Source organism: Columba livia, chromosome 12 (assembly GCF_036013475.1).
Source record: "Columba livia isolate bColLiv1 breed racing homer chromosome 12, bColLiv1.pat.W.v2, whole genome shotgun sequence".
Taxonomy (NCBI): domain Eukaryota; kingdom Metazoa; phylum Chordata; class Aves; order Columbiformes; family Columbidae; genus Columba; species Columba livia.
In genome coordinates, this window is record NC_088613.1 from 18,136,821 (window position 1) to 18,624,407 (window position 487,587).

The 487,587-nt window shown below is 44.9% G+C and overlaps 8 protein-coding genes and 2 long non-coding RNA genes across 29 annotated transcripts; 7 read left to right on the top strand and 3 right to left on the bottom strand.

The window, feature by feature from the left end:
- Window positions 1-90,689: 90,689 nt before the first annotated feature.
- Window positions 90,690-117,947, top strand: ZDHHC15 (zinc finger DHHC-type palmitoyltransferase 15). Of its 2 annotated transcripts, none has more exons than XR_010475730.1 (12): window positions 90,690-90,807; window positions 94,390-94,416; window positions 96,328-96,422; window positions 97,541-97,661; window positions 98,483-98,552; window positions 99,145-99,177; window positions 100,182-100,302; window positions 101,180-101,312; window positions 102,422-102,548; window positions 103,920-104,034; window positions 110,180-110,262; window positions 111,307-117,947. XR_010475730.1 is itself a non-coding variant. In XM_021279995.2 (12 exons), exons 1-11 carry the CDS (start codon window positions 90,690-90,692, stop codon window positions 110,221-110,223), a joined length of 999 nt encoding a protein of 332 aa, XP_021135670.2. In that variant the 3' UTR covers window positions 110,224-110,262; window positions 111,307-117,947. The 2 variants fall into 2 exon arrangements, 1 of the variants encoding a protein (XP_021135670.2); XM_021279995.2 differs by having other exon boundaries at window positions 103,920-104,029.
- An 843-nt stretch (window positions 117,948-118,790) lies between these two features.
- UPRT (uracil phosphoribosyltransferase homolog) lies at window positions 118,791-132,352 on the bottom strand. Of its 2 annotated transcripts, none has more exons than XM_065078012.1 (7): window positions 132,018-132,352; window positions 127,093-127,135; window positions 124,030-124,099; window positions 121,850-121,912; window positions 120,949-121,110; window positions 120,073-120,171; window positions 118,791-119,212 (listed from the first exon to the last, which is right to left on the bottom strand). In XM_065078012.1, exons 1-7 carry the CDS (start codon window positions 132,296-132,298, stop codon window positions 119,106-119,108), a joined length of 825 nt encoding a protein of 274 aa, XP_064934084.1. In that variant the 5' UTR covers window positions 132,299-132,352; the 3' UTR covers window positions 118,791-119,105. The 2 variants fall into 2 exon arrangements, with proteins under 2 accessions (XP_064934084.1, XP_005512897.1); XM_005512840.4 differs by lacking the exon at window positions 132,018-132,352 and adding an exon at window positions 130,427-130,447.
- Window positions 132,353-137,529: 5,177 nt separating this feature from the next.
- ABCB7 (ATP binding cassette subfamily B member 7) lies at window positions 137,530-180,281 on the top strand. The gene is made up of 16 exons (XM_065078009.1): window positions 137,530-137,737; window positions 144,322-144,399; window positions 146,030-146,116; window positions 152,789-152,908; window positions 160,950-161,082; window positions 161,507-161,775; window positions 162,981-163,069; window positions 163,152-163,239; window positions 164,199-164,373; window positions 166,579-166,736; window positions 167,280-167,443; window positions 167,612-167,741; window positions 168,232-168,403; window positions 171,306-171,409; window positions 172,931-173,038; window positions 175,779-180,281. Exons 1-16 carry the CDS (start codon window positions 137,570-137,572, stop codon window positions 175,995-175,997), a joined length of 2,262 nt encoding a protein of 753 aa, XP_064934081.1. The 5' UTR covers window positions 137,530-137,569; the 3' UTR covers window positions 175,998-180,281.
- A 10,804-nt stretch (window positions 180,282-191,085) lies between these two features.
- On the top strand, window positions 191,086-193,976 carry LOC135580723 (uncharacterized). Its single transcript, XR_010475733.1, has 2 exons — window positions 191,086-191,627; window positions 193,022-193,976. It is a non-coding gene; the product is annotated as an uncharacterized LOC135580723 (long non-coding RNA).
- A 1,208-nt stretch (window positions 193,977-195,184) lies between these two features.
- On the top strand, window positions 195,185-363,012 carry NEXMIF (neurite extension and migration factor). 8 transcript variants are annotated; one of them, XR_010475729.1, is made up of 6 exons: window positions 195,496-195,632; window positions 307,396-307,530; window positions 346,340-346,464; window positions 350,979-355,272; window positions 355,992-356,823; window positions 361,876-363,012. XR_010475729.1 is itself a non-coding variant. In XM_065078002.1 (6 exons), the coding sequence occupies exons 4-6, from the start codon at window positions 346,389-346,391 to the stop codon at window positions 356,194-356,196; spliced, it is 4,575 nt and encodes a 1,524-aa protein (XP_064934074.1). In that variant the 5' UTR covers window positions 195,531-195,632; window positions 246,297-246,485; window positions 307,396-307,530; window positions 346,340-346,388; the 3' UTR covers window positions 356,197-363,012. The 8 variants fall into 8 exon arrangements, 7 of the variants coding, with proteins under 7 accessions (XP_064934076.1, XP_064934072.1, XP_064934079.1 ...); XM_065078002.1 differs by adding an exon at window positions 246,297-246,485 and having other exon boundaries at window positions 195,531-195,632; window positions 355,992-363,012; XM_065078001.1 differs by adding an exon at window positions 246,289-246,485 and having other exon boundaries at window positions 195,546-195,632; window positions 355,992-363,012.
- A 19,597-nt stretch (window positions 363,013-382,609) lies between these two features.
- On the top strand, window positions 382,610-401,070 carry RLIM (ring finger protein, LIM domain interacting). 7 transcript variants are annotated; one of them, XM_065078016.1, is made up of 5 exons: window positions 382,733-382,965; window positions 384,031-384,091; window positions 392,848-393,036; window positions 393,851-393,934; window positions 394,767-401,070. In XM_065078016.1, exons 3-5 carry the CDS (start codon window positions 392,868-392,870, stop codon window positions 396,317-396,319), a joined length of 1,806 nt encoding a protein of 601 aa, XP_064934088.1. In that variant the 5' UTR covers window positions 382,733-382,965; window positions 384,031-384,091; window positions 392,848-392,867; the 3' UTR covers window positions 396,320-401,070. The 7 variants fall into 7 exon arrangements, with proteins under 7 accessions (XP_064934089.1, XP_064934087.1, XP_064934088.1 ...); XM_065078018.1 differs by having other exon boundaries at window positions 394,785-401,070; XM_065078017.1 differs by lacking the exon at window positions 384,031-384,091 and having other exon boundaries at window positions 382,610-382,965; window positions 394,785-401,070.
- Window positions 401,071-406,297: 5,227 nt separating this feature from the next.
- SLC16A2 (solute carrier family 16 member 2) lies at window positions 406,298-446,149 on the bottom strand. Of its 2 annotated transcripts, XM_065078014.1 has the most exons (7): window positions 445,448-446,149; window positions 445,005-445,161; window positions 419,887-420,031; window positions 415,419-415,881; window positions 414,835-414,978; window positions 414,096-414,324; window positions 406,298-412,791 (listed from the first exon to the last, which is right to left on the bottom strand). In XM_065078014.1, the coding sequence occupies exons 1-7, from the start codon at window positions 446,000-446,002 to the stop codon at window positions 412,571-412,573; spliced, it is 1,914 nt and encodes a 637-aa protein (XP_064934086.1). In that variant the 5' UTR covers window positions 446,003-446,149; the 3' UTR covers window positions 406,298-412,570. The 2 variants fall into 2 exon arrangements, with proteins under 2 accessions (XP_064934086.1, XP_005512893.3); XM_005512836.4 differs by lacking the exon at window positions 445,448-446,149 and having other exon boundaries at window positions 445,005-445,428.
- Window positions 445,720-446,334, top strand: LOC110354974 (uncharacterized). Its single transcript, XR_010475734.1, has 2 exons — window positions 445,720-445,928; window positions 446,015-446,334. It is a non-coding gene; the product is annotated as an uncharacterized LOC110354974 (long non-coding RNA).
- Window positions 446,335-452,758: 6,424 nt separating this feature from the next.
- LOC102090076 (actin-binding protein WASF3-like) lies at window positions 452,759-477,325 on the top strand. 3 transcript variants are annotated; one of them, XM_065078025.1, is made up of 9 exons: window positions 452,759-452,949; window positions 462,842-463,000; window positions 464,348-464,482; window positions 464,622-464,775; window positions 465,089-465,206; window positions 465,350-465,465; window positions 465,943-466,209; window positions 466,644-467,026; window positions 467,622-477,325. In XM_065078025.1, exons 2-9 carry the CDS (start codon window positions 462,868-462,870, stop codon window positions 467,777-467,779), a joined length of 1,464 nt encoding a protein of 487 aa, XP_064934097.1. In that variant the 5' UTR covers window positions 452,759-452,949; window positions 462,842-462,867; the 3' UTR covers window positions 467,780-477,325. The 3 variants fall into 3 exon arrangements, with proteins under 3 accessions (XP_064934097.1, XP_064934095.1, XP_064934096.1); XM_065078023.1 differs by having other exon boundaries at window positions 452,792-452,949; window positions 465,350-465,525; XM_065078024.1 differs by having other exon boundaries at window positions 452,793-452,978; window positions 465,350-465,525.
- A 2,396-nt stretch (window positions 477,326-479,721) lies between these two features.
- Window positions 479,722-486,687, bottom strand: LOC102089894 (G-protein coupled receptor 12). 2 transcript variants are annotated; one of them, XM_065078026.1, is made up of 2 exons: window positions 486,278-486,687; window positions 479,722-485,357 (listed from the first exon to the last, which is right to left on the bottom strand). In XM_065078026.1, exon 2 carries the CDS (start codon window positions 485,353-485,355, stop codon window positions 484,300-484,302), a length of 1,056 nt encoding a protein of 351 aa, XP_064934098.1. In that variant the 5' UTR covers window positions 485,356-485,357; window positions 486,278-486,687; the 3' UTR covers window positions 479,722-484,299. The 2 variants fall into 2 exon arrangements, with proteins under 2 accessions (XP_064934098.1, XP_064934099.1); XM_065078027.1 differs by lacking the exon at window positions 486,278-486,687 and adding an exon at window positions 485,667-486,247.
- Between the last annotated feature and the right edge of the window lie 900 nt (window positions 486,688-487,587).

Consider the following 487,587-nt stretch of genomic DNA (forward strand, 5'->3'; position numbering starts at 1 on the left):
AGAGGAAACTTCTTGATGGTGAGGGTGGCAGAGCCTGGCCCAGGCTGCCCAGGGAGGTTGTGGAGTCTCCTTCTGTGCAGACATTCCAACCCGCCTGGACACCTTCCTGTGTAACCTCATCTGGGTGTTCCTGCTCCATGGGGGGATTGCACTGGATGAGCTTTCCAGGTCCCTTCCAACCCCCGACATTCTGGGATTCTGTGAAGTGAAAAACCAGGAAAAGCATTTGTTCCTCCCTCTTATCCATGGAATATGGGAAAAGTGAGGGAACAGTTTCTCACCTGTTGAAGCCGCTTCACTTTGCATGAAAAATGAAGGTTCCCTGTGTTGTGTACAGTGACCAAGTCTCTAGTTTGGTCACTGGGCTCTCATGTGAGGTGAGGTTGGCGTTCCAGCCCCTGCCGGCAGCACCATTTGTGGTTAGTTACAGCCCCTGCCCTGGGGGGTAGGGGAGAGGGATGCAAAACTTTCCGCTACAGTTTCCTGTACAACTATTTTAACAGTGTTGTACGGAAAAAAGCTGTGTGCACAGTGGGAAAGGGAGTTGCAGCTGATTTTCTTTTGAAATAAAGCAGTGAACCTCTGAGAACTCTTGGAAATTAATATAATTATGTCTTCCTCTAGCAGCAAGTAGAATTTAATATTCTCTGATAATAACATTTTCTCTCTCTGGAATAATTAATTGTAATATCGTTCTAAAAATATACTCAGTCAGCCTAGATTTACCTGCTATAGCAGAATCTGAAGCCTTACAATGGAAAGGAAATAATAGCATTTTCTTGATTCTCTTTGACCTCCTTACTCTGTGCCATTAGAGATTATTATTATCTGTTTTCTCAGTAATTCTGCTAAACAACATTTCCAACAAAACCGATTATTGGCATTTCCTACAGATTTTGCCAGAATCGACTCAATATGTCTCATGTTTCGTGCAGTGGAACTTATGGCATGGTAATTTATTTTTTTTCTAGATAACTTGAAATTAGTCAGACATTTTAAAAAAGATGGTGATGCATGTAATGTTTCTCAGGTGAATATTCTGGCATGTCATCTGTTCCAAATTGCTCATCCTAAATAGGCCAGGTTTACCTTAATTGGATGATTTTATCAGGTGCCTAACCTTCACCAGTTGGGTTTTCAACCTGGGATTATTTTACTTTTTGAGCATGCTATCTACTTCTGTCACCAAAATGGAGATTATAAACTCGCAGTTGCCATAATGGAGGAAAGATGGGTAGAGAAAGCCACTGAGAAGCGGGGACAAGTCAGCAGGTGAAGAATGAGCTGTAGCTGGGGTCATGTTATTTGATAGATTCATCTTCAGAAGGCAGAGGCAGTTTGAAATATCTCAGCTTGCCTTGACTGGTGAAGGTTGTCTGAGAACCACTGTGTTGGGAAGTGCCATTTCAGCATGTTTTGCATCTCTTTCCAAGTCACCAAAATCAGAAGAGTTATTTTGGAAAGACTCCCTAAATGAGTATGGACGACTGCTCTTGCTGCAGCTGCACTGTAAGGTAACGCATAGCTATGGGAGTATCTAAACAGGGGGGTATGAAACTTTCAATGGAAAAACAAAAATTTAAATAAACTATATCCCCAGAGATACTGTAAAGACCATAAGATGTATATTCCAGACGCCGTTGCTTTGCTACCATGTGGAATTGGATCTTACTCTCCCATTGAAGAGCTGCTAAACTTTTCCTGTCCTTTGGTCAAGGCTATCCTTACCAAAATATCTTCATTTATGTGAAAATGGAATGGGTTTGCAGTTGGTAAGGCTGGTAAGAAATGGAGATAGAGCCACAAGTACTGGTTGTCAATTGTGGTACATTTATTTTCAATGGTTGATTTTTTTTTTTGTTTGTGTGTGTGGCTTTTTGTTTCTGTTTTGTTGGGTTGTTCCATAATTGTTGTCTGTTTGGTTTGCTTTGTTTAAATTTCAGATTGACCATAAATGTATAGACTTGTTTGTTTTGTCTTACTGGGGGCAAATACTATTTCAGCCCAGTGTTAGTACTTTGACAAAAGTGTTTCTGCGACTACAGCTTTTCTTCTCCACTGGAACTGAATAGTTTCTGAAATTGAGCTATAGGAGCTGATCATCTTGATAAGCTTCCCATTGAGTAAGGGAAAATGATACCCAAGGGGTTTTTTGTTTGGTTGGTTTGGGGTTTGTTTTAATGATAATTTTGCTTCTGCCTTCTTTTCCTTGTGGTTCTGGCAGCTTTTCAAACTATTTGTAACTGGGGGGAAAAGCATCTTGTCTGCAGTTGGACAATACAGGGGGGAAAAGAAATCTGAATTCTTATACACTGCAGTTATCTCTTAGGGAAGTCTCTACAGTATCAATAGGATTTGCCTCGTCCCCCCACCCCGCACCAGAATGCATCAAATTACTTCTCATAACTCTGAAATTGTTATTATTCACCTCTGTTACTGGAGATCAGTGGGAACATTATGTTTCCTGGTGCCCGGCACTCTGGGTTTTCGTGGAAAGAGGGCAAACGCTTTCATTTTTCCAATTTTTAAAGCTTTTTTGGACATAGCAGCTGGCAGAAATGGTCTTTTTTTTTTTTCTCCATATGAGTATTTGATTTGGCAGAGAATGGTCTGCCTGGAATTGCTTTCTATTAGAAGTATTCCTCCAAAGAGATATAAACATGTGATTTATTAATCACTGGTATTTTAAGAGATGAATTTCTGCCTTTTTTCTTCTTGTTCAGCATGTGGACAAGGTTTACTTGTTGTCACTGTTGAGCTTGGAATTAATATGATTAAACATGGAATTAGCTCAGGCTTGGGTGGATTCTGAAGCTGGGTTGATCCAGATGTTAACAGTAACCGGTATCATAAGCGTTGCAAAAGTTTGGAAGTTGATCCTGTTCATATGTAGACAGATTTTAGCAAAGTCCTGGTATCCCAGTGATACGGAACAGCGGGAACCAGAGAAAGTTCCCTGCCTCGTTCTTTGGTACTAATTCATCACATCTTTTACCCAACGTGTAGCAGATCTGATCGCTGTTCCACTTCACGAGGGGAACTGATGCCCGTGGCTTTATTTTTAAACATGTAGGCTTATTCTCCTACCTGATTTTATCTGCTTAATATTCAATATGGGGAAAAGAGATCGCTCTTTAAGAAATTCAGTGGTGGGTTTTGTTTGAGATTTTTCTCCTTTCTGGGTCAATCTTTAAAAGTCAGTTTTGTTTTTCTTATTCCGTTATGTGCACATACTACGTTGTCCAAACATCAGGTATCCAGGTAGTGTCAAAGTGCTTGGAAGGAGTTTTTTCTAGAGTGATTCACTGCATGCAAAATGAAATATGTATGTTGGGAAATTTTAGGTGTCTCTAGTTTTCTGCTAGAGTAAATTACCTATTTCTGGCCCTGGGAGAAGCTACTATAGGTCTTGCATATCTTTGGAACAAGATTTGGCTCTAGCTTAGCAATGAAAGCTTAGATTTTATGTTCTCAAATCAGAAAGCTTAGGCCTTGGCTTCATGTAGCCCTGTAGGCCCGATACCTTAGTGACAGCAAATATTTGCTTCAAATTGTGATTTTCTGATTCTGTGTCTGTGCTCAGTGCTCAAGACTGGCACAGGTCCTGTTTTGATTCAGATTTTCCTGAAGCTCGAAGAAAAAGGCACAAAAGAGGCAGAAGAAGAGCAAGATATTCACATTTACAGAAGTGATAAAGGCACATAATCCTGATGGGAAGTTCTGGAAAAGGTTTGCCTTCAGTTCAGCTGGCATTTGGGAGCACGAATTGAGCTTCACTCACTTCCAGTTCTTACCCACTATTCATGTCATCCTACATGTGATGCTTTTCTTTGTATGGGTACTTGTTAAGAACCGTTTTAGGCACTGGCAGGTAAGCTGGAGCCTCAAAATCACCCGGATTTTATCTATGTCCTTTCAATTTTGTGCGTCTTGTTTTGGTTTGGTTTTTCCCCTCTTGTTTTCTGTCCAGCATACCAGTCTTGATGGCAATTTTATGATAGTTCTCGCTCGGTTGAGCTGGGGGTGTGTCACTGAACACTGTGGTGCATCCACACGGCTTCCATAAGGGCAAAGTTCTTTGCATTTACAACATTTCTATTTTTTCCTTTCAGACACTCACTCAACACTACTCTGAGGTAGGAAGCTTTTTGTTGATAAGAAAATGTAAATAAGAAAGTAAAAGAACTCTTATCCAAGGTCAGAACAGTAGTTACGATCAAAACCATGGTCTTTTCTGAATTCCATTCTTGGTTATTATATTGAACTTCTATCTGTTGTGCTTTGTTTTGCTTACACTGTTGAGGCAGTAACATGCTGAAAAAGTCTAGTTCTTAACTGATTTCGTTCTGATGTCTCCTGTGGCAACATCCTTTTCTGGTCTAGAAAGTATTCCCCAACTTGGGATCCACCGACTGTGGAAATAACGCTTCTGTAATATGTATTATTGTTATTAAAAACCACTGAGTTAAGATAATGGAAGTGACTTGTATGTGTAATGTTTTTTCTTGCTGGCAGAGGCGTGCTGCGGACTTGGGCCTAAGAAAACTGTTGACCTGGACACTCACTGACCAGCTTTTCTGAGGATTCAGTACAGGGTCTTTCATGACATTTTGGGTGTACCTCAAATTCTTGCCAAACCCTTTGGAACACTTCAAAAGAGCGTTGATTGTGTGCAGTCCTCTGCAGCAGGAGGTGCCAAAAATATAAAGGTCTTTTTTAATATTTTCCACAATGTTGCAGAGCTATTAATGTAAATTACAAAAAGATTTTTTGATTATCAAGGCAAGCTACAAAAAGGGAAAATGTGGTGTAATCCATATAAATCACTTGACTAAACCATGCACAATAAATCCAGCGTTGGTGAAGCGAAGTTCCTCTATCTGGCACCATGGTTTGCTCTTTACAATAAACATTGACTTTGCTATTTGACAGTTGGTGTTTGCCACGGACCCTCTTCGCCTTTGTTCACATCCTTGTGATCTGGAGCTACGCAGCACTCCGACTTTGGCTTTATAAAAACCCTCAAAACTAAAAACTGGAAAACAATAGGGAAGTTGCCACAGAAACAGTTAAATATTTGACCCTGTTTACTGCCAGCTTAGATAAAAATCAGATTTATTTCCTTGTGAAGAAAAATTCTTCAACACGTTATATGTGCGCTGACAGTCGTAGGTTTATTGCAGCCCGTTGGAATAAGGGATTTCACATGTGTTGCCATGGAGGGAACATTTTAACCATTTGCTCCTGTTTCCCATCTGTTTTCTTTACCAACTCAGTGCTCGTGTGAATTTCGCAGCTGCAGATGGTATTTCCTAGGCCAAGAAGAACACAGGCCTCACTTCCATATGTCCAAATTAGTTTCAGCCGAGATCTGCAAGGTGTTCTCTGCTGCCCTGGGTGCTCTCCGTAAGGACTGAGTGGGGCTCAGCCCCATCTTCCCTCCCACGGAAGGCTGAGTTGGCTGGGAACCCACTGTGCTGGGATACTGCTGCAGCCTGGCAGAGCTGAAATGTACAGGTTTTGTACACCTTTGGCTTTTCTTCTGTGAAAATCTATTATAAATGGACACCGGTCTTTCACTGCACTCTACGCAGTTGATTTAGGATCGTTTAATAACAAATACTAATTAAGAATTAAGGGTTTTGTCGTACGTGTTCTGTTAGGAATGAAATCAGTTCCTGAAAGTGTTTCTTTGCTCCATTTCTGGTTAAGAGCTGGATGGTCCTGTTTGTGGGGTGGTGAAGCAGTCCTTCTGCTCAGAAGACTCTGCTTTGTTCTCTATCCCATACAGAACTCTCTCCAATGGGGATGGCTGAGAGAAGGACATATAGTTTGTAGATGTGATCAAGCACTCTGTGTGCTATATGAATTTTAAGAGCTCTAGTGATTACTGTATTGCTGGAGTTTTGAATGCTTGGGAACTGAAGAATTCAAAATGCTTGCCAGTTGGAGGCAGGTTTATCTGGTTTAAAAGACCAGCCCCAGGACCGAAGTGGGGGCAGATGACTCATAAATAAAGACCTATACACTGTGCTAATTTCATTTTTGTTGTTGTTCTGTTATTCTTTTAATGATTGAATTGAGGGAACTGTCTTCAAATTACAGATATTATTTGGTTTACTCAATATTTTTATAGTAGGATCTTAGTATAAAAGGTGCTATACAAATATTACTGTTCTCCTTTGTTCTATACATGGGGATCAGTGCAGGTGACTCCGGCTGTCTCGCCTGCTGCTCTTTTCCACTCTGCTGCTTATACCTGTCCAAGATTCTGAGTGGTGATACTTAAAAATGCAGACAGTGCTTAGTGTGTCAGCCTACTCAGCAGAGAAAAATAGAGGGTCAGTCCATGTGTAGAAGGCTCAAGGAAATTGCATTTCTTTCTTTTTTAGCTAACTCCTGTCTCCCCCTTCATCCTAAGCTTGTCTCATGACTTCGAGTTATCCACTGATGCCATATATGTAGTTTTCAGGTTTTCTTCTCTCTTCCCCTATCCTATAATCAAAACCAGCTAACTGTAGCTGCATAGTACTAGACTGTGTAGTTAATAACTGTTTATTTTAATTTGTAGTTGATAAGAAAAGGTAGAATTCCTGTATTCACATCTATGTGGGTATATTTTGTTCTGAGCTGTACCTGTAAGTGTCCTTAGGAAAACCTAAAATAAATGAGGCACTGGTATAGAATAGACGTGTTATCCCTTCAAGAGTTAGATATCTTTCCCATCTGTTTGCAGTTCTTGAGTCTTTCCACATGATCCTGTGCCGCTGACAGAAGAGCAGAATAAGTTGGCTGTTGAAGCTGTGTCCTGCACAGTGCTGTTGCTTGACAAACGCCACTACTCTGTGACACCAGCTGGAGGGTTTGGGCAGTGGATCAATGTGGTCAGACTGATTCTGGTTTTCAAGGCGGAAGTCTAGTGTATCAGGTGTGATTGAGTGATGATATTACAAAACATCAGTAGCTGAGCCACAGATGCTTTAGAGTTTTGTTTCAGAAAAGTGCTCACAAATCTGAGGAAAGATGACAGTTCCAGTACTGTCCAGGCCTCTTGGTTGCACAAAACTGGGTTATGAGGAGAAGATTTTTCATGTGACTCTGGATTCAAAGTGCTGTTAGCCTTGCCTGTGATCCCCCACAGACACAACCAAGCAAACTCCGGTCTGCAGGGCACGGTCACCAACTGCCATGGGTCCAGAGCAGCGCAGATGCGTCCTCAGTGAGCAAAGCCTCTGCAACCGTATTTCCATGAATGACGAGACCAACTTGATTAAAGCCAACTGATGCAGGTCAAGGGACACTGCAGTCAGAGCTGTATTTATGACTTAAAGTTTGATTTAAGAAAATAACATTGTCAGAACCTTACTCTGGAGTTGCTGTAATCTCCACTGAGGGACCAACCTTCATATAAAGTTGTGTTTGTCATTCTTGCTATAGTATACATGGCAATTTACAGTTAGGTGTTGCTGTGTGCAGGATATGAATATACCGTTTATTTCTGGTTTGGCTTACATATACTATAACACCGGCTTAAGTGTGACAGAATACTGTTTAGCATTAGTGTCTCCAGCCCAGCTATGAGGTTTCTATCTGTGTTGCTCTGATCAGGCTCTTTCTGTGGTGTCAGCAAGCTGCTGGATGCAGGTGCACGCTGGCGTTGAATTTTCCAGTTAGCTGTCGAGCTCCACAGCCACCTCTCCATCTGGCTCAGCCGGCAGGCGCTGCTCAACGGGGACGCACGGCACGAACACCAGCGTTCGACGGGCCAGAAGTGAGATGTGTTGGCAGAGCTGTGCTGGAATCCAAGGGTGTTTACAGAGCAAGACTTGAGCGGCTTGACCTTGCTGCGTGCAGGGAAAATTGCCCTTTCTTTCCGTCTGGCATGAACCAGTCCATCATTTTTGTGTGCTAAAGCTGGTAAAGGCTGCGTACGTGGTAGGAGGAAGAGAAGGGTTGAGACTGGCAGGCAGAAGTTTTAATGATTGTAATCCTGTTGCACTGACTCACTCGGTGACCTCGGGTTAATCACTCGACCTTCTCTCGCTAGTTAGCTACAGCTGTGAAAATGGGCAAACGCCGGACTTCATCAGCCTCCAGATGCTGAATTGGAGCTGAGTTTTCTTGGGGAAGCAGTTCATACAGAATGTTCATTTCTGTCCTAAGTTGAAAGAAAAATGGTTGAAGGTGGCTGGTTAACTTGTTGGTAGTTTGTTAGGGAGTTGTCTCTGTCTGAATGTGATATTGACAGTACTGTGATGTGTACTTTTAAAATGTATGTTAAACTTTGAGTTTATTTTGCTAACTGTAGTGTTTTGAAAAGCAACACATGAGGTTCTTCTTATTCAAACTTTCTTCAAAAGGGCAAGTGTATAGAACAAAAAGTTATAAAGCAATTCCATTTGACAGCTGCTTGTATGTCCCCTATTATAGTGTTTGAACTGTGACAGATCCTTGTATGAAAGATATGTGTTTTATTTACAGATATTTGAAATTAGTTACTCATGTGTTATGGGGGATGATGAATACCAAGGGCTTCAGGCCAATGCAAGAATTTTCTGTAGTGCGAACGAAGGCTGCTTTGTTTTGATTCTGAAGTATTCTTTGAATAATTGTGGTTTGGAAAACCAAGTACACGTTGAGTCCATTGCTGTGTTTCAACTGTGAATTTGATTTTCAGATGAGAGCACATAAACTGGCATGTGGGTTCTGGCCTTTAAATGATTAAATAGTCCTTTCAGAAAGCTAAGATGCGAGATGAAGACAACTTGAACATAGATTTAAAAATTGAAGTATACATTGCAATGAAGGCACACACTGAAATACTGGAGTTAAGGTGTAAAATAATCAGCATTCAAAATAATTTGACCTGAAACCATGGTTCTTTGTTAATTAAGTTTGGATCCAAATTCACCTTTAAATGAACATCTTAAAAGCACAGCATATAGTGCATTATGGTTTCAGCTTATTGTCGTTTTTATCTGCGTGTGTTTGTGTACAGACTGCGCCTCAATCTAGGAACATTTCCCCTTCAGAAAGTCCCGTGTCTGAAGCTGTACGTGGTGTCGTGTGGTGGGAGATGCTTTACCTGGTACGTAATATTTGCTAACAGCCACATTGCATCCATCCAGTCAGCAAGGGTGCGAGTCGGGGCGATCCCCTCAGGCAGGCTTCATTTAAACCCTCTTCTCCGTGCCAAATTTCCAGGCATTTTTCCCTTCTAACGAACGCATGTGTGTTAGAGCGGAGATCTTTCTAGCCCTTCTCTCCCCTTCCCCCAGTTCTGCACCTATTGCAGGGCTGTGTGTTGCGAGGGGGTTTTACTCAAATGTTGCTCTGAAGAGTTTCGGAAAACCTGTCAAAATGATTAAGAGTCTGAAATTCTATATTTCATTAAGGTTTGTAAAGCATTTTATTCATCAAAAAATATAATATGAAATATAACCAAAAAAAAGTGAAGTGTTGGCTCTTACATAACGCTTCTTGAGGGGCTGCTGTCGCTTTATTGAAAGCAAATATTTTGAGAAGTGTGTCTAGCTCTGCAATCTGAGGCAAAAAACTGAAATAGTCTGTGCTGGTGTCAAATCATTTTTTAATAAACTGTGAACATTTATAGTTTTCATTCTCCATTAGTAGGTTTTCTCGGGCAGATTTGACTGTAAACCCATGCAGTTTATTTAAAAAGGACTTCAAGACCATCTGGGATTTTGAAGTTTGGGGTTTTAAAATATTTCGTTTCATACTGCGATGAGCAAGAAACTTCTTTGGAAAGGCTTCGTGTTGGCTACGATGGCAGGGCCTCCAGCACTTAAAGGGAAACTGATTCATTTAATAATCTTACCCAAGCGAGGAGAAAAACATTGCACTAGTAAAGTAACAAAGGATACCCCTGACTTGGGGTAATATAGGACAATGAGCAATAAGGTGGACAGTTCTGAATAAGGAATATAAGAAATGAACTGAGCAGATTTTCAGAACCTATTTATAATTGATTTTCTTCCCTACAGATTTGTGGGTTTAACCTTTTAATTTGGGGTGGGAGCTAAAGATGCTGAACCCCCAAAGACTCACTGTGGTGAGCTCTGTGTTCTTATAATTGTTTCTTTATGCTTTAACTCACAGACCACCAGAGATGATGACGGGGTGTAGTTCATTTTGTTTGGTTCACTGGAGATTGTTACAGATAAATTCACACTATGCTTGATGGTGGTTTTATATCCTGTCTGTCTGGCTATCCTGCTCTCTTAACATGAACTGAACCTCAGCAGAAGAGGATGGATGGGTTCTGGAGGCAATTTGCCCACTGAATAAGTAGAACCAAACTACACCTGGTTTCCTTCCAGCACTTTCAGCCTACCTGTTCTTGAAAACCCCACTGATGCCATTCCAATCTAATATCAGCAATTTAGTTAATTAAGTCAGAACTGTTAGATAAATTCTTTCATGTCTAATCTCAATATTTCGTGATGGAATTCAGTCCTCTTTCTTCTAATCCTACTCATCAATACTCAACCTTTTTGCAGCAGCCCTGTGCTGTACCTGAAGACAGTTATCCCCTCTCCCTCCACACACACGATGAGATCGGATATTCTTTTTTCTGCTTGGCAACTCAAGGGAATTAAGTTTCTGTGAGTTTAGTGGAAAAAGAGGAGTTTAATAAAGGAAAGATGTGTGAATTGGTGTTCTTACAAATGCAGAATTGAAATGTTACCCGTTCTGAGGTGGCGTCTTGCCTGGCTCACAGTCACCAGCCGGTCGGGCAGGATGAGGGGTGGTAGAAAGGTAGGAAAGCAGCCTGGGTGGGAGCTGGAGAGCTTGGAAGATGCGAGTGGGAGAAAGAGGGAAAGGAGATGCTGAAATGAGGACTATCTCAGAGAAAATAAACGCTGACATTATGGTGGTGGAGGGAATAGGACTAAAGGAGAACAGGATTTTTTTCGTTTTGATGTTCACCGAACTGTTGATGTTAAGACTTGTTTTGAGCAGGCGTGGGAGTCTGGGACACATCCGAGGACCCAAAATTCCTGAACTTTCCTTAAGGTCATTTTGTAGTGTGAGCCAGTCTCGTTATTTTATAATGGGATGTAAATTATTTGGACAAGGTATTGAACTGAGAAAGTTTTGTTCCATGTTCTGCTGCTGGAATGAGAAGAAAGAGATCTTTGTATCAGCATTTTCATGATTAAATTGGTGATAATTATCTGTATTTTGAAATACATGAGTGAAGAACACTATATATATACTGAGTTATTAGTTTATGTCTTTTATTAGAGGAGGGGAAAATGTTGAGTATCCTACAGAAGCACTATATAAAGAAAAAAAATGGTGCAATTTGCCTAACAAAAAAATACCATGTCTCTACAACTGAGATCTTGGTACCTTGCTCTTACACGAGATAAGATGCCAATCTAAGCATTTCAGCAAGTATATGATTTATACTCAGGGGTTTTTGTGCTGGAAAAGTATGGTGATCTGTAGAGGAAAAAAACAGACTTGTCATACGAACTTACTTCAGCACAACAGTCAGTCAAGAGAAACATTAGAGAAGTGTGTGTATGAAAGGGAGACTCACTGCCAGGATTTACGTACAGGGACTTTGTTCATCTATGATTTCCATTGCACTTTCTGTTTTGATAGAATTTCTTCATAAATAGCTCTAAGCTCCAGTCTGGGTTTAGCTGGCATTGTTCAGTACCCAGGTTGCCAGGCTGCCAAGAGCCGTCAGTACTGTCATGCTGTTAGGACATGACTGCCTGTGCTGCCTTTTGATGGTCCCTTTTGAAGCTCTCATTTAATCCATTGCAATCTCTCCACCCCTTGTGTATCAGGGGTAACAGTTGTTGATTTATTACACTAAATCCATGTGAGAAAGCTTGATACACAGACATTACTTGTTTCCTCAGTCAAAAGCAGTGATGTGGTTTCTTTCTTTTTTTTTTCCCATGATTTTATGGCTTCTGAAGGACCTATTGTGAAATAAAGGTTAACATCACCGGAAACATAGAATTTGCTTGAGATGCTTCTTGAGAATCTATAGTTGGCACTATTGACTGACCAGGTCGATGCAAAGAGTTTTAATTGGAAGAGTGATGATAAGGTCTTAAAAGCTGGGGGAAATACAGTGGCAGCTGAAAAAGAGCAAATGTGGCATTTTGGACTTGTACATAGTCTTCAAAGTGATGTTTCAACAAAACTTCTGGAAAGATTTTTTTCAATAAAACAGTCTACACGACTCCATGGAAATAATGACACGTGGGTTTGTGCCAGAGCAGATTGATAGTGGAAGGGTGGAAAAAGTGTAGGAAACTTTGTTCTTGTTAAATGGTAAATTAAATGGTGTTGCTTGCCTGTTAAATAGCAGACATACCTGCTGGAAACAGTTCCACGAGGAGACCCGCAGTGAGGAGTCAACGAGTATTTCCTTCCAAGGTAAAGGTTTTTCAGAAATGACTCTGTAAGAACCCCCAGCACAGTCAAATTGTTTGTAACCAAGAGGTTCGTGCTGCACAGCCAGTCAGTGTAAGTATTTATAAGTAGGTAATGAACCTTCCAGATTTATTTTTTTTTCACATTTGTCACAGGCAGGGAAAGAATGTGCAAAATGCATTTCTAAATTATTTTGGAAAACAATCCTTCAAGAAGGACAGGGAACTGCTGGAGAGAGTCCAGTGCAGGGCAACAAAAATGATGAAGGGAGTGGAGCATCTCCCGTGTGAGGAAAGGCTGAGGGAGCTGGGGCTCTGGAGCTGGACAAGAGGAGACTGAGGGGGGACTCATTCCTGGGGATCAATATGGAAAGGGGGAGTGTCAGGAGGATGGAGCCAGGCTCTTCTCGGTGACAACCAGTGACAGGACAAGGGGTAATGGGTGCAAACTGGAACACAGGAGGTTCCACTTATATTTGAGAAGAAACTTATTCTCAGTAAGGGTGACAGCACTGGCCCAGGCTGCCCAGGGAGGTTGTGGAGTCTCCTTCTGTGCAGACATTCCAACCCGCCTGGACACCTTCCTGTGTAACCTCATCTGGGTGTTCCTGCTCCATGGGGGGATTGCACTGGATGAGCTTTCCAGGGCCCTTCAACCCCTGACATTCTGGTATTCTGTGGTTGTGTGAAACCTAACCATGGCAAGCAGTGACACAGCTGAGGTCAGGAGTTGGGCTTCATTGTTCCGCATTTTCTGTTTAAACCACTAAACCACCCTCCTAAAGCAAGCTAACAAGCCATATGTTTGACTTCTGTATTCCAGATTATAGGATGTACAGTGTGAGTCCATTTCTGATATAGGAAAGAGCAGCAGATGAACTGAGCAAATTAAATTACCTGGAATTTTACCAGAAGAGGGAAACAATTTTCTGTGAAGTTTTGGGGAGCTCTGCCCTATTTGAAGAGCGCACATGTCAGAGAGCAGGTGCGTGGTTTGTAGTTTCCTGCCCTAGAGCTTCCCGAGTTGGTCTGGGAGTGCATGATTAGACACGTTCCACATGATTTTAACCCAGAGGGACATCAAAATGTCCGTCCTACCCAGTGCTTGCTGAGCGGGAGAGACGACACGGGCTGCACAGCCCACGGCGTGCTCAAGGAATGATTCAGGAGCTTGTGATCTATTGGAAAGCGAGCACTGGAAAGACTGAGAGTCCCGGGTCTAAATATCAACTGTTACACTTGAGAACTTGTGCGGTTCACTGTTAATCATTCACACACTTGCTCTCTTGTCCCATTCCTGTTTCTTTTTCCTTTGTCCACCGGTCAGTACAGACTGGATGCTGGGGTGGGTAGGCTTTTGGTCTGAACGAGTAAAGCCGTCCTTTTTTTATTATTATTATTTTTTAAATTCTGTCCTTCATTTTCTGTATGTAAGTACTTGCCGATCAGTTTATTATTTTAAATTAGACAGGATTATTGTGTTTCGAATGTGGAAAAGTGTCTAAAGTGCTAGTAAATAACTCTTATGAAATGTTGACTCTCAGGTGGTGCAATGTTCCCTTCACATTCCCTCTGGTAGAAATCCAGTCTGCAAATCCTGTGGCTTCACTGAAATAAATAAATTAAATGTATATAGAAAAAACATACATGGTCTTCACACTACAAACTCTGAACATCAGGTATCCTTTGAAATTGAAATTCCATCAATGTGTCCTGCAGCATCTGCAGGTGGCCTGTGGAAGTAAATTCCATTGGAAAATCCGTTGTATTTTGAATACAAAACTGAAAAGGAAGTCTATTTTTACATGGCAATTCTGGAACTTGATGTCTTTTTCTAGCAAGTGGTTATTTATAGCAATAAAAATATGAGGCTTTCAGTCCCATAAGAATGTTGCTCCTTAAGAGCAATTTTAAGGTGTTTGTGTACCTTGTAGTAAATGGAAGGGCATTGTGCAATTTGAGTGTGCGGCCTGAGGGAATGCGCAAAACTAAATTCGGCTGAATTCTGACATGGAATCTCTGAGAGAAGCAAAGAGATGCTGTAAAACCGTGACCTCTGGAACTATGCCAGTCTTTGTTTTCTTGGCCAGATATTTCAATTCACCAGATACTGATTCCAGGATCTGAATGTCGTGGTTGCTTAGGAAAAGGGTTTGATTCTCACCTTGACTCTGCAGCTGTGTAGTTTCACTAACTTCACCAGAACTTGCTACTGCTGAGTAGTTGTTTCTGATTGCATTTATTTCCAGATCTGAACTAAAAAACAGTGGACTAGTGGAACCTGAAGGGGCAAGGTGGCAATTGCGCTATGAGCCCTCCTGTTGAACAATCTTATTTATTGGGTCTGAAAAAGGCAATAGTGTTCCATTCCCTTGAAATTATAAACTTAGGAATGTGATACAAAAATAGATAGAGACCGTTCTTTCCTGTTCCTCACTGTGGGGAATAAAATGAAGCTCAAGCCTTTATGTCTTAGTGTTAATAGTTTGAACCCAAAAAGGGGAAAACCAAGCCATGTCTAAGGATGATGCATCTTTCCAGCAATGCACATTTTTCTTCTACTTTTCCACTAATAAAGTACTGCTCCACTGTGAGGCTTTTCTCTGAACATTTGGAAATATTTTAATGCCCTTAAAATTGCCGATTTCTCTTAACAGGCTGTGCTTTCCTCCTGCTTTGGTATCCTCGCACCTGTTTTGCCTTTGGCACTAGCACTGGATAATGAGGTTACCTAATGTGTTGACTGCCGGCTCCAAGATCTCTAATAGTCCAGCAGGATGCCTCTCCTGCACTGCATTGGGGTTTTTTTGGTGGGCACAGGGGAGAGATGATATATAAGGAATCCTACCTTCTATAAACCTTAGTAGTACTCTGTTTGGTATTGTTTTGAGCTGAGTTTTTGATATATCATGAATTGAAGGAGAGATGTGTCTGCTTGGAGGAGGAAAATGCGCTTGTCTTGGCTCAGGCAGGGCGCAGGATTTTCTGTGGGAGGTGAGGTGCTCCGGCTCTCATATTATCGTTTTTCCTACCCATAGCAGCCAGCTGTGCTGCTGGAGACAGGTCAGCTCCATGATGGAAGTGGTCACCGCCGGGGAAATTGCCTGTAAAATGATGTGCAGCCTTCTTAGTGGGAAGGAAAAAATGCAAACTCTCTACCTCATTTCTACCCAGATTTAGTAAATACAGTAGTAACCACTTATTTTGAAAACACCTTTTTTTCTGAGAGATCTCATCTTACAGTTGTTGATGAATTTTCTAGCGGGTTTTTTTATTATTATTTTTTTAAATTTTGCACACACTCCCTACACTTTTGAAGTCCTACAGTCTGGCTCTCTTAGGCGCTACACCTGATGTACGGAAGGAAGTATATTAAAAGACCTGCAAACCGAACCTTATTGTTCTTTTTAAGGCTCTTCCCACAAACTTGACAACAGTTTAAATGGTCATCTGTCATACTAATTAGATGGTCTCAGTCTATTTGCTTCTGGTCCCCTGTCCTGTATTGCTGTGTTATTGTGTCTTGTGTTCTAAACATGGGGAACCTACTTTTGATTTGTAAATCTGGCACCACGACTTCCTCAAGAAATTACTGGCTTGCTTGGTGCATAGAACCAAATCCGTCTGCGATGTTCCTCATTGTGTCAGGGAAGTAACCGCAGCGGGAATTAGGGCTCTTGGGCTGTGTCCTGCCCGCTGCAGGTACACGGATATCAATACAGGCTTTTTGTGAATGTTCAGCTGAGGATTCAAGTTAGGGTCATTCTATTAAATCCCAGCGCAATGCATATCATAAAGCACTTTAGTCAAACTGCATCTAACTTGCAGTGCTCGCTAAGTGAAATTCACCTTTTGTTTTCATCAGTGTTGATGAATCTGATGCAAAGTAAAAAGAAATACCAGTATGTACCTACAGAGGGATATATTCTAAATTCCTCAGTACCAAATACGCACGATTTTGTAAAGTCTATGAAAATATTGGTTTAGTGCTTTAGCAGTACATTCATCAAAACCACAAATGGCATGTTTGGAATTGTGGTGAAAGGATTTGTACATATAGAATGATAGGGAGTTCTTTAGGATGGGGGGAGGGGGGTCCTTCCTGCTGAAGTTTAGAAAGTTCCTGTTGAAGAATCAGAAAGTTTTCTTACAAATTATCTCAAAGGTCTCATAAAGGATCCATTTTTAGACTTAAGGTCATAGCGTCTTAAATTCTTGAACTTCATTCCACACTTCAGCAGCATAACTGAAAGTAGAATCCAGCTTTATCTATATTTCCTAATGTGAGTATATTCTTATTTTTCAAACAAGAAGGCTTTTTGTTTGTTTGTTTTTTAGAGGTTCTGCAAATTACATGAAAAAGCTTGGAAAGAAATCAAGTCTAGATAAGGTTCTGCAATTGTTCAACTGTTGTGAATTTCTCTTGCCCGGTGCAGCATTCAGATCCTCGATTCTTCTAGGCAGAATTTGCAGTTATGATGTTGTGCCACCCTACAGCAAAACCTTACTGTAGTTCTTAGAATTTGATGAAAAATGTAGGGGAAAATTAAATCCATATGCTGCCCCCTGAGGCAGACCCATATTCCCCCCAGTTACCCTAACCTCCTGAATTTCATAAACCACTTTTTTCCTTGTTAAAATGAATACCACATTTAAGTGAGATAAGGTCACATGTTATTTAGTCCCCAGTGAAGATGTCAGAATTGACATGTTTTACAGTGGAAATAGAGTTGTAGTAAGAGAATTACTGCTTGTTATTGCAGAACGGTGAGATGAGGCAGTTGTTTACATGGAGATATAATATGGAGAGAGAGCGATAACCCAGAGCTCTTCGATAATGTTGCTGCTTTGTTCTGGATGGGCTCCTGGATTTTCTGAGGCTTTCATTTTTTTCTAATTCTTATAAAAGTATTATTTTACTGAAAAAACTTTGCAGTTGTCTAGAATGAACGAATTTGGTGTCTATAAGTGCTTGGTGGATACTATGCTCTAAGCTTGAGCAGGATTCTTGCCCGCCCCGTCATCTTCAGAGTTAGAAGAGAATTCATGCAAAGGCTCCTTTACTGATGTTGTGTATCATTATAACCACAGGTGGTTCTGTTATTAGGAGAGCAGAGTTGGGGCGTGGATTCCTACTCCTTTTGATCAAATTGTTATGAAAGACTCCTTTCTCAGATTGTTTTACCTTGGATGTGGAAGCTTTGTCCAGGTAAAATTGAGCTTTGGGGGGGTTTTTAAACCTTTACTGAAATACTCAGGGTGGTAGGTCCGTTCCAGTTGCTGGATGTCTGGGAATCCTTGCTGTGCTCCCTCTGCAGCTCATCCACAGTGAGCCCAGCACTCCTGAGAGGTATCAACCCTATTCACAATGGGCTAAAAGAAAAATATGCGCTCATCTGGTAAGGCTGATGCATCCTGGAGCTCGCATCTTGCTGCACATGTGTGTGTTTTGCCTTGGGGGGCAGAGGGGAGAAAGTCTCTTAACACATGAAAAGCACAAGAATGTCATCAGGTTGGGAGCTGGAATCACTTTTATGTCTGACTTAGTGGATTTTGACAATGCATTTCAGCCTCCCATGCTTTTTTCCTTCATATCTGTAGTCTGTTTACAATATAGGATCTGTAGAGAAGGACTGTTCCATAATATAGACGCAATGCCCAGCACAAGGAGGGAGGGAGGAGAGAGAAAGTCTTGATCTCAGTTTGGCCCTCTGGGAAATTTTGTACTGTAAATAGAAGTAGTAAAAACTATCAGGTGATGACACTTTTTGGGCTGAATTTTTTTGAACTGGAGACCTAAAGGTGAAATCATCTGTATTGCATTACCCACCGCTGTGCTGTCCAGATGCTCCTAACTTTCCGTGCATTGGCAGATTACTACTTGAGTAGCACACTCTGTTGTGGAAAGACGGCTGCTTCGCCCACAAACAAAGCTGGAAGTGTTGCTTTGGAAAGACGGCGGGACACTCTTTTTCATGAGCTGCCACTAATCCTGAAGGATTTCTTTGGCATTTATTTTGTTCAAAAGGAAAAATTAATTCCTTAATTTGAATGCTATAGCTTTTGTTTCTGTGTTTAATTCCCAAGGAACAGTAAGGATGTGGAGTAGTGTGTTTTCATGGATACAGTGTTGAGAGCACAACAAATCGGCCGCCCTGTGTAGCTGACAGCTGTTCACCCAGCCTGATGCTTCTCTCTGAGAATTGTCTCTAGGTTGTTTCCTCTCGTTATTACTTTTCTTTTTCCTACTAAGTGTTCTCACATATCCTTCGTTGAGTCTATAAACCATTTTGCTTCTTGTGCCATCTCCTGTTCTTGTCTTCCTGTCCCTTTTTCGGTAAATCTTGTATTTATAAGATAGCCTCCATTACAATGCATGAATCTTTGCTATCTAGTGCCCACATGGTGCATTAGTGTATGTGTTTGTGCTAACGTGCTTTGCTCAAGAGTTGTCTTCTGCTCATAACACCTCGTTAGCAGGAGAGGCCATTGCTCTTCATGTTCATTTAAATCTCAGGTGAGATGAAGTCCCCTTCTCTAGAGGAACCCCATTTTCACCTGTCTTCTATTGGTCCAGCAGCCTCAGCACTTTAAAACTCCTGCTGCGTCTCATCCGTTAAACCAATCTAAGCAGCCGTGCTGAGCCTACTTCTCTTACATGTAGTACAGCCTCAACATTCACGTAAAGATAATTCCTACACCACTAGGTCTATGAATATTTATTGAGACACAGCTATTTTATTTTTCTTGTTTCCAGATACACTGCTACAGTTAGAGGATGCTATCCATTTATGGCACCAATAATACTAACAACATACACTTCAAATATTTGGGAGTTGAGGGTTGCTTATAGATAGAACGGCCCGTGAGCTCTTCCATTTTGCTTCTGAAACATGTTACTCATTATACCGTTAAGAGTTCAAACAACGATTCTGTAATGATAGTTTTTTATTCCGTTGAAGAGAATAACAAATGAAAACTTCAAATAATATTCCTAGGGTTTTTTCACATGCATAGAGTAAGTATTTTCTCAATAATTCTCTTTCTTTCAGATAATGGTCCTCTAACATAAAGCCTACATTTTCTGATGGAAAGATGGTGCAAAGAAACAATTTCAAAGATGACCCCTTAGTTTTTCCCCCCAGACTGAGCTGTCTTTCCAGTTCTAATAATCACATTCACAGGGCCATTGCTTCTGATAAAGTGGAATTTTGATTGAAAAAGTCTGACGCACAGAACAGTCTCAGTAAACTACACCTGCGCAATGCCAGGAGTAGCCCAGTTCTCCTTCCCGTAATTTCTAAATAACTGCGAAACACATAAATTCCCAGCCTTGACCTTTCTGCGGATTCCATACAATTTTGGCACAGGAACACAGTTGCCTCAAGCCCAGACTTGTGTTGCAGTGGAACAGAACACGGGCAGGAGACCGATGCAAATGTTCTGTGCACTTGCAATTTATATCCATTTCTTCAGGGACCATAAAGCAGGATTTTGTATGTTTTAATATACAACTTAACTTTTTCCCGTAAGCATGTAGTTTCAAGGGAATTCGTGTCAGCTGGTTATTCATGTCTCCGAACATGCGTATTTGGATTGCCTGTTGTTAACATTGGCCCTATGGCTTGAAGTCTGGAGCTGCTACACATAAGGTTTGAACAGAGATATATAATAACAGGGACATATGGAACCTCGTTCCTGCATCCAGTTTCTTAGCAATTAGAAGAGATTTTTTTTTTTTTAGTTAATAAAACTTGGAGATGGAGAAAGTTGAACCTGCACGTTATCTAAATAGCAATTAAGTTCTTTCAGCTGAATGAAATTATAGAATACCAGTTAAAGGAAATTTCAACAATATATGATCAGATTTTAAAATGATGACTCAAAATGTTTGGCTGCGTAAGATGCAAATTCTTGAATTGCTTACTTTAAAGAGGCCAAAACCTTTGAAATTCAAATATTGAAGAGTGGGTTGGAGCAAGGTGTTTGAGGTATTTTTTTCTTCTTCCTTTGAAGGCAATAGCAGAGGTATTTATGAACAGCGGCTGCAACAGTGATTGGGATAAATAGTTACATTTTGCCTTAAAGAATGCAACTGAAAACTTTGACACTTCTAAAGAAGAATGAAGTGGTGAGGTGGGTTTGCTGTGTCTTAACCGGCTTCTGAACACAGAAGAACTGGTTGCTGAACTATGAACCAAATTGCTGCATGTGTATCTGCATCTGAAAGGATTTCCTTGGTTGCTGAGCAAAGCAAAAGCTCCATTTTAGCACTTTTCTGAGCAGATCCCTGGATTGGTCTTGCTGCAGTCCTGACAGGGATGGGCTGTACAATAAGCTGATATGGAATTATCATCATCAATGATGAGATGAGAAAAGAGCATTGACTCTGAGAATCATTTGGGGAATGATTTAGGATGGAAAAAATTGGAACTCTCCTTAGTAAGGATATGCCTTTATAAGCAATAGATCCACTTAGTAGATTCTTAGACAGCTGTGTGTCTCCAATGCAGCCAAGGCAATATTTACTTAACTCGGGATCATAGGAAACAGAGGTGAAAAGAATGAGTATGTCTACTGAGAGGAGAGGAAAACTTGACTGTAATTCTTGATCAGATTTCTGACAGGAAAGCTGAAGCTGTATAATAAAGAACTGCTGTTTTGAATAACGTCAGACTTAATGGCTCTTGGCTAAATAGCAAGATCTGATTCCACTCCTTCGAAGCAGTGTTTGCTTCATTTAAGTAACTTTAAAAAGAGCAGCCCAGCAAATCGTTACTGCAGCAGGTGTGTTGTCAGACGTTAGCAGATAGAACTTAGTCTGTGATGTGCTTGGATCATGAACATTCGTTGTCTGAAGTGAGAGGGAAATAGATTTGGGCCATCCTGATGGCAAACTTGAATGATGTTCCATAAGCTTAAATTCAGTTTGGGTGGAAAGTGTAGATTAAAATAAAGTGACATGAACAGGAACCTACTATAGTCAGACCGGTGATTTCAGTCTTTGTGGGGAAGCCAAAGCAGTTTGATATTTGATAACTCATGTTGTGGTTAATAAACGCTACATTTTTGATATCAACTGAACAGATTGACTTGTTCACTGGCAAAAGAAGAAAACAGTGCTGGCTTCATGTGTTGAGAACCAAGTGGGAGATGCTGTTGCTTTATGCTGATGAGCAAACAGGGAAGTGAATACTTGTGTGTAATAATCAGGGTTTAAGTATCTTCAAAGTTTATATGAACACAGATGTTCTTCAATAGAATGACAAGATGTTTTTAAGAAAAACAAAAGGGAGGTTGAGAAGAGACAGGGAAGCAGCTTTGAAGGCAAAAAGATTCTATTCAATGTCCTGCCTGTACTCACTGCATCTGTTTCTCTCCAGGGCATCACCCCTACACAGTGTAGGTGCGTAGGAAAGTTTGGGTTATTGTGCCCTGCTCAATTACAAAACGCAATTAAGTCTTATGTAACCTGTTTGGACAGTGTATGCATAGCACAAACTACAGCTTGTATCTTTGGCAGGTTGATCAGGTTAGCGTTTCACCCTCAGTTTCTTTTAAATATATTTCTTTGGAGTAGGTTGGTACTTGCCATCATTGAGCTATAGTCTTGTTTTTCTCATCTTAGCTCTGAACTGATAATAGTTTTCAATTTTTTGCACGTTTTTAAATGTCTCAGGTGCTTTTGTACTCCTTTCTTCCTATGTATATATGCAGTTGCTTTGAATGTACTTGCTTTGAATTTGACTTTTTTCCCTGTAGGTATTATAGAAAGCATGACTTCAGTTCTTTGGCTTGTTCTGTTAATAGCATACCTGAATACTTGGCAAAACCCCATCATTCAATGACTGCTGAACAGCTCCAGGTTTCTTTGGGTAGCCAAAGGAAATATAAAATTAATTAGCAACATAATTTAGGTCTTTACCTGCCTTGTAAAAGTCCACGAATGTTTGTACTATTTAGAGGCTTCTGGCTAAGATCCTGTTCTCCTGTTTGAGCATATCAGATGCTGAATTTCAGCTGAATTGCCGAAAAGTTGACAATTAGTATTTGAGATTCTCCTAAAGACTTTCACTGTTTTTACACATTCATTTGCAAGGCAAATTGCTTTTGAATTAGATGATAAAAAGGAAAGCTTTTTTATTAAAAATTGAGGTTTAATACCTTAAGCGATGTTTGCCTAGCTGAGGGCAATCGGTTACCTTGGAATTGCGTCCCTTTTGCTGTATCTGGTTACTTTTAGGCACTGATGGTTTTCACAAAAAATGGGGAAGAGAATTCCAATTGAGTTGCAATATGTTGAAAACACCTTAAAAATCCTTTAAAAATTAATTTATAATTATTAGCCATTAATCTAAATATAATTATTTCCATATAATGTATATACTAGTGTAAAAATAATTCTTAAATACACCCATTGTCTGAAAAGAAACTGTAAAATCTAAGCCATTAATCAGAAGTGTCTTTGAAAAGGCAATACAGCAATGTTATTGTTAATGATGTGTGACCTATGTACATATATATGAGTTGCACTGTACTGCATGGCTGTATAATTATGTATAAATGTAAATACTCTTGCCATACTATCATTCATTTCCATATAATTCAGAAAGAATTCCACCTGAGAAGGACTTTTTCCTCTAATAGGAGCAAGTGCTAGATTGTTACCACTTGGACATGACGCTTCAGATCTACATCACACAACTGAATTGTGGGTGGAACAGTTGAAAAAATGAAGTGATATAACTGAATAATTTCTGATTAAAGACAATTGTGCTTTAAGCTGGCTGATAATCTAAGAAACAGACATAAGTGTGAAGAGATAAAGGCTATTGAAAACTCTGCTTCCCAAAGGAAACCATTAGGTAATAAATTAATATTCTATATTATTTTTTTCATTATACATCACAGAATACTCCAGTGATAACGCAAAGTAGCAACAAGTCAGGAATGCTTAGTCTGAAAGGGAAAACTAAAGTACAATTGAGAACAAAACTAGGTGGTCCCACCTTTATTGTGATGCTTGAACAGCAAATCTATTTCATCTCTCTGGCCAACTTCTGTCTTTGAGAACAGCAGAATGACTGTTTGTAATTACACATCATTCAGGTTCCCCTTCTTCCTCACTCTTTTTTTTTCTTTTACAGATTTTTTAACAGGGAAAAAATGCCTTATCTTCTTCCAGAAGTGAGGAACAAAAGTGTGGGAATTTCTTCAGGGAAATGAGAGGGAGGGAAACAGGAGTAATAGGATGCGTTGCGGGCAGAAAAACACCTGTGAGAGTTATCTTTTGGCACAATATCCCTTCTCAGATCTTTCATGGATTATTTAAAAGAAAGGAGACTGGAAGGCGAAAGTCCTTGTGTTCTGACAAATCACACTTCATAGTAGAGATTTACTGGAACTGCTTGCGAGTTTTCTTTCTGACTTTGTTCTGGGATGTCAGTCACACTGAGTGGTGAAGTAACAACTGGCTCATATGGAACATCAATAAGCTCCCATCTGTGAGGGTAGATAACAAAAATAATTGTCTTATTGATTTCTTGTAGATGCAGCACTGACTTCAGACTACAGACTCCAACAGAGTTCAGGTTTTCCATGATACTCATGGTGGGTGCAGCATTGTAGGTGAAGCTTGCATTATGCATCACTTGTCAGTGATTGCCTTCTGTTCACTTTAAGTATTTATTACAAAAGAACCCTTCCCTTCCCTTCCCTTCCCTTCCCTTCCCTTCCCTTCCCTTCCCTTCCCTTCCCTTCCCTTCCCTTCCCTTCCCTTCCCTTCCCTTCCCTTCCCTTCCCTTCCCTTCCCTTCCCTTCCCTTCCCTTCCCTTCCCTTCCCTTCCCTTCCCTTCCCTTCCCTTCCCTTCCCTTCCCTTCCCTTCCCTTCCCTTCCCTTCCCTTCCCTTCCCTTCCCTTCCCTTCCCCCTATTTAACTTTACATTTTACCTTTATCAACCCAGTACTGGGACTGTAAAAATTGGTTCAGAAAAAAGACATAAGAGCCTTCCTTCACAGCCAAAGGTTTACATTTAGTTTGCTCATTAAAGAGTAAAAAAACCTAAACATCTTTCTTTTGATACTAAAGCTCATTTTCTGAGCAATTCCCCAATTTTGCTATTTTTGTGACATCCTACTGATTTACTCATATGCTTAGTGAACAGAATAGAGGTCGGTTTGAAATGTAGGTTTGCATCTATTTTAGATAGTTTCCTCCTACGCTTGTTCTCTGCATGGATTGAGTATTTACTTGGAAGTTCATATTGCATCCATAAAATAGGTTCAGTTGTCTATTTGCCTTCATAAGGAAAAAGAGAGACAGCACAATATACAATAGTTTGCAGAATTTTGGAACACACATTTTCTGTCTAGATCGGTTTGTTGCATATAAAATACCTAGCTTTTGTGACTGACAAAATGCCTCCGTTTTTTAATCTGGATGGGTTTATAAAGCTCAATTGACATTTCTCATTATTACATCAGGTTCTGATTCCTGAATTTTGATGGGAATTTATCCCTCGGAGAAACTGATGGGAGAATCTGATTCTCTGTAGGCCCTTTGTACTTACCGTTCATTCGTTGCTGTTATTCTAAGTGTTATTTCCTGGATTTTAGATGTTTTCTGTACCGGTGTATCAAGATGATACAATGTTTCCTTTCTTTTCAAGTTCCTTAATCCTATTTTCAGGAAGAAAATAGTTCAGACTTGACTTTATTTCCTTGGCAGGGGCCCAGTTTTGAATCAGGACATGTATCCAGACAGCAGATGGTCCATAAGATGCTGAGCAATAGCTGACTCAAGCCCTTCGTTAGGGTGATACATGCTTGCCCAGTTCCCATTTTCCGAGGTTGCGTGGTAACCAAAAGGTCAGCCTTATTCCCCGAACAGTGGAAATCAAATGTAAGTTCACAATACAGAGTATTTTTCATTCATCAAATCCTTCAGGGCCCATTCATCGCTAGTGTACGTGTTCGGGTGGATCTTGAGTTTTCCATGATTGCTTTATACAGCTGGACGGATGTGCGGGCTACGTGCATTTGAGCCAGATGAACATCCCAAGCGGTCCTGATGCTTCAATGTGCAATTGTAGCTTCTTTGCAAGGGAGTGGAGTCTTCCAGTTTTGTTGTTGTTGTTGCAGGGTTATTAGGTGTACACTGAAATGCAGAAAAACCCCTTCAGAGGAACGTGGAGCTGGTGGTGTTCTCCTACTGCTCATAGGACTGCTTATAGCTAGCGTTTGATTATCTGGAAAAAATGTAAGAGAATCGGTTTCCTTTTCTGACAAACTTAGCAATTGCTAGGATCAATGAAAAGCAAGCTGAAACAATATAATCTTTAATAAATAACTCCTTTTGTCAGCTTTTAAGCTAGTGTTTTCATATTGACATGTCTCACACAACCGTCAATGGTTTGATAATAAAATCCAGTGAATCCAAAGAGGCTGTGGTTATCTGAGAAGTTTATGGTCACTTTTCTGTGGCCCCGATTTCACTGACTGCTCCCTTTTTGCTTAAATGTGTGTTTAGCACAACTTTGTGTGCCAGCTCTAGACCTTTTAAAAAGATCTGTGTCTGCCCATTCTAGTTCTAGGGTTCTAGTCCCAACTTTAAGAAAATACACAGCTGCTTAGAAAATACATGCCTTACTTCTTCCATGAAAAATCTGGAGTTTTTCTTCTTGTTTGTTTCAGACCTGTCTGTGAATGCTTTGGTTTAGATATAAATTTGAAAAATTCTGTGGAAGACAGAAATCTGTCCATTTCGTTTGGCCAAGATGGAAGATATTGATATCTGATAATGTTCCTGTTAAATTTTTGGTCAGCCACAGTGCCCAGTGACAAGAAATGAAACAAGCAGAAGGGTTGCTTTATGGTTACACATGCAGATTGTGCTTTCATAAAAGTAAATACCTTACATTTATTCTTCATGGCAAATAACATCAACAAATTCAAGTGGATTATCTTTGACATAAAATGTGTTTCAGCGTGGTTCTGAAGTCATTAGGAGCCTGTAAAGTTGTGCTGATAAATGCCTTTTTTGTGCTGATAAATGTCCGATTGAGTCAGCATGCCACTTGGCAAACCTTTTCTTTTTTGCCTTGCAGTAACGCATAGGTGAAGTACATTTGAGTGTATTCTTGTTTGGTTTTAAAGTTAGAAAAACACTTACCCAGGTCTTGATTTAACAGTCTGTTGTAAATAGTAACCCCCAAATAAAAAAGATAAGCAACCAGCCATAACCATCTGTGACTTTTGGCATTCTATGAGGAAGATTTAAGTTTGAAAAATGGCTTTGCTTTCTTCTTTCTTGGCTTCTTAGTTTACATGTATAATTATATTAAAGTAAATATTGCAAAGAATAACCGCATTTTCCATGTGAATGAATGTGCCCTATATTTTGAAACATTTTCTGGTTTGATTTTTCATCGTGGTTGATGTTTAAGTGAAAAATCGTCTCTCTGCCTTGCTTCTCCGATACGCCGAGCTGGGCAGCGTAGCGCAGGTGCCATGGGAAGCGTGTATGTTCAGTGCCAAACACGGGTGTTCTCTGTAAAAGCGGGTGCTCTTGTGCACTGAAGCCCCCCATATGTGCCTGAAGGGCCATTGCAGAGTCACTTTTGAGGCGTTAGTGAATGAAATAATGGGAAATGTTTTGGCAAAGGAGTGGAAGTCATTGCACTCGGCTCTCTGCTGTCTTTTGGCCAGAGATTATCACTTCAGCAGAAGGGAATTTGTCATTAAACCTCCATAGCTCCAGTTAATTCTTCATGGAGATTCTTCCACTTTTGAGTGTTGCCATAAATGAGGAACTTAGAAACTGGAGACAGCTCTGATACCCTGCCTTTTTAGTAGCAAAAATCTGCAAACAACGCTAGTGCGTTCTATGTGCTAAATAGTATCAATGTGCCTAAATGAGCAGTGACTCCCTGACAGGATTGCTGCATTCCCAGCTACTCTTCCAGGTTTGTATGGCTTCCAACCCAATGTGGTACTTCACTAGGTACCAGATGCAAAATCCTCGTGTTTCCTTCCTGTTTTTAAAGGCTTTAACCCCCAGGTAAAGCAGCAATATTCAGTCTCCAGGAGCAGAGCTTCTCTATGACTTTTTGCTGGCTGACGACCATGTTTTCCAGTTGCCTCGTATCTTCCTGCTCGTTTAAGGCTGCTTCTCCTCTCAGAAGTCGTAGTGTCTTCTGGATGGCGATGTTTTCTCCTTGGTTTTGTGAGCAGAAAGCAGCACTCATGTTTCTAAACCATGTTAGTCTCTTCTATGCCAAAGCAACAGTCGCCTGTGTTTACCCAAAGTTTATTTCACTGCCTTGTAAAGGGCTTGTTTGAAACAGCTCTGGTCTTTCAACACTACAGATCAACTCAACTTTGCTGCAGATTCTCGTCAGAATTTGGCCCGCTCTTTATTTTTTATTTGGTCTAAAGTACAAGAGATCAGACTTTCAGAGAAATTTTAAACTTGTATGTGCATGTATGTTTTTTTGCCAAAGTACTAATGATTAAGCAGAGCGTTTCTGACAGCAGACAAGTTTTCTGTTACATTTCTCCCTTCACACAAAAATATACTGTATCTGATGTATTTTATTTACAGTTACCTGGGACTCCTAACAGAAACTTCAGTGACAAGATTCTTAAAGATGTACCTCTATTTGTACAGAGAAGCACCAGGAGAGCCTGGCATGGTGACATTTCCCAACAGACATCCCACCAGCCAGGTGATCTGAGCAACATACACTGCAGTAGTCCTCTGACAAGCTTGCTAACCAGAACAACTGACAGCTTCATATGTTAAGAGGAAGGAACTTCATAAGCCCCTGTGCTCAGAGCTGTGGGACAGGCAAGGCACAACGTGCGGCGTTATCGTCGTGGCAAAGGCCTTGATAGAGTCAACACTCAACCCCATCTAAGGAGAACCCACCACTGTGGCTCCAGCCACGCTGCTGTCAGTGGGGCTTGGCTTTTCTCAAAGACCCCTGGCCTCACGGCTCCACCGTACCCGTGACCTCCATGCACCATGCGAAGCTCCAGCAGGAGCGAAGCATTTCATACTCCATCGAAGCACCTTCTGCTGGATCGCAGGACTGCACTGAAGTTTAGGTGAAGAATCAGTGAAGCTATTCATGTTTCTGACATCTAGTAAAGGAGAACAGAGCAGCAGTTCCCAAAGAAAGTGGGATATGTAAAGAAATCTATGAAAAATCTTTCTACGTTTACCAAGATGTTGTATTTATCTTCTTTCTTCACAGCTTTGTGAATCCCTTCACAACTCCACAACATCCCCAGAAGATGGAATTTTTTATCGTGGGAAAACCGAGATAGTTGTTTAAAAACAATATCAAGGGCTAAAAAGGAGAAAAGATAAAACTAACAAGCCCATGCTGTGCTCTAAGCACTAGAAATGTCCCATCTGTATTAGATGGATCAAGCTGCTGCAGCACTTGACAGGGAGGGGCTGTTCCTTGGCAGGAAAAGGCAGCCGAGGCTGGAATGCTCAGGAACTCCACTGTCCCTTGCCCAGCACAACACTATAGTTGAGCAAAAAAAGGAAAAAAAAAAGATGGAAAAACAAGGCAAGAAGAGATGATCTTGGCTCAGCATGTAATGGGTATCTTGAATAATTGATATTTAAGTCATCTTCTGGTTTGTTCTTTTAAACATACTGGTGGTGAGCAATCATTCACCTGCTATAAATTAGAAGCAACTGATAAGTCTCCATTTATGAGTCTCCAGTCAACAGCACTCATTCGAAAAAAAGCGCAAAAGAAAAGCCATCCATAACCAACAGCATTTTTCCAGAGCTAGACCATGGAGAAAAGTTTCCAGGGCAGATATGTAGATTTATTTAAAATTTCACCCCTCAAAAAGTCCCAAAGGCTTAGGCAGTTCAAGATAATGAATTTCACTCTTCATCCATTAGGTTGTAGGTCTTTGCTAGATGTAACTTTAATATTAAAAAAAAGATCAATCCATACGTGTGAAGCCTGTTCTTTTTAATCTTAATGAGTTTTGATTTTACACAGTGTAGAAACTTATCCAGAATAGCTTTAAAAATTGAAAGGAATAGGATCAGAGAGTCGAGAATATGAAGCGGCGTTGTATCCAATGTATGACTAGATGTTTCCAACGACTATACCATGTTAAGGAGAGGAAAATGAGCCATTAAAGAAAGAAGTGTTTTTATAGGAGATCTTCACAAACATGCTACCTCTGCTGACCTTTAGATAAAGGTAAAAAGGTTAACGCAGTAAATTATTAACCTGAAAAAGGACCAATGACCCTCTCAGGGTTGTTCCCAGATTTCTCCAGCATAGCTGGTAATTCCTGGGAGATCATTTGTGCTGTGCAAAGACCTTACTTAGTCAGAGTCAAAATATTTGTCTGCCTTTGTAGTGGCTCTGTGAATATATAAAATGTGGAGTTTCCTTTTGTTCCACCTCCACCCCTGCTGGGGAGGGTGCCAGAGCAGGCTTTCATTCATGGGACTGCAGATTTTTCCGACCGAAAAGAATAACAATTGGGATTGACTCAGCCCTAACATATCCTCTCCAATTTTAAGGGCTTGATCACTGAACCAGCAGTTCCCTCAGTGCATCAAAGTATGCAAATTCATTTTACCCATTTACATCACAGCTCAATTTGGCCGACACTTTCCTCTCCCTGTTTTAAGTCATGACAGTATTGATAATGCAGAACTAAACGAAGAATGCATAAGAAATCCAGAGCTCTGGGTTCTTTCCCAGCTCCCTTGTTAACTTCAAATCCAGCTTGGGCAAACAACTGAATTTCTTTATGCCACAATTTACTTCTAAGTTGGTGCTGAGCAGTAAAATATCTCTAGGACAGATGTGAGTCTCAGACACATTTACAAGTTGGAATAGGCAGTGCTAACTGTAGAGAAACACAGAATGACACCTGAACGAGGGAAATTTCAAAGCAGGACCTTCAGAAAGGGCCAGAATACTGATATTAATCAGAAATTCCTCACCATTTCAGCCGCCTAGATTTTCAGATGTAGAGTCTGCTAAACCCAATTTCTCTCAGTTTGTCTTTCTGCAAAACACACAAATATGAACTCCAAGAGAGAAGACCAAGAAAAATTCACTGTACTGCTACAATAGTCAGTCTACTCGTGACTTAGCAGGAGTTCCATTGCTGAGGATCAAGTTATTTTGTACTCCCCTCTGAAATACATGTCACATTTAATTCCAGGTTACATACTTGGGAGACAAGAGATTAAAATAATTAAAAAGTTTATGTGACATCCAAAAATGCAAATTTGTAGTAGTTAACACACTGAAAAGAAATCAGAAGTCTAGGTTAAGAACACATTACTAATAATACCTTCACAGACAGCTCGTGATCAATATATCCTATCTAAATTTTTATAAGGGATACCTTAAAAAAGAAAGGTATGAAGATAATTTTTGGTGTTCTGATGTCACTTTGCTTACTATTTCGTGGTTTTGAGATAAGACTGCTTTCTAATATTATACCATTATTAAGCTGCTTTTAAAATTTGTCTCCTGTGAACAAACAGGGAAGCTGTAGGCAGTCTAAGTTTGATTTGTATTTCTACAGTAAAATGCAATGGAATAATTTCTGACCAGGACTGTAATTAATTAAAATAAGTGACTGTAATGCTTCTCTTGCTGATGAGCTTTTCCCTTATCAATAAGAAAGGCACTTGTTTCTGAAGTTTTGAAAGAAGACACTGTAGTTGGATGAGCGAGAAATGAAGAGTGTGTAAGCGTGACTGATTGATTGATTTTATACAGATTAACCTCACTCCCAGGTAAGGGCCAGAGCCGCAGGAGTGAGAAGTCACGCACTCTTACTCTTTCCGACTCAACGAATCTTGAGTTCTCCATGACCCACTGGCTCACGACCTGCCCTCCTCTTATAGACGGGAGATATGGAACTTCATGAGCAGATTTTGGTAGCTTGCTTAAAGCCCCCAGTCACAGCTGCTCTGGTTTTTGGTCGTGTGGCTGCTTCACACACACTCTTCTTCCTCTCTTCTTCTCCTGGGTCCCCAGTTCCTAGAAAGAAACCAGTCGTGAGCTCTGAATCCATGGCTTTATGCGATCTGTTTCTACAACAGAAGCTGTAAATCCTCTCAAGGTGATGGCTAAGAAGGGACAGGCAGAGTGCACCAGAGCAGTCGCCTGTTCAAGGTGGCAGCCTCTTAACAGATTTTAACATCATCTTTGCAAAAAAATGCCAGAATGAGACCACTGACTGACACAGATCAGGCACCGCACACCCCAGCCAGCTATTGCTCCAGGCTCCTCGAGGGCTCAGTCAGCACTTGCATTTGTTCCCATTTGTTCATGTGTCCAGCCCTAGAAGCTTAACTTTCCTCTAAAATAAAGACTATAGCATAGCAGTATAGCTGCAGGTATCATAGAGAGTATATTTACAGTGTGCATTTTGCAGAAAGAACAATTGTATGCAGCACAATCTACTTCTGAAAGAACGACGGGGCATCGATTATTTATTGCAGAGTCCTGTTGCAGCAGCAGAACTGTTCCTTGGTTTCTAACACGCAACAGTGGTGCCAGTAACCCAGCAAAGTCACAAGTCCCGTCAGCCTTTTCAAAGGTTTTCCTGCTGATGCTGTTCTTTTCAGCAGCAGCTAGACAAAAGCTGAGACCAGGACTCCATCCCAGAACTCCGCCAACCATACTAAGTGAAAGCCCACGAGTCCTGACTAAAGCAGCAAGCAGGACCGGCTAGAAATGACACACACTAATCCGACTACACGTTGACATACACACCAACTTCACGGAGCTTAGATTATTTCTTTGCTGTCCTCCCCTACGCATATATAAGTACCAATATTATCCCCAGTTCACTAGACTATATGTTTGGTGCAATAGTACAATCTATTTTCAGTCTGAGCTTAGTTAAAAAGGCAAATGGTATCTCAAGGAGCAAGCTGACCCCATTATCAGAGCCGCTGGGAGTTGAGGCAGCAGCCAGCGGTGGAGCCGGCCAAAATGCCTGAGCTGAGGCCAGCCAAGAAGCCAGCCAGGCAAATCCGAAGCTGCTGGAAAAATCCATTCTGGAGCACGCTGTCTGGGACCCCGAGCTACTACGCACACCCTGCTTTAGTGGATATGGGTGTTGGCTTGAGCACAGCAGCAGGGAAGAGGGGGTGAAGAGGGGAAGCAAGTCTGAGTTACATAAAAGGCCTATTGACTTTTTAATGGCTTTGTTACTTGGAAGTAGCAGGTATGTTTACTAGAACATAATCTCCTATTTACAGTAAAGGGTTTTTTGCAAGGAGAGGATATATAAAAAGGGATCTTAAAATATACCGTTACAGAAGTATAGAGGGCTAGAACAGGCAGCACAAGGAAAGTGTGATATACCTAACTGAAGCCTTCACAAGCTTTTGAAAGTGTATTTTTCACTTGCTGCTGAGCATAATTGCTCTTTAAAGCCAACAGAAAGAAGGACTTGGGAAAAATATGGCCTTGACCACCAAAAGCAGTAGAAAGCAAGAAGATTTATTAGGGTCACTGACCGCTATTCAGTCACTTCCAGATCTTAATCAATTTACTTATGAATTTCAAAACATGGTGTGGATGACAGGACACAAGATAATCCAGAGACACAGGGTCTGTTCTCCCACTAATTATGGGACTGAACTGCATTTTGAGTGACTTCTGTCAGTGTGATCACTGCTTTAAGCTTAGCCAAATAATAGGACAGCATGATGCCACATTTCCACACCTGTGAGCAGTGTGGAAGAGCACATCAGCCTTACACATCAGAAAAACACTAGATATATAACCACGTTCAGTATCAGTGGAATTATCACTTATGTTGCTGTACTGAAGGGCTAATCTGTTCTCAAGACTACCTGAGGCATAAAGCCTGGCAATGCATGAGCAATTATTGGTGGAATTTAAAAGTTACAATCTTGGATCACAGTAAAGCTATTTAGAAAAATCCTGTTGTGTTTCTGATTCTTCCATCAGGCCTCAGCTCATCACTGGGAAGCAGCATTTCCATGGAATGCTGAGGGGGTTGAAAAATCTTTGCTCCCTTTGCTGGGGAAGCATTTTACTGGAATCCTAAGTAAGGCGGGGGGGTGGGAAACAAACAAACTGTGCCAACAATAGCTACAAAACGAGAGTGCAGTAAGAATCTTGGGAACATGAAAAATAGAAGGAAATACCTGATACAGCTTGGGATAAAAACATAGTGATAAGTCCATAGCCTCATTTAAGAGTATATAGCTTTTTACTGTGATGCCATCTGAAGCTCCAGGTATGACACCTGTCCAAGAATTCAGTCTGAGCTTTGGACCCAGCTCCCCTTCTAAGGGAACGCAAGACCATTAAGACACAAGACAGCCTGCAGAAAGAAAGAAAATAGCCTGAGATAGAAGCCAACAGAGGAAGAGAAGAAATGGCACTTAGAAGATTTTTCGAAGGATTGTTGGCACCTGCAGTGCTGCAGGTTGAATTACTGCAGATCAGGTGAAGCAGAATGTCACACCCCTGTAATAGTTTCCCAGAACAATCACTGACTTATGTCGGATTATTAATATCTTCATTACAAACAAAGATTAACAATAACTAACGTAAAAACAGCACAGAGAGCAACCTGGTGTTGCTAAACCTAAGAAGGGTGATAAACAGCCACGACCCTATGAGAAATGGCAAATGGGGCACAGGGAGTATTAGAGATTTCGGTTTCCCTTGAGAACATAGGCAAAGACGTTTTACTCAGTTACAGTGATGTAATGTGTTTGTCCTGAGCTGGCCATCACCCTCTTGGCTGTCCAGGGATAAAAGACCCATAATTTTCAGCCCTTAAGGCATTTTATTTTCCTCAGTAGAAGCTGGGAAATGTCACCGTTGGCCTCAGGCTGAATTTTAAGAAGAACATTCCTAAAAATGATTTGCTAACCAATGGAGCAGTTGTGTGAGCTCAATGGGAACCTGGAACCAGCTTTCAGTTAAAGGCAAGGGAAAATGGGAGATCTTTTCAAGAAAAAAGAAATCATCCCAACTACCAGACATCACACTATTGCTTATGGTTGAACTTTGAAATCCATCCCACTGTCCTTTGACTGACAAGACCACCAGAATTAAGCTTGACCAGCTTTGTTTTGTAATTTACTACAGCCAGGAGGCCTCATCCATTTATTTATTTATTACTCCCCTCGCTGACAGGTATTTAGTCTATAACCCAATTTTAGATCCCGCAGAAAAGCCTTCTTTACCTTATGGTCACCACAGCAACCACAGTACTTGACATTAATAAGGTTAAGGAAGGAATTCCATTGCCTGAAATGTTCATTCGAGATCTGGGAAAACCTTTCTAATAACAGAAGTGTGTGATTGCCAACCAGTGGGCCATAAAACCCAAGGGTAGACTTTTGGAGAGGAAAAAAGCAGATCTGGAACACTGGGGAGAGGAAAGGGGGGAAGAGGCAAAGTGAGACAAAACACCAGAAGGGAGTGGGAGCTCTTGTTGTGCTTAATCAAATGAGAGTCGTAATTAGTGCATAACTTCTGTGCTGACAGGGAAATGGGAATAACAGACATTCTAGCGAGCCCTCCTGAAGGAGTAAAGCAAACCTAAGGGAGAAAAAAAGAAACAGAAAGATTTGGGGAAAGCTTCCAAATATGCATGGGGGTTTTTTATTCTTTCAGGCTAAGTTTTACTTAGACAAATCTCCTGCTTTTCATCTGCTCCCTTTTCCGTCTGTGTACCAGAACTGCAGCGTGCTCGGTTACCAACCAGAGGAAAGATTGCAGTACCTTTCGTAAAATTTTATGGCATTGCTGTTTGCTGTTTCATTCTAAGCTAATTCACAGCTCGGCAGTCTAGTCTGTCTTCGAACATTCTGTAGCTGATTTCCCATAAGGAAACCTGCAAATTGTATAATAGGAACTTGATTCCCAGAAATTAATATGATGATCTCTTGTGCATAATACAGGCCTTGGTATTTCACATGTGGTTGAACTGGCCCCTTTTAGAAAGACCTTGGTCTCAACTGAAGTCCCCAGTGTGACGGAGCCTTTGACACATTCCTTGGGAACCTGTCTTCACTGTTAAAAAGTTCCATCTAGTTTCTAGTTGGAATATAGCTGACTTCCAGCACTTGATCTTGTTATACTTTTGCTAAGCTTAAGATGCCTTATCTTTTCCTTATAGAAGTAATTCTGAAAGATTGTGTTCAGATTATTTATTATGTTAATTTTTTTTTTCTGTGATAAACTGAATAGATCAGGTTCTTTCAAGCCTTTTATTAGGTGCATTTCCCTGATTTTTTTTGTTCTCCTTAATTGTTAAAACTCTGTATTCCCTTTAATTTTTCAAACATGGATGCTGGGCTAGCTTCTTGCACTCAGCCACAGTAGACAGCATTTTAGAGCAGAATCAAATTTTCTTTTAGAGCAGCCTGCTTCAAAAGGCAAAGCAGCAATAAATAAGCCATGATTGTGGGTCTGGATAGACTGAAATTTCACCATAATGTGGTGAAAGAGAGGAATGTTTGAACCTGTTTCTGGGAGTGACAGAATTACGTTGATAGCTTATTTAAGCACATGGCAGAGTCCTCCTGACAGCTGTTTTACCTGCCGCGGTCAGACTCCAATCTCAGCCCCGGGGAGATCATCAACCATTCAGATCTCAGTGGAAAATTCAAGGGTCACGTTCAGTCTAGACCAAAAGAAAACTGTTGGGAAACATAAGCGTCTGCAAACATATTTAAGTACTGTTATGAAGAGGACAGGGACCAATTATTTTGATTAGGCAATAAGGCGAGAGCAGAGAACACTTAGGAAAAACTGTCTAAGAAGTGTTAGTCAATGCAGTAAGGTTCCAAGGGAGGTGGCCAGTCCCATCAGTTGAGATATTCAAAGCTAAGCTTGACACCCGTCTTTTGGGGATAGTTTAGGGATAGTGAGATCACTTCTGCTGTGAAGCAGGATGATGGATTGGGTTGACCCAGCTGAGATTCCTTCCAAGCCTGACGGTCCTGCGGTTCGCAGTCTGCCAGCACACCCGCTTAGGCACTCAGCTTCCCAAGCAACTTTCCAGAAATAAAATCTGTTAATATGAGGTGTGTGTGTACGCACACGTACGTGTGCAACTCCAAGCACAGGGCAGCGAGTTGCGTAACTGCTTGGGATCTATTTGGACGTTGCAAACAGTATTTGAAAGGGCAAATCCCTGGCGTTGTGCAGAGCTCTGCTGTTTCATCTGTGCTGCTACTGACTGTGCCACAGAACCCAAACCAAGGTAATTCTCCAAGAACGTCCTGTATTTTCTTGCAATTCCAAGTTTCTGTCCGAGTGCTCACGAATCTTCCAACCTCCCTTAGATATTATAGCAAGCGTCACAGGGAGACGAGTTATATATGTTGTAGTAGGTATTTTGAGACATTCACGTACCTCTTACTTTCTTAAATATCCCCTGAACTTAGGCACACACCTTCAGAAGAATGTGTTTGGATTTAGCTGGCTTAGTCAGAACTCTTCTGTGCTGTCTTTGAAACGAAAGCGCTGTGAAAGTGGCTGTGAGCATCCAGAAGTCATCCTTCCTTCTCCTGCTTGAAAACATCACTCTCAGGGAGCCAGCTGTAGAATATTGATCTAGGACTTCACTCCAGGAACTTTGGCAGTTCTCTGCTTTAGTGAAAGGAAGGAAAGAGAATCAATTAAAGGAAGAAAGGGAGGAAAAAGATACATCACTTTTTTCAAAAGTAAAAATCAGGTGCTGGAGTTCATTTTATATCAGGTTCCCATCTGGGAAGGTTCGAAGTCCTATTAATACTGAATTATTTCTGTAGCTTCATTCCTGGGTTTTTGGAAGCTGGGCTTCTAATAGTTTGGTTTTCAACGGATCCTTTGCAAGTCTGTCTTGACGTTATTCCGTGTGACTCATGGAAGGTGTGTAACAACCTTTCAGTGCGACCATTCTTTGGCTGCACATTTTAACAGCCGCCTTCTAATGGAAGGAAAACACAATAGCCACAGACGTTATCTTCATCCCCAGCACAGCAGCTGTTCAAGAGATGTGTGTGCACATGCTGATATTTCTATGCAAAAGGAGCAGTGATGGTTGACTCTAATGAGGTACAGTTTCTTAAAATGCTGATCTCCAGACCTTTAATTTGACTTATTTTTTTGCCTGCTGATGTTTATGCTGCTTGCTTTCTGAGTTCCATTAGGCAAGAGAGTGAGACGAGCCTAATGCCTTGTAAATACCTTGCACCAACCTGTACCAGCTGATGGTGTAGTGAAACCGTTAGCCTTTACAAAATGAGTTCAGGAGGGCCAATTCACAGAACTGGAGTTCAGGAATGTTTGGCTGGTGCTCAAGAGCAGCATCTTTGTACTCAGTTACATTCCAGTTACAAAACTGAAGTATCACTCAAGCCTTGAACGTGGGGGCTTGAGAGTGGTCGTGTCTCTCCTCATCATGCTTAGGGCATGTAGATAAATACTGCCTGTCCATTTCTCACAATCTGCAAATCAAACAGTTTGAATGTAAGCAAGAGGTAAGGGCGTCAGTCTGAAGTTGAGCACACAAATGGCTTTCAGAGATGTTGAATCCATGCCTCTGGAAATGAAAAAATAAATAAAGGTTTCTTTCTCGATTTCAAAACACTTTGTTACCTAATATTTTCTCTCTCTGCTTTTAAACAGAGAAGAATAAAGGAAGTGCATTTGTAAACCTTGACTATCATCTGCTGCCTCGACAGGTCTAGGATGAAATAAAATCTGAGGCTTGGACACGGTTCTACAGTGGTTTGTACCAGAGCTGAGGGCAGTTACCTAAAGATAAATCTATACAAACATTATCTGGCTGTGTTATTGTTTCTGTTTGTCACAGAAATAGTACTAAGGAATACCTATCATAACATGAAATTTAAATCAACAATACATTCTGTTCATTTTTCAGCTTCTAAACAAAAAAAAATCATATTCACAGAATCTAGCCAATCTGAGAGATTCCCCTTTAAATATATAGTTTTGTTATGAAATCAGGGTTGTTCACTGTTAGTATATATCACACTGGTGGCGCAGAGCAAGATCACCTTCTCTTTGTTAGAGGATCCTGTCTCTATCAACTGAAAACAATGCTCCTGCTCTGCTAAAGGTGCTGAGATCATTTAAATTCAAGAGATGAACAGTATGCTGAGTATACGGTACAGAGCCCTAATGGAAGTTTCATTACGCTGCACTAACACTCTACCCCAGCTTTAGCTCTCCCTTTCACCCTGTTTCATCAAGATTAAAGTGGAAATTCAAATTTTAATACCCTGCTCCATTACAGTGGTGTAAATCCTGAGCAATCCCCTTTAAATCTGCTGAGTTACCATGATGTAACCAAGCATGGACTAGTTGCAGTTTCCCTGAAGGTGGGATCTTTTCGGTCTTTTTCTTCTTCTCCCACATGCAGGAGAAGCATTATTGTGCTACTGGTGGCATATGTGTACAATAGACATTTGTTTGTATTTGTTGTCCGGCTCAGAAGAGCTGTAAGAAATTGAAATGCAAATTCTGAAATCCACGTGACTCCTGGAAACTTTAAATGCTTCCTTGCACTTAGACACCTTCAAAACAAGCTGGTTGCAAAATTTCATACTGGGATTTTATGTTGTTGTTACGCTGAAACTACAAATTAGTATTTATCAAAAAGTCTGAGCTTATGTGGCTGTAATTGCACTCTGAAAGGAAGAGCAAATAAGTAGTTTTTTCTGGCAGAAAATTTTAGAATCTTTTGGTCTTGCGTTATTTCAAAATGAGATTTAAATAAATTTGACTTAGCATCTTTCTGTTTGATCCCCAAGCAATTATTAATGAAATCCCAGAATGCTGATCGAGTGTGAGAGTACAGATGTCACACTGACAATACGCAGGGCACTCGGGTGATTTGTGGAGGAGCAGAATCTAGTTTGTAGCATTCTGTTTATGTTCATACTGCTATTTAGGGTTCACCTTACAGATATTTTCAACCTTGTGTTTGCTGTAAACCCCTTAGTTCGTCCTGTCTTTAGGATGAAACTGATTCCTCCCCTGCTTACCCTGCAGCCCGTATTTTTCTGCAGATGTTGGGGCTTATCCAGCTGCAAAGCTCTTGAGCACAAGGCCTCTACCTACACCGATCCCACAGGGCACCTGCTGAATTCTGAACCTTTTCTGCTTCTTCCCCCTTCTAAAGCACGTAGAGATATGGCCCAAGGAAAGACAGACGGTTCTCTGACATAAGTTTTAGAACCATTCCCCAGAGTATGAAGTGGGATGTGAATGATTTTGATGCGGATGTACTGCATGGTGTGGGTTGTCATGGTTTGGTTGACTAAGGACAGCCAGAAGTTCACCTCTGTGTATCTGTATAAGCAAATCCTCTCCTTTAAACAGTACAGAAATCTTGCTGATTTACTGTATCTTTTCCTGTGCTGTGACTTCTAAAAATCGTTTTTCTTTTAAAACAGCTTGGTTATTTGTCTTTCCAAAAGCATACCTAGTCACCTACAGCTAAAATTCCTGCACGCTAGAATCTGTTGTGTACAAATATTTCAGTTCACGTCTCACATTTAGCAGTATTTTCTGGTTTGCCTTCAGTAGCTCTTTGGATTTAGTGCTTTTATGTGGGTACTGCAATTTCAGGCAGTGCCAGGAAAAAACTAATAACTCCCCTTTAGCAGAGCTTAGGTTTTAAAAGTTAATAAGGGACACTTGAAAACTGGCAGCTTTTCAGTCTAAGAAGAATGAGTAGTGCTAAGTATGATGTCATGAAAATGGAATAAAATAGAAGGCCTTTCCTTCCATTTCTCTTGAATCCCATATGGTGTTTGTGAGTAGGGGCTGAAGGTGGGATGCAGAATAGTGGCGCTGGAAGGTCAGTGATGCTCCCGCGTCTGTTTGCAAGTGTCTGACAAGAAATACAAGTTTCCAGATGGGTTTTTTTTGGTGGTCATTTCCTGGATATATAGGAGATAGTATTTATGTGTGTGGGTGTAGCTTAAAATACCATTTAAAAAATGCTCTAGTCTAGAAATGAAAAGCAGCAGAGTTAAATCATAAATATTGTTTAGTCACTGTGGGACTGCCTCAAAATCACAGAAGTATCATAAAGTCCAATGGGAAAGGATTAGGAATATTAGGAGGAGAATTTCTGTAGGCTATAGAAGTGTTATTGCAGAGTTTTTACCAGGGATTATGAGCGTTAATCTGTGGTTACATCTGCAATTTACAGAGCCCCTGGGACTTCTTTCAGAATGTGGCCATACACTGCTAGTAAATCACAGCCATGTGATGAGGAAGACTTGTACTTGTGGCAAGGTGACAGAGCATTAGGAGCCCCGTTCAGAGCTTAAGGACCTTATTTGGTTTTATCTTCATCCTCTATCACCTTTTATTTTGGATACTCCCAAACAGATTTGTACCTTCTCTAATGTAAACAGCAGTATACAAGTGGGCAAGGGTATGATGATCTTTTTTTTAATTATTATTCTGCTACCATGATTGTTTTGCAATGTAGCCCATGTTTAGTGTAATTAATACATAACTGGTGTAGGGGCGAAAAGAAAACCTGCTGAAATGACATCTATCATGATATTTTACTGAGGAGCAGGTAGAATTTACAGTTTTCTGTACCAAAGAGAACGAGTCAAAGGCCTTAGTGGTCTGTTTTATCCATGTTATGCTGAAAGGCCTGTGATGGGGACCCCAGAAGACCTGGTTTCCTTTGCGCTGGTGTGCTGCAATCCAGGGCTTCTCAGACCAAATCAAGCCCTGATCATGCTCCGGGGATGAGGAGGGAGAAGCATCGTGTGAGTGAGACAGTTTGTAAATGCTTTGAGACTTCTGCATAAAAATATAAGCCAGGGGAAAAATGGTGTTCTAGGTTTAGAACCAGCTGTCACACGTTTGTAGGCATGCAGATGGGGAACACTAAACGTCAAGGAGAGCGTCAGCGCGCTCCTGCTGTGGTTACTTTCCCCAAGGGAGACTCATGAGAGCTGTACAACACTTTTATCAAAATACGGTTGCTGAATAATGGAAAAGCTTTTCACCACAACTGTCAGAAAATGGTAGGAATTTAAGAATTTTGTCAGAGTCCTGCAAAAAATTAAGCAGCCCATTTTTGCTTCACTTTGTCAGCCAAAAAGTTTTGGCAGAACTTTTTCTTTAGCAGCAAACTTTGCAGAAGTCAACACTGCGTTGAAAGCCACGTTTGAAAAGTTATCTTCTTTTTTCTTCATTGGAAATACATTGCTCTGTAAGAAATTGTGAGGGGAAGTTCGATTACTAAATGGAGAACTAAAAGGTCCATTTTGGTTTTCTTGTTTTCCGGCAACAGATCTGGGCAAACACTCCATTTGATTTCAGTGAATTACCTTTAGGAATGCGATTAATCTAAATCAGTTAGACATGGATATAAAGTGCAGCCTTGGGCAGCTGTACTTATTCCACTTGAAGTCTGGATTTTCCATTCTGGTTTCAGAATCGTCCTACGCTTGTGATTTACCTGCAAACAGGCTGGGAAATGTTACAAGGTGGTGTTGGGATGTTTGTGTGTCTGGTGGGCAAAACTAGTAATGGCGAATTAATACTTTAATACGTCTTCTTTCAAACCCAACACACACCTTAGTAAAAAGTTTGTCTTCCTGATCTGCTGTGTGAAAATACTTTGTAGATGCTATGAAAATACTTCTTAGACACTATGAAAATACAAATAAAGAATAAGAAATAATAATTAAAAGGTGATTTGCTACCCTTAGAACCATGGTGACTGGATAAGCTTGTGCAAAATCTAAAATGAAGAAAAAAGCACTTGTCTTCATGGTGTTCTTGTCTTTAGAGAGAGTGTGTGAGGAATACCATTCTTCTTATATTCATTCTTATCTAACCTGATCCACTTCTCTTTAGATCTGACTTATTTTTTTGGAACAAATCTTATCTTTTAACTGCTTAAGACAGATTCATGAGCATCCTTTCTGTCAAACCCCATGATGAAATGAAAGCTGAACGCTTCCATAAAAGAGATGCTAATTCTCTCAAGAGCAGCATCTCCATTTGACAAGCAGAACAGTACACATCCAGTTTATGTATAATATTTTTAAATAAAAGCTTAGGATCATCAAAACCATGCAACCATGTGTGAAAAGACCAAGCCCACCTATTTTTTTTTTTAACTGCAATTTTAAGGAGGTTTGTGATGGAGCTGAACAGTGACTGTAGGAAATCAGGTAGGACGTGTGGGAAAGCCTGTAGACCTTCAGACCAGACTGCTGTAGTTATACGGTACCCAACATCTTGATTTCTTCTACAGTAAATAGGAAAATGTCTTTTGTATCTGAAGATTAATTCTTAGGGGAAGTCAGGAAGCACCGTCCTTACAAAGTGGGCCCAAGGCTCAGCTGTAAATCATTATAGCTGCCTTTCAATCAGTGAAGTTACATCAATTAGTGACAGCTGAGAATCTGTTAAAAGAAAAGACTTAGTAATTGCCACAGTCCCCTTATAAAGAACCAATGAATAAGATATATTCTAATGACCGTAGGACTGAAATTAGTCCTGAGTTTCCTCTAAGCTGCTGATATTTGCACATCTAGCCAATAGAGTGCTTTGTGGGGGAAATAAAATTAAGATGAAATAAAATTAAGATTATATTTTTGATAGCCAGTACTAGGCTGCTTCCAGCTAGGCTGAGATTTTGTGTAGGTTTCTCTCATTTTTTGTGCTGACCCAAGCCAGCTCTCCTATCACAATGTTAGTTACTGAGGACTTTTTGCCTTGTTTCTTCTTGGGGATATTCTTGCAGGTGACTTTCAGTGTGGCACTTCAGAACAAATGGAAGGAGCCAGGCTTGCCATGCTGTAAAAATAGACCACTTTCATGTTTTTCTCAGACTTTCTCGACAGCTTCTGTCATTGATTTTCCTGCAGCCAGAAGACTAGTATAGCAGATTTCACAGCCAGTGCCTCAGCAAGGCTGTTCTCTGGTTGTTCCAAGGCTTTCTTATAGAACAGCTTTTTAAGTTTGATTGCTTTTTTTACTACCTTAATGCTATTCCTCCTATGTAGATCATATTAACACCCACCTGTGCATCTGCACCATGAACAAGGTTATTGGACAGAATGCTGTTTTGCAAATTCTCATAATTCTCAACTCTGCCATCGAAGAAGGTTGCTGTGGGAATTTTCATCTGATGAAAGGTCAGTGGGGAAATGTGAGGTCTGACATTTCTGTTTTGCACAGACAGCTGTAATTATCTTCTTAGTGTTTAGCTCCATAGTTATTGAAAACAGCAAAAAAGAAAGCAAAACTTTAATTCAAAATGCACCAGAAGAAAATGCAGGCTGTTTTCATGAGCTCTCCCACCACAGTCGAGAGCTTTGTTATTCCTCCCTATAACCTCCTTCTGTCCATCTCGCCGCGTGAGGCTTCTTTCCGTAAACGTAACTCCTGATCGTGACGTACCAGCCATCCACTGAAATGAAAGCACCAGCCTGTAAGAAGCCAGAGCTCCACATACGGCTGAGGGACGCGAAAGCAGTTGCAAGGCTTTCGGCATGACGGACAAACCAGATTCCTGCCTCTAGAGATGCTGTCACTTTTACCCTGGGGCTATATATATAGCATATATTTATTTCATTGCAATGCAAGAGTGACCTCAGTGTGTCAGACATGACGTCCAGGGGCCAAAAGTCAGTGCCTAGGGAAGAACATAAGAACAAAACGGTGCTTCCTGTTATATTCTCCCAGTACTTTTGTGATCAAATTACAGCTGTCAAAAAAAAATCCTTTTCTTTCTCAAATAAGGGAAATTTTTCTCACTTTCCCAATAAAACACTTGAGTGTAAGAAGCTCTTGTTCCATTGTGAATGAGGTTGTGAGTGAAAGGTCCAGGCTGAGAGAGCCCCTGACTTAACTGCAGCAGCCTGGCCTAAGGGGGAGTTCTATGCATCAGCTTTATTTGTCAGACAACCTATGTTGCTGCTAATACTTCTTAACTCAGAATATATTATTTACACATTCAGTAAAATGTAAAATAAGCATAACTGGCATCATTATATAGAGTGTAATTTCCACTGGCTTAATTGATTGTCTTCTTTCCAGGAATCATGTGGATATGAGGAGCAGTGCTTTGTGATGGGAAGCTCTGCTTTATTGCAGCTTTCTGTTCATCGCTTTCTCTGCTACGCTGCATTTCCATTCCTGCTGTGTATTTTGTTTCCAGCTGCTGCCAAACTTCAAAGAGATGTTTATCAGTTTGGCCCTTCCACTTTGCACCTGAGCCATGGCTTAAAAATACAGTAAGTCTGCTTTTAAGATTCCTAGGACCCGGTAAGAAGAACATATTCTAGTATAAATTCACTGAGATGTATTCAGAGTATCTTAAGTACATTAACTTCACACTGTTTGACTTTATTCTGGTTCGGGTTTTCTCTACGGTCCGGGTGTGCTTTTATGCCAGCTCCGCTATAGTCTGTTACCCTGCTGCTGGCAAGGAAGCCGGTAAAGCTGGTGTGAGCTCCGCTTTGGGCATTCCTGCTGATTGTGTGCACACAAGTGTGCTATTGGCTCATCTGGTAGTGCATGACCTGGTGTTAGTACTTGTGTAACTCTGAGTAACCTGAAGATGAACTTGGTATGTCCAGTCTGCTACTGGTTTTTCTCCTGAAAAGGCATCTACAAGCATAATTTTCATGAGAAGAATCTCACATAGGATGATGTAATAGCACTGTTATATTTTCTGAGCTAAGAATTAGAATATGGATAAATAGTATAGTCCTATCAGTTATTAAGTACTTTAAACTCACATTGAGCAGTTCATCAGCCTTTGCCTCTGCAGCGTGTAATGTAGGCATCTTCTTTTTTTCTTTAAATGAAAGTGTTATCTCTGAGTTATGTCAATCTAATACTCGGTTTGAGGCATCAGAACAGCGCTAATGTGGCAGGAGGGGTGACCTCTGGGACAGCCGCTTGGTTCTGATTGAAACCTTTGGGAGAAATCACGGGCTGGCTTCCTTTCAACCCTCCTCCTCTGCTCTGCTGCCCAGCTTTAAGGCCTTTATTCTGAATAAAACCCAGGAGTATGTATAGAAAGAAAGGATTGTACCTGACAGGGGATAATTGAAAGGGTGTAAAAGGAGGATGGGCTTTTTAAAACTGTCATTCTTGAAAAGCCTCTTGCTGTGACTTTCCCTTCTTTGCACTGATTTACTCCAGTTTGCTGGCACGTGGTTGCTGTCTTCATTTACACGGATGCTGCCTCACACCACCACTGTGCCCACTCAAAGCGTTCTCAACACTCCCGTGGGAGCACAGGCGGCCTTGAAGGGTGTTTGGAGGTTAGAGATGGGTGTTTGCCACTTTGTTTTTAAACTTTGTGTGCATCTACAAGGAAGCGCATCTTCCAAACTCTTTTTAGAGAATTCAAAACATATTTTTCTACTAAAAGTATTTTTGTGTTGATTCTTGCTTTTTCAAGTTGGTTCTGAGTTTAATTCAAGCAGAATGCTTTCATCTAAAAATAGCTTGCCTGCATTTTTTATCCATTAGACCAAAAGAGGCTGTGGTGCTGTTCTCCCACCTCATCACGCTGTTCTTCTCAGAGGGCAGCAGCAATGCCAAGCTGTAAAGATCCATTCCAGTGCTTGTATCTGGCCTCTCCGAAAAGTCACACGTAGTTCTGCTGGCAGTGTAAAACCAGACTCCGGGTCTGTAATGTGGTTAAACCTATTGACAAGTTGCTGAGCTGTCTAGTGATGGTGTTTTCAGTTGCTCTGTTGTGCTCATTTGAGCTGCTGTAAATGCCATTGCTGTTGCAGCACAGTTTTGTGGAAATGCTTGATGATGTTCCGTAAAGGCAAACAGCGGAAGAGAGGACATCTGGTGAAAGACTGAGATGCACGTACCCAAAGGAAGGGGGACAACCACTGGGGAAGGTATGGATGTTTGCACCAACCTGCCATTTCCCAGGAGCATTGTGAGTGGTTGCCCAGAGATTAGGAAGCTGGGAAATCTGTACAGCAGACAGACCAACGCATGGAGGGAAACTGGTGTAAGTTTGATCCAGCACTTAGAGCAGAGGGCAAGCAGGACAGGAGCCAGGTTTGGAAGAATAGCCAAGAGAGACCAGCTACCTTAACATGGTAGGCTGAATAATGAATAACTGCTAGGTTATAATGGGGTAAACAAGACGTTAAGTTCACTGATCAGCCCATACCTCCTGTTTAGTCTCACAGAATCACAGGATGTCAGGGATTGCCCTGGGAAGCTGGTAGTTGGCGAATGGTACAGAGGCAGAACCCGACACCAGCCAGCTTCCCGAATGCTGCTGGGCTGGGTTCAGTTCTGAGAAAGACTCTGGAGACCATTTACCATCCATCTCAGATACTTATTGATATGATGACAGTGTAGATATTGCAGAGAACTTTCTGCTTCTCTGTGAAGCCATTCTTGGAGAAGTTCTGCTTTTGGAGAATGCCACCCCATTCCCTCACAATTCATGTTTTTTGTACATGAGAATTCAGCCCATGGCTGTTGCGTTTGGGGAGCTGGTGTCTTTGGGTACGTGAGGGGGAATGTTTCTTCTATTCTGTTATAACCAAGTTTTCAAAGAATTCTGCAATTGCTCTTGTTAATGTCTTGGAAGATATTAAGTTCATTGGATGTACTAATTTCTGTGCTGCTCTACAGGGCTTAGCTGCTCAAGTTGTAATACTTCTTGATTTCAGTTGATGTGAACTTGGACTCACCTGTAAATGGTACCAGTAACTTACTTAACGATTTCAGACCTAGAGACATGAAAGCTGCGGTAGTGTGGAGGGGAATTACAGCACAGATGTGCCTAAACATCTTTGGGTCTTGCCAGACCATTTTGTGTTTCATTGACTAAGAGGCAGCATCAAAGACGTTTACCAAATCTGAGTGTAAATTGGCATTTAAATGACTGGGAAGGCAAATGACACCATCAACAGCAGCAAAGCAATATCTGGGCTGGTGCTGGGATGGGGGAAGGAAAGAACTTGCATTAGTCGTTGCTGTGTCTGACCTGTGGCTGTGGAATTAAGCAATCGTAACTGTGGTCTTGCTAAACATGTTAATGCAGTCGGTTGGCTTTGTTATGACTTATTCTTTTTTTGTCACAGCATTGCAAAGTGCCTCACCCTAATTTAAACCATATGGATTGGGATCATATCATACTTGGAAGGAGCCCAATCAAACAAGGCATAAGAGGGGTGGGCAGAGGCCTCACTTGTTTTAACAAACTTAAAGAAAACATTTGGAAGGAGGTATTCCAGAAAAACATGCTTGCTGAAAGGTCTTGGAACTGATGTTTCAGCTCACGGTTCATACTGGTCCTCGGTTACCGTTGAACGTCCCTCATAGGTATGACGAGCATAAACAAAGTTTAGAATTAGACCGAGCTTCATATTCTTTTGTTGCACATCCCTGTTTTCTGGCTGAGAACGTACACAGGCATAAGCACGAGCACCATAGTCTTCACGCACGTTATATGAATTACTCTGTCTAGTGGAGATGGTGCAGTTATTGTGCTGATGCACGGGATCCTGTGCCCAACCGGCTCATAAAAAATGTACAGAAATCCCCAACATTTCTCTGCTGAACTTACTGGAGTAAATAGAAGCACCAAGAAGGAAACTGGTGGCAGAGGATAGGAGAGAACCAATAATCCCACCGGCAAAAGTGCTGAGAAAGGAAATAGTCTGGTGTTTTATTTACCAGATTTGATGAGGTCATAGTAGTATTCAACCTTTAAAAATAGCCATTTCACCTTTTCTGAGCATCTTGTCTGGATTTGTTCTCAAATCAACATATTCCTTATTAAGGAATAAAACAATTTTCAAGATGCCATAAGTTCTTTTGTATAAGACTCAGCAATTGCCTAACATTTACATGTAAAAATATATATATGTACTTATAGGATGTGTTACCGCCTGTTTGACTAATCACAAACATTTGACTCCTGGGAGGGACAGCAGAGAAATTCCTCCGGAGAAATAGATTCTCTTATGTGTAGAAATTCAACTTTTGTATTTTTGATGAAATCTATCTTGTATAAGAATAACATTATATAAGTCCAGTAAAATGCATATGTATTGTTGCCATGAGTTTAGTTGTCTTTTAACTAAGCTCCCATCATACAAGCACACCACCAGATAGTTATTATATCACGAGGAATATCTTTTCCTTTCCAGATTAGCACCTTCCAAGAGTATTTTTGCAGTAGTTTTGCTTCTAATACCAAGATTTTTGATGCTCAGAAATTCATGGTCTTCTTTCTCACCCTCTCTTTTTTCTTTTTTAACCAATTCTGGTTGCATCTCTTATGCTGGATGTTTTACAATTACTTTTTCACTGTTTCGAACTGTATCTGTGTATCTGTTGCAATCATCTGTATTCCTGTAGTTTTGCAGTTTTATTGTGTCAACTTTGTGATTCTTACATCTTGCTTTGTAGGAGTTATTTCCTGCAAATGATTAGCTATACCTTGACTTACGCTGAAAAGTTCTTGATTTTACGTATAGAAAACACACATTTTAAACAGCAGCTTCCAATTCTTAGGCCAGTGTATCTGTAGTTAAGTCTTGAACTGATTAGAAAATCTATTTAGGTAGAATTTTCTCTCTGAGCTTTTAGACGCGAATTCCTGTTTATGCCATAACCGTCACCATCTTTGTCGCTGGTTGCCAATATGTGGGCTCTGGTGAAAATCCTTGACCACAATTCAAAATTTTTAAATAGATTTGATTTTATTAAGAAAAACCAAACCAAAACAGAAACAACAACAAAAAAGGCTGCTGGTAGCACCCCATTTTGCACTGACGGATTTAAGTTTTTCCACTTCTAGCTGTTCTTTGAGGTAATGAGCAAAACTTAAGAAGGGGTGATCCCACCCTAAAAAGCGGTGAATTAGTTTAACTGTATCTTTAGGTGTGAAGTTTAGCGTGTTTTGACTTCAGATGGGTGCAAATGAGGAAGAATTCTACAGATGTTGCTGGATTTCTGTCATCGTCAGCAAGATCAGAGGGGGGCCAGCTGCACCCTCAAAGTGCCATGACCACAAGCCGTGGCACTTCAGTGCTGCTTCACCACTGCTGCCAAACTTTAATAGCATTTCTTGGCAACTTGGTGAAACTGGATAAGGCCAAAGTTCCAAGAGGAACACTGCAATGGCTTTAGATGTTGTTTATATTTGATATCTTCAGCCAGTTTGCCCCAAGCAGCATTTTTGGACAGAGTTTTGTGTCCTGTTCAGGTCTAATCCCTGCGGAGCTCGTGTGTTGGGAGCAGGAGGACAATAGCTCAGGGTGAGAAGTCACAGCCCTTAACCAAAGTGTTCGCAGCTGGGAAGAGAAGCAGCCCGAGTACAATACCAACACATAGAGCATATGGAAAACTAGTGATCTTGTTGCCTGGAGTCTGTTCGGTTTGTGTTTATGCTTTTTTTTTTGTGACCAAGTAGAGCTAATTATTCAATGTTACTCATTCCAACAGACTGTGCATTAGAAAGATCTTGAGATTTTTACCTGGTGAGAGTTCATTCCTCCTTCCCATATTCTTCATGAGGCTTTGTTGGCAGGTTTTTTGCTAGCTAAAAAGAGAATTATTCACTAAGTATTAGCCACAGATGTGCTCCTTGATAACCGGATTTGACTCCACTGAGTGCAGTGAGTGGAATGATTGAATACAAAATTGAAGAATTCTTGGGCATCTCCAGTTGTTTTGCAATAAACTCACAACAAATTTTGCTATATCTTTAAGTGACCTAATCCTTCTTATGTAAACTCAAAGCAAAAGTATGTTTGACAATAAGAAGTCAGAATACTTCATTTTGTTATCCTGATGCTCCCTCCTCCTTTCCTTTAAAGATGCATCTTTAAGCTAGTTGCTTCTAAATATCATTCCAGATTCATGCTATAGAATAACTATATACTTTCAGATGGCAAGATCGTGTTTTCATTTACATATTCGCTTGACTGTGCAATTTCTATTGACTCAGGTCAGAGCTTGGTCCAAAATGGTGATTGTGCACAACTGTTTCAGCACTCCTGCCATATGCATTCGTATTAGTGAACACAGAACAACCGTTATTTCCACCTTTCTCTGGGTCAAATCCTACCTGCAAATGATTAGAAAACACTTTTTGTTCCACCTCAGCTTTATGTATAGCAGCTGTTCTTAACAGTGAATTGGAGAAGACAAATTAGAAATCAAATATTATTTAGTTTATTCTAAGGAAAGAGCGGTTTGTTAGGATGAGGAGCGACAAAGAAAATATAAAATATAATCTTGAGGTCTTGGCTCTGCTTTATGTAGCTGAAACTACATAAATTGAAAATACTCGCATGTACTTGAAATGCACTTGAAAGTTCCCAGAGCAATTCTCACAGAAGTGGAATTTTGACAACGTTATCTTTGCCAACATTTTATTTCCCTCAAACGTTGTATGATGTGGTTTTAGTTGCCACTGTCTGCCACAGAAGTGGTTCTGTTCCAGTGCCACCTGAGTCATTTGTGAGTGTTGGAATGAGATGCTTGGTAGAAAAACAAGATTTTTGACACCAGTCGAATTAGTCATCTGCTAGTTCGGGAGTATGGTTATTGCCAGTTCACGCTCACTCCTGGTAAACGCAAAGGCATTTTACAGGCCTCTGGCGTTCGTAACATTTCAGCAACATGGAGCAACTGGTGTGCTGCGTTGTGACTCGGTGGAACTAGAATTTTGGTATCTGTTTTGACAATCTGAGCTTTAGCAAAGTTATTCTTATGCCACCAGACTTAGATGAAGTTGTTTCTCATGAAGTCTGTGTCACACACACATTCTCTTGCTAAAGGCAGTGCTAGTGATGTGGTTTAGGCGTTTGAGTTGGGAAGGGGGATATCAAGGCACTACAAGAAATCTTGCCCCATCTTTGTTTTGGCTGAATTGCTCTGTGACACCTGTAGATAAAAGAAGAGTTTAGTTTTCAAACTTAATAGTTTTAGCTGACAATCCCAACAGCTGGTATTTCTGGATCTGGTTTGAAATGTGATGTTCCAAGCAGCCGAAAAGGGAGGCTGTTTATCGGTGCCTTGTGCTGTACCTGCTCTATAGGTATTTTGCAGTAGGTATTTCTGCCTCCAGAGATGTTTTCCAGTGCACTTTGCTGGATGGTACTTACCACACGAACATGAGCCAAAAGATTTTTCACTCAATGGTTCTGCAGTCACAGCTTTCACTGGGATGTCTCTGCTGTTCCCTCTGTGCTGGCATCCAACACGTAACAGGGTGGCTGTGCTGACCGTGCTCTCTTCTTACTGTGGGGACTGAGAGCAGGCCCACATTAGAGTTGATTATTGAGAATGGTTGTTTACAGACGCGATGTTTGAAGATGAAGGTCTGTAATTGTCAACATTTCACTGATAAACTGTCAGCAAGGTAGAGAAATCTAAAACCATTTTTTTGCTGGATGTGAACTCATTTTAAGAGCCTGCTTTACACCTGCGTTGGAGCCAGAAAATACAGTTCCCAGACCAAGTACAGTTTCTGCCACTTCTGTTTCCCAGCTGCTTCTCTGGGGCTGCAAATGGCAATACAGAATTTCCTTGCAAAGGCTGAAATCCAAATCATCCATCTTCCTGTGATTTCAAATCTCCTAACGACTCAAGAATGAAATTCAATTATTTCAGGCTGCATGTCTTCGTCCTCTCAAAGAAAACAGCAAAATTATAAGGAAAACAAAGTGCACCTGCCTGTCACCAGAAGAGATAACCAAAACTTCTGAGAGGTGGCAAAAGCCATTTAAAGGTTAGAAACAGCAATTGATCCAAGGCCACCCTGCTGGTGCCAGCTCACCCCTTCCCATTGTGCCTGCTCAGTTCTACTGCACATCAGTGGAAGTGAGAGGTAATGGAAGTTATTACCTGCACAACACAAGCGTGGAGGTTTGAATCCCGTCTGCGCTCTCCTGTGCTGTCTGTGGGTCTCTCCTGTGAAAAAGGTAACATGAAAACATTCAAAAAAGAAAGGTGGAAATGACAATGTTGCAAAAAAGTTCCATCTGCTACAGCTCTCAGTGGAATGGAGATGCTACGCCTGCAAAGGGAGAAGGGGTTTTGGATAGCTTGAATGTTTTGTCATCCCAAGCAGTAGTTATCCTTTAAGTCAAAAGATGAAGTTTTAATTTTTTCTGTTTTATCATTATCTTCAATGACTCTTGTGGTCTATCCCTTATCCTCCTCCGTACTTTGGGGCTGATTTGACAAGCACATTTTTTACTGGTGCAATTTTAAAAGAAAAGATTCTTTTAATTCAGACATTTCAGTGGGCAGTGTGAACACTGACCTTAGTGCTGGTCTGTGGAGTGCCGAGAAAGTACTGAAAATAGAATGGAACAGATAACTACAGAAAAACCTTTACTGCCATTTAGCTTTTGAATTTTATCTCCTGATGCAAGCACAACATACTGTGGCTCATTCCAAGAACTACAACTAAAAATCAACATCTCGGCCCTGTTGATCTCTGGAAAGGTTCAGGTCCAGACTGTGCAGATACCTCTCCCTTCGTCATAGACTAAATTGAAGCCTGAAGTAAGATGTCCCATCTGAATCTGGACTCAAACCTACCACTGGAGCACCTCTCTTTGTATGTGCTCTTGTCATACCCTCCTGCAAACTGCACAATCCTGCTGAGCCAGAGATTGTGTGTGGATCTTCCCCTGCTGCGTTAGCTGTAGAGCAGAAATGCTCGCGTGTTTCCACGTTGTTGCTGACTGGCGCTGTGAACTTCCTCAGCCCACCTGGCAGCCTCTCGGTCTTCAGCTTTGGAGTTTGATTTTCACAGTGTATTTTGGATAAAGCAGAAAGAAGTGAAGGAATGTTCAGAGATGTTGAAGCTTCGTGTCATTTGCTGAGGTGCTTGTATGCCTGGTTAATTATTGCCTAATTATAAACCCTCGGGATCATACTTTTCACCAGTGAGAAGGAAATGTCACACAGACTGCCAAGAAATATCAGATTTTTCCATCCCAGCTGTTTTCTGATTAAATGGCTACACCACGAGTTTCAAAGAGCTGTTCAGCTGTGCTTTGGGATGTCTTGCCTTTTGTTTCTTCCTGTAATGCCGTAACAAACAGAACCACCACTTCTCTCCGCAGAGGAGGTTTTTGGTATCTAGTGGACAGGTGCAGCTGGAATGACACGCTTGCTTCTCTCTTTTTGCATCTCAGGGTGTTGCTGTATCCACTCCAGGGGAAGGGGACAGAAATACAACAACACTCACCCTATGTAGCTACACAGAGGAACAGTGAAATTATTTTTTTTTCTTTTTTTCTTCCCCCACCATTTAAATCTAGAACAACACTACTCGAAAAACAGTGAGAATGGTTTAGAGGGCTAAACCGGACAGTAGTTCTCCTGTGCTTCATTTCAGAGGTCTTTTCAAAAGCAAAACACCCTCAGTCCTTGGCATTGTATTAATAGTTCACAAACATCCTAAAGTCTTTTTTGATGCACTGATGGTTTCTGGAGCTCCATTTTGGAGCCATGAGTAGGAGACTAGCAGAATTACCATTAGCCACATGAGAACAGACATCTGGTTTGGTCTCTGGAGATGTGCTACGCATGATTGGGACTGTGGAGATGAGGTGTAATGGTCGGTTTGGGTCCTACTGCTCTTTTGATGTCGTGTTCAAGAGTGAAAAGATGCAGTTTGTGGAATGGGTGACTAGCTGGGCAGCTCCTCTGGATCCCTGGAGGCACAGAGTGACTTCAGGCAGCTGCCTGGCTTAACACTCCTGAACCACACAGGATCTTCTGGGAGGAAACCAAACATCTCATCAGCCAGCTCGTCTGGCAGCTTATTCTCTCCAAAGTCGATAAATCCCAGCAGAAATGCTTCAGTCACTGACCTCTCCTCCCTGACATTTGTGCAGGTGTAACAGGCTCCCTAGTACCAAAGTCAGGAAAATTTCCAAAGCCTCATGTTTCTATGGCTTTTTTTCTTTTAGTCAAGAACTTTCCCTGCTGTCTTTTCTTTTTGCAGACATCACGGCTATGAAGGGCAGAAGCTATCAGGATGACTAAAGTGATTTCATGTGGTGTTCTGAATGTAGTACTCACTTGCATAACTACTCCTTCTTGTTGCTTAGCAGGCTAAGCTCTCTCAGAATTACTCTCTTCTTTACGTAGGGAGCCTCTGTGAGAATATTGTGTTCAAATATTACACATCCCAAAGCCTGTTGACTGAGCTAATGAAATATGCTTGGTTTGGGATCATGGGCAGTGTTTGATATATGGTTTAAGGGTGGAGTTAAAAGTCAATGGAGCTGGCTAACCTTATGATCTGGTTTATAAGCTATATCTAAAGTGAGGTAGTTACTTAAACCATGACTGAAAATGCCTTTTCCTCTTCTCTTTGACATATCATTCCATCACAGGAGGAAACTTTACTATGAATATAAGGAAGTTGGAATGAATGTTTTTATAATTTGCCTTTTTTTTCTATAATGCATAGAATATTTTCAATAGAAAGTAGAATATGCGACTTAAGTGGGTTGTTGTGCTTTTCTGAAGGAAAACATTGGTGGGTTTGATGTGGTTCTCAGTCAAGTTTATGGAGGTGAAAGTGGATCACAAATGCTTCAGTAATTCTTATTTAGGAAACAAAAATAATCCAAAAGAAAAAGTGGGGAGAAAATAGTGCCAAACAAAAAAAAAAAAAAAAAAGCCACATGGAAAAATGGGAGAAACAAGCATTTTTCTCATACAAAACAGAAATTAGTCTAGTCTCTAGATAGGAGGTGACTCTTCATTTTATAATTGTAGTTTATGTTTACAGCTGAGTTACAATCTTTGAAATAAAGGAATATTTCTTGAAAAATAACACTGCTAGAATTTAAAATGTCAGTGTAAACATTAGTGCAGCTACTTTTTCATCAGGAAGAGGTGACAGTGATTTGATATTTCTTCCAAAGAATGATGCCAACTTCCTGTCTCTCCCAACCCGTACCATAATATCTGGGCTGAAATATATAGCCTTTATTTTTTATTTTCTTTTATTTTTTTTAGCAAGCCTTTGGCTTCTTTACCCTCAGTTCAGTGGAAAAACCAAATCACGGCTGCTACGTTATGCCCTGACTCCCTTTCCCTAGACTCTGTCTTTATTTTACATTGTGACATTGGACAGTTGCTGTTCCTACAGCCAAGGCAAACTGTCTGTACGTTAGGCTGCTGGACTGAGGCTTGGCAAGTTTTAGTCCTGTTCCCAACTTTGTCATTGATCTGGGAGATAAGTGGCCCCAACAGGAACAGCGATCTTGTCTCACAAGTGATTTGAGGTCCATAAGGTCATGAGATCCAGCAAAGAGCTAGATATGACTTTTCTTAGAACTTTGGTCTTCCGAAGGAAAAGATTTCCTTTGTATGTTTTATGCCATGCCATTGCTGTTTTATTCCAGAAGCTAATTTTGTACAAGATTCCACCTTTGTGATATTACTTTAAACCAGCAGAAGGTACTGGCATGACAGGGACCAGCTCAAGGGAGGTTATAATGGGCTGATGGGTTTGTTCATGGTGTATTATTGCTGGGTCCCACCGGGAAGGCGTGAGAAAGCAAACAGGGCTGCTACATCCACAGCAGTGTATGAGAGACTGCAGCTTTTCTCTTCTTCACCTGAAAGGTGAGATTTTTTTATTGATATATTTAAATTTTTTCCCTATTTCCTGAAATGTGCCCCAGGCCGAAGTTAGTTTGGCTTTGGTGGGAAGGAGGAGTTTTCAGATCCAAATATTTTGCTGATATTCAATAAAGAAAACGTGCCAATTCCCAGTCTTATTCTGTACGCTTTTAGTCACTTTGCCAAGCATCTTTGTTCTTACATTAAGATCTGATCACCTCTTTAAGCAAAAATGTTCTATCTGTACTTTAAAATGAGTCTTTGCTCACATGTGTTTGCCTGGAAACCGTTAGCGGAGGAGCTGTGCGTTCACCATGGGAAGGGAGAACAATTTCTACCTGTGCTCTTGCTGTTTGTCACCGAGCACTGACCAGCTGCAGGGACAGTGACAGTGGTGCCTCGGCATTTGTACATGTTAAGCCATTTCCTTACAGCTATTTTCCTCTCTTAGACAAGCTGCGAACAATGAAGTTATCCTTTTCTGCCCTTTAACCAGTATCAGTATAAAAGTTTTCAGGGTTGACTCTAATATTTGCTCTTGAGCACCTGCCCCCTCCCCTACCTCTTGTTCTGGGTTTAGTCGCTCTCTTAGTTTTTGCGGTGGAATTGGAACTAACGGAATGTACTTGGATTTACCAGCACAGGGGGTTGTTTTCCCTGGGTGGAGACAACATGGATAAATAAACTGCTTAATTTCAAAATTAGTGCAAAGGAAAAATAATCCCTGAAATATGCACTGGCATAGCTAGTTATCGTTCTTGTGTTTGAGCAGCGTGTTTACTACAGACTGCAACTGAAAAGACGTTACAATGCTCTCACTTTTTTTTGGTAATATTTCAATGAAATATTTTCTTCTTGTAAAGAACATTATTTCTGTCAGAGGATTTTAAATTGACGCACTCCCCACATTTATGAGCAATAGGCTTGTGGTTTCTTCCCCAAGAATTTGATACAGCAAGCGCAGCTCACATGGAGCGAGTCCTTAGTCACAGAACAGCCTGTTTTGACAGTCCTTAATGGCCCATACCAGTCACCCTTGCTGCACAAGAATTAAGTAATGTCTCCATGTCAACACTTGGTGAAGAGTATGCTGAAGTTAATTTGCACCCCAGGTCAGAGCCCAGATTCTTTCAAAAGAGTGACATTGAGCATAACTTTTTGGATTTGTGTAGGCCTTGGCTAAGATGTGTGTTAAGATCTTGGCAGCCCCGAGCATGTGAGTGTCCTCTGCAAGGCCAACAAGAAATCACAGCAGCTGTTCACAGACTTTGGGCTTTGACTTACGACTAGTCACAGAAATTGCCCAAATTCATTTTACTGCTGTACACATCAGCAAGTTAACATCTACTAAATTACCAGAGGTAATTGCAGTCATTTGTTTCTGATACTTTATTTTTTTTTTTTTAAATAAAGGTCCTTACCTGGAAATTTGTTCTTTTTGGTGTGCAACATATGACAAAGCATATCCACATTTCTTCCTGCACTTCTCTGTTGATGCGGTCAAACACATGAAGCCAGAGACTTCATGTAATGGAGTGAATGACAATTCTATGCAAAGAGTGAAAATCAACAACAGGCATCACTGCTGTAACATTAGTTTAATTTTTCTGTCTTTTACCCTTTTAGAATGAACCTTAGAACTAATACACAGGTATTATCTTGAAAGAAGAATGTAATTGTGCAGAGTCAGATCTTGCTTTTTTGTATGGATCATCTTTAATCGATTCATCCTTAATTGATAATTCAAGAAAGGACAATTCAGTTTGTATAGAAGCAGTGAGGAGATTTGAACGGGAGAGCAGTGGTAGCTATACACACCTTCTCACTGAAGCATGTCTTGTTGGACCAATACCTGCAGTAGCCAATTCCAGCTGCAGGTTATTTCCAATTTATTTAGGCAAAACTTAAAAATTCTGAGTTATTGTTATAACTCACCACAGACAGAAGCCTGAATTGCTAAGAGTGAGTCCCCTCATACATCTAACATGATCTTATCTAAAACTGAACAGATGGAGAAAAAGTCAAATCAGGTGCTTTTTTTTCCCCAAGTCTACCTTCAGGTTAAAAGATGCTTATAAGTAAAAATAGTTGGAAGAAAAATGGTCTTATCTACTACATTTATAGCATATTTGTGGGTAAGTTTCTGTTCTGCTAAATAGCATTGGATAAGGCAGCTGCATTAGTGGCCTTCTCAATGTTCCTTTCATTCTTTGAAGTTTCAGATTCTGGACACTCATCTTCTGGCTTCCATTCACCAACCTATTCCATTTCTGAACAAGTGTAACCTGAGTTTCTTTGGGTAAAAAGACAGGGTTAAAAATCAGAGGTCCAAGGCATCACTTGATGTTTGTTCTCCCTGTGCATGCCCATACGTGACTTCGGAACTCTTGGCGCTGAGGATGGACTTGTAATGAAGGTTTGCTTGCCAGCCACGTGTTTAGCAGACACATTGAGAGGAGAAATTTAAAACAGCTTTAAGATTAGCCAGTCAAGAAAATTCCCTCATATGGAGGGCACACAGTCATTTTAAATTTTAATGTATAAAATGGTGGAAGGACAATTAGACTAGACTGATGCTTGGAATTGCAGTGGTGCCCTGAAAAGAGCTGAACCCAGATGTCACTGTGTGAAACAGCGTCCGATTAAGTTAAATAGACTTCAAATTATATTTAAGTGATTAGACTTGACGGGCAATACCTATGTGAATAGTGTAGGCTTCCGAGAGCGTTATGCCTAGGTCTGCATTTAGAATGAGGAGTGATACTGTCTTATCTTTTATGTATATTCCCATCACAAAATGCTGTTTGTGATATATAAAAATAAGGTGGAGAATCAATTGCTGCAGTCAGTGGTCTCATCACTTGCATGTAGGCTGTATCATAAAGGCCAAGCTTAGCATTGCCCAACTAAAAATGTCAGCAATTAGACAAAAAACTTTATACTTTTCTAGCATTTTACATCAGTTTGATTGTGCCTGATGTTTTGGTGCGTTAGGGGTTGGTTGGTTGGTTTGGAGGGAGGTTTTGTTGCTTGTTTTGTTTACCCATGAGAAGATATCCCAAAACAATAGCAAATGAAACTGCAGCAAATGTGCTCTTTCATTTCTTGTTTCCAATGCACATTAAATTGGTAGTCTCTTATTGTACATACAGTGGACAGTCTTTTGTATACTACAAACTATTTTAATCTGTGCCCTCTCTTCTTCTTTTCTAAGGAAATCCACCTTGTTTATTTTTTATCTTAGGTCACATTTTGGCTGTCCCCCGAGTTCTTTTCTCTTTGAGATTTATCTGTCTTTGAGTACAGTGACTAAAACCGGACTGTCTCCCAGCTCAAGTGCAAAATAGGGCAGAATAATGATTTTCCACGTCACATAGGTGACACCGCCAAAGCCAGTCCCCCTCCAGGGTGTATTGTTTTCAATCATGCCTTTGAATCATGATCATTTTATGACCATGAGCATCCCAGTGTACTTTGCAGGTATACACGTGATTTTCTTCCCTCCTACAGGCATCGCTGTGAACATAACCTTGGTTGACTCTCATGCATTGATTTTTGGATCATCTTTCCAAGATGTTCATATTGAATTTGCATTCAGTCTTCTGTAGCATTTGCAGCCTTGGTGCTGCCTGTTGCAGAAGCACAAAGTAGGTTTCCCAAGGCCATCTGCTTCAACCCGTTCTGTGACATTTCTCATCAGGACCTTTCGGAAATTGTTTGATGCTTTCCTTGCTCTGTGCTTAAAATCTGTTGTGAGTGTAAAATTGTGCCACCGTGGGATGGGAGCAGATTAAAAATAATAATAATAAAGTATTGGAAACTATGCATGAAAAAAGGGAGTGTGGGACATCCCTATTGGCATATGGAAGGTGAAGTGTTTGACCCTAAAAAGAAACAACGCAAATGCTGCTGCTTGCTAGGACGTGTGGGTGGGCTGTTGTACTTTATTTTATGATCGTACCTAGAGCTTTAATGGCCAGGGAAAAGGGCAGGCTTGGTTATGAGAAGCAATCACAGAGACTCACTTTTTCCAAAAGGTACATTGTACTTGCTCTGAGATTGTTACACTGTGCGGTGATGAATAACACTTGGAAGCAGATGTCAAAGGCATCGGTGCTCGGTGGAAATAGTACATTTTTTCCATTTTATGTCTAGTTTAGAGTATATTAAAGAGGAGGAAAAAAATTTAAAAGCTGAAAACATGTTGAAACACGCTACGGTTGTGACAGAATTGACGACAGCCAGGAAATTCCAAGTTGGGGTCCTCACTCCATCCTTTCTGGGCACTCAGACTGAGAGTTCAACATCCAAGCCCTTGGGTTAGTATTGGTCACAAAAGTGCTATCCTTGTTATTTGTTATGATGTGTGTGCCTGTTTTATGCTGGCTGCTTTCCTCTTTTCTTTTGATCTTTCATAAAAATTTATTAAGTCCATGTTCTGCATCATGTGCCTTCATACCAGCTCAAAGCTGTTAGGTAACTATGAACGTCAAAAAAATTAATCTAAAATACCAGAAAGGTCATAGAAGATTTGTTCTACAGACAGGAATGAGTACAAATATGAACTTCTATCACTGCTTATAAAAGCATGTGATATTCACATGAACTTCACATTGCAATGTTTTCTCTGCATGTGTTAGTGATAAAAATATTCTGTATTATTGAAATCTGAATATTTAAATCATGTAATGTTATTTTCTCTTGAAGATAATACCTAGTTATGTTTTCCTCAAATGTTAACAGCAAAAACTGATGTGTCTGGGTTTACTTTGATCCTCCTCTAGCAGATGGACAGAACAGTGTCATGTAGACAGAGGGAGGCACAAACCAGATGACATGTTAACAAATGCAACATAACCACACCAACCTTGATGCCTGTGCTGTCTACTCTGCTTCTCTGGTGTGGCCAGAGTGTGCGTTTCTCCCATTTGTTAGTTTTGGGAAGGTGATATGTTACAGTGATTGATAGATCATCAAGATTATAGTCAAAAGTGGGCTGCTGTGGTCATGTCGAACAGTTATGGATCATGGGGATTAATCGCTGTTGAAGTAGATGAATCCTGATCTTACAATTTCCACTGATTCATCACAGTCTGTCTTCAGTTATTCCAACAGTTGGTGACCAGAATGTTTAAATTTGCTCCTTAACTCCTAGTCTGTATTTGTGTACCTTTTACCTGCTAAACTTGTAACTGTTCTGGTCTCTAGACTGAAATGTCTGAAATATCTTCTGAAGTACTTAGAAAGTTAGCACAGAATCCTCTGCTTAATGAGTTAAACCAAAGTAGCTCCTAGGCACCTTTACCCAGAACATACTTAGCTATTAATCCTGAACCAAGCTGAATAAGATCAAGTCAGAATTTCTTGATCCTGAATCTATAACAATGTTGGGCCGGTACCCGCATCAGCACCATAACCACGCTTCCCATATTGGATATTCTGTATTTGGTTGTACTGTTGCATTTGGGAGTTCTGGTTTAACTGTGACTCTCAGGAGGATTTGGAGTCACTGTTGAGCAGATGAAAGCCCCCGCAGGAAGGCTGTAGGCTAAATATATGGTGCTATATGTGGCTATACTGAGGCTGATACTGCCGTGATGCAGATCACTCTTTATCAGTGACCAAGCTCTTTCTGCTGCCACAATTCTTTTTGCACTCATCCTTGGTCAATATTGGGTTTATGTTTCTTCCCGGTCACCAATAAAATATTTTAATGTAGTCTCAAAATCACTTTGTGATTATCAGTAGGCAAGTGTATTCCTGACTCCCTATTTCACTGCAGAGAACTGTCATTTAGTTAATTTTAAATCCTCTTAGTATCTGCCATGTTGATTGTGTGTATTTCTGGCCTTTCGATGAACAGCTCTTGCTGAAGTTCAGACAAAATAGTTTTCTGTAAACCCGTATTGATTTGGATTAAGTATAAATGCTCTTTAATTGAGTTACACTGTGCTTGCTAATATCTCGAAACTTCCTTGTCTAGGATGTGCGGCTGACCAGGCTGGGCTTGGCCAGGCTGTCCAACCTACCCTTTTTAGAAAACTGGCACACCATCAGCTTGCTTTTAGTCCTCTGGAAATTCCACTGTCTTTCAAGAATTCCAAGTATTCCACGACTTATGATGTCGTGCGATCTCGAATCCAAACTCCCCACCACATTTCCCTTCACAAAAATAACTATGAACTTTCTAAATTCAATTTATTTCTTTAAAGCATTTCCAATGGTATAATGTTTTGTAGAATGTCTTTTATTGCAAAACCTAAATTTGAAGCCCAAAAACTTGTTGGCTTTATCTTTAAAAACATGTTTTTTAAAAGATTCCCATTGTTCTACCCAAGCCATTCCAGTTTGTGGTATAAATAATTGTTATAGTGTCTATTATGCTTAACACACTGTGTGAAAAAGTAAAATTCCAGCTGTACATGTGTAAGTAATTAATTTTAGGGCAAGTTGTATCTCAAGTATACAGGGTTAGAATCTGAATTTTCTGTTTGAAGTGAAGTCATTATTTATCTGAACACAAAGCACTAATGTGTAGTTGTTGAAGGAATCTGATCAAACACATGCTGCAGAAGAAGTTAGTTTTAAAACCAGACAAGTTGAACACCCATTGGGTGTTTAACAGAAATGTACAAGTGATCAACTCCAAAGTGCCTAAAGAAAAGGAAAAAAGATCATAAAGGACAAGTGCCAGAAGTGTCCTGGGATCCTTGGAGTTATTTGTTGGCCTGGCAGCAAGGCTGCGGCCGTTCTGAGATGAGGAGGTTACAGACAGTGTGGAAAGAACCGGGTCACTGTGTGAGGACATCCCAGTGGTGTGGTCTTGTGCTCTAAAGTTCAAAAGCCGCTTCTCCAGAGCTGATCTTCTTCTCTTGCCCTCTTGATGTGAATGGAAAATACTTTAGCACTCGAGCACATCCTTCAAAGGTCTTGTGGAAGCGGGAGCTGCAAACAGGACATGTCATTTGTCTGAGCAAGCTGAAGGCTCTACATGCATTTTAGGCACATTATTATGTTGTCTTGTGCTTGGTAAAGCTATTTGTTCTCAAAAAAAGAAAAATAAATATTATAACAGTGTAGCAGAGGCCAGATGCTTATTCCTAGTAACCCTGGCTCATGCTATAACCTTTAGTTATTTTCCAAAAATTGATGCCTTCAGTGGTTTGGGTTTTCTAAAATCTTAATATAAATTGTCACACATTGAACTAATGTCAGTTATTGTCTATTTAAAAGTCAACCCGCCTCATTGATGTATATATATATATATATATGGCTTACAGGTTTACAGCATTTTAAATACAGTAAGCTATTAAGTACAGAACACTTTCATAGCATGAGTCCCACTTTCTCTGTTTCACAGCTGAGGGAACTGATGATTAAAGTACACAAAGCTGATAGGAAAACTCGGGAGAGTCCCCTGTTCTTTCCCTCAGCTCATATGGCTTCTCTTATTTCTAACATTCCACTTTTTTATCAGTGGCTTTAATATCAAAATATTTATTTTTGTGAACTTCTGTTTAGCAAATGTGCTTTCTGCCTGCAATCTTTTACATGCAACCCCAGGCTCCCAAGATTATGGCCAAGTTATAAAGCCCTGTGAAAATGAACAAAACAAGCAAAACAATAGCCAAGTTCAGTCTTCTTGCCCCAGTTTTGTTGTCAGTGAACGTAGGGGCTGATCTGACCTTACTGGTCTTAATGGAGTATTTGGAAATGCTGCCTTGCAGGGAGCACAACTGATCTCTGGTATCCTCGTCTGCCCATGCTGCTGGCTACGTGCAGCATTCGCGGGTGAGAACGAGTTTTTGGTGCTACCTTTTGTTAAACTTGGAAAAAAAAAAGCTTGAGACTAATGGAAATCACTTCCATCCAATTATTTGAGTGGGCAGTGAAAGGGGATATTTGGCGTGGGTGTTGGGGATGATGAGGGTGAATGTTTTGGGCATCCAAATTCTATGGCAGTCACCTGGCTTTGAGATTTGTTGCCAATTGTGAATTCAGCCCTAATTCCCAAGGCAGCCCCAGGAGCTACTATAGCATAGCAACTGGTTGGCTCCAGTAGTGCTCACAGGACGTGTTTTAGGTCAGGGGTCCTTTTCTTTTCCATACGGTTTCAGACACACTTCTAAAACTCAATAAATTACAAATAACAATAATAATAACAACCCAGATGGAAATTTATGATCTTCACTCATTTCTGCGTTAGGTTTCAGGCTTCATTAAAACTTGTGTACTCCCTCCAGCCCTCCGCATCCCACACTGCGCAAGAGCAGAAATGCACCATGAAACCTCAGGAAAAAGCGTTATTTACAGGGCTAGCACAGTCATTGTGAGGATTTCAGCTAATGCTCCTGAAAGTTTTGTTTTCCTCTTTTGTTTGTAAATCTTTATTCTGCCGATGTACTTCTTAGAGAGTCTGATACCAAGTGTTCTCCCTTCTTAAAAAGTCTTTGTCTATGGAGTATTAATTCATCGGCATTGAAAATACAGTAGCTCTTAAAATTGGATGCTTTCAGCTTTGCCAGCTTATTGTAGTTTATAGAGTAAGGTAATTAATGCGCTGAATTAGCAAGTCTTTGTTGTCATTATCTGTAGATGGTTCCCAAAATGACTTTATTCCCTTCTAGAGCAATAAGTCTTTCCATATACTTCTGTAAACGTCTGCAGTCCCATAGGAAAATATTCTGCACAATTACAATGATGCATTTTTCCAGGAAATAAGTGCAAATTCTGTCAGTCAATCAATAAACAAACCTCTTTTTTTTGTTGTTTTTATCTTTAGTTCTTGTAAATGCTGCAGTCAAAGTGCTGCCTCTATTGGAAACTTCTTTTACAAGTGCTGTAAGAGTTTGGGAACTCTGTCAAACATGCCGAGCAGCTGCTGAGCAGAGCCCTCCGATCCGTGTGTGCTTTGGCATCGGCGGGATGCACAGGAGCAAGGACCGAGCGCAGGAACTGGCCTTTGAAGTTTGCTTGGTGATGTGATATTATTATTGGCTCTTTGCACTTTGGAAAATACACTGCATCGAGCTCTCATCATTGCTGCAGCGCAGTTTTCTTGAGGCTGTGGAAGGGTGGTTTTAGCATTACATTCACTTGTGAAACACCTCAGTCATTTTGCTTCTGAGGTTATGTTATTTTATTAAATTCCTGTTGGGTTTTTCCTTTGTATGATTGGAGCGGTTCCCCAGTTTGTTTCTTGGGATGTTTCATGTTTTCACCACAAGACTGATGAGTCCCCTCATCTGCATTTGCAATGGAGTTTCATAATGACTAAGTCACAGCTGAATTTTCTGCTTTGTAACTAGATTCACCTGCACCCCACACTTGACAAATAAAAGTATTGCACATTCTATTGCATCTTCCACCCACAGCTGAAAAAGCTCTTTAGAACATTTAATGTACTTAAGCTCAAAAAACAAAAATGCAGCTCTGGGCTACTTAAGAATTGGAACGTGGGATGATTTCATGGATGTACCTAATACTGTCCTATGGGAGATAGACAGGAGTTGATGAAGTCTGAACAAGGAAAGTGCTACAGCACAAATACTGTTTCTGGATTAGCTGAGGTAGGAGCAACCTGTGCTTTTTCATCAGGAGCGTCTGAAAGGCACTGCCGCTCAGTGACGACAACCAGGACAAGCTGTTATCTCTAACGTCCGCCAACACTTTCCTTTAGTCAAGAGGAAAACAAGAGCAGGGAATATTCATTAACCAGGGGCAGGGGCGGGAGAGAGGGAGGTGAGCTGATGAAAATTGCAGGAAAAAGTTTGGTTCAGGGCACACTTGAAAACCCACACGACTGTTCAAGAGATTCTTACTCCTTCCAGCTGCATCCAGAAGATTCATCCTCTCTGGTACAAATATCGTTACACTCTTAACTAGAAAAGCATGTTGATTCCAAAATGCCAAATTCTACTTGCCAGATAGTGCTACAGATCTAAAGCTTTTTTCTTATTCTGTTTCAGATTTTTGTTTGCTGCTCCCTGGCTTGGTAATATTTTCCTATGTGCAAACTTGCATTCAAATTTGTAGAAAATGCAGATCTTTGTTGTTATTATTAGTATCTATTATTGCTATTGTTGTTATTATTTCACTGAATGCCTTGTAGCTAAATTCTTCTAAGCTTTAAATTGCAGCACGGAATTGGTAAGCACATTACATTATCTCAGCTTATGACTTGAGCGAAGTATTTTCTTCAGAGCTTTCTTTATACCTCCATGCCCGAAAACAAATACTCTTATGGCTCAAATCCAGACCCAAGCTTTAGGTAAACATTTTATCATCATCTAGAACTCAGCTTTGGCAGTGTTGGGTAGAAAGTGATGAATACAAGTAGAAATAAAAAGGGACAAAGGAATTCTCATGGATTTGTACATCCACGGTAAGTCTTTGGTGTAGGCATAATGCACAAGCTTAATTCAAAATATGTAGCAAACAAAAAAACTAATCTCCAGTATGGTGTCACAAGGGTGACACAGCTCCAGAATGCTTTCCCAGATACCCGCACCAGTAGTGGACAGCAAGGAGCTGTTTGGGCACTGATTTCATGTACTATTTATCCTCTTTAGTTACATGTTACTGGACTTACTCCCTCTTTTCTCAGTCACAACAGAGTTCTGGGGTCTCGGGTACTAAGATCCTACAGAAAGGCAAAAACTCAACATAAAAACTGTTAGAGAAAGCAATTTATTGCTATGCTCCTAAAATGGTTTAATCAGTCTCTGGTTTGTTACTTGAAAGACAAACAATGTGTTATCAGGAGTTTACATATGTGGCAGATATAAAATGCGGAAAAGAATGTATGTTCCTCTTAATTTTCTTCTACTCATCCATTTGAGAATTTCCTTCTGTCACTGCCTGTTCTCCTTCGTGACATAAAAGTCACCCTATCAGCATGCAGTAGATGCTGAGGTATGAGCAGAGGGCATATTTTAATATCTTAGACAACAGAAAATGTATGAATCAGCACCCAGACTAAGAAAACAGGTTTGTGAGTGTGTCACAAGCACCAACAGACCCGCTTTGCGTGCTGCAGCATCTGGTCTTGCACCATCCCCTGCTCATGTTCCTGTGGGTCACAGCAAGAGGTTCTGAGCAGGTTTCCCCAGTGCTTGGATGTGAATCAGCTCCCAGGCAGCTCCTCTTGGATTCACACCAGCGCCCTCATCACATTCTCCTTTGCTCTCTTGGAGCTGTGACTCTTTCCATCTTGCTGGGTCTGTGTTAGAGGCAGCCTCATTCTGCACTGCACCCCATCCCGCAGTGGACCTGTGAGCTCTCAGGTCCTCTTCTAGACTAGAGCGTAATAATCCTAGAAAATACTGCATCTTGTTAAAGTCTGTGGTTATTTCTGAAGGATCTTTTCTGCTGCTGAATGCACCTAATTGCACAGAAACCCAGCGGACGGGCTTTGGTTCCTAAGGCAGCAAGAGCGTTGAGTTGAGCGTGGGGTAGCACTCGCTCCAGCACGTGTCAGCCAAAGCCCCAGAAACTTGATGCTCCATACAAAGAACACGATGTTCACCTGGTCCTTGTTGCCAAGACTTGGACCATGATTTTCAAGACCAGGGCAGTCTATAAACTAACACATTAGGCTGAGTCACTATTCTGGCAAGGTAGGTCTAATTTCTCTTTATATAAACTTATCTCCAAAGTACTTCATCATCCTGTAACCATTCTAACACAACAGCCTCTGAGCGAGGCAGAAGCAATTATTTACATCAGGTAGGGGAAACAACTCTGTGGTAGGTCTTTCAAAGAAATGAAGCAAAACCAAAATAGATATTTTATTTTTGTGCTTTGTCTTAATACTCAACTCCCCTTTGGATCATTAAGATCTTTCAGTTTTCCACACCAATTTGTCTTATCCTTCCCAAGAGCACTGGGCCAGTTTATGTAGCTTTTAATCAAGACTCCATCTCTTACATAAACACACACGTAGTGACACAACTCAGAAATCACCACTGGTAAACAAGAATGTTAATTGCTGGGTAATTACACACCACAAGGAGGAGGAGAAGCCTTCAAGAGAGGCTGCAGGTTTTCCAAGACAACAATTTGTAGTTGGATTAAGCTGGAATCAACCCAGACCCCAGAAGCAAAGAGAGCATTTCTAAGCCTAAAGCAACACTTGTGTGCCAGTTATCCTGAAGAGTGCACTGCCCAGCCGAGTTCCAGGCTTCCTGGAAACATTTAACACTTGAAGGGGACAGAAGCTTAACCCTCATGTTGCACAGGCCTGAATTGCTTTTAACATGTATATACAGGTCTAGAAGGGTTTTTAAGGTTTGTTTTTTAGACCTAAACATACAAAAATTATTTTACTATACTATCTCACAAGCTTCACTTGCTAAAAAAAGCCACTTTTAACAGTTAAAACAATTAAGCTGAAGTTCTTGGATTTCACTGGAAGGGCATCCAGTCTCTATCCATCAAAGTCTTGATCTGTGGCAGTTTTGCCAGAGATTTTGTTCCCAAGAATGACGGATGGGCAAACATTGGTAAAAGCATTTAACGTAGGTTTTTGTAAGTACAAGAGCATGTTGGCTGCAATGCTCACCTTGACGGATGTCAGAGAGCAGCCATACGCCAACAGGTACATTGTCATTTTGGACGTGCGAATGTCTTGCAGAACTTTCCTCAAATGTTTGTGTTTCCAGACCTATAGGGGATTGCCAGAGGTCAGAGTTTCAAAGACATTAATCCGTTTTTGGGGCTATCCAAGAGCCTCTATGTGAAACAGCACAGACATTTTGTAGCCCGCAGTTTATGCAGTTGGGTAGTTATCCCTTTTCTGGCTATGAAAGCAAGTAGCATATGCAAACCTGAGGTTTTACAGAAAAGTGCTCACAGGAAGGAATTGTCCTTGCAAAACCTGGGCAAACTTTAGAAGGGACTGGAAAAGTGTTGGTTCCGCTGGCATAACTCAACTGTTAGATAAATATACACAGCAAAAGGATATTTAAAATAAAAATGATTTCTCTCTCCTGCTCTATTGCCCTGCGTAGGACTCCCTTGTGGGAGCTGATGCCATCGGGGGTTCTGGAAGGAAAATACTCTGTCCCACGTTAGTCTTTAGCAGAGACCCAGGGAACCTGGTGCTTCAGAGTATCGTACCATCTGCCCAGTGCCAACATTCTCCGTCCCCTCAGCACACTGCTTGAGCCTATGGATCAGTCCTGCAGACAGTTATGTCCGTGCTGCTGAGACGGGGAACTGCGGAACAAGGGCACGCGTGGGGTGTAGAGGGGAAGATGCTGTGAAGGGCATCAAGAGCTTTTTGAGTGGTTTTGCTGCTATGGAAAATATTCATGGAGCTGCACCTCAGTTTCTAGTTGTAAGATACTAGTGAAATCTTTAGGAAGATTCAAACAGGTTAAAGACTTGGCAGAGTCTTATATTGAGTCTTACATAACATTCAGAGATCTATAAGGAGTATCCAGTCTCGTTTTAAGTATTTGCTTTCCAAGAAAATATATGCAACAGAACAAATAAAATCAAGCTTAGCGTGTTTTGGGTTGTTTTTTCAGTTGTTGCAATTAAATTTTCTTAAGTTTTCCTTTGAAAATGACAAGTCGATTAGCCTAGCTAGTGATTTTCCCAGTCCAGCTGCCTCTTCCAGGGTTAAACCAAAAAGCAACAATTGCCAGATCTTTTAATTTCTGGGCCTCATAGAATGTAATGCCTGTTAACCCCTAAGGACTGCTGAAACATTTGTAGTCTGTAGGCTCTTAGCCAAGCTTAGCATGCCACAGATGAAGTAATGCCATACCTGTCCATCTGTTTGGCCTATTGCTTTACAATATTTGGAATAAAAATTAAATTTCATAGTATTTTCTATGATATTGTTTAGAAATGGACCATTCTTTTGTGTCAGAATGAAATGCAAATCACTTCTTTAGCAAACGAAAGTGTGATTTCTGACTGATATTTTGTAAGGCCTGGTTGTTATGATCGCTACCCAGTTGTATATCCTTGCCTTCCTTGAGAAGAAAATGTAATGGAAAATGTAACCCTGACAATTGCATGCAGATGGCACCATCCCCATGATTTCAGCTCTGTGTGGTGGCTTAGATTTCTATACTACAACTGGTGTAAATTATATTGTAGTAATCTTCTGCATATGTATTATATTGTATCTTCACTAGCAACAAGAACCGCATGTCTGTTGGGTGAGAGGACGTGTTGGCAGTGTTCTGTTTATTTGGCTATTGCACATTGCTAGTGCCAATGAGAATCAAGGGATCTAGTTGAATTTGTTAGAGACCGTATCACATATCTCAGATCATCCCATCCACAGTTTATTGTCATTGCGCTGGGACAGAGCGAGCTGGGGCGTGATTTTTTCTTCATCTTCTCGCATGCTGGAAACAGCCTTTTCCAGTTGGAGTTATGGGATCCATTATGGGGATCATTGTGTCCAGGGGGAGAAAGAGTAGGTCTGCCAAAAGCAGAGGAGGGAGGAAAGGAAAGACAGTCTGTCCCTCTGTGTCTGTCTGTCTCTCTGTGTAGATGTACTCGACCACTCCTGCTGCTCCCCTGGTCCTTCTGCTTGGAATCGGTGCTATCAGAGTGTGGTGCAGCCACGATGTCCTGTAACCATGGCTGGGATGCAACAATGGGCTGTAGTGAATGCTGCCATCGCCAGATATGGTACTGCTGTCATTTGCCTCTGTTTTAATCTAGTACAGCTTCAATAGGCTTGGTCTTAATTTAAGCTGAGGTGAGCAAGAACATCTTTTAGAGTCACTATGACATTATTCCGGGGCTTGTCAGAAGAGTCAAAACATTAGCAATAGAATCGTACCTGCTTTATGCATCGGCATTCCCAGGGCCCTTGCTGTGGTGATTCATCTAATTAAAATTCCTTTAACCTACATTTTCTTTTACAGCTTCAGGTGGTTCTAAGACCCTTCATTCCACGTCCCAAGTTGTTATAATGTGTAAAACAGATGCTCTGTTCCGCTCTGAAGTGTCAGCATTTCAACTGTAGATCAAGCGATCCTCCTGCATAATATCTATTACTGGCTCGTGCCTTCTAAGATTGTAGTGAGAATTTTAATCTAAAGTCTAAAAAGAACATGAAATTTTCAGATGTGAAGTATAAAGTGCTGGTTTTGTTTGATTTTACCTTCCTTCTATTCCATGTGCATGTGTGTTTTTGTGTATATATATCTCAACAGATTCAATTAGGAACTCTTTCTAGATATCTGGCTGGTTGATTCACGCGTGAAAAACAGGCAATACCAAACATGTGAGTCTTTAGTTACTGTAAGATTATGAGCCCAGGCTTATTCCCAGGGAAGCCGGTTTAAAGCAAGGCCTACATCCTTAATGTTTTCTACAGAAAAGCCTGAGACAGTAACCTTAGGAGAATGAAACGTGAAACCCCCGTGGCAAGTTAAGTAGGGCCACAGTTGAAAAGCAGTGAGAACAGGTTCCCTTTGTACTTCTCTGAGCTCCACTTGGCATCCCTTGGGGCAAACTGGGAGAGTTTCAGCCTTCAGTGTCTACACAATCCCTCATTTTTCAGGAGCAGAGGCTTGTTAGAGAAGAATGCTCTCTGTTCCTGGACTGGAAGGAGATCACTGATTAGAGCAGAGGCTTTTGATTGAATGATGAGGCTACTTCCAGTGATTAAACAAAACCAGGTATTTTGAGGGCTGATTTCTGCGGAAGCTGGGGCTAAAGTAGGCAGCTATTAAAGCACAGGAAAAAAGCAAGCAGCTAAGTAGTCATTGTGGAGGTTGGGAAGGTGCACAGCGTGGAAGGGATAATAACAATTTCAGGATTATGTTAGTATTCATCTGTAATTGGATCTCTGTTTATTTTTGTTGCCTTAGATGCTGCCACAGACACGTATTGTATTTACCTTACTAACTCAAGACACACAATGTTCTGTCACTCATCACAGATAAAAGGCTTCAGTGTCCTCAGATAATTACGGAAATTTTATTAGCTACAATGAAACAATGATAAAAGATATCAGGGCTTTGATTTCATCTTTTGGAAGTGAGCCTGTTTTTTAGTCCATATTTTCCATTTATTGGAACAATTTTTAGAGCACTGGTAATCTTTTAAGAGAGTCAAACTACCCGTTTCTCTGAAGCTTTTACCTACATTCCCAAGGCATTGACTTCTATAATCACGGTACTTAGTATTACACTGACCCACTGTTACAAAATGATTCCTTGACAGGACTGAAATCTCATATTCCTTCATCTTGGTCCTTAGGGTCACAGTCTGTCTGTTCACCCAGGACAGGAGCACTCTGGTTTATGTGTAACCGCTTTGCTTTGCGTGTGCAATCCAGGTCTGCACAACTCCTATAAAAACGTGGAAAAGGCTGTTGTGTTAACATTTGTTTCTGTGTATTTCACAGAGTTGCTATGCTTGCATTTTGCAGTGTTTACATGCTGCAGTCATGTAAAAAGCTTAACGTTATGGGGGAAAGGGCATGGCTTGCTTCAAATTAACTTTGAAATAAATAAAAAACTGCAGAGAAATGTCAGGAGATCCTGATGAACATGTTTCTGCGGGAACTGGAAAAGACACCAAGCCACAAAATCAAGAACTGGATCCAGATTCCATATCCTTCAGCCTCACCCCTAAGGGGATGAAAAATTCAGAACTGAAATAACACAAGTTTGGATTAAGTTTTTATTTCAACCCGTCTCTCCATAGTCCTGGTATACTGCTAATCTCTTAATAAATGTTAATCTGAGCAATACCTACACCCGATGGTTACACCTGAACATAACAATAGTATTTGCAATCAGACCACACATAAATGCAATTTCTTCCTATTTTTTCCATGATTTTGATGCACAGGTTGAAACTGGCAGTTCTGTTCAACACCACTGAGCTGCCTACAAAAACACTGTGAGATGTTTCCTGTTTTTAAATGAAACCCAAGAAAATCAGAGAACTTGCTTCCACTCTGGCCCTTAAACTGATAAAAAATCAATTACTGGTTGCAAGAGATGGGCAAACACGTCAGCTTTTGGACTGAAACATAGAGGTTTTTTAGTTTGAAAAATTACTTTGATTCCAAACCAAGCCAACCACAAGATAATACCAGAAGCTGCGTTTAATCCAACCCTTTATCCGCACTGTTTGCGTTTCCATAACAATTAATATTTATGTCTGAAACTTGCGATACTGCTTTTTATTTCTGAATGTCACAATGACAGTAGCTGAGAGCAAGTTGTAATGTATCTCTTTGGAGTACCACAGTATTTCCACTCGATGTGTATCAACATTTAAGAGAAATTCTTCCCACGAATGGTAAGATCCATGTTAGTATTGCTATAATAATGAAATGAAGCTGGTTTTCAGTGGCAATGTATCTCACCTGTCTTGAGTTGGCAAGAAGTATATGCATTATATATGAAAAAGTGTTTATGCCAGAGGTGTTTGTTCATGATACAACTCCAGTTACCTGTTGTGGTTTAAGTAGTGTGATTAAAACACAGAGATTTACACATTCTTGTTCTTCAGTATTACTGTAAGCAAAATTTCCTGCTATGAGCACTTCAGAATGTTCTCCTTCTCTCCTAGCAAGATTCTTCTGATAAAATAGAAGTGGTTCATCAATGTAAACTACAAGTTGTTTAAAGAAAAAGAAATGGACCCAATATGTAACAATTACATAAAAATTTACAAACAGTTTAACAAGTTATCAAGTTTTAGTAACCTTTTTATAAATGCTCTATGTTCCCTCCACCTGCTGTGTGAACAACATCGAGACAATAGTTGATAGTTTGTGGTTGCACAGATATAGTGATTTCAAATTGGGTCCAGCTCTTTGAAACACCCTGTACATGATGATGGGAAGTAGGAGCCACATTTGTTACCAGAAAGGCAACCAAGATATAAAGGGTGAGGTGAAAAGACTCACACAGAATAATACATTACATCTACCTGAATCTGGCTTTCTGCCTTGCGTCGTTTATTCTCCTTTACCACATTGGTACCTGCTTGTCTCTCCTTATCTTTTCAAAGTCGGAAGTACCATATCGTTGTTTTGCTGCCAGGTCAACTGTGATGAAAGATAGCTTGCTTTGTGCAAAGAGAAAGTAGCTGTTGAACAGGCAAAGTTACATCTTTTAGAAAAATAAATATTCTATAGAATATTTTGATCAGAAATATATGGTGGTTGCTATACTAGTTCAGTTGCTTCAACCATACCAAGTTGATACAGCTGGCCATACCTAGGCATTCTAGTGGCCATACCAAACCATTGTAACTGGCTTTCAGTAACAATTAATTATTTCTGGTTAAAATGAATCCTAGTTGATCATCTTGATGTGGGTTAATTAGTTTGTTGCTTGGGACTAGGAACATTATAACCTTTGAGAAAAGGACTCATACCTTGCAATGCTTTTACTCTGTTTCTGTTTTGCAATGCATTTGAAAGGACCAAGGCATCATCTAGCAGATAAGAGTGATATTTAGGTAAATTTAACCTGATCTGAGTTATGCAGAACTGCCTTGTCTTCACTTGTCAACCTCAAAAGCAGGAATACAAAACTGTTATTGCATCAGACCAGGAGGAATTGAATCTGAGATGTGAGGACGCTAATTACCTCTGGTCTCTTTCTGTGGATTGTGTTTGGTAGGACTCCCACTAATATACCAAAACTTTGGCCTTGTGATGAGAAACGATCAGGATTTGTAAAGGATTTTTTGTTTTTTTTTCACGATGTCTCTTTCGATTTTGTATTCTATGAGAACTGGATGATGAGATAGTCAATGGAAGTGTGTCCTTTTACTTCTGTACAAGACCCCTGAGGTGGAACATCAGACATGTAGGCTCTGTGCAGCAAAAATACACCATTTGGGTTTGACTGGGTGAAGCTGACTCATGAGCACTACATAGACTTTCAATATCTGGCAGTGCCAAAGATGGCTGTGTGGGGAAGGTGGCTCCGGCCTGCTGAGGTGCAGCGTGCCGCCCTTGTCCTGAACGTCACCCGCCAGAGACCCAGCTCCCTTCCTGAGCGTCAGTTCTGCATGGGGCCTTTCGGTGCCACCGGTCCCGGGCTCCTCTCTCGGGCCAGGCCTGGCACATGGGGTGTGGGTATGTGGGTATGTGGGTATGTATGTGCGTATGTATGTGGGTATGTATGTCCCAGGAGGAAGGACGGCAAGCAGGGAGAGGGCCTGAGGAGACGGGCCGGCTCCTCTTAGCAGCAGCCAAGAGGGGAGAGCGAGATCCAGTCAGTGGGGCACGAGAAGGGAAACGGCAAAAGGTGTTGGGAGAGTTAAATCATCGCAGCTGCCTTTTTCCATCCGTTTTTGTTTTGCCTCTTCTGAATTCCGACACCTACACAATAGCCTGTCTTTTAAAAACAATGTTGGAGTTCCCGACATTGAACTCTGCAAACAAGCGTGTTCTCAATTAAGTGAAGAACTTCTCCTGCCCCCCCTCGCCCCATCCAGGCTCTTGGCTCAGATGTGCTGGCCTCCAGAGGAATCACACGAGCACATTTTTCAGAAGGTTTCCCCCTCCCAAAATCCCAATCGAATGGCTGTTTCTTATAAACCAGTGGAGATAATTTCATGGCTTTTCCCTTTCATGACCACCCACCTCCTCTTCCCAGCGAGCTTTGATATAAAAAGACGAATCCTTTCCCATTCACATCAAAAGCAGGAGGGTCGCTCTGTGTCACCTACCCTGGGATTTTGACTCAAGCTATTCGGGGAAAAAAAATAATGGAAAGAGCAGCTTGGTTTTAACTGAACCACGGTGTGTGTCACTCAGAGTTTTCAGGGTCATTGACAGATCAGTTTCATAGACCAAATAGATAAATAGGCACAAGTTATTCTTTATTATTATTGTTTATAATTTGTTCATGCCATAAGTGTGCTGAGTGCACTACAGAGGATACCAGCCCTTCCTCAGGGAACACAGGGTCTAAGTTAGACATATGTTTTGTATATTTTCAATGTGTATTCAAGCACCTCCAGCACTGGATAGGCACTTTTAAAAACAAATTCCAAGTAATAACAATAACATGCTGAGTGATAACAACAGGCATGAGGGTGAGAGGAGGACGAGGGTTACAAAAATAAAGATCATGTGAATTGTTTTCTTTATGTCACACACGAGGCTTGGGATTTCTCTGTTTTTTCTTTGAATGCTTTTGTCATTCCTTTCTCTTTGGCAAGGAAAGATGACAGACTCCAGAGGCAGAGGAATTGCTGCTGGAGTAAAGGAGAAATGAGGCAAAGCAAAAGGCTGTTCCTGCTGGTACCTGAGAACCCTCTGGCCTGGTAGGGACAAGTGTTGCTGCAGGCTGAGGGACTGGCTTAAAGAAGAAAATCTGTCACAAATGAAGATCATTTCTGCCATCTCTGGTGTATAAAGGTTGTCCCTAGTGCAAGGTTTAACACTGATTTTCCGCATGTCAAATCTTCAAAGACCTTTCTTCATTCTTACTCCAGCTGACTCTAACAATAGTGGAAGTTTGTGAAAGCAAGAGAAAATACAAGTGATGTTCCCAGGACTCAGCACCTGGTGAAATGAGATTTTTGTTTAGGTTAGTGCTCATTTTCATGGCAGCACATTTACCTGGTTCTGCACCTACCTGGTGCCTTTCACTTAAACCGCTCAGTGGACTCCTCAGTGCCTGGAGCAATTACTACGTATGGTAGGTGTTTCTGTAACACCTTTAACCCCAAATAACTTCTTGAGCTTCCTGCTCTTCTCAATAGTTTGATTTTTATCAAGTCTGCTCTTGAGCATCCTTTCTGGTGCATCATATGAGAACTATTGTGTAAGGTCCTGGTTGTTACTCTTTGCTCGTGTATTGTTTATTGGAAACTTGCTGAAGGGAAACCACAGCAGGCTTGCTGTTACATTGGGGACCTCGCGTGATGTCTCAAGTATTACACAGCAAACTGACTTCTAAAACAAATTTAGCAACGTTTTCGTGCGCTGAAAAGGAGATTTCTGAGAGTGCTCTAGATTTGAAGCAGCCCGGCATGAGCACAAATCCACGTTTTCATTTACACTTGCCCTAGTGTAGGACTAGACCTTTGGTTGATACAATCACCCATTTGGGTTTGGAAGAACCAGGAGTTAGCTGGACTTGCAATAGGAGTCACTGGCCCGTGTTTTGTCCCAAGAAGCGGGGTGTTAATTTACTTTCTCTGACCTTAAATGCAGAGCAATGAATAATTTGTCTGAAGTTGGGAATACGGCCTCCTCAGTGTTGTCAGTGCATCTTACAGCAGCCCCACTACAAGGTTTTCATTACCACAAGCGCCTTTTCGCCCGTGTTTTCCATCCTGCAAATCCCTTCAACATATTTCCACCATGCGTTCCCAGTGCCAAGTTACATCTTGCCAGGAGATGTGGTCTATATGTGCTTTTGTTTCCAGTTACATCTTTCTCTTTCCTGGTAAGCACTTGAAAAATGCTGCGGCCTGTAGAGATAGAACAGATTTTTGCATTTTCTCCATTGTGTGAATAAGTTAGTTGGTAATAAAGCCAATTCCTTTATCAGATGCTGTTTGCAAACATATTTGTTACACATGCTAGAACATATTTTTCGTCAGTTATTTACTTCATGTGGGGATTACAATGGTCTGTGTTTCATCTGACAACTTTTGCAGCTTCTTAGATGTGAATTTACTAGCTGTGAACAGTTGAATAATGTGGAACTCACAGAAGAAACAATCTGCACCATCCATAGTATAACAATCTTTCTAAATTAGCTCTGGCCAAAGTTCCTATTTCACAACTCACTAAATAGCTTTCTTATGGATTGTGAGATGAACGTATACTGAGTGAGGCAACTGAGTTTATAATATCTTTGGTATAAGGTGAACATTTTCTAACAGATCATGACATTATCAAAGCGCTATTTGAAATTAGCTCCATATGCTGTAGCAATGCTGTAAGATTTCACCCAAAATTTCATTTTCAAATGTTTTTCATTCAAGTTCACTGAGGGCAAATTGGAAACACTTGGGTACATCCCACTTATGGATTTGTTAAGACCCACTTAATTTTGACATGTGGACATGTGGAGGGAGAGGAAGAAGAAGAGAGTTGTAAGACAGGGTGAGTAGGAATAGCTCTATCTACTGATGCATTTTGAAAATCTCAACAGCATGTATTAATGTTTGCTAGTGAACGTACAAATGCTGCTGTGCAACCCACACTCTCCAGTCCACGCCTTTTTAAGAAAGGTGAGATTTTCGTATCAAGATGGTGAAAGTCGGGCTTTGGACTCTGCTTGCTCACAGAGCAGCGTTAGGCAGAGCTCAGTCTCTGCCGTGCTGCTGGGAGCCAGTTGGCAGAGCCCACAGGAGAAGAGCCAGCCGAGAGATGCACTGGTTCTGTTCTTGTGCTGGCAAGGCTCCTGGCTGGCTCTAAATCTGCCCTGCCAAAGCACAGGGGGGTTTGCAAGGGGGTGGGGGAGTCGCTTACTTTGCTTCATCAGCCCCTGCAAGATAAACATGATGTTGTTTTGGTTTGGTTTGGTTTGGGGTGTTTTTTTTTGTGATTGTGAGTAATAAATGCATCAGAAATTCTAGTTGGCTTTAAATTATTTCTTCGCTTTGAAAGAAACTGTATGAAGGAACTGTACATTGCAGTGAGGGATTCATGTTTCTTACTTCACCGACGTGAGGAGCTGGGTAAGGGATCAAACTGCTTCAGCAGCCACTGGCTGCAAGAGATGTGGATGATTCCAGGAGCTTTGTTGCACTTCACTTTTAGGCTAATAGTGTTCCTCATGTGAACATTCTGCCTCTGCTACTAGGAATGTATAAAAAAACGGGGTTTAGTAGCAGTGCAAAATAGTCTTTTTAGCTATTTGTATTAGATATCATAGAATCAATTTGGTTGGAAGAGACCTTCAGGATCATTGAGTCCAACCATAACCTAACCTAACTCTAGCACTAACCCATGTCCCTGAGAACCTTGTCTAAACGCCTTTTAAACCCCTCCAGAGATGGTGACTCCACCACGGCCCTGGGCAGCCTGTTTTAATGTGGATTGTGATGATAAATGCAAATTAACAGGTCATTTGAAATAATGTTTGAAGGGAAAAAGTGCAATTCTTTTTAGTGCTAGTTCGGTTCTGCATTTGTATTTTATCCATAATAATTAGTTATAGGGAGAAACACTACTATTTGAGTTGTGTCTTGGTACCTTCTGGTCCTACTAAACATCCTCAACTAGAGTGGGGCTGATAGTATTTTTGTAGGTTAACCAAGTTCTCAAAAATGGCGGGTTTTATCACACTATTTCTAGCAGGTTTTCTGTGCTAGACAGGATGTCTTTCTCCTGAGGCGAAAATGCAGCAGAGAGCTCGCTGCTGCCGGGACGCGCCAGGACACGGTGCACAACAGCCACCGCGGTTCCAACAGCACGTCAACCGGCAGAAACAAGAACGTCAGGGGAGCGCATTGCAGAGCTCATCCGTGTCTAGAACGGTATGGTTTTCATTTTGAAAATGTGGTTCATAAAATCTCTAATTCTTATACACACAGCATGAGTGTTTCTGAGTTTTGCCTCAGAGCCCGGAGTTCAGAAACACACGTGCGCACCTTTACATCTGGTGTGTCTCTGAATCATTCTGCGGAGCTGTTACTAAGCAGCAGCAGCTATATCGGGGCTCCATTTTATGAAGAGGAAGGGCTGTGTTACTCATTTCGTTTCCAAAAAATTCATTTGTTTTGCATTCCCAGAAGGTACTTTTATTCTCCCAGAAAGGTCAAGCAGAAACATTGATGTAAGTCCTGTTTATGGCAATTTTGTTAGATTTCCAGCAATTGCAATGGAACATATTTATAACAAGTATGTTTCTCTCTAGGGTGATACCATTAGTCAAAATATGCTTTCTCATATTTCCACTACATAAACACAAATATCTTTTAAGACTCAAACTTACTGGTCTTCAGGATTCCCACAGCCACATCTCATTAGCGGTTCAGAAGGCCGTGCTAGCCATGGTTTCAATTTGGGATGAAAAGGGATGAACTTCAACCAAACGAGAAGGTTGAAAAACAGGAGAATGTTCCACGTGTGGGCTGTTGCCCTGATAAAACAGCAACCATGACAAGTCCGATGATTTAAACATACAACTGGTGATCCAACATGCCGAGGATCCAGGCAGGTCAGCGTTTGGTGCCCAGGGCTCAGCTGTGACGTTGTGCCGCAGCTCACCAACTTCGTTATTCTCAATGCACTAATAATGTATCTGTCATCCCTGATGCAATGCAGCCACTGGCTCTGTATGCGCCCCTCTACAGGTGTGCCAAAATATGTTGGTATCCTCACAAACTGTGAAGAAGCAAACTGTCCACTGATACGAACGTCAGGAACGGCCTTGAATAAAACGGCATTACTGGCAAAGCAGCAGAGCAGAAGTTGTGACTATCACACTCATGGTGACAAATGAGCTGTACATCCCCACTTTCATTTCTTCATTCACAAGACTTCTGTTGAAATAACGTGACAATGTTAATCTAGAGAGTGTCCAGATATAGAAGCAATTACCAACCCAGTTGAACTGACATTTTACATCTCAACATAATAATGAACTGTCTATGAACTAATTATTGAAGGAAAAGCAACAGGCTCATGTGAAGTCTTGGGAGGCCGTGTCTACAGCGTGTTTCAGCTGTCTCCTGCCATGTACATCTCACTGTGAATAGAGCTCGGTACAGACACAAAAACTGATTTAATAAGAATTTTAGAAATAAGATACCTTGAACGTGACATTCAAATGGAAGTCTCGCTGACGTACGTGGAACAAAAGTGAAAACAATTTGGAACTACAAAAATGAGTTTTCTTCCTCCTGCTACAGTTGAAATGCAGCTGGTTGAAACGCAGACCCTCCCCTTCTTGGGGTCTATCAGCAAATTCATTAACTGTTTTTTGGCAGCAGTATCGCTAGCTGATCTGCTTGTCCTAGGACCCAAGTGAGTTGAAACAGAATTTCAGGATGAAGTTCCAAGGAGAATAGCATTAAGGGCGTTGTTATGTATCAGTATGTTAAAAACACTAACTACAATTTAGCAGGAAAAAAACTGGCAAAATACTGCCTACTTTGGTCTGCCAATATTTATGAGTACTCTTGGGGCTCATCGGCTTTACAAGAGAAAAGCTAATCGAGTGGTTATATTATGTTCTGAAAATTTGGGGCCAAAACTTGTTTTTCACACAGCATTTCAAGAAAAGTATTTTGTTTTTCCCACAGATCATAATGGACAATTGACAATAAATTGCATTTTTCTCAGGGTCATCAGCTGTAATTCACAAACACCATTACATCCTCAGCAGTTAGAATCTAGACTAGCTGGAGCTTGTATGAGCTGTCAAAGGCTGAAGCCACTACACTGGGGTTTTTTTGTACATTGGAGACTGAAAGTGACAATTGCAGGTATTTTTAAGTGTCCTGGTTTTATATGAAATGGATTTATTGGAGACTGGTACCAATGGGAACAGAACATTCACCACTGATGGGCTCAGTTGTATCTCAGTGAACAGAAATTGCTGTCACTCAGGGCTGAAGCTGAAACAGATTGCATGCTGGATTAGAAGAGAGAAACAGTCTCTGCTAGGAACAGAGAACAATCTAAATTACACAGTACCCACCAAGTCTTCTTTACTATTTGATTAATGGAATATCAACAGGAAAAAAAATATTGATGGAGAAACAGAGGTGAAGAATTAAATCACAATTCTGGAAATCAATTTCAGTGCAACCAGACTTGCAGCAACATTTTGGCAGTTGAAAATAAGGTTAGGAATAAAGCCACGTGGATAATAGGCTCTTCTTCTGATTGCTTTAATTAGGTCTCATCAATTACAGACTTCTCTGTACCCCCAGCTTCTCTCCCCAAAAGTCTCTATCAGATAATGAAAGGAATGGAAATGTACACTGCACCTGAAGGCAAAATAGTAATGAAGAAAATTGACATTTTCTCTAAAACATAATAAAATCAACAATTTTATCCATTGCAGTCTGTTAAGGACAGTGGAGAAGCCCCATCTCTAGGTGATTCCCACTCGAGAATGATTCCCTGCGTGTATCACAACTGTGCTGGGAGTCTGAACATTGGGAAAAGTCCAACAGTAGGGAAGGGCTCATGAGTGACTTCTGAAAAAGAGATTAAGGAACTAAATAATTATGACTTGGGTAAATGACAATTAAGGATGAGAAAACCTTCTAAAAGTGATTGAAGTTGAGCTCTGGAGGGGGAGCAGAACTATTCAATATCTTCTATGGGGCCACAGGTGGGAAACTGAGAAAAAGAACTTGAGGGTAAAAATGGACATTGGGTCCAGTCGTTCTAGTTCAGGGGCACAGGCTTCATCACTGAGTCCTTTCCGTTTCAACATTATATATATTTTATGCTGTAGAAGATGATCTGTTACTGTCAGGCGTACAAATTAAATCTAAGATACTTAATAGATGTTTTTTGTCTTCTGTGTGCATAGTGTTTTCTGTGTATATGCAGCTCAGGCTAAAAGAGGAAAAAGATCATGGAAGTAACCATTCATCAGCTACCAACATGCTGCTTTTTAGGAATATATCTGATAGACATATTAGTAGATCCTTGTGGGGTTTTCCACGCATTTTCTGAGTCAGGAGTTAATATATTACTTATATATGAAAGCGGCAAAAAATTGTTGATAGGACCAACTGAACTTTTGTATATCTTGGATTTGTAGCTTTAGAAAGGCAAATATTTTAGTAGATATTTTTTCAAAAAAAATAAACAATTCCAGTATCCTAGCAACAGTCACACAGCTGATTACAGATATCAAACTTCCCAGGGTATTATGGAATTCATCCTAGCAATCCAATTTAATTAATTCTGCCTTCAAACTAATTACCGGTCTGACACAGGTTCTGAAGTTTGGAAGGAACGTGAGATATAAATGAGAGTGGAGCATCCTCCAGGAGATGGGTATGGCATCGGTGGAGAAAAAAGAAAATGCATCAAGCCAGTAATTATTGCACTGATTTAAAAAAATACCTAAAAATGAAGCTTATTTTTCTTACAGAGCCTCTCTTGGCAGTTTGTGGAGGAGGCAGCAGTACATTTGAGAGACTCCTCCAGCGCTGGTATTTACCATGGATTTGAATGCAGTGGAAGATTGAGGCAGTTAGCTGTGCCAGTACGGACATCACTGCTTAAGACGGCTCTCTGGCTTAGGGAGTGCACAACCCGATAAATCTTTCCAGCTCAGGAGGTTCAGTTTGTGTTTTACTTTCAGGGGTTGAATGCCAGTGCACGGCTGGGGTCACACCAGATCTGGTCTGTGGGAGGTGTGGGGGTTTGTCAGTATGAAACCATTAAAAGAAAAAGAAAAAAAAGAGGGGGAAAACCAAACAAGCTCCAGTCCAGTAAGACAGGCAAAATGACCTAAATAGAAAAAGACAGTTGCTTTTTCCATATGAGTGGTTTTGTAGGCTTGGATGTTGAAAACGCCTCCCTCTCAGCTCACCCAAGCCTGCTTCTTGCAGTGATCAGCCCAGATCAGCGTGTGTTCTGCCCCAGTGATTGCTAACGGGTGCTCATCAGAAAGGCTGGGTTTCTGGTCTCTTGATCCTGTGCAAGTGACAGGCTCTTCTTCAAGCACCGGTTGGAAAACAGAGTGTTCCTGATGATCCAAACTTTCATCAAGAGAGCACAGGTCCTCCTGACTGAAATAAACATATGTCCCATTATTTTGCAGAAGAAAACACTGCAAGGACCACAGTGTTTTCAGGTCTATACCTTCAGCAGGAACTAAAAGCACAGTCATGCTGTTCTCCCCATTTCCTTGAGATTTATCCTCTTTAAGTGCCTCGGGGATGAAACCAGTAATTTGAAATTTGCATCCATATTATCTGTTGCCTTCCCCGTCCATATGCACCCTCTCCAAGAGCCCAGGGCAAAGATGCCATTATACTCAGTCACTAAGAAGCCAGGTGCAGTCGAGAGATCTAACAATGTTAATAAAAGGTCTGATGAAGAAGAAAAAATAAACAAACCTGCTATTGTGCCTGTAAGAATCGCTGCTCCCAGGAAATTAAACAATTACACATGGCGTATGCTGCCTGCCCACACTCAGCACCGCTGCTCAGCTCTGAAATCCTGTCCACCAGGCTCAAAGAAAATCAAGTAAGTTGATTTGCAAAGAATCAATTTGCAAAAGCTGGTGAGATTACAAAAATGTCATTGTCTTCTGCGCATCTCTCAGACTACATACCTGTTCAAACCAGAACTCTAAAGAATCACGTGATTGTGTACATCTCATTTGTGAAAGATGGCATAGATTTAAAGTTTAAAAAGCTGAGTGTTGATGAAGCTTCACCATGGTCAGAGGACTCAGAGCTCTACAATATGTTGTTTTAAAAGATAAGGGAAGAATGAATTGGCTAGAAGTGTGTTTATCTGATTTCAGAGGTCAGTAGCACAGGGGGAAAACGATACTAGAGGTTGATTGAAAAAGACATCGATTTTTAAATAGTTATCACAGAATTCAGCTATTTCAGAAACCAGAAACTGTGTATCCTGCTACAGTGCTCTGGTAAGTGTGAGAACCGGATCCACATCAGGGCCAGGGATGGAAAAGGCCACGTCAGAGACCTGTCAGAGGTCTGACATTGTTCCCGCTTCTTTCCCTTCTTTCCCCAGCATCCCATCCCCTCTCCCCGCGGGACAGGGACTCCATTTGTGAACAAGACACAGATATTTAAGTTGTCACGGAAGCGTCTCCCTGTCTGTTCTTTAAGGGCGCTGTATGAGGAAGGCCCTGCTCTGCTTTGCAGAGGCGAGAGAAAAAGGTGCATGCATTGGGTTAGTAGAGTTCGTTACTGCCAACTGGGGTGGTTGGTCCAGTGTTAAATAGCAAATGTCTGTGACAAAAGTTCGGGATCCACTTGATAATTGCGGGAGAGGAGGAAGGATGGGGATGACAGACTTGCTGTAGGTATACAGAACGAAATTTTTTTAGTGTTGTTCCTTTAAAAGATATGGGGAGATGCACACCAGTTGTGTAATTTAGGGTGCAAAGTAAACAACTCAGTAAACAGAAAATGTCACATTTATGGTGTTTCACGTGACTTTTACCTAAATCTGTGCTGTAGGTGCATTTGATCAGCTTTCCAGTCTCTCTGGAGTGTATGAGGACAATAATTGTGGGGAAATACTTCGACCAATACTTGAAAAGGCTACAAATGTGACAAAACCAGGTGACGATTTTTCACCCGCAGTGACTGCCCTTGGTGTAGCTGCCAGCACTGAGGCTCATGCAGGTCCCTGTCCTGTCCCCACCGAGAAGGAGCAGCTCTGGAGCTGGATGGACGGGGATGCAGCGGAGCATTGTGTGGGCTCCAGCACCCTCTAACGGTGCAAGCGCTCGCTCACCATGTGTTCCTGTACATAATCCTTGCAAACATTTGTAATAACGAGACAAATTTTGCTGACAAATTTCGGCCACTTTTTCACTCGGTGGCAGTTAAAAGTTTTGTAATACTTTAAACAGCTTTACTTGCCATCTGTGCTGACAGACCTCGCTACGTACTCCATATACCCTGCCCACATTTCCACATTAAACTGTGATACAAATTTAAAAGTGGGGGATGGGACAACAGAGAAATCTGAGCGATGACTAAGAGCAAGGACACCGGATGCACCTTATGGTCACAGGCGAGGCAGGTTCTGCTGTCTAGGACAAAGAAAGCTGGGAAACCTGTGGGGGGAAAGGTCAATCCACTTCAGTTTCAATACCAGTGGTAGGATAATTGTCTAAATCTAACTTCTGTCCCAGAGCTGCGTAGAGAGATCTTAAAACTAGAAGTTACAAACACAGCTCTAATCACTTTGTTAAAGCTCTGCTGATTTACATCAAGTGCGTCTGTTCTGGCCGTTTCCTTAACTTACTCTATTCACTGCAAAATAATATAATGATGTTGTATACAGATGATGTGGATAAATGTGTGATAGGACCATTATATGTGTGCACAAGCTCATGTAAAATGCAGGAGTCCCAGTGCAGAGATGCAAAGTCATGCCAAAGGTAACAAAAATAGGTTTACCTGGGGTTTCGCGGGAGGCATTAATGTGTCAGTGTGGAAGCTTATCACATGTAGTGGAGAGCTCTGGCTGAATATAACAAAAACACAGCTTACTCACAGGTTAGTACCACTCAATCCTCATTACACTTCCACCATTTCCCAGTGCTTGGCTGGAAGAATGAGGAAGAGGAGGGAAAACTTTTATAAAAGATAACCCTGAGAAGTCACCAGTAAGTGTAATAGGATCTCTCATGAAGTCCGGAGAAGACCAGTTGCATCTACTTTTTAAAAGTATTCTCTTATCCTGATTCTTTGGCCCATTAGTCCTTTGAATTTTCTGATACAACAGCAATCAAAAAGATATAGCTGAATTGTGGCCTGTTTGAAACTAGCCGTGAAGGGTGCTGAAAAACTCCAGCCACAGCAAAAACTGCCGCTGCGTTGAAAGCTGCGGTTAATGCTGCAATAACTACACACAGCAATCTGGATGGCAGCCACGATACTAATCAGTAATTACGGAGCCCTGCATGGCCAGTCTTTGGACCAGCTCTCTTGTTTCCCTCTGCAATCAGCTATTTAATTTCCATTTTTCTGCACCAGCTCAGTCTCGCTCCTCTGCGTGAGCTGGGGTGCAGCATTTTTGATACAGAGCCCAAATCTGATACGATTAGATTTAGCACGTGTTGTCAGATTTATCTGCATACCTACAAGTACAGTACGTAATCGTCCAAGATACGCTCAAGGTAGGGAGCGGTGCTGTGTTTTCCTCCAAAAAATGACAAAATGGGCCAGCCTTGATGCCCACAAGCCTTTTTCAGAGCAGCAAGGGATGTCAGAAGCCAAGGCTCTCAGCTGCCACTTGGGGTTGGTTTTGGTTCCCTTTTAGGCCATGGATTATCACATCTTGGATATCTCTGTCACTAATAAGCAAAACCATCTATAACCTACCCAGATATAAAAACGTCGGATAGTTAAAAATAAAGGTTACACCTTTATTTTACACACACGAGGTTAAAAGTAGTTGGAAAAGTTAGATGTGCACAGGGTTTGTCTCATTACTGTCTATGAGTGCTCCATAGCTATCTTTCTGTATACCTTCAGGGCTTGCATGTATTACAAGCTTAAGCAAGATTTGGAAATGAACAGTGGGGAAATGGACTTGTGCAACTTTGATTTTCTGGCTTAGAATACAATTTTGAAATGCACACTGTAATCTGTGCACAGTTTCACAGTCAGCACTGGAAATTTAAACTGCATTTTTCAGTCGTGTTTTTTTTTATGGGACAACAGTATTAAGCACTGTCTACCATGTATAATTTTTAAGAGCGTTTTCTCATGTGAAAGACAGCATTTTGGTGAAATTGGTACACGTGGTGCTTTGGGTTTTTCTGCAATAGGTAAGATGTTATAAACACTGGCATTTGTTTCCTGAGTTCATATTGTTTCCTGATGCTTTTTGGACTAATGACAAAACCGGTGCCATCTTAGCTGGTGTCAGTCTTAACTCTAGACTTCAGACTACAGCTCTTTGTAACGACATGTTTCCTGGTGCCCAGAGTCTCACCACCTTCCTTTCTTTGAGCACCAAATAATGTTTTTGGAGAAAAAGCCGATTATGACGATGACCCTTATTTAACTTTTACCCTAAAGCTGCTAGTACTTGGTTTTTCTTATCCGCCTTCCTTAGTGCTGCGGTCTTTAATGGTAGTTTTAACAAGTCTAGTTACACGTGTGGATGAAATCACAGCTTTCTGAACTCTGCAGAGGTTTGCTGCTTGGTTTCAAGAGTGGTGTGTGGCGTGTATTCGCAGGAAACCGCTTGTGGTCAGAATGAAACTTAAAGACCCAGATATTCCCTAGCATAACCCCACATCTTCCTAAGCCACTCCCTTAAGTCGGGCTTTGTGCAAATGTTGTAGTTGCTGTGCAGTCCGGTGAAGCTGCACATCCAGAGAGGACTTTTCTGTTCAAAATTGACTGAAGCTCAACTTTAGATTCAACATTTATTTTGAACAACACCTGGAGTGTTGCTTTCTGAAAAGGGCACAAGGTACCTCATACCAGCTACGTCTAACTCCAGCTGGTGATTTCAGATGGGGAGACACCGTTTGAACCACAAGTGCAAAAAATACATTGTCAGAATCACAAGATTTCAAGGTCGCATGATTATTTTTGTTTTAAAGAGCTGTATTTGGGAATCTCTTACCTCAGATGAGCTCATGTTTATATGACTAACTCTCCCCTGGAAGCCCATGAAACGAAAGAATTTTGAAGATAATCCATGTGGATCTTAGAACACATAGAAAAACTGGCTGTTGAACAAAAAAAATAGTCTTAACTTTATTTACAGAGGCATTATCTGAAAGCATCTGCTCACTTTTACAGCTTTGCGTTGGTGTCAGAGAGGTTGCCTTCCCGCTTTATATACACACGCGCAGGAAAAATGGATCATGGATGTGCTGACATGTCTCTTTCCATCAGATATATATATATAGATAGATAGATAAATAGATAGATAGATAGATAGATAGATAGATAGATAGATAGATAGATGGATAGGTTTCACAATCTAAGTCAGATGTCTGTGATTCCATGTTTAGGGTTACGTGCAGCTCAGGTCAATGTGTGTTATGGTACCTGCAAAGCACTTTTGCTACAGCATGGACTTGGTTAAGCTGGACCGCATGGAGAAAATTAAAACAAGTGCCAAAAAGTACAGGTTTTGTACTAGTTCAGTAGCCTGAAGAAGAAGAAAACAGTGACTGTGAGCGGGTAAAGAGGTCAAGACAGCTGTTGCCTCCTCACTGAACAAACTATTTGAGAAAATCAGAGGTTGTACGTTGTTATCCCCATCCTACAATACTGAAAGAACTAAATATGGAATTACAAGTGCAGTCTAAGGATTTGTAGCTGATGTCTAAATGTTCAGGGATTTGGGCAGGAGAATGTGGTACCTGTACTCAAAAAGAGAGAAACGCTAACACAGATCTGCAGGTTTGACACCAACAGCTGGGAAAGTCTTACAAATTCTGAGGGGAAAAGAAAATGAAGAACAAAGAGGTGACTGGAAAATGTGGTAAATCACAGCAGGGTTGTATCAGAAGTACTTTCTGTTAGATAAATCGTTCTCTTGATGAGAAAACTAATTTCCCTAATGGGGCCAATATAGTAGATTTAATTAACTGCAGCCTTAACTGAAAAGGCATTACTGCATGTGGGAGTGAAGGGGATTCCTCCGGGAATTCAGAGGGGATTGTGGAGCAGACTGGAGGCGGGGGGGCTCTTTGTTGTTGATTTTGGTTGGTTGGTTAAGGTTTTTTGTTTGTTTGGTTGTTTGTTTGTTTAAATTTTGTCATTGTCATTTGTGGATTGCTTGTTTTTTTTAAATTTTCTTTGTTTATTCTATGGGGTTTTTTCTTCCTTTCTTACATTAAATGCCCCATTCCCAGGCTGTTGGAGGGGACACTCATTCTGTCCCACTGGTTGTCTTGAATCTGATCTTCCCCTGTATGCTCACCAGTGACCCAGGTTTGTGCTGAGGAAATTCGAGAGCAATACAAAGAAAACCAACATAAGCTTAATAGAACAAGGTACCAAATTGCATGATTAACAACAAAAAGAGCTTTCAGGGTAAAGATTTATCAGTCCAAGAAGATGCTCAGGCTAGTGTGTGTTATGGTACCTGCAAAGCACTTTTGCTACAGCAGGGACTTGGTTAAGCTGGACCACATGGAGAAAATTAAAACAAGTGCCAAAATGTTCAGGTTTTGAACTAGTTTACCTGGAATATTGTGTCCAGTTGTGGCCCCTCAGTTCCAGCAGGACAGGGAACTGCTGGAGAGAGTCCAGCGCAGCCACCAAGATGCTGGAGGGAGTGGAGCATCTCCCGTGTGAGGAAAGGCTGAGGGAGCTGGGGCTCTGGAGCTGGACAAGAGGAGACTGAGGGGTGACCTCATTAATGTTTACAGATATATAAAGGGTGAGTGTCAGGAGGATGGAGCCAGGCTCTTCTGGGTGACAACCAGTGACAGGACAAGGGGCAATGGGTGCAAACTGGAACACAGGAGGTTCAACTTAAATATGAGAAGAAACTTATTCTCAGTGAGGGTGACAGCACTGGCCCAGGCTGCCCAGGGAGGTTGTGGAGTCTCCTTCTGTGCAGACATTCCAACCCGCCTGGACACCTTCCTGTGTAACCTCATCTGGGTGTTCCTGCTCCATGGGGGGATTGCACTGGATGAGCTTTCCAGGTCCCTTCCCACCCCTGACACTCTGGGATTCTGTGATTCAGTAGCCTGAAGAAGAAGAGAACAGGGACTGTATGGACCGCGCCTCCGTGCGGGGACGGGGACCCGCTGGTGACACCGCGAGGGACGAACCGCGAGCGGGAACCACGTGCAGCAGATGGGGCCCTTTCCCGCTCCGCCAGGGGGCGCCGCGCCCAGCCCCGCCCCGCCCCGCCCCGCCCCGCCCAGGCCGCTCAGCCGATCGCCGATCGCCTCCGCCCTCCCGGCGCGCAGCCGCTGCCGGTGCGGCCCGAGCGAAGATGGCTGTGTCGCGGGGGCTGCGGCGCTGCCAGCGGGCGTTCGCCTGGCTGCCCGTCCTCATCATCGCCCTCGTCGTGCTCTGGTCCTACTACGCCTACGTGTTCGAGCTGTGCCTGGGTGAGCGCCCGGCGGGGCGGGGGGAGCGGGGCCCTGTCCTGTCCCGCCCCGCGGGGACCCGCCCGGCGCTGCCCCGGTTGGCCTGTGCGCCCCGGGTCGGAGTCCCGGCCGGTGCCCGCGGGACACGGCGCACAGCTCCGGGATGGGGAGTTGGTTTAGTTTCCTTTCTCCTCCGTGTGCGAGCGGGAGGTGCCGGGGGCGGGCCAGTGGTGCCACCTGCTCCCATCGCAGCAGCGCATCCGGTGGCCAGGAAACACCGAATCGCTGGTCAGGGCCATTGTGGGGTTAATTAGTGCGGGTTTTATGGTGTGCTGCCCAGTGCTGCTGTAAGATCTGTACCCTGGCTGGGCCGGGTGGGTGTTGTGGGCTCTTTTATTTAGTCAGGAGTCTGTTGGGTGATGCTGGAGACTGGGAGGTTTATACCCACGGTGAAAGTCCCTGTTGTTGCTGTAAGATGATGTTTAGACATGATTTCTGGTTTAAAGAGTGACAAAAATCAGTATGTGCCCTGCACTGTAGTCATGTTTGTAGATACGTAAAGGGTGAGTGTCAGGAGGACGGAGCCAGGCTCTTCTCGGTGACAACCAGTGACAGGACAAGGGGCAACGGGTGCAAACTGGAACACAGGAGGTTCCACTTAAAGATGAGAAGAAACTTGTTGGGGGTGAGGGTGGCAGAGCCTGGCCCAGGCTGCCCAGGGAGGTTGTGGAGTCTCCTTCTGTGCAGACATTCCAACCCGCCTGGACACCTTCCTGTGTAACCTCATCTGGGTGTTCCTGCTCCATGGGGGGATTGCACTGGATGAGCTTTCCAGGGCCCTTCCCGTCCCTGACATTCTGGGATTCCACAATTCTGTGATTTTTTAATATTCTGATAAAGTAAAACATAGGTTACGTGAAATCACACTCATGACTCAACTTGTTCCAGCAGCATGAAAAACAGTGCATTTTAGAAATAAAATGTTTAGTGCTTGTGTAGCTTAATGTGGCAATTTAACTGTGGAATAAGTTGCAAACTGCCTCGTGTTTATTTTATTCTGGTTTGGTGTGTGTGCAAAGACCTGTTACTAGAAGAAAGGATTGCTGGGTCTGGTGGAGGGAGGAGCTGGTAGCCTGGACTTTGGAAATGGTGAGGAGGAACGTGTGGCTCTTTCTCCTCAGGACGGGGAAAGCCAGGTAAATGAAGCCAGAGTTCTCAGGACAGAAGTTTGAGACCTTGCTGTGGAAAGATCTGCCTGCTGGTGCTGCACCGCACATTTAAATCAGATTTTTGTTAGGGTGCCTAATGCAGCAAGACCTATTGTTTTTTCCTCAGTGGAGACTCAAATGAAAAGCAGCTGCTCCAATCTAATTGGCAGCTAGGCAAAAGCCCCAAATTCTTCATGACATTTTATTCCATCTCTTAGATTGTGGGCTGTTCCAAAAATTCACATAGAACGATATCTCCGAGGTGTATGTAACTGTCAGTTAGAGAATGTGCCCAAAAAATCAGGATTTTTCAGAAATGCTGTCAGTCTTTTGAAATATGCTTTGTTTGCAGTTCTGTGCAAATTCAGTGATATTTAACGCTGGTTAATTCTAAGTTTCAATGCAGATATTAGAGAAGACTCTGCTGGTGTAAGTAAGGTTTTGGTTGGGCCTGTGTTGTTCTGCAGGAGCTCATCTTGCTGCCTGGAATCACTGCTTGAAATCACTCCTTTGCCCACACCCCATCTTTCTCTCTCATGCATTTTATTTATGTGTGGAGGAGGTTATCTATACTGAAGTTGAAACGACTAATTATGTTAGGATTTGAACATCAGCTGTTGGTATATGCAGTTACTTGAAAACCAGCTCTCAGGACGTTCTCTGGTTTCCAGGTTTCTGACATAGCAAGGCTTTTCTTTTATTTTCAGGTTTCCGCTGTGTCCTGCCACTTCAGCTGTTGCAAATGTATAAATAGTAAAGGCTCTGTTTGGAGTCCTTTCATCTTTAGTCATGTAGACTGCTGAGGTTTGACAGTAGTGTGGGCTGATGTCCTGGAGGTATCTCCTGATGCTGGGTTTTAAACTTCCAGTGACTGGTATGGCCAACAAGTCGTACTCCAGGGGAGGCCTTGGTTTCATTTCTGGTTGGTGCTTGTTGCCAGAGTGAGAACAATGACCCAGTGTCTTGCCATAACACCTTTTATGTGATTTTTATTCAGGAATTCACTCTTTTCTCAAGCAAAATCCCTAGAAGGGCCGGGCTGCAGGTGCGGCGTGTACTCCAGGAGGGAACCAAGCAGGGTTTGTGAAAAGGCGATGTATTCATAGCTTGATTTGCGGCAACCAAAGGAAAAACTAGAGGTTTCCTAACAAGTCTTGTTCATCTGAAACTGAGTGTGCAGAGAGACAGCAAATATTTGGTCTCTTTTTTTCATGTACGTTGTTCTGTATCACAGAGCTTGTGGATGAAAATTCTCTGTTGGCATGGGTTTAAGAAAGCCTGTGTTCATTACTAAAGGCAGGAGCTCTCGGTTGCTGCTCTGATTTACGTTTTCCAAGTTCGATGATAGAGTGAGTCTGAAGAACAGTGTCTCTTTGCAGGCACTGGCTCTAGGCTGGAACTAAAAGACTCCAGTCCCTCCATCGCTGCCTTTTCTGTGCAGTCTGACAGTTACTGAAGGGCTCATCACTGCTATGTGCAATCTCCCAAATCTTTTGAGTCTTCCAACAATATGGTCTGATTTTTATAACCTTGCTGTGCCTCTGGGTGATGATCTGTGACCACTAGTGTCCCTTGGTCCCTCTGCTTCTCCAAGGAGCAACACATTGCAGTTGCAGCCATTAGATGCAAGACTATGGTCTCAAAATATGGGGCTCCCATCCCATGAACGATCTTTGTCTTCCAAGCAGTATTCTGGCAATTTATCACAGAACTGTGCCATTTTCAGTTAAAGAAAGATGTCTTTATCTTTTCTGTTAAACTTGAATGATGGCTTTTAAAATAACTGAAGGATTTTGAAATAATCAGGAGAAGTAGATATTGAGCGATGTTCCCTTTGCTCGTTGCTCTAAGTGGTTCTGTCATTAGGGACTGATCCATGGTTATGGTCTAGTAAGGAGTGCTTGTAAAAACTCTTCTAATAGCAAGTGTAAAAATAGAGTCATTCCAGTGTGTCCTTTCTTGCTGACGAGGCCAAAGCTGAGACAATTTGCAATGTTTTATTTATGCTGATGCAGAAATGCATCGGGGCATGGCTCACTGGGGAGGGTCCAGACCACTGAGGGACTGGCACAAAGCAGGGCACAAGTCACTAGCGGGTTATTTTTGCCATATTTCTAGTGTACAAATATACAAAATATATTTTATAACGAGGGAAAGTACAGCGTAAGTAACAGTTATCGAACATCTTGTTGTGGGTGTCATTTGCGTGAGTAAACAAGGAGTTGTTAAGGACGCTGCTGGTTTGATGCTAAACTGTGGGCTCTCTCTTTGTCAGTTGAGTTTGAACATTTTTCCCTGAACTGGCTGCATTTCTAATAGAAACATTATTTGTTGCAAATTTGCTGGGAATCCTATTTGCCCCGTAGACATTTTTATATTTATTTTTCTTTTTCAGTGACTCTGAGCAACCCTGTGGAAAAAGGTATGTGCATTGCATTTAGTATTTGACTTTTGGTCACAGATGTTCTAGTTAAAGTATCAGAGATACTTTCCATCCATTTTTTTAACTTGCATGCTCTTGCAGTGTTTCCTTGCTGTAATTCCACATTCATGAAGTACACAGCATGCGTTGTTACACATGCTATAACTTTGGATGTATTGGGAAATACCCCCATTTAGCCCCAGTGTAGCAGAAGAACATGAAAAGGCTTTGATCCCTTTTATGCTTTCAGAAAAAATGATTAATGTCTATACACCCCCACACCTTTTGCCTTTGTGTTCTACATTTTCAGATCCGATTTTACCGGCTAAACAGAAAAGACTGGGTCTGTTCTGTGGCCTGCCTATTGGTTTTTTCACTGTTTGATTTATCTCTCAGTGAAAGCTATTTTCGGTGGTTTTTGTAGGGAGGATTTTGCAGAAGATCTTTTGCTAGTTTCTGTTGACCGCTAATCACATATATACAGCAACAGGTATGTAACCGTATACACAGCAGCTTTCAGTTGCTACCACAGATGAGTTGGAGCAAAGGTTTCTGTCCTGATATTTGAAACTGTTTCAGAGAAACTATAGAAAGCATAATGTTAATGATGATTCAGCAGGAGAAGGTTATTCGGTGCCTAATCTACTGGTGTATCTCCAGGTCAGCTTCCTCTAACATGCTGCTGTGTTGCTTTATCAACAGAATTAAACCTGTTGCAAGGTTTATCTCCTTACATATTAATTTAAAAATGACTGAGCTCCACCTGCATGTAGTATACAGATAACATCTCAAACTTGAGAGCATAATAATGAAGTGTCATTGATTCACAGACCAGTCACACAATCCAGCACATTCCTGTGAGACGTATCAGATCGTTTGCTGTCTCATTAGAAAGTCTCGACCCTGTGTTTGGCCTTTTTACCAATTACGTTTTCACACAGTCTTGCCAGTCTTTCTACTAGCACTAGTTACTTTAAATCTTGGTTTTAGAATTTGAAGCGTAAATGGATCAGGGGAAATGAGGTTATTATGGTGATTAAATGGCATGTTTAAATAAAACTGTCTTGTAACTGACAATGACTGAGTGAGTTGAGTATTGAAGCAATAACAACCAATATAGTTTGTGCAGCGGAAGGGTAGCTGTGCTCTGGCTTTCTGAACCTCAGTATGCCCCAAAGCTTCAAAATAAAGTTTGAATATTGAACTAAGATCCCTCTGACGCATGCTGGGTGTCATGTGCTAATGTGTCTAGTGGATTGCAATTCTTTCTCAGTAATCACAAGACCTGTTTTGCTCAATTTGAGGGGTGTTTTCCCGGTCTGTTTTATTGCATCAACTGTGGCAAATCTAAAATGTTGACCAGGAGACTGGATTTCTTTTTGGCGATGTAAATCTCTGCTAGAGCATGTTATTCCTCTCAGCTCTCGCAAGTGGTGGAAAACGCGTTGCTGATGTTATGGTACTGTGATTCACAACTGAACCCCAAATTTGGAGACGCTGGAGTATTGCAGGGTGAACCTTGATGCTGCTCAGCACCAGCCAGTTCTGCTTTGCCTGTGCCTGGGACATGGGGACAGGATTCCTGTCGTTCCGGGGGTGCAGGGTTGTCACCTGCCCTGCAGGTGACATCTCTCACATCTGACACATAATCAGAGCGGGTGCAGAAGGGGAGGCTGCGAGACAGGTAATGCCCAACTGCAGCCACAGATCGCTGACATTTTACTGACTCTCAGACCATAAGGTTTCGCTGTCTTCTAATACTGTAAATCTTTCTTTTTTCCTTTTTTTTGGTCATTGTTATGAAACATTGAAAGTATGCCCCTCATGAATGAAGCTTTAACCTAAGAAGTCTTTGTTCTGCTTCTGTTTTTTGTTTTGTTTGTTTATTTCTTTTTTTTTTTTTTTTTTTAGTGGCCTATCTTATAATATTCCATATTCTCTTTGTGCTCTTTGTGTGGACGTATTGGAAGTCTATTTTTACCCTCCCAGAGCAGCCAGGCAAAAAGGTAAGAGCCCAAGCCCTTCTCATTCATTGCAGAACAAAAGCAGGGATGCTAACGAGAACTCAGAAACCCTTCAGCCTAGTCGGGCTGGACAATGGATTGGATGAGAAATGACCTAGAGTTGTCCCTAAAAACGGAGTAATCTGAGAATCCTTTAACTCCCCAAAGAGCACGACTTAAAGTGGAGATGGTGTTGACTTTTAAAGCTGCTTTCTCATGTGCTCCAGCAGTGATAGTGAGGGACAGGAGAACCGTTGTCCTTTAAAACGCGCTGGGATTCATGCAATGAAGACTGTGGCTCTGTACGTTGCACGTGACTTTTAATGTAGTGCCAGGTATTCCCGTAGCTCCAGTCCTTGTACTTCCATGGTCAGCAGCTCAAAAATGTAAGAGAAACAAATTTAACGTTATACTATGGTAAAGAGAAACTGGGGTTCACTGTGACAGAAGTAGATTGTTTTGTGAATGATACTTTTAGTTATGGGCTTGGTATTGGTTTTTGAACGTAGGTTGAGTGTGCTTCAGTGGTTTGAGCACAGGACAGTCGGAGGCAGACATTAGTTTCCATTCTCTCTAAATATTTACTTTTTAATGTTGCTCAGATTGGTGGATTTTTTTATTTTTTGCATTTGTTTTAGTTCTTTATGAAATACTAATGCAACACTATGATTGGAGCAACATAACGAGGGCAACGTTTGTTTAGCACTCCAAATATACATGACCATAACTGGATCCTAATTACAAGAATGTCGATTTATAAATAACAACTAATCCCAGTTTTAGAATATAAAACTGTGGCTGAGGACAGATTCTTGCTTACAGTGTCCTTATCATGGTTAGTAATGTTAATTCATGAGAAATAGTAATCTAAGGCAGCAGTAGTAGCAATTCTAATATGTTGGCTTGTGACCTTAATGTCACTTTTGCATTTCTTATTGATGTATTGCATATTTTTCTGGCTGTCCAGCACTTACTCTCTTTGTCTCCTTGACAAACATGTTTTCACATTAGATTAATCTCATTAGGAGTGGGGGGTAAAAACATTTCCAAACTTGCCTGTGTTTGAAATAGTATCTCTCCTACCCACGGGTAACTGCTCCTCTCGTGACTTCTGCTTCTAGTACCATATGTCCCTTGCTGACCAAGAGCGTTATGAGAACGAAGACAGACCAGAGGTGCAGAGGCAAATCCTCGCCGAAATCGCAAGGAAGCTGCCGGTGTACACAAGGACGGGGAGCGGAGGTCAGCCCAGCACGGGGCTTTGTTTCTCTAAAGCCGATCAGGCGCGCTGAAGCGGCACACGCTGGCGATGCGGCTGATCCCGCCAGCCGGCGGGGCCGTCCTGGTGCCGCTGCGTGCAGCACGGAGCTCTCCCGTGAATATTTGTAACGCCTTGTCTGCCAGCTTTTATGTTTGGGAAAACTAAAAGAGCTTTGAGCACTTCTGTTCGTCTTCAGTGAAGTACCAGGTGCTGCCTTTGGGAAGCCATACGTTACCCTTTGTATTTGCAGTTCAAAAGCATACTTATGTCGTCTGCGTTTAGTAATAGTAATGTAACGACAAAATCTCTGGTCGTTTTAACTTAAAATGGAGAGTGGGTAGACATGCAGAACGTAATTCTGTAAATTGTGACCTTGTTCTGTGATTAAATGCGTACTGCGCTCCTTGCAAAGCATAAAAGAAATCAGTGCTCGTGTTGGAGGCTCTGACCTGTTCCTGTGAGACGAGCCAAAGAATTCTGAAGTAAAGAACAGCTACATAGGCAATTATCAAAATGGAACATTTGTAAAGTCTGAGTAAACATGGAAGCCAGAGGGACACGTACGATTTTGTTTTATCGCTTTTAAGCTGGTTTTAAGCTTTGCAGTGGGGGTTGTTCACTGCATTTGCAAGTCTCCAGAAGAATTACAAGCTTTCTTTATCTGATTATGAGCTGGCAGCGAAAATCAGCTGCAAACACACCCCTCTTTTGCAGTGCTAGAGGAAAGAATATGAACAGTTAGGAATATTCACTACCACGTGGAAAAAATAACACTTTTCTATTAACGTGTCTTTAATTTCAGGTATTCGATTCTGTGACAGGTGCCAGCTCATAAAACCCGATCGTTGTCACCATTGCTCCGTTTGTGCTATGTAAGTCACTGGGTTGTTTTTCGCGGAAGTGAATATCGTCAGCACTGAGTTATGTGAACGGGCTGGTCCTTCACGTGGCCTTTTACACATGAAGGCTCCAAGTCCGTGTGTCCAGCCGCAGCCACCGGCGCGTATGGCAGCGTTAGCGTTTGCCTCTCGGTTCTTTGTGGCCCTGAAGTGTTTGCGGTTCCCACACCTGCCAGCGTTAAGTTGCTATAAAACTTGTCATCTAGTGAAAATGAACTGATTAACCTAAGCAGGTGAAAATAACGTATTCTTTTGACTTTTAAAATTATTTTTAAAAATATTCCAGGCCTTTACCTGTGGCATTTGGCAAAAATTTTAAGCCCATAAGGGCAGAAATCATTTCATTTTGTCTTGCACAGTACCAAGGACATGGGTTGATATTGAAAAATGAATAAATGTTCCACCTTAAAATTATAACTGCCTTAAAAATTTCATAGAGACGGCACAATCTTGAGTTTGTCTTGTAGAAATCTCATAAAAAATCAGAGGCTTTTGCTATTTATCTGCAGTTGGCAATTAAGTACCAAATAAAGATCTTCCATTTTTCTTTTTTGTCGTTTTGCAGATGTGTGCTAAAAATGGATCATCACTGTCCGTGGTACGTCCTGGATATGGGTTTGCAATTGTGTGGAAAGAGAGCCTGTTTGAATACATTTCTTCCACAGCATAGCATCTGTATGCCTCTTTCGGTTTAGCCCATGAATCCTTATGTTGGGAAACTTATGAAATAATTACACTTTGAAATTGCCTGAAACATTTAATATTTTGAAAGACAGATCATTCATGTTTGTTCCACGAACTATGTGTAAAGAAGCTGTTGTATCGATATAGTTTAAACCCCAACTGCTAATTCACTCTTTGACTGTTATTCACATTTTAAGGAGACTTCAACGTAGCCTTTAATTTTGGGTGTATAATGGCTTCAACAAGCAGTCGGTGCTTGTTTCAATCATAGTATTTGCACGCAGATTGTTGCTGCAGTGATTCCTGCCACCTGTGCATACAGTTTGTGTAGAATAGTGCGTGGATGAATTAAGCTTTTGCCATTAGATTTCAGAACTCAGAAGCAACACGTTTCCCCACCTGGACCTCCCTGGTAATCCTAAATTCTGGAGGATTTTTCAAACCTGAGTTTTGAGACAAACACGTACTATTTTTTAGTGCGTTCCACTGTTCCTTTTAATGCTCCTGTGCATGGAGCGTTATAATCAAATTTGGGTTGATTTGTTTTGTGTGTCAACAAACAAGCAGTGCTTAATGTGGTTCCTGAGATTTGCAAGTGAGTAACACAGCACAGAAATCCCAGATCTGATTACCTTTGCAGACAAGGAACAGACGCAAGTCATTCCAGCCTGCCCCTGTGACAGACTGACCAGCGGTACCAACGTCAGAACAGATTCCAAAAATATGAACCGTTCTTTTACTTGGCATAGCAAGTCTTCAAGTGAGAATCAAAAAGACTTTAGTTCTATTTCATTTTGACCACTAAGGGGAGCTGTTTATTGAGGAAATTGTATACGATCAAGAGGCTTAATAAGGATTCGTTGTGTTACAACTGCATGCTGTACACATCCTGATTTCAACTTTGCTTTTGTTCTCTAGGGTGAATAACTGCGTTGGATTTTCTAACTACAAATTCTTTCTGCTCTTCTTAGCGTATTCTTTGTTATATTGCCTGTATATCGCTGCAACAGTCTTCAAGTATTTCATTAAGTATTGGACCGTAAGTAATGAAATCTGGTTACTTTTTCGTACCCTGTGAGTCTGGTGGGGTTTAGTCACTCGCGTTGCTTTTTTGCTTTCAGTCAATGGAGGGTCTGCATTTCTTCCATAAAGTATTTTCCCGAGCCTGTCTTTTCAGTATAACTCCCATTATATGTCTGAAATGCACAAGACAAGAAGCAAATAGACTTCAGGAATTTTGAACTGTAGAGTTAGCTTCTGGCAGAAAAGTTACATCCTTTTCCTGTTCTTCTGTTTGCATGTGTGCGTATCTCAGAAGCGTTAGTATCAAAGTATATCATCCTGGCATCGATCTGTACGTAGTTATTGAACAATGTCAAAATAACTTGTTCATTTTCTAATCCCCTATGACACCTTTCCCAATTTCAAAGTTGACTGAAATAAAGTATGCTTGTTATTCAGTTGTCAGTTGTCATTCACTTGCAAGCAATGCCAGCTGACAGTTCCAGTAAGGCCTTTTGTTTCTAGTTTTTTCATCTCCCCTCTGCTAATAACTCTGTATGACTTGTTTAAGTAACTTTGCTGTGCATTCATGTATTGAATTTTTGTTGTTTTAATGACTAATCGCTTACACAGAACGCCTTCTGAGATGCTCTTGGGACACTAGCAGGAATTGTTTCTAATGGTAAGAAGGGCAGAGGCTTGAGCTCGGTGGCTGCATATGTGAGGTGTGCAGAGGCTGGGAAGTCATTTTTGTACTTGGAGGTCCCCACAGCCTCTGTGCAGTTGTATGTGTGTGAGCATCTCTGGCACTTGACTCTTCTACTGCAGAAGGAAATGTTTCTTCTCTCTAGAAACAAAGAATTTCCAGCTTTTATTTGTTCTTACCACTTGTTCTGTATTTCTTTTCTTTCCAGGGTGAACTGACTAATGGACGGTCCAAGTTTCATGTCCTTTTCCTTCTCTTCATCGCCGTCATGTTCTTTGTAAGCCTTCTCTTTCTGTTCGGCTACCATTGTTGGCTCGTTAGTAGAAACAGATCTACTTTAGGTAAGGCTCTTGTGTCTGCTTTAAGCAAGACACACCAAAAGTTCTGTAAGAAGGAAAAAACCCAGGCTTTTGTGTTCTACTTCTATACATTCCCACTGGCTTATGAGGGGAGGAAGATTTAAGATCTTGGCACAATGCTGCAGAAATTTGTTACTTCAAATGAGCTGCATTTATTAGCTGGTGTAACAAAAGTTTTGTTAGGGAAATCAGAGCCTTAAAGTGTAAACGTCCAATTATACAAATGTTATGCATCTGTATAACTACATTTGTTGTGAAATGAGTGCAGCTTTTCAGGAATAATGGTTCTTTATGCTCATACGCTGGAGTGCACCCTAAACCAGCTGAGTAAGGTTGGGACAAAGTGTCCATCGTCATTGGCAAAGGCAAAAGAGTTGGGGCTGTAAAACCAAGGAAATGAAAATCTGAAATAGAATTATTTTGTCAAGTGATTTATTTGTTTGTTCTCAGATAAATTCTGTTCAATCTTTAAATCTTTTTGGATAAAGTTTTATAACAAAATACACACACTATCAAGAGTTCGAAAATATTCAGATTTTGTATACTTGTTAACTTCAGAACTAATTTCAAGGGGCACTGAAGCTCATCTGTCCCCTCTGCAGCACCTTACAAGGTAGATAAATTTGTTTCTAGTGCACTCTAGGTTCTCCTCCCCTTTCTTTTTTTAATTTTACATCTTAGCATAGCAGAGGGTCTGTTTGTTGGTTCCTAATGTTTGTTCATTATATCATTAATGAATCAAGCAATTTAAATCTCCAGTGCCACTTCTGAAATATGCGTTGAAGACCAACCTCCTTAATTCTGCAGATCTTTTACTTAGAAATTTCTACCCACTGAATTTCAACGAGTCTCACGCAAAGATCTTTTAACTCTATTCTCTCGATTAAACAAACTATTTGTACTAAGATTTGACTGTTCTGTGTGGCTCAGTTGCAACACCAGATTCTTACCTTCACTTTGAAAGTCTTTACAGGCTTGCAAAATGAAAAAAAAAACCATGTTGTCTTTAGCTGGCTACAAATCTGCAAAGGACTGTGCATGTATTTGCCATTAATTTTCACTTTTTTCGCTGAAATCCCATCTGTGTGTAGAGGCTTTCTCAGCTCCCGTGTTTCAAAACGGCCCAGATAAAAATGGATTCAATCTTGGCTTTGTAAAGAACCTTCTGCAAGTGTTTGGAGAAGAAAAAAAGCTGTGGTTACTACCTATTGCCTCTAGGTAAGTAATAATCAAGTCAGTGCTAAAAGCTGATGCAATTAACTGAAGAGACTGACTTTAAATGTCTGGCACAGCCTCACAAGTTATGCCTGTTATTGTGTGGCTTGGCTGGCTGCTGTTGTTCATCATTACAAGTGCGCCAATGAACATCATTTGTGTTAATCCTGTTCACCAGGAGGCTGGAGGGAAGGGGTTTGGGGGTCAATGCGCTGTGGGGTGTTGGACGCTTCCTGGGCTCCTGGGGCTCGTGTGTCCATGGGTGTGCACTTCAGAGTGCTCTTCATCCATCACACTCCTCACCTGCAGCACTTTGTTTCTCAGTGTAGGGGAGAAGGTGCTTTTGACACTTAGTAGACCAGTAGTAAAGTATACTGGAATTTAATTCCTTTAGTCATTGGGCACAACTGCAAATAACTCCCTGGCACAGCAGTTCACAGCTTTTCCAGGTAGCAGCATCTAAGTGTAAGGCCCAGTTGTATCCCCACTGCCATCTGTTTCCCACCCTTGTTTAGCTAAAGGGGAAGGGTGAGCACAGAAAGTCTTTTGGTAAGGAAAGGCAGCGCTGAAGCGCCCGTCAGGCATTACCGCTGTGTGTGGTCAGCGCAGGGAGCACACTCGGGTCATTCTCCTTGCATAAAGCAAAATCATCAGAGCAAAAAGGCACTTGAGCCCGTTCACAGCTCCTGTCCGTGCTGCTGCACACCCAGCTGCAACATCCAGCTCTCAGCTTTGTTAGTTTGCATCACGTGAGTTTGAACACTCTTGAGCTCTTGTTTGATATCCAGATTCGCATTTCTTTTTGGGCGGTAGTAAAGCAAAAAAAGCTTTTGCTACTTCAGATCTTTGCAGAATGTATTTATTTTGTTTTTTTCCAGTCTGTGTTCAGGTTTAGGTCACAGGAAAGTGGGTCTTTTATTTGTCTTCCAGTAACATCTAATTAAGATTTGGGCCATTTTCTATTGAGTGTCATTCAAAGACAGAAGTGTAATTTCTGCCCTGAAGCATCTATGGTATAAATGGATAAAATTTTTACCTATGGTATAAATTGCTCCTTCTACAGAGATGTTTTTCTTAGTTCCCCCATCAATTCTAGCTGTCTATAAGGATTTTTTTTCCTTTTGGTTTGTTTGGTTTTTTCCTGTATCCAAATGACTTGATCAAGTCAGGCACATTGAAGTTCTGCTAAAAATTATTTCATTCCAGGCTATAGGTTTGAACTTTTATTCTCCAGAGAGCCTGAAGGAATTGAGGACCAGAACTACCCACCACCACACTTGGTATCTGAGCTGCAGATAAAATGTGTAGAAATGGTCATCCTTCGGAATCACCTGCTGCTTTTTACAGTGTCTTTCTGTGCCTCTTCCCATGCAGCCAGGGCGATGGACACTTTTTCCCCATGAGAGCTCTGTGTGAAGCTCAGAATCCTCTCCTGGCAAATGAGGAGCAGTGGGAAGACGATGGAATAGACGAAGAGCCTCATGGTAAGGTAACGCTAAAGGAAATTACTTGTGTCTTGACCTACAGTGACTAAGAGATGAATTAGAAGAGCTGATCAAATAAAAAATGGTGTTGGCCGAGTCACTGGGCAGCTCTGACTTGACTGATGGACACAGACTGAAAATAAGCCCTACTTTGGAGTCAGCTCTTTTCTTAGTAGCTTTCTACTTGCAAGTAAATGAACTGCGAGGTTGTTACAAGCTGCAGAGAGAAATTGAAATTTCCACCGAGTGTATTTATATGTAAATGCTGCTTCATGCAGCAGTTATTGGAGACATAAGGTTGTGCTTATATAAATGAAAAGACTGTATTTTTTTTTAAGTGCATTTATCTTCTAAGAGTTTGTGAGAGTGCGTGCAAACACCTGAATGCAGTGATACGTTTAGGAATATACGTTGTTTGTTCGGGTTTATGACAAGAGTGCAGCAGTTGTTTTGATGCTTGCCTGGCTGTGCGCAAACCTCCATAGAATAAATATGTGTGCAATTCAAGAGCAATTCTGGGTGAAGGTGCTTGTACGATAGATGTGACCTGTTTCTGAAATGTAAACATGCCCTTTATGCTATGGATGTCCTGTTAGAAAAACTTTATATGTATATCCATTCTTTGATTATTTTTGTTAGATGAATCCAGAATTAGTTTAATGATTCTTTACTGTTACATTCCTCTGTTTGAACTTGATTTTCTTTCCTTGCATATTTACCTCCAAGCTTTGTCTTGGGAGAACCTCTGAATATCAGGGTTCATGTCAGAGGCCCCAGTTACCATGTTTGAGGCTTCAGTAATTCAGTCAGTAAGTTACACATGGGCTCGTATTTACTCCTGTGGAGCAAGGATGCCATCCGCTGGCTCCCTTTAAAAGAAGGGTGATAATCTCACTCTTTTTTTCCCTTTAAGGAAGGTAAAAGAGTTGATTGATTCTCAGGTTACTATAGTTAGTGGATCAAGCAATTATACTTGGACAACCAAATATTAATATCAGTGCTTTATTGTTCAGAGACACGATTTCCATAGTCACGCTCTTTGTTGCCTCAGAATAGTTTTCACAAAATTTACTGATAACGTTCCCTTTCAGAATATACATTTTAGTCATATGTGCTCAAACGTATGTTTGGGGACCTGTGAAGAAGACCGTGGTCTTGGTTAAAGGCAGTAAGAGAAACTTTTCATGCAAACATTTTAATACGTGTGCCATGTAGAGTGCAACGAGCTCTTCAACCCGCACAGCACAGTGTTCGCTGTTTGCTCTGGTTGGGTCTCACCTGCGGCTGTTTGTTCAAGTTATTCCACCACAAAATAAACAGTCTGTGTTTTTTTCCAAGGCACACGTCACGTCAGTAGGACTGAAGAGGCTCATCTCAGCTTTTCTCCAAATTAACTGCTTTAATTAGTTCATATTTGTGTGTTAGAAAATTACCTGCTCGTCGTTTCGTACTGTACATTTTGGCCGTTGTAAGGTAAAACAAATTGGCTTTAAAAAGAACAAAATATGGCATCTCTGTGTATTGTTTATGATGCTTAAAATAACTCCTTTAGGAATGAGTCAGAGCTTCTTCCAACTTTTCCAAAGTAATAAATTCTCTCAATAAAAAATAAATTCTTAATTATGAAAACATCTGACAGTGAGATGATTTGGGGCCCAAGCAGACCCCAGAATCTGAGTCTGGAGCTTATATAAAGTTCCACAATTGATAATGCTTATACAATAAATGACATTTACAGGCAGTTGGGCTAGATAATCGTTGTAGGTCCCTTCCAGCTGAGATACTAGTTTTTCTCAGTGAAAAAGCGGTTTGCAATCTTATTCCAAGAAGCTGTAGAACTGTAATATAGGTATAATTAGAACCTCTTAGTGTAATGTAAAAGCCAAACTGATCCTATAAGAAGTTACAAACAAAAGTGAGAAAACAAGCGCTGTGAGTACATAGTCAGCTGTTGGTGTGCGGATCTTGGTCCGCCATTGGCAAAGTTCCATTTTTTGGCAGTGGCTGTGAGGTGAAGGGGGGAGCTACAAATAAAAGAATGCCCAGGACTGTGTCCTTTGTGTGTCTGCAGATCAGTGATGTGGAGCTGGGGTTCAGCTGGTAGAGCAAATGGTGGGGAAAATCCCCTTTACTTCTCTTTTTGAGCAGCGAAGCGCAGAACTCCCATCAAACAGCTCCACAACAGGCAGGGTTGCCTGAACCTACAAGTTCTGTGGTTCTCCCTGCCCAGCAGGTAGGGTCGTGATTGATTCAGTAATCACAGAATCATTTAGATTGGAAAAGACCTGTAAGATCATCGAGTCCAACTGTATGGCACGTGTACAATGTTTCTGAGTGAGTGGTTTTGTGATACAGCATAAATCCACCTTGTGGAGTATTTTTCTCTAAGCTCTTGACTGTACCATTCTTCTAGCACAGATAACAAATATCGTTTTGATTAGTATAAAAGATGTTGGGGAAGAGGGAGTTCCATAAGAATAGGTACCAGATGTGCTCTTTTTCCTACTGCCTGGACATTAAGCAAAGCAGAAGTTGAGGAAATATGAAAAGTTCCGGTTTCTCAAGCCTGCGGTTTCAGGAGGTGTCACTGTCAGCTGCCCCAAGATCAGAATGACAGCTGCCCTCCTGTAGTTGAGTGGGGTCTCTCTCCTCCTGGCGTTTCACCAGTAATTGCTTGTGCACTTGTGTTACGCAGCAGGAGTAATGAGGGGTCTCCTCAGCAGCCGAGTCCCCCCTTCCAGGCTTGTGCACAAGAAACACCACAAAAATAATGAAAAAAGGAGCTTGATGAAATGTTTCTTTCACTGATGTTGTTGTGCATAACTCACAGAGTGGTTGGGGTTGAAGGGACCTCTGGAATCATCCAGTCCAACCCCCTGCTAACGCAGGGTCACCAGAGCAGATCACACAGGGTCACATCCAGGCGGGTTGGAATGTCTGCAGAGAAGGAGACTCCACAACGTCCCTGGGCAGCCTGGGCCAGGCTCTGGCACCTCAAAGGAAAGAAGTTTCTCCTCATGTTCAGATGGAACCTCCTTTGTTTCAGTCTGTCCCAGTTTCCCCTCATCCTGTTGTTGGCACCATGAACAGAGTCTGGTCCATCCTGTTGACACCCACCCTGTAGATATTTCTCAGTATAAGGTCCCCTCTCAGCCTTGCCTTCTCCAGGCTGAACAGCCCCAGTTCCCTCAGCCTCTCCTCATAACCCATGTTATTGCAGTGTCTTGCTTCCCTGCTGATAGTATCACGCTGGCACAAAGCAGGGCATTTGGAAGCCCCCACAACTGCAAAACAGTTCACGTGTGGGGGAGATGAGCATTAAGGGGACGGAGAGATTTATGAGGTGAGGACAAGCCCAGCTGAACGCACAAGGTGAGAAAGCTTCACCTAGGTCCCAGGAGCGCACACACCAAATCATCTTACCCACAGGCTTGTCCTTTTTTTCCTGCAATATGGATGTTTAAATATGCCCTTCCTACTTGGATTCCTCCCCTCCCCCCCGCTTAATCCTGGCCTTGCTAAGGCTTTTATTGTTTCACGTAGGGAGAAAAATATTGTGGGGAACCTTTTTGTTTCATTTCTTAGTCAGAGACTAAAAACACTTGCTTCCAAATTTATGGTAATTTGATTTTTTTTCAGACTTATTAACGCTTATTCCTTATTCATGGGCATCTTTTTAATTTGTCTAGCTGAAGAGCTACCCCGAATCACATGTTGGCACCTTAGAAGGCTATCAGTTTCTTCAAAGAACTCACCTAGAACGTGTTTGACATGTTGGTCGTGGTGTGTCAGCGCAGGACAGGACAGGAGAGCCATTCCCATACATTTATAGCAACATCTCCTCTCTTTGATTTATTAATCTAATCGTGTTTCATTTAAACTTGTCCAGAAGGCTTCAGTGTGAATCAAATCTTTCCCAAATTGTTCTCATCTTCAAAAATTTGTCATCTGTACTAAGTAACATCTTTCCAGCAGAAACCAGCGTATCCCGAGTAAGAGGTGGAAGTTGATGTCTCTGTTGGCATGATGAAGCTTCAGGTGTCTGACGGCATGCGATTTGAATTTAAATTCAAATCACTAGGAGTCTAATTAAAGGAGCTTCATGTCGTGTGATACCAGCTAATTTGGCATAGCAGGCCTTCGAGTAGAGAAGTCATGTGTTGTGAGTGTAGGATTGGATTTCTGTCCATCAAGAAGTTAAAGAAGCGCCTTTGATGTCAGAAGTGAGCGGTGATTGCTCAGACAGCGCAACCAATGGTCAAGTCAGTTACCGGAGACAAAAGATTAGGTTTGCATCGCTGGATTTTAGGCGTGATATAAATGGTTAAATTGTGTCTGACAGAAAAAGATGAAGTTACAGCAGTGCTAAACCCTGCATCAGTGACTGCCTTGTAATCAGTTTTGAAATGATGGAGAGGTACCTGCGCAGGAATCTGCATCAGCTTGACTCAATCAATTAGTGAACATATTTAGAAAAACCAGTATGGATCAGACCTACAGCTGCTAAATCAATTAGGTGAATAATACTATTCCATGAGAAGCTGGTAGTGAAATTTCAGTGAGACTAATGTCTCAGAGGCAGCAGGTCCTGTATATCCTTTTATCACTTCCCTTTGACATTCAGATTGTTTGCTTTCCTAAAGGTGTGCAGAATAAAGGGCTGTTCTCTGGAACTTCCCATCTGAATAAATGTATTAGATTTTGTGTGGTAAAACAGATGCCTATGCTCATAAATATGAAAATAACCTGATAATGGAAATAGCGCTGATTCTTTTTGTATATAATAAGGAAACAAGAGGTCTAGGCAAGTTATTTATTGGGTATGTATCATTGAGTAGTAAGGGGGAGGAAGTATTTGCTTTTTACTTTTCTTTCTTTACCTTCAAAGAGAAAATTCATTTAGAGAAAACAGAAGAAAGTTCTGTGGCAAATTGATATTTGACACTGCTCGGTGACCATCGCGTATTGCAGCGAGCTCTGGATTGTAAAGCTGAGCAGCACAAGATCAGAGCAACACAGTTTGGAAATCTGGTTTTGGCAGGCATGGGAACAACTTCAGAAGTGTGAATTTGGGAGCTGGATCTTACTCCTGTAGCTGCCACAGTTTGTTGGTGTTTTTTTTAACAGGACCGTGTGTTTCACTTAACCATGTTTTGCCGGTGGGGAGAAATTCGGCATGATAACCCTCCCAGCTCTTAGGCAGGCTGTGAAGATACATTTATGCATTGAGTTTCTTGGCTGTTAGTTACTGTACTAATACAGTTCTACAGTACAGCAAAACACCACTGTTGCCTACAATCAGCAGGATGCTGTTTCCATTGAGGATGAGCTGTTTTCAGGCTGGTTGTCATTTTCAACTGTCTCCCTGTGGCTGTAGGTTCTGGTAGAGTCGCCCTGAGCTTCCTCTTCATCAGACGGAACAAGCCCAGCTGCCTCGACCTCTCTACAGAAGTTTAAAGTAGAAATTTCTGTGCTGCTTATATATGGCTTAAGTTTGACCTGCACAGCTTTCAGTTCCCCAAGATCGGGGCTGAAACTGTGTGTCTGCATAGAAAAATGTCGGGTTTTGTTTTGCAAGTGAAAACGTGCAGGAATAAACTTGCCGTGAGTGCCTGAAGTGTATTACCATGTATTTCTCCCACAGCTGTATTAACCCAACAGCAGGCAGAGAACGTGATTTCCTGGTGCGTTAAGCTTTGGTTCCCTCGCTCCCACCCGACAGAAGGGTTCTAGGAAACTGCTGTAGCCACAAATGATGTTTTTACTCTTGCTTGTGTTCTCACCACTGCTTTTCTTTCTTTGTAAGGCACCAGCCGATGAAGTGCTCTGAACTCTGAGTTTTCAGGTTCCATCTGACACAGTATTACTTCCATTGTATATAATTTTCTAACCAGAAAAGCCTGACATGTTCCGTTAAAACTGAAAGATCTTTATTTGCCTTTGTGGCTTAAAAACTTGTGACACAGTTATGAAATAGATAAAGCCAATAATAATCTCAGTTTAAAAACTGCTGTTCACTTATCTCTGACAAGTGGTTGTCTATTTTTATTTGGACTGACTCTTAAAAACACACTCCCATACTTAGTCAAAAATATATTTTCAGTGAGAAAACCAGATTTTCTTACCTCTACTTTGTTTTTCATTGTACAGATTCTGGTGAAGCTTCATCCCTTGCCATAGAAAAGGAGACGTAGCAGCTTGAAAATGCAGCAGTATAAAGCTTGTGCAGAAAGGTCAGTATTTCTTTGTTCATTGCCTTCCAAACAGCCGCTCTGCAGGGAAACGGGTTTGAGTATAATGCTGGCAGAGCTCTGAGCCCCTCACCAGAGTGGTGTGGTGCTGCATCTGTGCCTGGTAGTATTTCACCAATACTTCTCCGGAAAATACATTAAGAAAGCCCAAAAGCAAACAGTGGCTCTCCAGCAGCCCTGGGCTGGATGTTGCCACAGTTACCACGGGAGCCGAGAGCCCTGGGTGTAGAGGAGGACACAGATCCTGCAGCTCCCTTGGGAAATGTGGCAGGAACAACTCTTGCCACTGACTTGTGCAGTGACAGGATTGGTGATTCATGAAAGGTGTGGGAAGGTGCAGCTACAGTTTTAAACCAAAGTGGAGAACGGCTGAGTTGCAGTTAGGAGTAAATGGAAGTAATGCCCACATCAGCTGCTATTTTTGTTTCACCCTGGAGAAAGTTGGTTACAGCAACAGATGAGAGAGTTTGGGGAAGATGCCGCTACCGGGATGCTCACTGGTCTGTAGTCCATTCTGAGTGGGGAGATCCCCCCAAACGTACTGTGGCAGTGAGCTGCAGGCTGTGCCCTCTTCATTCTCCATGGAACATTTTCACAGCAGAGTGTAGCAGAGGAAGATTCCAGGAGTGTCCTCTGCTGTCCCGCTTGCTGGAGGCAGAACAGTCAGATAGAATTCGCCCCTGCTTTCTGTGGGTGTTGAGTAACCGTATTGTATGGCAGAGCACTGCAGTGCACTGCCCAGTTCTGCACACAAACAGGGCAACTTGGGATTTTTACAAACGGGCCTCTTGCATATTGCAGATACTATTCCATTTTTTTCCACCGAGAAGAAAAACCCCAAAGTATTTCTCTGTCAGTAAGTCAGTGAGGACTGCGTGCTGCTATTCTGCTGAGGGAGCAAAAACCACGTTTTTCCTGTTGTTCTGCATGGCTTTAAAACAGTGCTCCAAGTCAGGATTAGACAGCCCTCTGTTGCTCATCAGATCAGTGCTTATCGTTGCACATTTTTCTTCATTTAATTTTCAGCTTCCCTCTCAGGAGCCAACATCCCTTCTCTTGGCATGGACTTCGGTTTTGAGGGGCAGAAAACAAGTGGATCTTCAAGATGAGAAAACATCATGAAGCATCGTCTGATTGGAATCTGCATTCTAGAGTGCTTCTCCAGAAATCCTGCTACCCAGATGTTTCAAGGCTTTATAAGTTTAAGTTACAGAGTGAACAGAACAGTTTTATAGAGTGATTCCGGCCAATGTTCTTTGGCCTGCTCTCTTTATTTTATAAATAATATATATTTTTTATTCAAAATAGGTAAAGAGTATTGATGTGAGGGCATTTCCAAAGGCCTTTTCATTTTGCAAACATCAGGGACTCAAGTTCTTGAAATTCTTCCAAGCCATAATATTCTTGGGGATGGTATTTATTTTGAGACTGATTCTCCAGCCTTCTCTGACAAGTGGCATTTTCTAACATGTTTGAAGTTCTGTCTGAGTCAGTTCAACTGATGAGAGACAGACCCACTTAAATTTGGCACTAAATTGATAGTTGGATGTAAGTGTGTTGAAAGAGAAAGCGCTGAACATGCATAAATGCATGTGCAGCTGTGTATGAAAATAGAATATTCACACTGCCAGTATCAAGATTCAAGAATATTGTGGCCATAGGTTTTTTTGCATTTTTTCTAGGAGGGTGTAAATTGTCTTATAATGCCCTTTAAGGCCAATGCTGCTTGCAGGCACCTCAAATGCAAACGGGAACTTAGGACTGTGCAGTTTGCATTAATTCCTAGGGCTAAAATATCAACTCGTTCCTGGATCGGTGTTTGATGGAAATGTGTGTGTTTATGGAGTCGGAAAGGAAGACGTAAATTCAAAACACATGAGTTGGAAACGTGCACTGAAGATTTAGCTCCAACAGTGGTGTTTGGAGTTTACGCTCCACGAATCACAGAATCCCAGAATGTCAGGGGTTGGAAGGGACCTGGAAAGCTCATCCAGTGCAATCCCCCCATGGAGCAGGAACACCCAGATGAGGTTACACAGGAAGGTGTCCAGGCGGGTTGGAATGTCTGCACAGAAGGAGACTCCACAACCTCCCTGGGCAGCCTGGGCCAGGCTCTGCCACCCTCACCAGGAACAAGTTTCCTCTCAGATTTACGTGGAACCTCCTGTGTTCCAGTTTGCACCCATTGCCCCTTGTCCTGTCACTGGTTGTCACCCAGAAGAGCCTGGCTCCATCCTCCTGACACTCAGCCTTTCTGTATTTATAACCCTTAATGAGGTACAAAGATGGATTTACTCCCATAATGCTGAAGAAACAACTGATTTATTTAAGTTTTTTCTGATTTTTTCATAAGTAAATGTATTGAATGGTGATTCAGAGGTTTTTCAGCACTAAGAGGTGATGAGATTTTTTTCTTCGTTTTGCTCCATTTGCAGGCAAAGGAATGTACCACTGTTTTTATTCTGTGAAATGGAACTGAGAATTTGCTGGCAGGATTATATGCATTTTTCTAGACCTGAGTCTTTTTTTATCTGCATGATTCAGACCTGGCATCTCCATCACTCATGGTTTGGTATTGGTTTACTGCCTTTAGGATCATTTGTAATCATTTTCTATCCCATTTTTGTGTTTATCAGCCCATTTGTGTTGACAATGACCACAGAAGCAGCTGTGCGTGTCGTGAGAAACTACTTGATAAGGATCTGTTTGGTGACAAAGGCCTGGCCTACAGACTAAATCCTTTTTTCCTCCTTTTACTCTGCGGTTGCTACCAGTGGAAATATGTTGGTGAGACAGAAGAGATTCTGGCAGAGACTTTCTGCCTGTAAGAGTAGATGTTTAACCACCTGGATGTTCCTGCGCCGACCACTTTAATCACATCTGAGTGGTTCTGGCAGCAAACAGCTCTTGAGTGCTGAAACTATTTTTCCTGTCAATGGAAACCCGCATTTCTGCTGGAAATCTTGTGGTGGCTCTTAAGCCGGGTTTGATGACAGGTGGCACTAGAACGAATCGCCTCATTTCTGGCAAAATGTGTTCCAGCGGGGAATCCGGAGAGGAAGGCGGCAGCAAAACACAGCAGGAGATGTACAGGAATTCAGCACCAACAGAGGTGCTGGTGGTGCCTTTGAAAACTCTGAGTTGCTTGTTTGTGAAGCCGGGGAGCTGATTTGGTGACTCCGTGTGGCTCTGCCCGCTGGGGTGTGTGTCTGAGCCGGGAGCGGCAGAGCTGTGTCTGCAGCCGTGTGGGTTTACAGGAGTCTGCTGAGCAGGCTCTTGGCTCTGTGCTGGATTTGGTTGTTCCCGGTCGGTCTCTCGGTGCCGTTTCTCTGCCGAGCGGCAGCAGAAGAGCTGCCGAGCAGATGTGCAGGCAGCGTCCTGCCGGCTGCAGCGCCGCGCCTGGGGTGGCACGGAAAATCAGGCTTTGTCTTCTAATGATTGTTAAAACATGTTTTTATGACAACGCAGCTCTCCAGCTCAGATTTAGAACCAGCTTTAAACGTTTCCAAGTAACTTACTCAGTAACTTTTCATGTGATTAATTATGGCTGATTTTTGGTTTTCTCGAAGCAGCTCAGCCTCACTTGGTTACACCAAACTCTTGCCCAGATAGAAACAATAAATAGTTTGAGCGCTTCCGAACCACTTCAAATCGATGTTCACACGTCAGGCTTTTGAGAGCTTCAGAATGAAACAAATACAAAAGTTGTGTAAAAATGAGGCAGAACAAAACGTGCACAAAACGTGTGTCTGATGCCTGAAAAAGCTCCATTTTGTTCCTGTGTGGTTATTTAGAAGAGGTTTCCCTGCGCTGCACCGGCACTTGTCCTGTCGGGAGGTTGCTCTGTAGGGAAACTTGGTGGTTCCCAAAATACAACTGCTGAGAGCTTTTTAATCAGTGCATTATTGCAGCTGGTGCTGCAGACACAACTGCTGGGCTACTGAGGAGAATACGCTGTTCCCAATTAGTAGTTTTTGCCTTTAAAAGGGCAAAAACTAGAGATCTAGGCAGTGTAAAAGCAGTAATTAAACTTTAAAACTTGTTGGATTAAACCTGAGCTGCTATTTACTATTTAAATTGACTTTTTTCCTTAGCTCCTGAAAGAAAGTTGCATACAAGGAATGTGATAAATGCAGGATGCACATAATTCTGTCGAACATGCTGGAGAAATGCACTGGAAAACAGCAATTCCTCAGGCTGGCTGTGGCCACTGCTGAAGGTACCAAAAGAGATAAAGTTTTCAGCCAAGTGCGGGGTCGTTGTTTTAACGTGCAAATAGTTCCTTAAGGGGTAGAATCCATTTCCACTTTTGCTGGTGTAGGATGGATCTGTATGGTGCCTTGTGGAAAAGGCCCATAGGATTTCTCTCATGATGTTTACTGCCAGCCTCTACCTAGTTAGGTGCTGTAAATCCCGTCGCACCCCGCAAAAAAACCATTCAACTCCTGAAGTTTGAATCTCAGTTCTGATGCTGATGGCAGCCGTGGGACCGCAGTGCTCCCTGCAGCAGGCTGTTCGCTCTGGTTTAGCGTCAGATCCACACTACAGAATAAAGTAGAAAAGTGGTTTTCAGCTCAGGGTCAGAAACAGCTCTTGGTGGATCTCACACTGCCAGTGGAGCCTGAGGTGTAGAAGCACCTGTATTTAGAGAATAATGACTTTATTCCCTTAATGTAATGTATCCCAGGAGGCGGATGTGACTGCCAAGGTCATTTTGATGAGACCATGGAAGCAGGAACTGGGAGCACCAGACACCGTCTGTAACTCTAGCAATAGTCGCCAGGTGGTAGTGGATGTGACACGGGTCAGACTGGCTGGGAGCAGCTCTGTAAGTGTTCAACACAACCCTGGGTTTGTCACCTGGACTTGAGGCGCAGAAATGTGAGAGTTCAGCCTGGGTACAGTGTGTCCTACCTTGCCTTGGCCCCTTCTTTCTTTCTATTTCAGCGTTTTACAAACGGTTTTCACGTTCTTCACGTGAGTGAGGACTTTCTCTGCTATAAGCAACTTTTCCAAGTGAATGTCATCACGTGAAAGAAAAAACGTTCTTGCTGGGTTTTACCGTGGTACCTGCTACTGTTTCATCCCTGTACTCCTAGATTAGTGCTCCAAAATAACGGATCACAACCAAGCACCTCCTCACCTCTCCCCATTCTCTCCCATTTACATTCAGGTACGCTGTACTCTTAAAAAAAGAGAAAACATCATATTGATGTTTCTATGAGTAGTATTTGTTGTAAGTCCCCTCCTTGGCCCCCGAGTCCTGTCCAAGGAATTAGGACTCTGCAAGCCTCACTGCACTGCAATTTTGTCTCTTGCTGAATTGGCACAGGATGTTTTTGGAGTAGAATAAGATTGTTTTCCTTTAAACGGGAAGCAATAGTGTATGTTTTTAATAGCTGTACCTAGTGCAGGTAGTGACCTGTCACTGACAAGAGCGGGGAAGCTTCCTCAGAGCAATGAATGTTTCCTTCCTGGAACAAACCAGCCATGTGTTCAGCAGAATCAGTACTAGCCGTAGTTTTTGAGTTGTGTATGCTGGTGTGGACTGAAAGCACAACTTGGTATTGGCTACCAAATCTGCTGCATAAAGTCTGTAACGTAATATGAATGTAAAGTGTCAAGGGAAAGAAAAAATAACCTTTTCTTCCCCCAAGTTGGACACAAAGAGCAACGTGCTCAGGGGCTTTCAGGACCCGCCGCCTCCCACGCAGTCGCTTCGCCAGCGGAGCAGATTTGCTGTTTGCCTGGCTGGCTCACCCACAGATGTGCTGAATTAGGCTAAGGAGGTGCTGCTGACCTTGTTTATTAAGCCAGAATTAATTAACTCAAAGGGTCACTTTCATTTCGGTGCCTCCTCCGGTACAAATTTTTGAAATTGACCCATGGTACTTGAAAATACCTTCATTTTATGGATATTTTTCCAATTCTGTCAGCTTCTGTTTTGTTACAAGGCACTTGCACAAATAAAGTCGCCCTGAAATGATGGGTTAAGGGGTTTGTGTGGCCGAGCACGCTGCTCGCTCACAGAACGGGCTGTTGAACCCCTTGGCTGTGCCAGTACCTTGTGCTTGACACTTATTTCCTTCCCTGGTGATTAACGTTGAGATTACACCCGCTGTTATGCAGTTTTATTCTTTCTTCCATCTCCCTTTGAGAGAGTCTTTCCTCTTCCTCCTGAATAGCCAGTTACAATATTACCAGCTTTTCAGCTTTTTTGGGTACTGCGAAGGTGAGCAGGTGTCATTTCAAGCAATTGTGCCACGTATTTTGTTTGTGACTGATCTTAATGTTTGTCAGGTATCAGTTTGTAGATCTCATTATTCAGGCCGAGCCTGCTTTGCTCGGAGCAGTGGGATCCAACTTCCTGCGTTGCTTTTCTCTTTTTCCTAAAAATCATATTTCTTCATTTTCTAGCTTCAATTTGGAATGTCAACCTTCTGAAATAAAACGTAAGTTTACATTTCAGACGTCAGCCTGTAAGTGGGTTATGCTTTCATGGTGCTTGAAATATTTTTGTCTTCTTTATGAGGTTTTAAGATTTACGGCAGCATTTGTAAAACTTTAGTGCATAATAACCACTGTTTAAAAGAGAGTTTTGTTAAGGAGAAAAAAAACCCTGACCAAAAAAAACAAAAACCAAACCAAAAAGGACCAAGAGATCAGCATCTGGTGTCCTGATGGCACAGTGAACCACTGGGGCTGGTACTTTTGCCAGCCACGTATCAAATAGAAAAGGTCACATTCTGTTATCAATTATCTGGTTTTCATCTGAAAGCGACTCCTTATTGTTGTGACAATAAAAATTAAATCTCAGGAGCAGGTAAGCACAGACCTGTCTGTATATATGGGAATTCAGCTTTTGGTTTTTGCCTGTTTCAGTCAAGTGAGCGGGTTTCACTCGCTGCTGTTACCATTAAGCAGCAAACCTTGCGCTGAGCGGAACATGAACTGCAGGAGCCGTTCTGGGGTCAGAAAGCTCCGTTTGGGAACCGATGTTCTATTTACTACCTCTTAGCCTGGGCCAGAGCCCCCTTCGCTGTCAGCCACCATAGTGCGACGCCTGTGTCGTACCCAGGGAGAGCGGCGTAGGGAACTCTGCCAAAAACTGCTGAATCGTTAGAATTAGAAACATAAATGTCATTGTATTGATTTGATTTTTTTTTTACATTCAGCTGCTTTTTAGATCACCAGCGTGGGCTGGTGTTGGTATTTATAAGTATCTTGTGTAAAATCACCACTGTTCTCTTCAGCTGAGGACCCGCCGCTCGGAGCTGTGTTGCTTAATACCGATTTCTCACCCCTTAATTTAATAGGAAGCAAATGTTTTCTCATGAATGTCACCATCTGCTGACAACATGTGGGATGTTTGGTCAGGTTCAGGAGTTTAATGCTGCTGCCGGCATTGCGACTTTTGATATCAAATGGGTTTTTACAAAAGCTTTGGATACTCATTTTTACTGTCCGCCAAACATTCTGACTTTTCCGATGAATGCTTTGTGTATGTTCCACTGGCATTTTCCAAGTGTTTGTATGGTTTCTACAGCTGAATATCCTGAAGTTTCTGCTTTGTCGTTTTGTATTATGGTTTATACTAGAAAGCCTGCACAGTGTATACTGCACTGCAGGCCAGGACTGCATTAAAACCATTTTGGGCTCATGTGTCATACTTGTGAATGGTTATTTCCTATGATTTAGCCCATGTTCAGGCTAAACATTCTCTCTCTGGAAGCTTTACACAGTTTTTAATTGATTGAAATTACTGCTTGGAGTGGGGAAGGTGCTTTATCTGTGTCAGAAAAGGGATTCACAGGCAGCCCAGGCCTTTGCCTTCTCGGCTGAGGAGAGGTGTGAAGCATCTCCTGGTGACTGCACTCTCTAATCCTGCACACTTAGGAATATAGATATATTTAGAAAGTATGGACTCTGTTTATATACAAGTTTTCCCAAAGTCTTAGTAAGGTAAGATACAGGCTAGTTTGAGCGTTGGATATTGGGTACTTGGTGCCAGGGTACTGAAAGCTAAAGAAAGTATTTGGCTGAAGATTTATGTTTAATCCAATCAATCCAATTACTGCGCTGAGCCATGAGGGCTCCAGCTGAAATTGGGTTCAACTTTCTGCCACAGCTTTCCTTTCTTTAAAAGGGTTAACGACACCACTTCAACCACAAAAGCTGAAGAAGCAAACCAGAGGTACAGTATGTGTAGGATTCCTGTAGACAGTTCAGTTCTCACCCAGTTTGCAGGAACCTGCTTCACTTGGTGCCACTGAGCAGGAGAACTGTGGATATTTCCCTATTTGCAAATCATCTCTACGGAACAAAATTCAGAGTCGTATCTTTAGTTCTTGGCCACCATGCAAAGACCGCAAATTCTGCCAAAAATTGAGTGTGGCTGCTGAGAAATTCAACAAGTTCCAAGTGCACCTGTCGTTTTGGAAGCATTAATAGTGGCTGTACCTGCTGACCTGGAGTGATGTAACATCATGACTACAAATTAAATACACACCTTTTGGATTCAGTTGTTTTATTTTGCTCTTGCAAGCAGCCACAAGACAGGCTATAGAAGAATAAATAAATTAAAGCAGAGAGTGTAGCAATTTATACCACCTCAATGCTGAGATGCTTGACCGTGAGCTGACAGCTTTGTTACTGTACCCGATTCAGGGGTCAGGCAGTAACGAACCAGAGCTAATCTAAGTCAAGTATTTCACCCTTTGGCCAAAAAGATTTTTAAACATGCCCTCGATCAACTTAACAGTAATAAAACGTAGAAAAAAAAACCCCGTGTAATGTCAAATAGTCATATGCGTTTGTTCCAAGTGTCAGTCTGTTCCAAAGTACTTCTGTCCAAAGTGTGTTGGTGCAACAGGATGAACTTCTGTGGTTAAAATGGTGATTTCGGGGAACTCCTGGATGATCGATTTGGCACCTTTGGAGAGAGGGCAAAGGCAATAATCACTACAGCCCCGTGGCTGTGTCTCAGCACCACACGTTAAATCACAATCAGCAGCACTCCACAGGTAAGTCAGGCTCTGTTCTTCCACCTCCATGTTTCTGCCTTAGCTGACTGTCTATGAGGAGAAACTTCCTGAGTTTAGGGGGCTGCTTTTCTGGGTTTCCTTATTTGGATTTTTCTTTGCCATACACATATACTCCTGATCTAACCACCAAAGTGGTTAGAACCAGCCAGGAGTAACTCTCTGCAGTTCAGCTGACTCTTTTGATAGTGATTTCTGCCACAGCCAGTTTTTAAAAACAATGCACAAGATCCGTTTTCCTACTTCACAGAAACAGAGGTTCCTTTCTTGGATCGCCCTGCACAAGTTCAGCTCTGTAACATGCAGACAGGGCGGTTCTGTAGCTTCATTGATCTCATGTTCCCTACAGAACTGGTGATCTTTTGGTGGCAGAACAACTCTGTACCAGCCACGGGCTGTGATGGTCCAGAGCAATGGCAGCACTGGCCTCCATTCGTGCGTCGCTGCACGAAGCGTTTTGTGTACCTGGCAGCGCCGCAAATCCCTGCTTTTAGGTACGCTTGACCATTTGCAGTTTTGCCATTAGGTGTTAAGAGGCCTTCTCCTTCCTGCTGGCCCACACAAAACCCCTTGCTGTTCGCTCTCAGTTTTATAATTCAGAAACAAAAACGCCCCTCTCTCCTGAGGTTATTATCATTATTAGCAAAGGAACAGGTCCCTTGCACTGTCCGAAGCGCATAACTCATGTCACTCTTCCCTACTAAACACACCCGTGCTGGCTCTTGTGTCCCTCGGCAGCCCCTCGACTCACCGTGAGGTGTGGAGAACAGGCTCAGCAGGATGATGACGCTGGGTTGGACGCCGTGTTCTACAAGAACTTTGACAGCCTCAATGACCGTGTTACCAGTACCTAAAAGGGGTAAGTCTGAGATTTTAACTGTTTTTTTTCACTCCCTTGGTTGAAGAACCTGTCCTGGGCCACCCGAGAATACCCGTGTTAACGTTGGCGTGTGACTGAATGATGGTCCGGTCCTTTCCCACCGGGAAACGATCATCTCTGTGGGGATTAATTGTAGAAAACTTTGGTCTCCCGATGAAGGAATTTCATCTCTACTCTGAAACAGCCAGCGCTGCCAGGTTGTAAAGCACTGAAGTCGGTGCATTTTATTAAAGCCCTGAGGCAAGAAAGCTCATCTCAAATAGTAAAATGGCAATTAAGAGCCGCATGTGTAGAACCAGAATTAAAGCTTACACTGGAAAAGTTACTTCATCCCGACAAACTCCTTACCACGCTTAACAGATTATTTATTTTTTTGTAATATTAACGGTATTTAATTTTAAAATAATTTAGTTCTGCAATTTAATATTAACAAAAAAAAAGTCTTTTAGGAGGATGAGAAAAATACTGAGTCTTTTCTCGGGGCAAAATTTTAAAAATTAAATTTATATCAAGTCTTAATGCTTCAAGCTTTCTCACAGCCACAGGCTGCCCAAATGAATTGCTCTGCATTCGTGCTGGTGCAGGCTGACTAATACGTGTTCTGGCACAGCCTGATAAATGCCCTGTGTCACCTAAATCAAGGAAAAAAATCTAATCAAAGGCCCTGAAATTTGGAAATTTTCCTTTAAATTCAGTGCACTCCCTGCTCAGATGGGTCGAATGGTACATAAAATGAAAGACACTTACTGAGTATTGGGTACATAAGAAGAACTTTTCTCCTGTAAATGTCTGGAGGAAACTTGGCATAGTAGACTTTCGCTCTTTGCGTCTCCTCGTCGCTCTGGATCAGGATTTTTCCTATGCGGATGGACCGGCAGCAGTCTCGTAAACCTTGTTCCATTGCCTCTCCTCAAAATGAGCAGCAACAGAAGCCAATGACAAAGTGTTACACACTAAGAAATGGCACAATTAAATAGACAGTCCCCAGTCACTGTGTTGGTGAGGAGTTCTGAAATGGAGATTTTTTTTCTCAGTTCTAAGTGTTAAAAACACTCGAAGCTGTTTTCCTTTTTCATCTGTTTAGACAGAAAAATGAGTCTGCCTGGTATAACAGGTTATTGTTCCCACACACCAGTGCTGAGCTCTCAAAGGTGAGAACTGGAGACAACAAAACAAACGTGTGGGGCTTGGGGAACAGCTCTGAGCTCTGTCCAGAGACACCCCGGTGCAAAACGCAGCACGAGAAAAGCTGTGGAGCCGCTGATTTTACATCACAGACAGAGGTTTCTGCAAAATTGGGCAAAATGAACAGAGACTCTACCACCCCTGAACATGGTTTATTTGGACACCTGTCTCTGAGCAGGAGGAGTCTGTGGCAAACAAGGACAGTTGTCCTGGCTTCTCACCATTAACAGCTGCTACAGAAGAGGCCAGGTGAAATCTAGTGCAGCTGTTTGTCTCCTAAAAAGTTAATGAAATGTATTACTTGACATTTTGTTATTAAGGGTACTTAAGAAAGAATAATAACTGGCAGGTTTGGGTGTAACTTTGCTGTAGAGAAGCGTTGTTGCCCATTTTTGAAAGGAAGGTGATCACAGGTTTCAAAAACATTTCATTTGTCCTCAATCAACAACCAGAAACTGCCTACCACTTCTCATGATGCTGACACCGCAGTTTCCCTTTTCAAATCTGACTCCTTCATACTTGTGTCCTGTGAAAAAAAAGCAGACGTCAGTGTAACTGGAACCAAGATCCCCCAAATTCCCAGGGGACAACAGCGAGCTCCACGTCTGTCACCAGGCGCCACGAACCAATCTGCACACCGTACCCTGCAGCCCTTAAACAAGCCATGGGAACAGGGCCAAAAACAGAAGTGGTAAAGGATTTTTTTATTTTACTTTAAAAGTCGTGTTAGAAAAGCGTCACAGAAATGATCCTTTCCAAGTATATGATTTATAAAATAATCACAGAGTACCTGAGTTAAGTGAAGAGCACTATGCAAAATAAAGGTGAACAGTACATCCCTTAAGCCAGGTAAGTGCAGTCCAGAGCTGCAGGTGGAAGAGTTACCTGACATAACACTACAGTGCTACTGTCATTGTGTTGTTGATCGCTGACAGAAAAAAAAGAGGAAAATGTGCAGTGGAGAGGTACGATCGTCAGTGCTGTGAGCTCAGGTCTCTTGTTAATTCAAAGAATGAGATTGTCCCAGTCATGGTTCTTCAGATCTAACCCCAGAAGCTGGTAACAAGCCTGCCCAGCACCACTGCTAGAAGAACGTGTGATGTTCCTATAGCTGTTGCATGCTCCCCGGCCTGCCTGAAAAAAACCCAAAGGCTCCCTTGAAGGAGAAAGAACAGGATGTTTCAGTGGTGTCCTTGAGGGGTGCTGTGCTTCTGAGCCCAGAAGAGCAGGAATCACCTGAGGTTATGGCATCTTTGAAGTGCTCGGAGGAGCAGGCAGGAATTCATGCAGGAGCATCTGAGTTCTCAAGGGACAGTTCCTCCCAGAAGAGCCCAACTGAGGCCAGTTTAGCTCCCTCACTCGGAGCAGCTGTTGCAGTGAAAGGGCAAACGCTGGCTGCAGAGCTAAGGGAGTTCCAGGCAGTAAAACTCTGCAGTGGGACTGGGAGGAAGGGCAGGACACAAGGTCTTTTGACTGAGGTGACATGTGCTCAGAGGGAAAGGTCTGAGACTCTGTGCCCATGGCCAGGGCAATGGCCCACTGAAAAAGACCTGCAGAGCTTCCTAGGGATGTTACTTGCGGGGACCTGTCAGCCAGACTCCATAATGCAGAGATGGTCGCCAATCCATCTGTTGTCAACTGACCGGGAACAGATGTGATGCCAGTACTCAAGAAGTAAAGCAGCTGCTGTTTTATTTAAAAAGGTGCAAAGGAGGTGATTGTGCCTCCCTAAAATCTGTCTAGTTTCAGAATTAAGTGTTTTTAGTCCATCTTCTAACTAAAGCTAAAGACATAGAAATGATTTACTGCAGAGGAAAATGTGTGAATGTGCAGAGCTGCTCTCATCCTGCAGAAATGCAAATGCTATTGTCAGAGAGGAGAGGACTCACCTGGTGTGTCACACAGGTGTGCTGTGGGCTCACAGTGCTACCTGAGCACTTCCCAAGAAGTTCCTGATGCACTAAGCAGCTATCTCTGGGTAATACTTGCAGTTTAACTACCTTTACAGCTAAAAGGAGCAAACCAAAACTACTGCAATGGGTTTCCTCTAGTGTCAACACAGCCACTTTTTATTTCCTGCTTCTCCTCGCTCCCAGCTGGGCCCCACTTGCAAACAGTGAGTGATTTAGGCTGGCATGGCAAAACTGCTTGCGCAAAGTACTTTTTGTGACTTGTCATCAGTTTTAATTCAGCAGTGCAATGTGGGCAAGTAAACTGATCTTGCACGTAAACCCATAAATTTTCATCATGGTATTTGCAAGACCAGTTTAAAACCTTAGTAAAATGACAACTTTAAGTTTTGCTCAGTAGCCTTGTTGCACACCTTTTAGCTTTTTAAATGCCAGAAGGGACCTTAACTCTGTGCTCTACCCCGAATATCAAACTATTCCAGCCTCAGGCGCCCCGGGAAGTGGTCAGGGCAGCGAGCCTGTCAGAGGTCAAGGAGCATCTGGACAATGCTCTTAGTCGTACAGTTCAGTTTTAGGCAGTCCTGCAAGGAGCAGGGAGTGGGATTCAACGATCCTTATGGGTCCCTTCCAACTCAATATATTCTACGATTCGTGTAACGGTTCCGTATTTTTTTTTGTATTAGTTAAGCTTTCGCTTCCATCCCTACTTGGGGAGGGCTTATTTCTCACGTACCTGTTGGAGTGGTCACAGTACATTCTGTGTATGGCAGTTGATTCAGTCCCTCTTCAACCACAAGTCTGATCTGTAGAACCAAAGAGATCAGTCAGCCTAAAGGGATTTGTTATCTGTGGAGATAAAATACTAAATCTGAGCAGTTTTCAAAAGGACTAGGTGAACACCTAACAGCCTGGAGGGTCCAGAAGGGTCTCTTTAATACTAGTTAGGGACTGGCTTTAGAGACCTTCTGGGGGTGATGCCTATGTTTTGTCCACAAATCAAATGAAAACATTACAAAAGAAAACCAGGTGGAAGGGCCTTTGTCAGCAAACATAAAACTGACTTTATTTATACGTGGCAGGCAGAGGCATCACTGCCAAATTTCTCTCAACAAATGAGTGAAGCACGAATGTAACTTAATTTTGCGGACAGAAAAAAATAGTGAAATGGAAATATCTACCCTCTCTCAGTGCCCATCAGTGAGTCTCTGAGGTCTGTTTTCACATCCGTACTTCTGTGACTAAACTGCAGCTGTGGCTGCTAGAACATCGACGGGAGCTGCAGCAATGGAAACGCACTCGCAAGTGCCCAAAGATGAGTCAGTAGATCTAGAAATCTCTTTGTCGCCTCCCTCTTCTGGCACCTGCCAGCTGTGGTTACTGTGGGATGCTCTGCCGAGCACCTGCGCTGTCACAGGGTGCAGATGGCCCAGCTCAGCAGGGACATCACCAAAGGTGCAGCTTACAAGCCACACACACCCCTCCAGTGTCCAGAAAACCTCCAACCCTCCCCTGGTGCTGGACCTGCAGCTGTGCCCCCAGCTAAGTTACCGAAACTCCTTCATCTGCACCCAGAATGATCACCCGTGAGAGATGCTCTGGGTATTAGAGACGTAACAATTCTCTCTGCTTGTGAGCCAAAGATTCACAGGCCAGAACTGCTCAAGCAAAGCTACTGCCAAGGCAAAGAGGAAACTGTTAAGCAAAAGGCAGCGTGTGATGGCAGAAATGAGGTGACTGCTCCTGGGACTGAAAAAGTATACTGCTCACTTCAGACATTTCTTATTCCAAAAACAGGGCAGAGCAGAACATTTTTTTCTGTTCTTCCGTTCTGCCCTACTTTCTTGCACACAGGCTGCCTCTAGTAGGAATCAGAAACCATCCCTTAAATTTACAGTCCCTCTCTGAAGATATTTTTAGGCATTTTGGTACGAGAATCTTTTCCTAGATTCGGGTTTGTGGCAGCCGTATTCAGAGGCAGCAGCCAGACTAAATCAGTGAGGGGGTCAAAGGGTGCAATCCACATAGAAAGGGAGCAAAAACTGAAAAAGTAATTCACGGGGCGGTATTTCCACTGTAGCAAAACTGCGTATGGGAAATGGGTCCTTTTGAATTGTCAGTCCTCTTTGAGTTTGACTCATGGCATGTTTGATGGCTCCAGGAAGCATCTGTAGAGAAGCCAGCTCTACTGCCTTCCTCCTCTTCCTCCTGTCTCTCTGCAAGTAGGGTTTTGACTCAATCACTTTAAGCCTCAGACTGATGGCACCAGTGTTCTTCTACAAAAAGACATCTTCTAACACAAACAAGCCGAGAAATCCTTTACTTAATTTTAGGTTTCTAGGACATCTGTACACAATTTTATTTTATTTTTCAAAAGTTATTTCACCGAAGAAAGCCAACTTATAAGCCAGGTTTGCAAGAAATGCTGCTTTTCATACTGCTGTCACGTTGACAGGGTTAGCATTGCTCCACGTTATTTGCCAAAAGTTTAGAGTAAACCAAGCGAGGTCTATAGACAAATAACCTCATTGGTTTTACTACAGGTATCAATGCTTTACACAGAGACTGGGAAGGATTCTTTTGTGAACCTGTCAGTGTTGATAAAACGTTTATTTTTGCACTACACTTTCTGCTGCTCCCATGCTCAGAGATTATAATTTCCACCTCTTTTCTCTCTGGACCTGAGAACCAGCAGCCCTGTTCCTACCCCAGAGAGGTGGTTGCCATTGCTTGGAAGAAAGAACAGGGATTATTTTGGTCCCACGAAGCGGGCAAGCAACGTTGTGGTCCAAGGTAGAAGAGCTTGACCACAAATTAAAATCATTAAAGTTATCAATAACAAAAATAAAGTCTATTAGTAGTCAGTCACTTGATCTATGGTGGGATCCCACCACAAGTGGTGGGATTCATTGGCTTGGGCCTTTATGGTTTCTTGGTGAATGCAAGAAATATCCTCAAGAAGGGAAAAGCAGGGGGAAAGTGAAAAAACTGCGAAGGTAAAAAGCACTGCAGTCACAGTCTTAGGTTGTGGTCATATCTAAGCTCTGAGCAAGCCTGGATCAGACACGGATTAAAACTGAGGTCATCTCAGGAAGCCCGTCTGCCTGTAACTAAATGGTCTCCAGACTCAGCTTTGCCAGAGGAGGAAAGACAAACTCTCCTTGTTAACGAATGCGGATTTGCCAACAGCAAACACCCTCATGAATACAAGGGAGTATATGTGTGGGCGTGAGTATTGCAGTTTTATTTAAGTAATTTAAATGAGATAAATGTTGCATTCCCAACAGTCTTTGTTCTGACTTACTGAAATGTGTGAAAACTTCAAATTGCTTTGTCCCTGCTCATAACTTCCATATGGCTAAAAACAAATTCCCAGTCTGGATGCACCCAGAGCTACTAATCTAATACACAACAAGTGCCAGGAGGCACTTCTGCATGCAAGCAATTGCTAACATCTAGCCTGTAAGAAATTGTACAGCTCTGTTCACAAGATCAGAAGTACTGTTTCAAAGTAAAACCAAATTATCTCTAGCCTCTGTGCATCTGTTTTTAAACAGTATTCTCTTATTACTACTGCTCCCTGTCCTGAAGTAGTTGTGTCTTAAAATAACATGGTTTCTGGAACCCTTTGAGATGAAAGCAGTCCATAACAGAAAACAGAAGTCCCTGTACAGAAAGTTGCTGTCAAGCAGCAATTTCCTTTGTGTAGAAAAGTTGCTCTCAAACCAGCATTTTTCTATCCTGAAAGACCCATTTTACAGAAGAGTACAATACCAAGAAGAAGAAATTCTTCACCTACCAGACGATCAGCAGAAAATACGAAGTCTCCTCTACTGGATTTCCTGAAAAAGGTAATAATTTGTATTTTAAATTGTGGAATAATTTTAAGAACGTTGCTTAAATATAATACTAGCTCAAGGGCAATGTATTCTAAAGGCAGTTCAGAGAAACGTCTCCTACCATGTATTAAATCTGTCCCACAGAGACTCTGCTTCATGGGTTTCCTGGCAGACGAGCTTCAGTGAGGTAACGCAGGGTTTGCCTCTGACTGCTGGCAATGCAATAACCTATTGTGTAGGTTATCCACTGTACTGCTGTGCAAGCTTGGTTCCAAAACACCTCACACACTCAGATGTGCACCAGCCCGGGCTGTTCCCTCCAGCTCGGAGCGAAAGCTGAGCTCCACCCGTTCTTAAGTCGATCATAAACCACAGGACAATGATACCACAGATTCTGAGACCGGTTAACACACCTGATAAGCAGGATATGTATCGTATCTTATCTGAAATTCATTCAGTGTGACTAGCTTAGTGAACTTGAGACTAAAATGAGCAGGGATTAAGGAATATTCCCACGAAAATGCCTCTCTGCCATTTTATTAGCTTGGCTGCAACTGTTTGCACGTGTGCCGGGATGGCTTTTGGCCCATTCAGGACACAGAATAAGCTCAGTTCCTCCTCCTATGTACTGTGTAAGTGCGCTCTGTTAAAAGCCTGAATTTTAAAAGCAGATTTTAACACCTTGCTTCCCAAGTCCAGACCGACAACTCTCGTTACACAAGTACAGGACAAATTTCCAACTAAGGGGCCAACATTTACAGTATACTGGCCTTAAAAACACTCAGACAAAGCATCAACACCATAAGCAGGTACTTATTAGCAGTTCATCACAGCAGGCATTCCTGTCCCTCATTTTCAAACCACGATGCTCTGGATGTATTTTAAAAAGTGTCAGCCTAATCTTATTTCTTCCCTTGTGCTAATAACACATTAGTAAAAATGCTATTTATTTTTTGTTTTTTCCACTCTTTTTGGTAATAACAGGATATTCATAACTTTGTTACTTTGACATTAACCAGAAAGGCAATACTCAAAAGAAACCCCAATCCCAAATTGGCAAAACACACCCCCAAAAACCCTACAATCATACAAAGTGATTTTATTAAGATTTTTGAAGGGATTTGTATTTCTATTTGTGGTGTGTATAATTTTTATTTTAAAGGAAGTGGTAAAGTGTGTAGGTTCTTCCAAACCTTTTCAGCTCCTTAATCAAGTAACAAGACAACACCTAAAAAAGTGAGGCATTACCACCTCACTGTTGTGTAACAACACACGGCTAACACCACCACCATTGTGTTAAACAATAACAATTATTCTCATTTTGTTCCTGAAGGTATGGAAGCATGGCTGATGTACAATTAAAGTCACATGCATGTCTTAAGAGGTGAGAAGAAATGTTTTTGGGGAATGTATCCTAATACAAGCTGACTGCAGGGTTTCTCCTTGCTTCTATATTCATTTCTATATTGTTCACAGTTCCTTAAGGAATTAGAAGCCTTAGCAGAACACGACAGAATCATCTCACATAACAGACACAATAACCTTTATATACCTACATTTAAATAATGTTTATTGTTAAATCAGGATTTAAAATGATACTACTAGTCTGAGCTAAAGAATTAGCTTCTAACAAAAAACAGAGCTCTACATTACAAATTGCTGCCCGACTAATTTCAGCCTCCAGATCCCTGGTTCTAGTCTGTGCGGGCTAGAAATGACTTTGCGATTGTACCGTCCTTAGAAAGAGGCTGTAACTGTTTGTTCCCAAATGTCCAATACTTAAACGCATCAGTTCACATCCCATTAGCGGACTCAGAATTCACAGTGTAAAAGGCATCTGCCCACCCATCAAGCATTCACTAGACGGAAAAGCGAACAAGGCTGAGGATGATGAGCAAACCCACGCACGCTCCAGGTGAGGTGATCTATCCATCTCCCTGACTCTGGCACCCAGACCTAGTTCTTGTTAATTTAATGAAACAAAATAAATACATGGTCATTTTAGTCTATCAGATGACCATTATGGACTCAGTGGTCTCTGAACCCACCACAGGACATGACAATCAGCCACATGAAGGTGGGTCTTTCTTTTATAAAGTGGACACAGTTATTTCAATGGAAAGGCTGTGATTTCTTTCTCCGAATTCTCTTAGGAACAAGGAAAGAGCTTTCCACTTGTCTGAGCAGTTCACGCTACGGACAACACAGAGTCCCTGAGGTCGTCTGCATCGGGCCGGACCACCCTTAGCTCCATGTAAGCATGACCAACTCCAGCCTGCTGAGCACATTTTAGCATCATTTTGAATCACAGACACTGAAATAGGCCACTCTGAGGTCTCTCATTTACAGAGAGGCAGCTCACTTTCTGGGACAGAACGAAAAATATGGTTTCTCTACTGTCCTTAACATACAAAGCCTCCACCTGCCTTTCTGAGCAGGTTGTTGTCCAGCTTTCCTCATGGGTTGGGAAGGGAGCTTGAAGTGACAGTCACACCTCCACTGCCAGGGCAGTGTCACGCTCAGAATAAAGCACAGTTTGCTACTACTGCAGCTATAAGAGTAATGCATTATTTACACATCTTATTCTATACCTCCCCTTAACTAAGTCTTGCATGATTACGTTGATGCAACTCTAGAAAAAAAAAGTTCTTCAAAGTTAAAAAATCAGCTGCTGTTTTCTAAATAAGCTCACTATAACCAGAAACTTATTAAATGTATTTGCAAGAGTCCAAAACCTACTTACAACAAAATAATAATAGAAAAACCTATCTGAATACAGCAACCACATTGTCACTATTTGCCTAGGTATCAAAACTATATGCTATTTTCTTCTCACTATTAGTATTTCACGTATTAGTATTATTAGTAGTATTAGCTACAAAGTTAAGCCCTCAAGAACTAGGAAGTACCAAAATGTGCACTACGCAGAAGATGGACAGATATGAAAGAAGGGGCAGAACCATGTCTGTGCCATGTGTTAGTTATTGCAGATGTTAGAAAGCCAATGTGCCAGAGGAGAAGGTTTTATTCAGAACCTGATCACTCCATCAATAAACTCGATCTCACACCTCCGTGTCTGATGGTGGTTCTCGCATCACAAGATGCAAATTGTACTTTTAATAGAGATGGCTGCTACTTATCTTTGTCATATGTCGCATGCTAAATACCTTAATACTTTACAATATCACCTTTCAACTGCTGAACAATCAAAGCTACAAATGTGATCAGTGGGGGGTATGTTTTCAACATCTGAGATGCTATATAAGGCATAATAAAACATCAGGTGTTAAGTACCTCATATTGGATGTTCAGCAGTGGGGTACAATTTTGCATGGATTTCAGCACTTCAGCTTAAGGCTTGTAAAACTGGAAAAACACTTTTCTGTCTCACAAGGCATGGTGGCAGCAAGGACTCTTGGTGAACACAAAATGACAACAATGGAAAAGAATGTCTTAAAAACTGGCTCCTTTCAGGTAATGTGTCCCAAATAAACAAACTGTTCTCTCTTTGTCTGCCTCTTTAATACTGTCTCTCCCCATTCCCCCAGCTCACCATCATCTAGTCTCTATGCTATCCCCTACTTTTTGTCTAATTTGTTCCAGTCTCTGCTCCTCAAACATCTGATCCCAGTTCACATTCATTTCAACTAGTCCCATTTTTCTTCAATCTTTCTTATTTCTACCTCTCTCAGGCTGCCCATGTGATCCTTTTTTTTCTGGCCATCCTTGTCCCAAAATCCTTAACACCCTCCACACACACTACCACAGGCTGTAAAGACTTCACCCTTACATTTTCCTTAACATGGTAGCCCAAATCTTTCAGCAAACTCATGTCATTTCCCTGCCATTTATTCCCAAACCTAGCACGTGTCCTTCTCCAACCTTTAAATCCAGTCTGTGCTCCTGTATCCGCCTTGTCTTAGTCCACCCCATCCTGTGTGCGGTATCACAGAATCCCAGAATGTCAGGGGCTGGAAGGGACCTGGAAAGCTCATCCAGTGCAATCCCCCCATGGAGCAGGAACACCCAGATGAGGTAACACAGGAAGGTGTCCAGGCGGGTTGGAATGTCTGCACAGGAGACTCCACAACCTCCCTGGGCAGCCTGGGCCAGGCTCTGCCACCCTCACCATGAGAAAGTTTCTTGTCATATTTAAATGGAACCCCCTGTGTTCCAGTTTGTACCCACTGCCCCTTGTCCTATCACTGGTTGTCACCGAGACGAGCCTGACACGACACGCAGACAGCAGTAACGAGCCCCAGCTCCTGCCGAGACACCACGATGCGACAATAAGCCACAGTTTCCTTTCTCAAGGGTTTTACACTCGTTTGTAGGCTGATGATGCAGTGGCGAGCAAGCTCCGAGCCGCCCGCGCTGCGGAGGTACGCAAAACCCTCCCATCAGGGACAGAAAAACCTGTACGGGGCTGTAAAAGCCGCCGAATTAATCTCTTTGTTGCCGGCGGCCCCGGGGCGGAGCTGGCGACCGAAGCCCCGGTGGCGCTGCCCGAGGGGCGGGCGGGCTCGGCCATTCCCCTCCCTCCCGGGCACGTCACCAGACATGGCCGCGCCGCCGGGCAGCGCGCTGAGCGGGCACGGCAGCACGGCTCGCACAGGGGCCCGGGCTCCGCCACCGGGCGTGGCGGAGCCGCCTGACAGCAGCGCCGGGAGCCCGCGGGCAGCGCCGGCCGCCACATCCCTCAGGAGGCTGCGCGGGAGCCGGCGCGGCAGGCCGCCGAGAGCGGGTTCGGCGAGACCGCGGCTCCCTGAGGGAAGGGCCGGCGGGCGGCGATCGCCCCTCAGCCGCCCCGCCCCGGCTCCTCCTCGGGTCGCGCTTCCCACCGCCGCGCGGCCTCCCCGCCCGCCCCGGCCCGCCGGGCGCTCACTTGTCCCTGATGATGGTCTGGAGCTCCCGGAGCTGGTCGTTCATGGGCAGCAGCTTCAGCTGCGGCCCGATCGCCGACGCGCCGCCCTCCCCGGCGGGGATCGGCGGTGCATCCGCCGCCACCCCCCCGTTGCTGCTACTGCTGCTGTCCGGGCTGGGGCAGCCGCTGTCCTGGCCGGGCTCCGCGAAGCGGATCAGCCGGGAGGCGCCGCCCGCTGCGGCCGGCGGCTCGTCCTGCGGCGCTGGCCCGAGCCGCGGGTTCTGGCAGGGCATCGCCTCCATGCGCCGGGGCGCCCCGCCCCCGCGCGGCCCCGGCCGCCACGCGCCGCGCCGACCCCGCCTGCGCCGCCGCGCGGGGGGCGGGAGGCAGGGCGCCGGCCCGCCAGCGCTCCATTGGCTGCCGGCGCCGCCGCTCAAGGGCGCGGCGGGAGCGCGGGCACGGGGGGTGGGGCGTTCTGTTCCTCAGTGCCGCTCCCGGCCGGGGCCCGCAGCTCCTCCGCGCTCTCCGGATCCGCTCGGGTAGCTCGGAGCCGGTGGGCGAGAACGGCGTGTCGGGGTCCGCCGCCAGCCAGCGGTCTGCGGCGGGAGCCTCGCTCTTTGCCTCCTCCCGCTTTCCGGCAGGTTATTGCCGGGGACTCCCTGTCAGCCGCAGGGCGCCCGCGGCGAGGGGCTCAACGCCGCCCCGTGCCCGCCGGGCTCCGTCTTGTCCCTGGCGATGGTCCGGAGCTCCCGGAGCTGGTCGTTCATGGGCAGCAGCTGTGGTCCGGTCGCCGACTCGCCGCCCACCCCCGCGGGGATCGACGGTGCAGCAGCTGCGGGCCGGGCTGAGGCGGCCGCTGCTCTCCTCACCGCGCTCCGCGGAGCAGATCCGCCGGCAGCCGCCGCCGGCTGCGGTGCTGCTGCCGCGGGCAGAGCCGCTGGCTCCGGCAGCACGGCTGCCGTGCACCGGGGCGCGCCCCCGGCCGCCATGTTGCAGAGAGCATGACGGCCAGAAGGAGAAGGAAAAGAATGTGAAGTTTGGGCCGTCCAGTAGTCCGTTCACACTGGAAAGAAAAGCAACACAGTGCAAGTGCTAAGAACAAAAAAGAGCTGGGAATTCTTTGTTTCTAGAGAGAAGGAAGATATAATCTAAAACTCTTATTTGGAGTTCTCAAAACTTGTCTACGCAAAAGTCACACCTTACCATAATATAAAAAGGAAGAAAAGACAACGAGAAGTTCTGGTTTGTTTCCCCTCCTGTAACCAAGGCACAAGGAGCCAGGTTTGCAGGTAACTGTTGGTGTGTAACAGCCAGCAGTCACAGCTTCACACCTCGGCACAGAAACGAGCCGGTGCCCACGTGGACATGAGGAGGCACCAGCTCTTGAAGCCCAGCTTGCATTCCGCTGAGCTTCCTCTGCACGTGTGTAAAATTCTGCACCTCTGCCAGTATAAGGCATGCCAAGAAAACCTGGCCTGCATACCTGTAGCAACCGAGTAGCATCAGAGCTGGGTATAGAAGGTCTGGAAAACTTTAAAAGCCAAGTGGGATCTTACAAGCAGAAGAAACACGCATTTACTTCTGCAGTAGTTGACACATGCCAGAGATCCTCATAAGCATACATCTGCACAGACGCTCCAGCTTCAAGACTTCCAGCTCAATGAGGTCAAAGACTGTGTCAGGAATGCCACTCAACATGAACTGATGCAGTTCCAGCTTATCCTGAAAGTTCTTGGTCATCCCGTTGATGCAGCTTCTTCAAGGTACACTCATTGTTGAGGTTCAGCTGCCACAGTTTCTTCTCACTTACCTCTGACAGCAGGTAAAAGCGCTCTAAATTGTCTAGGTTGCCTGTTTGCAGTGTGGTTGTACCGCAGCTTCAGGCAAGTGGGACAATGCAAGTGCTGGAAGCTGACGATTTCCTCAATGATCTTTAGGTTATTGCCCTTCAGGTCTGTCTCCTGCAGAATGATGAGGCTAAAGATAGAATGAGAAATGCGTTTCAAGTCACAGTGGATCAGCTCAAGCTCTGTCAGGATGACTGTTTTCCTCAGGCTGTTGAGAACAATGAGTTTGGTATACACTGATTTCTGTCTGTCTCCAAGCAGACCCTCTACTTCTACACTAAATCTGCAGAGAAACAGATTTTTTTTTATTATTTTTTTTGTGGCAAGCTGCTTTAGCAATGCAAGTTTATAAAACTCTCCTGTTAGCTTTCTGTATCTATAGCATGAGCTTTGTTCTCTTGGTTAGGTGACTTTGAGAGAAGCGGTTGTCATGTTTCTGGCCACTGTAGGTATATGGCCTCTTTTTCTTCCTGTGTCTCTCTTGAGGTTTGTGCAGTGCCTTGTGCAGGTATCAATAATCTGGTATCATGTAAATACGAGGTAGATTGGACAGGAACAGGCCACTGAGTTGGCAGCCCACTCGGGCAGCCTCACTTGATCATGGTTTCCACGCCATGGTCCAGGTGTTGCCGCAGGATGTCCATGTCTCCATCTCTTGCAGCGATGAGCAGTGGCGAGCAGTTTTTTGCAGATGCTGCTGGCAGGACTGGCTCACATGTCCAAGATGTTCATGAATTGCCAGTGGCCAATCCTGACCGCCGTGAAGAGTGGGGTTTGAGCCTTCACATCCAGGTTGTCCACCTTTGTCCCCTGGGTCAGGAGGACCTCCACGCTCTTAACATGGCCCTTGGTGGTGGCCAGGCATAGCAGGGTGCTTGGCACAAGAGGTTATCTAGGGACCGGTAATTGTCCTTGCACACTGCTTGGTTCAGCTCCTCACTTTCTCCGCTGTCGTCTTCACTTCTGCTGGGCTGGAGCACAGAGAACACCCTAATGAGCACTGGAGCTTTAGAACCCACCCCCACCCCTGTGGCTAATGGGGTGGGGGTTTCGTTGCAGATTTGATTCAAAAAGAAGGCTCAGTTATATTGCAAATGGAAGTAATCTGGAAAAGTAAAAAGACAGCTGTAATATTTCCTGAACACACAAGTAGGCATTTCCAAAGGAGAATTACTTTGATGGTGTTAAGCACTGCCACAGGGAAGTATAAATAATCTGGTATCAGGTAAAGGGAAAAAAGACTTAAATAGACAGTTAGTAAATAAGTTTACAAAGTAACAACACACATCTTTCTGGGGCCTGGAACAGTTCCTCCTGCCAAAGGCAGCCCAGGGGTGGACAAAGTCACCTTCCTCACAAAGGCTGAGGCACGTAGTGACAGCCGAGTGAAAGCCGGTATTCCCAGCCAGTTCCTCGAGCACAGGGGAAAAGCTCTGCCATAAAAATACCAAACTGGGATTGGTCTCGTGATGAACCGGGTCACCAGGCTCTCCAGAGCTTCCCAGCACGGCAGAGGCCCACTGCCTCACGTGCTGGCAGGCATGGTTGAACAAGTGGTCCCCCAAGAACCAGATCTCCTTTGGTGGCATCTCACTTGCATCCTCACTGTCCGGGGAGCCCATCCACAGAATGGATTTCTGGTGGCAAAGAGCACACAAGGGTTCAGGGAAACCTCAGCCCCTCTGGAAGGACCTTGGTAAAGAAAGCCTGGAGAGGGGAAGATGCAGGACCCAGCTTAAGACTAAATACAGGTGTAAACTCAAAGGAACAAGGAGAATGGTACAGATAAACATGTAGGAGGAGATAAACAAGAGCTAGTATATAGCATAATACTAGCAAGTTATTTTTGCCATTATAAACCATAAATGTTGCTGTTGTTTCTGCTGTTAGCACTAATCAGTATGACACGTGTACAGGTGTATGGAACACACTCTTCTCTCTGTATTTAATGAAGACAAGACTGTCATGATACAGTTGTCCCAGAATAGTATGGTGAGGCTTAACAATACATTTATTGAGGGATTTTGTAAATCTCCATTAGAAAAGCATTAAAGCTATGTCAAATATTGTGATACCACAGTTCAGGGTTCTTTTGTGCACATACAAGGTATTCTGTGTGGCACATGTCCAAAGAGCTTCATATGTTGGAAATACTGTACATGTCTCATATGGCTGGGAGCCTGTGGTGTGGGTCAGGTGGATCCCGAATGTGCTGTGTCTGCATACGTGCACTGTGTCTGTGAAGGCTGTCTTGGCAGTGCACATGGAAACATTGCAGAAGCCTTTGAAATCCCTCAAAAGATGTTGCAGTATTGGTCAACTTGTCGGTCTGGGCTGTCCCTGACAGAGTCACGAATTTCCCATTTTGCCTGGTCAAACTTCCATGTTGAAAAGGGCACACGGAAGGAAGCAGGCGTATGGAAGCCATAAGGCTAGAATTTGTTTTTCTTACTGAATGATGATGCCACTGGGCGGCACTGTTCAGACCAAGCTCTGCCAAATGCAATTACGATGAAGAATTAAATTAGTGACAGAGAAATGTCGCCTCTGTCGTTTAAAGCGAATCCCAGTCAGAAGCAAAGTTGCGTATCAAAGCACAGACTAGAGAAAGCCTGCCTCATTAAAAATCAGCTTTAAGCCAATTGTCCCCTTCTGTCTGTCTGTCTTTCTGCTCTGCAAATGAGCTTACAACCCTCCCTCAAGGCAAGAGCATCAGTAGTCAAGCTCTGGTAGCTTTGAAGAAATCTTTATGTGATTAAAAATGCCACACAGAGTTACAGCTTCCTCACGGCTCTGCATGCCAATCAGATGAGAGTGTACCAGCCATTGTGAATTTAATCCACGGCATGGCTTTATCTTCCTAAATCGGTGTTTAATTAGGAACCATGCTATTGCTGCGTTATTCAGCTCTCAAAGGCTGAGCTGAGAGCTGCGTTAGCTAAAGGAATTCTCTAAGGTATCTCAAGGCTTTAACACAGGGAAAGGTGTGGGATGCAGCTGGGTCTGTGCAGGGACGTGCCAGGCCATGCGTCAGCTGGGTGACCCCATCCCCGCTGGCCGCGCTCCCCCCACGGCTCCGCAGGCCCAAGCCCAGGAAACCGCCGGGGCAGCTGCTCTGCGGGGTCCCTGAAATGTGCCGAGAGGGACGTGTGCCAGCTTGGGCCCCTCTTCTGTGACCGTGACAGCGGTGTCCGGCTGTGCATGGGGACAGCATGAGAGTGCTGATGGGTGGTTTGGAAGAAGCACCCCATGGAACAGGAGAGACTTTTCAGAGCATTGCCATGTTAACGGAGCTGCTGGCCAATATGAGCAGTGCTTGATGGTGTGTGGTATGGGCTTGAGGACCCTCGTGTTTCAACAGTCCAGTTTCACAAACAGGCTGGACAGTCAGAATAAAAATCCTCCTGAGGAGGTGGCAGCTCGGGAAGGGCTTGGCCGCTCCTCAGCTCGGCAGGGAAGGGTCCATCCCCCTCAGGGCACCGCGGCAGGGCTGAGGGCAGCCTGTGCGCCCTCCCGCCTCTTAGCAGACCCAGCGGGCGGACACACCGCAGGGAGCGGCGGCTGGGCGAGGACTCCCCAGGGCGGGAGCGAGGTCCCGGCGCTGCCATAGCGACCTGCCCGGCCTCCTCCGCCCCGCGCCCGGGTCGGGAGCCGCGCTCCGCCCCGCCGCTCCGCCCAGCGAGTCCGCCGGCGTCCCACAATCCTCTGCTTCCCGGCCCTCCCGACATGGCGCTGCTGGGGGCTCCGCGGAGCCTGGCGGCAGCCGCGTCCCGCAAGCGGAGGCTGCTCGCCCTCGCTCTGCTGCGGCCTCCGGCGGCCGCCGCCGCCTGCGCGCACGGCTGGCTGGCGGGAAGCAGGCGGCCCCGGGCCTGCGCGGCTCCGAGGAGCGGTCAGGTACGTGGGGGCGCCGGGGGCGAGCGGTGAGGGGCTGAGGAGAGGCGCTGAGGAGAGGCGCCGGGCCCCGCGTCCCGCCGTGCTGTTCCCGCGGGCTCTGCGAGGGCGGCCTGTTCCGTCCTTGCCGTGCCCGGTGGTCAGCGCTCGGCACCCGCCCGGGCCGGGGTGGGTCAGGTACCGCCGCTTGGCTCCCGGAGGTCGCCCGTGGGGCGGGAAGGGCCGGCGGGGCCGCGGCGGTGCTCGCTGTGCAGCCTGCGGGGAGGGCGGTTTGGTCGTGAGCGATAAAGCCGTGGGCGCGTTTGGGCCCGGCCGGCTCCAGGCTGGACCTCCCTCCGCTCTGGTGCTCGTGTATCGTCCTGTCTGTTTGTGGTGCGTTCCATCGGCGTTTTGTGGACAAAACCGTCTTTTTTTGTGGGCAAGCATTATAAAAGCAATGCCTTTGAACTGGTGCTAAACTTTAGAGAATAACTTATCCTGACAGCTAATTTTGCCGTTATATAGGGAAAGGAAACTGGAATTGTTTCTGTAACACGTTCTGGTGAATTTTTGTTTTGTTACAAGTACAGAATCAAGTACATATCTCAGAGTGAAGGAGTCCAGCTTTCAGTAATTCATATGCGTTTTTCAAAGTGAGGGAAGGAAGCATATTCCAAAGATTGAGTGAATGAACTTTCTGTAAACTCTTGGCCGTTATTTGTGTGTGATAATAACCTTTTTCTTTCCTCCTTCTTCCTTCCCCCAAGTGTATTGTGCATGTTTTGTGTTTGTTATTCAATAGGAGGCTCAAACTTAGTGTTTTGGAATTTTTTGTTTTAATGTCCTTTAAAATTTTGGGTCTAGTTCACATAATTTTTTCAATGTTTAATTGAATCTGCTGACAGAAGAACATGCAGTGTCCTGTGATTTCAATTTCCTTTTCTTCTTCCCATTTTTCAGCTAGTTCAAGAAACATTGTGTTTGCACAGACAGAAGTGACTGTCAAAAGCTGGCTGGGCACTTCAGCAGGTTGTATTTCAGAGTGGTCATTGATTTTTATGAATTAGGTAATTCAGCATTTTAAAAATCATCTGGCATCAAGTATGCGAATCCTCTTTTAGTTTGAGTTATTTAATTATTTTGCTGTGTTTGTACACTAATGAAAACCATTTTGAAAACTCTTTTTAAATGCGCTTCTTCTGAAAGCTTTTCTATATATTAAAAAAATGAAGAAACACACCTGGTTTTACATTTAAAACAACATAAACTTGTTTGCCATGGTCCTAAGCTGCATGCTTCACAGTCGACTAGGAATAAAGTTTAATGAAAATAATGTTTTTTAGCATGTGTTCTCGTGGAAGCCTCTGGGCTACTGTGTGATGACTCAGTAGCATGTGGGGAAGCTCTTCTTTTACCTGTATTGCTGTATTCAAGGTGTCAGACATGGGTTAGATTTTGCAGTAGCTTGTTGAACATAACCAAGGGTAGTAAATGTAAAATAAATGCTCATGATCCAGCCTCTTCAGCTGGCAGGACCCAACTGCATGTGAAATCCAGCCAGCTGGCTTTGATGGCATATCGTCCCCAAAGCATTCCGAAATAGTAAGGGCCTTCCCACGAGGGCGCACCTGGTGTGACACGGTTATCCCCAGCGACACGGTGCTTCTCACTGCTGTAATAAAATGGCTTTTGTGAGTAAAATCAACTGCACAAGCACAGTTCTGCTTCTGTTGATGTGACTATGCAAATAGCAAAGGTTTGTGACAGCAGAGCTGTGTCAGTCAAGAGTCGTGCCTTTTACAGCTCAGACTGGTAAACACTATAGCCACAGCTTAACTTGTGAGCAAAAACACGATCAAAGGAAGGAAAAAGCTCTGAAGTGTGACCATAAAAGCAAAGTGAACCATTGTTTTTGAAGAAGATGAGTTCAAGCGCTTGTCTGCCACCCTTCTACTCTACTTTGCATCTGTGCAATACTTTATCAGCCTGTCTTCATTGTTTCATGCTGGTTCTAAGCTTTTTTTCTTAGCTTACAATTAGTTGTAAGCGTAATTGTATTACAATAATACAATCTATATATGTTCAATGACACTTAGTAGAGGGAGATTCAAATGAAGTAGAGTTGTTTGGGTGCTGTTGCATTACAGACCCATGTTGTTCTTCCCTCACACTTACATTTTTCAGCAGTTTTGATGACAGTTTTGCTTTTCTGAGTAATGTAACATTTGTATCCTGGAGAGGAAAATAGCTAAGTTTCTGGAGGGGAAAAACATGTAGCATCAGTATTGTGGAACTGTGATCAGACTCTGTTTCTTGATATTAAGATGATTTTTTAAATTTCCATAACTGTAGCTTGACTTGTCAAAACTCATGCTTTGAAGTGAGGATCTCTGCTGAGGAGTAATAGAGAGAATGGGCATGTTGGATGTGGCCTGCTTGGTGAACTTGGAAAAGTAACTAGAGACTGTAGTTTTTTTCTAGAAAGCTTAGGATTTTTTTTTTTTTGTGGAACAGTTTGCCTGCATCGAACATAAAAACAGGGAGAAATTCTATTCAATCCAAAACTGAAATGGAAGGAAAATAGCATTTGACTGAAAAGGTCCAACAGCCTTTAACTTAAGGATAATTATTTTACTCGGTGCCTATATAAGTCAAGAAATACACTGAGGGGGTTGTTTCAGAGATGGGTTTGGCAGTTGTAGAAAGCAGGGCTTTGTAAATTAGTGTAAGTATAACGGTAAAAAATAGACTTACTTTTCCCTCATATTATCTTGCCCTTCCAGCTGCCACTTGCCATGATAAAGAGCACATTCTTCTGCATAATTTAATAATACCCCTTGCTCTGGAAGTGGTTATAAGAGAAGTTTCAGGTGTTTTCATTAAATGTATTTATGTTTTGCCTTTTTTTTTTTTTTTTTTTTCCCTGAAGCCTGGTCTGTTCTGTAAAATTATACTTAGGTTTATTGTCCAGACGTCATTTCACATGTCACTGTGCATTGCTAAATTCCCTTCTCTGGACTTTGGTGTGGTTGAACAGCTTGATGCATGGGAACTATAAATCAACAGTCTCTGTTAGTCAACAGTCTTTATTGACAGATATGTGCTTTGTAAGGGAGTATATGAAATTCCTTAAATTTTCAAAATCCCTTTAGACAGAAAGTATTGCTGCTGAGCAGAGCAGCAATCCCATATGTCTATAAAAATGGACATCTAATAATACTGAAAATTTTTGTGAGGAAGGGTGTATAATGAAGTAGAACAGATGGACATATTAGGACTTGCTCTGAAAGTCTTTTGGGGAATACAGGGGTGCACAGGGTGAACAGCAGTCCCTGGAGCAGGGGTGCTGTGGTGTACGTTGGGGTACCTGCTGTTGATGCTATGTGGCTTTTCCGTTCTGCCATTGGGTTGTGTTTTACCAAAATAAGCCAAATGTGAGAGTGTATTAGTGAGATGTTACAGGGAAATCTCTTCGAGGTGTATTTTTGTTAATCTTCTTGGTGTCATCTGCTCTGGGTGTGTGTACAGAGCAATTGTGTGTTGGCTGTTGTTAAATGTTAACTCCGCTTAAGTTATATTGTTCATATTGGCGACAGTTTAGTCTATATTTATACCTGAATATTTTCACCTTTTCTCTCGTCTTCCTCTGCTCTCTGCTATACATCTTTGCAGAGTTTGCAAACCAAGAAAAATTAACAGTGGGACTTGAATATTGCCCAGGTACTTGAATCCTACCTTTGGCTATCTTTTCTGTTACAGTTAGTTTAAAAAAAGCCGTTCCCATTGCATCTGGAACAGCACGTAACATACTCCAGAGAGAAGCTTCTAAGTGTGGATTTGACCTTGTGCAAGTGTGTTTAATCCCTGTTGTTTGTTTGTATTTATAGTATTTAAATTACTACCAGCAGTCATGACACTTTAGCAATATGACTTTTATGTGCAATCAGTGCTAGACATCTGTTTCATCCTTTACAGTTTATAGAATCATATCAAAAACACATTAAAATAACATAATGGTGCAGAGTCAGGCATTCTAAAGTTAGGAAATGCCAGAATTAATGTTCCCTGCGTAATTTCTTAAATTCAGAAATAAGCAGGACTTGCACCTGCTCCTTTAAAGCAATAACTGTTACTTTGATGTGTTGCAATAAGGTTCAAGTATGCCTTTCCTTTGTAGTCTTAAATCTGTCGGGAAGGAGTTGTAGTGAGGGCAAGTGGAGTCCCAGGCCTGCCCGCGGGATGTGCAGAGTGACAGGATGAGCTGCTGTCCCGCTCGCTTGGGCAGTTTTCTAATAATACTGTGATGGCCAGAGGACTTAGCAGTTATTCACCTTGTTTAATTCTTTATTTCTTTGCTGAAACTTGGGGTTTAGCAGGAGCTTGGGAGAAAGTTGAAACCTCCAGTCTTCCAGGCTCAAGACTGAAAATCAGAACAAGTTTTTCCTTGTACCTTGTGCAAATCTTTTCAGCTTTTTGCTGTATTAGTCTCTTAACCCCATGAGAGTTAACAGCTTCAGTCAAGTAAGTAGGCTATCCAGTGCAGTAACTGAGACCAGACTGGTCTCAGTAGGAGTTGTTTCTGTGACACTGTGTGTCTCATATGTCACTCAGAAAAGAGCTTTTTGAACATTGGGGTCAAAGTATATGAATTATTAGTAATATATTTTTATGATGTCCTATGAGTACACTCTAGAAGAACAGTAATTAGCTTCTTCCCGATACTTGTTGGGGCATCAGTTGTCTACTCCCATGTACTAGGAATAAACAACAACAACAAAATGCATTCAGAGTTAAATACCTGAATTTCAGTTCTTATGATACTAAAGATTTTCTTTTTTCCAAGCAGGACAGAATGGTTCTGCTCAGGAGAGGTTCCAGCTGTAGGGGACAAGAACTCAATCTCATTGCTGTGAATGTAGGACTCCTTGGTATTAAGGCTCCCACCGTGGATCATGTCTCCACTATAAATCGTGAATTGTCATGGTTTAATCTGTCCTTCTGAATGGCCTCTGGTGGAGCAGGTGGAGTTGTATCGGTGTAACTGTCTTTGCTGAATTAGAGAACGCTGCTGCCTTCTGTATTGGTTGTACAACTTCATTTGGTGTTGGTTTCTCAGTATGTCAGGTAGAGGATACTGCTAAGGGTGCGTACTCCTCCTCTTGCATGTTGGTGGGACCTTTTATCCAAAATAACCTTGCCTTTGTAGTGATTACACTAATTTGGTATGTACTGAAGCATCTCGAAGTCCTTCTCTTTTTCCATTATATTTTCTGTTTGTGAAATGGTCACTGTCCATATGCAGAGCCTATTAGTTTAGATGGAGACCTCTGTGGTGTCATGAAACTGTAAAGTTAGGGCTGTATTGGCAATTAAGTGCCTTGTAAATAAAGCTCCTTCATTTAACCCAGGTCCTGGGAGCATCAGGGCTGTTTACCCAGGTCACTTAGGGCAAAATGTATAGTTCTAATATTTATTCTTTGTATGTGATGTCACGTAATGGAAATGTTTGAAGTAAGTAGGTCCAATGTGGTGACATGAAGGGGAATGATCTTAATTTTCTTTAAAAAACCTAAATGATAACTTATGGTATGTGTCTTAGGACAGGAGCAAAGAAATGCTTAAGGCAAGGTATAAAATATATGATGTTGCTGCTGTTTGTCAAGGTTAAAAATATCCTTTTTGTGATCAAATTATTATTTTTCGTTTTTGACATTTGCCCTGTGCCTTGGGCTGATGAGCAGTTTTTTCGCTGTTTGGCTCTGTGGTAGTGATTTTTATATAGTGTAAGATGTATGGTGTATTGTGGCAGAGCAGTAGAAGATTTAATATTGAGTGTGTCAAAGATGATGTGGCAGCATCGTTGCCCACCAAACAGAGGTCCCTGTTTTGCCACTGGGGAAGCGCTGCCAGCCAGTCGATCTAAGGAAAATAAATGGTCCTTTGAAACTCTTGTGGAAAATGAATGGGTCTCAGTGTAACATGTAAAGTGTGCTACAGTTAGTGCTGGGCAGTACATCTGTTAAAGATGCATTGATGGATATGTGAATATGGGGTATTTTGTGTCCTACCTACCTAAAACTTGTAGTCAGCCACGCTCTAATTTCTGGTAGTCGCAGTGCTTCCCAGTCCAGAGCTGTAGCTTTGATTTGCCTGATGGTCTGTGAGACAAACATGGCATGAGCTGAGCCAAGGTGAGTTGGAAATGAACCTATAAGCATAAGAATAGCAGTTTGTAATGAAAAACAGAACAAAAGAATATTTCAAAGGAGACAGAAGACAACCTGGGAGAAAATTTAAATGAGAGGAAAGGGAAGACTTTGGGCTTTCATGGTACAAAAGAAATGAAGTCTGATGGGAGTGGGGATTCAGGGAAGAGAAAGGTTCATTGTCACTTAGCATTTTTAATGGTTGAATGTAATTTATTTTACAGCTGCTCCCCACCAGTTTTCTTTTTCTGTGGTCAGTTGTTAACAAACAAACCCATCTGCCCTATTTTCGTCTTGTGCTTGTTTACATAAACCAGATTAATATTCTCTGAATGTGAAGTGCATGTTCTGCATGACTCCATTTTCACTTCCATCCCCCTCGCCCCCCTCTTTATTTTGTAGATTCCACCAATCTGCAAACAAAGATCATGGCAAAGTCTGGGGGGAGAATTTTCAAGACCATTATTAGAGGCTTCAGAGGTAGGTATAAATTGTTTTTCTTCCTACTTACTTGTAAGTCAGAGGAAACTCAAGCCCTTGCAGCACCTTTCAGTTTAGTCTGCTGTTTTGTTTTAATTCCACTGTTTACAGTTTTAACACGGAGCAATTTAAACAGCAACTTATGTTTCTGCTTCTAAAGAATGAGGTAACTTTGCTTAGAAGCGTCAGACTTTTGCGCTCTCCTCAAGAAGTCTTTTTGAGTCTCTACATACTAATGATAATACAGTAATTTATAAAGAAGAGTTCTTAAAAATGGAAGTTTTGTGTGTTGATACTTAGATTCATGGTGTCAGGCATAGAAAATATCAATGCATAGAAAGCTGTGAGTTTTCCTTGAATATATAGGGCTTTATTACTTCAAAATTCTGCTTAGGTTGTAGAATATCAAGAAACATTGGAAGTTTATTCTCATCATTCTGAGTGCCAGGATGTCAGGCTATTATTCCTAAGAAGCGTGCTTACCTTTACACTCATTTAAACATAAGGAAGATGCGATTTTTTTTTTTTTTTTTACTGTTCATGGAATAATTATGACAGAGTTTTAAGTAACACGCTTCGCTTGAGTGAAGTTAGGTGATGTATTTGTCTCGGGTTTTTGTGTTTCGTGTTTTTGTTTGTCTTAAGCACCTAAAATCGTTTGAGGGTCACTGGGACTTCACAACATGGAATCTGCTTAGATTGTTATTATAATGTTTTTCTTTAAAATATGAAAAGCGAAATTTTGTTTTGGAAAACCCTGAGGTCTGCTCTCAAACCATGTACATAAAATGAGATTACTAAAGAGCTTTTGTGTAACCTGGACCCAGAAATTGTCAACATGTAGCAAATCTTTTAAGCAAAATGCAGAGTCTTTTTGAAAAGCTTTAACGCGTCAATTGTTTGTGGCAGGCACTTTGACATTGAACTCGGAGAAACGCCTAGCGGTATCGAGTTATTATGCTTTAGTACATCTATGTGCATTCATAAATTCAGAATTTTTCTCTGTATTTGTTTAACAGGCAATCTTGACCACATGCTAAGAGGAGTGAGCATTAGTTTTTAAAAGCAGGTTGTTTTCCTCACTGCACCTGCACATGCTGTACATGGATTGCAGCGGGGCTTCGGCACTGGGTTCACTGGGACCTTTCATAGGGCACCAGTAGGCTGTTCCCATCCTGATGGGAAAGAAAAGTGTAAAGTGGATTTATCTACTTATTTTGCACCCAAGTTACTCTTTATGTACATGGAAGGGGAATTATTAAGTGTGTTCCATTTTATATATTAATGTGCCTGAGCACAGTTATCCTCCAGAACTTTGATTTCTTTTTTATGTTTTTTAGTCCACTTTCTAGTTTTTAAGTGCCCTTTTAACTGAAATATTTAAAGCTCTATTATCTTTACCTCCTGACTGCTTGGAACATGCTTTTTACTTTACTGCCAGATTACAGTCCCTTTCTTAGTATTGTTTCCTTAAGCAAGGCAAGATTTTTAGAGAGGTGATATCTTGTATTAAAGCAAGCTGATATAGTTGGAGGATGAGGGAGGGAAACCAAACCAGTGTTTTTTTCTCTTGGCTTTTACTTGAATGTTTCCTGAGGTTCTTGCAAATTGAATTCTCATTTTTACACAGATCCTACCGAGGTGGCGACTGATAGAGAAGAGAATGTGTTGGCATGGTCATGCAGGTGGAGGACTTCACACAGATCCAAAGGAAGGGGTAAAAAATGGCTTAATTAGTATTGCTTTTTAAATAAAAAATGTGATCAGCTTGCCCCCCCCCCCCCCCCCCCCCCAAAAAAAGATGAAAACCCCAAACAACAATTTGTTGAGTACTATAGCAGAGTAAATACTGTTTAATTGCTGATGTAGGCTTTCTAGCTCTTAAATCACCAGGTGTTTATAATAACTGTGTTGAAGTGCTTTGGTTGTTTTATTAAAAAATGTAATTTTACTGTCATACACTCCTTTGAAATTGTCCTGTGTTATGTTATTTTTTTTTCTTTTCACAGAAAGCGTGTTCCATTGTAATTTATTGTGGCTTGTTTTTCTTGTTTGTGACTGATATTTCCCTGGGACTTGGCATTCAGGATAGTACAAATCAGGTTGTGGATACAAGTTAGTGCATCACTTGGTAAAATTGCACTTGAAGCGGGGTAGAGAGAGAAGTAATTAAACTGCATGTGTTTATACTTATATCATATGTGTTAACATTAAATCTATTCTGACTGTTTTTATATTCAGGAAGCACGTGTTAAAATAATTATGATAGGTATGCAAAGAGAAGCAGTATCTTTTATTAGACCAAATTATTACAGTTAGAAAAGGAGGCAAGCTTTTGGTGAAAACAAAAATATATAAACTTTGCATGATTAAAATTGCAGAATCCAAGCTCTCCAGATTATGTAACTTTGGTTTCCTTGCTTTAAATGCAAGCTTATTTCTGCTGCTTCGTGTATTTGCCGGACAACTCTTTGTGATGATTAGAACTTGTTTAAATTTGCATGGGATCTTCCTAGCAAAACCCATATTGATGGCAAAGTGGGATTTCAGGGCAGAATCCAGGTCTCTCAGGGCTGGTTGGCTCATGCTGAACTGTTCTGTTGGCGTATTTTCCACAGCCTCACTTGTAAAAAAACTGAAGAGTTCAGCGGAGGATTTCCTCTTAAGTTTCGATCTGAGTGTTGTCACTTCATTGAATCCAAACACAATTTGTGTTACAGGCAGAGGTCAGGAGAAATGCTACCAAAATGTATGCTTTGGTGTTAGGAGGGAATTTCATAACCTAAAGTATAGCCAGCTTGTTTTAGCAAAAATCTGTGATCTTTTCTGCATAAGGCACAGGGGGAAATAGAATAATCGGACGTCTTCACTCAGTGTCTCTGCATGTTACATTAACTTCAGATTAATTTTAAGACCCTCTTTGTAACAGCTATAGGCCTTTTCAAAGATTTCCTGGCCAAGCAGACTTTAAAGCTAGCAGACTATCCTTCTCAGTGTTTAGTCTGATTAAATATGTTATGGAATATAATGGCTATAGATTGCATTTCTCCTGTAAATGGGAGGAGGGTGTTATCCCCTGTATTGTCACTTTGGTGATCATGCATCTGTTGGCCTTAATTATTTGTTCTTGTGGTTTTTGGTTTTTTTCCCTACTAGAATTTCTGTTTGCCTGGGTATATTGATTAGCCGAATGTTTCCTGTTTGCTGTCTTAACTTCATTTTTCAGGACTCCATGGAATAGAGTTTAGAACAAAGTCACCCTCATATGATTCAGTTGCAAATCCATTTCACAGACTCAACTTCACAACTGACCCATCTTCAAAAACACCACAAGGGGCTCTTTATTCATTCTTTAAGAAGCTATTTCCTGAAATACAGACCTCTCTCAACTGAACCCCTTTGCATGTGATTGGCAACTTCCAGGACAAATCTATTTAATTGTTATAGGTATTGCATGTGTAATCATAGTGTATATTCTTTGGAATTACTACTTTTCAAAGGTTACAGTTTGGCATCATTCAGCAATTTACATTTCAGGGTTTTCTCTGGCCAGAAAGGAAGTGGAAGCTTCTGTTTACCAGACCACCAGTAACACTAAGGAACACTGGATATTCCTTAAAGTTAACACTGACTACGACTGTGTTAGCCAGAAATTTTGCTGGCAGCTGATATTTTTTTAGTCTGGTAGGCAGTGTAAATATTCCAGTGGCATTACCTGTTCACCCATTACTTGCAGTTGCTCCCATATAAGCCAATCCCCTGAATTTTTTATTCCAATAAGTGGAGCTATAATGTAGTTAATCTAGGACATTGTCAGTTAAGGCTGTTGTCTCAATAAACAACTGTCAGCTGTTCAGCATTGCCCAGGAGAAAGCAGCAAGAGCTGGCTCTAGGTGAGGTGAAATGTGTGGAGAGTGGAAAAAACAGAGTAACACTGGATGCAAAAGCCAAGAGGTTCTCAGCAAAAATAGAGCAGGAAATCTGATGTTACAAGTGCAGTTCCTGCACTTGTGTTCAGTGCATAAAATACTGGCACCTGATTTACCACATGAGTATTTTTTCCCCTAGGATTACGCTTTTAGGAAAACTGTAGGTGATACACATGTCAGCTCTATTACACCTTTCTATCTTGCAAAGGTTTTTGACAAACCAGCCTGTTCATTCTGGAAACTGACTTTGGGACTGATGTTTTAAATTGCCCCTTTTGTAGCAGCTTCAGGCAATACAAAACTGAATACTAAGGATAAACACAGAGTGTGAAGGGCATTGATACCTTCGTCTCACAAGCAACTAAGAGAGAAGCTTACACACCTGGTTTCTTACAAAATAGCTTTTACTTGCTGCAGTGGCTGATATGAGAACAGTATCGTTCTTTACCACCTTTGGGTGGTTTGTTTTGTGTGTGGTGATCTTTCGTACACAGAACAGTCTACATTTATTCTTGAACAAAAAAAATCAGCATTTATTCAAATATAGTCATGTCATCACATTCTGGTACATCATCATAACTCTCCAAACCCTGAATTCCATCATGAATTTCTTGTGACTCTATTTCCTTTTTCCGTGTACAACAATCTATATTTACCGATATTCGTGAAAAAAATCGACATTTATTCAAATACAGTCATGTCATTATCTATTGTTTTGGGTTTTGTGGGGTCTTTTGAGTGCGAATCTTTTGGGGGTGTCTGCTTTTCTTGGGGCAGGGTCTGTCTGTCCTGCTGCATTCTGTTGCCAATATATTCTACTTTTTTACATGTATGTATGTATAGCCTGGACGCTATTTAAATTGACTTTTTAAATGAACTGTAACTAGGGCTTATTTCGAGCATCCTCAAAAATTCTGAAAAATCATTCTAGGGCTTATTCTTGGAGTTGGTCTTATTTTCAGGGAAAAAGGGTAAGTACTTTTTTCCCAAAGTTTATAAGGAAAATTCAGGCCCTAGTTTACAGTTATTTAAGCTGATAAGGTAATGAAAAAAAGAATCTTACCTCCTTCCTCACCTTGGTGTTTTGTTACATAAGTCACTGTATGGTCAGATGGTGAGCCAGTAGGAAGTGATCTAGCTGAAAAATTCCATGTTCAAATGCTGGGGATACCCACTCCCTCCCCAAACTACCCCTGCTGCTTCACTCGCAGCAAGCCTGAAACAATCTAAATAGCAGGAGGCATTTAGATTAAAAAAGAAAAAGTTATGTTCTCAGCCATGCTTGTTATCATGCTACTGAATGTGTAGGTTTGTCTGACTCTGGGACAAAACTCTGCAACAAACACTGAAGAGTTTTCTGATGGTTTTGTGAGGTGGATGGGTTCAGTGGGGTATTTCATGAGCTGTCGTGAGAAAGGGGCTGGGACTGTGCACTTGAGTGCTGGAAAAAGAGGAGGAAGCAGGGGAGGAAGCAAGGTGTTTGTGGAATAACCTCATGCGGATGCAAGACAGCTTGTGCTAGTACAATAACGAGGATGATATGGCTTCGTGAGTGAGTACACAGGGAGCCAGAGTGGGTCTTCTTTTCTTCGTCAGCAGTGACAGCTTAAATGCAAGTTAAACTACCATTTTCTTCCATCATGCTTCTGATAGCTCGTCATCCTGGCACAGGCTGCATCCACAAAGTCACAGGGTCAGCCCAGTGAATGCTTTGAAAGATTGAGTAATCTTGGAGATTGTGAAGAGGTGGGAAGATGGCTTTCTTTTTTCCCTCTTTAGGTATTTTAAAAGGTTCAGAACCTGGATGGGTGGGTGGGGGGGGCAGGAAGATGGTCAATGTTCTTTCCCTTGCAAATAGTCTTCAGTATTTGGTAGTGTGTTTTAAAAACATACAAGAGAAGAAAAGGCTTTTCTCCTTTGCTCCCTGATTTATCATCCTTTCCCTTCTATTCCTTTCGTTTCTGTAGAAACAGGCCCTGGAAGAAAATATAAAACATTACTATCACTTAAAAGGAGGTAAAGTAAATGCTTCTCTAAACCTTTTTATAGAGTGCAGCAAATCAAAACCGGGCCGGAGTCCACTGAGCAGATTGCTCATTTTAATTCTTAATGTTGCCACTTGTACATTTAAACCGTTTTCAACTTGTGTTTTTGTACAACAGTAACATTTATTTCATGGTAAACTTTGATGTAATGTGTGTGCATTTTGCATCTCCTTTGATATTTCTTCTTGTTCCTTTGCAAGGCCTTTGGCAAATGACTGTCTGCCTTCTGACTTCTCTTCTGAACGGATTTACTTCTGTTACCATTCACAGCCATGAAGAAACGGAAATAGATTCCTTGTTTGCAGCCAATGTCTTTTCTTCTTTTTAATAGCTTTTCTGTGCAAAGTCTGACTAGCCAATAGCAACATATAATTAGAACTGCTCTGGTTGCACTTTTGTGTTAGCGTGATACTATTTTTTTTACTTCCTTTTAACCTGTAAGTGATGATCAAAGATATTTTCCAAATGTTTGACCTGCTATTTATGCACATCCTTGGCTCAAATGGATGGATTCGTGTATACACTGCAGCAGGTACCTCCGTCTCCTGAATGGGTAGGACGCAACAGAAAGAGCTTGGCATCCTCTCTTCACTTACAAACCTTCCATATATTCATTTTTGAGAAGTCCTTTGAAATGTGCTTATACTGTGTAATGCTCCAATACATTTGCAATTGTTGACAAAACACGATCTCTCTTCCCGTTTGGTTTTCTTTGAAGCTATGAGTAGGAACACAGAGATGAATTTTCCGGTGCTTTTAAAAGCTTTTATTTATAGAATTGGCTTCCCTGGTTGCCTCAGCAATCTTAACTCTTAACAGAACTCTCTTTTGTTGTTCATTCACACTGGACCTTAACAGAGGAAGTCGAGGAGGGAGCATTTAAAATATATAAACTGGGGGGGAAGCAATAAAAGATATTGTAAAACTCCCCCTTTCTACTGTAATGAAAAGTTCTCTTTAAAAGGTGTAGACTAATTTTTTCCTTCCCCACTCCTCCCTGATTACAAAATACTGCCTGAAATGGCAAGATTAGCTGCTACTTGCTGCCCTCCCTTCAGCTTTAGATAACCTGCGTGTCTTTCAAGTTAACCCCAGGGTAGCCAAGACAGAAAAGCTGTTGATACTTGGACTGTGTGTTATTGCATGTGCTGTTACTCTCAGTTCGGTAGCAGGGCTGAGGCTTCAGCTAATATATTCTACTGAACTCCAGAGCTGAATGTATTTCAAGTGTTAGTGATACAGACATCTGTCCACCTAGAAAATAGCCTATGGTTCTGTTAAAAAAAACCCCAAACAACCTCAAACCAAAACAACCTGACCCCCAAACCTCCAAAACCCTAAACCAAAAAAACCTGATATTTCTCAAGAAGGCTTGTTAACTGAATTGTGGTCTTGTTTAGAGCAAAATTTGAGGTTTGTAGAGGAGAACCTATCTGAAGGACTCATTAAAAATGGATGTAATCAGTTAAGCTAATGTACGGCCGTGTACATCTCAGCAGTCTCATGAAACCCCATGACCCAACGTTTGGGGTCATTCTGTGGAACAAAGTGGTGACGTGAGAAGCTGAGCTAAGGCCACTGGAATAGTAGCCGTAACTTCATGGGACACCCGTTGAAGGTCTGTCCTTTGTGTTCCTGGAAACATGTCCTAAAACACATGGGCAGAGTAAGATTTCTCACTTCTCTGCAAAGGTGATAAGATGACCAAAAAAAACTGTGGAAGTGATTGTTGGAAATGCTTAAATTTGTTGTAATGCAACCAAATAGTCGGAGCTGAAAAGTATATACAGTTCAGTTTATATATCAGCATAAATGTTCAGTTTCAGAGATTTGAGTTGCTATAATGCTAGTGACTTAAAAAAAGAAAAATACTGCATTTTATTGTGACTTGCTGGATGTTTTCCAAACCACTTACGCTTATTGTAAACCTTTCAGGCTTCCTTCTTGCCTTAGTTTTTGTTACTTCGTTGTAATTGTTTTGGCTTTTTGGTTTTTTTTTTTTACTTTTCTGTCTGGTTGATTTTGTGCTGTTATAAAACAGCTTCCAAAGAAGAAATACCAAGCCCTTGCATTTTGTACAGAAATCTTGAGAAGGAAAAAAAGAAGGGTCAGTTTATTTTGTGAATTCTTTTAGCTGTGGTGAATTGTGGCTTTCTCTGTATTCCGTTTCCAGCTCTCTATACTTGCACTCTTGAGGACATGTGAATTAAGAACAATTTGTCTGTTTCAACAGCATGTCATGGGTATAAACCTAAAAATTTACAACTTGAGATTTTAGTCTCAAACATTGGAAAGTATCAGTTGCGTATCAAATAAAATACAGAAGAAATCAAAATGTATAAAATTCGTTCTTATTTATTCTGTTATTTTGCTTCTGGGGGTCTCTATAATACCTTTGTTTGTTCTTTCCAACAGCTGAAAGAGATAGATGCCAAGAAGATTATTAGAGCAATGTTGTCGTACGTGTGGCCCAAAGACAGACCAGATCTGCGAGCCAGAGTAGCCATATCTCTGGGGTTTTTAGCCAGTGCAAAGGTAAGTACAGATGCTCCGTTGTGCTGAGATAGTTACTATTCTCCTGGAGTTCACATAAGGAGTAATTATCTTTTTTATCATTTAAGAGCTTTTACTCTTCCTGTATCAGGAGCATACAGTATTAGAAATACTATCTTGGATTTTTTAACGGGGTATGCATGTCATCTGCATGTGTGTGCTTGGGGAGATCATGAAGATGATGACCAGAATTTTTATTTCTGTTGCTCGCATTAGTTTATTCCAGGATTTTCCATTGCAAATTAGTCGTTTACGGCATATCTTAAGGGAAGTGCGAGTTAAAGGTTGCTTACGGATGTTCTCTCGTCGTGTGGTGCTGTGTCTGTCAAACAGGATTTCTTCAAGGCTCTGTGCCCATTTCCAGCTCTGAACTTGAGCGGTGTGGTGGTGTCTACTCACAATTCTGGCTGTGCTGTGGGAAAAAGCATTTGACCTCCAGTCTCTTCTTGATATTTCTCTGTGAGATGAGAGTGGAATTTCTGTTGTTTCAGGGACTCCTCTGGTGCCCTAATGTGAAAGAAGCCATCTAACATTTCTTATATTGAACCATGCTTTCATTCAAATCACTTTTCTTGTAGTCTTTTCATTAGGAAGTGGAGGCTTGCTCCTACCTTTAGTTCATTGTGTGAAAGGATCTCTTACACTCTTGCCTTCAACAAAATTAGTGTTTGTTCATTCTTAGAAAGAAATAGGCATACAAAAGCTTTCCACAGGTGAATGTAGGATATAATTCAAATGTTGTGCAAACCTTGTAGAAATAGTTCAGAAGATCAAATGTTAACTTTGTGCAAAAAATCTTTTCCTTTTGAAAAAAAAAAATATTTGACTGCAAAATATTGGGAGTAAATTTTGTAAGGATCGCTGAGACATGGCTCAACTGGGTTGCTTCTAAGTATGGCAATTTTAACCAAACATAATGCTGATATTAATATCTTGCTGAGATATGCTAAAGTAGGTACTGCTTAGTAGTGAGTTTTAGCACTTAAGCTAGTTGCATTGGCAGTTTCTTACCATTCAGCAACATTGCCACGTCAAGAAAAGAGAGAAGAAACAAGTTTCAGCTATGTAGGTGATAGAAGAAGAGTACTTAAGAGAGAAACGTGCTCATTTGTTTGAGCTGAAGAGGAAAGGCTGATCATTTGGTCTCAGCTTGCTCCCGTGAGCAGTCTATCAGGTGCTTGCTGGTCCTGTCTGCAACAGATATTTTGGGTTGTGCTGCTGGTCAGGAAGTTGCTGATAACACAGGTGACAACATGTACAATACAGCAAGTCTGTACAAGTAGACTTCCACCCTTTATGTATGCCTGGGCAAAATATGCAGCAATGCTTTCGATTACACTTGAAAACTACCTGGGACGCTGCTCCAAATGCAGACGCTAGGAGCATTTTTACCTTGTATACTGTGCAGTTGTCCTCACAATAATATTTAACTTATGGTATGCTTGGTTCTTTGTGGCTTTGTGATGTATATTTAGGAATACCCCATTTACCAGATGGATATGAAAATTCTCATGTCTAACTCAGTTTCTTTTAAAAGCCTCTTGTTTGTAATGTGGATAATAATCCAAAGGAGGCTTTGAAAGAAGTTGGATGTATTTTCCTTTTTCTCTTCCTCACACTTCCTAATTTGTAGGGTTATAGGAATATGATGGAGAATGTGAATCCAGAATCTAATCTTGCATGTGGCAGCATCGTACCTCGCTTTTAGGAGATCTATTAATGTTTCAAGCAGCTTTCTGGGCTGTAATGGGAACAAAATTGGTGGCCAGGATGCCTGACTCTTGCAAATAGCTCAGTATTTGGTATAATTACAGAGCTATTACACTGGGAGGGAGAGAGATGTTTCCCCCTGTCAGAAAAATCAGACACTTAATGGCTCTTTGGAGAAGTAACTGGATGTTTGTATCTCTCTTAAGTGCTCTCTTTAATTTCCTACTTCAGATTCTGTACAAGGCTGCCTGGAAGCCCTGGTGTCCAGAGCAGATTCCTGGAAGGACAGAGCAGAAAACCTGTAGAGCATTGCCCAGGCTTTAGGAGATGCCTGTTGAAGGAGAAGTTTTTGTGAGAATGCTTGTTTTGGCAACCAAGGATTTCATGGGGAAAACACACAACCAGCTCTCTACAGAATATATATTATGTCATAACAAAGCTGCATTAGAACTTGGACATTATCAAATAACTGCAATTTATCACGTTGCCCCTCACCATCTGAGCTATGTCCACTCCTCCTGTGCAAAGTAAATTTTCTTGAATTGCTTCTTACTTTACACTTGCTAAGTATGTGTGTAGTTATTGTGGCATAACTGACTTGCAACAGCACATTACAGAGCTATAGTAAGTCTGTCATATCTTTGAACCTTGAACATCTGCTTTTCTTCCAGAGCAAACTAAGGGTCACTTTGTCCTAAAGAAAATGAAATACAAATCCGTTTACCTGTAGCTTGCCTGGACCTTGTATAATCCCGTGCAGTTTCCTCATTATCCCATTTGGGAGCCCTTTGTTCTGATTGCCTGTGAGGTTAATTACAATGTATTGACAGACCACACGAGCAGCTTGTTAAAGGTTCTCTGCTGTACAGATGTATCAGGCCAGGAATGTCAGCATATCTTTCTCCTTGCTGCAGTCTGGCCCAGTTTCTTTGTTCACTGTGAACCTGTCTGCATCTGAAGGATGTTACAGCCTTATTATGGGTTTTGTCTAAAGGCTGCTTGTTCTCAGGGGTTTTGCATAGAGAATTAGGTGCTCATGATGCCTGCTGCTGGTCACCTTCCTCCATAAGAAATAGTTGGTAAGCCTTTTGGCCAATTTTTTCGGAGTTTGACAGAAGGCCTTGAGGTTTTATATGTCTCTATTTCTAAAGTTAAATTTCGAATTAGAAGAACAGATCAAAATGGTGACTCTGAGACCAGAGGCTGTAGGGTGGCTTTAGTTTTATTCTAAGAAAACTGCAGAGAAGTCACAAAGGAGAGGTAGGTTATGAAATCTTCAGGCGCAGGAAAAAATTAAGAGTTCTGACCCAGTTTGATTTAACTTACCCACAAAACAGCTGGAAATCATATCTACTTTTCCTATTATTTGAGAAATGTTTTGGTTGTTTAAATCTTCCAGCTCAGGAAAGTTTAATTTCAAAAGAAATACCAGTTTGTGTGCAGCTACAGAAAAGCCCACAGTGACAATCTGTCTTGACTCCTTCTGTGGGGCCCAGCTGCCTGTCATTGCACACATTATTGTGATTTTTGGTTCCTTTTTGTCTACACAAAGCTGCTAGTAGCGTTGTTAGCCTTCGAAGTGAGCTGTTTGTATGGCTTTTTACGACTGGGGCTGACAGGATGGAGTCTGCTCTAGGGCTAGTAAGGTCTTGTCTTCCTTGGGAGATTTGTTGTATTATGACACACTTTACATTTTAATCTTAAATATTTATAGCCTATCTAGACATGTGTGATCTGAAAGATGCAACGGGAAGACAGGTGAGAGGAGCACACAGGCATTATCTATGTCTTCAGACACGTAGATTAGCCTGCTCAGGTTCTACATTTCTGGGGGTTTTTTCCACATTCCCCCACCCGTTTCTTGTCTTGTTTAGTGGGGTGTGTATCATAAATGCTTCTTTACTTTTCTGTTTCTTCCCTTCTTCTGTGACCCAAGAAGAAATGCGTTGGCTTCTGAACAGCTGAGTTAAACACATGAATATGACAAAATCGCTTGTCACCTCTGTCAGCGTGTAGCGGTTTTTGGCCTATTGGTCACAGGCCAAACACGTGTTCTTCATGAGCCAGAGAAATCTTTCAGACTATCTGTATTTCTCCGGACTGCTAATTCCCTAAGCTTCAGCAGAAGAAACTGTTTGGCTTAAGGAGGCGAGACACAAGCATTGTACTCTAAATTTTGTCTGCGTGCAGAGATAATGATATCTATCCAAGCAGTTAAGTATGTATGTATGATCTTGGTGTCCGAGTCGTTTTTGTGTGCTCAGATGGAGTTAGATAATGACCTTTAGAAGCTGTTAGCTTTATGAGAAGTTTCAGGTGACAGGTATTTTTTAATTTTTTAGTTGTTTTTTTTCCTCTTACTTGCAAAAGTACGTTTTAGGTCATCACCAAATTCGAGGAAGGCGTGAAACCAGCTGCTTCTTCCCTCTTTTGGACCACATTTTGGAGCTGCTTTAGCTGCCTTTCCTTTGTAAGGGATGGAGTTTTCTGGTTTTATTTCCACAAATGGCGTTGTTGGATGTGTACATTTATCTTGGTCCAGAGATAAATTCAGTCATCTTCATGTCAACGTTTCTCATTGAGTTATTGGCAAGAGAAGAGTTCACTGTAGAGCAGTTTTATCGTGTTGGGGCTCAGCCTGTCACTAATTCATCATCTTTATTAAACAAGAAATACTGGGAAGAGCAAAATGAGAGATAAGACTGTTTGCCTTAAAAGTACTGTAATCCCACAAGGGAATAAAGATGATGGTGCATTGTCAGCTTAAAACAGTGCAGTCATTTAAAAAAATGCTCAAACTCATTTAAGCATGATGCATTGCAGTATAATGTGCTGTTAAATGTGGGCAATTGAGTTGGGATGACTTCATGGGTGCCGTATTTGCTTTCCAATAAATTCAGGCAGGGCTAAACTATTAATTCAAAATTATCAATAGAAAATATACAAATCTATATTAAAAGGGTCTTTTTAATGGGAATAGTTGTTAAGCTTTCAGGCATTAGGAAGAGGAGGGAAACCTATCTAGGTCTGTTGTCTAAAACAGTTGTTTTGCAAGGTGGCTTTTCATGGTGCAGCTAAGTGCGCTCAAAGCTTTTTGTTCTGTGCCAGCAAATTTTGGCTGGTAAAGAGATAGCTGTGAGTTTATGTGGGAGACGGAAGTTTTGTTTTCATTAATGTGAACGTGATCTTGTTGACCTAACAAAGCGAGGAGGAAAAGCCTGTTTCTAATAACGGCCTCTCATCTCTCTTACTATGAACTTTGTAAGATTAACTTGTTTTTTTATTACTGGAAAGCAGACTGTCTTGATTGCTAATGGAAGGCTATATCACAGTATCACAGTATGTTTGGGATTGGAAGGGACCTCAAAAGATCATCCAGTCCAATCCCCCTGCTGGAGCAGGAACGCCCAGGTGAGGTCGCACAGGAACATGTCCAGGCAGGTTTTTAATGTCTGCAGAGAAGGAGACTCCACAACCTCCCTGGGCAGCCTGTTCCAGTGTCTGTCACCCTCACTGAGAAGAAGTTTTTTCTCAAATTTAAGCGGAACCTCTTGTGTTCCAGTTTGATCCCATTACCCCTTGTCCTATCATTGTTGGCCACCAAGAAGAACCTGGCTTCATCCTCATGGCACTCACCCTTTATATATTTATAAACATTAATGAGGTCCTCCCTTAGTCTCCTCTTCTCCAAGCTAAAGAGACCCAGCTCCCTCAGCCTTTCTTCATAAGGGAGGTGCTCCACTCCCTAATCATCTTTGTTGCCTTATTCTTGTTTAAGCTTTACCCTCCTGGAGTTAGAACAACTATAACCTGAGATCAGGCGTTAGATTTCATTTAAAACTCTATTGGGCAGAATAACGTTGATGTAAAAGACGACATTTCTGCAAAATTGTAGGCTGTTACCGGTTAAATTAATTGCGAATTGAGAACTAACATTCAAACAATACATACTTTCTCTTTAAGTGGACTTTAAGAAATATCTGTAGTTCTATTTCTAAACTACCTGTAGTGTAGCATGGTCTCTTGAAGAGGAAAATCCCTGCAGAGGAATTTGTGAGAATCTGCACAAAGCAAGACAATCTGCATTACAATAGTCTTATTTTCTACTGAGCGGTCTCTCCCAGGAAAACCTGCACTTTGTCATGTTGGTCATTACTGTAACACACACGGTAGTATATTCATCTTTATTAAGAACAAAATGCCACCCAAAAATTGAGTTTCTCTGAAGGGAATAGAAGGGTTTTTTGATTATACTGGAGAAGGCAGGGGGGGATTTGAATTTCAGTGTTGTAAAGATTCAAAATCTCTGTTAATGCATCCTCAGTTCTTTGTGGGACTTTATGCTTAAGGTTCAAGCGTGCTATGGCAGTTACTTGTTTGTCTGCGGCGTATAACTGAAGTTCCCACACCTTATTGTATACTGCTGCTTTGAGTGTTTGGTGCCTTTCCGCAGATAATGCTAACCTCTGGGCTGTTTTTTTAAATGGAGATTTCCCCAATTCCAATCTATTTAAATACGAGCTGTTGCTGAACAGCTCTCAGGCTTGCCCTGGATATATTTCAGAAGGGCGCATTTGAAGTAGGACCTGATCTTTCCAGCCATTTTCTTTTTCTCAGCCATAAACTAACCAGTAATGATGTCACCCAGATGCTCTCAGATCCCACCTGTTTCCTCTCAGGAGTTATCTAGATGATGCCGTATTGAGAATTTGGTAGTCTTTTTTTTTAGGGACAAGGAGAAAATGGATTCCTTCCTCATGTGCATTTAAAACTTTTGCCTAAAAGAGTGTTTAAAACCAATTTTAAAAAAGAATTAACTTAGGAATGGTTCTTTAATCCTGTAGTTAAAAGAAGTCTTTTCAAAACCCCAGTTTCCCATCTTGGTGAAGTACCTGTCTTCCGCTGCTTCCAGTAATTCATAACACTGGGGATATTTGATACTGGGATAGTTATTAGAATTACTAAAAGCCTTCCAGCTTCAGTTTGGACTGAAGTTATGAAAGACTTTACCACTCTTTTCACTCAAAACCTAGTTGTATGCATTTAATTTCCATTTTTTTCACTGGGCTTTCAGCTGACAGACTGAATACAATTTAGATCTAAGTGGGTACACAAAACATTTGGTGGAGAGAGCCGAAATATCTTTGTCAATCTGTTTTGTTTTTTGTTCCTTCTCATGTGAAATCACTTGTCATCTACCCACATTTTTTTTGCAAATATTGGAAAAAAAACCCTCCAACTTTAAGCACAGCCAGGTCACTGTAAACCATTTTAACCTCCGCTGCGATTACAAGGCTGTAGATCTTAACATCGTTGTTCCACTGCTAAAAAACTTGTATACCATATTTTCAAATCTTCAGTTAGAAGCAGTTTGAATTTATGAATTTGATTGAAGGCTGACAGTAATTTGTGTTTCTGGTTGGTACAAAGGAGTGATGTAACAATGGAACATTAAGGAGATTTAAAAGTTTCATGTTTTGTTTAAGATTTTCAGTATTTTGTCATGCTACAGGTGTGCAAATCGAACGTGCTAAAGTTGGTCTGTTTACATACCTAGCTGTCTTGCTTCTCAGATGCCGAGGAGACACCACTGTCAGAGGAGATGCCTTTGGGTCTTGGCGCTCTTGAAAAATAAGCGTTCAGTGGTGGATATGGCTCCAGTATTTTGTTGGAAAGCTCATATTATTAAAGTATTTTTAATGGAAAGTCTTTTGTGCTGCTGTGCCAGACTCTAGGGCTCGTGCAGAGGTGCAGTCAGTGTGTATGGTCATGTTGCAAATGGAAAGGGTTATTTAAATATTAAGGTAGTGTTAACAGTCAGAAGAGACAGAGCACAGGTTAACTTCTTTTCTTTGACTTCGCTAGAGCTTTGGTTTAATACACCTCAACTGACCCAGTGTTAGCAATATGTGGGTGAGCTGCTTCTTTTGCAGCAGCGGTTCTTCATACTGACTGTTGCCAGTATCACAAAGAGCAAACCACCTGTAATGACGACGTTGTTTAGCAGCATTGTGAGCATGTGTCTGCTACTTGATTCATTTCCAAGTCTTGCTATTGCTGTGTTGCCTGCTCAGCTTCAGCTTCAGTGCCTTTGCAGTGCACAGTTTGTTTAGGATAGCAGTTGATATTTAAAAGGAACCAGGAGTAAAGACTTGATGATATGGAGAATCCTGTGCTTGGAATCAAGAGAGCCATCTCACCCACACTGGGTGGTTAAGAACAAAAAGTAACAGTAGAGGGATTTCAGGCAAAATAGTCATGCTACATAGATATTTTAATGCATATGGACTAATTGGTGTTCTTATGCTTTTAGGCCATGAATATATTGGTTCCCTTCATGTTCAAATATGCAGTAGACAGCCTCAACCAGCTCTCTGGAAACGTACTGAACCTCAGTGATGCACCAAATACAGTGGCAACTGTGGCAACCGCTGTTCTCATTGGCTGTAAGTGGCGTTCCCAAATCTCTTGGCAAGTGTGAGTGTTGCTCGGGAAGGCGGGGGGTAGTGGAGCTGCTGCCCGTCGCACTGCTGGTTATTACATAGTCACTACTGTGTTATGTCTGCTTGCAATGATCTGGGACCTTGCTTCTGGTATTCCAATTAAGAAATGAAATAACACTTATAGAAATGATTCTTGATTAGAAATCCTACCCTTTCTTATAAGCAACTGCAAAGGAAATGGATTTAAAATGTGCGTACAATAGTTTGTAAATGAAAAATAGCATCAAGTTTTGGAGCAATTAAGTATAAATTACCTTTGAACTAAAAATGTTGAATATATATGAAGAATGAGTCTAATGTAATTTCATGCATGAAAGGAAGTTAAAAACATAATCATTTTCATTTTGTAAACTTCATCTTTTTTTAGATGGTATCTCAAGAGCCGGTGCAGCATTATTTAATGAAGCTAGAAATGCAGTATTTGGGAAAGTAGCTCAAAATTCAATCAGAAGGATAGCAAAGAATGTTTTTCTGCACCTGCATAACCTGGACTTGGCGTTCCATCTGAGTAGGCAAACCGGAGCTCTGTCAAAAACCATCGACAGAGGAACAAGAGGCATCAGTTTCGTTCTTAGCGCTTTAGTATTTAACCTGGGACCTACCATGTTTGAAGTGGCACTAGTCAGTGGAATTCTGGTAGGTGGTGTTCATTCCTGAGTTGGAATTGTCTCATTAGAAATGATACATTAGTTTTCTTTTACCAAAGTCTACTGAGTGTTAATAATAATACTAATTGAATTTACAAGGTAATTTTGAAAGCAGCTACTGTAAAGGAGAGCAATCCATAATTTTCAAATATTAGTTACTTTAAATTGGCTAATTTGAAATTATTTTCACATTTGACTCCTGTCTTCAGCAAGTAGTGTTTATGTGGATAGTTTTTAATGTTTTTCTTTCAAATTGTTTTAAAAATGAAATCAGAAGAGAAAATTGTGCACACAAGCATCAAATATATCTGGGTAAAGACTGAGGGAGCAGAATATAAATGTGCAGGAATGTTGTGTTAGTGTGTTGAGGATGGAGGGGGATGATTCCTGGCTCTGTTCTCAATACTGGTCTTTACTTAGAAGTGAACCTGGCAATTAAAATTATCTTTTGGAAAAAGACCTGTCCTTCTTGCAGGTTTTAAGCTTAATAAGCTCCAGTTTAAACTTCACTTTTATAAACCACACTTAGTATCTTTGAAATCAGGATCTTCGGATATTTATATGCTAAAATCTAAATCTCAATTATGTTGCTTGGACTGAATTCAAATGAAGAATCTTGTTTTGTTTATTCTGCTCCTTTTTCAAAGCACTTAATCAAATTTGAATGTAATAATACGAGTTCAAAACGCTGTTGTTCTTGGGTAGAATTTTATAATCTTTGGAAGTTGCAAATCAAGCTGGCTGTCAGCCAACCCGCCGTGACGCTTTCATTTGTCTTCTTATGGCTTTTGTCTCCTGATATACCCTAAAGTAGAGAAATCGCATCGTAAATTGGTTTGCAAGGCCATTTGTTTCTTCTGCAGTGTTCAACCTTTCTCAAAATCTACCCAAACCCATGTAAACACATACTTACTTGTGCGAACAGCAATATTTATGGTATATAATGGCAAAAAACCTTGCTGGTATTATGCTATACCCTGGCTCTTGGTTATCTCCTTCTGCCTTGTTATCCGTACTCTTCTCTTTGCTACTTTTGAGTTTGTGCCTGTATTTAGTCTTAAGCTGTTCAGAGCACAGAGTGTGTTGGGAGGAACCTTCAGAGTTCTTCTCTCAGGCTAAGCTATCATCGTTTTGAGACAACAATGACATTTTGACAATGATTATTATTTTTTCCTTTTATTTTAAATATTGTAGTATTACAAATGTGGTGCAGAGTTTGCTTTAGTAACCCTGGGGACGCTGGGAGCCTACGCAGCCTTCACGATAGGAATTACCCAGTGGAGGTAAGACATGCCCTCAGGTTGATCTACGGACTTGGTGTTGCTAAGCCTGAGCTCTTGACTGCATTAAGCCTTCATTTGACAGGACCAAGTTTCGAATAGAAATGAACAAAGCAGATAACGATGCCGGTAACGCTGCCATTGACTCGCTCCTAAATTACGAGACTGTGAAGGTAGGACCAGTCTTTACTACTTAGCTCTTTGTCTTCTGTCAGCCTAAGCAATGTGAGTCACGAGATTCGTCTTTCACAGGGCTATGTATTTGGAGCAATAGTGTATTTTAAAACATTATTAATGTGAAGAGTCCTACATGATATTGACAGAGCAGCATGAAAGTTGTTAGTGGGGCTTGGAAAAAAATTTGCTGACAAAGAGTGAGAAGTTTCTTTGAGGACTGAATTGCCTTCACCATCAGTTTCTCTAAAATGTAAACTGAGAGCCTGGAAGAAGCTTCTCTTCACTTGTTTGCGAAATTGTCTTCTGAATGTGACACACTGTATTCCCAAGTGACCATGTGTAGTGTTTTCTTAATCTGTTGCAGTTTGTAGCACTGCAGTGCAATGTTTCCGTGAAAGAGCAGGTCTCTCTTCTATTGCTACTGTTAAAATATCCTGTGGCCAGCTTGGAGGTTGCCCAGGCTCAGGCCTATTTTATGCTTCTTTTAACCGGAGAGCTAGAACTGGGAAGATAAGCGGCGGACTGAGCTGTGAAGCAGGACCCAGGAGCAGATGTTGGGTGAGAAGTGCTGCTCTGGAGAATTTGCCATCATCACACTGACAAGGATGTTCTAGTACATAGAGGACAGTAACTTTTTATTCTCATTAGTATCTAGTGGCAGCTGATTTTAATTGGGTAGAAGTTCTGCAAGACAGGCACCCAGTTTTAGTAGAACTGAGTGTGGAAGGGATTTCCATAATGTCTCCTTTCCCAGTGCAGGATGTGCTGCGGTTTGCTCCTGGGTTTTGTTTTCACACACTAATCTTTTGTGATCTTTTCTCTGTGGTCATGAGGAGTGCTGAAGGGGGCTTGTGTGTCCGTCTATGCATGGAGTATGTTTACACTGAACTTCAGTGAAATGTCTAGCATGGTATGTTTGGGAATGTGACATTTCTTATTGCTGTGTATGTCGCAGTATTTCAATAATGAGAAATATGAAGCCCAGCGGTATGATGGATTCTTGAAGACATATGAAAACGCCTCCCTGAAGACTACCTCTACATTGGCTCTCCTCAACTTCGGACAGAGCGCTATATTTAGCATTGGCTTAACGGCCATCATGGTGCTTGCTAGCCAGGGCATTGTTGCAGGTAACTGATCTGTCTATAAGCTAAAAATGACCCTCCTTTACCTTAATTCACTCATAACAGAGGTGTTAGTTAACTTACGGTTGATGTCATGGTTCATTTTGACGGTTTTTGCTTTAGAGTTTTGGGCATTTTTGCTTCTTGGAGTATTATTAATTCAATTTTTTATATGTATATATTTATCAGTATCTAATATGATTTTATTAGAAACATTTTAAAAGTTTAGCAGCTAGTGAAAGATTCTAAGAAAATGTAACTTTGGAAGGCTCCGTTGAAGAATTGTGAAAGTGTATAAATACAAATACTTCTGTGGACCTTCTACAAAGGTCCTTTCTTCTTGCTCTCCTCCCTCCCCGTGTTGGCAAGATTCTAAACTTTTCCCCAGTGTGTACATACCCATGTGCTTTGTGTCCAGTAGTTTTATTACCAGTGTCCTTCACTTTCCTTACATTAATAAGGGCACATTATTAAAATAATTGTTTCCATATGTTAGAGCTTTTCGTCTATATTTGTTTAGTTTACTACACAAAGTAAAGCCTGCTTGTCTAGGAAGACATGGTACAGGCTTCAAATATGGTAGATGAGGCTCAGCTAAAGGAAATGAAATTTAACAAGGGCAAGTGTAGAGTCCTGCATCTGGGCAGGAACAACCCCAGGTTCCAGTATAGGTTGGGAAACTACATATTAGAGAGCAGTGTAGGGGAAAGGGACCTGGGGGTCCTGGTGGACAACAGGATGACCATGAGCCAGCACTGTGCCCTTGTGGCCAGGAAGGCCAATGGTACCTGGGGTGGATTAGAAGGGGGTGGCTAGTAGATCGAGAGAGGTTCTCCTTCCCCTCTACTCCGTCCTGGTGAGACCACATCTGGAATATTGTGTCCAGTTCTGGGCCCCTCAGTTCCAGAAGGACGGGGAACTGCTGAAGAGGGTCCAGCGTAGGGCAACAAAGATGATTAAGGGAGTGGAGCACCTTCCTTATGAAGAAAGGCTGAGGGAGCTGGGTCTCTTTAGTCTGGATAAGAGGAGACTAAGGGGGGACCTCATTAATGTTTATAAATATATAAAGGGTGAGTGCCATGAGGATGGAGCCAGGCTCTTCTCGGTGGCAAACAATGATAGGACAAGGGGTAATGGGATCAAGCTGGAACACAAGAGGTTCCGCTTAAATTTGAGAAAAAACTTCTTCTCAGTAAGGGTGACAGACACTGGAACAGGCTGCCCAGGGAGGTTGTGGAGTCTCCTTCTCTGGAGACATTCAAAACCCGCCTGGACATGTTCCTGTGTGACCTCACCTGGGCGTTCCTGCTCCAGCAGGGGGATTGGACTAGATGATCTTTTGAGGTCCCTTCCAATCCCAAACATACTGTGATACTGTGAACGTGGTTTTAGAGTAAAAATAATGATGCTTTAAACACTGTTAGTCTCCAGATGTGTTTGAAGGGTAGGCCTTTCTATCGCGCTGTCTTTCTTGCCTCTGCTTTGCTCTTTTTCAGAGGTGCCAGGACAGGGAAGAGTTACAGTGTGAATGAATAAGTCAGTAGGTGCAGTTTCTGGCTGTCTTTAAGAAAATTCAGAATAACCTTTAAGCCGGATGGCAGAAATACTAATTTAAATCATCTTTCTTGACCTGTTTCAGCTGAACTGACCTGGCACATACGTTTAGCTAGTGTGTCATCCTGAGTTTTTCCTTGATCGACATATTTGATATTAAGCTGCCCAGAGGTTCTCACTGTGTGTTTTAGCAGCTCTGTTGTATATTGTATGAAAGTCCTCTCTCTCGATCACGACAAATTCTACCATTTGGATTTGTCTGTAATTGTACAATCTGATTCTTGCTTTCAGATATCAGTTCCTCCCCTTCTGACTTATTTAGGTCCCTTTATGTTTCTCTCTGGAATTTACAACCTCATGTTTTCTGTGAATTTCCTGTTATGCTGCTTCTCTTATTTTCCAAGTGCTATTATGTCATGGTTGTTTTTTTCCTTCAGTGAAATCCACACAAACATTGCCATTCATTTCAGGCACTTTCCTATGTAAAATCTGATCTTCTGGGAATGCGTTGTTGTTTACTATTTAAACACCTTGTTTTAGAAATGGGATAAAAGAAACTAGAATTGATTGACTTTATTTTTTAAAAAATCTTGTGGTGCTTCCTAACAAGACAACCCTTCAAGTCTCCTTATTCTCTCACATCCGTTTTGTCTTAAGGCAGCCTTTCTGTTGGAGATCTAGTAATGGTGAATGGATTGTTGTTCCAGCTTTCTCTTCCCCTAAACTTCCTGGGAACAGTGTACAGAGAGACAAGACAAGCACTTATAGATATGAATACCTTGTTTACGCTTCTCAGTGTAGATACCAGAATTAAAGTAAGTAGTAGCTTATTTTCCTAAAGTATCGGGGTATTTAATAGGGCTGGTTCCTGGCAGTGCCGTCATTTCACCCTGTTTGTTACCTTCCAGGTTTAATTTCTGTTCAAGAAAGAGATTTTGTCTAAGGATATTGTTCTGCCTCGTTTAAGTGCAGTTAGTGCAACAGCAGCTGCTTTTTTCTTGCAGAATCTTTCAATGACAGCAAAAGTTGCTTCGTGGAAGCTATGTTTGTACTGAATTTCTTTTATTTAAGTATTCATGCCTTATGCTTGAATTTTTATTTGTAATTAATGATGCAGAATTTGTTACTCCAAATGAAGTTGTGAAGCAGAGTGTTTACAGCAGAAGCTTTTACTTTCTTTGGGGGAAAAAGAGGAACAAAACAATTTAACTTGTGTGGTGGATTATAATTACTTTCAACGTATCCAAGCTGGAGTGTCTATTTATCTTTTTCTGAGCTAGGAAATGGACTGTTCAGCTTGTTGAACTGCTTGAGATACTTTCTGGGCAGCGTATAAAATGGCACTCTCCTCTTAACAGGACAAAGAGCTGGCTCCACCCCTGCAGATCACACCGCAGACTGCTTCCATCGCCTTCGATAATGTGCATTTTGAATACCTTGAGGGGCAGAAAGTCCTTGCTGGAGTGTCTTTTGAAGTCCCCGCAGGAAAGAAAGTGGCCATTGTAGGAGGTAGTGGGTCAGGGTGGGTAAATGGACTAAATACACCAATCGATGCAGAATTTTGTTTCTTCAGTGCATTTGTTCTTGTGTTTTGCTTTTTATTGTTTGTGTTTGTGACATCAGTTCTGTTGGGAGACTGTAAATAGCAAACCAGAAATGTAACATTAGCTTCAATTCTTTTCAATTTCAGGAAAAGCACAATTGTAAGATTATTATTTCGTTTCTATGAACCTCAGCAAGGAAATATTTATATTGCTGGACAGAACATCCAAGATATCAGTTTGGAAAGTCTGAGAAAGGCAATAGGAGTTGTACCTCAGGTATACCATGTTTCATTCTCCCGGAGTAGTCCACTGTAGTAGTAATTGTGGGTATTGTGACACTGGTTCAGTGAAGGCCAATCCTAACGCAGTCTAGTTCTGGTGAAAGTCACCATGCCGCTTTTATTTTTTTTTCCTCTGGGAAATATTATGTATTTATGTGCATCATCATATAGATCCAATTTCTGAAACGTGTTTAAGCCTCTTCATGAGAAACTGCCTCCAGCTTAAAGTGATTTAGCTTTAGAGTTGATCACCACCCATAACAATTCAGTAAAGTAGTAGAAGTATGCATGACATACATATATTTAGGACACAAAATGGATTAATCCCATTTTTGGGAACAGAAATTTTCCCAAATACTTCTACCTTCAGGCTCTGTAGAAAAATATGAGATATTCTGGATTGTTTTTTTTTTTCATGCAGTAGGGACAGTTTTTAAACTGCTGTTCATGATTTCTTGTTTAAAATATTCTTTCCATAAATGTAGGATGCTGTTCTCTTCCACAATACTATCTACTACAATCTGCTTTATGGCAATATCGATGCCACACCAGAAGAGGTGTACGCGGTAGCAAAACTGGCAGGAATCCACGATGCTATTCTTCGAATGCCAAATGGTTACAACACTCAGGTTGGTGAACGAGGACTCAAACTCTCAGGTAGGTTCTTAAGTGCGTATGTTCTTTGTGTCCCCCTTGCTACCACCCAGTTTAACACGTAGTTTATTCCTCGGTCAGACTTGCTTTTAGCTTATTTACATTATAACATAATCATAAGGCTAAATATTAATATGGAGATCTTTAGTCTAAGACACCTGTAGTCTACAAGATATTTAAAGGAATGTATTTTCAGGGGATAGTGTTAAATGAGTTGCATGTAATGCATCTAAGTAAAAGTGATCTTTCTCATAATCTGTTTGGGTAGAGGAATGTGTGTGAATAGAACCGGGAACTTTATGTGTGTGCTTTGCATGTAGGATGTGATAGGCTTATATATCTCCATAGACCTTCCAAATTAGAATTCTTAAATCTAAGCTCGTTAACAGCTGCAAGTTAGGTGGTGGTTTGGTTTTGCTGTTGATAGTACGTAAGGCAACGGGATATGTTGCTGCAGCATGGTCATTTTGGATCCTGTTGGTAATGAAGGGGCCTTTGTGTCTTGTGTGTTTCTTACCTGTGAATTGTGTAAGAAACAACATGAAAATGGTGTCTGCATATCTGCAATCTATGGACTTATACAGCCTTGGTAGTGAAACAAAAAACCCACAAGTTTAGGTTCTCAAGGTTCCTCCATATTTGGGTATGCACTCTACACAATAGTGTAACTGTTCTAGACCTGAAAGATCATATCATGGCATTAGCCAGGCTTTGCTAGGCATGCTAGCCTTTCGGGGCCACTCGTACACAGAATTCACTTTACTAGTTCTTCTCTACAGCTGAAAAGCTCTTCACCAAGAGGGTTGTCAGGCATTGGAACAGGCTGCCCAGGGCAGTGCTGGGGTCACCACCCTGCAGGGGTTTGAAAGATGCAGAGATGAGGCTCTTAGGGACATGGCTTAGTGGTGGGCTTGGCAGTGCCAGGTTAGCGGTTGGACTTGGTGATCGTAAAGTTCTTTTCAGCCATAAGTGTTTTGATGTCCCATTCCAAATCTGGAGAAGCATGTGCAGGCACGTTGGAGTTTCTGTCTAGTCCAAGAAAAACACTAAGTCCTGATTTGTTTTGTCTTCTTAAAAAAATATTTTGTGGGAGAAATGGGGTGAGTGAGAGCTCTGTGAATTTAAGTGTCTTCTTTGAAATCCAGCCATTTTATATGTGGGATGAAAAATGGAGGTTTTGGGGAGCACTGGCGTGGTGGGTGTCCCAGTGAAAGGCACAATGGCCATTAACAGGAATCACCGAGCTGTGAACAGCAGCAGCGGCGTGTGGGGCCGGTAAAGGCCACAATCTTAATTTGGGACCCTGTGAACAGTTAAATCTATTCAGCACAGCAAATAATTAGTTTAAAAAATAACGAGTAAATTAAATTCTCCCTGTATGCAAAAAATTAATACATTATGGATTCCTTTCTTCAAGTGAATGAACAGTTTACTTCCTTGTGGACTGATGTTAGAAAACTATATGTCAGAAGTGCTGGCTTGATACTTCAAAACTGATTTTTTTATATATATTTGGCAAGAACCTTAGTACAAAGGAGAGTTCCCTGATGACTGCGCAGTAGCCTGGGTATGAGTTACTCTCCCCTGGAGTGATGATTTTTTTCCTTACTTGTGTGCTATCAAAATAGGCATAAGGAAATCTTAATTCCAATGAGAACTTTATCAATTGAAATGGTAAAATAAGCATTTAATGTGGTTCTTACTGATCTCAATGATTGACTCAGAGAGAGTAAATCATGAAAAACAAGCTGTTTTGGCTTTTATCAAGTAGAATCCATTTCAGTGTTTTCTAATAGATGTGTGTGACAGACAGAGCTGTTACAGCCCCAACCCCTGGCTTTGTGAACAAAACAGTCGCCGTGCTGCTGTCCTGAATATGAATGGAGAAGAACATGAAACAAGTCGATATGCTACAAATGTAATGAAAGACCTTGGATTTTGTTATTGTAGTATGTCTTTCAAACACGGATATTGTCAAGCTGTGAGTTTTTGAACATGCTTTAGAGGATAGAGACAGTATATTAAAATAGACTAAGTAAATTCTACAGTTCTAATTGCTACCGAGTTCTGCCAAAGACAGTTAAAATTTGAACTGCAGCATTATTATCAGCCTTTTAAATGGTGTATTAAAGCGTGTTCTCTCCTGATAGGAATGGAACATTAACAAGAATAAAATGATAATAAATGGAATGTTTTGAAGCCTTGAATAAAACAAAGGAGGGACAAGAGCACAAATGTGAAACGTTTGCATTGCATACCAAATGTTTAACAGATTTTAAGCTCTCAAATTTACCTGTTTTACTGTCTGTAAAGGTTTTTCTTGGGTAGATGTTGGCAGCGAGGCTTGTGAAGAAAGGAAACCATGGTCTGAAACTTGGTCATATCAGAAACCAACAGGCAGTAGATTGCATAACAAAGGTGGTTTTCAGCACCATATTAATTGTGTTCTTTAATTAAATTTGCTGGTTAAAGCTGTTAGGTATGGACAGAGCACTGTTCATTTGTGAGAGAAGACAGATCTTTGTGTGCAAATTGGCAGATGGGGCAGAGCTTGGACCAAGTAAATGAGCTCATACTCCTTGGTGTATGGAGTGAGTTACTGTGTATTGCTGATAGTTACCTGGTCTTTCCTTGTAGCATGTACAACATAGTTCTGTCATTTTCCAAAACGATAAGCAATCTTGAATTGCTTTGGATTTACCAAGGAGCAGGAACTTGTGTGATATCTTATACAGCATGCACGGACCTACAACTATGATGTATATTAAAAGAAAATAAAAGGAGAAGGGGGGGAAATAACCACTGCCCAAAACAGTCATGTCTACTGTTGGATTTAGAATATGTCAATTGTAACTTCATCTTTTGTTTTCCCTCTCCTGTCCTCCACCCCCTGCGCTGCCTTCAGGAGGAGAAAAGCAAAGAGTTGCAATTGCTAGAGCAATGTTAAAGGAGCCACATATTTTTCTCTATGATGAAGCCACATCATCTTTAGATTCAATCACAGAAGAGGTAAATTGGGATTTTAAAAAAGTATAAATCTTAAGTGGTGTAATGGTGTCTGATTTTGATGCTTTTTCCTTGTTCTTTTCCTCTCAGAAAAGATTCTGTTCTTTTGCCAGATTGCTATCGTGTGTCTTCCTGGTATTATTATTATTAGGAGATGGTTAAGGCCTTTTCCTGAAGGCCAGAGCAGTGATACTGAGTCTCTGTCTCCCTTGAGACATAGTGAAGGATATCAGCTCTGGGTGTATTTTCTGTTTTACACTCTTGAGGTCCCATTCACTGTTGAACATTCATCTCTTGAAGTCGTTGCAAATACCTCATGTAGCCATGAAGTATGAAGCTTTCCAATCCACCTTGAAAGGTGTTTAGATGACACCTAGCATTCACTAAAAATGTCTCATAAGGAGTTGTGACGTAATGCAGACAGAAAATCTCCTGTTTGCGGTGCAGCGTCATTCTGAGATGCAAACCGGGTAGGTGTAGCCTGCAGTGTTGGTATCAATTTGCATTCACTCCTCAGGAAGGGCTGGGAAACATCAGAGCGTTGTGACATAGACATCGTGACACTGCCACAGTAACTGCGTCAGGCTTCACCACTGCATCTCTGCTTTAACACAGAACTCTCAGCACCAGCCGTCATTTCACAAACTAATGTCATCTAGAGCTACGTTTGTGTTCACTTATGCAGATTGAGTGAGTTTATTGACCTGTAATCACTAAATTACTTTAATTTTCCAGATACAAAGAAAGCAGAGTACAAACTGTACCTCTGTATAGTACAGCATTCAAATATAGTACAGAAATGTTCATAACACACAGTTCTACAGAACACTGCTTGGTTTCCTTCTCTCTTTTGCTAAGAATCATAAGCAAAGCTGAAGGTTTCACAGCAAACTGCGCTTTAAAGACTGTATGTCTGGTAATTGAAATGTTTTCTGTCAAAGGCAAACAGGAAGTTTTACTGGAAGATAAAGTGGATGCTTCACTTCCCTATTAGTGCTGCTTGCATTTGAATGCAGTTTGGGAAGGTGGAAGGCTGCCCACAAAGGAAGCAGCAGATAGATGGTAATTCCCAGGACTGCTTTATGTTCCGCACTGGCATGATAGAGAGAGGGATGCTTTTCTTTAACTGTCACTGATTGGAAAGTATGGTGATGATGATCTACTATTTTCATGTGCCTTCACTGCAGTTCATGTTGATTTTGTAGCATGGCTACACAAGGAACATTTTCCTGAAATCAAGTGACGCTTCTCTTCCTTTGTCCCTTGGGGTATCTCCATTTTTCTGTGAATACAAGCTTTTTTTGCAGTTTGAGGACTTCATCAGAGCCACAGATATTTAACACTTGGGATTCTTCTGTTTCTTCTGTAGATCCTCATAGCTGGTTCTTACTAGGAAGCTATAGCCCTACTGGAGATGTTTTTCAAAGCTCATTTACAGTCATTCGCATATTTCCAGACAGCATTTGATTCCTCTTCATAGCACCTAGGAGTGTGTGAGAGTTTGTCTCTATTTTAATCTTGCAGAATATCCTCAGCGCCATGAGGGACATGGTGAAACACCGAACATCGGTTTTCATTGCGCACAGGTTGTCAACAGTAGTTGATGCGGACGAAATCCTCGTGCTGGATCAGGTGAGGTGATCACCCTGTGGTGTGTAATTTTCACGTGTCAGTGTTGTTTTAGGGAATCTGTGTATCAATTTTGAAATACTATACTCCCACCAAGCTACGGAAAGTTCTTTTTTTTAATTGAAGTGAGCCGTGTTAGATAATTCTAGCCCAAGCCTTGCTTTTTATACATTTCTCTTCTTTGCAACTAAGAGTTTATTGGTTGCAAAAACTTGCATGTGTCACTCTGTTATACGCTGTATTTTTCCTTCATTTGCGTACTTCACTTATTTGCATGTTCTTTATATGGATTATGACACATTTCACGTGATGCTCTGGGACTGGGTTAATGTTGCATGTTTTTAATCTAACTTATTACATACTTCTGTCAGGTTAGGTTTCCTACTATGTTCCCCCAATTTATGATTCATTCTCATTACTGAGTGTCTGTTTTTCACGTACATCCATAGTTGTGTTTTTTCTTAGAGCAGAAAGAGAGAGAACAGCATGTTCTCTTTCCATGCAGATAAAATTGTTGTAGGATTGTTCAATTCATTATGTTATAAATCTGAACAATCATCTATTGTACCTGTAGAAAAGTGATTGTTCCCTTTCCGTGTGCTTCTCCTATAAGAAAAAACGAAGTTTCAACATTTGATTTACTAATATCTCTATTCATCTGTTACCTGATACTCAGTCTGTTCTAAATCCATTTTCTTCTCGATTACCCACACCTGGCTGTAGATTAAAAATAAACAGCTGTTCTTATTAGAACTTAATAGTTACTCTTTTAACTGATCATGCTGGAAATACAGTGCTCTAATCTGATCATAAGTGTTAAATTTATCTCTGCGTTCATTTTTTTCAGTTGTTATTTATATGCTTGTGATTATAGGTGTATTTAGTGACTAAAATAAGCATATCTAAAGGAAAATAAATTATTTCTACAGTACATTAAATGATTTAATGGGGAATTAAAGCAAAATCTTACAAAATAGTGATATTCATGACTATCTTTGCTATACAAATCACAGCTCCATAGGAATTCCAAAATGAATCACTCCTGCTCTCTGGAGTTTTTATTTGGTTTTGATCTTGTTTTTTCAACTTCTGCTGAAAAATCATTTCCTAAGGTGTATCCTTTATGTAAGTGCATGTTAAAACATCTTGCAAATGTTTTTTAACATGTTATGAGGCAATCTGCGACTTTTTGTTTTCGACGCAAGTTTTCACAGCTTACTAAGAGTGTGTTTTGTGTTATAGTGTAACTGTTAAATTGAAAATAAAAGCACAACCTAAAGCTGTAAAACAGCTAGGGTGCTCGCTTTCCTGAATGTTGTTAGTGTAACAAAGATTGTGAATGAGCGAGGCAGCATGGTGCATCACTTCTAGTGCTCGGCTGCTTCGTGAGGCATCGCCGGCGTTCGCTCAGCAGAGAGTTGCCTCTTGTCATCCCATTTTGATTGATGAGCGCTGCGTTAACAGCCAGATAAACGGGGCTCGGGGGGGGAGACGAGACGAGGTGGCTGTGGCTGGGTTTGTTTAGCTGTGGAAATCTGGCAGCACAATTTCAGCACCTTTGCCCAGGTAAAATCAGAATCATCCTTGAGGGAGTAAACAAACATTGTATTCATGATGCTGATCTTAATGCCGTGAAGCTGAACGGAGAAGTTACGTTTCTGATGGTTGTTCAAGAGTCAGGAAAAAAAAGGCCATAATTCCAAAGCCTCATCTCTACTACAATTAACTCTCTAAATTAACCACTTGAAGTTTTTAAATAAATTCCGCAGTTATGTCGGTCAAGTGTGTCTTTGTTCAGATTCCACCAGCATGACTGGTAATAGAAGTGACAAGACCCAATTTTTTTCCCAGCATGTTCATCAGCAGCTGTCACAAGGAGGTAGATTTAATTGTAGATCAGAACTTAGAACTAATATAAAATCCGTGTAGTTGTCCACATAATGCTGTCTCTTCCCAAAAGAAGCAATAGCTGGAGAAGGAATACATTATTTTAATTTGAAGTCAGTGGACGTAAATGTGTAAAAGTAAAAAGATGAGTCTGGTTATTTTTTGAAGAGATGTGTTGTTGCACTGTCCATAGGATTTGAGTTCTTCCCAACTCTTCCTTCCCATTTCCACAACAATGGTCAGTAAATCATCTTTGCTCTTGAGAACAGCACAGGTGAACTGAACTGCTGACTTGATTTTCATGGCATCAATTGCAATACTGAGCACCCATCTGAAAAGCACAATTTAGACTAATTGTTTTTAGGATTCTATTTGTAAGTGTGTTTTGCTTCTCAGGTACAAATCTCTCTCTGTATGCCCTTTTCTTTTACCTTCTTAGTGGGTGTTTGTTAGCAAGCAAAGACAAATACAGGTTTGAAAACAAACATTCGTATGACTTTTGCAGTAGTGGTTTAACACCTTGCTCCTCATACAGAGGTCTACATTGACTTCAAATAGTTCTTCCAGTTTAGATTATAAAACTTTCCATGTTGCTGGACTTGAAATTTTGTCCAGATGGACAACAGGCATATGCATTCCTGTTGATATAAGTTTGAAAAGCTCCTCATTTTCGGCTTTCAGCGTAACGCATGATTCAGTGCACCACACTGTCTGTCTTTCATTGCTGTGTCGAGCTCCTTGTTGTAGTCAATAGTGCAAAACTGTGGCCTGTATCTTGGCAGAATTTATATTCCTAAATAAATACTCCTAAAGATCTGGTCATATTGATTACCAATTTACTCCTCTTCTTTTACAGGGTAAAGTGGTGGAACGTGGCCAGCATGCAGACCTCCTTGCAAACCCAAACAATCTCTATTATGAAATGTGGCATACACAGAGCAGCAAAGTACTAAATAGTCACAGCCACCAACACTGGGAAGAGAGAAATAATCAGATGTCCAAAGAGGAGGAAAGGAAGAAACTTGAAGAAGAAATTAGCAATAGTGTGAAAGGCTGTGGAAACTGTTCATGCTAAGTATGAGCCTGGATAATCTTCTATAACAGGTTAAAAATGCACAATATTACAATGAAGCTCAGCCCTTCTTTCTAAGTCAGTGTTCAAAAACTTCCTGCGTTTTGCGGTTTTTGGGTTTTACAGTTTCTCAGAGGACTTAATTTCAACCAAAGGAGTTCTATTTTTACATCTTTAGAAATCTCTAATATTCAGTGGCATCTGCAAGAGCTGAGCTTTTTCAAAAACTTTAAACTTCTCGACTAAGAGTGTAATTTATGGCAATTTTTAGGCACTGGTAAATTCTCCTGGTAGTTGCTTGAGGTGGATTATTAAATTGTAGACAGATTTGTCCCTGGCTTACATTATTTCTCATCATTAATGGTTGATAAATATGTCATGTTTTAATTGTAATTGGGCTAATTTGAACTCATCTGCAAGGAAGATGCAATTTGAATTATGCAGTGGTGTTCTGGTTTAAAATGTTCATCCTTGTAAAGAAGAAGAAAAGCCTCAACAAAACATTAGAATTAGCCATCTCGCCCTTCAAAAAGACCTTTCATACTGGAGTATCAGGAAATGTATTGGTATTATTCGAAATGAAAACTATCAGTATTTCTAAGAGCTGTCAGAAGTCTTGTAGTTGAACAAATATTGTGTGACTTTACAGAAAACATACATTTTGTATGTCAATATAAAGAATCGGAAGTTTCATATAAACGACAAAAATCTTGAGTTCAGGATTCTGTATCGTCAGCATCCGCTGTAGCAGCCAAAGCAGAACGCCGACACTTTTTCTATTTCAGTCATGGTCTTAGGGAGCAATTAAGATTCAATAAAGACTTCCATAAATTTCTATTATGTCATTAGTGTATGAGAAAATGACCTGGATAACGTTGAAAGCGTGCCTGTAATAACCTCATTTCTGTAGTCAAAACTTCTTCAGTGTCAAGAAACCTCGGTGTTTGTGATTTGCAGGACACCGCAGGTGCATCGGGTTTGTGTGGCCAGGCTCTGGTAGCATGGGGTGGTGCAGAGGTGGCTTCTGAGAAGCTGACAGAAGCTTCCCCCAAGTCCAACAGGGCCAGTGGCAGCCGGCTCCAAGGTGGACCCACCGCTGGCCAAGGCTGAGCCCATCAGCAACAGTGGCAATGCCTCTGGGGTAACATAGTTAAGAAGGGGGGAAAAAACCTGCACAACAGCAACTGCTGAGAAAGAATATGTGAGAGGAAGAACTCTGCAGACACCAAGGTCAGTGCAGAAGGAGGGCAGGAGACTTGTGACCCCATGGAGGACCCATACTGGAGCAGGGGGAAAGTGTGAGGAGGAAGGAGCAGCAGGGATAACGTGATGAACTGACCACATCTCCATTCCCCAACCACTGCACTGCTCAGTTGAGCCTGGGAAGAAGGGAGGGGTGGAGAGAAAGGTGGTTTAAAATTTGCTTTTCTTTCTTATTACCCTACTCTGATTTGACTGGCAATAAATTAATTTCCCCAAGTCAAGTCTGTTTTGCCCATGATGATAAGTGCTGGGAGATGTCCCTGTCCTTATCTCAACCCGTGAGCATCTTGTTGTATTTTCTCCCCATCCAGCTGAGGTGGGGAGTGATGGAGCAGCTTTGGTGGGCACCTGGTGACCAGCCGGGGTCAACCCACCGCAGCAGGATTGTATTTCAGGCCTTATCTCTTCGGGAGATTGACTGGATCTATTTCTCACTAGTTATTCTGGCATCATTCTTTGTGTTGAATTTAAAAAGAAAAAAATTCTTTTGGATATTGAAAGATAACATTTTTTTTCCTGGGGAATTATACCGGTATAATTACACTGATATAATTATATTCGTAAATCAGATGCAAGATTTCTCAGGGTGGGCACTAGCAAAGCACTGAGTTTGGTTCTTCTGGAGATATGGTTGCCAAGGGCTCTTTTTTGTGTTAGGCCCTTCCCTGCAACTGCACATAAGGAACAGTAACTTGCTATCTTTTCTGCTAGTTACTCATTTTCTACTAAAATGATAGATCAAAAAACCCAACCTGGCATCAATCTCCAGTTAAAAATAAGTTTAAAAGTGTATCAAATGCAAGGACTTTCATTTTCATCCTTGGAGTGCAGCAGCAAAGTGAAGCCTTGTTACTGTAGTGGCAGTTCAGAATTCTTCTAGCTTACAGTCTTCCTTTTATTTTCACTAATTGTCTCCATTTTTAGTCTCTGACAGCAGTGAGGTTGACTATAGAGGTACAGTTATGTTTGAACTGCCAGAAACAGTTAGCAAAGGTTAATTAAAAAGTCTTTTTGTGAGGCATCTCCATTTCCAGTGTCGTCGCTAATAAAAAACCCAATGTGTCGTCCCTCCCCACCCCACCAGAGCTAGATTTTGGAATCAAATCATCTCTCTACTCTTGCATGCAGCAGGTAGTGTGCAAAGGCTGTAAAGAGGAACATGTCAGTCCTGAAGATTTTCTTTTCTTTGGTGCAAGTGTTTAAAATATCACTGCTCTGAAAGTTGGAGGAAAAGCGGTTTTTCTCCATGACCAGTTTTCCATATTGCAGAGCTTAGACATGCTGGAAATTGTCTACAGAGCACACATATTGTCTTTTAAATGTCTGAAACCAGAAACCATTCTAATGCCAGTTTTATTGTGTTTGTGAAAGGAAGTTGTCAGAACAAGTGGTTATACAAAGCTGATGGGTTTTATCGCTGGGGATGGATTTGCAAGTACCCTGAGTCTGTTTTCAGATGGGAAATACCAGAAATGATCAATGTTTGTTTAATCTAGGAAGGGTTTGATATAGCTATAAGGCCATCATTTGAAATGCCAATTACCGTGCTGCAGCGTCGTCCAATTTTAAGCAAATTGAATGATGGGAGGTAACTCTTTTGACAGGCATTTCCTAAAAAGAGGCCAGTCGTACAGTAGAATATTTGTTCTAAAGAACTGCAGTGGAGATGACTGAAAACTTCTGTGTCATGGAGTTGCTGGATAAACATTCTGGACCTGTCCGTGGCTTTATTGGAAGGAATGCTCTCCATACTTCTTACACACAGGTTACAAAAATTTGCTTTGCTATTGGAAATTTAGCAGCTACACACATGAAATGGAGAAAATTTTAAAAAAAGGCTTCCGTACTAATGAGAGCAAAAGAGGTTTATCTCCCCCCATTGCTGTCCCAAGTTAAATGGGAAGAACTTGCTATCAAAGCAGAACGAGTCTCCGCGGAGCTGAAGGGCTGCGAGGAGCAGGATCCTCCGCTGCCGCAGCCTCGCGCAGCTCGAGCGAGCGGGTGCCAGGAGGACACGCTGGGCGCTGCGTTTTGCACGTGAGCAGGTATCGCAGAGAAGCAGTAGCAATGCTTGCTGATTCTCTTGTCTGCTAGAAATTAATACCAGTGCTCTCTTGTTCCTTTTTTATTATTTTCATTTTTATTTATATACTATGACTCCAAAGTGTCACCATTTGAGGCAGATGTTTGAAATGCTGAATGGGAGAGTCGTGGCTTTGGAGAGACTGTTGTGCGCTGACTCTTGAGACAATATATATGGCATCTCTTCAAAAAGCCCTACAGTTTCTTACAGAAAACTGATTTCTTTTGGAACTCTTTAAGTCTCTGTGAGTCTCGGTAGTTCTACTCTTCCGCAATCTGGACCATCGCTTTTCTGAACAGGAGTTTTTCATAGTCTGGCCTCTTAGCTGGTGTTGTTTCAAAATTCAAGTTATCTACCATTACAAAATCTTTATCTGCAGTTTTAGAGTGGAAAAAGCTATTTATTTTTTTTCTCCTTTCATTCTCTGTTTTTAAAGGAAATATGCTTGTGAGAAGTGGACATTAAAGATGGGCTGTGTCTCACAGTGCTTAGTCAGCTCTTAACTATGAACTTACAGAATTGAATTCCAGTGTAAAAAACTTATCAGGCACAGGATTTGAAGACACAACACACAAAATTTTAGCTGTTCTAGCCTACAAGTTCGAAAACTTAATTAGTGGTTGTTGGGGAGGTTGTTTTGCTTTTTATGAACGGAAATTAGTAACTTGCTACTGGCAGATGATCCGCAGGTTTACTCGCAGCAGTTACATGGATTAGTAGTTACCTACATCTCTTAACACCGAGACTTTAACTTATATTCAAGTTTTCAGAATGGAAATGTAAAATATACATTGTACAGTGAGGTGATGATTGTTCAAGAGGAACAACAACAAAATAGATGTGTAAACATTCTGCTGGAAGGCTTCTTCCCCTGATTCCCATTGTTCATCTGTGTGTAGATAACTATTACTAAATAAAGGATTTATCTTTGTGAATAGAAATGGGTGTCCTGTCAAAATGGCTCTTCCAGCTTTGCAGCGATTTCCAGAGGAAACAGTCAAGTCACTGGGATGGAATGTGAATAGCAGTGATTTTTATAACTATGGGACTATGGCTCTTTCACTCAAAGGGAGGTTTGAATCAGCTTTTTCAATAAAAACGATTGTTTGCGGTGCTCGATGATGATGGTGAAGATGGTAACAAATTCGGGGGGGGGGGGGGGGGGGGGTGTTAGCACAAGGCAACCAAATTCCAGATGCTCCATCGGAAAGGTAAGTTCATATAGTGCATCTGAATTTGGTCCCACACAGCTTTTATATCCCCTTTGTTTTAGTGTATGGAGCTGCAAACACATCATGCATCATGCTGATGAAACTGCAAATTCTTGTTAAAAGCTTGATTGTTTCTTACTTAAAAATACTGAATTTTTATAAATGTAAACTTTTGAACCATAGAAGTAGATGTGTTTTAAGAATTTGCTTGAGCCCTCAACATGACACTGTGTCTAATTACTGACTGGATTTCTTGTTCTGTGCAGGTGTAACTAATTTCTTATTATCAAATGAAAAAACAGGAAATGACTTTATTTATTCACGCGTAATTTTGATAGGTCTCCAAGTGCACTCACACCATGGGCAAAACGGGTGAATCTTTGAGTCTTGTAATGATACTGACAAAATAAAAGGCATTAATATTTGAGAAGAGCTGTAATGGGAGTATGTTGGGTTTTGTCTTCATGTATACATATAACTTCTATTAGTGCTAATTTGAGTTGCGTGTATGCATCAAGGAAACCAATAATTACAAATCCAGCATTTTATAATCTTCACATAAATTAGGAATCATTTTGAGGTTACCACGCTCATTTAACATCCTATCTGTGTTCTAACAATGGTTGCAGAAGTGACAATCTAGTATTTTATCGATTATCCGCTATTTCCCAGTGAAAAATCTCCAATGATGTTTATTTTGGTGAGTTGAACATCTAAACAGTCTTCCTGACCTTTAGTCTTGACATCTGCTGGAAATTTAGTTTCGGCCTGTGCACAGTACGGGAGGTTTGATGGCAGCTGGGTGCTTGATTAAGTGCACGCTCAAGAGTTGGTCATGGTTTTGGGAAGAAGCCATTGTTTTCCTACGCTAGTTCCATTTCTTAAAAAGTGTTGTAAAGCGATGTGGCGTTACTGTGATAGTCGTCTTATTAATGAAATGGCAGCGTCATTGCTGAGATGGTGAGGGAGGTAAATTGGAGATATCTGAGCATCCTGTAGAGCGGATGTTCTAGAATTCAGCTACTTCTTGACCTTAGTGTATAAATCTGAGTTCTTTTTAAGAAAAATCCTTAAATGGCTAATCCCTGAAAAATCTCTTTTAAATTCCTGTTTATGTGACTTTTGATCAGTTTTCTGCAGATGTTGTGACTAAACTCAGGGAACAGACATACCCTTTATGCAGCCTGGAAAGCCAACAGGACCCTTGAGAGCTGAGTTCTCCAGAGGAAGGTCTGCAGGTGGTTCCAGCCCCCAGCTCCTTCTTCTTGCCCACCAGGACGCTGCCACAGCCTTAAAGTAAGAAACGCTTTTCTATCCAGGCCTGGCTAAAGCCCTGACCAAATGCTGGGAGCATTGCTGCATGTTGGATGTATACAAGGGAAATATTGCTCTGTGTGGTCCTGGGGATGCTGAAGAAAAGAGCCTGAAAACCAGGTGTACGGTATTGATCACAGGGCACTCATGTAGGTGGACATTTGGCCAGCCCTGTTAAGATCCTCTTTACGTGAATATTCCTCGTTACGGCGGCAAGCCGCGTTCTGGCTAAGGGTAGCTTCCAAATTAAAGTGAGTCCCATGAGAGTAACTGATGATTAACTTTCTTAGGAGTCACTGGGCACTTGTGGAAGTCGGGCTGCTGAAATACGCATGCTTAAATCTATGAATTCACAGAGCTGCAATGTCGTGACCCTACTCGCTTTAGTGTTTCAGTGCAGGATCTCTCCCAGCTGAAAAGTGTCGATTGGTGCGCAGTGGGGTTATTAATTTGGAAAATAAAAAGGAAAAATGCATTTTGACTAGTGTCTTAGGGCATCTCTGAATTTGGAAGAGTAATGTAACATCTCTGCTTCCCCACATTTCATTTCCAGTTTTCAGTGCTTTGTAGCCCTTTATAAAATTGTCAAGTAAAGCGTTTGTGTCACGTTAACTTAAAATGCATCTTATAAAGCTGTGAACCTTATCATGGAGAGGAGAGAGGGAAGAGAAGTTTTTCCCCTCCATTATGGAGAGGAAGAAACAGGCTTCAACGTGATACATGAGCTGGTGGTGTGTCCTTTGGATACATTGTGAAGTGCTCTGCAAGCATCATCTGAAGATTTTACCGGCCTTGTGCATACACCAAGAAATACTGAGAAAAATGGAGGCTGAAGAGATGAAAAGTTTCCATTTTACGCTAGTTAGAGAAAATGGAATGTGAAGGTCAGTCTGTAATTTTGAATGAACATTTCAAGTACTGTTGATGCATGAATTATAAAATGGGCTATGCAGCTTTGGAAAAAATAGAAATATGGGTTCGTGCACTTTCATCTGGGGGTGTACGAATCTTCATTTCTTCAGTGATTTGAAAAACTTCCTGGCTTTTGAAGAACACATATAGAAGATTGAGCTTATTTACTAGTAAAACCAGGGACAGATTTTTGGGAAAAACAGTGTTTGCAGAATTTGGAAAAGGTCATGAGTGGCATGGCTTGTTGATACTGTTACTTACTATGTAATTCACGCCATGGAGGACATTTGGCAGGATACAAGGGAGAGGAAAGAGCACAAGGCAAAAGTATTGGAGGCTGGAGTTGTTACATGTGCCTTGCACAGGCTTCACGTTGGTTCATTTCAAAGCCCGTACAAGGATTGTGCTGGGAATGGGGGTTTGTGTGTTTGGATCTGGGATTGCAAGACCTCACCGAAAAAACAAGCAGCAGGTCAAGTCTTATGACAGTCTTATAGTTTCTAGAAGCTCTAAGGAACAGCTTATTAAACGTTAGCAAGTTAAGCAAAACAACAAAAATGCCAAGGAGTAATATACTACTACTAGTGCAGGGAGCTGATATATGGAGTATATGGATGTCTGATGTATTTGGCTGGATCTCCCGCAGGTTGCATGGTAGGTGTCACAAATACCCATAGCCTTAGCAAGAGGAGGATTTTTGTCAGACTTTAGTCTTTTTAATGGTTGAATCCAGACTTCTATGCACATATAACATGCATGGAAACGTCATAGAGTTGTTGAAAGCTGAGACTAGAGTTTTAAAAGATGAGTAACCTGAAAAATTGTATCATGGAATAACTGGAGTTTATCTTTGAGGGTGTGGAGGGAATCCATTAATGTTTAGTGGTGTGTGATGTTTGTAGACCGTAGAGTGACTATTCATATAATGGACATAACTGAAAATGTCATTTGCTTGAGCAAGCAGTGTTTCCTGAGTTTCTAGGGTAAAAATAAATCAATGACCTTAAGTTGTACAATGCAGTGACTTTTTTTTAACAATATCTTTAAATATAAATGTCAGAGGAGGAGAAATTCGGCGAGGTGAATTTGGGTTAGTGGGGAAGGAAGATTTTCTAAACTCAATCCCATAAGTGCAAACCTCACGTGCTGATCTTGTCCCCCTGTAACAGCGATTGCTTGCGGGAGTTTTCCTTGCAGCTTTGCCTGCAAGCTGATCACTTCTTAACCATTACCTTACTTTGCTCCGTTGCCTCTTCTTCCTCCTCCCTTCCCATATCTGAGCTGTAATCCTCCTATAATTCTCCCTAAAATATTTCCTGTGTATAAAGTAGAGGAAAAATGAACAGCTGCTGTCTTAGGGCTGGACTTTTTCCCCTTGCGTGTTGGGGTGCTGTGTTGCTGTCACATGTGAAGGCAATGGAATCCAGTCCCCATTAGCCTCGTGCTTTCTTATCCGTCCCCTGGAAGATTTGATGTTAGAAATCTCCAGCTGACCACAGAAACCTTCCTTCACCAATGTAGAACTCCAGGGTGAAGAGTTTACCTCCTGAATCTGTGTGGGCAAGATTCAGCTGTTGCTAAACAAGAGTTTCCCCTACGAGCTAGTGGAACATGAGGATGGGTTTTTATTAAAGCGTTTGCTGTTTGTGACCTCCCAGCAAAACTGGTGGTTGGAATTTCCTTCAGGTATTAGATTCTTAAGTCAAGAAACATTTTGTACCAAAAGGTGGCTTTAAGTTGCTTAAAGATTTCTAAGCCTTTGAGCATTTTATGTCATAGATTTGTACATTAGTTACTGTAATTCTGTCAGGCTTAGCTGGATACTTCCCCAATGCAACAGCTCTCAGCCACAACCTGGGAAGTATTTATTTGTTAATATTTATCTGCTTAGCAGCCTGTAACGCATGCCTGGTGTGCAGTGTGCACCCAGACACTTTACATCTTCTCATAGGAGACGTGCATGTAATTCACAAGTGAATAACACTCTCAGCTCCTAATTGATACGGATGAAGCCATCATGCCACACCAACGAGCCCTGTACACTGCACATATATATGTGCTAAATACAAACACAGAGACCACCGTTACTAAAATGAGGAACAGGAAACAACTGAAGGTGGGCTGCAATATTGGAATGATTACCTAATCTAAATAGCATAGGAGTAATTGACAGCAAGTCAAATGCAAATAACACCTGTGAAAACAAAAGGGAGATACAAAACAACTGCTTTTCAATGTATGATTAGCTCCAGAAGCTGGGAAAAAGTATTTTCTATTGATTATTTTGTGGGGTTTTTGTTTGTTAGTCTTTTGTTTTTAATTTAAGGCCCAAAACTTTCTAGCTGTTATTTAGTCTACCAGAAAGCAGTCAAGTTCTAGCAAATAAACGTGCAGGTGATTCTAATAAGTGTCTAGAAAAGCAAATTCTCCAAATGGCTGGTTTTACACACAGATATTAAAGTCTGTGGAAATTCATTGAGTGGGAATATAAGCTCATGTCTAGTGGCGACCAAAGCTGCTTTTGTGACGCTTGAGCTGTCCTACGGAGATCCTGTCCTAACTAGAAAACCATTCAGACTTTCACAGGCCTTAAATTCCACTGAATGCATCTCTTAAGTACTTTGCTCAGAGGAATTTTAAGCTCTTTTACTAAATCTGCAAATTACAGCTATTTGACAACTTTGAGTTTACAGTCTGACAGCTCACGTCATCGGTCTGAACGCGACGAGCAGAGTAAGAGGCTGCGTCGCTTGCCGGGGACTTACAGGAATCTTGTAATAACAACCAACTAGAAAATGCTGGAAAGCTGTGACAATCTGGAAACTGTTTGCGACATCTGTTAAACACACTTGTTTTTATTCCTATTGACTAGCGAGACACCGGTGGTATTTCATGGAAATGGAGTGGTTGTGTTCCGAAGTGGGAGCCAAAAGCCCTCTTCAAGGACCCATGTTGTCATTTGGTGAATTTCTGTATAACTGACTATGACACATTCTTAACGCTTGAGCCAGATTAAAAAGAAGTTACTCAACAGATTATTTCCCTCTGACTGCAGGGGATAATGAAGCGAAAATGGTTAGCCTCTGAACTTTGCAAGAACAGAGGAGTAGGTGAGAGGAACCTCATGAAGTCCTTGCTGTTGAGTGCTTTGACATGCCCAGTGCTGTCTGCTTGGGGAGTGAACACAGACTAATGGCTTTATGGTTCAAAGCAACCCAGTGACAATTTAAAACAAAATGGGGCAGTGTTGGAAGAGATGTAAACTCACAGATGCACCTATGTCATCTAAGGGTAGAAGGCCTTGAACGTGCCAGATGTGTGTGACCAATCAAGCAGAAAAGCTCAGAGCTCTGTCTGTCTACAGGAGAAAGTTCCTTGCTAGATTAGTTTTCTCTGTGATATATTTTGTAGGCAACATCTATTTGTTTTATACATACACTGTCCTGAAGCCCTTGTCACTGAACCTGCTTGGAGTGGCTGTACAGAACATGAAGGAAACGTCAGTTTATCAGGTAGTACGACGTAGCTGACTAAATTCTGCCAGTGCCGCTCTTCAAAATAGGCGTGAAAAAGAGCGTGACAATGGGGAAAAAAAATGTACTTGCCGAATCACCCAACTGTTGCCAACACAGTATTTGAATCACAGATCGTATGACAGGGGCGGACAACAGCTGAGTGCGGTAACAAATACGTGAAGAGAAGCCCTTGGCACAAAGCTGCCTCTTGCTGTTCAGCCAGATGTTTACCTAGAACCGCAGAACAGCTGCAATCGGCCTGGCTGGGGCTGACCGCCGTTTCTTCACCCATTGACTAGCTATCCATAAACAGAAGAAACAAACGAATTATTTACAAACCTCAAATCACCTAGGTGATAAGATTTGACTTTCCACTCTTTACAAGAGCTTCTCCAGCAGTTTATGGGTCTTCCCAAGGGCTCCACACCTTCTCCCCAGCCTTGGGGCAGGCTGGGACAGAGCACCTCTCGTCCTACCAGTGAGTCACCTGGAAGCTGCTCCCCAGTGCAGACTGGGCAGTGATCTTTGGGGACCAGTCTGCAGCATATTGCACCATTTGATGGGGTGATCTGTTTATGAAAGTGTCAAAAATCCTACAGCTCTGTAAGGATAAGCTGAAACTTTCTTAGAGTGGTTCTAGAGTGGAGCCTGATGTGTTGCCAAGGTACAATAATATAATCTACAAACTAGTTAGGGAGAAGTATGATGTGAGCAGGGTGTGGTTACCTAAACCCTGGTGTTTTCATCAGCCAAAAACCACATTGTATGACTGGGAAATGCATATGTGAATTGTTTCGACGTGACTGAACCTTTCTGTGAGAGCTGCCTCAAGCCAACATCAATGTCTGCAGTCATGCTCTCCAGTCATACACATCTTGACACCAGTGTTTTTTTTCAAGAGAAGCAGGAACAATATAAGAAAATGATCACACAACTGAAAATATTTGTTTATCCTATAAAGAAGATCTGTAAAACCTTCCAAATCTAGATTTCAGTCTAGCTTCGTGTCTGTGGATCTCAGAATCTTGGGACTGTCATCACAAGAGCCACTATAAAAAGGTTGGAAAGGGAGACCTTGCCATGAGTCCTGTCGATAATTGCCTGGCTCCCTTGTGCCCTGTGCGGCAATTAACTTCCATACAAATGGAAAATGAAATTGCAACTTTGTGTGCCGTTGTCAAGAAGACACCCAAACTACAGGCGCTAGCAGAACTGCTGCCCTCGGCTTTGGAAGCAAAGCTTGCATTGTTCTCCCTGGAAACAATGGATCTGAAGATGTTCAGCTTTTTAAATGTAGCCTTCCAAGGTGTCTTGTGAAAGATGATGATCAAAGTGTTTACTCGGGTTTCTGCAGCTTTCAGTCTAAGAGACAGAGAAATCTCCTCACCTGAGACCTCCCGGGGCTTTCATGTGAAGCTTAAATTCAGACTGAGTTTAAACAGAGACCAAGCTGCCAGCAGATACGGGGCTCAAATCCAGGTGATGTGGTGCGTTGGGGAACGAACTGAATGGGCCTGCGCTGTTAGCATGGACTAAGAACTGAATAAATGTTTTCCTCATTTTTGACAGTTCTTACTCAAAATAGAGGCGAGAAGGGAAAAATAAATAAGCTTTACCAGCGCTATATTCTCTGGGCGGGAATGTATAGGTTACAGTGGAGACAGAGTGGGAGGTCTGGTCATGGGGCAGTCTGAGCCAAATTAACAGCGTATCTGTCAACGTGTCTTCTGGAAGGTCAAAAAAATCACTGTGAGATTATGAATTTTAAAGCCTTGGTTGTAATCACCACAAACCTGTCCTTTAATTTTAACTTTCATCTTAATTTTGGAGAAGATGATGAAGGGCAGGAGGTACATTTAATCTGTACTGTCGTGTTTCATTGTGGTTTTTTGAAAGTAATCATTTTGCCTTAAGAAAAAAGCTAAATTGGCTCGCACAGGTGTAGAGCTTTCCTTTTATTAATATTTAAATAAATAGGGGACTATCACTAAGCCACAATTAAGTATTTTTTTAATCAGTCTTTATTGGACTGGAAAACATTTATTTTGTTAGGAGGCTATAAAAAAATACAAGATTTATCCTTAAATTAATAAAAGTCTCTTGTGAAAATGCTGAAATTAAGTGGAATGTTTCCAGAAAAATCAAGCATTATTTTGATTTTTTTAAGTGTGTGTAAAATAATCCTGTCTTCCAAAAAGATGCTTGAAATTGTTTGGATGGAGTTGGCATCTGCCAGAGTAGAGTCACACATAAGATAACATGATTGACCATTTTTGGCATAGCATGGTCTAAATTGGCTCATCTGTTGGCTGTCAGTCTCTTCTGAATGAGATCCAGCTCTTTGTAGGCACGTTTCCATCTGGTTAAGTTTAGGACTCAAGCTGTTTATAAATTAAAAAAAAAGTATTTTGTACCAATAACAGTTTCTGGAAAAAGGTTTTTGCTTATGTTCCTAACGCATTTTGAAACTATTTGGTTTTTCTTTACTGGTGAAAATAACCTTCTAAAGACTGAAAGACGATGTGCCCGTGTATTACGGTAAGACCCTTGAAACATGCAAATAAAATGGAAAGATTTTTTTTTATACATACATCTTTATGCATATATTCATGCATATGATTCTATAATATGCTGTTCTTCTAAATTGGAAAATCAGACTTTAAGTCTGCTAATATTTTAACTATGTGCATTGGGAAAGTAGGATGGATACATGCTGTTACATTCTTATTGAGTCTTTCTAAGATTGGCCTTGCATTATTTTTATTCTGAATATTAGCCATCTGGCACTGTGTGCTGCAGTATTTAGTGCCACAAATAATAATGAAAAATATGGTAATATCTTGCGATACTTTAACGTAAAAATATAAGACAGAGGGTATAAAGCTTTGGGCGTATAATCATAAAGCTGCCAAAGCCTCTTGTTCCTTCTGCCCTTGTTTTCCGTCGATGAGTCTTTGATGGGAGACAGCAGTGGGAACAGGAAAGTCATTGGTTAATGCATGTTAATGAAACTGCGTTTCTTGTACTCAATGAACTACAGTCCTGAAGGACAGTGGGTAGGAAAATCTCCAAGGTGTATACCTTTGTGTTCAGGTAGTTGTGGCACATGCAAGACACACAAGAAAAAGGTGTTTGGCTTCAGATATACCGGAGAGGGCTCTGTCTTTTCCATGTTAGTCAAGACCCGTAGAAACACTTGAGCTAAACAAAATAGCTTTTTCCCTCGGTCTCTCCACATCAAGACCGTTGCATATTCAGCAAAACAGTTCTCACTGTAGTTAAGTTGCGTAATTAGATGGGGCTTCAATGAGGTGAGAGCTAAACTTCAGTGATTCTGTAGGCTGATGTGAATTGCAAGGTACCTCACAGGACGTGCCAAGCTTTCAGTGCTCCAGGAAAACAGTTTAACGATGTTTAGGTTCAAAGAAAGCAAGCATGTTCATGAAAATTCATTTTAGAGAATGCTTTTGCTGGAAAGATGAGTTTACCTATATGTATCTCTCAGAGGTTGGATTCATTTTTGAAGATTGGCCATTGGAACAGGCTGCCCAGGGCAGTGCTGGAGTCACCAGCCCTGGAGGGGTTTAAAAGGCGTGGAGATGAGGTTCTTAGGGACATGGTTTAGTGTGGCTTTGGCAGGGCCACGTTAATGGTTGGACTTGATGATCTTAAAGGTCGTTTCTAACCAAAATGATTCTATGATTCTATACTTGGAAGCAAGAGCATAAATCACAAGGTGCCTCCAGGCACAAGAAGCTTAATGTTTCTTAAAGAACCGAAATAATTTCTTAGAACACTACAAATAACAACTCAGCAATAAACAGGACTTTGTTCCGTTTTCATGTAACCCGGCCCAAACAGAGACAACAGCATAATATGAAAGATGGCGCTGCTAAAGAAAATTTGAGTTTACAGCTGTTAACAAAGAATCCTCACCAGCTCTTTTGACCCTGCCATCTTCATTCAGGAGTTGTAGGTGGCAGCCAGCTTGGCCAAAGCAGCAGCTATAATTGGACTACAGGACATCCAGAAGCTTCTGCTGTGTCTGTGCTGTTCATTAGTGCACATAGCAGGGGTGTCCCGCCTCGTCTGGGTCACGGCATGTACCTCCTATGAGCAGATCAAATCTATAATCCATCCACAACAGGTCTCGGTTTTTTTCCAGGCATGTGCTGGACCAAGACCTGAGCAGTAGGTGGGGTGTGCCCAGGGTGCGTGGGGCTCACTGCACACCCCAAAATGCTGGGCGGAAAGGGAGGAGCCTTCAACAGAGGGAGTCGTCACCATCCGTCCCGGGGTGTCCAACTCATGTTCACCAGGGGCCACATCAGCCTTGCCATTGCCTTCAAAGGGCTGAATGTAATTTTAGGACTGTATGAATGTAGTAGTTCCATGTCTCAGATGCTGTCATTCAGCATATCGGTCCCTCTTTCCTACTTCTCAGCTTTCTACTTTGACATACCCTGATCCTTTTGCCTTCTCCAGGTTTTGTTCTAACCTGTCCCCTGGCTCGCTGCAAATAACACCAGAGCATTCTGGAGCCTTTTGTGTTGTTGCTGGTTGTTTTTGTTTTTCTCTCTTTTTTTTTCTTCCCCCCCTGCCATTAATACAGTAGCCTCCCCTAAAGTGGCCAAGCTTGTTAGTCCTGCCAAGGAAATGAGAGAACACAGAGCCTTCTGTCCGCAGAGCATTCGTCTTGGCCAAAGCACAAATGTAAGCTTTTATTTCCTCCTGCTCAGAAGCCACCAATAATGAGGTGTTTGGCCATGGAAACATGGTAAGACAAATGCACAATTTAAATAAGGATTTACAATTTGAAATGTTGGGAGGAAGGTGGGGATAAATGGAGAAATATATATGGACTAATTTGAGAGATCGGAGCCTATTAGCACAGTTTTAATGTTGTATTGGGCCATGGGAGCCTGAGAGGCTGTAACCGATGGGAACTTCCTGACTTGAATAAGGGTTTTTTGCATTGTGAGAGAGTTGTAAGGGAGGGTTGTTGGTTTTTTTGTTTGTTTTGGGTGGAGAGGGTTGATCAGTAGAACAAGTAGCATATCAAGGAACGCAGAAGCCTGGAAAATTAACCTGGGACCCTCCTCACCTTCTTTCCTTCTGTAGCTCTGTCAGGCACACTGGAAATCTGTCCTGCCCAGAAAGTTCACCAACAGCCTTACGTTTCTTCTGAGCGTTTCTGAAACATCACCCGTCGGGGCAATGAGCAGGAATGGATGAAATAGCGGCACTGTTTCTCCAGCTACTCTTCCACAGCACTCTGGGAAGGGGATGCACAAAGACACGCGTGTCGAGGGGAGTCTTTCTGCAGCTGTTTTGGGTAGGGTTTTGATGTTTTTTTTGACAGAGCTCTAAGCCTTGCCAGGTGTGACAGGCAGGAAAGGAGAAATTCAGTATGTGGCAGTTCCTGATCCCAGCTTTGTTCCATCTATAGAAATTGCTTCAGCCTCAGTAAGAATGAGTCACTGTTTGCAGGCTCAGCATTATTTCCCACAGCACACAGGCAGTTTTGAGTCACAGATCAGGACCTAGGAAGGAAGGAAAGGAGGAGGAGATGGGGTGAGTCCCTCACCCACCCGAATCAGAGACTCAGCCAGATGGAGTGCCTCCTCTTCTGCCACCCTCTTGTTCAGAAGTTGGTCCTGAAAGCCCAACACAGTGGGGGAAGAAATCCTTTCCAGCTCTTTGTGGCAGGGTGGCATAGCAGGGTGATGTCTCCTCTTATGCTTCTGCCTTTTGCTCTGGGTTTTTAAGGTTTCACACTTACCCAAGAGCGGAGGATTTGAGATCTTTGAAAAAATCACATTTGTGTTGTAGTTGTGCCACAGGCAAACCAGAATCCTCCTGTGAACCTTTCTCTCCAATAGTGTTCAGCGGAGGGGCTGCGTATGGCAGAAACAAATAGGGCCATGCTGAATGAAGGATTTAACCCTTACTGGGTCTGCCTCAGTGAGGTTCCCAGGCATCCGGAAAAGAAGGAATAATCAGAAAACAGGCAGCTGGAGAAGTGGAAACCACCATGGCTTTGCCATCATCCAGATTCTGCTATTTTAGACTCTGACTCCTGCTTCCTAGACAGACAAGCAAGCGTAGGCTCCCAGCATAGATATGTGTCTGGGCACACGGATGCTGTGTGAAGACAGCTGGGAGGATGGGACAGATGTAAATGTCTGATCTGCTCCGTCTTACAGGTTGTAGCGAATGATGAGGATGCGCGTTGCAGCTGCACGGCGTTGGGGAGGTCGGGAGAGCAGCGAGGGTGCGCGGCGGGGCAGAGCTGCCGTCGCTGTCGCTCCTCGCGCAGGGTTTTGTTGATCTCTTCCTGCCGAAGGGAGTTTTCTTAGCACCTTGTTCTTGCACCTGTGAGTCTCTTTATTTGACAGTCTGGAAAATTAATACCCAGCCAAGGTGCATAGTGCACTTCCATCATGTCAGCGCACTTTTTACATCTGTTTGTGGCAGTACATAAAAAGATCACAGTGCACAGGCTGTTAGTTTTTAAGATTGCCCGAGATGCTGTGCAGAATTTTATGCTGCTGATCGATTAGTATTGTGGTAGTTCTGTAACTGAAGTACCTTAAATGAGTCGTGTGTGGGTAAGTAAAGGCGTTATATTGTATCACAGCTACAAGGATAATCTTTGAGCTTTATGTTTGCATTCTCTCTAAGAGACAGCATTTAAATAAATACCTGTGTTGTTGTCTTCTAAACTAGACCCAGGTGCCGTGCTTATTTAATTGAACGATCTTTGCATCTCCACGACGGCTCTCCCCGTGCTTACGTCTCAAGTCCCTGATTCCATTCTGCCGATGCTGCCCTCTCCTCTGCAGAGACATCGGGGGAGCTGGGCAGGTCTGACAAACTTGGTGTCCCGGTGCTTCTACTCACACACTTCTGACATTTTGAAAGCAGTTAATGAACGCCATCCAAATGTATGTTTATTTCACTGAGCGCTGCCAGGTGTACTGTTGCTGTCTAACCTGGCCCTGATTAATTACTCATTTATATTACTTGATTCTTCCTGTCAAGAAAATAATGGGGAGGGTGAAATAAAATGCAGCGTTTGTGTGCAAAGCTATAGGGAGGCAATTGTGTGATTTCCACAGCAACATGTTGATGCTGGAGAGGAAAATCATAACCGAGGATAGAACTGGGAGGTGCTACTGCGATGCTGATGACTCGCTCTGTGGCCTCAGCCACATCGCTTATTGCTCGCCTTGGTGTCTACATCAGGGTGTAACACTTCAGCTATGTGTCCTGGTGCAGTGGGAATGAATCATTCATTTGCGTGTGATGTATGGCATATCCTGGGTACCACAGCTAACGAAGAACAAATGAGATTAGTTGCTTATGTTGCAGTACTGAAAGTTGATGAGTAGTGTGTTCCAAATTCAGAGACCATTGCTTATGTTGCTGTGTGCTATCCTGGTTTATTATTGCATATACACGGGGCTCTCTGGTGCTGGGAGAACAAGGACTAAAGTGCTCGGTGTTTTAAGATTTTAGTCACGGTGTTATCAACTTTTTAGACTGTATGTGTTGTCTAGGATGAAAAGGGAGCAGAATTTAATGTACAACCAAGTGGTAACTTAAGCATAGGAACCTCTGTTAAATATCACACTGAATTTAATTAAACCGAAAGGCTAATACTCCTCTTGCATTTCTTCAATTGCAGTTAAAATACTTGTGTCTGGTTTGCTTTCTATTTTCAAAACAATTCTGTTGATTCAGAGGACACAATAACAAAACTTCCCTCCAGTCGCCTGTGTAATGACTGTGGACGTGGTGCATGTGTGCGGCTTGCAGTGCTGCAGCTGTCACGGAGAAATAGGGCTGCAATACTAAAAGCTATTGTGGGGGTCCTGCGAGAACGGCTGTATTTTGTAAGCTCGCGGGCTCTGTAGATCCAGGCCTGTCTTGCTGCCTTCTCTCACCCTCCTGTTCTGCAGAGGCAGTGTCTGGTGTGTCCCTGGCATCGCAGCAAGTCCTGAGCGCTCTTGAGAGCGGGCACACTCTTCCTTTTAACGAATATCTGAATTTAAAGCGTGGTTTTAGAAGCTGTTACTTATTAATAATGTGATAATGAAAATAAATCAGAAGCGCTGTTGCGACCTCTGACCCGATTTCCCATAGAATCATTGTGGTTGGAAGAGACCCTCAGCATCACCGAGTCTAACCATACCCGAACTCTGGCACTGACCCATGTCCCTAAGAGCCTCCTCTCCGTGTCTTTCAAACCCCTCCAGGGCTGGTGACTGCAGCACTGCCCTGGGCAGCCTGTTCCATGCCCGATCGCCCCTTCTGGGAAGAAATTTTTTCACTTGTGGCCTCTATTGCGCTTTAGGGAACTAAACCGGATCAAGACTGGGCTCGGGAGCGGGTGTCCCTTCTGGGCCGGGGTTCGGACACTCCGAGAGCAGCGCAGCCCCGGCCCTGCCGCCCGCTCCATTATAACCCCCGGTACGGCCTGGCCGGCCCTTCCCTCCCGGCCCCGAGCGGGGCGCGGGGACCCCTCGGCCTTGCCTTCCTTTCCGCCCATCTTCCCTCCGCAGCCCTGCCCAGGAGCGCCGCGATCCCTGCACGGCCGGCGCGCTGCCCGCACGCCGGTGATGCTGCCGGTGCGGGCCGGGCCGCGCTGCCGCCATCCCCCGGCCCGAGGCCGCGCTCCCCGGGCGGGGCGGGCGGCACCTGCCCCGGGCCCAGCGGCAGGTGAGGCCGCCCCGCCCCGCTCCGCCTCGCGGGGCTCCGGGGCCGCGGCCGCGCGCCCTTTATGCCCGGTGGCGGCGCGCGCTCCCGCCGAGCGGCGGGGCCGGTTGTGGGGGGGGGGGGGGGGTGTGTGGAAACGGGCGCCGGTCCCGCCGCTGAGGGAACAATGGCAGCGGCGGCGCTCCCCGGCACCTCCTGAATGGGCACGGGCGGCCGGGGTGGGGGAGGCGACGGCGAGGAGGGAGCGGCCGCGGCGGGGCGAGGCGGGAGCCGCCCCCCCTGCCTCCCTCAGCGGGGCGGGCTGCGCGCGGCGGGGGGCCCGGCCGGGCGGCGGCGGGCGCGGGGGCCGGGAGCGCTGGATCCGCTGGACCCGGGAGCGCTGGATCCGCCGCGGGCCCTGCGGCGGCGGCGGCGGCGGCGGGGGAGGGGCGGGGGCCGGCGCGCGGGAGGAGGGGCGGGGGCCGGCGCGCGCGGGGCGGGCGCGTCCACCTGCGCGCGCCGGGGCCCCGGGCGCATGGAGCAGCGCTGAGCGCCGCAGCCGCCGACACCGACACCGCCTGGCGGGCGGGGGGACCCGCTGGCCCCGCGCCGCCGCCTCCTCCGCGGGCCCGGCGCTGAGGTGAGTCCCGCCGCGGCGGCGCTTCCCCCCCGGGCCCCCACACACACCGCGGGGGAGGCGGCGTGAGGCGAGCGGGGGAGGCCGGGGCGGTGGGGCGCTGCTGATGCTGCTGGCAGCGCCGGCCTGCGCGGCGGTGCGGAGCGCGGAGGCCTGCGGGGAAGTTGCGCGGTGGCGGCGGAAGGAGCGGGGCGGCCGGTGTGTGTGTGTGGTGTGTGTGTGTGTGTGTGTGTGTGGTGTGTGCGCGCGCGGGGCCGGGGGGGCGGCCCGCGCGGGGATCCGCGTCCCCCCCGCGCAGGTGCCGCGCTGGGCGGGGGCGCCGCCCCGCAGGGCCCCGGGGGGAGCGCGTCCCCCCCGGCCGGTCCCGCCGCCCCCCACGCCCCGCCGGGGTTTATTTACAGCGGCGGCGGCCGCGGGGGCTGCACTTAGTTCAGCCTCGGCCAGAACAAAAAAATAATAAAGGAGAGGGGGATGGGATTTTTTTATTAAAAAAAAAAAGCCCGAACCATGGAAGTAACTGTCATTCCGCGTATTAAACTAGAAAACTGGCTAATCAAATAAAACTGGCTCATTGTCTGAAACTCTATCCCAGCGAAAAATGCGGCTGTGAATATAATTAACCATCTGTCTAGCGAGCGGCGGAGAATTGGGTTCGTGTGGTTTTTATTCCGGTCTCTTTAATTTCTGAGCCGCTGGTGCGTCCGTGCGGCGGTGGCAGCGGTAATGTGTTTTGCTTACTAAGTGTAAGATGTGACCTGTGTGTGTGTGCGTGGATGATGCTCAAATCGGGGGGGGGTATAATGAAATCTTCATCTCCGAAATGAACTGTGCTGCTCGTGAGCGATATGGTTTATGATGTATTAACCCAAACAAGCTGTAACGGGACCGGCCATGAAGGCAGCGGTGATGCGCTTTCTCTGGGCGATGCTCTCCGGTGTTTCACCTCCCGCTCGGAGCGAGCGCAGGGTGGGTGCATATTTGGGGAATTGGCGGCCGGGTGTCGTGGGTGGATGCGTGTGGCCGGAGGGGAGCGATGCGCCTGTGCGAGCCAGGGCCTGAATGAGCCTCTTGCGTGAAAACAAAACGGGTTTTGTTTCTTCAGCCTTCCCTGAGGTTTTCCCCTTGCTGGGCGGTTTGCTCGTCCCCTCTGCCCCGCGCCAGCCCCTTCGAAACCTCCGGGTAACCATCGACATCCTGGTCTTGCGGCGTGTGTTCTCGGGGTTGGAGGTACCTGCTGTTATCGCTGGAGCAGCGTGGTAATGCGGTAACCGCTGTGCCCACAGCAAGGAGTCTGCGGGAAAGTGCATCGTCTGTGAGCCTGTACACACGCTCGTGCTTGTCGGTTGGGGTTTCTTTCAGTTTAGGTAAGGGAAGAATACAGGAACTAAAATAATAATGGCAGTGCTCAGGCAGGTAGGATGCAATTTAAAGTCACTTCAGCTAACAGCCCATGCAAGGCTGCATCTTTGTACGGAATGTGAACTGTCCATACAGCAGCAGTCTTTAGCGAATCACTTTTTAAAAACAAATACTTGACAAAAGAGCCAGACCTGCTAAATGGATAACAATTATGTAAGCCCATAGTAGGTTTTGATGTATGTCAAGTCTGTTAAATAAATCAACCTGTTCAGTGAATAAGTCTGCCATGCACCAATGCTTTATTTATTTTTTTTGAGAGAGAATAAACCTGGCTGTATATTTCAGCTGTTTCTCCTGAGCATGTGAATCTTACTGCCGAGCCCCGTAGCTGCCAGCGACACCGAGCAACCCGTGGGGAGGACGGGGTGCAGGAGCACGGGGAGGGAGGGGGCACGCCACATCATGAGATGGATATTAAAAATACGCAAAGATGTGCATAAGGATTCCGAGTGATAAAATTCTCACTGATCCATGTCTTGATGGAGTATTTGCTTTGCAGTGGCAATGGCCCATACAAAGCTACATTGATTTAGCTCTCTCTGCTCATGATGGCAGTTCTGGTGAATAATTATTTTCCCAAAAGCCCTAACTGAGGGAAGAAAGAGAGTCCCTGCTTGGCCTACACAGTAGTACAGTATCTTTGAAAGCGCGTATCCGGCCGCAAATAAAGAGAGCCAGTTCAAGTGTTACTACACTCAGCAGAAATAAAAGAGAGGCAGAAAAGGGGGAGCAACTGGCCGGCTTCGCCATGCGCCTCGTCCCCCTTTCCCTCTGCACCTCACCTGGTGCTTTGCTTTGGGGAGCGGGGAGGGGGGCATTTTTGTGGCTTTGTTTTTCCTTTTTTGTGTGTGCTGTTGCCCTTTGGAGGCAAGGCTCCAGCAGCCTGCTTGAACATTGAGTTCGGAATGGTGAGGAATCTCTTTTAGATTTACAAAAACCCTAAAATAAAATTGTGGTCAGTGGGTTTTAACTTCTGTGGCTGGTGCAGGGACAGGGAGTATGTCTGTGTATGACAGTGTATGTCTGTGTAGGGCAGTGCTTTGGTGTCCTTCTCTTTTGAGATGGTCATGCCTCGTGGATGTTTTTATGATTGATGATGTGTGTATCTTTTTCCTGTCTATGGAAAGAAGCGTACAAAAAGACTTAACTGTGCTTGCAGGGCCGAGAAGGACGCAGGTGAGGCTTGGGGAGAAGGTGTTCCCAAACAAAGGGGCCTGACACCGGTTGGCGTCCCGGGTGTAGGATGCAACCATCGGTACAAGGTGCAGCAGCACTTCTCACGTAACAGACAGAGTAATAACAAACCAACTGCGCTGATTTCCCCAAGCGCAACAGCGAGAACCGTGCCCGTAAAGTTTATGCCCTGTCGCAAACAAAAAGCACCACTAGGAAATAATCTTTTCCTTGGACAGAATGCGGGGAGGAGAGTCCTGGGTGCTGCGGAGCTCACCCTGGCTCTTGCGTGGGGGCTGTGTGGACGCTGCCATAGTTGGGTTTGTGTCGGGCCCTGGCAGAGGTGGGTAGCCTTGCGTGTTAAGCACAGTAACATTGCTTTTGCTTCTCAGTAATGACAATTTTTGGTCTGTGAGGGAATTTAAAAATCAATATTTTGAGAACTGGGCACAAAATAATTTTTATATAATCCACCTGTTACATTCCAAGTCCCGTATTTTCACCTGGGAAGGGATTGCACTTTTTTATGCTAGATTTTTGTGTACTTTTAGCCTCGCTTGAGTTAGCTTTATAATCATTACCTTTGTATACAGTCAGGTGCTTGACGAGCCTGATTTTGTGGAAGCTGCCAGCAGTGAGTAAATGAGCCATGTGGCATAAAACCGAGTGAACCATATTTTGCTGGTTCCTATTTCTTCGCTCCTTCCTTCGAGTTGGTCGTACGCGCCCATGGTGTCACCTGTGCAGGGCTCCGGGCTGTTGTAGCACAGGGACCTGCCTGATTTCTGACCTGTCTGTGGTGTGGGAAGCTTGGGGAGGATCTCAGCCCTTTAATTTGAGGGCTCCTGGGTGCCATTACAAGGAAATATTAAATAATTCCCATGTGTTACATTGTTGCGCAGAAAGTTGTAAGTGCTGGAGGTGGGTGGTTGTGTTGAAATGTCTGGGTGTGGGTTTTGCCTGAAGGACACAGGGATTGAGGATAAACTGTCCTGCTGTCTGCTAGAGTGTTGGTACCGCCAGGTACTTGTGGACATGAGAAAAAATTGGGGGCGTTTGGTAAAGCTGAGCTGGAGCAAAGTTTGCGGGAGGAGCTGTCAGTTGTGCAAATCAGCGTTGAACCCTTATCCTCAGGAAAGTCATCTTAGGAACAGCGAGAGAGGGTGGCTTTAGTTCAGTAGGGCTTTGGACAGTAGTGCTGGGTGGATTTTGTTTGCGGTTCAGGGGAGTAGCACGTAATCTGTGTAATACTGCTTTTGTGTGCTTCTATTGCAAATTGATGTCTGGGGAATGACATGTAGCAAAGGCTCTAGACCAGCAGGTCTCTGATATTTTTGTAGCAATGTCTTTTTATTCAAAGCAGGTGTCATGGAGATCTTTCATCCCGGGATTTCTTTCATCCTTGGCGTTTGTTAGCTTGTGTTAAAACTTTAAATCTCGAGAATTTCTTGTGTACAGAAGGTGTTCTCATATTGCTTTTGCATGGGCTGAGCTGGATGATTATGCCATCTCCCCACAGTGATGTGTAAGAGCTGAATCTGTGTCTGCATTGCCACGTCAGCCCTGCCAATAACCCGGGGCTGTGACCCAGAGCCCCGTGTCGCAGGAGGGTCCGTGGTGGCTGTGGGAGGGCTGGCAGCGGCTGGCGAGGGGGGGCTGTCCCTGGCAAAGTTTCCTTCTGACCCCAAAGTATTCAGAAGGTGATTTACGCCTAGTGTTGTGAGCTCATATTTGCAGCCTTGTTTGGTTTTAAAACAAAGCTCTGGAAACACTTTAACAGAATCCCAGAGTGTCAGGGGTTGGAAGGGCCCTGGAAAGCTCATCCAGTGCAATCCCCCCATGGAGCAGGAACACCCAGATGAGGTTACACAGGAAGGTGTCCAGGCGGGTTGGAATGTCTGCACAGAAGGAGACTCCACAACCTCCCTGGGCAGCCTGGGCCAGGCTCTGGCACCCTCACCAGGAACAAGTTTCTTCTCATATTTAAGTGGAACCTCCTGTGTTCCAGTTTGTACCCATTACCCCTTGTCCTATCACTGGTTGTCACCGAGAAGAGCCTGGCTCCATCCTGTGACACTCGCCCTTTACATATTTATAAACATTAATGATTTACTACAAAACACCTGATTTGCTTCATTTATCCAAGCTCTTGTCTCGATAGTTTCCCATGATAGAAAATTCAGCTGCCTAGTTGTTTCCTTTCAGCGATCCCATATTTCTTTTGTTTTGTTTTGATTTGTTTGTGCTGTACCTTCAGAATATGGGTGAATGTGCCACTAGAAGGTTCTGATGGATCTTCTTGTCCAGATTTACCGCTGTTGCCCCTTGTGAGGGTAGGACCATAGGGTGCTGGACCAAAAGGCATTGCTTCTGCTTAGGCCCCAGTCGATTCATTTACCAAATCAGTTTTAACACCTTTCTGGATTGCTGTCATCATTGCTGTGATCATTGTCTCTGCAAATAGCTGCTGTTAAACTCTAGGCGTGAGACCAAGAGTGTCTCTGTCTTAAGAGTCTGGGAGAGCTGAGCTCAGACTTCTGGATGTCACCTTGCACAGCATTGCAACGTCAGTCTTCAGCGTGTCACTGAAGCCGGCAGGAACAGCAGTGACTATATGCTTGCTCTGGACACTGGTTAGGCTTTTTGCCAATCTATCAGCTTTCTCACCTTGCTTACGCAGAGCCTCTGTTACACAGAATGGCTCCTTATGCGTGGGTTGGTGGTTCACGTCGCGAAGGTCGTCGTTACTGCTTTGTGGTGCTCTCTGCTGTTGGCAGAAGCTGTTAGGTGCTCCTCCACCTTGGTCAGTTTGAATGGGGAGTGTTAGGATTGCTAAAAAAAAGCATAATAGTTGAGGCAATTTCTACAGCTCCCCTTCCTGGGGTGAGGAGCTTCCCATGCGCTAAAACCCAAGCGTTGCCACTGTGCGTGCCAAACCGGGGGGAAGGTGCTGTGAAACTGTTGTATTTTTGAGGGCCTTCAGACTCCCAGGTGGACGTTATGAGAAAAATCAGCTCTCGTGAATCTTGCAGGACGTGGTCAGAGTTTCAGGAGAGGCGGGACATGGCTCGGTGGACTGTAGGGTCCAGCTCGGCGTGGAGCGCTCCTGAGAAGCTGCCTGGTGGTTTCATTGCCAACGTGAGATCTGCAGGGCTAGCGCACAAACTCCCAGCTCGTTCTCAGTCCCGTTCTAGGTGAGGTCTGTGCCGTGCTCAGGAGTTGCCTTTGGAGCTCCATACTTAGGACAAAATCCAATTCCTTTCCTTGCACCTGGAAGGTTTTCAATTGTGAGTTATAGCACAGAAGAACCCCATGTAGAACGGACAAGCTCTGTGGATGGATTTTGTTTCCTGTACAATGCCCCAATGAATGATTTGAGTCTTTGATGGGGAAGAGAAGCGTAAGCCTTATGAAGGGCCTGTTTATTGGCATTAATTATGTTTTATTAGTTACAGCATCCTTAGTCCGTTGGCAGTAGAAGAGCCCAAAGTAAGAATATTAAATCTTCAGAAGTTTTTCAAAGCTTGCATTTTTCATAAGAAGCTTGTGAAGCTTCAAATCTAAAGCTTCCAAAGCCTTTTTTTTTATTCTTCAGAAGTGCCACTGAAGCTCTTTTTTTAATTTTTCGTATTTTAGCTGAAACTATAAGTTTTATACATCAAAAAAAAAAGTTCTTTCCCATCCATTGCCTTGGCTCCAATTTTCAGGTCTCTCGCTGGGTCAGCTGGATCCTCTGCAAGCACTGACTGTGCTCTGCAGACCAGGTGTGTACCCCTTGCTACCAACTTACTGCCATTTTTCCCTTCAGACTGTGGTTTTAGTGTGGCTGGTAGCAGGCTGAAGCACATACCGACGTGAAAGGTGCACTTGTTTGCAACCGGCCAGGTAGGACAATATGTGACCTTCACAGTTGTTGAATAACTTCAGCGAAACACTTAACTGCTTCACAGAAACAAGGGTTGTGGGTGGGATTTTAACAAGTATGAAGTGAATCTGGTGTCTGCTTGGCCAGCTAGGAGCACTTTTTCCCTGGAGCCTGCAAGGTGATGTTTTAATACTCTGAATATGAATTTAAGGTTCATGCTGGTATTCGGTGGCAATACAGATGGATGCTTGGTATTATTTCATATTGCTTCAGGGAATGGAGCAATTAGTACTTCTGATCCTCTCTGAACCTCAAGAGTACAGATGAAAACTGCCTTTTTTCAGATGGTCACTGTTCCCATTTGTGTGAAGAAAACTGTAGAGGAGGGGGATTCTTTTAGCTACAAAAAGTTGATGTGTTGGGTTTTTTTAAGTGTTTTGCTTATTTTGCTTGGACAGGTTTACTTGGTCAATAGCTGTGCCTTTCATGCGGAGGGATAGTTTTCAGAATTTTCAGGAAGATCAGAAGGGAAAGTCTGCTCCTGACCACAATTTTTCAGCTCATATTAAAGCAAACAAGCAAACGCGTATCTTCCTGACACCGCTGACTCTGTAGGGAGCAACACACAATAATTTCCCATGGTTTATGTCCATATCTAAGGAAATCCACTATATCAAAATCACTTGTCCATGTAGTGGCTTGTCTTAGATTCTTTGTGTGTGTGATGTATTAATTTTGAAGTACATTGATCAGACCTTGCCACCCTGAGCAGATACACAGCAGATTGTGATGCAAGCAGCATGGCTAATGTCAAATACTGGAATTTAGGACCAGGACTAGCCCACGGTGCCTCCAAGTTTATCTGAGGCAGAGAAGCCATGTGTTGTTAACCCAGCCAGGCATGGCAAATGTAGGGAAACCATCAGCTGGAACCTCCCGCAGAAAAAATCATTCATCCTAACCCAGTAACCTTCATTTACTTAAGCGTCTTATTTGTCTGCTTACCTTCTCATTTGGTGGAGAGTTTGTACTGCAGTAAAACCAGTTTATTATTTATTATTTGTTTATTGTGCCTGTTTCTCTCTTTAATTTCTGCTAATTCCTTGTGTGCTTCTTTCTGGGTTTGAGCTGGGCCTATGCTCCTCTTAGCCGTTACAGACGCTGGCTTTTCTGAACCTGAATGGGAGGCTGGGAAACCCACTGCATTTCCAAGAAGCCTCTGGTTTGAAAGGGTGAATTTTTTTGGTTGGCTTGATCATTCAGTCTTGGAATTTATTGCTGTATTTGGCAACGCAGAGTTATGTTTTGGGTTTACCTTCGGGTCGTAGCTTATGTCTGTGCAGAGTGTCAGGCTAAGATGGTTCTCCCTTCTTCTACAGAGAGTTGTTTGAGACCTGGTGCTTAATGATCAACAGGATTTAGTGCTGATTTTCCCCCTCTGAAGCATTTCTCTTTCTGGAGGTAAGATGGGTATTGGTTATGACACAGAGCTGAACGCAGAGTTAGTTTGCGGCTGATGCGTTGGCTGTTACGTGGTTACTGGTGTATGGAATTACTGATTCCAATTCATGTGTTAAACAAACCCTGATATCCCTGTCCCTCTCGCAGTTGTTATTTTACTGTATCCTCCTTTCTTCCCTTTTTTATGATGTTTTCCTCTATATGGACAATCTGCCAGCATGTCTACTGGATTCCCTCACTGCAAACAGTTTAAGGCTTCTTAAAGGTTAGTTCAGGATGGACTCAGAACATCTTGGATTAACTTTCCAACTGCTGCTGGTGGTCTGCAGGGGAAGTTCTGCAACACAAGCAGCTTGAGTGCAGGTTTCGCCTTGGATTTACCCAACGGAAGGGCCGAGAGCAGGAACGGAGGGAGAACGGCCCCTAGGAATGGATAGGTGGTGATGCTGAGTGACATAAAGAGTGACATTTCAGTGTCAATGATGGGGAGAAGAAGAAAATGCTGCTTACATTGTGCTTTGAAGCTGTTTGTCCAGCGTAGTGTGGAAAAGTCTCCACCTGCGTTGCGATCAGTAAGTTTGTGCGTGGTGGAGTCCAAAATGCTTAATGATTGCGTGGTGCCTTAAACTTCACGTGAACGCCTCGGGGTAATTTTCCTCATTACAGCCTGTAATAAACATCACATATATGAAGTCTGCAGCTGACAATATCATCTGTGAGTTCTCGCCCTGTGTTCTCTGGGCCCACGTTGAAACAAAAGGAGGTTTGAGGATACATGATATTATATTCTGCTGTTCGGTTGGACCTGGGCATTTGCTGAAGGGACCGTGTTAAATCACGCCTAAATTCAAAAGTGTCAGTAAATGAAGAGTCAAGGTGAAAGCTCGATGTGTAGCTCACCGTTTAGTCAGTATTTTTCTTATTTTGTTAATACCTTCAGTATCCCCCCATGTGTTTATGGGTAAGGCAATGCCCTATGGCGTTCACTCCTAAACTTGATCTTGGTGACTGTCTGAATATTGTTTTGGGGCGTTATAGGCTGTTTAAACAACAAAAGGGTAGCAGAGGGTTTGGAACGTGCATTTCCAGGTCCGATAGTGGTTTTGCAGGGTGCTCTTCATAGACCTTTGCTATCAAATGCTTTCACACACTGCTCCGTCTCTCCTTGAAGGACTTCTGTGCTTTGCATGGCGATGAAGTCAAAAGAATTTGTTTGATGTTATTTAGTGAAATGTGGAAAGGATGGTTGTGCAAAGACCAGAGAAAAATGGTTTTAGTCTGACAAATGCCAAGGGTTTTTGTTTTGTTTTTCAATTCCAAACAAACCCTTTGGGATTCTTGGCTGGGTATATAATAGCATGAAATACACCATTTCTTTCATTCTGCTCCCTAAAAATCTAATTCTTTATGCATTTAAAGTGGGAGTTGAGGCAAAAACAGAATTTAGCTCTGTTGACCTATATTTATGAGAAGAGAAGGCTTGCTAAGTGATGCAAGAAAATATATAGTGCTGTTTGTATACTCTAATGAAATGTATACATGTACTAAAAACACTTTTGGGATTCTTCATCTTTCTACTGAATGTTTCAGCCCTTTCCAGCCAGATTCGATCCGTTTGTGCTGTTCATAGCATGAATATTCGGATTTCTCATTAATAACCATGAAGCATCAATGAAGAGGAGCAGCAGAAAAGGGAGTTTAGAATAAGCAAGGAAGAGAGGTTGCGCTGAAAACATTCCTGATCTCAGGGTTTAAAGGTGAACTTTTTTTCTTGCATTCTTTTAATCAATTCAACCTGCTCTTTACGAAGCGTCCAGTTTGACGGTTATCATTCTGCTTATTGCATAACTGTGGCACAGGTGTTATTTTTTTGTAATGTTGCCTGACATATTTGAAAGAGAAAGGAAGGAATAGAATTTATACTCTTTAGAGATGAATATAGGGAGCCTATTAGTCTTTAAAAAGTGTGAAGAGCTTGTTAGAGCCGAAGCTGGCGCGTCTCTGCAAGGCTGATCTGTGGAGTGGAGCTCTTCAGATGAAGAATGAGTGTTGTATCTTCTAGAGCTTGTTGTGTGCATTACCAGATAGCCAAACTCAGAACTTGGCGGAATACTTGCACGCTTAGTGTTTAGGCACAAGCTTAAATACTTTGTGGAACTGAGACCAAATCTGAGCATATGTTCAATAAAACGAGGTGTTGTCCAAAGTTAGGTTTTGCAGGATAACCAGCAATGGTGCTTAGGGATGAGGGATGGGAAGATGAAATACGTCAAAAATGACATGCAGGCCTACTGTTTCCTGGTGGAACAGGCTTGAGAACATAAAGTCGTCTCCTTTCAGCATTTATAACAATATTAGAAGATTTAAAATAGTAGAAATGCGAATAAGTGGAGATGAAAATGGTAAATCACAGAATGTCAGGGATTGGGAGGGACCTCAAAAGATCATCCAGTCCAATCCCCCCGCTGGAGCAGGAAAACTTAAATGATGCTCTATTTATATTTATTGAAGTATGATAACAAAATGCTTGGTGCTCCAGATCAGCACAGTGTGCCTTGGTTCACAAAGTATTTGCTTTATAAACACTGGATGAAGCCGCACAACCCACCTGTCCCTGCTGTATAGAGGAACTGACCGGCTCACAGAGAAATTAATGACCCGCTAGAAGTGCAGTCATGACATGAACCCCAGAATCTTGGCTTCCCAGCCCTCCTTTGCATACGTGTTCGGGGTAAGAGGATAATTGTTTGTGATAAACTGATAAGGGGGAAGGAGGAGGGAAAAGAGGGAAACGACACCTAATGTCTTTGAGTGTCTTTTTGAAGTCTTGGATTAAAGATAATTCAAATGATTCGTTTAAAAGAACTTGCAAAAAGAACAGGTGAACAGTTATAAAAACAAACAGAAGGAAACCTGAGTGGCTTTTTACTTGGTTCTGCCTACGGCAAAATACTTTGGTTTGATTTTTATTTTGCTTTTGTTCTCTCCTTTGCCCTTCCCCCCTGCTGGCTTGCCTGCTACAGGAAATAATGAATTAGGCAAAATAAACCCTAAATTACAATGGCAGGATGTATACAGTAACATGTATTAGAGGAGCTGCTGTGCAGCACGGGCTCAGGTGTAAATTTGATGGTGGTCCCTGTGCCTGGTGTTTTCTTCTCTGCCAGGTGGACAGAGTTCCTCCAGCACCTGGGAATTTTCTCCCTTTCCAGTGCCACCTGTGCAACATTTAGTGTGTGGTGCTTCGAAAGTATCCACTCCTGGCTAAAAAAGAAATGCATGAAAAATATTAGTCTAAAATAGAAGGTTCATGCTGATGCAAGCTGTGTTTACTTTTGAAAATTCAGTTTATTAAACTCAAGGCTGCAGAACTCAAGGGATCAGTGATGCTGTCTGAACATCACCTTACGCACCGCACAAGCAATTTTCAAAATTACTTTTTTAATTAAAAGTTGTATCGGTTTAATATGAGTTAAAGGAAAGTTCACAGGCTTAGTGTTGTCTGAAACGTGCCTCAGATTTGGGAAAAACCTTCTTCTGCCTTTTTAAGTTTATCCAAAATAGCGAATATGCATGTGGAGAGAGGGGAATCTCCTCCTGGGCTTTGCAGCTGAGGGATTGCAGGCTAAAGGTATTTATTTGATTATTAGTTGAGCTCCGCTTCCATTACCCTCAGAAGGAGCTGCACAGAAGTTGAATCGGAATATGAACATAAGGAGAACAAGGAGGACTAGAGGTACAGTGGAGAAAAGTCAATACAGAGCTTATTTAAATGTCAGCTGCCTGGAAGAGCTCTGCTCAAAAGCTGTGAGGAGAGATTAGGTCTAAGACATAATGCATGAGTGTGTGAGGAAGGCAGGAAAGATTGCTGAGCAAGTCAGGTGCTGTGGGGAGTGCGTGAGAAAGGAATATATTAAGGAGGAGGAAGGAAGAAGAAACTGCTGACTGAAAATTACATCTGACAATTAGTTTTGAGCAATTAATTGGAGCAGCACGTGGCTTTTGGACATGGGAAGGCTCTGATCGGAGTTGGTGGGCGATCTGATCCATGTTAAGAGCATTATTCATCAGCACGGTTGACAAGCATAAGCGACACTTCTTACAAATCTGTTTACTACATCTATATATTATATTTCTTTTTGAATGTATGTGCGTAGTAGGGTGTCTCTGTAAGCATAGGACTGCTGGAATTTGAATCACAGTGGCTAAATAAAGTCAATAGGCCAGAGTTGCAATTGTGTGGCATTTGTCAGCGTAAGTGGGTTTACATTCAGGTAGAGCTTGAGCCAAAAAAAGATCACTGTTTTGTAGATGAATAGCCTTATTCTGAATTTCATGGCTGTTTTTATTTTGGAAAGTTAGCCATCAATTATGTGTTGTAATAAGTAGTTGTATGACGGTTGTGCCTGAAGTAAAATTAGGTTGAACGCTCTCCTACAAGAAACATTATTAGAGTCAGCCTCCAAGATTTGAACTGGAACCAAGCTGCACACGTAGGCGTTGGGGATGGGGTAGGAAAGCCCTGGAAGCATTTTGCGTGCGGTGAGGCCTGTACCCTCTTGATCTGTTTGGTCTGTAGCTGAGGAGCACTCGGTGCTCAGGAAGCGATGCCGAGCGGTTCAGCGCATCTGAGTGATTTCTGCTGTCACTGGATGTCGGGAATGTCGCTTGGTGCTGAACAGTGACCTCAGATCAGTTTTTGAGGCCATACAACCACAGTGTGGTAGCACCAGGTCATGAAGTCCTCGGTGTTCAGGCAGGACTGGGGTGGGAAAGATGGGGTGCACCCCGCCGTGCTGTGCCCCACTGCAACCCGGCCGAGGTTTTATCTTTATTTATTTATTTTTTGATAGCCTCTTGCCTCATTTCAAATGGAGTTCAATGTCTTTATCTTCAGGGAAGCGAGTGCCTTGTATGTATGGTAGCTAAAAGACCTAACAAGTCTTCGAGATCAAGACTGTAACTGGCAGCATCGCTTCCTTGGCACAGCAAAACTTTCTAGTCTGAATCCACTCTGTTGAAAAAAGCCCTGTCTTGGAACAAGTGCTTGCTCAGGACAGTAGGACCGTGACCGTCGGAACAAAGGGCAGCTACGAAACAAATGCTGATTTGGGGCATAAAGGGTGTTTCTTTGCCTTTTCCATCTAGCATAAACATGTAGCAACATGTATGCTTGTATTTGTATTCTTATCAGTCATACGTTTTATTCTTGTTGTGCCACACTGACTGCAAACACATATTTATTAAAGAACATCACAACCGTTGCACATGCTTCTCTCCTGCAGAGAGGATGAGAGAACAAACAACATATGACGAGCGTTATTTGCATTGTTTAATGCTCTTCTGAGCAGAACAACTCATTTACACTAGAAGATACTTCATTGTCTAGAAGGGAAGATGGCCAAGCCGGCTGAGCTGGCCGGGCAGCTATTTAACAAGTAGATGGGATTTGAACCTGTGTGCTGAAGCAGCGGGCTTAAGTTACGGTCTCTCTCTCTCTGGCGTTAGCTTTTATTTTCCAAAATGCGTTATGGTAGTAGAACAGTTGACAAAGGAAGTAGGTTTACCATTAAAATGCACACTTAGTGGTCTGAGCACATGAGCCAACACACTGAAGTGCAGCCCATGCACAAGGTTGACTCATCTCCTGACTGGACAACAGGGCCATCGCTTTTCTGTCCTGCTCACCCCACTTTTCAATGGGATTATTCATATGGATGTGTTGGCTTCCCAGGAATGTTGTGAAAACTAGCTAAGGTTTGAAAAGTGAGTTGAAGAAGTCTCCCAGTGCTCATCATTATTACATCTACTGCTTTAAAAACACTTCTCTATTTCTCTTAGCAAAAATTTTTAGTCTTCTGCTGGAGTTTACTCCTCAAGTTTTTTATGTTGCTTGTGTGCAGTATCCTTAGGCTCTTTCAGCGGATATACCTTTTTTGTAAAACATATTTTATCCTGTATTTGAGAGTCAGATTTTCAGTCTGTGTGTTATTACACTAAATGTGAATAGGAAGCAAAAAGCCTTATGCTGAGGAAACTTCATGGTTGCTGCTTTCCCGGCCCAGCAATGTCTATGCATCATGGGTGCATTGACACGTATTTACTCCATCGCATCTATTTAAAGAAGGTGTTTAGACCGGGAGGGATCCTTGCAGTTTTTACAATGTGAGCTGCCTCTTTAGGGAAAGCTGAGGCTCACAGGAGTACGGGAGGATGGACCTGGAGATGGAAGGTGAGATCTTGAGACAGAAATCCTGCTCTTGTCTCCAGTACTGACACAAGGTGGTGACCGCAGGCATGTTCTTTGAGGACAAATAGCTCCCATGCAACTGCAGTTGAAGCCTTTTTGGACCAGCCAACTGTTAGACTATCTCAAGTGGAACAGACCCTCCGTGTTTCAAATTGCATACTCTTTAAGTGCTGAAAAAATAAGGCAACCTTTCAAAGATTGGCCTGTGAAACTTTCTTTCCTTTTGTATGACATAGAGAAGCTATCGTGCTTAATTAAAAAGTTCACGATATCCTTTTGAAGATTTCTATTTCAGTAAAAGGTGGAGAGATCTTTCTGCAGATTACTGTTGGCCAGGACTGATTGCTTGTCAAAAAATGACCTCCTTTAGCAGTTTCTTCAAAAAGCATCTGGGGAGCCAGTTGAACCTAAGGGCGTAGAGATAAGAAGAACACTTTCTGTAGCGTTTAAACTAGACATTTCTTGGAGGGGATCCTTCTGAGTGTTGATCTAGGTTGAGTGTAGATGGTATTGGAACCCTTGGATGTGACTGGAAGTTGGATTGAAGATGAAGGGAGACAACAAGGAGATAAATATTGGGAGGAGTGAAGAATTTACTCTTGTGGGGCAAGAAAACTCCGTACCTTCTCCCTTACAACACTCGCTTCAAATGCCTGTGTTACTTTCCCCTTGTGGATGTTTTCCATTCTGCTGTTCTCCAGTCTTTTCAGCATCAAAAGCCGCATCCCCTGAAGGTTATCTTGCTTCTGCAATCTGAGTTCGCACGGAGAATGAGATGAAACAAGGCAAACCTGGTTCTAACAGCTCTCTTCCAATTGTGCTGCATAACGGGGATGAGCAGTACTTACATAACAATATCCTGGGATGTTAATAGATTTAATAACCCAGAAAGGTGGCCAGGGGTTCTGAATTACCTGTAAAATGGCATCTAACTAATGAAGTTTACGGGAAGCTCATCTCTTTGTAGAAGAACTGGGTTGTAGGCACAAGACTTCTGCATATGCTCAGAAGAGAAAACAAAATGAAGCTGCCTGTCCTAATCGGAGTAAATCTCCCACTGAAAATAAGCTCTAAGGTGCTCTCAGATTATGCCAGTTTTACATGGGCTTCTAGTTAAACTCTTGTAAAAATGTAAATAACACAGACTTCTTTAGATATATTTTTTTTTTCCTCCCAAATGTAGATATGTGCCAGTCTTGGGGATTATAACTCTGTATGTGCCCAATGAAAACAATCAGTTCATTAATGCTATTTTGTTAGACCTTGCTCCCCTCTTGCCATGGTGATAAGGGACCTTAATTAGATCCCAGAACAAATGCTGGAGAGCTTGACTAAAAGGAGAAACATGGGGAGGAGGTGGAGAAATACTAAGATGCTGTTAGCAGATATACGCAGAGAGCCGTGTCCTGCAGAGGAGAGACTGTGTTCTATTGAAACCATTGGGTTTCTTTCCCAAGAACAGAGCGTGCACCAGTAAGCTGTAACATCTGCGGACAGCGTGTGGAGTTGGTATTGGCAGCTCTGCGTGTGTCAGATCGCGGTCCCAGGTGTGGGCACCTGTCCGTCTGCCGAGGAGAGCGAACGAGGGGAGCGCCGAGTGGGAGTCACAAATTAAAATTGCATTCTGAAATGTATTCTGGATGCTGGTGATGTTCCCTGATGGGAAGGAGCCAAATCGTTGGGTTGATTCATATGTTCGTATGTTAAGAAGAAATGTCTCTGTGGCGAGGGCTGGAAAGGGAGGCGGAGGGTAAGAATTCAGAGTATTTTCACGAATACTGTCGGCAGAGAGCGGGTAAATGAAAGGGGGAGAATTATGATGCTAAACAATGAAAAGGAAGGTTGGCAAATAATGTTAGCTTAAAAAAAAAGAAGAGAGTTTTCTGTAAGGAGCAAATCTCCATGTGAATTCAAAAATACAAGCCCTTAAAAACCATGGTGCATTTTTTAGTGAGAAATGTTAGGTTCTTCTGTTTGTTTTCTGGTTATTAGATGCTCAGGTTATACCTTCCAAGCTTCCCGCACCGTTGTTCAAGGTAGAATATTAACTTGAGGTTACAATCTCAGCTTTCTATTAACTGCATTTCCAGTTTGAAATTGGAGGACTGCGGCTATGAGCTCTTATACCTTTGTCTCTGGCCTTAAATCTATGTGCTGCCTGTATAGTTGTACTTCATAGTTATTCCTAATGTAAATTAGCTTTTAATAAACTGGAATAGGATTATCTCCTTGAGTCTCCCACAGGAAGTGCATTTTCCAGGTCAGAAAACAGTGGTGCTCTAACTAATTTTTTAAAAAGTAAATGTAATAAATTAATTTTTTATTTTCATGTCGGATTTTCTGTATTGCAACATAACACATCTTGTGCACAGGTGAAGAAGTTTGGAGCAGAATTTATTGCATTACAGGATGATGCATAAAAGGCAACCTTGTTGTCAAGGACTATCAAGCAGCGTGAAGTCTGGAATTGGGTATGTCTAGCCAAATATTTTAGAAACTTTTAAGTAAGAACAGGGTGTAATTCCTGTAATTTAAAAAATATGCCTCTGCAAAGCATGCATCAAAACTGTCAGCATGCTAGTAAATATATCAAAAAGCAAATCCAGATGCCTGTGTATCATTTAAATGTATTACAGTGGGCACTAAAGTAATAGTGTGAGATCTGTGAGTGAAAACACAAGTGTCCATCAGCCTCTATTATGTGAGAGTCGCCTTCATGTGATCTTTAGGTGCACAGAACTGGATCGATTTTGGTGAAGCAACAGGAGCAAGACTTTGTCTTATTCATGGTCCAAAAAAAGCATTTGACTGGTTGGGGTAATTCTGTTTAATAGGCGGTCTTGAATTTACACACATTAGGGGGGAGAAAAAGTATCCATATTGGTCACCATTGTTTTTGGTACAGATTTTTATTTGCTGTGCCCAGAATAAGTTGTGTGGAACAAAAAGATTGGAGTTTTGGTAGTTCATGCAGATTCCTTCTGAGTTGGTTGGTTTTGGACAGGGCTTTGGTTACGAAGAATAAAAAAGCTGGAGGTGTTGTGGTGTTTGTATGCCCAGCTGTGTCTTGGTGTAACAATGGTGCAACAGGTTCATTTTAACAAAGGTAACTTTGTTTTCCAAGTTTGCTAGATGCATGATTTCTTATGATTTCTTATTCTGTTATTTCTGTGTTTCCAGTGCCCCTATTCAGGATTTTCATTCAAGGTTAACAAAATCTCCTATTCAGTTCTGGGTGTCCTTTCAAACCCCTGGATTTAATTGGTTTTTACTTTACCTAGAGAACACAATGGCCTTAGATATCCAGAATTATCCAATATTAGTTTCTGTTTTGCAAGGATGGAAAACAGGCTTCTTATTGGAATTGAACAGAGCCTGAGGATGTTCAGCTTAAGTTTTCCAGGCTTTTTTTCGCAGGATGAGAGTAACTGGTATAAACTTAAATAAGTCATAATTAAGAGAACAGTGGGGTTATAGACACAGTTTTGTGGGCACCCAATGGAAAGGGATTTTGGATAAATCCATACAAGATGACCGTAGTTTAAGTCACATTAGTAAAATAACACATAAAGGTAAATGAAGGGGAGGAGATTTGCCTGCCGCTTGATGGGAGTTCAGTTTAAACTGGTGACCAGGTTTCCCTGCTCCGTAGACCTGTGGTTCACATAATTATTGTCAGATAACCATTTCTGCAGAAAAGACACCCATCAACTCATGCTTCTATGGATTATAGGTTTGTTAGTAGTAAATAATACCATTAAAATCAGCATTTTTCAGACAGATGATTCAGGACTATGAGCATCCGCCCATCTTGAGGAGTCTGGGTCCTGCAGAATGGAATGGAAGGTCTTGGTGGGTCTGGAGCTATCGCAGGAGGGACTGCTGGTGAAGTACGGCCTGATGACACCAGAACAGCACTTTTGGAAGCGGGCTTGGCTTTTTTAAAGCTCCACAGTACGTGGTTGACCATCTTGTAATTCTGGGGAAAAATGGCAGGCAGATGACAAGCCAATGACAGAATTTAATATTAAGTTGGACTCACTTATGCTCTGTATTTTGAGAGGAATAAAATGAGTGTTTCCATCTCGTTATTAGTCCATCTTAAATTAGTAAAGTTGGTGCTTTATAGTGTAATATTTTGATTTTCTTTCCATTTCAACCTTACTTTATAAATACAAAGGAAATGTACAGTGTCAGAAGAAATGCAGAAATTGAGGATGAGTGCAGGGTAGGAATACACATTATTTGTGTGATTTGTGTGCAGTGTACACTTACAGGAATGACCAACAGTTGGCAGGGAAAGCTACGCTGCACACCAAAACATTTCTTTGAAAAGATTTCTTCTATCTTGACTTTCGTTATTTCACAAAATCCATAGTTCAGCTCCTTCGAAATCGTTCAGCTTCCTCCGGTGGGCGGTGGGTGGCAGGACACCCGTGGGCAGGCTGGCTGCACGCGTGGGGAGAGATCAGCAATCCCGTGACTGGGAAATGCACATGCAGGGTATTAAATAGTGTAATTAGATCATCTAATAAATTGTCATTTGTTTTATTTTTATTTTTTTTTAAGCTGTTGTTCCTAGCGGTTGTACTTGTTTCTTATCTAAGAGGTTTTACATTTGGCTTTTATTAAGTCAAAATTTAAAGCACAGGTTCTGAGTTAAAATGTAGACCTTTACTAATTCCCACAAGTGTTTGTTTTATCCATGTGCAGACAGAGAACAAACTGCAAGTGCCAAACCACAAAGTGCTCCCTCTCCCCCGTGGCAGCTGCTTTGCAGGGCATGGCCGTGGCACGTGGAAGGTGCGATGGCTTTACTGAGAACACCTTTGACTGACTTAAGCTGATGAAACCTCGCTCTGGTCTCTAGTTTCCACCTACCTCAATTAGTAATTGTGGAGATGAGCTCTTACTGGTGAGTTTTCTGCAGCTGTGTGTGTAAACAGTATATATTACAGAAACTTCAGAGAGCTCACAGAATGTCAGGGGTTGGAAGGGCCCTGGGAAGCTCATCCAGTGCAATCCCCCCATGGAGCAGGAACACCCAGATGAGGTTACACAGGAAGGTGTCCAGGTGGGTTGGAATGTCTGCACAGAAGGAGACTCCACAACCTCCCTGGGCAGCCTGGGCCAGGCTCTGCCACCCTCACCAGGAACAAGTTTCTTCTCATATTTAAGTGGAGCCTCCTGGGTTCCAGTTTGTACCCATTGTCCCTTGTCTTATCATTGGTTGTCACCGAGAAGAGCCTGGCTCCATCCTCCTGACACTCCCCCTTTCCATATTGATCCCCAGGAATGAGTCCCCCCTCAGTCTCCTCTTGTCCAGCTCCAGAGCCCCAGCTCCCTCAGCCTTTCCTCACATGGGAGATGCTCCACTCCCTTCAGCATCTTGGTGGCTGCGCTGGACTCTCTCCAGCAGTTCCCTGTCCTGCTGGAACTGAGGGGCCACAACTGGACACAATATTCCAGGTGTGGTCTCCCCAGGGCAGAGCAGAGGGGCAGGAGAACCTCTCTGACCTACTGACCACCCCCCTTCTCATCCTACCCCAGGTACCATTGGCTTCCTGGCCACAAGGGCCCAGTGCTGGCTCATGGTCATCTAGACCTCAATTGTAGATGTGCTAGCAAAGCTGGGAGAGCCCTGCTAGAGCCAGTTCCCTTCTTCACCCCCCTCTTATCTCCAGCAGTGCTCCAAGGGGTGGGTGACTCTTCTGTCTCTCCTGCTTAAAAATACCAGCTCTGCAGGGTAACAATGTGAGACATTAAGGAGACATGGTGATTATTTTTTTTTAGCTCAGATGTCAGTTATCTTTTCTGTAGCTGGCTTTTTATGCAAGTATCATGGTAGGTATTGTGATGAAGGGTGGCTCCTCCTCCACTGCCTTCTAGGTGCAGCGAGCAGTGCAGTTTAGTTACAGGGGTATCCATCACCCAAGAATAGGCTTTATTTGTGTAACTGCTGTCGGACTGGTGCAACCGCATCTGCACCGAGTGGTAGATAGGTGATGCGACTGCAAAATCAATGCGGTTGTGGTGTAGCCATACCAGTAGAGATGCGTGTGGAAAAGTCCTTGGTGGCCTGGCATCTGCTTTTACAGTGTCTCTTGAGCCGATTATTGAAGCCTTACATTAAAAAATGAAACCTTAATTAAGGACTAGGTGGGTTGAACCATGTATTTGCAGCAAGTCTATTCAAGGTCCCAGTGTGACAACTCAGGTGCATTCTCTCTCTAGAGTCTCAAAACCTATCTGAGGTATGTCCAGGAACATGACTGTGAGAGAAGGAATCAAGGACATATGGAAATGATACACAGCTCATTTAATACTGGATCAGCAATTCTAATCGACAGTTAGAAGTCGCTTGCCAGATGTGTGCGTTGGAGCCAGGCGGTCGGGGTTTGGGAACACACGCTGGGTTCCTGGGTGGGAGCGCATCCCCGGGACTCGACCCGCTGTGAGGTTGCAGTTAGTGGTTGTGTTGGGATGGGAGGAATTGCTCATCTTCTGCAGTACTGCTGCTCCTTTCGTTTTTCCATCTCTCCTGAACCGAAAGGTAGTCCAGCAAAAAATTTTGGATGACACGCTGTGCCTGAAGGAAATGCTGGAGATGCAGGAGCCATCACAGCGCTGTCTCTGGGAAATCCATCTCTAGTTGGGGATGCCCTCTGGCAAGGATGTCTCCCGAGTGTCGTGGTGCAGGTTTAGGCATCTTGCCAGTCAGGTGTTGCACAGACAACAGTGCCGCTTTTCGGGAGAAGCGAAGCCAGTGTTTGTCATGATCAAAGGCTGTTTGCGCAGTTTGGTAAACACAGGTCCAGCTCAAACATTTGTGCCATTCCCGGAAGACTCTGGATATCTGTTCGGGGCTGGATGATCGCGCTGGCCTGTAGTGGTGCTGGCAGGAAAGCTCGGGCACTGCCTGTCTGTTTGATTAGTCTCCCTGGCTTCCCCTGCCTTGTATCCTTCGCGTTCCTGGCACGGAGGCTGCGTCTCAAGCCGCAGATGGTAGCAGGGAGCAGGGACGCGCGCGCTGGCGAGGTGCTGGAAGTGACCGGGCGCTGGCAGCCGCTGGGGCTGAGGAGCTGAGCAAAGGCGTTCACACAGAGCTCTTGCAGGGCTGTTTTACCACTTGCGATACGCTTTTACAGATTACAGTAGCCCATAACGTTGGTGTACCATAAAGTTCATTATCGTCTGGCTCTTTCATTATACAACTGCACGGAGTTTTCATTGGTTTAAGCAAATAACGCACTCAAACCAATAAGTGTGCACGGATGTTCAAGAAATTAAATTAGCAAGCCAAAATTGATGGTATGGGAGGAGGGAGTAAAAAGATAAGGCTTTGTAAAAAGCTTGATTGTAAGCCATTTATAAGCAGATGTTTGGAGCGTAAGTTTTTCTTTGTGTTCTCTGGAAAATTTCTAGTTTACTCCTCAGTTAATGACAAGATAACAATACAACTTCCAAGTCTGTTACGAACAAACTCTTGAGCACTTTGCTGTACAGAAATTCTTTTTGCAGTATGTAGAAATCTAGCACAGAAGCATCAGATGTCTGTCTAATTGTGTACAAGTGCTAAATGCTCTTGGTATCCTCCAGTTTTAGCCAGTTTCTCTGCACAGGCAATGGCTGTCACCCCGTTACATGCTAATGATGTTCTCTAGCGAATCTCTTAATCCTTTTATTCACAGAAGATAAAACTGAGAGAAGGAAGTTAACGGCCCAGTTGTGTGAAGGTGCTGTGGGCACCAAGGATGGCAGTGGGGGTGGTGAGAATCGGGCTGCAGAGCTTAGTTAATCTAGCAAAAACATCTCATGTGCTCATATCGCATCACACAAATTCAACCTGATTCCCTATACAGCTGCTCGGAGATTAATCTGTTCCTTGGAACAGGACCTGGTGGATGTTCATCCATGAATTAACATTGAGGTGATTTTGTTTATTGTACTTTCCATTATCTGGGAAAACCTGAAGCAGCGCTGGCTACAACAGCCACTGCAAACTGGTTCGTCCGATCCATTTAAACTTGCATGAGCACTTGCCGCTTCCTTAACGTTTTCTGCAGTTCCACACCAGCTTCTGAGCTCCACTGATGAGCGCAGCCAATGTTCACCAGGGGCTCCCAGCACCTTGGTAGCTCTCCCACCCGTGACTGCACCCGTGGGAGCAGGTGACATGGACACTCAGCCAAGGATTGCAGGAGTGGCTCGGAGTAAATGCGGTGGTCATTGATCGAGGCTGGGCTTTCCTCTACTTGATGTAAGCTAATTGGGACTTTCAAATGGCCTAATTAAACTGTTAGCGTGTAACTAAGGCCTCAAGTTTTGGTTGTCGCTGTCGAGGTGGGAAAAGGCATTTCTGGTACATAGTTGGTGCCACTGGTGATGGTATTTTGGGGAAATGTGTAGTTAACGTTGCAGCTTGCCCTAGGAGCTAGTGGAATTAATAAGAAAATGGGAATCCAGCTTTTGCCAGCTTGGGTGCAACAGAGGTCAACCTTATCCCCAAATTTACTGGCTAAATTTGACTCAAGCCTTTCCCTTCTTCCTAAACTCCCCTTTATGGTTTTAAATACATGTATTCAGTATTCTTGATGTCTGTCCTAAAGCTGCACAGCATTGCTGTAAAAGATAAAATACCTTGTGACACTTGCCATTTCTTTCTACGTGTATGACCTCTGGAATAACTCCAAAGCTCTGGAAAAGCATGAGATTTTCAGTAATGGCTACAGGCATTAAGGGCACAAATACCATTGAGTATCACTGGGTTTTATGCTCCCAAGTTGCTGTCAGTGCTTTTGAAAGTCACATCCAAAATGTGTCATTAAGAACAAGATATGCTGCTAATGTTTATTAAAGCAGATGTGTAGAATAAATGAACAATCAAATCTAAGGTGCTTTATAATGTTATTCTTGTGGAAGAATTGTTAAATACATAATTAGTACAAACAGCTGAATTTTGGAGAGCTTTCTTGTCAGGATTGCAGTTTGGTGTGTTGATCTTCATCCAGCTCTAGAGAGAAACCAAGGGGCTGAGATTTCAGGGCAGAGCTCCTTTACCCCATTGTGAATCAAGAAGAAATTTCTATATATTCCTACTGAGACAAGGAAATATCCCCAGTTTCCAAGAAATGTTCTAGTACACCGATTGTTAAATGTAAATGAGACCCTGTCATTAAAATCCATAGATTCACAGTGCTAAATGACAAATTGCATTTACCACATCGCTTAATACAGCATTCTTTTATTTTAGTATCTTGAAGGTTTGTTACCGCTCAGCGGTGTCTGTGGAGTTTTTGGGGGGGGTTTGGCTGTGGATTTCTTGTGTTTCTGGCAGAAGTTCATTATACACTGACCCCTGAATCTCCTGAAGTCAGGAGACGGACTCTCCCTCTATGAACAGATTCCTCCTGCTTTTCTTTTTGCGGTACCCAAATCTGGTTTTGATGCGCCACACGTTCTAGAAATGCACCGTTTTACCTGCCTTCATTATCGGTGCTCGATTGCATTTCAGCGTTGTGTACTTATTAATTAGATTTTGATTTCTGATTTCTCTTTCTGAGGAGGTGGTTATTCCTTTGGGAATGATCTCTGGTGTTTTGCCTGTGCCCGAGCTGCTGGCCCATTGAATCGCTGCGTTTTTATGGGGCTGGGCACTCCTATTAGCAATTGTAGTTACATATTTAAACATACTTCACGTAAGTAATTATGCTTTATGGCCTGTAGCCAAATTGACTAATTCTGCTTCCTTGAAGCTCCAGAAAAATACACGTATTTAGAACCTGGCTAAAACTTCCCTTTAGCTACTCAGTGATATTTCCCTAAGGTCAGGCTGTTCTAAGTGGCCAAATAAAGGTGTTTCAACATCAGAAAATTTCCAACCAAGTTTTCCCATGTGTCTGTCACCTTTTTTTGAGCCTGTCTTTGGTGGCAGCTGAACCCTGTTCCAACCAAGGGGGCTTGTTCTGCGTGAACATGCTGGTTGGGCTCCTTTCCGTCCTCAAATGCAAAAGACCTGTCATAAAAAAGCTGCTCATATATCTATTATTTTAAAAGTCATCACACAGAGCAGAAGAGTGGGCTGGCTGGTTGCAGCGTCACCGCAGAGAGCAAATACCGACTCAGAGTCTGAACTGGAATGGGTGAACCGAAACCAAGTGGCTGGATTGATAAAGGACTTCATTTATAGCTGCTGGGGTTTAGTCGCGGTAGAGCCAATTACAGGCAGGCAATTGTCAAAAATAAGGAAACTCTGGGATTAAATTTTTCCTTGTGTGGTGGTTGTGTTGTGTTTCGCAGGTTCTGCATCCCCTCCCAAACGTTCATTATTGACCGCTGCAGGGTGGGGAAGGCAGAAAGCCTTTGGTTATCCAGCGTGGCTCGGCGGGGCAGTGGACTGGCCGTGGCCCGGCATTTCTGACCCGAGTGTGGAACTGCAATGCCGTTCTTGAGCCCCAGCAGCCCGCCTGACAGCTCGCGCGTCCTCCTGCCATCGCGCTAATTGCTTGGCGCTCCCCGGGTTTTGGCATGTGGTGTTCGCGTGCGGAGATCTCCCTTCCCACAGGTGGGTTTAACACATATGCCAGCTTGGAGGGGCAATTTTTTATTTATTTGTTTTTTGCTAGCCCAAGTTAGGTTTAAAATGTGAAGCCGTTAAATGATAAAAGCTACACACTTGCCTGTAGAGGTCAATTTAACTGGTACAGCAGCACAAAAATACACAAAGGACCTATGTAACAAAACCTAATCGGCTTTAGCTTGAGGGTTACCAGAACCCACATCTTTCAGATTGCTGCTATCAGTTACATTTCTACAGTTCAGCACTATTTATTTGTTGCAATTGAAGCACAATATTTGTACCTATTAGCCTTTGAGTTTCTTTTTTAGCTCCATGCCTATAAAGCAAGATGTGGCACTATTATTAAACTGTTCTTGGGGCTAAACATTGTGAATGTTATTCGTGTCTGTCTTTATTAGTAAAGAAGGAAGGGGGAGAAGGGTTAGCTTGTCTGGTTTGCTTGACTTGCATCAAGGAGAACTTTGTAAGAGAGAGTGCTTTCAATAAGTATTTGAAATTGCATAATGAAAAGGTTCTGGAAATAATTATAAAAATCAGGCTGAAATCACTTTGAGAATTGTTGAAGGTTTCATTTTTTTTTTTACATTTAAATTGGCAATGAAGTGTAATGAAGACAGTCAGAAATAACCCCTGACGCCCACGCAGGGTATATATAGAGATTGTATTTACTCTGCTGTGCAAGCATCTACTGCAAGATGGCACATTAAAATGTGAACAAAACAGCACATCCACGCTCCTGGATGCCGCAGTGCTGTTACGATCTGATAAACAGTTTGAGTGTGGCATGCGTGCTGGGCGCACGGATTATCTCCCCGTTACGTTCCGCGTCCTGGCATTTAGCGCCTGCTCTCCTTGTCCCCACGGAACGCTGTGGCCGCGCAGGACTGCGCCGCGGCACCGGGGGGACACTCGCCGGCTGCTCTCCTCCCCTTCCCGGGGCGATTTTCCAAACGTTAGTCCAAACCGGCTGCTTTGCTCAGGAACGCTTTAACTTCCAAACTTCCCGTGTTTTGCGCTTTGTGTTGCTGTGTGTGTGAGCACATGAGTAGCTCATAGGTAATAGTTCAAAGGAACCTTCTGTCGCGCTGGTTTGCAGTGGGGAATGCTGATGTTTAGGCTGCGAAGGGTATTCGGCAGGGCACGGTATCTATAATTAACGTAGCTCTTGTAGGGCATTGGTTCCCCTTCAGCAGCGTTATTCCAGGGGCACATTTCATGTTCTTTTAGGTTTAAGATTTTTCTTTCCTGCTACAAAGTTGTTTCCTCTCCTTGCAGATATTTATATGACCTTCAGTGTATAATAGCTTAATTCGTTTTGTACTATTGAGGCATGAGCCTTAGAGACTCATCTCGGATATGTGTTATGTTAACTCTAGAAATTAAATGTGTTAAATTGGGGAAGAAAAGCCCAGCTGTAAGTAACCAACCCCCCAGCTCTGTCACCTCAAAAAATGCCATATTACCTATATTTGTATGTGATAATTTAGCATAAAAAGCACTTTGAGCACCCTGGAGTGAGCGTTTGGACATTCAAGTGGATGTTTGCATTCACGTTTTCCGTATTTCTGTATACCTCGGTGAGAAACGCATTGCAGAGGTTTCGTATCTGAAGTTATCAAAAATATTTTAAATGCTGGTAATTAATTCTCAGCTAATGATTTCAGCATGGCTTACTCTGGTTGAGAAGTACAGCTAGGGGTTGAATTTGGAGCTGGAGTTTATGATGTTCCTGTCCTCCTTCCCTCTCCTCTCCCATTATTTCTGAATGTTGGGGGAGAAATGGTAGAAGGATTTATGGTTTATTTTGTTTGGGTTTGGGTGCTATAGGGAGGTTGCTTTTTGGTTTGTTTTTTCTTGAACAATAAACAAATCAGCTTTCTGATGCACTGTTGATCTACTGCGCATGTGGCTTTTAGGGTGCAATCCTGTGGCCTATTACATGTGTTCTCGCTCTAATTAAAAGGAGCGTTCCTTAAAAATGTAGGTATGGCGAAGAGGAAGGAAAAAATGTGTGGCTAGTTGTTGGCAGCAGCTACTGTTTGCAAAGGGATGTCATCACCTTCAGGATTTGTTGTTTGTTAGAATGCTTTTTTACCTCCTCGTGTTGCGAGTAGCATTTAAAATAAGCAATACTGGGAAAAGATCATCAGAGTTCTTGTATTTTTCCAGGCTATTTTTGTGAAGACATCAGTACAAGTACATTCAAAGAGGTTTTCGTATTTTGTAGAGCTTTTTCACATAGCTGCGGTAGAGAGCAAAGGTTTCGTATTGGAATGAGGTATTATTTGTAAATTCTTAGGGGAAACTGGGATGTAAATTAATTTACAAATCCTGTAAATTGTAATAGATTTTAAAAGGTGATTTGCCTTTTACTTTATAATCTTGTCCAGATACTGTCATGCAACATGAACAATAAAATTAAATTATTATATTCTCTGTGTGTTTTTCACCGATAATGAATTCTGATGTGGAAACTCTTGAAGAGATAAGTGCACAACAGCTTGGATGTACATTGTGACACCGTGACGTGTTATTTACCAATTCTAGTTTGTGCTTTTGTTCTCTTTTTTGCTCAAGGGTGTTCTTGTCTGCGTTAATTAGTGCAATTGTGAAATTCGTGCAATAGTGAGTTTTCCCTTGCAGAAGATTATGGTGGAATAGAAGCAATGTTAACCCTATCACATGCCTAGAGACTTCGTAGCTGTAAAATAAGTAACTTTATGGTGGCATTCATGTTCCACATAGTGGTGTGGGGACTCCGTCCTGTTCCCAAGCTGTAGTAATGCCTGAGTAGAGTTATGTGCTCACCAGGGTTAGCTGATTAAAGAAGTCTAAGGGCTGGCCAGGCATTGTAGCTGCAGCAAGTGGAGGTTTTCAACAATAGAGACTTCTAGATTTACCTTGACTTAAAAATGTAGTAAAAGTGCATCTGCCTTGCCTTCCTTGGCCTCTAATCTGGGGCTGGCTACAACATAGTAGGTACCACTTGGGGAGAGGGGAACAAGCCAGAACAAACAGTCTCCAGTAGAACCTTACAGTCCAGCCTTGCGTCCTCTGAGAGCGATGTGATCACTGAATCACAGAATCACAGAATGTCAGGGACTGGAAGGGACCTGGAAAGCTCATCCAGTGCAATCCCCCCATGGAGCAGGAACACCCAGATGAGGTTACACAGGAAGGTGTCCAGGCGGGTTGGAATGTCTGCACAGAAGGAGACTCCACAACCTCCCTGGGCAGCCTGGGCCAGGCTCTGCCACCCTCACCAGGAACAAGTTTCTTCTCAGATTTAAGTGGAACCTCCTGTGTTCCAGTTTGTACCCATTGCCCCTTGTCCTATCACTGGTTGTCACCGAGAAGAGCCTGGCTCCATCCTCCTGACGCTCCCCCTTTCCATATTGATCCCCATGAATGAGTCCCCCCTCAGTCTCCTCTTGTCCAGCTCCAGAGCCCCAGCTCCCTCAGCCTTTCCTCACACGGGAGATGCTCCACTCCCTTCAGCATCTTGGTGGCTGCGCTGGACTCTCTCCAGCAGTTCCCTGTCCTGCTGGAACTGAGGGGCCACAACTGGACACAATATTCCAGGTGTGGTCTCCCCAGGGCAGAGCAGAGGGGCAGGAGAACCTCTCTGACCTACTGACCACCCCCTTCTAACCCACCCCAGGTACCATTGGCTTCCTGGCCACAAGGGCACATGCTGGCTCATGGTCACCCTGCTGTCCACCAGGACTTCATGTGGTCTCAAATGTCCTGACTGCCTGTTTCCAGTCGCTCCGCAAGCTTTTTACAGCTCTCTTGCCCTGTCCCACTGTGAGACCAGGGGAGGTGACACTGAGGACGATGCAGCTTTGGCAGTGGGTGCTGGGGTGGCCTTGGCTCCCGATGGGGCTGGGGTCCAGCTGGGTGGGTGCCTGAGGCTGCTGCCACGGGGTGACGTGTGCTGGATTTACGCCCCTTTTCCCGTTGGACTCCATTGCTTTAGAGAAAGCGGGGAAATTCAGCAGCCAAGGTGGATTTCCATCCCTGGCTCCCCTCTGTGTTGTTGCAAGTGTTTGCAGAACATATGGTATGTAAGAATCACCCATTTCTCCGTGAGATCCCAGCAAGTTCTCAGCACATCGGGGTGAGATACTTTTAGAGCATCTCTTAACTCTTTAATTGCTGAATTTCCATCCTGGAGCATTGCATGAAAACATATGGCTCACCCCCTACCCGGTGTTGTGGTTGGTTTTTTAAGTTGCAGGGGTGTTTTCTGTTTTGGTGGGGGTTTCTTTGGTTTTGTGAGTTTTGGTTTTTTGTGGCTTGGGTTTGTTTGGTTTGGTTTTGAGCAGTATTTTACTGACTCACCTCTACTTTCTTTCTACCTCTCAAAATAAAGTGTCATTTCTGTTTTTTTATTCTGGGAGATGTTGCACTGAGCATAAATAGTTCATATTATATTTGCATGTCTTCCTTACCACTGGTCTGCTATACTTAATAAATAAAAAGACGGAAAAGTAGTTGCTACAATTGCTTGTTACAAAGAACTCAGATTTTAATGACTAATATTAATACAGGTCTTTTCAAGTTTAAATCTATTTTTAAAAAAATCACCAAGACAGCGTTGATTACACGAAAATGTTGAAATTAAAACCTATTCTTAAGAGCAAAAATGGCATATAATCTGCACAAACCCCAGGCTTTTTGAAATGTTCCTGTACTCAACATGTTTATGAAAACTCATGGGCTTTTTTTTGTTTGAAGTCACTCCTTGAAGTGTCTCACACCCTACAAACACATATAGGATCAGTGATCAACAACTGCAAGGCATAATCCCGTTTTGGTTTTACATAAACTTTAAAACCTGTGTGTTATTAACGCTTTTGTTTGTTTTGGAAAGTAGCGTAAGGTAGATCCCAAAGCAGATCCAGGGCTCTGTTGTTTTGATGCTGTGTTTCAGGTCAGAACAGACCTCCACACAAGGATGAGCCAGTCTGTAATCATATGGAAGTGCAGCAGTGAGTGTCATTGAGTGGCTGGTTGATGGTACATCTATCACAGCAATTAAATGCTGTCCTTTAATTTTTGAATTTCCTGCCAGGTCTAATTTTCAAATATTCAACAACTTCCTGTCATGGTTTCTCAGTTTTGTTTATTTCTACAAATGCTTTTTGCTGTTCGTTATTCCAAGATGCTATTTTTGTAATCCAGAACTGTTGGAACCTGTGGGATTTTTCACATCTAAACCTGTGGCAGGCGCATCAAGAAAAACATACAGCTAGTACGCACAGGTCCAGTCCTTTTCATTGCAAACGGGACAGTGTTGGCCTTTGCCATTAGCAAAGGCTTATACAAAGGATTTTGCCCCTTGCCTGATGGTTCCAGAACAGGCAGTAGTGCCGCAGGGCGCTCAGGAGCTCTTCTGTTCCAGATTGCTGGTTTGACAGGGCTTTTGGAATAAGGCTATGCTGTTTATGTCAACGCAACATCTATAAAAATAGTTCTTCTTGCATCCCATCAGTGGTGGTGGTTTGGTGGTTGTTTTTCTGAACTACTGAAGAGAAAGATAATGCTGCCAACTGTCGCGGAGACGAGCTAGGTAGATAGTTAGTATATTTGTAATGTTCTTTTCCCTCCCCCGGCCTTCCTTTCAAAAGAGCTTTAGCATCACTGAAGTCTGCAGCTCATTCGTACGGATAAATTTACCCGAGACTGAAGCGAGGTTCCCTCTGAGGTGAATCAAAGGGGTTGGTAGAGCTCGGTTCAGCAAAACCTTGGGTTGAAATGACAGGAAGCACCGTGGATGGGACAGGGCTCCCGGCCCTCTGCACAGCATCGCCAACCCGATTTTATCAGGTGTTCAAACTTAAAGCTAACTAGAAACCTAAAAATTGCCATGACAAATAACTCTGGAGCACCTTGCTGATATTTCTGAGGAGTACTTTTTAAAAGCCTAGTTCACAGAATCACAGAATGTTAGGGATTGGAAGGGACCTCAAAAGATCTTGGGTTTGGTGTAATCTTGGTTTGGTAGAGGTGCGTTACGCTCCCTGACCTTCCTGCGGGTGGTGGTTGTGCTGCAGGCTGTGGCCAGCGACCCATGGTTGGGGCAAGTTGAATGTTGATGGTGCCCAAGCATGAGCCCCCCTCCCTGACACTGCTCCTGGTGTCAGCATCCCCATTCATTCAAGTGATAATCTTGCCTCATTTTCACTGACTAATATTGCTGATTAACCTTTTCAATTTTTGACATTATAGATAATAAATCAAGTGTATTGGTATCGCGTTTGCAATGGTGAAAGTTTTTAAAAGGATAACAAAACGGGCTAAAAATACAGCATAGGCAGTGTCTGCTGCCCTGTTGTCTTGTAAATCAGTGCTAATTACTGTGCAGTTGGGAAAATTTTAAACCATGCGCTTCCTTGCACTGCATGCACGCCTGGAATCCATATGCAGACACAAGAAGTTATTTTGGTAATCTGTTTATAGCGTCGGACCCTTGCTATTTTCAGATCTCTTCCCCCCCTGCTTTCAGTTTGTGAAGCAACAAGTCCTCCGAGGATGAGAGCTGCTACGGGGTAAGGCAGCGAGGGTGCCGGTGGTGATGGGGAGACATCCAGCCTTGTCTCCTCTCCTCCATTGCTGTGCCAGATGGGACTTCCAGCCCAGCACATGGTGGTTTTTCTATTCCCGGTGCCGCTCGGGGATGCCGGTGCAGTGCCTCTCCGGCAGGACATGCCAGGCTCCGCTTACACGCTTGTCCCTCCGTATCCTAGAGCAAAGGGCTAACATGAGCAGGTTTTGCCGTTCCTAAAATGTAGTTTTGTGAAGATCATCAGCTGGAATTGTGGTTTGTTAAGCGTTGCGCTTTCTGGCATCACCAGTGGATAGAAATGTGTAGCTGTCAAAAGTGGCAGCTAGGAAAAGAAGTTGTTCTTGCCATGCGTGCATCTCGCAGTCCCTTTGCTCTCCCGCTTCCCATCACATCCCTGCTCCTGCCCAAGAACCTGCCTAGACAATAACGTGCCGGCTGCTCGACGTGCGACAGGTATCGTTTGCTCAGGTTTAATTTGCCGTGGTGCATCGGAGCGCTGGCAGTCACATGATAGCTGGAGACCTGACCGTGGGTTTGTTCTTGGAGATATTGTTAATTAAATTTTTTATGAAGGAGCTGAGGCACACCAGCAGTGATCTCCTTTCAAGCAGAAATGTAGCAGGCAGTTCCCAAAGAGACCTCATCTGCTCTCTTCTCTATGAAAATCAATTAGTGTTATGAATGTGTGATAGCTTCTTAAAAAAATCTGTCGTGATGGAGAAGTCTTTACACCTTAGAATAGTAAAGGAAAGGATGTATCTCTTGCTCGTCCTCCCTTCCCTTCTCCCTCCCCTGCTCTAGCTGCTGAGGATGCCTGTGGGCGTCCACTTGAACTCTCTTTTTGTTCAGATTCTTCCAGGTTTTTTAGTCATTTTTCAGAAGAAAAAACAAGCACAGAGTTGTTCAACTTGATAAGGACAATTTACAAATTACGAAATCCATGCTTTTATACCTATTACTTCACCAGCATCTCCAGGTATGGGATTGCTGGGCCAAAATCTTGTTTCACATTTACTAAGTAGACTGACCCAAGGCATGTGCCGTAAATGTGGCGTTTGTGTTGATTTTGTAATTGGTGCTTAAATGCTTTATTAATTCTCTTTGCAGTGTAAACGTTAACTCATTGTGGACTCTGTGTTTGGTTTTGAACTTCCTATCCAAGCTTAAATGCTGATTTCCTCCCCCCCCCACCTTATTTCTGCCTAAGCAGAGCTCCACACTAAAGAAAAATATCATACTTAGATGCTAAAATGCTTAATAGCTGTGTAGCAGTTATAGACAAAAAATCATTTTCTCAGCATGAGGGTGTTACTGGAGTAAATTACTTCAACCAATTGAAAAAGGTGATGTTTTCAGTACACATTTTTGCCTAAGCCTTTACTTTCCATTGTTGCTGGTACAATATTTGACAATATTCTATACTTTCAGGACATTTTTCTAAACAAAGTGTATTAAAAAAGAAAATGGGGTATTAATCTGTGAAAACATCAAAGTTGCTTTTGAAACCACCTTCCTAAAACCATGCAAATTAGAGGAGCAATTTTCCTTTTTACCTGGGATACTGAAATTTTAGTATGTTCTACCTTCTTGTCACTCTTTTGTTCGCTCTGTCACTTTCATCCATGCAAAATGCATGATTGCACAAGCTTTGACCTTTAACAAATGCACCGTTGTTTCCTTCCAATCAGCCCATACGAAATTAGCACAGATATCCGCTGCCTTGGCGCTCCTGGTTCAGGTCTGAACAGCAAGGCTGCGGCAGGAGGGTAAACCCGCCGGCTCCCCAGCCTCCAAAATAAACCCCAGCTATTATTCTTAGGCCTGCGCTTACCTTGCTTAGACCCGTTCTTCTTTTCTGCTGCCTTGTACCTCATTTTCTTCATTTTTCTTTCCTAATCCTTTACTTTCCCAGCTACCCCCGTCAATAGAGATGTATGAGCAGACAGTTGTTTCTGGCCAGCTCGCTGGTGCTGTTTTGGTTTGTTAAACACGACTCCGAGCTATTTTGACAAGGCCTGCAAACCACTTTTTGCATAGAACTTTGCACTGTGGGGTCTCGTTACTTTTTGGTCTTCAGGCACTCCCACAGATACATGTAATAGGAACTCCTGAAATTTAGTCCCGTTCAGAATTATTTTGATTCTTTTTTACCTTTTCCCCCTCTGTTAGAGTCTTGGAGATGCTTGAACAGTCTGAACACTTTGCTGCAGGTGATTTGGTTCCCAGAAGAATATTCCTTAGCCTTTCCTCACAGCTTCTCATCTGCAAAAAAAGAGGCAAATAATGAAAGCATAAGTTAAAGGAATCTCATAAGGATGAATTATTATTTGAAAAACGTTTTGGGAAGTGCTTTAGCTGCACGGGATCTTCTGTTCCCAAAACTTTGGAGTCAGGAAAATCATTCTGGATGCACGTGATTTGTTTAGCAAGCACTTCAAGCCTGTGCTTAAGTGCTGCAGTGAGGCAGAGTCTAAAGAGGCAAGCTCAGGATGTTTTACCTCCAGGTGATGGACAAGATCTCTGCCTCCTTTGTGTTTTCTGCGGCTGAGAACGTGTCAGCTCTTAGTGCCAGAGGTGCCGTCAGCGTTGCGCCTGGCAGCAAAAAGCAGCTCTAAGCAGCTGAATTTAAAGCGCAGAAGCAAGTTTCCAAAGGAAGCGTTTGTGGCAAGTATATAATTTTCTGTTCTTACAGAAATCCTTGCCCTGTGAATTCCATTCTGGAGCCGGCCCTGGGCCTGGCGGTCGTCGGGCTCCGCGGAGGTTTTCTGCTGTCCATTGCTGGTGTATCCAGCTCCGCGGTGATGCTGGCAAGGTTGGCACCGCGCTGCTCTGCGCAGTTGCCGCTGGCAGTTTGAAGCATTTAAGCTGCAACTTCGTGCGGCGTACAAAGCAAAACTGGCGGAGGTGAATCTCATTTTCAATTCTTGCACAGTTTTTAAACACTTACATTGAAGTAGAATATTTAATGATCCAGTGGCTGTTCCACGCCAGGTTCGTAATGCATTTCAAAGTCCTGCAGGCTACTGAATTTTGTATGTAGGCAGGTTGTGGAGATCTTTAATTGAGCTCATAGGAAAAAAAGGGGAGTGCGATATGGCTTACAGAGGGTAACTTTATTCTGAGCTTTGTGTCTGTGGAAAATAGAAACACAGCACCCTCATCTTTCTGGTGTTGTAGTAACTGTACAGGATACAACTTATATCAAGCAGTAGGCAAAGAAAGGTGATTGCGAAGCCTGGTGTGGTATTTAGTTTTACCTTTTCCTGAGGTTCATCTTCAACTGTATTTATGTGTGGAGGAAATAGTCAAGTCAAAATATACAAGAAATGTTTGTGCTCTGCAGCAGGAGTGCATATATGGATGTGTTACTAAATTCCTGTGGTTAGCTGCTTGGATGATGATAAAATATATCCTTTCCCTTATGCACAGTTGCATCATTTGAGATTGCTGGGGTTACTACTTGCCTGCAGGCTTTGAAATGATCTTAGGGAGCAGAAGGCCGGGAGGTTCTTTTGGTGTGCTGACCACAGCACTTGCCCTGGCATTTATTTATCACTACCTTGCACCTGTTGCATTTGCCTTGGTCTGGAGATGCTAACATGGAACCTCTGTTGCTCAGTCTGTTATGCACATGGTTAGGTGTTTATACCTAGCCACTGAGCTCATTGTGAATAATCCAGACATTCATCCGAACAATCCACATCCTCCTTGTATTTGTCTACTCCCTGCACACCAGCCATCTTGTTTACAAAACTCAGCTATTTCAGTAACGTGAGTGTAAATCCAAATCTGCCCTGCGGATGCTGCTGACAGAACCTGGTACCAAATCAGGCAGAGACTGACAAGACTTTTCCCGTTTGTTTTGCATCCCTTGCTGCTTCCCATCAAACCAGCGAGCTGCAGGAGGCAGAGGTCCTGCAGGAAAAGAAGTGTGTGATCTCCTAAAGACTGAAGAGCAGTGCATATACACGGGGGACAGCACTGCACTGCACCAGTGGTCTCTGCTTAGATGCCGTCAGATGTGGAGTCTTTAAACTTGGACTTTTTTTCATGGAATTCTTCAGGGTTTTAGAAAAAGGGGGAAAAGAACCTGCAATCCTGTGGAGCTCTGTGCTAGACAGCAAAAAAGATGCTGTGTTTTAATAAGAAGCTGCTTCCTTTCTTCTTTGCCTCACAGAGTATGCTCATCTCATGTTGATTGAGCCATAACTCTCTCGGGCACCTTTGCAAATACAGTCTTGTTTCGCGGGAATTACTCGGCGCTTCTTCTCATTCCCATCCGCTCACCTGCTTCTACGTAGTGTAGGCATAAGAAATGGTGCCTACCCCAGGGGCCAAGCCGCTTGGGCTGCAAACTACCTTGCGAGTACAAGGCATGATGTGTCTTCAGAGATACAATCCACGTAGCAAGCCAGATACCTTCTATCATTTTGCAAAATCTTGAAGGTAGGACGTGCTGTTTCATGTTCTGGAAAACCCAGGCTTCCCAGCATAAAGTTGTTCACTGTGGTTTTCGAGATGTAAATGTTCGTGAGATAATTCATTCGTACAAAATGAGCCTGCATCAGAATTTCAGGCTAATGAAAGCTTTCCATCCCCCTCCCCACCACAGGGACTGGGCTCCTTCCAGCCTGCGGAGCAGCTTGGCTGCTCTGGTCTCAACCCTTCGTGCGTTCAGGGCACCTTAGATGAGGGGGGAGCGATTCAGTGGATACCGCACGTGTAAATCCCATCACTAGTTCCTTGCCGAGGTTTGTGGCAGTACGAGAGAATGGATTAGAAAATAAAAGAACACCAGTGAAAATAACTGTGGCATGATGGAAGCCGCTCATTTTGCCGACACGCAGGATGCTTAAAAACAAAGGGTAGTCCCCCCAAGTTTCAGGCATTGACATGTAATCTTTTCACCGTCGAATTTAATTGCTCCTGTGGTCTCTAATGGGAGTTGTGTGGCTAACTCCCCTGCACTGGGCTTTGATGAACAAGCAGGGGTTAATATTAAAGCAGAGCATGCTGGTTTAGAAATGGGGAAAAGTAGATGCAAATTACTGTGAATGCTAATTGTTTCTATTTGAAAATTCTTGTAGTGTTTTTCTGAAAACACTTCCATTAAGTAAGCATTAGGTGGATAGCTGAACTGTTTGCAGAAAATCTCCTCAGTCATGTGTGGAGAGGCACAGTTGTGTAAGAAGATGAAAGATGCATATGGAGCCTTCTGGTCTATTATATACTCTTCTTTGGGAGCTTGTAGCTGCCTGTGTCACACAGGGAGAGGTCAGAGTGGACTTCAGGCATCTGTGTTGAAAGTGGAGAGGGAATAGTTTCCTAAGAAGATGGGGAGGATCCAAAATCCCGGTGCGAGGAGGTAGTGGTGGGGTGTCTGTTACCCTGGGGCAGAGCAGGATAGGGAAATGAGTCTCCTGTTTGTATGAGACACAGGAAGGTATCTCCATCCAAGTCAGCCTTCTTGGTGGCTGCACTGCTGGTTTTGTAGGTATCATTGAGGCTGTTTGTGCAACAAGGGCCTGATCCCATCCTGTTAAATAAATGAGGATCCCTTCATTGATCGCAGCATACAAGGACACCGGCCCTAGGAAATGAGCTCGGCACTGCGAGCTCTCAGCATCGGTCATCATGCAGGTAGGGTTGGCACTGGTGAAAATAGCTCTGCCAGTCCCCAAATGTTGGGTTTTAATTGGATCAGAAGTTGGGACTCATCAAATTAACTGGGAGCTGCCACAGCCTCTTCATGCTCCCGGGCCCCCTCTCTTCCCTCCCACGTGCGCTCAGGTGAATCCAGTAATTAGACTGAAAGGGAAGCGGGGTGGATGCTTCTGTGTCATGCTTCAGACTTCTCATCTGGATTGAGCCTTGGCAGCTGTGCTGAACATATGAGAGGTAAGAGGGCAGCTGGCAAGGTTTCCTGTGAAAGAGTGGGAGGAATAAAAACATGCCTGCCTTTCCTCCCTGCGCTCCACCGCCGCTTGCGAGAGTGCCCGTGCAGACGTGTGCATGCGTGTGCAAACGTGTGCATGCGTGTGCAAACGTGTGCATGCGTGTCTGCTCGCGTGGCAGTGCCCAGGGGCACTTTTTCTGCCAAACACCACGTCCAGTGGCTAACATGTTTAAGAGGCAAAGACGAGTGATGCCATGCTTTAAAATGCAGAGTTGAGGAGAGCGTTCTGCGCAGGGTTCAAGACAGGACGGTTCAAGGATCAGTCGCTCTTTGCTGCAGCGTTTCTCTCCTGCAGTGAAGGCTGTTGCAGATTCCAGTTTCAGGGCTCTGCTGGCTTTCTGGCCCTGAGCCTCTAAAGGAGAGTATTTCAGCTTTGGCCTTGTTCACACAAGTAAAGCTGGCAAAACGAGAGGGGATTTGAATGCAACTGTATGTTTGGCTTCAGCTACATTGTGATTTAGTGGCGGGTTGGGTTTTTCTCCCTGCTGCTTGGATGTGGCGAAGGGAGAGAAGTTTCCCTTTGGAAGGCGGCAAGGGCAAACAGGAGCTTGTAGCCCTCTGGTCGGCTGCTCCATGGGGATGGTACAATTTCTTTGGTGTCTGTGCTTAATTAGCTGCTGCCATACACTTCGTACACTGGTTAGCTTAAACTATAAACTAATAGTTTATTTAAAGCAAGAATTTTGCAATCAGTAACTTTTTATTTGATCCTCAGGTTCTTTAATCTCCTTGCCCTAGTCTCAGATTAAATAAATGAGAATTAGGTTTCAGAGACTCGTGGTTTTGCTTGTATTTATCCTTTTGTTTGTGTTGACAGATAATCCCATTACTGCTCTTCTTAGCAGTTTGTTGACTGTCATTGCTTTTATTACACATGTCTCGCTTTAGAACTCCTAAGCCTATCTGAGCGCTTGATTATACCTTTGGCACTGAACACCTACCCACCCTCCCAAGGAGTGGACAGAATGATGTTGAATATTCTTGACTTTAATACTTTTAAAACAGAAAAAGACAAAAAAAACCCTGTTCTGTGTTTTCAGGGAAATTCTCGCCTTGACTTCAGAGGGTTTTAAATCTATTCAAGATTAGCTATGAAATGGTCTTGAGCTCCTGGTAATGTGTCCGTTTAGTGAACTGTGCCTTGTTCTGGGCATCGAGGGGTGTAACCCAGAGCATCGAATGGTGACAAAGAGCTCTGGCCTGTCGGGTTGTCTTTCTTTGCCTCTGCAAAGATGAATTTTGGCCAAGTCATGTGAGCTCGCTGTCTTAGCTTTGCAGTTTGTAAAAGGGAGCTAATGAAGCCATCCTCCGTGGTCCCGCCGTGCTACGGCGCTGACAGATGAGAAGCACCAGCGGAGGAGCCGGGCATTATTTTTATCAATGAGCTGTGCATGTGAATATGGCTCATGCCGAGTTCAGTAGATGCTGAGATCTCTTGATCTCTGGAAGCAGACCCTTTAACTGAGCCACCTTCATGCGCTTTTGGGATTTGACATCGTATTAGCCTCAGGAAATGGTAGATCGTATCGCCTGGAGAGGGGCGTATCTCCCAGGTAACTGGGCCGCTCCAGCTTTCCATTTCTGTCCCCTTCCCCCTGCTTCTCCCTGCCCTGCTTTACTCTCCTTGGTATGAATTGTGTGTCATCCCCAGTGAGGTTTTATTTTGGCCGCTGTGGTTCTTAATTCTGTACCTTGCAAATATGCAGATCACGTCTGAGCTGTTAACACTTTGAATTATTCTTACAAGGGGACTGATGTGAAGAAAACCAGCACTGAGCTGACCTGCACCCCACCACCCTGCAGCACAGCTTTGCCCCGGGCAGCCGCAGCAACGTGAATTGTGCCGGGTAAGCCTCCATCACTGGGAGCTGCTGCCCGGCTTCCATGGCAAGGAGGCGGCTGTCTGTCCGTCTGGTGGGCTTGGGACCCAAGTGCTCATTTTTGGGTCCTGCAGCAGGACACGCTGCACCAGGTTTTTGCTCCCTGTGGGCTGGGGAGAGGCCATGGCCGGCCCTGCATGGCTGGCAAACCACGTTTGGCTCGTGCAGCAGTAATGCGGGGAACCTCTGTAACATCAGCGTGAGTTTATAAATGCGCCCTGCGGGATGGCAGCAGGCACCTGCTTCTCAATTAAATTAAATTAAAACGAGGAAAAAAATGTTTTCAGTGCAAGTTTGCAAATACAGGTCAGTGGAAGGCGAGTTCCTGGCTCTGTGGCTAAATGCTCACATGGCTGAGTACTGGTGACTATTGAAGCGTGATTCTGAAGGGTCTCCCCTTTTCCCCCCAGCACAAAGCAAACTGGATGGGGTTTGTGTTGTGTGGATGGGCAGGTCATGAAGCAGCGTACTTATTCTGACAAGCCTTTCCTATGCATGACACAACAGAATTTGAGCTGTGATACTGTACTACACTGCCTATAAAAATGGAGCTATGAACAATAGAAAAAATCCAAGATGTTGCCACTGCTCACGACACGTGTGTTTCTGTTCATCTTCATACTTCCCGGGGTTTTTCGCTGTTTGAAACTGTAGAGGTGCTTGAAAGGATGGGGTAAGTTTGCATGAAGTGCTCAGATACTCAAAATCTTAATTTGGTGGGTGCAATGCCTAGGAGAGCCGTGTGGAAAGGCTGTGTTTCAGTTATCGTCTGCCTTCCTGGGGCTTTTTAGAAAACAAACAAGGAAAACCTGTGCTTTATATTGGTAAAACACAAGTTGGCAGAGAAACTGCTTCATGTGCTGGAGTTTTGGTCCACGTTAACTGCAGTTTCTTCCTTCTGCTGGGGTTGGTTTTGTTCTGTCAATCCAAGCTGGAACCATGCATCTTCTGTGGGGTTTTTTTTTTGTTCAGGATTAAACTTCGTAATTAAGCGTTTGGAGGTGTATTTACATGCAAAATGGTGCACAATGATCTTCCCCCCCCCCAGCCTTAAAGCTGGAAGCAAGTGGGTCAGAAGGAAACTTCTTGCTTTGCTTTTGACCCGTGGTGCTCTGGTGTGCTGCAAATGAATAGTCATAAGCTTGTCCTCAGTCAGCCTTGTTTTCTTCATATTCCATCTTTAAATATTGGGTTTATATTAATTTGTAGCTGTTCAGAAATATACTCCATCACTTTAAACCAGTGAATTTTCTTTCTTCTGTCTCCTTTATCTGTTAGTTTTAAAGACACCAAGAGGAGAACTACATTTTTGCCTTTCAGTTGGGTACCTGCAGTGCCTTCACCCAAACTCCGAGCTTACTGGGATGTAAAGAAATAGGCAAGGTTTTTGTAACTAGCTAATGCTTTTGACAGCTCTATTCTCTGTATAAAATTTTTATTTTCCTGGATAGTAGGGATTTTCCCTTTAAAAGGCTCTTATAAAAATCAAAAGAGTCGTAAAAAACATTGTACATTTTTTTATGGGTTCAGGAAAAATAAAACCAGGATTTTTACTCAAAAGGTAATATTGGGAAGTAGCTTCGGTGGGTTGTTTTTTTTCTTTATAGGAGCATTCTTAAAGGAGCCAGACTGAGATATCCAACTGTTCCCGAGGTGCTCGCTCTGTTCTGCCAGTCCAGCCTGAATTAGTCAAAACAGTGGGGCCCGCACCCCCAAAATAGGCAAATGCATCCAAATCTGTGGTGGTGTCCAGAGCTGCTTTGGGACTGGCAATGTTGTCGTGACGTGGGGTAAGGAAATGGAGAGAAGGAAAGGGAATGGAGGTATTGGTTTTCAGATAGGTTAAATTTTACTTTTTTTTTTTTTAGCGTAACAACTTGATGTTCCCTTGCTCCATCCCTTTGGATAATTTAATGGAAGCTTTCAGAGACCGGGGTTTTCAGGAGGGTTTATAATAAAGCGATGGCCACAGAGATTGTCGGCAAAAGGTGTCACCTAAGGAAATATAGCTATCATTTCATAACAGAAAGTAAGCAGCGTTTTGTATTGCATCTCTCCCCAGAACATTTTTTGTTCTGTCATTGGCACCATTCCTGAATTTTGCACAGATATCTTGTGAGGTTTTCTTATCCTGTTTTTATTAAGTGTGGAGGAGATGGGATTTCTGCGGAAAGCCTGCGAGTGGACAGATGAAGACGGAGTTTTGGGGAGAATGGGCTGGGTTGGGTTAGATGGGGTGCGAGAGGTGATCTTCTTTCTGAAGAATAACACGTGCACGTTATGGGATTGGGTGTTTTGACACACAGAGGAACCTGTATAAATGAGTGTCAGTCTTGTATCAATCTTGTCAAAAGGCGGCTTGTTAACCATTACCAGCATGTTTATTTATCTACCAGTGTATTTATCTAGAGCTCACCTAAGAAAAGCAAGAAGTCTCAAATATAATTGGGAGTGATTGCATGAGCAAAAAAAAAATCCTGTTCCTGTGTTTCATCTTAGCCCCATTTGCAAGTCAGCTCTAGCACAACATTGTTTTATGAAGTAGAAGAAGCCTTAGTTTTATGATGTGCAGTAAGCTCTGCTTATCATACACAAGATTATAATAAACCAGCAGAAATTAGTATCATTGTGCAACCTCTGCAGATCTCTCTGTAATGCAGATCCCGGACGGGGTGGGTGCCACAGGACCGGTAGGTGCAACCGTGGGGGGTTCTGCTGTGTAGAAGAAACATTTTGCTTTTCTGGGGCTTTTTATTTGTTTAGTGTGGGGTTTTTTTTGTTTGTTTCTTTGTTTGTGGTTTTTTGTTTGTGTTTTTTTTTGTTTTGTTTTGTGGTGGTGGTTTTGTTTGTTTGTTTTCCTGATCTGGTGTTGAAAAGCCGGGCAAAACTTTGCAGTGTGGAGCTTGTTCCTGTAGCTGAAGAAGCTGGATGGAGCATCGAGATTGCTGCATGGCGAGGTCTTTGGCATTTCTCACGCTCCCTCCTGCAAGGCGGGGATTATCGATTTTGTTCTGCTCAGAGGCTGCTGTATTTCAGCCGTGTATTTACAGGCCTGCTAACAACAGCCAAGCTGGCGGGTGCCACCGGGGACGTGTTGGGCTGGGCTGGCCCTGAGCTTGGTTTGCAGCTCGTGCCCCTTTTCCTGGTTGCGGGGCTGCAGACACAAGAGGGCATGGCCAATCTGCTGGGCTTTACCACTAACCAGCGTTAAACTACCAAAACTGCTTAAATTGAGCTCCCAACTGTGAGGTGGCTGGGGTGCCCGTTCTGCTCAGGTCTTTGTGAACGCATCAAAGAAACTCCATTGATTATATCTGGGCTATGTGCAGCCCAGGATGGAGACAGCCAAGCTGGGTTGGGAATCCCACCATTCTTGTGTGGCCTTGATCCCAAGCATGCCCTGTACTAGCAGGCTTTACCCATCTGCACAGGTCTCTTTTGACTGAGAATGACTCCAAATACACAGAATCACAGACTGGTTGGGGTTAAAGGGACCTCTGGGGATCATCCAGTCCAACCCCCTGCTAACGCAGGGTCACCAGAGCAGATCGCACAGCATCACATCCAGGCGGGTTTGAATGTCTCAGAGAAGGAGACTCCACAGCCTCTCTGGGCAGCCTGGGCCAGGCTCTGGTACCTCAAAGGAAAGAAGTTTCTCCTCATGTTCAGATGGAACCTCCTGTGCTTCAATCTGTGCCCGTTGCCCCTCATCCTGTTGTTGGCACCACTGAAAGGAGTCTGGTCCATCCTCTTGCCATTTACCCTTGAGATATTTATCAGCATTGATAAGATCCCCACTCAGCCTTGTCTTCTCCAGGCTGAACAGCCCCAGCTCTCTCAGTCTCTCCTCATAAGAAAGATGCTCCAGACCCCTCAGCATCTTAGTAACCCTCCGCTGGACTCCCTCCAGTAATTCCTTGTCCTTCTTAAACCGGGGAGCCCAGAACTGGACGCAGTAGTCCAGATGCGGCTAAATAGAGCCTCCAAAACATCCACCTGATGCGAGCTTTGCTCTTGGGAAGACGCAGACTGCTCTCCAGCCACCCGGGGTGGTCGTGTCTGGAATCCAGCCCCACGCTGCTTTGTGGTTGTGTGAGATGCCTTGGAGAAAGCCCCTGCTTTGATAGCTTCAGCCAAATACAAGTACCTGAAGTCTGATGATTTGATGTTGGAATTGTTTGTGTTAAAAAGCTTGAAAAGGCCAATCTTTGGCCTGTCTCCGAGTGGGAGGGCACACGTCTCTGTCTGTGTCTTGTGGCTCAGGAACTGCAGCTGGAAAAGAAGAAGAAAGCATTCATGTGAATGGGAGGTGAGGACAGGGGAAGAAAGCTGCATTATCCTTTAGACTTAGATTATCTAAACAAGCGTAAAACCACTCAGACATCAAAACCCCTTTCTCCCCTCAGGAATATTATCAGAGGTTGTGGACTTTAGGAGATCGTGTGGACAATGACTCGTTTAGATTAAAAAAAAAATGACACCAGTTAAAAAAATTCAATTATGATTTTTATTTTTAGCCAACACAACCATTAACTGCAACAGCATCTTAAGGGGGTGAATGTGTTCACACTGCCTGGTCCCCAGCTCGCTGCCAGGGTACTGAGCTTTTCCTGCTCTTCTTGTTCAACCATGAGGAAGGATTGGGGAAAAAAAAAACAAAATTGATTGTGACAGCACAAAAACTCGTCAGGGAGATCCGGGTCAAATGCAGGATCTGAAAAATTCCTTAAAAGTATTTTGGTAGGACTTCATTTGCGGATGTCGGTTTCCCACAGCCTGCGGTGCTTTCTGTACAGGGTGATGCCCTGTGCTGCGCTTTGGCCGCTTCAAGTGCAGAGTTCCATGGACTAACACAGGAATAATGTATTTATATATTTATGTATTTGATTATATTGCATGTTGCTTCTTTTGAACTAGGCGCACTGACCATACCCCTTATTTAAAATACAGAGCAGCAGTTTTCCATCATTTCTAAATCCACTTGGACATGAGTCACTTAAAAAGGCACACAACAAAACCATCAAAACCCTGCTATAGAAGTAAAATGGCAATTAGAGATACTAGACTACAAAAGTATTCTGAATAATTGAGGATTATCCTTTAATTTCTTCAGCTGAGGATGATTACTAGCACTGGGGATTAAACGCTGAGAATTTGTTTTAACACCTTGACCGCGGTACCCCATGGCACTGTACGGAACCATAGCAGCGCAGGTGGGACCTGCTTTTGCTGCTGGTCGGGAAGTCACAAGGAGGTTTGGATTCCTTTGGCTGGGAGTTACCAGGACCTGGGAAACGCTGTGGACATGCTACTAAATGAATTTACACTTTTTCCTACTGAAATCTTGTGTAGCCGGGACGTATTGTGCAAGCGCAAGACGGTTTCGAGAGACAAAGAATGGCCTATTTGGTGAACAGCCACTGATGAAAAGTGAGGTTACTTTTAATTTCTTGTACTACAAGTATTTTGAGTATTTTTCATCCTTAATGGCATTCTGGCTCGTTATAGGAATTAAGCGCTGTGAGTTAAAATAACAAATCTACACTATGCTTTGCTGGTTTTAAATCAAAAAGGCATTCTTTTTTTTTCGTGAGCCCATAATCCTTTCTTTTATACAGTTTGATGCTAGCCGGCTCTTGCTTCCTGAGGCAGAACCATTAGATATCAAAAATATAATTGCTCTCTATATGAGTGCTCCTTTGTAGCCCATCCCTTTCATGTTTTGAGGCTGCAGCACTTGTATTTCTTTTAAAATATTCTATTAACTTCTTCTGAATTGTGTATCCCAGCCTCCACAGGTAAGAGGTCAGCGCCTTGTTGGGATGCAGCAGAGAAGTGGAGGTGCACGGTTCAGATTTGCTTTCTAGCGTGGCAGTTGAGCTCGAAATAGTGAAATCCAGACACAGGCGAGTATAATTATCCCATTGTGCCAGTTGGGAGTTAATTAATCTATAGTTCCCCACCTGGCATCCAAAGTGGAAACTGTTTTGGGTGAGGAAGAGAATAGTAATGGCTTATCTTGCACTTGCTCGAGTGTGAGAGGTTTGGAGTACACAGATGTTGAAATATATAACGTCACTTTCATTAATGTATTACAGGAGCGTTGCTTTGCCTCATTCTGCACCTCAATATGTGGAGGTGTCTTATTTGTATGGACAGGTGTTCTAAAGCTCCAGGGTGTCTTTTTTTTTCCTTGCTTGTTCCCATTTTGTATCTGTAATTAAAAGCGCTGCAGAGTAACCCCCCCGCCGTCCTTCTGTCCGCTGGGGATGGCGGGGTGGCTGGATGAGGGTGAGGAGGGACAGAAGAGGGGAGGATGTCGCAAGTTCAGCTGACCGGTTCTGCAGAACAGCAACTGCTACTCGCTTGCTGAAGGTTAAAACTATAAAAGCCCAAGTACATAGACATTTCATTTAATAACACAAACCCGTTTTCTCTAGTCTGCCAGAATTCAGAGCGTCTGGTGGTTTCCATGGAGAAGTATATTTCTTACAAGGCCCAGCTATTTTTGCAGACTATTTTGTAATGTGTTTGAACTTGCAGTCTTGTGCCATTTCTGTTCTCCTGCTCTCCGTGCAGCGCAGGGAAATACTGCCAAATCCCCGTTCAGCTCTGGGGAAGGAGCAGCCCAAGGGCCTGTATCCCCAATGGTTTTGAGGGTCAAAACACCGTCTTTGTGCTGTCCCCTGGTTTTATCTCATTTTGAAGGAGAGAGGTGAGGCTTCTCCTGCTTTGCACCACCAAAAGGATGCAGCCAAGACCCCATGAAACGTTGTTTTGGAAAAGGTAATTTTGCTGCCGCTGTAAAATTGAATGACTTGTTCTGAATTTTACGTAGACTGAGTTTAAGCCGGTTTTTAATTGACAGATAGGCTTTCTCCAATTTTCTAATAATATATAAAGTTTTGTCTAACAAATGCCATTTCTTCTGCCTTAATTGTCTAATTAGAACTGAAATTGCACTGCTGGTGCACAGCTCCTTCACTGCTTGCTTCGCATGGCTGCAAGAAGAAAAACCTCAGGAAGACGTGACCAGACAACACACTCATTTTGGAGCTCATCTCCCATTGCTTCGGTGTTGTCCACTACAAGTTTAATTACTGTGTGAGAAATACTTTTCTCAACCGGAGCCAAAATCTAGGATTTAAGCCAAAGTAAATTAACAGTTCTCAGAAAACCTGGAGTCCCAAAGCCAAGAATTTCAAGGCTTTTAGGCATATCTCTGTTATTGGCAGGCGTCTCGTGATGTCATGTGGTAGAACAAATGGACACCAAAAAGCTGAAGTCAACATTGTGCCAGTTTAGCAGGGAAGATTAAAACCGATGTAATTTAGGGAGGCCAAACTGGAAATAATAATTGTACACAGAAACAACAGGGTTATTTCATAAGCCATATCCGTTCTTTTCCATTAGTGGCAGATTTCCAAGCTTCGTTCTTGGTTTCCTAAATTTGCACTATGTTTTTTCTTTTTTATTTTGGGGGCAGAGGGACTACTTGTTTGTGAAGTTGTGTTTGACTAATTGTATTTCCAAATGTGCTAAATGTATTATTTTCTCTGATTTTTTTTTCTTTTTTTTTTTTTTTTTTTTTGGCATAAATTGCCATACTAGTCAGTCCAAACATTGAATTTTGCATAAAATAACCGGTATTCAGGAACTACGCAGGGAAGTCCTACTGGTTGATGGAGTAGGGTTGACTTGCACGTTCTCTTTTGAAGGAAACTGATGGTGCTTAATTTTACCTTGCATATGCAATCAGGAGGTTTGTGTTTGTCTAATTCAGCGCAGGGCAGGTAACGAGAGTTCTTCTTTGTGTCTGATTCTTGTACTACCCACAGCCCTCAGAAATGCAGTCCTGGTGCAGCTCAGGCTGCCATGGTTGTGTTCTCTAAGGTGAGATCAGACCAGATCCTGCAGAGCTGCTCACTTGGATGTTGTTGGGTGTTGTGCAAGCAGGAGATCTGGTTTCTACAAAGGCGGGCGCCTGTGAGAGCTGGTGATAGCTGCGTTGGTGTTTTTTGCTGTGACACTGGTAATTATCATGAAGGGGCCAGTGCTGGAATCGGTCACCCATTGGCCCTGCTGTGGGTTACGCAACAGCAATCTGCTCTGGTGCAGCCCCGAGGAGCAGGAGGTGTGTGGGGCTTCTCCAGTGCTGCTGCTAGCACAGGGCACGCTTGGGATCAAGGCCACGCGAGAATGACACAGCACACGTCCATCCCTCATCCCCAGCATCTCTCGTGTCTCATCGGCTGTCACTTGCCGTGGTTTTCACAGAATCAGTCACAGAATGTGAGGGGTTGGAAGGGACCTGGAAAGCTCATCCAGTGCAATCCCCCCATGGAGCAGGAACACCCAGATGAGGTTACACAGGAAGGTGTCCAGGCGGGTTGGAATGTCTGCACAGAAGGAGACTCCACAACCTCCCTGGGCAGCCTGGGCCAGGCTCTGCCACCCTCACCATCAAGAAGTTTCTTCTCAAATTTAATTGTTCCAGTTTGTACCCATTGTCCCTTGTCCTATCATTGGTTGTCACCGAGAAGAGCCTGGCTCCATCCTCCTGACACTCACCCTTTATATATTTATAAACATTAATGAAGTTTTCCTGCTTAACACTTGTGTTGTGTTCCGTGCTAAAGATATACCACTTCGGAGGTTACACACATCCGCTACGCCTGGTGGCAGAGACACCGAGGCTGGTTAACACCTGGCTACATCTTGTATTTCTTTGCAAGGCGTGTGTGCAGCCACCGCACGCGTCTGGCCGCGCTTCTCATGCTGTGTTTGGTCCAGGTGGTGATGTGTTCCTGGTGGTTGTGTGCGTGGTCTTTGAATAATAATGATTTTTTTTTTCTAAAGGGGAATTCTAGCTCTAAATTTCTTTGTTAAAGTCTCTATCCAGTTTACGCGCTCAAGGAAGGAAATACTGAAAGCAAAGCAAATCCTGCTGGATCAGCTTTGTCCCCTGGGTGCAGGGAGGGCGTCACGCAGCCGGTGATGGGACGGTGGCGTCCCGTCCCAGCCGTGCCTGGGCTGGCAGGTGCTCCGGCTCTCGCCGTGCGGGAGAGGCTGCGGTGCCGTCTGACCGCTCCGGCGCATCCGCTGCCGGCACCACAGAGCTGCACGATTTACTGCAGCTGGGGGGCAAACGGTGCAGAGTGGGGAGAGGAGGCACTGTGCCATACTGGAACAAAGAAAGCAGGTAGCTTTGTGTTTGGTCAAGACTGAGAAAGAAAACATTCGTTCTTTTTTTTTATTGTTATTATTTTTTTACACAAATAGATTATCCAATACATGCATGTATGTTGTCACAAAACGCCTTTGCTCATGCAGGAAAGCAAGGTGGACACTGAAAAGCATCCCCATGAAGTGGACACGTGTGCCTGTATATATGTATACCTAATAACAAAATATGCTGCTGAAGGAGTTTGCTGGGTGTAGCTGTGACAGAATCCACAGAGAAAGGAGAAATTATGTATTACAACCAATGTGACTGACTGAATTCCTTGTTTTGATGTTTACTGTGGGTGTCAAGGATGTATAAATGCAAACAGCACATTCATGAATTATTTTGGGTTGCTAGTAGGTTTCTGAAGAAAATAATTTGTAATGAGCTTTATTTATGCACTAGAAATAAAGATGGGATTAGGAGAATATTGAACTGTAAATGCACTGGTGATTTTGGGCTTTTGTGCATAGCACAGAGAATCTCATCATTTATCTCTGCTCTGATCTTGAATATGCAGAGCTGGCTGTGCCTTTTATGCAGCAGCTATTTTAGTTTGCAGCAGTCTGGCCTTGAGTCTGTAAGCCGAGCTTATGCAGAGTAGGCACTAAACCTCCCCGGGCCTCTCCCTGTGGTCCTGCCGCTGGCTCTGAAGCTTTGCTGGGCTGTGGTTTTAGCGTACCGTGACCCAGATAGTTCCTCTGCCCTTGTCGGTGCTCAGCTGTTCTGGTCGTGTGGCCTGATTTACCTGCTTCTGGGCTGTGGATGTGGCCTTGCACATGGTTTTACTCTCCAGCTTCTTCAAGGCTGGAAGAGATCTTGCAGGTGAGGAGGACGTGAAGGCTGGGCTCCAGAGGGGAATGAGCCAGAGCTGCTGAGACATCTCCAACGTGAGGAGTCTGCTTTGGCAGGAGGAGGAGGTACCTACCATATCTGGAGATTGTGCTTTCCAGATCTTCTGCTGAGATTAGAGCACTGTGAACATCCAGGAATGACTTGCCTGGATTACCTTGAGTCTGTCGCTTGCCGTGTCGTATGAAGGGTGCGGTTTTAGACAAGCTGAAAGGCTCTTGTGTGGTAAGCTAAGGTGTCAAGGACAGTCTTGATGTATGTGAATAACACCTCATCGGAGGTGATTTACCATATGAAAAAACTGAAAATATGCTGTAGAATAGCATGCATCGATATGCTGCATGTGGCCGGTGTTCACATGGGGCCTGGGCTACTTTACTGAAATCTTAGCCCGGTGTGTACATAGGTCCCCATATTGACAAGCCCTTATTTTGCTGTGAAGGAAGGGTGCATCAGATAATCCTCGGAGTTGTGTTAGATTAGGAAATTTGCTCTTTGCTGTTGCATTTTAACAGGACTGTTGAAGATCCTTCAGTGATTAGTGTATTGGTGCGATAGCATGCATAGTGTTGAGAGCACTTACAGCCGCAATCTCAATTTCACACAGGTGCAGACAGCAAATATTTTTTTCTTAGCAATTTCAGGCTCATGCACTTAAAAAGAACATAGATAAGTTTTCCATTTGCCTGTTTGTATGCGCTGTGCATGCTGCTTTTGGAAGTGCTGGGGTCAGTGACAAGCCGCGTGGTTTGGGCTGACCCATTGTGTTGCTTGACATGATATGAACCGGTTGTGTTCATATAAATCAGGTTCACTGAGGAAGCAGCTTCTTAGACTTTACCCATAACTTTGACCATTAAATGTCAGGGGTTTTGAATGAGTCCAATTCAGGAGGTTCGGTGTTGGTTTCTCCTGGCTGCCGTTATCTTCCCAGTTCCAGCGTTACCAGTTGACATTATTGGAGCAACATGGATGTTGTTTTGTTTGCTGTTGTTTGGTTTTGTTTTTTGCCTTCTTTTAATAACCTAATTATTTAGCTTGAAGGTCTGCTACATCTTATTGAGCCTTTCAGATTTCGCAAAAAGCCTTGCCCCCTTGTTGGGCTGCATGGAACTGTACTTGCGCTTTAATTTAGTCACCTTGAAAGGGGACTGCCAAAAACAAAGGCAGGATCCAGCGATATGGATCAGCTTACACCAAATCAGCATTGTTGCCTGAGAATGTCTCTTGCAGTGAGAGAAGCTTGAAACCTGCAGGGTGTCTTTTTATGAAAAAAGCAAAATATATACTTATTTGTATGCATAGACCACCTAGGGGAGTTTCTTTTGAATTTTGCACTGTTTTAAACACTCATTGATGTGAGTGCTTATTGCAGAAGCAAGGACAAATAAGATGTGCAGCAGCTAAAGGGCCATTTTTGTCTGGAGGTGCACAGGAGCGGAGTAAACAAGATTCATTAGAATAAGAGGATGGAGGAGTAACTGCGGGGACATGTCACCTGCCAGAGCAGCGCCCCAGGACCTCTGAAGTCAGAGCGGCCTTGTCTTGCACCTTTTAATGGATGACAAGTCTGCTTCTGCAAGGTGCTTCCTGAGCTACCTAAAATAGAGATTATACACAGGGGGTAAGTATGAGTTTATCAATATCTCTATTTCCTTATTAAAAGATGCATATCTGATAGTTTCTCTCTGTCCTTCCCCTCATTGCTGTCCAGCTCTAGGATGTTACTGATCCTCGCCCAGACTGAACAATTACTTCCAGGCTTGACTAACCTTCCTGTTGGACAGGCAGGGCAAGGCACAGTTACACAGACACGGTATCTTGTTGGGTTGACTTTTGGGGTGGGGGAATTGCTGTTTCTTTGTGATGTTTGCAGGAACCCCTGAAACATGATTAAGACAGAGGAAAACAGTTAAATCTGGACTGTGATACATTTTGCTGCCGAGAAAGTATGTACTTAGAGTTTTCATGCAAAGTTTTGTACCTCAAATTGTGCAGTGTAAAATAGTTTCCCTGAAATCTCAGAGAGAGATGAAATAGAGCTACAAAAATTTCTGAAGAAGAGGTGTTCCGTACCTTTCAGAAATGAGATGGGATGTACCTATGGTCCTTTTAGAACCTGCTATGACCTTGGATCACTTTATTTTCTCAGTACTAGTGCAGTAAAATGTAAAACTTAGGCAGAACTTTATATCTCGAAAGCTCACAGGGTGTTGTAGGATTTGTGCCCAGCACATGAAATTGAAGCTGACTCCAGGATGGATTGTAGCAAGCTTTCAAGACTTGAGCCTTAGCTTGAAAGTCATTTGATATATTCAAAAGCAGCAGGAGGAAAAGTTAGTTCGGCAAATTATGGGTACTGTTGTGGTGTGAAAAGGTCATTCTGTAACCCACCCAAATCTACCAGCACTGCTTGGCCGTAAGCTTTACCTGCAGGTGGAAGCCGTCCTCCCCTCCTCTCCTAGTAAGTCATTCAGAGTCCCAGGTTTGAAATGCTTGCATTCTTCTTAAAAATGGTTGAGAGCAATCCTGCCATGGTTGGGGTGGGTTTGCTTTTATGCTGAGTGGGAGGCTTGTAGACCGGATATATCTTTATATCAGCTACCAGTCAGTGTTGACAGAACTTGCTTGCAGGCATTATTTCAGATTTTTCTTCTCCCTGTCCCTGTTCTTTCGCAGGGCCCCTGTAGGGATGGTGACCCTGCACCATTAACTCCTCGCCATTGAGCCAGAGTAGGTCCTGGGTCTTCATTCCTTGCCCTGAAGTTGTCCAGAGAAAGGTGCTTCCAGGTGTAAAGTGAAAACCTGTAGGCAGGAGCTCTTGGTTTCAGGGTATTTGTGGGTGTCCAGGGGTGGAAATGCAGCAGTGAGGTGCCAGATGTGCTGCAGCAAGGATGGTCTACTTGTGTGGCTATTGGATGCTTTCCACGAGGGGTCTTTGAATTGTTGTGAAAGGTTTAATTGTTTTTGTTGTTTTTTAAATGGCCTCAATCACTGTGGTTTGTAAAATTGATTCCTTGCTGCCTTTTCCCCAGAAGGTACCATTACGTGTGAATAGACCTTTCAAATTCAGCTCCATTGAAAATAATGGAATTAGCCTGTGCTGTTGTTCCCATTAAGGAAATCAATCTTGTTTTGAAAACCCCTGTGCTTTTGAGAAGAGCAGAACTTTACAGAAAGATCTACCTTTCTGCTAGGCAGAATTCCCCAGGAGACATCTGCTCTCGGTGGGCATCCCTAGATGTTTGCTTTCCTGTTTGGGGGAGATTTGCTGCGATTTTGGAACTGGCATTTTCTTGAACAGTTTTATGCTGTTGCTTTTGTTAGTTTTTAATGTTGATCTCTTTCCACTCTTCCTTTATCTTTTGTGACATTTATGTCAGGTCACGGACAAATAGTTATGTATTCCGCGGATTTATTTTTGGTAGTGCTATCCTCACTGAGCGTAACTAGCAGACTGTATTTCAAAGTTGTCTCGTGCTTTTCCTCTGCCAGAACTGTGAGCTGCTCCTCTCTGCTCATTTCAAAGAGCTTATTACTGCTGTTGGGTCTTTGCCGGCCTCTTTGCAGAGCTTCTTAGCCCTTTTAGAGCCAATCCTTTGCTTTCCCTTGTTGAACACCAAGTCGTTGGGATGTCCTCGATGATTTGTTGACAAGAGGCTGTGGATCCATGGAAGCCGCGGATTTCTCCTTGACAATCCCGAGTAATGCAATATTGCGTTGGCTGCTTTGCTTCTCTTCTTTCCCTATCTGTTCTGCTATATTTTTATATATAAAAATATGCATATATGAAATAAACAAGGAAGTTTCTGTAGAAAATAAATCATTGTTGAGAGAGGGCAAAATGACACTGAATTGGCAGCTTTATAGAAGGTATGATGCCTTTGATTGATTAGTTGTCAAAGAAATGTAATGTACTAAACATGATGAAGATTAAGGATGTTAGAATGGTTAAAATTCAAGTTGCATAAGTGTTTGGTGTTAGGTTTGAAGCTTCTTCCAGAATTTTAATTTTGAAAATGCAAAGTATTTGTTTTATGCTGTTCCTTAGGAGCCCTCTAGATGTTTTGGAAATTTAGAGTTCTTAAAAAAACAAAAAAAAAACCCCACAAACAAACAACAAACAAAACACAGTCTGAAAGTATTTAGTATTCAGAGTTTATGAATTAGGCAGAGAGACATTATTATTTTTTTGTGATTAATAGTGAGCTTCTGAGATGCATTAGACACTATTTACAGAAACCGAGCACCAGAAATAATAGTAGCATTATCCTGAACCTCGTAATTACTCTCAGGGTCCAATTTTACATTGTACCTAATGTTCAAGAAATAATAGCGGCGTATTTTTCAGCAAATGATTATTTAGGTATTTAGATAGATACATGTACAGCAGGAGAAAATATTAGTTAAACTAAACAATGCTTTTTGAGGGGATTGGGGATTTTTTTTTAGCTTTTGCTCTTTCTTTTGTAACCACACCTTCCTCTCCCATCGTCTCATTCCTTCTTTTCCTCTAGGAGGCAGGACTTCACAGAAACAAATCCATGGGCTTTGTATGGAATCGCTGTTGGAGTCGTCCTCAATGCTCTGCATAAGTGACCTTTCAGAGCCTTTTATTTCTCTTATCTCCCTATGGGGGATGCCTGGTTTGGCCTCTATCCTCTCCACTTCCCCTCTTTCCAACTGCTAATAAATCTTTGTGTAGCGGTTTAGCTCCAGCCAGCAATTAGAACCACACTTAGGACCACCTCGCCCCTCGCTCATTCCTGCCCCTTCCCCCCTGCAGTGGGATGGGGAGGAGAATTGAAAAAGAAGGTGAAACTCCTGGGCTGGGAGAACAATAGTTTAACAGGACAGCAAAAAGGAAAAGATAAACAACAATAAAAGAATATATTATACACAATGCAGTTGCTCACCAACCTGGAAAAACGATGCCCATCTGGCTCCTGAGCAGCAATTCTCTCTCCGGGCCAGCTCCAGTGTTTATATACTGAGCGTGACATCTATTGTATGGAATATCCAGTTTGGGTCAGCTGTCCTGGCTGTGTCCCCTCCCAGCTTCCTGTGAAAATTAACTCTGTCCCAGCCGAACCTAGCACATGGAGTTTAGTTAATGAAGCAGAACAGAAAGGAGCCTGCAGACAACCCGTGTTGTCTGGGAGATCCTGCCCAGGTGTCCAGCTCCTCATCGGTGTCCTCATTGGGTGTCCGGCTCCAGGAGAACACGGACACTCTCCTTGCTTGGCCTGGGAGATGTGCAGCACATGAACATGCAGAAGTGTCCATCTCGGCCCCTCTTTTCCCTTACGTGAGGCACAAGTTGCTCCCCTCTGCTTTTGTGACCAATTTTTATCTTGCCAGTTGTCATTCTAACAAGAACCCCCCTTGAACTTGCCCTGTCAACTTCCATTGCTGCTTTCAAAAATACTCCAACAGACGTCTTGCTTTCTCTCCTGGGAGACTTCTCAGATACTTCACAGATACTGCAGTATCTTTCTTAATCAACTCCTTCACCGTTGATGCTGAAGAGGCAAAAAAAATGAAGTGTTCCAAACCTGACAACAGTTAAGCTGGTGACAAATGACTGTCATATTGACCAGTGAGGTCTGCTTGTTTCTATTCCCACTTCCCTTAGCAGCAATAGGAAGTTGGACTGTGAGCTGTTTGAAATCATCTCCCTGTTCTGCACCTTCACAGCATCAGTAGCCAGGACTTGGGGTCATCACCACCACGAGCTGCACTTTTAGGGAAGACTGGGGAATGTGTTTTCAGATGTGTTGGCAGATGATAGAGACCCTCAGGCTTATCTGACCATGGTAATTTGTCAAAAACTGCACCCTTCATTGGGACTTTGCTTTTGAAAGCTGCCCCGTGTCAGCAAAGCTGAGGTGATGAGAGCCCTTGTTTTCTTTCAAAGACAAACCGAGAAGTTTTAGGTAAGAATTTTGTTGTTAGGCCCTGCCAATGCAACAGGTTTTTGTGTTGTCTGTGGACACATCTTTCTGTGACAATGTGCAAAACGAACTCTAAATTTCCATTTACTGTAGCTGCATGTTGCTGTGTGTGGAATGGAGTGAGGCTTTATCTGCAAAGCGTGCAGTAGCATCATCCCAAGTACTTGATGGGCTGTGAACCTTGTGCCCAGCACTGCATGGAGAGGGCAGCCCTGAAGGAGAAGGTTGGCCATAGGTGGAGGAGCCTGTCCACGGGTCCGACTCCCAGCTGTGTCGCTGACTGCCGCAAGTCCAACTCTATTTTTCTGTCTCCTTTTTTCTGTCTTTTACCTGTAAGTTTTTTGGATGTGTATCATCTCTTGTGCTTGCATGGTGGACCCTAGCTGACATCACAGCCCTTCCACAACACCTAAACATGACCCATGCAGTCAGCCGTTGCAGTGACCTTTCACCATCGTGCCAGGGCAGAATTACCCAGCGGATGCATCTGCTGCTGCTTTGACATGCAATGTGTGGGCAGCCCTGACCACCACTGTGCTGGAAGTGGCAGCAGGACAACAAGAAGCTCATCTTGGCTGTTGGTGTCTAGGTTGGGTTTGTCACGTTCTCATGAAGAGGAAGGGGCTTCATGACTTGCGAGCAGAGCAGACTTGAGATGAAAGTCACTAAACTACCAAGGTATCATTTTTAGAACTGCATTTTGGAGCACAGCAGCTCTTTAAACTGATTTCAGTAATGAATAATTGAAGTATAAAACATAAGAACAGTGAATATTTCATTAAAATACTAAACAGAAACTACAAAATGTGTTGAAGACAAAAGAAGCTTTGTTTTTTTCTTCTCTCTCTCTTTTTTTCCCCCTCTCTTTTCCTTCTCCCCTTTCTCCTCCCACATGGAGGACACTGGTCTGGCCAGAAGGAAGCAAGGGAATGTGCGGCTGCCGAACCACTGTGGGAGATTAGACATTCCTCCTTACTTATTAACCACTCTCTTCTCAGTCGTCCTTCACAGATTAACTTGTGGGCATAATGATTCAGATAATATCTCATGTGTTTCTTTCCTGGAAATGTTTGTGGACCTTGTAAACATAAGAGCCTGGGAAGCTTCATAGCTTTCTGTTGAGAAAAAAATATGTTCAAGCTCCAGTCAGAAGCTATGTGTTCAATAGTAGTTAATTAGTGGCTAAAACACATAGATATATGGAGTTGCATTGTGTATTTGCTATTAAAATTAACAAAACCTTCACAGAAAATAGCTAATTAAGAAATTGAATGATACTACATAGTAAATGAAAAAATAAAGCAAGTTCTTAGAGGAATTTTTCCAGATTCCACCCCCCACCCCCCGCCATGTGCTGGACTTCAACAAAATGTAAGATTATTTAGGGTCTCTATAGTTAGAAGTCAGATTAGATATTGGTTGAGGCTGTGTTTATTAATCAAGACTAGTAATTACAAAGTCTCTTCATTTCCAAGAGGTATTAAAGCAATCTTTGCTAGAGCCCAGCAAGAATGAATAGATAATGTGTATAACTGGTAGACGGAGAATGAGCATTCAAGGTTGATGAAGATCTAATTCCCATTTAAAAATGAAACCAAATCTAATCTGGGGAATCAGAAGCAATAAGAGTGACGCATTAAAGCGTATTTATAGGTAGTGTTGCTCTTTCTTCTGCATCGAAGCCTGCCGGTTCTCCAGGTCAGGAGGACCTGTCTGCTGCCTCACCAGATGACGGCAGAATCGCGGATCCGTGTGTCATTGCTGACACGGACTCTGGCCATGACAACCTTACCCATGAGGTGGTCTTCTCTGATCTCTGGTTTTCCTATATTCGAACAAAAGGCACTAAGTGATTCCACAGTCATCATCTGGAATCATCGTGGGTAATGCACGCTGGGCCAGGTTTCCACAAATCCAGATCCTGAGATTGTTTCCAATCTTTTTTTCTCATGTTGGTACTGAGTGTTGCCCACAGACATTCACTCATAATTGCTTGATTAGTTATTACAGTATCACAGTATCACAGTATGTTTGGGATTGGAAGGGACCTCAAAAGATCATCCAGTCCAATCCCCCTGCTGGAGCAGGAACGCCCAGGTGAGGTCGCACAGGAACACGTCCAGGCGGGTTTTGAATGTCTCCAGAGAAGGAGACTCCACAACCCCCCTGGGCAGCCTGTTCCAGTGCTCTGTTACCCTCACTGAGAAGAAGTTTTTTCTCAAATTTAAGCGGAACCTCTTGTGTTCCAGCTTGATCCCATTACCCCTTGTCCTATCATTGTTGGCCACCGAGAAGAGCCTGTCTCCATCCTCATGGCACTCACCCTTTATATATTTATAAACATTAATGAGGTCCCCCCTTAGTCTCCTCTTATCCAGACTAAAGAGCCCCAGCTCCCTCAGCCTTTCTTCATAAGGGAGGTGCTCCACTCCCTTAATCATCTTGGTTGCCCTATGCTGGACCCTCTCCAGCAGTTCCCTGTCCTTCTGGAACTGAGGGGCCCAGAACTGGACACAATATTCCAGGTGTGGTCTCACCAGGGTGGAGTAGAGGGGAAGGAGAACCTCTCTCGATCTACTAGCCACTCCCCTTCTAATACAACCCAGGATGCCATTGGCCTTCCTGGCCACAAGGGCCCAGTGCTGGCTCATGGTCATCCTGTTGTCCACCAGGACCCCCAGGTCCCTTTCCCCTACACTGCTCTCTAATATGTAATTTCCCAGCCTATACTGGAACCTGTGGCTCTGATGTCAGAGGTCATTGGAGATTGCATTTAATAAAAGACTTGGCTGCTGCAGCATCATAATTCTAAGGGCTCGGTTCTCTGGATGGAGCCCCGAAATCTGAATTAAATACAGAGTGCATAGAAGAGTTTAACACTGGACAAGGTGATTATTTTAAAAATAATAATTACATTTTAAAAATAAAAAAGGGCAGTGAAATATGAAATCCTATTAGTGTCTGACCACTTGGGACTGCGAGCCTGGCGCACATTCCAGAGCTGGAGACCGTGTCCAGGAGACTGAGACCAGCAGGAGCCTCAGGGGACAATTACTGGTGGAGTGTTGGAGAGCTGTGGGGAGACGCTTTGGGCTCAGCGGTGTAGGGCAGGCATTTGTGAGCCTGGGTACCCACAGATTTGGGGTGCATGTGGGCTTGCTGGATCAGGCTCCTTGCACAGTGTGTCTGCCCAAGGCCCCTCCTGGGCACCACGTCACCACCCCACCCAACCTGCTCCTTCAGACAACTCACAAGGGAGTCCTGAATATTGGCTGATGCTTGTCAAGCATTTAAAGATTAAATATGCTGTGTGTGAACAGGCTTTTTGCTTTTCTTGTATTGGAGACCGAGGTGATGAGCGTGGTATAAGTATCTTGAGAGAGAAATGCTGAGCATAATAATTTTTATTGATCTTAAAAGCTAAAAGACCTTTCTACAACTTTATGGGGTTTTGGTGTCTAATTACTCATTTATGTCCATGTAATAGTGCAGTTATCTTTTCTGCAGAAGAATTGGGAGAAGCATATTATCATTTTAGTGAAACTGTAATTCCTGAAATAATAGTTAATTTCTTCCAGTAGTTTGTTTAAGGTGAAAACAAATGGTGGAGATCTTTGGGTGGGTGTCTTGAGCACTCCTTGGCTCTGCAGGGACACTGCTTTACAGACTAATGCTTTTTTTAATTTACAATAAACTCTAAAAGGTGGTCTAAGCAGAGGTTTGGTTTGGGGCTTTTGTTTGTTTGGTGTGTTTGTGGTTTGGTTTTGGTTTGTTTCAAAAATAACATTATTAAAAGAAAAACCTAAAACCAATGGGCCCTTATCCTTGATATAAGCTCTTTAGAAATGTGATTTTTTTTTTTCTTTGGCTAAACAAACAAACCCCCCTTAATTATAAAGGATTGCAGCTTTCAGATAGCACTGGTATGATTTAATTTGCCACTTGCTGTCATTATCTGAGTCACTTCTAGGGAAGAAAATACAGAGAGTACTTGTGTTAGATATGCTGCGGGAAGGCTGATACTTCTCTGTTGCACCATGGTAGCGATACCTTGAAGGATTTGTATGTTAACAACATGTGAGCCCTTTTGATTTAAGGTATGTGAACAGTCCTACAATTATTAGTCCTTTTGCCTTTTTTTTTTAAATGTATCGCATTCTCTGAAGTTTGAACCAGTTTTGGAAATGTTTTGAACTGGCTTGCTTAAATAATCTTTCCTTTACAATTTGATCAGCTGAAATGTAATATCACAAAGCAGTTCCCACTCCTGAATGGTCAGGGTTGGATCACCCATGAACAGTTTAGCGATGTAGCCCGATGTGGGGTGAAAACAACCCACTTATTAAGAAAGTTCCCGTGAAGTATCTCACAGGTACTGATGAATAGTTTGCTGCTGCTCCCAGAGACGTTTTCTCTTGTGCTGGGAGAGCAATCCTGGAGCAGCTGTGCTCGAATTCCTTTCAACACAGTTGTGTCTCAGCTCTGCCCGAGGCGAGCGGATGATGCTTCCTGGCTTGACAGGGCTGGGACAGAGTTGGGCGAGTGAACCGACAGAGGTTCTAGTTCAAAAAATATGCTAGAATTATTAATTCTGGTAGCAGGAGCATGAAATACAGCATTCCTGTTTCCATGAAGGAAGAGAAGGCCACCATGTTGAGCAAGTACTTGTCCCTTCAGAGGCGGCTCCAGGAGCGATGTATTTTCATTTATTTCTTCTTATTTTTTGGTATGTGCTCAAAATGTTTAAATTCAGCATGTGGGGAAAAAAAAAAACCCAACAAAACAACAACTCCACAAGAAAAACACAATTAAAACATTAATTATTAGTGCTGAGAGTATTTTGAGTCATTTTTGTATTCAATCGGCTGTAATTAAATACTCAGCAAATGCAAAATTAGGTCATATATTATGTAAATAGGATGAGACATCCACTAGCTCGAGCAACAAATGCTTCGGAGTCCTTAAGGGTGCAATTCGCGATTGGACTCTTGGAGCCTAATCGGTTCTGTCTGACCCCGATTTCCTTCTCTGTCGCGTGCCCACCTGAGCGCGGAGCGGATGCTGATGCTGATGCTGGGTCAGCTCCTGCATCCCGGCCCGGCCGGGCCAACCCCCAGCCCCCTGTTCTCAGCCAGCCTGGGGTGGGCTCTCCATGGGGAAGACTTTCTCCTGGCCCCAGCGAACCTCTCTTCTCTGCTATGCGTTGACTTGAGTACATCCTTTTAGACACGGGCAGAATGAATTTAAGTATATTAAAAACAACAAAAAAATATATTAATAGATGCTTAACCGTTCCGCTGAGTGAGGCTCAGAGCACTTGACGCTGCCCAGGATCATGCCCTCTATTCTCTTAACGTGACACTTGATAACTTCTGGTTTAGCATTCATAATTACAAATGCCAAGCCTGATTTTGTTCCCTTTGAGGATAGCAGGAGCAGTAACAGGTCCATTATTATTAGGCAGAACAATTATGTAGCTCTTAAAGGAAGAAGTAAAAAAAACCTCAAGCTGTTGGGTTCTGCTTTCTTGTGCCAGGAACTTGCCTGCTGTGGGTGCTGCGTGAGGCAGCATTTCACGCCAGTCTGAAGTCACTTCATCCTCAGATTCTCCACTCATTGCGGTCTTTGTTCCCATCACCAGGAGTGGCTCTCAAGGACCACGAATATACTTCCCCATTCCTTCCTCCCCAGCTCTCCTAGTTCCCACTTTTCAATCCGAACACGAGCCTCTGCACGTATGAGGCACGTGGAGAAGAGCGAGGGTGCGTTAGGAGGTGCTGGTGGCTGAGCAGGGAACCAAGAAGAAAAAATTACAGGTAGCTGTCATCTTCCTAACCCTTCCTGGTCTTCCCACCCAACCCTGGTTTGTCTCCCAGTGCAAGAGGCTGCAATTCAGAGCTGTCTGCGGGATGACACATGAAATATTCTGTTGGGGTCCTTCAGCTATTAGTTCTCTAGAGTATGTGCAGTTCGATGCTGATTGTATTCTTCACGTGATGGAAGAAACAGTTTTTAGTGCGTTATATTTGGGGTTTGGAAGAGAGATAATGTATTTTCTAGCCTCCCTCCTTCTTCTGTGCTCCTCCCTCCTCAACCAAAGCGCCTTTATTTTACAGAATTCCTTTCCTTATCCCACAACTGATTCCTCGTAGCTCACTGACAAAAATCAAGGTGGGTTTAAATCGGTAAGAAGAGATCAGCCTTGTCATTGGGAGCGAGGGCAGTTCATGGGGCGGTGCAGTGGGAACCACGCTGCTCCCCAGCCCTATCATGGGGATCCAAATTCAGCTGTAAAAAGGAAATCAATCAGCATATTACTGTAAAGGAGATGGTGTGTGGTTTTATACCTAGGTAGCTGGTTTCCTAACTTGCCGTGAGACGGAAAGAAACTCGTCTGGTCTGTGCATCTTGAATTTCTGTGGCTGGAGTCGCAAGGGCAGGACCGCAGCACTGGCAGCTTCAGGTGCTTCTCTCACCTCTCCCAGCTCTGAACGGCAAATTCTGCATTTCCCTCCCTTGGTTTGCCTTGTCAGTATTACCCCTGGAGTTGGGCTGTAATATGTGGCATGTACAGTCCGATATTTAGAAGTGAAAAGCTTATTTATCTGGCCCAGCTGCAAAAAAACCTGTGTGGACCTTTAACAGGTTGACTGATGTATTGCAAAGGTGTGCAGCTTCTAGGAGCTGGTGGGGGTGATCCTGGGGATGGGATGTTAGTTACTGTTTGCTTTCGGTAATAATAGCTGCTGGGGAACAATGAGCCAGACTGGACATGCTGAGGAGCTGGTATTTCACGTTCAAACTTCCTTCTAGCTGGGGGGGTCAGGCTTGACTGCTTGCAGCTTCGTGCTGTCAGGAGCCATGGATTTGGCTTATCAAGCAGGGCTGGGCTTGCTAAGTGGTTGGCAGACATTATAGAAAAGCGAGATGCTATTCACGCTGCAGTGGATAAGAAGTTGGAAAGCGTTGGTTTAAGATTGCAAGAGGCTGAGGGGAAAATTGAAGTCGTGGAGATAATGATCATTGGACCTAATGCTGCTCTTGCTGAGAATGCCAAAGACCAGGTTGTAAGGCGTGCAGAAGTCCAGTTGATGATCTGGAAAATAAGTGCAGATTGAGTATTATCATCTTGGTGGGAGAATCCTGTGAATATATTGATGGCGAAGCAGAGAGATTCATGCTCTTGTTGCAGGTCGAGCTGCATAAATGCTAGGTGGAATTTTTGAAGTGCTTCAGTATGTCGCAAGAGCATCATGTTAGTGAAACATTAAGCTACAAAGCAGTGACTTCCTGGGATAATAAAACAATCAATATTGTGAAATGATGCAGTGACTTGAAACTGGTCTGTATGTTGCACCTCTGACCAAAAAAATCTGTGTTTTTTCACTAGCTGTTGTGGGATTGTTCAGCCTAAAATCTCAGGAGGTAATTTGAATGCTCTGTGACTTCTGTGTGTCATTTGGATGTGGCTTTTTCTCATATATCCTTAAAAAAAATAAATTAAAATTGGTCTCACTGAAAAGCATCCAGAGTACTCTGCCTTCTTATTGTCAACAGGTCATCATTTAATAAAACTCTTTTTGTTTATATAGAAATTGGCAGAGAGAGAAATCTGGACTGTAGCTGGTGCCATAGGCGTACATCTTTTCATTCTTTCTTTCTTGAAGACAAAGAATGAGATGTTAGGTTAAACTGTTTTTACCAACTGCATTATGTGTCAATAGGTAGTGAATAGATAACATCATCTCAGATGTACGCACAATCAGATTTTATCCTCCAGAAACGGAGAATTTGTGTGCAGCTGCTGACAGAAGATCTTATTTGCCTGACAAAGGCCTCTGTGGACAGAGGAATTTTTCCCCATCGACAAAAAGCAGCCTTTCAGCATGTTTTTGGATGGTCCACCTTCAGAATTATTCCTTCAGTAAGCTCTACTAATTTCATCCAACCACTTAAACATTTAAAAATATTTTTTTTCTAATATAATATATATAAAAACTATCATCCGGACCTTTTCCTCCTCGTTTGTGCAGTTGTCCTGACCCGCTTTGCTCTCCCCGGACACGCGTGACGTGTCGCAGGGCCCGGGCTGGGCTGGCACACGGGAGGGGATGCCTGACGTCGCTCTGGGTTGTGCCTGCTCCTGGTTATACCCTTGCTTGGGGAGGGGCAGAGGAAGGGATAAGCGGATTAACTCTTCATTTTTCTGTATTATGCTTTTGCGCCAGATCCATTGTGTGCCCCAGCATTGGTTGTTCCTTGCAGAAGTGCTGTGGTTTCACTTGTCTGCATCGGGTTCCTTTCCTTTGCAAGACAACAAGCGATTGCTTCCCCTTTGGTCTTTGCAAAGGCTGCATGTGCAACTAAACATGTTGTGTTAATTGGTCCCATCTTCTCAGATTGCTTGGAATTTCAAACTTTGTTTTCCTAATATGAAGATGCTGGAAGTTTTTCTTTGGCCTGGAGCTTTCTATAGTAAAAGAGAATTTGGAAACCAATTATTATATTCTAGCCAAAGGATAATTTAACATAATGCAGGATCTGGCCGTTTAAAACATTTAAACCTTTTCTGATCCAAACCATTCTTATATTTTACTTTTCCGTGAAATCCTCATGAAGTGGATGGAGTTTATTGCTTACGTGACACCTCTCTGTGCACAACCCAGGGCCAGTTCTGGGCAGGTCTGTGTTGGAGTATTGCTTCTCATTTTACTCCAGTGCTGCAAGCGGTCGGTGGTGTCTCTGGGCTGTTATTTATTAGCATCTGTGTTGCAGTCGTGCTGTGGTCCATTAGGCTCTGTACAACGAAGGTCCATGGGCTGGTGGAGCAGCCCCTCTCCTGGCTGGGGAGATGCTTCGGGCCACAGAAGCGTCCGTGGCATTTTTCATGAGCTAATTGGTGATATTGTCACTTCTTTTTGCGGAGTCGTACTTGGCCTTGCGGGGAGTGAAATGACCTGGCAAAACAGCCAGGAGATGGGGAGGAACAGAGGAGCAAAAGGAAACAGGGCAATTAAATCATCTCAAAAAGAACAAAATGTTTGTTGTGCTAAAAACACGCAGCCACGTTGCTGACGCTACATTTCATGGCAGCGGCGCTGAGCTATTTCAAGGTGATGAACGGGGAGGGGTAGGGAGACAGATCTGCTTGGAGAAATATGGTGGCCAAAGGTGTGCTGAGGGTCTGGGGAGAAGACATGGTGAGCATCTGCAAGGTGGGATCCGGCAGGCGGCGTGTGGGGAGACAGCCCTGTGTGCCTGGGGTGGGATTTCGGCAGTGCTGGTCACCCCGGGCTTCGAGGGGCTGAGCAGATGTTGCTTCACCAGGGAAACGTGCAGAGGGTTGAAGGACAGGCGGTGCAGGGCAGCGCACATCATCCCGCATCGGTGGGGCGCCCTGACCCCCTTGGCGGGCATCTGCCGAGAGCCTGTGGATTTGGAACAGAGGCACCTTGCGTCCAGTGTCCAGTCTCACACTGTGTTTTGTTTTCGAGCAGCTGTTCGCTGGACTAGAGGGGTGAGGGGGGAAGATGCCATGTGGCTACTCACCTCCTGGCCTGCGCTTCATTAACTGCTACAAAGGCTTCGCTCGCCGCCAAAGCTTCCATCTCTCTGCTACATGTGATTTGTGGTTTAACTCCTCTGCTTTTCTGTGCTGTACCGACAGGCGTAGGAATACGTTTCTCTGTGCCGCTTAAAATGTAGATGATCTTTTTGATTACCTATGAGATTGTTTAGGAAATGTCTGTGCTTTGTTGTAGTGCACATGCTCCTCATGCATTTACAAGTAAGCCACACACTGGGACAGAACTAGGTCGTGGGTAGACTCCTTGCCGGACAGATGTTTAATTTCCCTAATTCACCTCCTATATTAAGCAACGTAATTGTGATTTTAGGGGTGCGTGAATCTTGCTGATCATTGCTAATTTTTATTGCGGGCCCATCAGAAGGTTGAATTCTGGAGGCACAAAATGAGAGCTTTCCGTACATGGGAGAAAGCGGGATATTTTGTCTTTGACTCTCAGTGGGAGGTCACGGCCTTTTGTGCTGGCAGCTCTGAAACCAGCACAAACTGGGGTGATTAGCTCCCTTTTCTAATGAGTACACAAAGCTGATTGTGAATGAGCCAGTGGGTTCATTGTGCAACCTTGGCCTGCATTTAATCCTTTATGTGAGACCCCATTTTACACAGGGACAGCAATTGGAATCCAATTTACACCAGGCTCGGCATTAAATCTCCTTACGCTGGCGATACTACTAATCAATGAAATTGAAATTCAATTGCTGTTAGGAGTCTCTTCCCTTCAGTAACGCCACTCGCTTTCTGCTGCGCCGCATGTTTTAAGAGAGATGAAGCCCTTAAGTGGGAAACACTTTGTCTTCCTAATACAAGAATAAACAATGTCTCGCTTCGTGGCAAAACACATCCCAAGTACTGTGCAACAAGCAGGAGAGATCTTAAAAGTCCATCGAGAGATGTTATGGTAATTTTGCAAGAACGACCACCTTGCTTTTAGTGAGAATTATCTAAATATGAAGATAAAAGGAAGAAGAAAGGGAGCTTGACGTGTAGAGAGACACATGAAAGGTTTGGGGAGAGGCTTTTTGTGCTGCACGGAGATATTAGCAGTTGAGTTTTCTGGCAAACACCTTAACAGCGAGGAGAGTTTCTTCTGTCTGCTTTTCACTTCAACAAGCGGGACTTGTTAAATCAGTTTTGGGGTGCATCAGAGATCAGTAAATAACAAAGAGGAGACTTCACATGCATCGCTTGTTTGCTTTTCAAGGAACATTGTGAATGCTGATGAATCAGCCCCTTCCAGCAACCTTGGGAACCACAAAGTTATAGCTTTGAAAAACCTTCCCCATGTTGCACTTGAGGAACTGAGATACAGAACGATAAAAGCAAATTTTTAGGCGCATCAGTGTTTGGACACCCACGTGTGATGGGAGGAATGATTTCAGAAGCGCTAATGCCCATCCTCTGGAAACCAAGCAGCAGAACTATCCCACCTGGGGCAGTCAGCAATGGGAATGCCACGAACCGTGGCTCGCTCTTGGAAATTTTGGCCAGTTGTGGCTTTTGAAAGCCAGCATGCTCAGTGCCTTGGAACTGCTCGGGTCAGGAGTTGCTCAGTTCTCGTCCCCATCTATTACTGCCTGCAACCCCTTGAAATATTCATTCCACCTTTTATTCATCACTGCTGTTCAATACCCGAGGCATAACCATGATCTGGAACGTTTGTATCCTGTTACAGTCATTGCTTTGGGATTATCTAGAAAGCTGACACTGGGCTGGAAATTAGTGAACATATATTCCCCTTGAAACCAGTATGCCAGGTGTATTTATTTAAAAAATCATGCAGTACCCTCTCCAAAATCAGGTGATACTTTTTACACAATTAATGGTGTTTGCTTTTAGTTCCTCACCTAGTTTCTGAGCCGTTGGGCTGCCTTTCCAATCTCTTATTTGCAGCTGCAGGAGTTGGAAATCTAGCTTAGAGGTGGGGAAAAAGAAAAGGTATTTTTTTAATACAGCCCAAGGAATTTGGGAACAGAAGCATTAAGATGAATACTACACAACTTGTGGGGAAAGTTACAGGAACCACTATTGCTGCTAAGGCAAGCTAGAGTTAGCTGTTGTCTGTACTTGGCAGCATTCTGCCTTGTTTTCTCTGTGGAAATGCGGCACTACAGAACCACGCAGGTGATCTGACTTTTTCCATCCTGGGAAATCTGAAACTCAAGTCAAGATGACTTCAGGGTCACCCTGGGCAGTCTGAGGTCTGTCAGGTCAGACACCATAGAATCATAGACTTATTTAGGTTCGAAAAGACCCTTAAGTCCAAGTGTAAACCTAACACTGCCAAACCCGTGTCTAACCCGTGTCCCTGAGCACCACGTCTGTAGCGTCGGTGGGAAGAGGAGGCATTGGGAAGCAGAGCGTTACTGAATTTCAATTATGTTTTTCAACCTGGCAGTTTCAAATGATGGACACATCTGAGAATGCAGCAGCTTTTCCTAGGAGGAGACTGCCTACCTTCTGAGCTGAAAAATGCACTTTCGGAGGCTGGTGCTTTGGGGTTCCCAGGCTGATAGACCGTATTAGTGTGTTTCTGTACCACCTTGATTGGGTTGTGTATCGGTGACCTTTCCTCTCTGATCTGAGCCTCTGGGCTGTCCAGGCTGAGTTATTACCGAGGTTTCTGAACAAGACTGAGCTAAAAGGCCAGTGAGAAGTTGGAGCTGGTACCAAACGCGGCTGCCTGCCTGTTTGATGGCCATGGCTGCGGGGAACGTGTTTGACTTGATCTTCAACGGTTCGCACTTATTTCCACATACAAATAAAAAGTAAAAATTAAAAAAACTCAACCAACCAACCAAACCACACAAAATGATTACATTAAGCTGCTGCTCTCATTTCAGAGATGCCAGTTACGCTTTCCCAAGCCACTGAGGAAGACGGGATTTACCTGTAATGACTGCAGGTGTTGCAAATGTCACTGCTGCTCCTAAAAATGTGGTTTTGTCTTTCTGTGTTTCAGTTCCTCAATTGCAACATGATTGCAAGGGTTGCGTTTGTCATGGCCACACGCTTTAAACCACTGGGCTTTTTCAGTAGGCGAAGTCTTGACTTTGCAATTGATTCAATCAGGAAAAGTCTGGTTGACCTTTTGGACAGAGTTGATCTGCTCGCCTTTAAGGTGAGGGTATTTTTTAAAAAATAAATTATTTCAGACAAATACAGCAGTCTGAATTAAGGACAAATGCCCTAAAGTGCACAGCTGAGCCTGCTTGATGAGTGCAACATTTTGGGGCGTTTGATTTTGTGACCTCTTTTTCTGTGAGCAAGTTGAACTCAAGCACTTTGCAGGGAACATTATTTTGTGGATAGAGGACATCGATCTTATTTGACAGAAAATAAATGGGTGTTTGTATTATGACGCCTATTGAAGTACTTTCTTTTATGTATCTGCAGGATGCTCTGCCCTGAAATCAGATCTCGTCTGACCGATACATTTAAACAGGATGATTCTGACTCTTTCACGACTTTCAAGTGTAGATGTGTTAATGTTTTGCCCAGCACATTATTTCTAACAGGCTGAACTTTCATTGTGTTTTCACAGTTTGGGTTTATGTTTAACTTGAGGCTTTCATAGTTATTTAATTCTCCCTAATTTTTGACTCCCTGGTAGCCTCACGACCGTGCCAAGATTGCAAAGGAAAAGACAAACACCCAGCCTCTCTGCCTTTATTTTCTACAGTTCTTCCTTTCTCTCCCCAACCTCCAGGCCCCCAAATCTGAGCCCCAGGGGAAAACTGGAAGTTGTTTCCTCAGACCTGTCAACTCTTGTGCTTTCAGGATGAGCCTAATGATGTTGAGCCCTATATGATTCTTTCACACTTGTCTACTTCAATCTCACACCACAAGACAAGCAGTGGCTGTGCGGAGGGAGGGATGAAAGTCTTGCTACAGTAGAAATCTGCAAAACGGACGCACTGGGTGTGAAGGAAATTTGGGATCAGATGCAAATCCTGCGTGTAGCAGAGCTGGTTGGGTTGGGTTTGGTTTTATGGGTTTTTTTTTCCTCTGCAGTTTAATATGATTTTTGTCTCGATGCGTAGGAAATCAAATCAGGTTTTGGAGGGACATGGGGAGGGATAAGAGTGAAGAATTATGCTCAGTGTTTCCCATCTGCTTGGTGTTATGTAGGTGGGAGTAAATAGCAGAATTTGGCCATGGAGGGAGGAGAATTAGTGCTGAAATGAAGTACATAGGTGGCCGCAAGCCGCGTGTTTCAGAGATTGACTCTCTCTGCCTTTTTTAACCAATTATGAGACCACTTGTCCTGAGGACATTTTGTGCCTGGAGGCTTCATATAAAAACACTGGGGTTGCATTAACAGACTAATATAGTCCTCTCTCTAACCACTGCATGCAACCCACCGTGTCTCCTGTGCTTTGTCTCATTGAAGATGGGTAAGAAATGCTACCATGGCAAATTTGGGGAGCAACTGATGTGCAGCATTACTGTACTGCCTGGACTCCATAGCATGAAGTCATCCTTTTTTTCTCTGTGTTTGCTTTTCAGCTTAATCTGTGAGCGGTTTCCTCTACTTCTGTTTTGTGGTGAGTCACAGAGGAGCAGAGGAACAAGCTAAACACAGATGGAAGTGCAATAGCTGGATTGCTGAGCCTCAGTTTCTCTCCAGAGTGCACTCTTTGCAGATAGTGTTTGGAAAACCACATGTATGTACTACAAACATGCAAAGTCATGTGGAGGTGGGGCTTGCTCACCCCTTTGCTGTTAGACTGATTTTACACACCAGTGAAATGCAGATCAGGTTTATGGGGTGTGTGAACAGTGTGGCCGCTTCTTTTCTAACTGTTATCCATTGTCTTTTTGCTCCTTGTGGGTATTTACAAGCAAGTTTTGTGCAGGGCTATGGTCTTGGTTTACCAGAACAATATCTGAAGCCACGTAGACCAATGCTGAGCATCTGCTCCCCTACATGAGTAGCTGTAGGTGTGTAAGACACAGTGATGGAGATCCCGCCGGTTGTGGGATGCGGGTGAAGGGGACACACGTACTGCGCGACGGTCCCCACGCCAGGGGAACAACTGTTGAATGAAATGGGTGGAAAGAAACAGGATGGGAAGACAGAAAAAAAGAGGTGGGATATTGCACATCTTATTAGGAGTTTTACTCCTTTCTCCTTGCTTTCTCAGTTGTAAATAGATCTAGGTTGGTTTTTTTTTTACTTAAAACTCATTTGTAGTGGTGTCCCCTGTCAAAAAACCTGAATCCTTGAGGCTCTGCTGAATTTGAACCTTGCTATGGACACACGCAGCTGCAGCGCCCCAGGTACTCAGGCACTGGGGGTTTTTGGAGACTATTTTGCCAGCAAAGGCTGATGTCAGACCTCTGGGTAGCTGAAAAGCAAATTCAGGCAGCCCATTGTGGGGAACCTGAGAAAGTGCTGTTGCCAGCCAGGTTCTCAGTGAACGCTGGCCCTCGCCCAGCGGTCTAACGGGTGATTTACTGTGTGCTTTTCCCCATTACTATGCAGCAGGCCAGAACTCTTGTGTGGAGGCTTTTTAAAAATTTATTTTTTAATTTTGTAATATATTTTTTAAATATGTATTTATTTTCTCTATATATTTATTTATTATATATTTATTTTCTTCTATTGGATTTGCAATCTTGCTTTGTGGCTTGCCAAATAACCAGCGTTAAAAATGACGTGCTTTGGCTGTAGGTCTAAAGGTTGTGATAGTGAATCAGAATTCCAGCGTCGGAAATTGGGCTCCGTACAAGGCAGACATATAAATCAAGGCTGAGCTGATGAAACGTGCTCTTTCGCGAGGCTCTGCGGTGGGGCGGGTGGTGTTCAGCTTCTCGGCTGAAGTGCCTGAGGGGTCAGGAAGTGTCTGCAGTGAAGGAGGAAAGCAGGTACTTGGGAATGGGGCTAAAGTGGGGGGTAAAGCAGTGTAATGTAGGCCATGGGTGGTCCAAGGTGGATGATACCAGTGACCCCACTGAACCTCCTGGCCAGGCGACCACTCTCCCAGCTGAAACCAGGACCAGCAAGTCCTCAAGTCAGAGGCCTTTAAGACTGGCTTCTTGAGATATTTTACAGCTGTACTGCAGGTTGGACGCTCTGCTGTGATCTGATGGTGGGACGCGACGACGCGCAGCCTGGTGGCTTCAGGTGGGCTGTGCCATGGTAGGAGCAGCCCAGGGGACCGGCTGGGTGTAGATGTATGCGTGGTCTGGGTCTGACATGGGTTCTCACCCTCCAGTGTGACCTGGCGTGACTGTGACCTGCTGTTTGAGGTGGCATCTGCTGTCTGAGGTGGCGTCTGCTCTTCTCCATCTCTGTGTCTCCCCAGGGGCTGCTCAGCACGGCCGGCTCTGCCTTCAGGGCTTCAGACGGTTGCCGTGCTGCAACAGACACTTCAACTGCAGCTCAGCTAAACACAAGATTGACTAGTACTGTCGAGTCAAAATGGATATCAGTCACTGCTTTTTTTTCCCCATTTCCTCCTTTCTTTTAGCTGTCGCTCTTTAGGCATTGAAAATTGCAAGTGTTCTTCATTCCTAAATACTCTTTCCAGTTGGACAACAAGAACCAAATGAATTGCTGCTTCCTCTTGTAGCTGAGAGACCTCCTTAAGAGACACATCAGGCATGTATTTTTGAAAACGGGGTGGAAGAAGCAAAACGTGTTTAAAAATGTTTGCAATAACGTGCTGTCTTGAAGACTTCCTAAAAACCTCATTGAGGGTGGTTGTCCCCAGCCAGGGCTGTGTTGTTGCTCCAGGTGGTAGTGGGGCACATGAGAGACATTTAGAGGTATTTGTCAGTGCCAGTGTGTTAAAACAGTATTGTGTTGGCCCATACCTACACCAGAGACTGTGCTTTTAATGAATATGCACTATGCGAAACATAAAATCTAGATAAATCCTCTAGGAACGTTTTCTTTTTTGACTGCTCCAAAATCCTGTTCAAGCACATTCAAGTTTCGAATGTTTAATGTCTTCACTGTTCTTGAACGCTTAATATCTTCATACGGTGAACTAGATGATGGGATCGGGTGCACCCTGATGAAGTTTGCCAATGAGGCCAAACTGAGTGGGGAAGTGCACATTTTGGAAAGGAGAGCCATCCTGCAGGAAGACCTGGATGGGCTGGAATAGTGGGCTAACAAGAACCTCATTAAGTTCAACAAGGGCAAGTGTAAGGTCTTGCACCTGGGAAAACATAACCCAGGGGTGCAGACAGGCTGGGATCTACCCAGCTGGGGAGCTGATCTGTGGGAAGGGACCTTGGGGTCCTGGGACAACAAGCCCAATACGATTGACCAGGGTGCTGCTGCGGGATAGGCCAGCGGGATGCTGGGCTGCTTGAGCAACAAGGGTGTCTCCAGCAGAGACAGAGAAGTCGTTATCCCGCTCTACTGAGTGCTTGTCAGATCACACCTAGAATCCCACGTTCCGTTTTGGTCCCTGCTATACAAAAAGATGTGGATGGGCTGGAGAGGGTCCAGAAAAGGGCCACAAAGATGATTCAAGCACTGGAAAGCCACCACAGGAGGAAAGGCTGGGAGAACTGGGCTTGTTCAGCCTTGAGAAGGCTTAGGGGAGATCTCATCACCATGTTCCAGTATTTAAAGGGTGGGTACAAAGATACTGGAGACTCCCTTTCTAAAGGGACAGATAAGGGGCAATGGTACAAGTTATTCCTGGGGAGATTCTGACTGGACACAAGAGGGAAATTTTTCACAATGAGAACCATCAGCCATTGGAATAATCTCCCCAGGGAAGTGGTGGTTTCCCCAATGTTGGACACTGTTATGGTTCAGCTGGACAAGGTGCTGGGCCAGCTTGTCTAGATCAGGCTTTTGCCATGAAAGGTTGGACCACATGATCCTGGAGGTCCCTTCCAACTTGGTTTTCTGTGATTCTATGATAAATTAGCCATCCAACATTTGCTTGCTTTTTGTTACTATCAGTATTCATTCAGAGGTAAACTTATAAGGGTAATATTAGCAGCACTTTCCTAAATACCCAGTAATATACAGGGAGCACAGGAGAGTGCTCAGATGCTTTTAATACAGCCTGACAACAGCAGAACACAGCTGCCAGCTGCAGACCAGCGTTTGCAGGGGGGCCCTGACATTTCGACCCTGCTTAAAAGGTTCTCTGTGAACCCTAAAAAATGGGTTTGCTGATTTTTTTTCTCTTAATCCTTCATCTGCAACAGCTGGATTTTGGGGTTGGTGGCACTGCAAGAAAGGGAGGTCAGGGAGAGGAGTGTGGCACAGGGGGAGGATGCCTCGATACCAACCTTGCTTTGGAGCATCCTTCACGATGTTCAGCACAGCAACCCTGAGAAAAAAGCTTGTTCTGTCATTACGATCGTCATTTACTCTTCCTTCTACACCTTCGCTCTTTTGGGTATCTTTTTTGAGAATCCAGCTTAAGCTGCGTACTTCCATGCTCCACTGAAACAGTTATCCCTGTTTGCCCTGGTTAGTCACTATAAACGAGCTGTTGCATTTGTTGCTAACCCAGTGCTAATCTACCGCTTCTTTTAATAATATTAGAGTCACAACAAATAAATGCTCTGCTTATATAAACGGCCCTTCCATCCTGCTGTGCTTTTTTTGAAGACTGATTTGTAGCCTGTCGTCCCTGTTCTGGCGCAGCCTCCTCACCGGGATTCGAAAAGACAGGTTTTTGTTGTCATAAATTTGGCAAGTTTTAGCGTGAAGAAGGAGGAGATGCGGCAGGCTAGGTGGAAGGGAACACATGGGCTCTTTTCTTAGGTGGCCCATTGTTTCCAACCAGCATGCCTTTTCTTTAAGTGATGGTAGACATAAATAATAATCTCCAAATAGCAAAGACATTTGGAGTCAAGTTAAAAAACCCTTCATTTTGCTTTGTTTGTCAATATGTTGGTGGTGGTTCTCTATTTAACCTTTTGTTTTGCCGCTTGGGTTCTGCGGTGACAAACTCAGCACACTGATGGCTGTAGCAGGAGACTGGTTCTGGAGCAACACTTGCAGTCCTGCAGATCGCTTGTAAAGATGGGAAAACGTGGTCAGAGTCCGACAGCAAAGACATCGGCTCATAACAATTCAAGCGGTGATGAAGCGGGTGCCTCTGTTTTAATTTGGTGCCCAGTAGCCGCGGGCCTAACTTTCAGTAGAGGGTGCGTTTTGTCTTGTGTTACAGCGGTAGTTATGTAGAAATTAATTCTTATTATGTGTCCTTTGTTCTTGGTCACCACTATGTGATTTTTTCTGTACACAAGACGTTGTGGTGGGTTGTGATCTCAAGGGATTAATTCTGCAATTTCCAGCCTGATGTTCTTTTGTCCTGGAATGAAAATGGTCATCTTAGGTAATGGCTATTTTTGTACAGGTGTTTGTTCACTGGGAACTAGGTTGAGACCTCCAGTAGCATATCATTGACCGCGAAACAGCCATCAGGCAGTTCAGATCACTTCTGGACTTGGCTACGCTGTTGTCAGAAGTGGAAAAGCTGGTTAAGAAACAAAAGACTTCATATGGTCTTGCTAACCCTGCTCAAGGCCTCTCCCTTTCAATTTTTTCTCTTTTTTTGTGTGTGTGCGACTTGGGAAATCATCATTTTAAGTGCCAGGTAGAAATACTGATGTACAAATAAGAACTTGGACATTTGTCGCCGTGTATGTGTGTGAAAACAAAAAGGTAAAATAGCTGCAGTATCTCGTGGCTGGCTGGAAGGACCACAGTGCTTGGGTGCGTATACATGTGTTAGTTCTTGGAGGTGAGGACAGAAGCTGGATGGTTTCCCTCCTCCAGCAGCACATTTTTCTAGGAGGGCACGACATCAAGTGTTCAGATGCGGCTCAGGGAAGCGATGCTTGGGTTTGGGTTGTATGGGTGGAGACTTTGGCTTCCAGAGGCTTCCTAAGTCATCACTGCCCCCTAAAAAAGCCCCTTGAAGAATTTGGAGATGGAGCGTCAGAGTCTCACTTAGAGTCCCGATGGTTAATTTTGCAATCATTTGGTAGACTGAGCTTTTTTGACATTAAACTATTAACACGTTAATAGTGAATATACTGAAACAAGCAGAGCAAGAGGGCGAACACTGTAAACTATCCGTATTTTTTTTTTAATTCTGCATACAGTGGAGATGCATACACTTATTTCTCAGGAATTATTTAGATAACACGACTAACTAAATGCTATTGTCACTTTTTCAAGGCCTCTTTTTGAAAATAAACCCAGCCAAACCGCTTGGACATTGCCTTAGCGCTGAATTGGCTCATGGATCACTATGCTCTGAAGTTTGTATTAATCAGCGCTCCGCAGTCAGTGTATTGTTGCTTCATTAACCTACTTGTTTTTAAGTATCTGTAAATCACAAAGAGGAGCAGTCCTGCTGCTAGCTGAGAAAGCAGCCCTGTTTGTAGCATCTCTCCTCTTAGGGTTTGGGTTCTTTTTCATTTTTCTTACCTGTGAGATTCGTGGTGTAGCCTGGAAGGACGTTTCAGATGTGTGTATCCAAAATTGCAAGTGCTGTAGCTTTTAACATCCAAGCTCCCCGGGGATATTTGGTTCTGGAATACATCTGTTCTCCAAGTGTTATTTCACTGCTCACAATGTCACAGCTAAGGTCTTGTTCCTCAGTGGGTAGATTTTATTTGTTAATGTGCTGTATCTTCCTAAAGAGGTGGGGAATTGCAATAATAATGATTTATGTTGTTTTTGAAGTTAATCATTAAAGGAGTTGTTAAAGGACACTAATAAATGTTACTAATAGATCGCTACAGAGTCTATAGGAGGAGAGGCGGCTGGCATCAGGTTGTACAATTTAACAGTGATTATGTATTAATAATTCTCTGGCTAATAGCAACATTGTTCAGTGGTTCTGTCCTGCGCTTCTGAAGAAGACTTCAAGGGGATGGAAAGGAAGAAGAAAGGGTTATTCTTGCTTTTGATGTTGAGGTTCCTACATGGATGACCGCAAATCCGTGAACCCCGTTAGTGGCAGAATGGACCCAATGCTCATCGTTATCGTCTTTGTTTTTAATGTGTCTTGTTTTGATGAGTTTGGAGCTTTAGGGCGAAGAGGCCGCTGGGGCGTCAACTGCCGCCCCTTGCTCAGACCCGTGTTGCCCCCCGGTTTTGCAGTCAGGAGTCGGCAACTCATGAGCTGCTTTTGGTTTTCTGTTATTTCTTAGAATTGCAATGTCAAGATAACAGGGAGAATTAGATGCTTTTGTTCTGTAGCCTCTATCAAGTATTCTGTTGCTGTTTGGCTTTTGTTGTTGTCGTCAGTGCAAGTGTTACTGAAAACTCTATTGTTTAAACTTGAGCAATTGAGATTTAGGGCATAAGGCACCTACCTGCAATTGAACCCAAAACATGACTCATGTTGGTAATTTGTAATTGCAGGCACTGAGTGCACAACTTGCTTTCCTTTGAAACATGGTCTGTTATGCAACACGAGCTGACAAGTACAGTTTTGAACACTTTCTCTGACTATGCATAAGCATCAGTTGTGAAATTTGGAGAGCTTTCTAATTGATGATATTCACTAGGAGAATGAAATACATATTAACAAAAATTTTTAAACATAACAAAGAATAATTGAACTTCAATAGTATCTGATTACATTTGGTCTGAGTTTCAAAAATATTTTTTTCTTGCGGATTTAAATTGCAATTGCATTTCTACATTTGTATTTTTGTGCCTTGTGGAAAGTACCACTATTGGCACTGCACTGCCTCATTTTTGGATGAAGGACTCATAAGTGTACATAGGAAATATGGATGGTTTCAGTAAGGTGCCAGCCAAGTACCATCATCATTTTCATTGCGGCTTACCAGCCTATCCTACCTGTTGAGAAATGGAACCTAATCTGTAAACATACACCTTGGGTTTTAAAGTAATCTTCCCCAAACTCCTAAAGCATGTAAAACTTGCTAGATGAATATTTAGACCAAACTTATTAAATGGGTATGTTTTTTCTAGCATGAAATCTTAAAAAATGATTTATCAGTCACTTGCCTCCTGCTGCTAAAAGAGACAAGAGGGAATCTGTCTCTCCTGTTTAGTTTTACTTTACAGAAATATTTTTCCATTTGTGTAAATAAACGCTCATCTGACATCATCACCATGTTTAGCCGTTCTGCAACACCAAACACGAAATATGAGCCGTCCTTTTTAGGAAGAGTCCTCAAAAGGCTCTGTACTCATAAGCAACCATCATAACCCCTTTGTATGGTGCGGATGCACCCAGAGCTTTTAGCGTGCCCTGTGGAGCCCTGGCGGTGCCGATCTTGTGGACTCGGAGAGGAGCACAAGTGCTAGATGAGCATCCAAGGAGATGGACCTGGCTCCCCAGAGGTTGATACCCACGTCCTGAGCCCTGGCTTGTGTCCTCCTGTGCTTGGATGTCCTCCTTGTCCCGTTTTTACCTTGTTGGGTGAGATCTCGTCCATCCTGCGAATCCCAGGCATGTGTTTCTTCTCCATTTGTGAGCTGCAGGGAGGAGGTGGTTTGAAAATGAAAATTGAGGCATTTTCTCAGTTCCCAGGTGTGTTTTGTGTTTATTTAGATGAGGATGGGGAAGAGCTTCACTTAAGCTTTTTAAAGGGCAGAGTGACCCCAATGCAGGAGTCTGTTCTGGCTGTATAGTCCCACTTTCCAAGTGCCCCAAAACAACCCATGTGTTGCTGAGCCCCGAAGAAAGCCCTGAAGATTTGGGGTTCGTGCACCAAGCAAAGTGATTGACTCATAAAACGTTCACTAACTTGTGCTTAATGCCTCAGAGGGTTTTTAACAATTCATATGTTGCCTTTTGTTGTTACTCCTTAAAACCAAACAAGCAGCATCCCCTGCCCCCCACACCCTGTTGAACTGGGGACAAAATGCACTTAACATGTGGATTGTTTGCATGGAGATGCTGTTGGCTCGTCTGCTCTGCTGCAGCATCCCTGCCGAGACAGACCAAAATCCCTGCGCCGGGGACGTGCGGGAAGCTGCAGAGCACCGGGGCTTCTTTTGATAGATCTGTTTTCAGAAGGCAGATGCACTGATTCGTCCAAAACATGACAGCTCATCGTTAGCCAGTTTGGTCACATATGTTACAGTGGTGAATGATGTTTGATCAAGTGAAGCCCAAGGTAAGACGTGAAGAAACACGTTGTAAAGCATGCTTTGTTAATGCAAAACATAGAGGTGGCTCCCTGGAATCTAATGCAAACATCTAATAGCTCCTATTTTATCCTCGTCTCGTGAAATGTGCTAAGCTTAAGTGGAAGCAGCTGCCTCCTGCGCAGAGAAAGGGAGGCAGCCCCCCCAGCCCCTGCCTTCAATTAGCTGCTGTTTTGCCTCCGAGTGCTGCATTATGACCACTCCTACTGTCAGAGACATTGGTAAATATGCAGTACAGTAATGAATTTGTAAATAGAGAGTGGGGCTAACGAGTGTCCTCAGCTCAGGAATGCAGTGGGTATATATTAAGCCAGGTGTATGGGGGGAGGAGAAAAAAAAAGGCATCTCCAGGCTGGGTTTTATAATTAGGGCACATGGTGTAACTCTTTTGTTTTGCAGAAGCCAGCTTTATTAATTGATGTGGAAGGTTGCTGTGTGCTATTCATTGTTTGATTAAAATGCCTGTATAAATAATTAGGCCTCTTCTGTTTGTTTTATTTTTGCAACCGATTTACATTTTCATGCAGAATAGAAATGAATTAGCAAATGCATTTATTTTCCAAATTATTTTTTTTTAACCCATAGCTGCTCTTCCCCGGTCACCAGCCGCTGCAGCAATGACGTGACCTTTGTGCCGTGCTGTTTCACAGCGCAGGAACTCCGTTCTCTTTGGCGAAGCCGTGGTCCTCCTCCCTCCTTTATGTGTGTGCTGCGGGGGGCTGAGGCGGGCGAGCTTGGAATCCCTCCGGAAAACAAAAATAGACCCCTATATTCAGTCACTCCTGGAAACATCAGGTCGGCTGTGTACCTGGTGGTATTTTGCTGAAAGAGGAGGTGTCAGGCAGATGTGAATTTGCGCCTTTCAGGGGTCTATAAATGGGTGAAGATTCCACTGTTTTGTGCAGCAGCTGGAGAAACCGCTGTATATCTGGAACTGGCGTTGTGAAGGCCTTTTTTGAATGTGCCAGAAACTGTGTTACTGTTATATCAGGGCCTGCCTTTCTGTGTTAATATATAAAAAATCTGCTAATCTATGGAGCAGTCTGTAAGTTGGTAGGAAGCCCTTGTCTTTGCATGAAATCACTTCCAGTTGTGAACCAGTACAGTTAATTTCTGCGCATCATTTGCTTTTACCTTGAGAAAACTGTTGAGGGGCAATGCCAAACTTGTTTATAGTTATCCCTTCTTTGCTCCTGGACTGTGGTGGGCAGCTGTGGCCTCCCCCTGCCCCTCTGGAGCCGAGCAAAGGCTGCGAGGAGATGGCTCACACGATGCACCTCCACATCTGCACAAGTGCTCTCGGCAACGTTTGCAGAATGGCCTGAGCAGGGCAACAGCGGTGCCTACGGACTGGTGCGCCTTGAAAATGCTTTTAGCAACCTGAGGTCTGAAAGCCACCATCCTAAACCTCGATCTCCTATATATTTGCCTGTTTGTAAGGACAGAAGTAAGAAGAAATAATTGGTGTAGGTTCTCGGTGTATTAAGCGTGCCCGGCATGGTTGTGTGTGGCTGAGGCATCGCACCCAAAAAGATCTCTGCACAAAGAGCAGTTCAGGTGGAAAATGAGGAGAACTTGGCTTTTCATTTATTTCCCCCGCTCCATCCATCTCTCCCTGGCTCACAGGTCGTGTGAGCAGGGTGTAGGAACAGGGTGTCAAAGGAGCTTTTCTTTGGCAGGCCATGGAACGTCCTCCCTCTGGCAGGGCTCGGCCAGGACCACATGCTTCCTGAAGGTTTTTCAGGCATGGATCGATGAGCAAGCACAGTTTAACAGCAGCTGCAACAACAAGGAGAGAGTGAGCTTGCTCTGTGCGGCTGATCCCTGGGGAGAAGTGGAGAATTGTCACCGTAATAAGAGAGACTCAGTTAGGAGCAAGTACTTCTCCCTGGGAAGCGAAGAAGCAGGGGCAGTCTGGCTAAGGTAGCAATATAAAGTATTATGCCATTCTTCATCTCTGAGCTCTCCAGCCAGGCTTGGTGCCTCCTGCATCGTTACCTTCTCACTTTATTGGTAACGGTGGTGGCATCTTGATGGTTGCCCCCATACAAAGACCATAACAGAGCGAGAGCCTGGAGGTCTGCAGCGCTAGTGACACTGATGCGACAGTGAGTCACTTTGCAATCCTGCCACTGTGATTTACGCTAGCCTTGTGTGCCCTTGTTGCATGGTGGGAGAGGGTTGATTTGTAGCTGGAGCGGTCACCAGCTCAGTACAGCGCATCCTTTACCGACATCTTTTTCTCACCTTTCCTCATCCTTTCCAGTCCTTCTCCTCATCCTCCTGGCCTCATCCACCCTTCTCTGCTTTCTGTTGTCCTCTGTGTGGTGGGACGGTGCCTGATGACCACTGCTGGCAGCCCTGCAGCTGTGCCTGGGAGAGGTGATAACTCAGCCCTTCTGCCAGCAAGGGTGGATTTCAGCTAAAAAATAAGAGCTTGTTGCCTTCTAGCTGAGGTTTGCTACCCATTGACAGTTTGCTTGCCCATGTTGTAGAATTGTAGTATGCAGACAAAAAATAGCAGAAGCGGAGACGCTGGGATTGTTGCCTGAGCTTTGCACATCTCTGCTATGCTCTAGGAGATACAGCAGCATTTTCTCCCTTCCTCATTGCTAAAAACTTGTGTTTCTTTGCTTGAATTTGCTCATTGCATACTGAGAAGTCCTTGGAGGAGGCTGTTAGTGGGGTGTTAGGCTGTGAGCTGCAGGGAGCCGGGGCACCTCAGGGGCAGGAGCTGGCCTCAGGCTGGTGGGAAAGACTGGCAAAGTTCAAACAGTTCTAACTATAATTTAATTTGGGGTGTTTTTAATCTGCAATATTATTCTAGTAAGATGATGATTTAGAACAAAGATAGTATTTTTTTTCCCAACCTAAATGCTGCATCCTCTATTTATTCCTTTCGCCTTCACTGCCAAACACAGAGTAGTCAATGAGTGGAATTTTTTGCGAGAAATTCAGGCTTTTCAATTTAAAAAAACAAAGCTGAGAACACGGCATAAAGACTATGCATGTGTCAGTGAGCAAGCTGTAATGCACGTAGCCAAATTAAAATGATCCCACCCTCGTTTTTTCCCTGTCGTTTACATCAAACCAGCCATAGGGAGTCAGCCCAGCAGACTGTCGCTAGCAGAAGCTCAGGAGGTGTGGATCTCATCATGCTCGGTGTGATCATTTCAGGGTGTATCTACTGGCTGGAAGGACTTGATGCTTGGACATTCCTGTCTAACTCTTCTTGCTGCTATTTTGCACTCTTTGGTAAATCACGTCATGCCCATCCACAAAATTAAGTGAGTTGTACTCATGTGATTTGGGGGTTGAAGGTTTAAAGTCATGTATAATGTGCTCTAACATCCTCATGCTCAAGCATTGCTATAAATATGGCCTATCATATGTACCAGGTGCTTGTCCATTGTCGTAAATATGTGTACTTCACATAAAATTGCACAGGATGAGTAAAGTGTCCAAGGAAATAACTTTGATGGCAAAAACATTGTTGTTTGTGCTCTCAATGAGACTGAGACCACCTGGACAGTTTGAGTAAAATATTGTCATTGCAAGTTGAATAGCAAGGAAATACGTACCGGTTCGAGAGAACAATCATAATATTTTTTGTGGGGTTTGTAAAAAGTCTGAAGTATAAAACTTGAAACTTTCTCAATCATTATTTTCACTTAAAAATACTTTCCGGTTTGCTTTGTACTGTAAGCAGTGATCTAATTGCTGTAGCGCAGTGATGTGGCACTAGGTTTCAGGCCACTGGAGAACATAAGGTAATTCTCCCTTTTTTGGGCCTTTATAACTGAAAATATTCCAATTTGCTGTTGCAGAAAAATAAGATGGATCCTTAATTCCTTTTTTTTCCTTTCCTCTGCTCTCTAATTCAGTCCATTCGCATTAGAGAGGGCAAAGCCCAGAGAAGTTCAGCCCAGAGCTGCGCCGTGCAGCCATCGCTAGCACGTACAGTCAGGTCTAATAGATGCAGATCTCCGGGCTGGGCGCGGGTGAGGCAGCTCAGCGGGAAATTGTCGGGGTAAAGAGTTTGAGTTGCTTGGAAAGATGCTCGTTAATTTTATTCCTTGTCATTTTGGACACGGTTCTGTGATAGTCTTTATGATCTTTAGCCGTGCATTAATCTCGGCTCTGCTGAGTTTCACACCAATGCTCTTCCACCATTACAGTGCAAGGTTTCTGTGCATTCCAATTGGAAATAAATTTCTTTATTACACATTCTTTGACCTTGGCATGTTTGTAACCCTTGCGATTGTTAGAGGGGAAAAAGGAGGACTTCAGGGAATAATTGCCTTGTTTGTTCTTTGTCTCTGAAGCATTGATACCTGCAGTTCTGTGCTGAGATAATTAAATCTTAGAATCACAATCGCACCAAGAGAATCTCTCTGTTTCTGCAGGCAACGTTTTATTTTTTTCTGTAGGTATAAAAGTGGATTTTCCATTTGCAAACTGTCTGCAGTGACTTTTGGGAAACGGTGATGCTGAATGTCCAGCTGGAACTGCTTTACTTTGAGATAGGAGCTCTGAAATAGATGCTTAAGTCACCTTTAAAAATAATCAGACAAAATCATGTGCACTAGAGAACAGTCAGGAATGAGGTGGTGCTTCTTGGTGTATCCATAATGAATGCGATTTTAGAAACCACTCCTCTCATAAATACTGCATTTTTGGGATAGGTCTTCTTGTATTCTCTATTGCCAAGCGCATTGGCATGAAAGCAGCTTTCCTCAAAAAATTAATCCGTGCCTGCTGTCTTTTCCCGATGGGGTGACAAGCGGAGCTGGTGAAGCTCCATGAGAAATTTAGGGAAAAAATATATCAAAAAACCCTCGAAAAGAAAATGGTCAGGTATTTTGGAAGAAACGTGATCAAACAAAACCGCCTCTGGTTGTGTTGGGTGTCAGCAGCAGCTCGGAGCTTTGTGCGGATCGTTCTGTCTGGAGAGCATCCCCATAAAGCTCTGCTTCGCCGTTGGGCCTGGCTTTTGTTTTGTGGCTTCGCTGGAGTCTTCTCAAGTAGGAGAGTGGAACCAACAGCTGGAGTCACCTTCCTCCTAGTTGAATTTATACACAAAGTTTGGGTTTTTTTGGTTTGTTTTTTAAATTTTGCCCCCAGCGTAAGAATCGGGAGCCAGTACATTTTTTTTAACGTGTTTTCTCTCCTCTCTCCCTAAGGACGTGGCAGGATGTTCTTTCAGTGTAATCCAAGTCATTTCAAGAGCTTGTTTTCTAGCACCTACAATTTGTACAGAGAAGCTTGGTTGTGCTGTGCAGAATATTTAGAAAAACAAACAAAAAAACCCCATAAAAAGCAGAAAGAGTCTTGTTAGCAGCCGGGGTAGGCTTGTTGGACTTGTTGTCAGCATGTCGGGCGTGTTGGTGTGGAGGCACAAGCCTGTCTGGGTGAGAAGCAGCCTCGGGAGACAGGGGCTTGCTGGGGGGGTACGTGGTGTCACCGCAGTGTGACTGTGCTCACAGAAACCCCCTGCAAAAAATCCTCCCTTACCCGGGTGGAGGTTCTCGCAGTATCCTGAAATGATGCTGGAAAGAAGCTCATGTAACAGTGAGATGCTGCAGCGGCAGCTCGAATGGAACCTTTGCCATTGGACATTGTTGTGTGGAGGTAAAGCATCGAGCAGGGAGGTTGTCCAGAGAGGCGATGGAATCTTCTGAAGCAGGGCTAGACATGGCTGCAGGGATGCTTCTGGAACATGGAGATGGCATCTCGATGGCAGGGGAAAGACTGTGCTGTCCCACCAACAGCAGATGTGGCCCCAGAGTGTGCTGGGAGCTCAGTTTGTGAGCTGTGCATAAAGAATATTGTGAGCTGCGGGTTCATGTCACCCTTGAACTTAACTCTGGGTGCAATGTGGGAGGAAATTAGAGTCTTTGTAGAGAGCCTAATTTGACACACGTGTGGTAACAGAAAGCATGATGGGGCAGAATACCTTGCAGAAAAGAGAGGGAAGATGATGTGTTTGTGTTTGCTTTCCTGGAGACTGCTAAAATCCCGTCTGGTGACGATATCTTGTTACAATCTAGAGGCCTGAAGGCGTTGTGCTGAAGGCTCTTCCAAATTAGCTCAGCTGAAAGAACCTGCCTGGACTTCAGGGCTGGAGGAAAATTCAGGGGACTGCAGTGCTAATTACATCACTTACCTGTGTAGCGTCGGCTGCAGAGATTGATGCATTTTAACCAGGTTCATCTAACCCACAAAACCCCTGGTGCTCAGGATAGCAACCTCTTAAGTGTGATCATCCTCATGTGGTGTTACCTTCCCAGCAAAGGTAATGCAGATCTATTCCCATCTCAGCATTAAGTTCACATTCACTGAAGGCTTAATGAAGGAATATACCTTCCAAAGGCTCCCTGGGTTTTCCTGCTGGCCACAGCGCTTGCTTCTTTCTGGCTCTGCCTTTACGTCGGTGATGCTTTAGTAGAATTTCTATGTTTTTAGCTGCAAATTAGCACACCGTATCATAACATAGCTACCGAAATGCTGTGAGTTTTAATGAGGACTTTCTGCTTTGTTGTACTGTTCTGTGTATACCGGGTTTGCAGTGGTATTGTCTGCAGGCTGTGTTTCGGTCAGGCACGCTGTGGGGAGCGGCGAGGGAGGGTTTGCAGTTGGCCCTTCCCTATTGGGTACTAAACGCTTTTCTCCAGGAAGCTTTCCCAGCTTTGCCTCCATGGTGATTGGCATATCTGTGTCTGCTTTATTGCAACTTCTGAGCCACGTTTTCCAGAGGAGAACACTGTTCCCCTTAAATTTGAAGGTGTGAAACAAGCTGCTTGGCTCAGGCTCGCTGTAAATCTGGCCTCTGCAAGCAACAACCATTCATATTTTCACATTGTGAAAGCTTGACATCTCTCCTTGTAGTGTTTTGGGGAGTGAAGAATTGCTTAAAAAGTTGATGTCCTGTTGTGAGCTACCAGAGGGACTGCGGCATTTGAGCTGCTGAAGGTGGCCATGGACTATTGCAGTGGTGTGAGCCTGGGAGAAATCACGTAGAGAAAAAGGCAATTCCATGGAAAACTGCAAAAGAACCTAAAATGTATTTGATCCTGTTCCTCTGCCTGAGTAAATAGGATATCAGGAGCTGGAGAGACTCATTGCCAGATTTTCAGTGCTAGAAGGGAGCCATCGTGTTTGCTGAAGGTTGTTCAAACCTCCCTTTGTCATGATAATGAGGCAGTGCCTGGGCAGCACACACTGCCAGCCACTGCAGTGGTTTTCTCTTGTTCTCATCCAGACTATTTGGAGAAAGAGAGAGAGAGAGAGCGAGAGCGAGACAGGCTGCTGAACGTGCAGTTGACCCAGTCTGAAGCACATCAATAAGCTATAAACGCTGCTTTGTGCGGATAGCCAGGAGAGAGCCATTAGACGACCTGTCTTGCAGATTTTTCTTCTTTTACTGCTTAACCTTTTGTGGAAGTTCCTAGGAATACAAAAAAAAAAGGGAAAGAGCTTAGAGAGAAATAGAGGGGTGTTTTATGGTGTGGGGCTGAGCATTGGGGACCCCGGGCTCCACGTCTGTTTGGCCCGGATTTTGGTTCTCGGTTTGCAGGTTGGATGAGGATGTCGTGTCTGCCATCCTTTAGGGAGGAGAAATAGATCTGGTGTTATCGTTGCTCTTGACTGCAGGAACACACACCAAGGACAGCCTGGCTGGGCAATTTGCTGATGGAAAGGTGTTGCCCAGATGAGAATTGCTGCTGGAGCGGAAAGGGGAGGATTACAGTGGGCATCTTCCTATCAGGTTGCGTGTTTTGTTCTGATTTTTTCCTGTTTACCACTCTATCAGATTGTCTTCAAAGAAAATTCAATGGTTTAGTCCTTCAGATAACAACCTGGGAGACAGGGCCCAGCTACCAAGTGTCGGTCTGACTTTAATGACAGCGGTCATTAAAAGATGCTGTGGGCTTGCATCTGGCTTAATGTAATTTTTTAATTATCTTCTTTCAATATAACATTGACTTAAGTCAGTTGGTACACCGTGTGGTAAGTTGAAGAGGAGCAACGTGTTGGTATTGAACATTTCCTGATGCAGAGGCTTAATCTGACCCGGCAGGATCTCCTTGGGCAAAGTCTGATTGACTCAAAGGTGGTGTTTGCTTGGGAAAGGTTTGTGCTACTGGCAGGGAGGTGTGAGAGCAGTTTGAGTTCTTTAAAGCAGCGTCAATTAGACACGGTGATAAATGACCGAAATGCATCAACTTTTGTTACCTCGTTGTGCACATGGTCTGAAATGTTGGGGTTTGTTTTTCCCGTTTTGGCCACCTTTGCAGCATTCGTTACCATTAGAGACCCACTGCAGTTTGGGGAGGATGAGTGAGGACAGGGTGGAGTCCTTTGGTTTTGATCTGGTTTGGGAAAGCCACACATTCACCTTTCATTTTTTAAAAAAATTGGTCCTAATCCCTTACAAGATACTTAAGTGCACAAATGGATTTGTTATCAGTGTGTAAAATAAGAGGAGAAGCAGATGTCAGAGGTCAGAAAGAGAAGTTCCCAGCCCACTCCTGGTCGGTGTGCGGTTCTCCAAGCCGTACATTTATTAAGAATTTGTCCAGTCTAGTCTGGTTCTCTTGCTCTGGCACATTTACCACATCCCTTGAGATTAACTGTGCATCCTAATAAGGTGAGAAGATTTTAATCTTAAATTTTCTTTTTTAGTAATTTCATTCATTTTTTCCTCCTAATAGCCCCCCATCCTGTTTTTTTTCTGCTTGATGTTTACACATTCCCAACACATATAGATATACATCTCGTCCTACTAAGCTATGCTCTTGCTTAGAGCTGGACATATTCAAGTCTTTTGATCTTTCCTTAGAAATGTTTCCCTTCAAACCCTTAAACATTTTGGTTGTTTTCTTTGTACTCTGTTCGATTTGTCAATGTCTTTCTGGTAATGAGGTGTCCAGAAGTGAATACATTATTCCATTTATGGATTAATTACATCTGTAGAGAGTGGGGACTGTAACATCCTGCTCTGTGATATGTGTTTTCTGTCTCTGAAACTAAACTGTCCTTTTGGCTGCCACATCCTTCTGCAATTTCGTCTCTCGAGCTGCCTGCCCTCCAGCTTTCCAGGTCCCTGTTTGGATGGAGGCATTCCCTCCATCTCCTCCTCAGAGCATGGCGGTGTTTGGGGTGATAAATGTCATCAGTATTTAATGTTTTCCAAACAGGAAAATCTGTGTATGGTTTTTCCATTGTCTTTCAGAATGGCAGGTTTGGGAGGGCTTGCTGAAGAGGGCAGGGAAATATCTTCTTTGAATGATGTTGACAAGGTGGTCCTGAGAGAAGACGGGCACCTTTCTTCATTTAAGATGTGCCCATCGATCAAAGCAATACTTTCTTTGTATGTATTGCTTTTTCCTGTCAAGCCCCGCAATGCGTTTCAGTGCATAGTAGGTGAAATTTAATAAACCTTATTCTTTCCTCTTCCAGATTGTTAACAAAGCTGTTCAGATTAAATCTAACACAGATCCATGTGATACCTTGGCAATTTCCTCCATCTCCTTTGTTTTGTGAGTCTTTAATCAGCTTTTCGATGTATAAATACGTTGAGGTTCAAATCGATGTGAATCTATTTGGGGTCTAATTTGGAGTGGATGGAGCGCACGGGCAGGGACCCTTGGCTGCCATTCAGCTTTTGGTCAGGCCCTGGGGGAAGAAAGTGCTCTCAGTTGGTGTCTAGTCTTGCAGATGCTGAATCTTAATCCCTTTTAAAGTAGGGAGAATTGAAGCTGCTCAGATTTTTGCAGGACTCTTGCTTTTAATTTCAGGAGCGACTCTTGAAAATGCTCCCGTAATCCATGTGGCATTTCCTTTCTTCTTTTCATTAAATAAATAATTTGTGCTAACAAACCAACTGTGCATAACAAGAGGTGTTCTCTGCAAATCTGTACTTGTTGCAGCTTGCTCAGCTGCTATCTGCAACAACTACTTTTTTCTTCATATTTTTTCCATTCTTTTGCTAGCAATAGAAGTTAATTGCATTCATCCATTTAAGTAGTTTCCAGAATTAGGTATTAGACTTACGTTTTGAAGGAATTTGCTAAATTTCCCTTTTAAAAAAAAAAAATTCTTCACAAATAACAACACTTGATTTTCTGTGGTTAATTGCACAGATTGAGTGATTTGGCACATGTCTGCATTTTCCAGATACTCCCTTTTTCTCTCCTGTAGTGGTAGCTATTTTTATAAACTCGCCATCACTCTCTGATAGCGCAGGCATCTTTTCTTAATTTACTTTTGAAGACAAATTTAATAAAGGAATTCCCCTTCTTAGCCATATTTGAATCATTCTTTTTATCTTTTATTAATTCCCCTACTTCTTCTTAACCAGGTTTTCATTTGTACGTTTATAAGTCCTCCCTCATTCCTTAATCCTTTTGTCTGGCATTAACTCACACTGTATTTTATTGTTAACATTTAATTGACTGTAGGATTTAAATGTCCGTGTGGTGCTTGCTTGTTTGTTTTCATCCTTCTTTGCAGTACTATTCTTCTTAGTACTCCAGTTTTATGAAGACATACTGAATGCTTAAATGCTTAGGGTTTAGGGGTTGGGGGTTGTCTGCTTGTAGGGGGGTTGTGGTTTGGTGGTTTTGTTGTTCTGGGTTTGGTTTTGCAGTGTTATGGTAATTTTGGTATTCTTCTGAAGTTGCCAATTGGCACATTTTCAGCACAGGTGGCATTTACAGAACCCTTTTCATGGTCTTTATGGATGCTGGAGGTGCCCGATCTGGAAAGATACTGAGAAAGTCTTACAGAAATGGAGCTGAAGTTTCCCCTATGGTTTTACGTTACAAAGGAAGCAAATAGCCTGAGTTGACATAGTTTGTGGCCAGTGGTCTCTGATTTTAGTGAGCTCATGATGAAAAGATAAGATCCAACTGAACTCTCTAACAGCTATAATGCAAAATTATATCCTAGATAAATTCAGCCTGACTTTTTTTCTTTTAATTTCTCATTATTTTTCAGTCCACCTTTGGATTTGCAGCAAAAAGCCGGAGCCTCTTTGAGTTGATCTTTTCAGTGAGTTATCAACTCAACACAATAATTTAGTCAACCTGATCTTCCCTGTTGAATTTCAGCTTATTGGCATTATAATTAATTTTGACATGTAACACCACCCCTCCAACTTTCACTCCCAAATCTATTAATGTGTAATGATGAAAAGTATGCTCTGTGCATGAAATTGTTTGGGAATTATAGATCTTACATCCTTGTTGTCTGAAAGTAAGAGAATATGAATGCATTAACTCCTGCTCGCTGTAGCTTGCTGTCGTCAGCAAAACAACCTGAAATTTCTAAGTCTGTGGTGACAACTTATCTTTAGTCTAACCCAGAAAGTCAGTAATGTATTTTATTACAATTTGAGCTCAAGTATTCCAGTGCAGGATCTTTTCACTGTACTTTCTAATGTGCTAATTATAAAATACTGGACTGCATTACATCACGTCCAGCCTCACCGCTTCGTAGTATTTATAGGACTGCAGCTTCTCTCGCTCGGTTTTCATCGATTTACAGAATTTGATGAAGGCCATTGGTGGCAAAAAATCCACCCCCTAAAAATACCCTGGATGCATTCGTTACAAAGGCCATTAGCGATTACATCACTGGCATGTACTTAGATTTCATTTTCCTTCCGTACTTAGTAAAACTCCAGAATGAATGCCCATGAGGAATTAAGCTATAAAGACGCTGGCAGAGGAAGTACGTTAAAAGCAATTAGCAGAAATTTAACAAAGTATATGAAAATCAAATCTCGGCGCTCTCAGAATTTCCGACGGGCGCTCTGCAGTGCCGGCAATGGGGATTGGGGAGGAGACGCGGTGCTGGGGACGGGGGAGCTGCCAACAGCTCCCAGGGCTTGTCCTGGATCCCGCATCTTGGGAGCTGTTGCAAATTCCAGGAAATGCACGTTTGCACATCCAGGAGTCTTCTTGTTGGCTTTGGTTTTTTTGTGGTGCTATCATGACGGTGTGTTTGATGGAGATGCCAATTCCTGACTGTCTTTGGGTTTGGCTTCTCTTTGTTTGTTTGTTTCCTTTCCCCATCTCCCTTTTGCTTGTTAAAGGCAAAGAAAAAAGGGCAGATTGTCCTGCCTGGGGAGCAAAACCGAACAGCTGGTGTGGATTTAGATCAGAAGGGGAGAAACCAAGAGCAAGTGAGTGCTTGGCGTGAGAGAGAGAACGCAAACATATAGGGGAAAACCCATTTCACTTTATTCTGCAAACAAAATGGAAGCGTTAGCAAAAGCAGAGTGTCTGATCCGCTGAGAACTGGGGTGATGGGCTTAATGCTTTTCAAAATAACCATTTAGAGTGTGCCCTCTTCCCGGTGTGCAAGTGAAGTGTCACTCCAGCTTCTCCGGTCTCTGAAAGACAGCGAGGTGGAGGAGTCTCTTGTTATTTCTTGTAACAGCGATATAATTTAACCCGTCTATTGTTATCGGCAGATACTGAACTAGAACACTCTTTGAAAGGAAACTGAGGATGGAAAAGGACCAAGATGCAGCAGAGTGCTTTGGCTTTGCCAGGTTTGGTGCAGTGGTGCCTGCCGGGCCCGGAGGAGGAGGATGGGAACTGCGGGTGGGTGCTGTGCACCCTCTGCAAACCCCGAGGAGCCCTGGGGAAGGGAGAGAACATGCCAGCTGAGCGGGGACCCACTTGGGTTGGATCATCTCCCACCTCCTGCCATGGGGGGAAGGAATGAAACCTGGGGTTTCCCCCAAGACTCAAACAAATGCAAAAGCTTGGAAACAATTAACAGTTGCGGCAGGTCAGCCATGGTACTCTGGCCTTTGGCACATGCTCAGCAGAGCACGGTTTAGTAGCGCAGCCTTGTGCACAAAGCACCAGCATGTTTCCTCCTGCCTTAGTGTCTGGGATCAGTCCTGGCATGGAAACATCTCTGGGTACCACCCGTGTCGCTCTAAACAACCTGTTGGTGTCCTCTGCCTTCATATATACTTCAGTTACTACTGTAATCTTGTATTATCTACTAGTTACGAAGTTATCTTTCTCCTGACTGCTGTGCTTTGAAGAATATGGTCTTCAGGCATGGGATTACCAGATGACATGTTTCATGTAGATAAGGTTCTTAGGGACATTGTTTGGAGGTGGACTTGACGGTGGCAGGTGAGTGGTTGGACTCAATGATCTTGAAGGTCTTTTCCAGCCAAAACACTGCAGCCCTGCACAGCCTCGGGTGTAAATGTGGATGGGAATGCAACTACTTATCGTCCCCATTTCTGCCACAAATCCTCAAAACTCCCTGCTTTCCTCCCCTGGTTTTCCAGGATTGCCAGTGAGGACCGGAGCAAGGATGTTCACTTTATCTATAGCTGGGCACAACCTCTGGGTACAAAATGCAATGAAGTTGTCAAGCGTGCTATCAGCCACCTCACTGAGGTGTTTTTACATTCCACATACTCAAAAGAATGGTCATCTTAAATGGCTTTCTTGCTCCAAAGCACTTTATCATATTATCAATTGATTTTGAAGCTTGATTCCTTACATTGATAGATATTAAAAAGCTCACCAGCGTTAAATAACAAACTCCTCCATCTTACTCCTTGCGTTCAATCTGGCTATTGAAGTGGCTCAGTGATTTATTCCTGTTTTATTTGAGAACACATGGGCTTAAAGGGAAGGTAAATGTTGCCTGGGATCTCGGTTTATGCAGAAGAAGGTGCTGGGGTTGCAAAGAACCCGGCGGTATGGGCAGGTCCCAGGTGCCTGCCCCTGCTCCTTGTTCTCAATACAAACTTTGGAGCCGAGAAATGATTTTCAAAACGATTCAGAATTTGTTCTGCATCCCCTGGCAGAGATGAGGGTTCTCCGCCCGGCTCGGAGCTGCTGCTGCCTTACTCCAAAAGTTCCTGCATTACACATATTGTGAGTTTAATGTAAAGGTGTCAGGTATCTCTGAAGAGAAATTAAGAGAATGTCAAAGGTAAAACTAAACAAAAGGGCAGATACAAAAAGGCTGTAAATGAGGTGGAAATTGCAAGCAAACAGACAATAGAAGAAAGTTTAAGTAGCAATTTGTTCTCCTTTGCACAAGGAAATGCACTTCATTTTAAAAAAACCAATCTTTCAGGAAGCTGCGCTTCTAAATACAGAACTAAATACACCCTGGAAAACTGAAACTGGTTATTGTGCGGCCCCTCTGAACGTGCGCCCAGGAAAACAAAAGTGGATATTGATTGACAGAGTTAATCTGTTCTTAATAAATGTTTTATTTAAATATCCATTTTTCTCATTTGCATAACTTCTCTGCTCCAGGCTGTCTCTCAGTACTTACCTTTCCCTGGCTCTGCATCCCTGAGCAGCCATGGGCAGGATCTGGGGGTGCCCTGGCACTCTGGCAACCAGTGGCTCCCAGAGGGAGCCACTTCCACAAGCGTGGAAGCTGGGAAAGCCATTGAGTTCTCAGTGGAAGATCATTTTCTCCTTGAAATAATAGCCCACCATTTTTCTTACAACTTCTCTTGAGATAAAAGCAACAGGACTAAAAAACTTGCAAGGTGAGAGCTGCTTCTGCATGTGGAAGGTTCTCGATGATAAAAGAGTGAGAGATGGAGGCACGTTGAGGTGGCATTTCCAAAGCATTTCTCGTGGTTTTCCACAGAAGAAAGAAAAGGAGGATGCAAGTCTTTTTTTTGCTGGCTGTACCAGGGTGATCATGCAAGTTCTCTTCCAGTTGTTAAATTCTGGAATTGGATTGGAAAGCTGGAGCCGAGGCAGTTCTCACTGTGACTGGCGGCTCAAAGCATCGTGAGTTAACTCAGCACCAACAGAAATCCACCCCAGTTGGTGATGTCCAAGTGTGGCTGAGGTGGTTGCTTTTCATCCAAAGAATTGCTAGATGGGATGAAGTGCCCATCAGAACTGCAGCTGTGGGGGACTTAAAGGGTCTTATTAATTAAGAGATGTTTATATTTGGTTCGCATGCTATCGGGAGAAGAAGGAACAATTTCTTCCTTCCTTTTTCCCCTTCTTAATCCGTAGCTGAGCCACACCAGGACATGTCCCGTCCGCTTCCGCAGCATGTCCCAGCCAGCGTGGTGCTGGGATGTCCTGCTGGGATGTCCCCCTTGGGCAAGCCGAGGAGAAAGGAGTGTTTTTCCACAAGTTTGGAAGATGGAGAGTATTTGATGGGTGAAGAACTTCACCTGCTTTGTTTCAGGCATCTCAGAGTCATTGTGTCGCACCTGGGCTTGGCCAGGGACTTTGCAGATGCCGCATCCTGGGAGCACGGCGTGGGTCCGATGCTGCCTCCCCACCAATGCTCATGTGTGCCGTTCTCTAGGTGAATTTCTTTAATATCATTCTTCTCAACGGGAAGTTTGTGACTACTTGTTCTTCATTGCGTCCAGTTCTAAAAAATTCATTGGGATATCTGTGACATGAGGACTTCCTCCCCGCTTCCAATTCCTGTGGTTCCAAACCTCCCTAAATGTGTCCCTGCGACAAGTCCTCGTCTTTCCACGGGGATTTTTAGAAGAGATTTTGTGGAGCTGGGGAACGCTGATAGACACAAAACATTTCCACGTAATAGCACAGAGATCTTATTGATTTAGGTGAGAAATAAATAGCATAAACAAGGCTAACTTTTGTGTTACAAAGAAAGGCAGGGAAAATGCCAATATCCACCCTCTAAAAGTAAACAAAATTGAGAAAAAAACCCAGACTCTACCTCATCTACGCAAATACATGAGCTTGAATATCCATTTCTTATGTGCCTGCATAAAGCTTCAGGTGTTCTTTAAAGCTCAAACTGCTTTTTCATATGCGAATTAGTGATACAAGTTCTGTCCTGCTTGTAAGAAATGATGCAAAATTTGCTTAAAAGATCTAATGAGTCCTGGGTTGTGTGCATCACATAGCATCGCCGTGCTGCGTCGTGTGCATCACGCCCTGTTAAGTATGTCTGCATTTTTCTTCAAAAGATGCCATAAGCATCAAAGATACTTACTATAAATGATTCTGAACGCGTGGATTTTTTTCTTTACAGCTATATCTGCATATCCAGGATATTAAAAGGAATGTGTTTTCCTTGAAGGAGATAGTTTGTATGTTGGAATGCTCAGAGCATCTGCAGAGCCCATTTGTTTTACCTCAATTTATCTTATTTTACCCATTTGTGGTTTGTTGTTTGGGTTGGTGGTTTTTTTGTTGTTGTTTCATTTTGTTTTTAATTAAGGTTAATGCTAAAGCAATTTGTAGAACTGGAATAATGCAAAGCTGAATCCTGAGTGGTGATAAATACTTGGAGGAGAAGGGATCTCCTGTTGGTTTTGCCATCAATATCCCTTCCATGCTGAGCAGGTCAGCTGGACGATGCTGCCCCAGAAGCCTTGGCCAACCCAGACACAACCTTTTCTTCTTCTCCGGATGAAAATCCCATCTCGTTATTGATGTGAGGATAAAGAGCAGATGCATTCGGTAAAATACAGCTTATTAAACTGTGGTTTTGATTGGTTAATTACTTTCTCCGCGTTAATAGAGGATCAGGGCTGTGACTGTCGTTTTCAGAATTCAGCAGGTTCTTTTCTGCTGCTGTAGAAGTGACTCAGTACAGTTCCTGCTTTGATTTACAAAATTGGATTTTAATCTCTTTGAAACCATTATGCTAAATCAATTTTTAACATAGCAGAGCATGGAGGTACAAAGCCCCTCTTGTTCTCTCGCTGCTAACTCTTTGGATGAGCGAGCATCATATAAACAAGACTTAAACGGCATCTGTGTGGAAGAGCTTTGCCGGGGTGGAAATACAGTTTTGCTCTATTATGGCGATTAGCTCCTGTCACACGGACAAAGAAAATATAGGTAAAGCTGCATTTGCTGCTGCTGTCCGTTGGTACTGCAGCACGCGCACGGAGAGGTGCGGCTCGCAGCGATGACCGTCCCTGCATCGGTGGCTTCTGCTGCGGTGGCAGGCGGGAAGGACGCGAGAGGACTCCACGGTATTTGGGGTTTTGGGTTCCTCCACCCCTCCTTTGCCTGGTGCCAGAGCTGTTGAGGCATCAGATGAATCACCTCGCCGATGTTTTGGATTTCTGGCAGCAGTAGCAATTGGGCAAGCAGCCAAATCCAGCAAGAGCACTGATAGTGAAGAATGGGAAGCTCATGTGATTTCATATGGAAAGCAGGTCAGGAAGAGTTTTAAGATAACTCTGCATGCACATGTCTGCATTTGTCCTTTATCTTCCTCTTCTTTTCCCAAATCCATGCTATTCCACTATGTAGCTTAAAAATCAGACCTACTGCAGGATGGGGAGGGGACAAAACCCTTATGAAAGTCGATCTGAGCCACAGTATTTCAGACTGCTCAAAACCTGTGAAAATTCAAGTTTATTTAGATCCATCCTCCTTGCCTGTTGCCCTTTTTGCGATGCCAGTTGCGTGTCCTGTTTGTAATCTTTGCCCAGTAGCTTCTGCCCCAAACTCTCCAGGGAAAGAAATCTGGAATAGATCCTTTATCGGCTTTTTGGATGTTACTTTGATTTGAAACTTGGAGCATGAGACTTTTCAGAAAACTTTACTGACACTTCTTAACAACCAGGTCGCTGAGCCTGAGCCCATCATGACCTGGAAGATTCTGCTCTGTTTTACTCCCTTCTCAGGTGAAAAGTGGCAATTTATACTTGGCCCAACTCACTTTTGTAAAGTACAAAAAGAAGCGTTGAAGTTAATTGCAAAATAACGGGAGTTATGTAGGAAGATGAAGAGAAGATAAATGTCTTTCTCCCTCAAAATCTCCTTTAGGAGGAAAAAAAAAAGTATGTTGCAAGATTTGGGCAATTTGCTGCATAATAAGTCTCATTACCTAAAAGCTGAGGATATTAGTGAAACGGTGATCCAGAAATGAAGTAGTTGTGTCATCTGTATGTGATGAGTTAAATCCGTGAAGGCCTGCGATGGCTCTTGGTTTTTACAATGTCAGCGCGCTGTGCCTCTTGAGTTATGGGATGACAGTCTGTGTTGGCTAAAAGCAGAGGGCATGGGCGAGTACAGCATCTCTTTGCACTTTCTTTTCTCTGCCTTGCCACTGCAATTAAAAGGGACATTGCATTAATTTTTCTCCTTGTTAACCCAGACAGTGACATCATTTTGGGGTGCGTGTGGTGCATTCAGGGTAGATGAGAAGAAACAGCACGGTTCGAGGGGCTGGGGAAAGGGCAGCGAAGGCTGATATCAGATGTCGGTATTCAAAACAGGAAGAAAGACTTTAATTTTCTGGTGGCAAGGCTGCCATTTATTATGATGTAGTACGAAGAGTATAAAACAAGTACAAGAGTATAAAACTGAGAGTACAGTCTTGACTGATGGAAACAGCTCTTATATGTGTTTTCCCATAATATCATTAAAGTAGTCATCAAGTAGTTCCTGCAGAAGATGGTCTCTTCCATAATGTTGAACCTTCTTTCTCATGGATGTAGACTAGATGGAGAAGTCTGCCCTGCCCTCAGGTCTCCAGGAGAGGAGACCCCAGGGCTCAGAACTGTGCTCCTGATGACCCAGCTGATGACAGAAGAGCTGGCTTGGTCCACCCACATGTGGGTCAGTGGTGGTGCTCCCAAAGTACATGGCTTGCCTCCTGGAACCCTGCTGGAATGCTTTTCCTTTAGCTCAGCCTTAAACTAGGTCCTGCTGACCCTTCTGTGCTTGGCTGAGGACGTACGTGTGTATCTGTGTGTGACATGAGTACTGAGCCACGCGGGGAGAGCAAGGGGTTCTCCAGGTCCAGCAGCTGCCGCAGCCAGAGCACCTGGAAGAAAATAGCAGAAGAGTAATTTTAGGAGAGGGAATCATGAGAAGAGTGGGCAGGATTGGGGTAGAGTCTGGGAAGGGAAATTTTTGTCCGGTCAAACCAAACTGTGGTGGCGCTGGTGGCAAGAGGAGAGCGATGACAGGTCTGTTTGATCATCCTGTCCGTGGTATTGCACTGCTATTGCATGTTTCTAGTTTAGTCTTTATTTCTCATTGTTGAGCTATTCCTGCCTCTGCATACTTGCTTCCTTTTGAATAGCACCATAATTGAGGTCCTAGGGGCTTTTGCGTTGCTGAAAAAACTTGGTTCTGGTCCCCATCTTAGGCCAAAATGGCAAATTCCACCCCCTCCTAGACAGCATTGGTTTAACTTGAAGATGAGCCGCGTGAATTTGCTAATAATCTGTGATTATTCCATGCTAATCTTGCAGTTGTAGAGAATGGCTCCCATTGACATTCAGCAGATGAGTTATTAATTATTTCCCTTTATATCGTCTGCCCTTCAGACCAGATTTCTCAACACCTTTTGGTCTACATTTGTTAGCAGTACTGTTCAACACTGATTAGTTCTTTATGCTTGCTTTTCGCAGTGTAGGTAATATTGTTAAGCATCCCCTCAAAATATCAGTTTATTTTACATGGGTAACGGTTTTACTGGGTAAATCACTGCTGCCTTGTTGTTTTGCAGGCTGTGGGATGTGCGATGCCCTTTGGAGCAGGCAACGCAAGCTGAATCTCGGGGTGAGACGTGGCACAAAAGCTCGGGGTGACAGGCAAACAGGCGAGAATCACTGTAACCCTGCTGTATTGCTGGAATATAAAAAAATATTTCCAAATGCTGCACTGAACTACTTTGTTATAAGCCAGGATCCCAAAATAACCACCTTTCAGTTGGTAAAATAAATTGTAAAAGTCTTTCAGATCCAAATGTAATGGTTGGGCAAATTAATCCATTGTTGTATTGTTATAGTGCTCTAATCATATTTTTATATATCCCAGGAGTTGGAACTAAGAAGCATTTTGCTGTCATTGCAAACACAATAATAAGAATAGTCTTAACAAAGTGACGTGCACTAAGTTGACTTTCTGAAATACATTTCAGCGGAAATTACAGATGCTTTTTACATTTCATTATCATTAAGGTACAAATAACTTTCTTGTATTGAAAACCAGGCCTACTTTATCTGGTTTAATAATTATATTGAGGCTCATTACGGACACCTTGTTTGTAATTCTCGCTTTTCTTATTGAATTCTAAATGTGTTATTACAAAAGTATGTACTTTAACAGATGGAGTATATTATGGCAATGTTTAGTTCCAGTTGATCTTTTCTAAAGAACAAGCTGAATGAGCTCAGGCTAAACAAAACCAAGTCAACATCTCGCTCGTTTTTTGGGGTTTTCGTAACTTCTGGCGTTTTTGGGTCTGCTTGGGGGAGAGCAGAAAGCAAGAAAAGCTATGGAATTGAGCAGGGCAGGGGGAAGAGGTGGGATGAGGAACACCTTGTGATGGGGAAGAGGTGTGGAAACGGCATCGCAGGCAGGGGAGACTTCTCCAAGAAAATCTCTTAGCTGATGTCAAGGTTGTCTCATTTGCCAGTGGGATATTGCTTTAATGGTGTTCTTTTTTCCTCTCCAGTTTACATAATGAGATCAAGCTAATTAAACCATGTCTAGCTCTGGGAAAAGATCAAAATGTGAGCTCTTTTTTATTTCTTTTTATTAAAGCCTTCACCCTGTAATGGAAGACTATAGGAAATACTTTGCTACCCGTGCATCTTGCTCATCTCTGAAAAAAATATAGATTCTATTTTTTACTGATACGTCTTCGTTTTTAATTGTTTTTTCTTCTAGTTGATCATGTGTCAGGAACTTGCAAAAGGTGCCTGCTTGGTATGGTCATGTAGATTCGATGGAGGAGTAATAATAAGTAGATGCAGTCAGGTATTTTATGCAAAAGCCAGCAACAGTAAAACCTACTGAGAAGGGTCGTTTTCTGTGAAGTTGTGGAGTGGTTGCTTAGATCAGTTAATTCAACACGTTTCTTGTTACACACAGCTGACTGGCTGTTGCCATGTAGAGACTCAGGGGTCTCCTTGGACCTGAGGTTTACAAACTCCCCGAATCTGAAGATCTCTTTTCCCATTTGATTTTGCTTTCCTTAAAACAAGAAATAAGGAGGGGGATGAAGTTGTAGTGATTTTTTGTTGCGGCTTAAATACAAATGCGGACTCACTGGACTTCAAGGTGCAACTGCGGTTCCAGATGTTGTGATGTGTTGTCACTAGATGCCATCACACACCCGCGGTTGCTGTGTCACAGAGATGCTGTGATTCAGCGCTGGCAACCCCGCCGTCGGCGTTTGATGTTCAACTTTTCCCTGCTCTAAGGTCACAGGTCCGAGTCCACCCGGATGTCAGATACCTGCAAGCGCATATTGGTGGCGTTGTCATCATCTTGCCATGGACTGCGGCACTTGCCAGACTAGATTATGAGAAGCTTTACAGGCTGATATTAAGGCAAGGGGCTGTTGCCAACATTAATATATTACTGTATTAGATAGCGCTAATTATATTTCAAGCTGAACCGATCTCGGAAGGCCGGAGAGGCAGTGAGGGCTCTCCCATGCCTTCTCCCCCTTGCAGAGGAGGCAAGGTTCAAGTATTATTTTCTCTTGCACAGGGGAGGAACAGCTGCGTCAGGGCTGGGAAGTAAGTTTATCCTGATTGAGCTGAATTGCAGAGTGCCTTTTAGGTTGCATTGAAATCACGGCAATTTCGCTTCCCTCTGTGACAGAACACGGAGCTCTCCACTTTGATCCTTGGTGTAGACTTGGAGAGAAGTGGGGGGGGTGGAAATAAAAAAGAAGGAAAGCTTTTGTTTCAGGCATGTCGTGCATTTCCCCACCTGACAGCGTGTCGGTGGTTGCTGTGCTCTGCGTTGCACACGCTGAGCCCCCCATGGAGCCCGGGGGGGACCCCCTTGTGTCTCTTGTACCATCTTCCCCGTGCTGAGCTCTGCTGTCTCCTGGGGAATAAATTGGCTCCGTGTGGAAGCAAAGCTCCATCCCAAGCTCACAGGGTTCAGCACAAGCCTCTCCTCACCTTGATGGGTTTTAGATGAGGCTTTGTAAAGAAACTGTTTATGGGGTTTTTTCTTTATTTCTGGGTAAGGTCTTAAAATATATTAGGCTTAGTGTAAGCAGTGAAACTGGGAAGCACTACCTGTGACGGACAGATGGCCAAAAGCACTTGGAAGTACCAGTGGTTTTGCAGGAGCAGGAGCGCGGGGATGTGGCTGATGGATGGTGCGTGCGGTGGGCACGGAGCAGTGATGCAGGAGGAGGCAGCGCCCTGAGCTCCTGTCACTGCTGGTTTTCTCCACCTTGAAGTTCCCCTCCCGCTCTCACCCCATGGTAATACATTTGATCCCTTCCTTGGAGAGAGCATTTGAGCTCCCAAGTAAAATTTATTTCAAATTAAGCAATCCTTGCCATAATTCAACATATATCTGTGCTTTCCTTTCCTGGACAACTTCAGCAGCTAACTGCACACACTTAATAATATTTCTTGCTGTATTTCAGTGGTATGAATGTACATGAAAATTACAGCAAAGGCATCATTTTTTTAACAGCTGTGTTTAGTTGAATAACAGATTTAGAAAGTGCAGACTTTAATTAATCTGTGTTTTCTGCTGGGATTTCAGCACCATCTGATTTACTTTTCATGGCTGAAAAGTGTAATTGTAGTTTTTCCCTTTAGCTGCAAGTTTATCCTCCTAAGAAATTGATTTGCTTCTCCTTTTTCTTAAAGCAAACTCAATATCGAACTAATGGTACCTGGTATGCAATATAGATAATGCACTCACTCGGACTGCTACGGGGCGGGAGCAGAGAACAAGAATCTGTCAAATGGCACAATTTGCTCAGAAATGCTGCGTTTTGTCCTCCCTGCCTTGTTGCACACCAGCAGCCCCAAAGGCAGGGTTGGAAGGGCTGCGTTTGCAACCAGCAGCCCAAATCCTGGGCTGTGCCCTGGGCTGGGGCACAGCTGGTTGACCACGAGGTGAGGACGGGTGTCACTGGAGGAACCTCCAAGCAGGAAGGATTTTCCCAATATTTACCGTAATTATTTTAGTTGGAATTACAGTAAGAAGACTCTCCCTCTCTGTGCTTGCTCTTCATTGTAAAAAAGTGAGACGGTTGCTGAAACTTTTCATATATTGCTCCAAAAACCTGTCTGCAGAAGGTGCGGTGGATGCCTGGGGGTTACGTACAGCTGTGGGGGAAGCGAGGTCGTGGCTGGGGAACTGTGATGATAAATTACATTTATCACGCACTGCTGATCACTCATTACTGTTGCAAACATGCAAAGAGCTTCAGTAGCTCGTATTTGGGAATTTTCTTGGAAAATCAGCTTGCCATGGAAATGTGTCCTTCTCCCACCCCTACTTTTGTCCTGGGATGAGGTTCCCTAAGCCAAGGATGAGATGAGGACTTGTGCCTGGCATCTGCTTGCCCCAGAGAATTTGCAGGGTATTGTCCTTATCGTGCAAACCCAGGTGTGAACCAGCCCTTTCGCTGGCAGCTTTCTTGTGCAAGGAGGGCTGCTTAGACCCAACATTAATAGTGGTTGTCTTCCAGGAGTGTTTGTTCTGAGCTAGGGTAGGGGAAAGGAAGCTTTTTACAAAATAAGGGCATTCTTTCTTTAAGGAAGCCTATGTAATTTTAGTTACTGCCAGATGTATTTCCCCCCATTTTTACATTATTTGGTTGTCATAGGTTTGGAAGTCTTAAGGGTTTTGTGTGCAAAGCCCACAATGTCTGAAGAGAAGCAATACATTCAGATTCACAGTGTAATCTTAGGATGGCTGTTAATCTGAATAAGATAAAAAAAATCTTGATGGGTTTTAAAACTTATTTTAATTAAGGTTTTTCCTTTCATCTCATCAAAGCCTTGAATTCGTTCCTTCAATCTCCCACAAATACGACTAGTGCCCGTTGTGTATAGACACTCACACACATGGAGCTTCAGCAGAAGGGCCAAACCCAGATTCAGAAACACATATGCCCGAAACACCAGGGGAATTAAAGCAGGGTTTATGCAAAATAAAGAAAGGCCGAACTAACCAGCTGCCTGCATGGTAAAGCTGGAGGATGCCGAAATTCCCCAGCGGTGTCTGGTGCTCTCCAGCTTTCTCTGTTCGAGAGTGTGGGATGGGGGTAGCGGCTGTTACCAGCCTGTGGAGCTGTGGGTGTTACATGGTGGTTTGCTCCTCTGTAGTGGTTTGTCCATATGCCTGAGCCTTTTTGACGGCACTGAGTGCCTTTCGGTGGTTTTGCTCTGTGTGCTTTGTCCCTGGGGTGTCCGGGGAGATGGTTCTTGGTTGGAGCTGGACGCAGCAGGGCCTTGGACCCAGGTCTGCCTGGCTGGGAGATGATGCTGTGAGCTGCTCTGGGCATCTTTGGTTTATAAGACACTCCTGGTGAGATTTCTGCTAAGGTGTGGTTAATCCCACACAACGTTTTGGCCTTGATGAATTTGTGGTTTTCATCGAGAATTTTCTAATAGCTCCAGTGTGAAGCTCTCCTGCTTTTTCCTTGCGGTGTTTGCTCAGGCGTCGTTCAAACGCTGGTGAGGACCTCTGGCTGGAAGGGCCCGTGGGACAGCAGGTCCCATCCATGGCAAGGCATCCGGGGTGCAGCCGTGCCTCGAGGCACAGCCCAGCTATCCCCTCCCTTCCCGCGGGTGCGTGAGCTCCACGAGACCATTTGGAGAGGCTGCTGGATGGGGTGACCCGCTCGCTGCAAAGTTTGGCCTAGGCACCGCGCCAGCCAGAAGCGAGGCTGACAAATAATCAGAAATCAAAGGAGCCACCTGCACGCAACGGGGAGCTGCTCACCGGGTGGTAAGCGAGCTTTGCCAGCGCTCATCGCCGAGCCTTGTTCTGCATCCCCGCTCCCCAGCACGCTGGGGGGAGGTGGCACAGGAGGGGGTCTCTCCCTCTCTGGTCTCACTGTGCCCTCGTTAGAGGTTTTTAGATGGATACGAGGCAAGATCGTGGCCGGACGGATGTGCCAGGACACTGCTTCGTCTGGGGGAAGGCAGGGGGGAAACATCGAGAGGGCTGGGGCTGGGCTGCAGCATCTTCGGGGATGCTGGTACTGCAGCAGAGGAGAGGGGACAACCTTGGGCTGAGCCTGGCACTGTGGGAGATGCCCCCTCCAAGCGGGGAGCGCTCCTTTGGCTGCATCGCCAACAAATTACCAGGGAGAAAAATTAGGTCTTTTTAAGAGCATTTTTATCCTCCGCTGGTTGGTGAGAATGGACCCGGCGAGCGGGAAGGAGGGGGGCAGAGGGGTGGCGTGATATGCAGATGCCTGTGTCACATGCACACGCACCGGCTGCGTTCCTCCATGTGTTTTCACCCAGCTCGGAGGCTGGCAGCTCGCGATTCTTACTTCAGAGGGCAGATAGTCTTTATTTTGGAGAAAGAGAGCGAACGTGAGCTGTGCATGCACCCATGTGCATGCGTGTAGTTGCTTGTTTTGATGTCTGAGGAAGACATATTAAATCACAGCCCCCCTCCAGCCCCTAGCCACCCCACGTCTGTATCCCCCAAAAGGATCTAGCCCAACATATCCCATTTTTGGTCTTATCATCAGTGATAGGATCTCTTATAGAACAGCTGGTAAGGGAAATTCACTCACCTGCCATTCTTCTGAGGGTGTAAGAGGGGATTCAGAGGAGTCCCTGCCTTCCCCCCAGTGTGCCGGCTGGAAACGAAGTTTCCAAAGCACAAGCAAAACAGTGGGAAAGCAAAGCTGGGCCAAAAATGGAGGATTTTTATAGCACACAAATGTTACCTATAGCTATTTATACATCCTCCTCAAAGGCTATTTATACCTTCTCCCTGTTTTCGTGCTGCTGGCTGGAGAATATTCTTATATTTGTTGTTTACAGCGGTGCAGGAATGTTCTGCAGCCGTTGTCCAAGTGCAGGACTGTACCTTTCTGATGCCATTCCTGAAAAAAGAGGGTGATTCATGGGCTGTGACCTCTGTGTTGTTTTCCATTTATTATAGCGTAAAATGAGAAGCTGCCGTTGAACGTGTTGTTTTTCACGCTCACGTAAACAGTGGAGATGGCAGCCAGGAGCGAAGGGGTGATGCTGAGCACCGGAGCGCTCCTCTAATTGGGGTAGTTAGCGCGGTTTGTCCCTTTGGCACCTTATGAGCAGTGCAATGGTACCTTTGTCTCATGTTAGAAGAGGTGATGGTGTTTGCCGGGTGGGTTTCATTTGCTGCTATCAGAGAAATGGGGTTGTGTTTAGCGGCCATCGTTAACCCCAGGCAGCATCCCTGCCCGTGGTGGTGATGGCACCCGGGCGCTGCCTGGGACGTCGCTGCCACCGTGCTCCATCTTTGTGACGTGACAGCGAGAGGGCTCTTCTTCCCTGCCACCGAACTGGAGGTGACGCTGTTTCATTTCTGTCTATCCTGCTTGTACCCATGTCATGGCTATGAAAGCCGGGTTTGTACCTCAGATGCCAGTCATTGCAACGAAGGGGAGCAGGGGATGAATATGCATGTTAATAATAGTGTTAGTGAGAGGGGTCGGTTCATGTAGCTGAAGGAGGTAGCTTGTTGCACCAATGATCAGGAGTTTTTCCCCATTATCCTGCATTGTGTGGTTGACCAGGAGCAGTGTTAAGGTTGTTTTATTGTTTCCAGGAGCACTGGACCCGGCCAGCCTGCTGAAGGTCGCACACCTGGCTTACGGCATCACTGACCCAGCCTGCTACAGCAAATTCTTTATTCCTCTTAAACGTGGACTTGCACTTAGAAAAGCAAACAATCTTTAAACATTTCTGAGGCTGAAGGCAGGAAAACTAGTGGCTTTTGTCATCAGGGATGCTGTCTTTATTGATCACTCTGGGAATAATGTGAGAATCCAAGGGAATGTTCAGTCCAACAATGAGGGTTTGAGGGTGTTTTTTGTTTGTTTATTTGTTTGTTTTTTTCCAAAAAGGGGGGAAGGGATTGCAGCTTGCTGTGCACTGGACGCTCAGGGCTGGCTCCTCTGTGATCACCGTGATTGGGTTTGGAAGCTGAATGAGGGTTTCCTTGATTCACACTGTAAAGTTTCCAGTTTGGTCTATACTGGGCAGCATCAGTGTGCTGGGTTTGTCAGCTACCTCTTGTATGGTGGTTTTGCAGTCGTAGCTATTTGTTTATGACAGATAAACAAAAATAACTGCATTGTCTTTTGAAAAACATCGTGTCCCATTAAAATATTGACATCACATATGAGATAGGTTTTGTTTTTAGAAATGCTGAACTAATGGCTTTTTGTGCGAGGCTTTTCCCCGGAGGAGTCTCCGGGAGCGCGGAGCATGTTTTAGCTCGGTCTCTTACATTTGATTTTCATCTTACTGCAGTTGAGGTCTCTTCTTTCACTACCCTTTATTTATAAGGTGTTTTAGCAAGCCTGCGTGGGACATGGTGGGTCATTGCTATGGCAGGGGTGCTCCTGGGTGGCTCCTGAGCGTTTCCAGCGCTGACGTGGTGGCACGGATGGGTCAGCTTCGATACCGCTTCTCAAATAGCATGAAATTGGGCAATAACTCTTGCTCCGAGTTAATGCTTGGAGTTGTCCACCTCATGCAGCTGAACTCTTCCAAAGTTTTCTGCAAGTTCTCCGTGCCTCAGGCTCTTGCTCCCTACACCCGCAGAGGCAGCGCCGCCAGATGCTGCCCATGGGGGGGACTCAGCCACGTGTGCCATGATTGTAAATCCTCTGCTTTTCTCTTTCCCTTCCTATTGTAGCTGTCCCTTGCGCAATGACTACAATGAGAAGACGACTTTCTTATCATTATTTTCTGCAGAAAGAGCCTTCCGACTCCTCCTGAACCTGCGAATGGATTTCTCAACCTCCAGCCATCGGAGGTGTAAATGAGATCAGAGTGGGGGCTTTGCATGAATCCCATCTTCCTGCCGGCAGCCCCGTCTGCCTGCTTAGTTCTGCGTTTTTCTTCCGTCGCATGGATTATTATCTCTTTTTTTCTGTAAATGCCCAGCAAATCTGTTGCTAATTATTACCACCGCCGAGCTGGTGCTGTTGTTTGCATTGGGAGGTGCAGCCGTTGTGCAGCACGAGGGGCAGGGACCCCCAAATTCCGAACAATCGTGATTTACTGTGCAGCTTGGGCAAAGTGCATTTGTTGCCTTGGAAACAAATAGCAGCAGTGAACAACTAAATGAAATTTATGGAATCAACTTCAATAAATCTTGATGATAAATGTGCAAAAACATACACAATTGGATGACGATCTACAGCATGCAGATGTGAAGGATGGTAGTAAGTTATATAACTGCTTCGGTTACGATTTTGGACTGCCACAGTCGTGTTCCTATAATATGGGCTTTTTTGTTGTTTCTGAGGAAGCTGTCTGTTTCTTTTCATAGATATGGCATTTAATTTTAATTTCCAGGGTATCTTTTAGTTTAATTGGCATGCTGGATGATTACAGTGTGTTGTTTTTGTCTTTTGCAAATCCTGATTCATATCTAACTCAGGATAAAAATAAAATTGAGAACTGTGGCAATCTAAGGGAGCACAAAGTGCCATGTCACATGCCTCCAAGAAGGGTGCAAAATTTCACTAATTAATTAAAGCATTTATGTAGGACATCTCCCTAATTCCTTGTGTGGGCCTTTGTGTTTCAAAGGACAGGGACAGGTTAGTGATTCTGTAGTTACAGTGTAGCTCTGCAGCAGATGTTTTTCTCATGTGGAAAGGTCTCTATATTTACCCGTGCATAGGGACAGGGTAGGTTTTTTTGTATCACAACAAGTGATATTTTCTAAAACTGATATTTTTTGTTTCTGGTTTGACCTGTGGATCGATAAAGAGTTCAGGTATATCAGGGGACTTGTCTGGAGACTAAGTTGTAAACCTTTAACACAGCCCTTAATGCAATTTGATGTTTTTCCATTAGTTCCCTCACCCCTTTTCCTTACAGAGTCTTATGTTCACGATTTTCTGCTTGGTCAGGAAGCAGGAGGAACCTTTGTTTCTTCCTTTCGCAGGGCGCTGGGCCCCAGCTTGACAGGAGGTCTGGCAGATGGACTGGTCACATCTTAACCTTGGCTCTCCCTTTTCCTTCTCTTCTAACCCTTCCCTCTTCTTGGCTTACTCCTGGAATAAGAGCCTGTTTCTGAGACTAAAGACCCCGTGTCAGTGCTGTCCTTGGACTATCAGCAAGTTGAAAAGCAGCAAGCTGTAATGTGCGATCCCGCTTCTGCCTCGATGTGCAGTTTGCTGCCAGTATTTCAGATGCACCAGTTTCCCTGTGGTACCTGGATCTGCTCTGATTCAGAACCAAGCTGAGTATCTTCCAGCCCGCAAAGTCAGTGCTTCACCATGTCAGCCATAATATTTTTGTATGGATTTAGAAAATCCCTACATGCTAAATATCTACCCCGCAAATCGTCCCAGGTGTGCGCTGGTACCAGACTTTGCAAAGCGTCTCCACAGAACCCAGCGCTTGCACAGAGATCATAGCGATGCATTTTAATTTCTTTTATGCTAGGCTGGGATCAAAATGTGAGTTTCCTTTAGATCAACGTGTAAACCCAAAGAGCTTCCTCCAGAAACCCCGTGTACGTGTGATGGTTTCTCAGCTGCGCTCTGATGTTTACAGAGCACTGTAGCTATTCCCATTAACATACAACCGTATAAGACAGGTTGAACTCCATTAGGAGCTAAATTTAGTGACTCGCTAACTTCTTTTTGATATGTTTTTATAATTTCATTGTATTATGACACTTGGTTTTAAATTTGCATGAGTAAATGAGCCTCTCACTAAGTCAAGTAAAAAGATTTTTCACTTATCTACCATGAAATAAGACATTAAAAAAATAGTGAGAATAGAAAGCAATGTATCCTTGACATATTTCGTTTACATTTTTTTCAACTGTGCTGACTGAACATTTCTAACTAATAATGATACAGTAAAGTTGTTTGTACTACTTTAACAGGCTAAACAATTTCACACGATGAAGATGTTTTGTAATATTTGGGGGAAACTGTAATTTTTAAAATATAAATTTACATTTAAGTACATTCACAAGACAAATTGTAAGATGCAGCGGGTGAAAACCGGCCTTTTGCGGTTCACCCCTGAATAGTAGAGTCCATGGATGTGATTAACACTAGCAGACAACTTTTAACTGGGATTTCCATAACGTGTTTAATAAGCTTGCTTATTAATAGGCTTGCTTAACAATACTTGTTGGTCAGTGAAGCTTCAGCAGATCAGACCTTCATCCTTGTTGCCACAGAGAGTTCCACCAACTTCTGTTTCACTAACATGGATTTATGGTCTTTTTTAACGTATCTGAACTTTTGTTCAGGATAACCTTGCTGGGATCTGATCAACTTTGAAGGTATTTTTCCCCTTGGCTAGTGGACGAGTGAGCCCACCCCACCGGTGGGATTTTGGGGATGTGTTTGGGAGGAGGCCAGCATGGCATCCCTTTGTTTCGGGTGGGACACGGCACTGACGCTTATTCGGTCCTGACCTGGGCTCTGGTGACGAGGTGAAAATCCCTCTGTTATTCACCCGGCTTTTTGGCTCTCCTCATCTCTCTTGATGTCACCATTTTTAGTCTGTTATGGATTTTTTTTCACCCCCCTGGTTCATTAATAGTGACAGATGCTTTTAATTAAAAAGAAAAGACAAAACAAAATCCCGAGTAAAACAAAAAGAGAATATTCTAATTTGGCGTGACATTATGAGGCAGAATGGCTCCTGGCATGCAAGGTACGGAAAAGGTCATCTTCCATGGCTACAGCCTTTTGCAACGGTGGAATTAAGTTCAAACTCGGGCTGGTTTTGAAGTCTTAAGTCTCTCCGGGGATTCCTTTCATAACATCTTCGAACTGGATAACACTACAGTAAATGAAATACACTGCACTGGATTAAAGGGTTATTTCCCCTGTGTGTCAAGCTGACACAGAATACCAAACCTCAGGTTGCCTCCGAGTTGTCTCTATCTGCTGATGCCCTCTCTGCTTTACATAACAGCTCTCAGAGTTTTTGCAGGGAAGTTTTGTGATTATTTATTTGGCTTCACCGCTTGGTGAATGCGGAACAATTTTATGCAGCAAGGAACCAAAATAAAGCAACTAAATGGGAAGAAATTTAATGGGCTTAAAAACGTGAAGGAAGCGATGCAGGAAAGAGCGGAGCTGCCTCTTCAGGTCTATTATGCTGCTCTATAATTTATACCGAAATACAAAATATAGCTCTCTCTGCATTGCCACTCATACGTTCAGCAGCACAGAGCTTGCAATAACAACAGGGTATGATATATGCTACTGTGCTCTTATCTGACTGTACCAACAGTTAAAATTTGTTAAGGATCATTTGCAATGTGTTTTGTTGTAGAACAAATGTTCATTTTGACTTTGAACTTGGTGCATGCTGTAGCTCGCGCAGATTGCGTTTAGCACCGGGTAACCAAACCGCTGCCATCTGCACGGTGCCAGCGACCACCGGGGCTGAGCTCCAGAGCACGTCCCTCTGTCTCTGCACCGGGGGAAGAGGCTTTAAATATTGGAGCATCAGCTCTGTCATGATGTGCCGCAACCGCCCACCCCGTGCCCCGGGCAAAGCGACGGTGTGTCCTAAGGAAGGTGGCATCCCTGAGCTCAGGATGGCAAATTGCAACGATCATGCATTGAACCCTGTCTGAAACTGCAGAAATTGTCGTGGCTCTTCCTTTCCCCAATCCAAGCGCTGGTTAAAGACCACTCTGAAATTACGGGGAGCCTGTAAAATGCTAACTGTGCAATAACTTTTCTGATGATGGAAAATAAGGAAACTGTTTCTTCTCCCTCCTTTCCCCTTCCCATTTTATTTCCTCCAAGGCAGCCCAAAGCTGGCTGGATCATATGGCAAATTGGAATTGTCTCGCAAAATGTATAGATAAGATAAAATCTTCTCTATTCCTTGAGTTTGGTAAAAATAGGGCACTGTGCTTCGTATGTCGGTGTGTATCTCTGCTTTCTGTTGTCTATGTTGAACCTGTGATCTGCCTCTGTGGCTCAGCATCCTCCAGCACAGTAGTTTTCTCTGGCTGTATTTGTGAATACCTGCCCGCTGACCTGGGGCTCCCTGGAAACGATTCCAGCAGGAGCCGTGGGTGCTGGCGCGTTCCTCGAGGAGGTGTCTGCAGGCAGCGGGTGCCTCTGTTTCCAAGTGTTATTCACATATAAACACCCACACACATTAAAAACATGTGGGAAATGATAGTTTCGGGTTTCTGCTGTCCGTGAGTAATTCAAATCAATGGCATTTTTAGGTTTGCGTCTTGCTGAACAATCTGGGAGCAGCAGCAGGGGCAGGGAGGTTGCACATGCCGCTTTGCTGGGGTGGCCAGGGGTATCTGCAGCCTCATAGATGCTCCGTGTCTCTCCAGGAGGTCTGAAAGCTCCCTGGAAAAGCTGGGACATGTTGAAAATACGCTCAGAGCTTTAGCACTTCCTCCAGATTATTTTTTTCGACTATTTAAAAATATATTTTATAACACTAAAATAAATGTTAATGAGTCTGCATTGCTTACAGCTAACAATAGTATTTCTATTTAAATGCAGCAGCCTAGCAGGGTGTTCAGAGGTGGAAGAGCTGGAGGAGGAGACCTGGCTTTTTATTTCTGACTTGGTCCTTGATGTCTTGAGCCGTTTTGTTCTCTTGTACTTTACTTTCCCCATTCTTCTAAATAGCAATGAAAAGCTTCCTCGCTTTGTTGAAGCGCCTAGGATTTATCAAAGGCCACTGGGCAAGTGTTAAATACTGAGCTGGTTATAAAAAGTGTTATTTAGTATTATGTTTATATGTCTTCGATGTTAGTGTGTATTTTTCTATGCTACTTGTGGTGACCTTTGTGCTTTTCCAACCAAATAAGGACAGTCTCCTTGACTCAGGGATTTTTTGTTGTTTTTCTGCTAGCAGGGATGGCAACTTCTAAGTAATTTTGTAAATATGCTTTTTTGGAGGTGCTGGGGCTCATGGTACTGGAGATGCCAGTTGCATACAGAAGATGGGGGAGTCGTCATGAGAAAAATAATGCCGTAGCAATCCGTTCTTCTCAACTTCATTCTTTTTTTCCCATCGCTTACAATGAAATCATCTTTTCCGCATCACCACCTGCTGTGTTAAATGCACAGGGGTGTGGGGAGGTAGCCCAAGGTGCTTCAGCTGAGGGGTCGGCAGCTTTCGGGGGAGCCTGGAGGCAGGGGGAGAGGTGCAGGAGGCGATGGGATGGCAGGAATTCAGGAATCGAACCTTGGCATGGTGTCAGAGGCAGCAAGCCCTTCCCCGAGCAGCTGCGCACCCCGTGACGGCGGGAGGCCAAATGGTTTGTTTGTGTGTTTACATGGATATGTGGGGCTGCGGAGGGGAAAATCCACTTAGCAGAAATTCTGCTATTAAAGCAGATGGTGGAAGATTAATCTGCTTTTTGGGGGGGTACTTGCTGGTAGGGTGACCAAATTAGTAATTCCTTCCTGTGTTAGGAGTCCTTGTGTTTCCCGAAACTCTCGGTTCTCCGTCTCTTTCTCAAAAGCGGTTGAGCTGATGTATTTTGGGAAGCGAGAGCGTGTTTGGCAGGTTTGCTGCTGCGGTTTTGCTGCCCGTGCTCCTCCCGCACTCTGCTCCAGCCCTTCCCGGGGCTCCCACGGCGTCTGGACCCAGTTCAGTCTCCCAGGCCGACTGGTTTGTGCAGCTGCAACCAGTGGCAGCCCCTTTGCTGCTGTTCGAATGCTGGTTCTCATGCTAGAGGGGTTTTTTTTCCCTTCCATTTTAGAAATTGCTCTTCTTTTCCCCCCTGCTGTATCACTGACAGCTGCATTCTTCTTGACAGTTGTGATATTTGTATGTGTGCATAAAAACAGTAGGAAGCACTTATGTAGGTGTCACTAATTTAATTTAATTTAATCTGATATGTATGTATAGAGAGGACTGTTCTGCGCTAAAGTGCTTCTCTTTATTTTACAGTCTGCATCGTCATCAAATACAACTCCTTTCATTCTCCTCTTCCATTCACCTACCCAAAGACCAAACCTGGAAATAGTAACCAAAAGAGAAGCCCACGTCATACACAAAGCAGGGAAAGGTTGAAATAATTTAAGGGTAAGTAATTTTTTTTTGCCCTTATTCTAACTTGAAGCCTTGTGTGTAAAGCTACAATATGAAGCACAAGGCTGTATAAGGAAGCATACACACCAGTGCTTTATGTGGAGTAAATGACTGAAATGCTGTTTTGGTGTTGAAAGAAAGGAACAGCAGCACCTTTTGCTGGTGAGGAAGCGCCCAGAAGGGCAGCGTGCTGGGAGTTGGGAGCGTCGCTACTATTCCTTCTCGCCCTGGCTCCATCAGTGCTGGTGTCTGGTGGATGCGGTGGTTCTGCACAGGCTTTGCAGGGGCTTGCCTGGTCTGGAAGAGCTTTCTGGTTGAGCTGGAGCTGGGGGTTCGGCGTCTCCTGCTGTGTTAAGCACTCTGTCATTTCCTTCTCTTTTTTTTCCTCCACTTAAAACATTACTCAGCTCTGGTAGCGAGCGACGCTCGGTCTGTTTGCATGGTGCAGGATGTTTTGGCTCGCCGGCGCGCTCTGCAATCCCCTTGGTTTTGTGGGCTCTGCGAGCTCTTCCTGGAGAGCAACGTGGCAGTGCCTGCGCCGGGCTTCTCTGGAGGGAAGGAGGGCCAGACCCCAGCGGCAGAGCAACAGGGCCTCTCCATGGAAATGTTTGCCTTACGGCTCTTCATTCCTGTGAGGGTGGCGGATAAGATAGGAGGAGATACAAGATCAGTTCTTGTGAAATTCAGAACCCTGGCTTGAAGCATTAGCAATCTCCAAATGTTAAGGAACGCGTTTTCCCACCCTAGTCCCAGATCTGTGCCTGCATATATCACATTTCCACACATGTTCTTTCATAGACGGACAGGATATGCATTCGCTTACACTTGAGAACTTAGCTTTAAACATCTGGGTTTTCTGGTTTATTGCTACTGCTTTTTATTTTTTTCCCTGCAATGTTTGTTCATGCAAAATTCATATCTGGGAAGGGCATCTTACATCCCTGCTTCTGAGTCAAAAAGGGAAAGGATGGAAGTGAAAAGAGAGATTGTATCATTTAAGAAATATGATTCATGAATTAATCCTCGTCTGCTACACCATCTGTGGCATGTGTTTCAATACAAAAATCCTGGTTTTATATGTCTTTAAAAAGCTTCCTTCTTGCTGGCTGCCTGAGTTTTCTGCAATGTTAATGGGGAATTAGCTTCTTTTTGGGGAGAGAGTGATGATTTTTATTCGCAGCCTGGGCAGGGAGCCCCAACCTGCGTCCAAGCCAGTTGTCAGGGGGGATGCAGAGCCCTGTTTTTTGGGGGGCATGCCAGCTCTCTGTGTAATGCTGTGAGCCTGACTTGCAGGCAAAGCCCGTACATGGTTTCTTTCTGCACTGGGAGCACGGCTGGGTCTCCCGCTGCCGCGGTGGGGATGGTGCAATGGATGGGCAGGAGTTGCAGGCAGCTCTGTAGGAGGTTCTGGACTGGACTGAAAAATAGGTGGTTGTTTCTACAAGTGGGCTGGTAGGGTATTTTATATCTGGTGCTCTGGAAAACAGAGGATTGTGGTAGTCCCCATCTTCCATTTCCTAGTAACGTTTTTATAATCTCTTTGTAATACAGAGGTGGGGAGTTGCCCCAAGGAAGAATTGCTACACTTTGTGCCTTCATGACAAACAGGGAATGAAGGGACACCCGTGTGTTTTGTAGGTGGCTGAGAAGGGTCTCATTTTTCTAACTCGATTCCTTGAGTTGTTTTCCAGTTTTTTACAGGGAACAACTTTCCTTTTTAAAACCTCCTTCTCAGGTTTTTGTTCCTTAAGCAGTACACCTGCTTGGTTGCTGGAGTCAGACCTGAGGTGCGTGTGAGCCTTTTTCCTCCTTCACAGACCGGTCCGTGAGCAGAACAGCCTTTCAGCACATGCATCCCCCATCAATCCCTTTCCTGGATCCATCCCTTTCCCGTACCGGGGGGGGCATCTTGCTGCCTGGGATTGCCCCATCCATGTTTTCCTCTGCTTCACATGGGACATCGGTAAAAGCTTGAGTGTGTTTCTCTTTGTCGTGGAGGAGGATCAGGAGGTACTGGAGGTGGTAGATGGCTGTTGCCACAGCTGACGGTGGCTCCATCCCTTGGCACAGTGATGCACCCGCGTGGTCGCAGCCTCTTCTCTGCCAGTGTCACTAATGTGCTGTAAGTACAGCTCCGGTGAGCTCCCCGGCGCTGGTAACGCTGATAGATGGAGGTTATCCAGGAACTCAGTACCAATGGTGAAATATTGCGGGTTTATTGCCTTTCCATTCATTTTGTTTTCACGCCTTTCTGCCTTCCTGACTCATTGCCGTTCGGCCTCGGCTTGCAATTTCTATTTGCTGCGGTAACACCCACTGGACAAGGCGAGAGCATTGCAAAGCACTGATGCTTGCAGCTGCTTTTGGAGCTTTTTTTTTTTAATTGAGCATCTAGAGGCAGGACAGGTGACAGAAAGGAAAACGTTAGGCATGCCTTTTGTCACAGCGTGAATAAAGTATGAAAGTGAAGGAGGAGCAGAAGAAATGTCTATGGCATTGTGTGTGGCAGGCTGGGCTGAAAGGAGCTGCCACCATCCCTGTCTGCAACCCCAAAGGGCCTCCCCACTCAGACTGGCTGCCAAAATGGGGGTGACAGTGGGAGATGCTCTGCCCTGTACCCAGGTGATGAGCCCGTTTAGGCTCCTGCATTGTCCCTAAGAAATGTTTTCCCTTTCTCCTCTGTTATCACAAACCCCCTTCTGCCCACTCATTGGGGACCCTTGGACGTGTGGGCACTTCATGACGTGAAAAGTAAATTACACAAACACCAAGTACCCCAACACTACTGTAAATAGCTGTGTGCTAAGGGAAAATGGTGTTAGCAATGGTTCAGCCACTGTTTAACCCAAACTGTGATTGGGCTGAATTACATATTTCTACACAGCCAGTACTCAGAGGAACGCAGATCAGAATCAGCACCCGGCCTTCTGTCCATCTCACACACACAGACACGCAGACACACCTTGTCTTTTGCAGCTTTTGCAAGTAACTCTGGCTAGTTTCTTATATGCATTTACAGTATTTTGCAATTTTGCGTACTCCCTAATTTCTTCAATCAGTTTGGTTTGTTTGTTTTTTTTTTTAATCTGAGTTTCTAAGCTTATTTGCCATTTTTTGTCCACTCCATGCTATAGTCTGGGACGCAGAACTTGTTTGTCTCTTGTCCCAAGTAGCAAGTGTCAGGATGAGAGGAAATGGCCTCAAGTTACATCAGGGAAGGTTTAGATTGGATATTAGGAACAATTTCTTCGCGGATGGGGTTGTGGGGCATTGGAACAGGCTGCCCAGGGCAGTGGTGGAGTCACCATCCCTGGAGGGGTTGAACAGACGTGTAGATGGGGCTCTTAGGGACATGGTGTAGTGCTAGAATTAGGTTGTGACTGGACTCGATGATCTTGAGGGTCTCTTCCAACCAAAATGATTCCGTGATTGTTTCCCAGAGCCTGTTCTGCAAACCTGCACCTCAGTGGGGTGTGCGCTGCTCCCTCCCACGCCAGCTAACGCTGGCTGCTGCATAGGCACCCACATTGCCATGGTCTCCCAGAATGGACTTTGCACCTTGAGAAGGTCCTGTGCTCACTCACACGGCCAGTAGTAGCATTTTGCAAAAATCCTTCAGACCCCACTGGTAAAAAAAAACCCAACAAAACCAACAAGTGGTGAAACAAACAAATCCTTCCAGAAATGGGATAAGAGAAGCAGTCCAAGCATTTTGATAAGCATATTCCATTAGCCATGGGTTTTGCTTTTTATTTTAAGCTCTAATTAAAATTCAGCAGCTTTTATTTAGAGGGGAGAAAAAACCTGTTTATGCGCAGCGTAGGCCCTTATTTCCACCGCAGCGTGAGTTTGTAAACGAGGGGCTCTGGTGGATCCCCCCCAGCCTCTCTGCAAGGTCCCCTCTGATTAACGAGGGTTGCCGCTCGTTAGCGGCTGCGGCTGGGAGGGTGACGATGCTCGGCGGCAGAGGACATGTGATGGCAGCCGGTTTCTTGCGGGAAGCTAATGAAGAGCCGAGAAGCATCGATTCACCATCTATTTGTTAGGACCCCAGTGAAACAGCTGTTTGTTTCTCATAAACAATTATGCCAAGATGGAAATTGGCTTGTGTCTGTACGTACTTTTTGGATGGGGGAAATTAAGCAGTAATAGCTGGAAAAATAATATGGGCTATGAGATAATAGATGCCTAAGGGATAAAATTAAACAGTACTTTACAACGAAGGAAGAGGTTTTGGCAATAAATAGTTTGTGTTTGACTTCTTTTTGTTTGCCAGAGGACCGATGTTGTTTTGGAGAGGTTGTCCTGGGATGTATTTTGCAAACAGACATAGGAAATTCCTTTAAATTCCTTCTGAGAAAGATGGTGCCAAGGCCAGGGTGCAGCTCACGCGTCTGCTCCGCCGGCGTGTTGGCTGTGACGGGGACACGGACACCAGGGCTGGCTTTGAGAGATGCTGCCGGTGTACAAGCAAACAGCAGGGTTTACCAAACCAAGTGGGAACAGGGCTAGTTTTAAACGCTATAGGGAGCCCAAAAAGCTCAGGAAGGGAGGTGGCACGTTTGGCACCTGACGGGGTCCGAGGAGAGGTTCTCCATGATCCGCATGTGTGCTGGTGTTGCCCTGGGCTGCTGCAGAAGCTCATTTCCACTGCTGCGCCGACAGCGGGATTTGGGTTTGTTCTGCCGTCCCTCCACTACCTGCTTTTCCCTAACTCCTCCATGAGCACCTTGCTAAGGCTACATCATGGTAGTTCAGAAATGTCGTTTTCTCCATTTCAGGTGGCTCATGCGCAGGGGATGTGCGGAACCAGGCCAGACAAACACCTTGGTTCCCTCCTGCTCTCCACAGCAAATGTCCCCATGAGCCTAGGGTCCCTTCTGCTGCCTCGGTGCCAGTGTGGGCAGCACTTGGTTTCTTTTCGCTGTACAGAAATAAAACCAGTTCAGGCAGAGCTGCAAACCTTAATCCCATCTTCCCAAGCATGGATGTGGGTGCAGGAGCTGAGACTGAGGTCTTTGGCCCAGGTTCATCCCTGCTCTCAGCCTTTAATGTCACAAACCCCAGGGAAAGCCCCCCTGGCAGGTGGGAGAGTTTCGTGGTCGCACACGGGGCGCGGGGGAGAGTCCCGGGGTGCAAAGTGCCTGTTGTCCCCATTAGCTGAAGTGGGACTCAGGGGTGCTCAGCACCTCTGCAAATGAGGCCAAACTGTCTAGTGCATTGAAAATGAAATCATTAAGTCGCTGTTGCATTAAGACTCTGTTTTTATTCATGGAGTGTAATGTGATTCATTTGCCCTTTTGCTCTCATGTTGAGAAGGCAGTCATCTAGTATGCATCGCTGGCTGCAGGGAGAGCTGGATTTATTTATTTATTTTTTAATTTTTGTGTGGGGGAGCAGACATTTTCATCAAGCTCAGAGCAGCCCTGGAGCTGAGACTTGTCTGTTTCCTCAGTGGTCTCAGAGGCCAGAGCTCTCACAGCCCCATTCATGGGAGCATTTAGCTCAGCTCATCTCTCCTTCTCCAAGCTTCGCAGTGAGGGGGCTTTTTCCTGCTATTTACAGTGAACTATAGGTGCCTCAGCACCCACAGCCCGGGGCTTATGGGCATGGCACGGGATCTTCTCAGTGTGGGTTGTAGGATGGGACTCTGCTCCACTCGATGAACTGATGAAAAGCAGATGAAGAAAATTGTGGGTTCATGCTGCCGCAGGTTGCTCTTCGCAAATTAACTGCAGCCAAGGGAAATCATCCTTTCTTGGAGTTAAAAGAAGAAAAGCATCGAGTGAGAGAAGAGTATAGAATACAAAAGAAAAAATGCAATTTTTTAAATGTTAGCATGGGGAGTATTAACTAAGTCACTAATTCCAAAAGAATGATAATGAGTAAGCCAGTTTGAGTCACTGCTTCTTGTTGTGGGACAGGATTGGAGCAGTTCAGCTCCGCATTTTGGATATCCACCTGCAAAACAAGCAGAAATCCCTTTTCAGCCCCGACAATTGCAACCAGATCTTTTTAAGCACAAAGCTCTGAACTCTGTCTTGTTGTCAAGTTCCAGGCGGTCACAACGCATGGCACAGTGACCATCTCCAAAGTCCTCAGGTGACCCTGCATTTCTGATGCTACAGGGTCATACTAGATATAAAAATCACTAAGGCATATTTTAGAAGCCAAAGGCAGGAGAAGGAGAATGAACTCAATGTGATGCTTTCCTTTTTGTCTTGTCCTTTTATTCTTTTCTTTCTTTTTTCCCCCCCACTCCCTGCCCCCCTACAAAGTCTGGAGACCAAATCCGTGCTAGGAAGGTCCAGTTCACCAGAGCCCAGCTCAGCAGCAGCAAACAAGGTCTGTGGTGCTGGCAAGGCAGAAGGCTGTTCTGCAGGAGGGCACAAGCTGGGCACTTAATTTGATCATTTTCCTACACTTTGTCAATGGGGAAACGTAGGAAGAATGGGTCAGGTGTGGATAAAGTTAAGCAGAAAGGGTTTTTGAAAGGGTTTTTAAAAGCACTTGGAGAGGGAGCTGGAGGTTTTTTTCCTGCAATGATTTGGCTAGACAAAAGACGAGAGGCGACTTGGAAGCGGGGAGGTAATCACGCCGACCTTCTCCGCTCTTTGTTTTCAACCAAGAAATGCACAAATAGCTGCTGATATTGCTGAGTGGTTTCCTGCTGCTTTGTGGCTGGATTTGGAGCTGCAGCCGTTCCTCGCCTGGTTCCTGACTTGACGGTGCCGCAGCACAGGAATAAAAGCAAGAAATCCTCACCAGCAGAATTGTATTTGTTCTCTCTGCGGTGCCCGCCGGGAGAACCGCTTCACCAACACCTTCACCTTGCATTGAGCTTTAGATCCTGGATGGATTTTGAATAGATTAATGCCTTTTGGAGAGTTCTAGAAAGGTCAAAAACAGAAAAGAGGCTCTAATAGCAGTATAGCAACCAGCTGGTTGCTTTGGGTTTCATTTTACTGCCATAGTAACACCATGAGCCACAGTGTTAATACTGTGCCCACCGAATGCCATTTCCCCCCCTCTTTTTGTCAAGACACAAGCCTATGAGAAGGTGTTTTTTTTCCTGAAGAATTTCTACAAGGCATTAATAGGCTTTTTGGAGGGGACAGTCCTTGTACCCAGAGATGTAAGGTGGATAATTTACAAGGCAATGTGCAAATGCCAAATTGTTAGGCAGAACTGCTGCTGATTTAGAAGGCAGTTAATGCTATAAATGTGCCAAGTGCCAGTAGAGTGTTTCTACAGATGGAATAACTGGAAATATTGGAGAGATTCCAAAGGTTTAATCAAATTCAACCAGGTTTTTTTCTTTTTTGTTTTTTCTTTTTTTTTTTTTTTTTTTTTTAACTGCAGAATTCTCTGAGGGATGCGGGTTGAAATAGTAGATTATTCCATTGCTTTTAGTACCATGGGGGAGATTTTCATAGGTGAACATAAAGCACGTACTTTCAAGCAAACATGTAAGCAGATACACAAATCAGGGTGTGGAAGCCTGTGCGGCTTGAATTTAGAGGCAGCATCATCTTGAGATACCCTGGCAAGAGGGTCTTTGGAAGCGAACTGCTGGGTTTTCAGTTGTGCAGCACAGAGGGAGGGAGGGGAAGGGCTTGTGGAAGCGGCAGCAGCAGTGGGACTGGCCCTGCACCGCAGTTCTACTGGACCCGGGCAGGTTTGGGTGGGATTCTGAGCATGAGCATCCTTTCCATGGCTCACTGTGCAGTGCTGGGCCATGCATATGTTTCTGCACAGATGCACACCTTCCCCTAGTCTTGTTGACAGCCTTTCCAAGGCTTCTGATTTAGCCAGACCATATGTGCTTGGGCATGGAGATGGTGTGATGTGGAAAGAGCATCGCATTATCCTTGGGCTGCAAACACCAGCAGGAGCAATTCAGAGCAAATTTTGTCTGCAAGGAGATCCAGAGCTCTTGAGCTTGTATCACAGGACACGCATAAATAACCAAATGCAATTTTTTTTATCGTTTGTCAAAAGCAGGTTCCAGAAAGCCATTTCCCTTTGTTTTATCCTCAAATCAGATCTCCCTGTGCCTTCCTTAATTATTCATCCAAAGCATGGATGAGAAGGCCATGGGGGAGAGAGGGGACATTGTAGCAGTCTCCAGGTAAAGCTTTATGCTGAAGAAGCAATGTGTGACCAAGCTGGGGAAGGGGCTGGAAATTATTCCATGACATTTCCCTAGTTATTGGTACAGAAAATGAAGAGCCCGGCCCCATTGCTGGCAACGGGATTTTGTTTTGGGGTGAGGTGGCAGAGCTGTGAACCCCTCCGGGTGCAAACCGCAAGCAAGGACTGTACAAGCAGTGATGCTGCGAGAGCGCTGAAGCCTTTATCTTGCTGGTTTTTTGTGTGGTATTTCTTCAATAACATTTTTTTTTCTTTTTTGGAGATGGCCTGATTGGGTCCATTAATTGTCATTAATTTATTTTTTGTAAGGGAAGAAGTGTTTCCCACTTTTCCTGGAGTGTTTGCTATTGATCCTCTTTGCCCGCCTGGAGTTGGGGACCGTCACCCTCCCAGGCATTGCCGTACTCTGTGCCTACTTTCCGCACAGCCCCCCGTGTCGCTCTGCGCAGCATTTCTCACTGAATAAATTGCTATGAAGCTATTAGCCTCGACGCCACAGTCTGCTGCTCCTGCTTTCCTGCACCCACCTCCGCCCCGCGATTGATCCAGCCTGCTGTCTGTTTGCTGCAGTCAGGGCTGCCTACTGCCGCTGCGCACAAATTGCTTTAAAATTGAACTGTTTAAAAACCTTTTCTAAACAATCCCTCCCCTTCGTGGTACTGTCCCTTGCGCCAGCCAGAGCTGGGAGCTTTTACGTGATTTTTACCTCGCCAAAGGATGGGGGACGATTCTTCATTTTGTGTGTGTGTGGTGTTTTGTTTGCTTGGTTTTGTTGTGTTTTGGTTTTTCTTTTTAAAGTCAATGCTAAAATAAAAACTACATGATTATGGGAATCAGCTCCATGGAGAAGCTGTTGTCTATGGATCCATGCGTATCCTGCTCAAGCAATGCCCGGGTAGGTTTCAGCTCCTAGCGAGCTCTTGCATTTGGGTGCTGAGGTTCACTCCGTGCTGCACGGCTTTGTCTCGACAGGCATCAGGATGATTGTTTTTCTTTTGACATGGTTGTGATCTAACCAGTGGCTTTTCTGTAGCCCAATGGGCTTCTTGAAGGTATTTTAACCATTGTGACGTCCCAGAGTACTGGCAGGTCCACAGCAGTGTGAGGTTCAAGATTCATGATTTTTGGATTTTTGGATTGCATCCGTCTCAAAAACCTGGAGCTTGCTGGAAGGAGGCGAGTGCAGCTGGGGAAGATGTGCAGACACAGACGTGGAAACTGCTGTGGATGTCTCTTGGTGCTGCCTGGCTGCAGGAGCCCATCGGAGCAAATGACATAGGGCCTCTCTTGGTGTCACACACATCCGTAGCTGTTTTCTATGTGGTTGCAAAAAAAGCTTTTGCAAGTGGTACAGGAAGAAGGTTTGGAAATAGGGCATAATTTTGCAGGTAGGTTGAAGTATCACTCTGAGAAAAGGTGTGTTTGTACAAAAGGTGGTACAGTGTTTCCAATAGCTGGTGGTGTTCTTTTGTTTCTTGTTTGTCATCTGTCCTTCCCAAACTCCTCTTCACTCCAAATGCACACACAAGAGCCCTTCTGAAGCAACATTGATCTTGAGTGCTGCTATATCAGGATTCATCTATCTTCTCATAAGATCATCCACATGGAATTGGAGCTGTAGGGGTGGAAGAGTGACACGTGCACTCTGAACCTCCAGGCCTGTTCTTTGGTGTTGCTGAGAGACCTACTCTGGGGTAGGACTTGGTTGGATCACACTTGCAAGATGACCCATCTCAGAACTTCCCCACCATGGAGTGGCCCAGTTCAATGTGATCTGTCTCCAGGAGATTACAAGGACCCAACTAAGCAACTAGAGCAAGTTTGTCTTCAGTCCCCTGACACTCTCTTAGCCAGTTTGCAAATCCTTGTGGAAATCTGCCTGAATTCAGTCTTCTTCTAGGGTTTCTCCTTCCTGCCCTTGCCCAGTGGTTCTTGGTATTGCAGTCTTTGCCTCTCTACCATCCCGTTAGACCCTGGCTCTGTCCTTACAACACTTGCAAGCCTACTCTTGTGTTATGCTGAAAGTGATTTCAAAAGGCTCCTGCAGGAATGTCTTCTGTGTCTACAGAGATGCTCCTTCAGCTCTTCTCTAACGTCTTGTCTGCAAGAAATGACAGTATGAAAGGGCAGTAGACATATCTGGCATTATGAAGTCTTATTGAGTAAGCCTGTGACCTCACCCTTGTAATCTTTCTGCCCACTCTGACCTCCTCCATTGTCTGCTGATGGCAAATGCAATGATGATACATCAAACTGAATTTAAGATTATGTCATCGTGATGCCTGTGCATGTTTCTTCTTTGGGAATACCTATGGGCATTTGACATATAATAATGATAATATAAAGTTAGCGTGGTTGGTGGGCCTTGTATTGATAAACTTGAAGCTCACCCAGAGAAATTAAGCCAGGTGGTGCAAATTGATTTACAAATTTTTGATCGGAGAGGACCACCTTAAGTGCAGACAGCAATTGCAGTCTCTGCTTAGGTGTTGTCATTTCTGTTGTACTGTCACGTCAAGCAGGAGGCTGTCGTGCTGCTGATGTCTATAGCAGGCTAAGAAAACAATTCAGCAATAAACCATCTATCAGGAAATTCTTCATTCACTGCTGCTCTGGGTCCAGATCTGAGCTAGGGGTGAGGTGCTCCTGTGGTCATGTTGTGGTCCCAGCCCTACTTGTCATCTTCATACTCTTTCTTTGCATCTGGTTTTAAATGTTATTACCCCAGGAGTTTGATTTCCTCTCTTCTCCCAAGAACAAGAGAAGTAAATTTGCACAGACACTGTTGTGTATCTGTACTTTACAGTGCTGAGCTTGTGTGCCACAGCTCGAACACCACCCCAAATTTACTGAAGTTTTCATGGTCATGTCATGCTCCCCTTGTTGTAGAGGACATGACAGGGAATGCTATAGGGCAAACTGAAACCTATTCGTCTGAGGAACCATCTGGACTTGGGCAAATTGAGCTCTCCTTGTTGAGGTTTTTGAAGACATCATCAACAGGAGAGAGCTGGAATCTCTCCATCACCCAAAATAAGGTTATAAACCAGAATCTCCTCTTTTGGGGGAAGTGCCCCAGAAAACAAGGTTTTGAGGCTCTCCATCAGCTTTTCCTGATAGAACTTACACATTTTTCTCTGAATGCTGAAATGATCTTCAGTCCAGAGAGAAAAGACAATGTTGCAGTCTGTGTTTGCTTTTGCCAAGTGCAACAACTTCAGAGTATCCCATTCTTCTGGTGCCTGTGGTCGTCTTCTGAAAGAGTGAAAGGTCCTTTGGTTCACATGGAGGACCCTGAGCATTGCTGTCACCTCTGACTCCCTCAGGAATGGCATCGATGTCTGGTCCTTCATATGTCCAATGAGGGTCTGCAAATGATACGTTTTCTTCAGACTGAACAGAACATTTCTTTCCAAGGAAATATAGAAAATATGTAGGAGAATAACTGTCTCTTCCAATCTGTACTGATTTGGGGTTTTTTCAACTCATTGTGGTTGTTCCCCCACCTCACAGCTGATGGGAGGGCATTGGGATGCCCTTAGGGCCAAATCATCCACCTGGGACCTGCTTCTTTTCTTCAGTCCTCTCCTTCCCCTTTGCGTGCCATGTGATGCTCATCCTGCGGCTCTTGGCCAAAGATTTTAGTATTCAGAATCCTGGGAAGTTTGGCTGTCCTTGGTCTAATTAGTTCGTTAAGCACAGGGGAGCTTAGATCACAGTTCAAATGGCTGTAATTTGAGTGAGCTTTAGACAATGTGAGAGGATTAAGTAGTAAAATTGTGTCTATTACTTTGGCCGAAAAATAACTATTCAATTTGAACTTAATATTTGATTTTCGGAATGTAAGGGTTAGATTTTAATATGGGCTTGGCAGAGAGTTCATCACTTGCAAGACTGCCCTGAGGGTTCTTCACGTGCTGAGATCAATGCTTGAAGTCAAGCGCGTCTTTCTAGAAACTCTCCTCTGAACAAATAATTGGCATCAAAAAAAGAGGCGACTGGGTAAGATTTAATTGCTTATTATTGTAGGAGGTCCTCTTAAATGGTCTTCTGGTCTTAGGTCCTGTGGATATCTATAAAATTTTGGAGGTAGCTTTTCTCAAAGAGGAGAAATGCAAGTGTCTGCCTTCCCTTACCCAAACTAATACCTTTGCAGGTGCTGGAGAACATTGGTCTCCATGTGTGGCTTCTGCTGTCAGTGTGGCCATGGGAAGCCTTCCCCAAACAAGCGTGGTAGAAATACAAAGAGCCAAATACCCAAAATATGGCAATTTGGAGTGAAAGCCTTCACTTTTCTTTGTCTCCTGGCGACAGATGTTGGAGTTCAGGTATTGCATGGAGTGGGCTGAAACAGCACGTGCTGCTACCCTGCCAGCCCCGGCGAGGCAAAAATCATTCCTTGCCTTCCTAAGATGTGTAAATGAAGTATTTTATCTTTTTTTCCTTTTTATTATGGTGTGCCTGCGTCTATTCCAGTAAGGAAAAACAATGCTAATTGGAACATTTTAAACAGTAAATGAGAATAAACATTACCAGGCTGAGAAATTTAAAGGGAATTTGGTTAAGATACTAGTGACAGGTTGACTCAAAATATCTGAGCTTAGTGGCTTTAAACTTGTTGAGCATGGTGAGACTAAAGGGTGGTTGGTGGCTGATTTCTGCGTTAGCTGAGGTTGCAGGGCAATGTGAGAGGTGTTGAAGGCAGGACTGTCCTGCTACGGCCTCTGACTGTTCCTCTGAAAAGGTTCAAGCATCGCATAGGTAATGGATCAAAAATACATAGTTTTGACCTTTCTCGCTTGCTGTTTGTGACTTGCTTGGGCGTGATAAGGTGGCGTATTAACAAATCCTCGCTGGAACCAGGTCTTTCCCCTGCGAACCAGCTGGCTGCTTTCAGGGACACCAAACTGAGCTCTTTCTGGTTCTTCTACAGGCATATTTAGGGCTTATCAAAGCTATTGGCTGAGAACATGTCCTACGGAGCAAAGGGACACAGAAGCACCATAATGCTGACTCCACACTTCAAAGAAGTTTGGGCAGAGGTCACATTTACTGGTGTTTTTTTCATTCTGGCCTGTTTTTTCAGGTCTGCCCTTCTTCTCCTCTAGCCTGAAGGCTTGTGCTTGCTTAGTTTTCGCACTGGACACCTCTAAATCAACCAGCGGACAACGTGTTGGGTTCACTGGCACTTCATTTGTTCCTTCTGTGTTTGCTACTTTGCTTGAAGACCCTCAGTAGTCAAGGGGTTAACAGCATCCTCATAGTTCTTCCAGTTACCCCATCAGGACTGTTTAAAAATTAGCTTCTCCCCACTTACAGCACTATAATTAGGATACAGGAGTTGTGGGGAATGATTTCACAAAGTGACTTGGTGTACTCGCCCATGCACCCCAGGGAGCCAGGCAATTATGCATACATAATTCTACTCTTTGAATATTTTCTCTTTCTCTGCATAATTTCTCTCTATTCATCTTTCCAGTGTCCTTCTGAGATAAACTTAGAAGTCTCAGCTTTCAGAATTTAAAAAAAGATCCTGTGCCTGCATGTGCACTATTTGCATTTGCAGCAGCCGTTCTCTGGGATGGAGCGGAGGGGTGAGGCCGGAGGAGGATGAAGGTGCCTACCAAGGGATGCAGGAGAAGCCCTTCTATACAATAGCACAACCATCCTGGCTGAAGAATCCTCAGAAAGAGGCACTGAAGAGTATTTCATTCCTGAGCTCCGAAATCATTCATCTTTTAGGCTTTGCTGGGGCAAAGCTGCTGTTTTGCCGGGGCAGTCGCTTTGTGAAGGTTTCTCTGGTCCCCACAGACGCGGTTTTACACCCTGTGCCTTCAGCTCCCACACAGGGCAGTGAAAGGTCCCTTTAGCTGTCGGCAGTTCTTGGTTTTCTGCCGCCGTCCTTGGGCCAAAAACCATGACGCGGCACTCGGTCACCCGTACGCCATCAATATTTTAGCCGCGAGCCAACGGCGTTATTGCACTTTGTATCGGGAGACTTCAGTCTTTGTCGCAAAGAAAGATGTCGTTGTGTTTTGTAGCAGCTGGCATAAGGAGCTGCTCTGTTTTAAGCAAGAGCCTGAATTTGAGTCGCCTGAGCTTTGCATGTTGGTTTGGGAGCCGGGGGAGCGCCCCAGAATATTACAGAGCTGACCCTTTTAGGTGCAAGTGTGGTTTTGTTTCTAATATCCTGTTTATGCTGTTCTCAGTGAATTTATTGCAGCGTGATAAGCAAAACAAAAAGTAACTGCCAGCATATTTCCACTGTCTTCAGAGTCAGTTTATCTTTATAAACTTGCTGTTGACATGATGCAATTTCTCCCTGCTGCAGTGTAGCTGTATAGCAGCAAAGTTGTGATAAAAGACAAGTTGTTGAAGGGATTCTTTGTCATACTCCTGAATCATCTACAATTCCTTTTTTTCCCGGTGCCAGAAGCGTGCTGGTGCTTTGCAATTATACCCACACTTGATGCTTTTTTCTCCTTTTTTTTTTTTTCTCCCTTTCTCTCAGTCATTCAGGTTCCCTATTACACCCTCATTCATTCTTTCTCTCTTTTGGTTTCTTTTTCTTCTCCTTTATTTTTTAAATGTATCCACCACCTTCTCAAGGCACTGAAGCTCTAACTGCTTCACTGTGGTCTAAGGGAAAGCTACTGTTCTGCTTGCCGAAGAAAGCTCATTGTGTGGTGCCATGAAAAAAGGTTTAAACAACACAAGGGAATAAAGGCACTACATTTCTCTGAACGCTTTTCTTTCCTTTTTCCTTTTCTATTTTTTAGTTTTTAAGGAATAATACATAAGCTGCTAGGAAAGGGCAGAAATGTCTCCTGCTCCTCTCTAGTCATGCCTGTGAGGCTGCGAAATTCTAAGGAAACCTGCTTTTTACACGGGAGCTTGAAAGCTAGACCACCCCACCTCCAAGCCTTCGCTCTTCTCTGCATTACCCTCATAAGCCTAACAAAAAATCCTAAGATTGTTCCCAAAACAGCACAGAATCAAAGCTTACAAGGCAGTAGCGTAATTACTTACTTTCTTTTTTGGTACTGGTTTATAGCAATCTTATGTAAGACGCTCAAATACTGTCAAAAAGGCCTTTTTAGCAGTGAGAGCTCAGCTGTTCCGCTATCAGCAGAGTTATTGGAGGCTGCATCAGTACGAGTGAGTGATGGGTTTGGAGCCTGGTCAAAAAGTCTTTGAGGCAGCATTTATTCTTATTCTTATTCTTATTCTTATTCTTATTCTTATTCTTATTCTTATTCTTATTCTTATTCTTATTCTTATTCTTATTCTTATTCTTAATTATTGTTTTCCTTGTTGGCTGCTCCCTTGGGTGACAGGTAGCAATCCATGTGTGCTGCCACCTGGTTTGGCAGGTGACACTTATTTGGGGCAAGGGGGAATTTTGTGAGCTCAGCAGAGCCATAATGGCATCACGCTGTTTAAATAGAAGGAATTTTAAAATGCGATTCTCCTTTCACTGCTGATGGGAACTGATTACTGCTGGCACGTTGCTGGATGTGGACAATGAATATCCACCAGTTCCGTTGCTGAGTTTTGTGACTTTTCCAGTGATGTCTTTCCCATTCTTGCAACTTCATACAATGCTGCGGATTTGGCGCAACTTACATGCAGAAGAAGGAAGTTCAAACAAAATAGCTATTTTAATTGAAGTTAATAAAGTGGAAATATTACTTTAATCATAGCTGTGTAACACCATACTTTTCTTAAGCCTAAAGTTGCACCTAAACCTACTTGTGTTTCCCTGTGAACATTTATTCTTGTTCCTTCACAAATAGATAGGCATGGTGCAAGGGTGAGGATGTTTCTGTCTAGCAAAGACACTTTCCTGGAGTGAAATGAAAATGTTATTGCATTGTTTCCAGTAACACTGCAGCCAGTGATCTTTAGTTATTTTAGTAACAACACCCAGAAGGAAAAGTCACCTTATATATTGACATCCTTGGTAAATGCAGTGAAATAAGTGTCAGCTTTAAAGACGGGAGTAGTCCTGTTTGCAAATTAGGAAATGATGGAGAGTTTGTGGCTTGGTGATGTTAGGGAGGAAAGCTACAGATGGAAGTGCAATCTCTCAGCCATCTCTGTTAGCTGCCTGTCAAATACCTCTCTTCCTCTCTCTGCACAGGAGCTACAGAACTGTTGTTATCATCTGAACCACAGTAATTAATCTCTGCTTAGTGATGCCATGAAATGAGCTGAATTTCTGTAATTTCTTGTGCTTTTCATAGTGGATTCCCCAGCAGGACACTAGAAATGCCCTCACGGAGCTGAAACACCTTCACAATGCATTGGCTCTTGCCAGTGAAAAATGAATTTATGCAAACAGCTGGAGCTGGGATGTGCGGTGCCAACAGGCAGAGTCCAGCCTTCCAGCCCTGACGTCCATTGCACTCGTTGCTGCTCCGTCTTCCTGGGGGGGGTTGGAGACCTTCCCCTGGCACCCCGAGGGGAGCCCTTTGGTGGAGAAGGTGCTGCTGTGTTCGGGACACAGGCTGGACTTGGCTGGTGACACGTGTGCTGATCGTGTCCCCATGCCGTTCTGGCCAGGCTTGCCCAGAACTGCCAGTGTGGACTCAAAGAAGTGTTTTGGATGCTGCATCTTGGCAAGCGAGGGCTGGTGACAGATGCTAACTCTTTGTTTTTCAGTTTTCCCTGGTATAAATACATTCAGGCTTTTAGAGGTTGTTATTATTAGCATCATCGTTTGAGTCTTTTCAGGACAAAGTGCCCTCTGCCCGAGCAGGGAGTGTAGACTTCAGCTTCTCTTTCTGGCTCAACCTGGGACACTGGACTGCTGGCTTTTTGCTGCCTTCAAAACCGTTCTCCTTTTGCCCAGTGGTGCAGCTTCCCAGGAGGTCGTACGGTTTAATACAGGCAGATGTGTCCCAAGCAAACGATGCTTTTCAAATGTTTTGTGTCGTAGCGCTGGCACACATGCAACCTGCTCGAGACACGGCTTTCTGGTTGCAGACAGACCTCTGCCGAAGGGAGGGAAAGCCTCATAGTGCGGTTCCAGCTACAGCTGCCTGCATCTCGCAGATGCGCAACCACGTGGGCTTGTACGTGGCACAAATAGTATTTCATGATATGCTTTCAATATCTGAACTTACATGACCTATTTCTGCCATGGTATCTCTCAGCTGGTGGGAGGTAGGAGTGCATTGTTTGTCTCACCGACTTGCTTGCCTAACTTTTAGCCGGCATAGTATTTAAATAGAGCATCTCCCTGTGCATGTCTTGTCTATCTAGGCACTTGTTCCCGTTGGTGTTACTCTCCTCCTCCTCACATTCCCCTGCCTGTGTTGTAGCACCTGTTGCATTTTGCCACAAATTAGACCGTAAAATTTTCACAGCAAGGATAATTAGCGCCTGTGCAGCTCTGAGCATTGCGGGGATAGATCCAGCCTGGGGTCTGTGGGTACCTCCCGGGGTCTGTGGGTACCACGCGCAGCTGGGGAGGGATCCAGCGAGGGGAGAGGGTCACGGACAGCTGTTCTTTTCAGCCCAGACAGCATTGTGAAATACCATCAGCAACTTTGAAAAGCTGTTGCTTCGGTTCCTCAAAGACCTTTTAGCCAGGTTCCCTGGCTTAAGCCTTCGTGCTGGCTTTTTGTTTGGGTGCAAAACCTCCGTCACTTGGTTGTGCATGTATGTCTGGTTGAAAAATACGCTTGAATTTGGTGTCACGCAGTGTGGAAATCCCACTCTGTCACCCGGCAGCAGCAATCTGGCTTTGAAAAACACGAGGTCAGTGTGTGTTAATAGACATTTAACATCTCATTTCACCTGGTGCAGTCTCTCCAAAGAGCAGGCTCTGCTGCAGGAGGGGAAGGAACAAGAGGCAGCGCTTCTCCTCTCGCCTCCCCAGGACTTTGGGGTGTACAAGGGTAACCTGGAGTTTTGAGAATATTGCGACCACCGCACACGTACCCCTTTTCTAGAGGAGGGATTAGGGAGCCATTCACCATAGAGGGACGTTCGCTCCTCTGGCTGCATCGTGTGAAATCTGGACACTGGTATCTGGGATATGCCAAAGGCAGTCAAACCAGAGTCCTTTTTTTATCACAATACTCTTTGATTAAGATCATTATAGCAACTGGTAGCAGCACTACTGCTCGGATTGAGTTGGTATTTCTGTCTCACAGGCTGCAACTCAGTGATCAAGCTGTCAGCCCAGATGCAGTTTTACAAAAAAAAAAAAAAGGAAAGAAAATATTGAAACCCAAAAATGGTTTTGTCCATTGAGCCATTTTAGAGCTGTGTTTTGGAAAGATAGATTTTAACTTGCTGTGGACTATTTTTATGGATGATATGTGTCTACTCATTATAAGGTTTTCAAGAATACGTGACTTCCAAAATAGTTTTCTTTAGCGTGTAGTGTGGGAAGATGCTCATGCATCTTAAAGGACCTTTGCATAGTGAATTGGTACCAAACACGACTATTGTTTGCAAATCAGCATCATTTAATGCAAAGGTGACATCATGCAGGTAAACCAGGACAGGAGCCAGAGCAACTGTGAATGCATAAGAATGAGCTCAGGATAAAACATTATCAGACTGGATAAATGGTAAAAGATAATGAACACGGCTAATCCTTACATGTTGAGAAATTATAAGACTGGCTTAAATGATGTGGTTAAAAAAAAAAAAAGTCTTTTATGTGCATGTTATTTTTTGAGCCTCTAGGTTGTATTGGTTGTTATTTTCAAGTCTTTCCCTGCCGTCTGGTGGGCTAGACACACACTTTTGTTTTACGTGAGACTGTCGTGTCACCGCTTGATTCCAGGAGCTCAAGCATTGGGAAAAACACCAAACAGTCAGAGCTGATCACACTGGGTGAGCTGGAAGCACTAAATTTAGATCATTTAAAATCCTTCACTTGTACAGTGCTGCTAGATTGTTAACTGAGGTGAAAAAAAACCTGAAGCACTTTGTGAGTTTCAAATTGATAGCATCCTTTTAAATCTTAGCATAAATTCAGTGGCACTTCACCTCCCTCCCACAATCGGATCTAAAGAGGAAGAGTAACGATGTCTTTTTTTTCCCAAGCTATACAAAGAGCACATATCAGGGATATATTAATGAAATATTAGCAAATCAATGCCAGGAAAAGCAACAGTAAGCTAGAAGAAAAATCTGTGCTGGTAGGCAGGGGAGTTACCGCAGTGACCTGACACGACTGAGCCAATTCAACCAGAGATCTGGTTGCTATTGAGAGAAAATATTACTTGCTCAAAGAAAGGAGGACGAAAGCCCTTCAGTACGATGGAGTTGCACCATCTGTGACACCTGCATTCAGTAATGGGCACGGTGGATAATAGGCAAAGAGATTGTACAGCAAAACATGCGTCATTTACCTTGGAATAAAGAGGTTTAATTTCTGAAAGGCTCTCGGCACATCTTGAAGTAAATGGGAGACGAGGGCATTTGTCACCTGGCAGACTGAGACACAGAACCGGACTACTGGCCCCCGTGTAAATAAATCTTACCAGGGCTTAGGCTTGTGCATGGAAATTTCCCACTTGCCCGTGGCTAATGGAGCCTGGTGGGTCCCTGTGGGAAACTGGCTGGACCTGGAGCATCTACGCTGAGGTCAAAGGTGGATATATTGCCAAAATCATGACTACGAGCCTTTTTTGCCTGAGGGGATGCTGAAAAAAAATCTATATTCCTCCCAAGCCCATTTACACTGCAGTTGTCCATGCAGCAGCATGTTGTTGTTCCCTACGTGGAGATGCAGGTTGAGCCCTGGGGCTCGTGAGCATCCTGTGCAGCTCCTTCCTTACCCCACAGTCACTGCACCCAGGTCTGTGGGTCACTTTGGTAAGTTATCATAGGTTATTTTCTTGATTGGGAACCTCTCGATTAAAAAATAAGACCAGGAAATGTTTTCTGTTCTCAGATTTTAAAGATATCTTCAGTCAACTGGAAACTGGGGCTGTTCAGCCTGGAGAACAGGAGCTGAGGGGAGACCTTCTCACTCTCTGCAACTACCTGAAAGGAGGTTGCAGTTTGGAGGGTGTTGGTCCCTTCTCCCAGGTAACAAGCAACGGGATGAGAGGAAATGACCTCAAGTTGCACCAGGGAAGGTTCAGATTGGATATTAGGAACAATTTCTTCCTGGAAGGGGTTGTCAGGCATTGGAACAGGCTGCCCAGGGCAGTGGTGGAGTCACCATCCCTGCAGGGGTTGGACAGACGTGTAGATGAGGCTCTTAGGGACATGGCTCAGTGCCAGTGTTGGGTTAATGGTTGGGTTTGGTGATCTTGGGTTCTCTTCCAAATAAAATGATTCTGTGATTCTAACGTGAACCTTGGAGATCTTCACCTTGAGCTGTGGTTCCTGGTGTTTTCAGTCACTTCCTCACTTCTTTGGATTAATTTTTTTTTTTGCTGCAATACTCAGCAAAAGCCCTGTAACTACCCGTGTGGTGATCTGAGCTGTATGTAGCTTCTAGCACAGGTTTTAATCGTTTCAGACATATTTTTTCTGGGTGTAGAAGTGCTATGTATGTTCTTTCCCATTGGATGGGCTTTGCCTCCTGGTTCAGCTTTGCAGCCAGGATGTCAGCGCAACCTTTGCTGGGCCCTGGGCTGCATTTCATTGCAAAACCAGAGTGCTGCAGGATGCCTGCATGCCTGGTATCTCATCCCATGGGATTTCTACAGCTCCCTAAACATATTACACATAAGCAAGGTCTGCCATTTCTAGCAAGTTATTCCCAGACAAATAACAGTGAAAATGTTTTATGGACTTAATCACTGTGAGTGGTTTAATTGCTTATTTTCTACAGTGCTTAGTTTTGCTGTGAGAAGCCACTCCTCTGTCAAGACTTTTGTGTTTTTCAGGTAGGGGTGAACCTGAAGCAGAAGCCCTAAAACTGTCACCCATCCCATAAAAGCATTTTAAACCAGGGTGAGCCAGGCTGTAGCTCTTGGGGTGCTACATCCCACTCTGCTTGTCACTGCAAGAGCTCTGTTTTCCTGTACATTGTTTTGAAATATCGACAAACTTGAAAGCAAGCCTTTTTTAACCCAGCCCAAGCCCTCTGAAACTCCGCATCCAGGAGCGAGCGAGGGGCCGGCTGGTCCTGACAGCTTCTGTTCTCATTTAGACGGTGACAGCTTCCACCTCACCGTGCCCAGGGTAAATTGGCTGTTTTTGAAGCAACTCACATTTCTTTGGGTCTAGTCTCAGCTTTGCAGCCCTAAGCTTACCACAGCCCATTTATCAGTTCCTGCTCAGAGATTTTTAGCATGCACTGGGATATCATGTCGGTTTAACAAACAGGCTGAGAGACATGCTGTCCAATGCCTTCTCCATTAACCTCTCCAACGTGGCAAGCCAAAAGCCATCACTTTAAATTGCTGCGGGCCTTGTCCTGCTGTGAAAGCAGCCTGTCCCCTGCGCTTTAGATATACTTCGACATGCCAATCCCCATTTTGAAGAGCCAGGGTGAAAAACCAGGCTCTGCCTGCTGCATCATTCAAGGCATCACCATTCCACGGTAATGGACAGGAGTCCTCTAAGTGACTTCAAGACCTTGTGCTATTCCTTAAACAAGAGCTGTGGACACAGCTTGAGGACTAGTTTAAGATTTAATTTATGAATTGCTCTAAAGTTTCTTCAGTGAGACGTTGCTCTTGTCCTTCCTGCCAAGGCAGAGGCTGGCTTTTTCATGGTGCTGGCTTGTGCTGGTACTTGCTAGACTACCGGGAAAACCCTCTCCCATTCTTCAACCAGGAAAACATCTCCAGTTCATCAGCAGAAAGCACACAGGACAATAACTTGTTGTATTTGAGCGCAGGTGCTGTGGCATCACAGCGTGGGGCACCCAGCACCTCTGCCTGCTCGCCTTCACTCCTCATCCCCACCACGGTTTTCCTCCATGCTAGAGTTGACCAAGCTCCTGTGTTGCAGCTGCATTTTGTTCAGCAAAGAGGAGACATTTTTTTTCCACTGTTGTTAGCCCTAATGAAATCCCAGGTCATTTTTAGGTGGCCTGTTATCTCTGTGATCTGCAGCTCTGTACTTATTTCCAGGAGTCTAAATCTTCTAAAAGACCTTGCTCGTTTTGGGGTGGACGTGGCGTTTCCCAGGCGTGGATCCCAGGGGCTTATTTCCCCTGCACTGCGGGACAGCTCCAGTCACACACCCCAGGCTCTTGTCCCAGACTTCCCAGACAGCTTTTACCCAAAACAGTTATTTTGCCTGTATCTTTGGTTTTAAAAGCTTGCTGTGTGGTTTGAACGCATCTTGGCTTTCGGCTCCATTTCCATCCTTACTTTTAAGGTAGGGTGTTTTTTTTTGTTGTTTTTCTTTCCACTTTTATGTGTCTACCTGCAGCTCATACAGTGGTACCAAATCTCTTTCCATCAGCAAATACATGCATGATTTTGAGCTTCGAATGGAGCTCGTTGCAGGTTTCTAGTTTTGTGGGGGATCTTAGTGGCATTGCGGAGCGCTCTGAAATGATGGTGCCTTGTGTTGTGTCGCTTCCTGCCCATTCCTCGTGTGACATAAAAACTGAAGCTGTACCATGGAGCTGTTTGGGTCCTTATTATTATTATAGATGAGTCCTAAAGGGATAAGGGCAGCCCAAGTGAATGATTTGTTCTAGATATTCCTTAACTCAAAAGATACGCTTTGGTGCAGATATGTGTAGAATTCCGCTTTGTCCCTAGACACCATCCCTGTCCGTTGATTTGATTTAAAGGAGGTTAAATAAAACCTGCACACGTTTTACTGAACTTCCATCAAGTTGCTCAACAATAGCACCACTTATGGTTTTCACAAATATGTCTTTCCACTCTTCTAGTGAAAGTAATTTATCAACAAGTGGTCCTTGGCCCTGTACCATGGAAAGTCTGTGAAATATACTTTTTACAGCAGGCTATGTTTCTCCTGTTACAAATATACTGTATTTCTTTTTAAAATGTTAAGGTGCAGAAGAATGAAAAGGAAGCGTGCAGTTTTGAATAATTTTTGAAGGGGAAAGCTATCCATTGTAGAGACCCTCCTTGAAATGAATAGAGCTGCACTAAACGTGTTCTTGAACTTGACGATGGACTTTGATTTCATCCATTGCAGAAAATATTTCACCGGTGTCAGTGAAGTGCATGGAAGGAGAGAACTGGGTGATTTATCCTTCCAGATCGACCTTTGTGTTTGTCAGCCAATGGCGAGGCTATTGTTCCCCTTCCCTTTCTATCTGTTGTTTAGGGTAGTCAGTAACTGGGACACCCATCAGCATCTGGGAGGCAGATCCTTCTGCCTGAAGATGTTTAATCCACATCTGCTGAAGAGCTGTTTCCCTCACGCTTGCTGATGCCTGTCCCACACAGACACAGCCTGGATGCAGCACACCCCCTTCTTGGCCAGGGTCCTGCCCCTTTGCCTGAGCTCGGAGTGCTGAACCCCAATGACCCGTGGCGGTGATGGGGACCAGCATGGTGTGTGTACCTGCTTGGAGTCTGGAGGACGATGTTTGGTTTATCCAACTGTTTTTTTATTTTAAATCTGAACTGATGAGGTGGAAAATAACACAGACAGAATGCACTTTCCAAAGCATGCTTGACAGTGTCGTTGTGTCTCTGTGACAGAACTCTTAGAGCAGGAGTTGGTGCCCCAAGTTCTCCAGACCCTGGTAGGAGATGCTGGGATCTCAGCCTGCCCATGTGGGAGCTGGGGATAGGAATCCGCTCTTTCCTTGCAGGCTGTTGGGAAACAGAGGAGATGATGATGCTCCCTAAGGCTTTTTTGGTTTAGAGCTGGGTACCTGGGGAGGGCAGAGCTGCACAGGGCTTGAGGGCAGACGCAGGCATCCCCATGCTCGGAGCAGATTGCCGCCTTCCCTGTCTTGTCGATAAGCCCCGTCTCTCCCTATCTGCAGTAAAAGGATTTGGCATAAGCGGCATTTTAAATCTTCTCCTTACTCTGTGTCTGTCAATGTTTCCTTGGAGGAATACATTACTTTTCAGCTGTATGAGTGCTCTTTTCCAGGTACGCTTGACACTTGCATTTTAAAACCACAGGGCTGCAGCTCTGCTCCGGTGAGTGATGTACGCCGCCAACCTGGGAAAGTGAACACCCACCGCTCCACGCGGCCGCCGCAAAAGCACTCGCTTTTCTGCAAACGTGCCCCAGCGCTTAGGAAACATAAAGCGTCGTTAAAATACTAAGTGTTATTATTGTTGATGGCTGTGAGCAGCCATCTGGAATCTGGAACCAGATCGCTGCGGAGGAAAAAAAACAAGGAGGCTGCAGCATCCTGATGCAAACAGGCAAGATGAAGGATCCAGCGCGTGAAACCTCAACTCAGCACTTCTTGGCTGTTCCCGGGATTCTGTCTCAGCACTGGTGTTATTTTAATATAGTTGCGTGGCTGGAGTTGCTGTGATTAGCAGAGCAGTTTGCAGTGCGTTCTTCAAAATGGCCAATCAATTTGAGCTCAAAATAGACAAAAGCCCCCATGTAGTTGGTGGCTGCTGCCCAAAAAAGCACTAAATAGTTCAGAAGGTCTGAAATGAGATTCAAGGTGTTTGTACGGAGCCTGTACGAAGTGCAGGATCCCCGAGCTCCATTTTCCTTTGTATTTCACTCTTTGTCGCCGTTTATTCGGGTCTGTAATGAATGTCAGCCATCATTTCATTAGGTGAATGGAGAATTTGCTTCAGGTAGCACTGGATGTCCATCTATTGCTTGCGTCCTTCTCTTGAAAATTAAGATTTGCTGCCACTTGGTCCTCCCTTAAATCTTTGCGTGTGTTTGAGGGTGGGATGGCATGGGCAGGTGATGGAGAGGAGGGTGACGGCAGGAACACGAGCAAATTTGCCTTGTTGGATTGCATGTCATGACTGTTTGTCTTTGAAGACCAAGCTTTGTTTCTAGCCACGTCAGGATCTGCAGAATATTCCAACAGATCCATTTTTGTCACAGATGATGAGTTATCCATGATCTGGTCTTGGTTTTCTGGGGCAAATTGGTAAGAAACCGTGAATTCTTCCTTAGGTTTGCATTTAATAGGCTGCTTTCGGTTTGGTTTTGACTTTGTCACAGTCTCATTCTTTGCGATGTGAGGCTCAGTTCTTGTGGTTTCTGTCATTGCTACAGATTGCGCTAGGATACTTTGGAAATGACAAGAAAAAGCGCCCTTCAGAGGCTGGGAGCACATCCCTGCCGACTCCTGAGAGAGTTTAAGACAGATTGTTCAGTTTTGAGGAAATATCACAAAAGTTGTTTTGTGAAAAACAAGGTACTTAGCGGGTCTTTGCATTAGGCAAAGACAAATCAGAAGAATTAAAACATAAAACAAAGATGAGATTTCCCTCCCCGATACATCGTTCCTTGCTTCACTCACATTGTGAGCACAGATTTGGAAACAATTATTTTGTTTTTACTGAAGAACTGATTTCATGGCTGCCTGAAGTGAGTGAAGCTGTGATGTGTTAACTAACGTCAGGCATAGGGTGTTTACCTATTGATCTTTGCTGTGGCATTGCCCATGGTATCTTTTTTTCTCTCTTCTCCAAGACTCGTTAACATTGCAAACATAACCGAGGTTCTCCTAATGAAACAATTGCAGCCGTGCAGCTCAATATGCAGAGTAACACCTCCAGCAAAAACTGATAAATGCCTTTGTTTATGATATTTTTTTCCTTCCTATTATGTTTGCATGGAGAAAGAACAAGGAAACACATTGAATTCTGCTTTCACAGAATCCCAGAGTGTCAGGGGTTGGAAAGGGCCTGGAAAGCTCATCCAGTGCAATCCCCCCATGGAGCAGGAACACCCAGATGAGGTTACACAGGAAGGTGTCCAGGCGGGTTGGAATGTCTGCACAGAAGGAGACTCCACAAAACAGTTTAATAAAAAGGAGAATAATGGATGCCAGGGAGGGAAGTTGGTTGCGGGACCTGTGGGGCATTGCTGGGACCAGTGACCTGTGTGTGAGAGCCGGAATGACAAGGTGACAGTGCTGAGGCTGGTACCAACTGGTGACGGGTCCCTGGTTTTCAGCAGCTCCCAGTAAGGATGCTGTACTGGTGGGGCTGCACATTGTGTTGGATGGGGAGCAGCACTCGCCGTACCTGGGGCTTTTGAAGGAGGAGCCCAAAGCATCAAATGGTTTTTCCTAAACTGAAGGAATTTACATCCCAAGAAAGTGGCACGGTCAAAATAACTCAAGTTTCCAATGTGCGTGGTGGTATCAGGTAGTGGGACAGTGGGTAGAGCCGCAGCAGCAGCTGGTTGTTCTGGTGGCCCGTCCTCAGCTCAGCGCTTCAGCTCTGTTTGCTCATTATCTTATTTTCTTTCCTTATCTCTTATTTCTCTTCGTGCCCCCTGTAAAGCAGCGCTGGGGTCCTCCGGCATGACGGTGAGCTGCGCGGTTATTGCTGCAGGGGGAGCATTTTGGGAGTCCCAAACTGGCTGATTGGTGTAGCAGGGTTTGAATTCTGCTGTGAATATGACTAATAATCCATGACCTGGCTGTGATTATAGATGAAAGCAAGCTGATGAAGAGACCCTGCAGTGGCACAGAAAGGAATTAGACATTGTCTAAAGCCAGGGCAGTACCGCAGCATTTGGATTTCACATCTGAGATTTACGGGTGAATAATTCAGCACTTGAAAAAACGCTTCAGCCCCAGTGTGACATCTCCACATCTTCTTTCAGCGATATCCAAGATTTTAACTAAACATCGCTTCCCAGGGAGCTAGGGCAGCTGTCCAGATATTTTTCCTCTTAAATATCAGCATTCCGGATTGTTACCTGGATACGGATGGAGATTTGGACTGATATCTTAGGAACTGCGATCTCTCTTAATGCAGGATTTTGCCTTCAGAAATCGCCTTCAACGTTTGGCGGAACCCAAGATTAAGAGAACCCAAAATTAAGAGATGTAGCTTTATATTTAAGTGATGCTTTTGTCTAATGGGGTGAACTGCTAAGGCATGCAGAGTTGTGGATGGAGTTGTTGGGGAATTTTAAATAAATGAACCAATTCTCAAAGGCAAATGTTGGCAGATTTATTAAACATGAATAGCAAAGTGGAGGAAAAGTAGAATGCAAATAAAACGACCTTGTAAAATGGCTTGCTGTTTTATACATGCAGGAGCCCCATAAACTAAAACAGCCACTGTATTTTAAAACTAAATACACTGCTATTAAACCTCTGCATTTGAACGGTGAGGTATAACGGTCCAGAAATGTAAGCGTTAAAATGTTCGTGCAACCTTAACTCTGCTTCCTCCAGCGTATACGTTATAATAAGCCCTTAAATAAATGATCACATATTATTGCTCAAATAATTCATTCTTTTTCTGAATTATTAGCTAAAAATGGATGGTATCTTATAATTGTCATAAATTCAGGCTCCTTATCGGGCCTAATAAATTCTTTTCTCGGTGTGATAAGTGTTTTGATCATTTGCTTTTCCTACCTACCCTTATTCCCTTTTTAGTCAGAAGCATTCGCTCCTTTGGTTGCACATCACGGGATGAGACTGTGAAGCTATTTTACCTGTAAAATTTGGCAGTCTGACTGTGTCAGCTATAGGGAATTACTCACTCTATTATGAAAATATGCATAAGTCGGTAGGTACTGTATAGCTTCTATAAGCGTAAGTCACTTTTAGATTCACCTCGCCTGGCAGACCCAATACACCCATGTGGTCTCTGGGAAAAAAAATGTGGTGATGATGTATCTAAGAGCTGCTTCCTGGTTGTGTAATTAGAGGTTTTAAAAGCAAAAGCAAATGAGCAGAAGTAACCCCAGCGTTGTACTCTGGAGCTAAAAGCACAGGCTTTCCTTTTCCAGCACAAGGAACAGGCAGAAATTGCATGAGGTTGGAAGTTTAAAGAGGAAATCATATAGAAGAGCTCATCTACTATCAATATAGTCATTTATATCTATATTAAAAGGAAAAATCCTTATAAAACTTAGAGTTCTTCATGAATATTCTAAGGATCTGGCTAGAAACTTGGATGTAATGGCTAAGGGATTTGTCTTGCACATTCCTGAGGAGCATCACCTTTTCTTTCAGGGTCTCTCACCCTTGCCTCTTTTCTAGCAATCTGCTTGTCTTAGTTTCACCAAGCTGACGATGGCCTACATTTCAGCCTTTTCTTGTCGATGTGGCGAAAATATGGGAGGAACGAGCCCTTCCTCCCGTTGCTCCAGCTTAATTTCTTCCTGTGCCTAAGCCAAGCACTCAGTTGTTTGGTCTTACTGTCTGTGCTTTTATGAAAATTACATATACTTTAGAAATTCACATTTTTTATCCTGAGTCCGTGTCGGCTAATTGCTAATAAGAGACAAATGAGCTTTGCTAAGATTCCTTTTTTTCCTATAAAATTTCTAATTTGAAGATATTAGAAAAGAGAAGTGTTTACCCCACTAGGGTTACTGCAAATATCCTGATGAGCTTTCATATCCTCCTCCAGCACCAGCCAGCCTAATTGCCCTCCTTAGTCCAAACCTTAATATATTACAAATTTGTGTGGAAAAATATTCCTCTTTTTCTTCTTTTTTTTTTTTAAACCTGGTGGTTAACAGGGATGAGAGGAGATTATTTCTGATAGGAACCTTAAGAAGTCAAAAAAAGAGATAATAATAGAGTTTAGCACTGAGTCTTTTCTCCAGTATAGCTCTGTTGAATCCATTCCCTCGTGCTGTTCTGACTCTGTATTAATCTGTATCTTTAAACAAAGTTTTACACACTGTTCTTCAGCGGAGTTATTTGATAATATCCAGTGTGCAAGGGACTGTGAAATATCCCCTTCCTTAGGAAGCTCCTGTAATATTAATGTGCTTGACCTTAGTCTCTCGTATTTCCTGATTAGGTTCATAGGAAGGGTTTGCTAAGCTTTTGAGATACCGTCTTGTAGACCTATCTGTAAATACTACAGCAGAAAGAGAATTTTGGTAATAATTTCATTTAAATGAAGCAATTCTGCCCATCAGGAGATCTCCATCACGAACTATTTTTTAATGGCTTTTGTTATTTTAGGCTAGGCTGATACATAATTAGCTTTGGAGAGGTCCTTGTGTTTTTGTAAGGTTAATACCCCACTACCACACTGAATTTTCAACATTTGCAGATTTATGAGAGTCGGGGTTTTTAATCATTCCAGCCTAATTTTCTCAGAAATGCAGGCCCTTAACATTTCTGATTTATCTCAACTTTATATCCAGAGATTAAGTGAAAGCTACATGTTTGGAATACAGTTGCTTTTAAGGAGGAAAGGCAAAAAGCAGCGTTACGAGCTCTCTTCGGGCATCTTTTCTTCTTCCACCCATAGCGGCCGGTGGGTCGGCAGGTGGAACATGGGGCAGTGGCAGCAGTGGGGACCCCGTTTGCTAATATTAAACCCCATCGAGGCACCCCACATGCCAGCACAGCAATGCCAGCTCTTCCTGACAAAGCTAAAATGTAAAAAGAAAAATGCTTCTGTTGCTCTTTTCCCATTCAGTTTGGTTTGCTGTGGTATCTCGGACATTATTTTTGTGACTGTCGTGCAGTGTATTAAGTGCCCTCTTAATTTTATCAGCAGTTTATCTGCCTACAATGAATCCTGAGTGACGTGGAGTCGCACGCCCAGCTCGGTCACCGCGTGGCCGTGTGACAGCCAGCGCTCGGCATTGACACCTAGTGATGAAGAGAGTCTATAGAACAGAAAGTGAGCACAATCCGTCACCTGTGTGCTTACTTCAGTCCCTTCCAGTGGGAGGGAGCATCTCCTCTGTGCATAACCTAATTAATCAGAGCCATTAAAACATTTCAGAGCCCTTAGAATTCAGCTGTAAACCAACATGGATCTCCTTGCTTGTCAGTGTTTGGGTAAGCGGCAGGATCTGCTTCCTCCTCCCCTGGGCCATCATTTAAGGATGTTCTCTCCTGGTTCTTGCTGTGGCTGGGTTTTGCCTCTCACACAAGCTAAACCAGACAGTTTTTAAAAGCATCTGTTTTCTCTCCCAAGTGAAGCGTCTCTTTTCCTTAGTATCTCTTATGAACAGGATTGACAACCTTTTTTAGCTTCTCTTCGGCTGGCCAAGTATTTGTTTCAGAGAATAAGTTTATTTGCTTTACTGATTTGCGCAACAGTCAGTTTACCTCTAATTTCCTGTACTGGGTGATGTTTTGGGACCACTCTGCCAGTTTTGAACCCCAGGGTTGGAAGGGTTGCTCTGCTCTGGTTTGACTCGTTTTGCTTTTTGCTCTGTTGCTGATGGTGGTGGTTTGTGTTCTTAGGATTTATTAATAAGCCTTGTTAGTGAGCTGCTCACTGTCTTCATGGCTATACCGACTTCCCATAACAATGTATTGATTGGCTTTTAGATACTCCTCAAATCTCTGTACATATCTTGTGCTGAGAGGCAGCATAGGGTAGATACATGCTGTCCTTGAATATTGGGTATATTTTGAGTTCCCATCTACATCTGCTAGAAAATAATGAGACCAGATGATTTATGATGCTTGTGGAGCTATACAGAGCATATCAAGCCCTAAAATATGTGCTGGTGCTGTGGAGATCATGGTTCTTCCTCTTCCAGATACATTCAGGTCTTGCTTTTCCAACAAATACTCCCTTTTCCTCTGTTCTTTGCAGTCTTGATGTATCAAGAGCTAAGTTTAGGAACTCCCTAAAATCCTCTCTTGCTTTCCCCTCGTCCCATCCCAGACAAAGGTAACTTCTGCTTCTCTACATATATTAGTAATCCTAATAAGCTGTGAAAAGAAGACTCTAACCCTGCCTGGATAGCTGCTGCTGTTAACTTTCTTCTGAGGTGACCTTTGGTCAGGGTGGACCTGAAGTCCTCATCCAACAGCCTGTCTGCTGAGACAGAAAGGATGTATTTAGCTCATAAAATTACAAGCCTGTCCTGGGGAGCAAGGTGGCAGCTCTACCTGTGACAGTTTTCATCACTGATTTGTTAATAAGCTTGTACCGATGGCTTAATACAGGTCTGTCTGTCATCAATTGTAAAACCATCTTTCTTCAGATAAGGCTACTCATCTCTTTTAATAATTATAGAAATGTTTTTACTTTAGGCCATCACAACTAAACCAAAGTTGATATTCTTTGTCATTTTCAGGTGAATCTAGCCCTCGGTTTGCCAGTGCTTTTCAAAACTATGGAGCTGGGAACACTAATTATTGCTTAATTTCCTTCCCATTTTATGAGAGATGATGACCGAAAAGAAACCCAGAGACTCTGCTTCATAGCCCTCCCTTGTTCTTGGTAGCCAGGAATCCTCTTCCTGCTTCTTGACCCTACAGTGGGGTGTACCCACAGCAACCCTCCTGAGTCTGCCACACTCCTGCATTTCCTCACCCTTGCTATTCCCAGGGGAATATTCCCTGTCCCCACTGTGCAAACTCATTCCATGTCTGGTGAAAAGGGACATTTGTTTCTTCCTTACTGAGTCATGGGCTTTCTAACGGGTTCTCAGCTGCCGTCCCTGGGGACGTGGCATTGAGCTGCACTCACCCACAGCTGCTGTCCTTTGCTTTTGGACTCGGACTGTCCTTTTTCCTCCCATTTTCTCCATCCCTCTGTTCTCTGCATTACTACTTGGACTTCTTTTTCCCCAGGAGGTTCCCCCTTTCCCCAGTTGCTGCCCCATCTCACACACATCCTTTGCATACCCATAGTGCAATGATTCTTCACAATCTCTTTTTGCATCTTGATACTCTCATCTTTTGGGTTTAGCAGCTATCCTTTCCCTAATACAGTACAGTATTATGCTGAAATACACTGTATTTCAGACACTCCCTCATGCATTTCAGCTTCTCAAGGATTTTAATTGCCGCCTTTTTCCCTTTATGATATACTGCTGTTCTTGATGTGTAAGAATACATTTACAGAGAAAGCTCCTTCTGTATTTTACCTGCACTTTGTCAGGAAGGCTATAATTTTGTTCACTTCCTTCCTTTTTCATTGAAGTTGTTTGTGACAGGTCTTGAAACACTTGCGCCGTATGTCCTCCCAGAGAAAGGTCAGAAACTGTCATTTATTTCAGAGTCAGCTCTAAAATAGTCTGCTCTTAGTATCGTATCGCGGGGTCTTCTGGAGTTGGGGCTCGGGCTCTGCGGTAATTGTTGCATCTGCTTTCAGCTGAGGACGGAGTGGAGGTTTGCAATGAATATTAACAATCCATCCATCCTTTACACCTTCTGGGAGCACACGAGTTGGTAAATTGTTTCTTCTTCTCATGGTTTTTCTGTTCTACATTTTCTCTGCAAACTTTTTTTTTTTTTTTTAAATCGACTTCATTATTTTCCCCCCATTTAGTCCTAATTGAAGGCTTTTATCTGAATTTAGACCTAGGTTGCCAAACATATTCTCAGCTCATGTTGACTCTATCAAACCTGAACTTCTTGAAGGGCTTTAGGTGATCCACTCCTGGGATTGACTCAGAAAGGCCACCTTTGTTTTCTGTTTCTCCTCATTTGGCTTTTTCTCCCACATACTCCCCATCATTGATAGGAAAAGCCTGGGGGACTGCTGGGACATACAATTTCTTCATGAGATTTTTCTGTAAAAATAGTTTTAAAACCAGAACCCCATGGTCCAACATCCCTTTTGTGGACTTGAGAAGCACTTCATGATGAGCAGTGTGGGAGGATGGGTTTGCGCTGTACCTTTCCTTACAAACCTCACCTTTCCAACCCCATCCACTCTGGAAACCTCATGTACTCTTTGTACTTTTTTCTTGCCGTGATGCTGGGTGAAATTCAGAGACCTTTGGCCTAAATAAAACTGGAAATTCTTGAAAAAAATCCCCAGGTTTATTCAGAGGGGTCCTTCCAGTGGACCTCTTTGTAGAGAGTAAAATACATCCCTATCTGCTGGCAAGTGAAAATCTTTATCGCTTCACCCACCAGTTATCAAATTATAGTGACAAACCAAGGTTCAAGTGGAATCCATGGAATAAAAGTGATTTGGGAATTTCAGAATCTGGTAGGAAAATCCTTCGGGTCAGTGAGCGATGAGCCCGGTGTGACATTCTCCATGGGGAGCTCTGTCCTGGGCCCTGCCCAGGGCGTGTCAGGGCTAAAAGGAAAACAAAACCAAAACCACCAGAGGGTGTGATTTGTGCTTACAGCTGATTCTGGGCCCTTGAACTCTTGTTTGTGCTTCTACAGGAGAGTTAGTGAAGTCCTGCAAGGGCAGGAGATATTGTTAGGAAGAGCAGAGCATGTTCAGCATCCATTCGTACCACAGGTAGAGCTGAATTCTTTTCTACTATTACTCCATTGAATGTAAATATCTTGGAGACATTTACATGGTATTTCTTTTTAAGTATATAATGTTTTCATTCAAAAGTATCGTAATTCTTAAAAGACCTGTCAGAGCCTCTGACATGTAATTAATTTCTCTAAAGCTCTTTTTTTTTTGAAAGATACAACTGCATATGTAGAACACCTGCGCTTATTCACAGCTCTGCAAGAAAATGAACCACATCTTCTTCTTCACTTTCTTCCCCCACTTCTCCATAAAAAGATTTTCCTTCACTTCGGATCTTCTCCCTCTGCCCTCATGATCTACACCAAATAGAAGCACTCGATATGTAAAAGCTGTGTGTAAATAGGAACAGGCATGTTGGATTTTGTCTGGGTGCTAGTGACCTTTCGTATATTCAACTTTAATTATGGAACAGCTATTGCTAACCCATAATCTAGTCCATCTAATAGAATTTCTGTATGTGTAGGTGGACTTTCAATCAGTCTCTAGGCTGTTTATTCTCCTCTGCTTGGGAGGGGTGTATTAAACTTCAACAGTATCATGCTGGTGCCCAGGAAATATGAACAAGGAGACAGATGTTCAACTAGCTGTGGAGATATATATATATATGTGTGTATATATTTGCAGCCAAGCACTAGATTGCACAGCAGTCCTGGCTAACTGGCTGGTTTACCCCCCGTAAGTGCCTCCAGGGCATCGCTGCGACCATCACCACTTGCGCTGGAAAATTCTGTGAGCCAATTAATGTTCATAGGAACATGAGTAAATCCAAGCTGTACAAAAAAATGCCAGTTTTAAGGGAACATAAGGCCCATCATTCTCCTGACTGGAGATGGATGTGAGAACGTGTCCAGATGTTTTAGCTTTGCAATTCGGGCATTTCCTCTTCTGTTCTAGTTAAAAAACTGGCACCCTTTGTTTTCATTTCCTATAGGGAGCATTGATCATGTTGCTGTTGCTTTGCATACCCTGTTGAATTTATAGGAAAAGGAATAATCTGGTTTTAATCCGAAGAACCCGTGAAGGGATGTTCTACCAGGATATTGCCTTTAAATATCACAGGGAGGTTTACATCAGAGGATCCAGTTCGGGTGCTGCGTTTGGGTTCTCCCAGACTCCTGCATGCAGTCTAGTCTCTCACAGCTTTTGGACAAGCCCATTAGCCCAAGCAGTGGGAAAACTGACAGGGACCATGAGGAACGGAGCATTTTCTCAGCTGGGATGCTGAGGGGTTTTTTGAGGCACTTGCAGCCTTTCACATGACACAACTCGTAGGGCTGAAACAGATTTCTCCAGGTCACTGAGTCCTGTTTACTGCTGTCATAGGCAGCTGCGTCCTGTCCTTCTGTACATTAATTTGTCCATCTTGTGCTTAAAAGTAGTTGGATTATTTTTTAGCTCCACTGCTTGCTTTCTGCGACTTCTTCCCTTTGATTTCCTTAGCCTGTATCTTTGTCAGTCACGCCAGCTGTGATCTCAGCAGACCAATGCCCTAAAGTACGTGGTGCAATCAAGAAAAATGGTTCGGAATTCTTCCCTAGAACTGAACCACCTGTGACCGTCCTTGAAGCAGAGCCCGCCAAGCTGTGCTCCTGCCTCCTCCCCCGGAGACCTGGAGTTCATCTGACTCCGTGTCTTTGACCATTGTCTTCCACCCGCTGTCCTCTTCCTCCATCCACTCCAGCTCCAGTCAGGTTCAGAAACTTCAAGCTGGTGACTGATTTTCCTCCTGTCGGTTCTTCATAATAGTGTGACCCCAGTCGCATATCTATTCAATGGTCTGACCGTCTGAAATCCATATTCTCTCCCTTTTATTCTTCTGTCCACAGATGGCTCTGTGTTCTGTGCTACCCGGTGTATTCTCTGCCCATCACCTTTATACCACAGACCTCTCTCAGGTTAGTTTTTCTTCCCAGGGACCCAGCTGTTCTCTTCCTCTTTGTTATTCCTAGTCTTTGGGTTTTCTTTCTTGTTCTGCATCACGTCAAGCCCCTTTGTCAGCTTTTCTTTCACAGACACCTGTGTTTCTCCCTGTCCTCTCTTGGGATCTGACATTTCATAGCCACACCGCTCCCAAAAGGTCCTCTTGTTCAGCAGGTCTGTGCAAGCTTCAGGTTGTCTGTCTCATTCACACTTCATCTCTGTCTTACCATATGTGAAGATCCCCCATTTGAACTCTTCTCAGCTCTTTCCATCTTGCTGCTAGAGCTCAGCTCTGCTTTCCGAGTTACTGCGGTCAAGGCAAATAGTTGTCCACAGGTACACCTGCTTCATTCTTGCATTTTGTCACCTTCATTGTCTTCTCCAGCCCTTGGATCACATCCACCAGCGGCGTCCCTTCCACACTTCTCCTTAGGCGCACACATCCCAAAAAATAATAAAATAAGGTTAAAAATCCCACCAAAGCCTCTCTTTTTCTGCTTCCATTTGCTTGGCCACCTTGCTGCTGTTTGCTGTCTCAGCCTGTTGCCCAAACGAGCCCTGCTGTCTCCTTTGAGGTCGGCTGTTGAGCATCGGTCAGAAGTACGGAAAGGCAGAAGCCTCCCTCACGTACCTGCTTGCAAACTGCATCAAAGCACCGACTCTGCGAGCTGACAGAGCAGGCAGCAGCAGGCAGAGGCGTGCAGCCCTCGCCAAACACCGGGCTCCCTCCTCCTCCGCTGCAAATCCCGGCGGTAATAGGATGATGCCTTCTTTAAAATGCTTGGGATCTTTCTTGGTGAGCTCACTAGTGTTTTATATCTGCGTCGTTATTTTCTCTCTGGAGATGTTCTGTGCGCTGGAAGTGACAAATTTACATTACTGGAGAATTATTGTTTCTGCTTTGTCCTATGTTTTATTCATTGCAAGCCGTTACTTTAATATGACTGTGATTATGTTACCGGTTGAAAACAGGCCACCTGTGGCATTTAACACCAAATTGCTTTAAACCAGTAGACCCAGGCAAAAATCAGGTCAGCAAAGCTGTGCAGAGATGGTGCTTGTGCTTCTGAGCTTACAGCTGTGGGTCTCAGCTTATTGTACTAATAAAGCAAAGACCTGACTCGCAGGATGAAGCTTTCTACAGCAACAATGGATCAGCTCTTACTCCTCAAGCTGGTTCCTGTAGGTTAAGCAGTGAACAGTGAGGAAAACTTCATTAGTACCTTGATGTGGCTAACTTGCGGGGAGCCAGGAGGGCCTGGGCTGTGGTGCAGAGCTGATTTGTGCTGGGATTTATGCCCTGCTGCTCTGAGGAAAGAAGGAGGCGCCCCTGCCCAATCCTGTATGAATCAGCCTCTATCAGAGCATCACCTCTGCACTTCAGAAAGACGGTAGAGATCAGAGTATACAGGAGCATTGATTAGGAGCGTCTGTACGTTGAAGATGATGGTCCCAGCATCCACACTGAGTGCGGTGAAGTGAGCAGCAGGTTCAGATCTGTGAACGTGTGTAGCCCAACGCGCCATCCTCCAGACCTACCTGCCCGCGGCTGATTAAAATGGAAGATCTTTGCACATTTCTCTCCCGTCTGGCAAACCACGAGGGTGTGCAAAGCACAAACCAGGTCACAGTCTATTGAAGCTCCTTACTCAACTCAGCTTTTCCTTCTCCCAGAGCTTCCTCAGGCAGCAAACAGCCCCTTCCCCACAAGTCATGCTGGCCCATGTGTGGGGCCAGGGCTGCTTTTCTGGTCTCCCGAGAAGCCTCTGGTTTTCCTGAAGCTTAAGATATTTTATTAATATTTTCATTAATAGATTTTTTAACTTGATTTATTAATATTTCTATTAATTAAGATACATTTAATAGGCAGGAGATACTATCAAAGAGGCATGAAGCTGTAGACCGTTACTGGAAAACGCGGAGCGGCTTTCGTACTTAGAAGTTAATCTTTTTCAAGTTGCAAGGAAATAACTCCCAATGATACCTGATCTGCGCTTTGGCGTTTTGAGTTGTGTTACAACACATCAGCGATGCTTTGGCCGGAGCTTTTCTCGGCTGCCATGGGAGCCCAGGGTGGTGGGGAGGGTGCGGATGCTGATGGGAGAGAGGAGTCTTACTGCAGCAAACCGACTCACATCCCGAGAGCTTTGAAATACGGATTTGCATCAAAGTAAAACTCTGAGGGTTAGTCAAATATTCCGCTAAATATGCAAAGGAATAAAGTCACTGATGCTTGTTATTCTTATCTTACTCTCGGTGTCACAATATCTTTAAGTTCAGTGAAGGTTTCACTTACTAAGACGGTATTAAAGATTTCATGTTAATTAAGAGGACTCCAGTGAAAACCTGAATATGAATGAAGTTTGGCTGCTGAACCCGGGGCAGTGAATACTCTGGGAAGATCAGACATTGGCAAATGTTGATTTACAAAAAAAAATAACCAACGAACCAAACAACAACAACAACCAAAAAAACCCACCTCAAACAACGCTTCGATCTAGTACCTGTTCTATGAGAGAGAAAAAGTTGAGTTCAGGTTGCCAGAGGGAAAACAATAGATTCTGACTTGAATTTATAGTCAAAGAGGTGAAATTGTGTCCACTGGGAGCACCGATGAGGGTTGTCCTGTGCCACCATGGCTGTGGACTCCTCCGCTTCTCTCCATGGCACAATCTCCTCCTTTTTATGTACGTGGTCGTTTTAACGTGGGGGCATCTTTAACGGAGGAAAGGAGAAAATCTGGGCCTGATTCTGATCTCAGTTTTGTTGTTCTGGAGAAGTACCAGTAAGTCCAGTCAGTCTCGACTTGGGGTCCTACGACAGAAATGAGCAGGGACTGTGAGGGTGGTGGTAGGTGGCTGAGGAACGAGGCTTCCACGAAAGGAGCTTTCATGATGAAGAAGTGTTTTGAGTAAAGAATAAGACTAAAGATATTTTTCCCCAAAACCTGCTTTTTTGGGGAGCTTTTCATACCTGCCGGCACACGGAAGGTGAGAGCAGTAGCTGGTAGCTGGGGCAAGCCATTCTCACTCAGGATATCTGCATTTCTCTTCCAATTCCAACACAAGATTGCTGTTGTGTGACCTGGGACAAGTCCTCTCTTGTGTCTCCGCTCACCCGTCTGGAGATAATAAGGCCAAGCTGCTTTTGCAAAGCAATTTTGGGCGATGCAAAGGGTGCTGCAGAGGTGCAGAGCACCGCTCCACCTTCTAAAGAAGGACTTTGGGGAAGGAGATGGTGATACATAGTATTTAACCTTGCTGAAATACCTTGGACTTTCGGAGTGGAAAAGTGAAAATACGATAGCCTAAATAAATGGTATTTGTTCTCTTAAGCAGGGTAAGGGCAGCACGTGAGGCTGTGCGGGGGTTTTTTGTCATTGTGCTTTCTTATTCACAGTTCCTTGAGCTGATGCTGGGAATGGTACTGACTGTGGTTATGTTTCTGGAAATGTGCAGGTTGGCCAGATGCAGTGGGGCATGGAGTGAACAGAAAGAGGTTAAATTGATGGATGACCAACAAGATCAGGATTGTGCCTCAGAAGACCAAGAAACTATCCTGATTAATGGGGTGAAGGAAAATGGTAAGGAACTTAATTACAGTACATGAGGGAGCAGTGACAACTTGCAAGCCAACATATTTTCCTAATTCCTTTCATGTATTTAATTTTAGTAGTTTGCAGGTATCTGCAATGTGGAGCAGTAGGCTAAATGTATATTTTCTGCACAGGTGACACTCCAGCTATGAATCTACACCTTTTTAGGTCTTAACAAGTACCGCTTTTCCCCATGCATGGTTGGAGATGTTTATGTGCACGCGCAGTTTGAGTTACAGATTTTAGTTTGCTTTCTTAGGGAGAAAAGTCATAGAAGACTGTGTAGCCCCTCCATCTTTCCCTCTCTTTTCAATTACTTATCCAATCTCAGCAAAATTTGACTGAAGGATACTTAGTCCCTACAAACTGGGAAAAAAATTAGGGATTAGGTGGAAGAAGGAAACCCAGATTAGCACATGTGGGAAGGTCGGATGTGTTAGCTCGTTATTGCCTTTTCTGCCAGCACGGGGTCCCCTGGCCTGTGGCACACACTGCTGGCCACAGTCCTGCTCCTGGGAGCCACCAACTCATCCAGGGAAGGATCAGCCAAAATACCGAACTTGGGCTCTATCTTTTTAATCTGTTCTATACTCACTTTCAAAAGCAATAACTCATTAGGAGTAACAGCGCTCTTCTGCCTGAAAACCTGATTGAAATAAATATTCCTCTCAGCATTTTCTTAAGTCAGTTGGGCTTTAGTTGTGAGCCATAGTAAATGCAGCAGCAGTCCGGCGTTGGGCCACAGCTTGACATTTTCATTCTTCACCACGGTTTTATGTTTAATTTCATGGCTTTTTACATTGTGTATGGGCCTATAAATCTTTATATATGTGTATATTTATATAAATTTGACCCTGCTAGATGTCGAGGACTTGGTCCTCTGATATCTTGTATGTTCAAATCTTTCCATCTCCTCAAAACAAGGTTTACTCCAGCAAAAGTCCATAGAGGCAAATGTTGTTCTTCTTCACAACCAAAAACCTGGAGCAACTCCAGGCCCATGAGGACCCCGCAATATGTGCTGGTGGTAGGTGAAGCGTAACGCTTACACTTACCCCTACAATGTAATTTTGGAGGTATCTATCTTTGTCAGTCCATCTCCTTCATGACTATATGTGGTAAAGCCACAGCTGATGCCAGCTGCTGGAGCTGCAAAGATGTTTTCTAGCCGTGGTCCCCTCATCTAGTGGGATAGGTGGTAAAGTCAGTGCTTACCTCCTCTGGAGAGATGGGCAATTTCTAGAACCTGATACTGCTTCTGCAAAATGAAACAGGGCTTAAAAAGTGCTTTAGTTAAATGCTGTTGTGTAGGAGTTGCTGCTGAATCCGAAGCAGTGAGCCGGCAAGTAGCTCTGATGCCACCACCTCCCTGTTGATGGCACTGGAGGTCGGGCTGATGCTTTTTGCATCTTTTCACCCCAACTCTACGTGGGTGCTGGTCCTTGGGCTCCTGCGGTGCCCAGTTGGGGACTGGTCTCCCTTCAGACCTGATGAACAGTAAGATGGGTCAGTATTTTTCCCCATGTGCTGTTGAGTTAAACTGTTAATGGCTGTTGAGTTAAACTGGGAAAGGGGGGTTTGCTTCTCCAGCGTTTTCTTTTTCAGCTGGAGTCTTTTGGAGTATTGTTTACTTTAGAACATCAATCGAAGGTGCGTCTGATTTTCGGATGATAAACACCCTTAGAAAATCAAGTTTTGGCATTTGTATTTCACAGGATTAAAGTGCACTTATACAAGTATAAACCTCAAAAAACTCCTAGAGACAGTTTATGTTATATAATAGCATCTCTGTGTATTGAATACAGCATTTGAGATTGAATTTCAGCTTTCTACTTCCCCCTTTTTTTGAGTTTTACAGTATTCACAGACATGCTTCTTTTATCCTCAAATTTTCCACGCTTCCTGTCAGCCCCAAGCTGATTTTTATTTCATTTTCCTTCTGAAATGGAACCGCACTGGTTAATTTGTTTTGGTGCTTAAGGAAAAAGAGACCACCCCTGCATTTCTGATCTAAAAACTGGTGGGAGGGACTCAATCAACTTATTTATTTATCTATTTATTTCTAACGCATTTTGAAATTTTTAACCCGTTCTGAGATTTCAAGCAAGTCAGTCTGGTCTTTTCCAAGCCATGTTGAAGATGTTTACAGGCACTGCATTGCACCGCTGGTTTGATTTATATAGTGTTCGGAACGTTGTTTAAAGTCCTTAGAGCACTGCGTGGCTTCATCAAGGGTTCTGCCACCAAAGGTCCCCAGTAGCACAAAAGCGTTGGGAGCTTTTGGGATGAGATTCAGGGGATTTTGACCTCCTCTTCGTTTTACGCTTGGCATGGGCAGGCAACCCCATCCTACCCCATCCCATCCCATCTCATGCTATCCCATCCCATCCCATCCCATCCCATCCCATCCCATCCCATCCCAACCTATCCCACCCCAACCCATCCTATCCCATCCCAACCTATCCGAATCCCAAACCATCCTATCACATCCCAATCCATCCTATCTCACCCTATCCCATCCCATCCCATCCCATCCCATCCCATCCCATCCCATCCCATCCCAACCCACCCCAACCCATCTTATCCCATCCCAACCTATCCGAATCCCAACCCATCCTATCCCATCCCAATCCATCCTATCTCACCCTACCCCATCCCAACCCATCCTATCCCACCCTACCCCATCCCAACCCATCCGAATCCCACCCCATCCCAATCCATTCTATCTCACCCCAACCCATCCTACCCCATCCCACCACATCCTCTCCCACCCCAAGCCATCCCAACCCATCCTATCCCACCCCAATCCTTTTCCTATCTACTCAGCAGAGTGTGGTGGCACGGCGGGTGTTTCACGATGCCACTGGTTTGGAATAAAAACACTTGTTGCGGATGGTCGCAACAACCATGCAGGTGCCAGATCCCTTCAGATGCCCCATTTCTTGCAACAGCTTGGGGCTCCAGCTGCGTTTTAAAGGACTTGTCCCTCCTTGGAAAGCCTGCGCAGCTTCTTCTCTCACCCCCCCGGCCTTCAGTGGGGCCACCAGAAAGGTAAGATGTGGGGGACCACAAAAGCACTGGGCTCAGCTCTGGCGTCTCCGGCTGGTGTGAATGCACACATTGCTATTTTTTTTTTTTTTTAATAAAGAGATATCAAAGAGTATTCGTGGATGAAAAGATATCGTATTTAAATTTCAAGGGTCATATCGTCCATTGAGCCAGAAGTCAGATGAAAGTATATTCGTGACGTTATTCTGCCATAAAAGTCTGATGAGGTAAAAATAAAAAATCCTTAGGTTGAAAAAAGAAAAAAATCTTTACATTGTTAAAAAGGCATTTTTAGGGATTAGAGAAAAAGAGCAAAACCCACAGTAATTCTAACAATAATTGCTTTAAACTCTGTGCTACCTTCTACTTTCCCTCGACATGGACAGTGACAAAAAAACTACTGGGTTTTTAAAAATAGCCATAACTTTCTGACTCTTGAGCAGCAATGCAGTCCAGGTGTGTTTAAGCTGCAGACACCACGGGGTGGGGGGATGCTTTGTCTCTTTAAGAATCGTATTTTTCCGTTAATTTTTTCAATGTTAATGGGAACATTTTTATTAGGCTTGTTTTGTTTTTTAATAACCTTGTCAGATTTGAAAGGCAGTATCCAGGTAACGCTATGAATATGAGGAGGAAAGAACGGATGGTTTCATTTTTTTAAAGGCACTCTTGTACCTCTTTCAGCTGGCTGCATGGGGGAGAGTGTTTCCATCACCCTTCCTTGCACATCCCCACATTAATTGAATCCAGATTCCCCCTGTGCTGGGCGCTGGTGAGGCCAAACCTCGAATCCTGGGGTCGGTTTTGGGCCCCTCATGACAATAAAGCCCTTGAGGTGCTGAGCGAGTTGAAAGAAGGGAACGGAGCTGGTGAGGGGCTGGAGCACAAGTGTGATGGGAGCGGCTGAGGGACCTGGGGGGTTCAGCTGTAGAACAGGAGCTGAGGGGAGACCTTCTGATCTCTGAACTGCCTGAAAGGAGCTTGGAGCCAGGGGGGGTCGGGCTCTGCTCCCCAGGAACAAGCGCCAGGAGCAGAGGAAACGGCCTCAAGTTGTGCCAGGGGAGGCTGAGGTTGGATCTGGGGAACAATTTCTTCCCCAAAGAGCTGTGGGGCATTGGAACAGGCTGCCCAGGGCAGTGCTGGAGTCGCCATCCCTGAAGGGTTGGACAGATGGAGATGAGGTTCTTAGAGACATGGGTTAGTGCTGGTGTGAGGTTAATGGTTGGACTCAATGATCCTGAGGGTCTTTTCCAATTAAAATGCTTCTATAATTCTGTGATCCTGCTCTCACAGGAAGGACGTTTGCTGCTTCCCAAAGGAGCGGTTGGGAAAAGTCCCCACCAAACCCTGGGAAGAAGAGGAGTGGGGTAGCGAGCCTGAGCAGAACCACAAGGGTTGTAAACCCTCTCTGTTTCTCTTTCTCTTCTCCCTCCCTCTCCCTTAATCCCCACCAGAATCACACTCCCTGGACGGCGATGAGAGGCCTTGCACCACCTCTGAGGCCGCGGTCACGTTCTCAGCCTTGACGACAGCTCCGAAGGAAAACCACGGGTGCCACCGGGCACTGCCACCCCTGACTTCCAAGAAGCCCTGCTTGCTGAGCCCCCCGTCGCCGCTGAGGCTCACAGATGTACCCGAGCACGCCTCGGATGACTCCTCCGCCCACGCCATCTCCCTCACGTCCTGCGTGACAAAGGGCATGAGCTCCTGGTCACTGCCGGGTGACTGCGAGAAGGCTCCCTTCACCATGATGGAGCCCGGGGGCATGTCGGCGCTGACGGGCGACTGCTTGATGCAGCCGAGCCGGACCTGTCTGGGCTGCTTTATTGAATCAAAGGACGGCATTGATGCAGAGCCGGGAATAAGCTTGAAAGTGGGGGATATAAATAGGGATTATGACACCTGTTCGGTCTCTGATATAGGGATTCACTGCATGAGCACAGGAGAAACCATGAGATATGGGGATCAACTGCTTTCAGACCAGCTTTTAAGCTTCCCTATGCATAAATCGAGGGCAGCGGACAAAAGAGATGCAGAAAAATCTGACAGTGATTCAGAGGACCCCACTCAGAAAAATTATTATGAGGGATTACTATTAGACAAATGCAATGGTGAGGAACCTTTACTAACAAATCCCAACCAGGAATGGGGCTATTTTGAATCTTTCATTAGTGAAAGTAAAATTGAGCTGCTTGACCTCTGCTCCAAAAATGAGCTTTCTGTAAATCTGTTTTCTGAGGAAGACGTGGATAATTACATGTTTGATGATGACGATTCCACCTTGGGAAGTGATGTCTGCTCCCTGAAGATTAGATATGAATCTTTCCAGGACAACGTGCGGGAGAAGACCACCACACTACAAGAGGACACCCAGTTCAACTTCTTCCCCAGCGTGTTCGGCAACTGCACCAAAAGAGACAGCAGGAGCACCCTGAAAAGGGGCCCCAGCGGTGCTGCTGACCCTTCTCAATTCAAATCTGAAGAAGGCATCATCTGGGGGGAGGAGGAGGAGGATGGCGAGGAAGAGGACGGCGAGGAGGAGGAGAAAGCTGCCTTAAATAAATCTTGCAACAGTACAGAGATGGTGCAGTATGTGGGCTCCAAGAGGAGCCACTTCTTGGACTCGGTGAATTCCACAGAGGACTCCGGGGAGTTCAGCGACGACAGCACTTGCACAGAGTCCTCCTACGACGTGCTGAGGGATATCAAGGACTGCAGCCGGTACCTGTCCCGGGACCACTCTGGCTCCTTCATTCAGCAGAACTACGGGTTGCGGGCAAAGAGGAAAGTGCGATACAGTGACGACTACCTGTACGATGTGGACTCCATCGAGAACGAGAAGATCCTGGACAAGAAGGAGTGGCTCCCAGACGGGCCCAAGGAAGAGGATGACGACGAGTGGTGCCCAAAGAAACGGCGAAAAGTCTCTCGCAAGGAGCCCCCCGTTATCATCAAGTACATCATCATTAACAGGTTTAAAGGGGAGAAGCATATGCTGGTGAAGCTGAGCAAAGTGGATGCCAACGAGACAACTGTTACCCTAAACGAGGAGCTGCTCAGCAAATACGAGAAGCTGGCCCCACTCAAGGGCTTCTGGCAAGAGAGGCAGCAGAGCCGGCTGGATTTGCTCAGATCGTCTCTCTACCACAAGCAGAATTTCTATATTAACGGCTCAGATGTTTCGTTCCTCCCTCACCCACGGAAGCGAAAATGCAAGCTAGCAAACAGGCACCGGATTCAAAGAATTAAAGCCATCGAGCAATCAGTGAACAAGCTGGGCTCTTGCTCGTCTGATCACAAGCAGCCTTGCAGCAGTAAAGAGGACGCGGGCCTGAAAGGGCTGCCAGCGTTAGCCATCGCCACCCCCAGCTGTGCCAACGGATTACACGTAAATGACATCACAGGCATTGCCGCCGTGAAATGCAAATCGCAGGAACGGGAGCACAAGGGGACGGAGAGGAAAGTGCTCCGCAGAATCAAATTCAAAAGTGAAGCCAGGTTGAAGTGCAAGAAGATCAAAGCTGCTACCAGTGCGGCGGAGGGCTCCCCGTTGCTGGAAAACCAGGACTCTGCAGCGCGTCTGAAGGACGAAAACGTTCCTTGTGCTTCAGACAGCTCCCATCTCCCGGAGTGCCATGAGGATAAGGTTGCTAAAAATTCTCCTTTCCTACCATCCACCTCCTCTTCAGACAAGCCTCTGCCATCTGCTAATATCACCACCAATGTACCCCTGATCCCCGGAGGGTATCTGCAGACATTGTTAGATGCTTCTGATTTGTCGAGCAACACCGGTATCTCATACTTCGCCCAGCACCCCTCCGAGCAGCAGCAGCACCCGCTCCCCAGCATTGTCCCGGCGGAAAAGCCCTTCCCGGCTCTGCAGCCGGCGCAGAGCTGCGTCCTCTCCCCACCCTCCGAGTCGGAGCTGCAGCAGTCGCCTGGCCACCTGGAGATGGAGCAGAGCAGCTTCGGTAGCATGTGGCCGGCCAGCAAGGCTGCCGGTGGCAACCGCCAAGACTTCCCCGGTGACATGCGGGAGGCGGCTGGGCTGCCGAGTGAGTATGGCGGTGCCACGGCTGCAGACGGTCTCCCCGCCTCTGGATACACTCAAGTCAATCTGAATAGCAGCAAATTGCTATACCAAAAAAATTACATGCCGGATAGCCAACAAGTGCAGTCTGATGATTCTTATCAGTCATGTCATTTTAATAATGGAGAGGGGCGCTTTCATTTCCAGCGAGGTACACTAAGTACAGATGATGGCAGGCTCATTAGTTTTGATTCAGTGGGTTCATTGTCAGTTAGTTCTAGCAATTACAGTTCTTTAAGTTTAAAGTCTTGTGAAAAGGATGGCGAGGATGATATTAATGATGACTTCTTGGCCCACTGCAGTCCCAAGCTAGTGATCCAGCAGAGCATAGATGAAATCACCCCTTTGAAGGAGTCCACGGACCTTTTAGACATTTCCAACTTCACGCCTGATAAGTTCCGCCAGTCATCGCTTTCGGAGATGTCCCCTCCGGACACTCCCAACCTGTCCCCACAGATCGCTGGCTCTGACACCAAGCCCCTGGGCACCCTGAAGGGCTTTCAGGAGAACCCTCAGGCCACCCTCAACAGCTCCGAGAAGGTCAAGTGGAACTGCGGGGTCCTGCAGACCGAGGAGCAGGCAGATAATGGGTTTGCTTTAAATAATCACCAATTCCAGTTCCATATGTTCAACGATGAAGATTCTGTCAGCCTTCTCGAAAAGAGTCCATGCTTGTCAACATTTAATGAGCCATCTGGTCAAATTAGCACCAATAGCAAAGTGTCAAAATCAAAGAGGAAAAGTTCATCCAGCAAGAATGTGGGTACAAACCAAAGCTCTTCCCAGAAACCCACACGGAAAAAATCGCCCAAAACCAACAAAGGAATCGATAAGCCGCAAGGGAAAAACTCCAGGCAGGCGCCCAAATCTGCCAGGAAAGGGAAAAACGCGGTGGGAGTCAACGGCGAGAAGGCTCCCGTGGTCGGTGGCAGGGTGGTCAGCCAGTTGAGCAATGCGGTCACCGCCACCAAGGGCCTCGCCGAGAGCACCCAGCACTGCAGCCCGGCCGGGGTGAAGCTGGGCAAGCACAACGGGCTCTCCGGAGAGTGGGCGCTGGGCAAAGAGGGGGGCACGGGCTGGTCGGAAGCCAGCCTGGGCAATGCCACCAGCCTCCTGGACGACGATCAGAGGGAGTTCGAGGAACCTTCCAACATCCTGTCCAACATCGCGTCGGGAATGGCAGATGTCCAGAGGTTTATGATGGCCTCCATCGAGCCCTTGTGGGGCCCTGTTGGCCACAACAGCGTTCCAGACATATTCCGGTCACCAGAATCCAACAGCCTGAAACTGAAAACTCTTAAAATTTTGGCAGGGACGTCCCAAGAGGCGAAGAAGAAGGCGAACGGCGGCTCGCCGGGGACGGCGAAGAACCACAAGTCGAACAACAAGGGCTCGAGCAAAAACAGCAAAGCCGCAACCTGCGACCCTGGTCGCCCCAACTGCTCGACCGGGTACGCCACGGACATTCACGCTCCCTTTTTTGATAAAAACTATAGTAACCTGAGCACTTTAGGCAATAACGGACCTACCCATAAAAAACTCTACCGTCACAAATCCAGTTCAAAATCGCTGCGGGATGAGAACTGTAAAATAAAGCGAATGGACCGCGAACAGCCCCACAAGGACCCCCCCGTGACAGCTGCTTTTGAGAAACTGAGGTAATGCTGCACCAAACTGGCTGGAATGCCCCTTAACCTCCCTCCCACCTGCTAAGCCCGCTGTTCCTCAGTTTTTCCTTCCTGAAAGCAAAAGTTGCATGAGTACAAGACATTCCCCTTTTACAGTTTTGGTTGGTTTGGGGGTTGTTTTTCGGTTTGGGTTTGTCTTTTTTTTCTTTTTTGTTTTTTTTTAATGCATGAAAACACTTATAACTTGCAAGCTACCTAAAAGAATGACCGATTTTCTGGCTTGGCTGGGGTTAAAAAACTAACAAGGCTACTCTTTTCTGCTGTTTGGCTTCTTCAGTTTTTAATTATTTATTGGGGGAAAAAAAAAAAAACAAACCACACCATGATTACACAGTTTTTAATGATTTTGACAAGGAAAGACTTTTTTTTTTTTTTTTGGAACGTTTTGTAAAAAATAAACCACAAAAGAAAAAAAAAAAAAACAAAACAAACAAAAAGAGATTATGCATCCAAAAGCCAAGATCTCGAAACTTAAAGGCTCCTTACTTTGCAAATGAGAACTCGTTCCTAATTGAGCTTCACGTGGCAATTTTGAGTGCTTTCTGGCCCCCTCTGCTGTTTTATCTCCTAACCTGCATCATCTAAAGCTGCATCTTCTGTGCCCGCCTGCCTTTAGCGCGTCGCTCCGTCGTGGTGACTCCAGACGAGCTAACTAAGATGGCATCAAATGTTTGATTTTTCTCCTGCAGGGAATCAGACTTCATTCTTCTTAAAGCAGAAACAACATTTTTGGGTTTTCCTGTATTTGAAGAAGAGACTCCCTTTTCTAGAAAGACGGTTGATGTTTGTTTCTTTTCTTTTGTTCTTTATCCTTTTTCTTTCTTTTTTTGGTTGGGGTTTTTGTTTCCCATCGGTTCCTTTTCAAAATCTGCCTTGTGCTATGTTGAAATGTAAGTGCTGAAATGAAGAGTTTGAAATTGTGGGAATTTTATTCTTTGAAAGCAAACCTAATCTGGTATTCTCTGTGAAAGACTGTTTTAAAAAGTCATACTGTTGTACAGTAGTTTATGCACTATTACCCACAACAACAAAAAATTGTGCCAAACTATGAACAAGTGACTGTATTGTATATATTTTTACTTCTCTATCAACATTGGGTTGTGAGTGTTTCCTTCAGCTATGCCTTTTGGTTTGACTAGAAACATTCCAGTTGTTAAGTACTAACCACCCCCCCTTGAAAGCACCTGTAACTCACGATGAAAATGATATTGTTCACTTATACAACTTACCAAAAGTTTTATGGACATGACTAAAAGTGTGCCAAATTTACTTACCTCATTTCATGGATTCACCCTGTGGTTTAAAGCTCATAAAGGGAAAAAAAAAAAAAAGAAAAAAAAATTTAAAAAAAAAATGAAAAAATAATTAAAACAACAAAAAAAAAAAGGAACTTTGAAACCGATGCTGGGAAATGCTAATGTCCTCTCTTTGAAACCATGAGCAGAAATCTTAATGGTGTAATGTTGAGTTTCGTTATAGGAGAGAGCTGAAATGGTGGAGGAGTTGAGAAAACCACTGACGGTAAGTTTGCCAGGAACTCAAGTGTCTGCATCTAGAGACTACAGAACAGCTGCTTTTCAAGTGTCTGTTTTCTTAAAGCAAAACCTGTAGCTGAAGATCATTTGAAATGCAAAGTTACATTGCTAATTCTTTGTATCTCAGTTTTATATATTTTATAAGAACCTGGGATAAATTCTAAAATAGTTATAAAAACAGGACTAATACATTTCATACATTTCTTGCTATTTACTTTTCCTTTGAGTAGTTTCTTAAACATTTCCAATGCTGAGCCTGTCAAATTGCTCTCCTGTCATAGCTTTGGTGTTTCCTAAATGTCTAACCTTGCGATGCCAATATAGTTTGAACTTTCAAAAGCGAAGTCCTTAGTTTTAAATACAACTCTGAACCTTTTCTTTGATTCAGTTTGTAAGATAAGAAAAAACAAATAAATAAATGGAGCTATTTGTGATCTCACTGATCAGGGCCGGATCATACATGCCTGGACTTTATTAAGACAGCGCTAAGTATTGAATGCTAAATGTATTTTCTAAAGGCCTTATTTGTAACCCTACTCACCACACCCTCGCCCTCCAAGAGAATAACAAACCCAACGAATATCTATTTTCCTTGTGCAACTGAGAGCCTGTGCATTTTGCTGCTGATTTCTCATGAAACCTTGATATGCAAGAGCCCTGCTGACTGGGAGCTGTTGGGAGCAGAGGGGTATGAGGCTTGGACACGGTTATGCAATAGCAAACAGTGAGGAAGAGGAGCCTTAATAGCAGCGGGACAGATCTCGTTCTCGACGCGGTGGTGAGCACAGAGGTGGCGTTTTGCAGTGGACAGGACTAGACTCGCGTTTCCTTACGAGCAGGTTTCTTTTTACTTACACGTCAGGCAGAACAGCAGAATTGGTTTTGAGTTAGTTTAGTAAAAAAGCAGACTGAACACTTGAACTGGAGTTGCAGAGTGTCAATTTAGAATCAAAACATTCTCAGCATTTGCACATCTTCAGGTATAGCTTAGGCTCAGCTCTGCACTCCCGCAGAGAACAGCACGGTAATTGCATTGCATTTTATTTAACAGATGAAAGAAGGAACTCTGGAAAAACAGTAATTCAGAAATCCATCCTATAAGTTCATTTATTCCATGATAAAATGAAACGCTGGCATTGCCTGGAGTGAGTTGCCCGTGCGTTGCAGCAGCAGGATTGGGGTGCAGCATCCCAGCCTGGCTCTGGCTGCGGGAGGGAGATCCAGAAGATGCTCAGGGTTTATTTTGGAGAGGAGAGCTGCGCTAGGGCTCCATCCCTGGGCGTCTGGCTTGCCTGCAGCCACTGTGCTCTCCCCTGTTTCCCCAGCAGCTGTCTTTTCTGTTCGTAGGGTCATCAGATACCACAAGCTCTGGTCACTGCTGTGGTGTTGGCATACCCTATTTTTTCAGCATTCCCCACCTGTGCTGCAGGACGAGGGGCTGCTGCCTCCCTTCTTTCAGATGTGCTTCATTATGCTTAATATTATGAATATAGAACTCAAAATACCTTGTATGGAACCAGATAGCAATATTTATTGCATTTGAGAAATGTGCAATAGGGCGTAAAGATAAGGCATAAAACCTATTGACTATTTTATTATATGTTGGAAATCCATGAATACCCAGCTAGGTGTTTCAGGACAGTGTTAATCACAAATACCAGCTGCCTTGTTGCTCTCTCTTTCAGTCCTTCTGTCGCTCTGATTTTGTTGCCATCTTCTGTGGTCATCCCACATCCTCCCCAAAAATCTCTGACTGGGGAGATGTTAGAGAGCCGGATCCCTCACGGTCTGGCACTGGCCCATCTCTGTGTCTGAAAAAGTGATCTCTCTGCTGACAGACCCCAAAATTTGGAAATTGCCTTGAGCCAACTCCTCCCTTTTGATCTTCATAGAATCATAGAATGGTTTGGGTTGGAAGGGACCTTCAAATCTCATCTAGTCCAACCCCCCTGCCATGAGCAGGGACATCTTCATTCAGATCAGGTTGCTCAGAGAGTCCTGTCCAGCCTGACCTGGGATGTCTCCAGGGATGGAGCATCCAACACCTCTCTGAGCAATTTGGGCCAGTGTTTCACCACCCTCAGTGTAAAAAATTTCTTCCTTAAGTCCTTCTCTGCAGGGCTGCTCTCCATTCCTTCATCCACCAGCCTTTATTGATAGCGGAGGTTGCCCTGACCCAGGTGTAGGACCTTGCACTTGGCCTTGTTGAACGTCATGATGTTCTCATGGACCCACTTCTCGAGCTTGTCCAGGTCCCTCTGGCTGGCATCCCGTGCCTCAGATGTGTCAACTGCACCACTCAGCTTGGTGTCATCTGCAAACTTGCTGAGGGTGCACTGGATCCCACTGTCTATGTAATTGATGAAGATATTAAACAGTACTGGTCCCAGTACGGACCCCTGAGGGACAACACTTGTCACCTGTGTCCATCCAGACATTGTGCCGTTGACTGCTGCTCTCTGGATGTGACCATCCAACCAATTCCTTATCCACTGAACAGTCCATCCATCAAATCTGTATCTCACCAATTTAGAGAGAAGGATGTTGTGGGGGACCGTGTCAAAGGCTTTACAGAAGTCCAGATAAACAATATCCATAGCCCTTCCTTTGTCCACTGATGTAGTTTCTCCATTGTAGAAGGCCACTAGGTTGGTCAGGCAGGACTTGCCCTTGGTGAAGCTGTGCTGGCTGACCTGCATCACCTCCCTGTCCTCCATGTGCCTTAGCAGAGCTTCTAGGAGGATCTGTTTCATGATCTTTCCAGGCACAGGGTGAGACTGATGGGTTGACAGTTCCCAGGGTCCTCCTTTCTACCCTTTTTAAAAACAGGTGCAATGTTGCCACCAGACTTCACCAGACTGCCATGACTTCTCAGATATCATGGAGAGTGGCTTGGCAACTACATCAGCAAGTTCCCTCGGGACTCTGGGATGCATCTCATCAGGTCCCATGGACTTGTGTGTGTTCAGGTTCTGTAGGTGGTCATGAACCAGATCCTCACAATGGGAGGGACTTTGCTCCCCCAGTCCCTGTTGTGCAGTTCATTTTCCACTCAAGATGTGTGGGAAGAGAGCTTGCCTATGAAGATGGAGGCAGTAAGTACCTCGGCCTTCTCCTTGTCTCGTTACCCGTTGCTGTCAGTCTTGCTCATCAGGAGGGACATGCTTTCTTTAACCTTCCTTTTCTGGTTGACATACCTGTAGAGCCCTTCTTGTTATTCTTTGCATTTCCTTCTTGGCCTTTAGTTTGACCAGCAGGTCTTGACTCAGCCCTCCTCACCCGATTTCTTACACCTGGGGATCGAGAGCCCTTATGCTCAATGGAAAGCATCCTTAAAGATCTGCCAGCTCTGTTTTGCTCCTTATCCCTGGAGGCAGTTTCCCAGGGGGTCCTGTTGACTGATTCCATGAAGAGCTGGAATTTGGCTTTCCTAAAATTCATCCCACCTGCCTATCGCTACCTCAAGGTTGTCATCAGTCCCCACCTTTGCCTCATGCCTTGCCATACGAACTCACCTTTTCCACTTACCCTTCTTGTCAGTATTGGTGAACTCTTTGTTTTCCACAGCGCTGCTCCCAGCTGTGGGAGGACCGGGACGTTGGTCCCATCCATCCCTGCCCACCATCCACACACCTGCGGCTTCTTGCCCATCCCCACATTGGCTGCCACTCAGCTCATCCCCTTGGCCAGTCCCCACACACTTCCAGCCTCCTCTTGCATCTTCTCTTTGGGCTTCTGGCTGTTCGGGGTGACTAATCCAAGCCACGCGGAAGACGTTTATTCTGCAGCATCCCTTAAAATGTCCTTTCTGCTTTATCTCGTTTCAGTCCTACCCTAGAGGCGCCCCACCGGGTGCCCTATGAGAGGACTGGTGTCAGTGATGCTGCTCTCCTAAGCTGCTCTGTGCTGACACACCGCGGTTTGGGCAATTTATAACCAGTAGCAAAATTAGAAAGCAGAAAGCAGCTCCTTGCAAAGGTGGGTCACAAACTCTGTCCGAGAGGAGCACAACGTGGGGCAGTTCAGCGTGAACCCCTGGCTCTCAGCCCACTCTGGGCTGGGGGCAGGAGGTCCCTGCGGGCAGGGAAGCAGCAGCGCAGGTCTGCCATGGTCTGGGGAAAGCAGCCGTTTCCCAGCGGTGACTGCATCATGCAGGGGACGTCTTGCAGAAAGAAACCCTACAGCCCACCCCAATGGCCATAGTTTTGCTGGAGGTACTTGCATATAGAGGTTTTGTAAATAGAAAAATATCCATGATGGGGATTCAAGTAATTGTTTTTTTAAAAAACAAAAACTTACCAGGTTTACATCTTGCTTTTCGTTTTATAAGCCTAAGAGGGTTTTATTTAAAAAAAATGGCTCAAGAACAATGATTTACGGACCAGATCTAGGCAGGCGTTGCGGGAGGAGGAGGACGCAGGGCTGTCCCTCGCTGGCACTGCACTGTCCTGCCAAGGCCAGGTCTGAGCAGAGACAAAAAGCCAAGGCTTGCTTTTTAAATAGTCAGGATCGCTGTTATTTTCTTTTCAGCATTAAAGCTCGAATGAGCCATAACCAAAATAAAGATGTTTTAAGCATTTTCATCCTTCACCTGCTGGACCATATTCCTCTTTCCCTAAGGTCCCAATCTAGCAAAGCACTTGGGTGGGAGCTTGTCCCCCGGCTCCTGCTCACCCGGATGGCAGCCGGCCATTGGCGTTAAGTCACAAGAAAAACTCCTTTTGAAGTCAGTGTAGGTGAGAAGGGGATCAGGTGCGTGGGCTTCAGTTGGTGCAGGATTAGGCCCTCGGTCTTAACTTTCTCAACTTGGTGTGTTGGACTTTGCCTGTGCAGCTCCCGGGGGGTCCAGTGGAAGTTGCGTGGTTCAAGCCGCTGATATCTGTGTGAGAATGTGCCTCTTTATCTCTTCAGCGTGTGAAATAATGCAAAAAAAAGAAAAAAAATAAAGAAAAAAAAGAAAAAAAAAAAGAAAAATATATAAAATAAATGAAGTACAATGTCTGTGGTAGAAGCAAGGCTTTTCAAATCTGTTTCTCAGGTAAACAAGTGACACTAATGACAGTGGAGTAACAGCCATCTAAGGGAATTGGGATCTAAAGCAGGAGGATGCCCTCCATCTCGCAGGACGCTTGGGTTGCCAGACACGTTTACTGAGCCTTTGAACACTTGGTGCAAAAGGAAACGAGAAATAAAATTGGTATTCGCCACTACCCTTCGCTAGATAGACAAACGTCCATTTCAAAAGCACAAAGGGAAGACTTACCACAGAACCTAACCCACACACACCCACCCACCCACCCAGGAAAGGTACCAGTGAAACTCCTTTTGTCTCTTCACTCCCAGTGGGAAGCAGGGTAGAAATCCAAGGAGCTGCTCTGTTCTGCCGCCCCGGCCGGGGCGTTTCGACTGCTGCCTCCAGAGATGTGAATGTACTGCTCCTTGAGTTCCCTTCCATAGAACTAGAGGCACCTCGTTAGGAAGTTGCTCCTGTTTTATGGTGCTAAAGAAAACTTTTATTCCCCCCTCCCCCACCTCGAGCATTTAAGAACTATTAAATGGCCCTTTTTATGAATGTAACATATCCATTTCTGTTCCACATTTTACACTGCGATTTTAACATGTTTGGAAATGATTTGCCTTTTTTCTTTTAGAATAAGCTTTATAAATATTCTGTAGAGTCAATTGAAGTATAATTCTTAAGGATCACTCTAAGACGCCTACAAAATCTTGTATATTTTTAAGTGTGCCAATTTGTAAAATATTTTGTAAGTGTATATTTTTCTTAGAAAAGTGCTGTGAAGTGTTTGTATGTGTGAGGTTTCCCTTTTTTTGCACCTTCGGGTGTTAATAAAAGGATGTATACTTAAAAGTTTCTGGTTTTAAAAACCAAAATACAAAGAAAAAAATTAAACTTTTGTTGGGAATTTTGTAATAAAAAGAGATGTTGTGAAAGAGTGTAGTGATATTGTGTAAAGGAAACTGGAAAATTTGTGAGCGCTTTGCTGTTTTATAGATCCTCTTGTAAATTATTCTTGTAATATTTTGGGTTTTGTTGTTCTTGTTGCAAAGGTTTTAAATATTTGTGACTGACTCTGTATGGTGAAAATGTCATATTGTTAACTTGCTGAGTTTTGTTATATTGTTTATGGAATAAATAAAAAAATTTAAAATCTCATTTTAAGATCATATATGAAGAAGAAATTAAAACTGCCATTTACTGAATATTAGGAATTGTTTCTTTAAACAAATTACTACTCTAGATGAGGAGGTGGCTGCCCCCTCCACACATGCTCCCGATCACGGTTTAATTGGGCTGATGCTCGTTACCCTTAAGCCAATTAGAGGCGGAGGGGCCACTGCTGATGGGAAGAAGTGGGAGAAAGTGCTTGGTTTGCTTCTGCTTTGTAAGTACGTGGATATTGTTAATTGCAAAATGGAAATGTTCTCAAATTGATGGAGTTACTGGTTTGCCTTGCCAGGGAGGGATGGGGCAGGTGGCACAGCCGGGCTGGCCAAGGGGACAGTGGGGACCCTGGGGACAGCGGTGTCCCCAACCCCTCGGTGTCCCAGCAGTGCCTGGCAGCCCCCGGTGCAGCTTTTTTCCTGGGAAAGAGCAGGTGGGCACAGTGAGATGCTCTGCATTCTCTTGTGGAAAATGCCTTAAAAATATATTGATTTTTTTTTTTAATTATCATTCCTTTCATTAGTGCTTAACATTTATACGAACAACAAGAGAAGAATTAATCTGGTGTCGTGTTCAGCAATTGCAGTGGCTCCCAGATCCCTTGGTGAAGCGTTGGGAAATGAACACCCAAAAGCAGACCTGGCACCTCTACATGCTGCCTATGGTCATGGGCTGGTTTCACACAATCTCTGCCTCCTCAAAATTGCACCAGCCCGTTTCCCTGCTTCGCTTTGGCAACCAGAGCCAGCCATGCCAGGAGTGGCTTGATGGAAAGGCCCGTCCTAGGGGCGCACTGGGGATCCCCACGTTGGCTCCCCCACGACAGGCACCGGGTGGCCACGTGTGGATTTTCACGCACTGGGGAATGGCATGGGTTGAACTACATGTGGAAGCTGAGCTTTCGCTCTGTGTTTTCTTCCTTGGTTTTTGCTTTGATATAATCCACCTCTTGCTGCCGAGCATGCCAGGGGAAGATGTGCAATGTGCTGAAAACCTGAGAAGCTGGAGTGTGAGAGAAGCAGCGATGGGAAAAATAATCCGACCTAAACTTTGTTTAACTGCCCAGTGAGCTTCGTAAAAACCACTCCAAAAGGCTCAGAAGTGCCAGCCAGCCAGGCACTGGGCTGCATCCCAAGGGCTCGCTTTCCATAGCACATAGGGGCCATGTAGATCCAGTCTAAAGGGTCTTGCACAGAGGGACAGACACACAGACACCAGAGAGAGCGTGCAGCCTGAGCTCTGAGCGTTTCCGTTCATAGGCTGTGCTGGCACCTTTGCTGGATTCCTTACCCACATTTCCAATAGAAAAAAGGCTGGATGGGCTGCAGCACCATTTGTTCCCTCTGCTGAGCCTTTCCTGAGTGGGCAACGTCACATCTCGAGGACTCAAAACTCTTTATTTTTCCAAGCCCATGCCTATGGGCTGGTGTCTGTCTCACTAACAAAACCTGTGCCACCAGCCCCGGGGCACGCATGCCGCTGGCCCTCCTGGGTTCATTAGCAAAAATGAGTTAGAACAGGTGGGAATATTCTCATAAAATGAGCTTGTGCTGAAGCGTTTGCAGGCTGGAGGCCTCTAGAGGGTGTCAGGTAATGAGGTATTTTTCTCCATGCAAACAAAGTCGATACAAATAAAAAACCCTGGGAACTGCTTTGTGTCGGGTATTGGTAAGCGCATCTCTTAAATGTACTTCAAACTAGAAACGACAGTGTTTCTGGGCTGTTGCAGTGCTGTGACAGTGCTGCGGGCTTTGCAGTGCTCTCTGACCAGCTGCGCACAGTGTAAACGCAGCCGTCCCTGCACCGATGCCCGAACGGAGGCGGCGCCAGGATCCCATCTCAGCAAAGTCAGAGCCAAACCGCAGGCAACGCCTTGTGCCATACGCAGGCAGCATTACCCCATCTGGAGCAGGAACTGGGGTATGGTTAATAAACTCAGATATTACACATTCATTCTGTGTTAAACATGTTACATTTCCAAGCTCTGCCCACTGGAGCAATTGTTTCTCAGAAGGATTTGGAGTGCTAACACCCATATGCTACAGAGTCAGGCTTTTCTGATTTCATGATGATTTACAATTCTACAGCATCGCAGGTTTGCTGCAAATGAAATAAAAACAAAGTCTCGGGCTTTGCAAATCATGTATCCAAAATGAGAGGTTGTTTCAAGTGAGTGCACTTAAACTCCAAATCTAAAACACTGAAATAATCCTTCCCCCACCCTTCCACAATGCTAAATTCGTTAATACATATGTCGCTCATGGGTATTGGTGTGATGAACTCTGGTAGAAAAGTGTGTGAGGAAACTAATAACCTCATCTTTGGATAGCAGGCAGCAAATAAAGCCCAAAGTCCCATACTGGCCATGAGGTTTAACCAAAATACCAAATAGCTGCTCATCAGCTGGGCAGCATCTGTTCTGGACACCAAGTGATGCTGGGAGCTGAAGCAGGAATAGTGCGTGCCACGGTAATTGCAATGTATAATATTCTTTTAATACCATTTCTGGCACAAACGAGATATATTCACAGAGCCTTGCTGCTGAGTTTGACCCCTGGCCAGGTCTAGCGAAGCCCAGTCTGCAGGGAAAGGACCTGACTGTGGCCTAAGGATGTGTCTGTCTCCTTTTTGGCCCAAGACTGAGCTTGCCCAGGCTGCTCCTACCTGGCTGCTGCCAACCTGAGGCTGGGTAAGTGCCAGACTCGCCTGTGCACAAAAGACAGGGTGAGGAGATTTGGGTGATCCAGCCCCTTTTTCCTTATTCTCTGACCAACAAAAACTGCTTTTCCTCCTTTTGCTTTTCCTTTCTGCTGTCAGCTGCTGCCAGAAGAGCCCGACCTCCCCAGCTAATGTCCTGCCGTAGCTCTGACCGTCCCCAAATGTCACATCTCCTGGGACTCCTGGAGCAGATCCAGGCTGGCACTGGGGCTACTGGCAGATTTTTTGGTGGGGTGGAGGAGATCCAGGTGCACTCAAGGCATCGGGGCTCACTCTGGCCCCACTTATGAAGCAAAGCCACTCAATCCTGAGCTCAGCTTTAAACCCAACTTCACTTAGCTTTCATAGCAGCCAGCTGACAGATCCCGGCCCTGAAACGAGCCATTTCATACCAAAATCAGTCATCACCTTCACCCTGTGAGCAGATAAAGCAGTTACACTCTTCAGCTCATCCCATTCAGAAACCCTGGCAGAAAGGCCCAGCCCTAGCCCTGAAGCCATCTCCAAAGCCTGTCTCTTCTCCTGCCCCATAAACCCCCTTTTCCACCAGTGTCCTGGTGCCGGTGCTTGATATGGTGCTTTGGTTGGACTCAATGATCCTGAGAGTCTCTTCCAACTGAAATGATTCAACCATTCTATGATTGGTGCAGTAGACCAGGTTTGCCTTTTGTTTCCCGCCCTCGCACTCACCCAAAGTCAACAGAGAGAGACCAAATCTGCCCCAAATCTCGGATGTCAGCGGCACCTCCCCAGCCCACCAAGCTGTGCGAAACCCAGCCAGTCACCCAGACTGGGGCTGTCCCTTCTTACGCATCATAAAATGCCAGGTGCGAACTGCCAGAATGGGTGACATGTGGTTTAAGTTGGTAAATGCACACAGGCTCACCCCATTGAATTAGTTTTTTTTTTTTTGTGGGATTACACCTATAGCAGTTTTTGCTTTGCAAATGTATTATAGTTTGTGTTGCAGTGAAAGCCTTGGTTCAATAAAGCACTTAAACACACACTTTATCTTAAGCATGTCAGAGATTACATCCCTCTTTAGCAAAGCATTTAAGTATGTGCTTAATTTAAGGATTTAATTAAGGATTTTAATTGTAGACTTCAGTATGTGCTTACCTGTTCAGCTGAATATGGGTGAGATTACTACATGCTAAAGATTTCTACACAAAGCAAATGAGTAATTCTATATCTGAATGAAGATGCTACATTATTCTTGTACAATGCAGTTAAAATATAAGTAGGAAAAAGGCAAGAAGCAGTTAACTCAATTCCTCCAGCTGAAAGTAGCATCCACAACCAAATCTGAGTTAAAATCTAATATTATTAGTTATAACCTCTAAAGTGGCATTAAAGATCAAGAGAAAGGGACAGCTTAAAAATGAGTCTCCAGCTCATAAGCTTTAATTATGAGAAAGGAAAGATTCAGACATCCTCTCTCTCAATGGAGACAGGGACCTTGAAATGTAAATGGCCACCAAATAATGGGCTGCGAGGCCATTTCTCCAGTCATTAGGGTTGTAAGCTGATTTCCTAAGGAAAGCAAGCTTCTGCAATTGCATTGCCAGCCTGTCTTTTGGGCCATTTCCATAACTTTTGAACTCTCTGATAAATTTAATCTAATTGGGAAAAAAAAAAAATAGAAGATACCAAGCTCCAACAAGTTTAATGCAAACAAGTGACTGGTTTTCTGTTTCTCCAGAGCTCTCTCCATCCCAGTACTGGGACAGAGGTATGACGGCTGCTGATGTTTGAAGATGGATGGTGCCTACCTTGCCATGGGACTGACACTTTGCTCCTGCTTTTCTTGCACCCCTGATGTCTCATGGTGCTCTGAAGCTCAGAAGACATACAGGTCTGCAACCATATCTGAATTATTTGTGAGGATGTTTATTCTACCGCATGCCTGGAAAGTGTGTCTGATTTAAACACGCAATAGTGACACAGCTCAGAAGTACAGGAGTCACTGTGCTTTACTGCTCAAGGCAGCAAAACACCCTTCTCGTTTCTTTGCCTTTTTGTTTGCCGTTTTTTGGTCATTTTACTGTCCCTAGTTAGTCATCGGCAATGCGAGGGAAGATGTGGTAGCTGTCTACAAGTGTTTGGAAGAGATAAACACATGAAAATGCGAGAGAAGGAGCCAAGGCTCAGAAGGGTTGAAGGAAATTAAGAAAAAGGAAGGATCCTAAGTCCTAGCAATGCGAGAAAGGTTGTTTTTCAGTGTTTGGTGGTACTCAACACATCTCCCAAAACAGTAGTAGTTGTTATGTCCGAAAGGTACTGAGGCTTGGACCAGCCATTTGCCCTCCTCCCTTTTGATCTTCATCCCACCTGGCTATCGCTTACCTCAAGGCTGTCCTCGCTTCCCACCTTTGCCTCATCCCTTGCCATACGAGCTCACCTTTTCCACTTGCCCTGCTTAGTGAATTTTTGTTTTCCACAGCGCTGCTCCCAGCTGTGGGAGGACAGGGACATTGGTCCCATCCATCCCTGCCCACCATCCACACACCTGCGGCTTCTTGCCCATCCCCACATTGGCTGCCATCTCGGCTCATCCCCTTGCCCAGTCCATGCACACCTCCAGCCTCCTCTTACATCTTCTCTTTGGGCTCCTGGCTGTTTGGGGTGACTAATCCAAGCCACACAAAAGATGTTTATTCTGCAGCATTCCTTAAGATGTCTTTTCTGCTTTATCCCATTTCAGTCCTACCCTAGAGGCGTCCCCCCAGGTGTCCTATGAGAGGACCAGCAGCTGTAACGCTGCTCTCCTAAATGTCTCTAATCTGCTCTGCATCCATCTCTGTGTTTAAGGACATGGAGGGTTTTTTGTGCCACACAGAATCCTCGCAGAACGACAGTGACGTCTTTTTGCTGGTAGCAGGCAACAAACAAGCAAAGATGGTGTATGTTACCCATAGCTGCTGCTTATGGACAGAGAAGACGGCTCTGGCTGTGCGCAGGTAGCTGAGGTGGAGAGCACAGCCTGCCACGGCTTTGGGTGCTGCCCCATGGAAATGATCATGGTGTGCTCCAGCCAACTGGTCCTGCTGGGACAGGGTGGCAGGGCTTCATGGCCATCCCATAATTACCTGTAGTGACCACAATTAGCTGCAGGAGCATTCAGTGCAGTGCCTGAACGTGGAGGACAGAAAGACTTAAACACAAGTGAGTTTCTGTGGAATGCTGAATCTGGCATCCCTCTGTTTCCTGCACAAAGCATAGACACTTCTACCTCTTCTTGTCTACACCCGCACCTTTTTTTTTCTTTGCCATCGGAATTCATTTAGGGATCTTCTAGACTGCATGATTATGCAAGTTTAGGCTTCCAGCCTTCAAATGGAAATAACAATAGGGGTGGGTGGCTATAAAGGCTGCTTCAGACAGCAAACCCACTTGCAAAGAGAAAAGTACTTAAGGGATGTGTTCTCTGGCGTGGAAGGCATTTTATAGCTAGGTTGTGTGGCAGAAGTGTCTCCAAAACAGCGGCAGTGTGGGAATCAAGGAAAAGAGGAAACACAGAACCACACTGCGCTCAGCCTGTGCTGCCATCTGAAACCACAGCATGAGCTGCTGCAGCAGCAGAGATGGTTCGTGCGAGCTGGTTTTGCCTACCAAAGTATTGCCACTTCAGAGAGTCCCTCAGCATCACAGAACGTGCCCTCAGATGTTGATCTAGAGCAAATAGCCTGGGTAATGCTTGACAAACCAACCCGCCTATCAGATGTCATGTCTATCTTATCTTTTCACAACCTGCACATCTATCTTCCTCTTTGAGAGGAGAGGAAAGGGAAACCTATGGCATTTAAAAAGTGGAAATGGAAGAGATGTCTTCAGATGCGGTACCAAAGCTGCGATGACCAGGATCTTTTGTGCCTTCCTCTACAATCCAGTGTGATCAGGGAAACCTTTATTTGGAGTGTGTTTGAATGCAACAGAGACAAGAAAATCTCTGCCAGTTGTGAGCAGCATAAGGTCCATGACCTACACACGAGTCAATCTAATTTTATCCTGTAGTGAGCACTGGTGCACCTGTATAATGAACAGCACATTATTGCATCCTTTGCTTGACTATCACAATATAACGTATTTAGTCTTCACAGCCACTAGTACATCATGTTATTTTTTTCTTTTGTCTAATGTATTTGGAGCAACTTGCTAGCAAGATGCAGCCCTATTTATCCTTCTAAGGACAACAGTAGCAGTTAAACCAAAGGGAGGAATTGAAAAAAAAAGGCAGCTCTATTTGTGCTATGCTGAGATGCATTTCTTGGCAGCCCCAGAGATTCAACAGTCTGCTATTTATCATGACGAAATGCAGAAATGTCTGATGTACTTGCAGGAAAATAGAGACCGAGCATAAAGTGCAGACTGAGAGATACGGGCCCATTTTTAGGGCAGGCAGCTGCTAATGCAGTTGTGTGTGACGCCAGCCCCGCGCTGCAGCAGAGGAGGGGGCACAGGACAGGGCAGGAGGGGGCAGAGCTGGAACCAGTGACAAACAGGACAGTTTAACACCAAGAAGGAGAATTAGCCAGCCTCCTTGATCACACTACTTAACACCATGAGGATTATTTTTAAGGAATTTATCCCTCCTTCATCTCCTGCCGGATAATGCTGCAAAATGCTGCTGTTGGCTAAGGAGACTATTTAAGATCTTTCTTTCTGAAACGAGCCCCTGGCGTGGTGTTCAGCAAGAGTCTGTCCGGCAGCACCCGGAGCTGTGTCAGAGGTTTAGCACCGACCCGAGTCCCTCAAGGACGTTGTCTGCTCCTGGCTGTGAGGTGGGTCCTGACTTTGCTAGTTCAGCCCTGGCTCTGTTTGAAGGGGGGTGTGTGGCATGACCCCTCTGCAATGCACCCTGATGCAATGGGGACGGGCTGTACTATTATAGACCCGCTCTATGAACAGGCTCAACACCCTCAGGGATTTTGGGATAGAGGGGAAGAGAGTTTCTCTCTTGGAGTGTGGGAAATTCCAGTCTCAGTTGGGTTATGATGTCAGGATTATTGAAAACAAGAGTTTAAGTTTTGTCATGAATCTGAAAGTCCCAGGAGCTCCTGCTTCTTGAGTTTTGCTCAAGGTCGCTTGAAGTTAGGGCTAGGATTTGAGAACAGAAACGTGCAAATCCCTCCGTTATTGCCAAGTCTGGAAAGTCTATTAACCTACAGGAAACATGCCATTGCCCGGGTTGTTCTGGACATGGCACAGGTCACGTTCTTGGCTGAAGGATGAACAGCGGTGATGAAATTCATGATTCTGTACAGAGGGAGAGAAGCTCCTGGGTTTTCAGAAGCTGCATCCCAGTGGTGGAAGTGTTCCATTTCCCTGACACAAGCACAGAGCCCAAGTAACACACAGTCCTCCTGTTTTGGCTTCATTTCATCCTTTTACAGTACGGCATCTTTGATGCAAGGTTCAAGGGAATGATGAATTGCACTCTACAGCTGGACAATTCAATAAAAACATGTGGACATTCTGGATATGATAGAGCTCTTACATTCTTTGTAGGCTTAACATAGGTAGTAGCAGGAGTGTCTGCCTGGCAAACTCTTCTGACAGATGCTTTCCCCAAACCCTACGCCCCACATGAAACCACCAGCCTTTCAGGATCAATAATCTCCTCTCGTGCAGGTGAGGTCACTGAGTTACCCCCGTAGCCTCCTGGGCTGGAGTGCAGACCCTGTCACTCCACAGTGCCAAGGGCATCGGAAGCAATTAAAGAAAAATTGTAATTGATTTGAAGAACATGATAATCATCCATCTAGCTGGGAAAAAAAAATGTAGCTGATATATTAGAAAGAGTAACATTTGCTCTCTGATAAGCATTACGGCACCCACAGAAGAAACCTCAAGGACTTGCACTGTAAATTATTTAATCCTAAAGAACAAGAACACAATAATGTTGCAAATCAATCCAAGAGGCTAAGAAAGCTAGAAGCGGGTAGGGGAAGGCTTTCTGACTCCAGCTTTGGCCCAAAGTAAGAAGCCAGGTATCTTCCTGAACCCCATGTCTGCCTTTCCATAGCAATTTTGCTGCCCAGGGTACCGTGCCCAACTGCTTTTTGTAATAACTCTTGCAGCTATGCTTGGAAATACATGGACGTTCACCCTTTGCGGTTCTCACATGTCCTGCCCTATGAGGCAGATGTGCTCACAGCAGAGTCAACTTAAATGGGGATGCTGAACCCTGGGTCCAGAGGACAGAAAACCAAAGATGAGTAACAAAGCAAGGTGATTTGGAGGGAGAAATTGTAAACTGCCATAGCCTGTAAGTATCTCTGCTTGTGCTTTGGTGGCTGCCCTTGGACAGGCAGTTTTGTCACTGTGCTCAGCTTCTTGTTGCTCTAACAAGGGACAGGGAACTTCATTGATCTCTGTAAAGCATTCTGTAAGCACATTTTCCTTTCATGTTTTGGATGTCTCTGCTATAGAACACATACATCAAACCCTGCCCGTAATGGAGTAATTAAACGGCACTGCTAAAGGGATGTCATAGGGTGGGACTGATTACAGCTCGCCCAGAAACGTCTTCCCAAGTCCCAGGCCCTTTGACGTGATTCTCCCCCCTTTTTCTGAATTTCTTCCTGCATTAATTTCAGCCAGTCCTGAGATTATTTGAAAAAGGGCCTTGGGGGACTTGTTCAAAGGCACTGCCACCACGGACGCCTTTGCTTTCTGAACTGAAGCATTTCACTCCTATCTGTCTGGACATATGAGCTGCTCAGCACTGCTTCATTAGGCAAGTTATTTTTAAATTCCCAGAAAGAGAGAGGAATTAGCATTTGCTGTTGAAACAGCTGCAAAAAAAAAAAAGGAATATGCAGAAACCCACTGCAGGTCCCCCCTCTAGCCCTGTGATTAACCAGATGTCAGCACCCAAAGTCACCGACATGCTCCAGCTGCAGGTGAGATGTGAGAAATGACACCTGAAGATAAGGATTGGTGAGTGACCACCAAGACTCTGTTTGGGATGTAAATAAGGGGCCGACCATCAACACTGAACAAGAAAATGTCTTCGAAAGATCTCCCTTCCCTCCAACCCCATCCTCAGTTTTCCACTTTCTCTTTGTCCTATTTTTCTCTTAAGGACTTTGACCCTCCATTCTAGTTTTTCAACACAAATGATAATAACAAAGCCTGCTCAGGGTCCTTGCTTCTCCTAAACAATAACACGGCAATAACACTGTTAGAGGCACATTTTGGTAACTTTTTGCAAATGCTGGTTGCCCTGCAGCTGGTGCTGCTTGGGGCAGCTGTGGCTCACACATGGCAAAAATAAAGTGTTGGAAAGCTGCAGCTTGTTACAGATGTGGCCTAAACCTGAAAAGGGAGGAGAAATGACCCAAAATGGCCTTTTCACCTAACTGGGAGCACACATGCAACTGCCTGCGCCTGCCTCTTCCCTTCACCCCTGCCTGCAGCCTCAGCCTTTCTGGTTTTATTCAGAAGATATCTAGCTGGAGCTGTTCTAATAACCTGCTCCCAATTCTAGCCTAATGGAGGCCACCGGAATCCTCTGAATTAATTCTCTTTCAAAATAGAGTGTTTCCTTTGGAAACCAAACAAATAAAAATCACATTAAGTAATTCCAGTGATCCTTCAGTGATGGGCACTCAGCAAATTGTGGGTGGACTGTTTCAGGGGACAACTTTCCCCACTGCTAAAATACACAGCAACCTAGTTTTGAGGTCCAGCTCCCAAACACCACTTTGCCAGTTAAATCTGCCACGTGCCTTCCTAAAGACCACATTTAAAGTGTCCTTTAACCTTTTATTTCTTAATTAGCTGTGTTCCTTGGGCATTTCCCATGAAGGTGTGTATTCCAGTCCTCGGGGATGTCTTCCTAGGGCTCACAACCGAGGTAATAAAACCTCCATTGTCTTCCTTGGTGTCTCCTTTTCTGGTTCCACAGAAGCATTAGCTCCTCTTGGCAGAGCATCTCATTAGGAGCTCATGTTCAGCTGATTATTCCTCTTCTGAATCACTGTTTTCTATGACTTTGTCACCCACCCCATAGTCCAGCTGCCACTCTGTTCTTAGGCTGATGACTTTACATCTGGTGGCACTGAAAAACATGTTGTTTACTTAAGCTCAGCTCATTAAGTGATCCAGATTAGGTCTGGCATCAGCGACCTGCCCCAACTTCTGTGCACCCACAGATCACCAGTAATGATTTTATATTTTCTTGTAGGTCACTGATCACACATTAAGCGATGTGGGGTCAAGAACCAACGGGAAGGGAGACATTGCTTCTGCTTCTGCTTACAATTACACTTGGAGACCTGTCAGTGAGTTTTCAGTCCAATTAATAGTCATATTGACTTATATCGTTCCTCTTTCTCAATCAAAAATATTGTGAAAGACGAGAAGCAGATGTCTCACTAACTGAAGGTTTATTCTATTGCCACTACTACTTTAAACCATGACATTAAGGAAAGTATCCGGTTAACATGACAAAGCCCACTTTTCATAATGTTACAGCATCTTCTTGAAATGATTTATTAGTGAGACTTCACTCGCCATTGCGGTCAGCATGACAGAGATGCCATGTTTGATCCAGTAAATACCACACTTTGCCCCCATCCCAATGGGCTCAGCATTTAGTTGCATCTTTTGTGGGGCCTGGCTTTATTGCAAAATGCTCAGTGGGGGTAGAGTCTCTGTTCATTTTGCCCAATTCTGCAGAAACCTCTGTCTGTGATGTAAAATCAGCGGCTCCACAGCTTTTCTCGTGCTGCGTTTTGCACCGGGGTGTCTCTGGGCAGAGCTCAGAGCTGTTCCCCAAGCCCCACACGTTTGTTTTGTTGTCTCCAGTTCTCACCTTTGAGAGCTCAGCACTGGTGTGTGGGAGCAATAACCTGTTATACCAGGCAGACTCATTTTTCTGTCTAAACAGATGAAAAAGGAAAACAGCTTCGAGTGTTTTTAACACTTAGAACTGAGAAAAAAAATCTCCATTTCAGGACTCCTCACCAACACAGTGACTGGGGACTGTCTATTTAATTGTGCCATTTCTTAGCGTGTAACACTTTGTCATTGGCTTCTTTTGCTGCTCATTTTGAGGAGAGGCAATGGAACAAGGTTTACGAGACTGCTGCCGGTCCATCCGCATAGGAAAAATCCTGATCCAGAGCGACGAGGAGACGCAAAGAGCGAAAGTCTACTATGCCAAGTTTCCTCCAGACATTTACAGGAGAAAAGTTCTTCTTATGTACCCAATACTCAGTAAGTGTCTTTCATTTTATGTACCATTCGACCCATCTGAGCAGGGAGTGCACTGAATTTAAAGGAAAATTTCCAAATTTCAGGGCCTTTGATTAGGTTTTTTCCTTGATTTAGGTGACACAGGGCATTTATCAGGCTGTGCCAGAACACGTATTAGTCAGCCTGCACCAGCACGAATGCAGAGCAATTCATTTGGGCAGCCTGTGGCTGTGAGAAAGCTTGAAGCATTAAGACTTGATATAAATTTAATTTTTAAAATTTTGCCATGAGAAAAGACTCAGTATTTTTCTCATCCTCCTAAAAGACTTTTTTTTGTTAATATTAAATTGCAGAACTAAATTATTTTAAAATTAAATACCGTTAATATTACAAAAAAATAAATAATCTGTTAAGCGTGGTAAGGAGTTTGTCGGGATGAAGTAACTTTTCCAGTGTAAGCTTTAATTCTGGTTCTACACATGCGGCTCTTAATTGCCATTTTACTATTTGAGATGAGCTTTCTTGCCTCAGGGCTTTAATAAAATGCACCAACTTCAGTGCTTTACAACCTGGCAGCGCTGGCTGTTTCAGAGTAGAGATGAAATTCCTTCATTGGGAGACCAAAGTTTTCTACAATTAATCCCCACAGAGATGATCGTTTCCCGGTGGGAAAGGACCGGACCATCATTCAGTCTCACACCAACGTTAACACGGGTATTCTCGGGTGACCCAGGACAGGTTCTTCAACCAAGGGAGTGAAAAAAACACAGTTAAAATCTCAGATTTACCCCTTTTAGGTACTGGTAACACGGTCATTGAGGCTGTCAAAGTTCTTGTAGAACACGGCGTCCAACCCAGCGTCATCATCCTGCTGAGCCTGTTCTCCACACCTCACGGTGAGTCGAGGCCTTTGCCCTCTCTCCAAAGGTGCCAAATTGATCATTCAGGAATTCACCAAAAATTATCATTTTAACCACAGAAGTTCATCCTGTTGCACGAACACAGTTTGGACAGAAGTATTTTGGAACAGACTGACACACTTGGAACAAACAGATATGACTATATGATGTTACAAGAGGGTTTTTTAATACATTTTATTACTGTTCAGTTGATCGAGGGCATGTTTAAAAATCTTTTTGGCCAAAGGGTGAAATACTTGACTTAGATTATCTCTGGTTCGTCACTGCCCGACCACTGATTCGGGTACAGTACAGTAACAAAGCTGTCAGCTCACGGTCAAGCACCTCAACACTCTCTGTTTTAATTTATTAATCCTTCGATAGCCTGAATTTTTTGGGTGCGACTGGATTTACAGCACCTAACTAGGTAGAGGCTGGCAGTAAACATCATGAGAGAAATCCTATGGGCCTTTTCCACAAGGCACCATACAGATCCATCCTGCACCAGCGAAAGTGGAAATGGATTTTACCCCTTAAGGAACTATTTGCACGTTAAAACAACGACCCTGCACTTGGCTGAAAACTTTATCTCTTTTGGTACCTTCAGCAGTGGCCACAGCCAGCCTGAGGAATTGCTGTTTTCCAGTGCATTTCTCCAGCATGTTCGACAGAATTACGTGCATCCTGCATTTATCACATTCCTTGTATGCAACTTTCTTTCAGGAGCTAAGGAAAAAAGTCAATTTAAATAGTAAATAGCAGTCTAGGTTTAAAAGAACAGATTTTAAAGTAAATTACTGCTTTTATGCTGCCCAGATCCTTAGTTAAGAGCCCGGACACCCCCTGCACCGCGGCTCCTGCACCCGCATCGCTCACGGGCTGTGGAGGAACCTCTGACTGCCCTGAACACCAACAGGACAAGTGCCGGTGCAGCGCAGGGAAATCTCTTTCAAGTAACCAGACGGGAACAAAATGGAGCTTTTTCAGGCATCAGACACGCATTTTGTGCACGTTTTGTTCTGCCTCGTTTTTACACAACTTTTGTATTTGTTTCATTCTGAAGCTCTCAAAAACCTGACGTGTGAACATCGATTTGAAGTGGTTCAGAAGCGCTCAAACTATTTATTGCTTCTACCTGGGCAAGAGTTTGGTGTAACCAAGTGAGGCTGAGCTGCTTTGAGAAAAGAAAAAATCAGCCATAATTAATCACACGAAAAGTTACTGAGTAAGTTACTTGGAAACGTTTAAAGCTGGTTGTAAATCTGAGCTGGAGAGCTGCATTGTCATAAAAACATGTTTTAACGATCATTAGAAGACAAAGCCTGATTTTCCGTGCCACCCCAGGCGCGGCGCGGCGCTGCAGCCGGCAGGACGCTGCCTGCACATCTGCTCGGCAGCTCTGCTGCTGCCGCTCGGCAGAGAAACGGCACCGAGAGGCCGACCGGGAACAACCAAATCCAGCACAGAGCCAAGAGCCTGCTCAGCAAACTCGTGTAAACCCACACGGCTGCAGACACAGCTCTGCCGCTCCCGGCTCAGACACACACCCCAGCGGGCAGAGCCACACGGAGTCACCAAATCAGCTCCCCGGCTTCACAAACAAGCAACTCAGAGTTTTCAAAGGCACCACCAGCACCTCTGTTGGTGCTGAATTCCCGTACATCTCCTGCTGTGTTTTGCTGCTGCCTTCCTCTCTGGATCCAGATCCAGGTTGCCCAGGGCAGTGGAGTCACCATCCCTGGACAGGTTGAACAGACACAGAGATGAGGTTCTCAGGGACATAGGGTAGTGCCAGGGGTGGGTTAACAGTTGGACCCGATGATCTAGAGGGTCTTCTCCAACCAAAATGGTTCTAGGATTCTGCCTGCTCCTCAAGCAGTCTGGGAATTTAAAAGCTCGGACGTGGAGGGCCAGTACATGAGTATGTAAGTTCTCCCAGGAGCACAGCACTGACAGACAAACAAGATCAAGCTCGAATTTAGCAAATTACTGCACACTATTAAAAACGCCTCTTGAAGCTGCAAAATTCTTCTCCATCTGTTTAAAACTCCAGCAGACCAGACCTGCTGATTTAAAAATAACCATCTGGAATAACCTCCTGAGATACTGTTTGAATGCAAAACACTTGGTTGGGTGAGACATAAATCTGGGCTTCTCTCCCCAGCACAAGAGAAGAGACAATACAGCGTCGGCACAGAACTGAGACGGGGAAAAGAGCAAAGTCAGGCTGTTAGGAATGGTTTTATCCTTAGGTTTCCTCTTAAGTTTGTTCCAGGCTGGCACAGGAGTGCAAATTACCTTCATTTGCCTGCTCAGTACCTGGCTCTGCTAATACTTTGAGTATATAAGGATTTGAGTTTATCAGTTTTTTTTTTTTATTTCATTTTTTAAATTTTATTTTATTGCTTCAGGTTTAGAAGCTCTCCCAAGAGGTTCAGATTTTTCTCACGCCACTGCATTTGGATTATTACTTATCTATATTGTGAATAAATTCTTTTAATATCTTTTTAGAAAGCCAAAACCACCAACATTTTTGTCATCTATCACTGCATACCAAATACCCACTTTTTACGACCCTGGAGGTTTTAAAGCAAATTTATTTATCCTCATTGAAAGAAATGACATTAAACTTACCATGGAAAGGTGTTATAATTCTCATCAGCTATACAAACATTAGCAAACTGAAAACACTTAAGTATGAATTACACTATGCTTTTGCTATAGATTTTGGATTTTTTTCCCTATATTGCGAAGTTCTCTATGCAAATATATTTTCTCCTACAAGCTTTTTGAAATACACTGCTACACCGATCCTCATTTTTTCAAAGCTGTTAAGGACATATGTGTGCACAGGCCATTAATCGCTATTAATGTCAACTGGATACTGAAATCCACTAAGTCTTTTGGGAAAATTGGAGCTTATTCTGCCGCTGATCGATGCTGTGAGGGCATTTGCAGAGAAACTCCACCAAATTACACGGAGGGAGGAACTTTTCCTCAGCTACAGGTTTTTCCCACTGAAGGAAGGCGTGAATCAGCAGAACCCGCTGCCATCTCTGCACATCGTTGGATGTTCATCTCCCAACAAAATAGCAAATATCTGCCTGAAGAGCCTCAACTCACCCACGGAGGTAAAGAACAACGTTTTAATTCCTCTGTTGCTTGCCACGTGATAATCTTAGAGACTTTTGGGAAGAATAAGCAAATAAAAGTATTTTATTGAGGGGAAAAGAAAGAGACGAACAAACACAATTATTGTCAGATGTCATAAAATACTGAGAAGTTGTTCCAGGAGCACAGGCCGTCATCTTATCCCTCCGTTCAAATAGTAGAATATGCTGCACCTCCCATTTGCTCAATAACCCCTGCTCAGGTTACTGGTGTATAACAAAGCCACTTTTATTCTTGCCTGGTATTCACAAAAGGTTGGGAGAAAAAACAGGACTCACTTTGGTGCATAAATCACTCTGTCGCAGTCACACCATCTCCTGTTTCTTCAGTTCTCTGAGATCTGCCACCGGAGCACCCCAACGGACATCCCCCTCATTTACTAATTGCCAATATTCACACTCAACAGCCGTATCACCAATTGTTGGCACAAGGCTTTCCATGATGAACTGGATCAACTGTGCGCCAGTCATCTGCCTCCCCAGTCATCGACATTTGGCAGTAGAATCTTTTGCCTGCTTCCAAGACGCAACATACAAACACCATCAGCCACAGGGTCTCTCTCTTTGGGGGAAAAACCTTCTCCAGCCTCTGGAATCTGTCAGAGGTGGGAGCGGTTTGTTTGTTGTGGGTCAAGAACGAGGCGACTTTTCCCAACGACAAATAATTTGCTTCATTGAAACCACTAAAGTCCTTTGTGACATTAAATCTATCCTCCCCAATTTTTCTTTTTAAGTTTTACTCACATTGAGCACTCAAACCAGATGTTAGGTCATGGTCTGACCCTACAGTAAAACCAATTGCAGTGCAGGATCTGTATTGCAGTAATGATGCAAAGGACTGATCTGATTTAAACTCACCCTCCCAACTCCAAATTTGCTCTTAAAAACATAACAGTTAACCTTCTGCAAGCAAGTTTTATGTGGGATTAGGTATCACCTCTCTGTCACTCCAACTATATGCTGTATCATCGGTCCTTCTGCAGCTGGAATAAACTTTAGTGCTTTATGTTCTGGGTAATTCAACCAAAATATTGTTGGGAACCTACATCTCCTCCAGACAAAACTGCTAAAACCACTAAAAATATGAAAATATACAAGTAAAACAGGATAGTTGCACCGCTAAAAATATGGTGAATATACAGGTGGCTGCACTACTAAAAATGTGGTGGACATACAGGCAAAATACCGTAGTTTGACAGTGAAGCTACAGCAAGTTCACAGCTGGCTGCTGCCCCTTTGGGCAGATACGGTCTCACCTGTGTGTTCCCATCATCTCCTTGGCACTGGTGGTCTTCTGTCTGTTTGGTTCCCTGAATAGTTTCAACAGAGGATCAGACAGCCTTGCACCAAAGTGGAGGCAGAAACATGCCTGAGATGGTGGGAAACAGGGGAAGCAAGACTGTCCCTTTTGGGAGCACCTTCTTCTTGTATCTGCTCACAAATATGCTATCGGACCAAACCCTGAGTTCTACTACAGTGCCTGAGCACTTGGGACATATTTTATGAAACTGATAATGTAGGATTATTTCAAACTATATTTTATTGAGATTTAAAATGGGGCTTTTAAAGCTCTACTAGAATGCAAACTGTTGCTATAACCCCCCAAGAAGTCCTACAACCACTTCTGAAATGGTTACCAAGCTTAACCCCTCTAGAGGTTAGCATGGTGTCAGAAAAAATAAATCCTCGTGTAAGTGTTCTGCATATATGGTGGACTTCACTCAGAAATGCTGGAACAACCCTATTGTTTGTAAATTTTCACAGAAAAAAAACCCACACAGTTTTTTTATGTCACATGAAAAAGATCCAAGGGATGGTGTCATAATTCCCACTATATGATATTGTAGAGGAAGTGACATGTGTAAATGTCTATTTGTTCATAGACACAAATTAATAATACCTATACTGTCCTGTTTGCCTGACTTAAGCGTCCTTTTCTGTTAAAATGCTGGTGCCATTAACACATAATCAGGACCTGCCAAGGAGTCAGATCCTGAAGCCCTTATTCCCCCTTGTTTTGTTCACATTCAGGGATATTTCCCAAGAAATATTTCAAGCTTCAAGACTTTTCTTTGAGCATTATTTTTGTGATTTTTGTTACAAACTCCACTCCAGCTGTGCTAGGAAAAGATCCAGTAAACTAGAATAGTATCCATGGTTTGGCCCAAAAAGAACGGGTCTGAGCATTGACAGGAATGTCTTCCTGTAGAGCTGCAAGGAAAAAAGATAAAATGGGGAACATACAGGTAAAATACGGCAACTGCAAGACTAAAAATGTGAAAATATGCAGGTAATATATAGAAGCTGCACCACTAAAAATGCAGCGAATATATAGGAAAAATATGGTACGTTAACCACTAAAATTGTGACGAATATACAGGCAAAAAATGGTAGCTGTAGTGCTAAAAATTGCCAAACATCCAGGAAAAATACGGAAGTTACACCGCCAGAAATGTGGCAAATATACGGGTAAAATAAGGCAGCTGTACCGCTGAAAATGTGGTGAATATACAGGAAAAATATGGTACCTTCACCACAAAAAATGTGAAAATATGCAGGTAATAAACAGTAGCTGCACCGCTAAAGATTTGGTGAATGTATGGGAAAAATACGGTAGTTACACCGCTAAAAATATGGTGAATATATAGGAAAAATATGGTACCTGCACCGCTAAAACTGTGACAAATACACAGGTAATATACGGTAGTTGCACCGCTATAAAACGTGGTGACTATACAGGTAAAATACTGTACATGCACTACTAAAAATGTGGTGAACATACGGGTAAAATACTGTACCTGCACCAATTAAAAAGTGGGGAATATACAGCTAAACTGTATATTCAACAAACTTTAAATGCAACACACCCTTAGCTTGACGGCAATCTCACTAATATGATAATAAACTGCCAAAAGGAGAAGCAAAGGTGTCTTGTGGACTTCCTGACACCACGTAAATCCTCAGAAATATGTTTTTTCTCTAAATACGGGATCTTGCTTGAAAATGAAGATGACTTCCTTGAAAATCACCTCTGTTTTCCTTAAAGTCTTTTTCAAGGGAGACTCTTCAGTGGGATCTTTCCAAACCCTGAAGGAAACCCCTCTCCACTGATCCTCAGCCTGGCATGGCTTCCCTGAAGTTTAACCTGGGAGCAGGACTCAGACAACACTGTTCAATTAATTAAGGCTGATACTGGAAAAGAGGTGCATCTTACGTTTTATACAATGTGTGAGTTGTCTTTAATACACGACACTGGGTTAGGCAGCAGCAAAAACCCACCATGAGGCAAAATGCAGCCACCGTTCAAAGGGGAGGAGAGCGAACGTCAGACACGGCTCCTCGCTGACGATTACCTCCTCAGCCTTTGGGAACGTTGGCCATTGTCAGCCTCAAGCGCGGGCACCTCCGCCTGGCACACTGTGAGGTGACACGAAATGGCCCCCGCACTGACAGGCCGGGCTCCACTGGGGAGCACCGCGGACAGGCCCTGCTGAGCCCCGGGACCCTCGGCACCCCCGCGGGGCCGCAGGAGGCAGAGGAGCGGCCGGGAAAGCCCCGGGGGCGGCCACGTCTCCATGACACCCGCCCGCGGCCCTCGGCCTTTACCCCGCTTCAAAATGGCGGCGCCCCCTCGCGCCGGGGCCGCTCTACCCGCCGGGTCCTCCACACTCATCTCGTTGGGTCGCGCTCCCCCCTCCTCCCCGCCTACCCCGCAGGGGGTGGCGGCGCTTGCGCAGAGGCGCGTGCGCCTACACTTCCGCTTGTCGGCGGCCGCTTCCGGGCCCCCGTTCCTTGGTAACAATGGAGCAGAAAATGGCCGCCTGAGAGGGGAGGGAGGGCGACGCTGCGGCTGTTTGGGGACGGACGGAGCGGGGCGAGCCGGGACCGAGTCCCCTGAGGAGCGAGGAGAGTAGCGGAGCGAGAGCTGGGGAGGCGGCGGCAGGCGGCGGGCGGTGAGTATCGAGGCCGGAGGCGGACTCTCAAAATGGCCCGGAGAAGGGAGAGGCCCAGGCCCAGGGGAGGCGGCGGCTGCGGTCCCCGCCCGAAACCGGGGGCGGCCGGAGGTCGCTCTGCCCCTGCTCTGGGCCTCCGCCGTGCGGAGTGCGGGGTCCCGGGGAGGGCAGGGCGGCTCCTGGCTCCGCGGAGGCCGGGAGGCCGCAGCCGCCCCGCGGCAGAGGCGGAGCGGGTGCCGTGATGGAGCTGCGGGCGGTGATGGCGGGCGGGTGTGCCCGGGGCACTGCGGGGATCCTCGGCCCCCAGGTGGGCTGGGCTCTGTCAGCCTGGCGCCTTTTCCCCTTTCTCCCGCCGGAGCGGGGCGAACCTGTTCCTCCATTTGGAGCTGGAGAAGGATTTGTGCTTCCCCCTCGGGCCCCTCACCCTTCAGGTGTCCGGTTGGGCTAGAGAAGGGGTTGCAATCAGCCCCTTTTTGGAGTAGTGGAGCGTGGGGAATTGTAGCCCTTATCTTGAGCTTCGCCATACAGTTTAGTGCCTGCTTAAGTAGTCGCAGCTCTTAGGACTGTGTTTTGAGGCTGTTGTGACAAGAAGCCCAGTCGTGGCAGATAGGCAAGAGGAACTCTTTACATCTTGCTGTGTCTGTTGCAAGGGTCTATATCAGCTTGTGAGCTGTTAAAACCGGTGAAGGCTGCCATTCCTATCCTGTTAGTTTTTCTCTAGTTAATCACGTCATCGGTGCTCTGTCACCTTAGTTTCCTGTGCAAGTTCTTCCTTCCCTTTTTCATACTGTTTGTTCGACATTTAAGGTTTCTCTTTACTGTGTTTAGAAACCATTGTCAAGTCCAGCTAGATGTATTTATTATTTTATGTTCAGTGATCTGCTTTAAAGGAGGAGCAATATCAGGTTGTATATAGTAGTGTATGTATATATAATGTAGTTGTTAAGGTTTGTTGTGTCTTAATTTTAGTGTGTAGTAGAAGGAGCCTTCTAAAAGGTTTCACAGCAAAATATTCAGATTTTATTTTTTATTTATAATAGTTTTGTTTGTTTCACCATTTTTCAGGAAGGTGGAGTCTATACAGAGAAGCTTGTAAACAAGAATTCAGACCTGGTTTTACCCAACGGTACTGGCACACATGTAATTTGTTTTCCCTGTCCGTTTTGGCAGTATGGGTTAATTTCAAGTTGAAAATCGTTGTCAAAATGCTAAAGAAGCTCTGACACCAATTTGTCCCTGAATTTTAATTGCAGTGACTTGTCAAGTCTTTTTAAAAAACAAACACTTGGCCGCTTCTTGAGCAGTTAATTATGCTAATTGAGAGTCAGATGCTTAGTTTTGTTGTAGTGGTCAAGTAGCAGTTAAACTACTGTATTCCCTCTCCAGGTCTACCCTTTTGGAATTAAAAGAATTATAGCTTGGAATTTTGTCTTGCCTGTTCCCGAGAAGAGAAAACACACCACACATTATAAAATTAAGGGCTTCTTGTTATGTTAGACCACTAAAGCATAACAACTCACCAGCAGTTCTGACTATGTAACTCTGTTTGTCACTGAAGCAACCGCACCAGCGTTTTTCAAACAAGTAGTGGTTGTCATCTGTATCATGTTTATTTTCCGTATTACTGAATTACTAGATGTGCCAGAGTATACTGGAAAACAGCACTGCAAGTGACTGGTCTCTGCTCCGTGTCTCTTTATATTAGTATTATTACTGGTATTTTTAGGGGAATGGATAATGTGATCCTTAAGTGGAAATGTTTTTAAAACATCTCTATATCGATATATCTGCCTAGCTTGTTCCTTTATTCTTCTTCCCTATGAGAATGTATCAAAATAAATTCCTTGATCTTAGTAGAATGTTTCTAGTTGCAGTGGAGGTGTTGTACTTGTTTGATTGGTTGGTTGTTTTTTTTTTATAGCCATAACATAATGTTATGATTTCATGTACTTGAGTCTAAAGATTGCATTTAAGTTCAATTTAATGTAGCTTAACACGTTACTAGGTTGTTCTGGCTTTTGTTTTGGTTTGGTTTTTTATAGAGAACTCAGTTTCCATATATTAAAACGCTTGATTTCAAACAAGATTATTGGGTATTTATCCAAGTTTTTGTGACTTAATCTCAGTCTTGATGAAAACTCATCAGCTTTTGAGCTTAGAAAAATTAATTTTGAAGGGATAAAACCAAACATGAAGTATTTTTATGGTGATCTCATTTATCTCAAAACCAATACTTCTAAACAGCATAGGAGTGTAATAAGTCTGAGCCAGGGCCTTGGTGTGGTGAGCAGGCATGTCCAGCAGCATCACAGAGACTCCATTTCGCTTTTGCACAGGTTCCTGGCTGCACTAAAGACCATAGAAACACACAAGCCTGTGTCTCCTTCCAGCTGTTCTGGTTTATATTAATGAGGTACTCATTAGTAAATTTTGCTGATGTGCTGTATTCAAGCTCAGCTTCTTACTCGAGGTGGTCTGCAGAGCTGCACTGTCTCATAAAACCATCTAATGATAATTGAATATATAGGAGAAGCCAGCACACATTTTCTCTTAATTTAGCAACTTGAAAGCATTTTGCTTAGAGCACTCTTAAATTCAATATGCAAGATGTATGTGCACATAGTCTTGTTAAAATGCTTGAGCTTGCCTGCCTTGGTATATCATCAGAAATGGAATTCTAGTCTTACAGATATCTGTTTATGTTCAGATAAATGTTACTTGATTTTATTCTCCACTTCTATATTTTTTAGGCACTAGACATAAACGACAAAAATCCATGTAGCAGAATTCCTGCGTGGGTTGTGGTTGTAATGATTGTTACTGTTGCGTTGGCCTTTTACTTTCAGTAGTTGCTGTATTAGCAGCAGTTTAGTGTAGATTGACAGTGAGATTTGGTAGTAAATTTAAAGATGTTTTTCTTTCTTCATTGAAATTCATTGAGTTATGATTGGCTTAGTGCTTTCACTAGCCAAAAGTTCTGTTTCTTCATGGTCATCCTGTAGTTTTGCAGGTACAACTTCTTGAATATCAATCCTGTTTATACTGCCGTCTTTTCAGTGTCAACACTGGTTACTTGCATGCAGCTTTACTTCTTCCTTTGAGCTTCAGAGTGCACTTTGTGCTTGCTGACCCACCAGCAACCTCAATGCTTAGGGGAAAAAAGCATAATTCCATGGGACTCTAGTGCTGGAAATTTGTTGCACCTCGTATATGCTAAGCTTTCTTTTCTGGGATATCTGAATTTGAGGGCAAAAGGCGGTACTATCTTACGTTTCTTCTCAACTTGTATGTAAAAACCGTTGTTTTAGTAAGTGCAGATGATAAAATGTGGAGCCTTGGGTTTTGGCAGTTCTTACTGCATTTTATTTTCAGAGCTCTGTCTTCATTCCACGTGCTCTCAGTATTCTGGACTTGCTAAGCTCTGCTCTTTCATATGGAAGATAACATTGGAAAACTAATTAGTTTTGCTTCTTTTTTAATTAGATCTCTTTGAGTTGGGAATTTATACTGTAAGATGGTTACTTTGCCTTAGATACCGTAGGGCTTTTGGAAATTGCAGGGATTCTGTACCCTTCACTTCTCTCTGACTTCACAGGAGTCGATAGTACATCTAATGATATTTCTCCATCTCACCAGTTGGTTCTGTTAGAATATTTTCCTCTTTCTTTTTTTTTTTAATTCCGTTGAATTTTCTGCAGCTGTTCTGCAAAAGTATTAATCTGCTTTCTATTGTTTAAAATGTGTGTTCAGAATGACATCTTGTTTTACAGACTTTGCTTTGAAATGTGCTGGGATAGTGAAATAGCAGAATTGATGTTTAACACTCCTTGTTAAGCTGGCATATAAATTTTATAGCAGTTTACACATAACGCTTCATAGAAGCCAAAATTTTCTTTCAGCTTTCCAAAAGTCATATGTTTTCTATGACATTTTTTGAGGCAAAGAGGACATACAGAGTTCTTGGATGCTTAAAATTTCTGGTAAGTTTAGTAGAAATCTATTAAGAGCGTAGATTGGTTGTTGCTCAGAGTGTCAATAGAAAGCAAGGATAGCAGATAAAAAAAGAGTATATCCAAAATTCATGAAACAACTTTGAAAACTAGTGAAGTTTGTTACTTGTTACCATCTCTAAGATGTAGATGAGTGATTTGTACCATTGCTATCAAAGCCTTCAGGGTGATCACAAAAGGAAACGTGTGCACCTGGATAAAAAGGAAAAAATACCAAACTTGACATAATGAAGCTCCATGTATAATGCAGAGACCTGTGGCATTTCACTGTTTTATGGTCTTTTTCCTTTAATGACAGGATTCACTGACAGTTCTCGCTTCTGCTTTTGAGCTTGCAGGCTTGAATGATGAAATATTTAAGAAGAAAATGTAGTTTCTGTTATGTCTTTCTGCTAATTTTGAGTGTTGAGAAGATGGATACTGACTGGCATGGAAACTATTTTCAGCTTTTAATTCTTCTAGGAAAATCTGGTGGTTGGGAGGTGGGATGGGTCAGATGAATACCGCATGTGAAGCTGGTTCTGTTTGTGCCTAAAGAACCCGGAGTAACAGAACTGCCTGTTCTGGCTGCTGTTCCTGTGTCATTTGAGAAATGGAATGGGAGAGACCGTGGCTGGGACTGGTCCTGCCAAACGGGGTGGTGTGTTGGGGCTGCTCAAGTCAGAGTTCGTGGAAAGCGCTTTGAACAGACAGCTGTGTTGTACTGCTGCTGTAGGGCTAAAATGTCTTTGAGGTATGATCAGTGAAAGTAGGGGAGAAAAAAATAGTTAATCTGTAACGACCCAAACCAGAAAATAAGTATTTCTGGCTTCCACTACTGAGTCACTTCTTGTAGTTGAAGGCTTTGATAATTTTTGCAGACTGGAAGTAAGCTAGGTGCTCTACCGGTCGAAGTACCTAATTAAGATGAGGTTATGAATCATAAATGAGAAATTAGCCTTCTGCTGAGCACATCTATGGAACACTTATTCATGTTGCCATCACCTTTTTTGTTTGTACAGAGGTATTAATTATGTTGCTGGGACGTGAGTTAATTCAGGAAACGTTCCTAACATACAGGGCACTACATTCTCATATAATGTTGAAATACCGGTAACACCTGGGTGGGGGGAATTTTTGAGGAAATTTTTATTGCACAGCTAGCTCATGAGCATCTGTTGTTTCTGCAGTTTAACTAATTCAGTGCCTTTCTCCTGTGAAAATTTGAGACTTGCCCCATAAATCTAATGAAGATTATTATAACTTTAAGGTATTTCTTTTCTTTTAACCCTGCAAATGAATGACTTCTGAATTTGTCAGATCTATGTTTTACTTAGTTTAATGAGAGTTCTAATGTTTTATGTATTTTTTAATTTAAAAAAAAATCAGGAATTCAGGCTAAGGTGTCTCTTGGTGTTCAATACAGATAACTAATGTCAGGAGATACTACATGTTTGTGAAGGAGGAAGAGCTGGTGATTTATCACTGTGCCTTATGGTCCATTAGTACTTTTTCTGGGAATAATCCTGTAGTCCGTAAGTGCTAAGCAGTATGGAGATACACAGTGTTATTGCTGAAGGTAAATGGACAATGCAAGTGTTTTATCACTGCTAGCTGCTGTCCCACTAGGTTGTTTTTAAGCAGTAGTAAATTCCTGACTGATTAGATTTTGTTTGCACATGACTTGGCAAAAGGGAAAATGTAAAATGTATCTTTTACCACAAGAACGATAACTTTGCGTTATTGAGGGAATACCTAGTACTCTTAAATTGTTTCTGTCCAAAGAAGCATAATAGTGCTTCCTCTTGAATAAAATAATGTAACAAACAGTACTTTTTGTGAGCTTACGGTTTTTGCTCCTGCAGTCTCTAGCAGCACTGGAGAGACAGCTCATCACTTGTGCTCTGAAATCTCTGAGCTTGTTGAAGCATAACTGCAGGGAAGATACTTTGCTGACTTGTGGAAGGATGGGAACACCAATTAAGAATTCACTGTAGTTATCGTGTCTGGATATTCAGCTGCTGAAGAATATTTTTTTCTTAGGAGAAAGTGGTTTATTCTATCTCTTATTCTGTTGTTTTGTGCAACCTTCAGGTGATTCCCCCGCCTCATTTTCCCATAGAGATATTTTAATTGTTGGATATCTCAGCTGAAGTTGGTGTTAATCAAGAGATTTGAATTTCCTGCTCATAGATGTGACCTTCCCCACCCTTTGTCAACTCAGTGCTGGCAAGGGAGGACACTAAAGAAGGAAATTCTGAATTTTTTAACGGAGTTGAAGCATACCTATTTATTAGATAATCAAATATGGGTCATTTTGTTGTAACTGAATAATAGACCTCTTGGTTTTCTCTCATTAGGTGTCCCTGTGTTACTGTAGTGAGCTTCCTTAAACCGGTCTTAATTTCCTGCAGTGTATGAGCTCATAGCAGGATCCTGCATGAGGAACAGGTTTGCAAATTATTTCTACAACACTCTACCGTGCTGAAATAGGAGTGAGGTGATGTAGTGGCTACCATGGGAATCCTGTTGTACAGGCAGGTGGGACCTATGGAGTCGTGCTGAGGAAGTTGTAGTCTAAATATTCTAGCAAGTTCAGCCTGGTAATGTGCAGCGCTCTGCAGTGGTGTGGGAGGTGAAGCTTAGAATGGACAATGTGGACAATGAGCTGAGTGGACAGTGAAGAGACGAAAGTAACAGGAGCCTTGGAGTAGAAGTGCTGTTTTCCATGTACTGGTTATGATATCAGAGCTCTAGTTTGAAGAGTATTGTCCCACTTTCTGTCAACCATAAGGCAGGGAGAATGTGTCGATGTGCATTTATGCATTTCTTTGCCATCTGTATTTCCATCAGTGTAAACATCCCATATAGATATATAGCATTTCTAGGATATTGAAGCTACACAGCCCGAAATTGGGGTACAACAGGCTAGTGTAATCTGTTACAGTAGCTTGTGATAGGAAAATACAGCGAGTTTGTCACTGGTAGAAATAGTCCTAATGTCAGCTAAAATCTTAATGCAAGATCCCACCTCTGAGGCTTTCTTCTTAGCACTAACATCCCTTCAGTCTGGACCAGCAACTGACTTTATGCTTTAGGAGGGAAGATATGAGATGATGGAAGAGAAAAGAGGAGCAAACCTGGAAATAAAACTGACTTTTGCTTATTCTGAGCATTTCCTAAAGGATCACCTCTCCAAGTGTATATCAGTCTATTGGCAAAGAAGAGGTTATTTATTTTTATTTATTATTTTTTTTCCCCACTTCACTTGTTTTGATGCTCCCTCTTTCCCTGACCAAGAATGATGCCCCTTCATCTTCTGAAATTGAATGGGTAAATGTCTTTGAATCAAAGAGGTATTATATAGCTAAGGTGCCTGCAAGCACTGGCATTTGCAGTTAAAAGGAAAATTTCAAAGCATAAGCAGTAAACAGATGTCATGCTCTGTGTGCATAGTGCAGTTTTCTTTTTTAAAAGCTGTTGTAGAATTAGTCTAATGTTAATATTACCATTATGAAGACATTCTATGTGTTTTAAAGTCCAAGGTGGCAGGTGTTTTGGGGAAAATATTTTACAAAACTTTATGCTGCACCTGTCCCTTAACATCTTATTCCAATCCTTTATTTTATTAATCTTACTGTCAAGTTTGCTTCATTGTTGTCCTAAAAAATGGAGTGTTGGTTGGAGTTTTGCTGTGTATCCCCAGAGAACTAATGTATCTTTCAAGGTTTTGTTTTGGGTGCAAGTCTCTTGTTCTGCTTGAGGCTTTATTCAGATGTTTCTCTTATAAGCAGCTGTCTTTATATTCTAGAGAAGATACCAGAAATATATCTTTAAGTGAAGTTACTTGGAGTTGTCATTCTGCTACAGAAAGCTTGTTAAAAGTTGTTTGAGTTTCAAACAACGCTATGTTCTCATTAGAAATAATTCTGAGGTTTAAAGGACATACAGATTTCATAACTGAGCCCAGTCTGAGCTGAACCTATCTGCTGAAACCATTGCACAACTCTTACTTTGAATGGGTTTGTTTATCGCTGTATTTGACAACATGTCACATGCAAGTCTTCAGACAGGCCGTGCAGTCTTTAGATTGCACCAGAGATTTAGCAATGCAGAGAAAGCTGATAGGCTTCCATTAGAAATGGTAGTAACCCTGGCGATGGCTGCTGCTTACTGATGAAAAGGTGGAAGATAAGCCTAATTTCTCTGGTAAAATGGCAGAAATTCACAGAGCCAAACAATACCAGTAGCCTTGCATACTGTATTACTGAGCGGCAACAAGTAATTTGTGTCTTAATGTGACTAACTTAAAAACAAGTTCTGCTGTGTCACAATTCAAAACAGAGGGCTGGAGTAGCTATTTTTTCATCTGCAAGTCTGCAATATGGGATGTCCCATCCTGTGGAATTTTCTGCTGTTACACACTGAGGTTGTCAGTGCACTTTAATTTTCACGATAGCAGCTGAACTAAACTACCTGCAGAGATCACGCAATGCTGCTTTTCTGTGGGGCTGCACTAATGTAAACTGTGGGCAGGCTTGACTTGACAGCTGTGCTGACAAACCAAAAAAAGATGCTTTTTGCACTAGACAGATGTCTAAGTGTTGGAAACTTTCCAGTGAGAAGCAGAAAAGCTTTATTCTTCCAGTATTTTCATGTCACATGAAGTATGGTTTAAATGAAAGGAATGTTTTCTGATGGGGAATATTATTGCAGAGCTTTTTAGCATGCAGAGGATTAGCTTGCTAATCACCTCTCTGAGTAAATTCTACCAGTTGTACAGGAAAATTCTTGACGTTGTGAATAGCAAGGCATAGTGATTAAGGAAACTAGTTATTATTTTAACTTCATTTGATATATTTGCATGACACAACTAGTTCCAGAACGTCTCCCGCATTTGCATGTATTTTGGTATAATATTTATATAGACATGGCATTCATGGATAATTTGTTTTTTTGAGAGAGAGACATCGTCAGGGAAGTCATGCAAATGAAAAACAATATGAGAAGATTTTACTAAAAAATACACAAGATACAAGACTGCATTTTATCGCAGAAGTTATACCTGGTATACACTGTGGAGTTTTGTCCTGGAAATTCCAGTCCTCACCATCAGTAATTCAGTAAATGCTGAAATTTGCAAGCAAATTCTTTTCTTGACATAAAACTACAAATTTGATTTTACAAACCTCTTATTTTTTTTTTTTTTTTTTTCCCTTTAGGAAACTAATAATATGGTTTTCATTTTGTTTTTTTCTTTTCTCACACACAGTATCCGTGGCATCTTCTGTTTTATATGTTTGAATTCTTTGTAACGTTTCATTCTGTTAAAATTCACGGGGATTTTGAAGAGGGCGTTTCTCATAGCAGGCAGTAAATTAAGTTGATTCCTGCTTTCCTTACTATAGCACAGGGCAGGAAGAAGTGATGGACACTTAATCCCTTGCTTGTTTAGAGTTAGGGAGCATGATCCAGGCTGGTTTGCTTTTCTGCCTGTTCCACGCTGTTGTGTGGCACTGCAAGGCATGCTGTGTGCAAGTATTAGGAATGTTTTACACTAAAAAGCAGGTAGTCATGGACACATCAACAGTGTAAAGATGGATGAAGAGTTATGACTGATAGTATTCCACGTGTTCGTACTTGCCGCTTTGTTGAGTATTTGATAATAGGTATAGATTCTGTTTGCACTTCTTAGAGGTTCATGCTTTGAGAATGATTTCATTTGTGATCCCTGTGGTTATGCAGCTTATCTTAACTGAAGCTTCATCAGCAAACTTATTACCCCTCGCCAAATTTAAGGATAACAATGAGGAATGTCATGCAGGTCAAACATGCCTGTATTTCATGCCATGTTTCACTCTGCTGGATGAAGTGTTTGTTTTCTTCCTTTTAGGTACTCTTCCACTCATCAAGATGGAAAGCTCAGATTCTAGCGATAAAGGAAATATTGATCAATCAGAAGCACAACGTCAGAGTCAACTAGATCGTTTAGATCGAGAAGAAGCTTTCTATCAGTTTGTAAACAACCTGAGTGAAGAGGAATACAGGCTTATGAGAGATAACAATTTGCTAGGAACACCAGGTAGGTAATGCTTGGGTATGTACAGCTTACTCAAATTGCTTGTAGGCAATTTGTGTCATTTTCTGTACTCCTGAAGCTGTTTTCCCCATATAGTTTGTGTGCTGCAGTTGTGCTTCATGGTAGGAAATAGCTTCTTGCTCGTTTGTGCATACTCAAATTTGAGTAGTCCCCTGACTAGTAGAGAGGTAACTAGGATGATGTGCACCGAGAGTTAACCCAGTTCCAGTTATCGGTCCTTAGACACTTTTGATTGAAAAGTAAACCTCCCTTAAGCATCTCTGTGAAAATTTTGTGCTGGTGAGGTTAAGGGTTTGTAACTAGAATAAATAGTCTGGTGCAAGATTCTGCATGGGCATTTTTATATCCATTTTCAATTGACTTAATACTTTAAATTGACTATAGGTTGATACCTAATTCAAACCAGTTCTAATTTAAAACGTGACTCCAACTAATTTAAACCTTTTTCATGCTTGTGAAAGGGTTACCTTAAATATTTCACTCTGGACAGCTATTTAATTGGTATAGGATGATGAAAATTGCTGATAAGCTGTAGAGGTTATAGAACCAGAAAGCATATCTGTCTTGAATAGGTTGAAACTGTTGGCATCTTTCAGCTTCAGTAAAACTTACTTGGGACAGTGTTGCTGAAGTGTCCGAACTTCCCCTTAGCAACCTGTTTGACAGTCTCTTTATGGCAGGATTTCATTAGTAAATAAGACAAGCAGTGGCTTGTACCTTCTCTAGAAGCTTTTAGTAATGCTTGCCATACAAGTGATTTGGAAATATTTTTGGAAAATTTTGCTTATTTTCTAAGGTGAAATTACTGAAGAAGAGTTGCTGAGAAGGCTACACCAAGTTAAAGAAGGTCCGCCACAGCAAAACAGTGATGAGAATAGAGGTATATACAGTATTTGTGAAAACTCTTAACTTTAGCACCCCATACGGACCTTAAGTTGAGTGCAGGAGTGGAACAAGTTAAGCCTAGGCAGGTGCAAGGTGAGCTTTGTTTCAAAACTAAGCGAACATTATGTCTGATATCTGCTGCAGAGGTCAGTTTGGGACAGATTTCACTCATAACAAATCTGTTACTTGCATCAAGATAAAGTCAAATTTAGACTGGTGTGTGGTGGGGGTTTTTTCTTTGTTTTTTTAATTTAAGGTGCCTTTCTGCCTGCTCCCTTCTGGGATGCTTTTTGGAATCCCTCTTTTTTTTTATTATTCACCATTCTTCCCTTTCAAAGATGCTGTATTTCTTTTGTTATTACCCTTCTGTAGAGATTGGTGGAGGATGCTTGGAGCTTGCCACTGGGGTTCATTCTTTAGTGAGGTAAATTTGCTGCAAAGGTGTTCCTCAAGTGAAGGGTCAGGACAAACTTAGTTCTCTGTTTAGCACTCAATAGATCACTTAATTGTTTGCAAAGGAAAACACAGATTATTGATGTGTTATGACACCTGAAATGTGACTTTCCATTTACTTACGATAAACAATATGTGTTCTTTTGATGACTTGTTTGCTACATGATGGATGCAGTCTATCTGTACGTATTAGAAAAATGTCCACTCCCACTCCCTTAAAAGAGCTCTGGTAGATAAGAATGGTGATGCTACGCGTGAAACCACAATAGCGCTTGGTAGGATTAAGCACTTCTAGATTGTCACCTGTTAAACTAAGCAGTTATGTTCATGGAAGAGATCACTCCAAAATTAGCTCAGTACTCTAATTTTGGTAGTTCCCTGTCGTTTTGCAGGTGCAGAGTCCGCAGAAGATGTTTCAAATGGAGATTCTATAATAGACTGGCTTAATTCAGTCCGACAGACTGGAAATACAACACGAAGCGGGCAACGAGGAAACCAGTCTTGGAGAGCAGTGAGCAGGACTAACCCAAATAGTGGTGACTTCAGATTCAGTTTGGAAATAAATGTCAATCGTAATAATGGGAACACAAATCCAGAAACTGAGAATGAGCCATCTGTAGAGCCTTCCGGTGGGGAGGATTTGGAAAACAGCCAAAGTGACTCTGAAATTCCAAGGTCTGAATCACCATCTGTAAGGCAGCCTGGATCAGAAAGGAGCACTTCAGAGGAGCTGACAACTGAGGAAGCTTCCCCTCCTAGAGGGCAGAGGAGAGCGAGAAGCAGGAGTCCAGAACAGCGGAGAACACGGGCTAGGACTGATAGAAGTAGGTCACCTATTAATCCAGTGAGTGAGACTCCTCGCAGGTCTCATCACAATACGTCATCTCAAACGCTTGACCACTCCTCAGTGAATGAAGCTGAGGGAAGCTCTAGAACTAGGCAGCATGTGACATTAAGGCAGCACACAGTGGGAACTGAGGTGCCAAGTGAAAATGCAGTTCTGTTTTCAACCCCTGAAACAAGACCTGTTCCTCAAGCGGCAGGTTCTTCAGAAACCAATGGCACCAGTGAGACCGCAACTCCTGGGCAGAGGCCTCCTACCATAGTACTTGATCTTCAGGTGAGAAGAGTTCGGCCAGGAGAATATCGGCAAAGAGACAGCATAGCCAACAGAACACGGTCCAGGTCCCAGACACCCAACAACACTGTCACATACGAAAGTGAACGGGGGGGGTTTAGGCGCACATTTTCACGTTCAGAACGGGCTGGAGTGAGAACTTACGTCAGTACTATTAGGATTCCGATCCGTAGGATCTTAAACACAGGCTTGAGCGAGACTACATCAGTTGCTATTCAGACTATGCTCAGGCAGATTATGACAGGCTTTGGAGAGCTGAGTTACTTTATGTATAGTGATAGTGATGCAGATCCGAGTGGCCCAACTCCAAATCAGAACGTGGATGCTTCTGAGCCCCAGAATGGAGGTGGTGGTACTTCAAGCAATGAAAGTACAGATGCTAGCTCAGGGGAGGTGTACGAAGGTGGTAATGACAGTGGTTCAACATCTGGTGCCAGACGGGAAGGTCGGAATACGAGGGGATCAGTCACGTTTGAAGAAAGTGGTTCTCTGCCATTCCTTAGCCTAGCACAATTTTTCCTACTAAATGAAGATGACGATGACCAACCAAGAGGACTCACCAAAGAACAAATTGACAACCTAGCGATGAGGAATTTTGGTGAGAGCGATGCTCTGAAAACCTGTAGTGTGTGTATCACAGAGTACACGGAAGGCAACAAGCTCCGTAAATTGCCTTGTTCGCATGAGTATCATGTCCACTGCATTGATCGCTGGTTATCAGAAAATTCCACTTGTCCCATTTGTCGCAGAGCAGTCTTAGCTTCTGGTAACAGAGAGAGTGTTGTCTAAATGCAGTTGGAATTTTGGCCAAGCAGCTAGTGTGATAGTGATGGGCAAAGAAGTCACTTCCTTTATGGCCACTTTTTGAGTGGTACCTCAATGTATAGTAATGACTTGGAGTGAATCTTCCATCATTAAAGCCTTTTCTCTGGATTCAAGCTTTTAAAATTGGAAAATTTCTTTAATTAGAGTTTTCAAGTTCTAGTCAGTTTGGGTGTTAAATTTCACGTGTCCCAAAGACATCTACCCACTTAAAATATTTTGTTTTTCTTTGTGAAGAGTATTAAGTTCTTCCCTCACCCAGCCCCTGCCATCGCAGTCTAATAAACGTTTTGTCCTCAAGATTGTGCTTATGAGGAGTTCTTTGAGAAGTCATCCTGACTAAACGTACATGAGTCATAGAGGAATTTTTGCAAGAAATCCAACTATCTGAAAGAAGAATCTGAACTTAATTGCACACTTGAACATACTTTTAATTTTCATACTGGGTTAATATTGGACATGGCTGTGTAAATAACACTAATGTTAGCCCTTTCCCCATCACTATGGCACGCTGTAGGATGAGCTGTTAGCTTAATTGGGATATTTATCTTGTTGTGGAAATATAAGAATTGCCTATGCTTGTTGAAATAAAAAAAAAATATCTGTTTTAAAATTGTAAAGCTTTTTTGTAGAAGCTCAGTACTTTTCCAATGCACTGTTGTACTAACGCATTAAGAATTAAAATTGTACCCTGCTTAGAAATCAAGAACGCTTTTCATACAAAACCCACCACACAGAGCGCAAATACGAGAGAGCTGCTTTTGTAACTGTGTACCTGTCAAGAGCAGTGCATATCTGTACTATTTATGTGAACAGCTACTGTAATATAAAAACAGTTGAATTAGACATCTGAATTGCATTAAAAACAAAAACAAAACAAAATCAGAAATGAAATGTTATAATTGCAGTGTTGTGGCTCGGTAACGCCACCAAAAAAGGTGATAAAAATTAGAGACTGCTCTAATGGCTGGTTACTTCTTGGTATGGTTGCTAATATGTAATAATACAAACCCGTATGTACCAATTCAGTGAAGTTTATGCCCAATTTTTCTATCAAATTTTACTTTCAATTTTTGCAGCAACTCTGTAACTATTCAGCAGACAGGATTGAGTTTCTATTTTCTTCCCCCCCAACTTTAACTATATGAGTAACCTCTGGCCCTGGTGAGTGAACATGCTGCGCTAGCCAGTGTTAGTGGCCTGTGGCTCAAGTGCCACTGAACAATAACTTAAGTATTTACTGAAAAACAGATTAGTAGAGTGTTAGGTTAACTTTTAAAATTACAATTGATTATGGGAGCACACTTGCAATGTAGCAAATTCTAAGAATAACGTTTAAAAAACCCATCAAACTCTTTATGCTTGTATTGCACAGATTAAAATGAATTGAATTTATTTCTAAAATTATGTGTGTGACATATCAAAATCAAGAATCAGAGAATGTACCTTGACTCATCAGTGTCAGGGGAAAAATCCTTCAACCTCAATGACCAATTCTTTGGTTTGTTCTTTATTTTTTTTTCCTAGCTTATGTGTGCAACAAGGACAGCGATATTTATTTCAGCACCGGGGCAGTAGTTATGAAGGAATATGAACTGCTCTTGCTGGCTATGTGGGAAATGTGGCTTGTTCCTCAGATGACAAAACCAAAGCCGGCCTATCTCTTTTTCCTAATTAAAACACATTTTGGGTGTTTTATAGTGGTGGTTGCATAAGCTCTAGTCTCTGCTCTGAGCCCTTTTTAACATCTCATCAGCTAGTTAACGATTCCACCATGTCCCCAAATTCCACATTATTTTCTGTGTGTGCGTTTTGTGGTGTTTGGTTCGGTGGGAAAGCCTGACTGGCTGTTGAGCTCGCTTTGCTCCTGGTGGGACACGCCGTCGTGGCCGAGGGAATACGTGTATTCTTTTTCGACAGAAGAATAAATAAGCTCATGGTTTTTGCATTTTTTCCCTCACGCGCACATCACTCTCAAATTGGAAGGTAGCTCTTAATTTCAGGTGCTGGAATCTCTATGCCAAAACTTCCTTGACAAAATCACAGTGCTGAGTTTCTTCCAGTCGCATTCGCATGGCAAATACATGCTAGCAGTTGCAGTTTCCAGGAGCTTTACTGACTTACTGGAGCATAGAATTAGGAGGAGAAAAACCCTTTCTACTTTAATACTGTGTTAGACTCTGAAAGTCTGACATCTCTGAGGACTAACGCTGGTGACCAGCGAGAAAGGAGCCCACTAGCGCTATTTAACGTGAAGCACGGCTGCGATACGTGTCATTCAGCATCGCTTTCTTTTGAATGTTCTGAGTTTCCAGTAACTGTTCACGTTGGTGGAATCAACTTTACGGTTTTGTTATAGCTTAATAGTGGCATGCCTTAACATTATATCTTTCTGTAACAAGAGCAACTAATAAAATGTTGGAGGTTTCCCAAATGGTACCAAGAACAAATAATTTAACCTGAGTTCAGGAGACCTTAAATGTTCTCAATGTTTTATTAATACACACCTTTTCCAACACTGAGCCTGCAGAAAGTGCTGGGGGTTCGTTGCCTGACGTCTGGAGGAGTTGGCTGAGCTGAAATTGCTGGTACAGCAAAGACCTGTTGAAATGGCTGAGTCATCTGTCAGCCTCTGGTTATTCAGTTTCTATTCTTTTACGGTTAGATTGGGATTAGGAAAAGCCAATATTAACGCTTCGGTTGCTAACAAAGAGCGAAAGACGCTCTAAGGTTCACAATTAGCCTAATTTACAGTTCGTGAATCATTTTGGTATTGAGCGCTTGTGCGCACCTACACTTTCTCGGCACTGCAGGAGGGATACAGCCGCTCAGCTTCTTGTAGCCAGATGCTGGCTGGGTTTGTCACTGTCACAGGCTGGTTGTACAGACATGAGTCCGAGGAGGCAGCGGGGCCCTGCCATCAGCTGCCTGGGTCACAGTGCCACCTCCTGGGAGCCTCCGTGTCCCCACAGCCAGGACAGCTCTGGCCTCTGCGCTGTGAGCAGCTGCTCTCTGGGGCATTGGAGGTTGTTGCTTGCTTTTCTTTTTGAAGGAGGCTCCCTGTTGCCTGCCTCAGCAGTTATCGTGTTGGATGTTTTCAAACCACAAACCACCCAGGCTCCTGCTGTGAATATCTGGTGTGTGAGCTCCGTTCCTTTTTTATTTAAGGAGTGTGTTTGATAGTTTAACTCAGATTATGAACTGATACAGAGTTGTGGGGGCTGACTTCATGGTTTTTTAATTGAGGCTTTATCCATTAAAAGACTGTGAAGAGTTATTCCTGGGGTTTGTTAGATTTCCCTTTCACGTGTGCTTTTCTATTTCTTTTAACAAGTTGGGTTTTTTGTGAAGACCTTCAAGGCAATTAATTGACTTGTTTTAAGAATTATTTGATTAGTGTAGGTACTGCATGCATAGAAATTACTCATTAAAAGTTTCAAGACATTTTGTAGGAAGTATTGATGTGCAGGCACAGCAGCTGCACTGACATGATATACCCCATTTTGAAGGAGCCATAATTGTCCATTGTGTCAACTCGCAAACGAACGCAGTTTCCCACCGGACTTTCCACAATAGACCATAATGACTGTCACTCCCATCTCCTGTCACTTGTCTGCATTATGCAAATGCACAGAGTCCAAGGGACCGTTTCCTTGGTGTTTATCTTGAATTGGTGCTTGCACAAAGAGGAGCTTCCCAGTGGTCTCGTAGTAACGAGGGTCTCACGTGAAGCTGTGACAGGAACCGCGGTGAAGGCGGACTGTCGGGCTCTGACTTCTAGCAGTGCCATGAGGGCCCTTCTGAATTGCCCGGTGTGATCCTCACTGTCACGCTGCAATACAAAGCTTCATCTTGTCAGCTTAAGCCGCAGCCTTCTCTTTAGTTTGGGATCCTTTTGATTAACATGTCCATTCGTGTCACTGTCCCATGTCTTGGTTTGCTCAAACTCGCTCCTGCTGCAGGAGCTTGTGTCACTTTGTTCAGGGTATGGAAGCGAGTGCTGGAGCTGATGGGGTGGCCGGTCGCTGTGGAAATGTCCGTCTGCTCCCAGCAGGAGGTGCTTTGGCTCAGGGTTGGCTTGGAGCCATGTATGGGGAATTTATAACAAATTAAGGAATGTTTCCAACCTTTACATAGACCAGGCTTTTTGTTTGTTTATCCTTGACTAGGGAGGGAAGAAGGAGGGTGAAGAGACAGAATCAACAGTAACTTACCCAAAGTACATATAGGTTGTGCTGCGTTAAAAATGAAGTTTGCATCTGTTACACCAGGGCTTCCCAACCGATTTTTCATATGAGGTATCTCCTTTTTTTTGTTTCCTTCTTTTTCTTATGGGGAAACAGACCACTGAATTTGTTTTGATTGTTTTCTCTGGTTTTGTTCCCTTAAGCTAAACTAACTGAGACCCCTTCCTGAATGTCACTGTCTGCTAGTAAGGCTGTTGGTTGGGAAGCCCTGAATTCAACGGAGAATGTATCCGATTTTTGTAGTTATTGGGGTTTTTGTTTGTTTGATTGTTTGTTTTGGTTTTTGATTGTTTTTTACAGTGCTTTACATCTATCTATACTGGACTGGCTTAATACCAAATGGTACTCTGAGGTCATTGGATGACAGTTTGACCAGATTTGATCGATAGCTAGCGTTTAGGAGGCGTTTGTTCCCTATGTAAGATGTCATAATGCAAATTTAAATAGACTCAATAAAATGCATGAAGTGTTCATTTTGTGCTTGATCATCACTCCTTGGGTTTATTCTTACAGAGGGAATGCACTGGAGCAGAAATGATGGTGGATGTGGCAGGAGTTTATTTCCTCCGTATACCTTTTTCTTTGAGGCTGGGCAGAAAGGAAAGAGCTGGCGTGGTACAGAGTTCTCAGAAGAATGTGTTGCTCCTTAGTACGTAAAACTGAAGAAATAAACCTATGTCCTAGACTTGTGTAAATCTGTCAGTGGATAATGTGGGTTACTGAAGGTCTGCAGGTTCTTTCAAGTAGTAGCTGTGAATTTTCCAGGTGTCTGTCAGTACCAGGGCCTGGTGGTCGGTGCTGGCAGGGCTGAGTCTTTCTAGAAATACACTTTGCAGAGTTGAGTGGCTTTCACAGGAAGCTTCTTCCTAAAATCAGTAGCTGATGTACGTGCAAATGCTTGCCTGAGTGGGAAGCTCTCTGTATTACCGACACTTCCCTCACCTCAACTCCATTCCTCGAGCTGCCCGGAGGGGTGTGCTGAAATGGAAACAAAAGCAAGGGTAGGAAGGTGATGTGCCCCATGTTTTGGGTGTCTCGGCAGCAGGTTGATGCTTGGCAGCCCTGTGAGTGATGCTCTTGCTCGGCGAGGAGGAAAGTCATGGAATTCTTCAGGGATGCGCTGAGTCGGGATTCTGCTCTGGCTTCACTGTCCGTGGGCAGAGCTCTTGGGTAAGAGCGGTTTTTTGCCCTCATTCCCAAAAGCTGCTTCTTGAGCTCTGTGTCCAGTCTTGCTCTGCAGGTGTACAGGTCAATCTGAAATTGAGTCTTTAACATACGTGTTAACGTTTATTTTGGTGACTTAATTCACGAAGTGGTTCCCACACTTTGGCACCAGGAGCTCTTTGCCAGATTGCCAACTCCAGCCCTGTAGGAAGCCCTTCGGTTTGGGCAGCCCTGTATTTATTCCTTCAAAGCTGTCGATCAGCCTCCAAATTGCTTAAGGAGTCTAAACCAACCTTGGAGCACGTGTGGCTGACTTCATCCCCGTGTTTGTTTTCTTTAATATATTCGAGGTCTTTGTTCTGGCCTGCAAAACTTTATATAACCTTGTTCCTCCCTCTTGGTGCTTAAACCCTGTAACCTTTTGCACTGTCCTACTCCTCCCTTCGGGGTATGTTTCTGTGGCAGATCCAGACCTTCACAGGGGAATGTGTTTGGCTGCTATGTTAAAAGAAAGGTTGTTTTTGATGAACCTGTCCATCCCAGAGCGATGGGGGTGCAGAAATAACCATGTATTGAGAGGCTTCTTCCCTCCAAAAGGGCTCTGCTGACTGCTTGGTGGTGGGATTGAGTGTTTGGGTACCGAGAGGCAGGGAGAGAAGCACAGGCAGCTCCTGCTTGCTTGACCTTTCTGGCTGTTCTAAGTGTGGTTGAACCTGGTTTGGGGCTTTTAATATGATGAATATAAACTCGGCTCTGTTGTGGCTCCCTAAACCCTTACAATAAAGTTATATAGGGAAAATTAACCCCACTTTTTAGTCTTAAACTGGGGCATTGTCTCTGACACTAATGAGATGCTGACGCTGCATGCTTCAGCTATTCCCCTGAATACATCCCCTGTCAAGCCGAGCATATGAAAATCCAGCTGTCAAGTCCCCTCAGCAGTGATTACTTCATAAAATAGGAGTCATCCCATATTTGCTGAGAGTTCCTTGAGTTTGGGCACCCTACACCCTCAGGGTCCATTTTTCTCAAGGAAAAAGCCCCCGATGCCCTGTGCAGCACCAGATGGGAGCCAGCGGGGCTCCTGCTTGCCAGCAGAGATGATTTTTGTAGATCATTTTTGCACTGGTTGGATTTCTCAGGAGGGATTTGCAGAATGTGATTTCTTCAGGCTGAAAGTTTGAGGCTGATGGGTTATTTTGCTCTGGAGCAACAGCTCTGCCCATTGTGATGGGTCTTGTACAAAATGCCACGAAGCAAAACGCACCCAGCTTGGTTTTTTGGCTTTAATACCTGCTGCAATCTTTCCTTTCACAGCAGTGAAATGGCCCTGACAACACCACCCTGGACAGAAACCCCACATTTTGCCCTTTGTCTGTAAAGCCAGACCTTGCCCACAGGCTGGCTGGTGGTTGTGCGGGTATTGGAGAGCGTGATTGATTTGAAAGCTCTTGAAACAAAGCTATTTCGGGAGCCCATGGGGTTCATCTCCTGAGCCCACAGCCAGGATCTGTGCTGAGACATGGAGGTGGAACTGCTGCTGTGAGCATCACTCGCTGCCAGCCCAGGGGAAGGCAGCGCCAGGCGGGTGAAAGGCAGGAAAATACGCAGTGGAAGAAATAGTTTAATCTCTTTATTTAGCGCTGACTTCTAAATACACGAAATAAATCCTAGATAAACTTGGAAATGACTCGGCCTTTGCTACTGGCACCTTTGGAGTGATCTTGCTTTAGTTTGTCAAGATGGATCTAAAGAAACTGAAATACTTGTGAGGGCGGAAAAGCTGGGAACTGCCCTGAAAGATGATTGCTGTCGGCTGGCGTCAGCAGTGCCGCTCGTCCATCTTCCCTGGGGAAGGAGAGGAGGTGGGAGATGATGGAAAGGGATGAAGGACAAAGGAGGGGAAGGGAAACAGGAGGTGAGTTAAACTGAAGGAAAACTAAGGAGGGGTAAAAAATTAAAAGGCTTTTGAACTGTGCTCATCTGAGTGGGACTGGTAAAACATCAACACAGGTGGAAGAAGAATATGGGTGGGAGCAAAACCATGGAGATCCTCAGAGTGGCTGCGAGGACACAGAGCAGGTCCAGAAGAAGAGACCTGGGGACCGTGGTCTGGGGGCCGAGCGGCAGGAGAGCAGGTGCTGCTGGGGACATGTGGCCTCGGCCATGTGCACCGGGGCTGGCCCAGCCTGAACGATGCTCCAGATGAGATCACAACAGCTTCCTAACGGTAAAATCCCGATCCTGGGCAGACCAGGTGTGTGCCAGAACAATAGCTGGAGCCTGCGAGGCGTGGGACCCCACTTGCACCCCACCCCGCAGCCGTGAGAGGGGCTATTTAGAGTCTTTGAATCATTGAATTGTTTCGGTTGGAAAAGACCTTTAAGATCATCGAGTCTAACCGTTAACTTGGCACTACGAAGTCCACCTCTAACCCATGTCCCTAAGAACCTCATCTATGTGTCTGTTAAACCAGCCCCTCCAGGGATGGTGACTCCACCACTGCCCGTATCCAACCTAAACATCCTCTGGTGCAACTTGGGGCCATTTCCTCTCATCCTGTCAGTTGTTACCTGGGAGAAGAGACCAACACCCTCCTCCCCATTTCAACCTCCTTTCAGGCAGTTCAGAGATCAGAAGGTCTCCCCCAGCTCCTGTTCTCCAGGCTGAACCCTCCAGATCCCTCACTTGCGCTGTTTACACAACCTGCTGAAAAAGCCCCTGAATGCTGCTTGTGTTTCCAGCGTGGGATGGAGCGGGGCTACAGGTGTTTGGGAGGGACTTGTTTGATGTAGCTCTCGTGCCAAAAAAAAAAGATAACAAAAGCATCCCCTGAAGCCTCGGCCGGGATAAAGCACGTACAAGCAAACAGGTCCAAAAGCAATCGGTGCTTCTTGCAGCCCATGGTGTTGCTGCGTCCCCGCCCTGGTGGGGTGGGCTCAGGCTCAGCCTGTGCGGGGATTCAGCATCAGCTTTGGTGTCAGCCGGTCCCTGGCTCTGGGACCATGGGGAGCCTGGTCTCTCCTCTCCCTCCCAGCCACACACATCTTGCTCTGCTTTTCCCTTCTCCTCATTCTTTCCCCCACCCTTGCACTATGTTTGCCTCAGATCTAAGCATATCTATATATATGTGGCACCCGCTCTTGGGCAGAGAGCAAAGCCCCGCAGCTCTGCCGAGCTGGGTACGGCTGGACAGCCTGGGGCTGGGATCTTTCCCAAATTATTGCTTCAAATAACCAAAGCAACAGTTCTAGGAAATAGTTGCATTTAGAGGCAAAGATGATTAAAAAAAGAAGCTTCTGCCACTCATCAGCGCATCCTTCAAGTCCTTCAAAGGCATTTGCAGATGGAGTTGTATTGGCTTTTTGTGTGGTGGTGGTGGTGGCGTGGGTTTTTTTTTTAAGCATTACAATATTGAAGTCCTGCAAAAAGAAAACAGATGGAGAAGACAATGAAAGAAAACAAGCCCAGCCCAGAGCCCCCAGGGAGGGGAGCGAAGGAGCGGCTGGGCACAGCCTCCAAATGCCCATTAACCACTTGCAGGGGGTCGGCCTCACCCAATGGCAGCGTGTACACATATTATATATTTAAATATATATATATATATATATGTATATAAAACCCCCCTCAATATAACTATAGATATCATATATGTCATTCATATCTATATGTCTAAAACATATATGTAATTTGTAAGTATTTAATATAAAACATAGAAAGGCAGAGGAAGCTGGGTCTCTTTGGTTTGGAGAAGTGGAGACTGAGGGGTGACCTCATTAATGTTTACAGATATATAAAGGGTGAGTGTCAGGAGGATGGAGCCAGGCTCTTCTCGGTGACAACCAATGATAGGACAAGGGGCAATGGGTACAAACTGGAACACAGGAGGTTCCACTTAAATATGAGAAGAAACTTGTTCCTGGTGAGGGTGGCAGAGCCTGGCCCAGGCTGCCCAGGGAGGTTGTGGAGTCTCCTTCTGTGCAGACATTCCAACCCGCCTGGACACCTTCCTGTGTAACCTCATCTGGGTGTTCCTGCTCCATGGGGGGATTGCACTGGATGAGCTTTCCAGGTCCCTTCCAACCCCCGACATTCTGGGATTCTGCGAAATATAAAACATTGACCTGTGGTTCGTAATATATATAACATACATGTAAATTTTGCACTATGTAAGTGCAAATGTAAGCTATTATACATAATCAGCCTTTTAAATGCACAATATTTCAGTTTTAATGTATGATTAGAGATATGAATATTTAACAATTATGTTACAGTAATGAAAATATTCTTTTGTTGTCGTTTGTTTTCGTCTTTTCTTGTTTGCAGCCTTTATATTGAAAAACTCAGGGTTTTGCTCTGATCCAGAATACTTTTTCCCCATTTTTTCATGTAGAAACCCACTTATCGAGATATGTATATGTATATACCACCTCTTAGCTCAGCTGTGGGGGGGTTTTGTTTCCCTGCGCAAGAGCCCCCGGGAGCAAAGATGATGGCAACCTCCAGCCCGCCAAAGACACAGGCACGGACCCCCTTTTCTTTTTAAACTGGTTTTATTCTACACAATTTTTTTAAACAACATTCATTAAACAGTAATTACAAAAATGGGCTAGTATGGGATAGGTTTGTTTTCTTTCGTTTTGTTTTGTATGCCAACAATCAGAAATTCACATTTTGAAAGGACAGTCATACTTTTAAGACACACATTCAAATACTTTACTTCCAGATACAAAATCTGAAGGGAATATAAATTGCTTACAAGGAGCAGATGCAAAAAAAAATTAAAAATGGAATAATTTTAGACTTTGGGGCCTGACTTCTACACTGAATTAAGTGGCTGCTTTCAGGCTGCTGGTTTTGGAGCTCCAGGCCCCTGGTAATAATAATGGTTGCAGAGCTACTAACAGTACCTGCAGCCTTTTAGTGTCTTTGCAGGGGCTACAGACACCCAGAGGGTGAGCGTTACCAGCACATTGGCAGGGCAAAGCAATGCATCCCACCCCAAAAACCTGCTGTTTCCATCAGCGATGGAGCTGATGCTGGCCCAGGGCTGGAGCACAGCATCGGGATCCACGGACTGGGGGTGATGGCAGCAGGTTTGGAGGTCCCATTTTAAAAACAAGCTGTCACATGAATTATCCAAGCTGGCCAAAATTCTAGCCTCCACCCTGGTGCTCTTATGTGGAGTTGGCTCCAAAATCCACCTATCTGAAAGCAAATATTTGGCTTTGTCCTGCTGCATTTCAGGGCAGGGGAGGGAGAACAGAGTAATTTCCTAACTCCCCTCAGCTCCCCCAAAAAAGTCTTGTCTCCTGCTTTAATGGGTTCAAATGGCTGAAACAGGATATGCTGGGAAAGCTCAGGCCTCGAGAAGTTGCATCCTTTCCCGAAATAATTGGATTGAATGCACTTGGCGGCCAAAAACCCAACTGCATTCAGGCAATCTGGCCATCGCTGACCAGAGCATCAATGCTATGCAAAAACTTGCTCCAGTAAACAACTCATCTTACATGCCATGGTTAAGAATGTACAAAAAAAAAAAAAAGCTTCATTCCTTAGTAAAATAGACTTGCCTCTAATCCTATGGTTAAGAGCTACGCTTGTCTTGCTGGTTGGACGTGATGTAGGGTGAGCACTGGGAAGTATGTTACAGAAACAGGAGAAGCTTTGGAGGTACAGAACCTCCTTCCAAAGCCGTGTTCTGCAGAAAACAGGAGGGACCGTGTGTCTTTCCTGGCTCGGCTCTGCCGGTGTTTTGTCCCCGCAGTGGCACAGCGGTGGTGGAGAGAGGAGACATGGGGGCACCGCAGCGCCTGTCCTTGGTGGGAGTACTAAGGGCATTGCAATGTTTGCAAAAATAAAGCGACAAAACACCCCCGAAAGGGGTTGTGCAGGATGAGCCTGCCAAAGCCCAGTGATAATCTCGCTGTCACCAGAACTAAAGTCCACGGAGCCACCGTGCCAAGCTGATAAAGCACCCGGAGTGATGCTCACCCCTTGAACACATGGAAGGTCACCCCTGCAGCCACCCTCAGCCACCAAACCCACTCAGAGCTGCGCAGGGATGGCAGCTCCATCCATCCCACCTCTGCTTTCCTTCTGAGGAAAAGGAAGGGATACAGCTTTATTTTGGTTTGCTTTGCCAGTGGGGCCCCTCCACACTGCCAGGTCCATCCCTGCCTGACGTTATTCAGAGGATGTTGGAGGGGTATTTAAGGAGCACTTGTCAATGATGTCACTCTCCCCAAAGGTTACAAGGGCGGCTGACATTTAAACAAAAGTGCCCAAAAGAGCTGCCCAACTGTGGGTTTTTGCGGCAGAAAGCAGCAGCTCCGGTGGCGGGAGGCGCTGCTAGGCTTGGCAAAGGAACCAGGGCTTTCAGAGCCATTCCAGTTTCCTGCTTCCAGCTGGATAAGGAGAAGCAAACTCTGCCAGTGTGAAAATTATTGAAGCTAAAATAACCAAGGTAACTCCCAAACAAAACTCTGTTGGGTACAGAGGCACGTGAAAGCCAGGTAGTGGTTTGCAGTGAAGGATGGAGGGATGGCAAGGGTCTCAGCTGGATCTGCCCCGTTCTGCATCCAGAGGATTTGGTCCAAGTTCACCTTTATGCAGGGTGTTACATCTGTATGGCCACATACAGGTGCAAATGTCAAGCAGGCTTAAAATCCACCCCAAGCCTCCTGAGATGCTGAACCAGAGTGATGTGAGCAAGCGCAGGTGAGATCCTCAGCACCGAATCAGGCTGCCCAGAGCAAACCGCTCTTAGCACCAACGTACCAACGCCAAAAGAGCCCCTCGAGCGCTGTGCGAAATGCTCCTGCAGCACTGTCATGCACGGAAGGACGGGAATGTCCTTGCCCAGCTGCAGCCCAGAGGGTTATGAAGCTCCTCGACTGCCGGTGTGGCCAAACTGGCAGCCCCAAGCCACCATGATGGTGGGAGGCAGAACCAAAAACATCTTGAAACAAGGGGTCTCCAAGCCCCACAGTACCACAGCAGACCTGCAACAGCCCTCAAGCTTTGATGGCAATTATGATGTAGCCTTCCCACAGCAGGGAAATGTTAGGAAACCTCAAGCCCAGCCAGTGAATAGCCAGAATTTGTTAATTTAAGCTATGTGACTTTAAGCTATATTCCCCTGGTTGTAGGACCTCAGGGCAGGGCACAATGCAATGTAACAGCTCTCGGAGATGGATCCAGCTTTGTTTCATAACTTGAAGAAGCTCTAAGCCGAGAATCACGGCACTTCCCCAGGCAGGTCCCGCAGCCGCTGCCCCACCAGCCTTCCCAGCGCTGGGGCAGCCCCCAAAGGCTGAGAGCACAGCCAGCCCCTCAGCTCGGCTGTCCTGCTCCATCCCTCAGCCAGAGTGAGAGGAGTTAAACCCGACGCCTCACTCTGCAGCAGTAAAAAAAAAGAAGAAAAGACAACAACTTGGTTTTGAACACCCTCAAGCTAGGGATTCAGAAGGCAGCCCCAGCCAAGCCCCGAGCCGGGCACTGCTGAGACACGTCCTGTGCTTGCTGTGCACTTACACCAAGCTACGCGCGTGCCCGCAGCTCTCCAAACACTGCAGGCACAGAGTGAAGCTGATCCCTCCCCGCTGCCTTCCACCCCCTTCCCACCAAGGGACTCGACCCATCCTTGTACCCTCACTGGCTCCCAAAAATGGCGGAGCCTGGAGTGTCCGGCTCCACCTTCCCCTCCCAGAGCAAGGGAGCAGGGGAGGAATCACAGCCCGGCACTCACAGGAGATGGAGAAGTTTGTTGTTTTTACTCAGAAAACTGAGTAAAAGGTAGTTTTTACCATGAATGCTGCTTCCCATTCAGCCCTCGCCCGCCCAGAGGAGGACGTGGATGTGCTGGGCCGGGATGTGGAGAAACAGATGTTTTAGTATGAATCTTTTTGCACCGGGTAGGGACATATTTGGCTTCACAGCACCAGACTATAACAGGGTAAAAGGATGTTTCAGGGAACAATACAATTTCTCCCTGCTCATAGATTCTCAGATTGCCACAATCCATCCTCTCACATGCCACAAGTCTGCAAAAAATTCTTGCAAGCAGCCCAATAATCAAGGACAAATTAAACACACAGCAGCACCATTTAGCTGATAAACAAACCCCAAAATGCTTCCCTTTATGTTGACAGACTCCAACCTTTGCCCTTCCCGTTCCCATCTGTGTTTGCAGACAGGTGAACCTTTCATTGCTGTTACTCAAACATTCTTTCCCCACTGCAGAATTCGTCCTTGTCCTGACCAGGAGCAGGATCTAAACCAGACAAAGATGCTGAGGGTGAGTTTGGGAGGCTGGTACCAGGTGGATGAGGGGTGGATTCTTTCAACCAAACTTGGGTGGCCCATGAATGCACCTCATCACTCAAAATCTAGAGAGTAGAAAGTCATGGGCAAAGACCCAAATTTAGGGGGGATGACCATGGGTACCACCATCCCTCCTGGGATGAGAACTGTCTCCTGCTGACACAGAGCTGACACAGATGCCACTGCAGCGTTAAGCACCGAATGCAGACTCCTCCCAGGGCAATGACCTCTGCAGGCAGGCAGAGCATTTAAGGCAAGAGGAAATCTGTAGAAATGTGGGTTTTGAACCATAAATTGCCTTATGAGCCAGGGAGGTTTTACCGCAACGAAGTCTCATACAAAGCTGGGAGCAGCCGCTCACTCAGGCCAGCTGTGGGTTTGAGGCAGCTCTGCTCATCCTCTTGTCTATCTGAAGAAACTACTTCTTGATTTTGAATCCCTCATAAGCTCTTTTTCAGGGGGCATTAAGATCAAAAAACATTATTTAAAGAACTTAATCAAACTCCAATATGAAAGAAAGCCTCAAAACTCATGAAAGGAGTTACAATACAACCTATTTCTTTCCTTCAGCTGTCAGACGGCTTTGAAGATGCCCCACTGCCAATGCTCCCACCTGAAAAGCATCACTTCACTTTAATGCCCTGCCCTAGGCTAAGCCCGGCAGATTCCACCGGCACTGGAGCAAAGGCACGGTGGTTCGGCTCCCCGCAATGCACGGGTATCTGCATGTCCTGCCTTCCAGGGCAGCTCCTGCTGCCGCCCGTGGCTTCTTAAACCAAGCAACGGGCCAGCAGAGCCACAGCAGATGATGCAATACAGGCAATGAGGGGTAACACCAGTCATAGAAAAGAGTATCGAAGAAAGAGACAAATGAACATCGCGTTTTACAGTCATAAACAGACATGTCACAACACACCGATTAGTTTTCCAGCTTGTAAGGGGAGAGAAGGGCCACAAGACCACAAGACCTTATAATGCATTAGCCAATGCGGATTAAAAACAGGGCCAGAGGGGCATGCAGGATCCTGAGCCTATATACAAAGGTCCCACTGCTGACTGCGGGACGGGGGGTGTCCACTGAAACCAAGTTTCCACAGCAAAGACTTGTCTTGGTTTTACGAACCCCCGCACTCGCCTGGGGACCGAGGGATGGCACATGTTCCTGTTCGGGCTTCTCACTTTTTAATGGCAGGTGAATAAAATTAAAATCCAGGATAAATGCAACCAGGATAAACGCAAGCTTTGTTTCTTTCTCTCTTCTGAGTTATTATTCCCAGGAAAAGGTACCCTGGTCCCTCATTCACACAGGGACTCACTGGGGTAGAAGCTCTGTGCCACACTCATTAGCGATACTTGGAGATAACGAATTTCTGCACAGGGCTGAGCCCTGCCTTTGCTTGGCGTGGTGGGTACCATGGGCTGTGCTATTTTCTTGAACTCTCTCCCCTTGGGGACAGCACTGACCCTGCACCGGCTCTGCACCGCAGCGCACAGGCTGCAAGTTAAATGCTGTCAGGGCTTTTATACCCTTTGGAAACACCAGGCTGACTTGTGGTTATTGCTGCATAATACACAACCGGCCCCAAAACATCACAGCGGTACCCTGTGCCCCAAGCCAGCTGCCTCCCAGCACCATACATGGGGCTCTGTCTCGACCCGTGTGCCTTGATGCCTCTGAAATCCTATCTCAGCATCTTGCAGAGCCAGCTTCCCCGCTCTTTTGCACATTAAAAGCCCCATCGTTAGTCACTGGGTGAGAAAACGAAGGTGGAAAGTGGCTGAGGGACCTGCTGCTCTTGTCCCTGCGTTTTTAAGGCATATTTCACAAGAGGAGGATGCTCCTGTGAGGCTCCATCCAAGGAGGGCAGCAGGACCAGAGCAGGACAAGCTCCCCATCGCCCCCACTGCAGCTCCCTGGGTGCACAGGAGAGCAGTGGCAAAGGAGAGAAGATTAATGCAGGACTCGGTGACCATGTATTTGGTCTGTGCATCAGACTAAAGCAGTGTTTCCTCCTTCACATCTGCTGGCTCCAAAACAGCCTCTGGTGCTGGACAAGGAGGGGGCTGCCTCACTTGGACGTGACACCGGAGGAGAAGGTTGGACAGCTGCAAGGTTCAACATACTCCATCCTTGGCCTGCTTTAAAAAGGCATTTATTAACTGTAAACTTCTGTTGTGACGTATAGAAAACTGGAGAGAGGAGCGGGAGATGGATCAAGTTTAAATCCTGGTGAGAGTTTTCCTTAGAAAAATGGTTAGAGGAAAAAAAAGGTGGCTTTGAAGTCAAACCTGTCCTGAAAGAGAGAATTTCTGCTAGTTAAAAGCCTTTAACTAGAAGAACTTTTTTGTGTTTCTTCCTTTACAAACATAGTGCATTTGTAATTATTGAGAATTACGGTCTGTCTAGAAAAAGACCTGTGCTTGGGCTACGGAGAGGCTGCTGGTGGCGACAGCGAGTGTCGGTGAGCGGAGATGTCACTTGTCACATGTGCGCTTCGGAGGCAGGACAGCCCGGCAGCAGCTCCCCGTTCACCGTGGTCTCTGAGACCAGCATCTTGTCTTTGCCGGAATCCGGACGCTGCTTCTTCAGCATCCTCTGATGCACCAGTGGGACGACAGAGAGCACCAAGCTGCCGATGATGGGGGGGACTCCGGCAAAATAAAAGGCTGCATCATAATTCCCAAAATAATCATTGAGGTATCCTGAAAAAGAAGAACAATGGTGGTTATAGTCACGTCAGTCTAATACCGAGTTGTCTTCTCCCTCGAGTGAGAGCTGCAGCTTGCTTCAACCACCAGATCTGGGGAGATTTGGGTTTTTAAAACAATCCTTTTTTCCATTGCATTCCTCGGAGTTTTTACAGCCTGGATGTGCACAGCCGAGAAGCAAAGCCTCAGCCATCCTTCCTATTTAACCAGAACAGGAAACAATCAGGCACATCTCAAACAACCCCAAATGCAAGCTGAGACAATATTCAATGACCTGACATTTCAGGTGGCTCTTCCTAATGCCTTGCTGGCCAGGACGTAATAGGAAAAGCAGGCAGGGGCTGTTCCTCTGCAGATTGCCACCATCTGGAAGTTCTGCTTTGCTTACGGGTATTTTATCTATCTGGGGATGTCAGAGGAAACATACATTCTGCCAGTTATAAACAATAACTGATCCCTTGAAAACCAATTCGCTTCTGCACGTGTTAGTTCAGCAAGTTCTGACACAGCCAGGCACCCGCAGAGAATAACGCACTACCATTCCTTGGTGCTGGAAAACCCCGCTGAGTTTTCCCCTGTGTAGACGCTTGCCTGGGGATTATGTCCATGAAACAATACCCTTCACCCAGCCCTGCACCGGTGAGCCCGACCCAGCAGGTCCTGCAGCAGCACCTGAACAGCGAAATGTCTGCAACCCCCACGCTCCTTCACAAAGGCATTAAACTGAATTTTGCTGCCAGAAGCAGAAAGATCAGAGGTGCTTATGCAGCTTTAGCTTAGCGATTGCTGTTGCAGACATTCTTCTGCTCAAGGGCCAGCTTTGGCAAAGGGCTCGCTGTTAAGGATGTTGTGGTTATGACTATGCTTAAACACATACCGAAGTTTTGGGAAGACAGAGGCTCAGGTGTCTCCATCTCTACCTTTGACTCAACAATCCAGGGGCTGAACTTACCAGTTGGCAATTAGTCTCTAGGTATCTAAAAGGACTTCTAGAAAACCAATATTTGCCAATTTTTAGCTCAGCTTCAAGCAGAAACCAGTTAATGTGATCTTGGGTCACTCTAACTGTTCCCCTACTGGCCACTTTTCTTCAGTTCAGGAGAAAGGCCCTGAGATGCTACAGGAAGTAGCATGGAGTGTTGCTACATCTGTACTTCAACATCGATGTGACAATAAGCCAGAAAATTCCAAACCATATGCCTGCTCTCATGCCAAAATATAACCACAGGTGAAAGCCGTTACAGGCATCTCCTCCCTCCCAAGCACTGGGCCAGGTCCATCACCAGGGCGCTACCAACCTGCTATTGGTGTACCCGCCGTCATGGGCACGGCCATCAGCCCCATGAGGTACCCTATGGCCTGGGACGCCTGCATGGGCCCCACCAGCTCAAAGGCGATGGGGGCCATGATGGTGGTGAAGAAGCCGTCGCAAAGGCCGAGGAAGAGGCAGATGACAATGACGCCCTCGAACCCTCGGCACTGGGGGATCATCATGCACAGGATGCCCAACAGCAAGAAGGACACAACCTGGGAGGAGACAAAAGTAGGCATGTCATTGAGGTGTGGGATGAGTGGGGATGAGCAGCAGAAAGGGTCACGAAGAGGATGCGGAACAGGCCAACGATATCATCCCTCCCTCTGGACCCAGTAATGTCATCCATCCTCTGCTCTCATCTCGGAGAGGTCCTTAAGCATAACCTTTCAAGAAGCTTTAGGAAGGATTATCTGAAGGATTAGCTGCTGGATTTCAGCAGTTTTTCAGTGAGCGGGTGTCCAGCAGTCTGGGAAGAGCTGGGATCACAGAATTTGATTGCTGAATGGACACCAAGACCTCAGAGGTTGAGTGTGTAACTTCTCTGTACACTTTTCTATAATAATTTTTCCACCCTAACAGCAGACACGGGTGTTAGGTAATGGTTGGTAAAGGATTTGCAATCTGTGGTTGACAGTTATTAAGCTGTGTCAATACTGATGTAGAGATGCTGTCTCCTGAACCACAGTGGTCAACAGCTACTCAGAGGCGTAGACACAATGTACCTGCAGGTAAATCTTCTTCAGCCCAGGAATGCAGTCGCCAATGCGGCCTGAAATCAAGCGCCCCAGACCTGACGTGGCTCCAATGCAAACCAGGAGGATCCAGTCCTTTTTGGTTTCTTGGAATCGCTTCTCCACGTATTTTACCTAGGATAGAGGGAAGGATGCAAGGACATGAATCCTCAGTAAGTTAAGCCCTAAAAGGGACAAGGCTTCCCACAGAGGACTCATGGCTTTGCAGGTGGTTGTGTGACCCTCATGTCCGCGCTATGGTGACCTGCACACACCACTTGTCTCCACCCCAAACCAAACAGCTCCCTCCTCTCCTGCTACCAATGCCTGTCCTGGGGAGCTGTGGAAAGCCATGGCTCTACCCACCCTGGCACAGGGGACACATAGCAGCATTAAAAAGCTGTCTCCTTCCATCACTATTCCTGTTTAGAGGACGTGCCTGCGGCAGTTTCTTAGCTTTAAGGTTTTTGGTGGCTCTGTTCCCAACTAGCCACCTCCACCACTTGCATGGAGGAACCCTTTCACTGCAGGCAAAGGCACCTCCCTCCCCTTCCAGTCCAAGCCAAGGTTCTCACCAGGTTCATGAAAGGTACGAGATATCCCAGGACAGCTGTAGCAATCCCAAAGGCCCAAATCCGATAGGTCTTTCTCCGGAAAATCCTCAAGTTGAAATACTTGCGCGTCTGGGACCAGCACTGCTGCCGCACACTCCGGCTGCCCAGCTTGTCCTGCCCTCCGTGCTGAGAGTCACAAGAAGGCGGCAAGATGGGCCGATAGGTCAAGGACAAGAATATCTGGATGAACATTAAGGCACTGAGTACTTGAAAAGTATGTGCCAGCCCAATGGCCTTTCCGACCATCTTCAGGAAGAAGGGGAGCGGCATGGAGATGAGGCAGCTGCTGCCGGACACAATGCCGTTGGCCAAGCCAAGGCGGCGCTTGAAGTAGTGACCAAGGATGACCAGCGAGGGCTGGAAAGCGAAGGAACTGCCACAGCCAAAGAGGATCCCGTACGTGAAATAACGAACTTCCAGAGACCTAGTGGAAAACAAAAAAACCCAAACATCGAGATGGTTATGTTATGCAGAAGTAAGGAAGCCTTCTCTACCGTGGTTCTGCAAAACCTGGAGCCAAGACGCAGGTCTCACACACCACAGGTGCTACACAGACAGTCTGACCTCAAGATGCTTATTCACTAGCCAAAGTAAGGATTATCCTCAGTTCACAGCTGACATGTTAAGTCTTCAAGAAAATGGAGTCTAGCTGGGGAGCTCTTTCTACAAAGAAGAGACGGCAGTAGCCAACCTGTCCTCCTTGGGAAGTTGACCGAACTTGAACATTTTTTAAATTACAGCAAGCAAGATTTTCTAAGGTAGGCAGGGTGGGTTATTTTTAGCTAGAAATCAATTTTTTTCCACTGAAAGGACTAATTGAAAACATTCTGCACCCAGTGTTTGAAAGCAGAAGGCACCAGCCCCACTAGTTATTAGGCACTTAGGAAGGGAACATTGCATTTCTGCTCAGGCTCCAGGCTGGTTAATTAAGTTCTTCTTTAAGCTCTTCTGGGAGCTTCAATTAGACGGTTAATAGGTCTCATTTGTACCTTACATTGGTGGCTGCACTTGATGAGAGAATGAAGTGGCTGTTCTACAGAACAGGTGGAAAGTCCTGAGAGCCTTTGGCAGGAGCCGTTTCCCAGTTGCCAGTCCGGTTTTCCCAGCAGGAGCAGCTGAGAAAGGAGCCTAAAGTTAGGCGGTGCCAATAACCCGTTGTGTTTCTCTCCAGATGAAGGATTTTTCCTTCATTCCAGTGCAATACATTCAGCTGCAAAAGTCTGCACACGAAATACTGCATGGGATGAGAGCGTGATGTAAAAGTTTGGGCAGCTCATGGGGCAGAGATGTTGCACAAACAGGATCTTTACTCCAACACTCAGAACGATTTGTGTGAAATACTGAGTGCTGCTCCTGTAGCAAGTGAGAAGACGGCAGCCCAGATCTAACAGAGCACTTTGAAGTTGAGAAGACGTTTACAAGCACATAATTTCTTCCATTACACGCTCTTCTCTTTAGCTAGCCAAGCAGAAAGCACAACATGCTTGCTGTATCCAACAGCTCCAAGACAAATGACTGTCATGAAAGGCAATTTCCAGCTCCTCCAGAAAGAAGCCACATCAGAACAGCCCTCCATGGGAGCCCGGCAAGCAGCTGGGCTACACAGGCTGTCTCCGACCTCCCACGCACCAGCCTCGGCCATCTCAGCTGGGTCACACCAGCTTTGGTGCTGCTAAGCTGACATGTTGGATAAGTGGAGACAAATGCCAAGGTTTCCATCTGCTCCTCATGGATGCTAAGACACCCCCATATGAGCGTAGCAAAGCAGGGGCTCCTTTCAGCCTTTCTTCTTAGCCAGGATTTCCCACCCTGATTGCTGGGAATCAGCCAGCTGCTCTCCGGCAGGAAGGGCGGCATTGTCTCCCTTGGATAATGAGATCTCCCACGGATAATGACATCTCCTGGGACAAGGAGGTGTCCCTCACAGCCTCTCACAGGAATGGCCCTAGTTCAGCTCTGCTGGGGGAGGTTTGAGGTATTTCTCTTTGTGGGAGAAATGGAGCAGAAACTGAAGTGGGGAAGGAGAGGCAGATGAAAAGGGACCAAAACCCCCACCACAAAACACTTAACAGTGAGGAAGAGCAGGGCTGGGAGGGCACTGGTGGGCATATGAAGACAGCCCTGCTGAACTGGCTACCGTCTCCCATTCCTCATGCTGAAACATTCCCCCTTAAAACTGGAGGGATGATGAAGTCTGAACACAACTGAGATTTCTCTCTTTTTGAGGGTGCAAAAGTTCTGCAGCGGCTTGAGCTGCTGAGGAGTACAGGAGACATGCCAGTGCAAGGCAGCAAAGTGAGGAAAAGCTTTGCCTCAGCCCCACCCAGAAAACTTCAGCTTTCCTCAGAGCTCTGCTTTTCAGCATATCAAGTTTATTTAGTGGTTTTCGTACAAAACTCCAAATATTTTGAGAGTAGGAGGCAACTGAGCACGAGCTGGGCGCTGGGGTCATGCCGTGCAAGCTCAGTGGGTTTTTGGATCAGCTTGGTGTGGTACTGGCAACCGCGGCTCCTCTGTTTGGACAAAGCAAGCCCATTTTAGAGAAACCAGTAGATAAAGGGTTGCTAAGCCTTGATCCAGCCCTGCCTAAGCCCACCAGACCAAGGCTGCATTTCCCTTTACAGCAGCAGCTGATGAACAGCAGCTCCCTTTGCAGTGGAGCTGGGTGGCTTATCTCCAGCTGCAGGGAGCCGGCAAAGGGGAGCAAAACCAAAACCAAACCCAAAAACCCAACCCCTTCTCCATTGTTCTGGGTGAGAGAAGCCGCTAGCTCTGAATTTCGGGACATCCAGATGGATCACTGCCAAATCCCACAGCCCTGCTGCTCTTCCCCGAGCCGGGCTGTGCCGAAGGCAGCAGCGTCCCTCGCCATGGTCCAGCTGCAAAGGGGCTCCTTTCTGCCTTACAAGGAGCCAAAGGAATGTGAACCGAGAGCGAGGAGGCAGGAAATGGGGATTGCAGCTCTCGAGCTCTCCTGGAAATAATATTCTTCTCTGCCTGTTTGATTTTTATTATTTTTTTAAGCCCAACACAACAAGCCACTGGCAGCGATGTGTCTTTGCATGAGCATTTTACAATGGTGGGGGGAAAGTCCAAACTTTGTTGATTAGAAGGAAAGCAAAACTACGTGGAAAGTGCCTGTGATCTACTCTGCCAGGAGCACAGGCACACCTTCCCTCAGGACTCACTGTACTTTCTCCGATTACTGTTATCTTGTGAAATACAAAGGGGTAGCACCTGCGAAGGAAGTCTCAGAGGGTGCTTTCTTGCTGCTGCTGCCAGAGATGTTTTAGCATCCCAAGTCCCCCAGCTGCAATTGGTCCCTGGGGCTTTGCAAGGAGGCTCAGAAGCTGCCCCCACTCCAGGTGGTGAAGGGGTCCCATAGCTGGGGACTCAGTGACCCATCACACAGCATTATCCACAGAGAACCGGGGTTGGGCAAGAACGAGGGAATCATTGACCAGGGTAAGAGGGAGCTGGCGTCCCGCTGCCCAGCGCGGGCAGGGTGGGCAGGGAGGACCACAGCACAGGCGAGTCGCCCTCTGGGAAACTCGCATTTGTTTTAAAAAACACTCACTTCTTGAAGCATTTTAATTAAAAAAATATTGATCTTAACTGAAACCCAACCCAAAACAGTGTTTTTTATTCAGAAAAACTGAGGAAAATGATGCTTTGGAGGATGTCTCCACAGTGCCTTTGAGACTCCATTTAACAAGTGCTGTATAAAGGACCCCAGAGGTGACCTCTCTTTGCTCCCACAAAGATGCGAATGCTTGGTTGGAAAGATTCTCACAGGGAATCAGGTACACCTGCCATCCAAATGCACATCAGCAAGTGCCTGCCAGCAGAAATTCATGGCGCTGAATCAGCCATGGAAAATGAGGAGCAGTGATTGCCCTGCTCTGCCACAAACATTCAAGCTGGGAACAGCACACACTGCTCCAAACCTCGTTTGCCTTCCCCTCCCTGTCTGCCCTGCATGGAAACTCACTCTTGCCAGGTGTAATCCATCAAATATTATTTTAAGCATTAATTTACTCTCAGTACCACATGTGAAATCGGTTGCAAAGTAGAATGGTTTTGTCCAGGAGTGTCTCTTTGGAGCTGCCTGCGAGAGGCACGCCAACTTCTCACTGCCTGTTTTAAAGATCAAATGAAGGACGTGAGGGCTGAAATCCCATAAAATAAAGCCCCTTGCTCAGGTAAAATTCACTCTCTTGTTATATAAGGACAAAAGAACAACTTGGATCAATTTGGAGAGCACACAGCACATGAACAGCACATGAGCTGTAGGGGTGCCAGGAGACCTCCCATCTGGATGGAAACTATCTGCTTTGCCCCAAAAGGCACCAGCAATGTGTAGATGGGGCAGTTGCAGGGAACAGTGAGGAAGAGGAGCTCGCTGAGGAGCCGGACTCTGCAGCCTTACTTGGTGAAGGAGCTGGAGAGGAGTCCGATGAAGGCGATGGTAGCTCCCATGGCTGCCGTGGTCCTGCAGCCAAGCCGGTCGGTGAAGATACTGACGATGGGAGAGCAGAAAAAAATCATGCCCATGGCCAAGGAGCCGACCCATGCTAGGGAGAGAGAAAAAAGGTGACGGTGAGGGCGGGACATCAAGCGGGTGCCAAGAAGAGAACAACCAGGGCCCAAGTACAGCTTTGAAGCTGGTCTTGGTAGGGAAGCAGCCCCATCACATCATTAATTAACAGTGCAGCTAATAAATAGCATGGTTTCCACACACGCTGCCCACTGGCATCATAATCAGGGCGTGAGCTGCAGCATCTCACTGTTCACCCATGTGGTGGAGGCATGGCCAGGTTTTCCTTTCATTCCCCTCCACTGGGCTCATACGTGTCCTAGGGAAATCACTGAATTTTCAATGCTTTTTTCTAATGGCCCTTGCTGTGCATGTAATGATGCCTCCACTGATGCTGTTTCCACAGGGGGCATCTCCACGACCAAAAGGCCCCTGAACTCCTCAGAGCCCTCTGCTCTGAGGCTTCGGCTGTGAAGAGTTTCATATCCTGAGTTACAGCTCTGCATTTCAAGGTACCACACTCATCCGTCACTGCTCCCCAGAGCCAGGACATCTCCCCCTTGCCCCACGTTCAGTGGGGACTTCTTGTTGTGCCAGCTTGAATTGCATTCGCATCACCCTGCCAGGCAATGCCCAAGTAGGACCATGATCTCATGTCTCCTTCCAACCCATCTCTGGAGAAAACCACTGTCTGGCAGGCTCTCTTTTTTCAGGAACTTTTATGATTTGCAGATTATTTCAGCCTGTCTTCTCTGTCTTCTTCTGAGAAAAAAACTCTCAGTTTACCAGCTCTGAGGAGGAGCAAGAGGCCCCTTCATGAGGCACAGCAGGATGGATGGACAGACAAGGGGACCCGAGCCCTACCCTGGCACCCAACTGGGGGCATCTTCTGGAGCATCTCCCAGCTACAGGCACTGTCTCTTGGCTGCCAAGCGCAACTTGCCCCACACAGACCGCAGGACATGTGCTCCTTGCTTTTTTTATTCCTCCCCTTCTTTTTTTTCACCCAAAGCAATCACTCTGCGAACCCTTTCAGCGCAGCCCTGCACAATAACAACCCTGTCCTTCAAGAGCCATGAGATTTTTCAGAAAATAGCCAGGTCCCTATTAAAAGCAAATCCCAGCTATAAAACAGCCTCTCCAACCTCTGCTTTTCAAAAAAGGACCACACAAAGAAGCCCTTGCTAGCCTGGGAAGAACTGACCCTTCCAAATTAATTATAAGTTCGCAAGGATCCAATTTACTCCGAAGTCTTCCTTAATAAATGCAGAGTGGAGCAATAAGAAGGAAAGCAGAGGCTGTGCAGGAACCTCGTGGGATTCGCTGGGCTCTTGTCTTGACATCAGGCAAAATGAAAAAGGGTGAGGGAGAGGGACAGGGCCCCCCTCTCTGGCTGATTTTCTTGGTTATAAACACAAGGCACAGTGTAATGTAAGTCCTTCTAACAAGATTAGGTGGCATGGCTCCAACGAGCCGTCCAAAACAACTCCAAGAGAGGGCGAGGGGTGGGAGTAAAGCCAAGATGGGAAAGGCTCGTTAAATTGGATAATATACTTCCAGAAATGTTCCTTCTACTCCAGCCAAGGCAGTAAAACGTTAGATGGCCCCATCATGTTTGAAGTTTGTTATTTTTGGAAATTACTTTAAGAAATGCGGAAATAAAAGCATAAAGCAAAGTATTAAATTTAAAGGGCTAGATTCTGATCTTAATAACCTGGGGATTTACATGCAAATAAGCAGTATCAATCTCTGGCCCCAAAAATGCACACTCACCTGCAGAGATCAAAGCAAACCTAGGGCGAGAGGCTCAGCAACGGGCACTTAAAAGCTCCTCCAGCTTTGGGTTTGTAAAAAGGAGATATCACTCAATTAAAATCAGTAAACACACAAAAAAAAGAGTCTCGTGGCAAATTGCTCTACCTTAAAGAAAGGGCTTACCACAAGCAATGAATAAAAATAGGCTTGGGGAAGAACATCAAGTTAAAATTAGTAAGAACAATAGCCTCACTTCCAGAGCGGGGTTTTGTCTTCCCAGCACTTCCCAGTGCAGCCCCGGGAAGCCGGTAGGGCTGGGCGAGCTCCAGTGCTGGGAGGAACCCTTGGCAAAATCTGGGGGACAAGAAAGCCCCCAGCTCCAGTCCCGGTGCGATTCACCCCAAAACAGCTCCTGGAGAAGCACGATTTACCCCCCTGTTTTAACCCCAGTGCAACGGTGGTTATCTTCTGTCCCCTGGGTCAGGGCAAGGCTGGAGGAAAGCCATGGCAGAAACCCGTGGGTTGGGACAAAAACAGGGTTCAGGTGAAGTGTAGCCCCAAACCTGCCCTCCAGACATGGAGCTGGAATGCCTGGATCTGCTCCAGGGGATGAAGGGTTTGCTTTTGGCAACTCATGTAATGTGTTATGGAAGTTTCTCCTGGACTTTCCTGGACATGAAGGGCAGAGGCAGCTGTTCCTCCGGTGGAAACCAGACAGGGCTTAACCAGCCTGAGTCAGGCTTCCCTTCGGCAGCTCCTCAGATGCTGGAGAAGTTACAACTTGATTTGAAACCCAGAGGAAAAATAAAAAAAGGGGAATCTCTGCTTCTGATTTCCACAAGGTTTGGATGAGACTGTTAATTCCTAGCTCAGCCACACCTCGCAACCCTCTGTGGCTGATAACCTGGGTAAGATATTGAAATACAAAAAGACAAGCCCCCACAAGAGGCACGAAGCCTTATCAGCCATGCAGTGTGATCAAGCAGATCCTAAAAGAAATGATGGACTGAATCCAGCTGAGGATGGGGCTGGAACGAGCTCAAGAGCTGTGCAGAATTTGGACAGGAGTCTGGTTAAGACTTGATCAAGTCTTGAGGTGCTGTAAGTCCAACCATCTCCTGGAAGTGCCAGCTGAAGGGGCTGATTTTGGAGCTGTCACAGTGGGATCCAGCTGGCAATGGCCAAGAAACCACCTCTCCAAGGGATGCATGTGCAGAAAACACCAATGGCTTCAGAAAATGCCCTTTTAGTTAAAAAGATACATTTAAAGCACTCTCCTTTTGCAAGAGGGAGTGAAGATGACCTCTGATTTGGGGGCTAGGGGATGGCAGCAGCCCAAGCTGCCACCTGAGCCCAGGCCACCTGCAGCCTCGTATTCCTCTAGAGCTGATGGGACCTTCCTGGTGGTCCTGAGGATGTTCTGGGCTATGGGAAGAGCCCATCATAGGGCTGGTGCCCCTTTGCTGGAGCAGAAAGTTTGACCAAGAAGAGCCAAACTGTTGGCCTATGGCAGATCCAAACTGTTGGCCCATGGCAGATCCAAAGCAATATGGTCTTAAACACAGACAGGGTTGAAGATCTCCAGGGAGAACAGAGTGGATGTGGGTAACATGGCCAAGCTGAGCTGTCCTCACTCACTGCTCACTCTGGGCTCAAGACAGAGTAAAAGCTGTGTAGGTCACGCATCTGCCCACCAGCCCTACACCATCCAGCTATGTCCATGATGGAGGAGCTCTGGGACCAGGTGTGCCTTGGCCACCACGTCCTCATGGCTGTGGGTGACACCGCTGCTGGGGACCCTGTGGCAGAGGAGTAGGGTCAGGACCTGCAATGGGGTTGGCAAAGCTGAGGGGCCAGGGAGGGCTGTGAACACCACGTTTGCGTGTTCATGGCAGCAAGAGGTGGGCAGGGCCCCTGTCCTACGTGCCAGACATCAGATGAGCTTTCTTTCCAGCAGGGCCATCCCAAAAGAAGCCTAGAATCATAGAATAGTTTGAGTTGGAAGGGACCTTCAAAGCTCATCCAGTGCTACCTCTGCCGTGAGCAGGGACATCTTCACCAGCTCAGGTTGCTCAGAGCCCCATCCAGCCTGGCCTGGGAAGTCTCCAGGAATGGGGCATCCACCACCTCTCTGGCCAACATGGGTCAGTGTCTCAACACCCTCATTGTAAATAATGTCTTCCTCATGTCTAACCTGGGTGTCTCCTCCTCTAGTTCAAACCCATCACCCCTTGTCCTATCGCAACAGGCCTTTCTAAAAAGTCTGTCCCCAAAAGGATGAAAAGCTCCTTCCTTGCCAGTATTTTCCTGAGCATAAAAAGATTTCGGAGCGCTGTGGAGCAGAGCAAAGTGAGAAACAGCACGGTAAAATGTCCCCACTACAAGACACAGATCCAAATGCCCACAGAATTTAGCACATTGTTTCAAAAACCATCATTAAAAAGTCATACTGCATAATACTTGTAGCTGAACCTATTTGTTCCTTTAAAAATGTGTCCCCAGGGAAAGAGAAGGAAGGGACGTTGCTCTCAGCTGTGCTTCCCCGCTGACCCAAGTACCCTGGGCTGGAGGGATCAAGGACCAGGAGGTGACCTCAGATCCGCCGCTGGAGGAAGTGTCTTCCCTCGCTTCCCGCGGCTTCTCCCGCTCGGGTCGCATGGCCAGGACAGGGCGGCTACTGGAGGGGACAAGGACATGCTGCAGAGGATCACCTCACCATGGCATTTGGCATTTCTTGGAGGAGAAATGGGTCAGCCAAAGGTATTTTGCCTCCATCTCCCCATCTGTACTGCTCCTCCAAGAAATAAGTTATTTCTTGACTTGTGCATTCTGGTGGCAGGGAAGCTCTGCTGCCCCGACAAACCTCACCACGCATCTTCAAAGCCCTTTCCAGCTTCCTTTTCAGGTGGCCTGGGAGCCCAAGCAAACTGGTGGCCCTGCCCACGCAGACGCCATGGGGAAGGGGTCAGCTGTGACTCCCATTTCACAGAGCTAATGTGTGCTGTCCGGAGCACATCTGCAATGGAAATGAAACAGCTGTTTCATCTTGTGCCCATAAAACACAATTTGCGTCATCCTCTTGCTTGCTCAAAGTTAAGCCTGACTTGTTCCCGACAGTTCAGCCTTATGTCTTCAACACCCCCCGCAGACCGAGCACATCCCAGGGAGGGTTGGTCAAGGCTTAAATAAAGGCAGATGCAAAGCCACATCTGAGGAGGTCACCACGACGCACAGCAGGAAGGGAAACTAAGCTAAAGAGCAGCAAACAGAAGCTCGGGAGCAGCAAACCAAAGCTGAGGAGCAGCAAACCAAAGCTGGGGTGCAGCCAGGCTCCTCTGGACGGGAGGTGGTGGTGCGGTGCAGTGGCAGCTACTGTGCATCACGTGCAGCTAAAAGCCAGATAAACTCACTAATTGTATTGCAAGCCCTGCTTAGTACCATACCCTAAAGCTTCAGAACAAAGTCCTCCTTTATCAGGTTTGGCTGACTTCTCCCCGCTCCCTCCTCTCGAAAACAATTCCAAAATAGCCTGAAAATTGGAATAAATGGAATTATTCAGAGGAATTAGTCAAGGCCAGGTCTGACTAAAGACCCTTTCAGGGTCCCATGTGTGGCAGTACTAGGAAAGAATAAGGAAAAATGTGAATATTGTAGGAGAATTGGCAGCTACTGTCACCATGCCATGGTCCCATGACCACGGATAACACAACAGCTTCTCAGACACCAGACCCAGCAAGCGTCCATCCAGTCTTTGCAATAGGAGACTTGTAAAAAATCAATTTTTAACTTGTTCATGAGCATAGGGCACTGGAGTAGAGTAGGCTGGGAAGGTACTTTGCTTTAAAAATCCACCATGTCTCTCATGATCAGGCTTCTCTGCCTTCTCTCGCTCTCAAGGACGCAGGAGACATTTAAGAGATGATGCCCAGGCCACCTCTGATAACCACTAAGTGACAGACATCAGCTTATGTGAGAGAAAAGCCCCAATATTAGCTGCCCTGTGGCCACGTTAAGTACAGATGGAGACAAATCTGTGGTTTTGCTTGGCAAGCAGCAGGTGCGGAGTGTTTGCCTGAGGTTCCTGTACTGAACGTCTTGGAGAAACTCAGCCCTAGCCACATTATGCACCATTTAATTCCAAAACCATAAAATTCAACCCTGGTTAGAGCAACATGGCGTTGGAGCTTGTGTCTGCGCTGCATCACGTCCTCCCCATTCACAGCCCAGCTCCCGCTTGGCCTCAGAGGCTTCAGAAATGCAAATTCTTGTGAAATCCATCCAAAAGCAACAAGGCAACATGTGCTCTGCAGCTGAACCCCCCCCCCTCTGCTTCCATGTGCCCAGGCTGGATTTTTCTCCCCAGAATTCCCTTCACCAGGACAGGAAGGTTTTTCTTCTCTGCTTTGCCTTCTGGCTTACAATTTTTGAGAGATGATTCACCTACCACACACTCAAGTTACCCAACAAATAGCTATGGTCACAACAACTTCATCTCAACATGGGCTCCCGTCCATCACGTCCCATCCAGACATCTTTCCATGGCCTCCACCCTTGAGGAAGCTGGAGATGTTGCTACTCCAGTCTCTCCTGATGTTGGGTGACTCCAAGGGATGTTGAATTGGACCAAGTTTGCCCATGTCTCATCTCCCCAGATGAGAGCCTAGGGATGCATGTCCAGAGGGCAGAACTTGGGGTTCAACTGCTGTTGGGCAAAACGAGCGCCCTGACACAGCTCGTGCCTGAATGAGCAGGCAGAGCCTCTTAATATTGGGGGGAATAAAACCCACATCCCAGGGGCGAGTGTTCCCTCATTGAACTGCACTGTCAAACACCCCACCAGCCCCTGGCTGTGTTTTAATACAGCAATTTTACAAAAGTTCCATTTTAATTGGTGAAAATTCCCTCCTCCCGCCCGCAGAGTGCCAATCTGTAATTAGCCTTTCATGTAAAAACGATGTTTATTCCTGACGGAGTTTATCTTGGCACAAACACGCACTCTGAAATGTGCACACATTTGAAGACTCAAACCCTGCATTTAATTCTCTATCTGCTTGTTAATCCTCATTGTTCCCAAGCCCGTTTTCAAAACACACCCACTGGGTGAAGAAAGCATTTTTATATATATATATATATATATATATATATATATATTTAAAAAACCCTTACAGCATCAGGAACACCATCAGCGAGTGCAGCATCACAGGCACCAGCCTGGGGTCTGGCTGCCCCACAGCTCCCAATGCTCACCCAAACACACCGTGCCAATCCCAGAAGCCTTTTGTCCTGATTTTCTTCCTTATTTTTTTTTTTTTTTTAGTATAACTGTTCTCCCCAGCTGTGATGTCTATCAGATGTTCCCTCTGCAATGCAGTCACTCACCTGAAGGACACGAGCCTCCGTGTTTGTTTGGCAGCTCTACAGTGGTAGGGTGAGCAAAGCATTGTGGGGGAACCATCACCAGCCCCCAACCCTGTTTTGGAGAACCCACCCCCAGTGAGGCAAGTAGATGGGGGCTAGACCCCCAAGTTTCATGATTCCTGGGCTTAATTTGCAGTAATTTGAGAGATACATGCTCCTCACATGCAGCAGCCACATCTGGTGCAGCAGCTCGGGGCTGGAGCAGCAGCCCCCAGGGACATCCCAGCTGGGACTGGCTGAATGAAGCAGACCAGGAGTCTTCTTCCATCCAGCCCCAAGCACAGATGGCAGCATGGGACCCATCAAAGAGAGTGGGGAGCATCGGGGGGTCCTGAGCAGATGCCAGTGTCTGCTCCAGGTTGCCCCGCTCTGGGTGACCACATTGCTTCCAAAGGGGTAATAAACACAATATCTGCCTTATAAAGTGATATAGAGTAAAGGGTCAGGGTTTGGATCAGAGTGACAGTCAAGGTTAGGGTCAGGAGTAGAGTCAGGGTCGGTGTTAGGGTTTGGGTCAAGACGAGGGTCATGGCCAGGGTTTGGGTTAGGGTCAGGGCTATGGTCAAGGCTTAGGGTTAGGTTTAGTGGGCCTGGTTCTCCCCAGCCCAATGCACCTTGACAGGTTAGGGGTTCCTCCAGGCTCCATGTGCTGCCTCCTCACGCTGTGTTTTTGGGGAATGTTCCCACTGCTGGAGCCAGGCAGGTCCTGGAGCCAATGCAAATGATTAACTGTGGCAGGACAGTGTGGGTCAGCTGTGAACCCAGACGCTGGCTGCTGCATGTCAGAAATTTTACACCTTTGGAAAAGCCATGACCTGACCAAACTTCACCGGGCTTTTATTAAGATTAAACTCCTCCAGTCACTTGTACAAGTGCGTGAAGGGCTCGCTTGGGGACAGCCCAGCACTCCCACCCTGCCACGGCCATCCTCCAATGCTTGACAGGGCAGTGGTGACACTGTTCCTCTTCCCTGAGCCCAAAAATGAGTCATCTCCTCCAAATCCCCACCGTGGCTGCTGCTTTTAACTGGCAGAATTGTACTGGTAACCAGTTCCTGCAGCACACAGATGACTGGGAAGACAGTGCAGCTGGGAGATGAGGATGAAGTAGCTTCAGGAATTCACCCCCGCTGCTTTATTTCCCTTGGAGACCACCAGCACCAAGAGATCGCTCTGCAAAACGTGGTTGTCCATCCAAGGCAAAAACCACTGTGTTTACAAACCAGGCAGGAGGATGCAAGGAGGTGGCACCAGCCACCACCTCCCAGCCTGGGACCCAGTGAGAACTGACACTATTGGGGGGAATACCTGACACCCCAAAAGGGCAGGAGGGTGACTCTGGAGGCACCCCATGCTCACCTTGCACCCCAGCATCCTGCCAGCCATCCCATGCACTTGGCTGTTACAGCATTTCACCGGCTCGGGGCAGCTTGGCTGAATTTGTGATACGCCGCCAGGACACAGAGGTTGTGGCTCCCGGCCAGCACACATCACAAGACAAAGCAGCACCATGGCTCGTGGGCCCAGCCGAGGCCAACAGGATCCTCAGTGTCAAGGTCAGCGGTTCATCTTGCGGCCAGGCACAGCCTCTGTGTGCATCCCTACGGGTGCCTCTGCCCAGCGCAACCTTACCGCTGCAGCTGGCATTGCGTCTTCATCTATATGATGATATTATATCCAAGACATGGCTGCAGAACCCCCCCAAAACCCAACATTATTCCAGCACCTGGGGCATCCCAACTCCTTGATGCCTCAGGGGGAAGATGGGCTACTGGCCCCCAAGCGGAGGCAGGTTGGGTACCCCTCCCAAAACACAGCTGGTGGCCCAAGACTGCTCCATCCCTTGCAAAATCACCGGGTGCTTTTTGTCTCCTCTCTCCCCCCAGAGCGAACCCCGCCTGGGTTGCATTTGGGGACCCTCCGCCTTCTGCAGGGAGGCTGCGGTGAGAAAGGATGCTTTTTTCCAAGCTGGAAGAGACAGAAAAGTTTCCCTCTTTGCCAAATTTCTCCCAAGCCATCTTCTGTTTCCCATTAACGGTGAGAAGAAACCCTCAAGCCTGGGTCTGTGCTCCTCCCATTGCAAGTCCCATGGGCAATTGTCAACATCCCAGTAAAAAAGGAGAATTAAACCCACCTGACCTGGCTGGCCATGATGCAGGGACCCGCAGAGCAAGGACTGGCAACGGATGGAAAACAACCCCCCTGCTCTGCTTTTACATCTCCCCCACAGACAGTTTTTCAACTCCAGTTGCTGGCAAGAGCCAGGCTGATCCCAGTTGAATTCCTTCCAATTACCAGCAAATAAATAGCAGTTAAATGGAGGGAAAGAGAAAAACACCCTTTTTTTCCAAAGGAAAAACAAAGAGGCTGGGGAAAATAAATGGAGACTAAATGTTGGGCTGGTCATACGCTCATGAAGATCTTTTTCCCCTCTGGTTTGTGTACTTGACAGCCTTCTCTTTCAGTTAATTAAGGGATACTCAGAAAGAAAAATACTTCCAGCCCTTTGCCAAGGCTGACCATTAAGGGGAGAGTCATAGCATGCTTGAGCCCAAACCCAAGAGCCCTGACCACAGCTCCTCCATCCAGCCCAGCCACTTAAACCACCGTTTTTCAGACAAAAAGGTGCAGTTGCAGGACATCTACAGTCTCCTCCCAACCTCTTCTCCAAACCCTCTGGTGACAGGCATCTCAAACCTTCTCTAGGCAAGGGCTGGCTCTTCTTGCATTCCAAGTATTTCTCCCAACCAACACCCTTCTTGCTGCAAAATTTCAAAGCATGGCTTTGCAGCCTGTCCCTCACCAGACAGAGAAAGCAGCTTATTACCTTTTTAGCAACCTTATAGGGAGCTGAAGGCAGTGATGCACCTCCTTCCTCTAACAGGAACAACCCCAGTCCAGGCTTCTGTGCTGATGGCTCTGCATCACAGCATCCTCCGCTCCCATTACCCCCAGCCGGTATAAACCTCACAGACCGCCCCCAAAAATGCTGCAGCAACCTCAGCCTGAACCCCCCTGGGGCAAGCGCCCTGAAACAGAGAGCACTGGGGCGGTAGCGATGCCTCCTCCACAGCACACGACCAGAGCCGTCTGCTCAAATGTTATCAAAATATTTCAGTTATGTTACTTATTTGCTTACACCCAACAAGGCCCCAATTTCCCCGAAAACAAAGTCCACCCAATACCAGACTATAGATAGGGCTGGAAGTATGAAAGGGAAAATTTAGGCAGCTGCTGCGGGCGCTTTCCGAAGGGAGGCCCCTCTCCAGGCTGTGCCAGTCAGCTTTTAAGTTGGCTTTTAAGTTGTTTTGCCCCCAAGCTTTGTTCACAAAGGAGATAACACCTCCCTGCAATGGCTTCTTCTGTCTGGGCTCTCCCACCACTGTTGGTGCATCCCTGGGCTGGTCCCAGTGCTCACCCCCAGCCCAAACCCTCCGCAGCGCAAGGGATGGCACAAGGTGATGACCAACCACAGCGGAGGACCCACCAGGGAGCCTGTTCCCTTGAACGAGTATCTTTAAAAATCAAAATAAGCTAGGAAAAGCTGTCTATAAGCAGGTTGAGCAGAGCTCTTGAGTGGGCACACAGCCAGGGCAATATCCCGGGCTGCCCCAGCCATGTCCGTGCAGCAAAACCTGGTGGTCATTGGGAAATTATTTCCTTCTCTGATGCAGAAGAGCTTCCCCTGGGTCTCCAGAACGGAGACATTAACACCTTTGGATAGAGCTCCTGAAGCCTGCTGATGGTGGGGAAAAAAATCCCCGAACAATGCAAGACTTGTCTATCATCATTAAACCACACACCCAGGAGCCAAAAGAGGGGTGAAATATCCATGTGATTTTAATCTCTTGGAGTTTCCTTACATTAAAGCACACACTTGAGAACACCTGGATATCTCAAAAAAATAGACCATGCTGTAATTAAGCAAATCCAATAGCTAAAGGAAACTGAAGAACAGCAATATTTTATTTAACTTTTTCCTCGACAAGAAACAGGTTATACCCCTTTGCCAATGGGCTGTTACTTTTGGCTGACCTGCTCTCATTTGAAAGTTTTTCAGACACCGGGTGGCTTCGGCAGCCACCCCGCAGTGCGGGGAAGGGCCAGCCCTGCCCTTTGATGCTTTGGGCGGATGGAGAAAAGCCACGGCCGAAGCATCAGAGTTTCCTGTGTGGGACGGTACCCAGCCCCACGGTTCCCATCAGCATCTCGGGAACCCAGCCCCAAGCCCTCCAGCTCCTGTCGGTGCACCTTGAGTGGGGATCCATAAAACATATATACACACACACATATATATATGTGCATACATATGCCCATATGCATCTATGTATACACAGACATATACATATATATTAAAAAAGCAACCCCCTGAGGTCTTTAGCCCACACAAGGGTGGCTTCCCCTGAGCCCCGCAATGTTTAACGAGACCGAGGGGAGCCGGGGACAGCCCGTATCATTTAAAGTGCCTCGGCAGCAAAGTGCCCCGTGAAACATTAATGCGCTTCCCTGGAGAAATGCTTTTGCTTTTTGCTGCATCAAGGCCTTTGAAATCAGAATAAATAACAGGGCAGGTTAATGAAGGTTTCTATCAGTTACTGGGTAAGTTTTGGTCGCTCTATGATTCAGGTTTAGAAACCAGGGAGCCATGGAAATACTGCATTTTGGGGTAGGAATTCAAAATACCCTGATTCCACAGCTGCCAGGCATGGGATTGCTGTAGGTAACACACACCACAGTCCCTGGGCTCATTTTCAAGTACCTGAGTTCAGATTTCTCCCATAAAGCCCATCCATGCCCAGGGGCAAAGGGAAAAGCAGAGGCCAAGCAGGTTCAGCAGTGCAGAGCTGAAGCCCCCTGTGATTTGGGGGTAAGCAATGGTGCGAGAGGCCACGAGCAGCTCTGGGATGCAGACCCCCGGTGTGGGGTGGATCTAACCCTGCCACTCACCCCAGCACCCGACTGTGGAGATCTGTGGGTGAACACAAGTCTACCAGCTATTCCATGACCATCTCTTCACTGACGCATCACAGGATTGCTCAGGGAACGCTCACCTTCCACAGTGACCGCAACATGGGGCTCTCCATTCCCAAGCCATGCCTGGCCACAGCGAGCTGGCTTTGCAAGTGGCTTTACGGATGGGCAGAGCAGGGCCAGGGTCCCAAATGCCACTGTGGAGCCAAGTGTCTGTGCCATGTGCCAGCAACAAAGGAAAGACTGCTGAGACCATGGTAAATCTGCACCATGGGCTCTGCAGCCATGGGGCTGAGCAGAGGCAGCCAACAGCTCTTTACTGCCCATGTAGCCCTTCCCGGGGCAAGAAGGGCTCCCAAACCCCAACTGCTACAGCAGAAGTCACAGCAAAATGTCAAGCCCTTTCTGCTGGCCAAGGAGCAACTCAGAACTGGGGCAACCTCAGGACTGGAGCAGCAAATGCAGCTGAGCTGTGCTCCCCGGCTGCAGCTGAGTAGCAATCACAGGCGACCAGGAGCTGAAATTTCCTTGCCCCCAAAAAAATCTATGCTGTGGCACTGACCAAGTGTAGATGCACTAGGTAGAAAGTGTGGGAGGAAGAGCCCCATTTGCATCCACCACTTGGTCTGACCTGGTCACAAGGCTTCAGTGTGTCAAGGAGCTGGAAAGGGCACAGAGGTGTAAGGGAATGGGGTGATGGAGAAGCTTAATCCCCCCCAACCATGGCTCGGGGAGCTCCCGTGCTGCTGCCAGTCCTGTTGGGCTCCAAGGTGGTGGCTGTGGGTCAGCTGGAGATCACGCATCATTTGCAGAGCCAGGGAGAGGCTCCCTCCTGTCTTGATTGCTAATGAGAGTAATACCAGCTGCTTCTTGCTTAACCAGTCTGACCATCAGGCTGAGCCAAAACTGATTCATTCATAAGAAAATGGAAAAGGAGATCAACTTGTCACCAGCTCTGACTAATGGGGAAACCAGCCAACAACCTGCTGCTTGCACACTGGCCCCAGCATCGTGCTTTTTCAGCTTTTCATCATCTTCCCAAATTCAAATGCTCAGATGAAACGTGAGCTTTGCCATGGCATAGCCGAGTGGCGGGTGGCCTGAGTGACAGAAGAAAGGGCTATCTGCTGCAAAAAGTGCCAGGGAGTCAACATCATCTGTCAATGCCTGACATTTTGCAATACCTAATTCCTGCTTTAGAAGCAGAGAAAATATTAAAACCCCGAAAGACGTTGCTTTTCATGCTGCTCTGCCTGGCGTCATCTTCCCAACACCTTTTTATTGTGGGTTCCCAAAACCCCCCATTTAATCTTCATCCCGAAATAAAAATCTAAGCAACAACCTTCATTGAGCAGAATAACTCCCCGCCACTCTGCTGTAAAAACGTCTTTCTGTTTTTTTTCTGCAGCATGTTTTGATGTGTGGGGCCAATGGGGCACAAACCATGGCGGTGGAGGCTGCAAATGTTGTCCAAAGGGAGAGAAACAAGCTCCAAAATCTAGACTGGGGCTAATCTAGGATGGGCCAGCGAGGGTTAACAGTGAGCCACAGAGGTCAAATCAGGACCCGAAGCACCTCCACTCCCCGGCTGTTTGGATCGTGCTTTGATCGATGAACTGAAGTAGGGCAGAGTTTAACAGCTTCAAAGAAAATAAATAAATAAATTGAAATACATTAAAAAAAAAAAACAAAAAAAACCCAAACAACCAAAGCCCGCTCGTGCTATATCCACGTAGGATTTATTAGCTTTGGGCAGCACATTTGATTTTACATTAATCTCCCTTAATAAAGCCTTCTCCCAAAATGCATATTCACAGAGTCACAGAATGTTAGGGATTGGAAGGGACCTCAAAAGATCATCTAGTCCAATCCCCTCTGCCAGCGCAGCAACACTTAGATGAGGCTAAATGATATTGCAATGGCCAGGGTCTCCCAGCCAAAAGCCTGAGACACCATCTCTTGTCTCCAGACATCCTGAGTTTTTATCACCTTACCCTTCAGATGTCAGGACAAACACAGCAAAACTTGAGTTCTTGGTGAGAAACCCACCCTGCATGACTATGGGTCTCAAAAATCTTGATTGTCAAGGCAGAAAATCCCCTGCCAGGCCAGCCTGGGCAGGGAAATGCCCCAGATCCCGACACCAGGAGTGTACAACCGCCTCAATGGTTGCAGGGTTCCAAGGGGACAGCAGAAAGCCGAGATCCTGTGGGTGAGAGACAAGCAGAGCTATAGGTATGAAAAACCTACAAGGGATGGAAACCACATTCCCAAGGTGCAAGGGGGAAGCCATCCAGAAAGTGGTGGACACCACCCCTGTTGGTCTTCACCCTTTCCCCTGCCAAGCTGGTTTCTCCCGACTGTGGGTGAGCTTCCCTGGCATCGGCATGGTCGGCATGGCTTTTATGTGATGCTGAATTTCCCTGCAGGCAGGGCATGCAGTGTGGTACAGGCAGGAGGAACCCTGCAAAGACCTTCTACCTCCAACAGCGATGACGCCGCACTGAGTTTATGAAACAAAACAAAACAAAACACAACAAAACAAAAAACACACAAAAAATAAAACCCCAATACCACCTGATATATTCACGCCTTGGCAACATCCTATCTTGATAACACTCTATTATTATACCCTGCAATTAAGCGATACAGCTATAATTGCTTTATCTGATAGAACTGGGCACAGCAGCAAAGCAGGAGCTGGCCTCTGCACCCCTGTCCCACTGGCAGGGGTGAGTTTGACTTACAGGGCAGATGGCATCACATTGGGCATTTAAAGCCACCCTGTCCAAAAGCATCCTCCTGTTTGGCAGACAGATAGACAGACAGACCATCAGGACTCCACAGCAGCACTCAGCTTCCTTTCTCCAAACCTATGTCAGCAGCATTACCCCTGTGCTACCCAGCTTCCATCTCCGGAGACCTCAGGCGGTACCCAGGGAAAGTGTTAGTGTCCTCCAACCAGGATATCTGGCCAGGATAGAAGCACATAGAATAAAAGGAAAAAACAGCTTTTAATCCACTTGTCCTTTGGGAAGGTAAAAGTGGATGGTGAGGGAATCAAAGTGCAAAACCACATCACCAGCTGCTCCCCAGCCCTCCCTGCTTCAGCATCCCGGGGAGCAGCCCACGGCCACACAGCCGGGAGAGCCAGCCAGTGGCCAGGGCACTTGGAGAGCAGCCCTTCAGTCCAGGATTGGGATCACCCAGCCAACCAGCTGCATCGGGGCACTGGGTTTAGAGGAGGTGACCCCAGTTCCCCAGCCCAGCATCTTGACACGCTGAGCAAAGCTGCACCCAGCAGCTTTCAGGCTGTAATAAATGCAGCTTGGTATTTTCATTCACATGTTCATCACCCCTAAAAGCGCTCTCACAGGCTATGGCAGCCTTTCCAACATGACCAGCCCTGATTTAATTTAATTTTTTTTTTTAAGTTTGGTGTCCCCTGTATCCTGATTCTTGCCACATTTTCAAGTCTTTTGAACATTTCCCAAATACGCCCCAATCCACCCGGGTAGTGAAGCCGCCCGCTCCCCGCACCCCCAGCCCAGTGGCCGCGGTGAGGGGTGCTGGGCCCTGCCGTACCCCCTGCCAGGGCGGGAGCACTCCCGCCCGGGCGAAGCCACAAGAAAGGCCGATGCAAATCGCATCGTTAGCATTCTTTCCGTTTTAATAACCCAAGGTGTTACCAGCAACAGTGTTACTGATTTTTATCTCCGCAGCGCCTTTTAAGAGCTGCAATTTGTTTTTCTTGGAGATCTCATTTTGTTTTATTAAACCTGACACCGAAGAGGGAAAGGAGACATTCTGGGCCCAGAACAAAAATATCCCATTTAAATACGCCGTATTATTTTCTTGGATATGCTTCTCCTTTGACTTTAATTAAGCTCTCCCTGGGCTCGCGAGCTTGGCGTGCTTGGCTTTCAGGAGAATTTAATCCCAGCAAGCTCCCCCCACCCCCAGCGCTCCCCGATTCCATTGCTTACACAAACCTTAAGAAATAAACTGGCTTTTGCTAAAATACATGGATTAGTAGCTGGCCCACCATCAAGAACATCTTGACGTTGCCTCTTCGTCACCAGCTGGCCGTGGAGCAAACACACAGTCCTGGCTGCCCCACTCGCTTTGCTGATACACCCCAAAAGCAGCTTTTATCTCTTATTTCTTTATTCTTTTCTGCCATTTCAATGCTGGATATGGAAAGGGGAGATCTGTCCCTCGTGCCTGACCGTGCCCAAGAGCTGCCTTGGCTATCAGAGGAGGCAGGTTCGCCCACGAGCCCGGCTCCAGTGGCCACAGCACTGCTGCTGAGCCTTGTGCAATCGCACCGGCTGCTGCCGTAATGTCAATAATTGCCCCCCCCACCTCGCCATGGTAGAAGCACTTCAGGATTATTGCAAAGTTAAACACTCCAAAAGTTGGGAAATCCCAGGAGGGAGCTTGTCTGGGCATCATCTGGTGCATACCCATTATGTAATTACCGTCGATTTTTAATCACAGATGATTTTTTTTACATCGGACCCAATTCAGGCTGCACAGGAGGCACAACCTTCACCAAAGAAGCTGCCATTAGATTTGATTTCCACCTCGGCAAGCTCCTGCTGCTTCGCACAAGGTTTGTACAAACCCTCCGGCCGCAACGCCTGACTCCTTGGCAAGCACCAACACACCCGCTCACGCAACATCCCCCCGGGAGCGAAGGATTTCAACTCCCTTTTACGCACAGGATCTGCGGGCGGACAGATTAAGGCCAAGAGGCTGAAAAATAAGCTTTGTTTTGGTGCCTGATGCACAACGGCCAAGAAAGGGGCTTTTGGGGATGCTGCTGCATGGCAGGGGGGAGCCTGCATGCCCTGGGGCCCCATCCCAGTTGGTCCCTGGAGACAGGGTGATAGGTAGGTGTTCTGAGCAGGTTCCATTGCTTCAGAAAGACTGTTTCTCCTCCCTGAGGAGGGCCCCAGCATTTGCCTGGGGCAAACCCCAGCAAGTCAGCCCATGCAGCAAGCACCCGCACCGCCCCGGCAGCACGCGGGGCTTCCCCAACCCGGGAATGTCGGCTGTGACCCCACTGTGCTCTGCATCAGGGCAATCAAGCTAAAAACCATCACTGAGCTGCTAAATCCAAACCCAGAGCCAAAAAGACAGCAAAGACTGGGAGAAACAGAGTCGGGTGAGCTCGCCTCTCCAGCACATCTGGAGACCAGATGCTCCCAAAGCCTGTCTCCATCTCGCACTGAGGTGCCTGCACTGGGACACAGCGCCGGGAGCTGATATTACAGCGGTGTGATGCAATGCTCTTCCATCTGCACCCTGCGGGATGCAGGGATGTAGGTGCGGGATATCCCAGCCTGGAGCTCCCCTGGGGTGTGCAAAGCAAAGGTGCAAAGGGGTGACGGGGCTGAGCTGCCAGCACAACACCCCTGTCATCTCATCAGCCCCATGCGAGCCCAGGAGGTTGCTCAGAGCAGTCTAAGCTGCTCCTTGTGAGGAGGACAGCAGGCGGCAGGGCTGCCAGGCATGCCCGAGACGAGTCCCAGCGAATCAACCCATGACGGGCACAGGGCTGCGACCTGGCAGCCGTTCCCAAGGGCTTTCCCCTGCATTTCTCCCTTCTCCAGCTCAAGGGATGTGCTGGGGGAAGCTGGGAGCTTGTGCATCAAGTGTTTCTTCAGGGATCTGCAAATAACAGGGCAAAGGTGGGGAGGGGGTGGAAAGCCTGAAAATGTGCTGCACCCCTGCCCCGTGGGGTGTGCTTGACAGGCTGAAGCGGCAGCAGGAGCTTTGCTGCCTGCAGCCCATGACGCAGGCAGGCAGCGGTGCAGGCAGGGTGCTGCGGGCAGCCCCACGTCCTGCCTGCCCGGGGCAGCTGGCAGGACCTGTTGTACGAGGTGCCTGGGAGAGATTGGAATGGCTTGCGTCTGTGAGCGTGTTGCAGCAATTCCCAGCACACGTCATGTGGGTTTTGCAACCGCCCCAACTGTCTCGAGATGGATAAACGGAAAAGAGCACGGAATGAACCGAGCTCCCCCATGCCCACAGCAGGCATCAACACAACCCCAGCACAAGAGCTGAGCAGGGTCCCAGGTGATGCCCAGCCCGGCACACACCCCTCTACCGGGGCTTCTTCTGCAGGGATGAATGACAGAAGTCAGCATCTCCTTCCCTTGTGATGGCAAATAATCAGTCCTTTGAGGAAGAGGAAGGGAAAACAGAACAAATCCCTGCTGTAATGGGTACAGCGCTGTTTTTGCTAGCATTATACAATATGCGGGGTGCCTAGTCCTCTTGCCCTGCGTTGCCAAAGCAGGTATGGTTACGCCATGGACCCACAGGCTCGTGGCTGTGGAAAGCTGGGGAAAAGTGATTCCCCAGGGAAACTGCTGGCTGCAAGAGGAGTGTGCACAGCCACTGTCCCTGGCATCCTCCTGCATACCCCGCCTGGCTTGTAGGAAAACCCTGAGGGGTCATCATCCCAAAAAAAGCAAGCAGGAGAGACCAAGGTATTTGGTGACATGCCAGAAAACTTCCTACAGTACCTGGACACCAGCCAAAAGTGAGCAAAACTCCAATTACTGAGCCAGGGTGAAGCCTTAGCAGTTTCCAGCAAGGGGAGACTGTTCTGGGAGCCCACATGGGGGGTGGTGTGGAACAGTAAGTGTGCGTGGCACTGACCCAAATACCGCCAAGGTTCCCGTCAGCCCGCACATTGCTTCGCCCAGCCACACTGTCACTCTACTGCTGGCACACACGCTGCGCTGATTTGGCAGAGGTCCCGAGGAGTCATCGAGATAAAAAAGCAAAAGGTTACCCAGGCCCTGTATTGAGATGCTGCCAACTGATCCAAATTCCCCTGGGTACAATGGGTACCGGTGCTACCGTCCCACCAGGATTAGCTCCCTGTTAGCATGGCGGGAGCAGGACTTGTTTACTGCCACCCATGCCCCCAGCAGGAATTTCTCCCTGCACGCTGCAGGATACAGAAGCAGGCTGCAGACATCGCTCTGGGCACTTTCCAAAGCAACCAGGGTACTGCAGACGCCACAGAGCTCAGTCCTACCAGTGCCGGTGGGCTCACAGCCTTGGGATGGGGGAAACTCAGGTTATTTCCCCTTCCTCAAACATCCCTACAAATCCCACGGGGGTTCTGACAGCTCCAGCTCCATGTCCACCTGGTCTGGTGGTCTCCATCATGCCGTTTTTGGGAAGATGGTTTCTTCCACCATTCGTCTGGTGACATGGTGGGACAGGGAACCCATCGGTGCTGCCCCGCAAGTGGCATGAGTCCCATGGATGGACGTGTCCATAAGCACGTGGGATACAGAGGGAGGGAGGCAGAGGAGCTGCCCTGGGGGCACAGGGTGGGTGACAACGCCCACGTGAGCTATGTACAGCCAGCCCAATGGGCACTGCCTGCGAGGTCACCTGTGCCTGGCGGCTACCGGGTTTTGCCCAACCTGATGGGTTAGGTCTATTTTAAGGTGCTGGATGTCAAACGCCGCAGTTGGTGGTCACCTTCCAGCTGCTGAGTGTTTTTAAGGGGATTAGAGGGTGATCTGTCCAATTCCCAGATTTCCTCTCAAAAGGTGAAATGAAACTGCTCCTTTGCTGCTAATCCTGAAAAACACACAGTGTTGCACCAATTCATGTCTGTCTGACTCCACACCTCTGCATCCATCCCAGCCCCACACCCTGCAGCATCCATCCCCTTTTTCCTCCCATCTCTTCAGTGACTGAGCTGAAACCTGGTGCCTTCAAAGTTTAAACTACAATCAAATTGCAGCAAGGTGGGGTGGTTTTGTTTGTTTTGTTGTAACTGAAAGGACCAAAAAAGAACCCCAAACCAATTGCACAACCTCATGTGCTGCTTCTTTCTGTACTGCAGCAAGGTCACGGGAGCTGCCACCACTTGAGGACAATGGCCACTAGAAATTACAACTGAGACTCCTTGGCTGGGTGATGGGGGACACTTAAACTAAAAAAAACACTAAAATGGCAAGTGTGCTGGCTGAGAGGGACCCTGCAGTCTTTAAAAACAAGAAACTCCTTTAGAAACAGCGCTCTAGCCTCCTAATAACCTTATTCACTACTGATGGCCACAAGACCAGGTTTAATGACACAGCTACGTTTTGTTTGCTTTTTAGGCTGCTTTATCTCGTGCAGCACCTTGCACGCAGCTCAAGAGATGAAAATCCAGTTCCGCTGCAATTCACCCCTGTTCCCCTGTGTTCACGAGCTCTGTCTCCCAAAATGGTGGGAGCTGAGCCAGGGAAGAGCCCGGTGCTGGCACACCATCATCCCACCATCAGAAACCCCCGGTAAAGCTGGGAAAGCTCCATGGCGCCTTTTATATTTCCCAGCTAGCAGGGCTGGGTGATAACAAGCTTTTTTATGGATCTTCTTGTGGGATTTACATCCCCATTCAGTCTATGTAAATATCGTTCATGACCACACATCCCTTCACAGGATTAGGAAATGCAGGAGAAAGCTGGAAACTCAGATGGATGTGGGGAAGCCCCCAGGAACACCAAGGTCCAGTGCTCTCTGCCAAAGCATTTGTGAAACGGAGCCAGTGACACTCCCTGGCAATTAATAAAAGCATTGAATCATGCAGATTTGGGTAAGAAGGTGACAACCACAGTGTCACCTTCAGTAGACAGGAGCCTCCCGGGCGCCAACACTGGGCGATGACACCCATCACAGTTTTCGGATATATCACTGGTTGGTAATTCATATTTAAAAGCATCGATAGGATGGCCTCATCCATCCCAAAGCCCAAACCTAACACCTGGGGTGGATGCCTTTCATTGCAGCAGGCTAAATAAAATGCAGTTTCGTGGCAGCTGCCCCTATTTGGCCTCACCCAGGCCACAAAGTATTGCTGAAATTTAGTTGGGACCCTTTCTAAGAACTACCTCTTGTGACTTATGGTCTCCTTGGGGTTTCCCTTCTCAGCTCCTAGTGCTCCAGCCATGCTGATGAGCCCTGGTGTTCTTCTTCAGCCCAGAGAGTTGTCCATGGCTTCTCCTCCCCATCTTTCAGTATGACTGTTAGCACTGAAATGCTTTATTTTCTCCAAGAAACAAACACATTCTTCCTTACCAAGCCTCCATTATGATGCTGGAGTAAAAACAGCCTTTTCCAGCTGAGCTCATCTGTCCTAAAGATGTGAAACCAGCGATCAGGAAGAAATTCCCCACCAATCCAGATGGGAATTCAGGGGTGAAGATGATACCAGTTATGCCTTGGCTTAATGGGCAAAGACAAACCCAGGGTTGTGGGCCATGCACCAGCCTGGCTTCCCCTGGCACGGGGCACTTCGGCAGCTCCAGCTCCCTGGGGAAAGCTGCTCCCCAAGTTCTCGCACGCAGACCAGGGGATGCTGCCAGACACACGGACAAATTCGGAGGAGCTGCAGCCAAACCAGACCAGCTCCTCAGGCCATCTCTCTGAGTGCTTGCAACTCCCATTCCCAGCCACCAAAACATTAAATATTAAGCAAAGAGAGTTAATCTACACCTGGGATATTGACACAAAGCAGAGAAGGGCAGAAGAAAAAGATAAATATTAAAAAAAAATAAATCAATGTGTGTCTCCAAGCTGTCCTGCCAGCACTTGCCAGACCTCCAAGCATGCACCAAGGATGCATTTGGAGGAGCAAAATGCACTGAAGTGCCGCCCTGCTGGCTCTCTGCTCTCCCCAGGTAGCCGGAGCACCCACTGGCACCCTCGGGTGGCTTGGGCACAGAGCCCCGGCCGGGGACGGGCTTACCTTGCGCTCACCTCTCCCAAAGCTGGGAGAGCATCCAAGCAGAGGCAGAAAAGACATCGATTTGAGAGGGTCAGCGCTCAGTTAATACTTACCAGGACTGGTCAGCCGCTCAAATTGGCTTTTGGAGCTGGGAAAGACAAGCACACACCGGGATGGCTCATCTGTTCCTCGGCTCAGTGTCAGCCCACGCCTGGCGGGCCTGGCACCGGAGCAGCCGTGCCCCACGGATCCCTCGGCACCAGAACAAGCCTTGTACAACCGGAGGGAAACGCCACCATTCATCTCCCAGCAAACACTTTCAAGCATCACTCAACACCTCTCCAGCAGAGGAGACTGATATTTTTTTTCCTGGCTGAGTGCTCATATGTATATTATGTTTTTTTATCCCAGCTTCAGCAATCCCCCCTAGGCCTCCACTTCCCCCGAAAGAAAACAAACCCGAAAGCACAGAGTGTGCCTTGCAAAAGTCCCGGCTCTGGCGTCCCACTGAGAAGGGGCACGCGGTGGTCGCAGCAGCCAGCCCGCCTCAGCCCAGCGCTGCTTGTTGACATATGCAGTACAGTATATTTCTTTAAACAAAGAAGCCTATGCATTCAATGCATTGTTGCAAGAGGATTTGTTTTCAAAGCCTGACCCGAAATCTGAACTCCACGGATCCTGCGTTTCTCAAGATCAAACGCGAGAAAACGTGACCAATGCAAACAAGAAATAAACCTTGATAATTATAGCTGTGTGCTGGGGCGGCTATTGTTTAGTGCACACTAGTACCCACTTTAGCATAAACATAACCCTATTTTTAAAAAGATACCTGACCAGCTCACAACGTTACTCCCCATTTTGCCTCCAAATCCCCTCTTTGGTAGAAACCCACCTTCCCGAGAACGGAGGGGAGATTTAAGAGCGGAGCCAAAGGGCTAAGTGATGCACCCATGGCTGTGCCGAATGGTGGTGTCGGAGCTGGGAGCGAGTCCTCATGCCCTCAGCCTGCTCTGCTGGTTGGTGGAGGACAAGGGGGACCCTGGGGTCCTGCTGTTGCTTGCAGCCAGCAGGAGCAGACCGACACTGGAGGACAAACAGACAGACCCCGTCTTTTCAGGAAGGCCATATCACTTAGCGCTTGGAAAGGAGCTACAATATTTTCCTGATTATGTTTGCACGCAAACGAGTGCCGCGGGGAAATTATGCAACCCTGAGCGGGGAGGGGTGGGAGCGAGGGAGGAAGGGCTGGAGGGGGCCCCACACTGCACCCCGCTGCTCTTGGCCCCAGACAGCGCAGCTGCAGCCCCTGAGGTACCGTGCTCCCCACGGCAGATGGGCTCCATCACTGTCGCTGCCTCTCACCGCTGCCGCCAGAGCCCCCGCACCACAAACTCCCAGCATAAAGGCAGCGCTCAGCCGGCGTGTCGTACAGCACAGGGGTTATTAACAGCCTCTTTGTTAAGCGCCCTGACCAAAATGCATATATTCGTCACCCAGGCAATTTAATTACTGAGCCCAGGTTCACCTCACACACCCACACGCCTTTCTTTTTCGAGGCCTCTGTGCGGTCATAGCCATAAATAAATAGATCGCAGGAACAAGAGGCAGATGCTGACTCCTACCACCTCTGTCTTGGGCATGGAGCCTTTAAACCACCAGAACTTGCAGCATTTAATTTCTTTTGTTGCCGCTTCTACCTTTAGAGCTCTGCCTTAGGCTTTCTAGATATAATCACAGGGAGCAGGAAACAGAGCTACACGATGAGCTTCCTGGGGATCACACACACACATACACACACACTCTCATACAGCCCATCAATCATCCTAATTACAAATGGCCACATGTCTGCAGCTCTCCGGGGCACTCCGTTACTGCCCATGATTGCACGATCACATCATTTCTCTGGTAACAGTATCACAGAGTTAATTAGTGATCTGGAGATGTAGCGTACCTCATAATGGATTTCATCCTGGCACGCTCATTGTCGCGATCACCAGTCATGCATCAGCTGAGCAGAGGGAACGTGGGCAACACCAGTCCCCAAAATGAGACTTTCAGGTCCCTCCGTGCTCCCCAGCACCGCCTCTCTGCACAGCACACCCCCACTGGGGTTTCTGATTGCTGCCCACATCCCACCCTGAGTCAGGACACCACCACAAGCAGGTTCCCTCAGTGCCAAGTGCTTGTCTCTACCTGCCTGATAAAAGCAAGGTCAGCCATGGGTGTCCATCACAGGGATGGATATGATCTTCTCAGGGAAGATACCAAGACCTGGGACAAGGCTGGGCCTCCTGACTCCAGTGTCTGTCATGGACCCATTGGGACTGCCACCCTGACAGGTTGGTGTCCCTCCACCAAGTCTACTCAAACAGTGAGGTCTTTGCAGCAAGGAATGTCCCTTTTCTCCATGTTAACACTACACAGTCTTAATCCTGCCTGAGCCTGTAGGTCCTAACAAAACACACCACTGGCTGCAGTTTATTAAATGATGTTGGCTGCTCAAGACCCCACATCAACCTCAGTGTGACCACACAGGCAGCGCTGCCCTTCGTTGGCTTTCCCACCAAATGGATACAACTCGGAGGAAGCGTGTCGGCAAGACATGCTCTCCTGCAGCCACCCCAAGCGTGGTCCAGCAGAAAAGGCAGACAGACATACGGCTTGAAAAACCCATAACAAAATAACAATAATAATAAAAAATAGAAGGGGTGGCTCACACACATCAGCTAATTCACCAGCGATGCTCTCCTTACTCCAAAACGCACCAGGCAGGACAAGCTAAGGGCATGCTTTTCAGATGAATTACTTTTAATTGAGTACATAGGAGCTTAGAAACACATGATGCTGCTGGAGATAAATATAGCCACGACTACGAGGATGGAGGGGGCAGGGAGTAATCGCGGTTCAACGCATCCGAGAAGGAGCTTCCAGCCGCACCAGCTCCCCGGTGTGCTCGGGAAGGCAGAGCCGGCCGAGCCGCTGCACCTTCCCGCGCCGCGGCCCCGCTCCCCCAGGCGGTTCCCCGGGGCTGACAGCTCCGCTTGTACAAGCCCCGAGCGGTGCTCGGGCACCCCCTGCTCCCCCTTGCTCGGGCCGGGAAGGGACCGTGGAGCCCGTACCTGTTTTGAACTCCAGCGCCGGGTCCTTCTCCCCGTCGCCCAGGTCGCTCTGCAGCATCACGTAGATGATCCCGAAGGAGTTGTTGATGCCGAAGATGGAGCCGTTGCACCAAGCGGCGGCGAAGACCACCACCCAGCCGAAGCCGCCCTCGGGGGGCTGGAAGGGCGCGGCAGCCCCGCTCGGTCCCGGCTCGGCCCCGGCCCCATCCCGCGACTCGCCCTCACCCTCGCCCGCTGCCGGCCCCTTCTCGTCGCGCTGCGCCATCGCAGCCGCGCTCCCGCCGCCGCCCGCCGCCCGACTGCCCGGCAGCCGGTCCCACATGCCCGCCGCCCCCCCCGGCCGGCCCCCCCTCCCGCCCCCTCCTGCCGCAGCCTCACTCCCCGCCTCCCCTCCGCCGCCTCCATCCTCCTCCTCCTCCTCCATCGCGCCGCTCAGTCCCTACCTGCGGCGGGGGCCGCCCGCGCACACAACCCCCCCTTCTCCCACCGTGCCCCCCCCTTCCCCGGGCCGGGCCAGCCGCGGGCGGCGCTTCCCCGACGTCAACGGCGTTCGCCGCCCGCCCGCGGGCCTTAAAGGCGTCCCCGGGCCCGGCCGCGGCCCCGCATCGCCCGCCGGGCCGCCGCACCGCCGCCGCATCCTGCAAGCGGGCGCAGACCCGGGGCGGGCCGCCGTCAGCACCGCCCTCGCGGGGCCCGGCTGGGCCGCTGATCGTCCCCGCTGATCGTCCCCGCTGATCGTCCCCGCTGATCGTCCCCGCTGTCTCCCGGTCCGGGAGAGCCCCGGCCCTGCGCTCCGGCCCCCCGGCTGCGGGAGCATCCCGCGAGGAGAAAGTGCCCGGCGGGGAAGTGCTGGGAGGGACAAGAGGGCCCCGCGATGGCCGCGGCTCGCTCGTGCTGATGCTACTGCCCTCTGCCCCGGCCGAGGTAAACGAAGCACCGGGAGAAGCCCGAGGCTGTGGCAAAACGCGGCCCAGGCGCGGCGGTTTATTTAATTTCATCCGGTTTTGCAGGTGGGATTATTGGCTCGCCAGCATACCCGACGCTGAAAAGTTTTGAGAGCGTTTTTGTAAAAGCAGCCCAGAGCTACACAAGCTTCTTGCTGCGGGGTGGCAAGGCAAGGAGCCTGCAGCTTAATCCCATCAGCAGGATGTTCCCCGGGGCTGTGGGTCACCCCATGTCACCTCGGCATTGGGGTTCGCCGAGCAGGACAGGCAGGCTAGTGGTGGCCATACAAACTCGGCAGGGAGCTGCTCTCTTGCCTCTCTCATGTTTTGCAATAAGCTCTGCCTTTTCTTTCAATAAATAATTACAAACCCACCAATATATTAAAGCCTGTCTTTTCACACGCTGAAGGTATTTACACTTTAGTACATGCCAAGTCTAAGTTATTATTCTTTCTTTACCCTAATGGCTGTGTCAGTGTCAGATTCCTATCAGAGTAAAATAATACATCCCAGCCTCACGCTGTTCTTTCTTTACCTCCAGGGGCATGAATTACCAGCACCTGGTGAGGCAGCAGGGCAGGCTGGGGAGCCGGAGGGGAGGTGACAGGAGGGCCCCCATGCCAGCACCATCTCCCCACTTCTCCTGCTGCTGGAGAGCAGCACCTAGCCATGGGCAGGCGGGCTTGGAATGTGTTTGCCTACGTGCTGTGGCTCGCCGGGCTTGGCGAAGACCCTCTAGGACATTGCTACAGCCAGAAAAGCCTCTGCTTGGCCTGCCTGCTTGTGCTTGACTGCAAATCACTGCCAGATCTGTGACTACTCCATAGCCATCCGCTTCCTCCCACCCAGGGAATGAGTGGTTGGTTCTCCCCAGCTTCCAGCAGCCTGAGTGTGGGTTGGCGAGACCTGAGGCAGAGGGGTGCAATGGTGGGAGGCAAAGAAGTGGCCTCCTCCCCTCACCTTCCCTCTTCGCTGCCACGCCGACTGATGAGCCCAAATCCTGCCTACCCAGCGGGGTGCCCGGCGGTAACGTCACACTCTGGTCAGCCTCGCTGCTGGAGGAACTGCATTTTTATTTCTCTTCCTCTCTGGTGGAGTCTCCTCCCCGGATCCCCATCTCCGCAGCACGGCTGGGAGAGGCTTGGGAGGTTTGGGAGCATCTTCCACTGCCCTCTGCCGACACGAAGAGCTGTAGCGCTGAATTTTAATAACCATTTTGCCATAGGGCCAACTGGATTTGCTGGCCTGCTGATTTTATTTTGTTAAACCCCAGCAATCTGAGAGAGAAAGGGGTTGGGGTACTCCAGGCTGTGCACAGGGGAGCTGCACCTCAAAATGCTAATACCTCACAGCAGCAGAGCTGGGACTGGATTAAAAAGAGCAAAGAAAGAGGTGGGAGAGCCCTTTGCCATAAGACACATCATCTCACAGGGACTTTCCTCTCCAGAGGTGCAGAAGGCTCTTGGGAAGCGGGGAGTTAATATTACTTTGGACTGTGAGCCAGACACAAAACCACTGGGCAGCACCTCTCCTGGATGTTGCTGCGTGCTGTATTGATGGAGCTTTTTCTGGTGCTGGCTGTGCCAGGAATCACTGCAGCTTTCTGGGCTGGGCTGAACAACTCCAGTGGACAAGGGGGTAAAATCATGGAGGGGGCAATAAGTGAAGGGGGGTTAAAGAGTGAGCTGGTGGAGGCTTCATCCAGGAGGGAGCTGCAACCTGGAAAGCTCTGGCATCATCAGGCAGAAATGGCTCTGCTCACTGGTGTAAGACCAGCTTTTATTTAGGTTGAAGCATCACACCCAAAGTGTTTGCAGCTCTGTAATCACATGCTGAATAAAATACTGAGAGAAAAAACAGAGAAAGCTGCTCTTCCGTGATTGCAATTGATGAGAAAATATCCCCCTGTGTCTGTGGCTTGGCTTACCTCAAAGCCCCTAGCCTGCTGGCTTGGTAAGGGATGTGGTGGATGGCTGTGGCCAAGCTGTGCTCTCCAGGACCTGCATCTGATGTCCTTGGGGAGCTGGCAGGCAGTGCCTTGTGTTGCAGTTGATGGGTCTCTGGTTGCCCAGATAAAGAATGACTGTCAGCAGCTTGTTGCTTGTCTCTGAACTGTAGTGCCTCTGCCAAAGGGATTGGCATCTACAAAATGTGTGTGTTTGGTTTTGTGAAAGGGGACAAGTGACTGAATGGCAATATCTTATGCAAGCACCTTGGGAAGTGTCATGGTGGGATGTGGCCTCTGAGGACAACACAAATTCCTGGTAGGTGTGCAACCTGGCTTTGTTTTGGTGGGTGTTGCACAGTGGCATGGGGACACATAGGGCTGTCCTGAAGAGATAACATCGCTGACAACATCTGCTGCTTGGCCAAAAGCATCGAGAAAACAACTCCTGGCAGATACATTCACGTGCTGGGCACAACCCCTTCTCGTCATTAGCAACGCTTTTCTCTTCAGATTTCAGCCATAGTTAAGACAGCCATTACATCTGGCCTGACAAAGACAATACATAGATTATCCCAGAAGAATAAACAACTCGGGGGCAGCCTGAAGGGACATGGCAGCAGTCACCCACTGCAGGGATGCTGGGACACGGTGTCTGGCACTCAAGGATTGTCATGGTGAGAAGACAGCAAGAGCACTGGGCCCCACGGTGCTGCCGGCACTGCCTTCAATGGATCAGAACCCCGATGGCAGCAGCCAGGACATGGGCAGCACTGCGGGACTGCCACCTCTTGTACCCAGCCAATGCAAAACGCATGCTGCGGCACCCTTTCTCTGCCTGACCCTCCCAGTGCCTGGGATCAAAATATTAGAGGTGGCATTTTCTGCCTGGTTAACAAGATTAAAGTCAATTCTACTTAGTTTGGCTGAAAAATGAGGCAACTTAAAAGTGCTGGTGTGAGCAGTGGGTTTTCAGGACATGGTGTGCCACCGAGCTCTGTGTTTGGCTTTGTTTCGGTGGTGGAAATCACAGCACCGTGTTCTCTCCAGCGGCTGCAGACTGGGTGGGGAACGTGGTCTGGCTCAGTCACAGCTACTGCCCTGTCAGATTTACCATGCAGTTGAACAAAACCACCATTTCTGGCCCAAACAGAGCAACAGGATGTATCTATATTGTATTAAAGGGCTTCTGAAGTGGTTTACCTGCCTGCTCACCTTCAGTGTCCAGGTGAAGAGGTGTGAAGGGTGCTTTCTGAGAGAGCTTCACTGGGTTTGCAGCTTTCCTTTGAAATAAGAGCTACAAGGACATGTTCCTGCGAGGAAGTGAGAGCTCCTGGCCAGAGTCACCAACCCCAACCACCATTCAGCCGCCAGCAGCCACTCAGCTCTGCTGCGTAACCCCACAGGACCTCGGCAAGAGGTGCCAGAGATGCTCTGCTGATGGGAAGAGCTCAAGCCGGTGCACAAAGGAGGCAAGGATCCAGCTGTAAATTAATATTTTATAGAACACCAAGAAAAATCAGAGAAGCTAATTACAGTGATAATCATCGTGGCCCGAAGGCATTTCCATGGAAGTCAGGAATTACCCAGGATTACCTCACCCCTTGCAGCAGCCTGCGCGGGAGGCGAGCGCGTGCGGCGGCGGCACGGCACCCGGCACCTCCTCCTGCGCCGGCTGGGGGGCTGTGACCCAAACCAAGGAGCAGCTGGGTTTTGGCAGCCTCCCGGCATCCGACTCCAGATGCATGGCACTTGGTTTGCCAAGTTGAGTGTGCTGGAGGGTTGGAGTCGCGGGGTTTTTGGCTGGGTGCTTATGCCAGTGCATGCCTATGTGTCCCCAGTGCCACTGATGCAGGAGCCACTGTTGACTCCGTGTAGGTTAAAACCCGGAGGTGTTCAGCGCATTGCTAGTAGAGACATTTGTGGATGTGCCCCCAGGATAAGTTGTTCCCACAATTCATTAATTAGTGGTAGCAACTGTTAATTGCATAGCTTATCCAGGGGCAGAGTGAATTCCCCGTGAGCTCCTCAGTTTGGAGGCTGTGGGGCACATCTCAGCTTCAGCACAACACAAGGTCGGCCTCACGCTGCTTGCAGCAAGCTGGGAGCATCTCCATGAGCTGTGTGGCCAGGAGGGCTGCCTGCTCCTGCTCCGCGGCCCAGGGCAAAGTTAGCACAAACATCCCCAGGGCAAGCCGCTCCAGCAGCAGAGGAGCATCGGTGAAGCTGGCTGGTGCAGCTGAGCTCAAGCAGGAGGGCACAACCACTCTAAGAGACAACCTGCAAGAGAGAAAGGAAAAAAGCTTGGGTAAAAACCCAACGCGTGCTGTGCAGAGCCAGGAAGAGCCTGGGCAGAGGCTGGCCCCAGGCTGAGCGTGCTGCTCTGCTCCGCGGGTGCTGCTGCCTGCCTGCACCCTGCCCAAACCGTGCGGCAGCACCCCTGGCACTGGCAGAGACACCAGACACAAAGCATCCCCTCCCACAGCTCTGGGGCAGACATGGAAAGAGAAGTTCCTAATCTCTAGAGTTGGTAAAGAGGGAGAGAAGAGCTGCAAGGACCTCTCGTTGACAGACCATCTGCCAAAATGTCCCTTAGCATGTGGCCTGGCCACCACCTGAAGGCTGCGGTGAGACAGTAAAGGTCCCCACGCACAGGAGTGGAGCTCACGCTCCCTGACTCTCCGTCTGTCTGCCATCAGGAGCAGCGCGCTGCCTTTCTCTGCCCATCCCTGCAGTGTGTGGACCAGATGGCCAAGCTGCATGGGGTGGCCCAGGCACGCTGCCTGCTCACTGCCTGCACCCCACAGGGGCTGTCAGCACACTCACCCAGGAGATGGTTCAAGGGCTCCTGGGGCTGAGGCTTGAGGAGCTTGTGACACCCGATGGATTTGCTCCTGACGGTTTGCAGGTTCATGATGTGGTGACCTGCTCTGTGAGCCCTGGCAGCACAAAGTGCCCTGGAGCTGCTCCAACAAGGGCTGGATGTGACTGACAGCTGCAGGCAGCATTGGGCAGCTATCCACTCAGACACAAAAGGCCATGGCATGGGGGCTGCTCACATCTCCTGGCTGAAGATGAGTCCGCTGAATCCCTGTCCCTGCGATGAGGTGGTGCTGACACAGGCTGTGCCAGTCCTGCACTCACCGTGCATCTGTTCTTGTTTTCTCTTCTTGATGACTGCCGGGAGTGGTCACAGCAGTGCTTGGGGCTGAGGGTGCAGCAGCATAATGTGCTGGGGAACAGAGAGGTTGGCCCCGCTGCCTCCACAGTGCTCACTGTGGTGCTTTCCTTACACACACAGCTTAATCCAGCCCTGGAGCACTCTGTAAAAAAAATCAAAGCGTGAGTCATCCCACTCCAAACCTCAAACCATGTCACAGACCATCCCTTGCTCTGCTGAACTTCTCCCTCTTCCCCCACATGCCTCAGAGGAAGGGGAAGCAAACAAGGTTTCCCACATCCAAGCTCCTGGCACAGCTAAAAAACCTGTCTCGCCTGGCTCACTCTGCCCTCTAGTAGTGGCTGGATTTACAGCAATGTGCTATTTCGGTGCCGTGCCTTACTCTGCTGCACTACCACCCTCCAGCCTGGAGCTGCCCCTTGGGCAGGGGCACAGCCAAGAGTTTGGGGAGGGTGTAGGGGGCACCAGAGCCTGCCCTGGTTCCACAGACATGCCTGTGCTAAGGAAGTGTTGTGTTTTGGTTTTGGTTTTGTTTTTTCCCTAGGTTTCCCACAGCAGTGACTCATGATAATTCATGAAGCACAGCGTAGAGAGAAGCTCAAGTTGGGTACCTCCGAAAGAGGGACCCTGAGCAAAGACAATCCTGGGCAATTACACCCTTACAGTCTAACCCTTCCACCCCTCACACATCAGTTTGGGCCAATTGCAAAATGTCTGGGGTCTCCCTGTTCTTCATTGAATCTCTTCATTTTTGTCAGGTGGACTGTTTCTTGCCTCTGTTTGTGTTTTACTTGACCAGACTGGATGTCAGTTCTAGGTGTTGACCATTGGTTGCTATTTTGCACCTGTAGCTGGTGAGAAAAATAATTCCTTGGCAATAACCACAACATTCTGTTTCTTGTCTTCTTTTAGACGCACCATTCTGTTCCTTTACTTACCTCTAGGGATGCCGCTCCTGCTGATGATCAAAAGGCCCCTTATTTTCTTGCTTAAACAGACTCTGGGGCTCTTCTTCGCTTAATGAGGCAGAAATTTCAAAAGTTCACAGCTTTTGGCTTAAGCAAAGTTAGCTACTTATGCTAAGCGAGTTATGCTACGCAAGTTCTATATATTCAGTTTCTAAACAAGTTCTATAAGACATAGTATAGCAAATAATTCAATAAACTAAGGCAGCCTGTTCTCCAACAGTTGGCACTGATGTGCAGCCAGCATGGGCAGAGCCGTGCGCTTCTCCCACAGTGCCCAAGTGAGTCATTTGTGTCCCTCCTTGGCCAGCCTGGAAAATCGTTGCTGAAAGTCCAGGGCTGGAGCGTTTGGTGGCCTTGGTGGGCTGGAGTGGCCTGAGAAGGGCAGAACCTTGAGGTGGGGTCGCTTTTGGATACCCAGGCTTGGTTTTTAGCTCCTCGTGAAGGCTTGGACCTGGTCTGAGACCAAGTGGCACCCATGGGCTATGAAAAAATGGGGAGCTCTTTTGGAAGCAGCAGCGTCAGACCTCCAGCCCCATTGCCATAGACCCCGCCCCCTCTAATGATGAGATTAAGCCCTTGCAAGCAGTTGTACTGGGGTGCAAAAGTATGGGAAATTGGTTATTTATTAAAAAAATAACCAAAAACCCCCCAAAGTTATAAAGAAGGGAGCTGGGGTCCGCACAGTCGATCGCGGTGCTTGGTGCCGCTCCGACCCCGCGCACCGGGGCCGATCGTGCGGAGCGGGGCGGAGCGGGGCGGAGGCGGTGGCGGAGGGGGCACATGCGCCGTGCGCGCACTGCGGAGCGGCGCGGAGAGGCGCGCAGAGGCGCGCAGCGGACGCCGCTGCCCTGCACCGCCCCGCGGGGCCGCCGCCGAAAGACCACCCCCCAGAAAAAACCCGGCGGAGGTGAGCGGGGGTAGGAGATGCGGGAACGTGTGAGTTTGGGGGGGGGACACCCTATCGCGGGGCATCGCGGAGCGTCCCCGGCGCTTTGCAGCCTTTTTATTGGGGTCCTCCAAGGCTTTGCATCCTTTGCGGGTGGGGGGCATCCTTGCATGGAGGAGACCCCACCGCTCTGCATCCTTGCATTGGAGGGGAGGAGGTGCCTGGCCGCTTGCATCCTTGCAAAGGGGGGGTTCTTCACTGCTTTGCATCCCTGGATTGCAGGGGTGTCCCCCACACCTTTGCATCTGTGCATGTGGGGGGTGGGTGCATGTCGCTTTGCATTCTTGCATTGGGAGGGAGTTGTCCAAGCTGCTCTGCATCCTTACTTGGCGGGGTCCCTCATCCCTTTGCACTGATTCATCACAGAGTAGGGGGGATCCTCCACTGTTTTACACCATTGCATGGATGGGAGTGAGGCTGCTTTGCACCTAGTCATTAGGGGTGGGATTCCCAAATCACTCAGCACATTTGCATCACGGTTCTCTGGGCCTCTTTGCATGGGGGTGGGCATTGCATTGCAGATGTATGGGGGAGACCTAGCAGCTTTACAATCTTGCAAGGTGTGTGTGGGGGTCAGGCCTCCTTGCACACTTACATGGTGTGGTGGGGTGCTGTCACTTTGCATTCCTGCATGGAGGTGTGGGGGGGGAGTACCTGGCTGCTTTGCACTCTTGCACTGAGGGGTGGGCATCACTTTACATCCTTGCATCCTGGGGAGGGAGGATCCTTTGCTGCTTTTCATTTTTAGATCACTGTGGAGGATAAGCTGGGCCTGCAGTTGCCTGTGCAGGGAGAGGCACCTCTACCCAGCATTGGGCAGGGCTCATCACCCCCTGGCTGGGAAATGTGGGGGACATGAGGGGATGGGGTGCTGCAGCCTGGCATGAGGCTGGCGAAGCAGAAGGAAGCAGGGAAGGCAGAGGGAACAGGGCCAAGCAGGGCAGAAGCCTGGTGGCATCTGCCATGCTAGAACCCTCACCCAGCCCAGGGTCGGCTCTGGGGTTTGGACCCTGCCCAGTGTCCCCCAGCCCAGGGTACCCTTGCAGGCAGGCGCACACCCCCCCACCAAAGGTGTGGAGCCTGGGCCTCCATGCTCAGTGATTCAGCTACTTACAGGAAGCTTTAATTTTATTGCTTAGAACTCGAGTTCTTGCTGCCTCGTGGTGGTGTCAGCGTGATAAAATACCTATGGATTAAGATGCTTTTTCATGTAGTTTGTGGCTGCTTTGTCTGCGGCTGCCTGGCACACAGCAGCTGGCTGCCGGATACGCTGCCGGACACGAGCCGGAGGAGGGGAGCGCAGGACCTGGATGTATGGGCAGACCAGCAATGGCAGAATTAATAATTCATCTTCAAAACTTCAGCGTGCCAAGGCACACCCCTCATTTGCTGCATCTCATGGCCTGGATTTTAGAGATGTTGCTAGTTTCATTTAAACAAACGAACAAAAAAAGGTATTTTCATGGCATCTCTATATCTCAGTAGCATCCACTATGACAGGTTGAACAGCTCGGTGATTTGGGGAGGTTGAAGACAGCATCAGTCCAGCAAAACTTCATCTGGCAGCTAGAAGGTTAACATGCACTGTGCTCTTCTGCCGCAAACGCAGAGCACACTAAGGGCTCTTACACAAAATGCCTGTGATGCAACTTAGACCCCTTTCCCGAGGAGCTGAAGCCCACAGAGAAAACTCGAGATGGAGCATATTTTGCTTCGAGCTGTCATCTCCCTTGGCCCAGTTCTGAACTAAAGATACTCATCCTCCATTTTATGGTAGATGACAAATCAGCTGTGGATGCCAAGATCTTGACAAGTTACGAACAACAGCCCTCAAGCCAAGAGTGTTAAAATAAAATAAAATTTAAAAAGACGTGAACCTAAAACCCAATAATGTTTTTTTGCAGAGCTGCTCATCCAAAAATCCACCCTCTGGGCTGCACCCCTCAGGCAAGAACCACAGTGTTTTGCAGGTTTCTGAGCAGAGGGGATGCAACCAGCTCCAGGCAAGAGCTGCCCTCGCTCCCCCAGGTCTCCCTGGTATTTTGCAGGGCTGCATGTACAGCACCGGTGGGCAAAGCCGCGTTGTCGACGTGGGAAGGGCCCACCCGGGCACACAGCGCAGCCCTGGCAGGGAACTGACTGGGGCCGGCGGGGAGCGCTCTGAGGCTGGAGATGCTGGTCCTGCGGCTGTTCCCAAAGGCGGCGAGCACCGGGTTTCCAGAAGGCCCCTTGCTGCTCGCCGAGGGTTTCCTGGGTTTATCAAAGAGCCTTCTATATTAGGGAGAATAAGGCTGGTTTGTTCAGCGGCGTCTTGCTCACACAAACCTCCAGCAAGTGAGAGAGATCCTTCTGTTAATGAGCTGAGCACAAAAAGGAAAAAAATGTCATTGAAGATTTTCCTTTGGCAACAGAGAGTCATTAAAAACAACATGATTCCAGGCCAGGGGGGGATCTTTTCCAGCCAAAACAGAGCTGGGATCTGTGCTGCTGTTCCCACTGCCCCATTCCCCGACTCCTCTGAAGATCAAGGCACCACTGCTCCCAGGCGGTCCTAGCACAAGAACCGTGCACTGAGCGGCTGAGGGATGATGGGGATGATGGAGGAGGATCACATGGAGTTTCATCTGCACCTTTTTTCACCCCTTTCACCCTTCAGCATTAGAGAATCAGAGTGTTGCATTTGCATGGGTTCAGCTTGTATCGGAAGCAGAAATGAAGCCAGAAGGTGGTGGTGGTGGCAGGTCTGTCTGGGAGCTAGCAGCAGCTTTGGTGGGATGGGAAAGACCTGATGAAATAGCCCTTAGCGCCCTGACCAGCACCGGGGAGCACCGAGGCCTCCTCATTTATGAGAAATCAAAGGACTGAGCCAAACTCCACATCAGCTAAAACCCAAGGGAAACAACTGCCTGAAAACCCACTTGCCAATTTACCATGTTTGCTAGTTGCATACCTGTAAAGAAGCATCATTTAGATAAAAACCATTAAGGAGCCTGTTCTTTTTAAACCAAACATGCAGCAGCACAAGTTTTTTATACTAACCCCAAGGTAGCGAGGCAGTTGCATTTACAGCATCCTCCTAAGCAGGCTTTTTGGCAAAGGTTGGTGTTGCGGAGCCCAGCCTTCAGAGGCGTTTGTGATTTAGAGGCAATTTAGTCAAGTGCTGTTCCTAGAGCTGTAACATTCTGCAGTAGAAGTTAAAAAAAAATACCGTGGCATTTACTAATAAAACTCTTTAGGAATATTTTTAGCTGTGATTTCACATTATGTTGCACTTTGCTGTGAAGTGTTCGCTCGCTGAAGCCTCCTGGCAGTTGTTAGCTGTGGTAGAGCTGCCTTTGGCTGAGCTTGCAGAGGAGGAGGGCTGCAGATGGACCGGAGGAGAGGTGTGGGCAGCACTCCCAGCCGGGGCGGGCGATGTGCCTTCCTGGTGGGACACAGGTCACCGATCCAGCCCCAACCCAGAGAGCGATGCAGCTGTGCCCCGGGACCAGCCAGACGTCCAGCTCTGTCCTCCCTTTGGCTGGAGGGCCTGACCCTTTCCCTGCCGCTCAGCCCCAATCAGCTCTTGGCTAACAGCAAATATTGTGTGCCACCCAGGAGCAGGGCTGAGACCTTTCAACTCATTTCACATGTGCTCTGCTAGCAGCCAGTCCCCAGCCCCAGCTTCCATCCCCCCCAACCCGATAGCCTGCAGACAGGGGACAAAAAGCAGCATTTTCAGTCCCCAAGGCATTTTGCTACCTGATGCTTTGCTGTGCAATGGGGCTCAGGATGGGGCTGGGATGCTTTCTGTGACCCAGACATTTGTAAAGCCAGACTCCTTCTGGATGGAGAGGTCTCAAGGAGGGAACAGGCAGTGGCATTGCTTTTCCCATGCCCACCAGCCTCAGTGCAATCAAGAGAATTTAGTCTCACTGAAGATCTGCCCTCTGGTTTATTTTTAGCCAGGGGAATGCTTGAGATCCAGCTGTTTTTAATATATTTAATTAACCTTTGGACAAGAGCTCTGGAGTGATTATCAGCTTTGCACAAAACAATGACATTTGTCATGCTGGTAGTGTTCATAACCATTTGGGCTAGCAACAAATTAAAAAGTGGTCGCAGATGCATTTCGTAAATTAGAGCGACGAGTCCTTGCGGTGCAGATCACACTCCATTTTGTGTGAAGTCAATCAGCAGATCTGGTCCAGCTCTAGCAAGCAGGTTTCTCCGCATTGCTGAGAGCTGCCTACAGAGTTTTTGCTGGTTGATTTTTTTCGGAGACACCAAAGCTCCAGCCCCTATAGGCTACAGGCTCTGCTCTCCCACTTGAAGATGTTCATGGCCCATATCAGCCAAACATCTGAGGTCAAGAAGCAGTTTTGGGCCACCTGAGCCAGAGCTCACCCCTCAGCCATTAGGTAGCTGCTGGTAGCCCCTTCTGTTCTCTGTGTATTTGTCCTGTTGCTCCTTGAACCCTCCTGCACCAATTTCCAGCACACCCTGTGGCAGAACTCCACAAATCAACAGCTCAAAAGCTTGCTGCTTTTGCAGCTACCATTTATTTCTGTCTGCTCAGAAACGCTGCACACCCTGGGGATCCTTCCCAGCTCTCTCCTGTGCCAGATCTGTCCTGCCGAATTCCACAGGACAAGCTCCTGCAGGCACCTATGAGCCCAGCTGACTGTCACCTCTGCCTCTTGTCCTTTTCCTGACTCCAGAGTCCTCTTTCTTTTTTCCTCCTTTCAATATTTCAGGACTGCCTTGCATCTCCTTCTCCCTCCTGCCCCTGCAGCCCTTCCCCATCTCACCAGTCCCAAGGTATCTGCACCAACACAGGTTGCTGTCCTGAACAGGCACTGCAAGATCTAGTGCTTCTTGTTCTTTTGATAATAATTTGTAAACATTTTTTGCCTTTTATTCAAGGATAATAGATTTTCAATATACCATTTTGTATTTTTTCACTACTCTGGCTCCTGACATCTGACCAAAGCTTTTGCTCCCTTGCAAAACCCTCTGGTTACTGGCAGCATCTGGTCCTTGGGGCTCAGCAGCGCCCTGGGCAGCACAGCTCGGGTAAGAGATTTGATTGCAAGGGCCAAGCAAACACACTGCTCCCAAAGCTTGGCCCAGAATTGAGCTTAGCTGAGGGGGGTGACCCAGACTCCCAGCTTTTAGGGCTTTGGCGTGGCTGTGCTCACCGCACGCTTCCCCACATTCCCCCCCAAAGCAGGCTCAGGCTTTGTCTCAGCTGTCTGACACATGGTGCATGAGGTTTCCCTTGGCTGCCTTGTACAAGTTCAGCTGCTGCTTCACGTGCTGGGTGCCGTGTTTTGATACCTTCGCAAAGGTATTGAAGATACCTGCGTGGCTGATGTGTTTTTGCAAGCCAGTGGTGTGCAACATGGACATCCTTCCCAGCTCTGCCACAGCTCCATTCCCAATCTGGGTTTCTCCTGCAGGGAGCACCCAACCATGGAAACCCCCAAAAGTGCCTTCTGTCCCACCTTGGCCCAGTGAAGGAGGTGGCAGCAGGGGGACTTCTCTCTCTCATGCAATATGAAGCAGGGCACTGGGGCTGAGACTGCAGCTAATCAGGCACTTACCAAACCAAACAGCTGGCATGGGGATTAGTCAGCACCTGAGAAGCATGTTGTCACCCAGCCTGTCCCTCTTTGCAGGGCCATCCAGAGCATGCATGATCCTTCAGGCCGCTTTGAACCCCTCTGGCCAAGTCCAGCCTGGCTTGGCAAGTCACAGCCTCAATCCCCTGCCCAGTGGGAGAGAGCAAGTTGTGTTTGGGGGTGAAGTGGAAATTAAGTGGCAGTTATGTACATGAAAAGCTGTTGCAAAGAAAGTAAGGAGCAATGGCTGGACACAAAACTCAATTTTTTTGGGCTGTCTTGCAAAACAAGAGCTGTTTTTCTGCCCCTACAGTCCACAAGGACTTAAGCTGCCAGATGCGATGGCTGCCGAGATGAAGGGTGACATCTGGAAGGAGCCAGCTGTAGGGGTCACCTGTGAGCCAGCATCGGCGCATCACACTGCCGGTCTGGTCTGCAGGGACTGGGCAGTTGTGCTCTGGGGCAGCCCTTGTTCTCCAGCCCTCTCCTCCTGCATGGACTGGCAAAGCAGGGGCTCCTCTTCAGCAGCACCAGCAGCTCTGGGGTTTGGGATGCTGCGGTCAGTTTGCTGAATGTTCCTTGGGAAAAATCAGCTTGTATGGGTGGAAGATAAAGCTCATTTCTAGTCTCATCACCTCCCCTGCCTGTGCATCTCATCTGGCCTTTGCTCAAGCAGTGGTGAGCTGGATGCAGTTCCCTTCCAAGCCCCTTTGCTTGTCTTGGAAAGCAGGGGGGAGGCTGCACCTCTGCAAGCTGATTCCCAGCTTGGGTAGGACACAGCAGATGCTGGAGGGGATTTGTGGCCATAGGGGAGCATTGAGGCTCTTTGCAGGCTGCAGAGGGCTGTGAACTGGCTGCAGTCCCACACACTGGCTGCAGTGAGCTGCCCCCCGCTAGGCAGAGTGATGGGGAAACTGGGCTGAGCAGCATCTCCCAGAGCACGGGCAGCTCAGGGGGTCAGTGCTGCTGCCCCAGCGAGACACTCAGGGGGTTTGACAGATGTATTATGGAAACTGCAATGTCCTACCCTGGGAGGAAGCAGCTACATGCTGTGGAGAAGCAGATGCTTTCCAGTTACTATCAGCAGCAGTGCATTTCTCTTTGCACGACAGATGAGGCTATCACCACTGCCTTTCACTTGTGACATTGCCCAGTGCAACAAGGTTTAAAGTTATCGACCCTTTCAGCTGTCAGAGAGAGAAGACGAGTGTTGGGAGAGACCACACAGTGTGTCTGTACTGTGGCAGCAGCTCCTGGGAAGCCCCTGGCTGGTCCCACTCCTCCTGCCTTCCACCTCCAGGAAATTCCTGCTGGTTTCATGGCTCCCATTTTCCTTCTCCTGCAGCCTGACACCAGCATTATCCCCCTGAAGGCTCCTCACTTCCACACTGTGTGCTGGCGATGGCCCATGGTGCGGAGCACTGAGGTGGGGTCCAGTATGTATGGAAGCAATCATTAATTGCTCTTGGCCAAACTCTGTCCACATTTGAGCTTCTCCCCGCTGCACCAGGGAGTGACCTTCATGTCCAGTGGATCCTTGCTCTTGGGAGCCCTTTCCAGAGGTCTGAGGACTTGCCACCAAAATCACCCCCTGGAAGGCTTGGAAATTGCCCAAAATATCAGCACAAGTAGGAGCAGTGCTGGGCATAACTGAGCATCCCTTTGCTGGGGGTTGGGCCAAGCCACCAGCGCTCAGGATTTATCTGCAGCCTCTTGGTGGGTGTGAGCAAGACATGCCTGTGAAGACAGAAATCAAGTTGCTGTCGTGTAGCCCATCGCTGTCCAAAGTGTTTTGGTCCCTTGAGATGGTGGGATTTAGGTCAGAAGTTGGCTTTTCAACCCAAACATCAGGGGTTTGGTGCCACTGGTGCACAAGGGGTGCTGTTATAGCACTTGTCACGGGAGGGGATCCCTGAGTTTCTGTTAGCAGCCATTAATTGGGGAGGTTAAAAAGCAGCCTCTCCTGTGGCTCAGCCAAAGCTGCCTGTCCCAGCTACACTAACCAAAGTGTATGTGCCTCTCTCCTCCGTGGTTTCTTCTGCTGTAAGCTCTGAGTCTTGTTAGGGCTTTTCTGGAGGGAGATTAAAGGCATCTTTCTTTTCTAGGGGTGCTTTCCCATGGCATAGTCTCAAATGCTGTTATCAGACCACATACCCACCTTCTGCCAGCCTGCAGGTCTTTCACTGCTAGGAAGAGTTTCAGACTTCAAATCATTTTCTCCTTCATTCCCCTCTGGGGTCCCCAAGGCGGGTAGAGGCACAGAGAGGTCCCCTGCATGGGGACAAAATGCCCCGGGTGCTGGTGGCCGTGTCCACGGCGGATGCTGAGAATGGCTCTTTGTTCCCTGTTTCTAATTGCTGGGCCCAAGTAGCTCATTAACTGCTCTGCCCAGTGCCCCATCTCTCCAGCTGCCACTCGGTGGGGACCTCCCCACTTGGACATGCCCAGGCTCAGCCTCCATGTTCAGATTTTGGGTTGACACGGAAAACTCAGGCTCAAAGCAAGCTTGGGATGAAGCTGCCAGCATTGCTTGTCTCTTTACACAGCCTGGGGGGGTGGTTCAGGGGCTGCTCAGAAAGGGGAGTTGTACGTGGCCAGAGCAGCTGTCCGTCAGCAGGTATCCTGAGCCTCCCCTGCAAACCCCATCACAGTTTTCTCAGTTGAAAAATGACCAGCTGACAGAAGCCTCTTGGGTTTTTTTGGGAGCCAGGGACAGTACCAGCCTCACCATCCACGTGCAGTGACTCTGGGAAGCACCGAAGGACACACGATTTGCTCTGAGCCCAAAGCATCATGCAGCTCTAAGGAGGGTTCAGGGCTGGGGTCCTTTCCATGGCACCCCGATTCCCCTGGGGCTGTACTTACACAGCGAAACACAATCAGCCCTTTGGGAAGTTCTGTATTAATGATTTAGAAACAATTTTTGGACTCTTCCATGGAGGGAGCTTGCATTTGCATTTGAAAACTGCAGAGGAGCTGGTGGTGATGGCGGGGGGACGGGAGCACTGGCCGGGTGCTATCAATGGGAAACTGTTCTGTCTAATGCTCCCGGGGCTAAAAAATGTGAAGTCTGCAGATTTCTGGCTCCGTTTGTGGTCAGAATTGCTGGCTCTGTTGTCAGTGCCCGGCTGCTCTGCTCCCAGCTATTAATGGCCCTGTTTGGAAGCTGTTTCTCCTTCGCTGCCAACGCAGAGCGGGGTCCTGTGAAAGACGGGCTGGATGGGGGGTGACCAGGATGTGAAATGGGAGGGATTCAGCTCGCTGCATTCGGGAGCTGGGAAGGCTGTTCGTGCTCTCCGGTCCTTATCAGACTGGGATCCAATTCACAGTGATTTCAATGCTAAAGGCATCAGTTCGCCTTTGCATTGGGAGCGGAGCTGAGGCCAAATGCACTTGTGTCATAGAAGACCCCCTTGTGCCAGCCTGCGGGTCACTGCCTGTTTTGTGCCTGTTGGTGTCCCTGTCCCAGGCTGCAGCACCCCAGTATACACCACCCTGGCTAATAACTGCTGCTTCTTTTTCTCCTCTCTCAGCCTGTTTCACACCACTCACCCTTTACGCCTGTGGAGTAACCTGTGCCCGGGGTAACCGCTGTGCCCATCCTTTGTCTGCCCTCACCAGCTCCCATGGGTGCTCTCGCTGGAGATGGGTCTGTTTGGTGCAGGCATCTCCCTGCATCTCTTTGAGCCGCACAGAAAATGAACCATCCGTGGTTCAGGCGGAGTGGGGGCCATGCGGGGATGCTGCGGAGAGCAGGGGTGAGCTGGCCGCGGCAGCTTGCCTCGGTGCAGCGTGTGCGCAAATCAAACCCTGGAGAGCCTTGCACTGAGCTGGAAATAATAGCATTACAAGTGCTTGCTCGCTTCTGGCCTCTGTTTGGGTTGGCTGAGGCCTTTTGGGGCCGGCTGAAGGGCTGCAGCACGTGAGGGTTTGCTGTTGGTTTGAGTGCAGCTCCGGGAAGGTAAGTGGGAAAGGTTTCCCAGGCCTGTCAGCAGAGCACAAGGGTAGAGACAGGGCCCCAGCACAGTTCTCACCTCCATCTTGGCATCTCTGTACTTGCCAGCATCCGGAGGTTTGCACCCATGGAGTGTCCCCTGTGTGAAAAAGCCCTGCTGCCATTGTGGGGGCTGCATCCTCTGTATGCCAGTAAGAGAAGGACAAATCTCCTGGACAAAGTGCAGAGGGAGTGGGTAGAAAAAACAGGCAAATGGGGTGTATTTTCTTTTTTTCTTTCTTTTTTCTTTGTCCAGGAGAGGCGTGAGGCCTTGCCGGCAGCATGCCGCTGGTGAAGAGGAATATCGAGCCCCGGCACCTCTGCCGGGGGGCTCTTCCTGAGGGAGTGACGAGTGAGCTGGAGTGTGTCACCAACAGCACGCTGGCTGCCATCATCAAGCAGCTGGGCAGCCTCAGTAAGTCACAGTGCAGCGACCCCAGCATGAGACAGTGCCAGAGTGGTGGGATGCTGGTGGGATGCCACGGTTGCTTGCTCTGGTTCCAGTCACAGAGAAGCAGGGGCTGTGTGAGAGCTGTGCAGCCTGCAGCCATCCCTAGTTCAGTGGGAATTATCCAGCTAATAAAAAAAGGAGGATGCTCAGGGCCAAGCCCAGTGTGGGGCTGGATGATATTTTTAAGTCCTGTTTTCCTCCTGTAGCCGGTCTGTGCAGTGGGGGGCAGGAAGCCTTTGTGAGCCCCTTGCTTCTGGGTTTGGCCAGAAATAGGAATGTCAGGTGAAGATTAAAAAAACCCAACCTATCCTTTTTCATCTTTAGAGTTTTACGTGAAAGTGAGGTCTATATAAAAGGTCTAAATCCATATCTGTCTTCCTGCCCTGGACTAATTTTATTAGAAAAGGGGAAGACAACAGCATTGCACATGTCGATGTGAAGGTTTAATAGGGGCAGCCTATTTCACTGCTGCATTTTGACTTAAAATAGAGAGAGAAGCATGGGCTCTTCGGGGCTCCCCCTCCATTTTCCCCCTCCAAAACTAGATTCTTCTCTAAAATACTCTCAGAAAAATAAACCTTATATTCAGGGAGCTGCTGCAAGTGCTCAGGCTGTGGCTGCTTAGTCTGGGGAAAAGACAATCAAATAGACATGGCTGAGCAGGGTGACAGGCCAAGCAGATATCGAAAGTGCCTTGATCTTGGGAGCCATTTGATATGTGGTTAGGGGGGAAATCCTGAGGAGCTGGGGTGCTGTGCCAGGATGGGATGGGTGCTGGGTGGGTGCTATAGCCTGCAGGTGTCAGCAATGCTCTGCCAGCCCCGCTCAGCCCTATGACAGCAACAGCCCAAATAAAGAGCTGTTGCAGCGACGCACTGAGTGCTGCAGGAGAATAACTGCTGAAGTGAAACAAATCGCGGCTTCCCCCTGCTGTAGCACCCACCTCGCTGCCCTGCTCTCAGTTTGCTGCCTTCAGGGCTGGGTTTCTGCAGGTCACGGTGGTTTCTTTGGCTGCATCTGCCCAGGTATACCCAAAGGCTTTTTGGGGCAGAAGCAACCGTGGTTCAGTGCATCCTGTGGGTACCACTCTCACTGAAAAGGATGCTTGTGCACAGAGGAGGGGGCAAGAGAAGTGTTGGTGTTTTGTGCTCCCCTCGTTCCGTTCAGCACTTTGTCGGGTCTGGGAGAGGATGAGGCTCAGCTCCCAAAAACCCAAGGCTAGGGAGAGGGCCCCATGGAGTGGTCCAGGCTGGGTGACGGCTCCCTGCCTGCCACCCTTGCCCGTGACGGGTGCGCGTTGCCCTCTGCCAGGCAGGCACGCAGAGGACATCTTCGGAGAGCTGTTCAATGAAGCCAACAGTTTCTACATGCGGATGAACTCGCTGCAGGAGAGGGTGGACTTGCTGGTAATCAAGGTGACGCAGCTGGACTCCACTGTGGAGGAAGGTGAGGAGCTGAGGCTCTTTTGGGGTGACAGCTGGGTGGAAGTGAGTGGGAGACACGTGTTTGGGGCCAGACCACCCACCATGCCTGGTTCGGAGAGCTGAGTCCACACCTACACCCCATCTTCTTCCCATGCCCCCAGTTTCACTGCAGGACATCAACATGCGGAAAGCATTCAAGAGCTCCACGGTGCAGAACCAGCAGGTTGTGTCTCGCAACTCCATCCCCAACCCAGTGATGGAGATGTACCAGCGCTGCGACAAGCCCCCGCCGCTCAACATCCTCACGCCATACAGGTAGGGCAGCTGGTGCATTGCTCCTTGGGCAGACCGAGGGGGTCTTGGGATCCTTTCCAGGAGAGGCATGGGGGATGTGCACCCCATTTGCTGCTTGGCAAGAGCAGAGAGGCTGTTGTTTCTGGTTGCTGTGCCACCATCCCCATTGCATAGGGATGAAGTTACCCCACGCAGTAGTAGTGACTGTTCTGTTGGATGTGTTCATGGTGGGGCAACAGCTTACGGCTGTGATTGTACCAAACCCCACTGTGCAGCAGCAGGAGATCTTATCCTGTGGCTGATAACCCCCTCTTCTCTCTCCCCAACCCCACAGGGATGACAAAAAGGATGGCCTCAAGTTCTACACTGACCCCTCCTACTTCTTCAACTTATGGAAGGAGAAAATGTTGCAGGCAACAGAAGACAAGAGAAAGGAGAAGCGCAGGCAAAAGGTAACAGGCAGGCCGGGGACACCAGGTGCTCCCCCATGTTGTGGTGGGTGCATCTCGCAGGTCTAGGTGATGCTCCCTGGGTGCTGCTCATGGTCCAGAGGAGCTGGGCTGGAGATGGAGCTGCATCTCGTGTGTGCCCCCAGGAGCAGCGGCTGGTGGAGGACTCCACGCGGGAGGTGAAGAAAGTGAGGAAAGCCCGCAACCGGCGCCTGGAGTGGAATATGATGGCGTATGATAAAGAGTTCCGACCCGATAACAGGTTCTCACCATCCCCCTATCACATGGCATCATCGGAAGGATCACTGTCCCCAGATAATAGGCAGGTTTTACCTACTACGTGTTAGCTCACCGGCTCTCCTTTGCTTTTCTATTCTTCTCCGTCTTTGGGGGATGTGCTGCTTGCAGCAGGGTTGGGATGTTAAGCCATAAACCCATGGTAGCTTCATGGACAGCTGGTGTCCCCAGGGTTGCATCCTGGACCTCAGGAGCAGCCCCAGTGTTGGGATAAAGTCAGAGTGCTTTCCATTTAGCGACTAAGGGACAAGACTGGGTTAGCTGTGTTGGCGTCCTCCTCCCCTCTGCTATCCCTCTGCTTTCTTGTATATTTTTGTGGCCATTTTTTGTTCTGTTGTCTCAACCCCAAAATAACCTCAAACCCACGTCCCGCCAACCCTCCTGCCTAGCCCAGCTAACCCCCCTCCCAGGAGTACGGCCATTGAGTTTTCCTGTGCCGTAGATCTTACGCATCGGACGCAGCCGACCACTCGTACCCTGCGAGCCCCAACCACCCAGCGCAGCTCCTGGCCCCGACATCCCACCTGGCCCCAGCAGAGCACAAGGAGGGGGTGCTGGCCGCCGTCGCCCCCCAGGAGCACGTCTACCGCCCGGCGCCAGCAGCGGGCAGCCGGCAGAACAGCCTCAACCGCCTCCAGCAGCCCCACGTGCCGCAGCCCCCCGAGGCGATCCTCAACGGGCCGAGACCTCACTTAGTCAAGGATTACGGGTAGGACTTCAGCCTGGCTCTTGCCTATGGGAAGGGGAGCTTGACTGGGGGCTGACCTCGATTTCTGGGCTGGTGCAAGAGGGAGAGCCCTCCTCTGCAGCTGCCGTGGTCTGAAACTACTAGTGAGACCTGAGGCCAAATCAGTGAGGAGCACTTTTGGGGTAACCTCATCCCAGATAAGGGACAAGGCAGATAAAGGGGACTGTTTTCCCCTAGGATGTTGGCTGCTTTCCCATGACCACGTGCCCCATAGCTCATCATGCTGGCAGGGCCCCCCATCTCCATGACTGTGGGACAGAACTTACACGGGAGTCCAGAGCAAACCAAGCCACGGCTCAGCCGGTCATTGCCCAGGATGGGTGTGGGTGCCTGGAGTGGGTGGTGGGTGCTGTTGTTCCTCGTGCCACTGACACAGCTTTGCCCTCCTGTTGCAGCCCGCAGCCGGTGCCGATGGCCGAGTACTTCGTGCCGCCTGCCCCGCCACCCCCACCGCCCGTCATCCCCTCTGCACAGACGGCCTTCGACAGCCCCATCTCGGCTCCCCCTGCGCTGGCCCCCAGCTCGGCCGCCCCCCCATCCTACGCGCCCTCACCGCCCCCTGCACCTCCTGGCCCCTACTCTGCTTCCCCACCACAGGCTGGCCCCATGGGACCTCCGGTGGCACCCCCACCCCCTCCGCCGGGACCCCCCGCCATCGCCGCCTCGCCGGCGCACTCGGCATCGCCACCGGCCCCCACCGTGGAGCCCCGCAAACCGCAAATCCCGCTGATGCCCATGAGCGACGCCCGCAGCGACCTGCTGGCAGCCATCCGCAGGGGTGAGCGGCGGGGCTGGTGGCAGCAGGAAGGGGTAGGGACGGGTCCCCAGCACTGCTATGGTGGCAGTAAAATACCTCTTGGTGTAGACTTGTGTGTCACTAGCTTTGTTGAGTACAAGACAAGCCTCAGGTGGCCAGGTAGTGCATGATGATGGTGGCATCCGGGTGGGACCTGGGGAGGGAAAGAAAAGTAACGTAGGGGGTAGGAGGGAGAAACCAATGGCCGGAGGCAGGATGAAGCCCCACAGGGACACCTGGCAGCTCTTGTGCATGTAGCTGTATTCCAGGCTGTAGCAGAGAACGTGATCCAAGGTCTCTCCCATTTCTCCTTCCTACAAATCTTCAGGTCGAATGGCAGATTTCACCTTTAGGAAAGTTCAGCCTCTTCAGGTCAAGCAGAGGAGGAGCTTTGTTGTGCTATATAGCTTTATAATCACATGCATCACATTATTATCTCATATAGCTGTATAACTGTGTGCATCCTGCTGCAAGGGGCTGCAGGCACTGCCTTTCAGCCAATACTTTTAACTGGGTGGGGGGATGTTGCACATTGGGCAGAATTGCCCCTAAAGCCTTTTCCCCTTCCCTACTGCAGGAATCCAACTCCGGAAAGTCCAGGAGCAATGGGAGCAGGAAGCCAAAAAAGAGCCCGTGGGCAATGACGTGGCAACGATCCTGTCTCGCCGGATCGCGGTGGAGTACAGCGAGTCCGACGATGACTCCGAGCTGGACGATAACGAGTGGTCAGACTGAGGGGCCCCGGGGCTGGGCTGGCGCGGAGCTCCCCAGCTCCGTACCAGGTGTGTATAGGCGCCTTCCCCAACGTCGATGCCAACAAGCACGGGCAGCCCCGCTCATTCAGGAGCTTTGCTTTTACACTATGTTGAAAACCCTTCGGGCGGCAGCAGCACGGGTAGGATACACCTTGGAGGCAGTGAGACCAGAAATTACCAGCATCTTCATGTTTAATGACTTCAAAAAATACTCTGAAGGCAGGTTAATAGGATTACTCCAGATTTACACCTAGAGCAAGACCAGAGACTGGCCCTGAGTGTACTTTGCTAGGAAAGGGAAGCCCAGAGGCAGTAGTGCTTTTTCAGCTAGATGTTAATTGTGTTAAGGAGGAGTTCCTGGGGAAGAAGCCTGTTTGCACAGCCAGTGCCAGCACGGGCACGCAGAGGTGGCCATGCACTGGGTTTGGGAACACTTTGCTGCCTGAATTTGTAACATCAACAGATCCAAAAGCCGCATGTGGGCAGGAGCCTCCTTCCCACAGAAGGATGCACTGCATTTTGCAGCAGTTGCATAGGGATGGTCACCATCTTGCGGTCACTCCTTGGAGAAAACCAAGGTGTTGGTGACCTGAGCCCATTTCCATTCTTAGGACTGGTTTTATGGGACAAAAGGATAAAGGCAAGGCTTGTGCAGCTGCTGGGGAGATGCAGTGCTTGTCTTGGCTTAGACACTTAGGTGCAATGTGGACTGTCCTCAGGGGGGTAAAGGGGCTGCCAGCAAGGGAGAAGAGCCATTCAGGGAGCTTCCCCAGGCCCAACTCTCCTTGGCCTTAGTGCTACACTATTTCAGTGTTATTTGAGAAAATAAAAAAACCACACAAACAAAAACCAAAACCAAACAATTATATAAAATGCTGCTTTTACATAAACTCTCAATTTGCACTTTGCAGCCCCACAAACTGCGCCGGTACAATTAGAATCAGCTCGGACCCAGGCACTGTTGCCTCCCAGCCTGACCCTGCCCCATCCCTTACCCCGCAAGTGGGTGCTGATGGGGGTCCTGGAGAGCTGGTCCCTTGCCACAGTGCCAAAAATACTGCTTTGCTCATCAAAATAGAGCATGATTCATCAAAGGCTTTTTACACAGCTACAAAGGGAGGAAGCACGAGAAGGCAGAGCAGAGGGGTGGGGAATGCTGAAAATATCGCAGTCAGAAGTCGAAGCCTTCAGAGAGCTGGGAGAGGTTCCCCACCAGCAGAAAATGGGTCAGGACCAGCCATGGACTTGCCCAACATGCTGTCCTCAGGTTTTCACTTGTGTTCCCATACACCACAAGTCCCTGAATAGGGGAAAACTGAAGCCCCACATTGAATCTCTTCTGGGGAGAAGTTGGGCTCTGAGCCCACCTCTCCAGCTCTCCCAGTAGCCATGTATGTGACGGCTGCAAAAATAGTATTTTGACTATCTAGGAGTGACCAGACCTGTAAACGAGGTGGGAGGATACAGCTGGGAGCCAAAAGACTCAGAGGCTGATGCTTAAATTCACCCTGAGAACTACCAGTGTTGAATGATGCCCAAAGTATTTGTTTGTTTTCCCCATGGTGAAAAACTCTTCATGGCAAGATGCGATGAACCCCCTGCCCAGCTGCTGAAAGGTGTCCCCAGGTCTCCTCCCTTCTCCTGACTGATACAAAATGGTCTCTGTCCCTTGGATGTGACACCTCCTCCATCTCTGCATCTGGGCTGTGAGCTGTGGTGCTGAGTGGGAGGCTGGAATGAAGGAGCATCGTGGATGTGGGGGAGAGCAAGGGTGGTTGGGGAAGGGTTTAGGATGGAGTGTCCTGCCATATCCCTGGCTTGGGTCCCCCTTAGGGAAAGCTCCTCTTATCTTCAGCAGTGCTGATTGTTGGAGCAGGAATTGCAAATAAAATCCTCGGATTCAAGCCCAGAATTCCTCATCTTGGCAGTGCTGATGCTGTTTAAGCTGCTCAGGTGCTCATCCTGCTCCAGCAGCCTCTCCTAGTGTGAGGAAGACCCAGCAGTATGGGATGAGCTGTACGGATCCATCCCAATTCCCACATCAGCATCCCAGGAGGCTGGTAGGGAGGCTTCTCACCTCCCATTTCACCCAGTTCCCACCACAGGCAAGAAGCAGCAGAGCAATAGGACACATGGAATAGCTTATCTGCAAACCCCAAGGCAACAGAATTGACCCAAGGAGGCAGGGAGACACGCTGTCCTATGGGTACCCAGGGAATTCCTGATTCTTGGTGCCCAACAAGAGTTGTCAGTTCTGAGATCAACCCTCTGAGATGCAGAGAACTGGCTGAAAAAGCTTTTGGCCAAAGCCTGGTGTCTCCACAGAGGCAGAGAGCCCCTGCAGTGCCCACAATGGGCTGTCCTTAGCCAGGCAGCTGAGGTTGGAGCTGGAGGAAGTTCAGAAGAAAGGCTTGCAAAAATTTAGAGTAACATTTGAGAGTCACCTCGTGGTATTTATTGTGGGGTGTTATTAATATAGACGCAATCACAATACTGTTTGTATGTGAAGAGAAATTTGGTTTATGTGGATAATTTAGAAACAGTAACAATGCTTTGTTAGAGACTAGAGGTGGGCTCTTGGAGCTGCTGTTACCTGTTTGTGGTGGTCAAAGGGCTGCAGTTGACTGCAGGGACCCAGCTGGGGCTTGGACAGAGCTGGTGAGTCCCACCAGGACATGAAGGAGCTGTAGGACATGTAGAGCTGGTTTGTCCCTTGGGTCTGTGAATGTCCCAGTTCTGCAAAGCTGAGCTGATCCTGATGGAAACTGGAGAGGAGCCCAGCAGCCCTAAAAGACTGGGTCCCTTCTTTTCATGCACTAGTTGCTTTGTGTGTGTCATGTGAATCTACGATAACCTTTGTAGGACTCCATTGGCGTGTCAGGATTGTCCTCACAGCCTCCCACTTCCCTGTCACCTCACAGCAGCTCTGCTTGGGATTGGCAACAGTCACTCAACCCCTGCCACTAGCAGGGTCAATGCTGTTGAATGGCAAAGCGCCAGACAATCACAGAACTCCAGCCTCGCTCTGTGCACCAGCCACATCTGCAGAGCAGATGCACAGCTGGGAGCAAGGCTCATCCCTATTTCCTCACACCTTTACATTCTTAACACCATCCTCTCCTCTTTGGACATCCCAGCACATCCTCACCATTTACAGTCTGCTTAAGAAAATTCCCAGCCCCTGGTAACACAAACCCATTTCACATGCTCAGCTCCAAAACAAGTCAGCAGGACCATAACCTCCTGGTGTTGCCCATTGGTTGAAGACATCATGATACAGCTCTTCCAGGGATCTGAACTGCCTTGGCTTCACTGAAGCTGTCTTGATACCCCAAATGGGGCTGATCCACAGGTAGCCTCCCCCAGTGAGATGTCTGCATCAGAGCTCATTGCTCAGGTCTCATGTGTAATCAGTGTGGGCTGCAGACACCCATTTCTGGTCTGATCATGGTGCACCTTGTGCTTCCCAGCTCTCCTGACAACATCACAAGGTGGGCAAGCACATGGTGGCACCAAGAGCCCCAGTCTCTACCATTCTTGCAAGGCCAGCTCTGCTGGTCAGCATCCTTAGTGCCTTTGCTTGATGGACTCAGCCATGTTTGAGGATGAACATCTTACTTTAGGCACATTCATCTGTTTTTTGCCCAGACGATTTCTGAAATCCAACACAAGTGACACCAACTCCTTGGTTGGTCTGGGCTGAGTTAGTGCTGCTGGAATTGGTTGAGCCATATTAATTAGCACTGGCTGGCTGACCCATATGCTTTGTACTCAGTATTTTGTACATATGTGCCTATTTCCGTATACTCTTCCAAAAGTAGGCCATGGCGCGTTACACAACCTGAAATGCTCAAATCCCCACATGGGCTGATATAAAAGTGAATATTTAAATATTTTATCTAGCTTGGCAGCCATTAAAAATACAATCCAGGTCACAGATGATTTAATTTCTCCTTTCTCAAGCATACCAGAAGTGGGCTGAGGAGATTCTCTTGTACATTAAGGCATCCCATTTCATGTTAAAATATAGCAGCGGCATTTCATTGCCAACAGATAATCACAGAGTGCCAAACATTTAATGAGCCCAACTGATCTCCTGAGAGTTTCTCTTACCATTTTATCTGCTTTCTCCTACTTGCCAATTTATGGGCATAGATTAAAAATAATAAATGTGACTGCCAATAGGAGGAAGTATATTCTACGTGCATACAAATTAATTGGGTCAGAGGCAGTGGAAGAGTAAATAAGCCAGTTTGGTTCTGCTTTGATAAATTAACAGAAGGCTGTAGTCCTTGGGGCCCATCAGGAACCTCTTGGACATCTCCGATTTATCTGAAAAGGAATGGGCACAGGTTATTGCCTGTGAATACTACATAGGTGTGAAGTCTGGTCTTGCTTAAGTTTCATGAAGGTTGGTGGAAGTCTAGCAGTGTTCATGTCCTGGCATTGCACTCTCAGTGTCTCCTTTATTTTGAGTGGACATTGGAGCTGGCAGTTGACTCTGGTGGCTCTCAGAGGATTGGTGTCCTGAAGGAAAAAGGAGTTGGGTAGTTTCTAACTTTCCACCCTGGGCAGTGACCTCAGGCACCTGAGCATCACACCCTACAAGAGGTCCTGTTTTTGCAGCTACTTGATCTCAGGTTTTACTCTAGTGAGATTTTAAGGCTGAACACAGCTTCTCCAGAGAACTCTCTTCATCTAAGGTCCCTCAGATTTCCTCCCAGCAATTTTTCCATCTCTATCTCCCTTTCAAGACACCAAACAGCCTGAGCAGCAGCTTTGCAGACTCCCCTGGGAACAGAGCCTGAATTAACACCTCAGTTTTAAGGACAAATTGAAGTTTCACTTGTGGGGAGGCAGGTTGTAGCACTGGAGGTGGTATTTTGGAGGGTGCTTTCTGGAGGTACATGGCTGGCAGGAGCACCATGCCAGTATCTTAGGGATGGACCATGGAGGGCTGTGAGAAGCATTCCCCATCATGAGATACTGTCAAGGAGAGCACAGGCTGTTCCTTCTACCATGGTTTCTGTTTTTCCTGTAGTAGTGGTTGTTATTTCAGGGTAAGTGTTATTTAGGGGTAAGGTTTTCCCAACTGGCATGTCACTTTACAGATAAAAAAAAAGGGCGGGCAAGGACTTTGTCCTGAGGAGTTTACAGTTTACAGCAAAGACCATATAACCTGCACTGCACTTTAGAAGCCTCAAACGCTCACCCACCCATGACTTGACCCCCAACTGGGCAGCAGCACGTTGAGGACTGTTGTCCCTTCCTTAGGTGACCCCACAACCAGCACCACAACCACATCCCCCTGCTGATGGCAGCGGTGGGGCTCTCCTGCCCCTCTCCACTATCCCCGCACAAAAGTGCCTGAGCAAAGTACAGGAGCACCAAGACATGCTGGTTTTGTCTCTGAACAGGTCGCCATGCCCTCAGGATGGTCCCCACATGTCACTCAGGGCTCTGCTCCTCTGGGATGTCCATGCATGTGATAGGAAACATGCCCGGGGCACCATTGCAGCTACCTGCCAACACTTAGAGCTGTGCATACAATATATACAACACCCTACTAGCTCATAGAAAGTGTCCTCCTTCAAGCATCTATACATAAGCCTAGATTTGGAAGTATTTCAGTCTTGTTTTGAGAGTCAAAGGGTTTTTTTTGCTTTAGTGTGTGTGAAACTGATCTTCTTTTAACAGACCCCAGGTTTTCTAGGATTACTTTCTCAAGCTCTGCTTTCTCCAGGTGAGAACTGCATCTGCATTTTGCCGGGGGAGTGAAAGAAATAACCACACTCTCAAACTTCGGTGAGGGGTTTGTCTCTTCTGTACTGTGCACACAGGCAGAGGAAGAGGAAGAGGGCAAAGTGTTCCTGAAGGAGAACACCATCCTGGTGGTGTCACTAGGCTGAGGCAGAGCCTGCAGCAAGGGATGGGCTTTTGCTGCAGGAAATCCCCAGCTCAGACCTGGATTGACCATGGTGTCCCCTGAAGGTTATGCTGATGTGACATTATCGCTATTATCTGTCTTATGTTTGTACAGGGCCCTGAGGTCACAAACATCTCCATAGAACTACACGATGGTAGATCACCAATGCTTCACCCTCCCATGGGCATATCTCCTAACAGACATCTTCCCACAGAGCTGCACCCACAGACCCCTCTGTGGTCTTTTAGCAGGAACAGGCTTAAATCTGCTGTTGGTCATTGTGTTTGGGAGCTTGCGAGCCCAAGGGTACATGATATGAGCCTTTCCCTGCACCCCTCTCCCATGATGGCAGTACCAGTGGACTGGGTTGGTCCCAGGGGGACTTTCAGCCCAAAGGTAGCTCTAGCACTTAGCTGTGCAGAAAGTGTTCAGAGTGCAGAGGGGAGGAAAAAAGACAGAAAGAAGATAACCTGGCATTTTAGGTTGGTTGTGCTCCCACCACTCCATATGGGAAAAGCCTCAGGTGGGCAAAAACCTCTGCAAAGCTACAAAGAACAGGGGGGGAAATAAACCCATTTTTCTGTGCATGTGTTGGACTAGAGTAGAAAGCATAGGCTTCAGTTGTGACAGAAAGGAGTAAAATCAGATCTCAGGGCAAGCTTTCTCAAGGTAAGGATGAAGAAACCCTGAAATGGATCACAGGCACTCAACCATGGGAGGTCTTGGAGAAGCAGGTAGGCAAAGACCAGAGAGGAGCTCATGTTGGCCCAGTGGATGGTGGAGGTGCCCACAGGTCATCTCTACCAGCTCCGTATGTTTGTAGTTCTGCCTCATCCCCTCCTCCAGCAGCACCACTATTTATAGAGCTGTCCTGGCAGGTTACAATCCCAAAACATTACCCATCAGCCAGGGCAGGATGCTTGTGCTCTCCCTTAACTTTGTTGCCCCTTTTCTGATTCTGGTGTTGACCCTTAAATACAATACAGATAAAATGTACTGCAGAATAAACACCTGAGGAGGAAGGATATGAAGTAACCACAGAGAACCAGGACACACAGCTGTTACCACTGTATTTCAATAGTTAGAAGGCAACAGCTCCAGCAGCCTGCTCCTTCAGACCATTCACAGTCCACAGACTGCATTGTGTAAACCATGGTGGCGCATCAAGTCAAGCAATTTTAGTTACCCTTTGATTGGGGGTAGCTCAGTTCAGGAATCTAAAAACAAACACAAAGCTGAAAACAAACGAAAAGTAACTTACATGTGATTTCCAAAAGGAAAATCTGTTCTGTCTTCTTCCCCTGGACCTTGAGAGACAATGAGACCCAGCATTGCTTCCCAGCTAAGCACCAAAAAATGGAGCAGTTATCACCATAACCGCTTTCAAAAATCAGCTCTCTAAGAAACTGGTGCTTGGGAACAGAGCAAGCAGCACATTAGCCCACAGGGCAACAAAGAGAAAAGGCTCCTGCTATTGTAGGAAGTGCTTTTATCCCTGAAGGTCCCACCCCAGCTCAAGTGTTTCAAATCCCATTGATTTTCACCTGTTACCAGTGCTTGTGTATGCCTGATGCCTCAGCTGGGAACACTTACTCCATAGAAAGTCACTTCTTGGTGTGAAAAAAAACCCATAAAAATCTTGCATTAGAAATGAAGAGGACTTTGAGCCTGATGATGTTACTGTGATACACATGGAGGACTTGCTGGTTTCCTGCTGGCAGTAGGAGCATCTTTGGCGTGATCTTGCCAGGTCTCTGAAAATCATACTGTTATGAGCATCAACAACCCCCCTCATCACCACTACCACCACCACAGTTTTTTTTAATACTGAGATGTGTCAGATCTACCTTTAATTCTGGCCAGATTTCCACAAATGGGGCCTCTCCTTGTGGTGCCTTTCATCTCAGAGCAGATTAGGCAAAAGAAAGAAAATCCCCACTAAAAAGAAAACTTTTTCTCCAAAATGCATTTTTATGAGTGTTTTGGAGCTGATGGCTCCTCATTTCCTTCATTCTGGGGCTACTTGACTTGCCTGGGGGAATCTGAACCAGGATATCCCCTGTGTAAGTTTGGGTTAATGCTGAAGCGTTGCTGGCGCTTTGTACCCCTCTGCTTTTGGCTGTGCTGTGTCCCTTGTGCCTTTTCTGGAGGTCCCCATTGCGTGGCCGAGGAGCGCGGGGTTTTGCGGGGCTTCCCGGGGCGGGTGTGTTGGCCGAGCTGGGGAAGGGCAGAGCATTTCCAAGTATTTCTGATGCTCAGCCTGTCCTCACCTGGGTGGAAATGTGGACCTGCCCAGACCCTGAGGTATCCGCTGGGATTCCTTCTCCACGCAGGGGGTTTTACACCCCTGGCTGTGCACAAGTAGTTTTGGGAGCAGCTTTTACTCTGATCTTGGCCAACCCAAGGGAAAACTTGCATGGGGACATGGAGGGCACGCAGGAGGAGACAAACCCTATCACCACTTTGCTGTGGGACATGCACATGCTGGTGGGTTTGCTCCAGAGTGTGTGCACTGCTGCTACCATGGGACAAGCATTCAGGCTGGAGAGCCTTCCTCCTCCTCATCCTCCTCCTCCTGCCGCAGCCCAGGACATGATTGCAGCAGGACAGGAGCCAGCTCGCTGCCGGGTTTCCATGGCCATCAGGGTGAGCAGGAGCAGCAGCACCCTGGGTGAGCCCATGTGCTGCAGGAGTGTTATTTTGACAGGCACTGAAGCCAGGGGAGGATCATCTCCTGTGCCCTGCAGCCACCAGCCTGCGGTTCCAGGCCAGCCCAGGCTGGGAGCACCTCAGATACCCCAAAAAACCTTCTGCGCTACCCAAACACAGCAGCTACGATGTAGGGAAAACCCCTGGGGCAACTGGTCCTCCTAAAATACGGCATCTGTGAGTGGCCGGCTCGAGCCGAGCACTTTGAAAGCAATTTTCTCCCCTTCTAGCACTGGCCTTTCATAGGGACAGCCTGGAGCTGGGGCTGATCTTCACAGAGGTTGGCTCCAGCTCTGCAGGGTTGGCACGGCAGGGACAGGGAAGTGTGGTTTGCTTCCCAGCATTGATAGGGCCACCCTGATGCTCCTGCAAAAGGCTCATTTTTTAATACCGGCAGAAGTATTACCTGTATTTCTTTCAACTTGCTGTTTGACAGAATCAGCTGATGGGAGACGGGCATCTCTCCCATGGGAGGGTCATCCATTACAGGCCATAACTTGATTTCCATTATTATATAGGTGACATTGAAAAAGAGGGAGATGTTCACTGTCCAATGGGGTCTTTTAACCATGTGCACTTAGTCAATAGGTGAGTAGATGTTGCTGCTTGTATCTATTTACCGTACCCAGTTGCTACATGTGAACAAGTGTGTTTTTTCCCAGTGTTGTGGGTTCTGCCTGTCGTGACACGATGACGGAAAGGTAGGGACTATGTCCATCGCAACACGAGCTTTCTTCTGTACAGTGTAGAGAGGAAACCTGGAACAATCCGAAGCACCGCTTGTAACTACATTTGTTCAAAAAATGTCGTCTTCATCCCAAACTGTTGACACTTTATGCATGTGATAATTTAAAAAATAATAATAATAATAAAGATTTTAAGAGGTTAAAGTAGATTTGGGTTTGACTTTTTGTCAGCTTGCCCTCACTGAATCCCTTTGCTGTGAGTTATCAGCCCTGTGATATGCCCTTCTCTATTAGAGTCAGGGCACAAAAGCAGCAGCAGGAAGCTGTGATTTCTGTAGAACTCTTCATTTGGAGAAGCCAGCTCTCAAAGATCAGTTCATTCCCATGAGTATTTAATCCCTGACCACCTGGGCGATCAGAGGACAGAATCACTTGCTGATGGAGAAGTCTCCATCCTTTTGCATGGAGCCGTTCCTTTCCAACCCGTACGATCAATGTCTCAAGCAGGTTTTATCCTCACCCAGCTCATCGTGATCCAAGTGGAAACACAGACCTTGGGTGAGGGAAAACAGAAACCTGCACCAGGCTCGCTTCAGCTGAAATAAAAACACAGACACTCACAGTATGGCACATACCTGGGACAGGAGCCCAGATCTCCAAATGTTTTAATTTTAGCCCCCTCCCCCCCTCTATTTTTTGATATCTTCTTGACAAATCACTTTAACAGTTTTATTTACAGTAATAAAAATAAATTACTCTTACAGATGAATGTATAATATTGTACACGATAGAGATACAGTGCAATAACAGCATCGATTTGTTTTCACTTGTTCATAAAGTGCATCAAAGGGGCCTGATTTAACCATAATTGAATGATAACTGTACATTTTTCTTTGAGATCCATTTTTTGTGGTCAAATTAAAAGGTTAATGAAAACACATCAAAATAAGTTGCTGTTTTAATTGCTCGGAAACAGCCTTGTTCCTGGGAAGCAGGTTGGACAGGAGGCAGGATGGGGAATTGGGACGATCGAGTCCCGCTCTGCCCATCTCTGCTGCTGTGGGTGACACTGATGGATGCTGCCCAGAGCCCAGTCAGGCTAATTTGGGTTTCAGAGCCTCAGGAGGGCGACTGAAGGGCCACCCCAGTGACCTCAGAGCCACCCTGGTGACCACAGAGCCACCCAGTGACCCCAGAGCAGGGTCTGGCCCTGGCCACCCCACTCTGGCTGAGGCTCCTGCTGGGCTTTGCCACCAGAAATTCATCCTGCTTCAAGCTAGAGGATGTGCTCTCCTGGAGGATTCTATTTATCCTGCTGGGGGATTGATTCTGTCCTACTCACAAAGGACATCAGAAAAAAGCCCTGTCCTTGTCATTCTCTACGTGATGAAGAGAAAAGGCAAGGCAGAGCTGAGACCCCAGGCTGTAGCAGAAGCGAAAGGCCAGCGCTCCCTCTCATCCTTAGCCAGATACTACCCAGATGGAAAAAAGCTTTTCCTGGGACAAACCAAATGTTTTCCAACTCCTGGATCCTGCAACAAGGTCATAAACCTGTTCCTTTGATTTTGGTCTTTATTGAGATGATCTGCTGTCAGACATCCAGCATCCTATCCATTGCAGTATGCTCAAGTTGTGAAGGAACAACCTGGGTTTAGACATAATTATGCTTGACATTGAGCAGAATTTGTGAAGGCAACTGTTACCCTTGGAGCCAGAGACTATTCACATCCCTCAAAGTCAGGCACAAAAGACCTCTGGACTACCCATCCTGATTTGGGTCTTGTCTACTGAAAATCCATTTTCTCTCTACAATGCTCTGTATTGCAGAGTTTTCCAATGGGAGTGGGAAAGCTCCATTCCCGGGGTTGCAGACACAGCGGGAAGGGTGGCTCTTGGGGGATTTTACAGTAGGCAACTGCATTGCTAACAGCAAAGGTACGAATGGTACAAGCGAAGCCATCAGCTGTGTTAGGGAAGTAATTCCCTAACAGTGGCACGTGACCAGCTCACCCAGAACAAAGGTTGCACATGAGTGGAAGAAAAGAGTCACAAGGAAATATCATGCGCATTGAACAATTATTCCTGACAATTAAAAGTGAACCGTTGTTAACAATTAGGTGAGTTTTCAACGCTGGTCACTACACATCGATACAAGTGATTACCAAGATCAATGGCTTTTTAAAGACCTCCCTACCCCAAATTTGATGCTTCTACAAGGAAGAGGTACTTCATCACCTACCAAGAACACTAACAGTTTCTTGGGATTTTATTCAAAGCTCAGTTAAAACTCTTTGTTTGAGATGAACAAGTTACGGCTGCCACATCAGGACTAAGATCCTTGAGATATCTACTGCTGGTTACTCAACTGAAGTTGGCTAAAAAGAGATGTTTTCTCTGCTCAAAGTCCCCAATTGAATGAACAGGAAAGAAAGAAAACAAAACAAAAAAACAACCAACCAACCAATCAAAATATAAACAAGCAAAACAAACAAAATGGGGAAAAACACAAATAAAAAACCACTAAAACCGCAAACAAACAAAAACCCCACAAACCCTATGTGACTTCATTGGTTTGTTGGTAGACTCTACACATTTCATCACCTTTTCTTTCTTTCTTTTCTTCTTTTTTTTTTTTTTAATTTTTTTTTCAATTTCTCAGTTGAACCCCTCTGGGACGGGGACAAGAGCTTGCTGTTAATGCACAAGCTCACACCCACCCCTAGCACATCTCTAAGAAACTCAGGGTGTTTGTGCAGATGTGGTCACATCCCATTCGACAGTGTGCCTGACCTTTTCACAGTATATTTGGGGAATGTTTTCTCTTTCTCCTGCTTGCCCTTTCCTCATCCCCCCAACTCAAACAGCCAGCCACTGACACAGGAGGCATTTCATACCTATAACCTGCTTGCCGCCAACTCACGGTAGAAAAGCCAAAGGCAAACAGAAACTTGTAAACAAATTGACCAAATAAGAAACTGATTCATTTCCCTGGATACGTTGATCCCTGCCATAGGTTCGGCACTGGTTGGATAGCTCATGTAATTGCTCAGGACCAATGTTCTGCTTGTTTCTACTGCTGTAAGTCCAGACCAGCTCCTGTAGGGTCCAGAAGCAATGTGAGTGTAAGAGGGGCCAGGCTCTGGCCCTTCACCTTTTGAAGGTACAGTGGCAAGATCTGGGCTGTTCACCAGGGTGAGGACACAGAGGTCTTCCCAACTAAACTCCAACCAATCCTCTCCAAGCAGGTGCAGCTTCCAGCTGGAATGGCCATTGTGGCTCTGCGGAAATCACAGAATCATGTAATAGAATTGTTTGGTTGCAGAAGACCTTTAAGATCATTGGGTCCAACCATTAACCCAACACTCAAGTCCACCACTAAACCATGTCCCTAAGAACCTCATCTACATGTCTTTTAAACCCCTCTAGGGCTGTTCCAATGCCTGACAATTCTTTCTGGGGATAATATTTTCCTGATGTCCAATCTAAACCTCCCCTGGCTCAACTTGAGGCCATTTCCTCTCGTCCTGTCACTTGTTATGCGGGAGAAGAGACCAACCCCCTCCATGCTCCAAGCTCCTTTCAGGCAGTTCAGAGATCAGAAGGTCTCCCCTCAGCTCCTGTTCTCCAGGCTGAACCCCCTACGTTCCTTGGCTGCTCCTCATAAGCTCACAGGACACCTGCACATTTTCACCAGTTAAAGACCTTGTGTTTTGCAGAACTGCCACTGTCCCGTTATAGCTCATCTGAAAAGCACTACAATTAGATCAATGGCTTTTATAGATCTTAACTTTTCTAATGACTCATGACATAGGAATCCCAGCTGGAGGAGGCTTACCAATACATTCAATACCAGAAAATCGAGAACAATGGTCCATACTGTGTCCTTGTCATGATGCCCATGAGCTAGACAGGGGCTGGTTGGCTCTTTTCACCATTTTTCCAGATGTTTTAGACCCTCAGTGAATCTGCAGAGGATTCACTGTGCTGGAAAACCCTTCCTGTTTTCCAGTGCTCTTTTTATCGTTGGTGCCCCATCCACATAGGATATCATGACATTCACAGGAGGTGATCCTGGTTTATGGCAACAAAATCTCATCCAAATTCAGGCCCTGTATTCTGTACTGAACATGTCCGAAAGCCACACCGAGCACCAGGGCATTCCCACCCTGCACACAGCATTGCTAACTTGCTAAGTATGTTAAGGCTTTAAGTTAGCTCTCATGATGTCTGACACAAGGAGCTTCCAACATCCAGCATCCTCTCTGATGTCCAACGTTATCACTCAAAATATTTTCCAGTCAAATATTTTCTTTATGAAAAAAAAAAAAAACAACAAAACACTAAGCAAAGGTGCAGTAAAAGGGTTAGAGATTTCCATAATTCAGTGTATGGCAGGTTAACTCATACCTGTTTATTTTCTTCCTCACTTCTCCTTGTTTTCCCCTCTCTCCACTGATAAGAAACAACAGGGGAAACATCAAAGGAAAAAACACTTAGAAAATGTGTTTATTTTTACTTAGTGGAAAGACTGCAAAAATGCCAATGCATCAAAATGTTCTTTAGAGATTTCTTAAGAGTCTTCCTATCAAGCATTTTTATCAACTTCCATGGCCACCTTCAACAGTCTCCAAGAGACAGGTTTTAGATCAGCATTTTGAACTAAACATGAGTGTGCGATATACTTGTGCCACATCTTCATGCTGACCATGAGCTGGATTAGTGCAGCAGAATGTCTCCCTAGTGCAAGGACCAGAATTTAGGCAGCAGCCTTCGCCTTGGACAAAGTTGTTGTCCAAGTGTTTGGGAGAGTACCAAGCATTTCAGTGAGGACATCTCCACCTCCTCTCTAACTCAGCTGTTTGGTAGGGACCTTATCCTCAGCTTTAGCTCCTCTCATCCCAAGTTTTTCTTCTACTGTTATGGAGGGACACAGTGGAAAATTGTTTTCCATTGCTCCTCATACATATTTGTCAAAGCTGATCCATGATCCCTCCAACTGAGACAAGTTTCAAGTATACGATTAAACTCTAACCAGAACATTTTAAAATAAATTCTTCAGAAACAGGGAATTGACTGGAAAGCCAAGAAAATGCAACTTTTTTCATGACAATGTTTCTCTAGAGACAATTAGTTAATACTACATTTCATTTAAAGATACAAAATGAGCTTCCCGGAGAAACAAATACTGTCTACTAGATAGGGTTGTATAAAAACAGTTCAAAGTGTTCACAATGTTTCAAAAATGGTTTAAACTAACTCTGTCTTGAATTTTCACACTGAGGAACTGCAGGGACCTGGCTGCAGAATAAATAAAATGAGCAAAGTGTTTATATATATATATTACTCTTTCTTACATATAGATTTACTTTTGAATGTATGCTGATTCAACATTGTGCCTACTGCCCATTGACCAAGGCATTCAAAAGAGAAAGGAAATGAAAAAAAGGTGAGACTGGCCACCTTTCAAAGGTAGACAATAAGTCCAAGCCCCAGGCACGCTGTGGAGATTCATAGCTTTCCTGTGTGCACTTAGCTCTGAGGAGCGAGAAATTCATTGCACAGATCCAGAGAGAAAAACAAAAGTTGTGCCTGTATCCACCCATAAAGTGGCTTCGTACCCACTACTGCCTCACAAAGCAAGAACATTTCTGTCTTCCATTAAATCACGGTATACACACACCATGGTTTGGTGGCAGTGATGCCCTTGGGTTCTGTCAATAGGAGCCCGCATCTGTTTTGTCCATGGTGCAGCAGAACCTGGCTCCTGCTTTAAAGAGCGGCATCTTGGATGCTGGAGATCGCAGCATCTTTCTTTAAAGAAGAGCAAATGTGTTTGGGACACCAGGCTCAGCTGGTGGGGTGTCTCCTGCTGCAATGGCTCAGCTATTTCCATACCAGACCCCATCCACCACCTCTGCCCTGGGCATTTCACCCCAAGCCCTGCCATCTCTCTGAATGTTGCTTGATTTCTTGCTTTTTAAGTGAATGCACTATTCCGCTTCTCGGCCAAAAGAAAGCACAAGATAAAGGACACTTCATCATGGTCTCACTAACACCACAAAGCGTGTGATACAGTAGAGGAATGTGAGGGTACCGTAGCTTCTCTAATGAAGCGAGTTAAACTGGTAGCATCCAGAATAACACGTGTGAATACAGAGGCTTCCCTTTAGGGGACCCCAGCAAGCCCAGACCTGTCTTTGGATTAAAATCCCACCCCATGTAAACGATCGGTGTGGAAGTGAGTGCAGCTGGGGCAGCGCATCACCCCAGTGCCCCGAACCCTGCAGGGGTACCCTACTTTGGCCTCCCCATAGCCTTGGGGGTGCGGGGCACCCTGGCTGCCCTCATCTCCTGTACATCATGAGCCCCCACCCTGCCCGTTGTCACCTTTTTTTGGGGGGGAGGGAGGAGGGAGGGTGAAGAATGGATTCCCTGGGGTACCCCCATCCCCACAACAACCCAAAACAACGACTGTACCCTAAAGTGCCTTTCGCCCCGCAGGTTCTCAAAGTGCTTTGCAAATGACATACAAACAGAGACACATTGTTCGCCCCCCAAGGTCCCCTCCACCCCAGATCCCCGCAGCTCCCTGTGCTCCTCCGGGTCCTCCCCGGCAGAGCCACCCGCCCCCACTGGGCTGCAGCTGTCCACCTCCCCCCTCCCCCCAATTATTGCATAGCATTGCAAGACCTGATTTTAGGGGGATGGGCGCCCTGGGCAACAAACCCACACATGGGGACCAGCCCCGTTGTGGGGGACCCGACACCCCCCCGCCCCCCACCACTCCCCGTGGCCTTTCCAGCAGCTGCCACTCGTGGGACGTGCCCCCCCAGGCCAAGCTCGCTGCTCCTCTGTCTTCTTACCATGAGAGGAGACTAACGCCATCGTACAGACATTCTTTTTTCCTTCCTTTTTTTTTTTGTGTTTTGTGTTTTTAAATAAAAAATAAAATGTGTAAGAAAATAACATTTCTAAAGGAAACCATTATCATTCTACTCTCTCTCTTTCTTTCCCCCTTCTTTTTCCCTTTTCCTTTTTTCTCTTTTTGGCCATCTTTCCATGGAACGAGATGTGCTGGCCGGGGAGGGGGGTTCCTCCCGGTAGGAAACAATAACGGTGGAGGGGAAAAGGAGGAGAAGGAGGGGAGCGAGGGATTGCGTCTCGCTCCATGCTCAGTCCTCACACATCACTGGATGTCCTTGGTCTGGAGGAGAACGTGGAAGGGATACATCCGCAGCAGGCCAGCCAGAGCGACTTCTGGATGTCTGGGTTTCTGAAGGCGTAAATGATGGGGTTGATGAGGGAGTTGCAGGTGGCAGGCAGCGCCAGGGAGTAGGTGTAGACCACGGGGTAGCTGGAATCGGCCACCAGAGAGTAAATGGCAAAAGGGATCCAGCACAGGGCGAAGGTGCCGAGGATGAGGGAGAGGGTGGAGAGCCCTTTGCGGGTGGAGGTGGCCTGTGCCGTGGCGATGAACTGGTGCTGCACAGCGATCTGCTGGGCGTGCCGGAAGGCGATCTTGCAAATCTGCAGGTAAAGCTGCATCATGAGGGCGAAGAGCAGCAGGAAGGTGACGGCCAGCACCGCCGCGTTGTCCTTGGTGACGGGCCGCAGGATGCTGCAGGCGCTCTGGTCCCGCAGGCAGTTCCAGCCCAGGAGGGGCAGCAGCCCCACGCCCAGGCACAGCAGCCACATCAGCAGCACCATGGCGCAGGTGAAGCCCAGCGTGCGTTCGCTGTGGTAGGTGAGAGCGTTGTACAGCGACAGGTAGCGGTCCACGGTGATGGCCAGCAGGCTGCAGACGGAGGCGGAGAAGGCGGCGAGCAGCAGCCCCGCCGCCCCCAGCTCCGCCGCCTCGCTGGGCGGCCGCAGCAGGTACCGGACAGCGAAGTTGGCCACCAGCCCCAGCCCCGCCAGCAGATCGGCCAGGGCCAGGCTGCCGATCAGCAGGAACATGGGGGCCCGCAGGCTCGGCGTGTAGAACAGCACGGCCAGCACCAGCGCGTTTTCCCCCGCGACCGCCGTCCCCGTGGCGCACAGCGCGATGTCCCAGGGGCTGACGGCTCCCCCGGTCCCGGTTCCGGCCCCGCCGCCGCCTCCCGGCGCCGCCGTCCCCGGCCCTCCCGCTGCCGACGGCCAGGCGCTGGGTTCAGAGACGTTGCCGAGCCCCGGGAGCCGCTGCTGCTGCGGCTGCGGCTGCCACGGCTCCCCCATGGCGGCGGGGCCGTGCAGCATCGCTAGGGAGAGAGGGAGAGGGATGCGGTGAGGGGCGGCGGACCCGGGCGCCGGGCTGCGGGAGAGGCGCCGAGCCCCGCACCGAGCCCGGGGAGCCCCGCACCGAGCCCGGGGAGCCCCGCACCGAGCCCCACACCGGCTTCCGGGGACACCCACCCCATCCTTAGCTCCGGGACGCCCCGCACCGAGCCGCTCCCGCCCGCCGCAGGGTGCATCCCGTCCACCTCCCCCTAGCCCGACTGCAGCTTCCCCGGCAAGTAACATCCCCTCCAGCCCGGGGTACGCCCGCATCCCCCCCGCCCCACACGCACCCCTGCCCGGGGAAGCCTCGCCGCTAGCTCCTGCTCCTTCTGTCGGGCTGAGGCCGAGCACAACTCAGCGCCCCGATGCCGGCAGCAGCCTCCATGCACTCTGCCCCGCGCAGGGTCCGCGGGCGCTGCGCACCCCGGCGCCGGAGAACACACGGTAGCGCCTGCTCCGCCGTCCTCCTCCTTTCCCCGGGGCAGCTACCTTTTGTCGCCTATTTATAGCTCAAAGATCGCCCCCCCCGCCCCGCAGCCTTTTCTTTTCTGCGTGCAGCGAGTAAAAATAAATACTATTAATAGGCCAGCCCTCGCATGTATGCGGAGCCGCTGATGAAACGAGCAGGCAGCGGCAAGGGACGGCCTGCGTTAACTTTCTCCTTTCTCCTTCCCTTCCCCTCTTTTGGAAAACACTGCTGCAAGGTGCTCCCAGCTTGCTGCAGACAGCTGCAAGATCCTGCCCGGCTCAGTGCAGTCCCTCTTGCAGAGTAAATGCGCGCCCCCCAGGGCCGGGCAGCCGAAGTGTGAAGGTCGGGGGGGGCTCTGCCCGCTGCCAGCCCCCACTGCCGGCATCACCCTTTCCCGCATGCAGCCCAGCCCGGGGGTTGTTGTTTTTTTACCTGGCTTTAATGCTCAAGGATCAGCTTGCTTCCCCTCGTTTTTATTTTTTTGCTTCCCAGTCCTTCCAGTCCTTGGTGTTAAGCCTCATTCCTCGGTGAGCATTGCTAATAACGTTGCCAGATAGCTGGCATCCACTTGCACTTAATATTCCTGCCCCATTGGATCTGCTGATAAATCTCAACTCTGACGTCAAAGTCTTCACTTATATTCATGATCCAAGTCTGTGAATCAGAGCCGCTGTGATCAGAATAACAACAAGGCTGGCTCCCTGCTCCACATCCACATCCACACCCGCAGGCACGAGGGGATGCGCGCACCCGCACGCACCCATGCACGCACCCCTGCACGCACCCGCCCCGCCGTTCATTCATAAGCTCTCCCGCCAGCCCGACGCACCTCCCCAAGGTCAGGGCCCTCCGCACCTGCGTTTTGCGGATGCAGTTTGGGTGCCAGCCAGGCCCTGGTGGCTCGCAAAGGCGGCCGGGCAATGTTTATTTTTACCGCTTGTGCCGAGGGACGCGAGGATCTGAAAGGAGAGGTGGTGATCTGGTGTGGCGTGGTTTGGCTGCCCCACTCTTCAAGGGCAATGCCCAGGGACAGCAGTGCTTGGTCTCCATGCAGCCCCAGGAGCTGGCAGCTGGGGGTGTTTGGGGGGCCCTGTGTAACCAGGCTGGGGCAGATGCATCCCCCCATGGGGCAGACATTGTACCCCAGAGCCTTCACCCTGCATGGGCTTCCCTCCAGCCAGTGGAAAAACTGGGATGAAGAGGATCAACCCTTGGGAGCTTCATGTGGGCTGCCCAGCCCAGCACCCACTCTCCTGCACAGGAGTCCTGCCCAAGGACAGTGGGTGCAGGGGGTCTGTCCCCCTCCCCACACCACAGCACCCCCAAGGCTTCCTTCCTGACTATTTGGGAAAGGATCAGCCCGGAAAGGAACATATCCCAAAGACACAATTATTTTTCTGGCCACAGACATCTCTGTGATTCAGAGAGGGAGCAGGATCTTCAAAGCAGGGATGCTCAGCTCCTGCGTCGGCAATATTTCAGCTACACCTTCTCCCCCCTTTCCAGCTGGTTTCATAATACTCCAGCTTTACTTCTTCATCCCCCTCTCTCTTCCAGGTTGTAGCTATACAGTGCAGCAAGCTTGATGGCAGGAATAATTTCCAGCTCCTGATGCACAAAGATATTTTGATGAATACCAGTGGTTTTGGATGAACCCAGTCGCTCCAGTTAGGATCATCTGGGTTCTTAATCAGGCCGAGCCCCATCCCAGAGGACTTGAATCGTCATCTACCTGGGGCCGC

Excerpts from the sequence above, each read along its gene's own strand:
- ZDHHC15 (XM_021279995.2), top strand. The coding sequence starts at position 90,690 with ATGGCTGTGTCGCGGGGGCTGCGGCGCTGCCAGCGGGCGTTCGCCTGG. Across the intron at positions 96,423-97,540 it reads CAGAGCAGCCAGGCAAAAAG|TACCATATGTCCCTTGCTGA; the intron begins GTAAGAGCCCAA and ends TTCTGCTTCTAG. Across the intron at positions 104,030-110,179 it reads AATAGACGAAGAGCCTCATG|ATTCTGGTGAAGCTTCATCC; the intron begins GTAAGGTAACGC and ends TTCATTGTACAG.
- UPRT (XM_065078012.1), bottom strand. The coding sequence starts at position 132,298 with ATGGAGGCGATGCCCTGCCAGAACCCGCGGCTCGGGCCAGCGCCGCAG. Across the intron at positions 127,136-132,017 it reads CAGACCATCATCAGGGACAA|GAAATCCAGTAGAGGAGACT; the intron begins GTGAGCGCCCGG and ends TACCTTTTTCAG. Across the intron at positions 121,913-124,029 it reads TACTGTGACCACTCCAACAG|GACACAAGTATGAAGGAGTC; the intron begins GTACGTGAGAAA and ends TTTTTTTCACAG.
- ABCB7 (XM_065078009.1), top strand. The coding sequence starts at position 137,570 with ATGGCGCTGCTGGGGGCTCCGCGGAGCCTGGCGGCAGCCGCGTCCCGC. Across the intron at positions 163,240-164,198 it reads TAAATTACGAGACTGTGAAG|TATTTCAATAATGAGAAATA; the intron begins GTAGGACCAGTC and ends TGTATGTCGCAG. Across the intron at positions 168,404-171,305 it reads ACGAGGACTCAAACTCTCAG|GAGGAGAAAAGCAAAGAGTT; the intron begins GTAGGTTCTTAA and ends CGCTGCCTTCAG.
- NEXMIF (XM_065078004.1), top strand. The coding sequence starts at position 346,389 with ATGGATGACCAACAAGATCAGGATTGTGCCTCAGAAGACCAAGAAACT. Across the intron at positions 346,465-350,978 it reads TAATGGGGTGAAGGAAAATG|AATCACACTCCCTGGACGGC; the intron begins GTAAGGAACTTA and ends AATCCCCACCAG. Across the intron at positions 355,273-355,991 it reads GCTGCTTTTGAGAAACTGAG|GGAATCAGACTTCATTCTTC; the intron begins GTAATGCTGCAC and ends TTTCTCCTGCAG.
- RLIM (XM_065078015.1), top strand. The coding sequence starts at position 392,868 with ATGGAAAGCTCAGATTCTAGCGATAAAGGAAATATTGATCAATCAGAA. Across the intron at positions 393,037-393,850 it reads CAATTTGCTAGGAACACCAG|GTGAAATTACTGAAGAAGAG; the intron begins GTAGGTAATGCT and ends TTATTTTCTAAG. Across the intron at positions 393,935-394,766 it reads AAACAGTGATGAGAATAGAG|TTCCCTGTCGTTTTGCAGGT; the intron begins GTATATACAGTA and ends TAATTTTGGTAG.
- SLC16A2 (XM_065078014.1), bottom strand. The coding sequence starts at position 446,002 with ATGAAATTAAATAAACCGCCGCGCCTGGGCCGCGTTTTGCCACAGCCT. Across the intron at positions 414,979-415,418 it reads TCGTACCTTTCATGAACCTG|GTAAAATACGTGGAGAAGCG; the intron begins GTGAGAACCTTG and ends CCTCTATCCTAG. Across the intron at positions 412,792-414,095 it reads GGCGGGTACACCAATAGCAG|GATACCTCAATGATTATTTT; the intron begins GTTGGTAGCGCC and ends CTTCTTTTTCAG.
- LOC102090076 (XM_065078023.1), top strand. The coding sequence starts at position 462,868 with ATGCCGCTGGTGAAGAGGAATATCGAGCCCCGGCACCTCTGCCGGGGG. Across the intron at positions 463,001-464,347 it reads CAAGCAGCTGGGCAGCCTCA|GCAGGCACGCAGAGGACATC; the intron begins GTAAGTCACAGT and ends GCCCTCTGCCAG. Across the intron at positions 465,207-465,349 it reads AGGAGAAGCGCAGGCAAAAG|GAGCAGCGGCTGGTGGAGGA; the intron begins GTAACAGGCAGG and ends GTGTGCCCCCAG.
- LOC102089894 (XM_065078026.1), bottom strand. The coding sequence starts at position 485,355 with ATGCTGCACGGCCCCGCCGCCATGGGGGAGCCGTGGCAGCCGCAGCCG.